We start from the raw sequence: 576716 nt of genomic DNA, 5'->3' as shown, positions 1-576716 counted from the left end.
CTCCATGAAAAAATCCTGAGAGAGAGAAAATGGGCTTACCACACACTGAGAACATTGAAACAGTCTGTTTATGCTAGTAGTGTTTCAAAACACACGACACATTTGTTGAATAAACTCGGACTCCTGTATCATTTAAATCCACAAGTTTACCTGCACAGCATGACAGGTTTGCATGCATTCCTTTGGAACCAATATATCAAAATGCCTGTTTTGAAACAATGTCTGAATTCAGTATCCCACAACAACCTGGAGTGAATATTTAGCCCTAGCAGTTCCCTAGGAGCTGCCTGCCGTAAATTATTTGACTGCATGAGTAGGACCAAGCTAGAACACTGACATGAAGAGTCACGTCAGTGATTGTTACTGAAGACACACTTCATGTTTCATGCTTCACAAAGCCAAAGCAGGGGGAGGAAAGAGTGCTTCTGGAAGTTTCTTACTGCCTCAGAGAATGTATTATGCATGTCTCTGTCCTGCTACTGCCCCACTTAACTCTGTGCCTGAGCACAGCTCTTATGTTGGCTCTGTCCTTTATGTCCAACATACCCAACCAGTACTGGATCCTGTGTAAAGCCAAGGCATTCACATGAATTACAAGTGGTCTCTGCAGCTGCTGCTTCTTTTGAGCACCTTTGAGATGAAATATTTTTATCCTATATTGGTATCATCAAAAGAAAGATAAACTTTTAAAAATACTTATTGAAATAAGCATATATTTCAATACAGAGCTCTTGCCAATTCAATAGCATTGATTTCAAAAAAGGACTAAATGCCAAGGGGAAAGCTTAAGCCACTTCACTACTTTCAAAACCCAAAAGAAATAAATGCAATATTATGCAAACATGATGAACTAAAGAACAATGCCATGACATATCCTATAATATTAACTGTTAATGATGTTATATAAAAGATACTTATATGAGGTTAAATATCTTCACTATTTCAAAATAGGGAATTCTGAGTTTGGCTAATGGCTTTCTTGAGGCAAAGGGATGTCAATGTCAGAAGCACAATTAAAATCTTTTCACAGGCTTACAGATCCTACTCCTACACTATTAGATCACACTTATATCTATGGTGTCAAGAGCAAAATGACATCCTACTGCCATTCATTAACATAAAAGCCTTCCAAAGCAGCACAGCTGGTTTTTAATATCATCTATTTATCAAAGCGACCTAAATCACACTGTAATGCTCAGTTTCTACAGAGACTTATTAAAGATATCAAGAATCAAGACTTAAACCTTTGCTGCTGCCTGACTAAGAAAAAGAAAAAAAAAGTGATGTAAGGAATTAAATCAAAGATCTATTTGCCTCCTGAAATAGAAATCATGATTTACCACTTCAAAATATTGTAGGGAGCACACGCTAAGACAGTAGAATTAGTGACACACCTGCCAAAGTAACTGAAAAGTAGCTTGCCCTGAAATGATGCATATGAAGAACACCCATGCGTAACAGCAGGATCTAAACACCATACAATAATAATAATGCTGTAGACTTAGGGGAAAAAAAAAAAGCATGCTACAGTCTGATTTTCTTAAGTGTTAAATATGCACCTTAGAAAGATATCAGCAGCATCCTCCCAATTTTTGAGAAGAAAAAGTAAGAGTTCTTTAAATGCCTGAAGGAATTCAGAAGTCTATACACTTAGTGATGACACCAGTGTCAGGATGTACCTTGTTGAGCTCCAATGTAATGCTTGTGTCCAGACTGAGAAATTAACTAATGAGCTTTAACTGCTACAGATTACATTTATATGCTGTAAATAGGTAATGCAACATGCTCTTGGTTGATTACAATTTGAAAAATTGCAATGTAAAAGTGACAGTTTCTTCTACCATAATTTTATGTGTATGATACTTCCCAAGTAAATTTAGTGACTACTATGCAAATAATAGAGCATCCTTTTTGTTTGCACCTGTATCTGTAGTGTACAAACCTTTAATAGCTGTGCCATTCATAGTAAACAGGATATACAGAGGGGTGTTTATGTATAAGTATGCATATATATGCACATAAGAATGTGAATATATATGTGTGTAACACAACTGTTCCCTAGGGATTTATCAGTTTCACAGGCTTTTTCTTATGGTTTCAAGAAACAACAGAAAAGAAGAGAGACATCTTCTGTCATTTCCTCTCATCTATCTTCCTCCCTCTTTCTATAAATAAATAATACTGCATAGTTAGTTTAAAAATTGCAAAAAAAGATTAGAAAAAGAAAAGGGGAAATAATCAGGATTTTTTTCCTTAATTTAAAAATCTATACATTAATACAATAAATAAAAATTAAACCCCTCATATTTTGGTATAAAATGTTAAGGCTAGAAGAGTTTGAAAAAATCCCACATGCTCAGAACACATTATCTATTAGTGTATTTAATAATATTAATATGAAAGCATTGGTACCAGCATATCTGTTTTACTCTGTTTTTCAAACTGAAAGACAGCATGCTCCATGTGGAAAATCTCACATGATAAAAAATATATTTTAACTGGATCTGAGTGATAGTGAGGTTGAAACTAAAGTGCAGACATAAATATAACTTATTAAAAAGCAAAGAACTCTGTCGGTATGCTGATGATACAGCTGTTTTCTTTGGCAATAATCTCTTTCCCTTGCTTCTTTGTTTATTGAAAGGAACTGGCTCGCCATCAATTTAAAATAAATAGAACATTTGTTCCTACAGTATCTTAAGTGATATAGAGATTCTAAATCATTTTCAAATCTCAGATAATGGGTATACATTAACTTCCCTTAATTAAGGAAAAAAAAAGAAAATTAGCTCAGTACCCTTAACCCAATCAAATAACTGTCCTTTGTCTGTACCTTGTAGTAATAAGGATTTTGATTCACCTTCAAATAAAATAGCTTTGATAGATAAAACCAGTTAAGCAAGCTAGGAGATAACAGAAAATGTGTTTTTTCAAAAGAACACTGTGAAAAGTGTCCTTGTTTGTTATCTCAAGCATTATTTCATTGGCATATTCATTCTGTTTTCAGCTGTAATAAAATGAGACAAAAATCATACACTTTTTTTCCTGTTTTGTCTTTTCTCCTGGTACAGTTATAGCAGTCAGGGCTCCAGAAAAACCTGTTTGTGTCACTGGTTACTTAAAGGAACCACTGGCAATGAAGAGTTTTTGCACTTCTTTTAGTACACTATTTTACACTTCTTTTAGTACAGCTACTCATGCTAGAGTCAATTAATGTTGAAGTTCCTGAATTCTAAAACATTCCAACAAATTTTAGTCAACTAGGTAAAATACCTATATCTCATGGAAGTTCCTTGTACTTTTAATGTATCACTTTTCTGGTATATAATAATAATGATAATAATGATAATAATGATAATAATGATAATAATGATAATAATAATAATAATAATAGTAATAATAATTTTTTTTTCATACATACTGGGTTCTTTTTGCCAGTTTCAGGAGACCATGTTAGCTCAAAAATTTACTGAGTTTGCATCCGTTAAACAGTATTAATATCTAATTAAAATAGCTAATAAAATAAATACATCAAAATTAGCAATGTCTTCTTGTAATCTTCCATTGCATCCTTCTCAAATAAATTCTCTTTATTCCATGACTACTTTTATGTCTTTGCACAACCCTGACGACATAATAATCACGTAAATCTGTTATTACCTAATTAGTTAGATATTTAGTTTCACTACTGATTGGCCTACAGAGCTTTTTGGCAGAATATTCAGAGAGTCCCATTTCCTCCTATAAAGGTAAAAATCTTACAAATAACTCCATCTCCAAATGATTCAAAAATAGTCAAGAAAGAAACCAATGATATTTTTGCCTTGCCCTCTAATGCTGACACCCTAACAGAATACCTTCATTATCAGAAGTTTAACACTGGAATATAATAATATTATTTGAGTTGAATTCTCCATGTAATTTCAAAAAATGTTAAATTAATTCTAACCTTTGTCCACCAATACATTTCCAGAAAATTAGGACTAAATTTCTGTTGAGTCCTAAACTACAGATCCGTCTCCTTTGCTGCTGAGATATGAATACAGGTTACAGCCCAACAGCATTTTGAAGGTTGCTACTCAATAAATTAGTTGCTTCAAATCTCACAAAAACAAATCAAACAAAAAAAAAAAAAAATCCCAAACAACCCAGCAACCAATCCACCCACTCAACCAAGACATAAAATTTCAAAAAACATAGGAGACTTTTTCAGCTGAAACTCCTAGCTCAGAAAATCCAAACCTGCTCTTCACAGCCCCCTAACCCATTCTGCTCCTTCAGTCCACATTAGCTCAATATAGTCATAGTGAGAGAGGAAATATATTACACAACTTTTCAGCACGTGGAAAGCAGACTCAGTAAGCACATTGTAATGTGAAATAGGGGGAGAAGATGATTTCTAACCCTTTAATGTTTCTTGACTTACAATCTGACTTGTGCAAAAGGAAATGAAGTCTCACACACTTTTTCAGGAATTGGTCAAGATCACTGTGCTCTCTAGGTTTATCACTACTTATTGCATTTCTTTGTATAAAACTAAACTTCATGCCTGTGAAATTAACTTTGGAACAGTAGATATTTCAACATAAATTAATCAAGTGGCAAGGAGTGTTCTGGCAAAGAATGGACAAAAATACTTATGGTCTCCAACCACACAATAATGAGTCATTCCTATGAAAGATTACATATTAGAAACATTTGTAGAATGTTTCCTTTTTCTCTCTCATGAAAGAAGTACTTGAGCAAAATAAAATTATGATATTAAAAAAGAAGAAAATAATTCAAATTGCATCTCTTCCTGATGTTGCAGCCTCTGGGTGTACCTTTACCTCTCCTGCAAAAGAGGAAAAAACCCATCAGCTCTCTGAACTGAGGGCTGTTATCAATCTCTGTGTTAGTTAATAGTCACTAGTTCCCTGAGGTCAAATTTATGAATATTTAATACTAAATAGAAACACTAATTGTGTTTGAGAAACACAGTATTGGACAAATATATTCTGCAGAGCCATTATAGTAACATAAAACATTATTATAATTGTGGAGTTTTAAGTGCTTAAAGGCAGAAAAACCATAACAAGGACCAATTAATTATATCCAATGCAGGAGAAATACAAACAAGAATGGTGACTGATTGGGGTCTTGTTACAAAAACTGCTTTCTTTGTATCACGTGCCCAGGAGAAAAGGGCAGCTTTAGGACAGGAAGAGCTTTCATCATCTAGGTCTGGCAGCCACGTGTTCTGAAAATGATCCAGAGCTTCACTGAACCACTTAGGTATCCAGCCCTTGTCAATAATGATAAAAAGCCGTTGAATCATTGCTAGCCTTCTTTATGCTGATGGGAAAATGCATGAGTGAGATGCCTATGACAGAATGGCAACCGTTTATAAATACCAAAGGATTGACTTTTGACATCATTCTAGATTTACTTCAAAGTAACTGGAGAAATGTCATGCTGCACACAGTTTAATTTTGTAATAGTGACACATGATTCATTATTTTTTGCTTTATGTTAGAGAATTATTTCAGAAATGCTTTGGCCATAAATTGATCATTTTAATTTATGTTAAAATGTCAAAATCATCTCAGTAAAATATACTTTATTATCGCTTCTTTATATTTTGCCTACACAATAATGGTAGCAGAAGTATTAATAAAATTTTTAATGTTTTATGTAACAGTATATATATTAATATTTATAAGACAAAAAGCACACAAGCATGTGCATATAATACAAGTCTGTCAAGAAACACAACCAATACTAAGATTGAGTACTGCTGTGATTTAAGATAATTTGGGAGTGATATCAATAGCTATTAACTTTTAGAACTTTTCATTTGTAAGTTCATTTCTTTTTGGTATTAAAAATAATAATACTCACTTCAGTCATGCAGATTTGCAACCCAAATATTGGCTGAAGTTATCATTCTGTTTGAGTGCTTTAACTGACTTTACATTACCCCAGCTCTGAAGATGTCTGATTGTTTTAGACGAGTTTAGCAACATTGTGATCTCAGATAAGCACCCTTCCTCCTACTAATGAAAATCTATAATTAACTTGCTGTGTGCTCCTACAGTTGAAAAACCTTTGAGATCCCCTATTATGTTATATAAAATTTTACATAGCTCTGGAAACTTCAGCACCTATGGCATTAACTCAAAAAATGAAAACAGAAATCAGAAACATTCTTTTGCAAGCCCATTGAGATAAAAACTGCAGCTAACACATTAGTCCATAAAAATGACTGAATTTAGAAATGTCAAGTGATATTTTACATTTTGCATCTCAAAACTCCTAGTTTTTCACATTAAAACTGTCCTTTAACACTATTTTCTGTAAGTTTAAGCCTTACAGAAAAAAATCTAATTTTTGCATATCTTTAAAGAAAACTATTTCACAAGCTCTACATAATAAATACATTTTTAGCAGCCATATTTTGTTAAGGAAGAGAAAATGGATGTATTGCATATGAATTTTCTCAAAATGGCTTACTTATTTTTTAATTCACTCTGTCAGATTTTAATTGTTTACTCACATTCTATTATGTAAATTTATGAAATTTACTCTTAAAATTCACTGAATATCGAGAAAAAATACTTTTAATTTAGCCAATCAGCAGAATGGAGCCTTGCTCTAAAATAGACAAAGTAATGAATTAAGTTTGGCCCTTATAAAAAATACCAAAGTACTTGTCACATAGATTAGAGCACCTTAAAAACATTAAAAAGTTAAATAAATAAATAGATAAATCTGCGGTAATAAGACATGTAATATTTTCCTCATTTATGCCATCATAGTTGCTGCCAGGTAGCTTCACCTTTGAATCAGTTGGCAAAGTCATTCATTGCTCATTCAGTCAGCATTCACTGTCTTGTACTGAATTGAAAAAAAACAGGTACATGTCATAAAAAGTTATAAAATAACACTCAAAATGGCAAAGCCATTTGAAATCCTGGTCCATATAAACAAGACCTCTCAGCAAATACTAATATGAGCAAGAGTAGTTAATTCTATATGTAATTGTAGTGAGCATCAGAAAGAAACAGAGTAGTAGCTAAATTCTTTGTTCATGATTGATTCAAAATGCCAAGCTATTAAAACAGTAATTCCAGGGCAAATGTAGTTTATCCAGGGGATTACCTTTCTTTTGTACTTTTATTCTTCATCATGTGTGACAAGAGTACCAATGCCATCTCCCCAGGCTGAATTAGACAAAGGCATTAGTCTTTAATCCTTTTAAAAGGTAATCTCTAGAGATGAATAAGGTTTTTATGTAGAGATAATCATAACCTTTTATGGCTATACAGGTGCAATCTGTTATGAAGAGATGTCCCAAAGTGGGGCAAAACAGCTACATAATTTCTCTGAGTTAAATGGTTCTGCTGAAGGAAGCAAACAACATTGTTTTTGTTTCTTCACTGAGTTATGGACATGAATACTGCTGCTTTTATAAATCGTTTGAAAACATGTCTCAAAATGGAACATGGTAGTTGGCTATTGCTGTGACTAAATCACAAATTCTTCTTCCAGTGAATTGATCATAACAATACCTCAGTAGAAACTAGATCTGTACTAAATGTTCAAACAGATGTAATTAGAGACTATTCCTAATGAGTCACTTTAATGCAAATGCATGGTTGCTTCCTTGTTTAAAAAGTAATCACATGCAGATACATGGTAAAATACAACAAATTTAATCCCTGTGAAAATTAGCACAGAAATCTTGAGTTTTGCCTTCGTAGAAAAGGACAAAACTCTCAGGTGCTGTTTGTAGAGGGAAACTAGAGCACAGTGAGACTGTGCAGACTCATTTGAGAATAGATTACTACACCTGAAGTGTTTAATGAACTGCATTCCCACTGCATAAACCCAAAAGACTGGTTCCACAGGGACTGCATGGGAGGGAGCAACAAATGCACAGTAAATTCTCATGCAGTCCTTGCAATATAACCACATTAAATCCTTCAACTATTTCTTTTTGAAAGGTTTCTTAAAATTTATTATGTCTGAAAAAGTTCTTCTCAGTAGAAATGGGTATAGTAGCCTATGGCAAACATGAAAACTGTGTTCTAGAAGTTTGCAAACTACTACGTGAGACATAATGTAATTTTGTAAGATGTGCTATGGGATGTATATCATATCCACAAGTGCTTTTTTTTTTCCAATAAATTATTAGATTTTAAGGATTATGCTCTCAGCAGCAAGTATGGCAAAAAAAATCCAATTAGTGTAAGTGGGAACTACATGACTCATTCTCAGCACAGCTTGCTCATGGAAGATGTTGGTCTACAATAACCTTTATAACCATCCAGAAGAGATCTTCTGTAACTACAAAATATCCACTGAGAAATTTAACTCCTTCTTCCACAGCTGCAAATGCTGCAGAACAGCTGGGGCCAATATCACTGATAAGTTATGCAGAATATTTAAACTAGCATCAAACAAGTCAACTCTGAAGTTCCTACAAAGGCAGCTATGGAAGTAAAATAGAAACTACTTCACTGAAAAAGCAGGTAAAACTAGCAAAGAAAGAAATATTATAGAAGGCTGAAACGAGCTAATATGAAGAAGATGCCCGGGAAATAGTAAATTGAAACTATTTGTTTGCATCTGTATGTGGAAGTACAGCGTGCGCTCAGCATGTGAATGCATGAGCTACATGTACCATAGAGCACAAGGCCTGGCATGATTTTACAGGACTGCAGAGATCCATCTCTGTTGGGTTTAGCAGTTGTAAATCATCTACTACATAATTTCACTGTTTATTGGCATTTAGAAAAGCCACAAAAATTGTTATATGGAGAACATGTTTGAAACGACTTGAAACTTTTTTTTTGTCTCATTCTATCTACCACATACATGGCAGACCAAGTTTAGATTTTTGGGCTTTGTACAGTAACACAATTGTGACTTGTACCAGCGTTATCAAAATATTTGGGTTTATTGACTCTTTTACTGCAGTTTAATTTGTCTTTTGTTATCTTGGTGAATTAATGATAACTTGAGGTGGAAAAACAGCCATCCACTATAATATTTCCTATTTTTCATGTACAACAGAAGCTAAGAAAAGTCTGTGGGGAAAAACTGGGAAGAATTGCTTGTTTAATTGCTGAATCATAACTACCAAAATCCAAATAGAATATTAGTTTAACATATCACTACAAATGCTTTTAATGGGCAATGAGGGGAGAAAAAGGAGAACACTGGAAAAGCTGTCATTTAGTACATAAAGTAGATATAGAGCTGACAATAAAGCTATTCACATTCAGATAAGGGGTTCACTGCAGTGGTATTTCTCTATTACAGAGACACTGAAGGAGAAACTCAAATGCAGAATTTACTGTTGATGCCCTCTTCTTTTCTGCCTGATGTTTTATTTTCAGCTTCAGTAAGGAAAACGGATGTTTTGTAAAGGAAATGGCTTTTAGGAAGCAGAGGGAAATGTTTTTCTTTAAATAGCAGCAAATGAGTAAAAGCTTCCAAATGCAACTCCCTTTCAACTCAAACCATTCTATGATTTTATGCTTGTTTGCTACAATTGTTATTGGAAGAAATAGTACAAATGGAGCTGCTGATTTCCTTAAAAGAAAAGAAGTGTTTCTCAGCAGGTGGGGGGAGAATAAAGTGACAGAATTTTCTGGTTTATAAATCATTCTTAAAATAGCCAGAACACCTCTTAAAGTTCCTCATCTTTTAGGAATATCTCAAAAGTGGAAAGATGGCTGAAGTAGCTCTGTCACCATCAAGCCTTTCCGCAGTCATTTTTATTAGAGGAAAGGGCAGAGCAAAAAAAAAAAAAAGTTCTTCTTATTTTGTGGATGAACAGTAAAAGTAATCAAAGTGTCTGGGTTTAATAAAAGAAAAAGTTCAATTGAGAAAAATGATAATCTCCTTGCTCTAATAATTTCAAGCATTTCAGTAACCCTTAAATCTTTCTCTGCTTTGAAAAGGCTGAGTTTAGCATGAGCAATAAGGGTGCTATGGTCCCTCTTTTAACAACAGTTCAAAGTTGCACTTCAATAAAAACTAAACTTTAATTGCAAAAATAATAGAAAAGTACATCCTCCTCCTTTCAGTTAGACAAAATACCAAAATCCCCTTCAGTCGAAAAAAGACAGGACTGTTATAGAAATGTCTCATGGTAGGAACTTCGACATTATATTTGGAAACATACATTTGTATAACTTCTCTATTATTATCATACACATAAACATATGGATTGAAAGGCATAGAGAAAGGCAATTATTGTAAAAGAAAATATTTTAAAAAATAAAATATTTGGATTTCAAGTATAAAATTTGCTCCCATACAAGCATGATTAGAACTCTTTTTCTCAAGCCTGCCCTTTCCTCTCTATTATACAAGATCCTACGTCATTCTCTGTACAGTCTTGTTTAATCAAATTAAAATGATTTTTTATTTTGAGTAACAATCATTTTTTTTACTACAAATTGTAAAAAAAGACATTAATGCAAGTGGGTTAGAATCCAGCACTATGTAAATGCTGAATTTTACCATTACTGATTTATTATACTTAGCTGTCTTTGTTACATTTAGCTCCTGGAGTCTGCTAATACATCAGGATTTTACAACATCATGTAATGCAACATATATATCTAGTAATACTTCCCTTTAGCTTTCCTAACATTAAATATGAGCTATATTTTACTTAATATATTGCTTCAATCAGCACTGAAAATCACTTTTATGAGTTTAATAGGAGCTCCTGTGACTTTTCAAAACTTTTTTTCTTCCTATGGATATTCTGCTTGAGATTGTTGCTGTGACACCGTACAAAATCACATGAATTGAAACGTTTTTCCATGCATTGTTCTCCTATCAGTTTTACAGATTTGCCTATTTGTCCTACCAGGGAAGATGATTTGCCTTAAAATTCTACAAGGAAAGACTAGCATTCGGCTAGCATACAATTCACCACATGTCCACTGATTACAGCATAGATATGTGTTTGCGACAGCAGAAACATCAGATTTTTAGAAAATTTGAATTATAATATCATTCTTATGTTTTTGACAGCATTACTACTTATGAATATAGTTTTATTATGCAACAGAGACTTATGCCCTAATTATTACCTTAATTGGTTTAGACAATAAATGAATAGATCAACATTAAAGAGAGCAAGATGTTAACAGTGCTGTAGAAGATTACGTTGCTAACCATGCCTGTGAGACAGACCACTACAGGAAAAAAATGGACACATCACTTCAAATAAGTCATCAGTGTAGCTCAATATAGTACACTGAAAATAGGCAGCAATTTGGTGGAAAGTTAAATAATTTTCTGAAAGCTCTATTTCTCACAGTAATTTTAGTTCCTGTCACTTTGTACCCAAAATCATTGTACATACCAAAGTAAGCCTTTGTTCCTTAATTTAATCAGTTGGTAAAATCAAAATAATCATTATGCTTGATGCAATGGCCTTGTCATGAATAAAACATACTTCTTATAACAGGGTCTCAAATCCAGACCTATTATCCTCCCAGGGCACTTCACCATTAAAGTAACACATTTGTAGCAAATCTGTATCCCCTGTAGCTAATGCAGAAACCTTATTTTCCCATAGAAGTAGAAGCGCACTCTGCAGGCTTTGACAATACTGATTTCTGAGCCCAAACATAAGCACACAGCCACAGCAAAACAAAATCTTTTTATACTTTTTTTTGGTGTGTGTGTGTGTGTGTGTGTGTGTGTGTACACAAGTGCCCTTTGAAAACATTACAGAAACCGTCGCTAAGAGGTGAGAAGCTCTACACGGGCATGTTTGCAGCCCACAGTGCAAGGTGCCAATGCTCACATGCAGTTTCTCATCAGCTTGTTACAAACCTGGCTGTGTGAGCCCAAACCTCATACCAGATGTCTCCTGTTGTGACACACACTTTAACTGCAGGATAACAGCAGAGGCTTTGACAACGTGGGCACAGCTTGGAAGAGGAGGCTCCAACACCAATGGTTAGCTGTGGGTCATTGAAGAAGGCCAGCCTTGAGACCTGGGGCAGGACTGGTATTGGTCAAAGAAGCAGAAGCTCAGCAAAGGAAAATAGCAGTTGAGAAACAGCATAAAAGAACTGCCCTGACAGCGTAACATCCCTGAAAATACCTAGCCCAGGGACACAGACCAAGAGTTGCAGTCTGCAGTGAAACTCAGCTGTCTTTCAAATACCTAGATCTCAAATGTTTCAGGAGAAAAAGCAGATGCCTGATTTGGCTTCCGATCATCTGAGTGAAAGCTCTGAAATCTGACTGCATGGATGGTTGCAATCAGCAAGGACCATTTCCATCAGAACTAATTAAATATCAGTTCTGTGGTATCATATACTAATTTAGGTCAATTTCCCAAATGTTCCTGTCACAATGATCTCTAATTTCTTCTTCATCATCATCATCTCCCTCTTCTACCCCCCTCTCTTCTTCTTCCTTTTCCTCTACTTCTACTTCCTCTTGTTCTTTGGGGAGATGTCAGGGAGCTGAGCTATTGCTGAGAAATACCTATCAGAATCTTTTTTTAAATGAGCAATCCTAATGATAGATCCAATGATACTCAAGAACATTTAGAAAATTGCCAGTACCATTGCAAGCATTGTTCTGCCATAACCAGCTTTACATTACATCCATGATCACACTGGTGACTTCATTCTACTAAATCCTCCTGGTACTTCTCAAATTAGTTTTTTAGTTCTATTATACATAATCAAAAATTAGCTCGTTTAATGTCTTTTCCAGATCATAATTGCAAACAGTCCTTTAAACCAGAGTAGTTCTCTTTCAATACTTAAACATATCACTACATTTTACTCTTTCCAAAACTGAGGAATTATTCAGGCTCTTTGTTTTCTGGGTCTCATCCTGCTTTTGACCTGTGAGACAACATTAGCTCTCCCCTTAAGACTGATCATTTTTTATGGCTTCTTGTGAAAGACTACAAAAAGATTTTTTTAAATTGAGATAAACATATCTACATATCTTTTTCACTCACCATTTCATTAATATCCTTAAGGAATTTTACTATATGAAATTAGAGGCCCATGTTTCCCCCTTATGAAGGTCAATCTCCTTGTAAAATTATGATCCATTAAGTAGTTAATAATTTTATTTTTAATTGATACTTCAACTAGATTATTTAATGAAGGTCCGTGAGTTCTGGAATCTCATTTGCCCCTCTAATAAAAGTAGCTAAAATATTTTCTGCTATAGAAGCTCATTGTAATGAATACCTGGGTTTGGGAGTTTTTGTTCTTTGCTTGTTTGTTTTATAAGATTTCAACCACCTTCACTACGTTCCTTCTGAGCTTTTTGGTGTCCCCAGTTGTTTAACTTGCAGCTTGTTAACAGTTTTTAAGCTTGGAATTTAAAAACACTGCTTTTGATACTTTAATCTCTAGTAGTGTCTCATCTTTAACAAATGAGAAATGGATAGAAATTGTCTCAAAAATAAAGATGAATACTTAGAGATGATGCATTTATCAGACATTCATTACCAAGTGGTGTTATTCTCTCAGATTATGTAAAGACATTTCAATTTGCTGGAGAAAAAAAAAAGTGACAGCATTTCCTTTTAACCTTTTCCAATTCCTTGACAATAGGCCCTCTATTTCCTTTTAAAAGGGATTAACATAAATGAAGACAAGAATTGTTGTGGGATTTCTCTTGAAAAATATTTGTAGTATTCCTCTGAGGACTGCAGGCATTGTTAGATTAACTGTAAAAACTGCATGTGTCACTAAATACCTGGATCACAGGGGAGAAAAAGGCCGTATTCAGTATTTCAACTGTGTGAGCAGATTCATTTTCTTAAACTATCTTTAAAAATTGCTTCTTTTTTTTTTTTTCTCATGAGCTCTAGTGAAATTAGTTGGAAAGAGGAAAAGCAACTTTCATATTCTTATTGAAAGCAATTCATGAACCCAATTACTGGAGTGCCAGAACATATCTACCTTTTGAAGTATTTCTTGTCACATGCTGAATATTTCATAACATCCAGACCACCATATCCATATTTATTTCAAGATGGTCTAGGAATATTATGTCCTGTTAAAATTGTATTAATTCCAACAATAATTATGCTACATATCAGCAAGAAAAATATATTTTTCAGAATAGGAAAAGAAGAAAGTTTTAAACATGAAAAATTCTTGTTAAGGATTTGCACTTATCCAATACTAACTTGCAAATTATTTAATAATAAATGAACAATTAATCATTTCTCTTATCTTGAATGTACTGGCACAGTGATGTCACCTATGAGCCTTATAGATTAGTTTAATGACTACTGTGGAAATGACAAAGCTGAGGGGTTCTTTTAGAAATTTCATATCTGAAATAAGTTTGTTTTTGCAACATTCAGGAGCCAGAGATCCAATATCTGACTTTGCTAAAACAATACACCATCATGAAACAATTAATTTTGCAGTAAAATGCTGCAGATTATGGCAATGATAAAAGCATAATTTAAAATGAAAAAAAGTGTTTTTCTCTTTCTTTGCACATGCAGAAAATGTTGCGAGAATGAAAGACATTTATAAGGGCATTTAAATTAAACATACATAAATGTTCTTCTTAGAAGAGAAAATCTGTTATTGTGATTTGCATTTCCAAGCATTTTACTGTATGAGTATTTTGTACAATTTAGGCCTATTATTGAAAACTGTTCTGCTTCTTAAAGCAGGATTTTCGATTAAATATTTTTTGCTATGTTGTAGAGAATTTCAGTGAGGTTATTACTAAAATTCTTTTGGATTTAATTTTTTATAAATCAGAATTTAGAATACTGCAGGAAAAGTAGCACAGCTAAGATGAAAGGAAATCAGATAGAAGCAGATATTTGTAGATTTGTAGAAAAGAATCTGTCAGCTTTTGCAGAGTAATGGAAAATATCTTACCAGTTACTTATAAAGGGAAGAAATTTTAAAGGAAGAGAAATCTTCTGTGTATAAGAGATACATGCACACAATCTCAGCTCTCATCTCTCTAAAACCTTTTAGTCATACTTGGAGTGTAATACAACTCTGGGATTTTTTGACAGTTGTTCAAGGGTTTCCTCTGTTGCTTTTTAAGATGTCAAAGATTCAATTTTTAAAACTTCTACTCAAGGTCCTTTGTTTTTGTTCCGATTCCTGTACTTAACAAGAAAATTGCCGTTACACCTTATATATTGTTAAATTCTACTTGGTTTTTTTTAGAATATTTTTTTAAGGGACACTAATTTACCTTGTTTTTAATTTTAGTGAAGCAGATAAGCTTCTACATGTTTCTTAACCACTTAAATGAAAGATAGGTCATACTCAGACTATGTTAGGCCATAGAGCCATAAAAAATTATATCATAGATGAATAAAATAAAAATCACTGAAATGTAACTAAAAGCTACATTTCCTCTCAGATGAGGAGACATTGAGCTGTTCTGCAGCTCATTTGGATTCTGTCAGTAGGCAGGAAGGTGAACCAGTCCATCAAGGAGTTCTTTGGAGTTCTCGGGATGTGAGGTGAGCTAAACAGAAAAGTTCAAATCCTATTTCTGCTTTGGATTCTCCCCAGACATCCTGATAAATGAAATGCAAACTTTGGTCTTGTATCAGCTCAAGTTACCACAATAAACTGGAGCAGGGACTTGTGTCAACAGTCTGAGAGATCTGCTTCACTGGAGAGTCACGAACACAAGTCACGAACAACCAAGTGCCCTGGCACATGTCCAAAAAAGCACTTACATTAATGTTTCAATCAAAACTCCTGAATCATCTCAATCAAGACTTTAATTTTTTTTTTCATTTTTCTATGACTTTATGCAGGTTCATAAAACTGTGAAGGTTTTAGTTTTAACTAGTATTTATTATCTGTTTGAATTCTGAAAAAAACGCAAAACCACTAAACAAAAACTACAAAAGTCTCTGTGACTTGATAACTAAACCAGCGAATTACACTGTAGATGTGGATAAATGCAAAAAGGAAAAATCATATAGCTTCACTATTTTTAAAATGTAAAGGATAAATTAATAAAATTAATACAATTTTTAAATGCCATTTGCTTTATATACTTCTACATATCTGTTCCTTGAAGGACAGTTCCCTCGACAATAATTTGGTATTTTCTCTGGTTGGTCAAATTCATTGTTTACATGACTATTACATTTTATTTGCATTTGATTTTTAACCACTTATATATGCATTCATGCTTCGTCCCTTCATCCACCAATCATTCCTAGAAATAATGGCTACAAAGATAACTGTTAGAGGCTTCTGTTGAAATTACATAGGATATTTTTAATAAGTGCAAAAAATTCTGAGAGTCAGCGACCAACAGTTTTTCTCATCTTGGGTCTGCACAAATACAAGAACAGACAACCACAACAAAAATAGTAGCATTCTGTTTCCCCTCTGCATTTGTTTATATTGAATATATAGCACTTCAGAGGAAAATTAACTAAAAAAGCAAACTGACAGGAGGTAAATAGTAATTTGGATGTTATTCAAATGCACATTTTTTTTACTTTCATTACTCGAAGAATTTCCTTTCTCCTTAATCTTCCAAACAACTTTAACGCATCAGCGAGTCAATTGCAGAACAAAAATTCATACTTGTTTTGTTATTTCATGTGTTTCATAAAATAAAGTACTTGCTAAACTGCCAACCACATAAAGTCTATTCAGCAAGTGGAAACTGATCCAAGCCATAAAAATTAGATGTCTGGCAACAAAGGTTTTTGCTTGAACCTACCTGAGGTTCAAACAGAATTCAAACCCGCAATGGGTAATGAACAAAACCCACAAGGACTCAAAAGCTCACAGAAATGTGCCATCCTTAATGAATGGTGCAAACTGTCTTCAAATGTACACTTTGGATGAGTTTGGGCAATGGGTAATGAACAAAAACCACAAGGACTCAAAAGCTCACAGAAATGTGCCATCCTTAATGAATGGTGCAAACTGTCTTCAAATGTACACTTTGGATGAGTTTGGGCAGAATCTTCCCCAACTATTCTCATCTCTAACTAATATGTACTGTTACTTAACATTATTTTAAACACTACTCTTGCCGGGAGTCTGTATGTCTATCTTCAGAAATTCAGGTTTACATTTCATGTATGGTCCTCAAGGAACCACTTGTTGGAATCACTTGACTTCTCTGGGCTGCCTGAGTAGGGATCTGGTTGTGCTATCAAATGAAGCAAGCAAAGACAAAGAATTTTATTGTACTCTCTTTCATATACCATCTCTACTGAGCTAGTTGTAAAAAATAACTGAGAAAAGACAGATACAACGACTCACAAGTGGGTAATAGCATTTCCTGGGCTTCCTTTGAAGTACATGACAGGCTTTTAAAGGAAACGATTGTCAAAGAGGCAAGGTTGTATTCTTTTTCAGTTGAGAGTAGGAGTTCATAGCACCTCCGTGCCTCTTACTGAGGCATCTATTCAACACCTTCTGGAAATCATGGGCATGCTGGAGAAGAATGTCATTTAGAATAATAAGGATTTGAAGCAACTGTATGAAATATCCTGGCAAAATAAATGTGTTTCTCTGTTCTTATGGGCCAAAAATATTTGTACTTTTCATTTTAAAGAGCTACTATCAAAAGCGGCTACTTTGCTTGAAATGCTGAAATATCTCATTATGTGAGTATGACTAAGAGATTTCAAAGCTATCAATGTGAGAAACATTGCTGGATGTCTGTCTACTTACCAAGTAGACTATCTTTCTATTATACTCAATGAGAAACAAGGCAAAAATAGAGATGTCTATTGTCTCAGTTTGGCAGAGGGATATTCAGAGCTGCCCGATTTCCAGCCCTGTATCTGTAACTTGTGAATTCATCGTCTTTGTCCGTATGCAGGGGTATTTGCTCCACAGGTTTTGGATTTGCAACAATTCCTAAAATACCAAATGAGAAATTTAGATTAATACTTAGAAACACTTCATGGTTTTTTTTGCATTAAGTTGTACTCTTGGCTTTTAAAACTGAAGTTGCAAATAAATTCTGATAGCTAGTAACTAGTAATGTTCCTCAGGTTTTCATATTGGAGCTGATACTGTTTAAAATCTTCATTAATAGCCTGGATAGCATAACAAAAGTGTCCTACATCATGTTGGCAAATGACATCAGCCTGGGTGGATAGGTCCACACTGGAAAGATGCTGAATGGATAAAAAAGTGGACTGAATATAAAAAGGATTCTTATGAAGTTCAACAAAGGCAAATGAAAAGCCTTTCATTTGTGATGATATAAACTCTTACAATTTTACAGGCTGAGAACCACATGGTTAGGAAAGTGGCTTTGTACAGAATAATCTGAAAGTTTACAGTAGGCAGCAATTTGAGCACAAATCACCCACACACCCTTTCAGGAATGGAGACTGATCACACCCTGGACTGCACCAGCCATCAGCTGCAGGGAAGTGACCACTGGAACTGACTGTCATTGAGCATCAAGACCAAGGCTCCTACACACTGGAGGATGAGCTACAGGTGACCTTGGCACAGACGGGGGTAGGGACTTCGACACGGGTGCAGTTCCACAGGACCAAGCAGGATTGGTGGAAGCAACAAGCTCAGCCCAGTGACCATCAGGCAAATGTGATGTGACAGTCGGGGCAGAGGTTAAATTGTACATCCACCAAAAACACCAGGACCCAGAGGAAATAAGTTTGGCACAGGGATACATGTTTCATAGGTCAGACAAGAACTAGAGGTACAACCTGAGCTTGAGCAAAGCTTCTGGACCAAAAGGCAGAGGATAAATTGGTGCACTACGGCTGGACAGGACAATTAGTGCTTGTGGGTGGACTCAGGGCCTTGACACCCTGAGAGCTGAGTTCTGCATAGTGACTGTATCTTTCCAGATTTAATCAATTCTTTCATAATGCATTTCTAGTCATGTCTCTATCAGTGTGTCTATTCATGTTCTCAGATCAGATTAGAACATTTCTTGTCATGTAAAGTAATTACTTTTATTGCACTTTTCAGTTGTATGCTACTGCTGTAAAACTTTTATGCCTTGATTTATTCTTGTGATAGCTGATCATAGGATCATTTAAAATACTGAAGTGTATATTTATAAAGCATAGTCATCTATTTGTATTTTATCTAATTTAGCTAGTAATATTTTAGTAATTAAGTCAATGCCTTATTCAAAAAATTGCACTATGACAGTATACCAAATGCAAAGAAGTGTAGTTGTTTTGACTCACAATAGAAAAAGGCATATTCTACTGTTTTAACTTCAGAAAGAAAACAGTGCTTTTCTTGATGTGTTAAACAGTAACTAACAATTGATTTTCAATTTTATAGTCTTTCTTTAAAATAATAATAATTCTGTTACAGTTTTGGAAACTAGAAAAAAAGAATTTACGTCAAAAAAATTACTCTTTTTTACACATGAGCTTGAGAGAGAAGTAAACATGAAACAAAGTCATTTAGGACAAATTGGGACAAACCACTCTGCATTAATGTCAGGGATCAATACTCCATCTGACCAAGATATACAAAATATTTTTAACTTTTCAGAATAAAGCCACTTTCTCAGACTCAACAGCAAAGGCCTTCTTCAAAACAGTCAATCAAGTTTTGGACATATCCATCCATCAATATATTCCACATTTTGTGTGCCATAATTCTTGGGTTCTTATTTCACCCATCAACTTTCTTAACTCCTACTCCCTCTTCATTAGAGTACTTATCCCACCACCTTTGCTTAGTTCTTTTTTTTGCATCACTGCAGTCTTAGTAGTTATTAAATATAGACCCAGAAACAAATTTATGCATCACAGTAAGAAATGTGACACAGCAGCATTAATCTCTAGATGACTTGCTCTCCAGTACATAACACAGTCCCCCAAACCCAATGCCATGTTTCTAGACTATGTTTATATCAATTTTAAAAAATAAAGAAGGAAATAGCAGCCAGTCACCAAAGTTGACCAATGCAGAACACCAAGCTCTCATGGAAAAGGCCACCCATTAAAAGGGATGCCTTCTAATACAGTGTTCCAGCAATTATCATCTTAAGCATTTAAGATCCAGATAGCATTCATTACTCTGCCCAAATACCATGTGAGCTCTTCAGTTTCTATGGCAGTGAAGGCTCTGTAGCCAGGCAGCTTCTCCTCTTCAAGGTGTTCCAATGCTAATGGCCAGTCTAGCAATCTTCAGTATCGACATGAGTCCTAATTTAGCAGTAGGGCACTGTTTCTCTACTAAATATCTATGAAGATCCATTACTTCCCTGGATATTGTTATATTTTCATTTCATAATCTTTTGTGTTGGGTCTAGAACTCAATTCTCCCGTTTGCCAGATGATTTTAATCTATTATCAACTCAGTTCTAATCACCATTTAAGAATATCCTATGAAATAAAAAAAACTTCAACATGCTTAATATCATCAGGATGTCCACCACACAATATGCTGGTTCCTCAGCATCTCCAACAGTCATTTTGCATGAAAAAAATCTAGAAGAAACTAATTTGACAAACTGCAGGAGGAGATGTGGGTGAGTAGTTTGAAGTGGGGAATTTAGGGGCTAGGGGAGTAAGAGAGAAAAAATAAATCCTGAAAGGTAATGGCCAGATAATGAACATGTCATCTCAGAAAGACAGCATAAAAAGAGAAAAATTCAACAACTTGCAGTCAGAATATATCTAAGACTTTGGGGAAAGAAAACTGACAGTACATGAACAAAATTATTTGTGTGAAAAGGGGCAAAGAAATAAAAAGCTCAGGGATGTCTATGGAATAGATAGGAGAGACATCTTCACTATTAGATTTGACATTCTTACTAAACAGCAAGAAAGAAAATGAACATTTCTGTCTGTGAAAGAAAGAGATAAGCTAAAAGAGCTTTTGGAGGCAACAGCAGAGCCAAAAAAAAAAAAAAAAAAAAAAAAAAGAAGCCAAAAGGTAAATCTTTGCATTGGGCATAAGAAAGAGCAGGTTATGCTGAGTGTCCGATAGGGTGGGGCTGAACTTTCACTGCAGCTCTTCTGGATCAGAAAAAGCTGCATTACTCCTAAAACTGTAGTTCCCATTTCCTTGTAGACTGTCAGAAGAAAAGCAGACAATAAAGGTCCTTTATTATACTTCCTACTGTTTTTGCAAAATATCAGATCTACATCAATTAAAGTATGAAAAAGAAAATAAAGATTATATCTGAGAAATATCCTGAGGGCCAGAAAATTCTAATCCTTTCTAAGGAGTGGAAGCCCTGTTGTTTTTGGCTTTAAGAACAATTCTGGACAAAATACTTGAAAATGCACAATAAAGAACATTTGTGCAGTGGCAGGAGATTAACTCAATGATCTAATAGGTGTCTTTCCCCTCTAGCTTCTATCATTCTGGTTTAAATTGCTCTTTAAATTTAGAGAGTTAAAATTAAATAAAGACAAGCTGTTGCACCAGTGTATGCCTTTGAAAAATCTATTAAATGCATTCATCTGTGTTACAGCTCTCTCCATGGGCCAAATTCTTCCTTCACTTGTACCAGTGTAGTGCTGTTGAAATCAGCATGAGAAATCTGAGTAACTATTTATTCCAATTCAGGAGATGTAGTTTGTTTGTTACTCAATTATCTTAAGTGTTTTAAACTCCAAAAACATCTGAGGCCTTACTGTTGAATATTCTGTATTTTGGTGCCTAGTAACATAAAATAATGCAGCTTAAAAGTGATTTTAAATCTGTGTGGGCCAAATACTGCTTTCAAATCCAGTGGCATAAAATGATAACTAAATTTACTTTGAGCTGCCATTGGCACTTAATGGTAAAAGTGATGAAAGACAACAGTAACCAGAGTTGCCCTGAAAAGAAAAAAAAAAAAAAAACAACAAAAAACAAACAGATATCATTATTTCTGTGATGTCTCTCTAACCCCTAAGAATGCTGTTGGAGCAATGGCTGGTTTTTCAAATGGCTCTGTCAGCTGGTCTCACTTCTGAGTTTCATTTAATGTGTGTCTTTATTCCAGATCAAGTAAGGTTGGAAGAGACCTTTGGAGACAAGCTAGTCCAGCTGCCCTTATCAAGCAGGGCTACTTAAATCCAGTTGACCAAAGCCAATTTTGATATATGCACAAGGAGGAAGACTCCACAATCCCCCTGGGAAACTGGTGCCAGTGCTCACAATTTAAAAACAAGTTTTTCCTGAAGTTCAGATGGAGCCTCCCGTGTTTTCTCTTTGTCCCCATTTTTCCTTGTGTCCTAAAGTGAGCCTAACAGAAGACCTTTGCTCCATCCTCTTTGCATCTTCCAGTGAGGTGTTTATATACACTGATGAGATGCTACCCTGAGCCTTCTCTCTTCCAAGCTGAACAGTACCAGCTCCCTCAGCCTTTGCCCGCAGGAGAGATGTTCCAGGCCCCATAGTCATCAGCCCTTGGCTGGATTCTGTACAGTATGTCCACGTGTCACTGTACTGAGGAACTGCGAATCGTTCTCATTTATTCTCCCATCTGTATTAACAGGCTAAATGTGCATGGACTACGTGCTCAGCAGTAATAGCTTTCTGAGTCTTCTGACAAGTTCAAATGAGTTTAGAGAATGACTCTTTTCTAAATAAATGAAGCATTGATTCTCTGAGTAAACTAAAAATTGTCCCTATTGTCCCTTTATTTATTTATACAGAATATTTCTTTTGACTAGAACTTAAATTTGTTGTCACAGGCTTCCAGATTTCCTTTATTATTTGTATAATTTAAAAAGATTTGATTGGAAAAAAGCTCATGAAATAATCACTTAGAACAGATAAAAGCTTTTTATTCCTTGGCTTGCAACTGCAGTGATGTCAATTATGTCCCAGAGAGGGGCATATTATAAACCATAAAGCTGCAAGTGACCTCTGCATCCCACTCATGAACTAAGCAACAATAAGAATGTTAGACAAAAAAACTCTTTGGCAGAAGATTAAACCATTTTAGCTAGCAGCATGGTTACTCAGTATGGGAACCATTTCTAGTGCAGGATTTACTGTTGTCAATTTCTAATGCATTCACAAAGATTAGAATACATAATAGCAGTCACAGCAAGACTTCTTTAATAATTATTTTAGTGGTAGGGAAATAGAGTTATTTTTGTGGCAAGCAAGAAACCACTGCTTGCCTTCAAGAGAGGTCCACATCTCAATGCTGCATGTTTCTTAGTTACATATCTAATCACAAATACATAAGTGACCTCATTGTACTAAATAAGTCTGTAGAAAATTTTATAAAATTAGAAAGGCTATGGCTAATTATGTGTACCCACAAATTAACTCAAACCATAGCATCTTTATCTTGTAAAGAATGTAAAGAATAACTGATTCTAATCATGCTCTCTTCTTTATCAGGGAAAGGGACATGGTATTCCTTCCCTTCTTTCATTCAGGCAATAGCAATTTATCTGTCAGCATGTGCTAATACAAAGCCTGGTCCTAGAGGAACAGATTAACATAATTTTTTGCCTGAGTCCTTAAATACATGGCTTCCCATGGGGCAAAAAATATGTCACGTTTATTTAAAACTGTAACTTCCACTGTAAAGCTGATTTCTTTTTTGCTCTGCTTGGCAGTAATTCTGCAGCTACAGGTAAGTGGGACACTGTCCTGTCTAACAAGTGTGTCTTCCGGCCATAATTCACCTCCTGTCACAACACTGGGCATTGGGTACAGAGTTAACATTAGCTGCAACATGAACATATTAGGATTGATTTTGTAATGTGCAGAACAGGCCACAGTATGACTGGATTTGCATGTGTGTGGAGGGAAAAATGCTAAATATGAAGCTTTTATGCAAACCTATACGTTCCAAACACTGCTCTCCTTCTCACAACCAGATAAAATTTCTCTGTGGAAACAATAAGTGTAAGGCAACTATTACTACTTTCAAATTCCACACTTTTCTGTGGGAAAGAAATTTCCATGATGTAAAGGAGTTGTGATACCCTACAGAACTGAGTATCATGAACAATCTGTCTGAGTCTGGACCACACAGGGAAGCCATATACCTTGGTGGAACTCAAGACCTCATTTGAGTCCATCAAGTAATCAGGGAATGGGGACAATAAGAAACAATTTCAAAGGCAATAAGAGCAATAAAGGTGTACCTGTGATTAAATTGCTGGTTCAGTGTTCAGCCTTTAATGAAGCCAAGTATTGCTGGATTTTTTTTTCTTGCTTTATTCATATTTTACTCATTCTGTATCTCAGCCTTGTTTTTGTACACTTTAATAATAATGAAATATTCTGCTATATCATCCACCTTCTAATAAATGAAATTACCAGAAATGATGATGAGCACTGAAACATAGTTGACATGAAAAATCTATAGCAAAACAGTCCAGTTAGTCAAGTACTGCAAAAGGGAAGTATATCAGGATGCTTTTTTTCATGTTACCACATTAGTAGAATGATGAAAATTAAATTAAAATGAACCTATTACTATGGTCATTGGAGGTCCAAGACAACATGTTCAACAGCTAATCTCACTGGATTAATAGGATATCCAGAGTATATTTTCTGGTTTTGTATGAGCTTCTCTTCTCAGCATTATCATGGCACAGTTAATTTTCAGTGGGATTTTGAATTTAATGAGGTTCTTTAATAAGGAAGCCTATTAACATTCACACTTGGGAATCAAAAGGGCAACCCAGTTTATGAGCAAATGAATCTTTTTCCCTTGGGAAACTATTAGACAACCTGTGTATGCCTTTTATTGATGATCATTGCTTCTGCACTACAAGACGTTCAGAAAATTCGGTGATTCTGTGAACAAGATTTGCCACACCTTATGAAGATTTACTTCCTCAATTTTCTTCTTGGTTTTACCACAAGGAGTTGCTGTTTCTTCAGCTCTACTGAGAGACTGTACCTCCAATCCAGTGTCTTTAGCTTTACCCTTTAAACTGGTGGGACTTCAACAACAACTAAAGAAAAAGTACTAGATATGTGAATGGGTGTATATGTTAAAGAACACACATGCATATGATATGAGAGATTTAAGACAAACTTACCTGATAAAATACAATCTGCCTTGGTTATCAATTATCATGGCCATTCTAACAAGATAAGAATCAGAAGTGATAATCATTACTTTGTAAAAGGCCTGCTAAATTTCTTTTGCATGCCTTCATTCATAACCTCTCTGGGCTTGGGAATAACCAGCAAAATCCCCTTTGGGGAGTACTGTGCAGTACAAGCGTATATTGTAAACTCTATAATATATTGATTGAACTTGTTTTTTAATTAAAAAACACACAATCACCAATATTTTGCTCATGCTTGTTCAAAAAATGTTTAAAGCATGAAGCTATTAGAAAAATTCTCACCATTCTATGAAAAAAAGCCAGTAGAGGCAGTGTGTTGGGACCTTCTAATCTTTTGCACCAGACAATTGTGCAGTCTGCCACAGTTGCTGTATGCCTGTCCCTGTGATCTTGGGCAGAGCTGCAGAAACTCTTGCTGAGGGCAACTGTACAAGCACAATGTACATCCTGCTTGAGCATGTTGCTCATGTTTTGATTATACTGCCATATAATCACAGCATTTTTAAGGTTGGAGAAGACCTTTAAGATCATCAAGGCCAACCATCAATCAAGCGCAACCGCTACACTCACCACTAAACCATTTCCTCAAGTGCCATATCCACATGGTTTTTTTGAAAACTTCCAGGAATGGTGACTCCACCATTTCCCTGGGCAGTGTATTCCAAAGCTTTACAACCCTCTCCATGAAGAAATGTTTCTAAATATCTAATCTAAATATACCCTTCCACAACTGGAGGCCATTTCCTCTTGTCCTATCACTTACTAGCTAGTAGAACAGGCTGACCCCCACCTGGCTACACCCTCCTTTCAGATAGTTGCAGAGAGCCTTCTTTAGAGAAACCTGAGCCTTCGTTTCTCCAGGCTAAATAACCCTAGCTCCCCCATCCATTCCTCATAATAATTTGAAAAATAATTTCCCAGTGGAAGGAAAGCTAATGGAACAAGAGGTACAGCTTGAGAAACAAAAGAAGCAGCAAGATCTGGGAATAGAAATGGAGAATAGATCACTTGTAGTCTGCCCATACAGTTTAGAATTATGAAACCGAGTTTACTGCCTACGGTTCCGATTAGTGGTTCTTTACTGTAAACATAAAGGTCCTGCAGGCTGCTCAGAATATTCTGAGTTGCAAGGGACCCAGAAGGATTAGCAAGTCCAACACTTATGCAATTGACCCATAGAGGGATTGAACACGTAACCTCGGTACGTCAGGCTTGAACAGGGAATGGCCCCACATGTCCTTAAGAATGAAATAGTTGTTAAATTCAAAGATACAGCTGGATGTGAGGAGGAAAAATTAGAGATAATGTAGTTTGTTAACTTTCTGAAAAATCCCAAGCAATATGAGAATTTGGGAGCAAAAATTCCAAAGAAGGCAATTCTGGTAGGTCTTCCAGGTACTGGGGAAATAGTTTTACCTAAAGCTACAGTTGGAGAAGCTAATGTACCATTTTATCACAATCAGGGGCTCAGAGTTCATATAGGTATTTGTTGATGTGGGTCCAGCTCAGCTTATAGACTTATTTGCTCTTGCTCAGAAAAATGCCTTGTGCATTCATTTCATTGATGAAATAGATACAGTAGGAAGGAAGAGAAGGGGAAAATCTGGTCAATCAGTTCCTAGTAAAAAGATGTATTTAATACAACCACTAATGTAGCAATCTTGGCAGGTACTAACATGCCAGACATATTTGAGACCAGAACACTTTGACACGCAGATTGAAAATGAATTCCCAGATATAGAAGGAAGTGCAACTATTTTCAAAGTTCACCTTAAGCCTCTGAAATTAAACATTATTCCAAGTAAATATAAGCTAGCAAAAAAATTCACATCATTAACACCTGGCTTTTCTGGTGCTGATACTGCCATGTAAATGTTGAGGTAAGCAATTGTGTCTGCAATTAGAAGTGGAAGAAAATGAGATACAAAGGTTTTAAAAATGGTTAGAAATTTCTAGTGAGGGAATACTCTGACAAACCCAAAGTAAGAACTTATGCGCTAACTGATCCTTTTCCCTCCTAAGAATTTTCTTTGTAGTTAGATTGTACATTTTTGTTTAGATATGGCTAATGTTTTGTTTGTGTGTTTGGGGGTTTAAATGAGGGGCTTTTTGTTGTTCTGGGAAATTGTGTGTTGCTCTTCAGCTTTTCAAAATCCCTTCAGTAACTAAGAAAACAGTGGTTGCATTTAGGAATAATACAGTTTTCCCTTTTTTCCTCAGATTTTTACTGCTCAGTACCTATGACTTGCATCATCTTTGCATACAACCTTAGAGAATCTTAGAATTACAGAATAGTTATGGCTTGAAGGAACATTAAAGATCATCTAGCTCCAACCTTTCTAATATGGGCAGGAAACCTTCACTCATTTAAAAACATCAGATATATTCAGCAGTCCAGAAAGCATTCATGGGTAAAAAAATTGCTGAAAAGATTATATAAAAATTCGAGGAATAACCATAGAAAGGGCAGGACACATAGAGAATGAGGGGAAGGTTGGCATAGGAAAAAAGAGAAACAGAAAAATGAGCACTACTTGGGCTGAATATTTAAGGAAGGTCTGGAGGAAAATAATCAGGATGTCAGCACACCAGACACATTTTTCTGCCTTCCAAAGCTCAGTTTGGAGTCAATTCCACGATCTCTAAACTCTTTGCAACATTCCTCCCTGTGGACTGTACCCTGTCTCTCTGAGGACATTTGTTGTTTGTTTTTTTTTTTTTCCCCATAATCCATACCACTTTCTCTCTACCTTATTTCATCTGACAGGTTTCTCTTCTTAGTGATCCAGTTTTGCTTTTCTCTCTCTCCTAACTTTGTGCTTTGACTCTAATAGCTTCCCTTTTTGGTATGTGGCAGTCAAATACACATCTGCTCTCTCTAAGAGGACCTGTCATATTAATTTAAGCCTTACCTTGACAAACACATAAATACAGGCTTAATTTTAAATGAGATAACACACATTTAATGGCTTGCTTCAAGCAGGACCTTGGTTTCATAATTCTGATCTATGTTCTTTCAAGATGTGCATATAGTGATGAATATATTTATAAGTTATTAATCATGCTGAAATTTTTATTTGTACACAAAAACAATAGTTCTGTAAAATGTAATGAGTTGAAAATTGCCAGTCTCTGTCAGAATACTGCTCTGTTTGAAAATGACTGTGTGCTATTTCTGTGTGTGTGTGTGTGTGTGCTGTCTACAAGCAAATTGTTACATTGCATCAGGCATTACAATTTATGTTCTTTTCAAAGAGAAACCAAAAGAATCCTGAATATATTTACATAGCAAAATATTTATTGAGCCTTTCCTTGCACTACCACCACTAACCAATGTTCCCATTAAGAAAAGCAGACCATGGAAGATGAAAGATAATTTTAGCAGCAGTTCACATTGTGTGCTACTTCTGCTCCCATTGTGCAGTGTATACACATTCCTTAATATGTTTTCAGATGCCTCCTTTCCAACTTCAAACCTTTTGCTATCAAAATTCATGCATGAACTTATGTAAATAAAATAATGTGGGGTACTGGTCCAGAATCTGAGCATCATTCCACTGGCTTAATTCTAGAATAGCTATTACTTTCAGTAGGACTGTGTATATTTATACCACTGTAAGGAAATTTTGGTAAGGTGTTTCCTAAGAGGAACAGCTATTTTTATTCTTTTCTGAAATAGGGTTTTTGCTCATATCTTTATCAGTAAGGTTGAGCCTCTGCATAAGAAGAAAGCATTAGAATTCTAACTCACTAATGAGTCAATCAATATATTAAAATTATAAAATTAAAGCCTTTTCTGAATTTGAGTATTACAGCCTTTCTTTCTCTACCACAGTAAAACACCTGACTTGAAAGAAACGATCCCAATGCTGTGAATTCAACTCGCATTTAGCATCTTTTCAGGCATGGAATCTACAGACACTCTCAGGAGAAAGAAAATCAAAGCTTTTGCATTTTCTCACTAAACTAGTCTACCTATTTACCATGCCCCATTTCTAAGACAAGACATATTTCTGAAGCATGTAAGATTTTGTTCACTGCACCTCATAGAACTCATTTGCATACAGAGCTCTTAGTTACTAGCCTTTGGTAGGTTAGCTTCTAGTCATGGAGCAGAAATTCATGCCATATATTAGCACAAATAATGCAAGAAATTTACTTAATACATCCATTCCCTGTCACTTGCCTCAGCTCTGACTCCTCCAAAGATGGAAAAAGCTACTTCAGGATTCTTTTTGAAGAAACAGTCCAGTAATCTATTGAAGATATATATATTATGTGTGTGAGAGAATTATAATCATGGGGTTTTTATTAATATTTTATTAAGTAGAAAAGATAAACTGGTAGCAGTAAATCTTTAGAAGACCTCCTTAACTTGACCAAGGAATGTAATACTGGGAGATATTTTCTGAAGTTTGTAAAGAGTAGCTTTCTAGGCTGTAAAATAGTCACAAATTAAAAGATATATTTGTCTTTTATGTAGATAATAAAGAAATTAACACAGCGTGCATCAAAAATGTTAATCCAAATGAAAACACAACAAACTGAGTCACAAAAGTATCAAATTATAAATGTTAGTCTCATTATAATCACAGAATAGATCTTTTTACTATTAGGCTCATGCAGAGTATTTCAATGAGGAAAAGTATAAATGTAATTTCTATTATTACATCAATGATTTTTGCAGTACCTGAAGGCTAGCATAATACAATTTAGTCAGGCTTTTTTATGCTTCATGCATGAAAATCCTTTATATGAGTTTTCACCAATGAAAAGGGAAAAAACCATATATATAATTTAAATTCAAGATGTAAATAAAAAATGCTACAATCTCAGAAACAGTTTTGAATCAAATTAATAAAAAAGTGCCTCATAAAACCAAAAAAATACGTGAAAAACTCTAAACTATAAACTGTATTCATAAATGTATTACATGTGTAAATCTGTGTGATGCAATTCATGTGCAGTACATGTATAAACCAATATATTTTAAATATAAATCATGTATATGCATTGTTCTATTTCCTCTAAATCCTGGAAGTAAAAATTAATAAAATGTCAAATCAAACACAGTCCAGTGGAAAAAAAAAACTTCAAAAAAACCATTAATATTTAGGGAAGATTATAAATTACAGTAATTCCACAGACACAATTTCAGCTTTGAAAACATCAACATCTTAAACTGTGTGAATAATTAAAACAAAACTGGTAGCAGAAATATCAATGTCAGATATTTCTTTTTAGTGGACACTTCTCAGAACAACTCATAAACAGGATAACAAAATACATTTAAGAGATCTCTTGTACAAACCTAGTTTCCAAATTTATTTTACTTATGATATGTAGCAATACTAGAACGTAACAGGTGGTATGGGACTGAATTCAAGGAAACAATCCACTGTAAGATTCTGGCTTAGTTATAAAACTCATCAATAGAATCAAATGTAGAGCAGAAAATAAGTGAGAAATTTTTTTACAAACAAAAGATTTCTGCAGTGAAATTATACACTTAATTAAAATTTTCATTGCATTTCATTTAATGAAAAATCTGACAAGTACATAGTAAATATTACTGCTTTTTCCAACATATTGGGGCAAAATTTTAAAACTTCAAAACTTCAAAACTCAGATACTTTTTAATCTTGATTAAAAATGTGACAATTATTACATTGACATTGAACAAACTGAGGGACTAACACTGTAAGACAACATTCATACCAATTTCCCATAATAATTTCTAAACTCAGATCTCATTATAAAACCTTAGTGTACTAAACCCAAGGAACAACACACTGTGAAAAAGTAATTGACTTTTACACTGTTGTGATGCTGGTGGTTAAGGGTGCAAAAAAGCCCCAAGCAAGCAAACGATTTTTTGGTGCCCTGGTTTACTCCATGACTCCCAAAACATAGTCTATGCATTGTTAAATAAGTCTATATCTAGTTGGTTTTTTTGGTTTTTTTTAGCCAGAAAATATGGTATGTTTTGAATGAAAACTATCCAAGATATTTTCATTCCTCTAACTTAATAAGCAAACACATGATGACAACATAAAATATTTACTACCAGTTCTTAACCTGAAAACAAAATATTTTTAAATACTCATTAATTGCTAATACTACACATTCACTTACAGAAGTTTCTCTTGACTATTTCCTAGGTTAACTGTCTTCTCTGCTAATGATAAAGAGCAGATTAAGGAAGGATCTATTAGAGAAAATTCTCATGACTAGGAATTAACAGGAATGTTTCTGAAAATGGAATCTCCAGCTATACTTCTGCCTTTTTTTCTAAGCAAAGTACAATAAATAGGATTTTTATTCAGGATACAGTGGAAACTTCTGGACTCAGTAACTTTGGGTAAATATATGCAACATTAGAACTTGGAATATTCCCTTCACTCTGGCAATAGCAAGTAAGCCATACTGTGTGTATATCTCATTTTGACAAAAACCACCTAGAACAATGAACCTGGTTTGTATTTTTTCCCCATTTCATAACTAAAATAGTTCCATCAGGACCAACAATGTATTGCCAAGAACTCCAAAAAGGAATACATGAAGAAGAGGCTATTCGTCAAGGCTGTTAACAAAGAAGGAAAATTAGAAAACACATATAGTCTTAAAGTTTATTATTTTGGATTTGTTTGTTTTTGATGTTTTGGTGTTTTGTTTTGTTTTTTTTTTTTTTTTTTTTTTTTTTTTTTTTTTTTTTTAATATGAAATGAAATATCAGGAGCCTTGTCATACTATAAAAATGGTCTGTGGGGAGCTCCAAAATTCACTTAATTTTTTCCTGAATACTTTTCAAAGCTAGCCACAGGCTTCAATACCCTTCACCCGACATCTGAGGTTGCCAGTCAGCTAAGGATTACCTTCACTAAGGGTTTATTAATTTCTGTCAATCCTGGTAGTTTCAATTGAATTTTCCAGTATATTCTTAAGAACTAAAAAACTTCCAAACTTCACCACTCCCAAAAATAGCCACACTGAGAGAACTCCATTGTCACAGAAACATCTGTCAGGCTCTGTGGAAAAATAAGTAACAGGAATAATACCACCTTCTTGCAGAGTCTTAAGAACATTGTGAACTCTTGCACTAATACCCCAAGCACAAAAACGTCAGTATTTAGGAACAGATTAGAACAATCAGAATACAAGGTAATCACTGTTGCGCACTGATTTCCCTAATGTCTTTAACCCTTATAATTTCACTAACATAAGAAAATAGAACTATGGCAAATTTCATTTCACTTAATTCTGTACTAGGAAGGGTGAAGAAGTGACCTTTGGCAGAAATGATAGAAATGCAAGTGATCATTCTGACAACAAGCACAAGCTAGTAAGTAGGAGAAACTCACTCCAAATACATTTCTTCAAAAATGTGACCTAAGGTCTTATTTTCACTGATTTCCTTTCTATGCTGAAAATAAAAATCCCAAAATCCCAAACCCTCATATTGTAAAAAGGTCCCACTTTATGTTTGATGTGAAATTTTTTTTATTCTCTAAATACACATGAATTCTGTCATTCCAGAAATATTCACAGAATTATATGGGAAAATCTGTATAAAATCAGTGACACAAAACTAACAAAAAATTAAGCTATTCCTTAGAAATTGAATGTTCTTATAATTTCAACCCCCCCACGACTAAGATCAACTCCTCCTGAACAGTCTATTGAGAAATTGTGGCAAGATACTTTTATGTGGTGAAATGCCCTACTATTTTCTATAAATTCCCACTTTAATCATTGTGAAGAAGAAACTTATGAAGCAGGTTTCTGTAAGATGAGAGACAGAGTTCTAATTTTTTTTTTCCCTGATCTCAGTTTTTTTGCATTGGCCTTTATGGCCTTTAGTCCCTTAGAAAAGCCTGAAATAATCTGGATGTAACCCATTGAACCTTCTGTTCCATACAATCACTGGTTGGTTTCAGTGAAAAAATAACAAAAAAAGCCTCTCAAACTCCATGCTGTATTTCTTAGGTTTCTCAAACTTATAGTAACCGGCATGGCCTGATCTGATGTGTCTTAAAAACCGTGCTGTGTTGTGAAGGGATTGTGTAAAATATTATCGGGTGGTACTTCAACAGTGATTTGAAATCACAGAGCTTGTGACAGAGGCCTACACAATACTACTGATTTGTATTTGGGCTGTTCTTTCTACTATTTATCTTTTCAACAGAGGGTGACCTGATAGCTTTCTGTTACACAAGTGCATAGGGAGATGGTTTCCAGCTACAGACGGTTCTTTATCTGGTACAGAATGATATGAGAAGATCTCAAGTTAAATATTAAGAGCTATGAATGAACAGACTGCTTTTTAGTATTGGTTTTGATTTTTGGGGGTTTTTCACCTGTAAGGTTTCATCTGATAAAGGTCTTCTATTACAATAGATTTAGAATATCAAATCTGAATTTTCACCTAGCTGTGAATGTTTAAAAAATAGAATCCAATTTCCATGTGAAATATTCCATTTGAAAAAATATCAAATGCTTGAAAAATAAATGCTGTGTTTGGTTGTTTGTTTTATTAAAACCAGATATAGGAAAGACAGCAAAATGTTGAATACAGACTAGAACTGGCAGCCAGGGATAAAGGCAGAATTTGATGCTGTAATTTGCAAGTGTCCAATGTACACATAATAGTTAACAAAGTGAAATCTGGTTGTGGTTGTCATTTACTTTTGAAACTTAGTCTTTCACCCAAACCTGAATGACTCATTAGAGATGCAGAAGTTAAGATTTAGTATTCTCAATAACATGAATTAGATAATGCACACACTGTTCATGCAATTCTAGTCTCACAGCCAAGGAAACCTAACATTAGCCACAAATACAGAATAATGAATGGAACCTCTCTCTCTTAAATCTTTCCTCCTAAATACCTTTCTGATTATCCATTTAATTAAGACCTATAGTGAATATTGTGAATCTCGAACTCTTAAAAGTCATTATGACCTACAAAAAAACAAGTGCATTTCTCTAGTGGATGAGTAAACACTGATAAAGTTTAGGCCAGCAGCAGTGGAATAAGCAAGGAAAGCAATACACTGCAGTCCCAACAGAGACAGACACTACGCCCTTATCTGCATTTACTAATGATTAATTGTTGATCCTGACTTTTTTCCTTCACCAGCTTCTTTTATAACTCACACTAAATTATACAGGATATGAGGCAGACTATTCAAGTCACAAGTTTATTATCAATTTTTTTCTGTCTGATTAGCCAAAACTTTCCTTGTAATACACAGGGGGATTCATTATGCCTCTGATGGAGTTTAACTCTTAGATAAAATGTTCAGAATAATTTCTTCAACTTGAAATTAGACTGCCTTGCTTTCCCTAGACAGATTACTTTTATTTCCAGATCAGTATAAGAATAGCTTCAGCTATAAGCAAAAGATTTACTAAGGAAAAAATCGTGGAACCATCATCCTGCTTTTAATCTTTTCCATCTCTAAAATCTATAAAGAGGACAGGAGAATTAAGGAAAAGGTTATACTTATATGATCCACTTTCTAAGAATTGATAGCTTTCCTGCATCCTTAGCTCATGAAAGCCTGTTCTTAAATGAAACACTCTGCTACCATTTCTGGAGGTAAAAAATACAATTTCTGGACCAATGAATTTTACAAGATACCTTCATTGTTATTAGCACCATATCCCAGTGAGCAACAATATTAACTGTACTTCCATAAAACCATTTAGGAATGCTGAGAAGTCTGCAAGTATATTTATTGTATTTTCAAACGCTTACTTTACACTAATGAATTCAAGCTACTACTGTTAAGCATCATTTTGAATCTTTATATATTGAATTCAGCATTCATTATGCACAGCCATACAACACTGCAGAAGACAGAAATTTTTGATTAGAAGCTATAAAAATCTAGATTCTATCTGTTATGAAGTCCTAGTAATTTATATTCTGAAGCAGCAACAATATGTAGAAAGCAGCAGAATTAATCAGGAGAAACAGAGTTTTGGGGAAAAGTGTTTATTATTTCTAATGAACTCTCTTTACCAGTTCAGAGATTCCAGTGCAATTGCTTTTCTGTGCAGACATAATACATTTTATGATGTAATACTTTCTAGACAATTACGGCTACTCAACTGTTTAAATCAATAGACTACTCCTAAAGAGTCACTTCTGTTTCACTAGGGCAAAATAAATTCCTTTATGTGTTTTAAACATCTTATTTGACAGGTACATAATCTCAAATAACGTAAAACATTTTCTTATTTTGGATGAATATGTAAGTTAAGCCTGAGAAAATACATTTTATAAAAGAATAAAATCTATGGGTTTTATACATTTTATAAAAGAATAAAATCTATGGGATTTTTTGTTTTGTTTTTTTAGGTTTTGTTTTGGGGTGTTTTTTGGTTTATTTTTGTTTTGGGGTAGGGTTTTTAGTTTGTTTTGTTTTGGTTTTGGGTTTTTTTTTTTTTAATCTAGACCGGCTTCGATATTGAAAAATGTCAAAATGCCAGGAGACATTGGAAAGACAATCTGTTACTAGCAAGAATTAGGACTAAATGAAAGGCAAAGTAATTCTAGCCTAGTGTTAAAATATCAACTGGACACCCACACCAAAACCATAGCTGCAAATACCTAAAACCAGTTTTGTGTTTCATGCACCTGGCTGATGCATGCCTCAGGGATATTTGCTGATCCTCACAGGTTATACATGATTGATACCTGATGCATGAATAGAAAAGCTACTGCTCCTGATAAAATTTGGTTCCTAAACAGAAGTGATAAACAATAACTGTGGAGTGAGCAAATGTATGCCTTAATTTAGTGTAACAAAGGCAGCCATTGAAATTTCCTGGTGTTCTAATAAGAGACATTGCGCATTTGGAGGGATCCCTGTAGTAGCTATCAAAACAAATCCTCATGTAACAGGTTTTAAGGTGAAAGATTACCCTTACAGAATATTGTTAAGGAAGTACAAACTATAAGAACAAAAAAACCAAACATCTATCTGTACTGCTACACTAAAATGGAAATCATGGGTTAATCAACCTTTTGTTTTTACCAAGCACTCTAACAGAAAGAATCCGTCATGTCATTAAACAAACACATACCTTTTTTAGACCCCTCAAAACAAGAGGTTAAGTTTGCCATATCTATGATTAATTTACAAACCAGTTACCTCACATCATGCAATCATAAAGAGAAAGTAAATAATTTTGTCTTGAAAGAGCTTACTTTGCCTGAAATACTTGATTTTTCAGGAGTCATTAAAATTTCCTCCTACATCTTTTGGGGGCTAACTCTGTGTAACACCCTATCACATTAATATCTATGAATAATATTAGCATACTCCATTAGTATTGTAATATTAACATACATTTACCAGTTTCATGTTAGCAGTTTCATTATACAGGTCTCTTTTCCTCAGGCCAGAAATTACATCCAAGCTATTGGGAATAACTGCTGTTCTCCGTCCAATATTGCTGTAAAAGGTCTTTGAGCTCCTTTACAGAAACAAGAGGCTGTTGAATGACAGTCTCCAAGCCACTGAAAAGGGAACATACATCTGCCTAAACCAGGAGCTTAAGAGCCTGCTGAAATGATCTTTGGCTGTTGTTTTGAGAGGGAAGTGTAGCAATATATTTAATGGAGGAAAGTACAATTACAGTGGCTTCAAAATACAGGTAGATGAAAGAGGAAGGTTTATGTTTTCAAACACACTCTGTTTCAGCCAAGCTCGAGTAAAAGGAGTTTAACTACTGAATTTGAGCAATCCAATTATTTCAAATTACACTCTTCAAAACAGTAAGGGCATCCATTTGTTAAAGAAATTTACTGCTACCTTACAGATAACAGGGAAAAATATCAGTCGTAACTTCTAGATCAAAGAATGGTTTCTGTGGTCCTTTCTTCATTCTGGACTCAAATATTTGCAATTTAGCAGAATTATTGTTAGGGTTCTAGATCTCATGACAGGTTCCTGCTGGAATTTTGGCTCAAGATATATTGACATAACAGTAATAATACTCTCTTAAATCTAATGGTAGCTGTCACAGATAACAGATGTTAATTTCTCATTTTTAAATAATGAGAGTAAATAGTTTTAAGTCCTAGAAACAGTTCTCTGTTTTTTAATCCTTAAAAACAGTTCTCTTGAATGACTTTGAAAATACAGAGTGTCCAACAACCCAGAATTATAAAATCACTGAAAATGGAAATTCTAGTTTGAAATCCCCAATGCATTTCCAAAGTTTGTATTACACTAGGGAGAATTCTTTGCCTTTTTAATGTGGGAAAAATGACAATTTCTTCCCTTCACTAGGGTTCAAGTGCCTCATTGAAAATGTTGTGAAAAGCACCAACAAAACATAAGTAGTACACATACAAGAAAGAAACTTGATGAAAATGTGAAGGAGTACCATACAAGTCCAGGAACAGACAAGTCCTTGGTTGTCTCTCACTCTTAGAGCTGCTGCCCTCCTGGATCAGAGCAGTAACCTTGCCTTGCACCTCTCACACTGCATGCAAAGTCCATTTTCCTAGGCTGTGAATAACTGCTGTGGGAAGAAGTCCCACTGAAAACTCAAACTTTCATTCAAGAAAAAAATTCCCTTTGAACTGAGGCACTCACCACAAAAATATTTTATTTCAATTAGCCACATCTTTAGAAACTATTGTGCAAAATTAACCATGATAAGCAACACAAACTACATTCATAGCCTTTTTTCACGGCAGCATGACCTAATGTTACAATATATTTGGATCTCCAAGATCTTTTGAGAAAACAACATAAACTCCATCTTTCATGTGCCACTGAACGACCATGGGAATTATTATAATAATAAAAATACTGAGATACTGGCCTGCCTTCTCTGAGAGCAGTCTCCTGTACAGCCTTAGCCACAGCATGGCTGGAGAATGTGAGTGGTAGGTTGGGGGAAGGAAGCTTGGAGGTAAAAGAGCTTGCCATCCTGATTTTTGTTAGTTTGAATGATGTAAAACTTTAGTCACAGCAAAGCTTATATCCCTATATTACGATTCCTCCATATGATTTTATTTTTCTTACTTCCCACTGCTTTAAAAGAGGGGGATGACCAGAAGTTCATATATATTCATAGATGTATAGATCTATGAATATGTTTAGTATATATTTTATATATACATATATATTCACACACACACATATACACACTCACTCTGCTATATATGTAAGTATAAAATAGTTGTTACTTGTGAAAAGCATTTATCCACAGGCAATTGTAGACATACTAAGATAGAGGAGGTTGACACTGCATTCAGACAGTATGTAAAGAAATAAATTAGATAAACAGGGATGCCTCATAATGAAATCTGCTTTGTTGATAAGAGAACAAGCTATCTGATTGCTGAATTCAGCTTGCTTCCTGTTGTTGCAGAAATGTATTGCGTAGAGAGATAGCAACGCAGCAGTCATTTCAAAATTGAAATTGAAGATGTAGTCATCGTGAAACCAGGAACTGATTTGAAAACCTACAAACGCCTCCTTCACCTCCCACTTGGATTTAAACCAGAAACACTTTTAGTACAGAGTTACAGAAGGCATGTGTCATTTGGGATTTATAATTTTGACACATAATTCTATAAATATGCATTTAAAAACATAAAAAGGAAGCTTATATTTAGGATTTATATTTTGTGGCTTGATAGCGACTACACCTGGAAAATCACTAGTTTACTTTTTGGAAAACAGATGTGCAAAGGAAGTGGCTTTTTAACGTTGATGTCACACAAGCCTCTGCCATTTTACAGATTCATTGAATCCCAAGGAGGAAAAAACAAACAAACAAACAAAAAAAGATAAATATTTCTCCAATTTCAGCACCAAAATAAGAGAAAATCCACCAAAAGTGTGTTGCAACTTTAAAATGTGTGGTTGCTTACAATACAGTATAATAGAAGCATATAAAATTATAAGATCTGCAGCCTCATTTGCAAACATTTGTATAATTTCCTGTTTAACAGGTTAATGTACTTGCAATGAAAGCTTTGTAAACATTTTGAAGTTATGTGTTATGGTATGCCACAATTTCTAAATATCACCCTATACTAGCACTATTCTTCATGACAGAGTGGAAGAAATAAGTCTAAATAAATTTTACTCTACAGTTAAAGCAAATGCACATAAGCAGGAGCCAAAGAGTAAATCACTTCCTTTCCTGTGGCATTTGTTTTCAGCACTTGAGCTCATTTCTCCTTTGACATGTCAAAGAAATCTGTAGACATAACCAGCAGAGATAAGAAAGTATGCTAATACATGAAAAAAATTGACAAATGAACAGAAAGGAAGGAGACAGGGAGGGAGGGAGGAAGGAATGAAAGAGGGAGTAATTCAGGAAATCAGCTACCCAAAAGCAGAATTACATACACATTAAATCCTTAGGGGGATCTCTGAGTTTGTTAAAATGACACAGTCATTCTTAAAGAAGGTAGCATTTATTCACAAAAGAATTATTCTTTTGCCTCCTGCTGCCACAATGAGTCTCTTCTATCAATAATTTCACTTTTATCTTGTTTTAATAAGAAAACTATCAGCAAAATAAAGATTTGTATTTCTATATTTTTGGCTATACTAGGACATTCTGAGACTTTTTTCCCCTCTATACATCCAGATTTCCAATGCAGTAACATACAACATTAGTAGTAGTCTCACACTTCAATTATTATTTTTTTAAATCATCAAGAAGGCAGGACTCATTTTTGTGTCTTTAGATCTCTCTGAAGCCTTTGATATACAAGATGTCTGAGGGTACAGACATGAGAGACAAAGCTTAACTTACTGCATTCTTATCTTTCCTCTGAGTGTAAGTCTAGAGTTATGCATCATGTATTCCTAGACTCAGTCATACAAAAAAATTGAAGTGTCTTAATTTGCTCCTATTCTGGGGAGCATATAACAGCTCACATACAAATGTTTGACATACTGTAGAAAATTGACATCTTAAGATTATACCTGAGAAGGAGTAGCCTTTTTGGTCTATATATTTAGGTGCGAGCAGTATAATCACCCATGTTGGTAAGACTAGATTAATTCTCTGCTTTCCCTACACAGACTCCATATACAAATATGCAGACAGAGCTATTTTTTTCCATAAAAATAGTGAGTGTGTACCTGAAATCCCTTTAGTCTTTCAGAACCCAAAACATTAAAACTGGAAATCAGCTCTTGTATTTTCTCTTTCTTTCAGAGAAGAAGCCCTGTGAAATGGGAAGAACAGCTGAAAGTTCTTGCTAACTAAATGAAGGTGGTATAAAAGTTACTGTGGAGTACTGGAAACAATGGATTCTTATCTGAAGGAAGAGCTACAACAGTAGTGAAGAAGGTTTATGTTACCAGCATCATTAGACCACCAACTATTTCACATACAAAGCTTCAAGCTACAGTTGAGAAATATGGTTCCTCTGGTCCAGGAATGATTTATTGCATTACACATGCATTACCTAGAGCTGTCTCTATCCACCTTGCACAAAATATTCAATTACTTTCTGCTAGAGCTTTCTTCTTATTCAATTATTAGAATCAATTCTGACAGTTTCTCACACCAAGAGATACCTACTTATAAATATTCTTCTGCTAATTTTTGGTTTGAAGAATATACACAATCACAGAAGGGCTAAAGTGACCTTCCAAAGCATGTATGTTTTCTATGCCATATTAATTGCTATATATCTTGCTATGTAAAGCTGAGCATCCTGGAATTTTTGCTGACTGAGATACATGAACTCTTTTGAAATAACAAACTCTGGAAATAATCATACTCCAGCACAAGCACAGTACACAACAATTAACAGTCCATCACATTTGACTGAACTGATCCCCATCCCGCAGTGATTTCTGAACTATGAATCTGTGCTGTCCTACACACAGGACTTCCTACAGGTATGAGTATTTTGTTATATATAATCAGGCAGTATTTCTGCATAGCATCAGTAGTTGTCCTCTCAGCTAGGTCCCTCTCTAATCTCTGTCCCAGGTTCCACACATATTTTCCATTGAATACAATACTAATGTTTGTCATGCCTTTTTATGTCTTCACTCCATCCTTTATACATCACTTTCAACCCTGCTGATCTAGTGCAAGTTTCATGGAAAAAGTAACTTGTTTAATCTCTCTTGGCTAAAAATAGTACAGTATTATTTCCTGTCATCTAGAAGATAAACTCTATAATTTGTACTTTAAAATGGATTATATCATAAGACAAAGCAAAAGCATATTTCAAATAAAATTATTGTACCCAATAAATAACTGCCTGAAATAAACCCCAAAAAATCCTCACTGAATTAAAGACATACAAAGTTGACATGGGACAACTATTTAATTATTATGACTTAACCAATTATGCAGCCAATTATAGTGACCAGGTTTTTGATTTTTTTTTTTTTTTTGGAATGTTACATTATAAAATATCTTTTAATATGCGTGAGTGGGATTTTTTTGTGATTTTTTTTCCTGAATTAAATTCTTTTTGTAACAAGTCTGTTTAAGGCTACTGCCATTTCATAAGATCTGTCATAATTGCATAACTTCAGCAATTAAATAAATGCCAAACCAATCAATTAATGCCAGTGTATACAGAATAAGAGCAGATTGATTTGTATCAATACAATGTCACAGCCCCAAATTTTCATTACGATGAGATAAATGAGTGAGAGCTTGGTGCACATTAGACAGTAAAAGTGCAACAGTGATTCAGCAAGGGACATTAAGAACATTAATGAACAAACATAACAGTCTGAAAATTAAGCACTTAAGAATGCAGAACAGTTTTCTGTGAAAATAAAACCAGGAAACCGTAACAGTTTAAAATACAGGCATTCCCAAAAGATGCATGCAATGCAACTGAAAGCAGAAACTCTTCAGAGTTGTTAATTTAGAGTAGAACTGAGTCCTGCACAAAGAAATTAGTGAGAGCATATTGTTAATTGAAGTCAAAGCTGTGAATTAGTCTCAAAACAAACATTTGATGCTGTCAAATTCCATAGAATATACATTAAATTAGTCTAGTTGTGGATAAGAGAGATGCTGCAGTCATCTTCTCACAGTTGGAAAAGTTTTTAGTTTCATCAGTAATAGTCACATAGTTTTTGGTTGCTCCTGTTCCCAGCATTTCCTTCAATACCAGCAACTTTGCTTGACATTGTGTCCCCTACAGAAGATTTAAAGGTGACTGTGTCTGCCTAACTCTGAGGCCATATTGTGACTGCTGTGAGCAGCAGACATTCGTTACTTTTAAGTGCTAAACCAGACGGCAGATGGTGCATGCCTGACTGATACTTTTTAGCTCTCCATGCCATGTATGACCGTCTGAAGGATTTCCACATTTACGAATAATCATAACAATTTCTGCAAATGTTTAAAATAGCTAAAAGCTTTGTAGTTGAAGCACTGCAGTGCTACAGATCTAGAATAAACCGTTTTCTTCAAAGAACCTCTGGAGAATAATTTTTGCATATCTCTTTCCAGATAATCAGAAGTACACTCTTTTGGATGCTTCAATAATCACTGTGCTTATTCAGAATCTATGCTGTATGTGATATCCCAGGCTCATTACTGCTAAAGAAGAATACTGCTGAAACAAATTGCTTGTCTTAGAAGTAAAAATGAGGGCTATGTTTCCCACAGAATGTCTTTATATAAAATGAGTTATTACTTTACTTAAAAGGAGAAAAAAAAGTGATTCTGTAACACAACTTGAGCCATTAAATAAAGATTTCAAGGATTCTTAATGATTTCCTTAATTCTCACCTTATTTTTTTTTTAACTTCATCCTCTTTTTTTTTTAACTTTAATAAAGCTCAAACATAATCTGATAAAAATAAATTGGTAGCGGTCTAAGATTAATAGTGTTTAAAGAAGTACATGGGCAATTAACTTTCTGTAATTAGCCTTGTTGTTAACTAGAAACACTTAAAACAATAGAAAAAAAACCCACCAAATTTTAGAGTGATATCTGATGAAGGCTACCACAAGAGGGAGAAGAGATGGAAATTGATTCTTTCCACCTTCATACCATTTTGAAACTGGCAGAAGAATTTTTGCCTAGGAGTACTGCCAGTCTAACAGATGGCTATAAGTGTTGCTAGTCGGGGAAATCAAAATGTGCATCAGTTTTGAGGACTGTGATTATATTCTTATCCAAGAGCTATTGAAGCAAAAGCCTGGGCCAAATTTTCTTCTTAACTATAAAGGTGTAAAGGTATACAAATGAAAAGCTCAGTTCTTTTTTTTTACAGTCTTAATATCAGAGAAAGGAAACTTTTGGTCTTTAATAAATGACCATCAAGAATACCATGACCATTTTAGATCTATTTAGACCTAAATAAAATATTGTGTTTAGAATATTTAGAGATTGCTTCTCAATTCTGATTTTGTTACTCAATCTTACAAGACTGGCTGTGCACTTGTCTTGATCCTGACTTCTGTGAGCAGATCAATATTAGCATTTAACACGGAGCTTGGGACTCTATTGGTTCACAGCTCCTATATTTTCCACATAACCTTTGCAGTGCTTCACTTTTCCCTCTCAGGTCTTAATCCTATTAGGAAAAAGAAGGAAAATAAATGTGTTGACAATAACTCAAACTGTTTCTTACAAGCAATCTGGATACAACCCACTTAATAGTTACTTGGACTACAGTTAATGAAAGATAAGAAGTCACTACAAACACGTGGTTTGGGTTTTATTTATCTGCTCTGACCTTTTCTGGTGTTGGTCTAGTACACTGTAACTTACTGTATATTATACCAGTAAGATCAGATTTGGATGTCTTACTTTCTTTTCCTTTAAAGCCTCTACAAGAGTAATTGTCTCAAAGCAACATCTTTTATTTGATATTATAATACCTAAAAATTAACTTGGTGAGACAGTCTTTTCTCCAGCTACAAAACTGAACAAATATAATTTTCTGAGTTCAATTTTTTCTGTTTTCTGCTCGATTAATGTGCTTTGCTTGCTCTGAGAACACTGGAGTTATTGATGCTACTTAGACATTGTATCTTAATGGCTTTTAGGTTCTACCACACATTGGAGAACACACACAATTTGCTGTCACCTGTGAAAACTTAGAAGGAATTTCTTTTTTATTTCAACAGTACAGAACTCACACTTTTAGAGATAGACCTGAAAAGAAACCAGAGAACACACACAATTTGCTGTCACCTGTGAAAACTTAGAAGGAATTTCTTTTTTATTTCAACAGTACAGAACTCACACTTTTAGAGATAGACCTGAAAAGAAACCAATGAACAAAAAACCCTAAACCCCCTGCATCTTAAGAGACTACACATTTTTGGCATAGACAACTTAGAAAATTATGTATTGATAAGATTAGAATTGTTACATGAATCTCAATTAATCACATAAAGTAGGGGCAATGTATAGATCATGATCTCATGACTTGTTCACTTTTTCAAATCTATGAAAAAGTGCAATTTTTCTTTTGAACTAGTTCTTTCAAACACCTTATTTTTGTAATATTAGACCTAATGCTTTATTGGCACCTATAAATGTCAAGAAAAAGAAAAGAGTCTAATAAAATTATTAATAAAATAGCAGTTGTTTGAAATACACAATTTGCTTTCTTTTTGTTTTAAAATGTGTACAACTATTCCCATATAGCTTTATAAATTTCTGTGGTATTATTACTGAAACTTTGCACTATCTTCTAATCAAAACAAATAAAACCCGGGGAAAAAATCCAGTTCAAGCAGATGTGAGTTATATCTGAGAAAACTGAGCTAGAGGTCAGAACAGACAACTTAGACACCTGTAAGCAATGTTAGGGAAAGAAAAGAATTTGTTAGGGAACCATGACCTATATTTATAGCTTGGACATGAGCATACATCTTCTGTCAACTGCCTCCAGCCTGAGCCCAGCTGATTGCTATCACTCTTACAGCAGGAGCTACTGCTCCTGGTGGCTTTGCTAGTTATGGGTCTCATATTAAGTCAAAATGATTTAACATAGCAAAGATCTGATGCTGGCTTTGTTTAAGCTAGTATTTTCTGCTTTGTCAAAATAAATTAGGAATTCTTTTCAGAGAGGGTAGAAAGCTGGCTAAAGAATCTCACACTCTTTGATCTTTGTATTGATTGTGATCAGAAAATAATCTGTATGAAGGATGTTCTTTGTACTTTAATACAGCTCTTTGTACTTTGTACTTACAGTTTCTTCATTTACATTTAGCTAAGCAACTTGGACTGATGCCTTATTTGCTTATGGGTTTTCCACATGTACTTTTTTATGTACTTTTCCAAAATATATAGACACAGTTTATATAGGTTATTTCATAAAATTTCACCACCCACTAAGTAAAATATTAATTAAAAATGTCTGATAACGTTAAAATTCTGAGTTACCTGCATTTACACAGGCTCCAGAGCTGATGAGAGCTGATGATGTTGATAACTGATAACAATAACTGAAAATTTAGGTTCCAGCATCAAGGTTTCAAAGTAAAACCTGACTCTGTCAATGGAACTCATTATCCCTTTCTATGGCATTTGGTGCTCTTAAAGATGCCAGCTGCAACACAGAGGGAGAGTATCTGAGAAAAGACGTAGATCTGCCTCTGTTACCACCTAAACATTGATAACATTGGCCTGCAGTTCTGACAGAAGAGACATGTTGACTCTTCTTGCTGTAGAAAAGCTACTAAACTTTAGTTAAAGAACTTTAAAACTAAAGAACTAATCCTGCAGGATATTTTAATCCTAATTTTTGATCACTATATGTTGAAAAATATGCATAAAGTACATTTCTAGGTCAAAGAATTCACAGGAAAATCACAACGAAGTATGCTATTTACTTTTGTCACCGTTTTTGACAGTAATTTACAGGTAATATTTACAATGAAGGACAAAAAAATTAAATTTAATTAGGACCTTAATATTAAATTATTTCTTCACAAATATTAATGGAACATTCCCTACCAATTTAGAAAAAAAAAGTCTCATTATGACAGCATATATACAAATCCTTCAATTTCAAATTTAAATCAGCATTTCATACACATAGTGGTATTTGTTTATATGAACACAATAATAAAAAATATTATTTAATTTTAATAGGTAATTATGTAGGCACGTAATCAATATTCTCTTTTTAGTCTATATTTCCCATGTTAAATTTGAGGAATTGTTGAGAATTGGATACTGATTTCACCTTGCATACTGCTTCTAATTATCAAAGATAATTTTATATATGTTTAAAATACAGAAGAAAGGCTTCCTCCCCCAAATGATTATTGATATAAAGAGAACCAGGCAGTCAAACAACTACATAAGAAGTCATCAAATATAATCTCTGGACTGTAGAAACAAGGAAATGTAAATGTACTACTGTTTAATTAACACTATTATACTATTGTTATTCTGAAGTAAGGACTGTATCAAGGCATAGTAATTGCTGTGCTTGGCTTACCATTAAATTCCTGACAAAGCAGAAGTACATCGTTGATTCCATCAGAGATTTTAATTTAATTAACTTTGTGGTGAATGGGATACGGTGCACTTTCGCTTGAATTTCCAGTGAAGTTTCCACTACTTCTCTCTCCACCCTCCACTCCCACATCTTAAAAATAATTTCAGATTCATGAACTATATTTTTTCATCAGTGCTCTTTTTAAAGGTAGAGAACCACTCTTTGTGTCTGATTTGGATTCAGAATTACATAAGTCTGGCCAGGATAATTGTTCTACCCTGCATTCCATACCTCGTATACTCACTGATCCTTTCAAAGCTTGATAATCACTGATTATCAAAGCAAAAGGCAATTCAAAACTGTGCTGCCTGATCATGCCTAGTAGTTAAATGAGAAATAATGATGGATTAATAAAAATCAAAACTATGTTTCTTGCTGTTGACCACTCCTACTTTTTATTCACTGCCTAAAATAGAAGCAGATAAGTTATGACCCCATTAATATTGTCAATAACAAACACCTCTTTTTTACTAATGACAGTTTTTACCTATAAAACCACTATACCATTCCTTTCATGGTATTTTAATTCATATGCCCAAAACTACAAACCATTGTGCAAGATACATGTTTATTCCATTTTGTTTTAATCTTTACAGAAGGTGCACCTTTGGAAATCAGTTTTGGAATCAGTTTATGAAGTGGCATTAATGGTGAGGCTGTAGAGCTAGGGTTTTTTTAATTTAGACATTTTCTTTACGCTCACAAGCTTCCAAAAACCAAACATGCAAAACCAAATCTTGAACGAAAGAACATGGATAGTCAAAAAATATCTGAAAACTATTTCAAGCTGTCAGCAGCATTTTAAGTATATTTGTAATTCATATGCTACCTGATGATCAAATACAACAACCTAGTCACAACATTTGATGTCTTTTATATCTACCTATATACTTTATGTGTAGGGGTGTCCAGAAGGAAAGGAAAAGTATGTAAGAGCACATATTTAGCCAGGCTATCTTCTTAACAAGTGTTCAGAGTGAAAATAGACATACCCTGGAAATTAAAGATTTCAGTTGCTGCTGCAGATTTTCCCTGCTTTGTTAATGCAATATCAGTGAATGACAGTTCATTCCAATTCTGATCTACATTACCAATAAAGTCCTTATTTTGAAGGAAAAATCAATTCATTGTCAAAATTAATCTGAAATATGGTCTACATTGCAGGCTCAATTACACATTGTTTTCAGGTCAATAAATAGATAACTTATGAATTTCTGCTGCTCATATCTGACCTGCTCCTACACTAAAATCCACAATACATTTCCAGTTTGGAAAAGAACAGAAGAAGACAGTCCTTTTTAAGTGGACACACAGGTCCATTAAACATAATGATTGATTTGCTCTCCTGTACCAGCCCAATAACAAGAAAACTTTCCTCTCAAGCGAACAAACCATTTGTGAAAGCTGCATTAATGTTCACCACTGTATTTCCAAGGTTTCCAAAAGATTGGGCCTCACAAAACTTTCCCCAGAGGAATGAGGAACCAGTACAAAAATAAGGCCAACAAAAATAATTACCTCTATTTTCCCCAATCCTGTCTTATAGTGAATGTAATTCAAAAGACATTTTTTCAGCCATAGGACAGAAACAAAGATTGTTGCTGCCTTGCATGATGAAACACCATGCATCTAAGCAGATATGACAGATTATCCCTAGCAGCAGGCTGATAGCACAGCTGTACTCCAGTCCTTCTGGTTGTTTCTGTGACAATACAAATATTCCTGCACACCAAAACACATTATGGGCATGCCAAATGCCTCTCTGTATAATACATACTGCACATGATTTCACTTTTAAAACCGAGACAAATCTAAAACTCCATTCAGTCACTTGCTAATAACAGTAACTGAAAGTACCCCAACTAAAGCAAACATTAGTAACCAAACTGAAGTTATTTTTCCTGACAGTTACCTAGCATGATTTGGTTCAAAGTAGCCAATTCTTAAAGAATATGTATTTTGACCTAAAGTCTTCAGTACATATGAACAAGATGCCATTTTAGATAGCATAAAACAAAATAAAAGAGCAACCTCTAAAACCTCCTTAAATGTTCTGGCTTCAAAACAGTGAGATACTCTATTTTCTTTTGAACTACAAGGAAAAGAACTCCACCCAAATCTTCTAATTTGGAGGTGTGGGGAAGCAGCCAAATAAAAGTTATGTTTATTGCTTGATGCATTTATTTTTCTGTATAAACTCTATATTATCTGTAGTGATGTGACATGAATCATCCTCAATTTTCCTATGGAGGAATAATCCCATGCACCAGTAAATGCTGGCTTCCCAGAGAAGTTGTGCTGTCTCCACCAGTGGGTTTAATCAACACCCAGCAGGATATTATCCTGGACAACCAGCTGTAGCTGATCCTGTTTGATCAGGGTAGTTGGACCAGATGATCTCAAGGGATCCCTTCTAATCCAAATCTGTGATGTCAGATGTCAGCATGTCAGAATAGCTCACTGTATGCAGAATGTAACATTTAATTTACTTAGCTGTGTCTTAATAGGTTTATGTGCCTTGACTGACATTTTTAGAATAAACCCAACTGCTGAACATTATTTTTTGACATTGTCTTTACTGTGCATTTAAACAAAATCACAGTTTTCTTAGTTTAAGTTTGTGCAAGGGAAAAATGGCTCAAGCAAAGCAAAATGACAGAAATGTTTTTTTCTTTTTCAGTGCCTACCAACTCTCAGTGGACAGAGGAAAAACTTTTGCAATGTCAAAATTTGCAGTTTGCCTCTTTCCTCCTAATTGACATTATGCCACAAGAATCCAACTTGCAACACTGAGTAATTAAAAATTAGTTGCCTGCTATTTAAAGTTTCCAGTGGGAAACACACAGACACGTCTGTACAATGTACTAAGAAAGGTCAAGCGTTTGGGCTGTATTCAGTGTTTGGATTGTGTTTCATTGGCTTAGAGCAAAAAAAAGCTTTAATAGAGTTAAATTTGCCATTGACATAAATGAGGGTTATTGGGACTTCAAAACAGACATCATAATTTTCCCCTTCTTACCAGTGAAATAAGGGTGAGCAGCAAATTGAAGTCTTATGCAGAAATAAAGTAAATCTTTCTTCCTTTGTATGGGAAGAATTTTTTAAGTATAGAAATGATACTGAGAAATCACTCCTAATGCTCAAGTTGCCACTCTTTCTAAATGTCATGAAGCATATGATATCTAAAAACAGTTTTGATTTATTGATTAGGAACTTAAGGTCATGTTATCTCTTGGGCTTGTGCAGAAAGAAGGAGTTAGAAATACCACTACATACAGGAGCTATTTGTCATACAAGGAGGGTACCTCTTTTACCATAATCTAAAGGAAAAATGTATCGTTTCAGTTTCCAAATCAGTCTACAAAAATGATTGAAGGCTGGATGCCTAGGTTCTAGAAATTTTCATTTGAAACCTTCTCTTGGAATATTAATTTAGATTATTTGAAACCTGCTCTCAGGTATTTTAAACATGTTCATTTAGACTATATATATGCAGATTAGTCCCATTCAGGAGTGGTCAGGCGGTCAAGAGATTTCTGAAGTACATAAAATCCAAGAGAATTGATATTATACTAATTTGGTAGCATTTTTTCCAATCAGTTTTTTTAAAAGCAGCTATTTAGAACCACATAATATCCTGATTTGGAAGGGACCCACAAGAAGCACTAGAATCATGTGCCTCCTTATTTTACACATGTGGAAAAGTTGAAAGAATTGTGATCTTTACAGTAAATCAAGAACTTAACTTTTAAGAAAGCTAAATTTCAAAAACACATGGATATGTTCAATTTTGCTAATTGCCTGTTACTTCCTCAAAACCATACATTCTCAAAACAAGTTTTTGAATATATACATTTCTCATGGAAGTAGTTGTAGTTTAAGTTCAGAAGGATACATTTCAAGTCATTTTATATCAGGTATTTCATACAACAAATTTTTCTTTGTTTTGAAATAGCTTTTAAGAGTCTTAATTGATTTCCTTCTGGATTTTGAAACTTAGGTGTGCATTTCTATCTTTTGACCTGAACTCATCTTGATGTTAGAAGCCAAAAAAAAAGAAAACCCAGATGAGAACAGATTGGGTATGAATAGTTTTCTTCCAAGTCATGAAAGCAGGTTATGAATTAATTATCATTGCAGCTGAGCAGCAAGTGGCTATGACAGTGCAATTTGACATAGTGCGAGAGGAAAAGGTTGAAATGATATTTCCTCAGAAAGCCAAAATCTAAGTGAGACACGACTTGTAAGTTATGTGACAAATTTTTGTCATCAGAAGAAGGGCCACATTCAAGAGTCATATAAAACAAACATACTTTAATGTGTATAAACAGAGAGACAGTTCTTGGATGAGAATACATTCACTATTAGGATGCCTACACTTTGGAGTCTACACATATACTAGATGTCTAATTTCTACTATTGCCATAAAAAAAAAACACCAGTAAGCTCTAGGTGCCAGACTTTAGTTCCAGCCAGAAAATGAGATTCCCATCCCTTGCTACATGTGCTGTTGAGGGGCTCTACCAAGCCACTTCAGTGGCCCAGTAGGACATTGCATGTGTGCAAAGAAACACAGGGCATTCATGGTTTCAAAGAATGAAACCCATTGCTGCCTTCAAGGTTTTTATTCAAGTTGTACTGCTAATCCTATATAATGTCTTGAGTAGGTCTGACTGTTTAGAAAAGCTCAACATTGGCTCATAGTTACTCCCTTAGAAATCAGTTGAAAAGCCTTGCTCTGACAAAAAGAGAAGCAGAGATTTTACCAGAATAAACCTTAAGTTTAACTACAGCAATAGGCCTGGGACAGTATTGTTGAATTCGGCATAAATCAACACCTGCTGACTGCCAAGTCTCTTAGTTTGTCCATCTGTGCTCTATGACTAGATAAATATCCTAAGTCACTCGATATTTTAGGCTGGCACAATGATTTATGACAATGAAGATTAAGGGGCAATAGGTGAGGGAAGAGCTAGAAAAAGATATGCATTACCTTTGTGTAGATCTCAATTTGAAATAAAAATAGAATTAAAAAAATATATATATTATCCTTTTCTTATTTTGAAACAGTTTTGTTTTCCTTTAAATGCTAAGATTATAAATCATGCATGAAGACATTGGATCTACTTGGTTTATGCTTTGTTAGAAGCTCTCAGAGAATGTAATTTTGAAGAGATTGTTATACTGCTGTTCTTCAACTAGAAACCTTACACATTTTTGGAATTCCTTTCCTTCAGAGAGAGGTCATTGAAGGGATGATGTGTGAAACCATTGGTACCTGTTGTGAGAGCTAATCTACTGAAATATTTCTATTTTTAGTACAGATGCATTTTCTTGCATGGATAATACTCTGATGTAAGTTACTAGGAATTAATTCTAATCTCAGTTTCTCTCTGCCTCTAGATTTACTGGCTAAAAGGGGACTTGGTGGAAAGTAAAAGAAATTCCACACCATCTATGAGCCTAGAGGAAATGTCAGATGAATATAGTCAGTATCTTTACATTCTTTCCTTGCATTTAGTTTGTGCCTGAGGTTCCAGTAACATCCTCATTGGATGGTGGAATTGGTCAATGGACACAAATTAAAAAATATGAAATTATATGTCAACACAAGAAAAAACATTTTTACTATGAGGATGGTCAAAGACAGAAACAGGTTTGCCCGGAGAAGTTGTGGATTCTCCCGTGTTAGAGATATTCAAAGACTGACTGGATGCATCCAAGACAATCTCATCCTCTGACCCTACTTGAGAAGTAGAAGACATGGTGATCTTAAGGGGTCTCTTCCAAACCTCAAAAATTCTGTAATTCTGTGAATTTCAGTTGTGTTAGTATGAGAGATTTAAAAACCTCAGAATACAGCTCATGTTTGAATAAAGACAATTGTACATTTTTTGTATGGTGCATAACATTTGAGTTTCAATACAGAAACTCAGAGGTTAAGTAGATCTCACATTAAATGAGAGAGAAAAATTTTAAATGCTAAAAAAACCAAGCCACAAAAAAACCTAATGAAGAATATAAGAATGAGGAACTCTGAACTCCTATGAACTCCTTGCTTCCTTTGCAATCTTGGCTGTGCATCACTTCTGTAAAAAAGCCAAAACTTAGGAGATGCAATTTTAGTCTTTCTGATTTGAATAAGTGGCACTTGAGCTTCTGCTGTGAGCAGTCTTTTTGAAAAGCATAAGAAATACTTTCTATGTGTGTATGGCTATGACCTAAAGGAAACGTCTCTTCTAAATCAGCCCAGGGCAGGTTACTAGCTTGGCATTGTATTTAATTCTTGTCAATGAATTTTTCTTATCGCAAAAATTTTGGTTTTCTTCTTCTGTAGAGACATCCTAAACAAGAGAAATACAAGTGAAATACCAGAACATATTTAGGTCTCTTGAAATTATTTTACTGACTTTTATAAAAAAAATAAACTGCATTCTATCTGTTTAGGACCAACCATATTTTGGGGACACAGAAATGATCTAACCAGATTTCTCCTTTATCCACTGAGTCTAGGAAGTGGACCATGAATGTTGGGATCCTGGCTATTTCTCAGTAGTTAAGGTCAGAGCAACTTATTTTAAAAATAGATCTTGTTCAAAATTTTCTAACATGGTCTGTTACACAGTATACCAATTAACAGAAAAAAAATACCAAACCCATTTTTTTCCCTATGTGGACAGAGAGAGTCACCACTGTGATGGATTCTGTGTATATTTTTAATAAGAATTGATTAAATTAACACATTCTGTGCTACTTTCAAAACTACAAATAATATTTTAAAACCAGCCTTAACTCTTCATTGCAAAAAACTTAGAGAAAATGCAATAATAAAAAACCATGAATCATCAGCTAAACTAACACCTAAAAGTCAGCTGAGAATATTTGTTACTGATAGATATTTAACAATGTGGACCAACATTTTACCTTACATGCACGAAAGCAACAAATTCAGAAATGTCATGGAGGTTTCACAGAGTCTAACACCACAGGGGCCAAATAAAATGAGTAACATCTACAATTCATATTTTTCCATAAAACTGAGCAAGCATTACAGAAGCTATTGAAGGTGGAAAGGTTAAAATATTTGATTTACAACTGCATATCAGGAAACACAGAAGATGTACTTCCAGAAGTACAGTTTTCTTCAAATCTTGCTTTAAAGTTGTGATTTGACACATAATAGTACAAGAGAAGAGAAGTATGGATAGCAGTAAATAGGGAACAGTGTAAGGAGGAGTCAGCTCTAAGAAGAGTAAATAAAACCCCTGGAAAGTAAAAGGAATTGATGATAACTAATATATGATATAAAATTGGAAGACAAATAACCCTTTCCTCTATCAGTACACTACACATGAACAATATCTACATACTTTAAACAATCCCATCTTCTATATATCATCCAGCTGAAGTAGTAAGTAAAAATGCTAAGAACAAAAGGGGAATGATTGTTCAACACGCTGCTCCATATAGCATGTATTTTTGTTTTAAACAAAGAAAAAAAAAGAAAAAAACCCATTATTTCAACTGGAAAGATGAAAATTAGAAAAAAATGCACTTTTAAAAATCTTTATACAAAGACAGAAACCTGCTGGGCAACCGTAAAAAGGATGCACATGCATGAAATGTGTCAGAACTTAAGTAAGTAAAAAATTTGGTGACAGTTACTCCAGTTGGAGATCAAGAATAAGACAGTAGTAGTTAAGGCCCAGAGGAACAAACTACACAGATGGAACAAAAAACTCAACAAACTAGGCACCTAGGAGTCAGCTCAAAAAAAAAAAGTGACTGAAGAAAAATAAGATGTGACAGATCTGGGTAAAAGAAACAATATCATTGAGAGAGATGTGAAAGTAATCCCAATGAGAAACTGAAATTGTACTTGAAAACAGAAGTAAAATAATAAAAGGGGTGTAGAAAAGCATTTTCTGTAAGATGCCATTTAAATAACTGAAAAGAAAGCAATAGAAGCTGTATTAAAAATAAGGAGATCAGTAATTTCAGTTTCAAGAAGCAATGGAAGTTGGTAATATGAACATTTTTACTCATCTCTGTAGGCTGTCATTTAGGTTTGACCTGTAAATCAATAGATGGTAGTCTGATTCATCACTAGAAACTGAAGCTAATCAGACATTTCCCACATTTCTTTCAACTGAACCAGCAGCATTCCTACACCTGCAGATAGGAATGAAAATCTATCAGGCTACAGAGAAAGCACAGAAATTAATGTGGTTTCAGGCTTTCAGCTAAGGTACCTCCAACCTAAGTAAATGAAAGATACATGTTGTGGTCCCTGCCACAAGCAATGTTTGACCTTTGAAAAAAATTACTTTCTACCAGATGAACAAGAGATCATAGAGAAGCAATTTAATGGCTACAGCTATTCTACCCTCAAAGATGCACTGTGTAAAGTTTCCCTTGACTATTTTTTTTCTGCCTTGGACTTCAAAGTCTGAGAGAGAAAAGTTAAATAAGACACTGACATGATTTAACATCCAGCAATTGAGATCCATGCAGTGGACCCTCCCATTCCCCTCCTCTGCCCCACTGGGACAGGGAGCAGAATTGTAAAAAGGGAAAGTTCATGTGTTGCCATAAGAACAGTTAAATAATTGGAATAAGGTAATATGATGATGATGAGAGCAGGAAGGGGGAAGGAGGAAGGAATAACATCCCATAACAATACAACTGCTCACCACCCACTGACCAATGCCCATCCCATCCCTGAGCAATAACTGGCTGCTCCTGGCCAACTCCCCCAGTATATACACTGGGCATGATGCCCTGTGGTATGGAATATCCCTTTGGCCAGTGCAAGTCTGTTGTCTCCGATATGCTCCCTCACAACTTCTTGTGCACCTCCTCACTGGCAGAGCATGAGACAGTGAAAAGTCCTTGACTTAAGGCAAGAACTACTGAGCAACAACTAAAATATTAGTATCAACGGTACTCCTAAACTAAATCAAAAAAAAAAAGGCATGTTTCAGTTACTCTGAAGAAAATTAACTCTATCCCAGCCAAAACCAGAACAGAAACCATATAAACATGAAACATTAATTTCATTCTGATGGTCAAAATAATCAGAGTGCAAAGAAGAAAAACTGTATTAATTAATAAGCAGGATTTTGCTTCTCTGTCACTTTTCTGAAAATCATGTAAAGAGGTTTGAATAATTTTCTCTTTTATTAAGCAGTGGCTTTTATGAGTGGCTCAGCTTCTGTAAGTCACAACTATAATAATCATTCTCTATGTCTGATGAACCAAACACTTTGGGAACTTTAGTCCCCCTTTTCTAAAGCAGATTGATTTATTAAAGAGGATGAAGAGAAAGATGATCCCATCTAATCTCTATACATGTGCATTCTTCTTATCCTTCTTGATCAGACCTGGAAAACTAACCTTGAGTTCATTGGTGTGTCACTTACAGTGTGACAATTATACTATTTTTAACAGTTGCCTCATTGTCATAACCCAAAAGGCATGAAAAGCCATGAAGCGGCCCCAAGAAAACAATGTTTGATTAGGTTTACCAGCAGCCTAGTTATGTTTTGGAATCTAATAATGATGTAAGAAAAAAATTTCTATTTTCTTATTTGTATCCATTTTCCTTATTACTTTCTTTACTTTCTCCCTATGTATATATATCTCCTTGTCTCCACTTGAGAGATTTTTGAGAAGGGATGATCACTTTGTCCTGTGATCCAGAACACTCAGAACAATATATTGTTTTTGTTCTGTGAACCTATTTTTAATAAAAAGGCACATTCTTCAAACAGAAATACAACAGCAAACAAAGAAACAAACCCCTAAAAAAACCCACAAAACCTCAACCCACTGTCAACATTAATATTAGGGTGGTGTCCCAAAGCACAGTCCTTGCAGTACTCAGAATTACTCTCAGATTAAGAAAGTATTTATTATAAAAATTTATTTAAGAATTAATGATATATTCTTTGTTCTCTCTCTAAACTTTTAGTTTCTTGTTTTTTCAATCATTCTCATATGATTACATGAATACTATTTTATTTCCAATACTTAAAGTGAATTTGTTCTTCTCTATTCAACTAGCCATTCTTCAAACATGTATTTTTTTAGTGTGTTTTTTCTCTGTACACTTCGAGGCATTACTATAATCTTTTATTTCCTATATTTTTTATTTATAACCCAAACAGTTTTCTGAGTGTGAAAAACATTTGTTTCATTTTTTTGAGAAAATATTTTTATTCATACATCTTTCAGACTGCAATCATTGCTGTCTTCAGCTGTGGGGAATCTTGCTGACAATGGACTAACTTTTGACCCAGACATATGCTTCCATTTTGCAACGAGAGTTATTTTAAATGCCATTTCTGCTCTTCTGAAAAAGGTCACTCAATCCAAAAAGCTGGATTGAGCAGTTTGCATGTGGCTAAAAGATAAATACAGTCTGAATCACCTCAGAATAAAAAGTCTTCTCCTGTAGGCTCTCTTGAGCTGGAGCACTGAATCCAATTTTGTTTTTACATTGCCATAAAATAAATGTGTTTTGACAGCCATTTAAGTTAAAGAGAAGTAGTTTGTTTTTTTCCTGTAAAAAAAGCTGTGCTTTTCTTCTGGCAGCAACTCATTTTCTTAAGAGCTCTCACTTCTCAGAATCAGCATGTAATAAAGATTCCTCTATGTTGATAATATTACTGTAAGCACATTTGAAACACAATGCAAATTCTTTTTAAGCTTTTTTTTTTACTCTTAATTTAACAAACTGCTCTTGTCTTTTAAAAAAATCAGTTTCTTTCCCCATTGTTTTTTCTTTGTTTTTTACTTATTTCCCCATCCTGGAACCGTGAATTTTCTGCAACAATAAATAACTATTTCCTAGTAAAAGAAAACTGCTTCCTCACATTTCAACATACAAAAGAAACAATTTTTGCACAAATAGAGACTTAGAATTAGTTCTGTGCTGTTTTGCATGAGCTTTATCCTGTCTAGAACAACAAATGCATTTCATAGAGGCAAATTCAACATCTGAGATATTATCAACTGAATTTTTAGGAATACTAGCTTTTAAGAAGCTGATTCATTTCATCATAAGTATTCCACAAGCTTTTCCTTTCCTTAAACTCCGTGCTATAAGTACTTTTTTTTCCATTAATATAATTTGAATTGTCTAATTTAAAAAATAATTTTGCCATTCCATTTGCCAGTTATTAGTATACAAGGCAAGTGGGTGAGGGGTGAAGAATCAAAAGGATAAAAGTGAGAAAACTTGTGGGTTGAGACCCACAGACAGTACAATAATAACTATTATTGTTATAGCAACTTACAATGAAAGAAGAAAATATCATAGAGAGAGAAAATAAAAGCAAGAAAGACAAGTGATGAAAATGAAAAAAATTCCTCACCATCAAAGAGCTCATTTCCAGACAGTCTCTGAGCAGCAGGACCCCACTAATTCCCCTCGTTTTATTGTTAAGCATGCCACAGGTATGGAATATTCCTTTGGTCAGTGGGTTTCTGCTGCACCAGTTGTGTGCTCTCCCAACTTCTTGTGCCACTGACTCCTTACTGATGGGGTGCAATGCAGAACAGAAAAGGCCTTGGTCCCATATAAACATTGCTCAGCAATAACAAAACCATCCCTGTATTACCAACAGTTTCCCCCATAGTAGCTACTGTGAATAAAATAAACTCTATCCTAGCCAAAACTATCACAATACCATTATTTGTACATAGCCTTAACAAGCCAGGCTTCCACATGGACACACTGGAAATCCTTCTACTAAATGACTGAATTGAACCAAGTAATTTCACTGAAGTAAATAAGTCATACCAACTAAATCTGACCTCTAATATTTCCATTTTTATCCATTCTTTGTGCCTCCTGCTCCTCCACTTCACAGGTGACTGTTCTGAGACCACCATGACTGAATAAGAATTGCAAGGTTACATTGTCATGTGAAGCACCTGACTGTGTCAGGGTCAAGATCAAGAAGCTAACATGAAAAGCAAAGAACACACAACAAGCCATGCCCACTTCAAAGTTCAGTGAATGCCTTTTAACTCTTACTTCTTCTCAAACAACACAAAGAAAATTAGGTAACAAAGTTGCATGCTGCAAATTGCTCCAGGCACTTTAAGTCCCAAGCATTGTACTGAGACTAAACTTCAGTATAGTGGCGTGCACACCTTATCTCATCTCATCTCTGCATCATATTTATCTTTTTTTTATACCTTTAAAGTTGCTTTTATGCAACCAAACATCTACTTTCTGGCACCTTATCAAATCTGTTTGCAGGCAAAAGTAATTTAGAGTGTTCACTTCACATTACAAGCTTAAAAGTTTATATCTGAGTTTAAGATCCCCAGCATAAATTTTTGAGGACCTGATGACAAATATATTTCCCTTCTGTAAAGCACTCTGTTAAGCAAAAAGTTTAGAATTATATGAAGATAGACAGGTTTCTATTCAGCAGAAATGTTATCCTGGTTTTGTAATTGAATGGTGCAATTCAATCAAGAAATTATCAGTGCACAGTGACTTTTTGATGTATACATAGATGTAGGGGGTTTTCTTGTGCCTAAAGATTAAAGTGCTCTCTCTGCTCCTCTGTCATCTGTTTAGCACCTGACAGTTAAGATCAGTTGTCCCACAACTCATTACCTGTTATTGCGACCTACCGCTGATCGATTACAGGTGCAGGGTCTACAATTTTCAAAACACCCTACCTACCTACAACAGTCCCTCTTGTAAGGCAAATCAATCATTCACATTCTGCTCATTAATTATCTGCAGCTTCAGCTGACAGAGCTTCAGGTGCACATCTCTTCTAGGACTCCCATATATTTCTTTCTATAGCATTATCTAGACAGTTTTTTTTTTTTTTGTCATTCTGAGAGCTGTTTTAGGTTTGCAAAATACATTTGGCAAAACACTCAGCATTTAAAAATGCATAGTCAAGGTTCAGTATAATATCAGACATAGTCATTTTACAGTTGCAAAACTTGCACACACACATGTAGAATTTCAAGTTTGTAATTCCAAAATTCATACTCTATGTCCAGTTTTTTTTAAAATTAAGCCTGAAACATCTGTTTTTCTCAATCATTTCAAGGATATGGAGTTCAATTTTTTTTACTTCTTACCCACATACCTTCCTATCCAAAATGTGTGTACAAAATCTATGCAAACTTCAAAAGGAAGAAATCTAAAATATTTATTCCATTAGAAAAGCTTAAAATTCTTACCAAAAACAACAGAACCAATGGCTGAATCATTCAGGCATTGGGAATACTTCAATCATATTAGACAAAAGTTTTAACTGACTTCTTTGTCTAATGCTTCACAACTAATTTTCCTCTATCTGTGCATTGTAGCATTTAAAATTTCAAGGAGAAAATCAAACAAGCAAACAATCAGTTCTGTTTCAGTACAAAAGATTCAATAAAAGAAGATTTATTTGTATGTTTCCCAGAATTAGATAATCTTTGAGTATACTGTGCGTGTAACAAAGTTATCTGAGTATAACTTCTATGACATGAAAATATTGTAGCAGCCTATCTAAGTCTCAGCAGGAAAGGTTTTAGCCTACTTACCAAGACAACAATAATTTTCTCCACTACACTAGGGAAACTGTAGAGCACAGAGAACAATTGGAGGCATGGATGGGCAGCTCTGGGGGACCTAGACACCTGCATAAGATGTCCACAGTGACCAAAGGGACCAAAACCAGAGATGAATGAAACAGCAGCGGTCTCACAGTTGTGTGTCCGGGCATAAGCAAACAAACAGTAACCACTCAAGATTTTATTTTCATATGTTTCTGCTATTTTTAGCTGGAGAGAACAAGTATTTAATGGTATGATCTCAAACACTTTTTTTTTTTTTTGTTCCCAAGAAGCATTTTCCTTAATATAAATATAAAATCATAAGCTCACAATAGGGCTACTCACAGATATTAACAACTCCCAAAACTCCCTTCAGCTCTATTCAGAATGGCTGAAAATTATAACAATCATAACCTGTGTGAAATTCACGAGCCTATACTGCAAGCACCTTATTCTTTCCAGATTTTTTTCCCTAACATCACGTTACCAATCCTCTACACTATATAGGAGTAGAGTAGAGTAGAGTAGAATAGAATATTTCAGTTGGAAGGGAGAACTAAAGCATGTTATTAGGGACATTATCTAATAAAAAACAACATTCAAAACTTGCATTCCCTTTTTCTGATTATCCAAAATATGATTCATAGGCATTTCTAGATAAATATTTCCACTCATAGCTACCATATCTTTCCATGAATCAGCAAAACAACTCTCTACATACAAAAGCAACCCTTTTCTTCAAAGCTATTCTCCTTGCAACTGCTTTTTGAAAACAAGTGCAACTGTCCTCCAACCTTCCTGAAACTGGTCACGGAACATCTCTAACACATATATTTCTCACAGACATTGCAGATAGTGTTTCCCTTTACAAAGAAAAGGTTATACAAAGTAGTTTTAAGGATTCTAAGCCTCAAAATGTTTGTTCTATTTCATAGCTGCTTTGACTGATCTGTATGCAGTTTTAATTTCAAAAGGAGTAACAAGGTGTGAAGTGTTTGCAACTGCAATTAAAACCAGTGACTGGGACAATTCCTGCTTGATTGCTGTGAGATTTTTAGTCCAAAGCATTTGTAAAATCATTCAATAGTGTTGCTATCCCTTTTCTGCCTTATTTTAATTCTTAAATAGCAAGCTTGTATTAATGCTGTACTTGTTAAGATTAATGTGAAAACGCTCCAAGTTTTATCCTTAGTGGAGAACAGAATCTGTCCCACAGAGTACAGGAAGGATGTCAAGAGAGGATAAGAAAACTGAGGAGATTTTTTTAGGTATTAGAAACAAAATGACTATTATCTCATACTGATTTAATATAGAACTGATAACAATTTCTGAGTGAAAGATATGGTTGTTTTCCCCCATTTCATTATCTCCTTTATTTTTGCCTTTTTTATTGAGCATCTCTTCTGTATGGCCTCTATCCCCCAAACACAACTTAATCTGGTGCTTGTAAAATCTAAATAGATTTAGGGACACTGACTAAAAACTGGGACAACTTTCACTCAAACTTGATGAATAAAACATAACAATCATACAAACATATACTCCTGTTCTATTGAACTCTTTGTGAGTTTGCACACAAATATAGAGAGTACTTTGAAAGCTAAGTTTAGTTCTCTTCTGAATACATAAATTTGTTCACAAGATCTTCACCTGTGAACTGGCGATAAAATCTCCTATTCTTCCTCAGCATTAGCCTGTCAGGTTGGGAACAGTACAGCACAGCCTGTACAGCATTTACAAGGTTACTGGAAGGAGCTGTGAAGACACACACACAAACAGTGAAAGTCTTTCACTTCAGAGAAGTGTTTAACTGTAGATCAATTAAATATGCAGCTGTAAGTTTTGCATAGATGTGACAAAAAGCGTGACAGGAAAGCTTTATTCCTAACACTTGCATAGACCCCACATAAAGTAGAAATGGGATCAATAACTGTATTCTCTTGACTGCAGTCAGTAGACTTGAAGAGTAACTTACAAAATATTATTTTCATATTAGACACACAATCACTGTTTCTGAAGCTGACTGCAATTAAGTGCACAGCTCACATTTTCTCCCCATTATCCACTTCATCACATAAAGCAAGTGAAGCCATTTCAAAGCTTTCCTGGTATTATCTGTACATACATTTTAAAGTACTAATTTGATATACTATGTTATTTTATGGTAAACCATGCCTTCAGCTGGCTGAAAACTCTAAACTTTGCCAGGAGCCAAATAGTTCAGAGCTGCTAAAGCATTTTCCCTAACAAAGGCTTTTCAAACTCAGAGGCCAAGTTACTTTAACTGACTGTATTGAATTGCACCACTTTTGAAACTGGTCACCAGCACTGCAAACATAAATGAGCACCTAAGGCTGTCTCTTCCTTAAGAACAGGCCTAAGTAACTGGTTGAGTTTCATGGCACAGCATTAAGATGCTGCATTTAAAAGAAAGAATCTTAATAGTCCAGGACAGCTGTACTGTGTGACCTAGAGATATCACAGTTTGCTGCTCACAGCAGGGCTCAGATGCCGCCTGGTTAAGTAAAAGTCTTAGCTGCACATTCTGCTGCAAATCAACCAAATGGTGCTTCTACTGCAGCAGGCATATAATCTTGCAAATGAGAAAGGGATGCCAGTTTTGGTGCACTGTTTATGGGTCTTTTTGCAATAGATGGAAATCATATATCACTTTCTACATGTCACTCAGATTCTGCTAAAAGCATAAATTACTACTTATCCGTAAAACAAAAAGAAGGAAATCTATTTTATTATTCCCCTGGAAAATATAAACAAATTATGCAACATCACACTTCCACCTAGAAGAAAGCAATAAATTATGTATGTAGACAAGGAAATAAGAGTGGAAGTATCAAAAGAGGACAGAATATATCATAAAAATGCTGTTCACACTACAAGATATAAGACTTTAACAGTTTTTCTGTTCTGATCCATTATGCTCTGGGGATCATCTCAGCCTCAGAGCAATTCTTTTCAGTTAATGTATAACTCTAAAGTGGATGTGCTGTGGGGGTTTCTTTTATTTTGTCCATCCTGGACAAAAAAAAATTGGACAAAAAGGAAATTATAAATGTCACTGGAAAGGTACCTGTATTGGTGAGATACAATGGACAATCTCTTCACATAAAATCTCCAGCACAAAAATGTATTTAAACTAAGCCATAAAGGGCAGCATCACCAGATACTTAGGGTTTGAATAAAACTACTAAGTAGAGACAGGGAATTTCTTCAAGACGCCCAGTACAGAATATCAACTGCAGAACTGAAAATTTCCAAGTGAGTGAGTGACAAAATTAACTGACTAAATTCATTTGTCAGGGAAAGAGGTAGCTAGTCACAGGTTTCCCAATTACTTTTTGATACCCAAGCAGCTCAAATTCCTCAGTTAGATGTATCAGGAATACAAGCCTGTGCGATTGTATTTTCTGAAAGGCGGAAAAAAAATAAAGGCTATTTCAAAACACTGGCCTAAGTCAACAGTGCCTGTTTTTATTTTTCTTTTTTTTTTTTTTTTTAACTACTTGAGTTGAACTCAATTTTTCACAGGGTACAAGGAATCTTTATTCTTCATATTCTTGAGAGGAAGTTCATACATGGTGCCAGCCTCTATAGCTTTGTGGCTGATCTGAAATAATTTGTTAATGGACATTCAAAGCTGTTTCTCATTTTTCAGAAACATTCCTTGGCTGCATCAGTCACCCCAGCAAGGGTGTAGCTATCAGTTAAGAATGGTACAGCAGCTTACCACAGTGGCCGACTACAATGGGACTGTTGTGTCAAATGACACACTATAAAGTACATCTGAGTCATTTGGCTTATGCCTTCTGTTGCAGTTGCTTTCATCTGCCTAGACTCATCTGTATCTTGCAGAACATTCTGAAACTCTTCAAGCTTAATTCTATTTACTATTAATTGTGTTACGAGAAAGCCGTAAAAATACCACGTTCACTTTTCACTCTTGCATAATTTTCTGTAATAGGAAGGCAGAAAGCAGGCTGTTAATCATGCTAAAACACCTCTAAACTGAGACAGCTTTGGTTAATGCAGACTATGCAATTTTCTACCTAATGGGGAGCTATACTTCGCAAGAAAGAAGGGTACAGGATATTTCTCAGGTTTTAGCATTTAGGGCAATAAAGTCTGTTAATAGAGGACATTTTTTTCCTTGGTTACCCTTATATTTATGTTGGTGAGTTTCTTTTCACAGAACATCCAATCACACTTTTCTACAGACTGCACATTTTCTTCTATGCCATTTCAAAAGCAAATTAACATCAAAAAGTATGATTTGCGGATTATCTTCCTTTGATTCACACGTCCTTCAATTTTTAATTTATTTACAGAAATTTCTCAATTGAAGACCATGTTGCCTCATCCAGATTTCCCTATATTTTGTCATAAACCAGTTATTAAATGCAATAAAAATTAGAATCATAAATGCATATCACCATCTCTCTAAGTTCTCTACATCTGTAATCTCCTTTTCCACCCTTTTTCCATCTACCTAGAGGAAATTATATGATAGATACAGTATATGCGCTCTCAGTTTGTCTTTTAAGTTTCTCTAAAATGAGTGACTGGGTTAAAAGAATTTCCTTGAGGCTTGGTCTTGTTTTAGGTAGGAGCTAAGAGCTTGGGCATAGGAGATTCAGAGGTTACAGAGTGTATGTGGTAAGTTAATGGGAAGCCTGCAGGGGAGGAAAAAAAAAAGAAAAAGAAAGAAAAAGAAAAAAAGGAACTTACAGTTAGAACCACAGTTAGAATGGGACAGAAGCAACCTTCCTATGGACTGAGTGTGCTGTAATACAGAAAATCAAGGAACAGGTTGAAATCAAACCCTGAAACAAGTTGCACTTCTGCTAGCAAACTGTAGACACAACATCCTGTAATCCTGTATATAATTTTTTACAGTTGCTTAATACTGAACATGCATGGCAAAGCAGTCCTCACAGTATATGGAAATATCTACATAAAGAGTGATATCAACTGTTAAACTGACTATCATGCAAAGTACCGATGGTAATTCCCTATTCCATTTACTCCAAACTCATACAATCAGATGGGATTTTTTTTATTTCTTTTTGTTTCCTCCTAATCTAGTAAGATTAGCTTAGTTGGTTAGAGCATGGTGCTAATAACACTGAGCCTGGGGGTACAACCCCTGTATGGGTCATTCTCTTAAGAGTTGGATTTGATGTCCCTTGTAGGTCCCTTCTAATTCAGAATATTCTGTGATCTGGAAATAAATTCCTAACTACCACTATTCTGGAGACAGAGAGAAAAGCATACTTTTTTTTTTTTAAGCTAAGTAATTAATGGAAAAGGCTATCAGTCTTTCCTTTAATATTTTATTCCTTATCATGAATCAGACCAGAACCATTAAGAAAAAGATAAGAAGTCTTAAGGAGTTATGAACTTCTGTTAATCCTTCCATCAATATAAGATGAACAGAGAAGATAAAGAAAGGAATCTTGGAATAGGAGAACTGCTGTTCTCATACCATAAAACATTAATGGCATAGCTACACTATTTTTATTTTTTTTATTTTTTTGTTAGCTGCACTAGCTAACAAACTATATTTCTGTTGGTTTTTGCAAGAGCTGAAGGAAATAAAAAGAGGATTTCTGGAGAAATATGTCTGAAATGAATTGTGTTTGCACTGGGATAAAAATTCATAGCTTGAAGCACACAAAAAATAAACAGTCCAGCAGAACTAATATTAAATCTAATATTGGTACAGGCTCCTATGAGCTATTTGCTACTCTGTTGACATGTAATAGTCTGTTCAGCATTGTAACTTACATTTTTGTACTATAAATATGAGCACAACTCCTGAGTTAAGTAAGAAAAAATAATTCAAAAAAAAAAAATTGTTTCTTTTCTTTAAACAGTGTGGTGATTTGTAGCTTAAACCAGCAAATCTTGATTGTCATATTGTCAAAAAAAATTCTATCTTTTTGAGTGTTTGTCATCTAGCCCTCTGAACTTCTTGTACCTGGAAAATTTTTTCTTAGAGGGAAAAATTTCAGTATATATTTTGTTTCTTTAGATTTGCAGAATCCACAGCAAAGGAAGATTACAGGAGCATGTGAATCTTAGCTACAAAAAAAGCCCCATAAAAAAACCTTCAGAACAATTCAATAATTACTATTTGACATACATTTATGCATGCTCCAATGCACTCAAATCAACTTTTTCATCTTTTACTTAGGCTAAAATTGACTTGTCAAATGTATAAGGCAATAGAGTTTACAGAATACAGAAGGCAACACCTCCTTCTAAAAGCCATTAAAAAGAATTAATACCATTGACTTAGCCTAAGGATAACCACTTTGGAAAAATTGATCAATAAAAAATAAATTCCTTATTTGTGGTGTTTCAGTTTCTGGGGTTGGCTCATATTTACACAAGTTCATTGTAATTTCTTAAGGCAATCAGTCCATCGCAAAGGAAGCTCTACAATTAGAATAAATTACTATGTTCAGGACAAAAAGGCATTATGTTTTATATGAACATGGAAAGTGAGGGGACATCAATTGCTATGAACAATGATGGGGGAAAAATAGTGGCTATTGTTCTTGTAACAGGTTTTGAAATACACTTTGCTTTCAGAAGCTGGCAAGTCTTCAATTTCTTTTTCAAGTCAATAATTGGCTGAAGAAAAACAGGTTGGCTTAAGAAAGCAGGTCGTCACAGACTTTGGAAGTTTACAAGCTGCATCCTGGCACCTAAGGTTCTAAATAAGTGCATGTCATCACATTGGAACATACTCTGAAAGGTTTCTTTTTGCTTACCAATAGTCCAGAGAATTAGGCAACATTCAACTCATTCTACATTAATCAATTCTTCTACCTTTTTTTACTAGGTAGAGTAGATCAGTCAATGTCTTGGTGCAACAAAATATAATGCTCTGCAATCATTATTAGGCAGGTGCAATATGACATGTAACATTTGCTTCTGAAACTGAGGTTGATGAGGAAGACAGGAGAGTTATAATCGTATTTGTAACTCGACTTCATGAATCCTGGAAATTCCTCTGATTCCTGCCACTAACACCTATAAGCTGCCATAAGTAAATCCAAGCTATATAGCATGACAAGAACTCACAGACACTGGTAAATAAATTGTGTCAAAACACCTTCTATAAACAGCTTCATAAAAATACATAAAATTGTCAGATATTTTGTACTGTTCCTATGAGAAAAAATGTCTTCAGTGAATCTCCTGGATTTGATGACATCTCCTCAGACTTAAGAAACTAAGATACAATATTAGTCTCCAGATGCCAAATTTCTTAATTTTTAACACTATCTGATTAATTTTATGTTTTATCCTTCACAGTAACAGCAAGAATATATGTAGCTGGGAAAGTTTATACATATTTTTAAGGAAAAGTAATTGAACACTTCATTGGAGTTCATAGTCATCTAGTCATCTTCCATAGTTCACTAGGTCATCTATACTTAGCAGGTGTCATAAGGCATTGAAAAAATGATTTAAGCTGTATTTGGAGCAAGTTGTATAGACAGCGTGAGAAAGGTTCACCACATCACATCTGTATCCTAATAGGTCAAACACCATGAATGCACTCACTCTGACACTTAAGAGTAGAGAGCTGCTGTTTTCCTTTGAACAAGTCATTGATGTGAGAACTGGTGACAGACTAAGCTGAGTTTCTGTGCTTTTAACTCTGTATCAACATCATGGCCCAAACCTCCTCCCTAAATTAATTTTCTGATGGAAGAACATCAGTAATCTCCCTCTTGACTGTGCAACCTCCCTTCTCACTCCAAACTTTCCCATGTATACACGTTATCATCATTCATTGCAAAGCAGAAGAAATGGGATTGGTTTTACCGCTAGATACTCCCACATTTTTCTCATAAAAACTTTCAGCTTCAATTTATTTATTAATCTCAAAAGCCAATTTTATTTTCTGGAATAAATGCTGATCTTAGTAAATTTCCACTGTGGAACAAAACCAAAAGATGTTGAAATTCATTGCAACCATGGTTTACTACTGCTACTTGCAACTCTAGAGCTAATTGTAATATCTTTCATAACAGTACATTTTAAGAGAACTTAGAGAAATCAACAAACAAAAATCCCAAAAAACAAGCAAAAAAAGTAACACCCCCACAAATTTTGATTCTAAAAATATTAATTTAACAGGTTCAAATTTTCTTTTCTTTTCAATTCTCTCTGTACATATATACACACAAGGTCAACCACGTAGATGTTGTCAACCCCTGGATGAAAGGAACAATATTTTAGACAAAGAGTGGGAGTGGAATGGTTGACAAATAGAAGTTTAGGACCTAAAATTAAATTTCACTGAAGATGCTTAACAGAGGGGAGAAATAGACAAAATTTAAGTCTATTTTATACCTACCTCCTCAATCCTACCTCACCTTCCCCCAAAATTACAAAAGAAAAAATATCTAGGGGCATAATAATTGCTATAGGGCACTAACTGCTATCTTTCACTGGTTAAACAGAACTTGAAAAAGAAACTGCACACAACAACCAAACACCATAAATCTAACAAAATAGGCCCATAAAGCAGTTCAGGAAGATGCTATTTCACCTGAGGAAAAGAAATATAGAACTGGTTTGAGATCAACCCCTTAAAAACAACCTTTAGATTAGCAGTGGAGAGGAGAGCGTTACACAGTGCAGTCAGAGTAAAACCTATACAGATTCACCTCACCCTGACCACATAAATTTAGGAAAGAGAGAATGACTGAGAATCTGAAATTGCTAAAATAGCAACATGAAATAATTCAAGCAAGGTTCAACAACATCTGCAGTCTTTACCTCCTGAATCTTCCCCTCTCCTTTTTGTCTGCTAGCTGCAATACCTTATTCTCAGATTTTGTCTTTCTTTTTTTTTTTTTTTTTCCTTTTTAATGTTTTAGCTTGGTTACTTAGCTGAGTTTCAGTCAGCTAAACACAGACTTGCTTTTCCTGATTTTTTTAACTTCAAACTAAAAGCCTTGGGATATGATACCAAACAACAAGCTAAAATTCAATGATTTCCAAATAAAATTTTACTAAAAGTATGCCTCTCAACAAAGCCATGGGATAGGCCACTCAGAATGGCCGCTCTGCTGTCAAGGTCAAACAGCAAAGTCTGACAATCCTCTTCAGAGCCCTCTTCCTCATCTCAACCATTCAGGTATTCCCACTGCTTAGTTATTCACATATCCCTCAGCCTGCTTCATTCTCTTAATTTATTTTTCTGCTTATCATAAAGAGCTTAAACATAAGTTAATTTTGAGTCATTCATACTGAAGGCTTAATACCCTCTAAATCTAATTTTATTGAGTCTCCAGGCTGTTACAAAACTCAACCCAAAACATTATAACATAACTCACAACTCCAGATCCTTTTACCCCCAAAAATTTGAGGAAAGCACAGTTTGTTTCCAGCTAGGAGTCAGTAAGTTGTTTTCCCTTTACCTTAACTGGAAGAATCCAGTCTTTTATAAAGCTGTGTCAATATATTTTATATCAAGCAAGCTTTGCCATACTTTTCCTTCGTTCTCTCACCACCAAAACCTCCTAATATGAAAAACCCACACCTGACATGAAGAATCTGTTTGTTTCTCTACTTCTTAATTTTTTTTCATGTTTTTATTATTAACATTTTGATAGAGGGAGTTTTCCTGAACTTGAAAAGTTCCTTACGTGGTTAAATTTTAAGTACAACCATGCTAACGGTCTAAATAGTAACAGTAGTAAAATAGAAAAGTTATATCTTTCTGTCCACCTCCAACAGTCCTATAATATGCTGCTGAGAAAAATCTGTGTATGATATATCTTAATCTTTCCACTTAGCTGCCATGATACATTAATAAAACTACTGATGCCTGAGATGTGAGATTATAGAAATGACTTAAACCTCTCATACAATAATTTTAAGTGAATAAAGGAGGTCTCTTTCAACCATTCCTTCCAGCTTTTGTTGATATCATTATGCAATAATAGCCACACACCTTGGATATGTACAGCATAATAATAATTTTCTATTGGAGAAACAAAAAAGCCCTAGTACTACAACAGTACTGCAAATAAGCATAAACCTGGATGCTTTTACAGGTTTTTCAACAGAGATCTGTACAGAATATAAAGACTAACAGGCATTGAATGCAGCTTAATGGCTGGATTTCATTTATTCTGAAACTTCCCCATGCTATTTTCTGAAAGAGATTGGTTCAGATTGGTAGTTCCCTTTGCACAACACTTTTCCCCATTTAATATCTACCATTAGCTCCATTACTTCCAATTTTTAGGGTGGAATGTAATCAATAACAAGCACTGAGTCCAAAAGGAGCCAAAAACCTAGCTGGAAGATTCTGAAGTCTTATAGAAAAGGGCTTCTCTAAGCAGGACATTTTATTCCAATAAAAAAAATCTTATTCTGTAGTCCTGTGCAATATATCTAGTAATAGCAAAAAGTCTTCTCTAATCTATATAGTACAATTAAGGCCTTTTTGAAATTCACTCTCACTTTTCAAAGAGGAATTTTCTGTGAAGCACCTTAATCTATTTTGAAATTTGAAATTGCACATATTCTGTTCCTATGCAAAGTATATTTTGTATTTAAGATTTTCAGTGGCAGTCCTACCATGCTGCAAAAAGATGAGCAGAATTGCCAGTAGGAAAAGTGTTGAAATTCCAGCAATAAAACTAATTCCTAGAATACAACAACATTTTTTAATGAATATTTTTATATGTTTTTTTCTCTTTATAGAAAGGAAATACTATAATACTTTTGACGACTTTTGACAGCACATGTGTCGAAAAACCTCTAGAAGTAAATTTGCTTCATCATTATATTTTACTGGTTTACAGCCATACGTGGTTTTCTTATTTGGAATCAGTAGTAGCCTTTTGCTGTCCATAGTGTGGGTAAAAATAGATAAGAAAAATATTTTTTCTAGAGAAAGAGTAAAAAGTTAAGCACTTCTCTCTGAATTTTTACATGTCAACGAACATCTAATAAAAACCAGCTTTTAACTTTTGTCTTGCTAATAACATGTTGAAATGTTTTAATTAAGAGGCTTACTTTATTTTAGCCTCTCACTTTGAAAGAAAGACATAAGTTTAACAATTTTCTACTCTTCATTTAGCACTGAAAAATACACAGTAAAGATGGTTAAAAATAGATCTGCTCAGCTGCTTCTCTTTATAGGGAAGTAAATTAAATTAAGTGAAGTTGCTGGTTGGGTCTTGTGTATTTGGTGTCTCTTCAGCAATATGGGTCATCAAACACTCAATAGGGTTTATCACAGATAGCATGTTGCAAAAATGACAGTGTAAGGGAGGTTTATATGGAATAAGATGTGGAAGGAACATCCTTCTGTTTTCTTTCCACAAGATATACTGGAAGAGTTTTATGAGACAAAAAAATTGTATTTTACAGTCAGACATTTCTCCATCCTTTAATAAACCCATAACCCCCGTGAAAAATAAAAAGAAATTGAAAGCTTTAGAAATGTATCCAATGCACATAGAGAGCAGTATTTAAAGGAAATGAATCTTGTAATCTAAGCAAATCAAAATCTCCACATTTCAGCTTTGAACTGCAAGCTTACTTTTCATTTGAAATTTTCAGGCACTGCAGTTGCAATGGGATATCTATGGTTAACCTTAGGAGCCCAATAGAAGATTTGCAAACATAATGTTGAGGCCACATGCACTCAGTGAAAATTTGGAGACCTGTGTTAGATATCCAGGAACTCTCAGTAGAAAATGACACAAATCATCCCATCAATAAGGACCAGAAGCCATGTAAGGACAATAAATATTCTCAAGCACAGCATCAGCAGCCAAAGGAGGTGACTGTCCTGCTCTGCACTGCTGTGGCCTCACCCTGAGCACTGTGTGCAGTTTTGGGCAATGCAATATAAAAAAGACTGTATTAAAGAGCATTCAAAAGGCAGCTATAAAGGTGGTGAATGCTCTCTGAAGGGGAAGCTGTGTAAGGAGTGGCTGAGATCACTTGGTCCATACAGTCTGGAGGAGACTGAGGGGAAACCTCATTGCAGTCTACATCTTTCTCCTGAGGGGAAGAGGCACAGGCACTGATCTCTTCTTGCTCATGACCAGTGACAAGACTCAAAGAAAAATCATGAAGCTGTGTGAGGGGAGGTTTAGGCTGGATATCAGGGAAAGGTTCTTCACTCAGAGGATGGTTGGGCATCAGAACAGGCTCCCCAGGGAATTAGTCACAGCCACAAGCCTGAGTTCAAGAAGCATTTGGACAATGCTCTCAGGCACATGGTGTGATTCTGCTCAGCAGCTGGATTGGATGAACCTGATGGGTCCCTTCCAACTCAGCAAATTCCAAATGTGCAGCTCCTTACTTATTCAGAAGGCTAATGGAGGAAATACAGAAAATAGCATTTGTCCTAGCTCAAGCAATGTTATTAGACTTATTTCATGTCTCTTATCATTTGGTATCTGCATTCAGGAACACTTTCCTAAAAATTAATATGACAGCATAATTTCTTTTTTCCCTTCCCAATATAAAAAAAATACTAACTCCTGTTAATACTAACAGGGGTTAATGTAAGGTTGTTCAAGAACCAAGAGAAAATACTGTGAAAGTATATTTTATCCTTTGTTATAATACATTTTTTTAAGTATACCAGATCAAACAATTATTAAAATAATTTGGGGAAAATGGATACTATTCTAACAGGAAACAGAGTTATTGTGTAGATTGCTATTTTTCAGAGAAAGAAGTAGTGAGGGAGAGTAGATGAGACTTATTTTTTGAGCAATTTTCAGTTTCTTTTGGTTTCCCCATCTAGTCTCACTGGAATGAATGGCAACCTATAAAGAGCTGGATAACAAGAAAGAGCAAAGAGGGTCAAGCTACTTAAAATCACCAAGTGCAAGATTAAGTAGTGAATCGATCTCAGTTTGTGAGTATCTACAGCCAGACAAAACTTTTATAATGACTTCTTCGGTCCAGCACACAAAGACACAACAAGGATGTAAGAGCTGGAAAACAAAGCCATACAAATTCAAACTAGCAACACAGTGCACACTTTTTATCATAAAAATCTAATAATAGAAACAATTTAGCAGGGCTTGCAATGGATTCTCTGTCACTGTCATCGCTAACATCATCTGATAGGATAGCTTTCTTAGTTTCAAAAAACCAATATTGCTGCTCAGGGATGCACAGAAGTCCTATTTAGTGTGCTATAGAATAGCTAGGATCATATAGTTTCCTCCTTGCTTAATCATATATGAGTAGTTATATCAGATACCAGTAAAATGAACACACATTAAGTGTTTCCATCCAAAAATCAATTTTTTTATGTGAAGTATAAATGATGGCTTAGTTTGCCTTGCCTGGAGGACAATAAAATACCTGGAAATCTTGAAATTAGTCAGGTTATGATTTGGAAAGAAACAGATGTCCCTAAAGAACAATAAAAACTATGTGTACATTTATTTTTATTCTTTCTGTTACGGGACTATACGGCTCCAATGCTTTCCTAAAGAAATATTCCATGTTTCTGTTTACTTGTCATCCACAGCCACTACTCTTCTGTAAAATGGTTTCTTCAAATAGCAGAATCTGATTCTCTCTTTATGTATAAATCAGGTGCAAGCTATGGGCTTCATGCTGGAATTGCAAAGCAAAGTTCTGTACTCCCTAATTATTCTGTGCAAGCTAGTAATACATCAATAAAAGGGGAAAGTATAGAGCCACAAGTATAAAACACCCTTGCTCACTAAATGTATAGAGTTTATGTATTTACTACTTAATTTTTCTCACTTTATATTTTTTTTCTCCTTCATTTATATACATAGTTTCTCTTGAGTGTCAAAATACACTGTTATCTAAGGGAAATCAGTGTTTGTGAGATACTGTGATGCCAAACTCAGGTGCATTTCAGCAGAAGTTCATCACACTTTCTCATGCAGCATCATTCCAATATGATGGTAATGGCAACTAAATTCCAACAGACTACACAGACTTCATTTTTAATCTCTCCAGGGTAATTTTTCTTTACCTGAGAGCTTTATGACTTTACATTATTCCTTGTATCCCAGAACTAGCTACAGCTCCTATGAGCATAAATTTGGAAAGAAGTGACTGTAAAATGTGTTAAACAAATGAAAAATTTTAATACTGATGATTTTTTTCTGTCATATGTTCTGTCATCCAGCAGACTCGTTCAGCTAGTAGCTGCACATTGTAAGAACTGTCTTTTAATATAGTTTTAAAATTGGTATTGACTGCACCTCCTAAAGGTCAGACCTGAAGATATTGTGCTCTTCACTTCTATTTCCCTCATTCTCTTCTTGATTGGCAGAACCAGTCAATGAATACAAGTGCATACACCTTGAAAGAAAGGATGCCCAAACTGGATTGCATTATGCAAAACTGCCATGCATTTGTCTTGTATGTATCATGTTTGGTTCAGATAGAGTTAACTATAAGTTTTTTTCTTTGGGTTGGGGGGTGGAAATCCTATTGAGTATTAGTTGTGAAAACTGTGTTGTCTTTATCACACGCAGGTCAAATAAAATAAAGCTAGGTTTTTGTTTATTGGTTTATAAGTGTTACTTTTTATTTAAAGCATTTAATGATTTCCATCCCCCCAAAAATGAAAAAAACAAAAAAACAACAAATTCTTCTAGATAGGAAAATAAACTAGGAAAATAAACAGGAAGCAATTTCCATAGGAAATAGAAAAGGTCAGTTTCTTGACTTAAGGATGGAATGAAGAAAAGAAAAATCCTTTCCGCACAGCAATATCCCCAAACCATTTGATTTTATTTAAAGCTTGTGATATGGGAGAGGTGAGTCATGTTATATCTAGCCCATTAAAAAAGTTCCATTGAAAGATGAAATTCAGGGCAGAATTTTTTATGTGGAGCACTCCATACACATTTGATGGAAGTGCAAAAAATGGAAATCAATGCTGATCTTAACCCAAGAACACTGGTTGAAAATAATAGCAGACTGGGACTGGATAAGAAATGAACAGCAGATCAAGCATGAAAGATTTCCTGCAAGACTGTGCTTGTGCAGAGCTTTACCTTTGGCTCAAGAAAAAGACCAGGTTATTGATTGGTCAAGAGTTTATCTTTCAGTCCCATAGAGATTTTTTTCCTACATATATTACTTTTAATTGCCCATTTATTTTTGGATAGGACTAGAAGCAGGTATATATGACAGCCTCTATTCATACTTATATAAAAAGGTTAAACTACAAATGTTTTATTTCACAAGTTCAGAAGGAGTCAATAATTCATACGTGGTGCAAACACAGGCAAAATTCCCAGGTATTTCAATGCATACCAACTAAAATCTATCCATGTCATACTCTCTCCTGTCTTTATGCAGGAGCTTAATTTCATAATTTCTGGTTATTCTCTCTTGCACTGAATATAATTCCTTTGTCCTTTCTGTGGTCCCAAGGTTCTAGTTCCTGAGATTCCAATTACATTTGTTGAGAACCCACTTGCTGCAATTCATTCTTACTAGTCCATTGACTGAAAACAATGCAATTAAAACAAACAAACAAACAAACAAACAAAAAACAACAGGTAAGTATTGAGGCTACTTTGAAATTCCATTCTGATTCAGAAATACAGCAAAAATACAGAGGCATCTGGAAAAGGAGTGCTCTAAAATGTATCATTTACTACATTGATCCTGTAAACAGGCATTGTTGTGAGTAACCACTGAGAAACGTGGTCATCTTTACTGGCTTTGATTGGTTGGGCAACAGATGTGGTAAAACTTCTGATTTATATTTTTTTTAATTTCCTGAAAAGTAATTTTACAGTGCTGTTTAGAACATGTGAGAAGCTTTTTCCTTAGCTTTGTCATAAATCTAAACAAACAAATTATAACAGAAATGGTACTTTCCTCATGGATAAAACTCTAACTTTGTGCTATAAAAAAAGGGGGAAAAGGAAGAGGCAATTCCATTTTTCATAGCATCAATTTAGAATCAATTCAACTTAACTACATAATGAAAAAAATGAGAGAATCATGCACATTTAAGTGTCAACAAGATATACTTATGTTAAAACACTATTACCTTCAGTTACTATGATGTTTTTCATTTTTATACTGTTAAATTCTTTACTTTTACGATAATAATTTGCATTAGAGAGATAATTGTAGATATGTTACAGAATACCATCTGTAAACAAACATAGAATAATACAATGTAAATTTGCCCACAGAAAATAGCACAAAAAAAAATGTTTCAAGAAGAATGCCCCCAAATACATTGGAAATTTACACTGCTCATAATTTCTACTCCTATCTAAATCTTTAGTAATGTGATTAACAGTATATATACTGAGATGACTTGGATTTTAGAATGCCACTGAAATTAAGTACTCCAGACATATACTAGATTAAATAAGTTGTGTCAGACTTCATAATACAAAATAATAGGTATAAGGAGCCATATCTGGACAAGAACTTAAGGGTATGGCTCATTATAAAGATGAAAATTGTATCAAGAACTGAGATATTACAGATAAATTGAAATAAAAGGAAAAAGTCATGCATTATAAAAATTACCTGAAAGTACAATCCAGAAATAGCTCTGTTCAGTACCCATCTATTTTTAAAATTTGACAAAAATATAGAAGTTCCAATTCAAGATAGAATTGTACCTCTCAGTGACCCATATTAAGATGTGAGATTGCTGATTCATGCACATCTCTCACATATTCTTGGTTATTAGGTTTCTCCAAATTTCCATTTCATAGATTTTGAGGGTGACATTATGAAATTCAGATACCTGTTGGGGTGACAGTTAAGTGGTGATGATGATACACTGGAATCTTTGAATAAAGATTTTTCCAAAATAAAATAATAACCAATGTAATTTTAAAATCCAGCACATCAAAGAAATGGTCAAAAAGGATAAAAAATGTTATTCAATTTTATATGAGAAAAAAATAAAACAGACCTAGCAAACTAAATGTAAAACTATAGTAAAGCAAAGCAGAGAATACTTTGAGATGAAACTTGAAGAAGGCATGAAATAAAATATTTTCAAGCACAGAAGAAGTAGGATGACTGTAGAGTCAGTGGGGCCAGCAGATAATCAAAGTACAAAAGGCACACTAAAGAAAGGGAAGACCACTGCAGAAATCACAAGGGAATCCTTTCATCACTGTTCACTATAGAGAAGGTCAGGAAGGTTCCCTTCTTCACAAGGCATGAGATGGAGAAACTATTTTTTTTAAGAAAAGCATCAATAGAAAAGGTTTTAGTACAAATTAATAAATTGAACAGTAACAGTTGTCAGGACCAGGCAATTTGTTCAAGAGTGAAGGAAGTCTAGTATGAAGTTGCTGAGTTACTAACTGTAGCATATAAACTATTTCTCTAATAAGACTCTGTGTCAAGAGGAATAAAAAAAAAAAAAAGAATGGAAGAGATAAAACGCTTGAGAAAGGACTCATGCAAAGATTTAGGGGAATACAGAATAGCAAATTGGATAGCCATCAGGAAAGTATTTCTATTCTAGAATTAATAGATTGTAAATATGAAATATTTGCTAAAGCTTCACATGGCTTTTATAGATTTTTGGGAGGACTACTGCCTATCAGATTACTTTGAAGGTGTTAACAAATATAGACTAATTGATATAACTAATCTGTGTCTTCAAAAAGCTTTTGAAAACTTTCCATTCTCCAATATTTCACCCATGTTGTTCCTCCTTTTTTCATTACTTTTATTACTTCTGTTTTTATTAAATGCATTCTTTTTAGGTTAACTATGTCAATGTAATTTCATGCTACACTCTTCATTCTTTTTTCCAGCTGCTATAGTTTTAAGTTACTAAAAAAATGAAAATTAGAAAAAGCTTTGATGCACATTCATAGAAAGCTATCTAGGCTATTGATCATCCAATTTGCAGAATCTCCTAAGGTCCTTTCACAACGAAATTTTTATACTACTCCCTCTTAATTTAATGATAAATGCATCTCCTGGGATAATACACAACCCAATTTTCTGCCTAGTGTTTTTTCTCTTCAAAATGTAATTAATATCAAGTTAACAAGAAACACTGTCAATTCTCAGAGGCAAATGTCCTCTACCATACAGAAAAATGCATGAAGTCAGTCAATTTTTGTGAAAGGTAGGCAGAACTCTCCTTGTATTATTCTGAAAAAGTAAGATAAAAATATTGTTTTAAGAAATCCAGAGAAGGAACAGCTTCCAAACACTGGATTTTGATGTCCTCCTTCTAACAGCCTTTCAAAATAGTCTTTTTTTATGTGTAGAGGTGTTAGGAGACATATTTGGACCTAGCCAAAAATGATGGTCATTATTTATTTTTTTAAATTATTTTTTTGTAGAACTGCAGGTGTATAAATCAAATAAGAATATAGTTGAGCTAGACAATGTAACTATGATTGCAATTCAAAGTTTGTTCTCAGCTGTGAACTCTGTCTTTATCATGCAAAGGATTAAGTTATTTTTCTTTGCAACAAAAGAAACACGCCCTTGTTAGCCCTGTTTCAATCCTCTGTTATTCAATTAGAGTATTTAATTTAAATTTGTTTTATGCAAGCAAACTCAATTAAACCTTACAAGGAAATGTCTCCCAGGTTCATTTACTAGAGGTTTGTTTGTGGATGACAGAAATTTACCCTTGAGTGACATCTAGAGCATTCAGCAATATCATATACAGCGCACAACTACCATGCATATGGGGTAAAATACTTCATTTTATAAAATATTACTGAAAAAATTCCTTTTATAAATCCTATTTATTTCTCTTTTTTTTTTCCCAATTAAAAAGATGAAAAAGCCACAACAGAGAACACAACAGAGAACACAATGTTTAATAGATACCAAGAGGAAGCTATCCAGCCTTAGGTCAATTTGTTGCTACTGCTCACCGTTTTGCTTTAGTTATTGCATATTTTATCTGTGTTTAATTCTTTTATTGCCTAGTTACCACCAAAGATTATCATATAAACAAGAGAAAGGGGGAAAAACTAAGCCTGTGTCCCCCTTCTCCCCCAATAAAAAAAAAATAAATAAAGCCTCCATGGCAGCAAAAGTCTACTATATGTTTCGTATAGAAAAGATCGTATGGGCTAATATCTAAAACCTTAAAATATTGCCAGGTAGACTATTTACTATAATTAAAAATATCCCTACCAAACACATAATAGTGTTTTCAAAAAATATTATCTTGGCCTCTGCTATGCCAGTTTTATTCATTTGAGCTATACCTGACGTTAGCACTGGACTACACAGCACAGCCTTTGAAAGCAAAACTAAGCACAGTAATTTCTTAAAAATTAGCATTAGTCTGAAAAAGTTAAAACAAAGACTATCCAAAAAATTATTAATGGTGGCCCAATATGGCACAGCAAATAAAGAACAAGTGACTAACCACTTTCTATAATCAATAGAAAATAGCCACAAAATGAAAAAAGATAATGTTAATACTTCAATTTACATTAAAAAGTTATGTAATCCAAAGTACCATTTGTAGAGGCATTATAGTGCCAAATATTTGTAAATGTCCACTAAAAATGCTGAAGTTCATGTAATACACCCTATGGGAACAGCTCCACCCTTACTATAAATCATCACACTTTTATTGTTCTAAACGTTCTGAACTGAATGAATTTATTCTTAACAGCAGTGTGAAAGAATTCCAATAAATATCTAAAACAATTTTGGTTGGAGTTTTGAGGTTGTTTTGGTTGGTTGGTTGTTTTTTCTTAACTTCAGTACTGTAGCTCTATTACCACAGAATTGCAAAGTGGCTTTTGTTCCTGAGAGGTCTTCCATTAGATTCCAGCCACAAGGGGGATCTCACAAAATTCTAAGTCACATCAAAAGCAACCAATCAAAAGACAATGAATGAGATGCCTTTTTTTAGGATACAGTAAATATTTTCAAAGAACCCTCCCAATGCTGATGACTTTGTGTTAATTACTACAAAGAAACATTGATCAAATCACTAGAGGCTGACAGATTTCACATTTCTTTTTTTTTCTATAAGAAAAGCTTGTCAAGAATTTTTGAAAAACTCTTTCTGTTTTGGGGACAGTTGCTATCAGACTAGTTGCAAATTTTGCCTTTTCATTCATGCTTTTGGTTAATCCAAATTTAAAAAATCTCATACAAACCTTCAGAAATGTGGCTCATCACATTAATTTGTATAAGTTACATGCTCAGTCAGCATATGTGCATAATCCAAAACAGTTCAAGAATTGCTGTTTCTATACATATTTCAAAATGATGTCATAAGCATTTTGAGGATTTTTTTTTGTCTTTACAGTAAGATATGCTATGCAGGAAAATGATATTGCTAAATAGAAATGGAGAAAGACTTTAGGGAAAAATGTACAGGGAAAAGCAGAGATATATTTTAAAAAGCTAAAGGAGTAGGCAGAAAATTAATACATGCAATTTAAAAAAAATGGGAACACGATAAATGAAAATTCAGAGATAAAAGAACCCAGGAAATGAGATGACGTATTTTTAGCAAGTCCAAATATTATCTGCACTAATGAGCACTAGACAGAAAAAAAGTTTAACCATCTTTCTCGAAAATGAGAAAAAACTCAGAGAACAGGACTGCAAGGAAACCAACAGAAAAGTTTGGCAATTGAAGACCATAGCCAGTCTTAGTGTTTTTGTACAATGTGCTGTATGCCCTGCAGGCACAAGAAAAAGGGATGTAGTTGTAGTGAGTGAAGGATATAAATATTACTTTAAATAATTCCTTAAATCATTCTTTTGTACCATGAAAATTTATTTCTGAAGTCAGTATAAGAGTACTTGTAGCTACATTTATCTAAAAGGATGGAGGAAATATTTGTCTGCTTGGCTGTTCCTCCTAGGTTGAATAATTTTTGGTGTTGCTACTCAATCTGCTGAATAGAATGAAACATGTTTGCAAGGAACAAGGACACACTATCACTACTCCATAAGAAGCTACTAAAAAATTACTTCTGCTAGGATCTGAGGTGACCTGAGATTGATCCTTTAAGGTGAAAGGAAGTTTAGTAAATTAATACTGCTATAAAACTAAATTTGAGGTACTCTGTCATAATACAGAATATAATTTTAATGTCAGTTGTAACCCTAAATGAGTGTTTTTAATGAGAAGATGGGAAGAAACCATGCATAACCTCAGGCAACATGGAAAGGGATTTCTTAATCCACTAGCTGCTTTCTAGTTGATTGTCAGCACACAATGCAAGACAGCAAAAAGTAAATTCCAGCCTATTCATGGCAGAGATTTAAAAAGCAACAATTCCCACCTGTTCCTTGCCACAACACACATATCAATTTTGCTAATTATTATGATCATATACAGTTTTAAATATCCCAATTAATTCTGCTAATTATGTGACATCATTGGGATATGATCAATTAGCCTTCAGCATGCCCTGCACTTGTGCTAGACCTGTGGATTACCTTATAATTATCAACTCTGCTATTTGCTGCTTCCAGACACTGGAAAAAAATACAGTTGCTGATTATAAAACATATGCATTGGATCTTTCCTAAGTGGAAGATCTTTCAGAAAAAATAGCACCTCAGTGCTACTGGTTCGTTTTATGGACTCACTCCACATGATTTCTACAACAGACGAAGGATGCTGAGTCACCCAATTATAGAATTTCTTCTTCCACTAACTTTAACAATAGTTTCTAGCACTGCATGCTTTCTTGTTTCCAGTTTTCTCTGGATAGAACTGTCAAGTGATGGAGATCAATACTTCATGCTTCTCTGTACCCTCAATTTTAGTTTTCTATCCTTTTCTAACTCATTGTTAGCCTTTCTTCTCCTTGATCACTTTGCACCTAATGCATAACTTTTGCAATAGTCAAGACATGCTTCTGTTGTGAGCTACTATGAAAAACAACTGATGGAAAAAGCACCCTCTCCTTACTAGCACCAAGACATGCTCAAAGTGACTTCCTTCTTTTAGCTGCCAGTCTTACCAAGAAAGTGATGCCTCTATTGTCTCTAATGGCCAGTAGTAAGAACTAAAACACTAACCCACATCCCAGTGTGTTCTGCTGCAGTGCAGGGATTTCATTTGTTTTACATTACAAATATATTTTTGTTTAAACAATGACTCTTCCAAACGCTTTGCTTGATCTTCACTAGGTTTCATGTGATGGGTATAATTTTCTGTTTACATTACCTATACATGTTCTGTGCCATGTTACATTTTCTCTGTAATTATATTATTAGGAGAAATGTGAATTAAAACATTCAAGGTTTTTTATCACTTAAGTAATAAGGAGACTAACTCTTCTAAGTGATCTAGAAGGAAAGCTTCTCAGTATATATACTATGTTAAGCAAAATAGTGCATATAAAATCAGTTTCAGTGACTAAGGAAGCACTTAAAACTTTTTTTTCTGCATCTGTTACAGTTTTGAGGCTGTTTCTGTCACATAATAAGCTGTGGTAGTCATACTTTCATAGAGTAAATAAAACAATGGGTAAACCCTACACTCTTCAGACTCCATTAAATAGGATTTTACTATTGTACTTGACTGTGTAGCCCTAAAAAACAGTGAGCAGTTCAAACTACAACAGAGAGGCCTTATTAATAAAGACCAACAAGAGAAACAGTTCATGATATCAAGGTTTCAGAATTCAGATCAAGTAATTAATGAATTATTATTTGATAGTTTCTTGTGTTTGAAACAACTGCCGTCTACTTCATCCTCTCCTAAGAAACAAGAGATACTTGAATTCAGAGCAGTGAACAAATAGCATGTGATAACTTATTTTCCTTTCAGTCTTCCAGTGTTTCATGCCTGTTTTATCTATGGAAAAAGCACCAGAAAAACATGACTGCTGTAGTTGTAAACTGGCATTTGTATTTCTTTGTAAAATCTATAAACATAGATTGTACCAGGAGAAACATCATATGTTCTATGTTGAAAAATTAATCACTTTGCCTAAATATCAGATAGATGCATTTGCACAACACTGTGATTAAATAAGCCCTGCTTAGAACCATGACATAGCACCTAAGAAATGTATTAATTATTCATAAAATAATAGAATTGTTATGCCTGGAAAATGCCCCTAAGATTATTTCAGATTATCTAAGACTATCCAACTGTTAACCTCGTGCCGCTCTGTTTACCACTAAGCCATATCCCAGGGTGCCACATGACTCCACCATGAGCAGCCTGTTTCAAAGCCTGACCACTCTTTCAGCGAACAAATTTTTCCTAACATCCAATCTAAACCTCCAATAATACAACTTGAGGCCATTTTCTCTTGACCTGGCACTTGATACCTAGGGGAAGAGACTGACCCCTCACCTGGTTACAACCTCCTCTCAGACAGTTGTAGAACACAATAAGGTCCTCCCTGAGCCTCCTTTTCTCCAGGCTAAACCCTCAGCTCCCCCAGCTACTCCTTATAAAACTTGTACCTCAGACCCTTCACTGCTCTGTTGCCCTTCTCTGGACGTGCTCCAGCACCTCAATGTCCTTCTTGTAGTGAGAGGCCCAAAACTGAACACAGGATTTGAGGTGTGGCCTCACCACTGCTGAGTACAGGGGGACAATCACTGCCCTGGTCCTGCTGGCCACACTATTGCTGATCCAAGCCAAGATGCCATTAGTCTTCTTGACCACCTGGGCAGATGCTGGTTCTTGTTCAGACAGCTGTTGAGAGGCAGCCCCAAGTCCTCTTCCACTGGGCAGTTTCCCAGCCACTCTCCCTGTAGTACTGTATGGGGTTGTTGCGACCCAAGGGCAGGATCAGCATTCAGCCTTGTTAAACTTCATACAGTTGTCCTCTGCCCATTGATCCAGCTTGTCCAGATTCCTATGTAGAGCCTTCCTGCCCTTCAGCAGATCAACACTCCCACACAATTTGGCATCATTTATGGATGTACTTGATCCCCTCATCCAAGTCATCAATAAAGGCATTAAACAGAACTGGCCCCAGTACTGAGCCCTGGGAAGCACCACCAGCGACTGGCTGCCAAATGGATCCAACTCCATTCACCACCCCTCCCTCAGCCCAGCCACCTATCCAGTATTTTATCTAAGGAAAAGTACACCTATCCAAGCAATAAGCAGCCAGTCTCTCCAGAATGCCATAGGAGACAGTGCCAAAAGCTTTACTAAAGTCCAGATAGACTACATCCCAGCATGCACAGCTCTTTAAGAAGATAACCTTGACATAGGAGGAGATCAGGCCAGTCAAACAGGACTTGCCTTTCATAAACCCATGCTTGTTGGGCCTGATTCTCTGCATGTGCCACATTATGGCACAGAATATCTGCTCCATGACTTTCCTTTGCTCTGAGGTCAGCTGACAGTCCTGCAGTTCTCTGGATCCTCCTTCCAACCTTTCTTGTGGATGGGCTAACCTCCAGTCAGTTGGGACCTTCCCAGGTAACCTGGACTGCTAGTAAATGATGGAAAGTGACTCAACAAGCACTTTCACCAGCTCCTTCAGAACATTTGATTGGATCCTATTCAGCCCCATAGACACATGTGCCTCCAACTGGCATAGCAGATCCCTGACCATTTCTCCTTGGATTATGGGTGCTTGGCATACAGGCTCTGAGCCATGAATACTGTATGATGTTCCTGTTTCTTCCCATGTCATTGTCTGCAATTGACAAGATAGAGGAGAACACTACTTGTGCTCCTGATGCCCCAGCTATTCATTCCAAGACCCTGAGGTCTCTATTCATTGTCCTCAAGCTTCTTATTGTGACTTCATCACTGTCCACTTGAACAAACGGTAATGGAGAATAAATCACACCAGACTGGAGAATTTCCTGGTGACGTTTCTTACCCAGATCCCAACTAGGCAGCAGTCTCCTGCATGGGTTTGTTCAAATTCTATATTGGAGACTCTGTTTCTCTCAGAGCAGAGTAATGGATGACAACTACCCTTCTTTTTTTCTTAACAGAAGTGGAATGCTCTACAGAAGATGGCAAAATACCAAAAAACCAGAACAGTCTGGAATTCTCTGTATTTTAAAAAACTGGATCTCCAAAATCACTAATCTGAATTGTGTTCTGTGCTTTGTTCCTCCTGAAGAAATGGGTATGCTTCTCAAAATTGCTACCCAATTAGCATCTAGGAGGGTCCCTGAATATTTAAAAATCTCAGCCAGAGGACTGACAGTCTGTGATGGAAAGGTCAGTTTTCAATTGAGAGATTTTTTTTTCCCATTTCTGTGCAATAGCCCATAATGAATGAGCAAACTGTATTTCAGGATTGCAGCTCAACTGGAACACAGAAATTAATTGTGCCAATCAGTCAGCAAGTAGCAACCTGCCGCAAGTGCCTGCACATATTAACTATGAAATGAGTCAAAAGAATAAATATTCAGCATGAAAACCTTCTGAGAGCATAACACAGTTATATTTGCTTCCAGTAAAATTCACAGCACAGCTGTATTTGTTGTGCCAAACAGAGATAGAAGTCTAAAGCCAAAATTGTATTAATTAAGCGAGGGTTGTAGGATCACCACAGGCTGATCCCAGCATAACAAATGAGAGGATGCTTCCAGTTCTTCCTGTGTGCTGGCCAAAATAATTGTTCTGTGGCAGACTGTACTTGGAAAGACAGCTCTGAAGGCCATATTATTTGGGTAACCTTTTACAATTAAGCCACAAATTAATCTGCTTGTTAATGTTTGTCATCAGGGAAAGACACTTTAAAAATCCTAGATACATTATTGCTGCCCACTACAACCATCTGCAACAATCATCTCCTTGGAATAAATTTCAAACTAGTGCATTTTGAGCTAAGGCCATGCTGAAAATTAATGGCCTGGAAAGGTTATGGGTTTTATCCATTTTATTATATATGTTGTACTAACCATATACATATGGTATTATTCATGTATTAAAATCATTCTAACAAAGTAAAATTACTAAGATAAGTATTGAATTCTCTGTTTCTGTTAATGGAGAATGGCTCAGTTACCACCTCTGTCGACGTACCGTTGTTGCTCAGAGGAAACAAACCTAACAAGAAAAATGGAACCACCAGAACTGCATTCCTAGGTACTGAATGTAACAGATGAAAATCTTGAAATTGAGAGACTCAAAAACCCCTTTTTGAAGAAGTGGGGAGACATAACCCAGAATCCATGAGACAGAACCCCAGGCAGACACACTCAGTCTAAAAGGGAGCTCCTTAACAATTGCACAGCAAAACCTCAAGGCTCATTATTGAAGGGCAATAAACATCCCCAAATTTAAAAGTTTATCTAAGCCAGATCTAAATAGCATTGGATGAGACATAACAGGGCAGCCAAGATTAATTCTTCTTGTAAATATTGATAATTTTGATACTTATTTTTACTCTTAATCGCCCAGTTTGCCACCTCATAATTAAGACCACAATCTTTTGATTTCCTAAAATTATTCTGGTTTGATTTTAACCACAGAACACTTTATGACAGAAAAGAAACTAGGTAAAGGCAATAAACCTGCAGCACATTTCCCCAGAGTCAATAGATAGAAATAAAATGGTGTATACCTATCACATGTATGTACAACTTTAACAGATTTAATGATCTTAGTGCTGTTTGAGGAATTGCATCATCCTGCTAACCCAAACTGAAATTCAGTATAGGGACTGGAAACATCTCTTATTTTCTGGGGAAGGTTTTACTTTAGAACCTATAATAGCACTTGTTCTGTAAGGAACAGGAAATAATAACACTCCTAAATCTTCATGAAAAGTTGGTAAAATAAAAAGATAAATTGTTAATTTATAATTAAAAGACACTTGTTTGTGTCTATTAAAGGCATTTTCATATACCTATTACCCTAATATTCATACATCACTACCTATATGGACATTAAATGAGAGTATTAGAACTAATGTACTTGGTTTAGAATTTTCTTTCCACTGTCTCTCTATTTTGCCTCTTATTTTTCTTAAATAATGCTACTTGTACCTAAATAAGAACTCTGATTAAGACCTAATTCAGCAAAAGCCTTACAGCTTCTTTCCACTGCAGAAAATCATAGAATCATATATTACCCTGACTTGGAAGGGACCCAAAAGATCATCAAAGTACAGTTCCTGGCCCCGCACAGGATCAACCCAAAAATCACACCATATGCCTGAAAGCACTTTCAATGCAATAGAAATGCAAATGGAGAAGAGGTACCTGGAAAGAAACCTGTATGCACATGGTCAGAATGCTAGCTGCACTTCAAACACCCCTACCTGGGAGCATAGGCTTTGTTAAGAGAAACATGCAATATTATAAACAGACTTTTCATGTTTTCACTCACTGAAAGATTAATGTAGCCTAACATCTTCCATCAGGGTAGTGACTACTACTACTGCCAAATGTTTAGGAGGGAAAAAAAATGTGGAAAACTTGAGCACAGTACAGTGCAGGACCGTGCAATTTTTAGAATGAAATGTTTTGTGACAGATGTAGAATCAAGCTTCATCCAACATTAAGAGCTATCAGTGAGATTGAAAAAAAAAAAACATAACAAAAAGGTAGGGGAAAAAAAGGAGAGCTATTATATGGTTTAACACTAATTAGAAATCAACCAGTGATTAAAAGGCTTAGCTGCAATTTTGAATAAAGTGATCTAAAGAGGTAACAAGGATGATTTATTTACTATTAAAAATGAAACCAAGTGTCAAACAATGTTGGCTCTAATACCTAGTACCTGAAACATTAAAAACTTTTTAATGGAAGACAGGTGCTCAGGGTTGTACTACATCAGGTTTTCAGAGTTAACACCAAAAGATGAGTCTAATTAGCAAGGCTAGTGTAACTGTTCAGGTACAAGTTGGATATAATGACATCCACTGGTACAGAAGGATTCACAGATTTAAGCTAAAACTTACCAAGACTCAAGAAAGAGGAAAAGACAAATCAACTACAGCACTTGTGATATTTCCATATATATAATGGAAAATAGAAAGGCAAAAAGAATGTCCCACAGCCATCAGTAAAAGGATAGGAGAAAGTTATGTTCTGATTCCATAACTTCTCCAGTACAAGAAGACCACTGAATTCAAATCAAACCTCTGCACTTTATAGTGTGGTTTGTAAATAGACAAAGCTTTGCACTGCAGATAAATGACAGTAGCTGCTATGTCTTTGACTACCTTAATTCATCTATTCTATTCACATTCTATCTAGATTGTGAATATCAGGCAGGTGGTTAATTTTAATGCCTATTTATAAATGCCTACTATAAGCAAGAATACCATAAAACAAGGAGTAGTTGAAATTTAGTTAATACAGAATCCTGCACTTCTAAGAAGCATAGAATAAGTGCTGTGGCTTTTGAGCACAATTATCACCAAGTGAAAGAGCAGGGAGATAAACCCCCATGGACACAGTTTAATATTTATCAAGATATACTTTAAGAAACTAAACATGTAGGAAGCTAGTTTGCACAAGAAACATTTTCCCAAGTGGAATTCATTGGGGAATCAAGTGCAGAATTCTGTCTCCCAACAGAGAGTCTGCATCATTATAGCATCTGAAACTGCTTTGAGTGCATATGCAATCTAGTGTGACAACTCTAAAGTAAATTTGTACTCACAAAATGAGTTGTTACTTAGGTTTTACAGGAGGGCAGATGGGAGGAGAATCAAATTATTCTGACTGAAGCATGAAAGAAATTATTTATGGGCATGATCAACTATCTTTTTGAAGTAGGTACACACAGAAGCTTGTGGGCTCATGTGCTGAAGTGTTTGATGAAGAAAACCATAAATAGAGCTCCCATCCCTGAACACTAAAATAATGCAGTCATTTTGTAAAGCAGCATGAGGATAAATGCTAGTTCATAGCCAATATATCTTTGCAGTGATAACTAGAGGCAGGACAGAGATAGATAGTGATTATGATCAGGTAAAAATATACAACTTGATGCACAGATTTTGGAAATGAAAAATCTAGTTTTCACCTTTGGACCAAAATTATATTAGGAGTTATATTGCAAGCCATTTCATCACAAAACTTCTTAGTTGATCAAAACTTAGCAATAATTTCCACATGATAAGCTGAGGCTGATAAGGTGGGCAAGAGTACTAGAACAGAACATAGTTTACAGTATATTTATGTGCAAAGAATAAACCATCAGCATATTACATTAAAGATGTGTGTCTGATGGAGGACTTGAAGATACCAAATAAATCACTGAATAAGATGACTTGCCAAGGGCTCTTAAAAATAAGTCTTATTCCTGGAAAGCATACTTGTAAGATAGCTTGGAAGTATTTTATTTACCTTAAGGAGTTTTAAACATGACATCGGGTCACCACTCCAGACTGTAAAAGGCATATTTCAGAGGTGATATGTAACATACGTAGCACAGATGTAACGCTTCAGCGATGAAGCAAAAAGGGCATCTCAACATATGAGGCATAACTCAAATCTAGAAAAGTCTGGACAAAGTCTGATCTCCAAGGCTGGCTTGAAGAAGAAGACATAATATGAGAATAAATAGTATTAACAGTGGTATAAACCAGAAGGGGGACTGTGTATTGAGGAATCTGAGTTATCATTTTGTTCTTAATGTGGTGTCAGAGTAATTTTCCCTTGTGGGGAACACATCTTTTACTAGAGGGACACGAGAAAACAAATCGCCATACAAAAGATGAAGAACTAAACTGTTAAAAGGAAACAACAGTCAAGGTGCAGTACAGGTTAAAAAATCAAAAATATGGAACTTGGAACAAAACCTTCCTCTCTGTATGTTTATTTGAATACAATACAATATCATCGTATCTCAAGAAAATGAAACCAAACCAAAACACACTTCCACAATAAAAAGCCCATCTACTTTCACAAGGCCTGCATCCCTTTGCATTATTACACAGCATGCAGCACTTAAAATATTTTGAGAACAGCCTGGCCTTACTGAAGTCAGTGGGAAATTTGAAATTGTCTTCAGAGGAGCCAGGATGAAAGACAGCAGTTCCATTGATTTTAGCAAGACTGTTAATTGTCTGAGGCTATGCACAAACATGTACCTCCAAAGGAGCAGGGCTTTGAACAATTCAGCTGTGTGTATTTACAAACTGAGAAAAATGTTTTACATCTGGCTGCAACACTGACATGAGCTTCAAATGAAATTAAGTGCACTATTTCATTATGCTGAACCTCAGCTATATGCAGATTAACTAAGGTGAGCGTTCTGGATCAGCAGGTGTCAATCCCCTGCTGCTAAATAAATTTACGGAAATAAAGGCAAGAGCAGCATCCTGCAAGAGAGCTGAGGAGCTGTGTGTGCTCTAGCTCTGCATTAGGGAGCCTGAGCAGACAGGGAACCATCTTTCAAGCCAGGATTCTAGTTTCAAGACCTGTAGTTCTCAGTGTCCTCATTTTTAAGGAATAGAAAAGAGGGGACATGTCCAGACTGAGAAAAGATGTCAAGGTGTCCAGGCTGTTTGCCTCTAGATATGGTATTTCCTTAAATGCTCATGTTCTTTCCAGCTTACATGGGACAGCCTAATTCCCTCACGTGCAGTTTCTGAAGTCAAAGGCACCATGCAGAGGTCCCAAAACCAACACATTGCAAGACAATTTCCAAAGATGGAGGAACTCTACGTACCACTTTGCTTCCACATAAAAGACAAACAAACACAAAAAAGTACGGGTTCAACTTCTACCTTATCTTAGTCACAAATTTTCTTTCTGTTCTTGTCTGTATGTATATTAAAAAAGAGAAAAAAAATTACCTTCAAAATTGCAACCTGTTCTAACATTGCCAAGATTTGTCTTTGTAAATTTTGCATCTGGTTGACACAAGCAAATTTCATTTCCTGTCAAATAAATTAAAACTGAAAACGGAGAAAGAAACAAACTGTAGAAGTTACTAACTCCTAAGTGGTACAGCTCATGCCAGGTAAGTGCATTCCAAGTACAAAATGTACTCAGATGACTCCCAAGTCATAGCAAATGCTCTTTTATTTGTCTTTCCTAAATAACCATTACTATCTAAGAAATTGGATTGTCTCCTTTTTCTTTTTTTTAAATACATTTTGTTATCACAGGTTGAGGAGACTGCAGAAGTGTGTTTGGCGGAGGGGGTGTTTTGGGAGTTTTTGGTTTTGTTTTGTTTTTCCTGCAGTTTTATTTGTTTAGTTGCTTTAGCATGTGGTAAGTAAACCACAAATGATCCTTCTCCACTCTTATTCTGCTTAGTGCCCTACCCCAAACTCTGAATATTGGGCATGATGTGCACAGCTGTTTTTTCCAGTGCACAAGGAAAACATAACCTTGCTTCATACAAATAACACTTCCTTTTAAGGCCATGTGTTAACTACAGCAATCTGATTTGCAACCACCACTCTGTAACTTGTCTAATCAACTCTTAAATGGATATTAGATCCAATTCACTGGCTGGCTCTTTTCCCTTCCTATAATTTCTTCTACAGCTGATCTCTTAGTTCCATAACATTATCCACAGATATAAAGGATATATTCAAAGTCATTAGGCTTTCAATTCTATTAGATAATGCCAGTTGTACTGTAACTATTTAACTTTAGTCTTTTATGATCTTATTTACCTCAACTATATTTTTTACATAATTTCTATTTCACATAAATCCTGTCATCAATAAAATTAGCGAAACACATAGCTAACCTTTTCTCAAAAATCGATGACAAAATTGAATAATGAGTCCATTGCATTTTGTTTATCTTCACCTTATAATAAAGCCTTTGGGAAAAAAAAATAAAAGCACCCTTGAAACATATATATTTAAATTACTAAATTTTAGAAATTGTCACATTAGTTTTAACAACAAAGAAAATAATACTGAAATACATAAGATGTTTGCTACCACGGCTTAGCTTGTTAATTTCATGTTTAAGAATACTTCTATTTAAATAAAAATACAAAATGTAATCCATCATGTGCGATCAGGTCAACATTTTGATATTATGTAAAAAAATAATTATTTAGCAAATATGTTCCAATGTTATTTACCACACTTCAATTTTTTTCCTGCCCAAAATTGATTATAAAATAAGTCGAGTTTACCATATAGAAAAGTACCAACGATCTCTATTTGTAATTATTGCTTCGAAAAACAGATCAATTGAGTCTTCAACATTAAAAGTTCAGTTCTTTAATATAAAGATTTTTTGCAATTTTATTAGCACAGTGTTCGATTTGGTTTAAAGGTATTTGGTTTTTTTTATATAGAGGACATTTGAAGGACTGACGCTACTAAAGGAGAGGAAATTTAATGAGAAAAGCATATTTAAAATTAATTTTGCAGAAGACTTATGATAAATGAATCTCACCTTTATAGTGATTAACACCTGAGATATTATTTAGTTTCTAAGATATGTTCAGCTACCCAGGGAACAGAAACTATGTTTCATTATTTATATCACTGATCACAACAACAAAAATTCTACACATCAAGAGGAAAAAACATTGAAGGAGCTCTTTATTGACGACCTACATATTAATGTCTAATCATTCAGAATTCTGAAAAATAACCTGGTCTGGGGGGATTTTTTTAATATATTTTCAGCTTGCTTACCAGAAAATATGCATGGTACGTCTAATAAATTTTACAATGAAGTTTCTTTTAGTTCTCATCATGATCTTCAGGTATAAAACTGGAATATTCTACACTATGTGAACTCATCACCCTGCCTGGAAAGTCCTCCTCATTTTCTTCTTGAATTTTTCTCCTTACTGAAAACTAAGGGTAAGGAGCAGCGAAGACACCACCTCCTACCCCAGCAAGAGCTGAGGACAGGCACAACCAGGGCATCCTGAGGTTCACTGTATTCCTGCAGTTAAGCACCCATACATTCTTTGGAAGAAGTCAGTCAAGGCAATCTGCCAGTGCACTGCATCATTGTTAGCCAAGGGATTCAACTCAAACAAGTTTATGGCAAAGCAGCATCAAAAAAAGATGCTCAGGATCTCCCTTTTCAGAGTTCATCTAGAATATTTACTTGATCAGGCATAATGCAAAGCAGTCTGGGATTACCAAATACACAAAAATCTTCATCTTCCAGAATACACAAAAATCTTCATCTTCCAGAGAGCTGAGTATCACTGGAATTGCATACTTGCCTGGGGTCTATAGTCTTTGTGGGATAGCCAATTTTAACAGCTCCTAGACACACACAGTGGCTGGATGAACCTTTCCTCCATGAACTGGGTGTGTGCTACTGTCTGTGCCAGCCTACCAGGGCCTCAGAAATCCAGACTGAGGACTAAACCAAAACCTGGGGCACCTTCTCACCTTTGTATATTCCAGGACAATTTTGCCTTTGTACTTAGATTTCCATACAGTAAAAAACAGTGTATAAATAGATAACTAAGAAAGAAATCAACATTAAATAGTTTAACTAAACCCCTATAAATTGTGATTTTTATCTCATTTATAGAGAGAATATGTTCACTTTATTAAGTGCACACCTTCCACCTAGTATTGTCAAGCATACAGGAAAAATCAAGCATCCAGAATGGGAACTTCTTCATGAAGTGTAATCTATATAAATACATATTATTTCTATGCATAAACATACAGATTTTTTTACAGTAATAATCTTGTGGGGGGAAAGACAAGGATAAAGACATCTATTCTTCTCCAGGTCTGAAAAAATTTGAAATGACAGCACAGAGACTGGGTTTATAGCATGCAAGACAAAGTGTTGTAAAATAAGTGGACTATCCCTAAGCAAGCTGGAAGGGGACTGGAAATTGCAATTGCACTAACATGATGTGTCATGTTGCTGTGATTTTTTTTTCCTCTTCATCTCAAGCCATTTGTTGCTATGACACCTTAAAATGCACACTGCATTTGTACACAAGAAATTAATCTGAGAAAACAAGTTGCACAAGTACAGAAACATACTGCAGGGTGGGGTGGAGAGGGGACAAAGGGGAATGTGTGCATCTAATACATAAATTATTGGTGCATATGTTAATGATAGGTACACAGTCATTTTTTGTTTTTGAAAAAAATTCATATAATATATTTTTTATGTACAGCTAAAAAAAAAGTGCGAAAAACTTACAGATGCTACCTATCAGGTACAAACATACGTATTTACAAATGTCCAAGACTCATGGTGTGTTGAAGCAATATACTTGAGTATTTAAAGTGTTTGTGTTTTCTCTGAAGTGCATAATTGAAAGCATGAAAAATACAAAATATTAACGTTTTCCATATGCTATGTTGGCAGTAACTCCAAGTACTGTTCTCAGAGCTCATGATTTATTTCAGTAGCCAAATGGATTTTAAGAGCCCATAGAGTACCTAGGACAGGTACAAGCACAGTACTTGAGGTACTGCATAGAAAAAGGCTTTTGTATATTAAGAAACAGAGACCTTTATGAAGAAGCCTAAATAACTTGCACCCTGCAAAGAGTAACTAAATGATCTGGAAAATGAGACATCTTTGAAAATATTTGTTCCATCTATACCAGGTGTTGGAACTTAACAGGCTGAACTTAGCAACAACATCATTTACAAGCTTCATTGTCATGATCCATAGGAAGCATTCATTATTGGAAAAAAAAATTGTTTCAACAAAATTTCCTGAAACAAAATCTTCATTTACAGGTACATTTAGTAAAAAAAAAAAAAAAAAAAAAAAAAAAAGATACAATTATCTTTTTAATTTTTCTAAATTTAAGCCTCTGCAGGCTTATTTCTAGCTGAAGTGTTATAAACCTGTGCTGTTAAAGAAGGTTTACAAGGGAGATAGCTATCCACTTACCTTTGAAATCCACTGATAGTTTATACAACTCCTTTCCTGCCTCTTTAAGGGATATTATTTTAAATAGATGTTTGTAATCTTAGGATGGTACTTCTACATTATACAAGAATCTTTTGCACTGGGCAGTGTTATGTCACTTTTATTAATTAATTAATATATAACAATTGTTTGATTCTGAGACACAGCTGAGCAACTAAAATTACTTGTATTCCTACTGAAAAATTTTGTTTTGTCTTTTACTGTCAAAAAAAAAAAAAAAAAAAGAACAAATGACTCCATAATAAAGGATCCATGAAGCTCTTATGTGATATTAAGTGTTTGTTAGGGGAGGGTGAGACGGTTATTGGTTTGGGGCTTTTTTTACACCTTAGAGCAAGAATATGTAAAAAAAAAATCTTTAAGTAATTAAATATTAATATATTTATGGAACAATTTTACTTAGATTTTAAATTTTCCACAAACAAGAGGATTTTTGTAGATGGCTAATTCTGTCACATATCATATTAAGATCCAGCATACTAAAAGCTACAATTGTTGGTGAAATACTGTTCTTATGGAAATCAAATGTAGTTTTCCCTTGACTACTTTTAAAAAATTAAAATTTGCTTACTTTTAAGACATTTTGAGGACAGTATTTTAGCCTATATTAAAGATTACATATAGCAAAATCATATATATTTATGTATCCTAGAAAAGTGGGCATTTCAAAATTCTACTTTTGCTTTGTTTTTATAAAATTGTATTGCATGAGTTCTGATATTTGCAATGCCACCTAGCCAAGGAGTAACTTCTGAGGCCTGGGTTATGTGCACAGGACTATGCTTGATATTCCTTCGTGGCACTCAGCTGCTCTCTAAAATTGGGGTGAGTGGAAGGGTCTCTCACTTCTGACTTCTAATTTCTCTAAGCATATAATCTGTTTATCCCTTTCTGACAGAGGGCACATTTTCTCTAGGTCACTTTTTCATCACTTTTCTGCTTTGGCTCATACCAGAGAGTTTAGTTTGTGTAAAGGGAGACCCCTAGAATCCTAATTCTCATAAAAACCATTTTCTCCTGAAAAATTACACCTGCATGCTGTGTGGCTACTGGCTCCAAAATGTCAGTGTTTTTCCAAAACCAGATAGAATAGTGATCCTGCCTTAATAAATATTAAAAGCCTTTTTTGTTTTTAGTTTAAAAATATCAGTAAAGGAATAAGTCAGAGGCTCAGTGCTGGTTGATGAGGACTGCCAACACTGAAGGCAGGCCAGATGATTTGCAGGACAATTACCTAACTTTCTGGGTAGAGTAAAGTAGGCAGGGGCTACCGCTCAGTGCTGTCACTGATAAAGTTATTACATACCAGTGTAGCCAGGATGTGATGGATGTGGGCTGTGTTGATCAATACAAGCAGAAAAGATGACACCTTTGTCGCTTTGAGACGACCAAAGCCCACGCACAGAGCAAGCTCTTTTAGTGTGCTACATGTTCTAGGCAAGGCACAGATTGCAGAGCTGTGGTGGCAGCAGGAACTTTCCCTCGGGGAAGCCCAGTTTCAGAGGGATGTAGCTTCAAAGTACTAGTAACCAGACTAAGTATTTCATGATCATTTAAGGATGCCCACTTTCAAGCGCAAAGTACACTACGCTCCCCTTCACATTGCACTCATTTATGACAGTTTCCAGATTAATTCCAAGATTAACCAGATGCCTGCTTGCAAGTAGGTTAAATAGATTTACAAGCAGGGGAATAAATATTTACCTGTGTCATGGCATCACTAATATGTTCTTTACCACTATTACCTCTAGCTGAGCTTCACTGGCAACATCTTAGTTCCAGATGATAAGAAAAACTTCTGGAAAAGGTTACAACCATCATAAATACTGACATGAAGGACTTTTAAGTCCCAAACTGAACCCTGATTATATGTGAGGGGAAGACTAATTTTCAGACTCAAGGGTATTTTTCCTCTTACATAAAAAATTGCCCAAAATGAAGAAATTGAATTAAATTCAAAATTCTAGCTCAGTGAGAACAGAGAAATAAAAGTTGGCTCATGATTAGAGCAATTTATTAGAAAAGTATTGGATTAGTCATTCTTTGAAGTCTTGGGCAACCTTATGGAAAGAGTAATTTACAGAAAGCTGTATGATTCTGTGTTTCTGTTTAAATATTCATAAGATATTTGACACTACAGAAAAACAGACACTGGTTTCTGATACACAAACACAGACTTGATAATCCAATCCCATCTTCTGACCTTAAACTTTAGAAAAGTATGCTGATACAATATTTTGTGTGGAGTTTGTTTAGGGTTTGTTCTTGGTGGGACTGGGCTTTTTCTTTTTGGTTTTTTTCCAAAAGGAAGACAGAAATCCAAGAAAATATTTATTTGCTGCCAGCTATTGAAAGTTGGTTTTAGCTTTACTTTTTTTTTTTTTTTTTACTTTTCAAACAAGCCAAACTGATGCTATTGCAACAAAAGCAGTATATTGAAAATAGAACAATAATTAAGGTTATTTATCTGTACCATAGACTACTACATTTTTTATCACCTGTCAGGAAGTATTTATCTCTAGCTGGAAATAAATTCAATTAATTTTACATAACTAAAAATTAATTCAAACTAAAGCCTGCTGTGAATGGCAGCAATGCTATAATACTAATTAATTATCATACAAGTTTCAGAGAGTATTAAATGTGAGGGTATTTTTCCCTTCAGGAAAATATTAGCTTTTTCATAAATTTTATACACATAACCTATACATATGAAATGCATTACCAAAAATACATTAATAAAGTACTTCACAGAAAGTAAATTAATAAAACCCCAATCCATCCCATATAGTGTCCAGCTTGAATTTCTTTGATATACTGATATCAAAGTAACAAATAAAATCTGGAAGCAAGTAATCCAAAATTCTGCTACAGAAACAGAGCAGTCCTAGAACTGGACTAGCAGCTGGGATTCCTTTCTGTTTGCTTGCTCCTATGACTCAAAAGCAGAGCTGAGTGCTTAAAGAACACATTTTATACCCCTTCTAGTCCTCGAGTATCAAGAATTTGTAGCATCAGAACAGTGCCTACTATTTCCTCCTTCCCATCCCTCCAAAACTGATATCTGCTCGTGTTTAGTTTGAGGAGTTTGAGGGAAGGTTTTTGGTTTAGTGTTTTTTTTAGTTGGTATTAATCTGTGTTTAAAACTTGCTCTGATCCTTGTAATGAGATCTTACTTGTTACAATCATTTTTAATATTTGCGGGTGAGTAAGAAAGCAAATGGATGATATCATGTCCTAATGAGAATGTTTGCTGTCATGAAGATTAATAGGGAAAATGGATTATACCACCGACTGTTGCTGCATTGGATCTGAAATCTTGACTGTGTGAATAAAATAATAATTACTGATGATGGAGTGCATGACAAAGAGTGTAAATACGTTTTTGGACAGTTCCTAAATAATACAAATTCTAATTACATAGTACATTAATATTTTCTGATTAAACACTAAGATACCAAATAGCTAAGTAGTATAGTCATTTATGAGATTATACTTTTGGTAGAAATAAATAGAAAAGCTAAATTAATATTATAAATAGTTTCAGAACTTTATAGAGACAGTACAATCACTTTGTTCCGTGGTTTCCTTCTCAAGAAAAAATAAATTTTCTAACTTTAATAACTGGTATCAGCAAGTCTGTGTGTAAAGAGAAGGGAGGATAGATCATATTTTTCCATTTGTGCCAGTGCAAGATTTGGTAGTCACCCTTTTGTACAGTTATTGCACTTATTTGTGCAAAGATAAATAATGGTTAAGTGGTTATTAACTGTTTTGATTTTTCTTTCTACTAAACAAACAAGGAGGCCCAAACAGGATCTTAAGACAGAGCCTGAGAGAGCTTATAAGTTAAAAAACCAGATTTAGATACTATTTTCATAGATATTCCTGAAACAGGGCAAATTTTGCACTTTTCCTTTTCTCAGCTGAATGCAAGCAAGTTACCAGCCCACAGTAATTACTCAAGAGCAGTATAAACCATGGTCCTGGGATGAAATGATGACCTACAGAAGCTGTGCAAGTAATCACATTTGCTACTTGTCCTAAAGCTGATGAGAAAAAACTTCTGTCTCTTGCAAGTGTAGTCTCATTTATCCTGTATTTTTCTTAATTATATTTTTTTCCCTTACTTTTCCCTGGCTGACACATAGAATTTAAAACCATATGCCTTTTGAAAAGCCCACAGCAACCTTTTTTTTTTTTTGCTTCTTCCCCATAGTACGGGTGTTATTATGGAGTTATGTGCAAATGAGCCTATTGAAATGAACTTCAGGGAGGTTAATTTATTTTTACAATTTCTGGTTGGTTTTTTCCCTAAAAAAATGCATGACACATTTCCTGACATCACAGTTAAAGGGATATTAAGAATGAAGTAAGAATATACTTGCAGAAAGACTGAATTGCCAACACTGGTTTTATGTGTAAAATTAAAGCTCTACAGACAACAGCTAGCAGTAAATTATACTACTGTATACACAGTATGTATATAAAGTGTGAGGATAATGGCAAAATGAATACGACTCTGTCACATAGTGTAGAATAAAATGAACTCTAAGTTACACAGAGGATCGAATAGTGTGGTAGATTGTGACAGCCACAGGACATTTTGATAACATATCTAAATATAATTTGACATAGTTCTTTTATTATCAAAAGTGAACTACTTCGCTAAGAAACAGGCTCTGAAAGACATAATTTATTTCCAGTTGCAAAGACAATGAAATACCTATTTCTCTGGAAACTTGAAAGGATTTTCTGTGACACAGATCAGTGTCCTGTTTAGTCAAATTCTTAACAGCTTTAAATTAATTATTTAACTCAAAATTTTGTTCTATCATTGATCAGAACCTCTATCTCTAAAACGTGAATGTTATTTAAATGATAAAAAAAATTTGTTATAGAAAACAAAAGAAAATAAAATTCAAACATCTTCCTTCCAAAAGGTGATACAAGAAACTTCACAACAAATATTTTGTTATTTGGCACTAGTTTGCTCTTTGTCTTTTTTTTTTTTTATAAACCAAAGACTTTTCTTAAAACCCTGAGCTGAGATGAACTAAAAGACTGATTCACACTATGCTACTAGTTAAAATTTTGGTTTTTTTGGATATGAGTAAAGATCTTTCCTTATATTGTCCAATAATCATTTGGTTTTGGGGCTTGCTTTTCTTCTTTTTTACTGAAGTTTTGAGCACAGTGAAAAATTAAACATTGGGAATTTATCCTATTGCATATTTTGAAGATTGATGAAACTCTATCCACCTTGAATGACATACTGAATGCATGGAACTGTGAAAGTGGGAGCTATGAAGTGAAACAGCAAAGTTATTTGTGATTTATAAGCTCCCAAAGGTTTTACATCAAAACAACAGGAAGGGTTTTCATATGGTCGAGAATGAATTCTGCTTCTTAGCAAACAGGAAAAACCCCCTAAGAGTGGAAGTTGATTTAAAGGATCTAATCTTCCTGCAGGTGAAAGCACACCCCTATTGCTACTTATTCTAAATGAGACCCTCAGTTTTATTCCTAGCACCTAGAATTTCCTGTCTCCTGCAGGATTTGTTGCCCTTCAACCTGAGTATTCAGCAAACAGTTCTCTTCCTCAAAAGATGATATCACAGGCTTTAAACTTTTAAAGGTGGAATCTTTATCATTTTGAAATTTTAAGTTGTATTATGGAAAGTTACAATAGACATAGCCTATCACAAACTATGAGCTATAATCAAAGTAGGTTTATGCAGCTACTCAAAAATCTCCTCAGGATGTAAAGTAGAAAAAATTCACTCAAGAGTCATCTAGCCATCTATATGCACTCATATATCTAATTGTAGCCTTTCATTCTTTTGGCATATATTGTGTGTATTGAACACAGATAACACTGGAACACAAGCACAGCAATGTCCCATCACAGTGTAATGAGACAATTGCAGTAACGCAACACCACCCTCACTGGTACAAAGGCTTTCACAAAACAAATGGGGGGAAAGACTCCTTCACTCTCCCTCCCCCGCTGGGTACCCCACAAAGGCCAGTCCCACCTTGACATACTGCAGGTTCCTGCAGCACCCACCAACCCACACTACCCAGCTCCTATGGCTGCCTTCCTGGGAGAGCTTGGAGTCTGCCTGATGCACCTTGAGGCAGAATCACCCATCCCAGGCCATTCTTTAACCACACTAACAGATAAGGACCTATTTTGGAAGGAACATATATAAGCACAACAACAAAATACATCCACATAAGCGTATGGAATAAGGTATATGAAGATGCATCTGTGCAAATAAACATATTCTTTACTACAGCTTTCTGGAACTCCTTCCAGCTCCCTTTTTTCCTTGTGCTGAGAATGACTTCAAAATAATAGGTAGGTGGTTGTAACCTTTCATCAACTACCCAGAAAGCTTTGGGTTATTTTGTTTGAGGTTTTGTGGGTTTTTTTTCAGTTGGTTTTTGTTTTTATGTTGTTTTGTGTTTTATTGGTTTAGGTTTTTTGGGGGGAATTTTTTTTGCATTTTTTTTCCATCTGCAATCATCTGAACTTTGAAAAGACCATTCACATGGTGCTACTGGAACCTGGGAGAAGTGGCAATAAGTTACTTAACCTGGCACCTTAATGCTGCATACTTAGTATGAAGGCTGATTTGAGAGAGATTTCAGGGAAAGCCCGAGGCTGTGTTACCTCTCCAGGGTGCTGAGAAGCCAAGACTGCTTGGCACATTTGAGTAAGTCCTGGCACTCAGAAAGGAAGTCATCTCCACAATTTGAAAGCTGGTAGTATCCAGCTTTCTGTTATGGCATATCCCAGTGCAAATCTTTTTTTACATAGGTAAAAGATAGCTCTATGTCACTACTTTTATTTTTTCACTGATAGGAATAGTAATTTTCTTTTTTCCTTGTCTGAAGATTTTGGCCAAGTTTTGCATTATGTCTTAACTAAGAGAACCAAACTCTATTTTACAGAAGTCTCACTGGCTGAAAACTTAAAACAGCTCATTCAGATACCACAGCCCCTAGGGCTGTATCATCTGCTGCAGTGTCATCAGAGCATTTATTTTATGTTTCTGTGTTTCAATTAGATATTGGAATCACTGAAATCTATGAAAATAAAAGGTCAGGATTATTTTCCCTCAGTTTCTATAAGCAGAATGGTTACATTATTTTCTACTGTTCTACTTGATTTATGGAGATATATAGCAGGCAAAGATCACCAAGAAAATTTAGTTTCATGGAAGACCTCACTTTATCTTTTTAAATATTTTCTCCTCTTACCCAGAGATGGGAGGCAAAGCTGCCCACACACGTGTAATGCAACAGAATATTCAAAATATATAATTCTGGAATTTTCTCAAAATTTTCTAGAGGAAACCAAACCTTTATCAGGCAAAAAAAACCCCAACTTTCTTAATATAGCCCAAACAGACAAGTATTCTAAACCAACCCTCCAAATTACCATTAAATAGGTACTTCTTCACCCAGGAATGTTTCAGAAAACTGCATGGTGCATAAATAAATGATCACATTGTAGCTTTCAGTAGGAAACTTGTCAATGCAATGATTTAAATAAAAGACATATAGAGGCTTTCTGTGAAAATGAAGGGAAGGGTGAAGTTTGTGCACTATTTCAGTCTTGCCCACAGAACTGTGTGACTGAAGGCACTTCAGTACAGGTGCTCAGAGCAGCAGCAAACCCCTTTGCAGATAAAACATCTTGAAAACCAGGATTAAGCATTTCTGAGATTTTGAAAACATAACCACTTATATTGTTGCTGAGTGATTGAAACAGACAACTGATGCAAATTCCTTATCATGATGTTTCACAGACTTCTGACATTACTTTACTGCAATAACAACTGTTAATTAAATTCACTCAACTAGAAAATACTCTAGTAATCACTGACTTAATTTACTGAGAATTTCATGTTTTAAATTATTAGAGATGAAAGGTACAAAAGAGAACCATTTATCAAACCTGCTGCACTTTTCACAGTATAAATTCCGTAGATTTTTTATAAAGAAGCCATCTAAATCAACATGCCCACCATGACATGATTGTGTTTCTTTGCCAATATCAGAGCTATTATTCATGCCAAAGAAGATCCCACTAATTCTTCTTTTTGGTGTCATAAATAAAGGCAGCCATTTGTCAATAGTCTCATCCTCCCCAAGAACATCTTTTATGTAAAGGGTATTATTTTGGTTTTCTTTTCCTACTTGTGAAGATGTCACACTTTCCCATGGACATTTTATTTCTTTATTCTTCCTATACATGAAAAGTCTTAATATTCAGGATGCTAAGTTCCCACTGTTCACATTATATTCCACTACTCGGAGTCAACAGGACCTATAAAGCTCAAATACATTGTATTAACTGTCTATTGCACCATCACCATAAGGGCAGGAAAAAAAAATCATTTCCACCGGTCCTAGGTAAAATTTGAAGTAAACTTTACCATAGTTTAACATAGCTGACAGCACAATGTCCTGTATAGTGACCTGGCCATGTGGTGTTAACAGATAATGTCACATCCCCTGCGTGTCAGTGACCATTTTCTGAAAATAATTGGAAGATATTGGACTAAGGTTCCCAGAGAAGGAAAAAAAAACCCAAAAACCCCATAGTCCCAGTAATTTATCGAGAGCATTCTTGATGAAGTAAGAGACACCTCCAAGCAGCTGTCAGCTCCCAGAGGTCTGCCTTGAGAGCAGGCACATTACAGCCCAAGGGAAGTAACATAGCCAGTTTTCCGAAACTCTGGTTTATACAGTAAGGAAAAATCAACCTGTGGATCATTAAACATGACAGTGACATCCACCTACAGACTATCAACATATCAAATTACACGAGCATTTATGTTGATGACCACAAGAAAACAGGAGGCTCTGAAAATCTGTTCCAGCTATTAGTCTTTGATTTGTTCAACCACATGGCTAATCCATGTAGCAGCTAACCTAATAAATTAAAGAATTACATATGACCAGTTTTAAAGAGTAATAAAATGGCTGCATAGCTTGTTAATGTTACATTACAATGTTTATCATGACAAGGAACTACTTCTAAAACCACATTATAGCAGTGTCATCAGAATCAGGAGCTCAAGCAGTGCAGCACTGCAGCACTGCAATGAAGATAAAATCCAAGGTTTTCTTGGAAACAATATCTTTTGTATTTCCTTTTTAAGCTATTTTAGCTGTATAAAGAGCTGTAGGAAAACACTATTGCTACCTCCTTGCCTGCTTCCCAACAGTTACTGTATTGAACAATGTAGCTAATGCCCATCTAATGAGTATTTCATTTTCTCTGCTTCAGATCAGGCAGAGCGCAGTGAGTTTCCCTGAGACTGATTGGTGTTCATACAGAACATCACAGAGAGCAAAGTGTAAGCAATTACTTTCCTCTATAAAAATGCAACTACATTTAACACATATATTCAGTGGAGGGGGGAAAAATAACCCTGGATACTGCTAACACTTTGCGGCTATGCTTCTGCAGTCACTGTTACGGTTATGCTAATATGGAGATTCAATTCTGCAAGTGCATTTTGCTGCTTGTCATGGAATTTATCATGCATCAAAAATAAATTACTGTAAAAGGAACCTAGTATAACTAAACTTCAAGTTTCTGAGAGCTATTGTTTGCCTTCTCTCATCAACTGCTACTGAAAACTGTTCAATAAATTATAACAAAATAATAAAGGAGATCATTGCTTTTAATAATCAAGTTTCTGCAGTGCTTATCTGTGGAAATGACTAAAGAATACATTAAACTTTAAGAATAGAGTAAAACCTCTACGCCACAAACAGACCTTTTTCCTATTTTGTCTAAAGATGTCTTTCTCCCCTAGCATTTAAGTGAAGCAGTATGTCCATATGTCACAGGTTGTGTTCAATGACAGCAATGCTCTGGGGTTCAGGCAAGTAGCTTGTTGTGGGGAATATCCTTCCTGTGACACTCTGCTGACATACTCATTCTAAACTCTTTTTGGAGAGATCCTTAATATAAATTCTCATTGCCAGAACTACTTCAAAAACATTTGATAATGGGGGCCAGAGAGGAGAGGGAAGGGAAAGGGAGGCAAGAGGGTAACAAAAGGATAAAAAGGACATGGTGTTAATCCTACCAAAAGTAAACATGGGATTCTATTTACTGGGTCTTCAGAATGACAAGAATAATTCTAGTTCAGCAGAAACTCCTAATAATGGAAGGTCAGGATGCTAACAGTGCTCTCTGAGTAAAAGCACGACTCAAAAAGGTTAGTTAATGGTAATTAAAGAAATGCAGTCTTCGCTGCTGTGTGGAAGTTGATTTACAGGCTATAAATGAGAACAAGAGCATATACAATAAATTTAAAAGGTCAGGTACAAAAACAATACAAAAGTGATAACAAGAAAACATGCAAGAGACCCACAGTCCTTATGACAATGAGAACAAGAGAGAATTATTTCAGCATTATTCTCTGAAGTTAAGGATGCAATACCTACAGTGCCAATACTTCAACATCAACATGGAGAACCTCCTCTTCAGTAAAAGAAGATTGCTACTTTTTGATTTCCTTCTTCCTATATTTTATATATGTTTTCTGAAATTTCAGAACTCCAAAGAGCAACCTCTGCATGTGTCACATGTCTAACACAAAGTAACAGATATCGCAGCATCAATTTATGGTAAAGTGAAATGCAAAAACAGACATGTGACAAGGAAAGACCTGGGATAATGGCAGGGGAAGAAATTTGTGGACAATGGTGAACAGAGATTAAAGCATGGTTGTAATGCAGGAAGAAGTGGTCAGAGAGTAAAATGCATCAGGCAACTGGAAGGAAAAAATTTTCTATTGCACTTAAACCCCAAAATGAATAAAACCCCCATCCTCAATAGAGGTACTTGGTTTGAGTTTTCACTCATTTAAGTGATGTCCTTCCTTTTTACATCTGGAACTTGAGTTAAAATATAAGACAGTTCTGGGAAAGAAACAATTTTCTGTAGTCAGTGATGCAGAGTCCAAGTTCTGAGTTCTTCTACACTAATTACAATGTTACCCAAACAAATGCATAAAAAAGCAAATATTATATTAATGTACTGTTTAATCAGTAGAATTTCTTAAAACTACAAATTTTGACTCTTTTTTTAATGAAGTGTATTTCTTGTTAAACTACACTGCATTTTTGATGATTATGCATTAACATTTCTTAGGCTCTTCACACAAGAAAAAACCCCACCTTACACACACAAGCAAACAATTCCTATATGTCAGCTAAACCCATAGCAGTCTGGTTATCTTCTACCTCTAATTTTTCAAAGCCATGTTAGCATCAACATAGCCTCAAAAATTATGTCTGTATCATCAGATTTCCCTTCTAAATTTTAAGTATTTTCACCAAAAAAGAAATGGTCTATTTACATACAGATTGGCAAAACCCTATTTTTTCAAACATTATTTTATATTTTGTATTAGATTTTTAAAATTAAGTTTTAATTATTTTGACCCAGTGTTGATGCTTATTTTTACATGATACCATTTCAAAACATTTTCCCATTTTTATGCTATAAGCAACTTTAGTTATCCCAATTTCAGTGCCTCCTGAATTCATGGTTGGCTTAAAAAAGACTTTATTTGTTTTCTTCTTCCCTAAAGAAATGAAATGCATAAAAATATTACAGTATATGAATATGAAGAACTTTTGTTGAAGGAAAATAATTACTTCACAGTTTGCATTCTTTATCCACCTATTTTTCATTGCTTTTTTATCAAAACTGATAATAAATAACAAAATTAATAAGATACCTATGGACACTGGTGTTATTTCATAATAACCAAACTGACTCCTATAAGATGAAAAAGCAACTAATAAAGTGTCACTTAAAGCAGACAAATATAAGCCAAAGGCTAAGCCTAGAAACAGTATACTAGTAATGTAATAATATATTGTTCCCATCAGGCTTCGTTACAGTTCCTGGATTTATTTAATTCTATTCATGCCTAGCACAGCTCTCAGAAAGAGCTATTAGAGTATATCACCTAGCTTGTCACAAAAAGAAATACAAGTCATCCATTTCAATCTAAAAGTAAACTGGGAAAAAAAAAAAGAACCTAAATCACCTTTACCTACTATTTCAATGTGTTCATTCTTTGTTACTGGTAAAGTTTCTGTGACATCCATAAAATGATAATATATAGCAAAACTGAAGCCTTGGGAATGACCATAATGCCTGCTGAGATATAAGCTGTGATTTCTGCCCCAAATACAAGGAGGAAGAATGCAAGTTCAGGAAAACAAAAAGTTTGAAAACAGGAAACAATTTCTACATTTTGAACATTTAATATATATGTCTGCATTACTTTCTTTTCAAGGGTCTCAACGTGTGAGAATTTTAAAATGCCACAGCAAAGAAGGACATAAGTTTAAGCTATTCCTTCCATTCATGAGACAGGAGAAGGGAAGGGTCTCAGTGGATATCACTACAGGGAATTCCAATTTCACTGGTTTCTTTGGTTTTTTTGGGTTTTCTTCTGTGCATCTGCCCCCACACCCCTCAAAAGAAAAGAATAATTCTACCCATGGTTTTAGTGCAAAATGCTGTGCAACAAACTCAAGTTGGAACATAATCTTCATAGGTTAAATGAACAGGCATTAGTTTCAAGCGTCATATTAAAGAACACAATAAAATGCAATGGCACTCTTCTCCTCCTTCTTTTTATCAACAGATTAAATGTATCTAGAGTGAAACTGAATGAAAACAACGCATGAATACATCGTTTTTTTAATAACTAGAGGAAAAAGGAGCAGTGCATAAAATGTTTTTCCTCTTCTAAATCAAAGAAAAAGTTTAAAAGGTATTATTAGATGTTTTCAACAAAGCTAATTTTTAAAGTACCTTTGTACTTTGGCAAATAATTATTCTGGGATCATAGTGTGACACTCCTGCAAATTAGTTTATAAGTGAAAAAAAAATTTACACATTCAGATTTGAACATAACACTAATTTTGTTGATTGCAACTGCCTTCAGTCTCAAACCTGGGTACCAGAAAATGGATAAATTCCAAAACCAGAATCTTGCTGACTAGATAGCATACTGAAGACTGATTTGGTCAGCTTACATTGCAGCTAAAAATTTGAGAAACACAACCAGGCATTTTAACTACAACATTTTGTTACAAGATTCAGCATTGAGCGCTAGTAACTCTTTCTAACTTATATGTGTAAGGAATTCACAACCTAAATTTGCTGATCACTGGTGTATTTAGATGTTCTTTAGCGTAGTAATGAGGGAAAAAATAGAAAGTTGATTTTTTTTTAATCTACATATACCCTTCTCATGACATTTTCAAAAAAAAGTACTTCATTTTCAATTTTTCAAAGTGATAAATTTTAATCACTTGCAGTAATGTTCTTCATTACATGTATATTTTCAACATGCAAGTCTTTGTAAATCTGTCAACACATTTTACAATTGATCAGAAGTAATTTATTCTAAATCACTTCAGAAAAATCAAGTATAAGAACACTTAAATGAGAACTATCCACAAATACATTATAATCCTCTTAAATAGTCAGCAGCTTACTGCTGCAAAATAGTCACTTAGGAGAGATTCAGCCGATTAAAAGATAACTGTACCACACTGGAGAAGCCTAAACCTGACTTTCAGAAGGAAATTACTGTCACTGAACTTACTTAGATGGGATGGATTGCTTCTGTCTTGGACCTCACTCTCACAACTGCTCATAGAGATTTACATGACAAGCCCAATCCAAGTACCTCAATTTCAAAAGCTTAGGTAAAAGGAAGCATATAACTAGATTTCAGTTATTCATTTTAGTCATAGCACATTGAGGAAATGCAAAAAAAAAAAAAAAAAAAGCTTCAGCTAGGTGTCTCAACTTTTATTAATTGCCTCTAGATTCTCTAGGCAAATCACCCAGATCCTCTATAAATCTCTCTTCTCCTGATAAGGTGGAATCAAAGCCTTAAGTAATCTGAAACTATTTGCACACGGGGCCTTCAGAAATGGAAAACTTCTGTAGTAACCTATTTAGAACTTGCCACTTTTCAATTACACTAAATAATTGCCTGTGTTTTCAACTTGGCAGCTACAAGCCCCTTAAGCATTTTTTAAATTTTACCCTTACTATTTGAAGTCAAATAGTATTTTCTCTATTTTGTGTTATATATTTACTCAGTTTTGATAGTTAACAGATAGATGCAATGTTTTTTTTTTCTTGAACCATATCAGCAAGCAAAGCCCCAGACCCCAGAAGTACTAAAAAATGTCAACCATAAAAAGACATCCTGAAGGAGCAGTTCCAGTATCTGCCTGGGAGCGACAACCTTTTTGAAGTATGAGGCCTCAGAAATCTCTCCTGTTTCCTGAATGTAATCCATTTTAGTATTTGAAGGTATTAGTCATGATGTTTTCATTTATTTCACTTTTTTTATATTCTCTTTGCCCTGTGCTCTGCAAATAGCAGGTTTCAGTAAAAATAACAGGTGTACAAAGAGTTACATTTTCTGCTGTTGATTATTCTCTAGTTACAGGGATTTAATTTTTGCTCCGGGAAACGTAAGTTTTTTGTTTACTATCTGAGTGAAATGAAGAGGGAGAACATCCAGATTTCAGCTTGGATTCAACCAAGTCCTAGATCTGGTTTCCACCAAGTATTTCCAGTACTTCACTTGTTGTTATCTCTGTCTCTCTCTCCTTTCACTCACAGCTGAAGAAACATTTCCATCTATAGAAGACAAGCTCTACTGGGGTAAAACTGAAACTTCCTCTCAGCCAAAACTCTTCCAACTTTGCCCATCAGTTTTCATTTAACTGAGACTTTTTACTTTACTAGCTGTAGTCTGAGGCAATAATCAATCATTTTCAAACAGTGCAGTGGACAGAAGATAAGTAAAAATACCACCAGAATCAATAGCTGGGGAATTTTATCATTGTACTATCTTTATGACCATAACTTAATTTTAACATTATCTAAAAATGAGTTTAATTACTTAAAAGCACCAGAAAAATCAAGCAATATATAAACAAAAAAATTCTATTTTCCCCTAAAAAATGCAAATACTAAAAAACAAGAAACCACGCCAGAAAAGTTCAGCTGAAATATGATAATCGTATGAGACATTGAAACCTGTAGCTGAACCAGTGTCTGCAATTTTAAGACATAAACAGTTAAAGCCTAGGAAAATTAGTTCCTTACATACTAAATAGTTGCTAGAAAGCATTTTGTTTGAATTTCTTATTTCTCTATTTACCTCTATATTTGATGCTGAGACTTCAAGAATTTCATAATAATCCTTTTATTTCTAATGAAATTCCAGAGACAAAAACCGTTTATTATTCTGTTAGTAACTCTGCCTTGTGCTTCACCACTGCACCTCAATATTGTCCTATAAAAGCATCTTGTCTAGGAATAAGAGTAACTTGGTCTGCTTCCTCAGTGAAGAAAAACTGATGTTAGTTCCAAAATTTTCATTTATTTTATTAAATAAGCAGATCTCAACTAGAAACTATATTTGCTTAAAATATATGTCCCTTGCAGAAATTATTAAAATAAAATGCTTAAATTTTCTCTGGTTAAGATATTTGGAAAGTAAACAGTGTAAGTGGTCAAGGTACACTGTCAACTTACATTTTCAGTAATACAAATCTTTGTTGGTAATTCAAATTGCGCAGAAGTTATTATTCATTGTTTAGAATAATCTTCACAGTGAATTATATCACTCCTATCCCCACCTGAATAAATACTTGTTTTGTTACAATACCAGCTTCAGAAAACAGATTTATATAAAATAAAACATTGAAGGCAATTAGAGAACAAAGAAAGACCTGTAGTTCTCATGAAAACAAAACTTGGCTATAAGAACAGTTTATTTACTGCACTCCTTGCATGGGAAAAAGAGTGATGGTTGTTAACTCAAGCAAGGCTAATATTCAATATATAAGTAAACTAATCTTTGGCAAATTCCTTAGACAATTGATCTGACTGTAGCCATTAACAAAAAAAACATTACTTCAATTTAAGGAAGAGTTTGCTCCACAAGAGTTTGCTCCAAATGAAATTCAATTCAAAATTACAGTAATAGAAATAAGTGAAAAGAAACATAAAACACAAGCTGATGAAGTAAATTTAATGTGAAACAAAATTAGGAAGATTGTGGGAGTTGAAGACCTACATTATTTTATAGTTTAAAAAGTGAAATTCTGAATGTTTTAAAATACAGGAACCACTTGAATGATAGACTGAAAGTAGTTTCTGGTATCTCCTTTATTCTTCCCTTCCCTATATTACATGAAAGGGAACCAACTCCCAAATGATTCTTTAAAATTCAACTAATCCTTCCACAGGTAGGAAAACACACTGTTTTACCTTCCAGAATAGAGTGCTGCAGCACCAGTATGGGTAGCTGCTTACCATGTTCCCCTGTTCCATATATGTTTAAATCACCATTTGAGATTTAAATAGCTATGAGAAGGTGAAATAAAATTGCTTAATTTAAATGGCAAGAGTGGGAAGCTGTGATACAACTTTAAGCTGCCTATTACTTTGTGTCACAATGAGTTTCAAAGAGGAAATTAGTTACCTGTAGTTTTTCAGTATCTGGTGATATGCAGCAAATTAGTTTTTCTGTCCTTTTCTCATTTTCCTCCTGGATTCTTTCTGCAGTTTGGAAGTCAGCCCGATCTCTTACAATAATTTGTTTACTTTTCTGTATTAGCTGATAGATGTCCATATTAAAAAGTGAACCGGACCCCTTGACCACAGCACCTTTCTTTTTTTTTTTTTTGGCATTATTAGCACAGTTTATAAGCTCTAGTGGCCTAGAGCTGGGAGGAAGAGAGCCATCAAGATATAGTTAGTGGGTAGCAGTTAGGGAGGTGCAAATGTGTAGGAAATGACAAGTTTACTTCATTCATAAAGGCTGCAGTGAGAGGGGCTGGCATTTTTGGGGAATAACGAGGAGAGCCTGTAGCCACAGTGGCCCTCTGTGTGCTGATGGTGGATGATACAGCGCACAAGCCAGGATAGGGAGAAAGCCAAAGTTCCTGCAGCTACTGAGTACTTCTGTATTTATGATCTCAGAGACACATAAATTCAGTTACTTGTTTTCACTACTATAGAAAGCACACGGAAGTAATTTATAAAGAGCCTTCAATACACTACATTATTATCTTGTTTGTAAATACCAAGTTTATGCAACACATGTTAAAAAATATTTCAGATTTTGTCAACCTTCTCTGCAACCTTCTTTCCAAGAAAGTAATGATGATGAAATAGAAAGCTTAAGAAAAATTCAAGGCATTTCTATTAACAGCATGAAATCTAAAATTTAATTTTATCTTTCAAATTAGAAGCTTAACATTTTTACAGTTGTTTTTTTCAGCTCTTAACAATACAATCCCCACAAATTAGAGTGATCATAAGTTAATTAGGTGAAGAAATGAGTAATACAAACAAATCCCATTATCTTCAACTCTCTTCAGAAACCAAAATTGAAAAATTTAAAAAAACTCTTGTTCTAGAACAATTAAAATCTCTCCTGACAAAACTTTTAATTTTTTTTAATGAAACATTTAATATTTAATTGCTTCTGGAAAGATGAATTTAATTAACATGATTTTGAAGGTACTAATGAACATTTCACTCATCCCAAATGGCAGTTTCAGTTATCACTCGTGTATCTAGCTAATTTATCTGAATGGAAGTAGTCAATTATATATAGTAAAAAAAGGTAGAGCTCATTAAAAAAAGTGTGAAGAAAGAATTCTACACTGTACTGGATCCTAAGATTGCCTATGGCTTTGAATTTTTTATTTATTTCACTTACTTACTGGAAAAGATAAACCAGTAGTTTCCAGAGATGTCAATCTATTCACACAGGTCCCTCATGAAAAGCACTCATTTATTCTATAAGTCATGGCTGAAGAGATGATTGCCGAGGTTGAAAGCTATTGGTATATCAATGAAGTCTGCTAAATCGTCTGTATAGAAGTTTGAAGTTGTCACATGCTTTGCTTTATAGGACTTTCTAATGGTGAAAATTTCTATTTTTGGATCCTTTCATAGCAGCAACACACCAGCTCACACAGTTTGTGGGAGCCCTGTGTCCTTTATACCACCATCAGTGATTTCATCCCAGCTCTTAGCAGGCTGCAAGAAGCATCCTGAGGGGAGAAAACCATTGTTATTACCTGATTTTGCAAAGTTATTCTTGAACACTGTGATTTATTAAAGTCTGTACATCTATGCAGGCCAGTTTGAGACTGAAGGTGCACAAAATTCCTGAATCACTGTGCGTGTACGTTAGCCAGAAGTGAGAAATCCTAGTTGTTTCAGATACCAGGTATCTGACTCCAGCCCCCATTCATTTTTTCGGTTTGGTTTTCTTTTTGATCATTGTAAGATCTTTGCCAGATAGATTTTTTTAAGCACTCCTTGGTCAAAGTATGCCTCCTCTATCAAATAGCTGCAAGAAATACAAAACAAAAAAAAAGCCTACTTATTTTTACACATTGTCCCTTTCTTAAATACTTACATGTGAAAGCGAATGAAAATATGCAAAGGGTGTCTAAAGATCATAATCTCCATTTGAACCCCATACATCATTTTCTTTCTTAATCCTACTCTGTGAATTTTAAAGTTTGTTTCTTATCTTAATTTTTTAAGAAATTATGTTAAAACTATTTCACTGCAAACATAGTTGTGTTTTTGTAGCCCTATCTGAAGAAGTAATTTAGGATCATACATGAGAGTTTATATGAAACATCTACACAACAGGCTGGGAGTTGAGTTATGTGCAGGACTATTCTCCACTCCCATATTATTCTAAAGGATTGTATCAATAAGCTTTGTTGCTAAAATAATATTCTATCATGTTTAGTAGGAAATTTATTTCAGTATTTTTCTTGGTTTTAAAGGAAGTATCACAATACAACAATACAAAAAACGGCACAAGAATACCATATATGTTTTCCAGCAGCCAGTAGTATCAGCAATTGTATTGATAAAAAATATATTTATATACTACCACTCTGGAAATTCATGCAGTAAAACAAGAGATAGTTTTGATTAACTCACCATTTAAAGGCTGCAGAAAATTTGGCTATGTAGGACTGGGAAATAAAAACTAAGCTGAGAACCAGGGAGAATTAACAGTTGAATGTTAATCCATTTTCTCTGATTTATAAACTAAAATAATTCCATGGGATACAAAAATTTCTGATGAGTTCCTTCCAAGAGTACCTTTGGGCAAGTTAACTCAAAAACATATTGAGTGCTTCTATAATATTTTCCACCTGTATTCACTAAAGGTCCATTAACACCATCCACATTTTATTACTTTCAATTGTCTTCCCCCCAGTCCAAAACACTTAAAGGATAAGTTAACATGAGAAAGATACTGCTATATTCTGCATTTTTCTTCTGATAAAATACTAGCTTTGTTGTCAGCAAACATGTAGATACAATACTTCCACAAAAAACAAACCAACCAAACAAACCAAAACACCCTCTCCTGCTCCCCCAAAGAAACCCCAAACCAAAAGCAAAAAAAAAAAATCAAACCAGCAACCATACACAAAAAACCAGTACCCCAACAGCAAAACAAAAAACCCAAAACCAAGTAGATTTTTTTTCATTGAAGTTACAAAATTCACCTCAATGGAATTCATAGCGCTTGAATGTCCTTGTTATGATACAGTATACATTTGCATGACATAGTTGTGCTTCATTCATTAAGCAGATAAGAATGAGCAACATGACAGACTTCATATTGATAAATTGAAGCAGACAATTTACTCAATACCCCATAACCTTCATTGAAAATAAAAAAATCTTTAAAAATAAGGATATAGCTTCTACTCTCTCCACAAACCATATTTTATTATATTTTATTGTTACTCAGTATTTTTTCCCTACACAAGAAATTGAAAGGTTTATATCATAAATTTTTATGATTACATGGAGAAGTAGGTAACAGTCCAAGAAGGTAATAATTTTATAAATTGCAGGAAAATAAATGACAAATAGATTACTGGTGCTGCTGCCTTTTAGATAAACCCTCCAATAGCATTAATCATTCCGAAGGACTTTTATTCAAATACTTATGTTCAGAATTCCTCTTCCATAGAGAGCATTCATTGCTCAATGCCAAATCCTGCAGTCTGTTTACTGCTGTTGGATATTTTCCATTTCTTACCTCTATAATTTTTGGGCAGCTGATCTTAATACTGGGGAACTTAGAAGAAATATCATGTGAATTCAATCAACAAAGACAGAAATTTCCATGATACAGATGATAATATGTAGAAACTTACTTGAAGGTACACTCCTAACACTTGGCCATGAAAATCCTTCTTTGTGAAAGTTCGCTATGTTGTGTGCTCATTTTTGTGTGATTTTCTGGATAAAGAAGTTACAAATCTGTTCTGCCATGATAACATTCAGACACCACTTCTGTGACATCCTGCATGTACACATAAATACCTACCACACATTCAAGTGGCCTACAACAGTATCATGACTAAAAGGAAAATCCGTCATGACACGTGCTAACATTACTTCTGAGACATCTTGACACCATACTTAGCTTCCTGGTAACAAATGGAAGACTATTTTAACATCTATTTGAAAAAATTATGTCCTCCTCAGTTTATGTAGTGGTAAGAATTGTTGTGCCCCTTTAGCCATATATGATGCTAACCAGACAATATCACAGTCCTGTGATTCATACGATAGAGAGATATTGCAACATTAAGAGAGACAATTGGGCAGCAATGACTGACAAAAGGTTGTTACTTAAATAGGTGGAAAACAGAGAAAACCACCTTATTTATTAAGTCTTTAAAGCTTGATCCAGGCATTTATTTATTTTTTTAGTCAAAGGAAATAATTTAATTTCTTTCATCAATCGACCCATACACTTACATCAAGAAATATCAGAATTTTTCTAACAGAGAAATATGGAGAAACAAAGTTATTTCTTCTATATAATAGGTTGCTAATCATTATACAGCCTCACTTTTACCAAGTTCTTATTCCATTTCCTTCCTTTGTCTTCAGAACACTTCTATACTGAGTTCATCTTTTTGCTATCTAAATTTCATCTGTTTAATTGTCTTTCTTATACACCAAAAACTAAAATGTTTATTTCTTTGTTTCCCTTCTCTTTATTCCATACTCAAATGAGTCTTTGAATTCTGCTTACTGATCCTAAGGTTAAGTGACTCATACTAATGTATCGCATCTAAGTTTACCAAATGTTGTATCCATATATACATTTAACAAATACTTCTTCTCTCTTGCTTTTCTCCATCCTAATCTTCTCTTTTCTGTCCCTGCTTCAGCATTTTTTGCCCTTACTCTCTGCATTATCTCATCATTTAGCAAATCTGGGAAGTGTCATTCCTGTTCTTTACTGAGATGGAAATAGCAGAGGGTTTATAAATATGTTTATTTGATTGCAATCAGATTCATTACAACTCCATACTAACACTACTGAACCTCATGCTGCTTCTACTTCTGCAAACATTATGAAATAGCAGAAATTCTTAGTCTACTGTCTTCCTCCCCATGCCCCCCACAAGAGCTACCCAAGTGCCCTTTTCACACAGTGACATGCCTGTGTGACCCTTCTTTCCAGCACTCAGTTCTCTCTAGTGCAAGGTCTAGTTTTGAGGGAATACAGCTATGCAATTTTTTTCATGTTGTCAAACCTAGGCTAACCTGTGAGAAAACATAGACTAGAGCAAAACTATGTGGGAAAGACAAAATTGCTGTCAAATCTAAGCTCAGATATTAAAGAAAAATTAATGACATTAAAGAAGAAAATACAAATATGCAAAGGCATACAATTCATCCAAGGATGACTAAAGGCTAACCCTTCTGCACATAACCAATGAAACCTTAGGCAGTGAAGACACTTGTGATTATCACAGGAGTTACAAACGTATTAATGCTTAGGCAGTCGCTAGCTTAGTCTCACCAGCTGTGCACATTTTCCAAAAACCAAGTGCTTTGTAAGTCTGTTGTCTAGAAACTGCTTGTATTCTCTGCTCGTATACAGTAAAAAAAGTATATTGAGTGATCTGGACTGTGAAGGATGTCAAGACCAAGATTGACCATTATGATTAATAAAAACCCACATCCCTGATGACCTCTGCTTCCCTCACAGTTTGCTATGTTCAACAAAGCTAATATCAGAGAGAGGCTATCACTACTAAGTAACTTACAGGAAATTGCCAAAAGACTTTAAGACTTTGTGTTGAAATTCAAAAATATTCAAATTCATCTTTCCATCTGAATTTTTTGTCTATTCTGTTGACATTGATTGCACTTCCTGCATCTGGGATATGTTGAAACAGTATAAAGATTGCCATGGTGCCACAGAATCATAGAAAACTCAAGGCTGGAAGAGACTTTTAAGATTATTGAGTCCAACCCAGCACTGCCAAGTCCACTACTAACCATGTCCCAAGATGCCATATCCACATCTTTTTGAACGTTTCCAGGGATGGTGATTTCAGCAATTCCCTGGACAACATTTTCTGAGGCTTGACAGCCATTTCAGTGAATAATGTTTTTCATAATATCCAGTCCAAACTTCCCCAGATGCAACCTGAGGCCCATTCCTCTTACTCCGTCACTTGATATTTGGGAGAAGACTCTGCTGCCCACCTGGCTACACCCTCCTTTCAGGCAGTTGTGGAGAGCAGCAAGGTCAGCCTGAGCCTCCTTTTTTTTTGGGGCTAAGCACCCCTGGGTCCCTCAACTGCTCCTCACAGAACTTGGGCTCCAGACCCTTCCCCAGCTCCATTGCCTTTCTCTGGACTCTCTCCAGCACTTTAATATCCTTCTTGTAGTGAGGGGTCTAGAACTGAGCACAGGGGTAAAGGTGCAGCCTCACCAGTGCCAAGCACATGGGCACCATCACTGCCCTTTGTCCTACTGGCCACGCTATTGCTGATCCAAGACAGATGCCATTGGCTTTCTTGGCCTCCTGGGTATACACAGGCTGATGTTCAGCTGGCCATCAAACAGCAGTCCCAGAACCCTTTTCACCAGGCAGATTTCCAGCCATTCTTCCCCCATTCTGTAGCAATTCATGGGGCTGTTGTGATGCAAGGGAAGAATATGGCCTTATTGAGCTTCATGAAACTGGGCTCAGACCCTTGGTCCAGCCTATCCAGATCCCTCTGTAGAGCCTTCCTACCCTCCAGCGGATCATACAGTATCAAAGGCTTTCATAAAGTCCAGGTAGACAATAGCCAATGTTTTTCTCTCATCCACTGAGCTGGTGACCTTGCCATAGAAGGAGATTGTGTTGGTCAAGCAGGACCTCCCTTTCATAAACCACTGCTGTCTGAGCCTGATCCCTGAGTTGTGACAGCCTTCAAGATGATCTCTTCCGTGACGTTCCCTGGTACAGAGATCAGACTGACAGGCCTGTAGTTCACCAGATCCTCCTTCCAGTCTCTCTTGTATGTGGGAATCACATGTGATGACTTTCAGTCAACAGGATCCTCCCAGGTTAGCCAGGATGGCTGATATAAAATGAAGAGTTTCCTCACATCTCTTTTTATTTCTGTTGTATTTATAGAAAGAGGTTTTGTTGTTTTTTATGGCAGTAGCCAGACTAAATTCTAATAGGGCTTTGATTGTTCTAATTTTCTCCCTGCATAGCTTCACAATAAGCTGCCTTTGGTGAGAGGTACAGAGGGTGGTGGCCCTTCTGTCACTCAGACCACTTTTCATACTTTAGTTTGCATAATACCAATCTCCAGTTAGTGGGTAATGTACAGCTGTTTAAATATATACGTGAAAGAAAAACATGCTGTTCTGAGAGAAAACTGCATTTGCTGAAGAAGAAACAACAATATCAAACAAGAAGTTCAGAATGGTTTTGACTCACTAGTGATTCAAAGATCAGCTTTCCAAAGGGGTGAAGAAAAGGAAGGATGGTAGGTATTTTTGTATGTCACATTGTGAACTAGATAGCTGAAGGGCATTACAGGTACTTCACTAACCAGGATATATGTAGAAAATGAAGAATCCTCAGATAATCTAATACAGAAATAGTTTTTAGCTCTGGGAATTTGAAAGAAAGTCAGCAAGCTGGAGGATTAAAGAGCTCTGCTAGTGGACACTAGAATGCTCCAGGCAGAGAAAAAGCATTTGCAGTCAAGTAATGATTGCAACTACTCTCTTCATACAGAACGACTTCTTTCATTTTATGAAAGCACTGAAATACATGTATGAAGCTCTAGTTGCCATTCTGTCTAATATATGATCTGTATGGAATAGGAAAAATTCAGCCCTCTGCCTTAACTGTTTTTCTGCTGATAAACTAGGGAACAAAATTATGGTTATTGTTCCTGTGAGAACAAGCAGAGAACTTGCTTATGAGAGCTACAAACCCCCCCTTTGCCCCAAAACAACAAACAACCAAAACCAAAAAAAAAAAAAAAAAAACCCAAACAGAAATAAAAAACCCCAACATTTGTAATCTAGTTGCTCCTTGTGTATAATCTGCTAAATTGGGTGAAGCCAAGCAAAGCAAAGTAGAAATTTCAAGAACTTTTCTTTATGTCTTAACAAAGTCAATTAAAAATAACTGAAGGAAAAATTATTTTTAGTTTGAGTATGCTGAAATCTATCTTAGTGTCTTTAGACATTCATTTGAATTCCTGTGAGGTCAGCAAAGTGATTTCACTGTGCTTTGACCCAGCTCCTATGTGCTTGTGTGAAAGACAGAACCACAGTCATGAATCTCAAGAATTTACATTTCACTAGCAAGGCAAATTATGCAGAAATGGAAACCTCCATCCATAATTACAAAGAATTAAAATGCAAATAAACAGTACCTTAAGGTAGAAACTGTTCATGAATTAAAATTTCCAATTCATTTCAATTCATAACATTCTCATCTCTCTTGCTTTGTTTGGAATTTTTTTGTATTGTTGTTAGTGCGTTTTTGACTGAGTTTTACAGTCATTTATCTGACTGGCTTTGTGCATGCACATGTCTTATGCATCACAAGAGAGGAATGGGACAGGAGATCGGCAGAACTGAAAGCAAAGAAACTCAGACCACTTTAAAAAAAACAAAGCAAATGGTTCTGTTCTTAAATATATTACCCTAAAAGACATAATTAGTAAATAACAAATACAATTGGTCTGTGAAAGATGTATTGGGTTTGCATGGTCAAGCTTTGGTAGCTGCAGGAGCTATAGGAGTGGCTTCTGTGAGAAGCCACCAGAAGCTTCCCCCATGTATGGCAGAGCCAATGCCACTGGCCAATTAGAAATTGTGATAATGCCTCAGTGAGAACATATTTAAGAAGAAGGGGAAAATGAGATATTGCACAGATGTGATTAAGGCTAGGGAAGAGAAGAGTGAGAATATGCGAGAGGAACAACTCTGCAGACACCAAAGGTCAGTGGAGAAGGAGGGGCCAGAGGTGCTCCAGATGCCAGAACTGAGATTCTCCTGCAGACCGCGGTGCAGACCATGACTGAGGCAGCTGTCCTGCAGCCCATTGAGGACCACAGAGATGCAGAGATCCACCCACAGGCTGTTGGGGAGACCCACACTGGAGTGAGTGGATGCCTGAGAGGAGGCTGTGACCCCATGGGCAGCCTGTGCTGGGGCGGGCTCCTGACAGGGACCTGCAGACGCATGGAGAGAGGAGCCCATGCTGAAGGAGGTTTCCTGGTAGGACTTGTGACCCCATGGGGGACCCATGTTGGGTCAGGCTGTGCCTGAAGGACTGCACCCTGTGGAAGAGTGACCTGTGTTGCAGCAGTTCATGTAGGACTGTTGTCCGTGCAATGTCACACTGGAGCAGCTCATGGAGAGCTCTTTCCATGGGAGAGACCCTGTGCTGGAACAGGGGAAGGATTCCACTCTCTGAGCAGTGGGAGAAACAACATATGGATGAACTGACCATAACCCCCATTCCCTTCCTCCCTGAACCACTGGGGCTAGGAGGTAGAGGTGGGAAGATGGGAAAGGTGGGGGGAAGGTGTTTTTAAGGTCCTATTTTACTTCTCATAATCCTGATTTTGCTAGTAATAAATTAAATTAATATTTCCAATTTGAATCTGTTTTGCCCATGACAGTATTTGCTGTGATCTCTTCTGGACTCATGAAGGTTTGTAGTATTTTCTCAACACATGAACCTATGTTATATTTTCTCTCCCCTGTTCAGCTGAAGGGGGGCGAGGTGAGGGGCAACAGAATGACTTTTGTGGGTGTCTGGCATCCATCCACTACAGACGTTTAATGTAAGCCTTAAGACAGCTTCAGGTTTACTTGGATAGAATAATACTTGGCACTGTGGGAATTGTCACTCAAAGGAAAGTGTCTGTCTCTTTCCTTCACTAGCTTGCAAGAAGAAAGCAAATACCTTGCAAGAAAGAAATAACACTAAATGCTCTTCTATGACAAAATATTGTGGTAACAGGATTTATGTTCAGGAAATTGCCAGTCACATTAGATATGTCCTAACTACTAGATCACATGGGGAAATGTTGAGAAACCCTCTGAAGAGTCAAGTCTCTGCCCATTACTGAAAAAAGTTTTCCAGCACCTAGATGGTTGCTTATATTCTTTCCAGATAATTAAACTATAGGTGTACATAACTAGAAAGAGTAAATATTTGACCTTAATAGAGGATTGCAATCTTCAAGTATAACTAAGCTATCAAAGATCATTTACTATTAAATTTTTATCCCCATATGAATTTCAAGTAATTTAAGAACAAATTTCTTCTAATGAAAGCAGACATTTAAAATGTCCACACTGCCCTTGGAAGCTCTAGAGGTTTGACCCTGCCTGGACAGTAGGTGTCCACAAAAGCTTTTCTGTCCCTACCCTCTTGAACTGGAAACAGGAGAGAAAATAAAATTCAAGGCTTGTGGGGTGGGTTAAGGACAAGGACAGATCACTCAGCAATTGCCATCATAGGCAAAACAGACTTGACTTAAGGGAAATTAGTTTAATCAGGATAGGATAAGGAGAAATAAAACTACATCTTAGATCACCTTCCCTCCACCCCTCTGTTCTTCCCAGGCTTAACTTCATCCCCTATTTTCTCTCCATCCCCCCATTAGCAGTGAAGGGGGATGGGGAATGGGGGTTATGGTCAGTTCATAAAACATTGCTTCTGCTGCTTCTTCCTCCTGAGGGGGAGGAATCCTCACACTCTTTCCCTGATGTGAGACAGTAGTCCATGAACTTCTCCTGTGTGCATCCTCCCTATGAGCTTTAGTCCTTCACACACTGCTCCAGCACGGGTCTCTTCTAAAAGGCAAAGTCCTTCAGGAACAGACTGCTCCTGTGTCGTTTCCCCTGTGGGGTCACAGGTCTTTTCAGCAAACCAGCTCCAGGGTGAGCTCCTCTCTCCACTGGGTTGCAGGCCCCTACCAGAAGCCTGCTCCAGCATGGGCTTCCCACAGGGTCACAGTAACCTGTGGACATTTACCTGCTCCAGCATGAGGTCTTCCATGAGCTGGAGGTGGATATTTGCTTCACAGTGGTTCTCCTTTGGGCTGCAGGGGCACATCCTTCCACACCATGGTCTTCACCAAAGTCTGCAGGGGAATCTCAGCTCCAGTGCCTGGACCACCTCCTGCCCTCTTTCTGCACTGATCTTTGTGTTTGCAGGGCTGTTTTTCTCACATTCTCGCTACTCTTTCCAGCTGCTATCCTGCAGCAGTTTTTTCCTTGCTACCATCTCCTCTGGCTGGCTTGGCCTTGGCCAGTGGCAGGCCTATCTTGGGCCAGCTGGCATTGATATTATTGGACATGAGAAAGTTTTCTGGCAGCTTCTCACAGAAGCCACCCATGTATCCCTCCTGCTACCCAACCTTGACCATGCAAACCCAATGCAGGAACAGAGAATTTCCTTAATAGCCAGGTATAATTTTATGCTTTTTTACCAGGAAAATGTCAATTTAAACCATCTACATTTAATTTCAGGCAACTATGAACATGAATAGCTGGAGAGTCAACACAAACATTGATTAGGAAGAATTGATTAGATATGGTTTTAAAAAAAAACAGTTTTAAATGTCCAAGTATTAAGTTTCGTAATTTCTACATCACTATTTTTCCATCAGAAAAGCAACATTTTTCCTGCCACTGAGAACTGTATCAAATCCATTGATGATTTGTTTTTTAACCAAGGAAAAGTTCCTTATAAACACCTTTGCTTCACCCCTCAACTTTGTTTAAAATCTTTTATAAAAAAATCAGTTCACAAAGAATCAACAGCAAGAGCTAGCAGACATTCTTATAAACTCCCTATTCATTACTGTTTAGGGAATTAATTGAAAGAAGAGGGCTTATGATGACTTTAGAGTATACTTCATTCAATTCTTAATGATGTTCAACATTTGACAGATGTTTTTCAGCTCAGTCATTGCATACAGAGATTTACAAGTGGTGTGTCAGAAAATAAACCTAAATTAGATTTCTCCTATTATGAGAAACTTTGAATTTTTTCCTAAATTGAATTGTTTTAACCAAATTTTTTAGCGTCTCTTAATATGAGGTATTTGCAATGAAACAGCCAGATTTTAAATGTAATAACAAACAAAATTTCAAATCCAGCTTGTCAGAAAATCTATCACAGCATGCCTGGGTCTTTTTGAGTTACTATGTAGTTTTCAATTCTGACAATATTTTTAGTTGAAAACTTTTATATTAATTTAAATCTGAAGTGTCCTTTTACCTTGCCATAAGTTGACAGCCAGGGTGAAGCAAATAGTCATTAGATCTCAGAGTTAGTACTTGCAATATGTGAACCATGTGTACCCTTACCATAACTTCTGTTTATGTTATAAATTCTGTTATTAGGACAGCATTTTAACTCTTAAGGTGATGTAGAGTTCTCTTTCACTCACTGAAAGCATGAATGGTCAACGCTTTATATAATACTCTATAAATATAATACCTTTACAGAACCCTTCCCCTTACTGCCACCCTGAATGTCTGAATAAGGTAGGGAAGACCTTGCAGTAACCAGTTATTGGGAACTATATAATTCAACTTTTGAGTGATACTATATCACTCAACTTTGCAAGCTTTAGATATTTTTAAGCATTTAGTATTAGTTTATCTCCACATACCAGCATCAATGTAAATACATTAATAGGATAAATTAATCCCAATGATAAAATTGTCAATTTCTATTATTTCTGAGAAATTATGAGGGAAAAAACATATTATTTAGGTATTTAAATTCTTCTTTACCTGTCCCCTAATGACATACGTCACAATAATCTTGCATTATTCTGAAAACTGTTAAAATTGAGTATATGCCCTTAAAATATTGCAAGCTATTCAGTAACTCTAAGTAATCTCAAATTGCCAAAAATTTTTAGTAGTCAAGTCCTGTAAAGTCCTACTTGCAGTTTTTAATATTAATATCCCAGAAGAAAGGAGGTGTTCTGACCATTGTCAGAATTCAACATTCAGCTGCCTTCTGGTCAATTTGCATCACACCAGGGTCCTCTCCAGCATTCTGTGCAATCTGAGATAGATTTTTTCTTCACAAGAGCAATGAGATCTAATCACTAACTCTAACAGAAAGGAGGAAAATAATTTGTTGCTTTTGTTTAAAAAATTACTTAACAACCTAAGTAGTTTATGCAGTTACCATAATACACTTAAAAAGCAATTTTGAAACAAGCTAACTAATTTTATGATCAAAGTAAAAAACTCCAAAATGAAATAAATTTTAGAAGATAAATTTTAAAAAAATACTAAAAATGGGTATTTTTAAACCATTTTTAGTATTTTTTTTTAATTTAAAATCCAGTTAATCCAGTTAAAATTAACAATTCATTAAAAAAAGAAAAATAAAAAGTTTTTGACACCCAAAATATCCATCTAGAGAACTATAAACACATTGCTTACATATTTATTTAAAAAATCCCAAAACATTGAATGTATTGATTTACAAAATTCAAAGGTAATGCCTACTGACTAAAACATTTCTGCAAGTTAGTATGCATTTTGGGTGTTTTCATGCCACATGAAAGAAAAACAAAACTCCTTTTCTCCCCCTCTCTCAACAGTGTTTACCAAACTCTTAGCCAAAGTTTAAAGTTTTACAGATTATTTTTGTAGCTGTAACTATACAGCAATCATAAAACTGCTGAATCTTAATCACTGCAAACTTTTGGCCCTCCATGAATAATGACTTTTGTGGAGGGATTTATTTATGCAGTAGTTGGGTTTTGACTCCTGAAACAGCCTGGAACAGACTTACTAAAGGGGCCTGGACCTTACATGCTCCTTTTTCATCTAATTTTTTTTTTTTCTGGTTATCTCCTTGTCCAAGAGTTCTACATTTCATGAGCTGAACCCTGTGCTGCTGTGGCTATCCCAGTGAAAAAATAGGATGAAGGGACACCAGGCACAGCACTAGTAAATCTTACAGGGAAAGGTCAGAACTAACTTGCTTCTGTTGAACCACCAGTTTTCCAGATCCTTTCCATCAACCAGGACAGGAAAGTGAGTATCTTATACAAAGTTACTGAAGAAAGCAATTCCATGATATTGGAGCCATCCTTTGAAGGGGCAAAGAAAATAATTTCCACTTCCAAATGAAAGTAAAGGAGATTGTGCCGGTAACTCCACTGCAAATGTGAAATCTCAGCCACTGCCATTGAAATGGCATCAATCTTTGCATCATGAAGCAACTTTGCATGCCCCCACAATGAGCAGGGCCCTTTGTCATTGACTACATGGAGGATTTGCACCATTAATATTTTTCAATCATCAATGAACTGCTCATAAGGAAGACAGGTTTTTGATTCCCCACAGTTTCCTAGCACAGCACAAAAAAAAATTATAAACCACCAGTGGTGGAACAGGAAACAACTCAACCAACTCACAGAAATATTAGTTAATACTATTTTCTCTCAGAACTGTGAGCATTTTGTCTTTTTTGTGCCCTCCCTTCTTTTTAAACTATCCGTATATTTTACACCATAAATAAGGGGTTTTTTTTCCTTCAAATACAGGATCATACAAGGACCACACAAGCAGTTTCTCTAAGACAAAACAAAAAAAAAATTACAACCGCTACCAATAATCCTCCATCACATGTACCAAAACACTTGTTTCCACATTTTCAACTGCCATCTGAAAAACTTTCTCCTCTCAAACCAATGTCATGAAGGTAGATTGCCACAAGAAAGTTATGGAAGTTTAGTTAACCCTCAAATATTTGTAATCCTCGATATCAAAATACACCATCAATTTTTGTGGTTTTTTTATTATTTCAACCACAAGTACTGAAATGTGCGTACATAATTAGAAAATGATGATATGGGAGATCAAAAGGAAGTTATCTACAACACATTTTAATGATTTTGAGAAAGGATTTTGATGACACAGAGGAGGACATAGTTAAAACCTCAAAGTTCTTAACAACAAAAATTGTTACAGATATTTCTTTCTTCCAAACTTTTTTAAATCTTTGCAATCAATTCCTTTCTATCGGCACTTTTTATGTAGTTCCATTATGTCGCTTTTAAATTATTCCCACTTCTCAATATTCTAAATGTAGAAAGAAAAGGATTCTATATTTTTTCCTTAGAAAAACAAAATCCATAACCCTTTAAAATTTCACATAACTCCTCAATTGTACTTTGATTAAATTCCTCAAACAACAAGAGAAACAACTTAGTTTTTCTTATTGAATACTACAGTATATTTTATTATCAATGCACCAAAAATCCTTTGAATGCATTTAGTAACTTTTACATCACTAAATTCATCATATTGAAAATATAAAGCCAAACACTAAAACCCACAAACAGAGTCTTAAAGGGAAGATTAAGCAGTCCCTCTCTATGCTTTAATGTGCAGTAAATATTATATTACTTTATATTATGGCTTGCACAAGAAGAATACTTCATGCATCGAGCATGTAAACTGACTTTGACAATTAAATATGCAGGGATGATGGAAATAATATTTTAGTCTAATATTTTAGTCAAAATTGTTCTGTTGATACAATATAGTCCAAAATGGAAATTCATTTATATATGGTTGAGATTATTTAAATTCTAACTAATCATAACCCATAAATCTTCATTATATCCTGCTGCAACATGTAGGTCATAACTCAGCTGCACCACTATCTTGTCACACTACCTTGAGAATTTAAAGGGACTTCAAGATGTATATAATAACAGTAATCAATTCCTTTAATCTCCTTTATAAGATGAAGGGGGTTACTGAACCTATATTTATCATTTTCTCTTGCAATTCAAACCAAATAACTTTATTACTGGTGAATGGAGCTTCTAATTTCTTTAGTTGGACAAAATAAAGATCCAGAATGAATGTTTGTCTTTTTGTATAGCTGGCTATATACACCCACAGATTGGCTGCTAATGTTAGAAAATACTGTAGGAACAAATAAATATTTTATGTGTAAAACCTACCAAGATTTCATTATTAAGCATCATCTCAGATTTGTTTTGTTGAAGTACTCTTTTTTGGTCTCATCTGTGGAATAGCCCTGGATTACCACAGGTAATATATAGTGGCAATAAAACTTGCTGCTCATTTTAGATTTTCTGGAGTATTGTATATTTTATGCACTCAATTTTTAGAAATCTATCATTTCCACAGAGCTTGCAATTTCATGGTATTCAAGTATTCATGGTATTCAAGTGTTAACACCCAACTGCACAAGAGTTCTACTGTACTGTATTTCTTCCTTTAAATCTGCTGTACTGCAACAGAATCAAGTAGATATAGGCCTGTATTTTTCTATTGGTTATTTAATAGTAGTGATATCCTGTTGAAGCTTCTAGAGGAGTTGTAAATTTTCTTTCCATAGCTGACACATGTTACATGAACACTGCTTAAGTGCGTCTCTGCATTTCTCACCAGAGATATGGGAAGATTTTATTTCAGCATACATTTTCTGACTGAAAGATATCACAACAGTTTGTTCTCCTTTTAAGGAAAATTGCATCTTTACTTCCTTTAGAAATGCATTCTCACTGAATTCAGAACTATGTGCAATGTAATGCTAATACCAGTGTTAATGGCAGAATGCCATTCCCCTTTTCTAGGTGCTTTAAAAAACAACCCCACAGAAGAAAAACTCCCCACCAGTGCACAGCTGTTTAACATCAGGAGATATTTCTGAATCAATGCTTTTGAGCATAGAAAGCTATATCCTTGTACTTCTTATGGATACACACAGGATAACATCTTTGTAACTACAGAAGGGGTTTTGTTCCCGCCCGCCCACCCAAAATAACTTCAGTAAAGAACATGTCAGTGACAAACATCATCATTTTTTTCCAAGTAACACTTCCAGCTTTGCAGGGAAAAACCCACGCAATGCTAACTTCATTCTTTTTTTTAATCAGTGCTTTTTGCAACGAGTTGCACAAAGCATGATCATTTCTCTTTTTAAATCTCACTAGGAAAAGACAAGAATTACATCTAGATGATTCTAACAGGCCTGTTTGGTTCTGGAAGAGGTTATAGGGATGGACTTGAATTATACATCACAGGGGTTAAAGAAGAATTTTAAGAACACATTTTTATTGAAATATTTACTTGGATGAATGCACACTAATAGGTTGTTCTCACACACAGAGCACTATGATATTTAATAAGGTAGGTCATCACTTCCCTGTGATCTGGTTGTCAACAGCTATTTTTTATTTTATGTGTCAGTGGTAATCTCCTTGGAGCAGCAACTGCATGTGGTGTGTCAACCAGTGAGAGCTGTATTCAGAAATAAAACACCTATGGTTACAGCAGTGAAGGGAATGCTACAGAACAGACAACAGCATGAGGATGGGCTGCTCTGAATAGTTGAGGACACTTGGGTAAAAGCTTATAATGTTATTCTTTTTTCTTTTTATATTGCTCATATATTATGTAACTGTATGCTATTATGATTATCTTTTTAAATTTAAATAATTCTTTAAAGAAATAGTATCAAACAGTCAAACACATGGAAATTATTTCTGTAAAATAGAGGCAGTTCCTGTTCTTAAACAGAATTATTACATTTTGCTCTTCCCTGTCCAAAATCCTTCAGTTTCAACTGATTTCATTGTATTTAAAAGTTTTATTCCCCCCTCCCCACACTCACAATTTTGTTTATCAGATACTGATGGACAGAGCACCTATATCAAAATTTTAACAAGTCAAGGGTGCACTGGCATCAGATAAGATGATGTAGGTGCAAAAAGCTGCACAATATCTAAGCAAAATTATTTTTTCATTACATAGACAAGATATAAATTAATCTGAAAAGCTTATAATACTGTGTTTATCCAATGAAGCTGGCTGACTATGAACAACAAAATGAGCTTCTAAAATGAAATCCAGATAATAATTAAAGGTGCACAAAATGCATTAGATAACCCAGTCTTTTACACTTTATAAAAGTGAGGGACTAGGTCAAAAAAATAATAATGATAATAATAAGTCCCAGCTCAGGATATTTATCAAGCTTTGCTAAGGGTGATTTTGCTGCTTTTTACTTTGCAATGATATAGGTGAAATGAAACAGTACCCCTCCTTAAATCTCCAAATTTCATTGTAATTTCTGAAACATTCTTAGGAATTACAAGTAGTTCTTCGCTTCAGTAATCTATTCCTTGAAGCACTGACTAAAATGAATTTCACACAAGTCAGGGGTTTACAGTTCACTTGTCTGGCACAGACTTTCAAGAGCAAGTTAGCCAAATCCAGGAACAAATTCAGCAACTCAGAAATAAATCATCTAAACATTGTAAAGGTTATTTTTATTATGGATGTTTTTGGATATCTTTTTGACTTCCAAAGGTAACTTGAAGATTTTTGCACACGCTCGTGTATTAATTTAGAGGTAGCACGTAAAGGTAGCATGTTGTATTTTACCTTCTTCACAATCCTGATCTCTTCAGCAACATAAGAAAGTATAACTTCTTGCAAGATGGCTTTGAATTAATATGTGATGAAATGAAAATCAGGGAAATTATCAGCTTTAGCATGGATTGTCATGAAATGCATTTAGTATTTAATGCAAAAAATATAAACTAAGTTAATAAAACTTTTGTACTTAGTGTCAACAGATACAGAAAAAAAATCTTTAATTGCTCAGTTAAGCAGACAAAAAGCAGAAATGAGCTTTTAAATGTATTTTAAATTTCATACAAGCTGTATCACATCTATTTTATTAGTTTCGCATTATAAGAACTAAGGCATACTTTCTATGAATACATTAAGTTATCATATTAGTAGAATATATTCTATTTCTATGACTAATTTGGATACAAATTTTAACAAACTTACATCTATTCAGAGATAAACTGGTTTTGTTCTATAATTTAAATTTTATATTTCTTTTGTCACTAGTAAGAGCAGAAAAAAACTTAATCTGGCATTACTTTACAGGGCATTTCTTTTAGCTTCTCTATATAGTCCCTGTCCCTTTCAGCCCATGTTAATGGTGACCTTTATTTTCCATTAAACATTGAAAATAATATTTTCAGTGTAAAGCTATTTTTAAATAATCATCATTCCCAGTTAATTGTTAAGTCATTTTCCTACTAGTTCATTTGTTACAATGAGATTACATAAGAAAAATCAAGTAAAAAATAATCATTGCATGCTATTTTGAAGTAAGGATTCAAATAGTCTTCTATGCCTGAGATTTGCTTCCAAAAGAATGAATCACAGTATTCTGAAAACAACTAAAGCCTTCACAGGTTTTTGCATATAGACCAGCAATTGAACACAGATGGAAAAATAATCCCATGGAGTAAGGTTCTGTTTAAAAAGTTAAAATAAATAAATAATAGATTCAGACCCACACCTTCAAAAAATGTGAATCACAGGACCCATCTGAAGAAAGCACAATGACACATAGTAAAGAACATGATATCTCCATGTTTCACTGATATGAACAAATGTGTTAAAATATATGTTGCTTCTCTTATGGTTTAGAAAAAACTCACCTAAAATTATTAAACATCAAGCTGATGTGGTCATAGGTCAAACAATATAAAAGAAAAACTATGCAATATTGATTTTATTGCTTAATTATGTACTATTAATTATGCATTATTATGTAATATTGCTTAATTATGTAATATTGCATATAAAAGTAAGGACACACACTTTAGTTGCAAATACAATAAACAAAAAACTTATTTTCCTCTTTATTTGTGACTTAAGGCCTTCAATAGAAAAAAAAAGTCCTTGAAGTCTTTTATGTTATGCTAAGAAGCATTTGATGACTTTCAATTTTCAGGTTATACAGAGACAATTTTTATTGACAGACAGGACTGTCAGGAGACCCATTGGGTACAATGTGGTTTTAGTGTATATCAAGAGACAAGATATAATCTATAGTTCTAGACTGTTGTTATTAGTAAATTATTTTCCCCATGAAAACTCTGTTTCTGGGTGGTTTTTTCTTTAACACATCACTTTCCATCACTTTCAAATTTAAGTAGAATAATATGTTTACCCAAAAAGTTTTCTTGGAAGTTAAAGCCTGACAGGGGACTCAAGTATTCTTTATAACCAGCCTAAATGTTGAGGCACCTGAGGCAAGAGGTTAAATACAGAAACAGAGGAGGCTTCCAGCTGTAACATGATCTTATGTTTCTAAACCTTTTGAGTCCTTTCTGACATATTTACCTATCTAACACGATTTTTCTCAGTTTCTTTTAATTCTACCTTTGTTTCTTCAGTCTTTCTCCCTTTCTTCCTCCATACATTTGATGGATTAACATTCCTCTTCTAAGTTTGAATTATTTGTTTGATATATAACTTTTTGAAATTGTTTAAAAAAGTGTTGGAACACATATCGTATCAGGCTTTGACTTGATGTTCTTTTAAAATTGAAATTTTTTTCCCTGTTAGTATATGTGTAATACAAGTACTTTCCAGCATTAAAATATAGCATGCTTCAACAGGAAAAGAAACTTCATTTACTGAATTGATCAGGTGAGAAAATTAAGACATTGAAGGACAAGAAGTCTTACTCATGTTGTCATACTTGAAATCGATACTTCAGCAGCTTTTTACAAATCAAAATACAAAAGAGTCTTTTAATCAGTTCAGTTACCTCCCTCAAATTTCTTCAGCCCTTGTTCTCTGTAACAAAGCGCTTTTCAAATTATAGAAAAAATATAAAGGTTTCCTCCTCCCAACAATTTGCATATGATTGCTCCTATAATCTTTAGCTGAAGTCCTATGGATGCAAGGTGCCTTTTCAAGTGAGATATTGTTAGTGTTGCCTGAGGCTATTATAATGTAGGTATTTTCTTTGACCTCCAAGCATTTTGCAGAATAGTAGAGCAGCATTATAACCCCCAGAGCACCTAAGTAGCTACACCACAGAACACATTTCTAAGGAAGACTTATTCCACTGAAGCATGGAAATGCATTCATATAGAACAACTCTTGGGCTTCATCTGAGTATTTTAATTAAGTGAAATGCCAAAACCAAAGTTCTATTAAAATTCTAGTTTTGGTCTTGAATTTCCCCGGGTGGTTAATGTGATGTGATAAAGTGTCTCAATAGGAGAAAAACCAGGATTATCAAAGCATCATTGAGCAGAAATACTCAAGAGTTCACACACTACTTATCACATAACTTAAGCAGGACTGTTTAATTGGAAAGTGTATAATGTGTTTTGATCTGCCAAGCATTCTTCAACATTTTAGTGATAAAATTCTTTGGAGATATCTTATCCTTAATAGCTTGGTGTTTGCATCACAGGTTGAACAAACAGCATTGCAGAATCCCTGTTTTTACTCTGAATATCTCCATATGATCACCTATAGAAGTTGACAAAGTCTCTTCAGAGAATGGAAGTCTGTCAAACACTGAAAGACGGTAGAGGTCCAGAGTGTTCTTTATCACTACATATAAGAGAAATATTACCTCAAAGAGGGCAAAATGATAATTTAGAGATAAATAAAAGAGATCATGTTTTGTGTCAGTATGAAATTACATTTAATGATCTAAGAAGGCATTTCAATCCCTATTTGATGCAGAGAGACAAAACCTTCACTCCAGAATTTTCAGCATTTCAGTTAACATCACTGTCCACAACCATGGTTTGAAACAAACAAACAAATAGTCAAAACCACAATAGTTTGATCAACTGGAGTTGCAAATGCATATTAAAAAAACCCAATAAAAATAGGTTTGCTGCCAGAGAAATTAAAACATGTGTGACCAAAAATTGTGGACGTGTATGTGTTCAAATGGTTTGGATGAGGTCTGTCTACAAGATTATCAAGGGGTCAAATATTTCTATATCTTACAGACAGCTTTTAGTATAATTGTTGAATTAACCAATGTAAAAAAAAAAAATCTTAAAAATCATATTAAATTATTGATTTTTAAAAATTTGTTTGCACTTCAGACACCATCAAGTTTATATTCTGTTTAATGTTATTGAACCTTAACTTAGAATACTTTTTTTTTTCTTGGTAACTAATGCAAATATGAAGAAGAAAAACCTTGATTGTTTTCCCCCAAAACACTCCACTCCAACCACTGATGTACATTATTTTTGGACGAAGGCAGGAAGGGATATATGACTCACTAATGGCACTTCTCTCAAGAAAAAGCATATTGTAATAGAGGATTATTTACTAGGACTAGAAATAATCCTGTTGACAATAAAAACTCCAGTCCATTTATATCTTATTTCCTACAACATAAGTATTTGCACTAAGTTTTTCAAGGCTCTGCAGACAGACCAGATTCTTAAAGATGCAAACCATACCCTCTATATTCTTTTCCTCAAGTTGCTTAAATTGTAGCAGTATATGCACAAGAAGTGTAATCATGAGTCTATTTTTACCTCGTGCGAAGTATATATAAAAACAGAATTAATAACTATGCTTCACTAAATTGAATTATTGCTTAAATCAAATCTGAATGCCAAATTTCCTGAGTTTAGCTTTGGTATTTACTGATGGAATAGAACTGCTGCCTGAGATCAAAGGGTAGTAGAGTGAGTAATAAGATATAAGGACGGCATATTACAAGTTGAAAATCGCTGAATATAATTGACAGAGAAAGGTACAAGAGTGGAGCTGCAGAAAGCAGTCAAAGAAAGTACAATATTAGCAACTTGAAGTTAAGAAAAAAAAACCCTACCCATATTGCTAATGTTAAATATTCAGCCTAAGACTTTCACTTTACCACGTTAAAACTGCATTTTCTTCCCAGAGGAGATATTGACCTGCTCTAGTTCTAAGTACAGAACTATGCTGACTCCATAGCAGTGTGACTATACCTCTTCCTAACAGTATCTCTTCCTCGATACTCTCATTTGAATCTAAAAAAAGAAGGAAAGTTGGTTAGATAAGTCTTGTTCTTCTATGATCTTCAATTTTTAGACTTTTTTTTCCATGTTGATGCACTTTCATATCTTTACTCTAAGTGAATAAGCTCCCAGCATAAAAAATTCTTTACTTCTTCACTATTTCTGCAACACAACAGCTAATACATATTTATAGATTTTTAAGCCATAACTGAAATCAAGATCACTGTGTCTTTAATTCATCTCTTGGTTTTAACCAATGCAGAAACTGCAGAGATTATTCATAGAGTACTTTTTATCTCCTTGGATGCAAGATCAGAGATGACTCACAAAAGATTTAAAAGTTTCTTAGCTCAAGTGACTATGCAGCCACATAAATATTTTAAGCAAAGGACCTAAATTGAGTTATATGCTGCTTAGAAGATTCTACTTGCATTGTTTTCTTTGTTTCCTCCTCTTTACAGTTCTTTTTTTGCCACTGCCTGTCTTAACCTCATAATTAATCTACTTGGAGATCACCTCAGGTGATGCACATTCAGAGCAGAGGAGTTCTACTGCATGGAGCTGATAAATCAAAGGCAGCACAGACTTTTTCAAAGCAGACACATGTTTTGGATTCTCCTCAACAGTTCTGAAGGGCTGACACACCATATATGTGCAACTCCAGCCAGCCAGGGATGTGATTTTCACAGGAAGGTAGTCCTACAATCAGTTCTAGATCGTGATTCTCTGATGGATTCCTGCTGTTTTACAAGTCCTTCTCTGTCAAGCCCTACATCTTTATTTTGCATGGTAATTAAAAAAAAAAAAAAAAAAAAGCAAAAGAATCAATGCAGTAAACCATGGCATAAGAAGAAAAGACTGGATCTATATAAATTCCAGCACAGAGGTACAAGTGCATCATTCAGCTGTTGCCTAATACTGCAGTTAAGCCCCTGTGCTCAGGATTCTGCTGTTGAAGTCTGCATGTGCTTTATGGTGTTTGTGGTGTGTCACCAATGAAATTGTCATCCCAAGTACTTGGCACTTAGAAATGGATTTTCAACAAGTCAGCCTGCTCACCAGCTGAATACTTTTTATATTGGCTCCCAGCATAAAGTGTAATATAGATCTTCTTTTGCTTAGGGAAAACCCACCACAAAACAAAACCCAAAACAAACAGCCCAGTTACAGAAGACATAGCATTGACAAATGTAGATACTGTAGATGCTTCACTTCCCTGATGTAGTAGCCAAAAAACTCCACTTATTTTAATTTTTAAAATTTATTTACCAGTTTTTTCAGGAAATGTAGGAGAGTAATATGTTTAAAATTATTTTGAGGCTCAAGCTTATATTTCCTTTGTGGCTCTGCAAGTGACATTAGTGATTCAACCCTTCTGGCTGTAACAGCAAAATTCAGACTCCTCCCAAAACACTTTTCCCTTTCCTGTGGCAGAAGAGCTTCTTACAGTAGCATGAACTTGGTAGGTTTGTGGGAGAGGAACTGTAGAGTGGTAAGGGAAGGATTTGGCAGAGTTGGGGAGGTGGTGGAATACAGAGGAATCTAATATTCTTAACAGAGCATTAAAGCTTCCAGTCTCCTCCTAGAGTAATTTTGAAGCTCCTTTCCAACTTTCTCTGACTCATCTCAGAACCATATGTATTAGCAACCCCAAAACCACTTCTGCTGCAAGAAATTGTTCTCCCTCGAGGTCCCTGAAATAAATAAGTTATTTTCTCTTTATCCTTAAGCCAGTCTGTTTCAGATATGGCTTACATTATTGAAAAGGCTGAAACAGCTCTTCAGGAAAGATGAGTCTTAAATTTCATTTTGCTCTAGTGCCTAGGCTTCTGAATATTGGTCATTTAGTTGGGGATTACATCCCTGAAACTTTTTCTGGATTTCAATGTCTAAATCCCTTCTTTCAAAAAGTTTTTGTTTCAAAAAATCTTCCAGGAAATAAAGTGAGACTGGCCTTTCAGCTAATAAACAGAAAGATAATTAAAGCAAAGATGCTTTTTCATTTTTCTTCTCTGCTTGAAAACATTCAAACTACACAGATAACTCCTCATATTGTAATGCTTTCATTTCAGGTCATAAGTGAAGAGCAAGGCAGATCATGACACTATAACCTACTAGGTCAGATGCTCACATGGTGCATTTAACAGCAGGAGATTTTCTAATGACACCTGAGCTTCACTAACTATATTTAAAAGTAACAGCCAAAACATGATTGTACAATTTTAGCCAAAGCATTGCAACTTTGTCCTAAGGTAAAACCATGTTTGAATTTCCAGTCCCAAAAGACTTGACAGATCAAATCCCACACATAATATGCATCACAACTAAGAAAGATTTTTGGTCTGTGCAATAAGCACAAAGCCAATTTTTTGCTCACTTATACATAAGATATACCTTTTCATGGTAACCATGTTAGTGGTTATATCTCTATTTTTGGATCACTGTTTTCAAGCCTTTGAATGGTAAAAGGTCCCAGTCAAAAAACTTGTATTTTCACTGGCCCAAGATACCATGATAAAACAAAGTATTACATTATCTCTCAGTGTGAAAAGAAGTGGAGAACTTTACTGATAATCAGTTTATACAAAATAGTGACTGTGTCTAGCATCTACACCAAGTTTTTCTGTTTATCTGGAAGAAAATCTAATTGTTTCCTTGGATTTGCTAATGGCATTCTGTCTCATGAATGAAATATAAAGGTCAATTTCTTCCACACTGACATTCAAAACAGTATGTGGTACTTCACATAACTATATTTTGTTCACAGTATTGAACATAACTATATTTTGTTCACTGCCAACCCATGAGATTGTTAAAGTTGTAAAAGTCCTCTAAGATTGTTGAGTCCAATTATTAACTGAGCACTGCTACATTTACCACTATGCTATGTCTTCTAGTGTCACACACATATTTGAAAACTTCCAAGGATGGTGATTCCACCACTTCTCTGGACAGCCAGTTCCAAGGCCTGTTTACCTTTACAGTGAAGATTTTTTTCCTAATACTCTTCAAATCATATTCCCACTTGTAAAGAAATCTAAGATCTTAGCCCACAAAGTATACCATGTAAACAAACAAACCAAAAAAATCAACATTTTGAACTGGTGAGTACTACTGGAACAACTCCTTTGTTGTTCTGGTTCCTACTGAGGTCCCTCAGAAGCTAAAATAGTTCTCTACAGAGTTGAAGGTGAGGTTCATATCTCTCTAGGGAAGCTCCCAGGTATTTTTTCCCTACGAGGTGAAGCTGCAACCAGAGCTCACTCACCTGGATATGTGAATCAATTTCAAAAGCAGAAAGGTGATTCCTGTATCACAGTAACTGTCTCCACTGCCCAACTGCTGAGCTACATGCTGCCAAGCAGCACTGTTTGATAGTACCCAGATATCCGGGTAGACATAACAAAAACTGTCACAGAAAAACAGTGGCATTAATTTGTAAAACTAATTCCTGTAAGCTTGCCATCTGCAATGGGAAAAGTAGCAGAAACTAACAGAAGAGGGGGAAAAGAAATGCAATACCAATCACAAAACACATCTAAAAAGAAACATTGCTTAGTATGATACTGGATAGAGTCAGAATGGCTTCTCAAAAATAAAGGAGCACTATTAGACTTGGGAACTAGCATTTAAAATAATTAAGTTAATGGATAAGGAATATTTGGCCAATACTACAGGCTTTCAAGAAGATTAACTGCCAAAGCATCTTAAAGAAGCTAAGTAGCCATGACATAAAAGGATGGTCCTATACAATTTGTTGAAAGATTGGATAAGGTGAATTTTCATAGTGGAGAGATAACGTACTGAGGGTTTCACATGTACTGGTTTACATGCTAATCAACACTACAAACATATAAACTACTCACTAAAGAGAAAAAAAAAGAATGAAGTGGAAAAAAGTTGTTTATGAAACTGCTTGGTTTAAAATTGATTTTATGAAACCTACAGGACTATAAATTGGCAAACGAACTTTAACATGAAGTAACAACAACAAAAAATAATTCCAGCACCTACAGATAGAAGACTACCTGTATTAAAAGAAAGCAAAATCTGGGGCTGGATAATTCTAAGAATTGATAATGGATCAATGGATAATTCTAAGAAAAGAAGAAAACAACAAACATATAAAATAAAAAAAAAGCAATTATAAAATGACAGTTTAAAGTGTAATAGCAGTCAAAATAAACTTTGTAATTCTTAGGAAAGCTGTTGTGCTCGACAAAGCACATAGTGAAACTAATTAGATCCAAATGTAACTCTTAAAAACTTAGAAGCTAAAAAAGTGTAAATTAGGTGCTCAGAAAAATCCATGGTCAAATGCCAGCTGTTTTCAGAACATAATAGGAGCCAGTGGTGAGGCATGATTTTTCAGTAACCTCAGTATTAACATCAGAACCAAAAGAAATATCTTGGTAAAGAAAAAAGTCTCTTTCAAAAAACATAGTACAATAAAAATCTTTCTATGAGCACCAAAGTTCACATGTACTCCCTGAACTCTGCTTACAAAGGGGGCAGCAGAAAAATCCATAATAGCAACATTTTATTCCTTCACAAGAGTTTAAAAGATGCATTTTCTGTATTGTAATTGGTACTGATTACCTTAGTACATTGAATTGACAGGAGGATTTGCCCTTAAGTAATAGAAAGAGTGTGACAGTCTTTTAAGGGTTTTTCTTCTGAAGTATTGCACAGAAAAGCTTTATTTTGGGTATTAAATTTGTCACATTCCTAAATATTCTCAAAAATACTTGCAGTTGAATTAAAATAAAATCACATGGGTCTGTCCTTTTAAATTTATTTCAAAGCAGAATAGAATTATTTTTATTTTAATAATTTTTTTCTACTTTACTACCCAAAGTCATTTACTCAGCAGATCTTTCTTGCTGCCCAACTGTGCTTCCAACTTTGATGCTGCAGAAACAGTTAAAAGGAACAGAATGTTTCTTGATCTCCAAAATTACTCTGTGTATTCAAAAGTAATAGAACCCCTTGAATATTTGAAGTGAAATACTTAATTTTAGACAGATCCTTTAAAATGTAGAGCTAGAGCATTGTGGGCTAAAGGAATGAACACTAATAACAAGTCTCAGGCACATGGTGTCCAACATCTTACACTGAGAAGTGTACTGAGAAGTTTGGAGTGTAGCTTGGAGCAAAACTAGAAACTCTTTAGCTTTCCACCAGGTACATACTACAGTTTTACTCTCTATTCTGGTAAAGTTACAAGTTCTGGTACACATTTGCTGAATAAAAGCCCAAACAAACAATCCTAGAATATGACCCACACTTAGAGCACAAGTCACACATGTATCTCAATATTTATGAAGTATTGAGAACTATAAAGACTTTTCAAACAGAAAAAAATCTGTAAGATGTTTTGTTGAACATCAAAGGAAATATGTAGAAAAGGAAAAACTTAGTAGAATAGAGTATTATGCATTGTATTAACTATAAGATTTTCTTCTGCCATTCTATGTACAGTAACCTCTGCAATCACCCTAGGAGAATTTGGATTACACACCAGCAATTACAATCAAACTGACAAAATGTGCAAACCTGAAAATTTATTTGATCAGTCACATTTTATAACTAGTAAAAGCGGTTTTCCAAAGCTTATATTACATTGTGACATCTGATGGAGAGGATTATTTTATATAGCTGCTTCTTGAAAACTATGTTTTGGTATGTGTTAGTCATTAAAGACAGTGTTCCATAAAAAAATCTCATAGCTTCAAAGACTGACATTTTTCTCAAGTTGAGTTTTCTTTATATTGAGGAAGAATATGTTTTCATTTCAAGTATACTGGCTTTGTGGAGGTGTGAAAAATATCTGAAGGTATTGCCTTTGTACAGTTAAAAAACACCTTATATTCATGTTGATATAGGTCTTTCCTGAATTTCTCGTCTCAGTAATTGGCAAATTCCATGGATGAGTTACTAAAGCCACCTAAGGTAGAGGTATGTGTCCATTGCTGATGGTGTCCTGCCCAGCACTAGCAAAACTATCAATAAGGAGTAATGAGGTGTGGTACTTGACACCAGTGACATAAGATGACTAATTAGTATATCTGGCTTAGCTATTCTGCATTTAATTCTCAAGCTTCCTGCTTCATTTTTAAATGTAAGTCTGTTCTGCATGCTTATCTCCAGGACAGGTTAAAACTCTAAGAACGCTGTCTCTTTAGCCCATCTGAAGACTAAAAGAAGTGGAGTTTTCACTTAAAATAAGCAGAGAACTCTAATTAAAAAGATAAAATAAGAATTACATTTCTCTTGTCATAGAAAGCTGGTCTAAAGTAAGTGCTGCTGAGTTCTGGGAAATCTTATTTTCAATTAGTCTTGAATCTTTTGTTGTTGCTGTCATCACTGATGGTAAGTTATGATATGCTTAGAAATTCTGTGGAGAATATGTTTACTGTCATTCACCACTGAGATTTACAGAGATCCCAAAAGATCAATTAAATGTGGTTGTTTACTCAATGCTGTCACCAGAAGACAATATAGCCCGTAGAGTGGAACTATTCAGGGGTCTGAAAATTTTTGTTTGTCAGTAACATCTAAAAGACGAGCCAACAAGCATCTCTTTTAGAGTCCTCTACACACTTCAAGAAAATTAGAATTTTTGGCCAATATGGAGTTTTGATTTAAATGCTTGTTTTGTCTGTAAAGCCAAATGAAATACTTCATTAACTCATTCTTAGTCAAAATTATGAAAGGATGACTTTCTTTCTTTGTAAGCTCTTATGTGCTGTTACTTGTAACCCTCACTTGGTGACAAAGAGGAGACCCCAGTGTAAAAGCCATTCCTATTGTTCATCCCTTGGTCAAACAGAAGTTACATGATGCATAAATCAGTGCATAAAGTGCAAAAACATTTGCGGTAATATTTCTACAAAAAAGGGGTGAAACAAAAAAAAGAAGCATTTATTTTGCTCCACAGCTCAAAGCTGTTCCTCACATCAGGGTTTCAGAGAGACATAGAAAAACATAAAGCTTTGTATCATAGGGATCCTGTGGTGATATATACAAAAGAAACTTGAAGTTTTTGCATTCGTAAAATGAAAATAAAGAAGTGGTTTCATGAAGGAATAAGATGCTACCATGTCTTCCATAATAGATATTGAAAATCTCTAGTTAAGTACAAGACATGATTCCATATCCAAGTGAGAAGCACAAAGCTGTGTCAGGGGAGGTTTAGGTTAGATATAAGGAAAGGCTTTCACACAGAGGAGGGTTGGGCACTGGAACAGGCTCCCTAGGGAAGTGGTCACAGTGCCAAGCCTGAGAGAGTTTAAAAACCATTTGGACAATGCTCACAGGCACATGGTGTGACACTTGGGGTGTTCTGTGCAGAGCCAGGAATTGGAACCTATGATTCTAGTCAGACCCTTCCAACTCAGGATAGTCTATGCTATTGTCTTCCGTTCACTTCTTTCTTCAATTCCCTACTGTCAGGGTGTGCTTGAGAGATTTATAAATAACTGCTCAGCAAACTCATTGGAGGGCTGAAATAAATACCATGAGATAGGACTAAACAGCAAAAGGAAGCACATGCAGAGTTTCCTGCAGCTAGGACTGCTAAGGACTGCTTCATGCAGCAGTGTAGCTGCATGGGCATTCCATGCTAATATTTAGTGAAATAGTATATCTACTCTAGCAGACTCAACTAATCAAATAAAGGTTATCACTCCTAAATGGAGAAAGAAGTGAGGCATATCCTATGAAAACATTATTTTATAGAAGCAGGTCTATTTAATGTTTTAGAACTACCACTGGAATAGCTGGAATGACCTTCAGTGTACAAGAACTTTTAGCAATCCATAACTGTCATAGTTGATGAAACTTTCTACTACCATACTTAAAAGCTTTGTAAAACTTCCATTATTTATAAGAATTAGTAATAATGTGTGGTTGTTCTAATGGGTGCTCATGTGTGATCACAATATTAAGAGTACACTCTTTGATTTAAAGTACTTTGTCTTTAACAGGAAGTGATATAGTAATTTTCAAAATTTCAGAGTTGGTTTACTTTAATAACATTTATAAACTACAAATAATTTCTTCTACTGATACAGAATTTTTTTCTAAATACAATATAATTTCAACCATTATCAGTGTCTTAGCTGTAAAATTAATTTATTCAATGAAATCTGTAAATAGGAAGAAAACTCATGTTGCAAGAAGCTGTTATGTATATATATGTATAATTACAATACCATGTCAGGAAATTTAATTATTATAAGTTCTTCAGTCAAACTTAAGTTGAGCACAGCCACATTTTTTAAAAGTGTTTTATTATAACCAAAGGAAAGCCTGTAACTTTAGTTTACCTAGGAATATCTTAGCAAGGTTACCAGCAATATGGTGTTTAATCCCTACAGTACTCTTACTTCACATATTCTTCAGTGATACTTAAATCTAATTTACAGAAATTACTAAACAGTTCCTTCATGAACTGCGAAAATGCAAGAAAAATATCCTTTGAAAAGTTTGCTGCTTTAAGGGTTTATATCAAACATCAGGTCACAAAGGTATTTACCAGTTCACTTTTACTGCTCCACAGGGAAAGTGTCACAGCAGAAAGCAGATAAAGAAAACCTTATACTACTCAGTAGAAGTTATTAATGGATTAAACGACAAGTTTGTGATTGTGGGGACCTGCCAGGGTGCCTTTTGTGACAAGAGAACAGGAGCCACCCCCACAGACAGAACCAGTCCCAGACAGCTTCACTGATGTTCAAAGTTGAGCCCATCAACAATACAGTATCAAGGGAAAATGTATTTCTTAAACACATTATCCCTTGTGATAATGTGTTTAAGAAAGGGCAAAAAGTGCTGCATGCCAGTTATGAGATGGAGAGTGAAAAAAAGTGAGCAAAAAAGCCCTGCAGACACCATTGCCGGTGTAGGAGTGGGAGGAGGTTCTCCAGGCACCAGAACAGGGATCAACCTGCAGCCCATGTAGGCAGTATGGAGGTGCTTATCCAACTGCAACCCATGGACAAGGAACACAGAGCAGATATCCAAACTGATGCTTGGTGGGAGAGGATGCAAAAGGACCATGAGTCAATTTGATCCTGAGAAGAAGAAAGGGATGAGGGCAAAGTGGGTTTACTTTTGTCTTTTTCACTTTCCTATTCTATTTTTAATTGGCCATTAATCTTTCCTAGTCAAGTTTATTTTGTGCATGATGGTACTTATCAGGTGATTTCTTTGTCTTTATCCTGACCCCTGAGCTTTTTGACCTTTTTTTCTTATCCTGTCTTGCTGAGGAGAGTGAGCAAAAGAGCACTGTGGTTGGGGGTCTGACAGTCAGCCAAGGTTAACCCACCACAATTTTGTAGATCTAGGATAAGAATTATTTAGCCACAAAGAACTCTGGAGAGCCTTCCAGAGTAATCTAAAAATAAAAGTTAATTGTTTTATTAGAAGGCTAATACAATATCATTTCCTGCAGCAATGACACAGGACATAAATAAGGTTCTGTGCTATGCAGAAGACCTTTATATCAGACCAATTGCACCTCTAGATAAATGCCTTTGGAAATTTATTCAATGACAACTGTTGTCAGCATTGTGGAAAACAGCAGCAAGTGAATGTCAGTGACAATTTCCTGATGGTGTTCAGACTTGAATGAAAGTAAATATCCTTTTAACCTGCATACAATTTCACTACCAGTTATTTTGGATTTCCAATCTGAGCGTGATTTTTGGAAGACAGGTACTCAGCATTATCTGAAAGTACCATTCACCTAACAACATATTTGATAAAAAAATCACTTTTAGAATTCTCACTCCACTTCTTACTTAGAGGCAATTCTCAGTGCAAAGATGCAGCTACTTTTGTTTAAGCAAGCAGGAATCAACAGGTTAGAAAAAAGGCTCTGAGTTTACTAACTCCTGAATTTAGCAGCTTTTTGTTCAAGAGCACAGAAGGCCCTGCCTTATTGAGCTGTAATTTAACTTTGCTTTCTTACACTGTTATAGGTCTGAATTGACAACAAGAAAAGTTACCAGTCTTTAAAAAGTCACTTGAATATGGTCTGTGTTTCAAATTAACACTGGAGTAAGAGTAAGTGCAAATTAAAAGAATCATATGAAGCTAAGTTTTATCATGTCTACAGAAAATTCTAGAAGCTTTCTAAAAATATCTATGTGAAATTAGAATGCAAATAAAACCTGCCAATATTCACAAATATCCCAAGTTGTATCAGCCTAAGGGAAGTACTCTGGTTTCTACAACAATTTGTTCTCATAGTACTACGACATCCAGTGTCTTCCTGATAAAAAAGCAATAAAAAGTCTATCCTGGCTGTAAGCCCTAAAGTAAAGGATTACTGTGATAAAGTCAAGCAGTTGCCTCTGTAGAGCACTTTAGGTTGTCTGCAATAGAAAAGCTGAGAGTGAGACATAAGTACAGGAAGAGAATCTGTTAGTGTTTGACATTAACCAGCAAAAAGCCCTCAACCTGTTAAACTGGTGATTCTCCTTCCTAGGGTTCTTACCACATTCCTTCAGACTGCAAGAAGTTGAATAGTCTTTTTGTAACAAGGAGTACATGGCAGGTACTCTTATTTTTTAGGAGAATTTCATGTACATCAAATAGTGAAACCACAATCATAAAAATTTAGAAAGCATAAATTTAAAAAGTATGTTGAACAAGATACAATATAATAGTACAAAACCTCTGGGGAAGAAAAAATTGCTGTAACTTCCTAGTGACTGGAAAATAACTGATTCCAAGTGCTGTAATTAATTCATTGTGAGAGAAATAACTGGATTACAGCAGAGAACACTAAATTCCCAAGGTTGATTTATTCACAATTATTTGCATGCCTGAGCAGGTGTCTTGATAGCAACATCAGCAGCAAATTTTACAATTCACAGGTGTAACATCCCTTTCAGAACTCCAGCAAAGACAGCTGTGTTTGAACAATTTCAGCCTGCCAATAGTTTCTCATACTCCCACTTTTCCCAGCTTGCTGTGTCCCTAAAACTGCTGCAAAACTTGTTTCAGTCCTTCACTACAAAGAAATGAAAGATTTTGAGCTTAGGCAGACTCATGAGATTATCTGATGTGTTGCTGTTTCACAACTACATATACAGCATAATCAGCAATTCCCAAGTGTACAGGAGCAAGGTGACTGTTTGCAGTCTTCAGACTTTCCTCATTTAAAAGCCATGCAAAACTCCAGTGAAAAGTTTGTGTTTGCCACAAAACTTATAAGTCCATTGTAGATATTAATAATCTCCCATTCCAAAGCTGGCACAGCTTCATGATCAACAATGGATTTCTCTTTATGCCATATCTGTGAGACTATTTGCCTGATTTTACAAGGTAAGACATGGAAAACTGGAGTCCTGAAACTACATAACTGACTTAAATGGCTATTCCTTAAACACAGGGAGAATTTGTAATTTTTAAGAGGGTTAGTAGGTACCTCAAAACTCCATTGCTAAAATCAAAACAACTTAAAATATGTCATATTAACATGTGGGTACAAAACTAAGATATGTTTTTTTTCTGTGCTGTTGCTGCATTATTTTGGCATTTAGTAAGAAGAGACAGCTTTATTAAGTCTCAGAATGAAAATCTGTGTTTCTATAAATCCTCTAAAAATAAAATATTGTAAAAATGAAGTTTACATGGCATCTATAAATTCTCCTAAGATACATCAGATACACTCTGATCTGTTAGGTTCTTTTAAATAAAAGATTATGATTTTGGTGAGATATTTGAACAGTTTAAAGGAAATTAAATGAAGGAAAAAGTATTCATTGTGCCTCTAATTTTATTAGCAAACTCTGAAAGCTGTAGGAAACACTTCTGCTCAATCAAACCTATTAAAAGCCACTAAGACAAAAGTACCAAGGAGAATCAGTGCATTAATTCTAACCTCATATAGATACAGCAAATTATACAGATTTACTGTTCGGCCAATTTTCATGACTTATCCTCACGATGTCTGCCTGGTCTACAACAGAAGGCTAAAGCCCTTTTTCTGTTGGAAATGTGGTCTAGCTATCCCAAGGAGTGAAAACACAGCACTAGCAGAGAACAAGAGCTACTGCTGCACAGAAGGCTGTGCTTTTGAGAGTGGCATTTTAATTCTAATGAATCTCTTCCTGACATCCAAGCGCATCAGAAGCACTATTGTGATCTGAGTTCTCCGCTCCTCAGTCAGCAGGGGCTAAAACTGACAGCTCACTTAACTTCATAGGGAGAGATACTACCTCTTACCTCATGGAACTTAAAAGTGATCCCTCTGGCTGGATAAGAGAGACAGACTCCAATGGGAGAGGCATCAGTTCTTACTCAGCTGAAAGGAAGGTGGTTCTGATGACAGGATTCAAAGGAAGAATAATGAAAATACAGCATAGTGGAGGAGCATTTTTACACTGAATGATACTTATGATCCCCTAGTGCATGTCTCCTTTGCTAAACTTCAGATTTGATTCATATCTACAATGTTATGAGTTTTGTTCATTAAAATGATTCAGTACCATTATACTATGACATTTTACTATAATATATGCTCAGTAACTGCAATCAGGTTATAATTACTTCACAAATATATTTGAAAAACCTAAAAAGGCTCTTAGGAAATTGCATACACTCTCCTTTCCTTAATGGCATTTGTACAAACCACATATTTCAAAAATCTTCTGTATTATAGAAGTGTTTCTGCACATAAGAAAAGATTGCCTAACCCCTCAGTGGCTGAGAAGAGTTAAATATGCACTAGCATCTCTGATGTATCAATTAGTCATATAAAACAGAGGCAAGTAAAAAGGAAAAACCCACAGTTCCATAGAGAAAAATGTTTATAAATAGCCCAAGAATGGCATTTGTAATAACTTCTGCAATGCCAGTACATGGCCCTCTTTTCCAACTAAGTAATACTTTAGTACTAAAAATGTGATAGAACTTCAGGTACTGTGCTAAAAGCAAAATACCTGTTAATATTTTAGAGCTTGAAGAACTAGGTAAGACTGAAAAGCCAAATGTTTTCATAAATCCTTAGTAAATTTATGTGTGTATGCGATGTTCTGCTTAAATATAACAGACTTGAGTAACTCAGGGTGGTTTGTTTGTTTTACTGCTTGTTTTCTTGTAGAGAGGGTGTGTTTTGCATGTTTCTGTTTGGTTTGGGGTTTTTTCCCCCCCCACAGTAGGACCTTATAGCTTGAATTTCCATCCCTTGTTTCAATAGTAGATCAGAAGTGATAAGATTCTACAAATAAACATTTTAATCTCTTCTAAACCATTGATCTAATGAGTTCTTGTGGCATTTCCAGCTAACATTATGGAAGAAAGATTTTGGCTACTCAGAAGATTTTTTTTCCCTGTGTGTTATAATCAGAATTAAAGGGCGTTATTTCCTTATTTCATTAGTAAATTCTTTGCTCTGGTCAAGCAAAACCTAGCTAAGCAGAATTTGACCCTCTAATCAAAGCAAGCAAAGAAATAATTATTAATAGCTAAAAGAATTTGAAAGTAATAAAATTATTGTAATACAAAGGTTTTTTAATTAACCGGGAGCTCTGTTATTTTTTGAATAAAGATCAAAATATAAACCTGGATCCAAAGAGCTGAATGTTTTGAAGGATTATTTTAATTTATGGTAAACCAAGTTTCTTTATCTGTTTAACACACTTCTTTAACATATTTTTCCTTTCTTTAACACATTTCTTAACTGTTCAGAAATTACACAGATGTTTACCTTTGTACACTGGGCAAGGTCTTAATGTTGGAGCTTCTATTTGCAGAAACAGAACCAATGCCCTCTGGAACTGTCCATTTCATAATCTCAAAACCAATGAGGATGATAAATATGTTCACACTATGGGATTGGTTGGTCTACTAACACATCCTGTGGGACTCAACTAATAGTATTCTTTCTGTCAGAGCTGCCAGCAATAATGTAGATTATTTTGAAAGTTTTGAGATACCAATCTTTCACTGTCCTCCATGGCTGCCTGGAGGACAGAAGTATAGTTTCATGAGAAAATAGCAAATTGTTCATCTTACATTAGAACAAATATGATAACTTTGAACTTCTGAGGAAAATAAATTTAAAAAGTTATAGCCCAATCTGAGCACCCATTTGGTGTCCTGAGGGTCCAAAACCAAATGTTGGCCAAAAAGAAAAAAAAAATCAGGACCACAGACTTGTTTCCAAATAAATGCTTTAACAGTCTGACTTCATCATGTTCCTCCCTTTGAACATTTGTTCTCCCCAAACTATCTTTTGCACAACCCAATGCATTCTGCAAAAAGAGATGGTTTATCCAAAGTCAGGCATTTTCATTGGAGCTAGGTTTCTGAACTTCCACTATAGAGGTTAAACAGGCAGAGCTATGAGGCTGACTAGTCACCACTATAGCTCATTCTAGGTCCTATTGGGTAGATCTTAACTGCTTATTTGATATTGCAAATGTTTAAAAAAAACAAACCAACCCATACACACTTATAGGCTGGAATCTCTGTCAAAGAACTCAACTATTTGACCTGTTATTCATTTCACTTTTTGCCAGCGAATGCTTTTATCATTTTACTTTTCCCTGCTATTGTAATCTACATCCTTATCCATGAGAGGATTTAATAAAAACGGAAAAAACACAGAAAATTCAAGCTCTTCCCTTCTTTCATTCTGAAAATATTTTAAATGTATTTTACATTATGCAATTATAAGCAAACAGTTTTATTCAAGTCTTGAGAACCATTTATATATGCTTAAGAATATTTCAAATACTTGAATACAATATGGGATGCTTAGATACAGTACCATGACATTGCCTCAAGATGCTTAATGAAAGATTAGGCTGCATGCTCTACATAAGTGATATTGTCATCTGAGGCTCTCTTTATTCCTTCCATAGGAGCTACAGCACTTTTCTGCAAAGAATATACTCTATCTATAATGGTCTTGGAACTTGTTTTTAATTGGAATTTTTTCTTCTCCTTGTAATTTGAAAGGCAGCTTTGTAACTGTTTTTGGCCTGCTGTGGTTAAGGGGCATATCTAAGTGTAATTTTAAATTCTCAGAATATGTTCTCTTGGACTTATTCATTTCATCTGTGAAGTTGCAACATTTTCTTTAGAAACAGGAAATGCTGCAACCTCTGCTCATGAAAGGAAAGCAATATGCTGCAAGGAGAGACCACTACCAGTACAAAAGCCTAAGTGTTTTCAGTAGGATATATTTAAATATCTGTCCTACCTAGACACTTTCAAAGGAAGAAACACAATGAAAAGAATTCAGTTCATTTATTCCTTGACCATGGCTATACCCAGGTGATTCCAGATAGAAAAGTGTGGAAACGGGGAAAAAAGATAAAGGAGGAAATGGACACTTTCATACTTTAAGAATGGACCAAATTCACAAATATTATGATAATAATTCCACAAACAAATTCAAAACCTGTGGAAACTGGTGGAAAATGTATAATATTGGCACAATTCTTAGGAAACTGGTTTATCTTTAGATGTTGAAGAGTCTGGTTAGCTTCCAAAGCACTGCAGAGAACATTTGCATTTGTCCAGTGTTGTATTTCTGATCCTTCAACCCAGTCCCTCAGATGTGGTAAACAAATTTCTTCATTAATTCAAAAAAAGTTCCCACCCAACTTAAAATGTTTAGCCTGTGTTCCCTCATAATTCCAGTCACAAAGTCATTGCACCACCTTCTCCACAGACTTCCAGAGTTCAGCCTAAATGTGCTTGTGCAGAGTATATAACCGCTAACTTTTCCATCACAGTTGTTCTTTACCCTAATCACCATTAAATTTCTACTTTTGAAACTTAGGAGAATACACATCCCCTTTCAACTGTTTTTATACCAAACTAAGAAAACCAAAAAGTTATTTTTCTCTCAAACCACAATATAAGTATTCATTTTATTATTATTCTTACTGTCTTCCTTCCGGGTTCAACTTGGAATTCAACTCTCAAGTTGTACACAAAAGAGACCTCATCAGCTTTAGTAAAACATTCTTATGACTGCAGTTTTTCCTAACAGAAACATCTTTTCTAACTAGTCATACAGCAAAATTTCTAATACCTTTCCCAGTAAGCCCCTTTTCTTCACATCAGTATGTTAATGCAAAAATAACAATTGTATGGATTTGTCCAGATTACTTGTGCTCTTGACCACACTATGTAACAGCTTTATGCTTTTCCTCATTTTCATTACATTTGGCAAGGTTTATGCACTGTATTTTGATTTTTGCAACTTATTTAATGCAGTTTTGTCCATTTTTTCTTTCTTTATTTAGATCCTCTTAAAACACAGAAACTAACAAAACATTTTTCCCCCTCCATTTTTTGAAGAATATATTGATAGCCATCATGTTTATTCTTTCTACTATAAATTTTTAATATTTTTATTTAATTGCAGATATTGCCAGAACACTGCACAGTGCCAGAGTTTCCTACAAAGACCCCCTCTGTGATCCCATGTGCCACTTCACAGGTGGACAAGCCTACCATCACCTTTGCAGATTTCACTCTTTTGCATCTTATTTGTGCCTCTAATTTGCCCACAAGGCAACGAATCCCTAAACCACAAATAAAAAAATCTTTCTGGGGAACAATAGACAGGACATTATGTCAAAGTGCATGACTGATAACTGTTAGTGGAAAAATAACATTTTACATTATATCATTCCACACCTACATGGTGCTTTTGAGTGGACTACTGCTATACCAAGCAGTCTGATATAATATTGCATATCAAAACAAACAAACAGAATTAGTTTTCTGAAAGAAAGAACCCCATCACAGCTGAATTCAACCAGGACACACAATTTATCACCAAACTGACACAAACATTTAGAAAACAAGAGAAAATAAACTTTTTCAATATTTTTGGTTTCTCAGACACCTATTTGGCTACTGCAAGCCAGATAATTATGTCCTTTCATCCACAATGAAGCATTTATCTGACTTTATTCCTACACAAAAATAACTTCTAGTACCACCAAAGTATCAATTTTTCTCCAGTTAGCAACACACCAAATTATTTCATTACCACAATTTTTCTCTGTTTTTGTTTAAATCTCCCATTGCTAGAAGACAGATTGCCAACTACACTCACAGACTCGGTTCTAAATCACCAAGCTATCAATAGTGTGACTGCTGTCCTTTTAAAGAGTATTCCACACCCTTTGAAAGCACTTAGAAACAGAAAGACTTCTAAGAACAACCTGTTCATATTTCATCACTGCCAGTTTCCAGTTTAAATTATGTAAAGCAAGATAAACAATCTGCAAACATACAGGACGTGCATAAAGTTTAAGATATAAGGTTAATGCAAAACCTGCCAAAATCTATTTCACAATATCTCACCTTAAACATCCTTTCAGAACTAATAAGAACATCATTAAAGTCAGCAGCCCATACAGATGTCTATCCATCACTACAGACCTCTTTGCACATTTTAAATACACTAGAAGTTTCTATTTCTAGTTAAATGATTAGTTTTGCTCTCTAAAGAAAAGACATGAAATTCATCATGCAATTACCTTAACATCCTTCTGCAACAGAAAGGGTCTTTGTAACTCATCTGTAGCCATACACTTTGTTTCGTGTATGACAGCTGATCAGAAAAAGAGCAGTCAGACTGAGTGGGGGGGGAGGAAATCTTTCAAGACTTGTAGTATAGCCTGTTCTTGGAGAGTAAACCAAATCTGTGAAACAAGCTCTTCTCCCAGAGAGAAAGGAATCCTCATTCTTTCTCAATGTACCTGGACAACTTCAGCTGGGCAGGCACACCCCCAGGAAACAAACGCATCACAGGTGTGGATAAGGAGATTTGGAAAGAAAAGCAGGGAATAGGAACCAGAACTAATAAAGAGTGGGGAAAAGAAGAGCAAAGTGGAGTTCTGGGATGAAAATAACTTTTTTGTTGTTTTTCTCTATATGCTGATTGATGATTTTGTTGAAAGAAATTCATTGTCACCAATGTTTAAATGAATGCTAGTTTAGCTTTAATAAATTTCAGGCAGATCAGTCTCAAAGTTTGGTCTAGCTTGCAGTCCCAGCATATTTTTACATCTTTACTTTCTTCAAAAGTTACTGATTTGCAGAGAGAAAAAAACTAAACAGATTAATTTCCAAATCCTCATTCTTTGTGTAATAGAAAAAATGGACACAAATTTGATTCTGCTTGTCAGTAACAAGTGAACTATTTAGACATATGAAGATACCATATCTGTTAGAAAATGTCTTTGATTAAGAAAATGTGAATGTATAAAATAAACCCCTAGCTTTTCAGACTCAAACATTCAATGGAAATTCATTGGTTTCAGCAGAACAAATGTTTCTTGATTCTAGATAGTAGTTGAAAACTCAACAAAGATAAAAGAAATAGGCAAGGATTTCCATGTAGCTGCAGAAGATCTTGGTCCAAATATTTGCTTTTTCTTAGTTCCAAGTAAAGCTAAAGTTTTCTCAAGCAGTCCCTGTTGCATTTGCTCACTTACTGCCTTGCAGCTGCTCCATTCCATGTTCAGCTGCCAAAAGGAAAGGACTCCCTCACCTGGTGGGCAGCTTGCACACCTGAGTGAAGGATAACAATGCCTGCTCTCAAACTGCAAGTGCAAATATGAGGCTGGACTGGAGAGAATTCTGAAGTGCTTTGATAAAACATTTCTTTGTATGTCTTCTAAAAAAAATCAAATCTTGAAAACAGTCTGAGGGGAAAAATATTTTTTAGTTGTGCGCTGCTGTAGGAATGTTACCAACAAACTTTTCCTAAGGAGCAAAGCACTTGCATTAGCCATAAAAGAAAACACCCTAACCAACTGGTACTGTTAATCATAATGATGGGTAGGGGAATCATTATGTAAATGATCATTTATGAAGTATCTCACTGGCATCCCAACAGGACAATAAAGCATTTTATAAATAAAAGGAGTCACTGCAACAGAGTAAAAATTTTCTTTGGTTTTTTTTTTTTGTTTTGTTTTTGTTTTTTTTAGTTGTCAATGACAAAGGTTCTTTTGATATTTTGGTCATACTGAATAAGGCTGCAACATGTTTGAAATAATTTCTGAGAAAGAGATTTTGTGAGAAAGTAGGTCTGATACTTCCTACTGCATTGTTGAAAGACAGTAAGCAAAGATTAGCAAATACTTTGCTAAAAAAGCCCAATGCTTTAGTGAAAATTCAAATTTGATAATGCTATAATACAGTATGACTTTAGTAGCATAAAGATATAATAGTCTTTTTTTTGATGCCACAAATTTCATATGTGGTATCATAGTTTAGGCTATCCACACTAATGGGAGAAGGCTGAAGTCAGTTTATCTTGTGCTCTAATTATTGTAAGAACTCTTACAGACTCATAGCAAAGATTAATCTAATATCATGTACTGCTTTAGTAGCAGAATGTAGTCATTGTTAAGAAATGGGCAAGTAGAGAAACCATTTCCATCTTCTTATTAGAATGTAGGGGTTTTCTGCACTAGAGACCGGATCTATAGCATTATTTTTAATATCTTTTGAAAAAATAGGTCTGAATTTTTGATCAAGAAGCAGTATATAAACAGAGGAATCAGATCAGAAAGGAGAATTGTGCATTTATCACAAAAGGTCTTCTGATTCTGAAATTGTCTAGAATCAGTTTCATGAAATTAGGATTAACCATATTTTCAAAATATCAAGAATGTGTTAGGCAAGTCAACGTTTGTGACATTTTTTTGATTTTTCTTTAATGACTGGAAAATTGCTGGTGAAACAGAAGTCTCTGAGACAGCTGGAGAAAGAAGGAAGTTAGGATCATACAGAATAAAATATATGATTATGAACAAGAAAGAGGTTATTATAAATTTCACTCTAAAAATATATATATATACTTTTATTTAAAGGAATAAACTGAGTGACAGTTTTGCAGGATGCCATTACAGCTAGCACCTGCAGCATGTTTCATATCTGAATGTCCTGACTTAACCCTTCTCTTTGATACTCCACAAATTCTAAAGGGTTTCTGAGAACTCAGGCACCTTCTGTTAAGAAGATTTCCAACTTGTCACTTGTCCAAATAAAGTTTGAATACTACTTATTAATAATAAGAAAAATCACCTCAAATTCAATTCACCAACAATAGATTAAGAGAAACATCCTGGTTCCTAAGTTCTTCATGATAAAGGACACTTGGAAGTTCATCTATCAGGCAATTTTTCTGCTGTGTAACTTCATTTCTGCAAAAGATCCTGTCAGGTTTCATTGGGGTTTTTTTTGTCTGGTTGTTTTTATTCACTCCAAAAAAGTGAATAAAAGTGATTTTGCTTATGCTACCTGGAACCAAAAGGTTGTGAGGCAGATGACCTCAGTTAGATTGAATTCTGGGGCAGTGGCTAAATAATTTTTAGCTACAGATTAGTGTCAGGGTTTGCCAAAATTTCTACCTTGATGCAAGAGTGAGGCAAAGTTAGAGGACAAAAGTATTTTGTTGTGGGAGCAATATCTTTGTTTTTCTGGAAAATGGTTGTCTTTCTCATGCAAATTTGTAGCTGCTAATTTTTTGCATATGGTAGTAAATTACAAAGAATTGAAAATTCAGAATCTCAATTTCATCTTCAACAGCATAAAAAGGTCCTGAACAGTCTGCCCCTCTTTGCATCTGATTCCTACCCTCTGCCCATCTTTCATTTCAGAGGCAGGGCCAAAAGGTAGGTAGCTATGTAGGTAAATAATTATTGCACTGAAAATTCCTGAGAACTACTACACTGTTTCTAGTTGTGGTACAGTGCTGAGAATTTTAGGACAGTTCTTCAGCAAAGTCTGAGAAAGAAGAAGATGATGAATTATTCATCATAACAGTACTTACAAATGCCAAGCAAAGTTCTTGTAAAGTTTTTCCAGAAGAAAGAGTTTACAGCATATGACAAACCTCTTGTTAATGGCTCCTTATTGAAATATGTGATTGAATTCATGCTACCCAGGAGCCTTAGGAACCCAACAGTAGATATTTTCTAGAATATAGCATTATCTTCTAGAATAAGCATCAAGAAGATGTTAAGACACTAAGAAAATTTTGAGAAAATGTCTTAGTGTTCTCAAGAGCTTACTGGCTTTTTGACTTGTGTATGACAAAGGGATATAACTATGTTTCATACCTGAAACTCTTTCTTTGGTCTTGAACATAGTTATCCTCTAAACTTTTATCCTTATGAAAACTGCATAGACTTTCATTTTTTAAAATATTGTTTTAATTAATATATTTAATTATTTTCAAATAGTGGGACAACTAAAGAACTGGAGTCAAAATAAAATAAACCACTTGTATACATCTGTGGAATTTATAACAAATATTGCATTTGGATGAAATGTTAAAGAAAAAAGAATGTTTAACATCACTTTAAAACCCTTTAAAACCACAGATGGTGTAGCTGGGGACGATATAATTCAGGTAGCTCTTGATTCTTAGTGCTGCCACTTATGTCTCTAACTAATAGAAGATACAGATTATGCTATTATGAGAAATTAGATCAAATGAGATAGAACTGGCATTACAGATCTCATAGAAAACCTAGATTTTATTCCAGGGGTTTCATAAACCAAAAATAATAAGTGCTTTACAGTCCAAAATGTTCTTCCAGTGTTTTCTCCTTTAGTATTGGTGTGCTATATAATCAATTTTAACTATTCAATAGGAGGAAGTTGCAGACAGGTCTTGCAGACTAATTGTGTTTTCAGGAATAGTGAAAGGATGAAATGTAAATAAATTAGATGAAAGATGATATAGATATTTTCAATTCTGCTGAGAGTTGATAATGCCTGCTTTGGGTATGTTATATTCAAATAACTGTTAAAGCCAAAAAAAACCCCATAAAGGTACATACACCGCCAAGAATTTATTATTAACCTAATAATAATCTTAACAGTCTAAATAAAATAGAACCAACTGATTGGTCTTGCTACAGTAATATTAAGTTACAGTCCAAATTCATACTGAAAATCCTTACTATTGATGTCATTAAGGTTGTTATTCAACACTTAACTAACAACTACTTTTTTCTCTGGTGTTGTGTTCACTGTTCACATCTGTTGTGTCACAGGGTCGATTTTAGTTATCTGAATCAAGCATGGAAATGGTGGCAGACCATCAGTATCCTGAGGTGTTTCCAAATAGGGTTACAGTTTAGGTGTGTGTACAGGATCCCTTCTGCCTCACTGCTGGCATTCAGCTGGGACTACCTTTATATGCTTTCTTATCACGGTCTGCTTCATTCATTGATTCCCAACTGAAGTTTGAAGACTGCACCATGGCCTCCCTCAACCTTATTTGCCATATGTGGCTACTGGTCTTTAGGCAAAGAGTGAATAACCTGGTCTGTCAGACCTTTACAGTCCACTCTATTCACAGGGGTAACTAAAGCTAGGAATTAGACCAACAGAGAAGTATAGAAAGGTGATAAAAGTAGCTCGACCAAGGCAAGTCCAGACAATTCCTGAGAACAGCACAATCAGGTCAATACAAAATCTGTAGCCTTTTACTAGTCATGGAAAGGTCATATTTACCATCCTACTGGTGGTGAAAATACAGCAATAATGGTCAGGTAAAACTCACTGAAAGAGCAAATTGCTTTAGTAGATTATGCAATGACAGAATTTGACTGTTCAGTCATTATAGATCGAAAAGAGGAAAATCATTGAACAAGGCCAAGGACGCAGCAAAAAAAGGAGGGATCTGAATAAGACATTAATTTTTTTAGGCCAGAAAGTTAGGTAAAAACTGTATTATGGCAGTTAAAGCACTCTGTAGGTGAGGAAAAAAATGTAATATTGGCAAAAAAACCCCACAAACCCAAACAAAAGCCTACACCAGCTCACACATTTAAAAATTACCATGAGCTGAACGTCATATTTCCGTGCTTTAAAAATACTGAGAAGACTTTTCTCTGAACATATGGATGTCTGTAGAAGAAACTTAGGTTCGGGGCTTGCTTTGGAAATTGTCACACGCAAGATCCTACCCCAGGGGATGCATCTTGCGGGGCTGCAGGCGCGGGAGGTTTCACACCCCTTCCCACGCGGGAAGGATGGCTCTGATGTCACACTAGATGGCGGTGTTGCTCACCGAGCGCCTCCTCCAAGTGTGGGAACGGCTTCTCCAGGGACACTTCTGATCCCTGATAAGTGACAACTTACCACTGTGTTGATGGCTAAAATGAGGTAATGCACATCTGGGGAAAAAAAAAAAAAAAAAAAAAAAAGCCTGGACTTCCTGATAAGTCAGGAATTTCTGTGTAGGCTGCGTATGAATTTGGAAGCTCAGATATTGTTGAATGCATTTCATGCTTGATATGTCCAATGAAAAAGCCAATTGTATTAGAAAATCACACACTGATCACAGGCAGAATTGTATGTGAGTTCACGGTGAAAGCAGAAAGTGTTTTAATTCTACATACAGACCTAGATGAATTATTCTAATGTAGAACAACATATTTCTAATAATAGAATTCTTTTAAGGTTGAAAGGAACCTTAAAGATCATCCAGTTTTAACCTCCCCACCTTGTCCAGCGACAATTTGTACTGGATCAGGTTGCTCAGAGCTCCATTCAACTTGTCCTTGATATGTTGTTGTGAATTCTCATGCTTAGAACATGCTTTTCTATCATCAACATGCTTTTCAAACACATTCCAGGCAAAATGAATGGGTGAAGACTGGGGAAAAGGAAAGGTAAAAACATTATTTCAAGAAACACAGCTTGCTGTTCTTAAACAATTTCAATTGTACCTGCATCAGTCATTCAAGCAAACTCTCTTGTGAAGTTTGTAGAGTAATGTGAAAAGTAAAATGTCAGTTGCAGGAAAAGCCCCTTTGCATATATTTCATTGAAATTCCTTTCAGTGATGATAGTTACTAAAGTTTAATAAATCTGAAAATACTAAAGAGTGCCACATGAATGTAAAGATGGAAAGAAGTCAATCCAGCATTCAGTTCCTTCAGTAAAACTCTCAAAAGAGCAGAGAAGATGCTAAGACAGAGTCTACCCAGACTTAGACTGACTGCATTGTTGCTGACCTGGCTGCCAATTACCTCATAAAACCTCACAGAAGAAAAATGGGGTTTTATTCTTTAAGACCTAAAAACTCCCAGACATTTTAATGAAGGGCATATTAGTAAAGTCTAAAAGCATAATCCTAGAAACACCAGTTAAAATATAACATAATTGTGGGGACAGGTAACCTACATTTGAGTTTGACTTTCCCCATCCTGAAAAGTTCAGGTTCTGGCTCTTTGCAAGGGTACCTCGGCTATGATAGCAATGAAGCGTCATTTCACTCATGACAACATGATCTGGGTCAAGAAAGCAGTAATCCCTCATAGAGCTTCTCTGAAAAGCTGAATCCAGCAGAACTCTTGAATAAAGGTTTGTATGAAAAGCTATGGACAGCAAAATGACTGGAGTAACAGAAACAGTTGAATTTTGACAGCGTACAGTTTCTGCGTGGTGCCCAGAAACCCAAGAGCACTGATTCAGGACGTTGTATGAAACTAGAAAGGCAGAGACGAGTATTAGTTGAATGTAGGCTAGCCCAAATTCATTGATGAGAGAGCTATAGAAAAAGCATCTCAGAATATGGTGGGTTTTTTTATTTCCAAGCAACATATGGAAATGCTAATGCCATTGGACAAGGTATTAATGAAATGTCATGTCAAAATATCAATTTATTTCTAATCTCTATTTTCAATATGGAAAAGTTCAAAGCTGCTAAAATAATCATTTAGGTTGGAAAAGACTTTTAAAATTGAGTCCAACTGTAAACAGGCTAATGAAAGTCTAAATGTTTGCGAGATCTTTCCTTCCCAGAAAAAAATTGCCCTTGCTGGTTTTTTCACGGTATGTTAAGAAGGAACACTAAAGAGGAGAAACTGGAAAGACCCTGCTGGTAACATCTTGCCTGAGACTGTGACAAAAGCTGCTGACAAATTCAAACATAATTTGGCGTTGTATGCTGAGTAAGCCAGCAGATCCCACTGAGCACTTGTGGGGTTCCAGGATAGAGGTGCTTGCCTCAGAATGTCGCACAATGTGTATGCTCAGCATAAAAATGAGATATGGCACACAGCCACATACTGCTCCAATTCAGGTATTAGCAAGAGAGAATATTATGGAGAAAAAGAAAACCTTTCAGACTTTTTAAAACAAAGGAATGCTAACAATGAGAACAGTGGTACTATTGTGACTGAGGCTTCCAGTAAGCCGATTAAAGTTTGTTTGTCCCAGTCATACTGAATTTTAACTGGAGTCTGACAGTATAAATGTAACAAACTGAAGAAGTCCCATGATTTCCTGCTTGCAGGGCCTTGTTTGCATGCTTTTCCAGAGTTAAGAGAAAAGCCACAACAGTTACTTTGTGCAGCAGAGGAGCAATTCTTCGAAATTCTGGCATTTGCTTATAATCTGCAAAAGTGTGGAAACCAAATGGCAACTATTGCAGTGCAATAGCACAAAGCTTGCTCAGCTTTTTTTCATATTGTCACTTATACTGCTTAAAAGGGAAAAACAAACTGAACTACTTTCATGGTATGTCATGGTTTGTCTCAGTACTTTTTCATTCAGCGTTTTAAACCTCACGGATCAGAATTGGTCAGGGCTTGCTTGACCTACTTTGAGATCAGGCACAGAACCAATGTCTTATGAAAAGAAGAAAATATTTGCTTATTTTATGCTTATAGTAGTAACATGTGGACAGTGTTGGTTAGAATTTGTCCACATGTTATTTGAAAATGTAATTTGTGATAGGGTTGCTGAGGTACAAGGTATTATGATGCTTAACACACTTTTCTTACAAAACTTCCATTCACATGCTATGAATTCCACTGGGTTCCTGATTAAGTTTTAGACCTATGAAACATGTAAAATACCTGAATAAAAAATTTAGATCCATAGAAGCTGTGCTTACCTGCCCCCTTCTCTTGGGCCTCTAAATTCTCCTGTGCATGTCAGCTTCCTCAACATTATTTCCAGAAGACAAAGTGTCCGTTTCTGGGGCATATCAAGATCTGACTATATTCCCACAATGCTGAGCAATTTGAGGATTTATTTCAGACTCATGTCAGCAGAGTAGGCTCTTCAGACAAATAGTGGGGTCTAATCCTTTAGGGTGTTCTTACCCTAATATAATTCTAACATAATCTGATAAAATTAATAAAAATCCATCTGCAATATGCAATATAAATCTAAAAGCCTGGAAATTGCCACCTAATTTACTTACACTGGAATGAGTAAAACAAGAAAGCCCATTCAGCTCAATGGGTTCTATCAAGTTTTCTGCTGAGATACCAGCTGTCTCTCTGCTGCATTAGAAGATCCAGGGCTTTCATCTCTGTGTGTGAATGCCAGTCCCAGCTCCAAAGTTCAGGACAAATTCTATTTCAGTCCAGTCCTCCATCAGTTAACAAAAATGCTTAAACGATATCAAGCACATATAAGCACCAAGGTGACAATTAAGTCTGATGATCAATTTTATCCTTCAGCAGTCTAGGACATACAATTACATGTTTCAATTAATTTAGAGAAACCTCAGACATCCTCACACTGTAGTACTTTGGATTAAACCATTCTTTTTCTGCTCTGTAATGACTCTGTAGTGTGTGGCTCTGTGACACCCTTCTCAAATTGCAACAGACTTGCTTTATTCTCCACAAATCTTGGACATTCAGCACTTTCAGAAAGTAAGTTGAAACTGAGTCTAATGTATCCTACTGGAAGACAAGAACAACTTCACTAAAATCATTAAATCACAATAAGTAGCACATGAAATCTAAGCAGATTGCTGTATAATATTTGGTAACAGTAAATGCCTGCACCTTGTTTGTGATTATTAAAGCAGAATAAGTACTGTAATAATGAAATACATTTTTATTTTATGTTTTCCTCTCAGGTCTGTTCACGATCTGAATTTGCCAGTGGAGCGTGCCAAGGGTGTTTTCCAGTCCTAGTTACCAAACACCTAAAGGGCATGAAAAGTCTATCTCGGTTTAAATGCACATGGAAAACAGGTTAAATAAATGTAAATTGTTCTCCAGCTCTTTTTTGTGATCCAAAATGCTCAGACTTCTTTACAGATTTAAACTATATGTCCCCACTTTCCTGTCAACATGGCCTTATGAACACCAGTAAGAAAAGAAAGGTGTTTTAAGGTTTTTGCTCTTCCCAAATTCTGATTCTGTTCATCTACTGATATAATAATATCTTTCAGACAGCCAGAAGGAAAACAAATCCTATTTTTTCTATCAAATGCTTTGCTTTAAGGACTTGTTATACAATGCCAAAGCAATTCCTCTGAGAATTTCTGACAAAAATTTCCTGAGAGAGGGATAACCTTTCTTGAACTGAAAACTATCAACATTTCAGTCAAATGAGAAAGGGAGCTCATGCAACTTTGAACTACATGACTTTAAACTTTCAGGAACAAGCCAGAGTGAATTATTTCTGCCCAAACAAAAAGTATTACTTGATATTTAAAACTGACTGAAACAAATATTCTGGATGGAATCACTGCTTATGAGAAGATAGAGGATAAACTATATGCACAAAGTAAAATGTTGGGATAAGTAACACTGAGAGGGGAAACCTCTAAGAAGCAGTTTAACATATGGTTTAAAATTATAAAGGAAAATGAAATGCACTTAACAGCACTTTATGGAAATTATCTAGTCATCTATGATATCCTTAACACTGTGTATTTGAAAAAGCCAGAAGAATTACAGTATTTAAAATCAATACCTGACACCATTTTGAATTAGAAGGCAAAGTGTCCATAGAAAAGCATATCTTCTTCTTTTGACTTCTTTCTATACTACGGGTACTCTTATTTAATGGTGTGAATGTAGCTGAAATTTTAAAATATTTCACTACTTTCTGAATATAGATTCTTTGTTAAGAATTTTTTGTGATCACTAATCACAACGTTAATATCATTCTCCCTATTCACTGTCTGGTATTAGAGTATTTTGATGTAAATATAATTTGTTACTCAATGGATAGTGAAAGAGAAAGCCATGTTACAGGTAAAGTGTAATTGGACTCTGTGAAATCCTGATACTAAAAAATCTCTGATTTTTTTTTTTTTTTAATTTAAAGGAATTAAACTTCATACTTGTTATGGTCAGTATGAAAAGGACTATTACAAAATTATGCTTGTTCTACAAGCTAAGTGGTTCTTAGGTACATATAATGGTTCAAACACTTACACAAATGTGAGGGTCACAATTTAAAACAAAGATTGCCTTGAACAACACAGAAGACATGAGGCAATACAACACTATCTGAAGAGTTCTTGAATTTCAACCATGCAGTTCACATGTATAAACTAATACTTAGAAAAATGCTTAAGAATTATTGAAGCTTAGAATAAGAAGAGGAAAAGTGCTTTATATTTTCCTGCTTTCTATTATATGCCTATGTGTCAGGAAAAAAGAGGTTTTAGAAGAATGGAAGAGTGATTTGGAATTATACTGATATGAAAAGATTAGAGTAGGAATACAATGTCCTCGATTCCCCAAAAGTTTTTCATTCAAATGGAAGTACATTTGGAGAAGCAATGAAGAAATTTAATTCTCTAGTTGCATATTACTAAATTATCATCTCTCTGTAAGGTGTGTAAATCATGAATAAAAATCTACAGTCTGTAATTGAATCTCTAAATAAAATAAGGTCTAGTAGATCTTAAAAATATTTTTTCTAGTAAAAAATAAAAATATAAAGAAAATTAAAAAAATAAAAAGCAATAGCAGTATAATAATATTAACAAAAGCCTTAAAGAAAAATCACATTTGTTGAACTGAGAATATTTAGTCCTTGATACATTTAAAATGTTTAGAAAACCAGAAGAATACTCTGTGGAATACCAGGTAGTGTATTAGACAGTCTCATGTATGTGTGATGGTCAAATAAGCCCTTCATTTTATAAGATAAAGCTTATCAGGTATTTAGGTCTTCTTGAAGAAAGGCTTCATTTAAATACAAATATTTCTGTTTTTTTCTCCATCAGGGGAAGTAGTTCATCCCCTCCTAGGAGGCGTCTACCCTTAGAACATCATAGCTTTACTGTGTCTCATGCACACTTATTTACATAAGTAAACAAAATGAGGGCAAGCATGAAAAATGGGAACACACAATCACTTCTGCTATCAGCACAAGGGAAGATGGCACAAGTAGCAAGATTTCTGTTACAGAAAATTTTTGTTACAGAACAACAGGTTATGGATCCCAAAACTAGTATTAAAAGTGATGCTCAAAAATAAAATAATAATGAAAAATTCAAGCAACATTTTAACTTCTCCAACCTCAACCTAAAACAGCAGTGCCATGACATTGACTGGAATCCTCCTAGACCCTGTGTTTTAGGGTGTTGTGTGTAAAATTTGGTTTGAAATCTGGAACCAAGGTTTGTCTTCACATTCTGAGCCCCAAACCACTGAAGATTCCTGTACTAAACTGAAGATAATGTTCCACCTCCTGGTCCCAGCCACAAAGTGCACTGACCAACTTCCACTACTCTACCCCCTGTACATGTCATCACAACGGGCATGTGAAATAGCAGAAGGTAAACATAAGATGAAAGTACTATAGAGCTTCTGGCTTTTGTGCCCCACACAGATCTTGAATGATGTAGTGATATCTCTCCTTCATGGCTCTCCTCCTTAGTACACACAAAATGCTGCTGCTAGCGGTATGAAAGACTAGCTCTACAATGATACCCATTCTCCTACAGAGTAATAAAGAGATGCAGAAAAATTAGGCAAACACCTCTCTTTAGTGAAGTAGATGAAAGGTGTTCTATTTGGGCTTTAAAAAGTCAGAAGGAGGAAAATCTCTCTTTATCACAAGACTGAGATCATCCAAGGTGATTAGAGTTTAGCAAAGCAGGTAAAATAAAAGCCATATTTTGTGGAAATGTAATATGATTTAAGATGAAAATGATTAATCATTTTAGCCAAAATTACTTTGAGCATCAAATACAACTCCAAAGGTCATGCTGATCTTGTTAGAAAGAGGCTCAGTCCCACAGCTAAATGTTGCATTTAAGCTTGCAAGGTAAAATAAGACAACATATCAATGCCAGTAAGACCATGAAAATTATTCTCTCTGTACTTGGCACTGGTGAGGCCTCACCTTGAATACTCTTTCCAGTGCTTGGCCCTTCCCTTCAAGAAAGACTTGGAGGTGCTGGAACATGTCAAGCACTGGAGCTAAGGGAAGGTCTAGAGATTAAGTCCTACAAGTAGCAGATGAGGGAGCTGGGGTTGTTAAATCTGGAAAAAAAGGAGGCTCAGGGGTAACCTTATCACTCTCTACAACTGCCTGAAAGGAGGGGGTAGCCAGGTGGGGGTCAGCCTCTTTTCCCAGACAACCAGTGACAGGACAAGAGGAAACAACCTCAAACTGCACCAGGGGGGGTTCAGGTTCAACATTAGGAAGAATTTATTCACTGAAAGTAGATAACATTGGAATGGGCTGCTCATGGAAGTGAGCAGTGTTCAAGAAACAACTCAACATGGCACTCAGTGCTATGGTCTTGTTGACATGGTGGTCTGTCAAAATTTGGACTCGATCTTGAAGGTCTTTTCCAGCCTTACTGATTCTATGGTTCTAAGATAGCAATGCCTGTCCAGATGTCCACTTAACTGGAAATTCAAAGGACCCAGGAGGCACTGAATGGTTGAGGAGAGGATGTGGAATTCCAGCGTGAACATCATTAAATTATGTTACTTTGCTCTCAAAGTACAGGGAGAAAGTTTATTTGGAAAGAGTATCCAAGTACACTTTACAAGTCTATCTAACTTAATCTTTACAGACAACATAGAGAAAATGAATATTTATTTACAATTTTAATTAGGACACTTAAAAACTAATTTGCTATAACTTGAAGACTTAGTTCTTCTTCCCTTCTCATTTATACAATAATTTTTCCTTATGCTGTTTCTTCTACTTCTTCACAGTATTGGCTGCAGGATTAGCAATAATTTAGCACAGGTCTACTGAGATGGGGGTCAGAGGAGGGAAGGTAATCTTCTTATGGAAGATTCCACGAAGTTACTGCGGTTTGGTTAATTGTGGTTTGCTTTTTTCTTGAATCTTACACAAGGAGAGTACTGAAAAATATTACCAGGCAAATATGTCTTTTATGCCATAAATTTAATGACAATTAAAAGGAAAACATATACCTAAGTTTTCATTACTAGAGAAAAATATAAAAAGAAGCATTGCAAAATGAGAGAACTATTATCCATCCATGTGTAAAGGACACATACCTTGAGAAGATTAAAAATAAGAACATTAACATCATGACTAATAACAGGAAGCTATTTTTAATCTATTAGATTAAAATAAGAACAAGTTTAATATTCATAAGCTAGAAGAAGCAATCTTTCATGCATAAGTTCTAAATAGAAAAAAGCAATTTCAGTATCTTTCAGTCTTTTATCAGTAACTGATTTTGTCATACTTTGTGAAAGATAGCTCACTGAAGACAGCTTTAAATCATTTTTAAAGTAGTGGCACACCAACAGGGCATTTAACCCATTAAGAGGTGACAGGCAGGATATATTCAAGTGAAATATGTATTTTTAACTCCTGTTTCTGAATTTTTATCGGTAGAGTCAATAGATTTTTGACACATAGTCTTGTTAGCACTTTCTCTGAAAATTTCTTATTATTTATAAAAAGGAAAACACTTCTGTCCCCCTCCCCTCCAAAAAACCCCATCAACAGCCCTTCAAATCCAAACAAAAACACCCCAACATAAAAGCCCTTGAACAATCTGGAAGCTGAATTACCTGTGCTAAGGAACGTAAACATATCTTAGATGATTATCTCTTAACTCTCAGGTACAGACCTGTCAGAATCTCTTCCTTCCTCAATATAACAAGGAAATAGCTCACCACACTGTCTTTGTTGACATTACTGTCTTCTGCATAATGTGATACTCACTGACTATAAAATGAAATGCTCCTAACATTAGCAAAAGTAGGATTTCACCCATTTCTTCCAAATTTAATTATTATTGTGATACCATCAAGTACTGGAAGTGCTTATTTTTATTTTTTCTCAAATTCCAGTATTACACAAAATGGACTGATAGTATGTGGAGGTGGGAATTCAACACCCTCTGACTAGATTCTTTTAGAGGTTCCACATTAGGAGGATTTAAAGTTTAATACCAAATTTACTTGATATAATTGTTGCTTCATGGCATTTTAATTTCGTAGAGTATTACAGCAGCACACTGAAATCATACCAGAAGCACGATGTAGCTATTGCAATATGCAGTTGAATCACCATGCAAACACGGTTGCCATTACCACTCCCTGTATTCGCATCATCATGGTGCTGGGTGTGTCAAGTCACCAGAAAGGAGTACAAGTGATGAACCAGGTCAAGCCCATTACTCTCTTCCAAGTTCATTTTAGTCGCCAGCCAGTTTTCAAACTCAACCTTAGGTTGAGCCACACATACACTTTCTGCCCCCATGCTGCTCTGGCTAGCTGAGAACAGGCGTCTCCACTAATTACCTCAGCAAATGCTGTTTATACAACCTGAGGGCTCACTGGTACAGTTGTGAATCTAAGCCAAAGTTTACTTTTCAGTCCCCCTAAAAAATGCAGCTTTCTTTACAATAATTGGTCATTCTTGACATTCTTCCCCGAGCTCATTATTTTTGCCCTTCTCTTCTAAGTCTTCCTCAGTTGTAGGGAGACTGGTCACAGTGAAGTGGTATCAGTGTGGTGCAAGTGCAAAGGTTCTCAACTGCTGGGCTCCATCTCACATCTCTCTAATTAGTGTATGTACGTACCAAATGACTTTTTCCTCTCTCTCACCTCATATGCTCTCTCTTGTTGCTTTCTGAACTTGACTGAAATTAGGATTTTTAGATACTAAGTTGTTACTAAATTTTTTCTCATTTAACAACAGTATACACAAAAAAAAGTCATATGGATCATTACAGCCAAATAATGCTTAAATATGTCTTTTTAAAAATTCTTGTGTTCTGCATCTTAGTTGCTAACCTCAAAACAAAGTTTTCAGTAGCATTCTTTAGGAACTGCTTAAGATGAAGACCAAAATGCAAAGGACAAAATGATGAGAGGTGAACAGGACTTGGTCTGTGTTATAGTGTTTCTTTTGAAGACATGATCATAGTTATAACATGAGCTCTCCTATCTAAAATTGATTAGTAAGTTAACAGATCATTTTATTCCACTACTGAACCATAGTATAAATGCTTAGAAAAGATTTACTAGAAAATCTGTGACTAAGTATACACTTAAGTGGTTATGTTCACATTTGGACACATACTCAGATCTCATCTACAATGGTTTTCTCAAGTCCTCCTTCCCTCTGCCATAGCTATTTTTCAGATACATCAAAAGGAGCACTTACCTCTGCATATTTCATCCTGCGCAAGTTCTACAATCAGTTTAGGATTTCCTGGAATCCAAGAAGTGTGTTCCAGATTTAAAATGAGAATATTCTTGATTTAAAGTGAGATGTTCCAAGCTAGGGATTTCAAGTGACAAAAGATACTGTTTTTTGAGTTTTGCTTAGGCCATACTTTAGCCCAACCATAACACTTGCAGGTTTCACATTAAACTCAATCAGAAACTTAAACAACTAAAACAAATTAAGTCTCCATCCCCAAGTTGTAATGATAGAATCACAAGGCAACAGAGGTCTGAAGGGCGCTTGGCAGCTCTCTAGTCCAACACTGCTAGTCACAGCCAGTTCCACTAAAGGTCAGATGGGCATTATCCAGACAGGTTTTAATAAACTCCTAGGATGGAAACTGCATAGTCTCTCTAAGCAACCTCCTCCCATGCTTGACTGTCATCACAGCTTTTCCTTATATCCAGCCTGAAACTCTTGATTTAATTTATGCTGCTGTCTTGTCCTCCTGCTATGCACAGCTGTGAAGAATCTAACTCTATCTCTTTTATAACCTCTCATGGGTACTGGCAGGCTGCTATTAGGCCTCCCTGAAGATGTTGTCTCTCTGGGTTGAAAAAGCCCCCTTACATCAGCTTTCCTCATAGACCTGCTAGCAAAAAATGGAAACAGGTTCCAGCTCTTCCTCTCATTCAGACTAAAGCTTTCAGTCAGGCCATTTGTATTTGAGAAAGCTGAATTTCAACCATAAGAGCTATGAAAGCAACCACGGTGATCCAGTATTTGTTTAACTTCACTGAAAAAACAACTGTGCCATTGTTTACACACACAGTCTGGACAATATTTTCAAAAAAGAAGTAGAATTATTGAAGACAAATAATAATAATCACGTCACTCAACCTGCTGGTCATATCTGTCCTGATGCAGACCAGGATGCAGTTGGATTTCTGGGTTGCAAGTGCACACTGCTGAGTCATATTGAACTTTTCATCCAAAAACACTCTCAAGTCTTTCCTCAACCCATTACCCACTCAGCCTGTACTTGTGCTTCAGATATGCTAATAATGAGCTTGTGGTATAAGATGAGCTTTCCTTTGTAGCAGCCAAAGGAAATTTCTCCAGTTACTTAAGCTTTTCTAAAAATTTTTCTTTCCACATGACATATTATTTTGCATATATATAAATACATCTATTTTCATACATCTATTTAAAATAATAGGTGCTTTCGAATAGTCAGTTTACTTGCCAGCTCAGTGGCTGATTGGATGATTCACCACAGTCAGGACTGTTTAAAATTTATGGGGTTTATTCTCCTTTTGTCAAGCATTTTCTACATACAGAACATTCACGTGGTATAAATTACAGAACAAAAACTGCATGAGACAGACTACTGCAACTGAGTAACAGACAGTTTACATGATTATCGTTTGTTCACAATGGAAAGGAGTTCTTAAAAAGGAAAATAGATTCAGTAGCTAGAAATGTAAGCAAATTTTTATCTCAGTTAAAGCTACTTACCAAGAGGTTCACTCAAGCTAATGAGAGATCTACTGTACCACACAGGGCAGAATGCTCAATGCACACAAGATTACAATGCTAGAAAATTCCAGATTTCAAAGCAATTTTACACAATCTAAATTGCAGTAAAACTTTGTTTAAAAAAAGATATTTTTTTCTGATTGCCTTCAGTAAATGGAGGTCAGTTTAAGAGCGTATAAGCATTCTTTAGCAAAAACATAATAAAAATAAAAATACTCTCAAACTTCTAAGTCATTGCTCTGAGTTGGATAGATGTTCACTGCTGGCTTTCTATTGACTTGCTATTCTACTTCTGGGAATCTTATTTTTCCCATTTACATGTTTAAGCAGTGTTATATTAGAATACTAAGTAAACAAACTATAAAAAATACAAAGTTTTTGTTGTTTGTTTTCTGTTTTTGTCTTTTTTTTTGCACTAATCCAGTTGGATGCAAGAACTAGAAAATCTGTTGAGCTAACCAAATGGTTTAACAAATAGGAATCAATGGTACAATGAATAAGCAAAAATGTTATCTACTGGTTGTAGACTTCAGTTCTTTGCATTCTTATTTTCTTAAAATGCGTTTTCTTTATGTTTAATTAACAGTTTCCTCAATGATATAAGTGAAGCTTTGTGATGCCAGGTTTTTAGAATGTGGTATATTCTGAAAGGATATGCAATATTTATCTTCAGTAGACTTGAAACTCCTTGCTGATGACACTCTGTGATAGCTGAAAAACCTAGCATCTATTTTTTTTCTAAAAAAGGGTAAAGCTTCTGCAAGCAGCTTTCTCAACTAAGACAGCATAAAAATAAACTCCAAAATGCAGTGATCAGAAAACACTGCAAATATAATTTTTCTTTTTTTTCTTTCCTGTCCATGTATGTTGCACAGCTTGTCATCTGGAATTTGATAGAAGAACTTTCTTTCCAATGACAAGCAATCCTGTAGCCACAGTGGGAATAAATGTTATAATTTCTATGTTTGTCTTTCTTGTGAGACTTTCGCTCCAAGGCACAAAAACATTTAACAGTGGACTGGACAGGACATAACATTTCAGCTTAAGGAGTCAAAGGTTATTGTACAACAGCTCTTGTTTTGTGTCTGAAGCAAAAAAAACCAAAATTTGAATAATAGTTAAGTCTTCCATTTACAAATGCAAAGTATCATGTTAAATTTCCTGAAGCTTTTTTGATTTTTTTTATTCTTTTTTTACATTAATTTATTATACTTATCATCAATTTCAATATTTAGTTATTTCAAACAACAAAATCTCAGCTGATAATTAATAAGGAGTACCATTATCAAATAGCCATCATTTTAGTCACTTTATGTGGAAGCTGATTCAAATTGTGTACATGTCAAAGAAATAACAGGAATTAGAAGGGCCTAACAATTTAAAATTAAAATTGTGCAAATTTGAAGAATGGTGTAATTTAAGTGCAATGTACTGTAAAACTATTAATTCAGTAAATATCTAAAACAGATTCTTATGCTTCTCCAACCCAAACTACTGTGTTGCCTTTCTCAACTTCGGTGATTTCACAATTTAACTTATTGAGCCGTCCATCCAGGATAAACAGAGATTCCTTGGAAGGGGTCATGAGATACTGACCAAAAAGGCCACTGTCTTTTATAAGACGGTTCTTACTGTTCCAAGGCCATTCACCTGCCTTCACGGGTTCCTTCAGACTCTTCACCATCTTCACCTTGCCAGAAGAGAGCTCCATGAAGAGAACATCAGTTTGTGTGCTGGAGCTGCAGTAGACATTGTACTGATGAGCTTCAGTGAAGGATGGCTGAAAAGCTACATCAGATATGTGCAAATTAGTGTGAATGTCAAATGCATCCTGTATTTCTCCTCTCACTGTTATGGACTGGATCCTTAGGAGGCCTTTTGCATCATCAATGCTGAGAAGGTAGTGTCCATCTGGAGAGACATGTGGCGTGCCAGTCACGTCGCCGTTGTACCCAACCACGGAATCAGTAACGCTATCCACTATGAGCTGCGGCAGGACAGCCCCAGTGGTGTCAGGCTTACAGCAGATAAAAAGATATCCTCCAAGGTGTGTATAAGCCAGTGACTCAGGAATGCAATTATAATCCTTTAAACTAACTGTCTTGATGTATGACATAGTTTCTAGATCAATTTTCTGGAGCATGGGATCGTCCTTATGAAGAATATATCCAAACCTGAAAGGAAAAGCAGAAAACCAAAGTCAGAGCTACTGTGTGCATTATATATGAATGGGGACACTATGAGCAAAGGAGATAATATGTGCAGCAGTGTGTTGCTATATATCTCAGCTTCAGATGTTTCAGATATTAAGCAGTTTATAATATTTTATTTTTAGTGTTGTAATTTAGAATGTATTAAAAATGTATAAAAGCCATTTATTTGATTAATGGGAAAGTTCTTTTTTCCTACTGACACGAGGGAAAAAGTAAACCATTACTTTCTATATCTCTTCACTTATAACTTTTACAAAAGCCAGGAAGGAGAAAACGATTAAATATCAATAGATATCACATCCTACATATTTGAATTCAGTTCATAGAGCTCTTCAACTTACTTGGGAACATCAGCTGAACTCAGCCCTCATTGTTATTCACATCATTATCTGAATCTTCCTTATTTTAATTCAATAGAAATGAAGATCATAAAAGGATTTAGGTTTATGCCTCCTAATGACCCAAACACCATATTTCTTACAATTTAAATGAGCCTTTATGCTCTTCCATACATCAAGAAACTTTCACTGAACATGAATAATATGGTTAAATTTTAAAATCCTAGAGCTGATTGATTGTAAACTTTTAATATAAACTATATCACTATTCTTTAATGGCAATGTATATGTTCTGACTGCACAATCAATTGACTATATGTATGCAAAAAAGATACTTCTAAATATTATGGAGTCATGTGAAAGTATATTGGCTTTACTTATGTAAGTAGCTTTCACAGCAGCTTTCCCAAACAGCTGTTTTCTTTTGGCATAGTTCTTGGCACTTTCCTCTGAATCTTTGATCCTAAAAATGAGACTGGATGATGATAAATATAATCTAAAAATACCTTTCACATCCTTTTGATATAAAGCCATATGACAGCCAGAATCTTCCAACAACTGAGTTGACAATAACACAAAATTTTCACACTATACATGTAACCCCAGTGTACTTACTAATCAGTGAACCACCAAAGTAACAGGCATAAAATCCTTCAGGACATTGTTCAGCCAGTTCCTCAGTATAAGATAGTGTAAATTACATTTGCACTTTCTACTGAATTGATGTAAGAACACTTTTAGTTTTAGCCCCACCTTCCAAAATCCTTGCATACTGTTTCAGTATCATAAAAGCACAGAACTAAAAAACTATTTCAATTGTTAGAGACCTTAGGATTTCATTTGGTCCAAATGCTGCCCAAAGAAGGCTCGGTGTGAATCACACCGTTTACTATTACAATTTGATCTGATTATGAGATCAATTTTTTTTTATTATTCAGCCTCTGATAAATACATTAATTCAATCATCTTGGTTAGGAAAGTGTGATTGAGCTTTTTTGGAAGTTATGGCTGGATAACTTACTTAAGTTAATGTTATTTTTCTATTCATGAGGTCTGCTGTTCTGTCATAGAAAAAGATTAGGATCATCAGGCAGAATTTGATTTTTAGATTTTTTTGCCACATAACATCTGCTTCTTAATCTTTTTGAGTAGCCATAAACTCATTGATTCCTGGTTTCATTATTAATAGTAAGTATTTTTCAGCTATAAGAAACAGATCTATGCTATATTATGTACAAAATCGTCCTGTAATAGAAAAGGTTAAATAGGTAACAACAGTGACATTTCACATCTCCATGTTTAATAACTAGTGTTAGACACATGAGCAGTGGTTACAACAGGACAATAGAATTGGCTTATTGATTGCGTTTTTACATAATAATGGAAAGCAACAATCAGTCAACTATCCAGGAACAGGAGTGTTCACAACAAGAAAAAGGGAAAATACCTAATTTTAAGGTCAATGTAATGACAGGTACTGAATAACTTAATTTTAAGCTATTATAGTATTGTTTAATCTATTTTAATAAAAGTACACAGTGCCGAGAGTTTTTGCTTTAACTACTTTTGATGTCAATTTCAGTTGCAAACACACAGCAAATTTTTTATGTTTGAGACTGGCAAGCTGAGCTTGGGTTTGAAAACATTACTTTTCTCTTTCAGTATACCAATATATAGTCATAGGAAAAATCAGGAAATCTTTTTTAAAAGTGAAAGAAAAGATTCTCACTGAGTTGTTGGTAGCTTATATAGCTATTAAGTCACAGACTTATATCCAAGTCAAATTTTCCAATACACATAAACATAGATAAAATCCTTACTGTGATTTTGAAAATACAGCACTCATCATCTACATGATTAAATCTATAAATGGTTTTTAATATTTGCCCTGTTGTTTTCAGAAATGGTGATAAAATAGTAATAAATTCTCTTTTGTAAAAAAAAAATCAGTCATTTAACATTTTAATATATTTGATACCTTTTATTCTATATATGGGTCTATCATATTTCATGGTACCTTTATTGAATTCAGGAAAAAGACTTAAAATTTGACTGTATGTTTTAAGTTGCACTTTAGTTTCTATCCTGCACAAAAAAACCCCACAAGTAATCTTTTAAAAAAAAGGTAATCCTTTTTTAAAAACCCTAATGAATTCTTAACCATTTTTCACCACAAAGCAAATTTAAAAATCTAAATACTTATATTTTAAACTGGTCAAAACCTAAACAAATATAAAACTCTAAATAGATCTATTTTAAACTGGTCAAAAACTAAACCTTTTTTTTTTTTCATTAATCATATATCAAGCAAGAAGAAGAAATTTTTGTGCTGTTTGGCAATTCATTTTTTTCTAAAGATTATTCCAGGTCATAAAAATGACCTTCTTCTAAAGTGAAATACAAATGCAAAACAAGACTAGCATCAATTATCTAAATCAGCAAATCTTACTTGCTGGTTTAAACTGTGATTAAAATGAAGTATTTAAATCAATATGATTCAAAGAAATCTGCCTTGCTTATGATTATTTGATTAAGCAGTGTTAATGATCAATTTATGCAATATTTTTGCATCCAAATGTTATTGATTTCAAGAGGAATAAGTTACTAATCTTTTCTTCTCAGATATTATTCCCAGAATGTGTGTTTTTGAACCACAGGTACACTTAACCCATGTTTACTTTGGTTACATAAACTCTTTGATTACCAAATCTCAATGTGTTGTCTAAGGTTAAAAAAACCACATCTTTTCTACCTTCCCTAGGGGTAACATCAACTGCATATGTGGAAAGACTCATGTTTCATATTTGACATCTAGCTTTCCCCGCAGAGAACACTGCCATTGGGTTGTACTCCAGCTTCTCATTACCTCGTGGTACCTTCGCTCACACAAATCCCCTAAACTTAATAGGTTTGCATAAGCATTCCCCAATGCGTGTCATCAGCATAAATTTAGCTGCTGTGGAATAATTAAGATCTTTTAAATGTTTTTTTGTTCACTGACCTGGTTAGTGTGAATGAAATATCTTAGGAGCCACAGAAGAATGTTGACGTAAACTCTCCCACTAGCACATACAGATTTAATAAATAATAAATATTAAATAGTTTGTCCACAGCAAGGGACTCCAGATCTCCAGAGTTAGTCAGCAAACACATTTTGCTGATAACAAAACAGCTGATAACATAAGGGTACTAGTTTCTTTTATAGCTTTATCTGTCTCTTTGTAATATTTAGTTCACAGTTCAAAAAGCCACAAGTAAAAAGTCTACAGTATCTTGGACAGACTGTTCCTGTGATGTAAACAGTGGCTTCAGCCTTGGTAACTGAGTTTAACTGAAAACTATAGAAACTGGCTTCAACATTTTATCCACTTTATCTGATGTTGTATTTTTATTGCACTTGAGAGATTTATTGTCCCTTGCTTTGGAGCTATTAAGGAACTTGATTTTATATGCTACAGCAGCTAACCATATGTATTCTGATAATCAGTTATACCTGAATGCCTGTTTACAATGTACTTTACTTAAAAAGTGCGCAAAGAGCAGTTTAATGCTTTTTTTTTCAGTGATTATTTATTTTCAACTCACAATTATTTACAGCTATCCGTACTATTCACTGCATTCGATTTACTTCTAAATTGGAAAACTGGTTTGGGATATATGCTCTCTTTCCTTCCTTAAAGAACTGACTTCTCCAGCCCTGATAAAATATAACTCCATTTTCTTGTAACATTAACATGCAAAATACTTCTTGCTTTATAATGTTTTCTAGTTCAAACTTTAAAAAGTTTGGATGCAGATGTAAAGTTAGCCCAGTGTAATGTCTCTGGAGCTGAACATGCTGAGAGATCAGTTATGTGAGCTGTACAGATATTACAGAAGGTAAAGAAAGCTTAATGACTGGCCTAAGGCTATATAATAATCCATTGGCATAGTCCAGGTGAAAATACAGGTTATCTAAGGCCCAGAATGGTTTTTAACCTATCGTGGTACAGGTTACTATTGCAACTGAGGCACTATAAAGAGACAGGTGTGAGAAAGTACATATAAAACTATATAATTTTGAAGAAGAGTGTACAAAATCACTCCATCAAAATAATGTTCTTGATTGCTAAAAATACAGAACTTTGGACCTGTCTGGGAGAGAAGTTGGTAAAATTTCATGAAGGATCTACCCTTCCCAAAACCAGGAGTATAGCTGCCAAAAGCAATTTATCAGACCTAATAGGATTTTATCAGTACTACTGTTTAAACAATTCTTTCTTGGATGCCATACTGCCTGCAACATTTCAGTGCTCCAATTAAAATCCAGTAAAGCTGGACGGGGATGTAAATACCCTAACAGCCCAACAACATAGATAAAAAGAAGTGTGGGGGGGAAATAATTTAAAGCAGTCAGTCTTTTTGGGTGTAAAAGGATTTGGCAAGCTGTGTGTCTCATATGTTTGTCTGCCTGTCTCAGTGAGAGCTCTATGGCTGGAGTTTTGGGAAGCTGAACAAATCAAGAGAGGTCTGTTCCTGTGCCTGTGAGGTTTGTGAGGCTGGGTCTTAGTCTCTGAAAATTGCTAGGCAGGGGTGTAAAGATGGAAAAAGTAATGAAGTTCTAGAGGGAAGGTACAGAAGGGAAAAGGGGAAGTGAAGAAAACTGATAAGAAAAGCTAAGAATTTCATGTCTAGTATAGTTTAAAATATACAAACCCAACAGAAAAAAACAAACCAATGAGAAAAAATATACTTTTGTTACATAAGATGAGAAAGTACTTTCCAAGCCACTGGCAACTGAGGAAGGTGAAAAACAGGTTTTTTATAGGGACATATATCTGTCTGGTTAGATAATTTGTTCCTAATAATTTTGAAAGAATTGACTAGCTCTTAGCATTTTAATGAATCTCAGAATAATCTCAGGAAAATTTGGAAAGTCTGAAAAAAAAGATTGTTGAAATATTTGTAAGACAAAGTCAGGTATCCCAGCTAAGCTGAACAGCTTTATGCATATTCTTGGGAAATAATAAAATAGATTATATGAGAATGAATTACAGAAAATCGTGAACATAATGCAGTCAACATGGGTTTATGAAAAATTTAGCTTTGTCAGACAAACCTAATTTATTTTTTTATTAGAAAATTTTCTGAAGGTAGTTGAATATCAGGAGGGCATAGCTTTCCTGGAATAAAAACTCATACCTGAAAGAAAAATAATTTATCTGTAATAAAAGGAAGTTGTCAATACAGAACCATCATTTTATAGGAAACTTATTGGTACAAAAGCTGATACTTCACAAAATTTTCACAGATGATTTGGTTGTAAATGTCTATGAATGTCCATGACAATAAAGTTGTAGATAATGACAGCAAAATTATAGTCAGTTGCTGATTCAAGCAAAATGTGTTCAAAGGTGGCCAAATGTAAAGTTGAGCAGCTTCACGTGTGACTGAGGAATGTATGACATGAACATAAAACAATATCCTAAAAAGTAGAGGCTATAAAAGGATTTAATGATCATAGCACACATGCAAGTCAATACAAAATCTGAGTCTAATGAGTAAAAATAAAACCAAGACCCAAAAGCCTCTGTAAAGTCCTTAGGGGTATATCAAAAGAGAGGTGAGTAAGAATAATACAACACACTCACTTCAACACACCTGTATTCTACACTGGGAAGACTAAACTAAGAATGCTTTATGTTTGTTTTTTTTTCCTCATTTCTGCCCTTCTAAAAAGGAATTTAAAAAATTAGGGGCAAGGAAAAACCTGAAAATTATTTAGGAATTGAGACAATGGTTTTATGCAAGAGCCTGAGTCCAATATAAAATGGTTGCATAATGAAACCAGACAAGTGTAAATTAGGAATAAGTAATTTTTCCTATCAATAGGGAGAATATACCATTGGAACCAACTGCCATAGACATGATGAATTTTCTGTGATGGGACTCTCCAGGTAAAGATTATACTACTATCTACTTGGATAAGTAGATGTAGCTTCAAAAATGTCAGATTCATTATCTGAATCACTGAATGACTATTTGAAATTATTAAAACCCAAAGTACATGCAGAAGTCAGAGAAAACGTTCTCATGGCTTCTTCTAGCTGATGGATATATGAAACACCATTTATTTAGCTTTGTTCTTATAATCAAAATTGCATAGGTACAGTAGATTTTAATCTTATACTACTCATTCATTTGATGGTGAGATATTAACCATCATAAAATCATAGAATCATCAAGGTTGGAAAAGACCTTTAAGATCATACAGTCCAACCACTCCCCCAGCACTACCACTGTAACCCCTAAACCACTAAATCACATCACTATATCATCCAGACACGCCTTGAACACCTCCAGGGGTGTTTACCCCACCACCTCCCAGGGCAGCCTATTCCAATGCCTGAAAAGAAGCAACCAAGGGTTTCAAATCTCATGAAATGACTGTGATTTGACACGATCCCTTAGCTCACAGACACACACACATGTAGCATGCAGAGGAATCTGCTCTTCTGCAGACCTGTGGTTGTGATGCCACTTTTCCATCCACTGTATAGAAAGCAGCATTTTTTTAGAACTTGTTTCTGATCTTAAGTAATTGTGAATTTCACACACAAGTTACTAATAATTTTACAATTACTGATCTTTCATAGACACATATATTTTGAAAATGAGCATCGTCCTTGACAACACATTGATCTCCAAATACAGAAGGCTTATGAATTGCTTGTAATATTTCATATTCAACTATGTAATATTTCTATACAACTATAAAAGCTATATAATGGGGTGAAAGTTGCTCTAAGGCTGAATGATCATTATTTTGAGGTTTATTGATCTAACTGTACAAGATCATGGTGGATAGGCTGGGGGAATGGTGTTAGACCATGGAGACCTGCTTCAGAAGAGTTACCTGTTTACACACAGGTAACTCTTGATCAACTGCAAACAAATTTCAGTCAGCTCTCCATAGCAAAATTGCTGCCTTCTAACTAACAGATGAATCTGTCTTCCCTTCTCTACAGCATTATGAACCATCTCAGCATATCAGTGTCAGATTATTAACTCTGCTTCTACTCCCAGATTGGGTCTCACCTTTCTGATAAGGAGAAAAGAGCAACTATTAAAAAAAATATTACTTACCAAATTTGTGAGAAAAAAGTATTGCAAGTCACTAAGCTGATAGTTTTGTATTGCACAGGCAAGTAGATTGAGGGATGCAAAAAAGCTGTATGTAATAAAACAGGGTAAGAAAATGTTGTCCTCCAGTGGTGTCTACAGAACCAGCAAAATAGGGACATTTCACAAAATTTTTATTAGTGAGACTTTTGTATGAGGTCTCCGCAAACCAAACCAAATGTGTAAGTGCATGTGCTGAGCTTTGACTATCCCAAGATTTCTCTTTCCGTTCTGAGTAAAGGAAAGCTATTAAATCTGAGTTAAGAAGTCTCCATTACTACTCCATGTTCTATAGAGATGGAACCCAATCCCCAAAGCAGCCATAACATTGTAACTTTCCAAAGCACTTGGGTAGCTAAAAGGATTAAAAAAATACAGCCATTTATAATTATGTCATTAAATTGTGCCTGTCACCTCTGCTCATTTAGCCTGGTTTTTATGATTAGGCTGTTGGAAAACAGCAAGTGATAGTTGAGAATACCTTCACTTTTCTGGAATGTTTTATATATGGTTGATGGAATATTAAATTCAAATTTTCCTGTCATATAGCTTAGTATGTAGAAGCCTCCCACTTCTCATTAATCTCTCATTAATATTTATGATAAAGTCAACACTTCTGTCTCTTCTATATGGTGAAATAATGCACAATATCAGCACATAAAAGTGTTTCTCACAGTGCATACTGGAATCATATGTAACTTAAACCTGCCAGACATGAGAGCAAATCTTTAGATTTACAGTAATTTATTGTACAGTTAATACAAGTGGGAACTGTAGCCTGTAGGCATATCACTCCAATTGGAGTAAACGCTAGAACTGTGAACTCTGTGACTGTATCTTTCCTCCCTTACTCCATATGAATAAACAATAAAGGTTTTAATCCCAGATTTTCAATATTTTTGATCATATGCTGTGACAAAAGTTTAAAATAAATAGGGCTAATTATACTTAGCAACTCTATGGAAGTTTCTGTAAGAGCAGTATATCGGATTTGGCTGAGATGGAGTTAATTTTTATTATACCAACCTGCATGGTGCTGTGTTTTAAATTTGTGAATAAAAGTGTTGATAACTCACCAATGTTTTAGTTATTGTTGAGCACTGCTGGCACAGCATCAAGGCCTTCTCTGTTTCTTACTCTGCCTTTCCCATGAGTAGTCTGCAGGCTTGGATAAGGTTGGGAGGTGACACAGCAGACTATGCCAGGGATATTCCATGACACATAACATTATGTTCAACAATTAAGCTTCTTCCAAAGTAGCTGTTGCTCCTGCTAAGTGGGAGCTCAGCCACTGGCTCGGGACAGCTCTCCAGAGGGAGCCAATAGATTTCCATAATGAGCTTTACAGAACCCATACAAAGGGAGGTAACTCAAATTCCTTGTCCAAACCAACTTCAAAAAGATGGGAAGAGTATCCTAACACGTGGTAATTGCAAAATGCAATTTAAAAAAATGCAGATCATATGGAAGATTGCTTTTTTTTTAACAATTAAAAACCATGCCCAAATATTTAAAGTTACATATTTACAGTGACAAAGTTAGTAACACTATAGATTATCAGTTCCGTTTTTGTCTCTCGAAATAAATTCAAGACCATATTTTTAAAGTATTTTTAAAGCATTTTAAAGGTATTTAAAATATGAGATTTCGCTCCACATATTATGAACCTATAAGCCTGTTTGTAACACAGACCAAAAAAAAAACCAGCAAACCCAAGAAGTCCATCATTCTTTTCCCAAAGTAATTATCATAATTACCACTATCTTATTTCCTGAAAAACAACCTGAAGACTCTCATTGCCAAGCTGCCAAAGTAATCCCTATAGCAAATCAGATTATTGCTCTACCAAAATTAGTCCTCTCTCTTGCTCTCATCAGATTATCAAAAGTCTCAGAGTGAGGGAAATCTTTTATCAAATCTTTCTTTGGAATAACATGCTCACAGGAACTTGCTCATCACTTAGAATTAACTTATGACATGAGGCACCAACATTAAATTTATATTTAAAAAGGTATCAATTTTGGAAACCTTACTAGGAATTATTATTACACATAAATATTGTCAGTTTTTACAAGTATTTTAACATCTTCTCTCTTTTCATACCTAATTTTCAGTTTTTTACCTGCAAAATTCCCATCACCTTAAGTTCCATCATTTATAACAGGTATAAAAGGTAAAAAACCAAATTTTCCTTACATGCTATACAACTTTCACGTATGAGAAAATGTGAAAGTGGAGATTATCCTATCACAGGATTTATATAGTTGGCTCCCTTTCACTGCCCAAAATAAATTATTCAATCACTGTCCTTTAAGGTGTGGGGCTTCCAAACCAGAAAAAAACCCTAAACCTTTGTAGATGTAGAAAAACGGTTTATTATGGTTTAGAACAAGAAATGTTGGTTTTACATAAAATTTCTCTCAAGATTTTTATCAAATCTGTTCAGCCTAAGTAGCAATGACTCTGGCAGAGCTCAAGAAGAGTCTTTTGCTTTTGAGGAATGAACAAAACATCTTTTTCCTCTCAAATATCTCACTGCTCTTATGTATCTGTTATATCATTTCTTTTTATAGCTATACCAACAATGCTTTGAATGTCATTAAACAATTAAAAAGGTGTACAGCTTCCTGCTCTGGATTCTGTGGGTTTGTTCCATAATAAAAAAGTAGATTTCAATAAATTAATTAGAAAATGTATTGTAGAAGTATCATTGGTAGAATGTGCTATGTATTGGTAGCTGTAAACAAACCTGCAAAACAGAAAGCTGGCTGACATCTTTAGTGATTCACCCAGTTCTGTGGGAGGTTTCCTGGTTACAGGATGTCACATTTATGTGCATAACTCTCCACCTTCATCACTGTAGTACCTAAGTAAATTTTTTTCCTATTTTCTATTACTGAGAAAAGGCTTAACAAGAAACTTATTCCAGAAGATCAGTACTTGTTTCCTGAACTCCAGCAGTGCTACATTTTAATATCTCTTTGCATATCTGACTTGGTTTACAAACCAAAATACATAGCCATTGCACAAGGAGCTTGTTTACTGGCAAGCCTTTTCTGAATTCAGTTGATACAGTCATAGAGCAAACAGTCATCCTGTGAGTTGGTGTATTTCACACTGGCAAGGATTCTGCTATGATTTTGTTATAACTGTTAATAGGTGTGTAGCAAAATATCCTTAAGCATCTGTGGATTCCCCTTTGGACCCTTCTGTCATCCAAACCCTACGGGACAGAGGGAGGGATAACAGGGGAAAAACCCCATACCAGTGCTGAAATTGCATGAAATACCACTCTCACATACCTGCCGTTTACTTACTGCCAGTCTGCAGAGTTTTAATGGAGGTATGCATAATTTGATTTAAAAAGAGCATGTTACAAAACATAAACATGCATATGTGCATATGAGTATATAGAACAGATATAAGATCAGCTTGCAGTTGAATTATAGGAAGAAAATCATATACTAGGACATCCCTCTTTTCACTGTTTTGTCTTCTAAGATAAGAAGTGGAAAAGTAAAAATATAAATTTTGCCTCACATATTCTGGGCCTCCATCCTAAGGTTCCAAATACTTTCACTGCTACTCTCTGCACAATCCTGTATCTTCCAAATTTGCCTATAAAGACCCCTCTGATGCTGTTTACATCAATGGTAGTATCCTTGAAAGTGACGACTTTTCCTTTTCCTCTCAAGGGATAAGCATGCTCTCCCTTAGGATTAAATATAAATACTTTCATTTTCAGCTGATGAACTGGAGAGTTGAATGTCTACATATCAGTATCATATATCATTTAGGACTGCAGTGCTAGATCTGAAGTCACACAGAGTTGAGTTCTGGGTGGTTTTGATAAGTAATGCACTTTGAAATTGAAAAATAAAGTGCTGTTTAGATTAAGCACATGTGCAAATTAGTGCTCTGCCACAATGACCAGATAATTTTAAATGATGTATTTTTTTATAATCTGTTTTTTTATCAGTTTATTAAAAATTGATATATAAACCAGAAAATAAAAAAAACCACAAAAATAATGTCTTAACTGTATCTCTACCAGAGTACATAAACATATTAATTTGTTTATATTTATACCCTTATTGCTTTGAAATAGACAAGAAAAAAACAATTTCTGCAGTTCTAATCAAGCACAGCTGCTTCAATCATATCAGTCATCAATAAGGAGGGTGAAGAATTGCCATTACAAATGTACAGCATCACCACAACTCCTTAGTGCAAAAATAATTCCCCACAGGTAGCATTCCACTTCTGTGGACACCTACATTTCTATGAACAATTATGTATGTCTAAATATGAGCTGAAAATCGAAGCTGCTATTTTTTGCCAGCAGAAATCTAGACCATACAGTCAACAGAGTCCAAAGAATTTTTAAAAATAACCAATACCAGAGGCCCGTAGGGGGTGAGAAATACTGTTTGTACACTACACTGTGTGTATAGACTAAATCTCCAGTAACTATTGCAGAGGACAGAGAGCTTACACCCACAGATACACTGCATTTTCACATCTAAATCTAGGTGCCTACAATCTGAACCTCACACTCACCATAAGCATCCTTTCAGCATGAAAACATAATATCCAAATATAGCCTCAAAAAACTTTGCACAGATTTGGGCAATTGAAGCTTAAATGACTGACATTACATCACTATGTGACTTAGAGCTAGAATTACATTTGAAATGTGATTTTCTGTTTCTCCAAGCCATTATAACAAGTTCAGGTATCATACAGCAGTAGGGACTAATAAAGCTTGCCTTTGCAGTCAAGAAATTCAACTGATTTGAGGAATAGCTACTAGCACTGTTGAAAGTGCCTGCATAGAGTGAAGAATGTTACATAAGTCCCCATGCAAAACAGCCCTAAAAACAGAGATATCTCTCCTAGAATCTTCAGGAATCTCTGAAGATGATTTTCACCGCTCTCAAAGCGTAGCTTTAGCAGAAAACCATCACTTTTCTTTCCACAAAAAGTATAATTTTCCAGTCATAACAATCAACTGCAGTACTTTTTCAAGGATAGAGAGTCATCAAACATACAAAGAGAAACTCTTCAGAGTCTGCCTTTCCTTTTTGTCTTAGGGTTTTGTGGAGGTCTATGAACTGTGTGCAAATCTTATGTATGAATTTTCCAAGAGCGACTTTGTTTATCACAATCTTAGTGACCTGTGTTTTCATGACATTACTGAAGTACTTGGTATACTCTGACAGAACTGGCACCACTGCAAAATATCAAGATGGAATCCACTTCACATTATGAATTTACAAAAGATAACGAGTATTTTTCAAGAAAACGAAATATCATAGAATGTGGCTAGTAACCATGCTATATGTACTGATTTTAAAAGTTCAGGAAATTTCCTGGTTTATAAAGAATGATTTTAAAGTGTTTCTGTGGACAGGAACTATAAAAGCAGTGCAAGGGAACAGTACACAGACTATGCTACACAACTTTTCCCATTCTAAAGCATGCGTAACACAGGAAGAAATTAAAGCCCACTGAGGCACAATTACTTGAATTAACTATAGCAGAGTTAGGTCCAAATGGTCTTGCTAATGTTTATTGTCTTTATAATACTGTGAAATGTATACTGGGTTATTGTGCAAAACACCCTATAGCAAAGGTCACAAGAGAAAAACAAAGCATGAAGAAGAAACTCAATGCAGAACTTAAGTTCTGTACTATAAAAATGCCAAAGTCATGTGAATTCTGACACTGCTTTTTTAAATTTGCATGGTGTCTTTTTTTTTCCCTCTTCCTTCAGGCAGAGCAACTTACTTTGCCTCTTCTATGCACACATACCCAAGCAAGGTGCAAGTGTGGAGCTGCCAATAGTTGGTAAATTAACAACCTGAGCTCCTCTATGCTATTTTATACTTTTAGACAAGCCATATATATTGCTTACCACTCCAACTGCAACCAGTATAAATAAGGAAATATCTAAGCATTATTTAAAAAGATGAAATAGAGAAAATATTTGGGATTCTTTTTTCCTGAAAATGAGAATAAATTTAATTTTTCATTTCTTTTAAACAATATAGTAACATAAAATTTTGAGAAATGTATTTGACACTTCAGGAAGATCGACAGAATAGAAGATGAGGAGGAGGAGAAGGATAATATAAAAACTGATGTCCTCTATCCTTTCTGGTTTTGGCCTACCCTAAGAGATTACCCTTATGAAGACTATAGACTTTTTTAAAATCTGAAATCAATCACTTCAGGAAAATTACATTCTCAAAATAGAAAGCAAATATAACAGAAGAGAATTAAATAAGCTACAATCAAAATTATCTATACAAGAAGCAAAGAGCAGTATTTTTGTATAAAAGAGAAATTGACTAACCCAAATAATTTTTTTCAAGAAAAAAACCCCAAACTCTTATTTACTTTATGCTGAGTGAATGAAAATTTTGTTTAAGCTTCCCCATAATGTATGCTTAGAAGTGGGGGGAAAAAATTAAAACCCACAGAATATAAAGCTGTGGGGCCACTCTTATGGAAAATGAGTAATTTTAGAGTAAAACAAGATCATCACTATAATTTCTGTTACATGAAGACAGAATTTGATGGCAGGTCTAATTTTCTAAAAATATTGATTCTTTTATTATGCTTCTGCTTGGGAAGAAAGAAGTTCTGGGTTTTGACAACTTCAGGTTTCAATACACGAACACGACTGTCTGTGCTCTTATATATTTGCACATTAAAAATCTCATCTGTACTTCTCCAACTAGAAGAAAAAAATATTTATCCAATAACAGGTAACCTTTGAAATTTACAGCATATATAGGACGAAAGAGGAAAACTAATATATAGCCAGATATACCTTGTTTTTGTTATTATTATTATTATTATTATTATTATGTGGATTAAGCATACCTTTTTATGATAAAAATAGATGGCAGCAGAGATCTAATCCATCAAAAATCATAAGTTTGCTTAATAATACTGATAAAAATAAATACAGATCCTCATAGATTAATTCAGAAAAGAACTTAATATTCAATTGTAAGTATGAAATGAACATTTTTAGATCTAGGGGATCAGACAGTCTTAGTAATGAAAAAAATCCTGATTAGATGCTCAAGTGTACTGAAATATAATAGAAAAGGACATTGCAAGGGCTAAGGGCAAAAGAAAAAATCTGAAAGTGACCTGCTGTCCTATACAAAAGGGATAACAAGTGCTGAATATCACCTGAGAGATCTGAATGAAAGTGATCTTTATAGTAAGTATTCCAAGATTGCAGAGACTGATATTCACAGATCTGTTCTGAAGATTTTATTCTTTTTTGATATTGCTTTTTATATACTTCATAGAAGTGAATTTGGTGTCTCTATCTCCACTCTTAGTGAGGGAGCTCAGTGTAGAGAGGATTAAATTGGATGTCAGACTCCACAGTCAATGATGGTCAAATATATTAAAATTATTTTTTTTCTCTCTTTCTTTTACTCTCTCTGTACAGACTGACCATTATTTTGAAAAATAAGGATATCAAGGACTTCAAGACAGCCATGAAAGACAGAAGGGAAGAAATATTTCAGCAAGGGCTTGAAGGAATCCTGACAAGTGTTATGCTCTTAGAATAAAGAGATCTCAAATCAAGCTTTGTGCTCTGAGATTGAATAGAAAAAGATACATTATTAGACAATATGTAACAGAGATAGAAGATAACATTATAAAACAGATAGCTTAACACATTAGTAAGCTTTCAGCTTCTGAGTTTATCCTACATCATATTTAATAAGATAGGCTCTAGATTAAAAATTGAGCACCACAAATTTAATGCTGCAGAGCTGAAGTAAATGACATTGTAAGTGTCATCAAAAAAATTGTCCCTCTTATTGGGATAGTTTTCATTTGGGTGGAAAAACCAAAAGTGATACAATCTTTTAAGCATTTATTTGGGGAAAGTCTATGTGAATTGACTTCTGCAACTCCACTGGATAAATCAAGTAAGTGCTTGCAAGCATTCCTTGTGGGAAGAGATGATTTCTTTCAACCCACTGCAAAAAGGCCAGGACTTCTGACTTTTAGTGTACATTTGCACAGCTTAGGGATAAACTCTGAATTTTTAGGGTACTAGTGATGCAGGTATGAATTGTTTCAGGTCTCCCTGGAGATGCAATTGCAAGATGTGTATTACAATAAGTTTTTAAATTATTGCAAATTTTTGTCCACTGTTGACAAGAAATAGTCCAAGAAATCTTAGGACAAAGGGAAGTAACTTAATTTCTACATTTTTAGAATCCAGGAATATATGAAACTGTTCATGTTATATTATAAAGGAACCCACACAGCAAAAATCTATTTTTAGGGTTGGCAGCAAGTGCATTATTCTGTCTCATACTTTCTTGGGAAGGAGAGCTAGAAATTTAATTAAAAAATCCCAATCATTTTTAAAGCAATAAAAGTCAAAGAAATGGCTAGCTATACAGACACAGTGAACAAAAGACATTCTAAAGATGCTCCTAAATGTCAGTACAAGGTAGGAGAGGATTAAGAAAATCTGGCACTTCAGAAAATGTGGTAACATCAAGGTGGGCAGATGCCATATGGACTGAACAGTCAAATTTATATATGTCAAAAGAAATAGTCAGCACCAGTACAGAATGAATAATGAGGTAGAGATAAGGACTACAAAGGTGGTAAATAACATACAGCAAAACAGTCTCAATAGATCTTTTTCTTCATTGTAAGTATTAAGTCCACATACTGTTACAGCTGGGGATATGTGAATATTCTCAAGAACAAATACTGATCTTTACTACAATTCCTTTCTCTCCTTTTAGTTTCTACTAGGGACTCAAATTAAGAAAATATTACATGCAACAACAAAAAAAAAAAACAAAAAAAAAAAAACAAAAACAAACAGAAACAAAACAAACAAAAGAAAAACCAACAACAAAAAAGCCCAGAATTTTTGTTTTTAAAAAACATGATAAAATATTATTTTTTGCACACAGGAGCATCAGAGATCACATTTGATTTAAAAATGTAAGACTATCATGGCAAAAATGATCAGGCATGTCAAGGCAAATTTCTGTGTTCTAATTTGTAGACTGTACAGGAGGTGGGAGTTGGTTTGAGTGCCTTTGTTAAGATGGAAGTTGGATGTTTTATTCACCATAAGATGTTACATGCTGACAGCTGAGGACCCATGGAAGGAACACAAAAATAGTCTGTGTAGATCTGGAAGTTTGCTTACAGTCTGATTCATATGATTTAAACCCATTTAAAATGGGTTTGTAACATAACAAATAGGACAGCTTAAACACAGTTAGCAAAAATCTATTGTAAATGTTAAAAAATAGAGTTGAAAAAATGAAAATTTCCAATCACATTTTTACTAGGTCGTTGTCAGAGATTTAGTCTAAAGCATGACTCTTGCTGCTATCAAGAAAACTAGCTCCATCCAAGCCAGACCCAGCAAATTTTTTAAAAATAATTGTGTTCTGCTTGTTTCTTAACAAACATTAAAAAAAAAAAGTAAAAAAAAAGTTGATTGCATCATTTTAAGATTGCATCCAAGTTAATAAATGAGTCTTTAAAATTTAGGGTGTTTTTTGTAAACCAACGAGTAATTAAGGCAGCACTAAGATAACTTCTATCCACTGGCTACAACAAATTATGTGCCATAATTGCAGGGATTAGTTTCTTCTTATAGCTGATTATGTTTTTAAACACTGCATTGTTTCATGTATTTCTACATACTGGTACTGGTAGATGCTGAATTTTTAAAAGCAGGTAGGTTCTATGAGACAGGTACAGCATTTATTTTTAGCCACAATGGTTTGTCCACTTCAGATGGAAGATGGTATTTTTTCCAAGGGTAAATATTCCTGAAATGACTTCTGCACATGCAAAAGAGAACAAACGTTACTGTGTGAAAAACAAAAAAAAAAAAATTACAATTTAGCAAAACTACCTTTTGCTGCATTACAGGTGACTAGACTTATTTAAGTCAGGTTCCAGGCACTTTCTGAGCTAATGGGAAAGGTCAAATAGAAAAAAAGGATTGTTTTTTTGTTTGTTAGTTTTTGACTGATGTTATTTTATAGTGCTACAAAGGCTGGCTGCAATCTCATGTTTCATGTAACATTTGAAGGGAACTCTCATTTCTAAATAGTCACACTGAAGTGGAAATGTTTTTTTATATAATCTTTTTTCTGCTGACAGCTGGAATTTGTTGTTCAAGAAGTTTGTGAAGTTTTATTCAAGGTAGCTAAGAGGAAAAGATTTGGACCATAAGTTAAATAAATTGGTCAAGCAGTATTGAATTGTCAGCTGATGTGGGAAAAAGCACACAGAATAACTGATTCCGCAAACAAGATAGTTTTCCAGACGGATTCCTTATATATGTGTGTGTGTGTATATGTGCATACCTTTATTTTGCAAGGTTAGAAGCAGTCACACTGAATAAAAATGTTAAAATAGTTTTATATTGGATACATTTAAATGTGTAAATAATTATTTATTAAATTTCAAAGCACCAAGATGAAAATTAACTTTAAAAATATTTTGAAAATTTTTTCTTCCTGAATTCCAAAATGGCTGGCTTCAAAAACATTATGTACACCTCTGAACATCATTTCAGTGACAGCAAATCTTAACTGGACTTATGGAATGATAGCAATTATCTTCATCTTCGTGATTTCTGTAGGTGTTTTCCCACAGGCACAGCTGGGAATCCGTACTGCCTAGCACATTTTAAAGCCTGCAAACACTGGTCCTTCCTTGTCACTTAGAGTATAGGAGTGGAGCTAATAGAGGATGAAGATGTAAATTTGGGCACTTGGGATATCTTGTAATTGCCTAAAGGACTGAGATTTTCTTAGGTTAGAGATATGTAGTGACTTCATTTATGAAATTTTTGGGTGGGAACATGTGAGCAGAGAAGGACTGAAGTAGAGAATATAGGTTTGATGCACTTAAGAGGACTTCACACTTCTAAAAAGTCACTTATTTTAATAGTTGTTGTTGTTGCCACTGGTGGTAGTTGGACAAAGTTTCAATGATATAAAACTGTCTGAGCTGAATCTCTCAATCTTTCATTCTTTAGATTCCCTCTGGAACAAAGATGCTCTAAAATCCACTATTTAAAGCCAAAAACAGATGGAGAAAAAGACTTGCTGCTGTCTCCTCTCTATCTTTCCCAAAAAACCCTATTTTTCAAAAGCAACATATTTATGGACCAGAAGGGTCCTTCTTCTGGGGGGCAAATATGAGGAGAGGGGAAAAAATGACCACAAGGTTTTCATTTAGCATGAGTCTTTAACAAAGACACAGAGTAGGAGGCTGCAGAGTGAACCCCTATCCCTTCTTTGTGTGCTATGCCACCATGTAGGATTCACTGCCAGATTCCACAATCCTTATCAGAAATTGCAGAATATTTTCTATCTTCTCTTCTTGCCCTGGTACTACTGAGCTGTCTCCGTTTCCTCCAGCTTTCAAGTGCTTTCCTTATTTTCCCACTATCATTATAAGCTTACAGCTGGATGACTAAGAACTGTCTCAAAATTTCTGCTCCCCTAATGTGCATTGTTAACTGAATTTGTAAAATATTAAATTGTCCCTATCTTTGCACTAAATCATACTTTTTATGTGAAAAATTCAACCCCTAAATTAATTATATTTCTTTTGTTAATGTTTCATCGACAGCTGACTTAGCATGCACTGCTTTCATTGTTTCACTCAGGAACTACTGAATAGAAAGCTTTTTCTGATTATGTAGGATTTTTGCAACAAAAATAATGTCTTCCTTTTGATTATTTGCATAGAAACACTGAAAATGCTCTCACACCCTGTCAGCTACTTCACGCCTCTGTAGGGGCTTAAACTCTGGAATGAAATGTGAATGTACTGACTTACTGCTCCACATGGGTTTCATTTAAGAAGGTTCACAGGAATGCATTGGTAGCACATTCCAATTACCTCTTAAAGAAAAATTTAGTTTTTGGATTGTTTTCTGCAAATGAATAAGTGTGATTTTAGAAAGACTGCTTCCCCTATTGCCATACACAACAGAGGCATAAAAGGGAGAAAAAACTCAAACAGAACATGTAAACTCTATTCAGATCCTGCGCCATCTCACCAGTGAGTTGATTGCTCATTCTTCCACTTGTTAGGTCAGGTAACAGTATGACATTTAAAACACTGCTCAAAGATTAAAGCTCTAAAAACTTAGAGTTACTCCATTACAGTGAGTTAGTTTCACACTGCTTTTGAAACATTTTGCAGTGTAGTGAAAGACCTTAATTTATTCCAATTATCTTTTGTTCACTTCAATTTATGAACACTGGAGCGCAAATAATCAGCCCTTTTGCTCCTTAGGCTTCCAAGAATATAATTTCGTGGGTATTGTACAAGTCATCTTTCTGCAACCATCCCACATACTAATTGCAAAAGTCTATTTTTATGATAAGGAGTGGTATTAGCAGACTATTAAGGACAAGATCATTGGTTGTCCTGAATTGCTTTGGAACAGAAATAGCTGCTGAATAAAATTTTCTCCTTATTCAGTGTATAAGGACAAATATTGAAATCATATATCCAATTCTTATAAGGTGCATCTACAAAAGGAAAAATCTTCAGAAAAAACTGAAGAAAAACACACTGGGATTTGTACTATTTATGACAGCGTAACAGATCCATCCTACCTACTTTTGTGGCCCTGGTGTTTGGCAATTTTTCAACAGAACTAGGGGGAAGGGGAGACTTTTTCAAGCTGTGTGTACTGAAAATATGGGCATGGAATTGTGCATGAAAATCAGTGCTTTACATTCATCCATTCATTCATTCTCTTGGTATAATTCAAAGTAGATTGACAGGGCAATAATTAGTACATTTTCACTAAAACAAAGATATATTTTCTTTTCTTTATAAATATATGCATACACACACATATATATCTTTATAAATGCAGATACAAAAGGATTACAGAAAAAACATTGTTTGATTCCTAATGGTGTTTGAGTGGAAGGAAATAGTATTACTGGATCATAAAAGAGAGGGAGACACCTTCCTAACATCCCAAAACTAACTAGTGGTACTGAACCTACCACAGTTTTCTCCCCAAAATGATAAAGTTTCTTTTCTTGTACTCTTCTGTACACATATCAACTGGCCAACAATTATAAAAGAAATTTTAAAGACAATAAATTAATCTATTCTTCCTCTACTTCTTTTGGCTCATGCCTACTTAGTTTGGTTAGTTGATATTTTGATGGTGCATCACAGTTGTTCAGAGCATGAATGAATGTTATGTCTGCTGGTTATCAAACCAAAAGGTTATTTGCTTTGACTCCTGCTGTTTGATAAGTACAAGAAAAAATTAACTCATTCAATGGTAGGAAAAATATGGAAAACCATTTTTTTTCTTGGAATTAATTACTGTTTACCTGAGACCAAAATTTATAGTATCTCTTCAAATGTCTGATCTAGAAGAAGTGTGTCCTAAATTATCTGCTGCCCAAAAGAGCATTAGAATGTGTGGAATATTCTTTTCTAATAATGAGCAGCCCATTTGGATTTTCATATATAAAAATAACTGACCTAGGTAAATCAAAAGTATAATTCCACCACTTCTTAAATAAATTATTTTGCAATAAGTTTTAAATACTTACATACATACTACTAGTAAATACCACTTTAGCTATTATTAAAAATTTTAAAAAATAATGACTCACTATGGCTTTAAATTATTTGCCTTTACTTCTGTTCCTATGTGTCAACAAGCCAACCTATTGGACAGAATATGCTGTAGATAGTAATACCCTGTAAATGGTATCAGATGGTTTGTGCTAGCTGTTAGGAAACATTTAATTCTTTTAAGTGATATGCCTTTTTTTTTTTTTTTTTTTGCTTAGAATTGCCTTTACTTGGACAGTGTGTTTAGTTCTGGATGCTAATTTGGTAAGCCATACATACTGTCTTCTGCTCCATTATTCAAAATTTTAGTTTACAAGTGACAAATGCATCTAGCTACAGAAAGTTTTCATTTTTCTGAAAGGGGCTGGTGTTGTATGGTCAAAGGGAGCTGATTTCTGACAAAGAGTAAATAGGGCCCTTGGGCAATTAACTACACCAGCCAACTTAGCCAGTGGGGTTATTTCCCTCTTAGCTGTTTTTTGCAATTCATACTCTTAAATTGCTCCCCTGGTTGGTATACAGTCCCAAGAATAATAAACTCAAGCTTTATGTTTGTTGTCTAACAGCCTTGAGAAACACATGCTGTGATTGAGTGGTTTTTTTTTTGCTGTTGTTAACTGGTCATATTAACTTTAATAGACTGTGATTTTCTACATCACTACTAATTTGATAAATACAGTTAATTTTAAATCTTTCCACTAACGTTGTTCACATATTGAATTCTAATTTAAACAAAAAAAACAAGGTACTGGTAGGCCAGATGTTATAGAAGACACATTCTTCAACAACTGATTAACATAAACAGCTCTTGAAGAATACATTGAAAGAAAAGCAGTATTTTTGTCTGCATAGTGGTTTTTTAATTTTCTTTTTAGAAAAGCCAGTCAGAATTAATAGCATTTCCCTTAAGCTCATTATTTGATAAAACCAAATTGATTTTATTAATTAAGTGCTCCAAATCTATGGGTTTAGCAGTGGACAAACTACTGCAGGCTTTGGTGCCAGACCAGGAATTTTATTTTGGCATTTTGGCAATCTCTGTAATTTTATCTGGCACGTGAATATTAAAAAAAAAAAAAAAAAACAAACCCAAAACCAACCAAACAAAAAACCTTTACTAGCCCTGAACTGATGAACATGTTTATTATATATCTGGAGGCATTATTCAGATTTTATTCCTTCAGTGTTCAATTTATTTCATACCCCTTTTTATTCCTGTGTGTTTTCTTTTATTCTTTCATTCTATTTTCTGTTGAGTTGCATACAGGACATGTGAAATGACTCAGCAGCTGAAGGTAACATGCAAAGCAGGAAGTGCCTACTTGACCTATTTGAACAAAATATCAACCTAAAATAGTTTGAGTTAGACAAGGCAAATCCAACACTAGCTTTGGACAAATAGAAGACTAGCTGCCTTCTTATTTGGACTGGCCCTATTTTTCTTTTCCCAGTCCCGATTCCCCTCCTAGTATGATGTTTATCACTATCCATGGTTTTATTTTCCTACTTACTTGAACATTAAAGTATCTTAATGTCAGTTCTGTTTGGGCAGTACCTCTAGTACTTGCTAGTTTATGAAACAGTAACTTTTGTCCTCATAACACATATCTGTTCCAAATATAGCAGAAATACTTAATGTTTTTTAAGGCTGAATGTGAGGACTACAGATTACTGCAGGGACACAACAGGAATTTGCCTACTCAGTTCAAGAAATATGGTAATAGTGGTACTTAGAGTCAATTTATTATTCAGGTATATTAATCTATACATTTCTTTTTAAATTGTATATGGCTGATTGCTAACTTACTTGTTAATTTAGAGTTTTGTAGGAAATTAAAAAAAAAAAATCTCTCATCAGCAATATCTTTAGAAGAAGCCATATGTTATTTGATACAGAAGACTAGATTCTTCCCGGGCACATACACAGTGAATTCTAAAATCAATTGTAAAATCATCCTAAATTGCATGTTTTCACATTTAAAAGACTACTACTCACTATGATCAGAAATTGTATCCTTTTTAATGAAGATGCCTATTTACACTTGTAATTTGAGAATTTTGCTAGAAAAGAATGATGACAGTTAAGATTATCTAATGAACACATTCCTATAGAAACTTGAACTCAAAATATCAGAATAAACAATAGATAATTGTTGGCAGAGCTGTTTTGAGGTGAAATGGGTCTGTGTCAGCTTGCAAAAAAACTTAGGAGCTCTAAACATACAAACTATTAATACACATTAATGTGATACTCAGAGGAAAAAATCCTAGACTGCAGAATAATTCAATACCTAGAGCTAGAAATGTTACAGAAAAAAAGGAAAGAAAGAAAAAGGAAAGAAAGAAAATTATATATCAGATTCTTACTAGTGTATTTTGAGGAAGAAAAATAGATTTTTCTCTAAGAGGGCTTGGGGAGAGCTCTGCTTTATGCCTGTGTTAAGTGTTGTCCTGTTTTCCTCAGCCTCTCTTTCTGTGTTCCATGTCTTTTAAAATCCAGCTGATCAAATTGTTCAGTTCTGTCACAGCCAGAACCTGTTCTTATGATGAACACAAAGACAATCCAACATTTCTTTCATTCAGACAAACTTACCGTATATGGGTAATGATAAGGGTTGTAGCTGGAATGAAAAAGTCATCCACTCTGTCAAACTGCTTCCCCACGGGCTGGGTATGGATTGTGTGATGAGAAACACTCCCACTGGCTTGCGTTATCACCTGCATAAAGTAACATCATTATAAACTATAGAAGTACTCTTTAAAACTCAAATCTCAATCCAAATGAATGCAGCATTTCCTCTGTATTCTCTTGTGTTGTCTTTTCCACATTACCAAGAAAAGGGGTGCAAATAACAGTTAATAAACGTTGATCAACATTAGAGATTTCAGAGAACTATTACATACCAGACCTCTTAGTCGTCATACTTATTTTTTCCCTCTTTTTTTATCAACCCTGAATCCATATTTATTCATTTACATTACTTAACGCTTTAACAGTTCTTAGTTTAAACTAAGTTTTTTGTTCATCTTTTTTTTTTTTTTTTACACTAAATCTTAGAGTGAGATTAAATTTTTTAAGCACTTCAGCCAGAGTGAAAAGATGCTATCAACAAATCCACTGGAACATATGGCTATGCATACTCCCAATTCTCGTCGATCATGAGAGAATTCAACATAGCACAGATATATTTCAGAAGAACAAGCTGAACTGAGTTTACATATTCCTTAAATTATTATGAACCAGTTTTATTCAAATGCCAAAATCTTGGACGTTCTCGAAAGCAAATGTTTATGGGTGAATAAAAGACAATTGTATAATAGCCACTGTGCTTTAAACATATATGCATTTAAGAGTGGAATTTTTTTTTAAGAAAAGAAGACAATCTATTATCTGTACTGTAATTAAAAATGAGGGTGAGAATGATCAGTCACTTTAAAATATGGTAAGACTGACTCAGTTATCAGTTCTGGGGAGGAGTGGCAAAAATTACCTTGTATGCTCAAAGTTGCTAAGAATCTGTAGGTGCTGAAAAGGTGATTACAAATGTTACTAATGATGTTTTTCAAATTTCTCTTATTCTTTTTCTTATATATAAGTATATATTAAATGCAGAATGATTTTATTAATTTCTGAAGAAAAGGAAAACAAATTAAAAGAAAAATGTATTTTTAAATTATGATTCAAGGCTGATCATCATTGTCTTGGGAGATTGGTATAAATAAGGAATAGAAATTAATAAAAAAAGTAGTAAGATAAGAACAGCTTCTTGAGATGTTTCTTTAGTGACTGTCCCTAGGTTTGTCACTGCTCCAAGGAATGGGAAAAATCACGATTTTTAATATCTTTCATCTGAATAAAACGCAATAAAGACAGAGCTTGACACCTCCAGAATGTTGATATGACCTTGATGAAATGGAAGTATGTCTAAAGCTCAGTTTATCCCCTAATTAGGGACAAAAATATCATGAACAGCAACAGTTTACTCTCAAAAGCCTGGCAGTACAGAACACACTGCTGTTTTCAGCTGCATTTCTTATCCTCCTATCAATTTGCCATTGTCAGTTCAGACTAAAGGTCTTGAAAATAATCATTAAGTTTTTTTCATGAGGTCAGTTGTCTGATTTGTTTTCTGTTTACCTAAAATCATTTCTCTGCCCCTGCTGGGGTCATGGTAATAACACTTAAAGGAAAAATTGCAACACATTGCAATTACACAAAGGTTCAATTTGTCTGTATTTCCTTACATATAATCATTGTGACCACCTCACCTGCAAAGTTGGTGAATTCTTTTCCATGTTTCCCCAGCTCAGCACCCAAACTTGATCATGTGATTTATCATAGTGCAGTTTCACTGGAACAGGATCTGTACTCACTGCCTGAAATAGAAAAAAAAAAAAAGAAATCCTTTGTCACATTTTCAAAGAAAACATAATATATATGCTTGAATGAAAATTACGAGTAGATATGCATTTTCAGATATTTTCAGACTGTATTTAGGAATTATGCTGTCAATTGTTGAAACAGCCCTCTGATTAATTCAGAGTTACTGAATTGCTGAAAATGTGTTTTTTATTATGTACTCTAAAACTTGGTATCAAAATTACATTATACTGAAGCCTTTAAGAAGTTGAAAACAGAAGTTTAAAATCAAGTACAAAACTACTTATCTTCCTTTCCTACCATCACTCCCCACTTTACATGTATCAGTTGAAAAACTACACCATTTACCGAAAATGGTTAAAAAGGGAAGAGCATTCTCAAGTCACATACTAGAATTAATAGAAGAGGTTACTACAAAAAATCAACATGATGTTGCTGCACCCAAAGCTTCCTATCAGTTAAAATGTGTATATTTTGTTGAAGTTGGAAGGATTGTTTTCATTTGTTTTCCAGTTATAGTTGCTACTTTTCATAGACCTGTGATCATAACCAAAGTGTTTTCCCTACAACTTTTAGCACTGTCACTTGAGACCATGAACCTTTCAGACAGCTGAGCTCTAAACTTCCTTTGTTACAAAAACTGAAGGATTCAGAGGTATTAAATGGGAGGATAATGTATTTGATTAAGAGATGTTATGCACAGGCTAAACAAGTGGGGGTTTACTATTTTATTTTCATCATTAAAGAAGAAAAAATAGGTGGAAATTATTTTTTAGTCTTACCATTATGGAACTGTAAAGCACAGCTTGTTTATCAGTGTGTCAAGGAGAGTACCAGCTGGCTAATTAAGTGAACCTAATTTAAACTAATGATGTAGATCCTCAAGATAATGCACTAATGGCTGGCTGAGATGGCTGATGATACTTAACTGTACTCCTGAGGTGTTGCAAGCGACCACTTCATCTAAACAGAATTTGTTTTTCCTTCTGAAAATGGAAAATGAAGCCAGGTTGCTCACTGGCTCATTTAAAATCACAAGTTACCCCTTGAAAAAGGTCATTTGTATTTGATAACTTCTTTCTGCTACATTCTAGAAAACAAGTTGTTTAAAATAATACTTGAACTGTTGTATGGCTAATTTGTCAAGGCATGTCAAATTTCTTTTTGGCTTCCCTAGACAAAGGTCTGACCCATACATGTTCTGCCAGAGGACCGCCAGCTGCGTTCAGAGTTGGGGTTGTGGCACAGCCAGAAGGAGCAGAAGGAATTGACTGCGGGGTCAGGCACAGGCAGTGCAGCTCCCTAGAGGGAAGCCAGCAGCAAAAAGGAGTTGAGCATCTCAGAAGCAGACTTTCACAGCTGTTTCTAGCTGACCAGGCTGATCTGCCAGCAACACACTGAGGACTGAAAGACAGTGACTCTGTTTACTTCAGCCTCTAAGTCATCCCACTTAGTGGTGTGCCACTATGCAATAGTGCACAATTCTTGCTTTCAAGAATTTAAAAATGAAAGCAAATGCTCCCCTTGACTTCAGAATGAGAATTACCTGGATAAGTCAAAAAGTCTCCTTCTATATATCTCTCTAAAGAGACACCATTCATGTTTCCAATACATTTCAATTTAGTCTGCTATAGAATCCTCTAAAGTACTTACTTTGATAAATATACCTGTCATAAAAATAAATCATCCTCAAATCTAGTTGTCACATATGTGCACACCTTTTACATTAACTTTCATAGTAGAAAGAATAACATGTATAGTAGTACTTCAGAGAAAACACTGTAATAAGCAAAACCAAATAAACATTTTTACACAGAAAACAGCACCACTACATGACTTAAAGTCCTTTCAAATAAATGTTTAATTTTCTGTAGGGTTTGTGCACAGTGATGGAAGTTTCATTAGAGTGCTCTTGCTTTTAAAATATGAAATCATCTCCACATTTATTCCCACTAGCCTATGTGCTTTTTTTGCAAGCTGCCTTCTTATTAAGAATGTAGACTTTCTTGTTAGACATCTTTCTTTTTAAGATGTAGACTAGAAATAGTTACATGCACATGTTCATGTATGAAAATGTTATCCTCTGTATTAATATGATCATCAGGAAACAGGAAGTCTAACAGGAAAAATGCTCTCATTTCTGAACCTTTCTGAGCTGAATTTCTATTTTCCAAAAATGAATTAAACCTTTATTTTACTCCGTGATAGGCAGTACTCTAAGTAATGAAAATAGACTGATCTGGAAAACTAAATTCCCTTCTGTGCTTCCTGTTTGTAAAAGTGTTTTTGTAAGTGCACATCATATGAATAGAGCAACATTTTATGGTTAGAACATTCTTTCTGCTTACAGAAAATAAAGATAGAAAATAAATGCTTATTTTTAAAAGACAGGAAGAGAGAGCTGAAATACTTACCCCTGCCATGCCTGTTTTAAGAAATGCTAAACAAAGTATCTCTTGACTTGTTACTAAATTCCAAATTAGCCTTATCTCAATTCTAAAACCCATCTGTGAATGAATAGTGGTTTTACTTTTCATAGTTTTATATTATATGTAAAAATATTGTAAAGGTTTTGTGCTTTCATTATTTATTTGTTATGTTCGCAACTACTGTTATTTTTATCTCTTTTTTATTTTGTTTGGTTTTGCTTGGTTTTTAAGTCTATTTTGAATAAGGGCATGAGTAAGCTGGACACAGAACAAGTCCCCTTGTACTTTTCTCATGTATATGGCTAAGTGTATCCTAGGAAATAACATTCAGATCAGTAACAAATAGTAGAAATTCTACTTAGGTGTTCAAAAGTGACAGTAACACATCTGTTTTAATTTAATAATCTGGTTAAAATGTCTGGTTTATTTATGACTGGTTAAACTGGTTATATTGTCTCACCAAAAATCTTTGTTAAGTACTGTGAAATGGAAAAATAATTTCTTATGATTACTTAAACACCTAGAACCATCAAAACCAAGACTTCCATTCCTGAAAAAGTTTTCCACAGCTGGAGTAAATTTAATTCTATACTTTCCATAGTTCATAATCAGGATATTATTAAATTAGGGGAAAAGCAATACTATTCTACCCCCAAAAATAAAATTCCTTTGAAAGTGTTTTTTTTTTTTTCCCAGAATAACATGAAAGCTGCTGGAGTATCCTGGTTGTAGCTCAATAGTCTTGCTAAGTAGTGCAGACTCAGTGCAAAAAGCTCTTTGCTATGCTTAGGCATTCTGTACGTCTGTTTTTCAGCTCACTACAGAAACTTGGATATTTTTTTGATAGAACAATCTAATGTCATTCAAAAACTGCACAATTTCTTTACATATTTCTAGGGAAGGGCTGAGCTTTTAATTAGTGTCTAATTTACTGAATTTTACTTTCTAATTAACATACATCTTTGCAGTAAGTATCTCTCCAATTTTTTAAAGTGATATATATTTTTCCATATTTAAAACAATAAATAATGTAACTAAAGACAAATTAGAAGAGCCTACCAATAAACATATTTCATAAAACCTAAATTAAAACATATTTTCAGTGAGCTCAAGAGGAATAATGTGCTTTTGACACTAAAGTCTAAATGCTAATAAATGCAATTATACTGATATCTCATCCCTCCTGTGAAGAAAAGGAAGCTGACACCTGAATGTCAGTCAGAGACCATGGACAACATTGCCAGATATTCCAGTCCTTCAAATTTGTGGACTGTGTTGAGACTGCGGATTTTTACTCTGTCTTCCTGAAGTAATATATCAAACAAATCCTAAAAAAGTATAGTTTTCAGAAAAAAAATTCATTACCCACTCATTTTATCTCTATTTTAATATGCAAATGGAAATTTAAGTTAAAACCCCCACCTTTTTATTATTAACTTCTTGAATAAAATATTTATAAGTCCTTGCCACCATTTGAATAGTTCAAGTTTTGAGGAAACCATATCTGAGTCAGCTGACACAGAATTCAGAAAGCAGGTGTTTCAAGTACACAAAAGTATTAAAATTGCTTTTGAAATGAATGCAATTTTATAAATGCAATTTTGTTATTTATTTTTAAATTTTGTAAGCCTATAGAGAATACATGTATACACTTACATCATGGAATAGTTTGAGCTGGAAGGAACCTTTAAAAGTCATCTAGTCCAAAACCTCCATTGCGAGCAGGGACATCTTCAACTAGATGAGTTTGCTCATCCCCATATAAACAGGCTTTCAAGGTTTCCAGGAATGGGGCTTTTACCACCTCTCTGGGCAACCTCTGACAGTGTTTCACAATGAAGACATTGTAAAAAATGTCTTCATTATATCTAGCCTGCATCTACCATTTTTTTAGTTAAAAATCATTACCCCTTGCCTATTGCTACTGTTCCAATTAATAAATATGTCTCCAACTTGCTTATAAGTCCCCTTTAAGGACACAATACCGTCTCCCTGGAGCCTAACATATAATCTATACTTAAAAGATTTTTCATTTACTTATCAGTGAGAAGACCGAAAGGCATGAAGAAAAGCTCTGTTTAGGTGTGGTTGGGTTTAAGTGTGCATTGGGTTTGTTTGACAAGCTTTTGGTAGCAGGGGGGAGCTATATGGGTGGCTTCTGTAAGAAGATGCCAGACACTTCCCCCATGCCCGACAGAGCTCATGCCAGCTGGTGCCAGCACAGACCTGCTGCTGGCCAATATCCAGTCAATCAGTGGTGGGGTAGAACCTCTGGGATGCACGAATGTGCTATTGTGCTTGCAACTAGATGACAGAGGAGTGGGAATATGCCAGAAGAATAGCTCTGCAGATGCCCAGTCAGTGAAGAAGGAGGGGAAGGAGATGCTTGAGGTGAGCCAGCAGAAATTACCTTGCAGCCTGTGGTGAAGACCACACTGAAGCAACTGTGCCCCTACAGCCCATGGAGGTCTGGGGTGGAGCAGAGATCCACCTTCAGCCCCTGGAGGACCCCACACTGGAGCAGGTGAATGCCTGAAGGAGGCCATGAATCCATGGGAAGCCTATACTGGAGCAGGCTCCTGGCAGGACCTGCGAAATTGTGAAGAGGCACCCACACTGAACAGGTTTATTGGCAGGACCCGTGATCTCATAGGGGACCCAACCTGGAGCAATCTGTTCCTGAAGGACTGTATCCCATGGAAAGATACCCACACTGGAGGAATTTGTGAAGAACTGAAGCCCATGGGAAAGACTCACACTAGAGAAGTTAATGGAGGACTGTCTCCCATGGGAATGGCCCCAGGAGGGAGCAAGGAAAAGACTACTCTCTCTGAGGAAGAAGCAGCAGCAGAAATTACATGTGACAAAATGACAAACTGACCTCCCATTCCTCATATCTTTCACTGCTGGTTGGGGAGAAGGAAGAGAGTCAGGAATAAAACTGAGCCCAGGAAGAAGGGAGTGCTGAGGGACAGGTGTTTATGATTTGTTACACTATCCATTATCCTACTTAGATTTTGGTAGGGAAATGAGTTGAATTTATTATCAAAGTCAAGTCTGTTTTGCCGGTGACGGTAATTGGTGAGTGATCTTTCCCTTGGCTTATCTCAACCCATGAACCATTTTTTGGTCTGTCCAGTTGGGGAGAGGAGTGGTACAGTGGCTTTGGTGGTATCTGGCCTCCAGTCAGGGTCAACACACCACACCTGGTTTTGCTCATACTCTATGACTGTATTAATTGCTATAACAGAGCATTGATTCCTCTCTTTTACTCAATGAATTATTTTCACTGAGCAGAGTGTCTCCAGCATCCCAGAGGCCAAGAAAGAGGAGTAGAGAAGAAGTTTGAATTCCAAGTCTCCAGTCTTGGCTAAGGGTGGTGTTTATTTTTACTCTTTCCATAATTTCTCTGTCTAAAAGCGTACAGAGTAACAGTCCTCCACCTTCTGTAGCCAAACCTGACCTTGCTGTCAAAACTGATAGACACATCCTTGTGATAAGATTCTATTTTAGCCAATCATCATTTTAGAGTGAAATGTACCTTCAGTCAGAAACTTCCTAAAGAACTACTCAAATAATATTTATATAAACTATTTTCGTGTTATTTTCCTTACAATTGTCTATTGAGAAGAACAGTTAATAAACAGAAGCTGCTGCTAAATTTAGAAAGTATATGAACTTTTTGCCAAATAATGTGTTTAAACTCAAGATAACTGTATTTCTGTTTCTGAAATATGAAGGAAAGTCTTAAATTCTTTTTTGTCTAAATTAAATAGTAACTTAAAAAATGAGAAATAAATACCTGTACAACTTTCTGAGACTGTACATCAACAATGAGAACTCTGTCAAGTGTGGGCTGAGTCACATATATGAACTTGTCTTTTACATTAACAGCAGTTGCCCAAACACACCGCTGAACAGGATCACTATCTGCTTTGGGACAAACTTCATCCTATAATTCAATAGAAACAGCAAAAGTATAAGAATCAAAACAGTCAACAATGTAATAGAAAGACAAATTATATGCATTTTCTTCTTTTTTAACTGTAAAATAAAACCTCAGAAAATGTAGGGAAGGAAAAAGGACAGTTGACACTAGGACATAAACTCATGTTAGCCAAACTGCATCTGTAAGCACCACAACTCACAAGCACTATAAAATAATTCATACATCAAATTTTGGGATGTTTTCTAGAAATTCAAGAAGTATTGTTGATCCGAGAAAGAAACAAATTTGAAAAAAACATACATATGGAAATAAAGTGAGCAAGGGCCAGAAGACCTTAAAACCAGAAAACCAAACCAGACACACAGTACCTTGTTACTGCAGGAGCTGGCAGCTCCCACCTGAGCAGCATCACAGTGCCCTGCAAAGGGAGGCAGTGCAGGCATGGCTTACCCTGCAGCTGAGGGCACAACAGTAAGCCAGGCAAATATGTAACTGGGGAGATGATAACGTACACATGAAGAGAAAGGGGAGGTGGTGTGCTGCAAGTTGTCCCATGGCATGGGGACAAAGCAGCAGTCAGAGAGATCCGCTGTTTTGGTCATTTGAAATACCAACAAGTTGCTTTAAAGATCAAGAAATTTGGCAACCTCTGCCATAAGACATTTTCATGGCCTATCTTACTAGTGTTAAACCCCATAAATACCAAATGTCTTCTTACTACCATTCCTTCTCTTTCTGCCCTTCCATTCCTGCAAAAGGACGAATTTGAAAAAAAAAAAAAAATGTTGACTTCAGTGAACTCATATTTCATAATACATATAACTCTACACTCTCAGTCAAAATAGCCTACTGTACTTTACATGCTCCCTATTCCTAATTTGTAGACATATATGGAAAATCATCATGTATTTAACTACCTATTTGTGAATACTTTCTCCCAGAAAAAGCTTGGTTTTATCAAAATTAAAGGTTACTTGGTGAAATATATGACTCTACATGAAAATTCCATTTACGAAATAGCATTATTTATTTCCTATAATGGACATTGTAATTATATAAAAATATGGACCTGAAAAACATTTTACTTGGAAAAGTACAGGATGTATCAAGTGTTTTTGTTTTCCTGACCTTTTCTTCTTTTGTCTCTTATTTTAATTTTTTTGCATCACAAGGGACAATTTTACCAAATCATAAGTACTATTTCCTTTTGCCACTTATCTGCCGCTTATTCCTAATTTAGAATGCTCTGTCTGATACATCATAACTGGCCGCTGTGAAAATAATTATGATATGTCAGCAGATAATGACTCAATGTAGAATGAGCAGCAAGATATGATGAGCTCTTAAACAAGAATTCTGTTTCTAAGCATCAAACGCCTTTTGAAAGGCACAGGAAATGTAGCAGAAGACCATCTCTGGCACCAAGCAATGCTCTTCAAGAGGATGATGCATTTCAACACTTCCTTTCCTGTATCATCAACATTCTTTGCCTGCTGTGCCACAACATTTTCAAAAATACACTCAATGTTTATATGTCAAAAGAAGAAATAAATCAATTTCCCACTTTAAAAAAAGGGAGTTTCTTTGCAGAGGATTGAAAGCCACTGCTTGCTTTTACATGGGTCTTAAACCTCAACAAAAGGAAGGTATTTCAGGAATTATATGATAAGGAAAGGTTACTAAGCTCAGGTGCCATGTGATAGCACATCATCAGTAACTTCAGGAGAACTTAGAAATAAGTAAAAAGTAAGATTTAGTTTGTGCTGATAAAAAGCCATGAAGATCAAAGGGAGAAGTTAAAAATATGTTTTTTTAAGGAATGACAGGCATTGGAGAAATGGGACTTACATTCTCAAAAGTAGCTAAATGCTTTTCATTGTTGCATAAAGTCAACATATGCAAGTATGTCTCTAATATGATGTGCAATCATCATATCAGTGATCTATTGTCATTTGCCTTTTAGGTAATTGTTACTTCAAGTGGAAGGTTGTTTCACTGATCTCATTATTTTTTATATTTTATTCTAAATATACCTTGTCTTAGTTCCATGTTTTATCTAAACGGATAACTACATCTAGATTGTTCTGCATCATCCTCTTTATTGCTCAGAGTGAGCACCTTCAGATAATGAATCCACAAATGCTTGTAACAATTCTACACAGAGACATTATTTTCATCAGTCTCTCAAGGACTCACATTAATTTACATGAGTTTCTGGGACTGAATTCTGCAAGGACATATTCAATATATTATTCAAAAATAATGATGACTTCTGCTGAAGGAATCTGTTTCTCTCACATGGCATCATATAGATTAGTGCAAATGATTTCTCTGATACCACCTCCCCTTGTGGGATGTATAGCAGAATAGCAAAATACTCTAACTTAAGCACTTACAGCTATATCCAGAGATAAACTCCTGCCTTATACATATTCCTGAATCTGAGTCGAAAATACTCAGAAGTGTATTTTTAAAGATTTTTTTCACTGTAAGATCAGTACAAATATAGTCTTTTATATATATATATACAACCACACATATACATATCTACATACACAAATGTACTTTAAAGGTCTTAAAACATTTTTCAAGTTGTCATAAATGTCTATAATCCAATTCCAATTCTTACCTTGCCCAAAAAGACTGAAAATATAAAATAAAAGCAAATTTTTTTTCAATGTAACAGTGAAAATTATGCACCAAAATTCTCATATCCAAAACAGAGTGTTTTTCCCAGTATAAACTGGTTTATGTGGTTGTTTCTCTAGTTATTCAAATCTACATTTATTTGAAATGTTGAAATATTTCAACAGAACTGAAGTCTTGCTTTTGAAAATATAACATTTATCTCATTAGACAGTTTGCACTTCTTTTACACTACTGAGGCTCCATATTAATTTCCCCAGTGGTTGGGTATTGGTTAAAATTATTTCTCCTTAAAATTTATGCTTAAAATATAAGCATAAACCCACCATTTTCTTCTTCTAATTAAAATATGAGCAATTAACTTTTTCCTAATTTATTCTCTCTGAAAAATAAAAAAGATAATATCTGATAAAACATTAATTTGCTTCATTGTTGTATTCCTCCCAGACTTTTTAATCAAAAAGTGACTTGCTCTGTAACAAGTCAACAGATGGAGGAAAATAAATCCTTAGAGAAAGTTTTTCAAGATAGTCTGGGGCAAGAAAATCTCAAGAGGAAACATGTACTTGCAGATTTATTTGTGCAAATTCTGTGTTTATTAACTTACACTTACTGCAAGGGTCCTCAGAGTTTTAACAGGATGTGAGTCAAACTCTTTAGGCACTGTAATGAAATGTCCAGCTATGTTATGGCTGCCTAAGAGTAAGATGATACCAACAGGATGCAACAGTGCATGTTTTAAGACATGAATTTATGTATCACCTCTTCTACATTAAATAATGGTTATCTTGACATTCTTCACTAGAATTCAGACTGCATTTCTTTAGAACTTTTTTTTAGAAACAAAGGTTAGCATTTACTGCACTTTCTGTGCTCTAAGAGTGTATACCAAGGCAGTTTCTGCAGACTACAAAGTATGCTTCAATCTAATTTCCTGTGGAAATTTTGGCCTGCCATGTAGTCACATAAATTATTTTGAAATGAAGTATTTTGCTCTGACCTCCATCATATATTCAAATTCAAATGTGTGATGGCATATTTCACTGAAATTTGGCCATTTTGTGCTACTTCTTGTAATAAATAGAAAATCAGCTTTATGTTGAAGCCAAAAGGATTTTTTTATTATTCTCCAAAAGGCATCTGTTTCAATTGCTTTTTTCCCAGTCTCTAGACATAATTATTCTAATTGGGATTCATTGTGAAAGGAAAATAAAAACACTTTTGCATAAGAATTAGAATTTAAGTCTTTAGACAATATTAATTTGCAGAGGATAAACAGAGGTTGAATGTTAGTCAGGAAAACATCCCAAGCACTTCACAATGATGAGGTGTTTAAAGACGTGAAAGACTCTAGTTGAACCATGGTTAAGAATCTATTTGACAACAGATTAAACAAACAGCTGTCAAAGCTGGTCTAACGAAGAAACAACCTATATCAGAAAACAGAAATCAGTTTGTTTTTGTCCCTATGCATCTAGAATTTTCACTATCAGACTAATAAATTTCTACTTGCACTTGACATTAAGGACATTCAAGTAATTTAGGATATTCTGGGAAGGAGAGGAAGGAGGTCTTTACAATTTCTGTGAGCTATGACAATCTAGCAAAGCACTAAATCTTTTGCTTCACTTTAAACACAGTGAGTCTAATTGATTCCCATGCCTGATATACACCAAAGTGTTTTGCTGTATTGACACTCAGTTGCACAAGAGGTAATTAAATATTTAGATAAGGGTTCTCAAGTATATAGCAAATGAGAAAATATATTTACCTTTAGCAAAATTAGCATACCTAAATATGTATATGTATAAGTACTGCAGTGTTGTTCACAATACAGTGCAATATTGTGTAGAAACACCTGAGCTCATTCTTTTACAGAAGCTCAGTTCAAGTTTGTTGACAGACAATGAGGAAACCTGTGGAGGAACGCTGGCGTGTCATGTGTAATATCCAGACATTTTCTAAACTGGATTTTCTATCCAGACATTAGCTAAACTGCACTACTGAATTTAGAAATGTTCCTATGTTTTAGCAACTGTTTGGCAATAAACAACTCTCCTGGGGTTTTACTTATCACTTGAACAGCTGATTCAGAGAAGTGTAAAGAAATGAGAAATAGGAGAGGTTTAAGCAAGCATGTGTTTCCTTTATTAATTCATATATTAATAGTTGAGTCATGGAGGTGCCCTAATGGGAAAGGCTATGTAAAAGTACACCAAAACATGCTTGGTATACTTACCAACATCTCTGATTAGTAAAAGTATATGACAGAGCCAAAGATAACCAGCAATTTATGACATGAGCTGTTACCACTAAGAAATCACATGGTGAACTTGATAAGAATCTGATCCTGGGACAGAACTGGGTTATTATTATTATTATTATTATTATTATTATTATTATTATTCAGTTCCTCAAGCCTTTCCAAAGAGGCTTGAGGAACATATGATATTCTTCAAAGGAGAAGAATAATTTTTTTAAAAAAAAGTTTCTTAAAACAACTTTAGAATTAAAGTTATCAAGTAGCCTATTTTCCTGGGCTTTTCTTTTTTTTTTTTTTTCTTTTTCTTTTTTTCTCCCCCAAGCAGATATACTTATTATGCTACTCCAGGTTTGAAAGGTTCCAAAAGGAAACAAATTTTATCTATTCATCCTGATTATTGACACATTTCAATAAAAATACTCTTAAAATCTAGGCTGCACTTTAGATCAATACAATTTCAACAGACTTCTTAAATAATCAGCTTTTTAATTAAACTGCCATAAAAAAAAGCTTTCTGGCTTATTTTTGACTGTGTCAACCTAATTTCACTTAAGTAGCACAAATCAAGGTATGATTAGCTGTTCAAAGCATAATTATTCACACTAAAATAAATCTTGTTGCTGAGTACAGCAGCCTTTGACATCAATAATGATAACGGAAGAGGCAAGCTCCATTGAGACATCTCTAGTTCTGCTGTCATTGAGTCATTAGAGAAAAAAAAAACCCAAGTGTACAGTTCAATGCCTAGCATGTATTTCAAGGTCACTCATTCAAATCCAAATGAGAAAAAGTTACTATTTTTGAAAGCTGATATATCATATAGAGTAAGTCTTAATGTAGTGACTAGTACCAAGTGTTCCTGTGGGAGCATGCATCATGTCAGCTAGCAATTTGATTAGCAGTAAAGGAAAAACATCACAAGAATAAATGGAAGTGGAGAATACACTAGTGTTTTTATACATCCTACTCAGGGAAACTATATCATAAATTCTAAAAATTTGGGGAAAAATCAGCTATAAATATGTTAACAGTGAAGTTACTGAAACTACTTATATGAATTTTAAGTTGGAAACAAAGCATCAATCATCTCTACTAACTTCAGTGGAGGCTGTGAGAGCATTTTCCAGGACAGGGATTTGTCTCACAAGCTGAATATAGAAAAATATCCAGTGGAGAAAAAGAAACCATCAACACTTCCCTGTTCCCCAAAGGATCCTATATTTAATATAGAGAGAACCAATCCCTGATTCACTAAGATGAACTTAAACTGGTGGGTTGAAGGTGGGAAGCTGGTGGGGACTAAAAAAAAACCAACAACAAATGCAGAAATAGAGAGTTGCTAAAGAATTGGGAAAGGAGAAAGATAGCCAAAGAAAAAAAAGGCTTGCAAAAGTATTCAGGGAATATTCAACAGAAAACAGGGACTGAAAGCTTGAATTTAATAGAGGAAAATACAAGAAATTTTGAGATCACCATTATAAGCTATTTATTAATTCAAAAGACATGGCTAATTTATCAAGCAGAAAACACTAAACTGGTAATAATAAATTCTTATATAAAGAAAATTATAATTGATAAAACACTACAAATAGATTTTTAAAAACAACTTGCCTGAAAACCGAGGAGTTTTTCACTAGGCTTAATATGCCTCTGAAATTCACATTCCACTGGTTGTATTACTTTGATGCCATCTTCATAAAAAACATAAAACATGTTCCCAATTCCCAGACCTTAGGGACGAAAACACATTGAAATGTACAAAATTAAATAATGACAAAAAAGAAAATCCTTGTCTTGAACTAAAAACCTAATCACAGTTCGGTATGAGATCGGTTTGCTAACACGTATAATGGCAATACAGCTAAACCTATGGGATCTTTTGTTGTAAAAACTGAAATAAAACTGCTACATTATTTAGAATTTTGCATCATTTTTTGTTTTCCATTGGCAAGTCAGAGTGTTTATGAATACAGATCTAGAAATACACAGTGTGACAGCCGCAGCAATAAAAGTGATCTTGTGAAATCATCGACACTGAAGTCAAATTAATATAAATTCTCTATGTATGCTTTTTTTTTACTTTTGCTTAGGGATGGAGGACTTAACATTATTTCTGTACAACATTAAAAGAGAAGACCTGAGTCTTTGTTATAAACATGATATTTCCATCAGAAAAGAAAATATTCTTTATTTTATTTTATTAAAAAGACAGAGTTGGGCAGATATGGATTCCAATGTTGAAGGGCCATAGGTGTTTACAGAACTATTCAATCCTTCTTCCACAATGTTGCTGAAATACATGATGCTAAGTTTTGTGGAGAAGGTGGGAACCAGATCTGTAGCATGAAGTCTCACAATATCAGTGATCATTGTCATGACCACAGAAAAGGATAGTCTCATTAGTTTTCTGTGTGCCAACTAAGACAACAGTGGTTGATTTGCTATGTGGATACTATCATGGATGACCAGCTCATATTCATAAAATTATTTGAGGAAAATCATAGTACTCATAAAATCATAATTATAACCATTCTGACAACCAAACGGTTGGCTACAATGGTAAAAATGTGCATCCATCCTGGGCATAGGACCTAAGCTTTCACTTGACATAACAATATTTGGTATAGGAACACAGACTAGTCAAACCCATGAAAAAGAAATTTGAATCTAAAAGTCTGCTTATCCTAAATTCTGAGGGAAAACCAATGTTAATAGACAGAGAACAGGCCTCAATACAAAATAATGAGAAAGTCCAGAGGAGGTAGGGGGAATGAATGTTCGTGCATGTATGTATATATGTATTTATGTACACACGTACATAAAAGTTTCCAGTCCCCATTAGGAATCACATAGCTAACACAGTTCTTTAAAGGTTGTAATACATAGAAGGTTGTCAGGCTATGCCCAGAACAAAGACATTCAATTATCTTTGAGATATCTTGTGGAATCATTTCCCATTTCTGGCCAAACTTTCCCAGAAAGAGAGGCAGTCTCCAAGAAGGATTTTCCTCACTTTATATTGAATCTATCTATTAACAGGCTAGCAAAAAGCGGGAGAGAAACTTGTCTGTGCTGCATTAGGTGCAACATAGAAGCAGGCTTAGGTTCATGGAAAACTCCCCTGTCATGTCTTTTCAGAACATGGGGTGTACTCAGGGCAATATGCCCACTCTGGCCAGTGGGCACTTTTGTATGCCTTGTATGAAAATAAACCATACACCCTTTATAAGACAGCATGCTCAGGTCTCTCTTTAGAGAATGCCTGACATTGTATCATATAAGAACAGCTGAAATTTGCAGATAAGCCTGACTGATGTTAGGCTGCCTGTACCAGTGAACACAGTGTAGAGATCTATAGCTGAGCAACTGGCATATTGTGCCTTGGGGATGAATATGTGAACATGGCTCGGGACAAAACAGGGTTTTCCTTTCTCCATCCTATCATTGGCTGAAGTGTACTATACTTATTAGCAGGATAAGCAATATCAGAATGTAAGGAAGTAGCTCAGACGATAGCCCCAGGTGACCCAGACATTTGATAATCAGCCTCCTAAAGCCTCCACCTCAGGTGCCAATACGCCAAAGTAAGATTTCCAATGTACATATATTATTTATGACTAATAAACAGCTCAAAGTTTTAAAGCATTATTTCCAAAGTCTCGATAATAATGTTCACCAAAATGTTCTACAAAAACAGTGAAGGTCATACAGTATGATATGTCCTTCGATTTCAATACCAAGTTAAGGAAGTCAGTCCATATAACAAATGTTTACCTCTGGATCCAATTAGTTAATTCCCCTTTCCAACTTATTATGACCCAAAACTCTTCATTTGAGTGAGTGGCTACAGATACCTGTACACATACCTAATCTGCATAAATATCTAATTACCACGGCAAGCCACTTTTTCAGAACTACAGAAGCTATTCCTTTGAAGTCTTAATTTGGCAACCCTCCTCCCACTAAATACAATCCTGAACATTTTAATGCAGTGCCAGAAGCAATAGATAAATAGATTTGCTTTATTTAGACTAAATTGATACTTAAAACTGGCTAACACCAATTTTTTTTAAATGGTGGTGGTTGGGGTTCTTTTGCATATGTATGAATAGATTTATATTTATTTATATATTATATTATTACTGTAATACACACGTACCTTCAAAATCTTTTCAGATTTTCTGATGCAAGTGATTGTGACAAAGATTTTGTGAACTTGATACAGAAATATCTTTAGGCACTGAGGCCTATGTATGGTTTAGTGATCTTGATTGTCCTACAAATCACCCATCCCTCCCTTCCTATCTGTTAATACTTTCATAACAGAAAATGGCAGAGTATGGATGGCCCAGAGCAGTTGGTGGTCATGTTTATTGGCATCTTTAGGGTATTGCTCTCCTGTAAAATATTTCCAATGTTGTAATTAGTAACAGTATTTATTGGAAACACAACGATTGGCCTGCATTTCTATGCAGAGATTGAGAATATCTGCTCTAGGAGACACAAAATCTGCTACTCTACATTGCTTTTTGATTAGTTTCACATTAGTTGCAGAGAAATTTGAATGTCTTTACCATAAGCACTCTGGCAAGCTATTATTTTTAATTGGTATACTTTTAATTGTTATACTTCAGCATACTTTTGAGAATTTGGTACAAACTTGTTGCATATTAGTTTAATCATTAACAGTGTAATTGCATGAAACTCTAAACACATCTTTTGTACTCTGCAAGGCCAATGGAGCAGGAGGATCACAGCTGAGCTCCACTACAATCACAGAAATGATTGTTTGTACCAGCTGAGCAACTGGCTATACAGGAATAAAAAAAAATAAAAATAGTTCATATTTATAAATACACTGGGAATGCCAAAGGTTACTACATACAGGCAAATGAAATGACAGATTTTTAAATCTTTAAATTAATTTAAAACAATTTTTTAAAAAGTCTACAGAAATACTGTTTCTAGCATGAATTCACAGCAAAGCCTGGTTCACTTGTTATCTTGTATTATCAATCTTCCAGTCGAAATAATTTAAATAATTTCTTACTACTGAAATATTTCAATTCCTAAATTGCAACTTTATATGAAGAACAGGCTACTTAGAGCAACATAATGTGAACTCGTGACAACTCTTAGATTATGGTATTTTTCTGGAATATGAGGATAATTTTTGAGATCATGTCATATATATGAAAATTAATACCTATCTTTTGCTTGTAAAAGTATTTCCATGATTTTTATGTTATGAACACCCGATTGTGTCTTTATTTATGTTTATCCTTCAGTTCATTACAAACATCCATTCCCTGCCCCAACATTTATTTACAAACCTTTCCTCAGTATAAGAATATAATGCTTAGTTTAATTAAGCAACAACAGGTATATCAATTTTAAACTATTTAAGATGATATTTTTTTCAAATCAGAGAGATTCATACAAGAAAATCAATCTCAACAGTATATAGGCTGACTGGTTAGAAGTTTTACCATGACAACAACCAAAAGTTAAAGGTCTACATTTTAAATCTGATCTTCTTGTTGTTGTGTATCTTTAAACAACTGTCTGAAAATTGTGAACAGCTTATTTCCTTCTCTCTCCCAAAAAGGAAAAGTAGTTTATAAAAATATGAGCATTTATAGGATTCCTTTCCACTTTAATTTTAAGTCAAAATCCGCAGTGTTGCAAGGGGGTAGGCAGTAATTGTAACTGTAGAGTATAAAAAAACATAGATACACACACACACACAAGAAACAACAGATGAGCATTTCATCACACTACAGAAAATATGAACAAAAGTAATCTCCATTAGTACCTTGCTCTCGCCACAATATGTTTGCAACTGCAGCATGTAAGAGAAAGAAAGAACAGAAAATACAGATGAACAAGGGAAAACAAGAAATGATACATCAATTCTGAAATAATTATAATGCTTTAACCTCTGATTCACTAAAATAATCCTACAGGTAAACCACTGAAGACAGTAAATTAACAATAGCTCTCTGTGTCATGTGACCAAAGTGTGATTAGCCATAGTAGTTATTTGGGATAGGGTAAACTCCAACACTCCCACTAAACCCCTCCAAGCTAACTCCATTAGGCATTACCAACAGTGCGTTTTATAACCCATTACAAAAAGCATGTGCAGTTTTCATGCACATAAATGATACATATTAATGACAGGTGATGCAATTTTCATTATTTCCTTTGAACTCCAGGCTTTGAAGAGACTGATTTCAGAACATAGGTATGAGAGAGATATGCAAAATTAAAATATACACAAGATATTTTTTCTGTATGGCTGTAACTCAACCATGCTACCGAAATTGTCATACTGTATAATGTTCACCATTCTCTTTGGAAGACCAAGAATGGAAGCATAAGATGGCATGGTAACCAACTAAATTTTTACATTGATTTTTTTCTCTGAAAACATAAATTTTATTTTGCCGTCTTGTTTACAATTGGATTTTAGCCCTTTGAGTCCAATGAAATTATATTATCCTAATATTGCTCTTTCTATCTGTGGAAGAAAAAAAAAGAAAGCAAATATAGTCTCACAAATTTAAAGTATTTAGAACTCAGCATGCAACAGAATAAAATTTTTTAACCACCATCACTGAAAACTAACACATATTGCAAAGTAATGGACTAAAGAAATTTAAAAAATCCCAAAGGAAAGGAATACAACACAGAAAACACATATGTCACACACGCATAATGAAATTGGGAGGTTCATTGAAACAGAGTGCTACAAAAGCTAAAAACATTAGTATGCTTTACCAAACAGAAAAAGTTTGGTAAAAGCAATGAAAGAAATATTATTAAAATTATGCTGGCACACAGAAGTTCCTCATCTGCTGACAGCTGAAGCTTGAGAGTGAAAACAGGAGCTATCACTTCAGAAAAGGTCTGGATACTAAGAATTTGCCGCATCATTTGTACTTCAACAGACAGGAGAGGGAAAAAACAGCCCTGGAATATGATGCAGGCCTTTGGGTCTGGTAGCGCAGCCAGTTTTGGATTCACCCTCCTGTCAGTGCATCAAGCCTGAACTTCATGGTTTTGTCTTTGAGAGTGTCCAAAAGATTTCTAAGGACTTGCTAAACAACATCCCCTACATCCCCCCTGCCAGTCATCTCACTGCAGAAGGCCATCAGGCTGACCAGGCATTTTTTCCTCTGTAAATCCATGATGACTGCTTCTAAACACCTTCTAGTTCTGGGAATGGCTTCCAGGGTGAAATGCTCCATCTCTATTCCAGAAATCAATGTGAGGCTGATGCACCTATCATATCTTGGATTCTCCCTCCTGCCCTTGAAAAGCGGCGCTGGCTTTCTTACAGTCTGCAGGAACCTCCCTGTTCACCACGATCCTTCAGAGATTGTCAAGAGTCCCCTGACAATGCCAGGGGCTGGTTTGCCCAGTGTTTATGGATGTATCCTATCCACGCCCATTCCCCTGTGAAAGCCCACTTCATTTAAATGGTCTCAATCAGACCCCCTACACCACGGAAAAAGGAAGCTTCCTTTCCAGAGGATGACTTCCTTCCCAAACTTTCCCACTTGTGTCACGCTCATAGGAACAGTTTTTCCAGGAAAGACAGATTTGAAGAAACATTCAGTACAAGTTGTCCCCTTCCATATCCTTTTCCACCAGGTCCCTATCCCCCTCATCAGGCCCATATTCACCTTTACCTTTCTTTCTCATGCTGATGTCTCTGTAGAAGCCCATCTTTTGTTCTTTATGTCATCCACCAGACTCAGCTCCAAATGGGTTCTGGAACTTTAAAATTTATCCCTACATACCTAGACAGTGGCTCCAGTTGCAGATCACAGTTCTGTATTTGCCTATGTTATCTTACACAGTCTTTCTTATGAAATAAAGCAAATTAATTTCCCCAGAGCAATCTGGAAGATTTCCTTTAAAATTACTTTTCTCTTCATATTGTGAGGAAATAACCATGTAATACATGACACTTGAGGTCCCATAAATTCAGCCATAATGTTCTACAGTTTATCAGTGTTTTTCTAGGGGTGACATAGGAAAGAAAATAAAAAATAATTACAATTACACAAGTGTATGGAGCTGTACAGGATCAAATAAAATTATTTAAAATGCTAAGTACAGAACACATTAATTTATGTTAATGCAAAACGATATGTATGATTCTGAGCTTTGCTCAAGAAAAAGGGCAAGATAATAAAAGTGCTTTAAAAGCCTCACCCATTAATTTTAAAATTAGTAAATCAGCTAGAAGAAAATTGAGATATAATTTAAGAATGCAATATAATGTCATAAACAACAGCCACAATCTCACCTAACGGATCAAGAAACCTCACTTATTTTTTTAATCAGACCTATAATTTCTGTTCAGAAAAGATGTCAAGTCTTGAGATAAAGAGTTAAATGCTGGAACAAGTACAGCATGTATAGCTATAAAGTATGCTAAGGAACATATTGTTTGCCTTCCTTTTTGGTTAAGCAAAAATTAACATTTTTTAGCCATACTTTATACTAAATTCGCAAACATTGGTAAACTTCACAATGTAAGCATACAGAATTATTGATAGATCTCAGCAAAATGTTCTGGTTTCAAGACAGAGTACCATCTTCTCCTTTGCAATGATTCAACAGAGTTATTAAATAGTGTTAGGAGATGCACTGCAAGATTAGCCTTGCAGAAGAAATTTTGTATTCCAAAAGTTTGTGACCTTGAGCAGGCTATGTCTGCTACATGGGGCCTTGTCACAGGGAAGTCTGCATGTCCCATGGGTACCTGCTGCAAGGGTAGGTTCTGGACTGCTCATCAAAACCTGTGCTGCACATTCATGGGCCTTGTGACAAACTGCAACCTGCCAGAAGACACATGGCTTTGTTTGTTACACCAGATAAAACCACCACAGCATGGGAGGGAGCAGGAACCTCTCAATGGAGAGGGTCTGTGCAGCTTGCTGAGGGAAAATCCACCCACAATTAATCCCATGCTGCATAAATAAATCCGTGATGCCCAGCATGTGAAGGGTTGCAAGATTTACTCACTACTCACCATATTCCTCTTTTTATTATATCTTATTAAAGCGGCTATTTTATTACATCGTTTGTTGTTGGGCCTTTTATATTGTCATCAAAAATAAGTCTGCACTGTTTCTCCTTCTCCCTTGTCCCCCAGCAATGCAAAACAGGGTAGAATCCAATTGAAAAAGGTTTTTTTTCTTTTTCTTTTTTTTTTTTTTTAAGCACACTTACAGCTCCATAAAAAGCACTCTTCATGGTCCTTCCACAGCTATTCTATGGTTTTCTTTATAGTCACAGCCTTTGATTAGGAGCAGCTAACATAACATCTGAATGCTTGTTCTTCATCTTTGTTATACATTGTGTTGGTTGAATAGTAATAGGTTGCACATATTTCACTAAACACTGTCCTTAGTAATTCCTGAAATTCTGCAGCAGACTAATAGCAGTATAAATTTTTATCAACTTTGGATGGAAACAACAACTTCAAAAATCCATGGTATTTCTAGTACTAGATGAATGAGGGTACTGCAATATCACTTTGCAAATAAATTCTGCATCCTTCTCTTTCTTATTGCATTGGTAATAAATTTCATTACATTTACTTTTCTGTCTCAACAGACAATTTCAAAGACTTCAACTATTAACTAATGTTCTTCCTCCCTACTTTGCTTTTCTCGAAACATTCAATGCAATGGAAATAAAGCGTGTGTGTGTGTATGTAGGCAAAATTGACAATGAGTGAGTTTGAAGACTAAATGGAACTCTTCTACTTCCTTTTGGCATTATTAGCTTTTCAAATTTTCAATAATCAGCATGCAATACTATATATCCAGACATACTCAAACAAAATGGATATCAAATAAAAGATAAGAAGCCACTGTCCCTTTCAGTGCCTTCAATTCCATGATGGCAAGAGGTCACAAGCAGATGTAAGAGAGAATAGGACAATGAGGAAAATGCAATAAAGTCATAAGAAAAAATGTGTAGTTCAACATAATTTTTCAGAATTGTGCTATCATACTCTGCTGTACTTTCAATTACATTAAAAGAGTAATTTCAAGATGTTTAAAGGGATGTTGTCTTCTTACTTCACTCATAGCCAACACCATTGTCAACTGTTTTGATTAATCCTAAACACAGGATAAAAACTCTTTTCTCACATCTCTAATGTATAAACACCTGCCCTTATGTTACAGGGTAAATATAAAACATAATTACTACCTTTTTGCTGAACCATGTAATTTTTAAATTATTATTTATATATTAGAGATAATTGCATTAAAAGTGAAGATGAGGTTGGCATGAATCATATTTTTGCTGAGATTCCACAATCACATACCTACCTTTAATTTCATTCTTTTTCTATGAGAAATTCAGATTTGTTTTGTTTATATACAAATATAAAAAAATATATAAAATATATAAAACTTAATTTATTTACAAGACAAAACTTTTTTAAAAGTTATCTATTATTTGCTTCAAATATTTTAAAAATAATTGTCATTACAAATTCTATCCAAATTCCAGTCTGTTCTTATGTGATATGCACTTCAATTTCTTAGGTTAATACAATAACCAAAGACTGGTTTATATATATTAGACTATTATTTATTAGTTAAAAGTCAACAGTTGACACTTTAATTTTGTTCAAATATTAACATATTACCTTATTTTCTATGTTTTGTATAACTCTTTATAATGAATCATGCATAAGTCCTATCCCATAGCACATTAACTCAATCCAGTGTACACTAGCAGGAAGAAAAAATGGTTCATGAGCTGAATTACTTGGAAGTTTGAAATAAAGTCTTTGCCCACAATGCTGTCAACAAGTATAAACTTGTTTAGCTCTGCCATAAAATAAAATGCCAGCATAAATTATCTCTGATAAAATTAGGTAAATAGGTACCATTCAGTATCAGATGTGACAGGAAGATTCTATTAAAATTGCATAAAGACTTTCAGAGAGAATTTAGGCCATAAATCACAGTCAAAAGGCTTTTAGTCTTATTCCCAGTTCTAGGCAGTGGAGATGCCTTGTTGCTTATGATGGCCATAAACCTGTCAAGTCAGTAGCATTCAGATCACATAATCTTTTTAGGTGATAAGACTATGACCTTACCTATTTAAAGAACTTTTGTTCAGCTGTTTGTGACTAAGTGAAAGAAACCACAGTATAAATTACTTTGCCACATATGATGATGTCATAGTGGGTGAATTCAGTAACACAAGAGCCCGTGTTTGATAACTAAAATAAAAGCTACTAAATATTAAAAGTTCATCAAGTACTTTAAAATTGGTCTTGGAAATGTCCTAATAGTTTTACTTGATAACTCTCTGTCATGACAGCTGTCATGGTTTGACACTGGCGCCATGTCAGCGCCCTCATGAAAATGCACTTTTCCAAATAATTGCTGTGAGATGTGATCAGGAACAGAGCAGAGCAGGCCCAAGCTTAATAACAAAGAAAAAACTTTATTAAACTACTACTACTATAAAAACTACAAACATTAAATCCAGGATGAAGACCTTCCAAAACACCCCTCCTCCTCCCACCCAATTTGCAAACAAACCCACAGTGAGACACCACCCAGGATCCTGATCAAGTTGCCACCCTTCAGATAATCAATACTCAGTCCATCAAGGGAGACAGGAGTCTCTCCTGTGCCACAGACCCCCCAGGAAACACAATTGCCACCCTTGTATCTCCATGTCACACATGGCAACCGCCCGGAGAAAATCTGCAATGGTGACACTCTCCTTTCCATGTCACAGTGCTCTCACCACTGGGCATGGACAGACTGCTCATAGGGCTCCTTTAAGGATGCTTTGCCAAGGACCAAGACAACAACAGTTCAGTCTCTCATCTCAGGACTACAGTCCCCCCCATTTCCCCCTGGGGCCGAGAGTCCAAGAACAGAGATCTTCTTCTTCTCTTCTTCTTCTCTGAAGACAGAGGGCCTCTCCACACCCTCCTCAACTCTCCTCTGTTCTCTCCACTCCTCTGTTGGTAATCATTGAAACAGGTCTCTTGGCCCATCAATGCACCCCCTTAAGTGCAGCCTCTGTCAGGAGAATTTGGTTCAGTCTATGGCTAACAAGAAAAGTCCAGCCACAAGCCACTCCATCATCTCCTCCCAACGCAAAAATTTCCTCTTCCATCATCTCAGATCCCAGACTATCTCTCTTCTACTTCAAATCAAGGAGGAGTAATATTTTACAAAGCCTTCATTTCCCAGGAAAGGGTTAAAAGCTCAGACTCCCTGGACGGCTGATATCTCTGCCCAGCAGCCAATTCCCAAGGCCAAGGCTGAGCGCCTCCCCCCCCCACCTTCTCCTCCGCGCCGGCAAAGTTACAGGTGCCGTCCGGACTCTCTGTCTCTTCCCTCTAGGGGGGACGACAAAGACATCTCCGCTTCTCTCCACCCTTCCGTCCACAGGAGCTGGCTCGGTTCCAGTCCTTCTACCCCTCGGCTCACCTCGACCAGGCCACATGGCTTCCCCTCCCCCACCCAGCCCCATGGCTGGGCAGGGGAGATCTGCACTGCACCCTGACCGGAACCAAAGAGAGCGAGCTCTTGGGAGTTCTTGCTTTTAACCCCCTGTGTTCTCAGAGGCGTATCCCTATCTTCAGTGGTCACTTCAGGTGCCAATATCCAAACTTGACCACTGATTGGTTTGACTCAACTTCCTGAAAAAATTCACTTCCATGTCAAACCACGACACTGCTGTCTCCCCAAGGTGTGTACATATATCTCAAAAAAAATTTAGAGAAACACCTAAGAAGTCATATTAATCAATCACAGATTGAACTGCACTTTGTAACACAATTTTTAGAAATAGTTAGGAGAAGTTAAAATATTTAAAAAGAAAGAAAACACCAAACCCACAGAACTATTTCACTTCAAAGGGAACAGCATGAGTTTTTATGATCTATGGCTCCAGTATAGTAGAATTATTCTAAATTGAAAGAAACTAAAGTACATCCAAAGTACCTGTCAAAGTTATCAAGAAATAAACAACAACAACAACAAAAAAAGGATCTAAAAAGTTACTTTACTTCAAAATATTTTACTGGTAGCTAAGAAAAAAAAATTAAGTACTTGAAAATTATCCCTAAAAATATTCGCTTGTCTTTGGTGACGACTATTTTTTATTTTCTTGTTTTCTACACTACCAGATTTCCTTCTTTAGGAAAAAATACCTATATTCAGTGTAATCTGATATTCCATATGTGTATCAAATTACAGTGATATATTCTACTCTATTATTTATATTAAATATTCCTTTATTAGCTTAAGTCTTCCTAGCTTTTTTCTAAGTTAACAAAATGGTTTATTTGGTATATTTAGCTATGTATTATATTCCATAGTCTGTTAATGTTACTTTGATTAAAAATTAAAATTTGGACGAATTCCATTGGTCCTACTACTATTTCAGTGGAATCTCACTAAATAAATAAATTTCATAGATGGAAGTTATAATTTCTTCCTCCTCTCTTTGAAATTATTATTCTACTGTGTATCAACAAAAAATGCTGTAACACATTTCCCACTCCACCTTTCTCATAAATATATTGTCAAGATATACTGCCAAATTATCTTTGTCCTGTATTTAAATTCTTCAGCTTCCAAACAGTTTTTCAACAACAGCAAGATGATGACTGGTTTGCCCTATGGCTTCTAGAAGTTGGGCTGATCCAATCTTTGTTTGTGATTATCATATGTAGTCATCAACACAGATCTCCAGTGGAGCTGTCCATTTGTGTGTTCATGCTTTAAATTATGCTAAATCCAGTAGTATTGAGGAGAAAGCTCTCTGTTAATAAAAGATTTGAGAGTCTCTTAAAATGTACCTGCACGTACTATAAGCTAGAAAATAAAAAGCCATCTTTTATCAGTTGCTGCAGAGATGCTGGGCACTAGAATAAGGAACCTGTTTACAAAAAGAGAGAAATTGGAGTCCTAAAGAAAAGACGGAGTCTTAGTCATTCTTCTGCTAGCAGAAGAGGCTCCAGCAGTCTGACTTTCTTTTATACCATTGCAGCAGCAAAAGCCCTGGAAAACATCACAGATTGCTGCTAAAAGTAGAAGAAAAGCATTGTCACATCAGAGCTATTCAAGGTTTAAATTGTACTTCTATGAATCAGTTTGGGTTTTTTAATGTTCTGTTGACCATATTCTTCTATAAATATTTTTTTTCCTGCATTTCTACAGGAGCAGGATAATAACTGAAACCAGAGCCTGATTGACTACCTTCTTGTAGTCCTTACAAAGGACTAAAAAGGAGGGTAAATCATGTGTAATCAATACAAATATTTAAAATAACTCTGTTAAAATACAGTGCATAGAATACTTGCTAAAAGTTTCAGATGTTTAATCTGGTGCTATTAGTTGGTGAATGTGGAAGAAAAAAATATCAAATATATCTTTCTCTTTCTAGAACATTAAAGAAACAAATAACTTGTTGCTTGTGCAAATAACGTTGTTTGTGCAAAGAGCAGTTCTAATTAAAAAAAAAAAAAAAAAAACCAAAAAAAACTGTACCAAAACAATTAGAATTCTCAAGAGAAAAAGACCGCGTACTTTGGTAACTGTCTTATTATGAGAAACTTATATATTGTGTGTGTGAGAACTTGCAATCAATATTCATATATTCATAGGACAAGAATTCTTAAGAGGTCAATTTATTGGAGGGGAAAAAAGAGAGAGACTCAAAGGAGGAAACAGAAGAAAAAATTGACTTCAAAACAGAAACTAAGCATTATTCTGTATTAGTGAAATTGATTAATAAATAAAGCAAAATACCAAGAGAAATGAGGGATTTTTGACTCTATGCATGTCTGACTCAGGTATATGCATCACTGTATGATACACCTCAGGCAAATAAAGCATTAGCTCTGTATTCAGGCAGAACAGAATGCAATTTAATGTCTTGGGAAATGTAAAAGATAGAACAGAGTTTGATAAAATGGTTCCATCATGCTTAAATCTATGAATCCATGAAATACCAGTTCTGAAAAATAAAAAATGTTGGAATAAAAATAAAACCAGATTTTGAACTGCTATTTGTATTTACAAATGCGATTACACCAAAGAGTCCTTCCAACACAGCTGAGCTGTCTCAGGTATTATTAGAGGATCATGACAGTAGGGGAGACTCTTGTGTTTTCAATGAGATTTAGACCAGGTCATTAATCCCCAGAATGTTTTTACCAGTCACCACAGGGGTTATTCAGCTATCAACCAGACCAGCTATCTCATTCTCAATGGCCGTAACTGCAGGCTTGAGGGAAAATGGAATTCACAGCAAAATTCACAGCAAAAAGAGAATGTGCAGTCTCTGGAGAATCAAAACAGCACAGTTCTCACATTCAGAAGTATTTTAGATGCTACTGCTATTGTCAACATCAGAGGAATTAAAAAGGATTTGATAATAGAGAGCAGTAGAAATTTATCACCAGTACATTTAAGAGACATTTATATAGGTAATATATAAACTAAAATTTTCCATTATAACTTCACAAATCTAGCAAAAAGGATCCATGTACTGGGACATAGTTGTTAAAGAAATAAATAAAATTTCAGCTACAGAATGAGTTAATTGGGAAAAGACATGGATAAAGTTAAAGTACTTATAATTTCGTTTCTCTCACCTAAGACAATGTTAAAATGAAAGCATATTTTAAGAAGTCTTATTTTTAGTGCACGTGCTAAGAGGAGGTCAAACTATCCTTGAATATCATCCACTATTCAAAATTTTACCTATGTGAGACAGAGCAATGCTTCCCTGTTCAGTGCTGGCATTTACTGAACAGATCTGGGTGACAAAGCATTTTCTTTTTCCATTCACTTCCATCTAGATAACCATATTGATGATGAACCTTTATCTTCAAAGTGTATTGACTTTTTTTGGTAAGTGGACTTCAATTTTCTGAAACTGCAAACTTCAAAATAAACAAGTCCCTAGCATCCTTAATTCATACTTGAAATTGTGTAACTTTATTTTTTCTACTAGCATCACATTTCCCACCGTTCAGCATAGCTTTGCCTCCATTTCTTTTCTCTTTATAATACAGACACATGCATAACATGCATCTGTAACAATCCTATGAATTATGAAAACCTAGAAATCTGATAGCACTTTTGGACAGACAGGAGAGGTAAAGGTTTGCTTATTATTTAACAATCTATTTTTCCATAATGACTGATTTTTATTTAGTCCAAGGTAGCAGAAAATATAGTATTTTCTCTTAGGAGCTGTTTAAATTACCAATTTACAGAGAAATCAACTAGCCATGCCCTTTCTGTCACAGATACTATTTTTTTCCTCAAAGCACTGAACAGAGGTTTTAATAAATTTGGGATGTATTGAAAGCAAGATTCCACACACACACAAAAAAAAAACTAGGTTTTTGTGTGAAATAACATTAAACCCCCAAAGTTTTTCCATGCAATGAAACAATGAGTCAGATAGGTACAAAAGTGAACACTTACTTTGACTATTACACTTTCTAGGAAATAAAATATGTGCACTGGTAATGGAATAATGTTCTGCATTTCTTATTTGGCTTTTGAAATTACTGTCATGCTCAAGGCAGTGCAATTGCACTTTATATTTTAGAACTCAACTGTAAAATTCTCACTAAACTCTCAATAGAAAATCAACTCAATGTTCAGAAATGCTTTTATTTTGCTTTGATTTTTATCTTATGTGACATCACAAAGGAGAAAAGCCCAGACTAATTGACAAGCTAGTGAGAATCTGATCTTATTTTATTCATAACAGTATCCTAAGATTTCCAAAAGGGAGCCCTCTAATAAGGAAGTAAAATAAAAAAAAAATTAAAAAGTGTGTCTGCTTTATTCTCCTAAAGGACAATAAAAGCAAAATAATTTATAAAAATGTCATAAATTTATAAAAATGTCATAGATGACAGACTAAGTTTATATCAGATCATACAGACTCACATTTACATTCATCAGAGACTGTATTTAGGAATGTAACTTGTGACCTAATCAATAGGCTTGAAATAAAAGTAGCTGTAGCATTGTGCTTAATATGTGTGAGGGGGGTAAAAAAAAGCCCAAAATCCTATCCAAGTGGTTTTACCTATGTGATCTTATTCCTTAATAATCCCTAATTTAATGTATGACCAAGAGTTTTGGAGGAAATATAAAAACAAGCAGAAAAGAGTTAATAATGAAGCTCTTCCACTTCTGATAGCAGTTCTCTACTGCTAGCAACTCCTCCCTGCAAAGAATTTTTGTTTTAAAACAGCAGCAGCTTTTTAAACTGAATCTATAAAAATGTGTACCTGTTTTAATTTGTTCATGTAGTTGTGACAATGATTTTGAGAGTCAGTGCTTTTTTCATTAGTACGTACCTTAGTATTCTTGCATGTACCAAAATGGGATTCTGAGCAAATTCGAGTTTAACATGTAAATATCTGCTACACCTAAATTTGAATGTTATAATTATACATCTTTGGGTTTTATGAGTATTTACACATGGATCAATTCTTGGGAAACCATGTTCAAATGCCAAGGAACATAATAGTAAAATGCTTCCCTTCAGCATACAACACAGAGCTTGCAGAGTAAATTACTGTTATAGGAAGGAAGATGACTATATCTTTGGGATTAATTGCCTTAGAAATAATTTGGTTTATATTCTGTCTTCCTTCATTTACATCTTTCATGACACCAATGGTCATTCTAACTTACTGCTAGTAGATATTAAAGCATTTGTTACAAGCTGTGCTCACTGTATGGCATGTGATTTTACAAATCCTGCTAAGGTAGCAGATCAAATATTATTACATCACATTAGAAGTCCTGAAAAAAGTGTTCTGCATTGTTGTGGATATCCATACATATTCACAGCAGATCAGGTCTTCAGAACTGAACTGACTAAATTAAACTTAAACTGACTAACTTAACTAAAACACTTGCAAATTGGCTAGTTGGCTACAAATATTTCGTTGTTGAGGTCAAACAAGTTTTAACCAAATATATACCAACCAGAGTTCATCAGGGTCTTGAAATCTGGCAGCATTCACAATATTTTTCACACAATGCAATAGGCAAATGGAAGTGGCCAAGCTACTTCACATTACCAGATTACCAGAAACTCTGCATGATCAAACAACTTATTTATCCTCAGGTGTCTTCCCAGAAATGTCTGAGCAGAAATTTTCATGACACTTTAAAAAATCCATGTTAAGGCTTTTGAAAAATTACAGTTATAATTAGTCTTAAAGCAGCTAAATAAAGATATCAACATTTAGATTACAAACTTTTCCTGCATGGAGATTTCCTCTGAAATATTTGAAGCATAGTAAACCTGTATGCAACTGAACTCAATGTCCTGCGGCTTATAAGTGTCAGGCAGATTTGCAGTGCTACTAATTCTGCCTCTGGTATCCTGCTGAGCACTTGACGCTGCTGAATATGCTTTTAAATAAACAGGAATGTCTTAACTTAATGCAATCACACTCACTAGTAAGATAACACCATTTTACTGGATGTATTTCTAATAAGTATGTAGTATTCATTAAAATAAGAGATTCAAAAGATAAAAACCCAAACAAACAGAAAAAAACAACCAATCAAACCTAACAAAAAAGGGGTGAAGTATAAAATCAAGAATGGATTTTTCTAAGCAAAGTGAGGTAAGAGGAAAAAAACTGTTAGACAAATAATAGGGAAACAGGGTTTATAAATCCCACTACCATTTAACAGAGGATAAAGAACGTTGCTTGTCAGTAGTGATATTGATTTCTTTGGCACATTCAACTCCCTAAATAGAAGTGAATGTGTTCATTGTTCCTCCACATTCCAGGCACAAGACAACATGGGCAGGCTTGAACTGATCTGGACCTGCCAGGCACTTCAGTAGGTGAGATCAAGCTGTATGATTACTGTCACATCATGAGGCTAATTTTGACTCTTGGTATATCTCAAGAACAGTCAGGAAGAAAAGGACTTCCTCCCCCACCCCCATCAACCACTGGAAAACACACTAATAGTTGCCATATACCAACATCCCTTTCCTTTTTCCCTTCACATTCCTTTTGTATGCAACGCATCTCTCATGAGGAAACTATCAAAAATTTACAAGCAATGTAAAAAATATGTTGGTTCACATAATGAATCAGAGATTTCATTTTACTTCTAAATGTACTGCAGATTTCACACTCTGCCTTCAGTGACTCTTGGATATCATTAATTGAACTTTATCTTTTTAAATCAGCTATCTACAAAAACTCATTTTAATTTATTTAACCTTTCCTAGTTTTAATACTGATTAAATGTTTGAGTGTGGGCGACATGTATTTTTATACTTCTCACAATACTTACGAGTCTTTCGAGCAGAATCTTCCACAAAGAGAGAAGAAATATCTTCATCCACCCCTGCTTCATTCTTTGCAATGCAAGTGTATGCTCCTGTATCTTCATAGCGCACATTGCTAATGTGAACCTCACTACCATTTGCTGAAAGGAGAGGTAAAAATCAACATGCAGACATGCTACTGCTTGCAGATTATAAATTCAGAAGGGTTTATCTGCTTACACTAATTAAACCATTTTCATTCCTGAGTTCATAACTTGGAGGCTTGCCAAATTAGTCCAAAGGTATTCAACTGGCGAGTGAATTACATGCACTATTTCATCTCACAGTTATTCAGAGGGCTTCAGTTGATTTTGTAATTCAGATTCAAATATCAGTCTGAGGTTTTGTACAAATTACTATGACTTTTTTTTTAAATCAGGTAAATATTAGGTTTTTATTACCTTGCATTTGGTTACTAGAAACCATCATTTCCTTTACACAAAATAACCCAAGGAATATAACAGGCCAAACATCCAAAGTAAATAAAAATTTTAATTTGTTGCTCCTAACCAGAGGCACCTAGTTAGTTTTGGTTTTGTGTGACTGCAGTGTAACACAAGAAAAACAGGTGCATTAAAATTTTTCACCTACGTCAATGTAGAAGCTTATGGAAACCTCAGGAACTGTATTTCAGATTGCGTAGGAATGTCATCAAACAATCCAGGTTTCAAAAGGCAAAGGTCTTTTAAATAATGTGATGCAAATAATTGTGTGAACAATGACTCATTGTCTTTTAAGTATAGTATACTTATTCAGCTGTAGGGACTATAGAAAAACTGAGCTTTGTAGGTATTCTAAACTATGGACTAAAAGAGGCATTGTCTTATGGTGTAGCACCTTTCTAGCTTGAAGCAAGTGCACTCAGAAAAATCTCAGGGAAAATTTAATGAGATTCTCAAAATTTTATTTCAAATAATTCCAAGCTAGAAATTTGAATTAAATATATTTTGCTTAGAGAAGAACCCTTTTAATTTATTTGTCATAAATATATGGAACAGAGAAGAAGGCAAAAAAAATCCTCAAATCCCTAAAGGAGAAATAAAGAGAATGTTGCTATGGAAGAGAAGTTCATCACTTTCTACACATAGTAGAAAGTGTTTCTGCAAGGCAATAGCTCACAAATATCCAGGAGAGTTGTCCTGTTCTTTCACAGAAAGAACAGGACACTATGACACCTGCAGGGGAAGTAACACTACAGAGAAGCACTTGCCATATCTGTCCCACTGCTTCTTACAGTACAGGCTGAGTGCTGTCCTATGCTAACTACACATCCTGGTTTTGTTGATGAGTGAGAGAAAGTTTTCAAGGGAACACAAGCAGCAGGAGATTTTTTTTTTCCTATGGCTGATCAAAAATTACCAGAAAGACTGAAGAAGCATGGAGATTTTATACTGGACAGGTCCACTAATTTTGCTGAGCCCTGAAGATTCATAGAAATGAACTGGTGCTAAAGGCAAGACCTTCCTTTAGTTTTGGCTGGGGATTTGATTTTGTGGTTTTTGGGGTTTTTTTGGTTTTTTTTGGTTTGTTTTTTTTTTTTTTTTTTTTTGTTTGTTTGTTTGTTTTTGCAGGTTTTTGGGGGGAGCAGGTAGGGCTTGTGTGTGTGTATACAATGCCTTTGCACTCCCACAGAGGTCTGCTGATACCTTCAGAAAACAGCACATCCATTTCAGGTGTTTCTCCTCCAGTCCTTTCTACTCTCAGGTCCCCAAATCTCATTAAGATTCTTATCAGTTCTGACTGGGACCAGGTCTTGGACTGCTTGCTCAACTCAGATACTGCACATTTTCAAACAGAGAAGAGCATATTGGAATTTACTTATAATCCTGCTAGTAAATAAAATCATTATTCTAACAAAGAGAAAGCAGAAAGACATGTCTTGGGGAGTAACTGGAAGAAATCACATACTTTGAAATGTTTTAGCTTAGTCTTCAAGCCTTTGTTAAAACTATGGACGAAGGGCAGCTAGTATGGAAATTATGCATGGATAAAAATTAGCAAGGTGCAGAAAACAATCAATATACCCCTTTACCTTGAAGAGTTAGCTGTTTGGACAGCTTTGGAGTGATATCAATTCCATTCTTCAGCCAACCAAGCTGTGGGTTGGGAATACCTTCAGCATGACACCGGAGGCTAGCTGTCACACCTGGCTCCCTTGCCTGGCTTTCTGGATAGACTCGGATAACTGGTGGAACTGAATACAGAAAACAATTATAATTTACTGGAGAACATTATCTTAATTTTAAGAAAAATAACTATAAGCAATTCTGAAGACCCCTACAGCTATATATAACTACATACAGACGTGGTATTTGTCAGATATTCAGTGACATTCAATGCAGAATTCTGTCTCAGAATATTTATGAAGCAGAAAAAATATTCTGTGAGAAAAACCTCTTTTCACTGTGTTATCAAAGAAAAAAGCCTCAATTCTTCAATAGTTGGTGGTTAAAAAATAAGATTTTTATTTTTCCTTAGATTTCTTTATAAAATATAACTAATGTACAATTAGCGAGTCACGGTATGTTGTACAGAGATTTTAATTGTCCTGTTTCACAAATCATAACATTTCATCTCCACCTTTCCCCTCTTTCCAAAACACCTAGTAACAATCACTTCTACCTGTGTAAAACCTGTTCAGGTTTATAATTCTTTATACCTGTTCAGACAGGACCTTCTGTACCCATGACACTTTCCTTCTTTAACATATGGACACATCACTAGCTTATGTGCAACCTGATTTCCCTCTGAAGTTCTTTCCTGCCAAGATGCTTTCCACTAGGTGGTCTTCAGGATATACTGGTGTGCCAGGGTTGTTCCTCCCTGGGTGCAGGACTCCTGCACTTCTTGTTAAACTTCCTAAATTCCTTCTGGTTCATTTCTCCATCCTGTCAAACTCTCTACAAATAGCAGCATGACCCTGTAGTCTATCAGCCACTCCTCTCAGTTTAGTGCCATCTACAAAACTGTTGAAGGTAGAACTCTGCCCCATTATTCAGATCATTAATTAAGATGTTAAAAAAGACATGCATCCTTCTGGAAAAAATGTTCACACAGCTGCATAACCGTGTCACATGATGGGTGAACAACTGGCTCACGGGTCAGGAACAGAGAGTTACAGTGACTGGAGAAACATCTGGCTGGGATCCAGTCATTAGCGGGGTTCCACAGGGCTCAATCCTCAGCCCAGTTCTCTTCAACATCTTCACCGAAGACTTGGACATAGCACAGGACTTGAAGGAACACTAACTTTGCTGATAATACCAAATTGGGAGAAGCTGTTGACTCCCTCAAGGACAGAGAGGTCCTGCAGAGAGACCTCAACAAATTAGAGAGAAAGGAAATCACCAACTGTACGAAGTTTAACAAGGGAAAATGCCAGATTCTGCACCTGGCATGGGGCAGCCCTGGTTGGTTGTTCAAACTGGGGAATGAGGTGCTGGAGAGCAGTGCGGTGGAAAGGGACCTGGGGGTCCTGGTGAATGGCAAATTGAACATGAGTCAGCAGTGGCCGGGAGGGTCAACCTGGGGTGCCCTGGGGGTCATCAGGCACAGCAACACCAGCTGGGCAGAGGAGGGGATTGTCTTGCTCTGTTCTGCGTCAGCTTCACCTCGAGTCCTGTGCCCAGTTTTGGGCACCATAATATACAAATGACATTGAGCTGTTAGAGAATGTCCAAAGCAGGGCCACAAGGATCATGAAGGATTTTTGAGGGGAAGCCATAGAGGAGTGGCTGAGGGCACTTGGTCAGTTCAGCCTGGAGGAGACTGAGGGGAGACCTCACTGCCGTCTGCAGCTTCCTCATGAAGGGAAGAGGAGGGGCAGGTTCTGATCTCTTTGTGGTGACCAGTGACAGAACCTGAACAAGTGACATGAAACTGTGTCAGGGAAGGTTTAAGCTGAATATCAGGAAAAAGTTCTTCACCCAGAAGTTGTCTCAGCACTGGAACAGGCTCCCAAGGAAGTGGTCACAGCACCAGCCTGACAGAGTTCATTAAGTGTTTGGACAATGCTCTCAGGCTCATGGTGCATCTTGGGCTGTCCTGTGTAGGGCCAGGAGTTGGACTCAATGATCCTGATGGGTCCCTTCCAACTCAGTAGATTCTGTGATCCTATGTATAAGAGTAGTCTTATGAGTTTCTTTATTAACAAAATATAAGAATTGTTGACATCGCTTTTCCAAGGGTTTAAAACTTGCGGCAGTGTTTGCTTACCAATTAAAAATCTTCTACATACACCAGTAGTGTCAGAGAGAGGACATATGACATCACAGTGGATATATTCCTATTGATAATCAGTGTTTAAGCAAGATTTAAAAATTCTGCTATGCAGATTTTTTAGATAAATAACTATTTATCCTATCTATAATTTTTATAGAGACAACTTGCATGAGATTGTTTCTAAGATTAAAAAAATATTAACTGTAATAAGATTAAAGAAGCTTATTTCCTATTCGCTAAAATTTTGTTTAATGCAGCTCTAAAAATGTGGAATACTTAGGTTGTCGCAAAACACAGCTAAGCAGAGGATGAAGTATCAGTTGATAATGAAAGAAGATAACAAGATCAAAAATTAACTGTGTTTATTTTGGCATGAGATTAAATATTTTCAAATCCTATTCAACTATTTACAAGAGATGGCTCAGCATGCTGTCCCATTAGATCATAGAAATGCCTTACATTTCTACATTGCAAGAAATACACAAATCTACCTTATCTCAGACAGGATGAAAAAATCAGTAGGCTTCAGGGATATTTTAAACCCAGTTAGAGAGGATAGTCCTTTCAACAGAAGCCCAGTATGCAAAGTGCAAAAATGTAATATAATAACATGGGAAAAGGTTAAAAATTAGATAATATGGCTTTTAGTTTCTTAGACTACCAGCAAGAGGAAGAGAAAATATATATCAGAGATTTAAAGTTTCTATTGATTTTCTGGAAAGGACTTTGCTTTCATGGAAGTGGATCTTAATTTTTTATCTCAAGCCTGATACTCCCACTCCTATTTCCCCTCCATTTCTTCCCTCTTCTATCTCCTCTTGCATAGCATCTGTATGCTCCATACTGAGATCTTGCCTTCCCCACTGTCTTCTTTAGTGGGCCCTGCTTGACTGCATATTCAGTAGTCTGAACATTTACTGGCACCTCAGCTCCCAATCTCGCTCTGCCTCACTTACTAAAGTCCAATTTTCATGTCCGCCTGATCAGCATTTCTTGACACAAGGTCCTTTAGGTAGCCTACCTCATGTTGTAGATTTCCCACTGCAGCAAAGCCAAATGGCTTATTCTTCCACCTTGTTTCTGGAAAAGCAAAGACCTCCACTTCCCTAGAGACTGGACTGCCAACACTGAACACTCTCAAGCATCTCAGCAACAGAAACAACTTTTAGGACCTCAGCAACAGAAACAACTTTTAGGACCAATAGCAAGGCATTGCAATTAGTTGTGTTTTGACTGCATATGCCAGGGTATTTCATTTGTGACAGTGAAATATTCTAATTGCATATAAAACCTTATGGGTATTTAACTACCTCACCCTGACAGACTTCTACTGAGCACATGTAAAGAGAATTTTTTTAACAGTTCAATTTCAAAGAATTTTCACTGACAAGAAAGAGGAATCTATTAGTTTTATTTGGGCAAAAGGCATGCAATATTTCTGATGCAATATTATGGATAAAAAAAATTTTAGAAAATATAACTAAAATTGCATTCTCGCTAAACCAACAAATAAAATCTCACCCTGCATGACAAAATGTTATTTTTGCTAAATTAACTACTTAAGGTTTGTTAGGAGATGTGAAAGGGAGGAGAGGACCTACTCAGGTGAAAATATGTCTGACTTTTCTTTTACCATCCCTTATTTCTATAGTAGATCCTGTTCTCTTTAGCACTGTTTTCCCAGTAACAGAGGTTCTTACATGACAGTAGGGTTTATTTCTTGCCAGATGTTTGCTGTATTTGCTGCCATTTTCCTCTTTCCTCAGCAACTCTGTGTCTGTTAGGTTATCTATACAACTAGAAATGTTTTTCAACCTTTGTTTTGCATTATAATTTTTATTTCATATTACCCTGAAGACTATTTGTAATATTCCACTAAGAAAGAACCATGCCACTGAGGCATGGTGCAGACAACTGAGATATAAGTGCAGTTGTGGGCTTAGTCTAAGAAGTTAATTTGATGTGACAAGTTCAATGTAAAGTCTTTGGGGTTCATTTGAATAAGGGTTTTTTTTGTCTATTTTGTTGGGTTTTGTTTGAATTTTTTTTTGGTGTAACTGACCAAGAAATAATAAATAAAGAAAAAAATAAATAAATATCACCAGAAATGAAATTTTAAGTACACAATTAATGTGACTGTTCACACTGGCTTTCAAAGAGATATGTTCCAGCATCTTAACCTAAAGAAGCTTAATTTAAGAGGGAGAGATCATGACGGACGTTAAAAAGGGAGGGGAGACATCGCATATTTGTATTTAGCAGAGTAAAGTATAACACATAATTGAGTGAATTCTATATCCCTTATCTCTCAAGTCAAAATGTAATGTGAGACTGTTGGTTCCAAATATGGTGGATATGTAACTATTCAACAGCTCTAACACTTGCTATAAAACCTCTTGAGCATTATTTCAGTTTTTATTTTGGATTTTTTTAATTTTATATGAAAAGGCTTAAAATACCAACTTACGGGGTTGCTCACAATATTTACTATGTTATTTGTATAAGAGCAGACTGATTATTTCACTATAAAACAAGTCTTACAGTGCTCATTAATGTATTTTTAAGACTCCAAAGGAAGCTCATTATTCTTTACTACTGTGCCAGATAATTCAAAACTAAAAATAGCTTAGATTTTAATCTTAAAAGTAAATTAGATTTTTATATATAATAGTTGCATACTAGCCTAAAATATATTTTTTTCCTAAAAATATATAGCTGTACATAAATGGAAACCAAGAAAGAACTTAAAATCTAATTACTATGTTTTCATTGAACCTTCACATTAAATCTTTGTGATCAACGTAGTCTCATTATCCCATTAACCTTTTGACTGACTCTCCAGTTAATACAAGTATCATTATATTAATTAGTCATTATCACAGCTACAAGTACTGACCATCATGCCTATGTTTAAGAAGATTATTCCTCAGAAGTACAGATCTAAACTGTGGAAGAGCAGTTAATTTGACCTTTAATTTCAGTGGATTTAACTCAGTTTATCCACAACATGCACAGCAAATAATCCTATTGCTCGAAAGGTCTGCTTTTCCTGTTTCTTGCTCCCCAAAATATCAACATCCAAAATCATTTAGGAAGGTACCACTCCTGTGCCAGCTTCTGGAATAGCAGCTATCTGAGGTTTACAGTGGTTTCCAGATGAAAAACCAATTTCCTGACAGACAAATTATCACCAGAAAACTTACATTTGTCCTCCTTCACCTCTCTCAAATTATGTTTCTTGATTTTCTAGTCTTGCAGAAAACCTTCTTCAACTTGAGCCGAGTTTTGCCTCATTATGCACTGAACTGAGCCAACATGAATTCTAGTATTTTAACTCTTGCTACACACATCTGGGGGTTTATTTACACATTGGGATTGGTCTGGAATGTGTTGATAAGAATATAATTTTGTTAATAATTTATGGTAAACCAAACCCCATGAAACAGAGGACAATATTGGTCAAGAACCCACTAATGTGTTCAGCTTGCCAATAATTCTGCTATATCTTCAGGATCTAAAACATTAATAAACTGAACTTCTCACTAGTTTAGCCAGTAGTTGCTACCTGGCTTTTTAAACGACAGAAAATAATCCCAGAAGAAAAATTTGCAGGAAAAGATGTTGATGCCACGTCCCCATTAGCTCAGGGACAACACTCTATGTACAATGCATTGTGTTTCAGGAGGGGAAGAAACTGGAGAAAAAAAGTTGAAATATATAGATAGAGAAATATTACAAGCCACCTTCCTGGAGAAACATAACAGCAGAGACAAAATGTTTATAAAACTGCAAACAAGTACTAAGTGTCAAATGAATTTAAAATGTGAAGATATTAAGAACAGAACGGGGGAAAATTCTATTAAAAGAAAAACAAATCATATTAAAAGCCCAAATAATCTTGGAAGCTGTATTTCATATGTATATACAGAAAAGATAAGAATAAAAGAAAATATTTCAACATTCTCGGATGTTAAAAAAGTCAGCTGAATAAGGGTTTATGCAACTGATTAAGAGCTAACAAAACAAAGAATGATGGTAAGAGCAGTGTCCAGGAAACTAGGGCTAGAGTATGCCTCAGGAGAGAAACAGAGCCTCTTAATGCAAAGTAAATTTGGAGAAGATTGAGGTCAAACATGATTCTGGATAGGATTAAACAACAACATGGAATGACAAACAATGGCAGTTTACAGCAGAAAGGGATTCTTAAGAGTCAAAGATAAATATGACTTGAAATAACATGAAAGCACTCTAAGAAAAAAATAAGACATTAAATCTCAATGATGATAAAGCGACGTTTCATCAGTGGAAAAAAATTCCTTAAAATACTTAAGGAAATAAATTGCATATAAGAAAAAGGAGAGGGTACACCGGCTCGAGAGAAGATAAAGGCTTTTCTTCAGGGCACCAGTAACAAAACAGTTAAGTTTTTTCCAAGTACAGAATTCAATGAAGTGTTACCTGGAACTTGAACAAATGTGGGAAAATGTAAAGATCAAGTTATCAAATCCAGGTGCCTCACGTTAATCTATTAAAATCAGGCTTAGATTTCAATAACATAAATGTGAATTTAGGAGCCTACATCAATTACAAAATCTTCAGGGAAGTGCATTCTACTAATCTTATATTCAACAAAACATTCTTAACACAAGAATCTTACACATTTCATTTTCCCAGCATGTTCCCCAGGTTACTAAATGAATACTAAAACCTATTTTATCTGTGTATATGTATATATAAACCACTTACTGTTCTGCATAACATCACAGTTGCAAAGCAAGTCCTCTGGACTATCATTACACCTTTTAATAATTATTATTCTATGGAAGCAATAAATTAAACTTACTGTGTTTCATTATTTTTAAAGTTATTTGAAGGAGAGCAATGAAGAAATATACCTTTTTCTATTAAGATGTAACACAGTACAAAAAAAAGTGGAACAGAAACAATATATCTGCTTAACAAAATTCAAGTTTCTCATGACTTGATAATTAGAACATTTTTCCTTACCAGTCACTTGGAGAATATGAGTTTGATAGAGCTTATCATACCCCTCAGCATAGCAGGTGTAATTTCCCATATGAGTTGTGGTAACCTTAGTGATGTACAAGGACCCATCATCTCCAAAATCCTACCAGGAAAGATTAAAAACAAGGTTATCATAATTAAACCCACATCTTTACAGTAATTACGCTCATCATCTCGGCAACAAAGCTGTGATGCAAATATCAGACATCACACATCACAAATATTAAACCAGCATATCTGACAGTAATCTGAAATTCAAATATTATACTTGTGAATGGTGGAGTTGTTTCATCTTGCTACATGTATTGTGACTGTAAAAGAAAATACAACTTTTATTTTAACAACTAGTTAAACTCAGCAGAAGCAATATGTTTACTTAGCTATGACAGCTATTTGCAGAAAAAAAGCTGTTGAGAATTGCAACCTTCCTGTGGAAGTGTTGCCATCCTTTGTAATGAGCAGACATGACAAAAAAAAAAGTCTTCGTTTTTCTTCAATTCTTCTCATTAGATTCACTGATACATTACAGAAGCACTACTGCTGTAAACTGATTTCAGGGATCTGGGATTCCTGAAAGCAAATGTTTGTGAACATGACAAGGCAACAGAAGCTTTTAGTACATCATCATCTTCTACTTCTTTTGGCACTGGGTCCCATGCCAGCTCAGCAAAAGGTTCATATTTTCCCCTTTCTTTGCGGCTGATATAGTCCTGAAACTCTGTAGACCTTTGTATCTCTGGACCTGATCCAATTCTGGGATGGCTTCATCTTTCCTTATCTGCACATTCAAATAGAGCCTCCAGGTTCTTCCTGGGTCACTTGTCATTCCTTACACCTTTTTCTTTGAGTTATGTCAAGAGCTCCTTGTTCATTAATACAGATTTCTTGCTGCTTTTGATTTACTGTTCATTGTGAAAGCATGTTCTTGAGCATAGAGGAGGTTATCCTTGAAAATCAACCATTTTGTTTTCAGCATGATCGATCTCCTATGGAATTCTTCCAAGCAAATCCTTGAACAGGCTGAAGTCTCCACTACTGAAGTCCATGGTTGTATTGCTTTTTGCCCTGCTGTCTCCTCTTAGGCTCCTTGACTCTGACATCTCATGGTCACGGTAGCCAAGGTTGTCCTCAGCTTTATATCCCCAACCAGTTCTTCCTTATTTGTTTCTTCACAAACTTTGTAACCTTCTCTATAAAGTCCTCAAATCCACGAAGATTTTATGAAAAGCTTGCAAAACCAACAAACTTCAGCTACAATACCACAGTAACTGTAAATTGCACAGTAAAAGAACTTTGACAGAAAATATTACCATGGGCTGCCTTATTCTTACATTCTGTCCTTTGCATCTTAAAAATTACAAAATACTGGGCTACATTAACCTCTGGTTCGTTATGACTATTCTTGCATTCTTCTATGATCTCATCTACAACTTTCCCAACTTCTTGGGATTTATTTTTTTCAATTTTCACTTTCCAGTTTTTGTTCTTACTCAGAGAACACAATCTCAATGCTTTTATGCACATCTTTCATTCATTACGACTTTCACTATAACATCTTGAGTCTTTTTGTAGACTAAAATTAAAACATGGAAACTGAAATATCTTAGAAATTCCTTTTAATTTTTCAGTTTTTTTTTTCTTTAAATGCACTCAAAATATTATTCAAAAAAACATATGTCTCACTGTATTTCTTCATCCAAAGATGTGTGGACAGCTAAATTTCACATTGCACAACTCTGTGCTTCCAATGATTCTGTTACTTGTTCCTTGGGAGAAGAAAACAACTCACCTAAAAATAAACCTACCTGGTAATATTATCAATAACTTTCTCAAGATAACTATAAGTTTCTATATGAGCACTTTGGTTACACACAAAATATTTCTACCAAATCTTCAATACACCATTACATGTTGCCACTGAAAAGATCAAAAAGGCACCCTCTTTAAGACTTCATTTCTAACTGATCATAGAAACCAATGTAATTTCTCTTCAGAATAACCCACCTGACAAACTTCAAAAAACTTCCTTATTGGATGTTTTGATCTTTATTACTAAAATATATGAAGCAGAAGATCAATTTACTTTTTCCCCCTTACTAGCTGAACACACGATGAAAGGACAGCTATTCAAAAGAGCCACACTACAGCAACTTACATTTTATCTGGAAAATGGGTATTGTTATTGCCATTGGGAATTTTTTGCCTAATCTCTGCCAAAGATATTTGTGAACAATACAGGGCACAGGATGGAGTGCATAAATATTCAGCTACTACAATGCAGCCTGGAGACTAGTTTACTTTAACATTCCTTATGCTAAATTCTTAGATATTGCTTTGAAGCATACCTACTTGTTTCAGCTCATTAACTGATTCATTGTGGCATATGATACCTTTAGGTACCATCACTATTTTCTAAGTAAATGTGTGCCTGCAAATGGTTTCTCCCTTCTTCTTCATGGAAACCATGGATGAAACACACCTGTGGTTATTTTATATTAGTATTTCAATAGAATCCACACATAATGACACTCAGAGAGTTAGAATTTTATGCATAGTATGTTTTGTTGGTAGTGGTGAGTTTTTTCTGGTTGTTTGGTTTGGGTTTTTTTACAACTACAAAATAAATGTCCCTAGCTTATGTTTATACTGAGTTCAATGTTTGTTTTGTTAATTAAAGCAAAGCAGTCAATACAAAGTGAACTTAATGTTGTAAGCAGCATTTGAAAAGGGATGGTGAAGTACAGAGCTACTTGACACTGCATGTTGACAAGTATTTAGTGTTTTATTGACTAACTCACAAGCTGAGTAATTTAAAAAAACCCTGTATCTATACTGACACACAAACATCTTTGAAACAGAGCCTCGAAAAATCAACAGCAACAAATACAGAAAAGTGGGGTTTTTTACATTTTGGAAAATATATTTGATGACAGTAAAAAAAAAAATTGCTACAAGCTCAATTTTTGTTCTCCTACTGCTCAAATAGAAATGGTAAGGTACTTCTAAAATTACATTGAGAAACTCTAATTCTTTTTGTGATACATGAAAAGATAGAATTGAAAAATTACCTTAATGATTCCACTGCAAATCTGTTCTCCTGAAGAACTTGACATTTTACAAATTGTGATATGTGTTATAAATAATGAATAAAATAATAAAGAAATACTTCAATTATAGTGAATCTTTGTTTTGCTCTCTTACTGTGTGTAAAACAGAAACTAAAGGTGATTTTTGGTTTTGAATCAGCAATTATTTCCTTTGGGTTTATAACCTGCTTTCATATGCTAACACTTTGCATATGAAAGAATTTATGACCATTTTCCAGCATTTCTTCATTAACAGCTCTAGGAAGACTGTTCCTAGCTTTCTCCCCACAGGAGAACATATAATGAAACACACTGCTTGAATTTGTTCATCATCATAGAAGCTAGGAGTGGGTTTGTACCAGTTTGGTTTTGCTTTCTTTTTTTTTTCCAGCATTTTTTTTTTTGCCCATACATTTCTTTCCTATATAGCTTTTTGGGGTTTTTGACTTTGTATAAATAATTTTTAAAAAATAAAGAAAAGTACATAGTATATGTGAAGATGTGAATTCTTACTTACATTAGCCTCAGAAAAAAAAATAGTTTATTGTGTCCTTAATAAATGGAATCAGTGAACACCAAATATTATGAAGTCATTGTATTCATATTACCTTTATTTCTATTTGCAGTCTTTAACAAATCCACAACAAAGGAAAAAAATATATTGCTTGGGCTTTTTTTTTATTGATGGTTATCAGTAATAGTTAAATTATAATGATAAAACACTCTGGGTGGGGGCATTTCTCTTATTTTTAAAGGAAAATCTTGATTTTTTTTTAATGAGGAAAGGCAAAAAAACCCACATCATCTGTCTCTGAGCTGATCAGGTAGAAAATCTGAAGCTAACAGTTAAAATTTTGTATTGGTTTGCTAGGGGAAGGCTGTATCAATAACTGAAACCAAACAGATATTTTCAGACCAACAGTTGTTGTTTGCTTGTAAAACACAACCAGTATACATATTCCCCTTTATTTCCTTTACATCCCTCCAAGCTTTCTACATTTTATTTCAGTCAACTCATGGAAGTACCAGTAATGCTAATGTCACATTCTTGCTTATATTTTACATATTTTTCAGTATCTCTAACTTCCTTTATTACAAGGACACAAAGAGTAGGTATCCTTTTGAGGGTTAACTGAAAAATTTTTTTAAAATATTCATTTATGTTTGGTTCATTTGCCAGAAAAACTCAGCTCTTGCTTTTTGTGCTAATGTCAATGTTACAACTCCTATTTTCCAAATAATCAATTTCTCTGTTCACATTGGCAAAGCAATGCAACTCTGCACTTTACTACTGACTGTCACAAAGAAACTATATTCCACAAAGAACACTGAAAAAATTTGCATTTGGCAGAAATCCAAGATTTTTTTTAAGTTTTCCTTCTAGATTAGGAGGGAAAATAAAACCTACATTTCATAAGTACAAATTTTGCATACCTTCTCTCAGTCTCGAATTTTACAGCTGCAATAAGAACAAATCATGAATCTAGTGTAAGTCCACTAGTGGAAGAATCAGCCTGACAGAAAATCGCAAATCATGCCAAAGCTTAAAGAGGAAGGTGCACAGTCTAATATAAGCACTAGTACAGTGTATCCAGTAGAAAGTGACAAAAATCTTAAAAGAAACTCTGTTCTCAAGAATATAACACCAGACACAAATTCGTGACCATTAATGCAGACTAGTTTTAGTCAATGGAAATTAATCTTCCTAAGCTTCTTTTACAGTCATTTGAGAAAGCTCAGGGTAGCAAAATCCTTTTATGGGATGGTTCAGTGGATCTGTCACTGCTCACTGTTTTAGCTGCCACCCACTTCTCTCTGCTGACCATGAAAACAAACTTCCTAGCTACAATTAGACATTCCAAGCATTTCATTGGTTCCTCTTTTCTTCTTGACACTGGAGAGAACATAAAGAAAAAAGCATATAATGACTGAATTTTACAAAGGCTGTATCTCAATACTGCAAAATAGCTTTACTAGCCTTACTCTACTGATGACTGGGTAAAGTGAACATTTGGTGAGTAATTCATAACATCTAACTAAATCTCCTGTGCTGAGAAAGTCTTCATACTTTCCTAAGCTTGTATTACAAATGCTCAATGCAGAGGTCACCCTCTATTCTTGCTAAAACAAGACTTTGTAATGCATGAGCCCAGGCCATAGTTGAATTGAGCAGGATTTGGCTGTATTCAGCAAATATCAGAAAAAGATTATTTCTCTGACTATAAATGAATATAAGAACACTGTACCTGTTTAAATAATTAATTAGATATGTATGATTTTCCCTTTATTCTCTGGGATACAGTAAGGACTGCAATTTCACTTCATGAGGAAATAGTAGCAGCTAATAAATGGTAATATCCATTATTCTACACAAAACATGCAACTGCTTTGTGCTTTACAAAAAATGCCAGTTGATCCAAAATTGGTTTTGCAATTTTGAAATCCAATAATGTTCAAGCCTCTTAAGAACCTGAAGAGGGATGACACAGAAAAGTGACATAAAATACCTCAGTGTTAGATCACCAGTGAGAATAATGACTTCATTTAATATGGAGATATATAAAGAGAATTTGGATTTTTTTTTCTTGTTTATGGCAGACACTAGACATAAGTGAGAGCTTTGCCAAAGTACTAGAGCTCTTGAGGCTAGCCATAAAACATCACTAACCTTTTACTTCCCCAAAAACTCCATAATTTTATGCTATCTTGTGATGAATCGGCAATAAGGACTGCTAATTTATTTAGACATTCAAAATCTCCAACTGAGTAGATGCAGTATATTTTAAATGGAAAATTCAGCATGCTCTGATACAGCTGTCTTTTTTATTGCTTCATGTTACAGAGAGATCTTCAGAATGACTCATATACCATTTAACTTTTACTCCTTTTTAACAAACCAAACTGTTATATAATCAGATTTAATCAGATAAATCTATTTGACATTAATTTCTCACATATTTTTCCAGTTAGGCTCTTAACCAATGAGATGAATTTATAATAATTACCCAATTACCACAGTTTATTATCATTCCCCCAAACTGTTCCTTTTTTTTTTTTTTAAATCAGCTTTAATTGTAGATGTAGTTATTATCACACCCCAAGCTAGTTCTGAAAAGAGAAACTAGCTGTGCACTAGGCAGTTCACTTGGATCATATTCCAAAGTGTATCTAAGTGTTAGGAGGGCCCAGAGAAGCACAAGTACTTATGTAATTTACCCTGTAAGGTGACTCAGTTTAGAGTTAGATTTTTGGAATGAGCTTTTAGCAAGCACATCCCCATTTCTAGTTTCCTTTTTTAAAGACATTTTATTTGTAGAAAGAGTGCAAAGAAATCACTGAATATTCCCTAAATTTTTCTGATTCTAAAAATATCACACTATATAATTAGACCCTGCTAAGATTTAATCTGTTTTCAAATACTTATACTACAAACTATTTCGTTTTAAACTTATAAAGTTTATTGGAGTTTTTTTTATCTTGCTATTACATAAAACACTGGATTTCAGTTTTAGTTGAATCTGTCCAAACCCCTTTTCTTATATTGCACATAATTAATGTCTTTGGTTGCTGAACTGCACTCATCTTGAAACAAAAAAAAACATTTTATTTCATAGGAACAAATTTCTCCAGATGTTTCTTTACAAACTCAAGAGAATCGACAAAAGAAAGAAAACAAATAACCCTTAAATTTTTGTATTACTCAATTTTTCATCCAATTATTATCTAGTCCATCCCACGTATTTATGAATTATCCAGGAGTGAGACAGACAAGTAGGTAGAATGTCTTCAAGGTTTATGCAATCCACAAAAGCCCTGTGGGATAAATTTCAGGTTGTCACAAACACCTTTATGTACATGTGATAAACCAATAAACAAACAACAAAAATATATTTTCAAACAACTTTCAAATATCTTGCAGACAAAACTACCTAAACCAAAAAAAGATAGAGATGGGTTGTGAATCCCCTACTATGTGGCAGCTGAAGAGGGTATATCAGGGGAGGTGGTGGAGAAAAACAAGTAAACCTAGTACCCTAAAGTGATCTAAGAATCAAAATTATTCACTTTGGCCCATTCTCAGCATACTAGGTAGAAAAAAAACATATTTTAACCCAAATAGTTTTTCTAAAGTTGATCTCTCATTTTAAATTCAACATTAATGTATTATCTAAAGACAACAGTAGAAAGAAAACAGGGCCAGTCACACTTTACTTGGATTATTAATACAATCCCACTTGTGTCAGTTTATTATCCAGAACATCAGGTAAGAAATAGGCACATACATGCTTAGAAAGATTCTGTATGTAATTCCTACACTAAACATATTTTTTTCAACTACACACCTGATTACATACAACAAAGTGAATTACACCCATTCCTTGCCGTCTTTTTTTCTTTTCTTATAAAATCAAAATCTTGGCAGTTTGAATGCCAGCACAGCAGCTTCACTTAATAAGGGTTTATCCAAGATTGACACACTCAATAATTCTGAAACATTCTTCTTAAAACCTTTTAAATAAACAGCAAGTTCCAGTCACTTGAACTAAGCACTCATTATGAACTGGAGTACTACAAAAGGATGCTGAATTTACACTAATAAAATATTGAAAGCTGAGACAATTCACATTTAATACTAATCTTGGCTATCTAAACATCACACACACTGCCTTTGCTCCAACTACTAATACAACAATCCATGTCCATCAAGCTAATTCTTTATCACAAGAAGTCTTTACTGGCAAGATTGATTCCTTGATATCAATGAAAGAAAAGACATTTCAAGGTCATTGGCAGCAACCTTTTACTGTAAGCACAGAAACTATTTATTCAGGAAAAACTCTTTGTGTTTTGCTTTGGAGTTAGTTTTTTTGTTTGTTTTGTTTTCCATTTATACTGAAATGAATTGTGATATTTTTAGTATCATTGTATCATCTGGTTCTGGTTTCTGGTCAGGTTCACTGTAAGGCATTGGAAGAACATCCTGGTATAAAATAAGAAAAATTAGACTGTTCAAAAAGTTTTCAGTAAAAAAATAAAATTTTTCAGCACATAGTGGCATTGACAAACATGTTTTCTAGAGCTGTATAAAGCAGGATTTCCTTTCTTTTACTGATATGAAGCTAAGATGTTATGATAAACCTACAGGTATCACATATTTTGAGGGTTTTTCATACACAAAGGCAATAGCATAATGCTGACCTAGCAAAATCTCATTCCTTTCTATACATTATTATAAATAAGATATTTCTGTTTCTTCTTTCTGTTACAAATGGTCTGTGTTCAAGTCATAAAATGAGGCTGGAATTTCCACATTTCAAAAGGGATTGTGAATAGTAATAATAAACATTTTCTGGATGCTATTAAAAAAATAAATGTTGCTGATACACTTTGCTATTATTAAATGCTCATATTTGTTATACATAAAACATTTACTATATCCTGTTGTAGGTAAACTGTGTATTATTTAAAAGAAAAGTATCTAATAGAGGCAGACATGTTTACCATGCATTACAATAGTTCTAAAAAAAATTGAACACAAGTGCTTTCAATTGCACAGTTTAAAAATAAGACCACAAACTCCAGTTAAATGAAACACTTATATAAAAATTTATATGCAAATGACAGTATCACACTGAGTCATGACCACATTCCTGTTCCTTTAAATTAACAGGTTCTCTCTTCTCTGAGACATCCATTACTTCGATTTTACCACTGCTCTGCCAATCACAATAAGCACTTTTCTACTGCTGCAACAATAGCTAACTCTTTGTTAGCACGCTTCAAGTTTCTACAAGATGTACCAAAATGATTTTACTTCTTAGTAGAAGTAAAATTATTTGTCTCCTGTAATTAATTTTTGCTTTTCTAATACTGTTTTCTGTAATGGGGCCAAAAATTTTTTAGAAGTGCAAGTCCTTTACAAAACATGAAGCTACATACACTATATTTTCTTTTTTCACCCTTGTTCTTTGCTTTTATTTTAAACAATGAGACAGCACTACTCATTAGGAAGATTCTATGCTACTGTCACCATATAAAACTGTATTACTGAAATACCATAATATGGTATTTTTCTTATATACAGTACAGTCTTACATTGGAAAACTTAAATGTACAAAAGCTCTTTTTCTCTAGCCAACCCTTGGTTTCAATTATATTTTACTCCAGTTATAACTCTATCATTAGCTGCTGCCAACTAATCATAGAATCCATGTCAGAACTAAGGTCTCTATTAATACAGAGGGGTGGGAGAAAAGGCTGCTTTTTCTTCCCTGCCTTCCTTTTGACATGTTAATTGTTCAATAATCACAGGTTAAACTTCAAAGTCTTTTTCGTGAATGAATTTCTTGTCTGATGTTACAATTATGTATATCATGTTAAAAATGTGAAGGCAAAACAGGATTTCAGTCATCTTTCATTAACTTACATTATAGCTTACAATCATGGGAACTTCACAGAATTCATGGCATTTGCCAAACTGCTGCACAAAATTTTAAGTATCTTGTAGACAAAAGTCGTATGGCATTGCTATTTTACTATGCCAGAGTATGGCAATTTCATTCTATTTCTCATTAACACAAACAGGTCTGTAAAGACAGATTTTTGCCTAGAAGTAGCACATATTCTAGAAATGAAGACATAGGCGCCTTCCACTTAAATAACAGAACTATTTGAAATAAAATTCTTAAAAAAATGGACACACAAATCTGCTTTAAAACCAGACACGGTAACATACTTCAGATGACAGTGATAAGACTGTGTGATTTTATTAACGTACTCTGAAATTTATTTTCTATGTAAAAAAAAAACTTTTTCTCTTCAAGACTTCAATTAATAACTATATGCAAATGCTTATAATTCGAAAACACTACTATATTTCCCTTAGAAAGTTCTAGGAAAAAAATGTTCATCAGCAAAACCAAAACATACTTAGCAGGTGCTTTTGTGTAACTGTCAAAAAATCTAGTCACTTCTATCTCTCTTTACCCATAAAAGTATAATAAAGAATGCAGATTCAGTGATCTTCTGTAAACTCACCTGAATTCATCTTACTCAAGGGCAATTTTTTATACCAAACCAAATTAGATATTATTTAGAAGCACTGTTTCATCTTCCCTACTTCTGGTTGTAGTTTTAAGCCAGGCATACATGAAAGGAGAATCAAATGGATGTCATTAATAGATCTGTTTTCTAAATCATACTAAATTAGGAAAACCTTTAGATAACTTTATCTGTCCTTTTGAATAGATCAATGAAAACACTCTGCTATGGATACAAAGGCTCTTGTATATACCCAAACAGAAAAAGTTCTGAATGAGTCCTTTTGAAAAGGCAGCTCTAGATTATAAAGATAGTAATGTAAGAACAGTACAAAAATGAAAAAGAAAAGAAGGAAGAATACACAGGAAGGTGATAAAATGAACAGCTGAAAGATAAATCAGTCTGAGCTAAAGTTGATCTAACTAAATTTAGATATGAATGGATACATGGTGTCAGGTATATGAGTAGATAGATCACTGGCCAGTTTGATTCAGAGAAATCTTAAATATCATCATTTGAAAATCATGGCAGATATATCCTCTTCTGTTGTTTTCCAGTCAGAGTTCACAAAATGATCACACTTGGTCTAGATAAACAATTTGCTTCATGTTCACTTTTGCAAGTAGTGGTACCCATTATATTTCAGGTGGGTAGAAATTTTCTTCCTGAGTCAGTACAAAGTAAATGCCCTTGTACACTTCTGCAGTATTTTCAAAAAAATATGATTACTTTTGAAAATATAGAAATGCCAGGTAAGCCAGATTCCCAACAGGTAATTATGTCCTTCCTATCCTAATTTTTCCTCCTGGGCTGCTTGTGATGGTGGGCCTGACAGGATTTGTCTTTTTTTTTTTCTTGTATTTAAGCAATTGTGCCTCTCTGTTCAATGAAACTGACTCCTGGATATCAAAGCATTTTTATTGCTGGTGATATGGCCCTCCTATTTAATGTACTATAGCAATGATTGGAAAGTCAGGACTGTGAGCCACAGGAGGCCATTATTAACAAAGTATCTTTCTCATGCTCTTAAGAAGGAATGACCTTTACTGCTAGCTGTAGTGTAGTCAGGTTGCTCTTTCAAGACTTCTTTTCTAAAATAATAACCTGAAAAGCTCAGGATTCTTTCTGTGTGCTATAAAACCCTTTCACATAATTCTTCTGAAAGCTGTGAAAAGCATTAAGTCTACTAGGATAGCAAAACTACTGCAAAATGACCTGGAAAAGGTGGAGAAATAAATATGTAACTAGTAATAAAATTATTCAGAAATGATGCTGTTTTTCACCCAGTTGATGGATGTATACAGCAGATGTGAGAAGAGTATATCTATAACCATACAAAAAAAATTGAACTGCAATTTTTTGATGAACTAATCAAAAATTAATAGCACAAAATGAATTTGCTAGTAACACCAATATTGAATGCAGACATAACCTGCATCTTTATATAGATATATAGAAAAGAACAGAGAAAACAATGAATTTCAACTGAAAGGAAAGTTTAAGGAAGAAAGATATTATGGAAGTGAGGAAAAGATGCTTAATAAGTTTTAGAAGTCATCTTGTAACACAAAATATAAACCAGCTTTCCACTAATTTTGAAATACAGGGAAGATGGGCAAGAGTGAAAAAAAAAAAGTATGATAAAAGTTCTGAAACAAAAAGTAGCAGAAGTTACTGCTAAATTCAAGCCCGAAATGTACTTGTTAGACACCTGGATGTGCAGCTATCCTGCACCACCTGGATTAGCTTCGGGATGTTCCTAACTGAGCACGCTGGTCAAAGGTGCGGGATAGTACTCCCATCCATTTACCCAAATTCCATCTTTCATTATTCATTATCAGGAAAGACACAGCAGAAAACACGTTCTCCTGAAAAAAGATGGGAATTGATCAGTAATAGATGTGATTATTATACAGTGGGGGAAAAATATAGCTTTGGGACTTCTAATATTTTTTACACCTTCTATAGTTCTCACACAACACCAATGGGACTTGGGAAATATTACATAGCAGGTACCTGCCCCCAAGTAATTGAGCCAAGTATCTGCTCCTAGAGCTGAATTCACAAGACCAAGAGTGTCAAAAACGGCTTTACAAAATCAGTTGGCATTAGATATGTTATCATAAAAGGAGCAAGGAATATGTAGAATGTTAGCTCTTACTGAAACTGAGTGTTGCATTACCATTCCCCATGCAACATCATCATTTCAAGAAGCCCAGGCCAAAAAGAAGGAAATCACCGATCAAATATCAGAGCATTTCCAATCACTCTAAAATCAAGGCCATCTTCCTGACTGATGTCCATATTCTAATTCTTGTGACATGTGGGGTGGGGACAATGGCTATAATTAAAATTAGGTTGATGACTGCAACTGGAATTACATTTTTAATTGTTGGGATACCTATTGAACATTGTATAGTTGCTTGTGTCATTCTCCTGCCTTTTTTATCTTTCCTCTGACTTTTCTACAAACACATCACCACCATGGACAAGCTGTGAAATGAAAAAAGGTCCCAGGAAGACACTGTTTGAGCCACAGGGAGATGTAAGAGACTTAAAGACCACAATTGCCTCAAACATTGTCAAGGCCACAGCAGCATGAAGTTGAGATAACCAAAGAAGACAGGAATTTGCAACAGGAAGGCGCTTATTCCAGGCCTAGAGGAGCTGAAGTTTGGTTAACACATCCTGGTTAATGCATCCAGACAAAAATTCCCACTATGGTAAACTGCAGGAAATGAAACAGCTGCTTTATACATGCCACCCTCAGTAATGGGAACATCTGTAAACATCCATGGATACCCACAAATTGGACTGCATAAAAGTGGCATCTCCAGAATGACTCTGGGACTCCCAATACTGAGAAGACCAGGGTGAAGAAGGACCAAAGGGATGCCTTTGGATGCACAGTGTGGTGATCACTTTCTTATTGATCTCTCCCTCCTTCATTTCTTTCCTGTTCTTCCCTATTTCTTTCTATCTCCGTACCTCCCATTTACTGTTAAATAAAATCCATACTACTGATTTTGGCATATGGTCTCATTTTCATCTTAATTCAGGCAGAGGCATCTCTCAACAATCAGATCATAACAAGTGGAGTAGAAAAGAACAAAACAAAACTGGTATTCAACTCATGAAATACAAAAGAAAACGTAATAATGCATCCTACTTACAAGAAAAACTGTGTAACAGACAAAGGGTAATTCAATATAGATAAAAATAGAAACATGCTGACTTTGATGAGTCACTGTTAATCAAATCCAACCACCTCATCAGAAAAACTAGTAGAAAATATCTGAGAGATGTAACATGTTTAAGCGGTGTCATAAGCATAATGTACAAGGAAAACCTGCAACTAGCCTTTTAAAATGAACCTCATATACAATCAAGTTATACATATACAACTTCATATATATAGTCATGGTTTTAACACACAAAATACCACATAGAAGATCACAAACCAAAATTGCTGCACTGCAATTTACTAATTAAAGCTCAAGATAAATTGACCAGAATCCAGATTTTGTATTGAACAAGACTGACAGCTTTTTGCCTATTGCATTGTATTTGCTCATTGTTGGACTGTGAGTTATATACAAAAAGGACTAGGTTAGGAGCATCACTTCTGAAGGGAAGTAGGTTCTGGGGCTCCCTTCACGTCATAGGCTCTCTACACTTTCCCTCACACAAGCAATACGGTGGCCCATGGCAACACTTCAGGGAGGAGGAAAACCGCCTCAGGAATAAAACAAGAGCATGCAGAGTTTGCTGCAGCAAATCAGAAAGTCAGTGCATTGGCTGCAAGCAGAAATTCCCTCTTTTAGGGTATTTGAGAATAAAGAAATGTATGTGAACTTTGAATATCTTTTTATCAAGGTTTAGGAATGTTATTCCCTAATGTAATGTTCCTACTGAGACTTGCCAAACCATGTTCCTACTGAGACTTGCCAACCCCTCGCCATGTGGCAGGCTGGAGAGGAGAACTGAAGGAACAAGAAGGAAAGATCACGAGTTGAGGTGAGAATAATCTACTGGAAATAGCAATGAAGTAAGACAACAAACAGTAACAGCAACAATACTAATGACAGATTATGCAAGAAGAAAAGAAGGGAACTATTACTACGTGATTGTTCACCTGCCTCCACAGAAACCCCCAAAACATCTGACTGCTCCCTTTGCCATGCTACTCCATGTGGAAGGGAGCCCTTCCCACATTCTCAAAAAATGATATGAGGTGGTAGAACACTGTCTGGGTCCTAGACATGCTCCCTCCTGGCTACTGCAAAAATTTAACATGTCCTGCCAGAACAAGGACACTATTGTTTTTGACTATTAATTTTCGCTTTCTTTAAATTTAAGTCCTCTAATTTATAGCCTAACTTTAAAAAAAAAAAAAAAAAGACTTTCAAGAGTTGTTTAATGTGATTTGGGGAAAAGACTGAAGAATATTTCCCTGAAATTTATGGTTCACCTCGTATTCTGTCAGAACTACAAACACACATGTGCACACACACACACACATTTTTCTTAGACAGGGCATTCACATTTCTAACATTGCATTAAAGTCATAACTGTGCTGTATTAAGAACAATTCAACAGTGCATAAAGAGAAGCTTGTATGTAGGCCCATACTATCCCATGGGAGAAAACAACGTGGAAAGGAATAATTCATGAGGTTCTCCTGAGATTTTTCTTAAGAATAATAAAAGGGGAAACACAGAATGAGAAGCTGGAAGAAAAAGAAGAGGTCAGATGTCTACAGACCTTTCCAGGAAAGGTGTTTAGTGTTTTGGACAATCTGGAAACCTTTCTGTCATCAGTTTCTGATAACAACTCTACAGAATGGAAGCTATTGCATTCTTTAGAGAATGTCAGTTTTTATTGATATTCTCCATTACAGTCCATGGGGTTTAAACTCCATTGGGTTTTCTTGGTGGGTGAAGGGCAAAGATGTCAAGGAGAAAATGCCAACTGCCACTAAAAAAGGGCCAACTTTAATGCACAAATTAATTTTACAAGATAAACAAATCAGAAGTTTTGAGAAAAAGGTAACCTATATATAACTTCCAAAACCCCGAAATGGAAATATTACATGCTTTCTATGAAGGCAGCCTAAAGAGGGATATAATGATCTTTTACCAAAAGGAAAAAGTTGAACTACACTATTTTGAAAAGTTACTGTAAAACTTTGAATGTGGACAAACCATCCCAGTAGATCTTCAGTAAATGTAAGAAAAAGGGTCAAGATCTTATAAGAAAAGTATGATTGCTCACATGTACTAGAAAGAACCTGAAAGCAAAGCTGGAATAAAGTATCAGAAAAACAATAAAGTAAAACAAGTTACAAAGACTTAAAAAGTGAATGAATTAATACTAAAAAAGTAATATGTATTGCATTTGGGAAATACATCTGCTATTTTTCATAAATAGGAATTATTATCTCTAATGGATAGTAGGTTAGATTAAAAAAAAGAGGAAAGTGTAAAGGCAAATATTAAATTTAAGATGCAGGATAACAGCAAGGAAAAAAAAAGCCTTTCCATATGTGTACTGAAATAACATCAAAATGCCCTGTGATATCAGTTCTGTAGTGAGTCACAGCGCAATTATATTACAATTTAAGTAAAATATGCAGAGGCATATAATTTTTCATAATTTCACTCAGATGGGTGTTAATTATCCCTGCCTCCCATCAGTTTTAGTAAGAGAAGGAGTAGTAGCAAGATGCATTGCTTCTACAAAAAGTAGTTAGAACCATCATAGGAAGAGTTGAGGAGTACTAAGGACTTCTAAAATTATCGACTAGATATTACCAGTCATCTTATTAACACACACTTCATAGAAAATTTTTAAATATACTAATAAATACAAATTTCTATTATCATCCTTTGAAAGTCAAACAGTATTTCTTAATATTTCTTTAAAATGTCTTACAATATACAAGACACTAGTCATCATCAAGACTCATTTTTAGCTACTCCACAGTTGACAGTGTTAGAGAGATATCTTGTACACTTTCAGTAGAGGAGTAGAATATTTAAAAAAAAAACTCAAAAAAACCTATCAATTTCAGTTTAGACCTGGACTTCTTTCCTTCTTGTTGCATTTTTCCATTTGACAAAATACTAGGACATTATATTGTTCTGCGTTTGTCCCTCCTCAAAGCAAATAGCTGAATTCATACCGAGAACTGGATAGTGCAAAAGCTTAATTTCTGTGTATGAGCACTCCCTGTGATTTATAAAATCACATTGTCACTACGGCTTAGTCTGACTGATTTCCTATATATGTGTTGACTTCCAGTTATGTTGATGTTTGATCCATTTCACTGAAAAAACCCCAAAACCCTAGCTATCTATCTTCCCAGGTCAGTGTTTGCCTTGTCATTTTCAGAAAATGTACTGCTCTTTACACAACATTATTAGTCTTGAGATGCTCAGATGTGGTTCTCGTATAACTGAGTAAATTAAGAATTCCCAGAGTTAGGCAAACATCATTACAGTTTATAATGCAGCCATAGTAAAACTTAGATTACACTGCTTCTGGGGACATCTTATATTATACAAGGAGTATAGAATCTAGAAATAAAGAGAGACAAATCAAATCTGTGAATACAATGAAAAGTAAAATAAATTTTGAGGAAAAGAAGGTCTGGGGACGAATCTAACTCAATGTCTTTCTCTCTATTCTTTTGTTGTTTCTTCTTTTAATCCAGACACCATTAATTCATTCTTCCCCCCTATTTTACTTTATCTGGAAAGAGAGATTAATATCCCACATATATATATTTGAGCTCTATTAATTTTAGTGCCTCACTCCATGGATATTGAATCTGACCTTCTCTTTCTGTATTTGAATTGTAACTAAACTGTTAAGGGACTAAACTATAACTTAATTTTTGCTTATCTACAGTGAGGCTCCTCTGGATCCACTTCTCAGATTTGTCCAGGTCCCCCTGGGTGGCATTCCAGCTTTCAGATGTGTCAACTGCATCACTCAGTTCATGTCACCTGCAAACTTGCTGAGGGTGCCCTCGATCCCACTCTCTGTGTCATTGACAGAAATGTTGAAGAGCACTAGGCTAAAGACAGACTCCTAAAGGACACCTCTTGTCACTGGCCTCCACTTAGACACAATGACAGAGTTGTTGACCACAACCTCTGGCTCCATCGCTCCATTGCTCCATCCATCCGTCGCTCCATCCATCCATCCATCCATCCATCAAGATGTTGTATGGAACCATATAGAAGGCCTTGCAGAAGTCTAGATAGGTGACATCGGTTGGTCCTGCCTTGTCAACCGTTGCTATAACTGGATCACAGAAAGTCACCAGATTGGTCAGGCAACTAGTCAAGTCCTTCAAGATAAACCTGCTCCAATGTAGATGTTTTGGATATCTGCTTCACCAAGGAGTACCTTCTGTTCTTCCAGCTTTAGACTTACCTTTTCTGTTTCTTGCTCTTTTTTGGTCTCTAATCTCTCTCTCTCTCTCCTGCTATTTTTTTATTCACTTTTTTGAATGTTCTTTCAGAGGTGCCATGGGTGTCTCTGAGCCGCTGCCCTGTCGATGGTCCCTTGGGAAGGGCTGCATACAGCATGTGACATCCCCTGTCCTTTTCCCTGAGAGGCCACACCTGTGGCCCCTACTGCCAATTCCTGGGTACCTGCACCCAGCACAAGACCTTTCTCTGGGTTTTTTTTTGTTTGTTTGTTTGTTTGTTTTTTGTGTTTTGATTTTGTTTGGCTTTTTTCATAGTCAAAAATATATGTATGCAGCTTAGAAATCACTTGCTCTTTTCATGTCTGCATAAAAGCTAACTTAACCTTTCAGTCTGAAGCCGAGCTCTTAGCTTCATAATTTCCATTCATCATTTCTCTTTTATTTCTGTGAGTACAGATGCGTCTTCCTTTTTTTATCAACAGCTCATGCCAGCTATTACACTTAGAACTGATTAGTAAGAACTCCAAATAATGGTTTTGAACACCAGGAATATTTACAGAAAGGTAACAAATATTGCAGACAGGATCTTGTGGACACTGGCAAGACACTTTTTAATATAAGTCATGTGATTAATATCAAACTAACAAAAGCAATTCCTATTTAGCAGAGAACTTTTCAAAATATGTTGGGTTTATCCTAAGTCTCTCAAGGGACTTAAAACCAACATTCAAAGCAAGATGAGCTTTTGAGCTTTGAAATTGTCCATTATTTTACAAAGCACCACAATGAGGAAGCTCAGCTTACCACCAGAACTAACAAAAACAGACATAATAGAGAGAAGATGTGTGGGAACAATTTCCACCTTAAAAATAAAACATTAATTTAAAAAAATAAGTAAAAATAGGGAAACTAGATATTTGATTGTAGCAATATTTCACACACATAACAGTTCAGGTGATTTCAGACTCACTTGGGTTAGACAGACAGCACAACTACCAATGTAATAATTTGTCCACATTTAGAACTTTGCTAATGCAAAATGGCCAAAACAAAGAGAGCATACCCAGAAGCATACAAAATACAGATGAAAGCCTATTTTTAGGCTTACTGGAGGACATAATGCTAATACTTGTTTTCTATTTTCCTCTGTATTTTTAGGTCATGGCAATGTTAGGTGGCAAATGCTTGCCTTTCTGAAAAAAAAAAACTTACAAATTATACTAATATTTTGGTTTTCATTCTTTGAGAGGTACCATATACACTGCCGAATATTTGGGGGAATGGGCAAAACAACTAATTTTATTATTAAATACTTATTTGGGGAAAAATAGGTTTCTACTGAACTATTGTAAAAGAAAACTATTATTGTGATCTGTTCGTACATGAAAATTTTCATGTCACAGATTTCTCTTTTCTTTTAAATATATGAACATTGTACAATCCTGAATGTATAATGCTGACTGTATTTTGGGCTGCAATTTAGCCCTCATGTTCTTTTACTGCTATATTTATTTTTTAAATGATTGGTCTGTGAAACATATTTTCTCTATATTTAACAGGGGTTTAAATACATAGCAAAAAAACCAGGCATAATTTGTCGCAAAACATTTCCATTTCTTTCCTTTGAAACATCAGGAGTATGTAGCTTGTTATGCATCACTTTTCCATTATTTATGAGAGATTTTCATAAAAAGCTGTTAAATAGAACTTTCTGTTACTTACACTGATATCTTCCAAATCTAAGCTGTTCAGAATGACATTGTTCCTCTTCCAGATGATGGGAGGTCTCAGGGTTCCCTGGATGGCACAACTTAAGACAGCACTCTGTCCCACTGTTGCTGCAGTGGTGCTTATTTTTTGATCTTCAGGCAGATTCAGCTGAACTACATCTGCAAAAAATGTATTGTTTGTAAGATCAATGGGCAGGCAGTTTCATGAGCTTAATTAGCATGAACCTTTTGTATACTGGTAATTTAAGAACTTTAACTGGAACAATAGTAAAAAGAGCTTCCGAAAAACCCCAGTAAGTTCAGCATATTTCATATAAAGGTCAGCGTGACATTTCAATTAAATTGATTGACAAGTATCAGCCTGTAAGAAGCAGCATTTAACATGAAAGTGAATTCCAGAGGTAGGACTGTAATACACATGACTGCGTATCCAAAGTCAGACACTGGAAGTGATCTGACAGTTAAGACAGGCACAGTGGACTAGTCAGATCATTTATTCTATATTTTCAGACTAACTAGCTATTCCTCATTAGTCAATGTTTAAAAAAAAATCTTTAAAAAATTCAGTCATATGTAATTGGAGTCCAGACCTTGAAACTTTCTCTGTTCATCTATTTAGTAAGTTGCTCCAATTTTTAACAGACGGCTATTTCACTTCTATGTCCCAGAACTCATTTGGACACTTGCATAAAAAAAGGAGTGATAGACATCAAACTGATGAAACACATACTCTTCCCTCTCGTGTAATTGCCTTAAGTTACAGGCTGATCAGCTGAGAGTTAGCTTTTCACCTGTGGTGAACCTGACTAAACATAACCTACTAAAATTCTGTATTTGGAAGAATTTTCTCATATTAGACTAAAGAACTACATAGAAACTGAAGATCATCCAAATAAATTTTTTCCAGCCAAATTTTAGCAGCTGAGTGCTGCTAAAGCATGAAAAATCTCTGGTTTTTATCTTTCATTCTTCAAGTAAACTACAAAAGGCATCATAGGTCCATTCTTTTTTAATTAGGAAAATACTTTCATATAAGAGACAATAATTCTTTCATTATCTAAGATCTTCTATAGGTTCATTTCAGCCTCATACAAGCAATATTTTGTAATTAACACTGCCCCCCACCCTTTTTCCAACCCCCTGCCAAAAAGTGCAAGAATTAGAAAAGCATGAAAGTAAGCTTAGCAGTTCAATAATTAAATTCTGTAAAAATGTGATTAAAAATAAAAATTTTATACTTAATTCTAAAGAGAGACCCCCTGATTCTTTCTTCTTTCAAAAGGAATGTGCTCTATGACTCAAAACATCAGTGATAGTACCCACCAGACATGCCCAAATGTGACTGACCTTTCTTAACTAGATGCATTAACTGACACAATGCCTTGCACTACGGAAAATGAAATGTACCGATTAAATTAAATTTATTCTTCTGCTGTTTACTGTACTTTGCTTCTTTACTCACATCACTATGCAAAGATCTCAAAAGTGAGGTAACTATTCTGATATTTCATTTACAAATTTATATTATCTGTATATTTCAAAATCACTATTCAGTCTAGGAAAGGCATGAAATCAGCTGGTGTTATAGGGCTGTCTATGAAAACTGCTAACCTTCACACGACAAACCGACACAGGCAATTTAAATTCTACAAGATGTAAAAGTCCTCTTTCAATTAACTTCAATTAACTTTACTATGAATACCTACATAAACAAGCCCAGTCACTGTTACAGATGTTTATAATTTTTAGAAGATGACACTAGAAAAGAGAGCATCTGTCAAATATAAAGCTTAAGACTTCCTACATGAGCAAAGATGATATTCTGAAATCAAAACTGAGAGGCTGCAATTTGCCTGACACCAAGAGTTCAAATGTGGCTTTAAAAAAATCATAATCTTATAATAAATAATAATTAAGATAATGATAATAATAGCAACAAAAACAATAGTAATAACATAGGATGACAACAGTAATTTCGCCAGAGAAAACTCCCAAAGAATTTCTGAAAAAATTCTCAGTCTTCAATATTGATATGCCATTTGCAATTTTTATCTCATGACTATTGTAACAAAAGGGCCAAAAGCAGAATTAAAAAAAAAAAAAAAAAAAGAAACAGTTGTACTACCTGGAACTACTCAATGCACTGATGCTATATATTTTTTTAAAGTTATGAAAAAATCCTATTTTAATAAATGCCCTAGAATCACTGCTTTCCTGTAAAATAGTGAACATTTATTTAAAAACCTTCATATAACTATACAATTATGTATATTCATATTATTATTTAATATGAAAAAAGGCATATAAGTTACATTACAGCTTTTCTTATTTTCTTGACAGAAAACTATTGTACATATTTTGTCCTTATTGGTGGAAAAAAAAGTTACCACCCAACCCAAAAAGCCCCAAGCTTAGAGGACAGCACTTGCTGCAGAATCTTTGGCAGGTAACTCCCTGAAAATTTCTGTCTGCAGTCACAGGGAAAGAGGTAAACATCGCTGGGGGTGGAAGGGGTGTGGTGCGTGCAGAAAGCTGTCAGGTGCACAGGGCAGCACTTGTCTCAGAGTTCTGGCACTGTGACATTCCTTTGGAAAGATAAAACATTGGCCCAGGAAGTAAATGATGCATTTACCATCTCTTCTTTTCTCCTTGAAATAAATAAATATGGTTCTGAGAGCAAATACTTTTTGGACAGGTACTGAAGTTGTGTCACTAAGAGACATTCCTGACTAGGATGACTTCTAGCTTTCCCTCCATTTTGCCTTTGTAGATCAATAATAACTGTTTGAAGTTAGTCACACACGTTCTGTTTATTTAACATTAAATTAAAAAGCAAAATAAAGGTTTAGAAAAATTGGAAGCGAAATTAATTCTATTTACTGACACCATCATCACACAAAAAAGTAAATGTGGGTATTTCTGGTTGCAGAGCAGTAATATAATAAGTAGCCAGTAGAGACTACATTTTATAGCTTGCTATTTTTAGAAACATAGCTCCTCTACTATGGCGCACCATATTAATGAGTTTGTTTGTAACTCCTCCAGATGCAATATCAATCTGACACACATCCCTGGTTCTTAATTACTAAAGTTACTGGATACAGTCTTTCAGATAAAGGGGAGAAATGCAAACAAAAAACCCAAAGCAAAACGACCCAAACATTTAAATAAAAGCTAGAAGTATAGTTAGGAGACAAAACCAACAGACAACTGTGTAAAAATATTTGGTTGAAAATAAAATAAAGCTATAATAAAATAGGACAAAAGGAGTGAAAGCAGAATAAATATTAACTATTGGGAAGACATTTTAGAACTTTAACACTGACCAGGAAAAAGGAAAACTTACTGAAAAGGCTCATAAAATATCAAAGATTTTAAACAACAGAGAAAAGCCAAAACCAAGTAACTAACGAACCAACCCAAACAAGTAAACCAAATCAAAACTAATAATTTAAATGAGACATTCCTCTACTGGTTGAGAGATAGTTGAAGGGATTTGATACGTTCCTTGGCTGCTGCAGCCATTCTGCCAACTCTCCTATCCTCCATCCTGCTTTATGGCCCTGAGCCAAGTTCTTTTGGCTCCTCCCACCTTGTTTTTTTACTGAAATTACCACTGTATTTGATCCAGCTTGAATTTATCCTTCTTTAAAACACATGAAAGGAAACTTCACAAAATATTTAAGATTAATGAAGTGGAATTTATCAACTAATCCATATCTTTTCCTGAACGACTTCGGTCAACACATCTGTGCAATGCAATTGCTATTTTCACACAGATCTCATCTGGTTCCTCACAGTTGCCCGGTAAATGACAGGTCCACACAACATTTTTGACTCTGCTTTTTCCAGTAGATTACTTCTCAGCATCAAGCATAATTTCTTACTCTTAACCAAGTATACGAACTTGTACTTTGTAACATTAACTTTCATATCACTTTTACTAAGCCAGGCTTTAAGGTTATCCAATACCAATCTTTAAAAAAGTTTGCTTCCTGGGTGGTTTTTGGAGAGCTTCAATAATAACTCCTTCTCAAACTGGTATTCTCCCATTTCATTGAATCCATATAATCTCCCCTTCATCCAGATCCTTATTCATTTTACCACTACTAACTCCCATGATTTTAGCTGACCAAACAGATTCTAATATGCAAACATCCCAAGTGCTTTACTGAAAATTATGAAAGCACTTTTTTTCTCATCGCTTCTCTTTATCTAGAATCTATGCTATAAACCTACTTTTGTCTGTCCTTTGGTTAAAATTAGATACAATTATAAACAGTTTGTCTATAATAATTTTCTAAGAACTTTCTAATATAAATACACTTGTGATATCTTTCAAAAATATCTTCAGAACTTACTGAAATCAAATGCAAAATTACATCACTCCAAATGAATCAAGAAATACTGCAAATCTGATCAGTTATGTGTAAGTCAACAGATAAAATTATATTATTGCATTTTTAAAACAGAGTGGGGCAGTAGGGCTCTGTAAAGAAAAAAAAGAGATAGTGACAGCTGTACAGTGCTTTGACCAACAGTTCTCATTTCTTAATCCTAAGGACATTGGGTCAGTGTGCATTACATGAAAGAGTTTGATGGTCTAAATTTAGCACATTTAGGGAAAGAGTTGTTATGCTTGGATTTGAGTTTTCTGAAGAAGTTAAAGGAAAAATTGTAAAAGCAGGGCTATGTCTTTCAGTTCTTTCCCTATACATGAAAAAATCCAATCTCTAACTCCTTTGATGGTCCAAATGGCCCGTAGGGAACTGTACACTATCATAAAAGTTATTTGTGGTCTTAGAATACCAAGTCAGGCTACTAGGAGGAGAAACAGTGAAGTATATGAAATTTATTGAGGCTAAATAGTTCCTTACTATCTCAGGATGAGTAAAGAAAAGCCACAATATCACTCTGAATAAAAGGTTTTAAAAGCTAAAAAGTATGAGAAGATGTTACGTTTGTAGTCTCTGTATCACTTTCTAATAGATTATGTTGTTAAAGGGAGGAAAGGAGGAAGGTCTTAGCTGTAGACTGCCTTAGTTAATTTAATACCATTAACAAATGTGCAATTTGAACCTTCTCTTTTGCTTCCATAAGTTCTGTGTATTTATTCAAAGCAGCCACAAAATTCTTCCAAGTCTAAACTAATGAACATTATGTCAAATGATACCCATTATTTAAAATTAAGACCATATCAAGCCTGTATTTATTTTGTTTGCCTATTTCAAACTGAATTAAAATAAAAGAACTTTTTAAAGCAAGCAAAAGCCTTTTATCTATGAACTACAGTAAGCTCTGTACTTAATGTATAACATTACTTAGTTGCTTGAATTAGCTGAAATGCAGCTAAGTAATGTGCCTTTTACTCTTCTGGCATTGATCCCACTTTCCTTATAATGACGTAACAAAAGCTTTTTCATCAGTGTCATTCTGCTGCTCTTTTACAGCAATTTTAAAATCAGCACACATCACCATTAGTATGACTAATGTTGTCATTATCTGCTGTATATTCTGCTTTGAACTTGTTGTAAACATATTATTCACATACTTAGTAGGATATTTCAGTATGAAAAGGAACAGGACATGGTTCATGAGTGCCTGTTCTCTAAGACCTTATGCCAGCTAGTACGTCTCTCTGTTCCCAAAATCCATTTAAAAGCACACACACAAACATGCCAAAAAAAAAACCCTAAAAACAAAACAACAACAAAAAAAACCCCTAAAAACAAGCAAACAAAAAAGCATAAATAACTTTTTCAGGACTCCTTAATGTGTTAGCTGCAGAACTTGGATTGAAATTCAGGCAACAGTTGTTACAAAAGGCTGAAAGCTCTTAATGTTATAATTATCACTTATTTGTCTTTTGTCTTCACTGACAAGAGACTTGAAAAACATATTTTTTTTGTTGAAAATATAATATTGTAATAGCTCCTGTTTTTAGGAAGTCCTGTAGAAACCAATTCCATGAAGAAATTATCAGAAAACAGAAAAGGAAACACAATCATTTCTGCATTTATTTATAGTACTAGCCAATGAAATTAATAGACAGGGATTGGTATGGCATCCTAGGAAACATTTACTTTATGGGAGAAGTTGAAGCTTCTCTGAAAGATAAATGTGAACCACAAGGTTTCTGCTTCCTCTCAGAAGAGAGTATATTTTATTCAATATCTAGAAACACTGAGTGCTTCCTGTTTTAAAAGCATAAAGCAGACCATATCAGCTGACCTGTTGCTTCAGTGAATCAAATTCTTTTATTACTGAAACAGTTTTCATATTCTATTTTTCAGGACCAAAAATGACTAGAGAAACAAATATCTTTAAATTAAATTCTTAAAAAATAATTGAAATAAATAAAAATTACTAAATAAATTATAGATTATTATATTTCTGAGAAGTTTATAGATGTGTGAATTTAATGGTTACCATTGAAGCAAAGTCTGTTATTTAATGGTTCTTTGAAGAAGAAGAATGACTGTAGACTGTGACTGTAAGAAGTAGCTGAAAGACTTGGATTAATGGGCTACAAGTTCATTTGTTAAGAGAGAAACAGTGAAGTGATGACAAGCATCTATATCAACTCTGTCCCCTCCAGCAGAGAAAAATTCAAATCAATGATTAGGAATTCTTTGGAAAGAAACTAAAAGCAAACAAAACCCAAAATAATCTTGCTCCATCACCTGTAGACCTGCATACCATATGCAGCTCTGCATGGTAGGTAAAAGCTCAGGAAAGAAAAGAGTGATCAAGGCATTGAGCAGTTTAAATATATATTAAAAAAATCAGAAAGACTTGAATTTTTATTAAAAAAAAAAAAAGACAAACTAGTAATGCAGAGAACTTTGACAGCAAAATCATGGATGTCATGGAAATGCTGAAAAAGCATTTCCAAGGCAGCATGATGGCTTTTGGTTTTTTTAACACTGGAAAGTCATCAAAATAAGTGAGAGGCCAGGTTCAAAATGAAGGACATTAGTTTGAAGCGATATATCTGAAAAAAAATCTTTTCCAAACGTTATTATAGATTCCAGAAGATCACACGTGCAGATCACACAAACACTTGGGAGAAATTATAATGATTATTTTCACACTTCTCTAAACATCAACTCAAGTTCATGGTTGAAAGAAAGCATTGGACTGGCTGGACCTGGGACTAATACAGTTGTTTTTATAGTGTTAAGGCATATTTCTTAATTCTACATGGAAATCACCCAGGAAATGGGATTTCTAAGTATTCTTTATGGAAAGAAAGCTTTAACTGTTAGTTCATTTAGTAAATTAAGTGAACACAATTTAAGGTAATTTAACATTTTTAATGAAACAAGTAAATCAACTGCAATGCAGTTGAATTAATAATCAGTGTGTATTACCTAATGAAAAATAAATTACCCCTCTGATATTTTTAATTGATTTTAATAGTATTTATTCTGAATATCTTTGCTCATACATTATACATTTTAGGTTTTTAAAAATATTATTAATGGCAATCATTATTAAATCAGCAATTATCACCTTTTTTAATTTCAAATTCATAAACTGATTAAGGTAAAACGAATTTTCCAAGCTCATTATACGTGTGTTTCAAATTTAATTCTTATTTTAAATATTTTAATTTATGTCCATGGACTCAAACTCCTCCTCAAGACCCTGTGTTTTACACAAATGTGCACAAAATCCATATGTATTAGTTCTTGCCTTATATTCTTGTATCTGTACTAGAGGAACACTGAGCATGTTTTGAAAAGTATCACTACTGCATTTATTAAGGATATTTACAACAGTGCAGATAAAAGGTCTCCCCTACAGACTATGTTGTTTTGTTGTGAAATTGAATTCAATTGTTATGGAAACTTTGGAAGCCTAAGGGGAAAACCAGGCCAAGAAAGTCAACTCCTGATCTGCACAGCTTCAATGTCTTCCACTGCAAGGGAAATCAGCAATCTACTCCCATAATGTCGGCAGCCTGTTTCTCACAGGCCATTTATTAGGCATAAGCAAAACAATTCAAACTTTTCATATCCTGATTGACAGACTAGTTCTTTCTCCTCATGAAGAAGAATGGAATTCCACATTTAAGTCTCTTGAAGAGACAGTAAATGAAGTGGCAAATATTAAGTCTCTCTCCCTCCTGTCTCTACTATCATCTCAGTGGACTGAAACTGCCTGCCCTACCTTAACATATCCTCTCAGTATGTTCTGTAACTGATTTCATGCACCATTCAGTGAATCCTAAGGGAAATTTCAAAGTTATTGTGATGAGTTAAAATTTGATTTGATACATGTTACTGGAATTGCTGATCTGAAAGTAGTCAGATATGGTATCCTAGGTTTCTGTGTATATAAACCTGCAACTTTTATAGATTCAATTGTCCAAGTTAGACAACAATATATTTCTAGCCTATAAAGTTGCTGCAAAAGTTAATTATAAATTATGTTTAGAAAAGAATCTCTGAGTAAATGAAGCAATAATTTTTGGTTAACCTGTTCTCATTTTTAGACTTAGATTCAATTTTAAAGGCTATGCTCAAGATTAGCAAGATACAGTTAAAACACGTGTACATAAAAATATTTCCAAAATAGCAGGAACCACAACAGTCCAGAAAATATGATAAGTTCTCTCAAAAAAAAATTGACACATTACTGTTGAAGAAAATATGCCAGATTATCTATTCCAATCATACCTGTCCTGATATGTGATATCACACCCACAGCAATGATCATTTCTGTGGACACACATGAATAATGACTGTGCATCCATAGCATTTCAATATTTTTTAACACATTTTCTTAAACACAGTTGTTCTTACAGCAATAGTTACTTTTTTAAAGTCTATGAAAAAATGCTTTTTTTTTTATTTTAAGATAAGAGAAGAGCATATGCTAAAAATGACCTGTGCAAAAATAAAGCAGAAACAAAAATATAGCAGATCATAGAACAGTATTAGCATGTGTACTTCAAATGAGAAATTTTAGAACTTGAAAAACCTCACAGATTTGCAACAGATTTTCTCATTTAGTGTTAAACACTTAACACTTTACATTATATCCCTTGTAAATTCAACAGAGAATACGTGTTTTTGTTCAGAATATGGAGACTGACTCTCCACAACAACACTGACATTGTCACTAAAAAATACTGCCTGTTTCTGAGTTTCAGATATTTTCTCTTAAAATAGAAAAATAATTCTTGCTACCTTAGTGTATTTTTAATAACAACCACTGCAGAATTAGACTGTGTCAGTTTTTTAAAACAATAACAGTAGAAAACATTATCAGGTATTGATGCAACATGGATGGGATGTTCAATTTAGTCTCAGCACTTTTTGGGGCATCTGGGTGCTTAATTTTCTGAAGTTAGTATTTTTAGATGCACAAAGCTAAACTTCAGATCTTTCAAAATTGCTGTGCTGAGTCTATGCAACGGTGGTGAGAAAGGTATTTAAGATGTACAAAAGAGGAAAAAAAATGCAGAAGAGTGTGAGAAAATGCATATTAAAAATATAGTAATTGAAAAAAAATTTGAAAGTTACTTAGGTTGAATAAAATTTTTAATTTCATTGCTAAAATGACCTATCTTTCTTTTTGAGAAGGAACATTTTCCATTTTTGCCAAATGCAATGCACCATTTTCAAAACACCTTTCTAGTTTTGCTGATAACATCACATTAACACCAACATATGCACATGAGCAAGTTTCTTAAAAGCTTCAGTTTGACTTCTGTGCATGCTGTCAGTTTCTGTGCATTTCACCAACTCCTCTGGGACATATTTCTTTGCACTAGAAATTATCTACACAAAAAAATGCGTATTGTAAAATATATTTTAACAATTTTTCTTCTGGATTTGCTGACTACTATAGTGACTGATCAGATGGAAAAAAAGTAAAGAAAAATATGATGATGTTCTACAGCCACTGTAAATGTATTCATTAACTTTAAACCCTAAGCTGGGTGTGCCCATTTATCTGGCATTATGGGCATATATATGATTGCACTGATATCACTGTCTTCAAATTATGATTGCATTTAGTTAGTAAGGGAGAAAATGTTCAGGAAAAGGTGTTTATTTTCCTTATTTTCTTACTTATGTTCCTTCAGTTAAATATCAGTGTGGTTTAGTTTGTTTCAAAAAATTATGCATACCATTGCATTTATTCATTTGAGTTTTGGGTTATTTATAAATTTAGTAGCTTATGTTTCAGTTTTGGAATGATGTTGACAGAAACAAGTACTACAAAGAGATCATTCTGCTGAAAAGAACACTGAATATTCCTCTGATGTACCAGATTATGTAATGAGTGGTAACAAAAATTTCACAGAATAGCGAGGAAGAAATGCAATGAGGCCAGATCAAGCCACAGATTTTTCAAAATTGGGATGCACTTGCAGCTGTGAGCAGCCTAAGCAAGGCTTCTAAATAGCCCAGCTAAAGTGGAACTCATCACTGTGGATAGAACTCTTAAAACCAGAATACTTCTCCCCATAGAAATGTTTAAAAAAATACTTATCATTTCATGTCATCTGTTCCTTTCAAAAACCAAAAATATTATTTTTCAGTAATAGCTTAAAAAAACATCTCTCTTCAGGTAAAAGAAAGAAAGAACATAGGAAAATGACACTTCATAGAAAGAACACCAGGAGGTTGACAGCCAGTGGCCTCAGCATTTATTTGCAAATCAATAATAACACCTATTTATACATGTACACAACCTCACAAGATTGTTATATCTAAAATCAGTGTTTCGACAACTTTTCTGATTTACTTCCATTTAAAACCTGTTAATAAATCTTTGCTTTTTCTTCTGGCTGCTTTTCCAGCTACACAGAATGTCAGATGCATTTAGTACGAATTTAATGTCTGTGCTTTTTTCTTTCCCTCCCTCCACCCCTTCATTTCATCTCTTCTTATTCTCATCTTTTATTTCTCCCCAGTCCTACTTCCCCTTTTGTTTCTCTGTGTTACTATTTACATCCACTGATCCTCTTAGTTCTTCTAGTCCCTTCTTGAATACTTCAGATGTACTACTTATGCGACAGCTCTAGATACTGCAGTGAGCATCACCTGGCTTTTATCACATCTGGAACTGACCTGGCTTCATCGCTGGGTGAGGGAGGGGAGGAGGGTTCACAGCTATGCCTACCTTGCGGCTTGGCAGCACAACTTGGTGTGCTAACCCATTAGAGTTTGCAGGTATGAAGCCTTTTCACTTCCTGCCTGAACTGTGGGGAAGATGTGTCAGTTCCCAAATGCACATCTTCTCCTGTATGGCGAAGTGGGAGCTCCAGTGTTCTAAGTAAGTATGCTAGTCTACACAACATGGAGAACATGACAGTAAGCACTTTATTTTTCACCCAACAATTTATCTCAGATATTTTGTTCAGATTTAAATCTTAATCTAAGCAGTAATACACCCTTTAGAAGATACTACCAGAGGATAACTTGCTGTCAGAATAAGAGGAGAGCATAAAATTAAATACAGATATATTAACCAGATTGTCTCCTATTGCTACTGATTTTTCACTTTGTTCCAAGATAAGAAAAAAACAATTGTTTACAAAACACTGATCACAAATATAAACTTTAGCAAATATAAATTGATACTAGAAACTATTCAGACTTTTCCATAGGTGTATAAAATAACAATATTTGCAATTATGTCTCCCCATATATATCCTGTAGAAGTCATCTGCTATGGACCCAGTCACCATGCGTCACCATGACTTTTAAAACTTTACAAAACAAAGATTCTAGAAACCACCTCTAAGATCACTCTTTTCAGATTTTCCTGTATAGCTTTTTTGACAAGACCTGAAACAGCATTCAGCTGTCTACAGTGTCAAGTCCTGTCATCTGTGGAACACTTCCTTAGCTTTCCCACCATCTCATCCAAGACTGCACAGTTTCACAGTTTATCTTTTCAGTCATTCATAGAACATGCCAATGCATACTGCAGATGTAGATTTAAGCTTTAAAATAAAGTTTTCACAAAGTTTTAGAAAATCAAACTTAGTCTCAACTTCCCCCTACTCCAGATCACTCTTTTCTTGACAATCCCTCAAAATCTGGACTTATGGTGCTAAGCCATCACATCAGGCTTCAGATATGGGAAGACACATCCTCTGAAATATAAAAATTCCCATTCAACGTCTGCTGCTATATTCCTGATATGGAAAAATGCTTCTTCTTAATAATACTTTTTACAAAGAATGATTGCAGACAAATGACAAAATGTGTTGGAAAGGGATATACACACAAGGCTGGGACACAAACACAATAACAGAACACAAAGTTTAGTTTGCAGTCTAAGGTCCAAATGTAGTCTGAATTTGGAACATCAAGCAGAATCCATAGCTCTAGAAGCACAGTCCATGATCTATTGCAGTAACACAGCTTTATAATAAAGCCACCCTAATCAGATAAATAAATACATATGGTCAGAACAAAAGTATCCTGTAACTGATGGTGGTCAACAGCAAATGCACAAGGAAGAAAACATCAGGCAAGCATCTGGTGATAATATTGTCTTAGCACCCATCAATACAAAATTGCCAGGCCAGAGGCAGTTTATGGTGGTGAGACTAGCATAATGAATCAGGAGAGTAAACTATCCTGGAAGAAAAGGAATATAGACTAGCATTAGCTGGCCTGTTAGCTGAAGAAGTCAACAATTCCACTGCTTTAATCTGAATACTTTAATTTGGAATGGAGGGAGTATTTTTCAATGAAGAAGAAGGAAAATAAAGTCCTGTCATCATGCTTTTACATTAAGGTGATGTTAAAGAAGAAAACCAAACCAACCCCCAAAAAATATATCCCAAATCAAATTACCAAAAGGACTACTTTTTTTCTTTTAAAGGAAAAAACCTAAAAAAAATGTAGATCTCAGATATTAATTCATTATGACTCCTAAACTAAATACTCTTGAGTTGTTCAAATCTATGAAAATAATATTGATTATTATGTCTTAAATCTGAAAAATGTACACTTTTTTATTGATAGAGATTAAACCACTGCTGTCAGAGGAAAATAATAGTAGTAATTATGATAACCACACATTTAATCAAAACATATAAGCACAAATGTAAAGGATGAAGTTCTGGTATATGTCTGTCTTCTCACACATATAGAAAGTTTACTTATGAACAACTTCATAATAAAATGCATATGAAATAAAGGCAGGATTTTCTAAGATGAAATAGGGCCAGGAAAGTTAAAAACCCCTTGGAAGTTCTATACAAAATTTAGAAAATTGAATTAGAATTTGTATTAAATCAAAAAATGGAAAGCTTTTTTATAATAAAAATTACATTTCAATCATTTTGATTTCCACAGACACTCCACCCCCTGCAAACTGTAACATTTTTTTTTAAATGGATTTCAAGTTCTACACTCAGTCCAAGTGTCAGTTTCTTTGGTTTCCTCAGGCTGATTCTACTCACTTTCCTGGGCTGCTTGCACCAAAATATGTAGCTTGCTTCAACTATTACATAACTCCCACCAAGCTGTTTGTTGTCTACTAAGAAGGTCACCTCACCTTGTACATGTCCCTCCAATTTTTCCCAACTTCACTGGACATCACCGTTTGCATTAGTTTTCTCAGCCCCCGTCTTTCTGAGAGAGACATTTTCCCTAGGTCTCCTGTTACTCATCTGGCAGACAAAAGACCAGAAATTCTCCACAAGCTGTATCAGCAGTGAAATGTAAACCAAAATTCTGCCAAAAATTCAGTTGCTACAAATCAGTTTGTCTATCGTTAATCTCACTTTTGATCTAAATCTGGGATGGATGAGCAAAACAATTTATGAACAAAAGACCTGATATTAAAGACAATTTTTAATAGCAGACTATATTCAGTTTCTACTTTGGTTACTTTCAACAGCTTTTAATTTCCAGGAGCATACAAAGCTCCAGCTGTTGTGAAAGCTGCTGATTAGCAAGCATAAGCTACTGACAACAGAGTCTCTTTTCTCAACCTTCACAAATGTCTCTGTCACAACTTTGCCCTTATGTTCTACATGAATGAGATAGAATTGAATTTCATGTAGTAAATATAGTTCTAGGTAAACAATAATAGGGTTAAAAGGTAATGTTGAAAAAAGCCAAGAATGAAACAAACACTCCCACCTTCAGGACAAATTCAACTCTAAAAGACACCTCACACTGGCATTTTATTATCAGCTATATTCATTGACTTAACCACTGGTAATGGTTTCTTTAATACATCTTTAAAACCTTAAGATACAAATAATAAACCATGATGACTGACTAGTTTCAAACAAAGACATTTCAGTTTGGAGCATGCACAAGAGGTTTATAATACCAATAAACATAAGGGAGGATTATACACTACATTTTCTAAATACTCACAGGAATTCTAATGAGGAATAAAGCCAATTATGACTCATTATAAGATGAATTTCAAATGTTTAGCACATCACTAGCACAAGGTTCACCCAGTACTGGAAATTGGAAATGACAAAAAAGGAATGCCATAAAGTAGAAAATAATATTTTTCATTAAAACAGTGGCACACATAAGTATTCATGAATGGTGGTATATGACGAAAGTACATGGTAATTTTTTAACTCTGAATAAATCCGTTTAAATTATCCACCCTGTGGTGATTGCAAATTCAGACACAAAGACTGCTAAAGAATGAACTATAACATTATAAAGAAATTTTAAAAATACAATGTTGGTGAATTTGCAGCCTGTAAAGACAGCCTGGAGTTAACATCAGAGGACTTCCTTGAGACGTGAAAAAGCTGTATTTATTCAGCTTTGTGAGGGGAACACTAAGCAGACTATACCCATGAATTTAAGCCTGAACTGGTTTCTACTATGAAATGATGAGCAATAGGGTTAATTCAACAGTAGTGAACATCATTTACTCTAGCCAGGCTTTGATTCACTCACATAGAGCACTGTTGAAACCTGCTTAGGGAGGTGTGGATAGCACGAGTGGACTGCAAGTATCTTACCAGGCCTTCAGGCTCAAAGGGTCAGCATTTCACAGACTAAAGGTCAGTTTACTAAAAGTGGTATCAATACTGTTTAATATTTTCATTAGTGATTTGGCTGACAAGAAAAAATGGTTTCTCAGAAATCTTGCAGCTGTCACCAAATTCAGACGATCAGGAAGCAGACTTCTACAAGATTGTCCTTCAGAGGGAACTTTATATACAGAAGGAGCAGGCTGAAAAATGGTGAAACTCTACCAAGACAAATGAAGAGTCTTATACTTGGGACAGATTAAGTCCATGTAAAAACACAGAGATTCAGGTGGCTAGAAATCAGCTTTGCAGACAAGGATTCAGGTAGACCACAACTGGAACATGATTAAAGGAGTTTGGCCAAATGCCTGCAAGAATTCCCCTCTGACATGTTCTGTACTTCAATAATCCCAGTTGTGAAGTAGTCTGTGAAAAATCTGAACAATTAATGCTAGTGGTTGGGGTTGCAAAAGGCAAAGGTGATCCAGTTCATGAAGCCCAGGTGGATTTCTGAAAAGCTCTTAACAGTATCCTCAAGTCTTTATCAAGAGCTTTGAAGGGACAGCTGCACGTTTTACAAACTCTGCCAGCATGCCTTCATGTCCCAGTGTGAGTCTAGGGAGCAGCAGTAGTGGCAACACGTAGTAGAGGCATGGGAAATGAGCCAAAGGAAGGTTAAACTGACCAAGGTTTCAACAGGCCTAGCTTCCCAGCATGATACTTTATCTGGATACCATTTCATTTGCTCAAGGTACAGCTTCAGTTTACTCCAGTTTCACCCAAGACTACCCAGAACCTCTGCAAATGCATCCTTTATCCTGAACATGAATGAGGAATATGCAATCATGTCCAGCTAAACAATTAATCTAAGTTGAATAAACTATTACTCTGATGCATTGCACTACTTAGGAGCTTTGACTCAAAAGTAAAGGCAATTTTTCCACTTAAAAACACACATTTGTTTACCATTAGTTTTCTCTTTTTTCTTATTGTAATTATCTGTGTTGTTCACTAAACACTGTTCAGCACCAATAATAAAAGACACAGAAGTTTTAACAGACAAAAGCTATTTTTGCACTTTACTTAAGATTCACTCTCCATTATCTTCATCAAATGAAACAGAACACCAAGGCATATGAGAAAGATAATTAAAATTTCATAAAGCAGTAACAAAAAGTCAAGTAGAGACAAACTCCTTTTAATACCTTAATTTAAAGACTTTAATTATAAATTATAATAAAAGGAGGATATCAATAAAAATCCCACCATCTAGCACTAGTGAAAGCCCAGCTTACATGGATTTAAATCTCCAGAGTATATGAATCTCCAGATTGATCTAACTGGAGGCCTAAGAGCTGCCACAGCCTCTCATCTTTCTACAAGCATCATTAACTATTTCTGCTGGGGACTCCCCAGTTATTTGGTGTCGGTCAAGAGAAATGACCAAGGATCATGCCTTTCATATTCAGGTTCTGAGGGAGTGGTTGTCAATTACAGCCTCTTCTACATCTTTTTGTTTGGCAAATTTCTTTCACTATCCATCACTGTATCAAACTGCCTCCTCGTGTAATTTGTCTCTTCAGCAACTCTTGCCACCAGTGCTATCATCATTTACCTACTTCCTAGTTGCTGTCAAAGAAATCAATTTAAATTAATGGTGTCTCACTGAATAACACATGACCTCAGAAAAACTTACTACTCAAATGCTCAAAGTGGGTCTACTGTGGAGTATAAAGATATCCAAAATGTCTTGTTTAGTCAGAAGAAGTCACATTTCCTGCTGAAGGTTGCTGTGGATTAGATCATGTAAATGATGTGTTGCACTCAACTTTTTAATCTAAAGTAGTTGGTTTAAAGCTAACTCAGCCATTTTTAATTAACTTGCAGCATAAATATTCAGTGCTTGTACCTGTACATTAACCAAAACACCATGAGTTTTTGCCGTTACTTGTTTCTATGGGATCTATTAAATCATAGGGAAGCAAAGGACATAAAACCTCAAATATTATCAAATTCCCTCTCTCTGCAAGCCAAAAAAAATTGCTTCATATACAAAAATTCCATCATTGTAGAAGTTGAAAGTACCTTAAGGTAAATGTGATCAGAGAATGCTTCCTTATTCTGTTTTTCAGATTGAAAATTTAATAGTTAAAATGAATCTCAAAACATCTGCAAATCTTAACCACCTTTTTGCAATGAAGTCATAATGATGAACAAGTTAAAAAATTCTAAAACTGTATTATCCAAAAATATAGACACAGAAGAAACTTTTGTTATAAGCTATACTTTTACTTTATATTGCAAAAGTATTATATGGCAATAACTTAAGAAAAATGGTATATGGGTAAGAATAGCCAGTAATGTGCATTAGGAATAACACATAATTAAAAAGACATCTAGTCCATTACTCCTTATAATGTTGTCTGGTTTCCTCTTGAAATGAAATTTCACAGAAAATGAAGTTGGGTGTTAAACACAGATTTCTTATCCAGAGAACACGGAAGTGTTAATTCACTGAAGTAAGAGTGATAATTGGTTTTGACCTTATTTATTGTAGAATATGTTGCTGAATTTGTCTAAACAAAAACAGGAGTTTATGCAAAAATCAATTTCTGTATGCTTATTGTATTTGCACATGACTAGTTCAAGTAAAACCATTTTATCTAAATGCTAGGAGTTAGCATAAATATTTTCAAGTAATTTTACTAGTATAGATCCAAATTTAATGCTCCTGTTTATTGCAAATACAGATGATGAGCACCAATGCTGTAAATCTGCTGTTGCCTAAAATGAAACATTTAAAATGCTTAAATCTATGAAGTATTTCTGGAACTAATCAATAATGAAATGGGAACTTTAAGAGCAGAGTTGACAGCCCTGGTAATTCACAGTTTTATGCATGAAGCTCTGAGTTTATAAATGTAATAATTTGCCAATTTTATTTATTGTGTACCTTCATTTCACTTTCAAATTTCAAGGCTTTTTTCCCAGAATGGTAATAGAATTTCTAAACATTTCAGATCCCTGGACCTGTCCTGTGTTTTATAATGACCAAATTTTGTAGAAACCATTTTCACATCCAGTTCTGTCAGGAGAACGAGAAGCCAGTATTCTAAAATAGTAATTCAGGATTAAATTAGCTGAACTGTGAATGTGGTTAGAAAGCTTAAAGCATAACAGAACTACTATATTTTGGCATAAAAATAAGGGGTCCATGCAACTGTTATTCAATAGTTCCTTGAAATCAGACTAGAGTCATGAAGCAGCTCCTCAAAGAAATCTTTAACATAGAAACAAGAATAAATGAAAACTGTTTTACAATGAAAGAGATTCTGAAAAATCTATCACCTGACTGAAGTGCCTATTTGCATTTAAAGGGGAAAAGGAAAGCAAGCAGAACACAAGGTAGGTTCTGTTACCTGACTGTACAGAGGCTTCTAATTTTTTTTATTCACTGAGGAGAGTTTTACTCCTATTAAGACTAGGTGTTTGTGCAAAGGACCAAGACTTCATGTTGAGCTCAGTGACATATTCTGAGAACAAGGACTGTGGATATTCTGCTCTCAGCTTTGCATACGTTTCCCCAAGATCAAAGCAGGCTATGGGCTATGCATCTAAGGAGATCAGCACAAAGGTTAAAGCACAACCTAAAGACAGATGGGATTAAGCTGTGACTCTGAGCACTTCAGTCCTGTATCATACAGTCCTACTCACAGTATTTTTTTACCCTTTCTCAGACACTAGATCTTGAAATCTGTTGGCAGGTTTCTTATGAAGAAAAGTCACCAGCGGTATTGTACTCGGACCTCCACTGATACTCACATTGTTCAGCATCATCCACAAGTAGAAAGAAAGTACAGTGATAAATTTTTCTGGGAGAGAATTTCTTGAGAACAACTTATCAGGTAATTTAGGTACCAAACATAAAAGCTGATTTACTTAAAGACTTTACCTATGACACTGGCATGCCAAATTCAATATACTTAATTCAGTATTGAAAGTGTCACATGAAGGAAATTTTAAAAGTGCCAAACCTTGTTTACAGAATGATAGGCTCCTGACTAGTTAGCATTGCTCAGGTATTGAGTACACAGTCTTTAGAGTACTCTTTGCAGTTTTATGAAAACATCTACACATTTCTGGCAATATGAAAATAAAAGGAATTATGAGGTAAAGACTGGTACTCAGAAAAAAAAATCCTATGGCACTGTATAAATCCATTTTTGCCTGACCAACTTGACTGTTTGCTTTATGTCCCTCCCTCTGTAAAAAAACTTCCAGTAAAACTTGAAAAAGAACAGAGAAACATAAGAAGAATGATCGAAGATGATGTGGGAGGTTTTCAATACAAACAAGTATAAATTAACTGAGAAAGTTCAGAATGGGAAAGAGATGACTACAAAGATATGTCAAGAACTTAAAGAAAAAAAAAACCAAACACAACAAAACTGTTTCAGAGAAAAACATGGAACAATTGTTCATGGTTTCTTATCACACAAAACTTAAACGAAACAGGAGGTATGCATAATGAAGAAAAAAAGATAGCATTTGTATCCAGGACACATTTTATTGTGTCTCTGAAACAGAATATTGTAGATGTTAATTCCACATGGGCCCAAAAAGTAAACAAACCCATAAGTGAGGCATCCATCAAGAGCTATTAAACAGAGGCAGTCTCTGAGAAAAAAAATCCCTAAAGAAGAGAAAATATTTTAGAAGAAACTTATAAGATTTTGCTTCTTTAGCAATATTCCATAAGCACTCTTACAATGAAGATACTGCAGTAGATATACATTTGTTCTAACCCAGCAAAGTTAACATGTATATGTTGTTATTCAAAGTAGATGTTGACTCGACAACCCGAGAGCAGGACCACAACATTGATCTTTGTTTAGCATCAAATATTTCTTAAATAGATTACTCAGAAAGTTTTAAAACACTATTAAAATTCCCTCCAAGAAATATATCTCTACTACATGTCTTAGTTGGGTAGAATTATAACAATAATGCAAAACAAATTTTTGAAAAATTGCCCTTTCTCCAAACATTTATTTGTGACAGAGTGGCAAAAAGATTACTTGTTGGATGCCTACCATCTTAGGCAGATTCACAATTCTTATACTAAATATCTACATAAAGAAGTCTTATGTGGTTTTGCTTTCCTCTAGGTTTTCACTATTTTGGATCTTTTTTTTTAGACCTCTTTTGACACAGTATTGCACTATGTAAACCTCTGCTCCACAGCCTTTGTATGACATCTTCTTTTTTACTACAGTCAAAATTGCATTTCCATATAAATCACTTGCTAACCTACTTAAGATTTGACACTCTGAGCATGATGTGTTTAGAAAATCAGCTTGAGAATCTACTGACAATTTAATTCTGTATATAATACAGGCACAGGGATATTTTGTTAACTTGTTTCCTCATTTCCTTTGGTAGAAAATGTTCAGGTTTTCCTTTGTGGGCTGGGGAGAAGACTGGGCTTTTTTAATATCCAACAGCAAGTCTCGGCTTTTTAATACCCAACAGCATCCATAATACATTTGGAAAATTGCAAAGATGGTTTTAGGCTGTAGATAGTATGACAGAATAATTTAGATTAGAAAAGACCTAGAAAATCATAATTTCCAATTTTAATCCAGCACTGAGGAGTCCACACTAAACCATGTCACTAAGTGTCACATCTATACATCTCGGATAATATTCATCCAGCTAAATAAGGGCTGCAGTCACCAGAGGGAGTGAAGTCAGACAATTTCATCTATTTCATGATAGAAAATTTTATCAAATATACACAACCCATACATGCATAAATATTCCTACTGAATTCAGCTCACATGTAATTCTTTATTAAAGACATAAACAATAATATATGCAATTATGGGATGTTCTTTCTGAAGATTTGGAAAGCCAGGGGTGATGAGAAGCAATTAGTCTCACAGTTTACAATACCACAGACCACTAAAATAGCTTTAACTGGAGTCGTTGATATTTTTTCTGCCCTACCCATACAGTTGTCAATATTTATACTAAGTTTTAGCAGCTTAAATTCACACTCCTTAACTCTAGACACATAGAAATATTCATAGTAGTAACAAACACTTAGAGATCTGTGCTATACTAACCAGGCAAATGCTTGATGACAAGAGATTAAGACTTATTGAAATAATTTTTTAAAAACAACAAACAGAATGAAAAGTAGAGCTTTTCATATATATCTTCAAACATACCAAGTAGTTCTATAACTGCTGGGTTGAACTGATCCTAATTTCCTGAGTTAAAATAACATGTAAATTATGTTATAGTTTCCTTCAATCAATATATAACTTCAGAAAATGAAGCTAAGTACTAATCAGACATAACAATTTATCGTGATGAAATCCTTTTATCCAAGCACTTTGTAAATGTACTAAAACAATTAGCATTTTCTAATATATGTACTAGCAACCATTACAAAGTAGACCAATAAGATTAATAAATGTGCTAACGAACAATATTCTGCCTTAAAAAAAAACAAACTCTAATATATTTTTTGAAGTGAATGTATTTTCTAATGCTTTTGGGATGCCAAAATCAATTTATTTTTATTTAAAATGTAATAAATCAATAATTTTAATACTAAAAATCATTTTATCCAAATTTTCTTTGACATATTTTAAAAAATATTTCCTTCACTGTATACTTCAGTTAGCCAAAGATACATATGTACTAGGATAGTTGTAAACTGCAAAAGCATAGAACATTAAAAAACCCTCACACTATGGAATCACTATATTAAAGAGAAAGAAAATATACCAAACTCAAAAGCAAAGGAGAAATGCTACAATAAAACTTTTAACTATCCTATTATTTTGAGAAATTAAGTTAGGAATGAAATTTCCTGAAATAAGGAAACTTTACTGGAACCTAATCGACCATGAACAATGAAGGGAACTAGAAGGGCTTGTTCTCCAAAATATTTCTTTGCAATGTAGATATTTTGGAGCCAATTTCTCCTTACAGTATGTAACTGATATTTGAGGGCATTCAACAATAACCTTCACAGTGCAGTGTAATGAACTTTTCTCTAAGGTCTAGTGAGGAAAGCTCACAAGTTTTGTAAAATTGGACTTACTATTTTTCTATTAATTCTATTTACAGAATTTTCAAAGTGCATCCATAAAATCTGGTATAAAACCATGCCTGCAGATTTTCTTTTACAGTGGAAATGTTGGATATTCTTAAGAAATCCAGATGTCTAAGCAATTGCTAAAAACCTTGTATACCCTTCTAGTGATTTTTTATAATTTTTGTTTATCCAAATGTGAGAACAAGCAAAGAAAGCAGAGTAGAACAGTCACTAAAAAAACCAAACCAGATTTCTCTAAAAACCCCCAAATCACCACAAACAAAACCAAACAAAAACCTAAATCCCCCAAACAATAAATCAACAAACCAAAAAGAAAAAGAAAACCCAAACCCAAAAAAGTTCTGAATAAAATTACTATGCAACACTTTTATAAAATGAACATTAGTGCTTGATATTTAAAAAGCACCAGTAGGCAAAAAAAGAAAAACAATGAATAGATTAATCAAATTTCTTTCTTACTAAATAATACTTTATGAGCTATTAATATTCATTAGAGTTGCAGATGAGTAATCCTGCCTTGAAGTAAAGATACTCAATGTTCTTGCTTGTGGATTGGCTGGTGATTGTCTCCTTTAATGCCCAGTCATTACTTCCTATGTTCTGATAGCATCTTTCCTCTCTCCACCTCACCCCCGTTAAGAAGAAAGACAGCTTACTTTAAAATAGTTGATAAAGGAAACTAATTATAAATTATTATTTTAATTTTTTTCTTGAAATTTCCTTAATACATCTACATGAAGGCTTTTGTGGATGTTGGAACATCAGTCATAGCCTAAACAGGTACACTGCTCTGCAGAGATGAAAATATTTCCATAATTCACACCGTAACAAAAATATTAGCAACAATACTATACCTCACCACAGATAACTGATTCCTGAGCAATAAGCAATAGATCAATTATTGAGGTACTTTGATAACCATAGCCAAATATTTTTAAACAAATTTGTGTTTAAAATTTAAACAAATATGTGTTTACTTTTTCTTCACCATTCTGTGTCATTCTCCAGAATAAGCTGACTGAAAGACATACAAGACTTCAGTCTCCAGCATTTTGAGCCAGTGGCAAATGGCATGCAAGTCAATCTCTACCAATCCCCTTCTCTGAAACAAAGCTGCTAAAACTTCGTAGCTTTCCAGTCCTCATCCTCTGCAATCCTATATTTCATAGTGCTATCTCTAGTAACTTATATCACCAAAGCAGGCAAAAGCTGCCAGGTAAATGCACTGACAGGATTAGAGATCAGCAGAGCTCAAGGTGCATAAACAACATCTCCCAGTTTCTTCAGTATGATGCCCAATGAGTCTGTGAAATATTTGTTTTATTTCACATGCAGACCTATGGTCTATTTGTTTTATTTCACTCAGGCAGACCTATGGTGGCCATAAATCTGTTACTTGATTCCCCCAAAACATGATGAAAAATCAGTTGGCATAGAAATGAGTTGACTTAGTGGCATGTGAGAAATTACAGGCACACTACTTCATGAAACAATATTTAAAATCTTAGATATTTCCTTGTTTCTAAAGATTAGTTTAAAGTTTGGCCCACTAATAAAGGAGGGTGCATTTTCCTCCAGCTGAGATTCTCTAGATTGAAAATACGCTTAGCACAGGTAAGAATTTGAGCGATAGATCAGGTTGAGCAAAAAAAAAAATTACCACGAAGTCCAATAGCTCCCGCTCAGTAGGCTGTTAACTGGTATTTTTCAGAGGCTAGTGGTGAAATATAACACCCTTTGGAACAATCTAATACACTGAAGCTGTTGCTGACAACAAATTAATGGTAGCAGGAGACAGAATAATACCTCTTCCCCCCTCAGAAAATGTTTCCTCTACTATTTGTTAACATGTTTTACTATTGAAGACTCATCACAGTCATAAAGCTCTGATTCAGATTACACACTAAATACAATATCTGGGACCTCATATTGAATTAATTTGAAATATAAATTACATTAGGGTTTTTTTTTAATTAGCCTTTGTGGACTTCAAGATAACTTAAGGAATACAGTAGGAAGTTTCAATTGCTTCATTGAGTAATTCAGTATAGGCCTTTTTAAAATTTAGATTTTGTTGTAGATTTGTTTGGTTGGTTGTTTTTTAATTCTGATCTATTTTGCTCCAGAAACAAAGACTCACATCTCAAAATACAATTTCTGAACATGCACTTGTAATTATTGCATTTGAAGTAGAAGTAGAGCTATTATAATTAAAGCAGTGATGTTTTAGAATACTTTTTCAGGACTGAGAGAATACAATAACTAAGCATATGTGTTCATAATGACCACTGTATTTATAGGAACTTCTGGCTGCTTCCTTTCCACATGATTCAAGACACAACAAAGCACTGATTTTGACAGCCATATTAGTGACTGGCCTCCTAAAAGGTGAGCCCAAAGCAAGTTCTACAATTATAGACCAGATCAAAAAATTCCATAATATCTGTTATGATTGGAGGTATATAAATCACTTCATACAAATAATTCAGCAACAAGGAGTGCTTGAAACCAAAATTTGATATCTTTGATCTCAATGTCATTTCAAAACAGAGGGTAGGGTATTTTTAAATATATACAGCATTAGCATGTACAGCAGCAACATACAAGATCCCAAATAACAGCTGCACAACAGATTAGATATTGTTAACTGTGTTGAGTGATGCCTGAAAGCACAAATAATTCCAGCAAACATCATTAATAGAAGAATGACAATTAGGTCATATTTTGTTCTGCATAGATAATTCTCACACTTTATTGTACGGCATGGGGTAATTTTTACAGTTAAGTCCTCAGTGCCCACAGTCCTTCTGTGGCCCCCTTTTTTGAGCATAAGACAACACCAAGAATAGTAACAATAGGAATAGTAACAATAGGAATCAATTCTGAGAGACATTGCTTTTTTTTCCTTCGTTTTATGCAGGATGTCGATTGATAAATAGAGCCATTAGTTCAATTACGTAAAATAAATTTAGGGTTTATATTAATTGTATTCAATCAGTTTTATTCATAAATGTCTAAGTTAGTGTAATTCTTTCTACTGAAATTACAAAGAGAAGTACCTACATATGCATCTGCTGAGTGATCAAACAGAATAATTTATTACTACTTATTTCCTTGTGCTATGCCTTGAGATTTTACAGCCCACCATGAAGGCCACTTGAAGTATCTGCTTTGAAATTTTATTTTATATGGGAGGAAAATAAGTAAGATTATTTATTTTAGGAAAGACCACTAGAAGAAAAACAAAAGGAGACAATTTTTACAGCAAACACGAAATTATCATGATACCACAGGAGACATTAACCAAAGAAAGAAAACCCTTGAAAAATAAAAGAAGCATACTGGTTGAGATTTACATTACAGAACATATAAACTGTATTCCACACCCCTTTTAGCTTTTGTTCAGCTCCTTCATCTTAGGATTTTGCCTGCCCTTTCAGAAAAAGTTAAATATATCCTTCCCTGTATAAAAAAATATTTGCTGATAAAAAATCCTTTAGCTTGGGACTGGATAAGGAAGGAATGCAGAAAAGCAAACAAAACACTAAGATGGAACTGGATCACTTTTAGGATATAATTTTACATGACGTGGTCAAAGCAGTGGAGGACTGAATCAGCTGATTCCTTCAATCCTAAATTCCAAAAATCTAGCTAGAGCTAAACTTTCTGCTTTATCTACTTGTGTTAGAGGAAGTCATTTTTCAGGTTCCTCGCTGCACACACTATTGATCTAATTAAACTGCTATGGAATATAGCAGACAATTAATTAGGAGATAGATGCTACAGCACTACAATTTACCCCTCACGATATGAAAACAGCCTATACCCAGAAAATTGCAGGTAAAACTTTACAGAAGCCAGTAAGCATCTTCATCTGTCTGCAACATCCTGTGAATCTTAGCAGAAATATTCAAGGCTGAGAGCCCCCTCTCACACATATTCTTTCTTTGTTACTGTCTCAGCATCTGACCTTCCAAAGGGGGAAAGGGATTTTTTCATTTCATTGCACATAGTTATTTACATTTGGCTGTCCAGTCTAATGTGTATCCATTTTGTCAGATAAAATGAGACTGTAGAAAATAAATCACAGAATACAAGCAAGCATGTGTATGTATGTATGTACAGATATAGAATTATGTGCATATTAATACCTTTAAAACAGCCTATGTTTCATCTTTATCCTTAAGGTGGTTCCTTTTCTACTGCTGGAGTTAAAAATAGAATTGCTGGTATTTGTGAAGAAAATTTCTAATTAAGTATGCCAATGAAAAAAGTCCTACCTGCAAATGCTAATGAAAGAAGACTCATGATTAATGCCAAAAATAGGCATTCCTATTTAAATAAAATGCAATTGCCTAATTCTTTAAAAAGAAACTGCTTTAATGGAGTAGTTTGTTGAACACCATAATGAAGATGTTTTTAAATCCTATCTGTGTTCAAAATCTTACCTAAGTATTTTTAAACACTATTTGAAATCACAGCTGGAAAAGTGCACACTAGTAGTATGCTTGATTATAACTATCCCCTTTTTAGGCCATGGCTGAGGACACAAACTTCCCTTATGCCTTTTCTCACCCTTTCTCCAGCTTTCTCAAAAGTTCTTCTACGCTAAATAGAAAATGCTGATTGACAATTACCTTTAGAAAATGAGACCTCTTTAATGTTGATAAAACTCAAATATTACTTAAATAATATTTTGTTAACTATTGTACATTTTATATTTTAGCAATGCTAGGTACAAACCGGCTTGAAAAGAACCCCTGTGGTATTGCCATATATAAAAACTGTGGAGCTGTGACCACTAATACCCTGCCTAACCTCTACCACCTTGCCTTAGCATTTCTGCGTTCATACGACTCAGATTTCTGTTATACAAATAAAATGAACAAACAAACAACTCCTTTGAATTCTGTGTGGAAGCTTTGAATAGGAGCAATTTCTCCATCATTGCAAAGCCAAATTTTCTTCACTGCCATTTTGAGTGAATAAAAGTCAGTAACACATATTCTAGCAGTTGCACAAACTTCAGTGAGAACTTGACGTTTCTCAAATCCAGCCCTTCACTATCCAATTAAGGATAGAGGCAATTCCACTGGGAATAACAGGTATTAAACTGAGATTAGGTTCCATATGTACATTAAAATGGTAGATATAAAGGAATGAAAAAAAACATGAAAAACACACTGTCAAGTTCAATTGATGGGATTGTGCAAGAGGTCAAAAAATTCTAGAAGTTCTTTTTGATTTGAATTAATGGCTAAGTCTTTTAAATGTCTCCAAATAACAAGTAACACCATAATATGTTAGAAGAAAATCCCTTGGAAATACCATTACTCAGTCATAATCTTTCACTCATTAGACAGTTATGAAAATAATCTGGGAAAAAAACTTTCCTGTTTTGCTTTCTATTTGTTCTAGATGTTTGAAAGTGTCCAAACTGGTGAAAAATTATCTTTTCCATATTGTAAACCAGGATAATTTTAATGTTACAACATATAATCACAATGTAACATAATAAGAAAAAGAATAAATCATTAGAGTATAATAAAATAGAATGCAAACTTGAAAATGTTAAGTACTTAAAGAAAATCCTGGGTAAAAATACAGGTGTATTTCTATTTGGAATAAATATTTGTAACCTTCCTATGTCACTTTATTGAAGAAAATTAAAATGCTTCATTATTTTGTAGGTGGATGCTTATACTGAAGAGATATTTTTTGTGGACTACTGTGTGGAAGATGTGTTGTGATGCTTCTTGTGTACATTTCCATACATGGATCTGGTTTCGTGTATATTTTAATTCTCTTTATCCTGGTAAATCCTGTATTGGCATTACTAGTAGCATCTCACCAGCTTTGCCATAGGCAAACAACACAGGCCTCTGGAGAGGGGCTGTCACATTTGCTTTACCTTGGGTTGGCATGGCTTGTGTGGAGAGATTGGTTTCCGCTTTGTGTCACGTTGCTAAGCCATAAGAGCTCTAGTCGAGGGACCAGGTGCCACACTGAATTTGTTTTGGTTTTGCTTAGCCTAGTATATTTTTATAGCCTTATATAATTTTTGTTAATGCTGGCAACATAGGTAAAACTAACTGAACCCAAACTCTCTTAACATAAAATGAAATTGAACTACAGTTAATCCTCAAATTTATCTCAAAAGTATCTATTTCATCTTTATTACAGAGCCTAATACTTTGTCAAATTTCTTTAGCTTTCTGGGCACACACCATACAATGGTTTTGGGTTTAGCAGTTGGCTTTAGGTTTTATTTTTCAATATGTAATGAATACATCTAAGTTTTGTTAATGACATAGAAGAATTAATCTTACTCTAGAAATCATCTTCCAAGATAGCCTTTTAGTTTTAAATAGGGTCTTTTCCACTACTCTACTGCAACAAAGAAACCTAAACGATTCCTAATCTTATATAATCTAATGTTTTCATTAACATTCATATTAAGGCAATGCTTAACATACCATATGGAAATTATTTTCATTATTCAAAAGTCCATTAAAAATACATAATAAAAAGCTATTCTTATGTCGGGAGTTTTACAACTATACAAAATAGTCCCTCAGAGACACATCAAAGTCTTATTTCGAAGAACAATGTTATGCCTCCATTAATACAATGTTTGCAAAAATCATGCTAATGCTTTAAACATGTCTTTAACCTTCTTGGATTGCTTTATATGATAAAAGTTTCTATATCAATTTCTACATCTATGCACTTAATCACAATCTAGAAGCACAACATCTAGCCATATAATCATAGTTAATGTGTGTGTTTCTATAGATGCTATATAATTCTGTACATTTTTGCAAGCCAAACTTGTCTCACAACCTTTAAAAAATAAATTAAGGTATTTCCTAGTGTTTTGCTGCTGCAGATGAATTATTTTACCTCACCATCACAATGTCCTAAGAGCTCTCATTTTATTCCTTCGCCTTATTTCTTGGCTTTGCTCACACTTCTTTTGCATGAGTTACAGTCTGACCCTTCACTTAATCAATTCAGGTCACACAACAGGATTGGGGTGGGATGTGAAGGATGAATATTTTTCTGCTGACTTAGTAAGTGACTCAGAGGAGAGACTATGACTGTTAGGACACTTCAAGAAAGCCAGTCAGATAACCTCCAGAAGCGGGATCAAGTTATTTTTAGGATCAGTAAGTAATTTGTTCAGCTAAGCAGCATCACAAAATCATACTTTCTGAAAGACTTTCAGAGAAATAAAAATCTAATTCAATGGTAAAAATTGAGATACTTTCAGGCAGTCTGTCTTGGTTATTAATTTCATGTTTATTCTTTCTGCTTTCCATATATCTATTTTTTTTCTCATATCAATTCACTACTTTATAGTTTAAAAATAAGCAGTTTTTTATCCCTTTTTCATTTGAAATCACCTGAAGTGGCTGAGTGCTCATCTGCCCAAAGATAAACTACAAGAAGACTAAAGCAACAGTCTGTAATTACTCAAAATGAAGATACATTAATGGACTAGTCAACATATAATAAATAATTATAAAAAGAATTTAGGACAAACTTGCTCTTCTGTGCTGCCATGTTACCGAGTCTGGAGCAACAGCTTTTAAATCAAAGTCAGATTTCAAGATTGAATCTTGAATTTGAGGTAGACAAGAGTGAAAAATCTTCAGTTCTTATCTGGATATAACAAAATATATGGATATCACCTTTAACATACTGTATAAAAGCTCTTAAAATCTTTCTTCTGTCTGCTAACCCAGTGATTTGGTCAAGTTGTTTGTTTGTACTACACAGATTTGTCCTGAGATCCCTTTGGCATCCAGAGAACAAATACCTCGCAAAACTACACCACAAATCTTTATCTCCTTCTGAGTTCTGTGAGGCCATAAGGAACCTAAGAGAAGTGTTATATTTGTTGCTGGGTTTGTCAAAAATGCTCTTATCAGCACTCATAAACAAAGGGTGCTGGGAGGTATTTTGGTTCCATTGATTATGTCTTGACCACACTACTTGCCACTTGCACACAACACAGACTTATCAACACATATTGGCACCAAGAATGATTATCCATTAATTCTCCATTACCAAAATCCTTCATAAATCAGGAAGCTACTGGGTATCATTGATTTCTGCTAAAAAGTTTTCTGCTGTTTCATGACTATTAAATTGCACTAATTTAAGTACAGCATCCAAACAATTCAGGCTTTGAAAATCAAAAACCACCATTTAGAAAAACAAAGCAAGAAAGAGAAAATATGCCTCAAGGAAGAGGCTAGTCTTGGTACTTACGAAAAGCTCTGTAGAATTCTTCTAGATCTAGGTGCTTGTCGCTGTTATAATCATCATATTTCAGCAAATCAAACACGGAGCAGTCAGACCGTTCCTTGCCAAGCTCATCCCGTTTTATTACCTGACAAGAAAATTATAACCATGAAATTACATTTGAGCTCTTTGAGTTATCTGGTATAATTAATTGTTTCTAATAATCATTTTATAGATCATTTTAAGATTGCTGCAGGGCAATGAACTGCAGCTGTGTAAAGTCAGGGATTTTCAGTTACTTTGTAATTATTTATTACACTTTTTAAAGTTAATACCTTTAGGACAGACTCTGAAATCACAGAAAAGTTTTTTAGAATATACACAGCATATATATATATATATATAATGGAGACAGACTGAAGCATTATGAAGACACTGGGAGTTTTAAAGCTGATTTTACTTTAAATGTACAGGAATGGTGATTAAGAAACATTCAAATATACCTAAAATATTAATTTCCCAAGTATAAATGGCAAAATTTCTTTTTCCTCTAATTTCTAACCTACAGAAACCAAATGCAGACACTTCCAAAAATAGCTAATATAAACTCTTACTACCCTACTAATTGTATCAACTTCTTACAGGCTTTTGACAAGCCTATTACCTTACCAAAACTGTTATATAAGTAGCTGACCTGAAAAGGCTCCTGTTTCTCAGTGGAGACACATACAATTAGTAAATAAATCAAAATTAATAGCTGTTAAATTTTTAACTCAAATGAACTTATCCTAGAGAAATGTTCTTTAATATATGTACCATTTTGTTTTAGGTCAGTGTATGTCATAGACATCTACTTAGATTCCAGCTGAGAAAATTTTAAGATGCTGAGAGGGATACAGAATTGTCATATTATATGGAACATGTATTAGAAATACTACCACATTACTGAAAAAAACCAAAACTATGCAACTTTTTGTTGCAATATTGCACAGTTTATAGTTTTAAATTAGGCACAGAAAAAAATATAACTGCAGTTAATTCCTAGGTAAAATAATTACTCTTCCAACCCTTTATCAGTCTCCTATGATAATTGCAAAACCACTATTATATTTGTATCAGCAGAGAATATCTTCTGAAAAATAAGTGATACAGGGGCTTTTGTGTTTCAGTTGTTCTGCAAAGGAATTTGTCCAGTTACTATTCATGTAAACACAAAATAAATAAAAGAATAATAGGGAATAACAGGAGCATTAGAGGAAAAGACACAAACATTTTATGCTACCAGAAGTCATCTCCTACATAATAATATAAAAGCATTATAAAGGATAATCACCTTTTTAGTACATTAGAGAGTATAAAAACCATTTACAAAGATAAGAAAAATCACTACAAAACCACCTTTTGCTATTATCAATTAAAAATACATACTATGCTACCTGAATATTAGTGCTAACTACGTCCCATCCTTTAAAAGCCTTTTTATTGAGTTCACATTAATATGAATTAAGAAAATATGAAATTGTGTAGATCTTGCAGCTGGAACATAAAGGACAAAAGTGTAGTCTGGGAAAAATTAGTAACTCTAAACTCATTACAGTTATACAAGAAGAACTAAATATGTAATGGTGGGTATTGAAAACTTCAGCAATCACTGAAATTTCAAGGCCACGAACATTCAGTACGAAAAGCATTGTTCCTCTCATTGTTCCTTTCGTTGTTTTAAATGCTTTCACTGTCTTCAATTGTACAAATAAGACTGAAACTTTACACCTAAGGTTGAAGAAAACCTTTTTTAAAATCCCAAAACACCTGGCTTTATATTAAATTTAAATAATTTAAAATTTATTTTAAATTTAAAATTAATGTTCTTAGCTTCTATTCTTTGAACTAAAATCTGTTATCTGTTCAAATTGATCAATTATAAATGAAAAGCAACATATTTTTAAAATGAAAAATCATAATTTTAAAAATATATTGCATAGAAGGATTCTGCTATTTCAAATGATGATACTATAGATGGGCACATGTTATCATCCTGGCAATTATTTAATTTTTGTCTACAGTAAACCTATCATTTTGATTACAGATAAAAGATTCAATGTTTGTTTTTGTACAGACATTTTTATGCTGGTGATATATTTTGGAATTCTTTGGAAAATATACTCACTGTTGATAAACCCTCCAAACTATAAGTCTGTGAGGAGAGATTTTAGAAGATACAGAAGTGATTTCATATGATAATTAATCTTAATTATCTGTGTCTGTGATTTCCTGCTATAACAGCTGTTCCAACCTGAATTCTCTTGTGCAGGATCTAGCCATCTCCCAGTTTTCCAATGGGATCTGTAGATCAGACCAACTCTGCGATCAGAAGAAAAATTAACCTTCACAGAACTTTTGGGTTGTTGGCTTTTCCCTTTGAATGGGAGGGAGACTAACATTCTATCACAAGATATGACTCAGAAACAGTTACAACTCAGGGTGTGGCTTTTGAAAAATTACCTGCTTCTGTAGCAGCTTGAAGTGCAGATCAACTGTGATATGAAGTTACAAGCCATATGGGACTCCAGCAAAGCTCATATGACTGCCTGACAAATTAAGGTTGCACATTTCCTTATAGAAGATTTTTGCAAGACAGTACTTTACGTAAAAGTGTAAGATAAATAGAATAAAATTCCATGTATATATATGATACACCATCATATATTCACACTTCAGTTTCACAGATGATCCAACAATGCACCTTAAATTTTAAATTCTATTAATTGATTAATTTCTGTCCACAGAGAAGAGTAAAATGCACTGAAACAGTTTCTCAAGCCAATTCTTTAAACTCAGACTGTCTGCTTCTTGGTAAAACTAAACAGTGATTTTTTTAGGGAGGCAGAAGAAAAACTGGCAAAATTTTTAGCAAGTCACAACCTAGAAACAAAATACTTACTATAAAGGTTGATTAAGGCCTGATTACAGGCCTTATATTTCAAAATACTTACTATAAAGGCCTGATTAAGATTGTCAGCACAATTTTATTGTTTTTTGTCAATTATGACATACCAGTCAAACATGGATATTTTATTTCCAACTTTTACATTGAAAAGTCATACCAGAGATTGTTAGCAAATATTCATGCTCACAATTTTTAGTTTGAATTTGCATAAAGACACTGAAGCATTTACTTTCAATATTATCAACTGGTAAAATGCAAAATATACAGCAAAACTGTTCATGGTTCATTGTGAAACCCCAAAAATACTAAAAACTTAGAAACTTACCTACATTTTCAAATTAAATATGTCTTTTCCAAAAAATTAAATTTATCCATCAGAATTTAATACTCTTTGAAACATGGAGGAAGGATTTGCATTTTCTGGAAAAGATTAAATTTCTAAAAGATATAGCACACAATTATCTATTTCCTATGAAATAGCATTCTGTTGCCTCAGTTCAGAGCCTCTCAGAAATTTAGTCTGTATAACTCCAAATTTTAGAAGACTGGGAAAAGTAATCTGATTATAAATTTCACACTGCACATCAGAATAGATTGTTTCATTCCTTTTAATCTGATTTCTGACAGTTAAAATGAAAAATCTGCAGATATTATGAAACTAGACCACAAATAACATAGCATATCCTTCATTAGTCCACCTTACCTGAAGTGTTATCAGTCAGTGTTTTTTTGCTTGCCTGTGATTAATGGTCTCTATGTACCTCCCCAAGGAAAATGCTACATAAATACAACTACAAAAAAACCTTTCCTTTAAATCAAATATGGTCAGTCAGTTAATGTGCATTCATCTTCCCTAAAAGCAAATATCTCATCACAACAGTGCCACTCAGTGCTTGGTAAAACACCAAGTACATCAAACACCAGACACTGTGAGAACTGTGCTCCTAATTAATTCTGACTGCATAAGGGGGGTTCAATTACTCGTTCCACCATCTTCCACAGCCGCATAACATTTTATAAATTAAAATAATTGATTAATTATGAAACCAAATTGATAATAAAGGCTGGTAAATTGTTCCTTGCTTTAGCTTCCATTAATCTAGTTAAATCAATATACTTATACTTTACCACCAAGTTCTGTAGGGCAGCAACACAATCCTCTATTTATAGTAGTGTGATACCTTTGATATATGTAAAGATACAGGACTTTTGCATCACAGAATGATGCAGAGATCCCTGAACAAAGGGATACCAGAACTGCAAAACCCACACCTAGTGGCCTACAAAGGCATGTGCTCAATTTCATTTAAAGGTATTACCTCAGTACTATCCCAAACTAATCAAGTTACACAGCTCAGATATGAGACATCTTTCTGCAAACTAATTTCCCAACTAGTTCCAATTGGGAACTTCCTCCAATGAGAGGCACATTTCCCTGCCTTTTCAATTCTGCACTTAGCAGAGGGAAGACCTAATCTGACATGGAAGATATAAATGTGTCCTTAGGTGTCTGCAAATACAATGCTATAGATGTCTAGCTCACAGTTTAAAACCAGAAGAGGTATTATGGCCACATAGATAGGCTGGAAAAAATTCTGCATCTCAGAACTAAACCTGGAACCACCATCATTTTTAGACTGTAGCTCTGGACTTAACCAAGATAAAACAATGAGTGCAAACAAAATCCTGCACCATTGTGCCCACTTCCAGTTAGCACCAGTCCCTGAATCTTCTCAAGAAATGAAGCTTGCTCCTGCTTCCTTCACAGCCTGCAAGAATATAATGGGAAATCCTGCTACTTGCTAAAATCAAAGGCACCTAAGAAAGATCAAGATGCTAGAGTTTGTATGACAATCACAGTGTTTGTAAGCTTTATCTCACTACTACTCCTTAAGAGAGTCTTAATTTCCCACAATTTTAAAGTCTCATGTAGGGTTCTTATATTTATTTTGAACCTAGAATTGAATATAGCATATGTTTAGTTTTTTCCTAGATTAATGATAGTAAAAATAGATAGTGCAAGGCAAATAATATGTCCCTTATTAATGGCAGAAAATGAATAGAACTATAACTCAATATACAAATTTTTCTTCTGCCTATGTAACATGTAGTCAAAACCAATGTTGATTATAAACACAAAGAGGAGATAGACTCATTATCCCTCCTCTGATTTCCAAGTCCTTCGAGTAACTCTTAATAACAGCACTGATTAGATGCAAAAATCAGAAGTCATGAAGGTAAAAAATTAAATGCCAGGGTCCAACCAAGTATTTTGATCAGTTTAAGAAACAAAGTCTGACAGAGAGATGCAATTTATATAGGTTGTGCCTCTGCAAACAAGTCCCATGAAGTATCAGCTGGCATAAAGTGCAAAACTATTATCATTAATACAGAAATAAAACCAAAATAACTTATTTTTGCAGAAGTAAGGATGAGTTTTTACAGAAATGAAATGTATTTCCATTTGACTTACGTTAAACTGGTAAGTAAAAGAAATATACCCAGGTATTTGAAATTACAGATATCAGTTAATAAATAAGGATGCTAACTTCTTTCTTTGAATCTAAAAACTGATCATTGAAAGGAAGGAAAGGAAGAAGAAAATTTATTATTATTATTATTATTATTATTACATATTCAACTTGTTTTCAGGCTATGTCACTTCCCTTTTTTGTAAAATTTTGCTTTCTTAGTTCATTAGTGTAAGAAATAAATAAAAAAAAGCATCCCTAAGTATAATCAAGTATAGATTATTTCACTTCACACACTTCTTCCTTCAAAAAGGAACTTGAATTTTGTTGTTGAGCAAGATGAAATATTTTTAGAACCTATGCATTTTTCACTGATGGCAACCAGAAAAGGCTTACTGTTTATAAAACAGCAGTTCCACCATAGTAGAATAACTGCATTCACATAACTGGAAAAACATGTATTCCCATGCCTACCCATAACATTCTGCTCTTTTTCCTCTTCTACACAGCAAAAACAATATACAGTAATCAAGCAGTCTACAGTGATAGAAACACGGTATTTCATTTTTAAATTTTTATTAAATTCCGGTTTGGTTTTGCATAAGATAAAATAGATAAACAAACAAGTCTGTTAACAACTGAACATTCATAGCTAACCAGAAGATTCAATTATCTTCCATTATTTTGGATTCATTTAAAATGCGCCAAAGTGCTTTAAAAACAAACCAAACCCTTCAAGGAACCACCTTGCAGATATGTTGCTCAGAGATGACAAAGATGATGAGAATCCTGCCTGTTTCACAGCTCTCAGTTTGGAAAGACAGATGTTCTCTCTGGTTAGTACCTACTTCTCAAAACAGAGTGGTCTAAAAGGTTAAATCCATAAGTCCTTTTAAAATCAAGCCACATCTCACTTGCCAATACAGGATTTGGAAATTAAAACATTAAATGAGTCAGACATAGTGATTAAAGCAGTCAAGGCAGAGAAGAATTTATACTGGAAAGAAATGTCCATTGAGCCTGCATGGAGCTACGTAACCCCACTGCTTTCCTATTACATTTACACAGTGTATTGGAGTTAAAATCCTTTTTTAGGATGCAATTCTGTATTGGACTACAAAGCAAGGAAAAATGTTATACCCAGATGATAGAATTGTTCAAACAGTAGAAAAAAAAAAAAGTCTGCCAATTTTTAATGTATTACTACCTTTCTTGAAGTATTAAAAAAAAAAAACCCAAACCAAAACAAAATCACAAAAAACCCCAAACAAAAAACATACCAAACAAACAAAAAACAACTCAAAAAATCCCAAACCTTTATTACCATTTGAAATTGTTTTTTTTTAAGAAGACTTCTTTTGCTTTTTTTTGAGAGAAAAACACTTATTTCTCTTGCATCAAGATGCAAATTCAATAACCTTATGACTTTTGATCCAAAATACATCAATAAAATTGTAATGTTTCTGTCACCATTTCCAATCTCCAACTGATTCATTTCAATTTTACATTAGGTATATGGACACCCATGAGATAATAAATGCAATCCAAGGGCCTGATTGCACAGCAAGATTGACGAGATGTAAAACTTAAGATGCACTATAAACTGAAATTCAATATTCACATGAACATAAATTAACTTCAGGAGTCCTTGTTTTCTACAGCAAGTATGTTGCTTTTCATATCCCCTTAATATGATTACATTTAAAATGCAGACAGGAGCTATTATTTATGACAACTCTGCAGATTTCAAAATTTTGACTGTGAACACAACTGAGAAAAATTCTCCCAATGCTGAGAACATTTTCAGGAGTACAGTAATGTCTCCCTGAGAATGGCTGACCCTGACTGGATAATGAAAGTTTCATGGGCCAAGATAAAATGAGGGAGCGATCACTCACCAATTACTGTCATGGGCAAAACAGACTCAGCCTGGGGACAAATTAACTGAATTCAATACCAATCAGACAAGAGCAAGATAAATGAGAAATAAAACTAAATATTAAAAACTCCTTTCCTCCCAGGGGTTTAACTTCACTGACAATATTCTCTAAATTCTCCCTCCCCAGCAGAGCTGGGGACAGGGAATGGGGGCTGCAGTCAGTTCATCACATGATCTCTTTTTACTCCTTCCTCCTTAGAGGGAGAACTCCTCTCAGTCTTCCCCTCCTACAGGAGACAGTCCTCCATGAACTGCTCCAACATGAGTCCTTCCCATGGGATGCAGTTCCTCATGAACTGCTCCAGCATCGATCCCTTCCAAAAGGAGCAGTCCTTCAGGAACTGACTGCTCCAGCATGGGTCCTTCATGGGGTTAATTGAGTCTCTTGTCAAACCATACAATAAAAATGCAAACAACACTAACAATGAATTTACTTTACATTCATCTGTAGGTTGAATAATTTGATGTTTTTGCAATTAATTTTAGCAGAACCAAAACCCACATATTTGAGGTTTAAGGATGACTTGTTTCCATGCTTGTGAAAAAGAACTACTTTATATCTACCATTATAAATTCCTCTTTATAGGAAAAAAAAAAGCATGTTGGGAAAAGTATGCATACAAAGTTTGAAAACAAAATAATGGAAGATTTTTTTATTATTTTAAAACTATGTTTAATGCACACACAAAAAGGAAAAGTATACATGTAGCAACTGAACAGAGAAGAATTAAATACAGTTTGCAAATCTATATATGTGTTCCTATCTATGTATATTCATAGATAAATTATTATTTGTAAGATATATACAAGCATCAAAGTCCCTTAAAAGCAGAAGTTCTGAAAGACTCTAAGAGCTGCAGGAAAAATCAATATTGGAAAAGTACAGAAAAATATTTTTTAATTAATCTTTCATAATAGTGTATTAGTAGTTGACATGATACCTGTATTTGCAATCACCCTCTGGTCCTTGGAACTGAAACTAAAATTTTCAAAGTTTGCTGTATGGAAATGATAACTGTAGCATATTTCATAACACTGCCACGGAACTTAAAACAGGATTATATTCAACACTCACATCTAAAAAAATCCTATTTTTAAAAATTTTAATCAGCTGCCTAGTAATAGACTCATTAATACAGTTTAGCCATGATTAGGTTTCTCAAACACAGACCTCTGGTAAATCAAGGTACATTTGCCCCGTCAACACTGTTTAATAGAAACCAACCTTTTAGGTAGATTAAATCTAGTGCTGCTGTGCCTATCAGAGCAGCAATTACTGGTTTAGATCTGTAATTAGTTAAAATTTGCTATTTAGAGACGACCATGAACTCTCTTTGCAAGATTTCTTCTGCACTTCTGTAGCCCTAAGATAAAGCAGTAATACTTCTTTAGTATTTACCTCATTATTTTAATTCTCTTCAACTTCTACAATACATCTATACACTTGGACTCGATGCTAGCATGCCATAGATAATAAACTCATGGTCACAGCAGCCTAGAGCGTTCTAACACATTATAGTATATTTCAAAGCATTATATTCAAATTTCTAAATAATCACTACAGAATTTCTGAATAATTTAGCCATTCAAAAATTCTCAAATGAAGTTTTCCATCTCAGAGACTCACATTTTCTAAATTATATTCCTTCTGTACAGATCCTGAAAAAGACATCTGAATAGTCACTGTGCTAACAGAACCAAAAAGTAAACCTTACCTGAGATAACTCGTTGGTATCCACAAGTCCATTGTTGTCTGCATCAAAATAATCGAACATTTGATCTATAAGAAGTTTTGTTAACTCCATTTTCTCACCAACAGATTTATCTTTTGATTGTGCAATGTATCTCTGGTTTTGTAGATCTAGTAACATATTTTTCACTTCAGTGTATTCAGTAGGTTTGCATTTATCCCCTGAAAAGAAAATACACAAAAGAAGATTATTTGGAACTTGATTTCCTATTAAAAGTTTAAAGGTAAACAAAACAAAACCAAGACATGAAAAAGCATATAGCGCTACAAACAAGGTTCTTTTAAGAGATGAGAAATTAATTCTGTAGTAGTTTGATCCGTAACATTTCCTTGTCTGGACTTTAAACTAAAACAAAAACAAAGTATTGCAGTTTTAGATATTTTCTTAGACAAGGTTTTCTTTTTATAGAAACTAAGGAAACTTCTATCAGTTTCCAAGCCTGTACTTTTTAAATTTATCATTCTCTAAACGTGCATCTGAAGATTTTTTAAAGTTTTACCTTTGGTAAAGCTTTTCATATAAATGTAGAAATGCAACGTATGCAAAAAATCTCTGCAAATATGATAGAAAAATATATGCTATATATTTAATAATAATATTTGACTTCAGAAAGCAGAAATTTACTCTTGAGTGCTCATAAGCTAACTCTACCTTTTTATTTATTGGACATAGCAAGCTTATTTGAAGAAGAAAAGGTGGGATTGCCAAAGGAAGAGAAAGGCTATCTTTGACAAGATCTGATTTACTCCTTTCATTTCTATAGAGTGGAAAATGCTACAGAAATGTCCTGCATAGAGTGATTACAGTCAATGCTTATTTTAAACCAAAGCACAAAATAACGTATGCCTGGTGTTCTCTTATGTCAGCTGCTGCATATTTTAAACTGGATAGAGAAACAGTTTAAAGGAGTCTGCTTGGGGTTTTAATTAAGATAATCTTAGGATTTTGAAAGGGTTTTTTATAAGATGAGACATGTAAATGTGTACTGGCATAACACCACATAATTTGTTACAGATGTATATTTGTAGTAGCCAATACTTAACTTCAAGTAGTGACTTCAAGACTAGAGCAATATACTGATTAGCAAAGAAAGGTATTTTGCAATCTTCTTTTTACTCACTATTCTGAAGATACAAGGATTTATAAGAAACAACTGTTTACCTCATGGAAACTGCGTAGGCAGTTTTGTTTTGCTAGTGGATCTTCTAAGAATCTAATTTACTGGAATTAATTATTTTGGTATATTTAATGGTATGTGCATTGCTATGGTGACGCTGTAAATATCTTCATAGCCATTATAAAAGCAGAGAGAGAAAAAGTTCCTAAATGCTTCTCACTATCCTAGAAAGACTCAGATCTAGAAGAGAAGGATTTATGTTAAAAATTAAATCATGGAAGAAAAAATGTTATTTGGAATCAAAACTACTGTAGCCTTTTTTGTTTTGGTTTTTCTAAAAGCCACCAACTGTTATGTAGCTATTTAAGTAACAGAAATAGGCAGACCCAAGTTGTATTTAACTGAAAGTCTAAGCTATGCATAGTATTTGCATATTTGTCCTCATCTGCCAGGGGCATGAAGATTGAGGCCATACAATCTCTAAGAGCTGAGTTCTGCGTGACTGCTTTTCAGGGGTCTAATGCAGAAATACTCAGTAGGGAAACGTTTATTCCTCAGGCATTCTGAAACTGCAGTGAGCAAAACTTGCCATCTGAAGGGATGCAGGCTCCAGGTGGTGGGGAGGGAAAAGAGCACGTAACTTGAACATACTCTAATTCATTTGGGTGAACTCCAAGAGACTGGGCCAGAAAACAAGTGCCATCTTTGCCTCCCCTAGAAAACTTTTCTGGCTGTGGTGCCTTTCAAAAGACAGTCTGGCTGAAGGTGATGACTAACACCATTTTGCCTACACTCATGGCAGGGAAGATAAGAGAAATCTTATTTGTTAGTGGATGGCTATCAAAGCTAGCTACCACATTCAGATTTTAGCCCCTAAAAGGATCAGTCTCATTCTGCAAGTTTAAAACTGCAAAGAGCTATTCTTTACAGATACAGAATATAGTCAAAGAGTTAGTTTTCTAATTTGCCACAGTAGCATTGACAAGTTGCTTCATGTCTGAGTTTAAAAGAGAAACTCACACTGATGATTTTTTTTTCCTTCAAGCACAGAACAGTGTCTCTCACTTTAATGATTAACCAAGAATTGAAGAGAGGTTTTCATCTCTACAAAGGCAATAATGATGCTAATGTTCATTTGAGTATTGAAGATTATTTAATTATAAATTCTGGACAACTTATGCACAAATTGCACAAAAATTTCCATGAGTGATTTTACAAGTCATGCAAATTTAGAGGAAAAACAATTAAATTTATGTATCACATGACCATGAAAAACATTGCAACAATTAGTTGTTGTTCCTATTTTTAACTCCAAATAGAATTTATGGAAAAAAGTTTTAAAGGAAGTTTGATCACAGTCAGGAAAGACATTTTAATGTACTTTACACATTAACTGTACATCTAAAACTCAAGGAAAAAACGAACTAATGTATTCTGCCACAAGAACTGTTCAGAGAGAGAAGAATTCAGAAAACATCTTTTCCATGACATTTCTACTTATTCTTCCATAGCACAAACTTCTGTAGCTTGTATAATAGTCATATAGGAGCACTTAAATATTGCATGTTTATAAACTATTTATACATTTTACCAGATGAGAAAAGTATTTATATTATTTTTTAATATAAAACATAAGTGCTGTCTAATACAAAATAATCTGAGAGACTGCTACTGCCAGAAGTTTGGGTACTTCCTGTAGAAAAACTTCATTCACAAATTAAGCAAAGTAATCTGTTAGAAGTACTATATGATATATATTTTGATCTAACACCCACCTTTTAAATATTAGTATGAATTTTAGCAACGCACTTTAAGCCAATGAGAGATGAACTGTCAGTTTATGATCTTAGCTAATTACAGTTGTGGTAAACCAAGTTTCCACAGGAAACCAGGTTTCCACGCTACATTTAAACCTTTCATTTTATACATAATTGAAAGTAGTCTTTACACCAACACCTGGAATTTAAGGACCAACATGATGGATGGACGTTACTGACAGATAAGGGAATCACAAGGAAACAATGAGAGACTCCTAGTGAACACGGCACAATTTCATTAATAAATTGCTCTCAATTGTCATGATTGCCTTTTACTGCAATATTTAAGGAAATGTGAAGCTGATGTTTAAATTACAGGAATGAGGCTCTGTTTACAGGAGACCTCCCCCAGGCTGGAGTAGCAGCACAGAGAAAAACTAAGTTGTTTTATTTAAGTTCTAATTTAGTAAGCATTAGTTGTGAAATAGTTGTCTCAATGACACATGAATGGTAAATGGGGATTAAGTACGTCAACCTTTATAGTGAGGAAAAGTAATTTATGCTTAACAAAATTGAGGAAGACAAACTACTGGGAATACACTACAATTATATTACTTCCAAAAAGGCCTACTAAATTCTATATAATTAGCTACATACATGAAAGGGTAATTGACACGTACATAATTAACTAATTTAATTCTGTTTTCTAGTACTTTTTTCTTTCATTTTTGAACTAGAATTCCTACAAGAATAAATAGTTATTTTCTGAAAAAATCCCAGAAAGTAATAATAGAAAAAGGAAACACAAAATTTCTTTTTGTGTTCATTTCATTCATGGAAATTCTACTACACAAGAGTTTTTGTCATAAAACAAACAAACAAACAAATAAAAAAAAAAACCCTAAATTAAAAAAATTCTGCTATGATTTATTTCACAAGTTTTCTGACACTGTCTGTGTAATCACAGAAGATGTGCAGAAACCTAAAAGTGACAGAACAAACACAATGGAATCTAAGTGCAGGTCTCCAGTTCCATATCTTGCACTTTCTGAAGTAGTGATATTCCTAGCATTTAATTCACTCAAATTCAAAAATAGTAGAAAAATGGAAACATTTGCTATTTCCTTCCATTCAGTTCAACAGTTTTGTAGCTGTATCTCTGTTACCTAGAAAACAGCTTAAAGTTATATTTTGAGTGCTATTGTCCTTCTAGACAGTATTGAATACTGGTATCTGCCTATAACAGAAAAAGAAACTCTGTTTGACAAATAGTCATGCTTAATTTGTAAAAGAAAAAAATTATCACAAAATTAACTAATTATCTATGAAAATGTGTGAAAGAAATATAAACATTCTTTACACCTTCAGAAAAATATTAAAGAATCAGCTAAGATAATAGTTTAGGGAACACTCCTTACATCTAAAGTCAGATATCAGATTCTTGTATTTTGTAGTTTTTAGAAAAACACTAATATACACAAAGAAGAAAATAATGCAGATATTTTAAAAACAGAAAAAAGCATACCACCTGATTTCTCAGTTCTTTCACCACATTCATGGCTAATACTTTAGCCTTTCTATGCCTGAGCCACTTCATTTAGCAAGAACAACCCCTATGTCAGAAAGCTACTATTCACAACATGTCTATCCCTACAAAAGTAATCAGTTGCTGAGATACAATTTGATTCTGAGCTATCTGTGATTTTGCACTATCAATCTACCTATTGATAGATTTCATCTATATCTATAGAGCACAAATGGTTTCCACATTATTCTTCTAAAATTAAAATAACTTCGGATGTTTCAGACATGGCAACTAGTTTTCAGTGAAGCATATCTCACATGAGCAGTTTTAAATAATCCAGAACAGAAATATACATAAATCAGATTCTAGGAAATTGAATAGACCTGATGAGCAGAAACTTCTAACCTTCTATATTCTGAACATATTCAGAATAACCTAATTAACCAAAAAAATTCACTGTAAAACCACAAATTATATTGCATGGAGCAAACATGAGAAATTAATCCAAGATTATATATATATATATATATATATATATATATACACACACACATAGACACATATAAAAACTTATACAGATATGCACACACACACATTCATATGCACATACACATGCACATATCTGATATCAATTCAATTTCAAACATAACATAAGAGGAAACTTGAAGGTCTTCATCCATTCAGCTATTTCTCAACATCTGTCTCCAGATAAAGCATGAAAGTTGTAATCTTACTTGCAGCCCTAACAAATAAAGGGACACTTTAGACCACCAAAATTACTTAGGTTTATCTGAAAGAAACTTCAAGTCAGATATCATTTCATAATATCTTATTTTTCAATATAAAATCATATCTTCCAAACCTAGAGGTCAAAAGTTTTGACCCTTATTCCTTGGTCTCCTCACTGAAGCTCTGGATGTAGAAGAGAAACAATCTCACCCATACAATAGAATTAATTTTGAGCTATGGCCCAGAATTTGAGGTGGAGAGGAAAGCTTTACACTCAAAGCAAATAAACAGGAATTAACATCAAAGATTTCCCCTGTTGAAGCTATGTTTGAAATAAAAGCGAGAATGTGAGAATTTTCCAACATTAAAAAAAAAAAAAAAGGGATTTCAGGCCCGCAAATTTTGGCCCAACAGCTGCTCAGCTTCACACATTCAGAGTTACTAAAAAAAAGAAAGGAAATTAAAAAAAGACATTTTGAATCTGTGTTTGGCTTATTTTTTTGGGGGAGCAGGGGCTGGGTAATTTACACACAGCAGATGTGCTCCTTAACGACTTATTTTGCAGCATCCATCCATACTTTCTAATGACATATACAATTTTATAAATCTAAATTTGGCATTACTGCCAAGGTCAAGATACTTAGGTGTTAAGGACTTCAATTACTCAATTCTGTTGTGCAAATAGGTTTAAATAGTTGCAAAATTTTTTAAGAATGTTCAACAGTGTTCTGTTGTTATGGGATATACTTATAAAAATAGCTCCCACATAAACAAACCATTCAATTATCCAGAGACAGACACACAAATATAAAATTTTAAAGTTATATCTGTTATTGTCCTTCAAAAATACTTCCAATTAATTACCATAGCTGGTATATAAAAGAGAAATTAGATTTTCAAAGCCTTAGTTGTACATTGTAAATAAGAAATAATGTTGTCCTTCCCTCAGATACCACCAGTTAAAATGTTCTAAACAATTTCAATTTTTCAAAACTAAAATTTATAAGACAAAAGTAATAATTTCACTTAATTCCACATACTGGCACAAGTCTGGTGTCCAGACTTATCTGGGGACACATATAAACAGCTTTTCAGTGCCTAAACAATCAATAGTTCAGATATACTATTCAGATCTTAGAGAAATGCCATTTAGGTTAAATAACATTAGAAGCTGTAATAAATTTGCATTAAGATTAACCAAAAAAACCACCTGAAAATCAGCTTTAAAAAGTACTGAAATCAGCTTTTGGGGTAGTGATCTGTGTTGTTCTGGTTGTTAATGCAGAGTAATTGTTATATCACAGATCTCTGGACAGAAGAAAATAGGTCACATAAACTTGCACCTTCAAGCTGGCATTTGAAAGCTCTAGCAGGTTGGCAGTAATGAACAAAAACATCATTTTCCACAGCTGAGAAAACAGTGAATGTTGGAGTTGTGTGGACTGCATGTTAGCATCACCAACACTAAAAGCAGTGCTAGTCTAAAACTGGAAAATGAAGGACTCTTCTACAGGATTGACCCTGTTGTGATACAACTGAAATCCACACTCATTCCATACAGTGATGTCACTTCTCAAAACTTCTCATGTCTTTCATGCTTACTTTGAGATACTATACCATGGCAAAGAAGAGATTAAAATGGGTGCATTTTACAAATGCAGGGTTTTGGGTTTCTTTTGGATTCAGCTCAAGCTTTTAGATCAGCTTTTCTATGTGTTTCATACCTCTTGAAAAAATTAACCTTCTGTTTCATCAGTAAACATTAATGTATAACATTAACAAGATAATCTGGGCTTCTTTGTCCTCTTTAAAAGAAATTTGAGAGAGAAAAAGAGAAAATCAGTGCATCCCAAAGGAAGGCATTATTAAAAATGAAGGTTGAGACAGAAGTTTAATGCAGCATTTTATTTTCCCCTCTAGTGGAATTAATGCAACCATTGCTGCTGTTAGTCTTCTTCCCACAGGGCTTAAACAATTTTTGACTTGAAGTATCTAAAGTGATACTACAAAAGTTGTAAAATGGTATAGGCTTACAGTAAAAAAAAAAAAAAAGGCATTCCACATTTAGCAGGAAAAACACTTATGGAATGTAAGCCTCACCAGAAAATCTATGCAGAATTCCACTTCTGCTTCTTGGGAAGCATGCGTCAGAGGGCTCTCTTATTAAAAACAAAGAAACAAAGTTACTGAAACTGATGAAATATTAAGTCACAATCTTCCTTTTCCCAAAAGCTTCCCAGAAATGCAGAGTATTGCTAGGTTTACAAAGGTGAGGGACAAAGACTGGGCTCAGTCCAACAACAACAAAAAAAAAAAAAAAAAAATACAACAGTACAACAGTTCTGTTGCTCCATTTCTATTCATTCTCCACCATAACCTATGCCCACTTTTTCCTTTGTTTCACCTTCAGCACAGCTGGGTTTTCTGCTAATTGCAGAAGTTGTTACATTCAGTCTTTTGCTATAAGAAAAGGAGACTTAGTTTTATGTGTGTGTATATATATACGGAACCAAAAATTAACAATAATTTGGCATCACACACGCTTTTGTCTGAATTTGTGCTCATATTCATACTTGAAGTCAAGATGTGTAAATCAATGCAAGAGAAAAGCAAGGCTTACATAACCTAACTTGTATATAGAGATGCAGTGTGAACCTTGCAAAGTTCTCAGATTATGCACAAAATTTGACCAATCATCCTTAAACAGCGTTTTGATCTTTGTTTTCTTTCACAGCCACAGAAAAGGCTACCTAGAGAAAATAGAACAATATTTGAATTATATACTCCTGAATTCCTATAAATATATGTTTTAATAGAGATATTTCTCATCTATGGTTTGATGCAGAACGCATTAGAAAAATTAGACTCCAGCTTTTCACCAATTGCAATGAAATTCATAGCTTTGCTTTCTTACAGCTGAAGCTTTGTTTCTAAGTGTTTTGTTCAGCACTTAATCTTCAGCAGAAAACGCCCTTATTCACACAGATTTAAGGATTTAAAAAGATGTTTTATTTCTGTCTGGTTTCATATTAATTCTATGTTTCTAGATGCAATCCTTTCACTTACTAAAAAAAGGGTTGTAAAGCATTGGAACAGACTACCTAGGGAAGTGATGGAGTCGCCATCCATGGGAGCGTTCAAAAAACATGTGGATATGATGCTTGAAGACATGGTTGAATGGTGAACAAAATGCTGGTGCTGGGTTAACAGCTGGACTTAATGGTTTTAAAGGTCTTTTCCAACCTTATCAATTATATGATTCAAATCAAAGCAAACTGAAGGTAATAAAAATCCAACAAATTTTTCTATAATTTTAAGATCTGTTTTTCATGACACATGAAAAATGCTTGATTAGAGTAAAATGAAGATGATTGTTTGGGTATTGTTTTAAAATTTGTGTTAATTTTAATTTCAAGTTATTATAATCTTTCTGCTTTCTTACTGTGACTGATGGATAGTGGTTTTTTACTAACTATAACTTAGTTAATGCTGCCTTCCAAACCTAAAGATGATTATCTCCTAGTCATAACTCAAGACATGTGTCAGACATACCAACAGGACTACATGAAGAGTGCTACATCTGTCACTACAATTAACCTGCCAAAACAAAGTTATATAAAGATCAGCTTTTGCATCTGAAGAGAACACATCTAAATATGTAATTGCAGCATTAACTTAATTTTGCTTATGGATTCTGATATCTGGCATTGTATTCCCCAAGCAGAGGTAACTTTCAAAGTAAGCATGCAATGAAATTAGTCTAAATATTTTCAATGATTCTGTAATCATATGTCTTTCTTTGAATAGTCCGTTTTGTTTTGTTTTCACCATTTTTAAGCAGAAAAAGTCAGTTTAGGAGAAAAACAGATGTTCTAAAAAAATCAAGGTATGCTCTTAATAAAGGATAACAGCTGACTTGACCATTTGTGGAAGAAAAGACCACCATATAACAACTATTATCAAAATTTTTAGATGTTAAAAACATTTTCCAGATCTATTTTGTTTCTTTCATGTCAATAAAGAATGGAAAGCTTTCATGAATTTTTTATTACTCTCACAATCAAATAAAATATTTCTTATATATGTTTGTGTTGTCCAGTTAATGATTTTTCTTGAGAACACATTATGGATCACTCAGCCCGAAGCTGAGACTGTGGAAGCTTATCTTAGTACTACTCAACGCATACACTGCTTCCTGAACAGGTACAGTTACTGTATTTTACATTCAGTTTCTGAAATAGGTGGTCTGGTTCACGTATGGAAACGTGACAGTGATCATAAGATAACATCGAACACTTTAAAATATGGACTTTCAACCTGTCAACTAGTATGTGCCACAGAGCAAATTTAAGTACGTCTATCCCCTCACAATAGATGATGTAAACTGATAGTTTTCATGCTATATGTCTCCTCTTCACAGATAAATGGAGGTAGTGTAAGATTTCAAAATATGGAACCTGCAAAATGGATACAATTCTTGTCTATTTGTAGAAGTGTTACACCCACATCTGCTATTTGTATTTTCCTCCTTTCAAATTTTGACTTCAAAGTAAATTGGCTTTCAGTCTCTAAAAACAATACAGGTTGTCTTTTGGGGTATTTCTCTTTAGGGGGATTCTCATCTCACACCATACTAAAATGCTCTGCCCCACCATAAAGTTTGTAAAGTTTCTGCACAGTCTTGAAGCCATACAGGTTCAGCTGGTTTATGGAGAAGGAGCCATGAAAGCAAATGCCAAGAGCAGAGAATCTTTCAGTGACTGAATTAAATTAACATCTGCGTACTGAAAAGACCCTTAACTGTGAAAGAAGACTAGCGAAAAGGGCCAAGTTTTCCTCAACACTATTAAAGGAATCATAACATTCAAATTCTTCCTAAATATATTGGAAAAACTAATTTTCAAAATACATTACCATATGATTATATTATTCTAGAATAAAATCAGTTCCAGTTTCAAATGTGATATTTGAGTTACCCCTGTTAGAAGACAGTAGCAGCAGCACTGATTAACAGAACTACAACAGCAGGAAAGTAAATCTATTGTGAAAACACATTTGTTTCAATTTTCAGACTGCTAAACAACAGGCACAAATGTCAAACAGGTTAACAAATAAGAGTAGATACATTAAACTTTAAATGCAAATGAAAAGTAACTCCCTGACATCTGATATTGCTATTGCAGTTCCAGAGAAAATATGCTGGGAAATTATGTCAGAAACAGAGCATGTATATAAATATGTATACTTATGTGTAGTAATGATAATAAGCAACAGCCAGGTTCATATGCAAGTAAGATAGAACATAAGTTACTGTTCAAACCATTTAATGTTGTAAAAGTGTAAATTACCTTGTTAAGCATGGGAAAATTGTATCTGCATAATACTGCTTAAGATACCATTCCAGAACAACTTTATCTGCTGTTATATTTTTGTTGTTTCAGAAGAACAGGAACACAGTGGGAAAACTATAATGAAGTACTAGCTGTTGTATAGAAATAATTGGAGCTATAAACAAGTATCCTCAGTTCTTGTTTTTGTACTAAATAGAAATTAAATCCACAAACTCATTTAAGAAACTCTAGAAACAAACTTGATATATAAATTTCATCTTAGATGGTTGCTTGAAATAGCAGGCAGAGATTTGATTTAGGTAAAATTCCCTCCATTTTATTTTCTTATATCAAACAACACCATGGTAAAGAAATTATTATCTTGAAACAAGATATTCCCTTTCCATACATGACAGAAAATGCACAAATACAACTGTACTACTACTATTAGATTACTTGGTGAATTTTTTCAAACTCTATTCTACTTTTGTAGACTCATTCTAGTCGAAACATAATGTATAAGAAATTCATGGAAAATGCGTACTGTGTAAAAACATATTTTATATGCACTGAAAAGTGGTGACAACATCTCTAGTGATTCAGTCTGACTGAATTCCACATACCAGTACCAGACTTTTCTCATTGTAACTAATAAGACACACAACACAAATGTTCAAAAATCCCTGCCTAGAAATAAAAAGCGTGTATTAATTACTATTAGTCTTGAAGACTTTTAATTCTTGTATCCATAGGCATAGAAAACTAATAAAAGACTGAAGTCTTTAGAAAAAGCAGTAAATTGGAAAGAAGATTTTACTGTGACATGTACCCCACTGCGTTAATGGATGACAATCTTATTTTAAGGATTTGTAAATTTATGCAGATTTAACCTAAATTTACACCTAGACCTTAACTGAAAAGGGAAGAAGGGTGAAAAAAAGGTGAGAAAAGTTTCATATTATCCTAATTCTGAGATTATTTTCAAGTTAGGTAGTCTTCAGGGCTTCCTATCAGTGACACGTAACCTGAATTTAGTCTGCCATCTGGAGATGACGTGGAGATTGAATTCTATCATTTACAACCACGAGGTACCACAACATTCACGTAATAGAGGCAAGGAATGTTATTGCTGCTGTTATTATTATTACTACTAATGCTAACACTACTATTATTATTATTCCTGTTCTGCAGAAGTACTGGGATTAAATATTAAGAGTAATTATTTTTACAAGACATTCCAGTAGCCCCAAAAAAGCAGGCTATCCAGAAAGATTTACTCTGTAAATAACCTTGAGAATGAAACTCAAGCTTTATTTCTCTTCTTTTTCTACATTCCCTCTGTAATAAAGGGGAAATGCTGAGAATGGACAGAAAATTGTCTTTTAGAAATTAAAAAATAACCCTTAAACTGGATAAATACTGAGATGTTAAAAGTCATTGGTACTATTGCTGTCCTGCTTTTTTTAGAATTGTAAATATAGATATCTTTGGATCTGGGTTAACAGGGGGCTGTTTCTGAATTCTGTTTTAAGGGAAGACATGAATTGAAATCACCTCCAAACTTCTCAGAAATAATTAATCCATTATATATATTGTCAAGAAATAAAATGAACAGCATTTAGATACAGATTAGCACCTTTATAAATGAATAACCTTTTTTTGCCTTCCAACTTCACCTGTTCTGTTGTAAGGAGAGCTAGTCAAGATTCTCTCACAGATACTGAGAATATATTTTTGAAGTCTCAAACAGACAGTAAATATTAACCAAATTTAATTACCAGTAATCAGAATTCTCTGAGATGCAAAGTGAACCTGTGCATTTATATTTTGCAAATGCTAAGGGTTAAGAAATATTTTCAGCCTTGTAATGAATTGGACAATATATCGGCATGTAAATTGCAACACGGCCACTTGTGCACATACTACACATAACATAACACTGGACGGCAATAAATAGGAAAAGGCTGGAAAGCAAGGGCATGTGACATGCAGTTCTTTAAGAGCTCCCTTTTTGTTAAATTACTGATTCTTTAAAACTCTAAGGAACTGCCACTGTTTGTCAGTTCAAAACTTTAGTGACCAATTAAAATTACTTTGAGTCCCACCTGGGAATAGCAACCTTTGTTAAAAGCTGTTAATGATAGCTAATTCAGCAGGGATACACCGCTGTGTGAGAGTAAACAGAACCTGCAAGAAACCACAATAACTATCTCCCAGAAAGGGATTATCTAGTTATATTTGTAGGTCAGCTGAAGTATGTTGTAAAACTTCAAAGCAGTTTCATCCTTTCTGACTTGTAAGAGGTTTAAAAACATTGGTTATTCTTCAAAAATCCACCAAGACAAATGGTCAAGAATCTGGGGACTGCATTTGAGATGAAATACCCGATACATGGCCAGCTTCATAGCATCACAAGCCCTTCTGAAAAAAGTAACAGTAATTTGAGAAGACACACTAATGAAGGTGGAATTTGTTACTTAATATGAACCTATCACCTATACCAAATTCACTGCTTAAATTTTTATGCAAATGTGCAGAGGTTTCTTCTGGAAGGGACTTTCAAGTCTAAGAATAACCTAAATAGCCTTTTTCAATCCCCTTGAAGAACACTTTCTGTTTGGATATACTTTGTATCATGAGAGACAAGAGCTGTGTACCCATACTCCAAACTATTCTAAGTAGCAGAAATTATCTCATTAAGAAGAGAGCATTTTCCCTTAATTCTCATGTCAGTAAATTAGTGTGTTCCAGTAAAGTGAATTACACTCTATTCTCAGCTGCACTCCTGAAAATAAAGCTGATCTGACCTTAAAGAAGGTGGTGACAGCCTTCCTAGGCCTGAGTGAGTGCCCAGGCTTCATGATGCCCTGAGGCATCTTGGCAGGCTCAGTCTCAGATCCTGAACAGGTGCCAGAGGGCAACAAGAATTTGAATCAGAGGAACTGGAAAAGATTTGAATGTGAAAGGCCTGGCACTTAAACATACTGCAAAAAAGTGAGATGGCATCACCAAGTCATGTTCCTTACCAGGCAGTGGGGCACAATCATGGCATGACACTGACACCTCTGCTCTAGAGGCTTACCCATTTGTTGTTACCCTTGGCTTTCACAGGGGAAGCTTCTTAATTACAAGGCATGAGCTCAGGTGCATTTCAGGTGCTGAGAGCAGACATTCTGGCTATAAGCTGAGAAACTGGTCTCTATCTTAACTGCGTATAATCTTCTAGGTTACCATTAGACAGTTCTAAGGCACTAAGAAAAAGGCAGATAAAAAAAAGCCTTAGCTGAATAAATTTACAAGACCACATGTGCCAGGTTTGTTACGAACAGTAGATCAAGCAATTCCTGACTTGTGAAGGTCACAAGCAGGTTAGCAAATTTATCATTCCATTTTCCTCCAAGGGAAAAAGAGACCAAACATGTAAAAAGAAAATCATCATGATAAGGACAAATATTTTTAAAATTAAGTAGGTCTGATTAAAAAAAAAAAACAACAACCATGAAAGTTTTATAAATTAATATTTTAATTTAGGACAGAAAAACAAAATTAAGGATGTGGGTGGACACATCAACTTCTTTATCCATGCATGAGCACAGAACACCCTCAACACATACTGCTGAAGCCAAAGCACATACCAGTAACAAACATTTCTGAAATACACCGTTTCAACATATGCATTAAAAATAAGTATATGCTGCAATTCATGCTTTAAAAAACACTATCACTGCTACACTGTCACTTTGCTAACAAATCTTGCAAAGAGTCAGATATAGGAATCTGAACTCAAATCTGAGCATAAAGTAATTTTATGTTGCATATCTCAGCAAATGAGTTGGAGAACACACAGAAACTCTTCTCAGCAGAAAATTTTCCCAGTTTAGTATTCACAAGTGGGTATATATTTAGCTAGTTATTTGAGTGTTCTTTTATCTCATCATCAAGGCATGCTGTCATGGTATGACCTTCTGGAACACAGTCTAGAGTAAATATTTTCCTTCAAAGCTATTTCTCATCACACAATACTGATGGGGATTTTTTTGTCAAAGGTAGTCCTCTAAGTATAGCTTCAGCAGACATATGTCATATAACCATTTATTGGGGTATATTAGATATTCTCAGATATGAAGAAAAGTATTTTGTCAGAACAGAAGTAAGTATTTGGTCAGCAACAAAAATGGGCTGTTTAAAGAACAGCTCTCTAAACAGATGTGGCTTCTGTTATTGTCCTTTTGCCATCTGACATGAAAATCAGGTCCAATTTATTTAGATTAGTATTTGTTCAATGCTAAAAATGTCATGCTCAGCAAATATAAATGCTATCTGTTCAGAAGAACTTATAGTCTAAAGGCAAATTCACAGAATATGTTCACACACCTCTTTCCCTTACCTGTTTCTATTTCTCTACCACTCAATTTTCCTTGATGGCTTCTGACTTGTTAAATGAGTTGGTTTACTCACTACAGTAGGATTAACTATGTTAAAAGCAAATGGCTCTTTGCACTTTTGTATTGGCACTGAATTCCTGACTATCAAAATATTTCATTCCTCATTTACTCAACAAATTAATATGCAAGGTTTATCTAAGAACCGCACACTGAATGTTCCTACATGTTACTGCAGTTGCTCTAGATTATCTTCACCCACCCCTAAAGCAAAGAATGATAAAATTCTCAATGTGCTTTCCCTGTGGATATAATGTTTCTATCAAACAGATGGGTGTATTTCTTCAATCTTTCTAACAAGAATTAATGGAAATTAAAAAAGGATTTATTGACTAGTGGCAGATGGCTGAAGGATTTTGCTTAGGTACAACTCATGTAAATTACAAAAAAAGCAAATTCAGCCTCTTGCTGTGGACAAGAGGTTACTCCTGCATTAAATTGGGAACATTCAGTTCACTGTTAAAAGGAAATAAACACTTTTCTTTTTACAGTTGAACATTGCTTATTCCAAAGGTCATGTGCTTAGAAACACTAGGCTAAGGGAATACAAAAATTCCTTTACAGGGTCACAGAATGGGAAAGGGTGGAAAGGACCGCAGTGGGTCACATCTGGTCCAGCCTCCCTGGTCAAGCTAGGTCATCACAGAGCACATGGCACGGGATTGTGTACAGACAGTTCTTGAGTATCTCCAGTAAGGGAGACTCCACACCCTCTCTGGGCAACCTGTTCCAGTGCTCGGTCACTGCACAGTAAAGAAGTTCTTCCTCGTGTTCAGGTAGAACTTTCTGTGAATCAGTTTCTGCCCATTGCCTCTTGTTCCATTGCTCTGCACCACTGAGCAAAGCCTGAAAACATTCTCTAAGACCCTTCCTTCAGATACTGACAGACACTGATGAGGTCCCCTCTCTGTTGTCTCATCTTGAGACTGCACAGGCCCAGCTCCCTCAGCCTGCTCTCGTCAGAGATGCTCCAATCTCTCAATCATCCTTGCTGCCCTCCACCAGACGTGCTCCAGGAACTCCATATCTCTTTTGTCCTGAGAAGCCCAAAACTGGACACAGCAGTCCAAATGTGGCCTCACCAGAGCTGAGCAGGGGCAGCATCACCTCCCTTGACAAACTGGAATGTTCTTCCTAATGCACCCCAGGATACCATTGGCCTCTTGGTCACAAGGACACTGCTGGCTCATGGACAGTTTAGTGTCCACCAAGCCACCAAGACCCCCACATCCTTCTCCAAAGAGCACCTTTTCATGCCCATGTAAAAATCTAACAGCTCTGGTTCTAAAAACACTAGGACTGAAATTTTAGAACACAGTTTGATTTTTTTGTATTTGTGGTAATTTATTACTATGCAGAAAATTGATTTTTTTCTTGGATAAAAATTATATTTGGAAAGAAAATATTATCTCTGCAAAAATAAAGAATATTCATAAACCCAAAATAAATTTAAGTAGATTCTATAAAATATGTTAATAATATCTACTTTTTTTACTCATTCACAAAGGTCTTGATAACCTAATATAATATTAAGTTACAAGCTCGGAAGCCTCAGAAATTATACATAAAAAAGACATTTATTTATTTATAATTCCCCATTAAATTTGTATGTTTCTTGAGTTAAAAAAAGGAACTCTTCTATTTTATGTTGTAATTATAGAAACTAATCAGATGGTTAATCTATGTTTCTGGTGAATAAATAAAACAAATAAAAATATCTTCTGTCAAGACAGGATAGTATTAAACCTGTATGTGCATTTTAATGTAATTTATATTTCAATATTTTACTTATGATCCATTTAATTTTTAAAAGCACACTGGAAAAAGGTTAAGATGATGGTTTGGGGCACTGGTTTACTGCTTGCTTTTTTTTTCCTCCAGAAAAATAACCTAGATATTTGTGTAATCTACTTGAAATCTGCTCTCTTACTAAAAAACCCTCTATGCAAACAGTTAAAATTATAATTAGTGGGGTATTTCAGCTCTACCTAGATAGTAATATCTAATTAGTAGATATTACTGTCTGCTATATATAGTAACATAGTAGGTATACTACATAGGTATATTGATAGTAATATCAATATTAGTTGCAATTCCAAAATATTAATGGGTTTTTATGTTATAGGCTTTAGGTGAAGCTAGTCTTTATTGGCCTTGAAACAAATTGCAAAACCAACCTTAAGTGACCTCTAAGAATTGTTACCTTATTATACGATATAATTCCTGGTAAATTTCCAAAACTAGCAATACTGTTCCCAAACTTTATTTGCTCCTAAAAGTATCTATGTAGATATTATTAACACACGTATCTTATCAAACCTACCCAAGCCTACTCAGAAATTTAAAAGACAGTTTAGGTATTGCATGATTTGCTAGTAGATGAGTACATTCTGAAGAATAGCGTGCAATTTGGAAACTAGTCAACCCTGACTAGAAGCACAATGTGTACTCAGAAACAGTCTTCTTTAGTAATGCAACAAAGGTACTTGAAGAGCTTGAATGGCTACACGCACGTAAATTGAGGGACATAACCCATCACGCATTTATCAAAAACAAGTTTCTTCCAGTTCAGTCTCTATTAATATTGCTGCTCTGTTGAAAACAGCAGCAATTTTACTTTACATATTTAGTCTACAAATCCAACAGGAATGCAATAACTTAATGAAAAGGCAATTAAATGAGAAAAAAATATAACTCTACTTTTGACTTATCACACTAAAGTATTATAACACAAACATATATACATATATACATGGAGAAATTACAGCTTTAGCAAAAAATGAACTTCTACAGATTTAGTCAACCCAACAAAGAACCAGTTTATGGAACTACTTTTAATTCTTAATGATTACATGGGTAAAACACAATTAGTGAAGCAAATAATTTGTCACATATGCTTACTGCTGGTAGGTTACAAAGCTGCTTCCATGTCCTGTTCTTAGCCCACACTGAGAGCTATATTCTTAGAAAATGTATGTAGAACTGGTTTGTGAAAAATGCAGCTAGAAAACTAAAAACTAAATCCCACTAACATGATACAAAGATACATATTCCTTATCCCAAGTCTAATTGAATTTCCACATATTTGAAGTCTAAATAATTTAACTCAAAAATTTAGACTTTTCTGCTGCCTTTCAAGTACAGCTAAAAACAAGTCCATACCTTTTACTTTGTATTTACTATGGGCTTCAAAGATTTAATATTTAAGAAAGTGGGAACTGAAACAGTTGAAATATTTAACACTTAATTGGACTTAATGAACTTTAATTGAGTTTTTAAAGTGTGTGTGGGATGGTAGCCTGAATTTTGCTCCATACTAAAAATAGATTTTTCAGGGAACATTCATACTGACTGTAACTAACTTATCCTTTGAAAGGTGTATTGTCATTCTAATGATTTTTTACAGTAATAATCAAATTAGATCACTTTTCTCACTTGAATTTTAAAAAGTCAAGTCCTTCTATGGTTTACTCTTATAAAATATGACAATTATTTTTATTGTGATTAGTCCAAACAAGATGAAACATAAAATGTAGCTTCCATCCATAAGGTAGAGTTCTGAAAGTACCAAATAACAAGATGCAATAAGTATCAAGTACCAAGATGCAATACCCCTTTATTTTGTTTTTTTTTTTTTTCAAGGTAGACCAAAAGATATAAGAACAAGCCAACTCTGTGTAATTTATACACAAACTGATTTTTTTTCCTAAATCAATAAATCCACAAATCATATTTTTTTTCAAGAGAGCATGCCTGCCTATTAACTATTTGGAACAGATCAGTTTATGAGCAAGTCATTGACCAAAAAGTTTGAAAAGAGAGGCATAGGGCAGTGATACAAAGGAACAAATATATAAGCATTAAAATACTTCTATTTTAAATATAAACCAGTGATATGAGTTTGAACTTTCTTTAGCATTTCCAAACCTCCTGAAAATATATTTTCATTTTTTCCCATTTTCTTCTCATCTCTCTTCTATTTTGTATTCCTCCTTTTATTGTAACTGACATATTCCTCCTCCTCTCAATCTTTATATTAGAATAAAATGGTTTCCACAGTATGTCTTAAAGCACACTTTGCATTGCATATGCAATCTCGTCATAAATCAATTTTTTGCCTTGAAATTCAGGAGGAGAGTAGATTGATTAGTTCAGAAACTCACATGGATGGAAAAGTTAATGTAGATTCTGGTACTTCAGCTGCTTGAAGGAGATACACGCACATGCTGTTATGAAGAAGGGACAAAGCTGCCTTGGTCTGTTTTGTTTGTCTCTCTCACGGTGGTAATTCAAATCTTTTGTCCTTGTTCCGACTTTGCTAAAAGATTCCTCACTCTGACTGCTTGCCATGGCTTTTTATAATTGCCACTTCTCTTTCAAATAGCAAAGTGAGGTCTAGATAGTCTTCAGTGGTGCTCCACATAAAGTAGGTAAGTGGTTTTGTACTCCAGAAATGCTGCAAGTACTGTATACATAGACTGCTTGAAGTTTTCACCAATGTTAATTAAGAAAAGTATACTTAAGAAAGGTTGTCATCCTCCTGAAGATTAAGAATATTCAGTACATCAATTATCTGCATATTACCATCAAATTCCTTGACTGGATTATATAATTATTAAGTTATTTTCCTGGTATCTAAGACAATAAGTGCTCTAATGATTTTTTCTCCCCTTATTTGTTACTGGATACTTATAGAACTTCTGAACTGTAGAAGATCACACCCAACAAGTTAACATGGAATCAAAACCTCCTAAAATGCTTCTTTCCCAGTCTAATTTCTAGACGGAGATGAGCTCTCTCCTTTTTAAGCTTTTCCCAGCACTAGTATTTTATTTCAAGTATCACAGCAATCTTTGCAGCCCAGGAAAATGGGCTCTGAATAATTTATCATTTAAAATGTTTTTGGATTTAATTTTGTAGCCCAAAAGATTGGAGGTACCAATGTCAATTCACATAAAATACTCATGACTAAAAAAAGTGATGGGCTTAATCTATCTAGATTACTAGCTACACAAAAATAAGAACTGCAAAAGATCTCTTAATTCATTCAGATCAATGTGCCCAGTCTACAATGATGTCGAGACAAACTGTCTCTCCCTCAACCCCTATTACCTCATTCTTCCTCTTATCCAATCTACACTGCAATGAGTCTTTCAGAGGCTACATGGAAGTAGTTTCACACCCGCTTCACAGCAGAATTTCTCAAGTAAAATTCCAGAGTTAAAATGCTGTAACTAGGCAGAACAAGTGGAGAAGACCTAGTTATTGGAATTCTGTGTATGGAGTGATATATGTCAGACAGAGGCATCAAACTGTAGCTTCATTTCTGACAATCACATGCTCTAAAGAAGTTGATGCTTTAATAATTTTCTATTGATTTTATAAAGCTAAACCAAACAATTACAAAAAAGGAGAGAGACTTTGATTCAACAACAAAATTTTGACCCAATAAATGCAATTTCCATCCCTTTCCCCAAAAAATCCTTTTAAGAATACAAAACCCACTGTAATGGGCAACTCATAATATTATGCTCTGCTTGGATTATGGGAAGAAAGACTGACTGTTAGGATAAAAATATATTTTTGGAAGAACATGATGTAATAATTCACCAAGCATTTAGAATGTGCCAAACAAGGTATCCTCAGAGACTGCTAAGTTATAATAGAGCATTCAAAAAGCTGCCAGAATAATGTTGCAATGCAACTGAGAAGAATCCAGTGTCAGAAAACACAAACAGTGAGCTACTCAGGGAAATGTCACAAGCCAGGATAACAGAAAAAAAGGATAAAAAAACTTTCATTGACTAAGAGGAAAGGATAACACTCAAGTAAAACATGAAGAAGCCACCAACTGCTCGCTAAGTGCTACTCCACAGCCTGTAAACTAAATTTAAGAGGGAAAATCAGTACATTCCTGAAAGCACCAGCAGTACTGGGAGGTGCACAGCACAGGAGTAGTTGAGCAAACACCTCAAACAAGACAAGGATAAGATGATTGCTACTGAAGAAAAATAAAACGTCCATATGATCGTCATTGTGGCACAGAAGTAAGAAATTATTAACTCGCAGTCTTTTTGCTAACTTGATTTTATGACTGATTACATAGTGGTTATTATCAAAAAAATGTCAGGACAATCCTGGCTCACAGACACTATTTCCAGCTATAAGTATACCAGCTTAATACTTTGTAACCTGCTGAAATGGATAAGAAATTAATCTCATATGTACTTAATATTGTAAAACTACAAAATAGACAAGCTGGTGTAACACAGATTGCCACCTTTTGACATGGTATTTGAAATAAAAAAAAAAAAAAAAAAAAACACCATCAACAAAAACACAAACAAACAAGCAAAACAAACCCCGGTAGGTATGTTTGCACTGCTAGAGACTAATATTAATGTCACTATGGACCTGTAGAGAAATTAAAAGCAACTGATATGGAAACTGGAAGAAAAAAAAACTTCTAGGTATGATTTTGAGTTTAGGAACTGCCATTTCTTTCTGAAAATTTTATCAATTGTTTGAGAGAGATGCATGTTGCAAATGAATAGGAAGCAGCTTTCCAGAGAGATTAAAATACTTTTGTCTGAAACCAAATAAATTTTTTTTTTTTGTTTGTTTTATTTCATTAGGTCCAGATGCACTGTGCCATTGCGAATGCTCAGCAAAATTTATGAATGAATTGTACCCTGCAATAGCAGTACTGGTAACTCAGCAGGATCTTTGCATATCACTTTGGCATATGAAAAGACCAACTCAATTTGTTCAATATTCTCAATATTCAATTCAATATTTGTGAATTACTTCATATTCTGTATTGTGCTACTTTAAATGCCTATGATTAGTATCTTTAAAGGCCTTAGCATCAGAAGAACTGAAATTCTCTGCAGGATCAGTAATAGGAAAAAGGACACAAAATTCATAACTTTCTTCTACTTATCATATGGAAAATTTAAAGCTTGAAAATGAAGCAATAGTTGGAAAAGTATCTCTTAGGAAGAAAAAGAACCTATATGCTTAGCACATGCAAATTACTTAAGTATCTGCATGGCTTGTTAATTATATTATGAGGCCTCTCTGTTGAACAGTACTAACAGTATTTGTGTCCTCTTTTGCAATTTTGTCTTACAACAGCAGTGAAATGTACAGCTTTGGGCTGACAGGCTGTGCTCAGGAGTCCTAAAGTGCCTGGCAGTTTCATTGCTCCCGAGGAGTGCAGCTCTTATGGGAGGGCATAGCCATAGACTGAAAGACAGTCTCTCTCAGTTTAGACTAATCCAGTGAAAGGCTTTGATGGTTAAAATGTAGACCTTGAATTCTACTTTGCATTCAAGCTGTGAGCTCATATTGTAAGCACAGTCCAACAGAGGAGGAGCAATAGTGCTGACTGCTGTCATTAACCACGCTGCTCAGTTCTAAACATGCTGAAACATTTCTCTGCGTTGAGACTTTTATTTCCATGTACAATTATCAATAATTGAGCTTGAACCACTGATCATCTACTTTTCAGCCTTATGTTACAAAGTATCTTATCTTTTAGGTATTTTTTTTTCTTTCCTTGTTAACTTTAAGAAAATATGACTACATGATTTGATAGCATCACTGAGGACTCCAGTAGTGTCCTGAACTCCTAGAAACTCAAGGATGGGAAATATTCAATGAATAGAGACCTCAGAGATATAGGTAGTTCTAATAAATGCTTTTTGGGTTTGTTTTTTTTTTTAAATCTCTCCCAGAGCTTTGACCTTTGTTTCATTGTTCAGCTTTAATTCACCGCTTGTCCTCCAAAAGCCAAGTCCTTTTAACCGCTGAGACTGAAATCATAAGTGACTTACAGATTCAACTACATTCAGTAAGTAGATAACTTTTAGGTAACAGGAGTGAAAAAAGGGTCACTATCAAGGATTTGAACATTCAAGTTGAATATTTATTAGGCAACTTAGCACAAGTATTTGTTAGGATGTAGCAAACAGCAATTAACAAAACTAAAAATAATAGAAGAAGGCAGGCCTAAAAAGTCACAGCAGTACTTTTTGCCTGTTATTCCAAATGTACATTCAGTTTATCTGCTCATACAGCAAGGTAACACAATCCCAAACAATAAAATACTAGAAATTTAAATGAGAACTATCTTATGCAGAATGCAATGCAAACTTAACTTCCTTTTTTTTTTCCTGTTTTGAGAAGTTACAAATTTCAAAACAGATTAAAAAAATAGACAATATAGTTACAAGCTCCCAGCAAAAGATATCTCTAACAGATCGAAGCAGCAAACTACTATAGTAGCAGGGGGACCTAACAGCAGGACTGTTTCAACAACAAACACCTTGTTATTATATAGTCAACATCTGTGCTTCCTCAATGGCAAAGCAAATGAACATAATGGTTAGTGCCCTGTATTCACATTTTGCCATGTGCGTATGCACGGCAATATAACGAGTAATCAAATCAGATAGCACCAAAAAAACCCAAAACATCAGAATCCCTGATCTGTCTCTCCACTTCTCTTGAACATCCATATGAAATGTGTTTATATGCAGCAAAACAACATACCAAAGATGTACAGATCATCCAAACAATCAACACTCTTACCTATTGTTGTAGATTGCAAGGCAAGATGTATTCTATTTGCCATCTGTTAGAGATGTGGCAATTATCTTCTGTTAATTGGGCAGTTTTCTTTATCTCTTCCACAAACCAATCCTCCCCCCAGGGAGACATCTACTGCCAATAGCCTATTGAATGTCAGTCACTGCATGACTGATAGAAGTTACAGCATCCCGTTGTGAGATAATGCTCCTCCCAGAGCGAGGAGCCAAACACTCCCAACTAGATATCATCTGACTTTTTGGGACACCAGACTCAGCCTTTCCACTGAATTCCCAGAGGAACAGATAGGTTTTCTTCACTAGATCTTCAGAAGAAGACTACACCCTTCTACAAAATCACTACTCCAACAAAACCACATCTGCCACTCCAAGAAGAATGCAGCCACTCCAATTTAGACTGCTACCAACACCCTGATCAAAAAAGTGTCAGGTTGTATTCTGACTCTGTCAGTAGTCTTTCTTTTCTATAATTACATGTATTTTCTTTTTCCCTTTTCCTAATAAATTGTATTTCTGACTTAGAGTCTCTCACTGGTTTTGCTTTCAAACCAGAACACCTATAAAAAGATCAGGACATAATCAGCAACGTGACCTCATAATTTGGCAAGATGACATAAAAATATGGGAATAGGTCTTACTTGCTTTTCTATATTCAGTAATTTTATAAAGGCAATTATGTCATAATGCTAGAAATCTCAGTTAAGACATTAATAAAAGCTTAGACGTCTGGAACTTTTTAAGAAGAGAGGTAGTGAAAAATCCTTTAACTAATATCACGTAAGCCTCAAAACCCTCTAGGGCCATACCTGTTGACTTCTATACCTGACAGTACTTTAAAGCCTTCCAATATTATTTGAAAAAAAATATAAATGAGAGGATTAAAAATTATTTCTAGTTATCATGAATAGCTAAGGCTTCTATATGAAGGACTTGATACCCTTTTTGCTGAGGGCAGAGAAATGTCTCCTTAGGGAACTGGGAGTCCATAAGATTTAAGACTAGGATTTCAGTTAAAGACAAATCAAGCAAATGCACAATCATATTTCCAGGAGATCTGCTTCTTTCTAAGATAGGACTCTATGGGCATTGAGGTTGCATAAATCTTCTTCTTAAAATAATGTTTTCATTTTATTCCATGACATATCAGAACTTTGTAAACAGTTGTCTGCATTTTATGTGAACCAGAATGATTCAAATCCATGTTGTATCAGTGTTCCTAGAAAATGGTGGGGTTGCAATGACTCGGTGTTACTGCTGAATTCCTAGAGCAAACCATGGACCCACACTGCTCCTTAATGGGACAAACAAACCTATTATTATTACTTGAAGTTGTTAAAGTGCAATGGATAAGCACTGTTTTGTATACAAATATATGAACATTCCCTAGTGCTTAATCTCTAATTAGTAAAATTTAACCTTTAAAAATATTTAGAATGTAATGATGTCTTTTTTTAAACTCACAAATTAATTAGGTTGGTTTGGGGTTTTTAAATTAGTTTTAGTCTTTACCCAATTTTAAAATTTTTGAAGTATTATGGATAATCACTAAATCATAAAATTACAGCAGTCATACAGATGAAGCAGCCATTTTACTTTCCTGACCTTAAGAAATATGATATGAGAGCACATTATTATATCAGGCAGAAGGATCCAAGAGTGTTCTTCATGTTGTAGTTTGGGTTGGTTTAGTTAGGGATTTTAATAAATGTTTGTTAGGTTGGTTCTCTGTACCCCTATTTCCCCCTCACAATGGTCTGCTCCAAGCTGTCTACTATGGGAGCTCTTACATGTCAATCTTGTAACCACTCCCTGCTTCCTCACAGAAAGTTCTGTGTCAATCACCCCACCTTTGCAATGCTATTTGTCCCAGAACACTGTACCCACCTCTGTTATGTTGCCATAGGTTGTTATGTTCTATGTCACTCCCCTGTTGTCTGTCCCCATTGGGCGAGGGGGTTTTCTACCCCTGTCCGCCGCCCCCTATATAACTCAATGCTTTCTTTGTCCTGTCACCATTTTGCCTTGCACAGCGCTGGGAATGGTTGCTCCAACCACTGCTGCGACCACGTGAGAAATAAAGGTTCTCAGCCTTGCCGGCAAAGCGTGCCTCTCTCGTCCCTTTGTTTCCTCTCTGTGAGAAGCTACCAAAGCTGTGGACCCACGCTGGAGTGCTCAGCACTAGCAGGGAGGCGAACGCCGTAGCCCTGGAGTGCCCATCCACATGGCAGCCATGGTCTCTGCAAGGGCAGCTCTAGCCAGGCGTTCCTGCTGCCAGAGGCCATGGGGATGAAAAGCTGCGTCTTCCCAGAAAGATTCAAATGTGGTTCCTCCTTTTAATTGGTGTCAGGAGTTCCAAAAGTCTAAGACAACCAGAATCCAAAGGAGATTAATATGTGTTTGTATTAGTTCCATAAATGCTGACACTATGCCCAAGGAAGTGAAATGGCTATATATCAATTATCTGTTTCCCTCTACAATCTATTTTGAATTAAGTTTTGCTGGAACAAGATTACTATCAAAAACACAGTAGCTATGCATCGTAGAAATTTTAGGGTCCCCCATATTTTACAAAGCCGAATATTTGCAGCAGTGAGAAAAGAATCATTTTATGCACATTACAAAACACTTAAGAGGCATTCTAGTCCTACCTGTGGGCATGACTTGCTGGCCATGTAATAATTCCATAGACATACTATCTTCTGACTACCTACAGCAGATTAGTTTTCAATCAAATTGAGATTGGCAAAATAGTGGAAATGGTACAGCTAGAGGTAATTAGCCCAGCTGGAAATGCATAGTGAGGAGCCTTTGATGTGAAGTGACATGCAAGGTGAATATCTGCTTCTAAACAGAGTACAGTGCAAACAAGAAAACATCAGAAATAATTGGCTGATTTTTCATATCTGAGTTCAAACATTGCATGTAAATTGTACATATAGCATTAGTGTTTATTTTTGTCCACTTAGTTACATGTGAATGTAGTTCCATGTTAATAAAAATATGTTCTTTTATAAATTAATTTTAAATTCTTCTGTTCAGAATGGCTTCCTTTTAAATTAGAAGGAGACTGAGATCAGAATGAAGGTAAATCTATAGTGAAATTTCAAAAACATTTCTTTACCCATGTTTTGATTGAATTTATAATGAAGGTGTGCTTATAACTGAGAAAATGAAGAATTCCTGTATTTTGAATTTTGCAGAAAATGGATGAAGGTGGGAAGAGATCTTTGTTTTCAGTCCACATTAAAGTGTTACATAACTTTAATGTACAATTTACTGGCAAATCTTTTCTGTAAAGCAAAGTATGTGATGGTTCAAAAAAAATTAATATAAACCTTTTTTCATTTGATTTTAACAGGCACCATTCTTTGTGTCAGATGATTTAGGCACAAGGTGCTTGTTCTTAATTACTCAAGATTCTGTACTTTATAATAGCCCTGAGCCATTTTGAATAAGTGGCAGATTTTCTTTTTCAATTTTCCTTTTTCCCTCAACATTTCCAAAAAGTAGCTAAAATCTAAACCTTTAAAATACTTAATTGAACCATAAGCAAAACAAGAGCCTGTATAACATGTATATTATAAGAGGTTACATAGGATAACATCATTCATATGTGGAAGTTTAAGCCTACAGCTTCTTGTGTGCATTTAATTATCAAGTTTTTATTAAATATCTATCTATATTTATTTTTATTTATGTGAGTGTGTATCTAGGTTGGCATTTTTTGATATTTAAAAAAAATCACTAAAAATCTTATGATTTGTCTTAATGATTTATAATTGTAGGTAAATACATAAGACATTTGAAAGCAAAATTATGAAGCAGTTTTGTTGAATTTTCACAAGTAAATACTACTGATTAGGATCTGTCTTTAGTGCTCAGAGTAATATAGGGGGAACATTCAAGTCTGAAGATGGATTTGAAGTAAAACTGGGATGGGCTTACGGACTGCAGATACATATTCAATGTATTATTTTCTTTATTTACACAGAGAATTTAAGCTTAAACTTCTAAGAGGTATTCCCATGATATTTGAAACAATTTTTAATATTAAATACAATGGGAAAGTCCAAGTGTCTCCAAGACAAGCAACCACTTTATCTTTGATCTTCATATTCTCTCTTTTTTTAAGACAGCATGTACAGGCACATAACGTTTCCTGTCAGCCTTTGAAGGAATACACAACAGCTGTTGATACAAAATTAAACATGCTTTTCTTCTATGCACATACATGTTTCAGAGTGCTTTATAATCAATTCTTTCAGAAGTACCATCAGAATTAGCATTGATACAAAGCATAATATGAATGGAATCTCCTTACATCTCAGAAACAAATGTGGCCTCAGAACTCACAACTAAGCTTTAAATTTCTTATCTCTTTAATCTAGCATAGCAGTTCACTAAATATAGTTGGATTATAAAAGCCTTTCTGCAGTCAATATCCCCGTGCATGAGCAGGTGTGCTGTAAGAACATTATTTTGAATTTCATCAGCTGTGATCATTAACTTATCATGCAGTAGAAGGATATTTCAAACTGACTGTAGTGCCAACACATAGTGTAAAGAGCTTAGGAAAAATTACTCAAGCAAGAACCAACAACAGATTTTGTTTACAAGGAGGGACTGAGGAAAAATCATTAACACACTACAGTGTTTTAAAAGACAGATGGCAGAACACTAGACCTAAATTTAGCCAGTGAATTGTAATCATATAGTACATGGAGAAAAAAGCACACTTTGAAAACTTGAATATAGTTAATAGAGTTTCTTTTGCTGGTCGTATTTATGCTATCAAAGCACAGAGTTGGCCATTGACTAGGAGATGAGTGATAATTTTCTAAGACAACCTTGCTTCTGTATTTATCTTTTTTAAATGAATTTTTCTTTATAGAATTTATACTAAGCTATCCCAAAACTGCCAGATTGGATTTCAGGATGTGCTTTAAACAAAGAAAATAACATGACATGCACCGTTCTGTGTCCATATCCTCATCAAAAGAGGCATGAATTGGAATGACACACACCATAAGCATTTCTCTTTTAAAACAAGTATATCTGCTGCTGTACATATTTATATCTTGCTAGAGAAAGCAGTGTTCAAGAGAAGTGCCATGTATTGGAGCAGAACACAGTCATGTTTCCTTAGGTCTGGACAGAGTTCAATTTATAGTCTTGACTAGGCCTCCAAAGAGAACTACTTCCTTCATAGCTAAGATTTCCACATCATTCTTTTTAAATTACTCTTTTTGCTTGAGGGAGACCTAGTAGTCATGCTTTCCATCTTAGATTATCAGGTAGCCCATTATAGATTAAGTCCATTATATCACATATAGTAAAGCAAAACTCAATTTTCTATTCATTATGATATTCCTGAATGTGACATTTAAACCTTAAAGCAAATCATGCCAGAAGTTAATTATTTGGGCAGGAGGGAGCAATCCTTCCTGTCTAGAGAAAATAATAATCTTTGACTCCAAGACCTTGAACAGGAATACCCCTAAAGAATCTTGAATCACTCTATTCATAGCTATATAATTGTATAGTCCCATCCACTAAAGTAGCTTCTCAATGAAAAAAAAAAAATCAAAATCCCTTTGATCTTTAACTTAATATCTTTCAGTTTTACTCTGAGCCAATTTGAACAAAGGCACACAATAATGTATGTTACCTGCACATTTAAACAAGTACTACTGTTATTCCAGCTTCTAATTTTATACACAGGTTGTATACAATGTAAATTTTTAATGTAAAACAATTACAAATCTTAAACTGAATATATAATACTGATTCTATTGACCAATGAATTGTAAACATTTGCATGACCAGTAGGTTGTGGAAGGGTTTTAAACTGGATGGCTTTTATAGATTCAGATGGACAAAGATGCAGTCTTTATGGATTAGAATAATTGTAACAACTGTTACTAATAAATTCTGACATGGTTTATAGACGTTTTAAAACAGATTAAGTAATTCATCTTGAATAGACAATGAGTTCTAATAGCTTCAGCAGAGACAAAGAGAAAAAGTTCTCTAACTCATTAAAGAACCTCAATAGAGATGTTTTCAGCTACTCAACAAATAATCAGATCTTACAAGTACTGCACTGCGAATGACAATGAATGACTACTCTTGTGGCTTCTGGTTATGCTCTTCACACACACATACATATTTTGCTAACCTTGAAATCTCACCCATTTGCAGTGCTGATATGTACTTATACATATAAGAAGCTGCCTGCTGGGCCAAGCAGGGCTAGAGATGCTGCAGTGCTGCACTGCGGCGTCATTTCTCTTACACACATCACCTCGTGTTTGATCACCAGTGACCACCCTCACACACAGCCTGCTCAAAAGCTTCAGAGCACCGTTCCATGAAGCAGCAAAAAGGCTGCCACTGTGTACTGCAGCTGCTCATTTACTGCATAACTGTGCCCAGTGTTCAAAGCAGCCTTGATAATAGACTCAATTCCAACAATGCCACAGCTCCTTCCTACTCCCATAATGTCAGGCACAGCATCTAACAACGGGAGACAGTGTACACCTCGAGTCTAAAAGCCAGTTTGATACAGCTAGCGAGGAAAGAAAAGCTTTTGGTACTGTTTTATAAACTTTTGTCACTATTTTACTTTAGGGACAAAAGCCTTCATGCAGTATTAAAATCACATGTTCAGGGTTTATTTTGCACAGCACTTCCTAGCAAAGTAAACCACATAAATCTAATTTAACAGCATTTCTTATGGCTCACAGTGCCTCTTTCAACAAGCTTTCCTCCAGAGTTTACAAAAGCCATGTATTAAAGCCAGAAAAATAAATTATGGGACTTTGTGACCTCCTCATCTGGAAATGACAATAAGTGGCACTAAGGCAGAGTTTTATACATTTCTAGGGAGCATGTCATTTTCCACCGAAAAGGATTTTCCGAACATCTTTTGATAAAGGCAACAAGAACTAGGCAATTATCATAAGATACAGAGTTTTGCGTGGTTGGTTTGGGTTTGTTTTCTTGGTTTTTTTTTTTGCTAGCAATTCAAAAAAGCAATGCTATTTATTAAAAACATTTAGGAGCTGGCGTCAATATGAAAGGAAAGGCTGTAAGAGTGGGTAATAGCCTGGATAAAACATACATATAGTAAGATGAAGATGATGATGACCTGTATGACCCCATTTATAAGTAAAATACCAACTTTGAAACAACAAAGGGAAATTCGACAAGTTTCCAATTTGTGTTTGTGGTTAAACCACAATGAAAGCTCACAGTCATAAACAACTTACGATTTTTTTTCCACAGTTTTAGTCTTACATTTTCTCTAAAGCAGCCAGTACTGGTGCTTTCAAAACGGCAAAAATGAAAGTCACATGACAAGAGTTATTGTAATATCAAATAACAAAGCAATAACTGGATTTTTTTTTTAAAAAGCAACCCTACACCCTTAGAGGACAAAATCTGGGAAGAACACTTGGATCTTCAGTTTGATGCAGCAGCAGATAGATCAAATATCAAGAATTATTCTTATTTTAAAAAAAGGTTTTAAGCTGTCAGCAGAAGATAATTTACAATAATAAAAGAATTAGAGAAAGCAATGTACTAAGCCTCTGCCTACATTGTAGCAGTCTTAAAGATGAAAGAACACATTTTTTTTTTCCTCCCTTGAGTGTTTCACTGGCTAAGAAAAGCTAGCAAATTCAATGCAAATCTCTTCGGATTTTTTTTTTTTTAAACACAGTTAGACAAGGTAAACGAGTACTACTGAGTTTAATGATCTTCCTCACTGGGACACATTTTTTTAAAGTTTCTTCCTCTTGGAGAAACCTTTATATAGCACTCTATAATACTTTACAGAGGAAACAAGATATAATTTTCCTTCAATTTGCAGTAAGTAAAACTAAATGAAAATCCCAGGTTCTCAAGGCTGGAATCACCTAAGAATTTTCAAACAATATTCTGGTGCTGATGACTAACTCCCACAACCCTAAAGGTTTGCAAGAACTCAACTTGCTTTTTCTCAGTATCCATGGAGACCAATGGGAGAGTCCCTATATTTCTCAGTAGCTCCTGGGACTAGGGCTTCCCAAAATCTATTAGTTTCCACTTTTATCCCAGCTCTATTCACAAGCATGTTAAATAAAGACAGAAACAGAGACCAGGTTTCAGGAGAGATAGAATGGTGATCTATGCACTAGTGAGCCTGAAAAGATAGGCTAATTAATGTCCAGACTGATTTGGCTACCATCATCTATGACAGAACAAATGAGACTTTTGACAAGCTCCATTTTACAATCTCAAAGCCAAGTGGACAGGATTTTTTAAGAGAAAAAGTGTTGGAAAAAAAAAAAAAAAAAAAGCTTGAAGAGCAGATCACTGAGATCAAAATCAGACCACAAGCAGGGCAAACCATCAAGGTAAAGTCTAGAAAAGCCTTGACTGAGAATTTATATTTCTATTTGATACTCCAATTAAACTTAAATCTTATCATCAGTATTCACTGAAACTGGAGCTTTTATGTTGCTAACATATTTATCCTTTAATGCTATATGGAGATGAATACTAAAAAAATAAATGCAGCATTAGGGGGAGAAAAATAAAAGAGGTTAGGTTTCCATAAACCTTTCTTTTATGCCTCATTTCTCTAACACAAATGGACTCCATTTCCACTTAAATAATCCCTTTGATTTACAGAGTATTAATAGCTGCACTTCATTTCTGAAATACAATCTGATTCGTAATTATGTTCAGAGAGAGATAATGTACTCACATCACTCACGCTTTCACAAGGTCTGGAAATCACTGCTGCACTATTGAAAAACAAGTTTGGAATGTGCTACAAGTTTAACAAAGAGAAAGTCACTCAGAGAAAGTCCAGATCTATCAGAAAGTTTTCGAAGTCCTGGCTTACTATTGGCTTATTCTGTCAGTTCTCTCTGCCAGAAAAAAAAAACATTGGAGGAAACTTTATGAATTTTCAGGAAGAAATTTCTGGTCATATTAGATCCTTACATACTCTCCAGTTCCTCTGCTGTTTAGAAATTGAATAGTATTTCTCATACATAGCTGTATGTAGCTAGGCTCTTGTTTGTCCTCTATCGTTTCCTCAGCACCTCGCACAGAAGCTCTTTGCAGAGTTTTCATAAAATTGTGAGTTTGTTGGACTTTTTTTAAGTTTTTTTAAGTAACTATGTCACAGATGCACAATAAAGGATAAAGGTGCAATTTCATGAGTTACTTATGTCAACCCAAGTCCAAACTGCTGCAAAAAAGTGATATTACTCTGTTCCTTGCATCTAGTCAATGTGTTTCCTTCTACTATGTGTCAGCATTAGATTTCTAATACCTTAGATACAAATGAAAAAAAAAAATCTTTAAATGTTTGAATTTTTGACTCTCAAATTAAATTTTATTTTAATATATAAAATTTCTATCAGTGTTAACCTGACTTGCCTAGAATTTCCTACAGGTTCCTGCAACTCTACTTGATTATTACTGATGAGTATGTAAACTCTTATCACAAAAACAACGTCTTTCCTATCTCAGAAATTAGCATTAGAGAGCTTTCTAGGTTTAAGATCCCAGTCTGTAGGCTATTAGTACTGGGTACCAGTAGCAGGATAACAGCTTTTTGGGACTAGATCCAGGTGTCTTTAGGTTTTCTTGGCCTGGTCTGCCTCAAGTGAGGACTTAGCCATTTCACTTCTTCTGAAACAAAAACCCAACCCAAAACCAAAACAAACCAACAGCAACAACAACAACAAAAAAAACACTAAAAAAATAAAAAACAACAACAAAAACCTACACAGAATAAAAACCTAATAAATCCTTCATCATCTTTTTATCCTTTACTCTGGTAATTTCCCATTCTCCATTCCGCAAAAGTCGTAAACTGATTTTCCAAGAGAGGATATTTTCTTTTATGTACACTTAGCATAAAGTTAGCAGTCGAATCGGAGTGTTCCTACTATGCAAACAGTTTGATGCTTGTTAAGGGCTTGGTTCCATGGCTCCACAGTTTGAGCACTTTTGATATGGGAACTGAATCCAATTAACCAGGCACTTCAAGGTGTCCATACACACTGATTTCTCAAAACAAGCACACAGAAATTGCTATCACCTATTGCAACATCAAAATTGCAATGGAGATCTAGATACTTTGGGGTACTGTTCCTGTAAAAGAAAAATCTGTACAGCTCCACTGACTTTAGGGGACCCAGAGCATTTACATTGTTAAAGAACGTGATCCACTGTAATTTGAAACGCAAACACAGTCACAATAAAATTTAATGTAGCTTGGAAAGGATCTATTCTAGAAACAGCTTATAAGCATCAGATAATTACTCTCTTCAGATAGTTACAAGGGTGGATTAATTTTACATCTTGCTCATTTCCATTTAGTATAATGCAGATGAATCAATGCTACAAGAGGAAAAAATGCAGGAATGTTTATCAAAATGTGTAAACATGTTTACAGTCTTTTGCTGTATGTTCATTCCATCTCATTTTTACTTAATTACAGATAATCTTCAGTAGTAATAAAGAAGGCTTCTGAAAGAACCCCTTCCTATTGAGCTACAAAATTACTAAAAAATGGCCAAAAGCCTAGTTCTTCTGTAGGGACTAACTCTCTAAAGGTCAATGCTGATCTCATGAGGATATCTAGCCATTTTTTTTCCCCTCAGTTATATAAATTAGTTTATTTTTAAGAGATCCTTTAGAGTTGCCTAAACTATGACTTTGAGTGGTCAAAAAACCTAAGAAATTTGTCAAACATATTGCACTGAGACAAGAGATATGAGAGAAAAATTCCTTTAATTTCCAGAACCCTGGGTTATAGTTTTATTCTATGAAAACTGTTTTATGACTTATCAGTTCTGCTGGTTAGAAGGATTCCATGGCAGAACAATTGGAATTCTCCAATTTCCACACTTCTAAAAAAATTCTACTTCTAGTCACGTCATTTATATTCAGAATACATAAAAAGAGGCAGTCAGGTCTTTCTACGGGACTGAAGAAACTCTTTCTAGTTTCTAAGCTCTTCTCCATTGTAAAGGGTTCCTTACTCAGTCCTAATAGAAAACATAAAGTAATTCAAGAGCTTTAGACAAGAATTGTTTTGCCCTCTATCAAATCTATTAAATAAGTGCAGTACTTTGAAAATGGAAATTGCTATGCAAGATCTAAATACGATTGCCATTAATTCATTGCCAAGGGACAGCAGCTATTGAAGTCATTCTCTGTAGAATTATTAATTTAGCATTTTCCATGATGCATCCTGCTTTACATTACTCTAACCATGCCAAAATATAAGAATTTGGTCTACAATATTGTCATATTTGTCCTTTTAAAAATTTAACAATGATTGTGTTATGCTTTGTACACTAACATATATCCACTGGCTTTAAAGGATTTTTACATCTTTCCTCTTATTTCTGGAGCACTCTTGTTACCATAAATACAAAGAATGTCTCCAGGACACTCACTTGAAACCTGACTGGGTGGAGGATTCCTTTTGCAACTACAAAGAAAACTTTTCCTGGCAATAATTCCTCCAGCATTACTCAGTACAAAAATAATAATAAAAAAATATATTCAACATAGATTTTATTGACTCTGGTAGCTAAATAATAATATTTCCACTTCAATAAGCAGGCCTCACAACCAGGAAGACCACAAAGGGATTAACCCCACCCCAGGCCCAATTGCTTTTCTTCAAGGACATTATGGGAAGAGATCTAGAACTGATCTTTGCATTGCAGCATTGTTATTCCAGGATTTTTCTTGTCCAGATATAATAAAGGAGAAAGTGTCCTACTGATGAGACAAAGTGGTTACGAGCTATAAATAAAAGAAATAAGAGAACATTGGCAGCTTTGATCAGAACACAGTTATAAGAGGAATAGACTGGAACTGCTGCACCCAGGTGAAGTACTACTACATGAAAAGGGACTGACTGTATGACAGAGGATGGGCCAGAAAGACATAAAATTTGAAGAGTCAATAACCAAATATTAAGCTGCCATTTTTACTTTAACATTCTAGGAAAAATCTATGAAACTTATGAACAAACATGTCCTTTATTATTCCTAAGTGAGGGGTTATATTGCACTGTTTCTTCAGCTATAGGCAAGCATGCAGGAGAAATGTCCTTCATGCACCTGAGATATCCAGCCCAGCTACAGAGCAGCAACATGGTAACACACATTAACTGCTTCTAGTTTGTTTCTTAAAAAAGAAATAAAATGTTTAAAATATTAAAGACATAGATAAACTATTAAGGACATCATAAAGTTTAAGTGTAAGCAAACGTTATTTAGTTTGAACTTAATTTGACTTCAGTGGACATAATTAATCAAATATTGTATTAAAGGAACCAGTGCTAATCCATGTCATTAAGTCTGCAATACAGACAGTGCTCAGGGAAAAAAAATGCTCAGGCTCAAACAAAAGGTTAGCACCTCTGACTCAGTATAATATATTAAAGAGTTTTACACCTTCAGATAAAAATCAAAACTTTGTACTTGGAAGCCATTTTATATGTTATGTTCCTTTCCTGAGCTGGCTTTTCAGTATTGCCTTCTTTCCACCAATCCCCACGAAAGGTTGAAGAATTAGTGGTGAGGGGAAGAAGAAAAGAGAGCTCATTACTCTCACAGGAAAGTGTCCAAGTCAAGATTTCTAGACTAGACTACCCACTTACCTGTAACTAAACATCTTATACCTTGGAAACTCTTATGTATGTAGCTTTAGTGATGAAAATGACTGAATAAATGACTTCTTACAGCCTCGAAAACTATATTCTACATATTATGAGAGGGGACATACAACACTGGTAGAGAGGAAGTCTTCATGGTTTATTTTCCTAGAACTGGTACAAGCATATGCTTGTTCACTTTACAGAATGAGATCCAAAAAAATATGTTCTGTCATTAGTATCAAACCCAGCCTAGTTTGGTAGGCTGCAATTAATAATATGAGAAAGTAGTATTAGAAAGCAATATCAAATGTTAATTTTTAAAAGGAGGGGTAAAAAACCTATGTCAATCCACAGGGAAGAAAGCAGTCATTCAATTTTAAAATATGATTTCTAATTGAATTTCCTTCAATTAGAGAAAAGGTAAACAAAGAGAAAAGGTAAACAAAGGCACAGAGAAAAGGTAAACAAAGCCATCTAACAAATGAAAACTTTTTCTATTTTAGTGAGTGATTTAGCACAGTTACAAAGTTAATTCATACTTATTAGAATTCATAAGGGAAGAAAATCCCAATAATCTACACTCAAAAGAGTTTTAAGACATGGTGTGTATTGAACAGTTAACACCCTCATCTAGGATGATATACAGAACATTACTAGGCCTAGCACTCAGCATTCTCAGTAATAACCTAGAAGATTCAATAAGTAATAAGCTGAAGAAATACATAAATTGTATGAGAGATAAAGCAATATCAATGAGACAAAGATTTTCACAACACAGCCTGAAGATAATGAACTTGCATTATACTGGGAAAAATAATTTGGAAAAGTTTTTGAAGAAAAATAAAAAATTTTCAGAGAAACACAAACTCAGGAGAGTTAAGAAAAACAATATATTTTACTGATGTGATCTGGTTGCAAAATGCCTTCGCTGCACTAGGCTGTGCACATCAAAAGATTCATACAACAGTGTTTCAGCACTTGGTACCCTGCACTTCCATAGTTGCTTCTGGCATAGCATATTCTGTTCTGGGCATAACACCAGGAATTTAAAAAAAGTTTTGAAGAACAGTAAAGAGCTTTAATGCCTGAGAGAACTTTATGTTACAAAATTTAGGTGAACTAAATATGAACTGCTGTCCTCAGCAAGGACCAAAAAGACACAAAGAATACAAATACAACAATAAGGTTAAATTATAATGTTGAAGAAGATTTAATTGCCATATGAAAAAAAAAATCCCAATATTAACGTTTACAAAAATGAAACATTTAACTGAATAGGAAAATATTCTAAGACTAGAGTAAAATACTTGGTGCAATTACCTCTCTGTGACACTGAGAAAAGCTTCTTTGGAAAATTTAAAGTTAGGATAGGGATAGTCTAGGACATTAAACACTTAAAGAAGCCAAGAGGCATACAGGACAGGGACAAAATTAGGATATAGCAACAAATAGTGATGCATTACTGCCTGAGAAAAGGAAACCAGTGCAAAAAGCTAAAAGAGAGCATGAATACCAGAAATTCCTAAACAAAAGTGTCAATTGAAGTGCTGAGAAATGGTATCTCGGGACTTCTACTGTTTAGTATTTTGTGTCTGTAGCCCCTATTTCTACCAAATACGTTTTTTAACAGCAGGTGTCTATTTGAGGGTATTCTGATGGGAAATTCTACTACCAGTAATAGCAAATATTTATAATAAACTGTAAATGAGAACAGAACTAGAAAAAAAAATCAGAACCAAAATCTAGCTTTCTTACAAACTAAGTCCACTTTATTCTGTAAGTAATTAGCTTATCTGGACTCAAATGTACCTATACAAAAGATATACTTCAGAGAGAGCTGACTTAAACAAAACCTCATCATGAAAAGAAAAAAAATCTCTACTGCAGAATAAAATAAGCAAAAAAGTCATTCTAATACACTCACACTTCAAGGGTCTCTCAGGCATGAAAGATGAGAATTTTTAAAAGGTTAGTTTCAGCTCTCATATATGCCTGACTAAAGGCAGATTGCAATAAGAAATTGCTTTAATTATGGCAAGCCAGATAACTGTATCACTGAAGTTTTTAGCTCTAATAGCCATAGTTAAGGAATTTTGAGAGACTCTATCATAACTACCACATTCATATCAAAGCACATTTGGGATCACATTTTGCCCTTAGTTACACCATTTCAAATCAGTATTAAATTTTCCGAATTAATGTAGATTCTGTTTACAAAAGTCCTTAGAGTCACAAAGCATCCAGAAATGGAGGGCAGCTTTAAGAAATATAACAGTGAGGAATATTTCTTCCAATTGAGACATTCATAGATGTAGGAAAAGAAATTTAAAACTTGAAACTTTCTTTAGACAAATTATTCTCTCTACAATGCCACATCTCCAGGAAGATTCCTCAGCTATGAGAATTGAGAGTATTATGAAAAATCTGCCTTTCTCTTCAGTTGAACTTCTGTAGCTTAAAACAGTACCTGGAATAAGGATTAGGATGTGATCCTCCCACATTAGTGCTCCAACTAGCAACCTAGAGACTATTTCTGACCCACTGACTGTCACAATGGCTTTGTAACAGAATAGGTCAACCCTCAAACCTAACAGATGTTGTGAGCTACAATTCTTGAGGTAGTCTACACCCCAAATGAAGTGGAAAGGGCACCTGATTCTTGTTCCCCACCACATGATGAATCCAAGAGCGACACCAATACCTCCATTTCAATAAAATTTATAGCTGCTTCAATAGAGCTCTGACTACATCTAGCAGAAGCAGTCCCTACAGGTGAAATACACAGAAAAACAAAATTCTGATTCTATGCCAGACAGATTCCAAGCAATTTAACTCAGGATATTTGTGACAGTCACATACTTTGGCAGCAAAAAGCTCTCAGATCCTCTCTAAAGAAATGCACATACTTATTTTTTGCATTGAAATGTTAAACTACAGTTCTTGAGGGACAGTGAAATAAAACAAACAAACAAAGAACTCAGTCCTTACTCTCTAAGGGATTGGTGTGGAATTGGCAGGGACTGGAGGAAATGTGTGGTTACTATGAGTGTTACTATGCAGTTGTCTGTTTCTTGTTGGTCTACCTACGTTTCATACCATGCCTTATCAAACTTTTCTTCTACCATTATTTGTTTAAAGGAATTTTTCCAACACACTTATTCTACCACCATAGACTTTAACCTTATACTGCTTCCTGTTGTTGTTCAAATGTAATTTTCCACAATTATTCATGGAAATCTATTGAAACACAGTATCAAAACAGAATCAAACAGAATCAAAACAGAATCAAAATCCTACATGATGACATTTCTCTATTAGGAAAGAGAACTAGGATATTTATTTTGAAAATTATGTACATATGTTGCCCAAGTCCCAAAGAATTTGAGATGCTGAAGCTAATTACTATACAATACTGCATTAAAAATAATAAATAAATAAAGGAGAACAGCAACAGTAAGACAAGTAAAACAGATCCAATTAGCTGTATTCTGAGAGGACCATTTCCCAGTGTATCTTAGAAAAATTTTTACTGCAAGATTTGGCATAGAAAAATTATTTCAGTAGCTTGAAAATCCCCAGTGATGCGGGGTATAGCCATGCCATGAATTATCTGTCTCACTCAAATATTGGAATTGAAAATACATTTTCTAATCAGTAGATTTAAAACCCAAAAGGAAGACCTTTCCATATATGACACAGTTCCATTTAAAAATTCTTATAGAATGTTTCATAAAAAAAAGCATAAATTGGATTAGCTTCAGAACAGGCCAGCTTGGAGTTCCCAGTCCTTAAATTCCTAACTACCAGAATCTGGGAAGAGATACTTGTGAGAATGACACAATCCATCTTCTATTTCTTGCTTCTTTTTCAGAAGTATTCACTATTATCAAACTACTCAAATTTATAATCTGACTTAATTGATCTTACCATATTGTAGGTAGTGCCAAGAAGAATATGCAGTAAGTTAGTGAGGTATGTGCTATAGCACCCACACATCCAGCAGAAGCGCTAAGCCATGGAACAATATTTTAAAAAATTAAAGATACATTTGAAAGTGTTTGCTTTCTCAAACTCGGCAACTACAGGTTTGTGTTTCTCAGCACTGAAGGTTCACTGCTACTTTAGATTTTGCCAGAGTTGAAAAAAATTGAAGATGACATTAAGCCAAATGAAAAAGAAAAAAGCTACTCAGGCATGAAAGATAACTGAAAAAGAGCAAAATAAAGATAAAAACTTGTAAACAAAGTACATTTTTCATTGATGAATCATATAAAACTGAATGAACAAAGCAATATGCAAGGGAAATGAAGAAGAAATTAAAGGAAAATTAAAAGACAGCCAAGGAGACTAACTGCATAAGTGCATAGAAGAATAAAACCAATCTCTCCCCTCCTCCAGCATACAGTTATACTTTGAAAAATAGTACTAATATTTAACATTCAAAAAAAATAGAAGGGAAGCTATAAAATCATGACAATTGAGTAGATTGCTTGGAATTTCAAGAAACATAGCTATGAAAGTATATGCGGGAGAGAAATAAAAATGTGATTAAAAATCTTACGTTTTTAGTTGCTATCCTTAAATTTCTGTGTAAAATTATAATAAGTAAATTAATGCATTTTATGGCTGGATAGCTTGACATGTATATACTGAGAAAGTATCAAAAGCATAGGTCTATGGTAGCTTTGAGAGGGATGGCTGTATTAAAGCAAGACAAAATATTAAATATATCAGCCAAAGTAAGCGTTGATTGTTTCTGTATTTGCTAGCTACTACCTATGCAAGTTTTGGAACTTGAAATTGTTGAAGCAAAACAACATTCTACCATTTTTTATCTTTTAGTCTGAGGATAGGTATGCATAAAATACCTCTAAATAAGACAAAATAGGTTAGTTTATATTAAATTATATTCTTTATAATTCCCAAGAATTTTTTCAGTTGTTTCAACATTTAAAATAAAATCAACCATTAATTTCAGTGTCAATAAGCATTTTATTTACCATAAGTCAGAAGTGAAACAAGGTTCCATCATGCCAATTCTAAAAAAGATTTTTGTTCCAAAGAATTTACAGATTTATTGCATTCAACACATTGCTAGAAATAAATAACTTGTAGTGAAGTTTATATACAGTCAGTGTTCCTGTTAGCCAATGTTTTCTGATAAAAACTTTGTTCAAAATGAACTGAAAAAAATCCAAACCATAAACAAATTAATGGGAGGGCAACTTCATTGTAAATATTACAAGGCTATTATACAAAAATACTGCTTACTTGCAAGATTTTTCTGAGTTAGAATCAATTAAAAAGTTAATGAATAATATTTTTCTACCCCCTCACACAAGTCCTTGCCACCAAAGCCATAGTCTCTGCCCAGAAAACACACAATAATTTCAAAAATAGTTTCCTCCAACACTGAGGATTAGATTTAGGTCATAAAGATCTAATTTCAACTCCTGTAAACTGATGATGTGAGGTAAGGACATAGAATGCATTAAGTCCTTATGAAGTGATGCCAATTGACATTGAAACAAATTTTGTGATACCTGGTATTACTTTGGCCTCCTTACAACTTCTTTCCTTCTCTCTGTGATGAAATTTACTGGCCATAACAAAGCCAACGAGGAAACACTCAGTGACTTCAGCTGAGTCAGCTTTCTGTGACTCCTACTGCAAGCCAGGAGACAGAGCCAACAGCCTGGTAAATCCCACTGCCGTGATGGGCCCATTAGGGGAGACATTCAGATACATTTTGGGTAACCCAAAAAATTTCTCAGTAATATTTACATATCTGACAACAGAAAACCTACAGACCTACTATCTAAAACCCCAAAAAACACATTTTGGATGCTTTAAATAGGGAATTTACACTCTGAATTGCATTTATCCCACTGAAATTAATATGTGTGTATTGACCAAAAAAAAAGAACATAAACTTGTCTTACAGTCAGTTATTATTTCTAAACACAAAGCAATTAATAAAAAAAAACTCAACAACTAATTCCCTACAATCCAACTTTCACAGATTTTATGACATATTTGTAAGTTGCTGTCACGGTTTGACACTGGCGCGATGCCAGCACCCCCATGAAAATGTACTTTTCTAAATAATTGCTGTGAGATGTGATTTTTTGGTTCCCTGACCGGGAAATCGAGTTCTGAACAAGATAAGATGATCATAAGATGAAGACTGTGAAATGGGATCAAAGAGGAATAAGAGGAAAGCATGTATTAGGTTATAAGGTAGATAAATGGGGAAAACTCAAAGGTAGAAGGTTTGTGTAAGTTATTGTTTTATGTAGAAGTGTGTTGGATGTATTTTTGATATAATTTTAGAAATGTGTGTTCTCAGAGGCGAAGGGTGGAGTGTCGTGGTTTGACGTGGAAGTGAATTTTTTCAGGAAGTTGAGTCAAACCAATCAGTGGTCAGGTTTGGATATTGGCACCTGAAGTGACCACTGAAGGTATGGATACGCCTCTGAGAACACAGAGGGTTAAAAGCAAGAACTCCCAAGAGCTCGCTCTCTTTGGTTCCGGTCAGGGTGCTGTGCGGACCTCCCCTGCGCCCAGCCATGGGGCTGGGTGGGGGAGGGGAAGCCATGCGGCCTGGTCGAGGTGAGCCGAGGGGTAGAAGGACTGGAACCGAGCCAGCTCCTGTGGACGGAAGGGTGGAGAGAAGCGGAGATGCCTTTGTCATCCCCCCCAGAGGGAAGAGACAGAGAGTCCGGACGGCACCTATAACTTTGCCGGCGCGGAGGAGAAGGAGGGGTGGGGGGAAGGTGCCCAGCCTTGGCCCTGGGAATCGGCTGCTGGGCAGAGATTTCAGCTGTCCAGGGAGTCTGAGCTTTTAACCCTTTCCTGAGAAATGAAGGCTTTGTAAAATATTACTCCTCCTTGATTTGAAGTAGAAGAGAGACAGTCTGGGATCCGAGATGATGGAAGAAGAAATTCTTGAGTTGGAAGGAGATGATGGAGTGGCTTGTGGCTGGACTTTTCTTGTTAGCCATAGACTGAACCAAATTCTCCTGACAGAAGCTGCACTTAGCGGGGTGCATTGGTGACCCAAGAGACCTGTTGCAGTGATTACCAGCAGAGGAGTAGAGAGAACAGAAGAGAGTTGAAGAAGTTGGGGAGAAGCCCTCTGTCTTCGAGGAAGAAGAAGAGGAGAAGAAGACCTCTGTTCTTGGACCCTCGGCCCCAGGGGAAAATGGGGGGGACTGTAGTCCCAAGATGAGAAACTGAACTGTTGTTTCTTTTAGTCCTTGGCAAAGCATCCTTAAAGGAGCCCTATGAGCAGTCTGTCCATGCATGGTGGTGAGAGCACTGTGACATGGAAAGGAGAGTGTCACCATGGCAGATTTTCTCCGGGTGGTTGCCATGTGTGACGTGGAGACACAAGGGTGGCAGTTGTGTTTCCTGGGGGGTCTGTGGCACAGGAGAGACTCTTGTCTCCCTTGATAGACTGAGTATTGATTATCTGAAGGGTGGCAACTTGATCAAGATCCCGGGTGGTGTCTCACTGTTGAGTTTGTTTGGAAATTAGGTGGGAGGAGGAGGAGGAGTGTTTTGGAAAGTCTTCATCCAGGATTTAGTGTTTGTAGTTTTTATGGTAGTAGTAGTTTAATAAAGTTTTTTCTTTGTTATTAAGCTTGGGCCTGCTCTGCTCTGTTCTGATCACATCTCACAGCAATTATTTAGAAAAGTACATTTTCATGGGGGCGCTGGCATCGCGCCAGTGTCAAACCGTGACAGTTGCAAATTTTAAAGTATAGAATATTTGAAATATAATTAGAAAAAATGTATGAAATAATTAAAATCTTTAAACCTAGAATGTGGAGCAGACTAACATTTTATCTAGTTGATACTATGAGAAATTTAATGGCTACTCTCATAGTATAGATGCATATTATGCTGTGTACAGAGCAGTTGTCATTGCAAGGTAGTTTTCCCAAGCACATTAGTAGAAAAACAGGAAGAAAAACAACAAAAAAAAAAAAAAAAACCCAAAAACCAACAAAAAAACCAAGCCAAAAAACAACCCACCAAAAAGGCCAACATCATGTTATTTTAAATAGCCATTATTGTTAAAGAACATCAACTGGATCACTTTCTCAATGTATACACATTTCCTTGTACAGATATTTTAATAGGATTACACTCATACAAGGGAATATAAAAAAAAACAACAAACCTAGACATGAGAATGGAGTTCTATCAGAATTATTAATGCTGTATCATTTTTAGCCATCATATTGAAAGGAATACTTGAAAATTTTATGGTATTTATAGAAATGATAGAGAAGGATTTTGTATACAGCCAGATAGTGACAAGGAAAAGGACAATGGCTTTAAACTGTGATGACAGGTTTAGATTGGATGTTAGGAAGAAATTATTCACTATGAATTCTTCACTATGGTGAAGCACTGAAGAAGCTGTGCAGAGAGGTTGTGGAAGGCCTGTCCCTGGATGTACAGACAGAGTGGAGTGTGAGAGGCTGGAGGGAGCACTGTAGGAAGGGCCCTAGTGGTCCTGGACAATGTCAAGTTGAACACGAGTCATTGTGCCCTGGCAGCCAGGAGGGCAAAGTGTGTCCTAGGGGCCATCAGGCACAGCATCACCAGCCAGGTAAGGGAAGGGATCCTGACACTCTACTCTGCACTCATCCTGAATCCTGTGTGCAGTTTTAGGCACAATATAAAAAGGTCATTAGACTATTAAAGAATGTGCGAAGAAGGGCAACAATAATGGTGAAGGGCCTTGAAGGTAAGTCGAATGAGGAATGTCTGAGGTCACTCAGTCTGTTCAGATGAGCAAAAAGGAGACTGAGGAGGGACCTCATCCCAGTCTACAAGGAGTCACAGACAGTCTGCCAAGACTGATGTTGCTCAAGAAATTGTCTGGACAACATTCTCAGGCACATGGTGTCATACCTGGAGCTGTCCCATGCAGGGCCAGGAGTTGGACTTCGAGGAACATTGTGAGTCCCTTCCAACTCAGAACATTCTGTGATTCTGTGTTTAGGGCCAAGTTGGATGGGGTCCTGAGCAACTTGGTCTCATGAATGGCATCGTTCCCATGGCAGGGCAGTAGGAACTAGTCAATCTTAAGGTCCCTTCCCATCCAAAACATTCTAAAATTCTATTCTGCGGCGAGTAGTGGCACGGGTACCTACTCTTTTGTTCTCTATTCTAATTAAATTCCAGCAGGAACTTAATAACAAAATAGAAATCTGTGCAATCTTTCCATCTCTGGACTTCAGCACATTCTGTTCAGACTAAATCTTTGGAAATTATCTTGTGCCAAATTTAACTTCCACTAAGCATGCAACAGCACAAGTTAACCAATAGGTTCAGACAAAACTGAGAAAATTTTTGAAAAGGACCAAGAAATAGAGACTATACACAAAATTCAAAGCTTTCTTTCTAAACATAAAAATGACAGATAACAATGTGTCTGAAATAGTAAGGTAGACTGTATTGTTAAGCAGAAAATACAGAATTAATCTTCTTATGCAATGCTATTCCTACTGCTATCTGCAAACATTTTGTAATCATTCTTTATGACATCATCACATAACCCATGCACATTCATTTTTTAACCTTCTTTAGAATCATTAGGTCTGCTGTGATGAAAAAAATATATTCCATATGGAAACATCAGCTAAGTAATGTTCTTCAGGTCATAAACCACTAAGCAAGTAAAATCCAAGTATCTGATCACCAGTTCAAGTCAAATAGAACCTTCAAATATATAAAATGAAATTTCAGCCAACTCACGGATATTTGCAGCTCATAAACGATTTAGAAATTATGAGAATCATTAACTCGAACTACAAAAGTTAACATTTTCACCTTGCATAATGTACCACAAAATATGAAATGGATGCTGGCAAAATATTCTTTGCATATCTTGCGCTTATTAGTCAAATATTTGTCATAAATTTGTCTATTTCCTGAAAACAAGTCTAACAATATTTTTCCATGCATAAAATTAAAATTCTTACAAAAAAGGTCAGCCTACTATTTTTTATGCATGAACAACATACCTTCCATATAAAAATTATTCAACAATTGTGACCACACCTACTTCTCCCTTGTCTAAACTACAGTGAAAAGCATAAAAAATTGTATTCCGTTTTTGAAGTTCGTTTTGCCATCCAGCATCAAACCAGCACTGCACAAAAGTACTTTCAGAAATTCTATATGTCAAATGTGGTAGGAACAAAAGGGAGTTTTATCTAATTAAATTTTTGAAAGAATCACTAGCACATAAATTACAAATTTCAGTTTAAGGATTATGGTAGTGTACAGAGAGTAACTGGCTATTCAATTAAAGATCTCATGTAATTTTCCTGCAATTGCTTTTCCTCTTGTATCTTATATTCATTGATCTGCCAAGGGACATCTTGAATACCTCCATCATTACTGCTCTCAACTATTTAGTCAAAATAGCATTGTTCCTTCTTTTTGAAAGATCACATGAAGGATTCAGAGTTCTGAAATGGGTATTTCAAAGATCTGTCTTAAATAGAGAACAACTCTCAATATCAATCACAAGCTATAGTGTAAAATAACATTTGTCTTGAGATTCCAAAATCCCTTTCTCTGCTCAAGGCATGGATGCTGTGTTCATAGAACAAACTGTACTGCAGGTTGCAATCAGCATATCTGAAATTATTTGCTATATAATGTCTTACTTCACTATTTTTCTGAATTTAAACCTTATGCTTTTTTCTTCCTTCATATTGATTTACAGAGATATATTATTTTGCAACTACTTGCATTAGAATTGTCTAATTCACAGGTTCATCCATTCCTCCTGATAGAACTCTGATTATATTTCTTAACGGATTTTTCCTCTCATCCATCACTGACAATCATTCTCAGACTTCATTTTCAGTCTCTTTTCCCCCTGCTGGACATTGTTCTCAGTATGTCTGGAGAGGTATTAATCCTTTCTTCTTAGAATGTGTGAGTACTCTAATGTGCTGAGTACCTGTCTCATCAAAAAATGTTCATAATTCAGGCTTTTTTTTAATGATACAAACTTACTACTTCCAAACCAGAACTCATTTATTAGTTCACCATCAGAATTCCATATAGTACACAGCAACACTGAATTTTCCTGCACACTTCTTCAGACAATTTCAGATATTTAATTTGGCTTACATATTTAAATATGGCATTTGTAAGCCCACTCTGGAAAAGTACACATTGGTAAAAACAGGCACCTGATGGCCTCACGTTCACTTTGTTGAGGTGGTTGGTAGCTGCTATCTGATTAAACAACTACAGGAAGACTATCCTCAGCAGTGGAGTTTGTAGTGTATAAAGTGTGCTCCAAAGAGGGACAGAACAATAGCAGACCTGCTCAGTGACACAAGGACATGAAACCTTCTGCCATCAGAAGTGCCCAAGGTCATGCTGGATGGAACTTTGAGTAACCCAATCCAGTGGGTGGCACCCTTGGCCCTGGCAGGAGGGTTGGAACCAGATAACCTTTAAGGACCCTTCCAATACAAACCATTCTGTGATTCTATGAAAAAGGGAGAAAGGGAGAGGAAGAGATGGGGAGAGGGAGTACACACACATAGACGCTCCCCAGAACTTTGTCCTTTGTTGGACATGCTAATGCCTCTTCTACTGACTACTACTAATATAACTCCACCAGATAAGTAAAATTTCTATTATTCTCTATTAGCAAATAAAGTAGAACAGGAACATAATAGTGATGTTACTTCAGGAAGAATGTTACTTCAGGTAGACCACTGAACGCAGTTCCCATTCCCAGCAGAAGAAATGGAGTTGAAAGAAATATTGTGCTTTCATAAAAATTGCATGAGTTATTATGCACTGGCAAATGCAAATTATTTTGTTTCCATGACACAGCAGCAGTTTTCTACAGAGCTTATCTCTTGCCTGACCCTTTGTACACAATGTCCAGCTCAAGCCTACAGTTTCACAAATTGATGATACAAGGTAAAATTAACTCAGCCGTTTAAACTGTTCAGTTTTCTTAGTTGTTTAACACAATGTTGAGTTGCTCGAGTACCTACTGAAGTCAGCTGAAAGACTGACATGGCCTTTATATTAGGCCTTAAATCAGAAATGCCACACTGTCCTGTCCTTGTTAGAAGTAGCACTGTATGTGTATCTATAGACAAACTTTGTGTTACCTTAGCCACAGATATTTTAATACTTTTATGTACCAGGCAATTTACCAGAAATGTAGCTTTCTTCCTTTTTTGTTTAATATCCACTCAATTAAAATATTTTTGGATTTGCAATCAAAAGCAAATTACTGTGCACTCTCAAAGTATAGAAAGACAGCAAAAGGCCTACCGATACATACACAAATTTATGAATTCGCCCATAAAAACTGTGTGGAAGACTGTGTAAAGACATTGTTTTTAAATTATGAATTAAGAAAATAATTATATGTTTATTAGACTGTCTGAATTGCCATGACTGTCATAATGGTAGGAGATGTATTTGAGAGTTGATACTGGATGTCATTGGAGGAAATTGAAAATAGTTCAGTTGATAAGATTCTACCTTTAAGAAAATGGTGCTATTAAGAAAGTAGTGCTATTGCCTACAAATGCAGTTAAAACACTATTAAATGCCTGTACTTTGAAATGTATCCCAAAGCTACTTGATGTCTCTTCCTGCACCTTATTAGCAGTCAAAAAATTCAGATCACCCGAACATTTAAAAATGCTGCCCAGAGCAGAACAGTTTTTATTATCAGCAGAGAGGATTATCAAGTAATCAAGGAACTTTTTCCCATAGGCAAGTCTGAACTGGTCATTTAGTGTTCATACTGATGAAAATACTCCCTGCAGAGATTCAAAACAGATGATAACTCAATCTCAGCATCACAATGAAAACCCATCAAGGTTCCTTTAAATAAGTCCTTCATTTGGAAAGTTACTTTTTTAACAAACAGATATTTACAATTCCTTCTACAGACACTGAGATATAATGGAGACAAGAAAGAAAAGTTCAACCTTAAAAAAACATTGACCAAGAACACTTGAAGAAAGACCAAGCAGCTTCAGAATACTTAATAACTGAAAGGTGTGACAGCAATTTGTCTCAACTGTCACACCTGTCACGTAAAAGAGGAAAAAAAACTCAGTGATGCAGTTTTCAAAATGCAAAACAAAGCAGAACAACAAAATTGCCAGACTCACTGAGTATCTCTTCTGTATTTTATTATCTAAAAAACAAAGGAAGATAGAGGTTTCACATAATAGATGTGCATCCTCCTCAGAGAGAAAATAAATCCCTCTGAGTCATTCATGCAGGAAAATTCTCCAAGTTACGATGGTCTTACAGGGAGCAAAACCCACAAAATACACCTACCCAAAAATACCAGTAGACTGAGACATATAAAGTCAACAGGAAACGGAATTCCTCAGGAAATCACTAACCCTGTGTTCTCTAAAAAACTAGTATTATCTCTACCTGAGCCTACACACCCTGCTGAACACCACTATTTCTCCATTACCAATAAGCACAAGAATTTAAAGGGAAGAATACAATTCACTTCTCTGGCAATTGTAACAGAGTCTACATTGCAGAGGTCCAAGCCATTATTCTCAGGGTCACATTTTAGGAGTATTTAAAGAGTGCACACAGTAAAAATCTAATTTTTACTATTAGATAATTTGAATTTCAAAACATAGTAATTTGTTGAAATAAGCACACCAAATTGTGTATAGCCTCATCTCAGCATTCAGAAATACTTTTGGAGTATTCAGAATGAATTGTGCTCTATGAAAGTCAATTGGTTGACGTATATTTCATCAAGTTAAGAGAACCTTCTTACTTTACTGAAGTTAGGAAAGCAATAAGTGAGAAATGCAGTAAAAATAATGAGCTAATTGTACAGGCTTTTACTTGCACACTGATAACTTTCTATTTTTCTGACACCTCAGATAGAAGAGATCTTCATAGCATGTCTGAGTACCACTGATCTCCTAAGACTGAGAGACTGGAGACAAGAAGGCCAGCCAATTCACAGACTGGAGTAGCCAACATTTTATGCCAAGGAAAATGGTGAAATGCCTTTAGAATATTTTTTTTTACAATTTTGACAGGAATTCCAGCCTGACAGCTGTTTTTCCTTGTTGAGTGTTCTTGCGTTGGGGGTTTTGTTTTCTGGCTTGGTTTTGATTTTTTTCAAGAACTGACTTTACTCTTATTTCCATTTTAGTATCTCAGTTTCTCAGTCTTTCAGCAATTTCAAGTAAGAAAAGAGAGATAAAATTGTTGCAAATAACTTGGAATATAAAAAATAATAATACTTTTTAAAAAAATCACACATACTACAACACTGCAAGTGAACAATCAACCTAGCAATGTCCAGCAAAGCAAGAAGTAAAGAAGTGTAACTTAGAAGAGACAATCCAAGTAGTTCACCCTATTCTCTTTTCACCAAAACTTGTTTTTCTAAGTTTATCAAAAGTTTAGCTCCATCTTGATTGTTCAAAATTGTGATGGTACTATATCACCTGCATAACAACTCATTTGGTTTAATGAAAGAGATCTCTCAACTCTACATACTTAGCTTTTATAGAGATTTTTTTTTTTTTTTTTTTGTGAACAAGCTCTTCTTTCTCTATTTTTTTTTACTTCCTCATAAATAAAGATTGCAAATAAATTTAAACTGGTGTCATTTCTGGGAAGTTACTAGGCCTTATTCTACATTTTGTGGTGATTAATCACCCTGGCTTTGTACTCTTGCATCTACTCACATCTACACAAAGAAAAGCTTTGTCCATCCATTTTCTACCACTTTTACAACTAGAAAAGAAGAACTGGCATTTAAAATATTTTAAAGTAACAATGGAAGAATATTCCAAGAATATTCCTGTTAGTTTTTACTTACACAAGCAATTTCTGTTACATTTGCATTCAACTTCTTGCAAACTGAACCTTCTCTTTTTCACCAGTCCAATAAGCAAATAAAACGGGTTACCATTTTAAAATTAAGTTCTCACCTTCACTTGTAATCTTATGTACAATCACTCACTTTTACAAGAGATAGTGAATCAAGATCCTTTCTTGTTTGATTTATCCTGTGTCTTTTAGAAATAATAATACTTTGTACAGCATTCTGCACTGAAAACTCAAGTCCTTAAATTATGCATTATAAAAGAGTACTTAAATACTGCAAATACCAAAGCTTCACCAGGTGAACTCTGCATGAACATTTTGTGTTATCAGATTATCATGTGCCACCTTTGACATTTCAAAAATTTCTTTAACTTCAAGCAAGGCCCAGAATGTTTTGTAAAAAATTTGTATACAACTCAGGAAAATATACTTATCACATGTAGACTGAAAATGGATCTACAATGCATCCTAGTGTTGCAGCCCTTTGATCATCCAAACAATAGCATTGTTCAGGAAAACAACCCTTTTCAGTCTACTCACCCAGGTTTTCATCTTCCAGAAGCAAGCACACAAAACAGGCACCACACACTGGCCCCACCTAAGCATCATTCATGGCATGAAAAAGAAATATTACACTGCACACCATGAGGCTTAAAAATGCCTTCAATGCCACTATCACCACTAATACTTGCCTATAGAGTAAAACAACTAAAGAAATGAAGCAATGATTTCTTTTTTTTTTTCCAACACTTTTTTTGGAGTGAAGTGGGAGATTTTTAAATTGATGTCAAAGTAATATGTGAATGTATAGGTTGGTTATACAAAGAGAATATCAAGACTACTCTAAAGGCTATACATATTGCACCTAGACTTAGGTTCATTTATCTGTGAACCACAAAAATGAATAAAGTTCATGAATAAATAAGGAGTATTAAGATAAAAAAAACCCCAAAAACCTGAAAAAACAAACAAAAACCCCAATCCATCTCAAGCACATGAAATGTCATAGGACACTCTTCTGAGCTCTCCTTTTTTTCAACTACCTATTCTCTACAAGTACTGGACATAAGCAAAGCAAATCTAACTCTACTTTTTAAAAAGCATCAAGAATTTCAGAATACTTCCAAAAACCTTTTCATATTTTAAAGGAGTTGTAAAAGAAAATCTTTAAAAAATTAGTCGAACTGTGAGGTAAATTTCCATAACATACAAAGTAAGTAAACACCATCCAATATAAGTAAAGAACTACCACCAGTTATGATGTTTGACAGATCAACTGGATTTATGTTTCAGGCAAATCCTGAGACCATTTCAGAACAACATTCAAGTTTACATCACACTACTGGTACAAACAGTGTGTTTTCAACAGTTTTTTCACATTTTGCTGGGGGGGTTGGGGTGCATGTGTGGTCTTTGTTTGGATATTGTTGATTTTTTTATGGTTTATTCATTTCAAACTTCTAACCCAGTATTCTCTTCCTTGGGCTCCCTTTTACATCTTTCATGCTTGCAATATAAGAAATATTCATCAATTGACTGATTTCAATGAACCTAATCTTCATTAAACTCAGCAGGGAGGATTGAATTAAATCCTGAGATTACTGAAATGATAGCATTAGAGAAACTCCCATATAAACTAGAAGCTTTTCCCTGTCCCACAGTAATCCTTAGCACTTAAGGATTTTTGTAAATGAAAATCTGAAACACATAATTCTAAATTTCATTTTAAAAAAATTAATTATGAAATACTGTAGAAATGAAAGAAAGCATTAACATTCTTATATATTATTGTATGTGTCATTTGTGCTCACTCAACTATCTAATTTATACCAATTTCATCTACTCAGTATAATTCAGGGCTTTTAATCTTTTTACCAGTTTGTTGGGTTTTTTTCCCTACAAGATTTATCACAAAAGTATGTTTTTCCAACTACCATAGCGAAAATGTCTACTTTAAAACTTCATCATACAGTAAAGAAGATAGATATATTCCCAGTGTGGCCATTCACCACCTGCTTAAGCAAATACACTTCAAAATGCTTCGACAATTGTGATAAAGTGACAGCAAATCTAAGAGCACACAGAGCTCATATTCTAAAATGATGATTGTACAACTATAGTTTGCATCATAAGGGACCAATAAAAATCTATGTTCTGTTTGAATGGCAAGGACTTGTATAAAAGAGAAGATGGAATAGGAAAATAAAAAACAACTGATGCATTCAGCAGTTGTCTTAAATTTAGAAGCACTAATGAAACTTCTCGACCATAATTAATATTTAATACTGCAAGGATATTTTTCCCTCTTTCAGATTTTTTTTTTAGTGATATACAAGGATTGCTGTTTTACTAGATCCCAGGAGTGCTTTTTTCTTATTTTCCAGGTGGGATTAAGAGTATGGAGTGCACATGATTAACAACACTTCTGCTATTCTCCATGCATTTAGATTTTTATTCTTCTAATTATCAAAGTGATGACTGGGAAATGCTAATTCATAGCTTCCTCCTTGCACAGTGAAATATCCTGACAAACAGGCTGAACACCAAGTGAAAACTTGCAGTTTTATTAGTCAATAGCACTTTTTTATTCTGTAAAACACACATTATTAGACAAATATCAAATCTGTTTTTAAACACTGCTAATAGCAAAACTTCAATGCACTGCCTGTTTACCAGGATTCTTAATAATAACCCTACAGAGAATACAGCTAAGGATTCTTCTACTTTAAGGCCAACATCAGCAGCTTTCTTTGGCATAAATACTTTTTCTTGCAGAGATTCAGCAGACTTAGTTTCTAAATGGTGAGAAGAAAAAAAAAAAAAATCTCCACCATCTGTTCCAGCCCTGAGGGATACAATCTTTCCTGGCAATATAGAGTTCAGGATTTAATTGCACCCAAAGCCATTACAAATACATGCAAAAATATAAAACATCTCTCTTAGTGAGTGGAAGTTTTGTATAATTTTATTTTAGCTTATTTCTTAGGGCTATAGTTTAACTTATTTTTGCTATAATCTGTTTTCCTTTATTTCTATTGTTTACTTTCAACAATTTTAAATTAAATCCACATCATCATTCCAGATAAAGAGAAAGCTAAAGGATCTAATCAGATTTCATCACCCAGTTTATCAAATTTTATTTACTCTCTGCATGAGTATCAGGAGAAGTGCATTTGCTAAGGCCAATGAGAAAGACTAGTTTCTTCATGAAAAGTAAAAACTTCAAATAATAAAAATTTTATAAATTTCATATAAATTATTATAAATAATCTGTAACAAAGCTCTGGTTTCAATGACAGCAGAAGGGGGAAGTTCAGAGCCAAACAAGAAGAAAAATAAATTAGAATGAGGCAAAAATTAACTATTTTGATATTCTGAATTTAATCTTTTAAAATCAGTTTCAGCTGGAGGATTCTTTGGGCCATTCTATATAAATTTAAATATGAGCCATATTTTTTTAAATCTTAGGATAAAGTCTGATAATATAATCTACTTTAATTGCAGTTTATGTCAAAAGGAGTATTGTATAATAAACAATTCCATGATAAAAAATGCTGTAATTGAATCACTGATTATAGGTCTCTGTCAAACTTTACATTATTATCTTATGCTTGTAATGTTCTCTGTTACAGAAGTAACAGTATAAACTCTGGTTACAATGGTGTAAATACTTTTTTTTTTTTTTAACTAAGGTGAATCAAAACTGCTAAATTCCACCAGTAAATAGAACATATACAATGTTCATCAAAATCATGTTACTTTATTTATTTTATTTACCTGTCTGTGACACAATAGACAGAGTATACTGCCCCAGTCTTCTTCTTTAGAAAGTGCTTATGGCTACTTATTTTCTGGTTGCTTCTAATACGTGTTCATACTATAACTTTAAAAATTAAAAGCATAGTAATAACATGATAGCTGCCATCACAAGCCTGGTGGCAGGAAGCTTTCTTTGTTTTCTTGTCACCAGATGAGACAAATCAAAGGGAAAAACTGGAAGTCATCTAGGTAGCAATCTACTAAGAAATACTAAGAAATGTAATTTGGAAGCATATTCAAAGAAAGTTGAAAAAAATATACAGTTGAAAAATATTTACAGATATTGACAGTTTGCCTAAACTAGCTACTGTCAACTGAGTAGATTAAGTTTCTTTAAACCCATTTCATTTCTCAGGTTTCACTAGGGTGCTACAGACTAAAAACAAGCAAATTACCCTGAAAAGGCAGTGCTACATTTCTAGTTTAGTTTACTGTAAACACCACCAACCATCCTATATTAAAAGGGACTAAATGGCAAACCACAAGAAAAAGCTTTTAACTTACAGGTTTTATCCTCTGTAAATTTACTTACTCCATCCATTATTAGCTACTACGACCAGAAATGGAAATGAAATATCATTTTGCATACCTACTTTTCTTCAAAGTATTCAGATTTTTTAAAAGAAGCTATGGATTTAAGTTGGTGTACCATATACTAGCCAACTTGAATTACAAATATCATGCCAATGCCTTGTATACTTATCCAATTGCTAATGATTTTTAAAGGCCAACAATATGTTCCATCAGAAAAATTTCCCACAAGACCTGATGGTAATTCTGACATTATTTAATTAAAACTTTTTAAAGTTTGCATCAGACCAACCAGTGTTGAGTAGCTTAAGATTTTGTACTTACTCTAAACTTAAAAAATATGTTTCTCATTTAAATGTCTGCCTGAATACCAGGCTTGCTTTATTTATTATAAATTTAAGACAAAACATTTAGTTTGATTTATTGTATAATAATTTTCAATATCCCATACTACCAATTTGATAGTAAAAAAACAGCTCTTTAATTATTTTTAAGTACAAGCAACCATTTTGTCACTACACTATGCACTACTGTTATCTATTTTCTTCCAGTTTTAAAAACATTTGCTATCCTCAATACTAGGCACTAGCAATATTTATTTTAGAACATCAAAAAAATTGTATGTTATTTTTTTTTTGCCTTTTCCCAAAAGTTTTTATAAAGGCTATTTGAGCACAGAAATTGACACGTGATTTGAACCATAGCTGTACAATCCTTGTACTGCAAGCAACACATCAATAATTTTCTGACAGTACCAAAAAAGCAGTAGACCAAAGAATATTCTATCCTGTGAGTGGCACTGCCCTATCCACAGGCCCAAGTTACCAGGTTGGAAAGGGGGGCAGAACTCTATCCACTGATAACACTTTTCCAGAACTCTACTTCTGTTTCTCCTCCTCTGATCTCTCCAATTCTATCTCAACAGTACCAGAAACTACTGCCTGAAATTTAGCACCATAAGCTGCTTTCTGTTTCTTCAAAATCAGGCTGATGGTGTATAAGTAAGGATGACAGTGTATATAAGTAAGGATGTTTTCTTTCAGAGATGCTTATCCCAATAATGATCGAGGTTGAAGGAAACCATAAGAAATCATCTGGTGCTGCTCCCCTGCTCAAGAAGGGCCACCTTGAGCTCGTTGCCCAGGACCACATACAGTCAGGTTTTTAATATCTCCAAGGAAGCAGACTTTACAATGTTGGTTGTCCGATTCAGTGACTTGGCAGAGACTTGAGAATGCAGCTTTCAGGTTAATACAGGTTCTTTGAACAGATTCAACACCATTACTGGAAAAATTAAAAGTTTTAAAATTTTCTACCAGTGAAAATCTGTGATGTCCATAGACTCATTTCTTTGTGTGGTATCAAACAGCAGTGATGACCTTACAAGAAATTTTAAACTTCTTTAAGTTTGTACAGAGATTAGCTAGAGAACACTAATACTTCATCACTATGTGAGTGTAGAATACATAATGGGTTAGAGCTGAGTAATAGATTTATCCCAGCATTAAAGGCATTGATATACAAAGGCTGGGACTGTTCCAGACACTGAAAGTAAGGGATATCTTTGCAGTTTATCATTAGCCAGGCAATAAAAGCCAAGTCTATATTCATAACTTTTCTCAGGAGTTGCCCCGTTGTCATTGCCCCATCCAACATTTCAGAGGTTTGAATTCAATGCAAAGGAGGAAAGAGAGAGTAGAGTTCAGGACTTTAGTTGCAAAGATATACAATATCACCAACAGCAGTGAAGCAGGGAATGTTGACTGTTCAGTTTTTAAATTAAGCTTCTTATATGCATGTTCTCATAAATACCTTGGCTTTAGCTTCACTCCGCAGATCTAGTAGCAGATATTACATATGTTGGCCTCGCATGCCAGTTAGTTTAAGCCATTTAAGGTAACACTGGGGAATTTAAGAGAGACATTTGAGACAAATCTTGCATAGATATTGGAGGAAAAACCAGCAGTTTTCCAAATCTCATGAGCAATGCAACTCAGGAAAATTAACTGTGTGGGGAAAGCAGAGTAGAGGAACAGTGCTAAAATTTAGTGTGGTGTCAAAGGGTTTTAAAAAGATCCAGTTTTCTATTGGTTAGAGCATCACTTTCCAACAAAGTGCTGAAAGAAATAGCACACCAGCCATAAACAGTGATTTTTACCACTCTGTGAATGTGCAATTACTAATGTTATCTCTGCATGAATTCAGGATTTAATATTAATTTCTTAAGTGTTGAACTAAAGGGAAGATCTGTAGATCATAGTCTGGATTAGTAATCTAAGTCTAATAATTCCTAAGCGTTATCAAATGGTTTAAGATCAAACAGAAACTTCAAGTTCTGAAAGATTTTTTCGGATTTCTTTCCACAATACAGCTTGTGTTGAACATACTTCTGGAGTGATAACTGAAGCTTGACACTTTATTGGCAGCAACCATAAGGGTGATGTTATATGCAGAAATACAGGCTTTTAGAAAGAGTGTAATAATGCTGGTTTTGAGAACTTCAACAGAGAAGCCAACTGATAGCCAAAGTAAAAAAGCAAATACATCTTAGAAAAATGTTATTTTGTAATGAAAACATTGGACTGATATTCAGATTAACATACCCTAATTTCTTTCGCAAGATGGCTAATGATCAAACTTAAATAATGTGTTTAAGATTTATATAAAAGATGAAATATTTCTAGAAGTGAAACTGGCAAAATGACAGAGACTTATATGCTTGCTTTTGAAGTACATGAACATCAGGTAAGATTAAATAAATGTCAGTGCTTCTAAATGAATGTGCCAATATTTTAAGAACCAATCTAAGATCACCTAGGGCACAATCAAACAGAAAAATTTTAGAAGTATAATCTTTGAACTAATCATGTGGAAGTCACTGTAGAGGTTAGATAGGCATCCTAGATCTTTTCTGTAGAATAGTTAGTATTTATCTCACTTTATCTAATTCCCCCAGCCCTCTTTAAAATGAAACAAAGCCTGTAGGCTTTCCCCTACTATTTACAATCTGTTGCTGAAATCCTATGTAGCTTTTACTCACAGGATCTGCTGTATGTCAAACACAAAAGATGGTTTTGAATTTGTTCCTGCTTTCTTATTTCATAGTTTTAATTTATTTTCTTGGAATACAAGGCAGCCTATTCACATCCACTCTTAGGTTTCCCTGATGATTTTTTTAAGATGCCTTCATATCTTTTTTAAGCCATTTAATACTTTTGGTCATTCCTGCTAATGTCTTCTGAAACTTCTTACAGTTTCCTCATACTTAATTGAATAAATAATTTGAAAGTCAGTTTCACAGTCAGCTCTTATCCTCTGCCCTGAACAGCTTAGTCTTGGGAGCAAACTTTCCAACCCATGTTTCTACTTTGTCTTTCAGGAACACTCAGGATAAATTCAAATGTCTTTAAATATCTAGATATTTTAGTAATAGTAAGAAATCTAAAGCTCACAGACTTTTTAACATATGAAAATAGTCACCAAATGAAAATGAGATAAAAAAAAAAAGATAAGAGATTAAAATAATGTTAATATAAGGATGTCACAGAAGCTGCTTCTAAGTAAAAAGCTTACATATGAAGTAAAATTTATTCTAGAAATATTCTATAAAATTCAAAGTATATAGGAGTATTTGCTACATTCCTGAAGATTCAAAGCAAATTGCCATTTGTCATGATGACTGAGTGTATAACTGTATGGAAATAAATATAATGTAAAATTTACAAGAAGCTCAGGGTGCATAGAAAATACAAGATGAATTTGTCATTGAATGCTTTTAATCTCTTACATATATTTACTGGCCTGGGTTTAGGAAAATGGAGTTAAAGAAGTGAACACACAAAAATATAACTGAAGCTTAGCTGATGTCCCGAGAATGCCATTCCCAACCCAGTACATTGTCCCACATGAGTCCAACTGAACTTCGTAGAAGCTGAATAAAAATGTTTCCAGCCTTCTAACTTCTGCACAAAAGCCATTAATTTCACAGTGCCACTTCACAGAATAAAGATAAGGGCAGAGACACCTTAAGCAAAATAATTCTAGGCCATTTGAATCCCCATCCTCTGGGGCTTGTTAAAGGTAAGGGTAGCAAGAGCCAGGGAAGGGGTTAGCCACTAGTGCCAAACACACTGTGAGTCAGATGTTCCTATTGCTCTTCTTACACCCAGCAGAGGCTGCTCTGAAACACAAAGGGCCTGGCTTGAGAACATTCAGGACACTGGCAGCACAGAACCTGCAAAAGCCACCTGCCCCCTGCATGCTCCCATGCTCATGCTCTTCACAAACTACTTATTCACCCAGCATACAAGAAAAGCATATTGGACATCCCAGCTCATATGGTCAATATCAGATCTAATGAATAACCTTAGCTTCAAAATTTGAATTTTGTCATTAGTATTTCCTCTAGTTCATCATTTATGTTTCCTCTTCTTCCCATCACTGAACATAGCACTGTGGCACTTCACCATCTCTTTTTTCTTTTTTTTTCTTCTTTGATATGAATATCAGAAAGTTCCTGAGATGACAGGATCACAAAGCATTTTCTAAAGAGTTCCCTTGCTTTATTAGAATAATCTTAAATATTTTACATTTTTTTAGATCATTCAGGCTTGAGAGTTCCTCTGAAAGTGATTGCAGAATTTTCATTTTCTAACATCCAGTTGCAGGACACTGGACTTTACCTGAGGACTCTACAGGTATACAAAATACTTCTAATTTAAATTCATAGAAAAGGGGATTAAAAGTAATTAGCTTCTCTGTAGAATTCATTTTGCATCTATATGAGAAGAAATTGAGACAGTTTATTGACTAACTCTCAGGGTCACAGTTGGCATCTAAATATCTAACCAAGCCAGTAGGAAAAATCGTTCGGTGTCTGATGCATCATGACATGCCAATAAGTAACTGAGGGAATAATTATAGGAGTGGAGGAAAAGTAATTTCTAATTTAGTATGGCCATTATCTCGAACCGTGTGAAAAATGTAACATTTGCATAACAGTCTCAATCATCAAGGAAAAACTTTCAACTTCAATTACTGTTTTGCATGTAGTCCACACATATTCCAGAAAAAGGTGTGATTTAATTTGGTGTGAAGAAATAAAGATAGCAAGTAAAAAGGAAAAAAAAGGAAAAAAGGATGTAGTCCAATGAATCTGGAAATAAATAAGCTACAATGCAAAGCAGCTAATGTATCAGAATTTGAAGTTTTAGTTTAAAAAAACAGCATGTCAGCAGAGTACAGCTTTGACACAGCTTTCACTACCTCAAAATGTATTTATCAAATGTTTCAGAAATTGCTCTTTGTGCTTTTTGTCTGTGTTCTATGCATAGCTTAGCTAAGACACATTTCTCAGTGATTTTAATGGAGTTTCAACATGTAAGCCAAAGATCTCTTTTATTTATCAAGGCAATCTTTAATTCCACTTAGCATGTAAGTGTTTAAAAGGGCAATTTTCAAACCATTAAGTAGAACTCATGATGTTTGAGATCAACTATAAATCATTTGGTTACAGGATGCATTATTCAAAAAATTATAGCTACCTAGCTACTATTATAATGTTAATTAGGTATATAGAACATTAGCTTTTAAAATTTTGTTCTCCAGACACAGAATACTAGTGTTTTCTGGTAAGCCTACTCATTTAAATAAAGTGTCTTTCTCAGCTTCTCTCATCTTGAGCTCTATACCCAATCTAAAACTTAAATTTCTGCATCAAGAAATATTGCCCCCTGAAAAGGGGAGAACAGAGAACCCAGTATGAGGATTTGAAGCACAAATAACTGAAAGCATTGCCTTCTTAGAGATAAAATACACAAAAAAAAAAAAAAAAAAACACACCACACAAAAAGAAGTTACACAGTACTTTGATCTGAAAATCAGTGATTAGCAATGAACTATAAATTAAATGTATTTAACTGCTGTCTTAATATACTCATTGTTGACAGTGACTATCCTATTATGTAACAGTATCTTGCAGGCACTCATGCCTCTCACACCCTGCCCCAGTTCAGACTAGCCTCTACTAAAGGATTTTGTGAAAGCCTAAACAAAGCACTCAGAAGATTTGTTTTCTGATCTTCTTTGAATTTTTATGGTCTCAGAAGCAGCTCCTTGAAATGAGATCATGTGCTGGAGGATGTCAGCTAAACTAAAAAGAGGACACGTGGCAGTGCCCTTCTGACACCATCAGTAGTGATGGGGTTCACCTTCTCTGTCCAAGAGGAGCACTCTTGAGGGGTTTTTCCTATTAGCTTTTTAATATTTTTGACCTGTAACTGGCAGAACCTTTAGCTTTATTGAAGGTAATGTACTAGTGGTTAGATTAGAAATGTTTTGTAAAAGAAAGAAATCATATAAAAATAGCTTGACATCTTCTGCCTCCATTACCTTATAAATACAGTGGATGTTGGAAGATATTTACAAAAGACAGATGTTGGAAGATAGTCACAAAAGGCAACAATGCTTTAACAGCACTGTGCTCTGCTAATGCAATGAAGCAGGTGAAGTTAACATAGAGATCAATAAGGCCCATATATATGAAATAAGATAAAGAAAAATAACTGTTCCCATCTCATATGTTTAACACTACTGAAGTCAACATAAGATGAGAAAGAAGAGGGAAAATGAAATATTCTACATTATTTTTAGGCATGTAGTTATAGCCCAAATTAGAGAAGTTGGGTAACTTGATAAATAACAGTTTTTAGAAGGCATCACAGACAAAGTAACTCAGTTACTTGCTAAAGACTGTAATTGACAGTAAGTAGGAAAAACCTACTATTTAACTTTTTAAATCCAGCATCTAAATTAGGTGCTAGAAGCTGATCATTCAGATCATTGTCCACAACAACAAGAGTGAAAGAAGTGTGGTGAATTTAAAACATAAAGACAAGCTAACAAATCTTAAGGCAATATTTGGGTTATATTTCTACCTGAAGTACTGTCTCATTTCCATAAATAAATCTCTTTTTTTCTAAGGGGAAAAAATGTAGCAATGCTATAATTTTTCCCACACATGCTCTGAAATTATTTCTCTTGTATACACCATACTAAAGAACTGAAATTAGCCCCATAAATTTAAACATTCAGTGGTTTTCTACTGTCATTTCTTCTCCCACAGTACTGCATCATCAAAGTTGTTTTTTTTAAAGATATTGTGATTGCTAAGATTGAAGCATTCATGTTTTGTTGTTAATGCACAAACCATTCCCTACAAGCACTGTATGTTATACTCCTAGAATCCCATTTTTATTTTCCGCTACCTCAGAACACATGCTATGTACTTAAGGCCTACATATTGTGATGATATATCAATTTTATCCAGTGTCCACAGTTAGTTTTGAACAAAGTTAAACTTTTGTTATTACTTATATATGGATTCCTGTTAGAAGATTTCCACACCCCCAGTTTAACCTATGGATACCCGTATCTCAGCATTTTTTTGATGAATTTGCTGAGCTTACATGTTTTCAGGAAGCATTAAAAAGACTAATAAACAAGGACCTTATTAAAAAAAAATTTCCTCTCCCACCAAAGCCATCCACTTTTTTTTAACCAGTGAAAACACACTCAAAATATGTCAAAGTAGTCACAAATATTCAAAGTCTGCACTGGCAGACATCCAGACACCTGCAAGGTGCACTCAAATTATACAAAAAAAGAGCATGTTGCAATTGTTGACATTGTCAGCACAAAACGCTTAGCATAAGGTGTAGCTCTCAGAATTCAGGCTGGATTCTCAGCATTGAAAAGATTAGAAAGTAACTAATCTTGCATGCTTTGATGAGTACACAAGTATACTTTTCATTATCTAAATTCAATGCAAGAAAGACCAATTTATCCGTGAACAAGCTGCTGCTCTATCAACTCTAACACCAAATATGAGCACAGGTCCTGCAACCTTCCAAAACTCCTCTAAAATCCTAAATTCTGTTTTTCCTGCAACAAAGATTAACATCCTTCAGGCTTTGGGATACAAGTACATTTAGATGAATGAGTTCAGCAACCACATTTGTAAGGCAAGCTGCCATAGATTAGTTTCTAAGAGACAACTGGTTTATTCAGTTTAAATGCCTAGAGCATTGAGTGTAAACAATAGGAAAAAAAATCCATACGGTATCTCTGGAGTGCAATACTTACTGTATTAATATTTCAAGTCATTTATTCACTGTACACTGTGCAGACGCTATAGAGATTTAATTGAACAGCTTGAAAACACATACCCGATAGCAATATTCCAGATATTGTTCAGCCATGCTTACCTTTAAAGAAACAATCTTCATTGTGTACAATAGTGATCTTTTGCTTTTTCAGGCAGGCAGCTCTGTGCACTTCACAGTGGTTTTCATAGAATTCTCCATCAGACCCACACACAGGTTTGTAATGTGGCTTGCAGTGCTCCATGCACAGACACTCAGCTTGGCCAGTCTTCCCATTCACAACGCAGTGTCTGCCCAGACCACAGTACTTGTTTTCACATGATCCATAATGGCCATCCTGACCAAAATACCCTTAGAAAATGAAAAAAAACCAAAAAACAGTTATTATTTAATAATTAAATTTTGCTTAATTACATACAAGATACATAAAGAACTGATTTGAGTAAATGAGGTGAGACTATGTCTTTTGTTACATCCTTGACTAATATTAAACATAGGTCAGCCTGATGTTAAAACATTTAGTCTCTTTATCATGAGTTTTATACTTTTAATCATTGTCATAGGCTAACTGTAATTTAGAGCAAGATCTAGTAACAAGAGTTACTTGCCATTAAAAAATTCATAGTAAATAATTACTTTTTAAATGTATACTGAAGTTTGTGACCTTAAGATTGCTATACTGTTGCATGCTATAGAACAATGTATTCTCCAGAATTTAGACCATAGGATGTGTCAAACTGGAAGGGACCCATAAGGATTGAATCTAACTCTGTGCTCCTTGCAGGACTACCTGAATCTAAACCATGTGATTTATAGCATCTTCCAGAAGCTCCATGAATTCTGACAGGCAAATAAAATAGACATTCACACATGGAGACTGATCCATGAGAATAACTAGAGCTGAATCAGGGCTCTGAATCAATATGGAGAATTTAAAAACAAAAAATGACAAAACCTCTGTGGTGGCATTACAAGGACATTTCAGGAAAAAAAGCATGGAAGAGCAGGACTGATACATCAAGTGAATGGTGGCTAGAAGGAGTCACATGAACCTCTAAGTGGTATTTCAATGATGAAAAGTGTGATTTGGATGGCAAAAGGAGCTTTAAGACTGCTGCAGCAGAAATAGAGGAGTTTCTGCTGGCCACAACTTTCAGTTCCTTCTGCTCCTAAAATATGGGAATGGATTGTCTACATTCGGCTACCAAAGCCATCTGTCTGCTTTCTATCCTTTCTGCGCGGCTGCCACCATGTAAGATAAGCACTGTTGTCAGTAGCAGATCTCTTGATGAAAGGGGAAGTTCAGTGCACAGTAATATTTCCTTACTATATCCCCAGTTTCCATTTTGACTGTCATAGAACTAACTATGGCTTCTTGGCAAGAGAAAGTGTATGATGTGAAAACAATGTGAATATGAAAGAAGAATTGTCAATTGCAATTATCAATAAATAGGTTTTCTGATAACATAATTGTGCCACGAAATACGAATAAAAATATTAAAATGTCTCCAAATGTGGGAACAGACACTGCCCTTCAAAGTTACTTAATTTTATTTTCTCGTTTCCTACTCCTAATGACCAGAACAAAGACCTGTTATTCTAATTCCTTGCAATACTTTCCTTATCCTCACATCCTAGCTGAATCCATCCTTGGCTAACTCATATAAAAATAGCATGAAGAAGCAAATCAAAATGCATAATTTGGTAGTAATTTGGTCATACTAGAGTCATTTTCCATAGTGAAATGCTATCATGTAAATACAATAGCTTGATGCACATTTCTTCAAGCCACTGAGAATTTACGTTCTTCACTTACTGAAGATATAAAATCTCACCACTTTTTCTTCTGAAGCCTATGGGGCTATTAGACGACCATGCTTTGATTTTCTTGCTTTCTCACACAGCACAAATTTTCTAGACAAATGTACTACAGAAAGCACACAACCATGAAATTTGGCTCTAATTACATGCTTTCACTATATTACTTGATAACAATTTCAGTACAAAGTTGAGAGGACTACATATTCACCTCAGGTGTTGTATGGCTGAAATAACTAAGCCACAGTGATTTTTATACACATGTAAAGACAAGACTGATGACGGGTTTATCTGCTCATGCACCAAAATGACTTGAAACAAGAAAACTCAATTCAACATTAAAATTTTCCCTTAAGTTTTTGAAAGTATTCCTCCTCATGACAATTTATCACTACTATATGTGAGCAACAGACATCGACTGACAGAAATTAATGTAAATCAAATTTCCCTATTTTCTTATACTAAAGGTAAGCTCAAATAAAGCTTTGGAATACCCAAGAGTGCTTTCCAGCACAGGTCATATATTCACATTATAGAATGTAAGAACTTAGAAGTGATGGAATTGTTACAGTTTGAGGACAAAGTACATAAACCATTATTATTTATGCTTTCTGAACTGAAGATAAAGATCTTAGAACTCCATCTGAAGACTGCTCTGAATTATTGAGAGGTGTGTGGTGAATCAAACATGTACTGCGCTGTATGCTATGAAAATAGAACTCATTTAAGACTTCTCTTGGGACTTCATCTTAGTACTATAATTGAATCTGATGCCTGAATGCAAAACACCTTTCAGATAAGGGCGAATAATTTACATTATATATATTGGTATTTGTCAACATATACCAATTATGTACAGTAATAAACAAGCAACTTTTCTGCCTTAATGAAAAACTGTATTTATTATGAAATGTTTTATATATATATCTTCATTTTACACCATTAACTACTCCAAAACAATACATAAATTTGCATACATCACTGCATATGCAACTCCTTCAATTGAAGTCTGTGGTAGAATTCCCACTGACTTCAAGAGAAGCAGGTTTCTTTCTCTAGATACAATCTAAAGCCTTCAGTCAGCATTAAGTTATAGCCAGAAGTTTTAGCATGTTTAACAGGCACTGTTCTGCACTGAGAAGGAGCAGCTATATAGTGTTTACAATACATATATAAGAAAAAACAGCTAGAAGTGTACTCTGAAGCAGGGCACCAAACTGTGGTTACCAGATTACCAGATCACTCACAGCAAAGAAATAAATTAAATCCATGCAATTCCAAAACAGGCGACAAAATGCTCACAACCATAAATTTGAACTAAACATGCACCCAATTAAGAAAATGTAAACAAATCAATCTAAAGAGGTACTGAGAAATACCAAGAAATGGGTTTAGAGATAATTTAAAAAAACAAATGAACAACCAAAACCTAGCTTAAGTAAAACCAACTTCTGCTGTTTTTCACTGCTCAAGTCCAAATTGCAAAAATCACTATATTTGGCATATCCTTCATTTTATTTTTTTCTTTCCAAAAAGGGTACTTCCATAATTTTAACCTTGGAAAAGAACTGCTACTAAGCTACAGGAATCTTGCCACTAACAAAAGAGAAACCACAATTTAAAGCAATATGGGCTGTGTCATGCAGCCCATTCATGAATGCCTGACTATTTCAATCACTGTTAGGAAACTGACACTATTACTTTTCATTCCTGGATATATTATTATCAAAGGTATACTTTTGATACCTTGAACACGGATGAGGTTTTTTTCAGTTTGTTGAGGTTTTTTAGGGGATTTTTTTTGTTGTTTGGTTGGGTTTCTTGAATGTCAGTGTAGCTAAATCTCCTGGGATAAAATTGCTTAGGGTGCAGCACCCATCCAGGAGACCATCATCATCACAAACACTGAGTTTTTCAGAAGGCTGTTCTTTTATCTAAGCACATGTTTGAGAAAGTAAATTAGTCTGAGAACAACTTAGGATGCCATATTTAGATATAATTCAGTAATTTAGTTGAGAAGGTAAGCAGCAAAGCATATTCAATATTAAGAGACTGAAAGCCAGTAATCTGGGATGACAAATCATCCAGCCATGAATGCAAATACTTTTCCAGCAATTGTTATTGCTTATGTGATGATAGTCAAGTCTACATTTGTCAAATGCCACAACACAAAAACGGGGAAGTGTATACCCATATGAGCTATGTACTCTGAATTTTCATCTAAAAAAAGTATGATATTTACAAATTTTGAGAGGATCTAAAGAATTACAGGAAACAAAACGTATTTTGTTCCATCTGAAAGTAAGTCAAGAAACATTCAAATTATCACAGCCTTAAGTTAAAAAAAACCTCACTTGAAGAACTATCACTAAAAATGTATTACACCCAAAACAGTCAAAGCAGTCAGATTTTTCAGATCCTCTTGAAATTTAAAACTCTAAATAGATACCAAATAGAAGGGCAGCAGTTTTTATTTTTAGGCTGCAGTGAAAGTAAAATAGTTTTAATTAAAAAAAAAATAATAAATACAGTGTCAAGTTTTCACTTGGGATTCCTCATACAGGTTGACTATTGAAAGGATACTTCAACAGAATCCATAGCTGAGCAAGTTGTAGGTCACAGTTTGATTCATTTACATCTGGGAATTAAGCTGATATTTTAGCATGCAAAAGACTCACAGAAACACACACAGATACTTTATCCTTTTATCTAATCAGTTTGGAGAAACATTGCACAGTGGAACTTTGGAAATTCATGAGAGTATGAATCACTGCGTTCTACAGTTGGCCCTGGGCTGGAACAGACACACACAGACTTTCTGTGTGCTGAGCATTCTCTCATAAACTCAAACTGTTTTCTTACTTCCCTAACAACATAATTTGTATTCATGGTTTCTATCCTAACTTGCTGCATCACCCACATGTCATGGAAAACAAAGTGGTAGCTACTTTTCAAGACAATGCACCAATATTTTTTGTGCAAATAACTAATGGTAATTTCTGGGGTCAAAAGACCTGTGGTCCCATTCCTCCCTCTTCTATTTAAAACCATTCTGTAAATTAGAATTCCACCTCTACAGCTGTATTTTTGCTTAATACACTATCTATAAAAGGCCCAACCAAGACTGTAATCCTTATTTTAATAAATGTTCAGTGTAGTCTCAGGTTTTAGTAGCAAATAAGATTTATCACCACCTACCATTAAGACTGGTAGGGCATTAACACTGAGCAAGACCCCAGTATGACCTGTGAGAATCTGCTCATAAATATTAAAACTCTAGACTTTTTCTATTTTTCAACTGTAGCATTTCAGCAACAGTTCTTTAACAATTTTTTATTTAACTACCCAGAACAGCTTGTAATTACATTGACTCAACATGACACTAAATCTGCACTACTCATTATCCAGAACTCTTGGTATATTAAATTATTCAGAAATTTAGATTTTTTTTTTTTTTTAGGAATATTTTGGGGCAGAGGACAAAATTTAAAGAAAAGAGTGAATTATCTGAGAGTAAATAAAAAAATTGTTCAAACATCTGTCAATATAATGATTATAGTAGTGAATTTCCACTACATAATGGCGCATATCTTAACAACTGAAGAGAACTAGTGCTTCAAAGATGGGAAGGTGGAAAGCGAGGACAAACAAAAGCTCCACAGCCACGCAGAATGAGGAGCTGCAGCCCATGGCCTTCAGAAACAGCCCCTTGCAGCTCACACCCCTCAGCCCTGCTCCCACCTGCAGGAGTGAAAGAAAATCATCCACATGGCTCACCATTATCTTGCTGTGCCATGGTTTCCTTTCAGCACCAGCCAAGTAAGCTCGAGTGCTTTATACAAAAGTTTATTCTGCCAGTGTGTAAAATAAGTTTCTGGCTGGGTCTTGTACTCTCATTTCCTTCCTTCTTTCCTGCCTTCTCCTTCTGCCCTCAGACACTCATCTCCCTTTCCTCCTTCCTTCCCAGCAGGGGCACAGGAAATACTGTAAAGATTTACACCTCCATAGAACATGACTGAGATCTTCTGGTGGACTCTGTATTTATCAGTGAGGACCAACTAACAGAAATTGATGCAGAGATTATGACTGTACAGGATTTTTTCAACCTTAAAAGTCAAGCCTAAATACACTTAGGAGAATAGGGTGTCTATATTCAAGTAAAGTGACTTTCTTATTGCCCTACAAAGGTAAGTTGGAACAAATTGGGAAAATGTGCCTAAAGGAAAGGAAAGGAAATAATTATTATTTTAATATCAATAATTATTATGCTAAAGGAAATAATATGCAAAACTACAGTGAGAAAAATGAGAACAAAATAATACCAAGTAATATCAGGGAGATCTGTAAATGCTGAATTGCCTAGTTATTAACTCGAAATATTGAAACCTCCCATAAAAGTGCATCTGTCAGCCAGAAACAGGTTAGCATCTTTGATCATATGAATTTTTCTTGCCAGAACTTAGAAGCCATATTCAGCAAAATTCACAAAATTTAGTTTCCTTAGAAAAGAGAAAATCAAATCATACCTCCTTTACTTGAATGAAATTGAAGACCAAGAACAAAAACACCACATAAGAAAATGAGGAGAAATTACAATACAAGCAGAACTGCACAAAAATCCCTTTTGCTTATTAGGCAGAAACTTTTCCCCCTTTCCATAGCCTTCACCTGCTCTTCTCTCGTCCTCGTTACAGCCTTTTTGTAGGCTTGCTCCACTCCAGGTGCCCACATCAGGGGGCTCAGCAGCTGCCTGACCCTTACCTTCTGCGATTACAAAGGCTTTCTATGTGCTCCTGCCTCTGTAAACCTTCTTGCTCACTAATAGGGCTAGGAAACACCTGTTTGATATTAGAGCAAATGCCTGTGACAACTCCACTACAGAGCCTTTCCTGCAGTGAGGTGCTTGTTCAGACTTCTGCCTGCACCAACTTCAATTTCACCATCACAGTGGTGCTGAGCAGTGCTCTGGCCCTGTGCCCAGGGCCCACACATCAAGGTCCTGTGTGCCACCTCTCCTGCCAGCTCCCTCTCCTAGCAAGGACAGTCCTTATGCTCATGGGAACCAAGAAGGAGTTGCCCAATTCTCTCTCACTGCTAGGAGGTGATTCTTGGGCACAATATTAAACCTTGTAAAAATCTCCTTCTTTAATCACCCTCCTTACACTTGACCAGTTAAATTTACACTGACCATTTAAATTTAAAAAATGGCCTGTGGGCTCCAGACATGCTACTTGCCTTGCATGAAGGGAATGGAAAATGCACGCAGGTCTGACACAAACAGCTGAATAGATTTGGATTAAGAGCACTGCTGGCTCTAAGTGTAAATACAGACTGATGTCTTTGAGCAGTTTCAAGCCAGCAATTCATTACTCTCAATTAAATCCTTAGCTCTGATTAGCATTAGCTGTGTTTGTCTTTCTCACATATCATCTTTATTTTAAAAAATGTTTATAATTCATTTAACATCAAACCAGTGGCAAAAAGAGTTTCTTTAACACAAAGCAGGAAACAAATTACACGTTTGCCTCATCACAGATACATGGACCCTTATTCAAATGGTTGATTGCTTTTCAATTGCAGCACAGCAGGCAATCCTCTATTCTGCCAAACACATCACCTAATGTCATGAAGAGCAGGAAATGTGCATCATAGTGACAGCAGTTTTGAAAAGGTCATAGTCTGGACAACCTTTCACACATTTTAGTGTTTATTTGAAATAAGGTTTTAGAAAAGTAGAAAGGGCTAGCTTAGTTCTCAGTCAGACAAAACAATCTAATTTTTTTTGTTATTCACCAGCCAAACTGACTAGTTTTAGCAACAATGATCAAAACAATCAAAAGTTTGAGTAAATTCTTGACTAGAATTTTCCTTTTACACAGTTAAAATTAGGAAGGCTGTCAGGATTTGGTTTCAAGAAGCAAGGTTTAACTGCCGCATCACACAATAATATTAACTGTTCCACTTTAGCAAACTTTTCACATGAAGAACACATTTGTCCATTTTGAGCTAATAGTATAGTAAAAAACTATTGTTTCCTTGATAACTATATATGACTTTCCCTGGGATTAAATATGCTTCTGTATGAAACAAATTATAGAGAAAATTTAACTCATCCCTGATCAAGCAGCTGTCATGGAATGGGTAATTCAATTATCCATGGTAAAAACTAGCATACCATATTCCAGATATTACTCAATTCCTGTGTTAGACATTGAAACAACACTGTTTTGCTGAGTTTTTAACTTCAAATCCCTTCTTATAGATAAATCTGTGATGTCTTTCTGCTACCTTCCCCAGGGACCTGTACTAGAAAATGTAGCACACACATTGAGCAGCATTTAAACCATATGGTTAAAGTGCAGCACCATTTCTGTTCAAGGAAAGCTAAAAAAGAAATGTCAAGTATTTTCAGTTTTATTGATGTGAAACATTTGCTCCTAGTAAATTTTACATTGTCCATTTTTCTGCAGTTGTTACTAAGGAACTGTGGTGGGTTGGCCCTGTATACCACGTACTGCCTACCCGATCACTTGCTTGCCCAGTCACAGGAACACAGAAGGAATTCAATAAGGAATTAATTCATTAATTTCTGCTGGCAGGCAGATGCCCAGCCATCTTCTGGAAAACAGCAGAAGTAACAGGGCCATGGCTTAACCACCAATATTCCCCCACTCCCAGCCCGTCCTCCTCCTTTTGCCCAGCTGTTATCCCTGAGCAGAATGTTTTATGGAGTGGGATGCCCCTTTGGCCAGTTTGGGCCAGCTCCACCAGCCATGTCTTCTCCCAGCTTCCTGCTTTAAGAGGGGCAGAGTGGAAATAGAAAAAGCCTTTATGTTATTCAAGAATGTTCAGTGTTAAACTCAGCACTGTTGTGGTCACCAATGAGAGTATTATGTGGGCTGCTTTCATGACAGAAAGACCCAGTACAGGAACACTGTGGGAGCTTTGAGGGATTTTCCAGGCATTAATAATCCAGCAAAGGGCACATGGGTGTGTGTGCTGTAATCCAAACTGTTAATCAGTGACATGTTTTAGAAAAAAAATTAGAAGAACATCACGATAATTTTGTTATATGGAATTTCTCATTCAATTTCTTCTACAAAAGCAGTAAGATACTAACAATTTCCATGTCCTTTACTTGTGTGAAACATAAACACATGAAAGTTAAAGATTATTAAGGTGAGATACGATCTTTACGAGCACTTCAGAAAGACGAGCCAAACACTACACACTTGTATACATGAGTATAGCTCTCAGAGACACTTAGCTAACAAACTTTGACACCAATGACCTATGGATTTGGGTCCATGGGTCCCATACAAGTGGGTCACATACAAGTGTATACACACTTGTATACATGAGTATAGCTCTCAGAGACACTTAGCTAACAAACTTTGACACCAATGACCCATGTGTGGATTTCTGAAAGGAAAAATATTAAAAAAAAAAAAAAACACCAACAGACCAAAAAAAAGCCAAAAGTCCCCCAACCCCCCCCCAAAAAAAACAACCTGCAAAAGGTAAATATTTTAGAGATAACAGGGAGTTTTAAAAATAATGTTTCTAAAAATAATATTTCTCTCTGGACTTTGTGAGAAGAAAATAGCCTTAATTACAATTGAACTTCCCTGACTTAATTTTGCCATTTTAAGTAAGCTAAATGTGATGCAGAGCCCTCTGCACTGTGTAAATACCTCTTATTTTTTTTTTTTTTCCGAGCAGGACTGATCCTATCCGCTCCATATATTCAGCAAAGTTGTGGGTTTTTTTTTTTTCTAAAGATATTAGAATTAGCCAAAAATATCTATAAATATGAAAAATCACACTGAAAGCTAGGCAATATTAACCCAAAAAGGCAGAATGCTTTTCCAGACCTCTTTAAGAAGAGGATATTGCTCTATGAAAATAAAAAAATATATGGAAAAATATCAAAAATCTTTATCTTGACATACAAGAATAGACTACATGAACTATCCATTTAAAATTACTTCTACATCTATGTATATCTATTAAAAAGTACCTGAAAAATCAGAGATGTCTACTCAAATAAATGTGTAAGTGATTACTTTCACAGAAAATAATGCCCGAGTGAGATAGTTCAGTCAAGCAATGCGACCACTGAAAAATTTTTCTGTGCTTAGACTAAAGATATTTTCTGTGATATATAATTCCTAGGGAATAAAAGCGAAAAAAGTACCATTTTCCTGCTAAACCTGAGTAACACAATTTCAATTTTATATCCAGTAGTCTTTATAGAAATAGTTTGCTATCGAATCGATTATTTTCTTCTAATAAATATGTAAAAGCAAACTGAAGTCAAAACACAAACAGTTCTATCGCCTACTTCATGGAAAATCAATCTTATGAGAAAACCATATATATCTTTACCTATGAGAAAGCATTTAGCTTTCAAAAGAAAGAAAAATCCTAGTCAGGTATTTCAGCAGTCATGTTTTATGTATTAGTTGATATAACTTCTGTCTAGTGACAAATTGCCCTTCTAAACACAGAAAAAAATGCAACTTTTTTCACAGATAATATTAGAATTTGATAAAACCCACCAGCATTCTACATAAGAATTAATCTAGGGCTATAGTAATAGATAATCCTTATGCAGTTTAGAAATACAAGCTACAGAACTAATTGTACAAAAAACTTAAAAGATAATTTTAAACTACTATTCAATGGAGTGCTGTCTACAAGAACATTTCTAGTGATGCATAACTTCCACACACGTGGCTCATCTGTCGCATTTCTTCCCACCAGAAAATGGCAGAAAGTTAAACTGAAACCTCTTGTCACCACAGCTACTAAGCCCTGTCTGCTGTTTCAGTGGTTTAGCTACTGAAGTGCAGAAATATTTCAAATTAATGAAAATCCTTTTATAATATTTATTGCATATGGAGTTTCTAAAAGCAAGACTAACTTTCATGCCCATTAATAAAGCTAAAGAGTTTGCTGCACGTCATACTTTCTTAGGTAATTTCAAGAAATCTATGAAATTAGATACACAGATATAAATTTGCTCTTTATAACTAGAGAAATAAACTTTGCCATGGGAATAACTATTTTGAGCTACTATTTTTTTATTTATTTAACTGAATTGAAAGTAATTTCAGGTCACCAAAGGCTGTTTATGCTTGGCGACCTTAAATTATTTATTGAAGAATAAATAAATATTTCATCACAAATTCTTTGAAGGTAGCAATGGCTTTGTAACTAAATTTTCACAATTGTTCTACTCATACAGAGTTTAGTTGAATGACTGAAATTATAATTCACAATAGATTTTTCTCTGTTCTTAAAGGCTGCCTTTACAGCATTTTGTAAACTGTCAAACAAACCTATATAAGATCTGTGTGAATTGACTCATTAGTTCAAAGTTGCTGGAATGACCCAGATAACTGGCTTTGTTTGCCATAAAACACTTACCTCTTGACACTATAAATTTATCCTTATGTAGAAGCATTACTGAATTATAAATGTATGATTTTCTTTTCAATACTACATTGTAAGGTAACATTCATATAATCCATTTTAAGTCATGGCAGAACTTATTTTACTGACTTAATTTCAGTTTGTATGCACATGAAGTAGCACAGTATTACAGTCTAGGGGAAAAAAAGGACAAGTAGAAACAGGAATGACTTTTAAAGCAGTTTAATCCATTAATTGCCATAGCTTTTTCTGAAGAATTTGAGCATTTGAATACTTCCAGTCATACTGGCTAAGACAAACTTTTTATTGAGTCTTTAAACCTATTCTGTAGTGCATACAGAATTTAACCTGGATCACTTTTTGAATGTTCAGCTAAAGCTAAAAGACATTTTAACAGCATTGCTACACATGTATTTATAAACGAATTTCACAGAATTCTGTTAGCACTACAATTTTTAGAAAACAGCAAAATGATGGATAATGTATTTGTAAAGCTTTCTGGAGCTCTTGCACTTTTTCTGAAAAGGAGGTGGAAAGCCCTGTACCTTGAAAAAATACTACGTATTTCCTTCATAGTAATTTTTAATTTTCCTCCTGAATTTAATAGACAGTTTAAACAAAATTCATCAGTATATATAGCCTATTTTTTTTTCAACATAACTTTTTTGTAGTAATTTTGTCTGGGCATGTCCAATGTGCAGGTACTTGACAATGTGCAGGTACTGAACTTCTATCTTCCTCTCTCTTCCTTTTCCCACCCCCACAAGAATTATATGACCTTCCTTCCCACATTTCCCTTCTTGAAGAACTTTTTTTGAATAGACAGAATTCCTGACAGTAATATTCCACTCACAAGGACACCGCAAGAGCACCACAAATTCATTCAGCAATGAAAAAAACCAAGAGTTCTGTGGATTCTGCATCACAATCAAGTCACACTGTTTTTTCAGAAGAAGGCACACTTTCCTTTAACTTGATACCTGTGTGCTATAATGAAAGAGAAGCTGAAGATTTCCAAGGCAGTGATGCCAGCTGAAACAGATAAAAATGTGCAAATGATTTAGCAAAGTGTTAAGTGCACCATCTGAAGTTGTGTCAGTACCGTGAAATCCCTGCAGCTAACACAGAAAGCATTCCAAGTGCTAATGACTAAACTCTAGACTTTCAAGGTCTGGGTTTTACTTGGTTTGTTTCAGTTCCTTTTTTTCGCCCTCTAAGTGGACAATTTGCCATTTTATTTTGGCATTTGCTTAATTTGAGTACTGTAAAAATGAGAGGTCATGCTGTCATACTGAATAAATGTACACCAAAACAACTGACAAAAAGTGTTTAATAAATAGAGTAATTTTTCTACCATCATTATCTATTAATATTGTGTTTTAATAAAAAGGAAACATCTTTCTTGAAAATTTCTCAGGGATTATTTAGTGACTTTTATTTTAAAATAATGTGCAATCTCATAACAATATCCAACAGACACCTTAAAAGACAATACACACCATAAGTAACAGCAGATGAATTAAGTATTACTTTTTTTCCCAATTTTCAATTTTAGAATCCAGTGGTCAACAGCAACGGCCACGCTCCTATTCTCACATCTGAATTCATATTTAAGATAATTCTGGCTAATTTCAGTTTATCTTCTTTATTCCAGTATGTGAGAGGGAAGAATCTTCAGTCCAATTTAGAATTCTAGAGAGATAATCACCAGCTTAGAAAAAACAGACAGTGTAATGCTTTTAAAAATCAATTTTCCATGGAACCATTGAATCATTAAGGTTAGAAAAGATCTTTAGGATCACTGTGTCCAACTGTTAACCCTGTAGTGCCATCTTCAACAATAAACCACGTCCTCCAGTGCCAAATCTACGTTTTTTGAACACTTTCAGGTATGGTGACTCTACCACTTTGCTGGACAGCTTGTTCCAATGACTGCTCTTTCAGTGAAGTAATTTTTCCTAATATCCAATTTAACACACACACACATCAATGCAACTTGAAGCCTTTCCCTCTTTCACTATTGCTTTTTACTTGGAAGAAATCAATCCCCACTAACAACATTCTTTCAGGCAGTTGAGGAGAGCGATAAGGTCCCCTCTGAACCTCCTTTTCTCCAGGCTGAACAGCCCCAGCTCCCTCAGCCGGTTCTCATCAGACTTGTACTCCATTGCCCTTTTCTGGAAACACTGCAGAACCTCAAAGTCTTTCTTGTAGTGAGGGGCTCAAAACTAAACACAGGATTTGAGGTGTGACCTCAAGTTCTGAGTCCAGGGGAATGATCATTGGTCTGGTTCTGCTGGCCACACTATTCTTGATACAAGCCAAGATGTCATTGGCCTTCTTTGACCACCTGGGCACACACTGGCTTATGTTTAGCTGGTGGTCAACCAGCACCCCCCAGGTCCTTTTCTGCTGGGCAATTTTACAGCCATTCTGCCACAAGGCAGTAGCACTGCACGGGGCTGTTGTGACACAAGCACAGGACCCAGCCCTGGGCCTTTTTGAGTCTTGGCCCATACAATTGGCCTCTGTAGAGCCTTCCTGCCCTCCAGCAGATCAACACTCACATCCACCTTGGTGTCACCTGAAAACTGGCTGAGAGTGCACTCAATGCTCTCATCCAGATCATCAATAAAGACACTAAACAGGTCTGAGCCAAATACTGAGCTCTGGGGAACCCCACCAGGGACCAACCCACTAATTGGATGCAGCTCCATTCACCATCACTCTCCAGGCCTGGCCATCCAGACAGTTTATTACCCAGTAATGAATATACCTGTCCAACCCATGGGAAGCCAGTTCTCCAGTCATGAACTTTTATTTGATGGAAGACACAAATACAAGAAAAAAATTAATGAAAAATCAACATGAAAAGCATGTGATTTTGGTTCCTAAGTTTGCATCTAAGGAAACACACAAAACACAGTTAAAAAAAAGTAAATCTTCAGGTTTCATTTGTTTACTTGATTCAGCCAAAACATTTGGAAAAAAGACATGTCTGTGTTATGATTTCAAATGTGGTAATTAATCTGCATGTTCACGATGACTTGTTTTCAATACCAAGATATTGGAAATGCTTTCCAATGGTAAGAATATCCTTCTATGCATAAGACATAGCATTTCTTTGCCAATAACTTAAACATAAGAAAGGGGAAATAATTGAAGACCAAAACATCAACCATTCATATTTTAACTTGCTGTTATTTCAAACATTTCTCTGTTCTAGACTTCAATTGAGCACTCCACTTTGGTTTGTGTTATTCAAGGGTTCTGTGTGGACTTGATTAAGCATTCAGTGATCATGCAGAAAATAGTTCAACTTCTGATTTTTCTAAGAACATGAGAAAGCTAAATAAGGTAAGCAGTTTTCAAAACAAAATAAAACCCAGAGGCCTTGTATTGAACAATAGGGTTTTTCCTCTTTAGTACCTAAATAAATAAATAAATTTTCCAGTGTAAAGTAAAGCAAGAATGTGTGTGTTCTTTACTGCTTTTCCACTAGAGCCTTATTTTACATAGCTTCCTAATATATTTTATGAACATCCAATTTGGCATTCATTCAGTCAGGTATAAATTCTGGGCCTTGAATAGCCTGAATTGCTACACTAATTTAAAAAAAAGGTATTCATAAGGGATTTGGCAATTGTTTCTTGAGATCATGAAATATTGTAAGCAAGATGAATTCCGTCAAGCATGGTAGTTCTTAAAAGAAACACTAGTGATTAGGACTGGAATGTGCAAAAGAACTACAATTTCTACATTCCCCCAAGAGTAAGAGCAACATTAGAAAATAGTCATCTAAACAAACTCACTGTTTATTTTTCTGATACTGTTGTTGAACTGTTCTGAAATAATCTTATTGAAAAAGTAGTTTCCCTGCAGAACAGATGTAAAAACAAAGCAGAAAAGCTGTTACAGGCCTGTGAAAAAATGGGAGGAAAATAGAAGGTATATAGACCCTAAGCTGAAGTCAAAAACAGTAGAACACCCCAAGGCCGTGACAATTCAAGTGTTAAATAAAACTATGAAATTAAATAAAATGAAATCTCAACTCTAAAAGACACCATTGTAAATATGCATAAAATAATGCATAATTCATCTTATATAATGTCTCATAAAATGAACTCAAATAGCATTAAAAACTAGATTTACTTTAATGCTGGTGCTCACACAGACTTTCAAGGATAAACATCAACAATATATGAGGCTAAACTGAAAAAATGCTTTTTATGAATAGGTTTGATAACATCTATCATCAGGTATATAACTCTATATCTCTATGTTAGTATACATATCTGTTTTATAAACTGTGAATTCCAAGCTATTACACAACTAAATTTATGAAATACTGACATGAACTGTGTTCTGAGTACAAAATATATAGCAATGCATGTAATTCTGAAGAAGAGAAAACAAAGGAAAGTACATGAGGTGAAAAGAGCTGTTACTGACAGCTTTTTTCAAGAATGTTTTAATATAATAGACATAGCTTGTCTTTAAACAGGGAAGCATAAAGAGCAAAGGACACCTGCATTCTTCTCTGTAATGGAAAAAGTAAGATGTTATTCTGGAACTCCCTGATTGGTTTTCCAAATACTGCAATACTTTCTGAAAAATAAAATGGAAATGTAGCAGGGTAAAAAAAAAATATTTCCCTCTCATTCCTCCAGAAAATCTGCTTTATTGCTGTGACTCTCACCCATTATTATAGTTGAAAAACAAGATAGTGGATCTTTTGGGGGATATAAGGTGTTCTGGCCTAACATTTCATTTTATTTCCTCCAAAAACTTTCTTTCCTTTCTACTATCCTTTCATTTGTTCCAAAAACAGAGAATATTCTCTCTTTCTCAGGTTCACAATTTTCAAACACCTACACCTTTATGCTTAGTCAATCAAAGGTTGCTTAATGTGAAAAACTTTGGCAGGTAGCTTTATTATTCTGTATTTAGTTCTTTTTACCTCTCTGGTAAAACAATAATGAAATCCATTATTATGTGATTCTGGAACTTGTGACAGAAAGTCATGCTTCTATCTGAATCCACCCAGGCCAACATATCTGACTCACACTCTTACAAACAATGGATGAATTTTGAAATATGTTTTGTATTCCTGCTATGTGAGAAATGAATAGTTTGTAAATATCATATCTATAAGAATTATATGGAGATGAGAAACAACTCCAAAAACTAAAAAGTGACGTGTAACAAAGCAGGATGCTTATGGATCTCTTTGAAAGAAGACTAGTTTCAGAATGAACTGACGATCTGGAGAGGAGTCAAATAATCTGTTCATAGAGAGGAGGAAACATTCAAGCTTAATAAAATTTCTCTGTACACAACTCCTATTTAAACTGTATATTTAGATTTTTAAATTGCAATCAGATTCAGTTTCCTTTTTAAGTAGAATATTTCTGAGGGATCAAAAGGAAAACTGCAAAGCAACATCCAGACCACATTAATGTCAACAGTTAACATGGACAAAGCACAAACCACTGATCATTAAATAGTTCCTGAGGATAAATGCAATTTTAAATATACAGAACATAAAGATCCCTTCAAGAAGCAGTGAGCAATTTTTTCATTGAGATCTTTGTTTCTATGAAATGGGCACAAATTTGGGGGAAGGTGTCATTGCTCATCTAGTCCACTTCAAGAAGAAGTCAGTCAGTTGCCAAAATTCTCCCTGAAAAACCTGTTGTGTGAGATACAAGGACTGCGCAAAAGGAGGGTGCATCCACCACTCCATATACTCCTACTGCAAATCAAATTAATTTTCTTTTCCCAAATAACATTCAAATTTTGATCAAAAGTTCATCCTAATTAAATCATCATTCTGAAATCAAAATATTAGACTAAAATGATAAAAAAGGAATTGTGGGCATATCAAAACCACTTCAAAAAAAAAAATCCAGTGCTTCTGTCACTACAGAGAAGATCTAAAATCTTTTCACATATTTGATAATTGAGTTCAGAATTCCAACATTTTTTGTTTGGATATAAAATGCTGCTGTATCTTTGTGATGTAACAAAAGTAGAAAAAAACTTTAGTGATATTTTAGCATTAAAAAAACCCCAATCCCCCAGTAATATCTAAATTATTCTTGCGCCCATTAGGGTCTTCTCCTCATTATTAAGTCAGTCTTTTTTGACTGTACTTGACAAATACTCATAGATACTTCTTTAAACCAGAAAGGAGGAAATATCATATTTCACCAAATTTTATTAGTTGGTATATTCATCAGGCAAATCCAATCTCTGAGTAATAGTGTTTTCTATGCTGCCTTCAAGTGAGCAACATGACAAAGGTACCTAAAGATAAATAATACCTAAAGATTAAAAACAAAGTAAAATAGTTGTAAAATGTCTAGAAGGTATTGCTAGTCGTTTTTTGTCATGTTCCCCCATACATGGTATGATAATCCCATGAACAATTCTGTGAATAAGAGGTCAACTTTAGGGTAATTGTTAATAAAATTAGAAAATTCTCAATATGAAAAAACAGTATAAGAAACAGATCTAAAAAGAGAACTAAAAAGGTGAGGAAGAATAAAATGTGTTATTTCAAAAGGCTCAAGCACATCTTTAATAGTAAAGTTGAATATTTCATTAGGGAAAGTCAAGCTGTCATGTAAAAAATATTTTGCTGTACTATAGTTGTCCTCATGTTTTGCTTGCTAGGAACCTTATGCATCAGGTCTACATAACATATGACAAGTGATTCCACAAAATCAAAACTGAACTTGTAATGAAGATACATACTGCACTCAGCAACATGAAGGAATAACCAAACTTTGTCCAAAAATCAACTCTTCTTTTCATAGGCATTTTGATAAAGAACATTAAAAAAATCATTACATTGTTTTATGCTTTTGTCGAATATTTTATAAAATCAAAGGAAATTAACTAAATTAGAAAGAATTATAAATTATAAAGAATCATGGTGAACAGATAAGGAAAAGACAGTTTTCTGCTAGAGAGAACTTTACTTTCAGATTTTAAAGTCACACTGCAAGTTTTCCTGCATGTGATAAATCACAATATACAGCAAAAATCATCTCAGTTGCTTTCTTTACTATTCAGTACACTTCAGGGTCACAGATGAGTTTAAAATGCAGTAGTAAGCATTTTGATGCTAAGGATCCTGAGAGACTAACAATCATATGGAATGAAGCTGACTGGAAACACTGTTCTAGCAAGAATCAGATAATGTAGCATAGATTTTTATTAGAAAATATAAATTTGTTGGAAAAAATTCTCCATGGGAAGATATTCACTTGAGAAAATTGACCAGGTAAAGCAGTTGAGACTGTAATAGACAGTAGCCTGATTTTTGCTGAGGACACAGGATACTAAAATAGCTCACATTTAAAATACTTGAAGGCAATAAAATTTACTGAGAGTAAAAAGCCCCTCTTGGCTCTGAACAAGTTGCAATTCTGATAAGTCTCAATTCACTGTCACTATAAAATCTTGATTCACTTCTGAAACAGAGGAGGACCATCAACTTTAGTCAAAAAATTGTCCAAGCTTGGGTAAACTTTTGATTTTCCCCATTTGGGGAAAGTCTTCACCATATGTCTCTGATATAGTGCAGTGCTATACTGTAAAGTAAAAAAGTCCCTTCACAGCTTGCTTTTCATCACGCATCACTATTCACAGTGATGGTACTCAGTAGTATAAAGCTTCTTAACCCACCTAGAGTTAAGATTTAACTATATAAAAATCTGACAGCACATAACAGAGAACACAAGTCTTATAAACTGTTCAGAGACCTCATCTCTTCCATCCTCATGGAGTGAAATGAGTATTCTTTCTGGTGAAATTTCAGAAAAGGAAAATGATGAATGCTACTCATTCTGCACTAATACTCATGCACATCTCTCTTCTCTATTATCATTTGCAACACTTTAGAACAGAATTTTGTCTTGTTACTCTAAAGCACAGAACCGAGAACTTCTTTCTTTTGACTTTTTTCCATTTCTACTACTCCAGCTTTAAATAATTATAACTTCTGAATGCCTCCTGCTATTTCTTCTGAGATAAAGTTTTATAAAAGTGCAAAATGTCCTCACTCACCCAAGGATAATTGTAGTAAAGCTAAGAAGGAATTATAATAGTTTTGTTCCCCACAGAATACCATGTTACTGGACCTGTTTTTACACAGCAGTACTCCTATAAACAACATATTAACACCACAGAGTAATAATGATACTTCATAAACCATATGGTGTTGTTACAAAGGCACTGCATGCAAACTTACATGGGATGACTTTCTAAAAAGTTTATTTAATATAGCCAAGCTCCATTTAATATAAATCAGTCAGAAGGCAGAATTAAGTCATGTTAATGCAAACTTATTTCTCTAAACATTAGGCACTCTCCTGGTCACTGCAGGGAAACAAAGCAATTCACACCACTTTGTGCATCAACAGAAAACTGAACAGAAGCCAAAGGGGAAAGACAGCCATATCTTCTCCCTTTTGGCTAATGACTAATTTGAATCAGGTATTCAAAGCCCACAAGATTCAGTCCTGAGATATATGAACAAAATGAGTATTAAGGTCCACATACTTACTTGCATAAGGGTTAAGATTCAATGTCTCAGACACTTTTCTGTTTAAATTCTGAGTACTCTACACAACATCTGAGGTGCTCTTTGTGGAAGACACTCAGTCCTCTCTCTGCAGAAAATGTTTATGATCCACCTTGCTTTCTTCCATGTCTTTTATAAACTTACATAATTTTCTTATTGAGAAAATTACAATCATTTGGCTACATCTAGTAAGAACTAAAAATAAAGAGTATAGATTGCTCTTTGAGCCATCAGCCTAATGAAACTTGTATTCTCATCGTCTTCTGTCTCTCAGAACTGCCTTTGCATTTTTTTTCCTTGCCCCAAATTTTTCTCATATTTTACAGTAAGTCCATGTCTCCTATGCCAGGCTACCAGATAATAGCCACAGTATATGGTGAATAGGACAAATAGACAAAGCAACTGACATGCCAGCCTGTATACAGAGGTTAGCCTGACAATACTTATGTGCAGCACCTCTTGAAAACATATTTTCTCTCTGTCAGATTCTAATTAAGTAGTTAATTTTTCAAAGCTGTTAACTAGGATAAACATGTATTTCTAAAACTACAGTTTCTCTTTTCCAAGATGATGATTACGCTTAAAAAATTATTATGAGTGGACTGACAGGAGAAAAAAAGAAAAAGATGACCCAGACTATAAGCTTCCTTTTCTAAATTAGCCAGACTATAAAAGAAGAAAAAGAAAAATATAAGGAATAAAATGGCAGCTAATAAATAGTTAACAATGTACTGGTTAGGAAGTATTTAATTTACCTTTGGACAGAGCTGATAGTTAGGGTAAGAAAACAACTTACCCTACAACAACAACAACAACAATGAAGTAGAATGACCATCAGGAGATTTTTTAGAGTGAGAGGTATTCAAAATAATTTTAATGTTACCTAAAATTCATCCAGCAGTTAAATTCCTTGTGCTAGGCCTATAAAACATCTTGTAAATAAAAACATTCCTGATGCTATTAAACAGTTTCACTGTAGTCATCAAAGGCAGGCAGCATCTTATCAATGCAAGATGAGTTCACATTAACGTTGTCATTGGATTTGTTTGCCTATTTGATTGTTAGATGTACTCACTAGTGCATAAATTTTCTATTAATTTTTTTAATTGTTAATCACCTATAACATCTTTTAAAGTCCCAAATTCCATAATAAAAATAAATTCTTAAATTTTACAGACATTTATACACTTGCTCACTGCAAGTGTGAGAAGGTCAGAGCTACAAAAATACAATCCCCTTAAATATACAATCCTCTTAAAATAGATTTTTGTCTGTAACTTGTGCTTGAATCACAGATGACTTCTATGTCAATGTTCACTTTATGCATGTTAATATGACAACGGAAGAACATGAAGAGTTCATGTTCTAAACACTGGCATTGAAATTTTGAAGCCTGAAATTGCAGATAGGTTAAATTTGCTGAAAGCTGTACTACAAGTCATGTGCTGCCGTGAAATCTCCTTCATCCCATCCTCAGATTCTTCATCACATCAAAAGAAAACACTCCCAATCTTTGCAATTTCTCCTCAGGGCTTGAAGTGTTTATTATTCTCTGTGGTCCTGTCATAACCAGGCCTAGGGGTGGATCTCTGCTCTATAATCACAGTGGAATTTACACCCTACTTACGTAAAGACACAGAAGTAAATCCAGATTTATCAGGGTAAATCACAGAACACAGAGACACTACAGCTAAAATATTGTTTCAGTGATGTGAAAAAATGCCAGTTGCTCTGTTTTCCCTCCTTTCATTCTTAATTTTGTTGGGTTTTCTCAGAGCCTAGAAAATCTGGTAGTAGACAGACTTTTCAGACTGCTGCCTGTAGTGTGTGCATGAGTGCACAGAACACTCCAAGTAAATCACCATCAGCATCACAGTAGCCATGTTACTGAGGAGTATAAGCTCCTTTTGATCCTAATAACAAGGACAAATTTTTGCTGCATGGTACCTTGGAATGACTACTGCGACACAAAGGCTCAGTGGGTTTTGGAAATGAGAATGTTTTCTTTTTTGGGTTGCAATTTCTTATTTAAAATGGCCTAACTACAAATACTAAGCGCATGCTTGTGTTGAAAACTCATCTAAAGAAATCCCAGTATGTATTAAGGGAGCTCCAGTTCTCAAGTTTCAGGGACTTTAAAAAAAACCTGCGTTTTTTTCTGCAGTATGGAGATAATGTGCAAATGGGATTTTTTTCTTCTTTTTTTGTTTTATCTCATTTAGTTTTAAGGATATATACTTTTCATGATACAGTTTACTCACATTTTCACTATGTTTAACTAAGGGGAAAAAAAGCAGAAGGGCAACATAAAACAAACAAACAAACAAACAAAAAAAAAAAAAACAGCATTGACACTCAAGGTATATGCCTCTCAAAAAATTTTGTCTTCTATGGACAGTGTAGATAGATGGAGAATAAAAGGAAAATTACTTCTAGCATAAAATTCCTATTAACTAGAAAATATGGCATAGAAAGTTCATTTCCTATTTTGGTGGATAATGTGACCAGCTCCCAGAAAAAAAAAAAAAGAAATTAGTACCATATAAACACATATTAACTATTGAAATGAAAGCTGTTGTTATTATTTGCACAATATCCAATCCAATTTTAGCTATAAGAAATTATATAAAATGAGATTTGGAAAGAAAATCACTGCTCTTATATCTTCAATTTTTCCCACTGTTTTTCATACTACTAAAACTTTGAATACCAATAGGTATTTTAGATATCTATTATAGATATACTTCAGAAACTAGATTGTCTAAGGTATGATGTTAGAGTCAAGCCAACAGAAGCCAACAGGAGCATACCCCTCATTGTGCTAATATGCTCTGCATTCACTAAACCAACATATGTTATATGTTCAGAAAATAATTGGTTTTCATTTCATATAGCTGTCTCCCTAAAGTCAAGAATATAATGATAAATTGCTAGAAATGTAGTAATATTTACAGCACCTGAGATAAAATGCAAATATTCAGAATACAAGTTCCTTGTTATTAGACTTTTAGCACTGCTTTGTGTCAATATCATTATTGTATCTAAAAACTGCCTTTAATTTTCTAATTCTTTCCTCCCTTGCTTGTGTCCTCTATTGCAGTTGACAGTTGTATTGGTTTTGGGGTTTTTTTTGGTGTATATAAATGCACTTCATACACAAAAGTAAACACTGAAAGAGACACTGCGACAGGCTTGTTGTCTGATTGTTAACAGAAAAATTGACATCAGATTTTGAACTGTGATCAGCCTGAGTTATAGTCTTCCAGTAGAATTCCAATTTTAATCTTAGATGGTTTGGGGACACATAAAAATTGCCTCTCTTCTCTATTATAGAGTGCCATATTCCAGAACAACAGAAATATTGAAATAGATTCCTGCTACAGAAATGAAAAATAAACAAATATGAGATTCATTTCTTCAAACTGAAGGCTGTTTGTCATGTTAGGCAACCTCAATATGAATGCAATCATCTTCCTGCCTATTGGCATAAATCTAGACCTTCTTTTGCACATTCACCTGTAGATTGAAGACTAGATTCAGTGAAAATGTACTACCTTAAGCATATAGTCTTGATTACCTAAGTTTTTGAATATCGGTTCATGTTCCTAAATCCCCAATATTTCTTTTTTCCTCTCAAGCAGAAACTAGTGATCCCCATGCAAAATTATAAATAATGTCACCAAATAATATAATTTGTACCATTCATAGGCATTTAAAGCTGTAATATAAATGTTTAACAATACTACAGGCATTTCCTATTGTAATTAGACATTTCAGCCATGTTCAGCTTAGTCAAGTAAGACAATTTTAAGTAACTAGAGATATGTTCCTCAAGATCAAGCCTAGATTTTTTAAATTGCTTTTTTGGCCTTTTTTTTTTTTTTTTCTGAATAATAAGCATGAGAGACCACACCAGCTTTAGACTCTACGTGGGTTCCTGCATGCTAGTTTGATTATTGAATTTTTAATTTCTATCTTGTATACTATTTTTGTTCTGTGTATCCTAACATTATCTCCTCCAAATAAGGAAATATTAGATAGAATTGCCACCCAGTAGGCTTGCCCTACATAAACAATAGAAAATCCCTGAACAGATTAGTGGTTTACAAATGCTTTAATGGTTTCCTCTGAGACAAAAGTCTGGACTCCTTTAATGCAAGCAAGGATTACAAATGTAATCTCACACTGGGGCTAGCTCTCTAGTTCAAAAATTCTGCTACCAAAATACTAAAATATCTGTTAGGTACAGAAGAATATGACTTGTGACCTACCCTGTGTGTATAAGTCAGAAGGGTGCTTTCGTATATTCCATATGTAAGAAATATATATATTTCAATAAGAAAAACTGACAGAAAAAGTACAGAAGTCCTTAGATTAAAGCTCTGGAAGACATTAAAGATGTACAGTCAAGGTCTGTGCAGCAAAATATCATTTATTCAGAGATATGAGATTTACCTAGGAAAATATGGTTTGATGTGCTTCATGTAAAATATTTATGGTCATTTAGTGCTAAAAATAAAGACACAGAAAGTCTGTAACTTTTGCAGAATCCTTGGAGCATGAAGTAGCTACAGAAGAGTACTACACAGGCTAAATCTAATACAGATGTTTAAATCACCCATACATGAGGGAATCTTCAATACACAGATATATGTGGAATGATATAATTTGCTTTCTCCTGCATCAGCTGAACAACTCAGCATTCAAGAGTGTAATAAACTAGAATAATTAAATTAATTGTGGCAGCTCGTATGAATGAAGGAAGCTCAGTGGTTGTTCTGCTGCCTGAAAGATTTTTTTTGTTGCTCTTTCAAGGTATTTCTTTAAGGGTACAGGATGGTAGCTGCTAAAACACAGAATATTTGCAGCTGCTTCATGAACTCAACACCACAAACTTTACAGCAAGTTCTGATCAGACCTTGTTGGCAAATAAGTCATATAAGGTTGAGTTAAAACAAAAAAAAGTATCTGCTAAACTACAGGATCAAATTGTCTCTCACAGTCTTGCCCAACTTGTTTAGCTGTGTTATGATCTAACTTCAATAGTGAAATCAGGAGGATCTGACTCAAACTTTTATCTCTCACATTCTAGAATAACATTTTAGCCTTTACATAAGAGTATAATCTTCATTTCAGAAAGTGACTCCTGCCCTGTGCTGGTCAGGGGTGGCCAAGTCTTGCTGAGTAATCTACTCACAACCTCTAGCTGTAGCCTTTGATAGGCCCAAGTTTATGGTTTTATTGCCAGACTATAGAATCAAAATTTTAATTGCAACCATAAAATTAACCTTTTCCAATATGATTAATCAGATCTTTACTTATCTGTGGATGGCTTACAATTCTTAGAGGCACTTATCTATCTCACTGATGTTTTATTCTATCAAAAATTTTTGGCCTCTCACTGCTGCTCCTAAATTGGCTGCTGTATTTTGACATCATAAATCAAAGACATGAAAATATTTCAAGCCCAGTCAAACTGGAAAGATTTTTCACTTAAGCAACTATTGTAGTGAAAAAGATATAAGTATTTTTCCAAATACACAAAAATAATTGTAATGACTACTTGATGTCCTACTGTAATTTTTAGTAATTTTTTTCATAAGTCTTGTTCTATTTTTAAGAAATACAAGTAAATCTGTGGGGCATATTATACTCTGCTACTAGTATGTACTGAAATTTGTACACACAAACAATTTTAGCTCATGGAAAATACAGCTTTTGTTATTAGGTCTTTTCTGGAAGTCTTTGGAAAGTTATGCTACACAAGGCAGCAAAATAGATCTAAACCACATTGTTTGCTCAGTGCTCTCATGGAGATTTTAAAAACTGAGTGTTACAGATAAAATTTCCTTTGGGCACCATTGAAAACTTTCCCCCCCAGCAATTTAGACCTTAGCTTTTCTTTTGAAATGTTGCAGCAAAGCAACGTACTTTCTTTTTCTGAATAGGTTTACAAACAAAGAATATAAACATCAGATTAACCCTTGCATAGATGCTTGAAAATCTATATATGCACACAAGTTTTCCTCAGAAAGCTTCCACAGGAACATAAATTATATCTCCCCTGTAAATCTCTTTCGCATTTACAGGAAGTTGACGGCGGCTTTTGCTCATTACGGCCCCAAGCAGCTAGAGCGCCGGCTAGCACTTCTTTGTGAGGGCGTAGCCGCCACGTTTACGGGCACTCCAGGGTTGTGGAGTGCCCCGGCATGGGTTAGCAGCTTTGGTGGCTTCATATGGAGAGGAAGCGAAGGGAACAGAGAAGGACACTTTGCCCGCGAAACTGAGAACCTTTATTCCCCCATGCGTGATCTGAGTGAATGGCTCTCAGATCGGTGTAAGGCAAAATGGCCCCGAACAGAAGATTGCATCAGATTAAATAGGGGGTGAGCGGACAGGGTGGAAACCTGCTTCGCCCTATAGGGTTAAAGCAAGATAGGGTTTCACAACCAAAGGTGATATAACAGAGGTGGGTAAGTGTTTTGGAACGAATAGAAAGGCTAAGGTGGGGTGATTGGGACAGAACTTTCATGAAGAAGCAGGAAGTGGCTACAAGATTGACACCCCAACAGGGAGTGACAACCCCTGATTGACAGAACCATGTAAGGAGAAACCTCGGGAGGAATGAGATGATTGACAAGTAACTGTGGATCTGTGCAGCAGGAAATCTTGGAGTAAACAACCTGTATCAAACCACTGTGAGGGAAAGATAGAGGTACAAGGAACAAGCCTAACTAACATTAATAAAATCCCTGACTAAACCAACCCAACCTACAACAGTTGACTTTTGCTTAAGTCTCCTAAGGAATGCAATCCTGTAACCTTGGTCTCACCTATTAAAAATCATATTTCCTTGTCATTTGTTATCTTTTTGATTTGTAACACTGCGTCAAAAGCATTAGCACAAAACTGTCTTTTCAGCAGTGTCAATAGGGGTGTAAGTTCACCAGTCATTTAGCGTCCAAAAAGTAGCTTCTACACATTCTGATTTCTCTTTAAGAGTTTCCCATTCCCTTAATGTTGACATTATTTTATTCCATATACAATATAAAATTGACATGTCCAAACAATAAGAAAACCAAGTTATGATAATTAAATTCAAATGCATTATTTCCTTAACTTGAATATCTTTTCAAACATTTATTTTGTTAGTCTGCTAGTCAGTTGTTAAAGCATTTAACTTTTCACAACTGTTAAAAACATTGTTAAAAAAAAGGCAAAAAGTTTTCTAGTTTCTCTTTGTAACATGCAAACACAAAAGGTTCCTTGGATGTAAGGGATTTTATTCAATTATTTTAAACAGGCTTTTCATAGTACTGTTCTAAACTTTATAAATTATTAAAAGAAAAGAGAAATAAAGAAAGGAAAGGAAAACATGGTTTGCTTGCCTGGCACATAATTGTGAGGTTCTGCATGTCTTATAGTACAAGGTCTTCACTGTAATGGACAAATTTTCATTTATGTTCATTTTTACTTGTATTTTAGATTAATAAAATTATTAATTATATAGGAAAAAATACAAATCTACCAAGAAGGCAGAAGTGCTACCAATTTTAGCTCATAGGTTCATACAAAAATTTATGTCATTTTGATTAAGCTGCAACCATTTTGGAAATAAAGTGACTTTTGAGGTTCTAAAAACATATGAGATGTGAACAACAGAAGTACAAAACACATTTTTGATGCACTGCAAAATTTATGCCAAATCTCTTCAGCATGGTAACAACACACTGGAAAAGCTCAGTCAAAATTCCATCCTGAAATTCACAACCAAGCACACTCAACACATTTTTTTAAACACTACTACTATAAAAGAGAACATCAAGCATTTTGATATCTCTTTAAGACATTTGTATGTAAATTTACATGTCAAACATATGGCTCCCTGTCAAAACCAGCATATGGTGGTATGTGCAAACTGGAATCAAGGTAACACTAATTTTGTAAACAATTATTACTAAAAAGGTCAGTAGTGTTGTTCCACATATTAATTACAGATCTCTTATTAAAATACAAGCAGAAAGTATAGTTTTAGTACCAAGGAATTTGCTAATACACTTTTATCTTTGAAGAAATACCAGTTACTATTCAGACTATCTTTTAAGCAAAAAGTTAGTAAAAAACTATTACTCCATTGAAAGTCAAAAATATACTTTGATTTTTCTAATTTGTAACATACATGTTTATGGGTTTCAAAGTGAACAGGTAAAACATATTCTGCTAAACCTTGCAGTTGGATAGCTGAAGGGAAGAAGCAGATTAAATCCAAATGTATTGCATATTTTCTGTTACCTGAATAATGTAAAGCCTACAAACTAGTTATCAATTTTTCAGATAACATAAAATAGAATGGTTTATTTTTTCATTATATAAATTTCATTATTTAGTAGAAGAAAATGACTGTTCCATTATTTATCATTTGCTATTTATTTATTTAGTATAGGGGTAGCCAAACATTTTCGACCCAACAGCCAAAAAAATCAGTTTGATATTGTTCAAGATGACATTCTTTCTAACTCCAGAAAAACATATCAAAATGTAAAAGGTGAACAGAAAAAAAGAGTAAGACATATCCTGCTCTCTTGCTCTTGCAACAACAAAATAGAATCAAACAGTACCCACATGAAAAAAAAATATTATGAAACTATGGAATAATTACTAGTGAGAAAATAGTTATGAGAGGAATGCTCCAAAATTAAGGAATTTCTGTGTGCTTTGTAAAGATGAGTGGAAAAATTTTCCTTATCTAAAATATTTCTGATTTTCCATTATGAAACCAGCTTTCAGTTTCTGTTTTACACATGACATGACAAAGTCTCCGAAATCAATACATAAGCACCGGCATTGAAATTAATATAATGTGTATTTCAAGCTCTTGGTCATGAACCTCTGTGGAAAGACTAACAGACTAAAGGCTCTAACAAATACAATTCATGCCATATGAACTTCAGTTCCTGCTTCTGAAAGGCCTAGCTTATCCCACAGAGTTCTCAGGAATAAAAGAAACATTAATAACTGATGACATACAGATACTGCAAATAAAGGCCATTTTCAGTAGCTGGCTGTATTTCAACCTGCTCCATAACTTTGATAGAACCAAATATTAATATGACATGAGCACTCCTTCAAATTAGAGGATATACATCCTATAGATAGTTCTAAGTTTAACATTATTCTTGCAGCTTGTGCTGTTATATGTTGTGGCTAAAAAACTGCTCTTGTTTATTTTTAATTAGAAAATAACAACATATTTAGCACCTAGGTTCTCCGGCTCACTGAGTTATAGAAGAGCTCTTCTCTCTATTTCTTAAGTGAAAAATCTTACATTTCACAAAGTAGCATTACCACAGTCCACCCTGCAACTCAAGTCAGCTTCTCTGGGCCTCCACACCATCTCAAGTTAGAAAACATTCAGGACAGAATAAATAGTTAGGTCTCTGCTAATTTTCCTTGTATGCGTAACGTGATTCACCCACTCGATGAAAAGCTCACTAAAGCTCACGAGTCCTCAGTCAAAGACCAAGGAAAAATTAAGACACAATTAACTAAATTGGTTCACTGGTATCCAGCTTTTTTCTCTTATTTTGAGAATGGTGCCAGAAGAGGCCAGGTCTCCCTCTTATTACCTTAAAACACTTTCCTAGCTGCTCTAAGGTCCAGCTCCATCTTCTATAGATACTGTCTTTGATAAGCAGAGGCACAAATAAATTGGCTGGACAATACTTAACAGAGGGGTATTCCCTTCAAAAGAAAACCTTAAAATGTTTAATAATAAGCAATAAATTGTTTCCATTTGCTGTTGGAAGATGGCAGGATCTTTTTGGTCCCTGTTGTTGTGCTAAGCACAACCCACCTCTTCTACCTCAACTTAATCAATTTAGAATTTTTCTTTGTGAAGAAAGTAAGAGCACTTTCATGAACTGAATCACTCTGAAAATAGATACAAATTTCTAAATGACTGACCTCTGCCCAATATTTCCCAAAGCATATGGGAGAAATTTTGTAAATGTATTGCTAAGATGCTTTGATGGTACTATGAAAAGGATTTTTTTTCTGCATTTTAATTCTTTCAGAATTATGTACTCTGATTTACATCTCTGTCTGCCATCAAAATCAAGCACACCTGCAGAATCCCACTGAAGTCAATCAAATTCAATATATGTATATAAAAATCTACAAGTAGAGTATGCGTTGGATTCTATGGCCTGCAAAAGGTGATTGCACACAAGTTAAGAAAATCCTCGTATTCAAATTAGTGTTTTTTTAAAAATTCTACCTATTAATTTTAAGGCCATTTAAAAGTCATTAATCTATTTGCACTACTGTTTGCAGGGAAACCAATGCTTTTCAGCAACCAGCATGATTCAAAAGTTCTTTAAAAAGTGATATGCAAACATAACATGAACTACAATAGCTTCTCTGTGTACACTTAACATTCCATGAGTTAAAGCATTTTTGACATTTTTCTTCAAGTTGTCCTTCCAGTGTCCTATCTGAAATTAAAGAACAAAAATGCAAAGCCTGTTTAATTTAGAATAGCAATGAATTAATCCTAATAATGAAATAACTTCAATACAACGTTGTCTTTGAATCATTAGAGGATTTGCAGATAGTATCTTGTGAATGCAAACAAGATAATCACACAAGCACAGATACCAAATAACCCTTTTTCCAAACACTGGCGGGCATGCATATTCAACAAAATGCAAATATTGACTTTTCTGATAGCAACTAGATCAGATTGCTAAGGTGCCTGATGAGACACTGCAATCCCAGTGTGGGAAACAGTACTGACCTTCATGCTCTGCATGGCAAGCCTGTAGCTTGCTTGCATTTATGATTCCCCTAAACTCTGAGTGTTTGCCGCAACTGCAAGAATAAAGTAGACATGTGGAAAAGGGCAATCTCAGTCAGTGCAAAAAAGCCTGAAAGAAAGTAAACATGTTTCATGTATCACATTATCTCCCCAGAGAGACAAGGAAAGGAAGAAATGCCATTTGCAACTGACTGCTTATGAAGATCAACAGGCACATAAAAAGACTTTTCTTCTTAATAAGCAAGGAGAGGGGATAGTAGGTCACACACCTTGCACATTCAGCAATCAGTATGTCCAGCAAGTGTGTTAGAACACAGACCTATGACAAATGTTAATGCTTTGAAGAGTGTTCATCCAGAATGAGCGCATAGAGTCAGAGAGTCACATGACATGCTTTACCAAAAACCTCCCCAAACACACATAAAACCCCAAATTTAAAAGAAGGAATAACTATAATACTGCATATTTGAGTTTGTATGTTTTAATCTTCAACTACATTACACCTCCAAATTTTGCCTAGTCCAACGTTTTAATTTGAAGTGGAAATAAAGAAATGAATGGGAAAAAGTTCAGTATTTCCTGCTACTTCTATTACACTTGCTATATATGACATGATACCTCAAAATGGTTTTTTAAAATATGTATATAAAGGCTATTAAAGGCTCACAAGAAATCCTTTTTTTCCTAGATTCTGATTTCTGTTCTGAGATCCTCTTTCTACACATTTTTTATTGTATGTCTCACCTGACATTTTATCTGTACATCTGTGAACATACAGACATACTTATAAAAGTTTAATAATATATATTTACACAGGAGTATGTTGATCCACCTTTGAAAGAATATGTTTAGGCAATATAAATATATTCTCTTTAGCTTTCATCATTCTGTATTACTTCTGCCAATGTATTTCATTTATGATACTCCTAACTCTATTTACTGCCTTTGTTTTGAGATGTCAGTTACAATTATAAACAGTAATAGGATTTTTCAATGTTTCTGGGGAAAGAAGGTCCAATTATTGCTAATTAAACCAGAGTGCAACCTACATATATGACCCTTTAAGCACAGAAATTATGATTCTGATACTAGAATGTTTTTATTGGGTTTTTTGTCCATTTGTATTGCATTTTTAGTGGGCAATTATCCTTAAGGCTACAAATCACAGCTTACGCATTTTATGAGGAAGAATCAATGTGGTGCTTATTAGAAAGTTGGTGGCGCTTATAATACAAATGGGAATTTTGTATGCCTTTCTATTTGCTAAAATTCTCTAATCTTTCCTTCCTTCTGAGAGTCTTCATTTAATCAGCTCTTTGCAGAACTTTAAAAAGCTAAGAAAAATGCTTGTTTTAATATTCTTGGATTTATTTATTTCTGACATAATGAAATGTTTCTTAAATTTCCATTAAAGTAATGCTGCCATGGATTTTTATAGTCTTTCAAAAGAATGAAAACATCAAGATTTGACTGATTATTGCTAGTGGGCCAGCATCCCCAAATGTATATGTGGTTTTTGTGCATAATTTAAATAGCGAGTAATTTGAACCTTATTACTGAGAATTTTTGTTTTGATATCCTGCCAGCATAGCAACCTGAGCCTATGCTCTAGGTCTAGACAGGAAACCAAATGCTGGAGAAACAAAACTTTATAGCCTAGACATCATATGTGCCATTAAATTCTATGTGCTACAAAGTCCAGTGAGCACAAAGAGAAGAAAGAATCCCACTCTATCACGTTGCCCTTGAATACAAAGACACTTGCTTGTAGAATGGTACTTAGATGAGTAACCACTCGTGTCAGATTTCTCAGATTATTTAAACAACAATCAGCCATTACTTTATCAGCCATGGATTTACCTTTTAACCAACTCCTGAGCAAGAAAATTCTGATAAGTGTAGGGACAAAAATCTATCCCACTGTATTTCTTTCCCAGGCCGGAAACTCTGATAAACAGCTTTTTGATCAATAACTGTTGCCTAAACAGCCAAAGACCTCACTTTATGTAGTTATGTAGGGCCACACAGAATTACAGTTTGTTGCTTTCATTGCAATGATACCATATGGACATCCTTTCCATAGCTGAGCAAAACAAAATCTGTCAAACCTTATTGTCAACTATTGCAATTTTGAAAGACAAACTTTTTCTGACAGTTATCTATACATCACATAAACTTAAAAAGTCTTTAAGAATCAGACAAAATTTACTCTATTATGATTTGAGATAATATTTTAAAAATTGAAAAATATTTGAATCCATATTAATTAATAAAATACAATTATTTCTTGAAGATTCATCAGGCCCTCCAAGGTGATGAAAAAATAGATCAATTTACAAAAAATAAGCTTGTAAAGACATGATCCAAACTGAATGTTCACCTTAACTGTTTTCACTCAGACCGATAAAGTTCACTCCTTTTCAGAACCTGAAACTGAAAACTATATGCTCTATGACTATGAAGAAAGCTAGAAGTAATTCAAATACTTAATCTCCAAAAACCTTTCAAAGTTCAAAGGCATATCCTACCCTTCAATATTCAAGGGAGGTTTCATTTTAAGCCTTACATATATTATGCCCCTGAGTACATAGATTCTTTCTACCATGCCAAATCTTGAAAGATATGAATGGCTGGTATGAAAAAGGGAGACAGAGCTTATGCAAAATGGGGCACAGGTGGGAAACAACATGGAAAAAGAAGGCTTTGGAGAAAATTATCCAGGCCATGGCTGCACAAATAAAGTTATCTTTACACAGGTATCTAAAGGCAAAAAACAGAGTGTTTTATCATTGCCTATAAAATAAAACATTTTACCTTGCCCTATAAACAGAACACCTTAAATTAGTCTTCCAGATAACAGAAGTCCTGCTTCAATTTAAAGGAGAAGCTGAGTGATTCCTTGTATCATCTCCTTCAGGCAATTTCCTGAGGTTTTCTTTCTTTTATGCATTACTTTGCATGAACTCAAACAAATTTGTCTACAGGCAAAGCACCAAACTTCCTGCTTAGTTTCACAGAACCAGGGAAATTCCTCCTGAAAGAAGTTTAATTCAATCTTTATTATTTGTACACAATCACACTTAGCATTTTTATTATCATATTAATTCAAGCAAAGAGGAAAAAAACTGCATATGGAGAAATATCTTCCTGCATGCAAGGAGTATTGCCTCTTGTTTAAAATAATTATAATCTAAACTTTTCATTTCAAGAGTTCCATGCTTTTTTCAAGCATTTGTACGAACATGCTTTCAAAATATCCCATTCTGCTAGGAAAAACAAACTGTGTTTCTTGAGTTTTACTTAAAAATACTGTCTGATCACTGGAATAACCCTTCTCTATACTCGCTAATGATTAAATTAAATTTAATCTAAAATATCAATTCTTTCAGTAGTATATTCAGATCTATATCTTAGTAACTCTACTGCCAACTTCTTGCCGAATCAGAAGTCTCCTTTTTTATTTCCCAGCATGCTGTTATGTATAAAGAAAAGAAAAACAAACAAACCACCACCTTTTTTTAATAACAGTAAATTAATTCTTACATTTCAGCAAACATTTTAAAAGCTACTTTGAAAAATGACCAAAAATTTTATTATTAGGAAGAAAGGGTAGAAAACTGTATCCATTTGCTAAAGATGTACACAATTGGATAATCAAAAAATTTTGTATGCTTTTTGTACTAATCCCTTGAAGAGCGACAATATAACCATAATTTTTAATTTTAATCTCTTGAATTATATTTTAAGCTAGGAGATATCTATTAGTTGTTTAAATAGAATTAAAATATTTTATTTAAATAGCTAAGTTCCTTCTTATTCTAATTGTGTCATGTAGGAATATACATGAGTAGGTTTATTTAAATATTTGATGCATTTTAGTTTACAGCTCATTCATCTAAGGAATGAGCTTTTTAGGTCTTGGGAAGTTACTTTGAATTTAAGGATTAAAAAAGACATTTATAAAAAAATGTCAAAAAGTCTCATATGTGTGTATATATACATATGTGTATATATATATATATATATATATATATATGAATTAAGAAGCAGAAAAACAGACATTTGAGTGACTGTGTCCTGGGGTGGCAGGACAACAGGACATACAAACATCATATAGCCAACCCAGGACAGACTGCAACCTCTGGTTTGGATCCCATCAGGATAAGGCATAATAATTACCCACATTTAAACTGCTAGTTAAAATGGATGCATTCATTCCTTGTAAAGTTTCCTTAGAAACACTAGACTCTTAAGCATAATCTAAACAGACAGCTGGGTCGACCCTTTATGATAATGTGCTACGTAGCCTTATTAATCTGACCTTTGGAAACAAATGAGAAATTTTATACTGCCCCACCATAATTGTTAGTGACAGGTGTTTTAGCAGTCTGTAATTTGCACTTCACTGTAACACCTACTTTCAGTTATCATGTAAACGTTAACAGGATCTGACACCATCAATCATGTTCTGGTGTCTAAGGCAAGTGACAAAAGAGCATGCTTGTAGTAAAGTAGAACACGACCTTAATGATAATGAAACATATCAACCCTTGCTATTCAAAGACAAAGGCAAAAAATGAATACTGTAATTGTTTCAATCAGCATCTGAATGATACACAGTGCTGCAATAATTGAGAGTGAGATTTGAGGTGGAAATTGTGTCCAACAGATTCATTTTTCAAGTTTATGTAAGTTCTGATTGTCCATTAAGTTGCTTGCAAGACTTATTTGATAGGAGAAAATATGTTTTTAATGTATAATCAATAGCATTCTGAAGAACACTATATGAATGCAAAAATTAATTCTGTTTAAGATGGCATGAGGATGGAAATTTCTTCTACGCAACACAAATGTGTGCTCTTTTCTACATAAGTGTTCTTAAAAGTTTATGGCCTATAAACAGTACAGAAAATCTATATGTAAGTTATGTTGATAGCTATCAATGTTACAAATATGCAATAAAAACCAGTGGCCTCATATCTGAATGAAAAAGATACCTATTTACAGGTGTCATGGTTTGACATGGAAGTGAATTTTTTCAGGAAGTTGCGTCAAACCAATCAGTGGTCAAGTTTGGATATTGGCACCTGGAGTGACCACTGAAGATAGGGATACGCCTCTGAGAACACAGGGGGTTAAAAGCAAGAACTCCCAAGAGCTCGCTCTCTTTGGTTCCGGTCAGGGTGCTGTGCAGATCTCCCCTGCCCAGCCATGGGCTGGGTGGGGGAGGGGAAGCCATGTGGCCTGGTCGAGGTGAGCCGAGGGGTAGAAGGACTGGAACCGAGCCAGCTCCTGTGGATGGAAGGGTGGAGAGAAGCGGAGATGCCTTTGTCATCCCCCCCCAAGAGGGAAGAGACAGAGAGTCCGGACGGTACCTATAACTTTGCCGGCGGAGGAGAAAGAGCTGGGGGGAGGTGCTCAGCCTTGGCCTTGGGAATTGGCTGCTGGACAGAGATTTCAGCTGTCCAGGGAGTCTGAGCTTTTAACCCTTTCCTGAAAAATGAAGGCTTTGTAAAATATTACTCCTCCTTGATTTGAAGTAGAAGAGAGACAGTCTGGGATCCGAGATGATGGAAGAGGAAATTTTTGAGTTGGGAGGAGATGATGGAGTGGCTTGTGGCTGGACTTTTCTTGTTAGCCATAGACTGAACCAAATTCTCCTAACAGAAGCTGCACTTAGGGGGGTGCGTTGGTGACCCAAGAGACCTGTTGCAGTGATTACCAGCAGAGGAGTAGAGAGAACAGAGGAGAGTTGAAGAAGGTGGGGAGAAGCCCTCTGTCTTCGAGGAAGAAGAAGAGAAGAAGATCTCTGTTCTTAGACCCTCGGCCCCAGGGGGAAATGGGGGGGATTGTAGTCCCAAAAAGAAGAAGCTGTTGGACCCTCGGCCCCAGGAGGAAATGGGGGGGACTGTAGTCCTGAGATGAGATGCTGAACTGTTGTTTCTTTTGGTCCTTGGCAAAGCATCCTTAAAGGAGCCCTATGAGCAGTCTGTCCATGCACGGTGGTGAGAGCACTGTGACATGGAAAGGAGAGTGTCACCATGGCAGATTTTCTCGGAGCTGTTGCCATGTGTGACATGGAAACACAAGGGTGGCAATTGTGTCTCCTGGGGGGTCTGTGGCACAGGAGAGACTCCTGTCTCCCTTGATAGACTGAGTATTTGATTATCTGAAGGGTGGCAACTTGATCAGGATCCTGGGTGGTGTCTCACTGTGGGTTTGTTTGGAAATTGGGTGGGAGGAGGAGAAGTGTTTTGGAAGGTCTTCATCCTGGATTTAATGTTTGTAGTTTTTATAGTAGTAGTAGTTTAATAAAGTTTTTTCTTTGTTATTAAGCTTGGGCCTGCTCTGCTCTGTTCCTGATCACATCTCACAGCAATTATTTGGAAAACTGCATTTTCATGGGGGCACTGGCATGGCGCCAGTGTCAAACCATGACAACAGGTGTTTATTAAAAATATTTATAAATTAAATAGAATTTATTTCTGAAATACCAGTATTTATTAAGATCTTTTGCTTCTGAATGTTATGGATTCCTCCTCTACTTCAGTTTTTCTTTCATGACAACCCTTTTTGCAACTTTAAATACTTCTGTATGAATAGTCTAATTGAACTACTGCCTATATTGGATTTTAAGTTCATATCTAAAAAAATTATTATACAGCATGTAAAGATCTCTGTGGATTTTAGAAATTATTTCTATGTATATCTTTTTCAGTGGTATAAATACCATAGCCTCCTTTCTGTTCAGTAACAAAGTATCACAACAGACTATTGTATATAAACATAAAGATAATACTGAGCTCTACTGATAAAGCAAGGGTTACACTATAGGCAAATAAAACACAGTAACAGAAGTTGATTTCTTCTAACACAAATTATAATATACATTTTTAAACTATTACATTGTATACTTTTTATTTACAAATAAAACACAATTCATTATTCATTTAATAGCACAAAATGCTATTCGTTTAATAGCATTAGGATAGCTTCTGACATGCACTTTGCTTTTTGAAAATCTATTCTAAAATGAAAACTTTAAGTTATTCAGATAGGAAAACTATTTTGCTTCAATGGTCTGTTACACAAAATGTGAGCTGCACTTTCTATCATTCTCATTTGTTTATTTTTGGTCATAATTATTGCCTGCTATATCACAAGTAGGGTGAAATAGCCTGCAGCACCTACCTGACTACTACATGTCAAACTTAACTAAGATATCTCTGGTGCTGATACAAATCATATTTTGCTCTTCATTCTGAGAATGAAGGTTCTGCAAAGGCATAGGGTAGACAGAAAAGGTAGATAACATTTTAAACCAGCTAAGCTTCACAAGAAATTACCCATTTTACATTTAGATTTCTATTGTTAGCATAATCAAAGCAATATTCACTACATGTGAGAAACATGGCATGCATAGCCTACAGACACTGCACTAATGTATATATATCTGTATTAAAGGATCCAAGAATACTTTTTCTGTGAATTTAGTGCAAACCTGCAATGCTCAAGAGCTAATTCAAATTACTTCATACAGCCATCTGTGGTTCGTGTGCCTCTTTTAAGGTGAAAGAGGTAAATGAAAGCCGTTATTGAAAATACACATTGTCTTAAGCACAAAGAAGAATCTTAATATATAAAACTACAAAGCTTTTAGCATTAATTTTTAACTTTAAAACCTCAACATTATTAATAATATAATAATAGACTAACTTAAAGTCAAGTCACATTAATTAGCTCTTCTCAGCCTACTCCTGAAACAGCACACGAAATTACCCAAAACATTTTCACTGTAACATTCAAGTTAAACAGCATCTACTTTTACATGGAAGCTTAAAAAAAAAATCAAACTCTATTGCTATTCAAAGCTTTTCATGGGTCACACAACATTAAAATTCAGACTACCAATACATTTAAATTTAAATACCAAAATTGCTACATACATTCATCCTCTGAGTGACTTCTCCAAAGATAGTAAAGTCTTAATAGGAATGAATATGTATTCCAGTCAGTACTCAGCACTCCTCTCCCCTGCCAGTGCTGAATCTCTTCTCCACTGTATCTGTTCAAGTTAAATGTTTGTGCACTACAGAGAGAAACTTCATTAATACCACTGAACTTATTCTCTCTTGTCAAGCTCACGTCTGCTTTGAAGTAAATTTAATAATTTAACAGAATGCAACTTAAATTTTATGAGGATATGGATGACATTTTTTAAAAAACAAAACAAGGATACCAATGTCTTATGTTAGCTCTACACTGCTACTACATGCAGAAATAACCATTGTATCTCTTGTTGGAATAGATATATCATATTGGAGAAGAGTTCTTGCCTGGAATTTTGACATAGACCATATTTTTCCCTTCCAAATTTCTGAATGTCATGAATATTACATATGAGAAGAAAACCAAACTCAGATGTACATTTTCCTGCTGTAAAGAAAAGCCAAAGAAAGAAATTCTTTACATGTATAATTCCTGAAGCTGCTGACAAGTCAGGCACAAAGAATTTCATCTTTTTATGAATGCAATAGATACAGTTGTAGAATATTTTTGCTTTCATATTTTCTCCACTATCATTATATATACATTATTATATAACACATATAAGATCATTTATATATAAATTATCATATAATACATATTATAATTATACATAATAAGTATCAGTAGTTATCTCTGTAGTCATTATCAGAATATATGTGCATCCCCCATATAGTTTTAAAAAGTGGCAGAAATAATGGATATGCATTTAAGAAAAATTAAAGATGCATCTGATTATTCCAACTGATTTTTTTTGTACATACACTGACAGCTGAGAATTTCTGTATAATTTAACAAAATTTTTTAGTATCATAGCAAAAACGAACTTGGAAACTTTGCACCCATCAGTGTAAAGTTGGAAATAACTCCTCTGTGAAAATGCAGACAAAATTTGTAACAAAACACTCAAGAAATTCCATGTGATACTGCTCCTCCCCTGACACTAACACAATAAAACTGCAGGCAATTTTTCACTAGTATGGGATGTAGGTCTAGAATTTATCTTAAGGTAAATGCTACAATTCTCTAAAATATATGCACTATGTTTTATTCACTTGTTATTACTTTAGCCTTTTAAATTATTTTCTTGACTAAGATAAAGTGTGTTTACCTCAAGATAACAACTGGTGGGGCCATATTCGTGCAATTTACGCTGTTTATGTCCATGGCTTTACACTGGTATCAGGTCTCGCTAGGTTGCTATACTGTGCTGCATTGACAGATATCAAAACTGGATTTCAGCACTGTCAAATAACGCTTTGTTTAAAAGAAATAAGATAACATTTTCATAAATCTGTATATACAGTAGAGACCTTGCTCTTAGTGTATACTTTCTATGCCAGGTAATCACACTGTTATCAAAGATATCACCTAGAACTGATATCTGACACCGATTCACACACTTTACTTTTTCAAAATGAGCTTCAATTCTGCTGAAAAATAAATTTTAAGATTAACTGTCATACTAAAATGCTTTTCACACATGAAGAAATTTGTTTCTCTTAAATACATTTCATAATCTGACTCTGAATTGATTCAGACCTTAACATTATAATTTCCATAAATGTTAATCATGATAAAGCCATTCCAATATAATAATAAAGAAAGATCGCTCCAAAATATTCAGTTAATAACACTGTGTCTGTAGGTCTTCAGTAAGAAAGGGAAAAGAGAATTATTCAGGTGTTAAACAGAACTCCATTTCTTATGACAATTCTTAAGTAACAAAGAGATTTGAGTTTCAGTTGACCAGGCTTTGCAGGAGAACAAAGCAGATAAAGGGGATAGGATTTTGCATACTTAATTCAAAAATCTTCCTACCAACTCTTCAAAGTTTATTCACTCAGGTAAATTGGAACATAAAGACAAAGAAAAGAACTTCAGAACAAACACTGTAGATCTGATCGGATAAACATTTACCAACATTTTGCTGCTACACGTATTCTCTAGAATACTGCATTGTTTTCTGAAATGTACTGATCTGGTAGAGAAGCTACCAGAGCATAAGAAACTAAAACATTCATCAGTTCAGTCCAGGAGGATTGCAGTTCAGATTCTAACCACACAGAATTAATAGAGGTCTGTTGAAAAATGAATTAAGAATAATTTGCTTGAGTAGACAAACTGAATCACTGGACACATCACAGAATTTTTTTTTTTTTTTTTTTGCCACAGTTAATGGTTTTAACATGACAATGGATGTTGGTATCATGTATTCTGCATCAGAACATGCATAGCTTTGTCCATTACCAAAAGTAATAACAGCCAGATATATTGCAGAATAGGTCTAACAGTTTGTTCACCCTCTGGCATTTGAGAGTATCTCCAGACACAATTTCACTTTTACAAGTTATTATTCAAATAAGGCCTTACTGATTTTGTCCCTTAAATTCTCTAAATTTTGAAATTTCTTAAGCTTTTTTGCATTTCTTCTTGTGTTACATTCATCAGTGTATAGAAAAAGATTACACCAATCTGGGATTTCAGAAAAGACCAGGAATGTTGTGAAGGTATGCTAACTATTAACAGGAAAAAGCAAGTAAGATATGCAGGTGATGCCTATATGACTTCCTCTCTAATTTTGGTAGCTAAAGATTATAAAAGGAACAGATGTTTGTTAATGATATCAGAGGATTCTGGCAATATGTTCATAATCATATATAATTATGTTTTTGAAACTAATCCGTGAGTCAGTAATGGTTTTACATTCAGATTATTAAGGTAAGCATAAAGTGAGAAGCATTGAGTACAATTAGAAACTCAAGTTGTAATTAAAATTATGTCAGTCAAAATTCTCTAAATGGTTTAATTTTTAGTGTTAGTGATGTTCAAAGCTAAGATCAATAGTAGCTAGCAAACATTTTAAAAGCATCCTACACATCTGGTATACTACACCAATACAGGTGCTCTTAACTAAAGTAAAAAATTATTCAAATTAATATAATTAAAATTATTTGCATGTGCATTCTGAAAATGTTATGAAAAGTGCATATTTTCCAAATCTTAAGTGAAGCACTTTTTCTATCTTTCGAAAAGGTGTTCTTTAAGTTACTAAAACTATTAGGCAAAGTTATACTATTGTATCATTAATCAATATCAACACAACAACCACCTTACTCTCAGCCTAAATTCAGACATTTTTCTGATTTTGCTCATGGTTTTTTCAGAAAGATATTACACATTATTTCTCTATATTGAAATAAAATTTTTAATACTCAAAAAAAAAATATTGCACTGTAATTCAAACTATGACTAAGCTTAGGGACTGATCTGGAATGCTACTAGTTAAATGAAATACTTTTGTGGCTCGTCATTTCCTGTGTGCCAGTGTTTTTTCTGTGGAAAGGAATTGAGATGTCTTTCAGGTTTGGCAAATAGTTGTTAGAAAGTATTTCTACTTAAAAGTTTAGAATGTTATTTATTGAAAGCATATTAGTATCTCCAAAGTGAAGCATAGGCTGGGAAGAAAATTTTTCACATTTCTTAAATGTAACACAATTTCTGATGTTTCCAAATCATCATAAAAAATATCTATTTTATCTTCCACTATAGGTTTGGATATAAAATATTTTTTTTGTCTGAAGGAGTTAACACTGGAAAAGAAAGGTCAGGAAGGTCAAATGTGACTTCAGGCCAGCAATTAAAAGTTAGCAAGGTTTAGTTGGTAATTGCCTTGTTATTTCTTTCATATTACAGAAGTGTTATAAAACTAATTTCATTTGTATTTTGCCCTGGTGATAATCCTTTTCACATACAAAAAATTCTCGGAAGCATAAGGAAGTTTGCCAACATACATTAAAACTGTAAAATCTTAACATAGTGTTTTCCATAAAAGCAGTGTTGCTTTTCTCCAACAGTATACAAAAAGATCTGTTACCTGTTAAGTAAAACAAGAAAAAGAATATCACATATCAAAAAGAGATGAGACTAGTGTCAGAACAGGGTGTGTTTGAGTATTGGCTTCTATTCTGGTGTGATTGACTTAGAGGCTGAAAACAGAAGTAACAGATGGGAAAAACAAGCAGGTCAGAAATGTATCAGGGGGTAAAAAAAACCCACTACAGAACAATACAAAAAACATACTTACTAAAATAAAAATAGGAATCAGATGTATTTTATAGCAATTTTTTATAAATTAGGTAAAATGAAAAATTAATAGCTATTTATTATGTAATAGAAGATACAGAATGCTCCTTCATACTAATATATTGATCCTGCTGAAGTCAAAAAGCATTTGACTTGAATTCTGCTGCAATATCCTCCCCTCTTAAAAGTACAAACTAATGAAATTATTAATAAAAATTCGATACTGAACTACTGACTTCAACTAAAGTTATAAGACACAACAGAGACATCAGCATTTCACTTGGTAAGGATGAACTGGAATTCCCTTCTGAATTAAGAAGAAAACATTGCTTCTGAAAGCACCAGAACTGTTAAGAAACCACAGAAAACTTTTTCTCCTTTTACAATATGTAGTGGCTGAAACATGTAGAATGTAAGGAATATTGTTAGAAACCCATCCCAAGAACTTGAGGAAAATTTACCTATTTTTACCTACCTTATCAGAAGAACATATGCAGAGCACAAAACATTTAGATATTGCATGTGAACTGCAGTTACTCATTGACAAGACAAAAATGCTTATGCTGAAACATTAATTTGGCCTTCTTTCATCTGAACCAACCACTATTTTAAGTAGAAAGAGTTTTAAGATTTTATATACTGTAAATGAAATAAAAATATCTTTCTGAAACTTTGCAATTAGATGGATAAAGAACATGTGAAAACAAATAAATTTAAAGAATATGAAAAGAGAACACCACAGAAAAACCCATTAATAAACTCACCTCAAAATAGCATTATGCAATGAAGTATATCTGTAGATACATATATGTTTCAAAGACTACTCTGTGCATAATTACTCTTCCAAACCACTGAAATCTTCTAAGTTGAATTGTCAGTTTAGGCAGAGACAAACATATCTTGCAGGAAGTTTAGTAGGTTAAATATTCCCTCAAGTGATGTTACAGATACAATCACAACAAATTTTGAGCAGCTCAGCACCAATACCACTTCCTAGCTGGGGAAAATTGTTATCACCCTTCAAGTAGAGTTTAATGGGTTCCTTGGGTTGAAGGTGTGGACAACACTTTACAATCCTTTAAAAATTGTTTCCATAGTTAGTTCACTAAATTAACATCTAATTAATAAAATGGGCACTCCCATCCTGCTCATTACTTTGTTCCTACTTTTACTTGTTGCTCACATACATACCATGATTACCACCTGGCAACAGCATGGGGTGGGTTGTGTGAGAAAGACTGTCAAACATCATATATAACTGACATAAATCATAAAAATCCACAAAGAATGGCCCATTTCAGAATCCTTCAGCATTCACAAATAATTTATTCCTGTAATCTAATCTGAGTTGTCACAGTCTTTTTATAATTTGTATTAAGTCATAAGACAGGAAAGCATTTTGAACAATACATCATGGATACATCTAGAGAAGATTCACCTTTATATTGTATTACCTCTGAAAAGAAAATTATAAATCACAAATGGGTTGAAAATAAAGGGAATTTTTTGGTTCAATCATTTTTCGTATGCACACTCTTCAAATGAAGGACCATAGGTCCTTCAGATGATGTAAATTATCACATCATCATAAACAATGTAATTGTCCTGACACAACTCCAATCAACCATCAGCTTTAGCTTGCCTTTAGATGCTTGTGTTTATCCTCCATGTGAGAGAAAGCAAGAAAATTGAGATGAATGAGTACTGTGATACATAAATAACTGAATTAAGAACAGCTAACTCAGGTTATATGATTACACATTTCTTTCTAAGGTAATAAAAAAGATATAAGTTGGTTTGTCACTTAATTTCCTCCTCTCTTTGTAACATTTAACTGGCACTCTTTCTCCTATCCTCCCTTTGTTTCCCTTTTAAAGTATTTCATATCCTATCTCTATAAAATCTAAAACATCAAGAGAACAAGCTTTGCCACCATTGGCAATTTTGTTTTTCATTGCTTGCTTAGCAATTTTTAATGAAGAGGTTTGGATGTTCTGTCTCTTAACAGACTTTATTTTAGGGAAAAAAAAAGGTGTGAAATCCACATTTGAGTTTTGGAAGTCTTCATATCCTTGATAAAAGGTGGTTTCTTTAACCTGGATATTCTATTTCACATTGTGCTTATCCACAGAGTAAGGTGCAGTGAAAATGTAAATTGCATGCAAAAACCACCCACAACAGTTGTTTTGCAAGGCAACCTATTAAGGAAATGATTAATTTGTGCACAAACTGGAATCACAACCAGTTTCAGATTTACTGAATGGAAAGGAAGAAGCTCAGTTGATGATAGTGATGTTTTATGGAAGGATCATAACCAGCCACAGTCAAGGACACGAACTTAGTGAGAAACTGTGCAGCCCATCCCATCCAGAGTGCAGCAGTGCTGTTAATCTCAGAGTTCCAAAAGTAGTAGCTAATACATTTACTTTCTAAATTTCAACCCCCTTCCTAAATATATATTTGTCATTCAAAATACTAAAATACTTGGCAAACAATCCATCTGGATGCTTTTTTACCAAAAATGTATGTTGCATTTGTGATAATTATAAGAATGTCCATAATTTGAAAATAATTGACACTTACCTCTATTTCTTGAGATTTCATGATTCTTTTCCTGCTGCAATTAAGAGCAGAAAAATGTATTAATTGCAGAATCAGTTATCACAAAAATCATAAAATCATAGACATACATGATCCAAGTGAGACAGTGTAGTTTCTCCTCCATCCTTCTCCAAAGTAAAATCAACTACAATTTCCCTGATGCCTAAAGAGTCCTATATAACCCATTTTTAAACTCCCTTAGCATTTTTCACAGGTTTTTTTCCTCCCAAAATGTCTGGGATTAAGTGCTGGAACACATTACCCAATGGGGCCATGCCCTCTCTCTCACTTGACCTCTGTCTTGGGAGATGCTCATAATTCAACTGCACAAGTCCCAGTAAAACTCAGACTTATCCCATCATGTAATTTTGAAGCATGACAATTTAATCAAGGCAGTAATCTATCCCCACAATTTCAAACTTTGATTTTACACAATATTTGCTAAAAAAGATGCTCTTTATTTTGAGTATTGAAATTCTTGAAATATTTGCTGCTATATAAATTTATGGCAGTAAAAATAGCATGAGGATTAGGCTAAATGCAAAACACTTTAAATTTTTTCCCTTACAAGATAGCTTTTCTTTTATAATTTTAAGAAAAAAGGAAATTACATATCTTTTTTTCTTTTGCTGCAATTTTAATGAGCATTTTTAAGCATTTTAGCTTTTGATAATAAAGAGAGTGCACTGATTACCCTTCAGTACTAATTGCACTGTTTTACTTTACCTATATACACCAAGGATTTATTACTGTGCTCATAACAGGTTCATTTAGTCTTAAAAGCATTCTCACTGTACATAGAAAGCTATAGAAAGAAGCTAATACTTCTACACCAATACATATGTCCTTTAACAGTATATCTGGTAATATTTTCTACCTCACAGGGACATGGAAATATTTAGTTACCATTAACTTAAGAACAAGGCCATCTTATCTTCAAACAAATAAAACATATTGTTCCAACATTTTTAATTTTGTGAAGAAATAAATAATATGGCTAGTGATGCAATATTTTTGTTGTTCCCTGTAACCTAATTTTACAAATCTAAATCAATGACTCTTTTCTTGTTTCTTTTCAAACAAAAAAGCATGTCAAAACTTGTATGTATCTGGAAAATATGTTTTCAAATTTCTCCATGACTACAATAGAAGCACTAGCAAGATATTATGAAAAAAAAAAAAAAAAGAAAAAAAGAAGAAAAAAATCAGTATCAGTAAAATGTGATGTACTAGAGATACATTTTTAGTATTTCCTAAACACAACAAATGGTATTTCCTGAAATACTGGATATGATGTGCTGAATTTACCAGAATCAATTTTGGTGTGATTCTGATTTTCATGCTATACTAAATTTAAAGCAGTAGTTTTAGTATTACTGAATTTCTTTCACATTTCATTTTACACTACAGTCAGTATTTGGTTTAGAGGATCTGTCTAGTACTTTCTTCTAGTCTTCTAAAGGAAAACTTGCTTGTAGTTTTTATTTTATATATCTTTAGAAGTCATGCAGTGAAATTTAGCCTTTAATAAGACAGTGTAAACTCAGAGGAATCTTGTTCATGATAAGAAGTCTCTGCTTATTAAAAAATCAACCAACCACTAAGATTGAGAGTCAATATGTAGCCAAGTTGTGTTAGCATTTCAGATAGTGCAATTTTACGGGCTCCACAGACACTGTTCAGTTCCACAAAACTCACTAGTCTTTTCTCCCTTCTTTAGTTTGAAATCAAAAGAATGAAGTTTTTTTGCCAACAAAACTGCAATAGATTCTAAAGACTTAATCCAATAACTGATCACTAGATCAGAGTAGCCTTGCAGCAAAGTAACATTAAAAGTCAAATATTGCTATCAAAGGAGAAGAGAAACACAAATTAGGATGAGAATTACTTTTTAGGAAGAAGAGAATTCAACAAACTTGGCAAAGTTTAGAGTAGAAATGAAAGGATTTAGAAGAAATTTTAAAATTAAAAAAAAAAACATATTGCCAGGTTTTTTTATGAAATTTTTTAAGATTTCAAGAAAAGGAGGCATTAACTGAAAAAAGATCTTTTCAGACCTTTTTTTTCTAATAACTTTATTTTCTTTAATTTCAGCTGAAGATTTTGGAGCAAATTTTTATGGTTTAGCTTTCTCAAAATACTCAAATTTTAAGTTTAAGCTGCCATTCAAACTAGAAAGAAAATACTTTCTTAGCAGAAAATAGACCAGACTCAATGTGATATTCCTTGGGCCAAGGTGCTTGGTAGCAGCAAAGAGCACCCACATAAAAAGTCTCTATGCCTCAAGTTCTTTCAAAATTAAACAGTGATTAACTAGGTGTAACGTCTCTGAACTCAGAAAATAGTTTTCTGCCTGGAGAAATCTTGCTAGATAAGACTTTTCAACAGAAAACACAGAGATAAAAAATGCACATAAGTTTATACTGAGGATGAATTAAATACCGATTCCTCCTTAATACTGAAAGATAAATTATGAGAAATATTTTCTGTAGAAAATCAGTAAGTAATGAATTATGCTAGCGACTCAACGTTAAAAGCATCTGTAAATTAGAAAAACTGATTTCAGATGCTCAGGGAAATAGGAACTGCTTGTCCTCATGGGAAACACACAAATAAATAAACAAATTTTTCAGGGTCTTGGAATGTGAGAGAGGTAAATGAACTATTGAAACTTTCAGTATGGTTCATAATGAATAAATTGTTCACAATGACATTTATTTCCACCTGCATTTGTGCAGTGTGCTAGGATGTTAATGCTTGTTGGTCTGAAAACAACAAAATTCTACCCACATACTATTAGAAAATATGCAAATATGTAAGCATCACAGTATTAAGTAAAACATACTTCTGTATAAACACGTGTGTGGAGGACTTTATAAACCCACTATTACACATATTTCTGTTATTTTTCTCCTGTACTGCATTATGATATATAAACAAAATATTTTTACCCAACGTGTTAACAATAAAAAACTATATATAAATAAATTTTAAAATAAATTTTATATATATATATATATATATATATATATATATATATATATACACACACACACACATATATATATATTTTCATTCATGCAATCATTCTGGATCTATAAGTCTAGAATGTTTACATGAACTACAATACTATATTGTAGTTCATTGTATATTGTACATGAAATACAGTACTATTGATATGAGCCATCTGTAAACAGAGCTAACCATTTTGCATTCTAGGATATTTTTTATCAGCTTCAATATAGCAAAATACTTTTGAATTTAACACTTTCCAAACAAATTAATCAGACAGGTTGAATGGCATTTTATGGCTTTGTGTTGCATTACAGTGTAACAGCCTGATGAAATGTATCAATGCAGAACATATTAGAACTGTAAAGAAACCTTTCCTGAATGCCCAAAAGTCTGAATTTAAAGTAAACTTTTCATGAAGACAATGTCAAATTTTCTGTTATGTTTGTGAACTGAAAAAGATCACAGCTGGTTGACCATAAAAATTACTATTGTCACAAATCATAAGTTATAAACTATTTCCAAAATAAATCAAATGAGTCTCTGCAAAGAAACTTATTTAAATATACACAAATGTTTTTCCAAGATATAAAAGCTCATTTTCTAGTGCTATTTTTCTTTTTTGTCTTATTACACAAACACTATCAGCATCTCTTAAAACATTTTGATATCATCATTATTCAGAAATGTCACATTTGCTAAATAAAGGTGGCATAGTACCAAGTTTTATTTAGAAGAGCTTCACATTAGCAACAAGGGGTGTAGAGAAGGATGATCAAAGGGACTCTTAATTTATCAAGAAGGTAAAAAGCTATTTATATGAAAGACCTGAGGTGATCTGTAAAGGTAGATGACATTCTAGGACTAAGCAAATACACCAAACACTTAAGAAAAAGTAAAGCTCATTTCTTAGCCTCATTTAAATATATATCATGTGAATTTTGTTTGGTTTTTTTTTTCTTTTTGAAAGGAAATTACTGTTTATAAACCTTGGATGTTGCACATAGAAGCATTCTGACTGCCACTTAATTCTATGTTTTTTAAAAGACAAACTACATAACTGTATTTCATACAGAACCCCACTTATGGCTCTTGCTGAATAATCTGCTGAGGATCTGGGTATGTGTCTGCCAGAGTGGGCCACTGATAAAGAAGAGGAGCCTTATTTTGCCTTTGAAAAAGTCAGACAAAGCCTCCTTTGCTATGCTGGCTCTATTTAAAAAGTAGCTGCTGAATTAATCAAATTCCTAAAATAAACAAAGTACTAATTAGTGTAAAGCATATGGTAGATTGTTTTTGACATGTGACAAAAATTTAAATAATTTAATAAACATACACCATTAATTACAGAAGCTGATGAAAAAGGAAGTGTAAAATTACTTGCTTTTCTAACATTTCATAATGAGAAGTTACCATTAGACATAGAATAAAATACAGTTAAAATGCAGAAAATCAGTTTTGTGTTCATTATCTTTATGGCTAATTCTTCAGTAGGGGTACTTCATAGATAATAATAGTAATAATAATAATAATAGGATCTTTGTTATTAAAGAAAATATTTCACTAAGAGAGGTACCAGAGTAGTTATTACTGTTAAAACATGTACAAGCTATAGTAGCTGAATTATTAATATATTCACTTACATTAATACAACAACTTTAATTACAAGAATTCTGAATTACAAATGTACAGAAAGCTTTTATTCATGGCTGAAATAGCAGCATGGTCACAGCCAGGGAGTACAAGCACACATACTGCACAAAGCAATCTGGTAAACTATTCTCAGACCCAATTTGATCAATGACATTAGGCTGAACATTTGTGTTTCAAAGAAGTTTTATAGAATCAGACTTCAGCAGACTCTTAGCAACAGCAGTACAATTGCAATTTAAACTAAAAATGCATGCAAAGCAGAAGCAATGACATTTACATTTGTAAAGCTGTTCTGTTAAGCAGCAGTAAGCAAGGCCTTGCTTACTATGGTAAGGAAGAAAGAATGTGCAAAAAGTGAACCATTTTCCTCTTGCTCTTGTCAGAATGCTATTTACTGCAGAAGGCTTTTTAGTTTAATGTTTGCAGCAGGATTCTTGGGCTGGTATTCTGCATACACAGCCCAGTCTTCTTAGAGATTGCCACCGTTTATAGAAGCAAATTCTGAGAAAATAATATGCCACAGGTTGTTCTTGTATTGATTAAGGCATCATGTGAATATAAGATTGTGTGAAGGAAACAAGATGTGAAGCAAGGTTGCTAGGCAAAAATAAGGTAATATATAAAGCTGTTGAAGTGCTCAGAATTAATGGTGTTCCCAGGAATATAACCAAATATTACAGTGTTAAGAGTAAGCCTTACAGGCCTGTGGAGAAACCATGATGAAGTCGTGAATTCATGAATCTAAATGAAAGCAACCCAACAATATCTGGGGAGCCTTGATACAAGAGCGAAATGATTGTCATTAAAACCAAAACCAAACCAAGAAAACCCCAATCACAGAGATGAGAAGGGTAAATTGTGAAATACACTGATTTGGTTCTTGGTTTGCTGATTTAGGTCCCTGAGGAACATAAAGAACAATCATGGTAGACCCAGGAAGGTGAGTTTGAAGTAGTTGTTCCTCTCTGCATGCAGATTACAATCATTTAAAAGCAAAGAGGAAGCAGAGAAGAAATAAAGATATGAAAAAGTTCAACATCATCTTGTCTATGTCTACATACTCTGAAGGAAAACTATCTCTAGACCAGGCTTCAATAAATTATGTGATTTCTATGGATGGAAAGTGGACAGAAGAAGTTCTACACAAAGATCCTCAGGTTTTCCAATTCAGGCCTGTCTGACATAAAAGTAAATAACCTAGATGGTTACAAGGGCATATATTATTCTTAAAGGCAGCCTTGGATCATGCAAAGTAGAGCAAAGCCTTTACCCACAAGGTGAAACAGTTCTGGGCTAAAGTTACTGTCTAAATCCTAGTGTTTCTTCTGTACCAACTGAATTGAAGCAGCTTCCTGCTAATGACACAGTAACGCTGTTTATACCAAATGTATACACCATGCATTGCATTCTACGAAATAACATTTCATTTTTAAAATAGGCAGAGTCAGTCAGATTAGTACATTTTCAAAGAAACAATTCCTTCTGGTAGGATTGTTCACAATCCATATACACACATTTCCAAAACAATGCTAGTGGAAAAAGACCTGCCTATAGCAGGCTGCAGGTAGCTCTCAAGACAAATAAGCACCCTATAGGACCTATAAGCCCTGATTACTCTTGCAGTTGAAAGGCAGCTGAGTAGTAGTTTAGGGTTTTAATTTCAAGGATTCTTATTTCACTAAATCGTTGCAGTTTAGTAGTACTGTAATTTTTTTTGTTTGTTTCCCATGTAATACTTTATTGATGAGGAATCTGAATGATCCTACAAGCCCAATGAAAGGCCAAATATATATTCCTTCATTTTACTGAAGCAGAGAAAGGCCTGTTTTCCAAATCTTGTCATTTTTTCCACAATGAAAAAAAAATCTAATAAAATCTACATGCTGACTTTAAGGATTAATTCTTCCATTGGCTGTTACCCTTCTATCCATACACCTCATTATCATCAATTGTCCTAGAACTGGTCACAGTTCTGAGCTTAACTTAGGGAAAAAAATCCCAATAGAACATGCACAGAACATTACTCTGCATAGATTTCTTAGGCAGTTCACTCTTACAGAAATAGAGTGTTAACTATAGCTTCTTTAATGATGTCTTCATACTTTGTTCTTTGATGACAGACCAAATACATTTAAAATTTAGCAGCAGTTTCACAGCACGTGATAGAAAAACATTCTATTGATTTTATATTGCTGTGCAGCATTGCTGTTTTTACAATGCTTTAAGCATTTAGATGCCTAATACATGGTTTAAGCAGCAGCAGAAGTGTATACTTTTGCATTAAAACATGTACTACTGTGAACAAAACCACTTATATACTGAAGATTTTTCAAGCCAATTTATGTAGCTAAATCCAAGCTACAGCTCTCCTTTAGCTAAGTTGGAGGAGCTACATAAATAAAGACTTTACAGAAGTAATTACTGCTATTTGTGCATATTTTGCATTAAACTTTATATGCTCAGACACTTAGTTTAGTATTATTTCCCCACGCATAGAAAGCATAAGATGTAGTTTTTTCAAGACTACCAAGAAAGAAATGCACTAACACAGGACAGTCTGTGAGGTGCTGCAGAGGAATATACTTATCTGATATAGCTCAGAATCACATTCAGTATGTATATATATATTTATTTTGCAATTATCTGAGAACACTCTAGATTTGAATAGGCAAAGAAGAGGGAAAGAGATCTCCAAGAAGCAACACTTTAGCGTAGTAAATTATCCATGGAAATTTTAGGATACAGTATTTAATGGGCATTCTATTACCTTCCCCTTTACATGAGTTCCTAAAGCTCCAGGTACCCTCACAATTACTGAAGAGTAGCATATTTCCTGACAATATAGTGCAGAATTCCCAATGACATTAATGGAAGCAATTTGCCTAAAAATCTCCATTCGTTTTTCTTTCTAAATTTCAGAGGTGGTTTTAAGTGTAATTTTCTAAAACCACATAATGTATTTTGTTTTTTATTATTCAGTCTGTCTGAGGCACATTCAGATCTTATTTTTCCTTTTGGCAGGTTTTTGTACAGATAGGAGAAAATCTACAGGAAGAATGACAATTAGGGAGTATAGACACAAGAGCATAAACATCAATTACCTTCTTACAAAACAGGAATTCAAGTAATATTTAGCCTGCATTAAGACATAATTATGGGTAAAATGGTAGTCTATCTACCAGTATTGATTAAAACCAGTATGCTGAGACATTTCTAGGTTACAAACAGGTTGTTTCAACCATTCATCTTATAAGGCCAGATAAGGTAGTGTAGCAAAGCAAAAGAGAAGTTCATGATTTGAATATTAATCAATTGCAACTGCCGTTTTGTGAAGTGTTCAACTCTATGTTTGAGGAATACATTCATTTAAACCAGAGTTTTGATGAAAGGTTATATCATATTACCTACCACGTAATATTTGGAAACTAGAAAGTAAAATTGGGATCATATTTTCTTCTACTGAATCTTAGAAAACTCAGGATTACCTCAGGATTTGATTGGTGAATTTCAACTTATTTTTCAAAATGAATTATTAAGTGCAGCTATATACTCTGCAAATATACTAACAATTGTTTACAGCTTTTCTACTGTGTAGTAGGCAATGTACTGTTAAGCTTTTAGTTATTTTCTCTTGGCATTCCTGTTGGAAACAATTGGATTAAAACAACAGGTTGCAGAGAGCTGAAATAACAATCTAGTAAAAAGCTGAATTTCTAATCTAGTTGATGATATTTTATTTGTAATTACAGTTCCTTCATATATATAAAAGATATCTATTTTTCTTCCCTGTCTTAGTCTGATACAAGTAAACAAAAATAAAACAGACTTTGTCATGAATAATAAACTTCAAATAATGTCCTGAAAATATTTCGTACCAAACCAATGAGTTTGAATTTATTCCACCTAATGACGGAGTAGGTCACAGGAAGTAATCAGTGGCAAAACAAGACAGATATATCCATATGGTAAGCGCTGTTCTTTACTAGTTGCTAATAATAAACCACAAAAAGAAATTTTTGAAAATATGAAGGTATAGAAAATATCTGAAGTTTCAGTGATTTCTTTGAAAGGCATGCTTTACTCATTCCTCACTTAGAGTAGGAATGAAGGAACAATGAGATAAATAGGTGAGCTTTATATGGAAAGTCAGACTGACCAATGCAATGGTTTCTCAGACCTTCATAAAAGTACCACTAACTATCTGTTGCAGTGGGATTAGTCCTTTACAATTTTGGGGATCAGCTTATTCGCTAATTATCAGCAATACCGTAGTTACCATTAATTTCAGAATTGTAGAATCAAATTATGTAATACTAAATAATGACACGCATACCAACAAGTTGAATACATTCTATGAAGACATTAATGCTTTATTACTTGCATTGATGTATGACAATAATCCTCAGGTAATAGTAATAGAAAGTAATGGCATTTTCATGAAGCATTAGTGAAATAAAAATTCCACTGATGCCTCAAGAGAGTGATAGGCCTTACTTGTCCCTAGAAAATAGACTTGAATTATAGGCTGCTTATTCCAGGTTACATAACCAGAGTTACAAGCAGTACATGAAACAAATTACCAATAATTTTTGTTTGGTTTGTTTTCATAGGAAGAAGGGGCACAGAATAATCTTGTTAGAGTTTTCTTACTTCATATACTATTTTGTTAGAATGCCTTGAGCAGGGGAATTCAATTCCATAAAGTTGTTTGATAGAACTGACAATGAACATTAAGCTATTAATATTATGCAATGTTATAAAAATATTTATTGCTACTAAACCCAGTTCACATAAATGTACTGTTCATATACTGCATTGTTTATACACTGTTCATTTATATAAATTTTCTAAATGCAGTTGAGCATAGTTAACGAAGTACATTAAATAAAAACTATAATAAAAGCTAAAAACGATGTGTCAAGTGAAACAAAAAATCTCTTACTCATCTCTTGTATTTCATGAGACCTCACCTCAAGTACTGCGTTCAGCTCTGGGACCCTCAGCACATGTACATGGACCTGCTGGAGTGAGTTCAGGGGAGAGCCACAAAGATGCTCGGAGGACTGAAGCACCTCTCCTATGGAGACAGGCTGAGAGACTTGGGGCTCCTCAGCCCACAGAAGAGAAGGCAGGGGAGCTGCAACTAGCTGATCTTTAAGATACATTCAAGGCAAAACCATTCTATGATCCTGTGAGCAGTTTTAATGAAGTCAAATAGTAACATTTTTTATTAGTAAATTTGGGAGAGCTTTGTTATGAATGTTATGCTTTAGGCATTAAGCTTCCATGTTCTTAACACTATGGTTATTTAACTGTAGTTGTATCAATGCATAACGATAAGAAAAAAAATGTAATTAGGCATCTTTTCATTAGGCTGTTGTTACGCTCTCCATTTTCTTTGTGTCAGGCTTAAGCACTGATACCAAAACATTTAATGTTTTCAATGGGTATCCTATCCTTTAGCCTCATTTTTTGAAAGGACACTGGGGGTTTTTGTTGTTGTTACTAATGCTGCAGTTTGAGTTTTCTTCATAATGGAAAAAAAATCTGAAAGACATCACATTCCCTTAGCTCATGGTTGAAGGGATTTGAATATTCTGATGGATGTAGTGTTCTTGTCTGGTATTACTTACCATGGAATCAGTTATCAAGAACAAATATAATGCCCTGAGCTGGACTATTTATATGATCCTACCAGCAATTAAAAAAGAGAAAAAATAACATGTCATAACAACTACTGTGATCTAACAGTCACCTTATCCAGAACTGAAGGCATTTTAAGGTAAGCATAGCCTATTTCAGTAAGTTCACGAGGTAAGAGGACTATCTTACTGCTATTTGTTTTCAATTTTATAAACAATGGAGATGAAGTCACACAGTTTTCCAGTTAGAAAATTCGCAAAAGGAAAGGCTGCTGAAGAGAGCAAAATCAAATACACCTAAACCCAATACACATAAACACAGATCAATGCTTCTTACCATGCCTCCTTGAAAAGATTTCAAATGAAAAAATTTTAACCAATCAGGATAATAAATGCTAAGAAATTGCTTAGCTATTGTGATGGCAAATATTTGTACTGCAAGATTACAAAAGCTATGGTTCACAAGAACAGATGGGTTGTTTAACCTGACATCTTGATAACATAAAATCAGAACAGTGGCTACTGTAAAAGAGAAGAATAAAAACATATAGTACTATTTAATTAAATATGATTTTATCTAAAAAATACCAAATTGTGCTCCCACTGCATATCACATGCTTAGTAAAATTATCACAGTTCAAAATGACAACTGAAAACCTACTTAGAAAAAAGTAAGCAATGAAGAAGAGTTAAAAATAGTGATATATTTTCCCAGTCCTAAAAGGAGACAATTTATATTTATTTATAATTTATTCTGAACTTGTTTTTCTACCACCCAAAGTATAGGAATAAAAGTATTAAGGATTCTTTAAAATATGGATATTGAAAAGAAACATGGATGCAAAGCTTACTATTTAGCCTATCTAACTGGGGCCAATTTAAAAGGAGTCTAATAGTGCACAAATATTGTGATTTGATTTTATACTAAAGCCCAATGTAAGACAGAGTTTTCTTTCTTTCTTTTATTGCTGTATACCAGTGTTACATTTCCTCAGTTGGGAATACATCACAGCAGTGGGCTGAGCCTGACTGGATGGCAGGACCCATCAAAGCTGCTCTGTCACTCCCCTCCACAAGTGGACAGCAGAGAGAAAATATAATGAAAGGTTCATGAGTTAGGGACTGGGAGTGATCACTCATCAAATACTGACATGGGCAAAACATTAGAGAAATATTTTAGACTTTAGAATTAGAGATATTAACTGAATTTATTGCTAACAAAATCAGAGATAACAAGAAGTAAAGTAAGACCTTAAAAACACCTTCCTCCCATTCCTCCCTCCTTCCTGAGTTCTACCTCTTCTGCTCCAGCAGCACAGGGAGATGGGGAGTGAGGGATTTGGTCAGTTCATCACACATAGTTCCTGCCATTGCTCTGGAGGGAAGCCCTTTCCCTGCTCCAGCATGGGGTCCATCCCCTCGGAGACAGTAAAAAAAACCCCATTTCTAATCTATACAGAGGGTAACTGGAAATCCTCCTCCTAGGATTCAATGTGAGAAGGCCAAGCTGACTACTGGAGAAGATAACTACATTGCCTCCGTATACCACCATGTCATATTTTATTCTTTGTTGTCAACCTGGCATGTGATATTAAAAAAAAAAATCATTGTTAATTGAAAGGTAGATAATACATGTGAATCTCACCACCCCTCGAAATATTTTGTTGACATTAATCTTTTCCATAGTGATGATGGTCAGTAACAAGAACAAAAAAGACAGGTAAAGCAAAGGTTCAGCCCAGAAGTTAAGATGCACCTTCGCTCCCTGACTGGCCCTCTTGATTTGACTACAAGTTTATAGACAGCCATTGCTAGTAAGTATCAGCAGACATCTTGAAAGGAGGAAATAGCCTTGCCTTAATTCCAGATTTTGACACTCCACACCCCCCAGTGACTGACTAGTTGGAAGAAGGATTATAGAAGAAACTTTACAGGGAAAATTTAGAAGCAACTTTCCTAAGACTTAAAAAATGCTTTGAGCACGTAGTGAGAGACAGCAAAAATAAAATGTTTAATTGATATTAGCTTATTAATGCACAGTGATTGTAATGGGGTTAAAAATGACCCATGCCTTTTTAACACCTACAGGAAAAATCTGATTCGACTGCAGAATTCCCTCCCTTTCCTGAGAAAAGGAAAATAAAATAAAAATTAAACCAAAACAAAATGAAAACAACAACAATAACAAAAGATTTCTGGACTATATTTAAAAGTGATTAATGGGGAAAAAAAATGAGTCTTGCTACTTCTTATCCTGGAATTTGTATAGGACATAGATACCATGCTCATGGAACCTCAGAAGGAAGAAAATTCTCATGTTACTTTAGAGCTGAGAACAGCACTGACATGACAGGAAAAGCTTTGTTCTTAGTCCTCTGGATTCACTGCTCATCTTCAATAGATTTTTTTTTCCTTCTCTCTGTAGGACATAGGATTTTAGAGGATCAAATTTTATGACTTTTCAAATCCTGCAAGCAAACAGATTTTCCAGATAGACACTGTGAAGCTATAAATCTCAGGTTGTTTGGAGACCAGACAACACAGGGAAAGCACAGGCTATTTTTGAATCCCAGAATACTGCTTTCTGAGCATTTCTTTCTTGGCCATGACACACTAAATGACCATAAAATCATTGAACACTCAGCCTGTCTATATTTTACAGGTGTTCCAGTGTTCTTAGTAGAGGGAGAACATTTTATAAGCTGTGGGCAAAAACCTAAACGTCATACATGGGTTTTTTCCTGTGCTTATGCATTCAAATTTGCTTTTAATAACATGGAACAGACGCTTATATTCTTCTCTTGCTTTTTTTTAATTCAGACAAAGTCCTTATTGCTTAAACACTTCTAAACTGGATCTAATTCTAATGTAACCTAAACCCCTCTAAACTGACTTAGTCCTGAGCGCTAATTTAACATGAATCAGGGTTGAACAGATCAATTTAGCAGCAAATAGCAAAAGTAAGAAAGGAAAGGAAAGAGAAAAAAGGAAGAGAGGCAGGTTTTTTACAGGACGTTAAAAGAAATATTTTAGTCTGGAGAAATATCACATACAAGAGTGAGGATTGCACAGCTGAGTCACTTCCCCTTAGCCCTTTGGTGAAAACAAGATGAAATCAGACAAGTCTGGAAAGAAGTCTGAATCAAGAGATCACCAGAAGCCAGTGAAAGCCTGGCACACCCCTTTTGCTGTATCCTCCATACACTCCTGCTCAGCTGGACAGCAGAAGCTCTTTTCTGATGGAACAACCTGCACAGGCCAAGGCTAAGGCTGAGGCTCAAGCCGAACTCTGAGTTCCCTGGATTCTCCCTCTCTCTGCTCCCACCCCCATCCATGCTGTCAGGGCAGTGCTTGCTCTCAGTGAGGGGCTAGCTCTATTAGGAACATGATTATCCTAACCTCACAAGTTCAGCACTGGGCCTAAGTAAAAGGAGCCCAGAGGATGAGGACTAGGTTACATCTTCACCGACTGTCCCTTGAGACTAAAACTGACCTGTTCCCCACCCGTGAGGAGATCATTAACAACAAAGCACTGTCACCAGTATTATTCCCTCCTAAACCATGTGAACCACCTGGCTTGCCAAGGAGGCATGTGCACGCATGTCTTAGTTAGATATGCAGAGTTGGCATCCTCCGGAGTATACATATGGATGTACAGGCTATATTCCGTATTTCCTAGCATCTGACAGAGAATCTGCAGCCAACTGTTGCCATTCTGTTGGCTGCCACCTGCCTGTTTATACCTGGAAATCTCAGAGCATACACTCCTTCACTGAAGACATTGCATAAACATTGGTCTCTGTCAGACACATGCAAATTACAAGAAGAAAATTCATTAGGATGCTAAAAATACTTCCTAACAATATCAGGTGGGAACCTAGGTATTAACAAATTGCTCACAATACTTCAGCAGCAATGCAAGAAGACTCCCAAATGGAAAGTACCTTACAAACTTTTCCAGTGTTTTGACAAATGAAGAACCAAAGATTACCTGGCTTAACAAGAAATTCACATGGTGTTCAGACACAGCCTAGTACTTTTTAACATAACCATATAAATGGAAGTTGTGGCAAATAAACAAAGGGAAGGGGACTGAAAACAACTTTGAGGAGTGCTTTGTAATAATTATTCTCAGTTCTGGTTCAAGAGAACTCCTCTCTTCCTGGGTTTGAATATTTAATATGTAAACAATGCAGTCAAACATTTGATCTTCATTACCATTATAACAGCCACGATAATGAACATTATTATAAATAATTGTGTACTATAATGAAGTACAGAATCAAAGAACATTAGGACCTTTGGAGGTCACCCTGTCATATCTCCCTGCTCAAGCACGGTCACACACAACACGTTGGCTGTCCCAGACCATGTCCGGACAGTGCTTGAACACCTGCAAAGATGAAGACTCAACAAGCTCTCTGGGCAATCTGTTCCAGTGCTCAAAGTAAAATAATGTCTTCTTAGGCATATTTTTTTTTTCTATTTATAAAGTTTTTTCCATAGAAATGCTATTCTTGTGCTTTCAGATTATCATATATACAGACTAAATTCCTACTTGTAATTTTTATGCATGAGAAGCTGAAATCATTCATAATCCCTTTTAAAACAAAACAACCTTTATGATATGAATGCCTGTTTCCACCACGAACACAATTATTTCAAGATAATACCTAAGTACCAACAGGATTGCTTTTCCCTGCAGGTTGGCATTTAAAGTTGCTCTGGTTGGACTATTGTTCAAGTCAGATAAATTCCCCTTTATTAGAGCAAGAGAGATTAATCTTTTTTGTTTTTTCATCTTTGCGCACATAAACTTGCATACATATTGCCTGATCAGATCAAAGCAAATATAACTGCATATATTCATTATCATCTGTTTGCAGTAAGTATTCTATCGCCATAACTTCATCTAAGCACTTGATTTATTAAGTGTTTGATTGAAGCAGAAAGTTTTTTACCATATTATTTACATTTTGAGTATGCATATGTGTGCCAAAGTTGGTTTTAAAAACTGACTTTAGAAAAAGTTTTACATTCCTAGGGTGTTTTTTTTAGAAACATATGTCCCTAATACCAAAAGCCTAACTACACTAAAACATTTTTTATCTAGACATATTGCCTAAGGAAAAACCCACCATATTTTTCAATACAATGTTGTATATCAAGTTTTAATTATTTGTATGTTGTTTGCATATGTCTTCGCGTGATTCCCCAATATTAAACTTGAAAAGTTTATGACAGTCTATTCTAAGAATTATGAGAGTTATCAGTACATTAGAAGTATAATAAGGAAATAGCAACATATGAATAGTTCCACATACATTCATTAAGACCAAAGACCATCTAACCTCAGAAATAATGCTAATCATACCCCACATTTTGTCCTTCATTGCTCTCACAGTATTCATGGTTTTGTGTTGATGTTTTTTTGCACATGTGATTTCTCTCTCACAAGATTTACTCCATGGTTTCATCACTAGTCCCTCTCTTCCTTCTAGATTTCAATGTACTTTTCTTGTGCTATTTTATTTTAGTTTCCTTACAGCTGTCAAATGGAAATTAAGTGATGAGACAAAGTTTTGAATAATACTCAGCATAAAAACCTGTGTGCTGATACAGTTATTTACTTCCTTGACTGTGGCCTGATTCAGTCTTATTCTGATTGAGAACATTCCCTACAAGGTGCATAATTGTATAATTTTAAGATTTTATTTCTTATATGTTAAGAAACTTTTTGTATTTAATCTATACAGCATACATTATCTAGCTAATAGGCAAGTATTTTACTTGTTTGAGAACTCATGTTGTCAGTTCCTCCTTATATGCCGAGACAGAATCATATAATATTGGGTCTTTTTATTAAACTGAGGACAAAAAAGAAATATTTTTCACACTTTACAAAAAAGTACTGAGAAATAAAACTAGCAGTATCTTGAGACATTAATAGAAACTAACACTTAGAATTTCTGGCTATAATTCAGAATTTTTACTTATAGCACAAAAATTCAGAAGGGTGAATTTTTTTTATCATCTCTGTTGGCCTGACTGTAGGTCTTAAGGCACCTCGGATGTTGCTCCCATGACTACCATGTCAAGAAAGAATTATGTTGATCAGAACTATGTTAACTTTAGACAGCCCATGGAAATATTACAGTCCTTTTCCTTGTTTTACAGAGCCCCCACAGAAGTTTCCCTTTTAGCTACCAGAAGAAGGGCAGGATTTGTTAGCTGAGAACTGTTTTGGGAGTCCTGGATTCATGACAAAGGAGCATCAGGTAGGCAAAATTTGAATGGCATGTAGTAGTTGAATATGGGAACCATGTAACTCAGAAAACACCTGCACTTTGCCATGGTCCAAAACTGCTAAATTTAGCAAGCCCTGGGAACATCTACCTCTTGCAAACAAGCTTCTATTCATCAGTTAACTTCAATATCATTCTTCTTTGATGGGCAGTTTCCCTGTTTGCTCCTTGAACTGTAATTCACTGAGGACTGGGATAAGTCATTGCCTTAAGCAGATGCTGACAGCTGCTTTAAGAGAGCCTCTCTTAGCTCTTCCTCTGAGTTTCAGTTCATATAACCAATTTCTAGTTTTTGAAGCTAAAACAGATCTTATCTCATTCCCTTTGAAAAAGTTAATTTCTGAACATTACTCCAATAAACACAAAAAAGACAAGGCTAGAGTGTAATTTATCCCTTGACCATGGAAGAAAAGGAAGAACTATTAGAGAATAATCCATACCTTGTGCCGTAATCTTACTAGGGGCTGATAGGGCCTAAAGTTGTATCCTTCCTTGACCGGCCACCCATCTGATCCCAGCAAAATGCATCCAAGAAGCAAAACAGCAGACCACCACATAAACATCTTTACAGGTCTGTTTCTGTGAAAATAAAATGTACAAGTTCAGAGATGCTATATTACTTTAGCATAAACCATATAATAAAAGTTTACAATACTGATAATCCAATTGTGGAATTGAATAAATATAGCAGATATAGGACAATCCATCTGGCACAACAGCAAAGAGAAAAAATGGCAGTAGTATTTGGGACAGCAGTATCAATTCGGTTGTGCTGAACCAAGAATTTTCTTATCACTATTCAGTATTCATGTGAGGGAGTCACTGAGGAAACAACCCGGAAAAGTCAAAGAAAAGACAGAACATAAGAGAAAAGTAGTGGTGAAAAATGCAATAATTTTTCTCAGATGAAAGAAAAAAAAATTATCACCAATCACATGTTCATCAGGTTTTTATTTTAAACATGGTCTCTTGTTTCTCATCTCTCTCTTGATGCACTATTCACAATCTAAAAGCTTATAATAATCATACTTACAGATTTATAGATACATATGGCATGAGAATTACCTTACATGGTTCCTAATGGATGTACACACATACATTACATAAGTGGTTTCAGAACCTTTTAGAGATATGCAATATTTATTATTGATATTCAGCAAATGTGTTGAAACCATCATGTTAAACAGACAACACAGCCAACTGATCTTCATTGCTTCAAGACACTCCAAGTCAGTCTGCTAGTCTATATTATTTAGTCCTGCATTATGGGGCAGAGATGAGCTACTTTCATGCATGAATGGTTTTTTTTTTCCCTTTCTACTTTGCTTTTAGTTCACTTATCCTGCCAATGTAGAAACCTCTGATAAGAATCAAGATATACAGGAATAAGTACAAAACATCATAAGTGTGCCCTAAGAGCCCAGACTGTGCACTGAATTTTCAAGTCTTGCCTGACATTTTCTTTTCTATAGGAAATCATCTGAGCATAAAATATGAACAAATTGGGGATCACTTATTATTCTGTATCATTTACAGTCATGCTCCTGGCAATACTGTTACACAAACTGTGGTTTTGATTCCTATCATTCCTCACATAGCAGTAGTCTTCACAGTCACCTGAAGGCAGAGAGACTGAATAGAATTAATTCCTGTGGAGATATTACATGTAGTAAATGGACTCTACTCTTACCTCTATTCACAGTCTCAGTAACAGATCCTACTTAAGTCTGCTACCCTTCCTTGGGGACTACTCTACCAAACTTGGAAAAACCACTGAAAGGTCTGTTTCATCCTCATTCCAGGTGATTTTTACCAGTCTGCCTTGCCTTCAGACTTGTAATTCAAACAAAAGCTCGACATTAATACACCATATTACTTCAACATCACTTACCTTTTGTTCCACCAAACCCAATCTCATTCTGGGCCTCCCTATTAATCAAACTTAACATTTCATCTCATTTATCATTACTTTTTCCAACAGTTTCCACTTCAATTACCTTTCTCTGGTGCTCCAGTTTTTCTAATATACATAGTAGAAGTATCTCTCTTAGGAGAGTTTGCACAGAATACATCAAGCAGAGAATTATTTGAAACACAGAAAACAAGTGCTATTACAGAGGGATATTGTACTTAAATTACTTGAGGCTTGTTCTTCTCACCTGTTCAGCAGGATATTAGAGTGAAGATAGGAAATGACACAGTGAAATCTTCTTCTTGAGTTCCCCTGACACTTCCACCAAAACAGAAGGGCTAATCAGGTGTTGTGGTGGACCTTTGCTATCGGATTATTACAACTAATCTAGCTTAATGACAGGAAACACCAAAAAAAGACTCCTTCAGAACTCTGAGGATTCAAGTACATTATGGTATGGCATTTTCCTTTACTGACTATGTGTTAGTTCTCAGTATCTCTGTTACTGGAAAAGTAAGTCCATTAAAAAAAAAAAAAACACGCAACACTAGAACAAAAAATATGAAAAATCAGAATCTTGATTTTTAATCTCAAAGAAAACATCTATTTGTGTTTGTTGAGTTTTTAAAAAATACTTAATTGTTGACTTTCAAGGTCAGAATCAGATTAGTTTAGCACTTGTGCATGCTAAGACTAGTATGGTTGAACCTTCATCCCCTTTGTGCACTTCTGGAATACCTCTCTGTACAATGAAAATTTGGTTGGAAAACAGTCATTTCACAGGAGGTTGTAAGAGCAGCCACATTCCACCACCCTCCCACAAACTGAATATAATTTAGTCTAATGTGGTGTAAAAGAATAGAGTCCTTATAGTTTTGGAAATTGTTTGACCTTGAAAGGCTTATGCTTTGTACTTGTACAGAAGAGAAAATTATTACATGCTCATTTTCTGACTTCATTGCCCGATACTTGGATGAACACTTACAACACAAATTTAAAAAGTAAGCTTTTTGGACAGATGCCACCTAAAATCTCAAAAGAATGCAGGGTCTATGTAGTTATTTTTTGCCTTTTTAGAATTTAAAATATCCACCTTTTTTAAGAAGCATACAGTTTCTGTTGAATTTATTGGATATCTTAAATGATTATTTATTTTAAAATTATTACCAAAACCACAGTTCTCCTTAATACAGCACTATTATGATGTCCTTATTATAAGGAAAAATATGATCTGTCCTAAGGACTTACATTGTTAGAGAGTTGAACTAAGAGCAGGAATAAAAATAACTTTTAAGAGCTTCATTACAACTGCTGCATATAGCCGAACAGAAAGAAATAAGGTATCAAGACTATATATTCATATTACCTAAAATTGCTTCTTTCTTATTTCTACTTGAAGGTACAGCCCAATTTATAAGCAAAGAGGGTTTTAAATTTTATTTTAATATTGTATTATCAAGAAATCAGAATTTTTTTTGAAAACTTGTTACATCATGTTCTGGGGCAAAATTACACATTTCTGAACTTAAATTTGCATTAATGATCTAGACTCTCTACTCATTATTATAATCTAGCAGAACTTGATATTTCAGTGTTTAAATAACATTCTTCTGTACTTTTAACTTCATTAATTACATATTTGTAAAAGAATTGCTTCTAGGTTATTATTATATGCCTACTTTTATTTTCACTGAAGGCTGTTGCTTCTTTATATTCATATAATCATGTTTGGAAATCTGATGAGTTTACTTGGCTTACTCTCTCTTTAAGCAGATACCATTCTGTATCTCTGCATTTTTCTGTTTCTTTCTCTGCACATTTCTCACTTATAGGTTATAGGTTAAAATGCAAAGATAAATTTAAAGATTATAAAATATTACAGTACATATTTTAATATGTATATATATGATTTGTCTGCCAGTAAACACTGAACTGAAATTCTCAAACAGCTACTAACAGTAACTCCATATCATCCATTCTATTAATGCAAACAGTTAATTGACAGCTACTCATTGCATGTAAATAATAAGGAGGTGGGCTTCCCCCTCACTGCACGCAAATAAGTAGGGTGCTGAGTTTCTTTCCTCAATGTGCATTAATTTTCTTATTAACAATGAGCTTAATGCACTATTTTAGCATGAAATTGATCAATGTTGTGGAACTCTCATATGTTGTTTGTCATCCTTGGATTTTCCTCATGAGTTGAGGAGGAATAACGAAGGATGTTGAACAGACAATGGCTGCTCCTTATTTCTCACTGTACAGTAATTTCATCAGTATCAAATTTAGGTTTTCCTTTCTGTTTCTCAGAAGGCTCTGCCATTTCACTTTTTAGCCCATTTCCAGAGCATTTGTGAATCTGATGTACTCTGCAGTTTTCTCACTCTTGACTTCTTTCCACTTCAGTTAATTCTGATTTTTTTTTTAATAAATTATTATCCATAAGAGTATTCTTTTATTCTGTGTCAAGCTTATATCTTAAAACTCTTGGATGAGAAGCGCTGCTGGGAGAGCTATAGCTTCTGAATTGACAGAAGGAATACTTTAGGATATCTCACTTGCCTTATTTAGTAAGGGAAAATGGGACCCTTAAATAATTTTCAGAGATTTTTTTTTTAAGCAAAGAAAACTACATGAAAAGTTCACAGAGTTTCCACCATCACCCTGATGATCAGATAGTCACTGCTGAGTTTGAGATAATTCTTTCTAATTCTTGAGGAAATGTAATGCAAACCTGTATCTCCCTTTTCTCTCCTGCTAGTGCTTTTCCAATACTTTGTGTAAAACAAACAAAATCTCAGTTCTGACACCTTACTTATGAATATCTAATAATGATTAATATATTCTACAATACCATAGAGAGTGTTTCCTCTCAAAATTATTATGATTTCTAAATCTTCTCAGCAATTCATTGCTAATATAAATTTTGTTCTTTGCCTAACATTTTCTTGTTGGACTAGGAAAGAGGTTGTTACTATGAGAGTTTGGCAAATGCATAATAAGCACTACTTTACCTGTCCCCGTGCTGTATTCTTCACAGAGAAGATTGAAGATATCATATTTTACACAACCAGTTCCAAATGTGACAATGTATATTTACAGTGTACTAAAAATATATAAATAACGTAACTTGGTTTAGCCAGACTTGATATCAAGAGTTAAAACATATACCCAGTTACAAGAATGCCTTACTTTAAAATGCATATATACTTAAAATTACGAACTTTGCCATTTTTAAAGTGCCTTTTTTTCCAGAATTTCTCAGCTGTTATGCTCTGCTCTGTGTTGATAAATGGTGACTAGCCAGGATATTTGGCTTTAAGAGAAGAGATATAATTCATTTGAAAATGTAAATATTCCACCTCAATAAACTGATCTGATCAACTTAATGCCCTTACAAAGTATAATAAATGAAATCTTAAATACCAGCCCAATCACTGCATTCTTCCCGCCTTTAAAAGAAAAGATGTATCAGATATTAACCCAGCATTATTTAAAAGGTCAGTTTCAACATATCAAAGAGTAGCACTGTATGCTCTCAGGAAATGTCAGTCCCTGTCTTTTAGATATTATTAATCCGAAAATTAATAAGAATAAAATTAATTGTCTATTTCGTGGGGATCAGAAAAAGACCATAAGCTATGTCACCATATTCTGTGTTATTAATAGGTTTATAATACAGCCACAGTAATAATTATAAACCATGCTTCATTGCCTGTGACTTTGAGGATTTCATTGCATATCATGATGGACACAAATAACCAGGCATGAAAGAATACACTGGTACCATTTCTTAAGATGCTTTTATCTTATGGTTTCATGGCAGGAAGATAGCAGCAAAGAAAGTATTTTCTTGTGCAGAGACAATTACATTGCATTAACTTTGAATGGATAGCAGAAGTTTTATCTAAAAGCATGTCTTTTCCCATTAGCCTGCCTCTACTCTACCCTAGTGTCCACATCTCCACACACAGCCTGTCTTCAAAAACCTTACAAGAGTAATCTTCAGACCAAAAATGGGACTCTTACAAAGTAGTCACAGTATCATATTTTCTTATGAATATAGCTGTAATGCATATCTAGCAATGTTTCTCCTTGTCAAAATGCACCGTGGAAAGCAGATCACAGTGTCACGGGGGCAGCTCTCAACCCCACAACTTCCTGACAGCTTTTGAGCACTGCACACTTCATACTGCCACCTTCCAGTTCTCCTCCAGAAGTGGCAGCTGCACTCTAAACCAGAACAGTTAGGTCACCTTAACTATGTACAGCAGGCTTGGGGCTTGCAACAGTGAAGTGCAGCGCTGCCACGGCAGCCAACAGCTCGTACATCTGCGTACCAATCTGTTGCGTCTCTCAGCTGGGACTTTATGTGGCTACAGCCACTCACTGTGCAGACACATGCTCTTCATCCTTCACCCACCAAAACAGGCTGGCAAGTAATTTTGGAACAGCCAGCAATGCTACTGACAGCTCATGTTCTGGAACACACAGGACAATAAACATTTTTTTTTAAATCTCACAAAAAGCCCTCGTCATGCCAGATGTATCCTGCCTTCTGCTGACCCCTGTCCATCTCTCCCTCGCTCCTTTCCTGATTTCAACTGCAAAACCATCATGCTGCATAAGCAGAAGGTGGAGTGCAGGCCCTTGAACTCCGTACTAGTGCACTTGGCCTTTGTGCAGACCTTACAAACATGTCAGGTGGCACCAAGGCAGGTGCGTCCAGGCACCACCATGGTGAGCGGCGGGCACGAGGGCCACGCCTCCCCGCCTTTCAGTGTTACTCTCTCTCTGCCCTCCCACCACTGGCACTACCAGGTGCTGGTGGGTAAGAGCAGCAGCCCAGGCAGCCCATCCCCTCTCTGTGGGCGATGCAAACAACACCCATTTGCCCAGGGCTTTTCTAGAAGGGCTTTTCGGAATTTGCCCTAAAGATTTACAGTGGCTCATGTGAACCTGTACACAAGTGGCCTAATCATGCCAGGGCCATTTCTGAAAGGTCAAAACACCTGAAATGCAGATGCAGCAAGGACACTTAACTTTGATGCTAAATTCATGCTGTAATTTGATTTTAACATTTTCAGTATATTTATTTATTTATGTAAAGGATGACACCCAAATGTCTTAGTGTTAGCAACCCCAGTATAATTATGAATTATAATAAAATGAGAAATGGCAATTTTAAAACTTTCTTGTAAGTTGTTCACATGGTCTCCTAATGTCTTTAATATTTCAGAAAGAAGAATAAAATGAGAGTACTATAGTTCACATATCTCAGAGGAGCTTTGTTTAATGGATTCGAGTTGTGTGTATTGATCTATTTTTCTCCCAAGACTTCAGTATCAGCCTCAGGGTGATTTTAGCATCATTGATATATGCAAGTGCTGGTTTGTGGAGGTTATACCGTTAGCGAGGTGGTCTCTTTCTTCCCTCATTAAGCAAACTTGTCACAGCTGCTTCCTCAATATCCTAGAGGATTAATGTTTACCATCATGGCAGCATCTGAACTGATGGGAATTCAACCACTTTATGTTATGAAAACAGAAACAGAAAATCTGCCAGCTTAGAACTCAGGTGAATGTCTTGGTACTGTTAATATTTTACAAGATCTGTAAATTGAAACCTAGCATACCATTGTGTAGCTGTGTCCTTTGCACATGCTAGAAAAGATAAATATTTTGGTTTTCAAGCTTTTCATGTTTTTCTTTTGAAATCAAACACTACTAACATTAAATAAATGTAAGAAGAAACGACAGCTGTTGGCACTTCCATAGTAAATTGCTAAGAATACGTTTGAGAAAAGACATTATCCTAGAGAAAGCAAAATGGCCACTTAAGATACAACTTTTTTTTAAACAGGTGAGCTGCTAAATTAAAGATTAAAAGTATCCATATTTGCTGTGATATATTCATCTACCACCCTTACTTCTCTTTTTTGTTATTCAAGAAAACCTTCAGGTTTGGTAAAACAGTAGTTACCAACCAACAAAACCATTGAAACCTTTGTGGTTTTGATAACTCCTTGGATAAATGCTAAACCATGATACATCTATCATTAGTTCTAACAGCCATGATAATTTAGAGAATCACTTTCTATTAAGTATTCTAGTTAATGTTATGATTTTATCCCTTTACATCTGCATTGAAGTGCTGTAGACAACAGAGATAGATCCCACCTTTTTTACCCAGAGAAAGAGATTCTTCAATAACTCAGCTGCTTTAAACTCAACCCCCATGGAGATTGTTCCTCAAGATCACCATGAAAATCACAAGACCAGAATAGATGGGTTTGAGTTTTTTGCCTGAAATCAGATTTGAATTAACGAAATAATTATAAAAGACTGTAGAAGGAAACCAAGTCCTAAACCACAAAGATGTAAAGAGAGAAGGAAGTTAGGGATAGGGGAAGTAGCATTTCAGCAGTCTTCATAGGATAGGAAGATTACTAGAGTGCCTATCAGCAAGAGATGTGATGTGGGAAAGTCTATGACATGTAAGAAACCATGAGCTCCTGAAACACAGAAGGACATGGATGCACTCTGGTGTGATGGAGATGAGTATACACAGCAGTACAAACACTGACAGGAAATATGAAATTATCAAACTGCAGAGAATAAAGATGCATGTGGATTTTGGTGTAATTGGATTGGAGCACACCTCAATAAGTACCCAAACAGACCAATGAATGCTGCAGCTATTGAAATAAACAAGGACTATCTGTAGCTGAGGGCAGTTTGTGCTTATCAGGATTGAACCAAAAATACATTTGCCCTCCAGTACTCTCCCCCAGTGCCCACAAATATAATTAAGTTAACTATAGATGAAATCCTGACCCAATTGACAACATGCAAACAACTCTAAAATCTACATTTAATATATTTGGTATAGAATTTCACCCTATTTATAGGATTTAGTTACAATGAACATTCACAAGAATGGAAATAAAACTTTAAAATAACTCTGTTAACTAAAATGAAAAAAATTCAAAGTTTCTTGTGATTGTTTATAGAACAAAATCTATGTCCATTCATATAGGTTCACAGAAGTATACTAATAGAGTAAAGAGTTCTGTACTTGAATAGCCAAACTAGTTACAGATATTTTCTCTTTTTCAATTTAACTGCTGTGGAGTTTTTGCCTCTCTCCTTTCCTGCTTTGTGATGACTCAACTCTCTTTCTTCTTTATTTTCACAAAGGTCAACTTTCTTCATGAGCTTCAATTCAGCACTATCAGAAATACAGAAAATAGCACTTGTTTTGTCAGTCATAAAGCTGGCACAGGTTCCTAGAGCCATGTGCTTGGATGTTTAAGTCGAAGCCTATAAAAGAAGGATTTTCTCACCTTATGTAAAAAGAAATTAACAGACTGAGAAAAACAGGAAGTAAACATGTACAGTTTCTGAGATCTGATAGAACAAAAAACCTCACCCTATCATACCTGATTTAAAAAAAAAAAAAAAACCCTCTGACAGCTGACTTGGTCATTTGCATTCTACTATCTATATTAAATATAGTGCATCATTTTAGTACATAGTAATTTTCCTAAAAAAAAAAAAAAAAAAAAAAAAGCAGTCTTCTTTAAATTTTGCAAAGATATTTCTAATCAAACAACGCATTTCTCATATTGTATGCTTACAACCCCATTTAATAGGATCCAAACCTTCATTTCCTGCTATGTTTTAACTGCCTTATACTATTTTACTGGGTTTTATTGCTTATGGTTTTATACCACTGTAATATAACTACTAGGAAGAAGCCTTCCAAATGCATGCTGGAAAGCTGACAGTAAACCAGAAAAACCTACCATTTCCTGATTAGATTGTAGATATATTGGACTGTAAAAAAAGACTTTTTTCAAAAATTCTTTAGCTAAAAAACTTGTCATTTCTAAGAAGAATGGAATGCAGACAATACAAAGCAAGGAGCACCCAGTATGTAGGGATGAAATAGTAGTACGTGAAAGGAATGTATTCTGTGTGTCCTCAACTACCATTGAACAATACATCGAAAACTATTTTTCTGTTGTTCATTGACTTCAAAAAACAAAAAGTTTCAAATATTTTATTTGGTTTGGGGTTTTGGGGTTTTGAGGGGGGATTTTTGCACTGTTTGGTTATTTTTGGAAAGGCAAAAAGGCATATTTCTTCAGTTTTATTTATACAATAGAAATAAAAGAAAATATTGATGTAGAACTGACTGGAATTAAGTTTTGACCATCAATATGCCAGAAAACACTAAAAGCAGCCTCTTAACCAAAAAAACCCTATCTTTCAACAGGAAATTAATGCTCAGATGCCATCACCAGACACTCCATATCACATCTGGTATGAACTCTGTGCATAGGCAAGAGCATCTCAACTCATCTCATGTGAAAGTGTCACTCTGAAGCTACAGCCTGAAATCTCCCTGAAATACAAGTTTGTGCTTCCTTTTTCTTCCCACCTAGACGCTATTCTCATTTTTTGATTCAACCATGTTGACTCTGGCATTGTCTAGGACACCTCTGTGAAGTGCAAGGCTCATGAAGAGGAGCCAGGAGACATTGCTGAACATCACATTCCAACTGCTCTGTCACAAATGCTGATCACATGGCAAATGTCCAAGTGGCTCTTTATTGATTAATCAGTTACTGTCACATGAATTATCCTCAGCGCTGACTAAGGTAAGCATCCCTACGCTATTAGAACTGAAAGCTTCTCTTGCCTCTGTCTGTATTTTGAAGGTCTGAGAATGCCAATCTCTCAGCAATTTCAAATATTTCTTGTTATCCAGATGAGATTTTCTGGAAGCCACAAAATACAGAAATTCATCAAATCAGAAAAAGAGAGTTTTGAAAGTTATTTTCAAGGTTTTTATCTGATTCAGCAACATGCAATAGAATCTGAAGACTGTTTACTCTCTTGCAGTTCTTATGTGACTATTAAGCAATGGTAAGAGCCTCAGTGGAGGATAGCTGAGTGACTTCAATCACTTTAATATTAATTACTTTCATAGAATCATTCTTGCATTCTGAAAATCTCTAATTTTGAAAAATCAGGATTACCCTGCCTATAGATAGAGGGAAGAATCCACTTTTTTTTGTCATCTTCAATGTCTTAAAGTTGCATAAATGAGGCAATCTGACATTCAGCAAAGAGAAGTGATGATAACTTCCATCCTCCAGAGTAAGACACAGATCATCTCAAACCACAGCTGATAGCAAACCCAGGTCAAACCTTCTCTTTTGCCTCCTCAAAAAATGCTGAGTATGATCTGTAGCAATAGAAAGTTCCAGCAGGAAGAAAAAGAGAGTGCCAAAGAAGGATAAAGACAATAAGTATAGGGGACTAAAGTGATGCATCAGGTTCACTGTTCATCTTCTTGGCATGGTGCAGATGAGGGAAAAGCAGATGCTGCTAAGGTGGGAGAGGGGATATTACATGTAGCAATGCATAGTGCTCATATTCCTAATTCCTCACTTAATAAAAGAATGTCAACACTCAGTGCTGACACTGCATCCATTGGCTGCAATTTCTATGTTGAACACTTGGAAGCCAAACAACAGCAGAGCCGTTGCTGCTCTCTCGCAAAGTTGACTGCTTTAGACAGCCTCCAAAGCTTAAAGCCAGCCCCACCAACAACCCAAGATCCAGTTTGTAAGGTCCTGCTACAAACACCCTATTCATATTCCTAAATATTACCACAGCCTCCAAGTTCCATACAGTTCTGAGTAAACCATATAATACACACTCACGCTGAGGAAAAAAAGAGAGTAGGTGCCATTAAAAGTATCAAAAAAGTATCCCTTATTTCCAAAGTCACTTGATTTCTTTGAATATCCCCCAAGAAAGATAGCCTAGATTCAGCTCTGTGTTTTGCCCGTTTTGGTTACTCTAAAAAGCCCAATAGAGATATAAATCTGGGAAGCAAATATTTAAAAACTACTCCTGAAGAACCATTTACAACACTGGGAAAGGCAGCCTTTTCCAGCTTTTTGGGTTTGTTTTTTTTGGTTGGTTTTGTTGGTCATAATGGGATATCAGAAACATGCCGTGGATGATAAATGCAGGTACTCTTTGCTTTACATCAATCTCTTCCTAGATTGGCATTCCCATAAGACTATCCTCACTCATGTGAGATAATACTATAGGGGTTAAGTATACCACCAGAAGCTTTGAGAGAAAAGTTTAAAGCTATGTCTTGGAATGCAGGGGGGAGAGAGTCACCTGCAGTTCAGTGTCAAAAGTCATAAGACTGTACTGCTTTCTTCAAGTTTTATCCCAGACAATTACTTTTACAGTCTATGTCTACAGTAAGACACTGACTCAAATCAAATCAGTTTTACATACTTTGAAAGAAGCTGTCTTGTTCCATTAGAGCTTAAACTGGTCTTTCACCATGATATTCCAACATATAGGTGGAGAGCAGTGCAGGAAAAGGTTCATTTCTAGCCAGATCAGCTCCATAATCCAGCTCACCGCTCATATCAACACCACTGGCCAGTAGATGGAAAGACTGATCAACAGGTGTAATAGAACGTGAGGGATACCAGTGACCCCAACACAGTTCAATTAATACTATTAATCTATTTAGCTACAAAGTGAAACTGCACCCCTTATTCTCTGATCATAGCTTTACTTGCCCAGTTACATAAAAGTGAACACAATAAACTTTAAATCAACTTATTTAAAATATAATTGACAGGCTGTTTTAGCAAGCTTAGTACATTAGTATCTCTCTTACACTCTTGTGGCAATAAATGTGACCAAGAATCCCACAGCAAAATGGAAGACTTTTTTGAAATTGTGACACTCAATTATCTATAATTTTATCTATTGTAAATACCATCTTAGAGCAGCATTCTAGTTTTTAGGGTGGTTTTCTGGTCATAACAGCCCTTCATGAACATCCAAAAATTTAGGACTATTCTTTAGTCATATTGACTTTTACCATTAATAGTTTTCTGTTAGATTTGCTCACTGACTCTAATTTTATAATATTGCCTGCAGATGGCCAGAAATAACATGCATGCAAGGATAAAAAGGAGGATGCAAATTTCAAAACAATACCATAATCTTCATTACAGAAGTGTTCGTGTAGTAATTAAGTGTGGAGCTGCACATATGGTGTCTGATTTATCTTCATATTTTCATTGATGCAAACTTGCTATGATAATATTAATGTAAATGTAACCATACCACTTCTCAGTCTGGGAGCACAGAAAAGCTATTTTTTTCCTTCTCTTTTTCCATTAGTAATTGCACTTTTTTTTCCTCCACTAGAAACTGAAAGTAAGAAAAGTAGCTACAAAGTCACAGGTTTAGCTACTGTAGAATTTTCTTCTCCTCCTTTGTGTATTTAAGGGAAGTAGCTAGTTCCCTTAAATACACAAAGAATTTCATTCTCTTGGTGGATATGGAGTTACATTCTTCTGGTTTAGGATTATTCATCAATATTTTCACTCCCAGAAATCCACCAAACAAGAAGAGTGATAGCCACCAAACAAGAAGAGTTTCTCTAGTGAAATACGTCCAAGGCTTCTGCCCTCTGCCTAAATATCTTACACTAAAATTTAATTCCTGCTGAAGAGAAAAATAACACTGTCTCTTAACATGGAGCAATAGAAACAAAATTTCTCAGTCCATAAAGTCCTTCCCTGTAAGAATACTTAACAGCACACACTAAAGTTTTTGATAATTTGTAAGTACAATTACTAGGTTTTTATTTCATTTACCGCTCCCTTTCCACTCTGTTCTTTAAGCCCAGATCTGCCCAATTCTAACCCTTCACTGTGAGCAGTTGTGTGTCTTTTTCTGGGTATAGGTGTATATTAGTACAAGCCAAAAGGAGTAGCAGGATTCAACTCCTGTTCATACTGTTCAGCTCCTAGAAAGCATAAACTTCTATTTTCTGTACTCCAATTCCTGATAGTCTTGAGAGACTAGGTAAACTCAGAAATGCCCTAAATTAGAAATTTATGAGCAACACTTCTTAAAAGGTACTTTTTCATATTCAAAAATTCAAAGATGAAATTTCCACATCATGACAATACCAGCTTTTCTCTCCCCGCTCCCAACCCCCCCATGGCTTTCTATGAAGTATAACTAAATTGTAAAAATATTTACTATGGAAATGTCTTTCTCTGGATTGTTTCTCCTCCACTTGTACTTATTAACAAACTTCAGAATAATATTTTTGCATAGATGTATCCTTTTCAATCAGGAAATTTCAACTCTGAAGCTTCACTTTTAGGCCTCATATCTTTGAAAATTAGTTGAACCTCCATGCACACTGCATACTCATTTTAAAGCAGTTTGACTCTTTTCAATAGCACTTATCTATTTCACTGTGCATCAATTTAAGTTTCTTATGGAGGTGTTTTAATTTGTGAAGTTGACATTTTGTATTTCATGCAAAGGCTACATGATAAACAGTTAAAACTTGTTATAGATATTAATTGAATTCACAGCCTTTTACACAAAAAAATAGGTTTTTTTGAAGCCAAAAGGCCTTTTGTGAAATAAATTACTATCAAAAATTGATAAAGTAAACCCAATGTAAAAGATAACACAGGAAAAGTGCATAATTACTGATGGACCTAAATACCAGAAATAGAAGGGAATTATTTCTGTCCCACACAATTGCAATGCAATTATTACAGGATTGTGAAAGAACTGATCCCTCAGACACTGGTCAAAAGCAATGAAAAAGTCATAATGATTATTTTTTTATAAACCTAGTCTAAACACAGAACAAAGAAGAAAAGAACTGAGAAGATACATTTCTTTAAATATTCACTGATTAGAGTGATAGCAATAAACTCTTTGCAGCAAATGGTATTCCTTCTTGACCCTCCCCTCAAATTTGCTGTGGCTTGTAAATTGGTTGATTTTACCAATGGCAACCTCAGAAATCCAGATTTAGAGAGAAATGGTGAATAGATGCTTTATAATCCCTCAAATTCCCAAGTATTTTCATTTCTTTAAAACACCAAAGTGGGGCTCATGGTTGATGGATACAAATCAATATGCCACAGAAACCTTCTGCTGCATGCTGGGATAAGAAAGTTGATGCTGAAAATCAAAATTATAATCTGAGATGTTAAGGATATCAGATGTATGGGAAGTTTTAAATAAGTCCTTACTTTGAATATTAAAAAAAACCCAACAATTATGAATGATTTTTGCAATGCTTATATACAACATCACAACTCTTTTCATAGCTCTTTTTGGAAAAGCATCAACTGAACAGAATCACTGAATCATTAATCATTGGAAAAAACCTCTGAGATCACTGAGTCCAATCCTTAGCCCAGCACAGTTGCGCTCACCACTAAACATTGTCCCCAAGTGACACATCCACACGTTTCTCGACCACTTCCACGGATATTGGCAAAACCCCTTCCCTAGGCAGCCTGTTCCAATGCCTGACCACCCTTTTAGTGAAGACATTTTTCTTAATGGGAAATATTTAGCACTCAACCCTTAATACTTAAACAATAAAAATTTTAAAATCTGGAATTTCCATCCATGCATACAAGCGCCTGCTCACTTTCTTCATTAGAAAAAATAACAAAAGCCCAAATCTGTTTGCTTATTTTTTTTAACCACTGAGAGCTTTGTGGTCAGCTCTTTAGGCTTTCTTTCACCTTTTACTCATAACTCCAGAAACATTCCCAGCTTATAAAAAAATACAAGTCTAACTCACTCAGATTGGATCTTTGTCTCTCAAAAGGCAAGCAGAGAATGATAAAACTAAAATTATTAGCCATAATACTTCACACTGTTCATGGAAGAGTCAGATGCAGCACATAAATTAATAAAAGCACTCTAAATCATTAGAGTCAGCAAATTATATCACAAACTTTCATTTAAATCTCTTTATTAATGTGAGAGCTGTTCTATCTGAGAAACCATGAGAACGGGGCAGGGGTGCTATTTTTTGATATGGATTTCTGAGACTTTGGAAGTATAAATCAAATTTTCAGTATAGATTTATTAATGATTTATGTGTATATCATGTATATTTTTACAAAGACAAGCATAGCAGCCCTTTCAGAAGTTTACTTATGCATGGAAGAGATTACTGAGAGCCTAGTGCAGTAGATGAATGTGACTATCACATAGAAAAGATATAAAGGACATAAATATATTAAAATATTAGATTTTTAGTCTTTTGGGAACACCAATTTTAAGATCTGATGCTTGAAGCAATCTACTAATGTTTCAAATGCAACCTCCAAGATGCAGAAAAACGCCCCCCCATCCTGCTGACTGCACCAAGAACATACAAATGTAGATTGTTCAAATATTTCTGTGAGAAAAAATTCTCCAAGCATAAAATATGAGAATCAGCTTATTATTAGACAGTAGACTAAAATGAAACTATAGATAAGCAGCACAGCTTAAATCCATTAGAAAAACTATCTTCAGTTCAAAAAATAATTAACATTACACAAAAGTTAAAACTCAGGAGTGATGTTAATTATGTTTTTTTCTTTCAGTGTCCCAAGGAAACAATTAATTCAGCCCATGCATCTAGGTCTAGAAAAAAATTACAGAATATTACTGTTTATCAAAATCAGTCTTGAATACCAAAAAATCTAAAAAAAAATATATTTTTTGTGTTGAAATACTACCATGACACTAATTATCACTGGGATTCTGAATTACATGAGAATATAAAGGTAGGATAAATGAAAAATAGAAACATAATATATAGGTTAGAGGACCAAATATATAGGTTAGAGGACCAATATATAGGTTAGAGGACCAACAATTTTAAAAAATAGTATTTTAACTCTCCAATATACTAGCTAAGATTCATTCACCTTAAAAACCATAGGAAATAAATAAAATATATAATCAAACTATCATAGTCTGGTGCTGTGTCTTGTAGTTTATTTTAAATATGAATTTTTCTCTCTATCAAAGTACTTGATAATATGGAAGAGCAGCTCTGTGATGAACTGTATTTCAACTTAAAAATCAGCCCTCAAGATTAAAAACATCAATTTCTCACTGAAGCTGAGGTTATGTCTAACCTTGGCTGTTACAAGGAGAGGGAGGATCTGTGCAACTTAATTCCACTTGACAAGGACAAACCCAAAGTACTGTCATAATGGGCTTCTCTTCTGTCTCTGTGGCCTTTCCACTGCAAAAACAGATGATGAGATGAACTTATGTTTCCATCTTGAAACAGAGCAGAGAGAAAAAGGCTCACAGCCAAAATTAGATGCTACTTTAAAAGAAAAAAAAATCCAAATTTAATTTAAATTTTTTATCTAAAAAATTGAGTTGATGCATTGACCACTCAGTGGATGAGGAACTGGCTGGTTGGTCAGACGCTGTGGTCAATGGCTCAATATCCAAGTGGAGACCATGACAAATGGCATTCCTCAGGGGTTGGTATTGGGAGTGGCACTACTTAACATCTTTGTCAGTGACATGCACAGTGTGATTGAGTGCATCATCAGCAAGTTTGCCAATGACTCTCAGCTGTGTGGTCGAGTCAACACGCTAGACGGAAAGGATGCCATCCAGAGGGACCTGAACAGGCTTGTGAGGTGGGACAGTGCAAAATTCTTCAAGTTTAACAAGGCTGAGTGTAAGGTCCTGCACCTGGGTCGTGGCAATCCCAAGTACAAATAAAGGTTGGGTGGAGAATAGATTGAGAGCATCCCTGGTGAGAAGGACTTGGTGGTGCTGGTTGACAAGAAGTTCAACACGACTCAGCAATGTGCACTTGGAGCACAAAAAATCTTGGGCTGCAGCAAAGGAACTGTGGACAGAAGGTCAAGGGTGGTGATCCTCCCCCTCCACTCAGTTCCTGTGAGACCCTAGCTGGAGTACTGCATCCAGCTCTGAGAATTCCAACATCAGGATGTGGCCCTGATATAGTGAGCCCAGAGGAGGGCCACCAAGATGACGAGGGGGCTGGAGCACGTCTCCTATGAAGCACCTCTCCAGGCTCAGAGATTTGGGGTTGTTTAGGCTGCAGAAGAGAAGGTCCCAGGGAGACCACATTGAGGCCTTCTGGTACCTAAATGGGCCTTGCACAAAAGATGAAGAGGGCATGTAGCGATAGGATGAGGGAGAATAACTTTAAACTGAGAGCAGTTTTAGATTATATATTAGGAGGAAATTCTTCACTATGAGGGTGTTGACAGAGAGCTTGCCCAGAGAAGCTGTGGATGTTCCAAGCCCTGGAAGTGCTCAAGGCCAGACTGGATGGACTTTGAGCACCCTGGCCTAGTGGACAGTTTCCTTTCCCATGGTAGGGGCTTGGAAAGAAATGATCTTTAAGGTCCCTTCCAATCTAAAACATTCCCTCCTTGATAATATCAGATTTTGCACTCTTGTGAATACTGCAGAGATAACTGAGCAAATGTTTGGAAATTATACTGTCTTTCAGAGAATTTTCTGAGTATTTACAACTCAGACTTGAGGAATATCTATAAAACACTGAGAAAATCTGCCTTTAACAAAGCTACCAGATTTCAGATTTCTTTTAGATCTCAAATCTCTCATAAAAAGTGAATAGCTAACCAAGATGTTGTACTAATGTCACATCTTACAAAAACTTCTGCTTTCTGTTGTTTCAGACTAAAAACAGACCCTTAGGAGGGAAAAATTAGACACTGCTACAAATGATGATGTAAAAGGAACAAAAACCTCTCCAAAATGTGACAAAATAATTCTCTTTCTGTTAAAATATAAATGCAAAAGCATTTTCAAAATTTACAAAGTGCGCCTCTTCTTTTACTTAAGTACAATAGGTTATTTTCTGCTCTATGAATAAAAATTTGGACCACTGCAACTCTAAACCACAGGTATTTGTGAATTAGTCGTTCATTCATGTGCATTTAGCTTTCCATTGCACAGTTTGTCCTCAGAAAGCAGATACACACAGTCTTTTCTGTGTATATACTAAATGTGTTTGAACCTTGCATGTTTCTTTTAATCACTGAGAGGCCATGATTGCCACCAAATACAATCCTCAATTACATAAATAATTGTAACATTAGTGCACTGTAACAGAATCAAATCATTTATTCTTTTGACTGCTTTTGAATATGAATCAAAATTTCATTGATCCATCAGAATCATGTGAATTTGATTTGGTTTTTCTTTCCCAGCAATCATTTATAACAAAATTTAATAAAACCCATAAACAACATATATTATCAGTTATAGTAGTGTTTAAAATAAAGTTTACAAAGAAAATACATAAAAGAAATAGAACTTGAAATGTTGAACTTTGAGACAAATCATAATCTGAAAGCTCTTTGAAAACAAAGTTTCTTTCTATTGCTCATCATGTTAGAATTTTGTTGATTTGTTTAAATGTGTATAATGATTTAGGAAGACAAAAGTCTGTTATAATAACAAAAACATGCCCAGTTCAGAGTTACAATGCAGAAAGCCTCTAAAATATTTTATTTCCTAATGGAAGCAAAAGTATGTACAGTAACAATCTAGAAGTTCCTATCATTTAATAAAAGAGTATTTTTAGTAATCAATAAGTTTTTTATCTGATTAAAGTTATAAGCTGCTTTCAAATTACTTTGTTTCTTTTTGCAGATATTAGAAAATTCCTTATGAAGGAACTAAAAATTCTTTCAGAAAGTTTTTAATATGCTGATGTGAAAATGATAGTGGCTTTCACCACAAGACTGCCTATTCAGTGGTAAAAATATTTCAGATTACAATAAGCCTCACTTGGAATAAAATGAGAAGAAAGCTCTCTCTGTCAGGAAAAGAAAGAAGTATTTTAAATATCCTTCATCTTCCATCTAACATTTTCAAGTACTTTATTGCACAAAAAAAAGTCTTTCTGAAGTCTGCACTGAAAAGCACTGCTGGACACCAACCTCAGTTAATTCAAATGCAAATAAACTGTGAACTTCAACCTACTTCAAGCAATCAGTGCAAGCATTGCCAACTCTCCCCTCATTTAACTCTTTAGAACTTCTTATTTTCTTAAGATTTGCAGGACTCATCAATGCAGCCAAATAATTCACCAATAATTTTACATAATGTATGGTACAAAGAATGATTAATTGAATAGACTTACCATGATCATTTCTAGGATAGGTGGTGTAAATACCTGCATAACCGTTGCTATCAAATAAGGCTAAAAATGGATAACAAATAACACATTTCCAGTCATGTGCCTGGTTAAACCACAGCTACCTCTCTTGGCCAGTATATTTAGCCAATACAAACAGAAGTAACAATGACATAAGGGAGAAGAAAGATACCAGCAATTAGGGAGCCTTTTTGAAGTTCTTCTATAACAGTAACTGTGCAGTAATTCCTTGATCTGCACTGGCCCATCCAAATCAAGACACATCTGTTAACAAATGCAACTGCTAGAAAGGAACACAACCTAACAGAACTTTGCAACTAGAGGCTACTCAACCCAAAACCTAAAGAAAGAACTTGTAAAATACGACAGAAGAAAATAAAACTGTGGGTTTGATTTCTCCTGAATATTCTTCCTGGGCAGTAGTAACCCTTGATATTGGAGGTGTTAGAGGGAATTTCACATGGCACTATTTTCAAAGAGGCTAGACTACCACTGCTTTTGGTCAACCCAATGCTTTCTCAATGTCTCTTCGCTACAGAGAAAATATTTTACTTGCTACTCTTCTGATAATATGAAATTGTTGTCTTTTCTGTCCACCAAGAGTCAGGAAAAAGCATGCTGTATTAAATATGTATAATATCATATGCAAACACATTTCCAGTCTTTTCATTTGCTGACAGCTATTCTCTGTGCTTCAGAAGGTAAAGAAAAATGGCAGCTTGAACTAAAAAACAGGATTAAACAGATGTGAAAAAAAAACTTGCTAATCTATTTACTTTAAAGTTATGTAGTACAACAGACCAAGCTACACTGAATGGTTAGCGAATATGGTCCTGCTTTTGCTAGAAAATTTGTAGAACAAAGTCAAGATTGGCATTTGAGTCACTGCTTCCCCTTGAGCCAGTGATTCACTCCAGCAACATTTAATGTCCACAGTTATCCCATAATATTTGCCAGTCTGGAGAAAAATAATCAGAAATGACTTCCAGAACTTCATTTGACCTCTTACCTTTGAGATATCAAAGCCAAGTTCAGATCTGCTAAATGGAAGAACTATTCCTATTGGAGCTCCATTTTTAGATTTCAAACTAACAAAACTGAGAAGAGCTTTGGTTTTAATATTATTTTATAGTCTCTAAAAGAGAAGAGTGTCACAAAAATTTGTATTTTCTGAAAAGATATATGAAGTCACAGTTTAGGACAGTATGCATTTTTCTAAGAAAAATAAGAGTTTGGTTTTTTTAAAAGACGTAATTTATGTGATTGTATTCTTTTATTCTAAGTTCTTTTATTCTAAGATTGAATATTGCTTTTAAACAAATACTGAGGATTACTGGATAAACTCACACACAAATAGAAACAGGATGAAAAACTGACATGATTAGGTAGATCCAGAACACACCTAGAATGGAGCAACCAGAATATTTGGGCTTTTACCAATCAGCATTTGCTGCCAAAGGCCTTAAACCAGGAAATAACCAAGTGATCCACTAGAAAAAGTAAGCTTTGGATCCCTGACAGGGTTGTGCATATGCTTATATTTTCAATAGTTGTAAGCATGTGCCCTCATATGCACACCTCTGTGTGTTGGTCAGCTTAAGAAGGGTCCATAAGGTAGCTCTCGAAACTTGAATTTTCTCTAAATCCTGTTTTTGTAACAAAACTCCTCCTTGATTTCATATTAGTTCTGCAGTCACGTGGTTGGTCAAGTCATTCACTTCTGCGTGATGTTAATAAAGGATTTGGAACTGCGTATTATAGAAAATCATATTCTTACAAGTTTACAAATATGCTTGTACAAGCATACTGCAGACAGACTTCTTCTAGTTAGAGCCAATGACCAAAATGCCTATGGACCACACTTAATGTATACATATATTGAGAACACCATTTTGTTCAAAAATAGCAGTGCCATTTTATCTCCTTCAGAGTATATGTACCATTTCAAATACCCATTTTTCAAACATAATTTGTCAAAAAAATCACCCTAATACAAATGAAAGCAAAATATTCCATAGAAAATACAATCAGATATAAATTGAAAAGCTCGGAATTAATGTCTTAGTAGCAAAGTTTATCATCTGATTTTTGCTGGTTAGTGACTGATCTCAGAAAGGTCAATGACTTTTAATCATGTAGTGATGGAGGTAGTCCTGTTAACTGGAAAAAGACTATGTGTATGAATAGAGATCACTCAAGTGAACAATGATTTGCAGATTCAGACCCTGTATAAACATTAAAAGTTTAGATATATAATTAGTGGGTTTGGGTTGCATATATAATTAGTGAGTTTGGGTCTTTTTCCCCCTCAGTATTATTGTAGCATCTGCACCACATGGTTCAGAATAACTTTTTCAAAATAATTTTGTATTGTGTCTACTTCAAAAAGTAAACATCCTGAATCTCCATACCTTAAAAGTCATAATGTAAAATTATATCAAAATATTTCAAAGCAAATCAATATTCATGTCAATGACAGATGATAAAAGCTGTCTTAGCTTGTTGCATCCTGGGTTCGTGGCTGATGGATAGATTGTTAATTAAGGCTTGCAACCAGCACAAGTGCTATGTAATAAACTTTCATTCCCTACTGTTGGGAGAGGAAGAAGAGAGCTGTTTTATGACTGGGGAGAGAACAATAAAAATATATTTCCTAATTCTACCCAAATGCAATGAATGTCTTGGCACTCTGAACTACTCTCTCCTCATTTTTCTAGCTTTCATCTTTACCCATCAGTAGCTCTGTGCTGCTGCCTGATGGTTATCTTTATACTCCAGCTGATACAAACATTCAGCAAAATAGAACCCACCTTAACATTAAGGAAATGATGCAGGAGCAAAATAATGCTACAATACTAAGAAGCAGCCTCCTTTCATCAGCTTCATCCCATCAATGAAAGTTACTTTATGCTCACAGCTACTACAACTGCTAGCACCTGTGCAGGGCATCTGTGTAGACAAATGCTTGTGGTTTAGGTCCCAGTTCCTAAGAAAATTCCTCACAACCAAAAGATATGTAATGCTACATTATCCTAAAAAAACACAAGGTTGGGACCTCATTTGCCTGCTTATTTTGTTGAGTTATATCAGTAGCACTGACTAGCAGAAGCAGCTGCCTATTCCCTCTGGAACCTGCCTTAATCTCAGACAGACCCCCCTGCGTGGTGCTCAGCTCTGCGTGTGCAGAAGTCACTGCACGGCACTCAGCTCTGTGTGCGCAGAAATCCCTGTATAGCAGTGAGCACTGCATGTGCACAACTCTGACAACTCACTGAAGCAGCAGCAAACTCCTCTGCGAAGCAGAGCTCTGTACCAAGCTCACAAAATGTTAAACACTGCTGAAAAAAAAGACATTACATCTGCCCACACTTCTCAGTTCTATTCAATTACTGACAACAGCAGTCCTACAAGTGCAACATAATATGGTATTATTGAATCCAAGATCCTCGTTTACGCCTAGCTGCAGCCTGGGAGCAGGCCTGATGCTCAGCCAACATCAAAGGACAAAAATTCACGACTTTCACAGACATACACATCCCACGTTGACCTTGGAGGCAGAGGTGGTGATGATCCCTTTCATAAAGGTGCTGTTTCCCAAGTTAACAGCATTACAGTGCTGAATTGTTTGGCAAGTAACAGAGCATCACCATCCTTCTGTTACACATGCATACAGGCACGCACAAGAACACAGAGCAACATGCGGCTATGCTTTTAAATCCTCTTTAATTCCTTCTTTACTCTCTACTTCCCAGAATGACCTCACATATCCTGTCCTCCCCCAGACAGAATCAACCAGAGCTTCTCTAGCTCCCCCAAATCGGTTTTTATACAAAGTAGGCTGTAATGTCTTTTGAGATCTTTCTATAATATTCAAGATTTCTAACACTAAACATTTTCAACCAGTTAAAAATCACCCTGAGAGCCCGTTTTCAATAAAAATATACCTTGAACTTTTCATTTAGATTTATCTTTTGTTTATGGAGCCCTTTTCACTGAAAGCTGCACCCTTTTTCCAAGCCTTGCCCGTCCACTGACCTAAGGGCTACCAAGCTTCCAACTTTGCTCTGCCTCTAATTGCCAGCTGCTCCATCCCACCCAGCACCCTGCTACCATTTATGCGAAAAATACGTATGTGTGTGCGTGTATATACTGGTATTGCTGCTTACCTTGTCCAAGAGTCACTAAAATCCACAAGGAGGGGGAAAACAAAAAAAAAAAAAAAAAAAAAAGCAAAACCCCCAGCTCGACGGGTCCTCGTGCAAATCGCAAAGAGAGGAGCACTTCTTCTTCCTTTAACAAAGCCACAAGCGGCTCCGCCGCGATCCGGCGAGCGAGCGAGGGAGGGAGAGTACTCCGGGGCAAAGTGGTTGCAGCTGCCGGCAGGGCGCTTCCCGGCGGGGTCAGGCGCGGGGAGGCTCCGCGGGCCGAGGCGCCGCGGGGAGGCGGCGGGCGCCCTTCAGCACCCGGCGCGGCGCGGACAGCAGCGCTCCCGCCCGGCCCCGCTGCCGCCCGCCCCGCCGCGCCGCTCGCACCGCCCCCGCGCCGCCCCCTGCGCCGGGCGGGCTCCCAAACTTGGGCTCCGCCACCGGCCGCCTCCCTCTTCTGGTTTGTTGCGTTTTCCTACCGGCCGGCCGGGTGCGACGTGTCGCGTCGCCCCAGCGCTTGTCGCCCAGGGGGTTCCGTGCCCGCGCAGGGGGCTGTTAGCCCGGCAGAGGTCACCGAATCCCTCCTTCGGCTTCCCCTCCGCCGGGCCACGGCCCCGCTGCCTTTGCCCGCGGTCCCCGCGGTGCGCGCAGGGCGGCGGCACCCAGCGCCCGGGCAGATGGCAGCGCCGGCAGCAAGAGGAGCAACTGCTGTGAAACAGCGAGGAACTCCCCCCTGTAGCACAGAGCGGTGTTGTGCCGGCGTGTTCCAATCAGGGGTTGTTATGCAGTATTCATAAGCTTTAATATATCAATGTATCAAAACTCGAGTATGCTGGAGGCTTTGCACACCTGTATCGGTAAGCCCTAGCGTCCACACCAGATTGAGGTGCTTGAGTGCTGAGGTAGAGGTCCCTGGTAACCCTTGCCAGAAACATGGACATGTGATTGGGAATCTTAGTTATGCAAAACATAAGGGGAAAAAAATCACCTTGAGATAAGACCATTAATTACATGCTTCAATTATAAGCACGAGAAGAGGTGCCTTTGGATGAACAGGAACAATCAAAAGAAAAAATCCAACTGGAAACTAATCGCCTAAAAACGTAGAGATACATTTCTGTGAAGTTAAGCAGAGAAACAGTATTTTGAAGTCTCACTTGAATCTGCTTTATGGTGAGATAGCAGTTTTAGTTATCTGATTTATTACTTTTAAATTAATTTACTATCCATTCTGCCACTTTTAAGGAGTAGCTCTTTCATCTTCAATGTGAAATCATTATGAAAATTAAGTGTCTACTCCTCATGCCATTATAGGTTACCTGTTTCGTGCCTTTTGGGAAAATACGTTACAGATTAAAGTATTAAACTGTCTTTAAATCACCCATGGCTAGGGTAAAGCCAGACAGAGGTCAGCTGCTCTGACGTACATCAGCTTTCTAGGTTAATTACACTTGTGTCTACATGTGGAATGAACACGCAGTAAGAAAGAAAAATAAATGGTTTTAGGTATGGTAAATGCCATACCTAAAACCTGAACTGGTTAACATAGGAAATAATAAAGCGGGACAGGTTGGATTGCATTAGCTTATTACTATTTTTTGAGAGAGTTCTTACTGGGCTGATAATTAGGTCATGGCACTGCAAGAAGGAACATGATTAACTCTGACACACAAAGTGTGGAGTATAAAGCCAAGTAACGCAGACTTTCATTGTCCCAACCCTTTCTAATTGCCAGTTATCATGAAGGCAGCTTGTCTGGCATCTGGGTTGCATTTATGAAACCCTATTATTTTACTTCTCATGTTTCTCTTAAGCCCTCTCAGTTTTTTTGCAAAATACAGACAATATAATTGCACTACTTAAGGACAATTTTTACAGTATAAAATTGACACTGAGTCTACTAGCACAGCTGCGCCAGAAACTCTCATAGGACGGAGGTAAACACCAAACTGGCTTGTTCAAAACTGAGGGGAAATTGAAATGTTGTGAGGATGAATAGGGACCTTGTTCATCCATTCTCCTTTGCCATTATGAAAGTACATGAAATAAACAATCAACAGTTACGTAGATGTTTTATATAACCCAATTATTGAAGCAGTTGGGAAACCGGTCAAATTATGCAAGGTCTGACGTATCATAACTTACTGGTTAGCTTTGCAAATTAGTAGACAATGAATCCCCAAACTAGCATGTAGAAGACGCTCAAAACTTCTGAAAATCTCTGTATCTTGTGAGGATTTGCGCTCCTAAATTTCAGTGTAAATAATGATACAAGCGTGTAATACCTTAATGTATCTTGGCATTCTTGCAATTCTGAGTGTGTTTATCTGATCATACATGACTTTATTCTTTGTAAACTCACTGAGATAGTAATTTTAAAAGCTCATATTTAATTAAAATAAATTTAATGTATTTTTAGCACATACATATTTTCTAATTTTTCCTCTAATTTAGATCTGTATCAGTTATAGAACATAGTTGGAAAATGAATTTGGTTCATTCACATCCTGACATCTTTCTGTCTTCTGCTTATTGGCTATTATTTGTGAGCTCCATTTTTTACATTGTTGAATCTTCTTTACTCACACACAAAATATGTGAATGATTTTTTTCATTGTTACTGTGTCCCATACATTACATCATCACTTTGCAGTTCAAACATTTTCATCCACAGAGTGACTGGGATATTACTTTATTGGATGGAATGCAGACCAATATATATTATTGCAATGAAGATCTTATTCTGTGCTTAACAATTAATTGCTAGTCCAGAGATACTGTTGCAGCTTAGTAGTATATTTCTGATTTCCATAATCCTAATTTGGATATTTTATGATCATATCTGGCACATCCCACATAATGTGCCAGACAGTTTTCTGTTTGGTATACTCCTGAGCCCCATGTGCTTGACCATCAGTTATGCCTGGTTTTTATATTTTCTACCCCAATTACTATATTTGAAGCATTTGCCGTTGGGCAGAGAACATATCAAGTAAGTACTGGAGTTTTCTTGTAAAGAAAAGGAACACAGAAGAACTTCAAAGCTGCTTTGTTTAGACTATAGATATTATTAATAAAAATTCTCTATTTTGTATTTATGAGATGCTGCTTAATATAATATCTGATACAGCAGGAAGTTTTACGCAAGACAAAGAGAAGATCAAAGTCTCCATATATTAAAGGGAAGTTAATGCAAATAATAGATGATAAAAGTTTTAAAAATCTATTCAGTATTGTCCATGCTGTGGTTTAACTCCAGTTAGCAGTCAAAAACCAGGACCAGAACATTTAATCTTACACTTCACAGCCTCTTCAAAACTCACCGAAGTTAGAACAATAATTACTTTCTTTGACTAATTTGTATCTCCTTTTCTACTGTAAAAATTTCTGGAGAAGGGGCTGTGTTCCTTGTAAACAATATTGCACCCAAAATGAATGCAGAATTAGAGAGTAAGTGTAGTTTTTCAGACGTGACTAGTTTTACTTCTCTTGGCTTTTCTACCAATAGCACTTCTAACACAATTAATTTTTTTTTTAATTTGTGCTTGGGATTTGTGTTAAGAATCAGTAAGGGACAAAAATAGGACATTTCGAAAACTTGCCTTGTTACTTACTCTTTAGATTATTCCAGTGACTTCTGTGTGGCTTGGTACCCCTCACCACCTGCAAGTTCAGTAACAAAATTTTAATTTTCTGTGACCACTCTTTAAACACGTGAATTGAAAAACATTCCTATTAATAGTTACCAAAAAATAGGATATTAATATCTGGTACTACTAAATGTTAATTAATTTGTTGTCCCAAACTATGCAACAGTTACAATGTGGTAAAGACTAAAAACCAAAAAATTAACTATTTTTGTCTTTGAATAAAGAATATGCAACACTTTAAACACAATTATATTTGTAGCTTAATATCAAAAATAATTTTAGGCATGATATATTCTAACAATAATGAAATCTTATTTCAAAATACACAGTCCAAAGTACTGCCCTTTGTAGGATTCAATTTCCATTTCTTCTTAACAAATTATCGCTCCTTTTTTTTTTTTTTTTTTTTTTTTGAAGACAACAGCTGCCCCTTCAGTGCAGCTGTTACTAGTGAAGATCATTGATTAGCTTGAAGTCAATGACAGCAAAGGAACTCTAAGGATGCTCTGATGTGAGATAGCATGAATAATCCTCCAAATCTCTCTCTCTCTCTCCTGCACACACACAGCATGAAGTTTGGACACATACATCTTTCCCTCATTTTCTACTGGTCTAATTCACTCAATGTCTGTTCAATGTTTTAATGAAAGATGATAGTGCATCCACTATAAACTCAGTCCTGAACAAAAAGCACAAGAAATGCATTGAGACCTGGACCGGTGCTTTGATAACAGCAGGGCATCATGAGCACTAGAATGACAGACACTGGCAAATGACAGAGAGGAAAATTAGCTTACTCATGGCTTGGAGAAAGGTTGTGCCAGCCATCTGTCACAGGAGATCTCCCAAATGACAGCAAGAATCATAAAGGCACAATAAGGTTTTCCCCATATCTCCTCAAAGCCAGTTCTCCCAAAGGGACCCAAATAAAAGAAATATGATTATTGTTCACACACAAGGAACCTACCTTTGAAATTCACCAAAATAATTCAAATGCATGCCACAAAATAACAGATGTAGACTCAGAGTGTGTGGGGGGAAGCCTAGGCTTTGAGGTTAGATCTGTAGATTTTTTCATTATGTCTAATAAAATGAATGCTATAAATTCATTTCAGTGTGTGGCAGATTTGCAATGATAGTGATTCTGACAAGATGACATTGTCCCCATTCTCATCTTGTGAAAATAAAGTAACAACTGATTAAATAGGAAGGAGATAATATACTACAGAACTAATATCCACATTAAAAATTACTATTGGAAGAATTAGGCAATGAGGATAAATATTTAATTTCATATCATCTAGCTTTTTTCGACTTCATTTGGGATCAAATAATTTCATTATTCATTATCGTTGAAATCTGAAAGCATACTAGCACTCGATAGAGATTCTATTAAAAAAAAAAAACTCCACACAAAGAGAAAGCTGCAGATAGTCAATTTCAGTGCGTAGTGATAGCATTTGTAAGAGATCTCTTAGGGCACCTACTGGGGAACCTTAGCATTGCATGCCAAAGAAAGCCTGTAAAACGGGTAAAAATCTTTCCAACAGATTCAAACCAGAACATTAATTCAGCCTTTTTTTTTTTTTTTTTCTCCTCTGGGCAGTCTTCGTTCTATTGAGTGTAGTACTTAAAGCAAATAACCAAATGAGAGAACTTCATAGCTGAAGGTATTCACTGATGGAAGGAAAAGAGCTAATACTCTACATTTTAGAATCTGGCAGCTCTTCACTATTTAAATGTCTAGTAAGTTCAATATATCATGTTGTGTTTATATAAAAAATATTTTACATTAAAAATTTTACTAAAACCACGATGAGAATTTTAATTCATAGGAAATATGTATTGACAAGAATCTCAAAGTCTTTGGATTAAGCTTGTTTATTCTTTAAGACAGTTTTTCAAAGTATTTTGATTTTTGATTTTTTACCTATGAAGTTCTGTAGTAGTAATCCTGACCTCGGTAAAAAATTTGCCATAGCATTTTCATTTTCCATTTGATTTATTTCTGTCCACTAATACAGAATATCCTCTATTTTATAGCTCATTTCCTCAAAGTCCCTCACAGGTGATTTCTAGAGCCATATGGTGTGTAGCTAGGACTTTAGCTAGCCTGTGCCAGAAAAAGATTGTTTAATATTTTACAGAAAAGATAGCTTTTAAAATTTTATCAATGCAGTAGCAAGTACCTCATAGCAGCCTCCTAAAGCTGAATTTATTTTTAAGCAAAATTTCTGTAAGGGCCTTTCTCTGCTCCTTTAATATTTTTTGTGTTTTCCAGTAGTCTGTGACCTGTAACAGTCACTTAAAAACTCTATGGAGAACCTTGTTATAAAACACCAGCACCAAACCCAGAACAGTAACACACCTTAACCTGCTGCTGTGGCACACTGGCAAGTTGTTCATATCCACTATCACTGTAGTTTAGGTAACCTATTCCAAACCAATAAAAATTCCCATTAGCAGGAGATAAGCATCATCCTTATGTTCATTTTATGCATTACTACAGGAATTACACGTCACAAAAGATTTTGAAAAGACATTCAGATTCCATCCTTCATTTGTCCTAAATCTCAGTGATGGAGATAAAGCACAATCACTTATTTTCAAGTGAGTTTTCCTAGGGAATAGGCCAATAAAATAATGATTGCATGTCTGGAACAATAGTCTAAATTAATATACAGTGTTGGTAGCCTAATGCCCTCTAGTCATGTATCTTATCCTGCTTCTGATGCTATCCCCCGTGGTACTAAGAATATAAAGGAACCAGTTCTTCAAAGAATGCACTTACTGACTTTGAAGCAAGTAGGTCTGTGAACTCTGATATCTGTACAGGGTAAGAGACTTTTCCTACAGTTCTGGAAAACAAGAGGAGAATATAATAAGATATGTAGACACATCTTACCCTGTCTCTCCTTGAGACCAATCAGCTTGTCCCAGAAGAGCACAAGGAATATTAAATGAGATGAGTATTCTGGCTTATGTGACTTTGATACAGCAGAATTTCTCACTTCTTTAAGAGATAAATCTCATCAAAGGTTTATGCCCATATTACAACAACTACATATTTAAAAGAATTAAAGAATGCAGTGAACTTTTCAGCTGGGACACAATGCCATTATTCTACATATTAGTTAGTTCACAGCACTGCTCAGCCAGAATCCTTCTTCGTCTTTCCAGACATTTTATTTTAACAGTCTGAATAAGAACAAAAAAAAATAAATATATATATAGCTGAGCAGTTCAAGAAAAATGGAAATTTCATCCCCTGAATGGTTAATTTTAAACCATTTTGCCACTGCTTCTGCACAGAGAAGCAATGGGATATAAAAGGGGTAGTATGACAGCTTCATATTGGCACTTCCTAAGAGAAAAAGGATATCTTCATACTTCTTACTTATAAAGTAGTTCCTGGGATGAAATTAAAGCTGTAGTCTTATATTCTGTACACATTTTATTCATTTGATTTCATTTTCCTTTCTTTTTCATAGGTCACTCTATAAACTCTGACATTCACGAGAACCCAACTTACTCCTGCCACTAATATAATGTTAAATAATAATAAGCACATATTTTTAAAATAATATGAGGGATGTGAAATGGTTACTTGAGACTCCTAAGTTTTTATACCTCTCAATGAACCTAATTAAGGAATCAACCATCTCTACTCCAAAACTTATCTAAAGTGACAGACCTTTAATTACATATGACATACTATCCAATTATATGTAGAAAAAACTATTTTTGCCAGTACAGTACTATTTAAAAAGTTGAGATTTGATTTGCCAAAAAAATCAAATTTTCTCCAAGTGCTTTACTCATGAAGGAAACAAAAGTGCATTACAGCTTGTTAATACTCAGTTAAAAGACTTCTTTGTAGTTTATCCTACCCTTTATGTAATTTCCGTTGAAGTCAGAAATAGGCCAAGTAGGTTCTTGTTCATAATTTTTGTGAATTTTTAGAAATTTGAGAAGGATTACCCAGTCACACATGAATATGATAAAATTTGAAAGAAAAAAATAGGAAAAATAACATCTTATTTTGGTTTTAAAAGCAATTACAAAGAAGTTGTTGAAATTCATTATAAAAGAAATTTTTGTGTTTATCCTTAACACATCTAATTACCTTACTACTATTCACAAATACAGATCACATTACTTCCATATACTTCCACAAGAAAAGAAAACACAGATGTCCTCTTTTTGCTTAAATGGGAAAAATACTGAGAGGCTAAGCTGTTTAAGCAGTTACAAAAGAAATCTGGGGCAATGCTGGGAACAGAAGTTTCCTATTTCTTATTCTTTCTTAATCACATGATAATCCTGCCTTATCAATCCTTAGTTTAAAAGCAGTGATTACAAGTCATCAATAGTGATGATCCAATATTTCAGGACAATCCAAAAAGACACACAACTGAACTTCAGAGAGAGTTCAGAAAAATCACAGTAGCCTGCCTTTTAGCATAAATGGTTCTGCTTGCCTTATATAATCCAATACTGTTGATTCAGGAAAAATAGTCACTGTAAAAACGCCTGCTGTGCTCACTTTGCTTAGCATGTGCTACAGAATATACACACACTATTATTTCACTGAAAACCTTCAGAGATGCAGACAGTACAGGTACACTGTCAACATCTTGAAGCAGGATCAGAATACATACCACACTTCTGAATTTGCTTCTTTGCTAAATCAGTTACTTGTTTTCAGTCAGGAAGCCAACATCATTCTGAAGTTTCAGAATTCAGAGATTTACACAGTTCATAGCACACATTATCAAAGTATATTAGGTGCTACTCACAAGTATAGATATTTAAGACATCAAGTGACATTCATGTAAATTTACATTAGTAAGCTTTAATTAGAGGCTACTATGTTGCTAAATAAATAACCAGGTTTGAAATGCAGGTGAAATATGCATACTCATTTTGCACTTATCTGTAAGCATATATATTCTAACACACCACCAGTGGTTTTCTCCAGCAGCTCTTCATTCAGTGAATAGATATGGGTGAGACAATGTCTACTTGGAAAAGGTATTTTCTTCAGGCACATGTAATTGCTAATCACCTATGTGTTTGTTCTTAGTGGTTTACTGAGCACCAAAGAGGCAGAAGTTTCATGGCAGCAACCAGGGGAATAAACCCAGAAAGCCTCTCCTTACTCTACCTGCAATCATGCACAACATAAACTTAGTGTTCTGCAACTAGTAACATGTTTCATATGGGAGCTATTTTACCATGCATTGCTGACTTTCACAGTTTTGTGGGGTGATAGAGAAAAAACTAAAGCTGAGGTCTAGACAGAGAGGTGTGGATGAGGTGAAGTAACTTACAACCAGTATGGAATTGGCAACATTAAAACAGGAACAGAAGACAAGGATTTGAAGGACAGACGGTTATATTTTCAGGAAAGAGTATTTCCTGAGAGAAACATCACTGAAAAAACCAAAGAGGTTAAATGGCAAGACAAGGTCACAGACAAAAAGATTCTCTGGATAGCTGAGTACAGGAAGTAGAGATAACAAGAAATGACTAAGAGACCAAAGAAAAGAGTTGAAGAATAGAAGAAAAAGCAGGTGAGATGGAGAAAGAGAGAGCAGTATTAAATTCCTGGAATAAGGGAAATGGCTAGAGATAGAGAATGGATAAGAAAACTCAGTACATATGATACTGAGGAACGGGAAAATAAATATAATGAGATCACCTCATGTTTCACCTGCTATTTTTTTTTAATGGAAAGCACTCAGCAAAATTTTGTTCAAAATGAAAGAAGCAAAGAGGAAAGTCAGAGGGATTAATCATTACTTGTTTCATCCAAGAAATAGCAAACTATAAACAAAAATTGTCACTCTGAACTGCAGAATGAAGAAACCTCAGTTCAGTATCTCCTTGAAAATACAAATTTTCATGTCATGTTAGAATGTTTATATCTATAACAGAAAAGAATAAACCAAATATAAATTGGTAATCCTGATAATTATCTATTTAAAATTGTCTACAGATGAAAATATATTCACCTAATAAACTCCCGAGTAAAATTTGAATAATGAATGTATTTCAGAACCAGTGACTTGGCAAATACAGAAATGGCAAAATTAATGAGATATCCATGGAATATATTTGCTCTATTTTTTTTTTTTAGATAGTACTCCCAAAATGCAGGCGATAAAAAGAAATTAAAAGGACAATGGATGTGCACGATGTATTGGCTTTAGTAATGCAGCTTATGGTAGACTTAGCAACAATAAGCAAAAAATTACCCAAAGCTCTTCAAAATAAAATCCTGTTCACTCAAACCTTTTATAGGTGCCAAGCAGTACAAAGACCTGTTAGGAAAATTGCTTAGACCAGTCATAATGCTGCACCAGCATAGCAAAGTTACATTCTCTTATTTAAAATTGCCATTCACATAGGACCATATTTTAATCTAAGTGTCTGTGGATGCAAAACAGAAGTAGTAAGAGTGAAGTTTTAACTATCTCAGCTGTGGCTGCTAACCCCATCGTGCAACACAGAAATAACTCAGTAGGTAGTTTTACACTAAGTCGGGTACAAGTGTCACAGAATCACAAAATTTTTAGAGTTGGAAGGGACCTCTGGAGATCGTCTAGTCCAACGCCCCTGCCAAGACAGGACTGTTGTAGCAAAGCAGACTAAGATATTACACAACCTACTAGTAGTGCAGCTTTAGTGCAAATATCTTTTGAAATACAGTTTTAAAATAAAATACCGTTTAATATTTGTGGAGATTATGTTCTCACTCTTTTCTAATTTGGTGGCACATTTATATTTGGTGGAGTAGCCTCACACTAAAACAAAATATGCAGAAACAAAGCCAAGTTCATCATGCTGTGAATAAGCAAAAGCATTCCAGCAACACTATAAGAAGAGAGTTAAAAAAACAGTTCAGAAAAATGAAACTGGTACAACATATCTAATTTCAAACATTAAGAGCACTATTATAGGAAGTGCTTTGATTTTCTGCCCTTGGATCTATTTAACTAAGACTGCAGCTGGTCCAGTGGATCTATATGACTATGTATGAAGCAGTGTGTGACAACATATGAAACAGAGTAATGGCTGCAAAATTAATTATAGCTGGGATAGGATGAAAAAGTGCATTGTCATATAAACAAAATAGGAAAATATTATGGATTATTTAGACATATTTTGATGGATGGATTTTATTTCTATCCTATTCTGTGGAATATTTACCAAGTACAGTTTCATCAGACCAATCCTGCATGTTAGGATGCAGAAGTGTAATTTCAAATCTATAAGCAATGACTGCTTAGTAAACCTTACCTCAATGTATGGCCAACCTGCTTTAAATTCTATCCTAGCTTTCAGATTTTTCTTCAAATCCCTCATTCATACCCATCTGGAAAATATAATTGATTTTAATTAAACCCAAAATAAGGTCACTATACAACTGGCCCTTATTCTTTATATGTCGATAAATCCAACCTTAACCTAGATAAATCCAGTCTTAACATACTTATGACCAGTCTGCAGTTTACTGTACACAGGTCAGTGCATAAAGCCTGTTTTGAACAGATAAATTTTTGTGTGGTATTAGAAAAACTATCATAAATTGTGCTTCAGTTTATATTGATTCTTTCCACATGTTGTCTTTGAAAGAATTTAGTAAAATTTAGACTGATCCAAGCTGTAATTGATTTTTTCCAACTGATTCCATATTGTAGCTTTTGGAACTGTTTTCTGTTTTAGAATTCAACTTTGTACAGTCTACAGAGATATCATCAACCAAATATTTCTCCTTGTATGAGTTGTCATTATTTCTTTTCCTAATCCAGCCTTCAAAATCTCCTTAAAAGGATAGCTCTTGTGATTTTAAATGTAAGGCATTTTTTTATTATTTAGTATGTAATTAAGACTATTCTTACATTGTTTCCTTCAATGAACTCTAAAGCAATGAGACAATTATTTTTATACATTCCCTTAGAGTCTAACTGAAAATTTAGATACCCAGTTTTAAGCATCAAGACTTGAAGAATAATCATCCTTGTTCTACTTGAGCTCTTCCAGCAGTGTTTGTTTTGATTAGATAAACATAAAATAATTAGGAAACTCTCAATATGAATGTTTGGTTGATTTTGGCAGACCTACCCATGGTCTATTTTGTCATCCCACATACAGCTCAAAATTTCATGCTGGCATTAACAGCTGTGCTTTTTGTTTCCATTATCTTTTGTGCCTTTTTCATCAAACATGAAACAGGAGAAACTCCTTGGAGTGCTACATCGTATCTGTCACATGCAGTGTTCTGAAGAGAAAATGTAGAAGCATAGAAGTGTAATCTGTGTTATTGAGAAAATTAACAAGTGGAACGATCTGTAGAACATCAAACATTCACTCTACATTGCTTTCCTCCTTTCCTTGCAAGTTTATATGACTCAGAAGTGAACAGCATACATAAAAGCATCCTATGAGCTCTATGGACTACACCGCACAGTGCAGATCAGAATTTTTAGAAAAGTGCTCCCCTGAGACGTGGGCATTTCAAATATATTCATCCCAACTAAGATGAAAAAAGGAAGTTGTTTGCTTTTAATAATTTGACATATATGTAAAATGAAAATTTAACCACACACTTCTTCCTTACAGAGGATGATTAATTCTGATTTTGTGGACTGCGGTTGTACTGTGCTATAAAAACCACTACTGACTTTAATGGACTTTTATTAATAATAATTAAGTTATTAAAGTTTTAATAAACTCACAAAAAAGGAAAGCATCACATTTTCATAATACTGAAAAATCATTTATATGATTCTATTCTTTAATTGCATAGTCTTTATCTTACTTTATTTACATTTTACTTCATTTGACTCATAATCTTTTTTTCTAAATTCAATATGCACCTCAAAATTATAGCGTCTTGCCTTCTTAATTTCAAAGTTCTTGACCCCTTTTAGTATACAAATACACCAGGTGTTATTCCTTAAGGCTTCGTCAATATCACTGAGGTTTTGCCCACATTTTCCTCTAGGAAACAAGTCTACAATAATTTTCCTGTAGCGCCTAATCCAAAGGATGTTGGATGTTTTGTAATGGAACATCAGTACATCCAGTATTTTAGATAGATCTCCTGATTTCTTGAAAACAATTAGAGGATTTCTCTTATGTTCAGTAAATCAGACTGGAGATACCATGTCCAAATAGGTATTTATTGTTCCTGCAAGAATTTAACTCAAATACTACCAGAATACTGAACCCCAAAAATCTGATTATCCATAAATAAAGTTTGTGCTGCATACTTTATATTGGTTTGGTTCACTAATTTTTCATGGAGTTTTAGTCAAAGTATATCCACCAGTAAAACTTGTAAGAATAAAGATTTGCTTCATGGCTAGTGTCAAAAACTGTAGGAGAGAATGCAAGGCAGCATTCAAACTAGCCTACAGTCACTGTGATTTTGGTTAAAATACCCATGATGACAATCACTGATTTTTGTAGTGATCGTTTAGTATGTTGTTCTATTTCTTATGCAAAAGTATACAGAAAATTGTACAGAGGTTTAAATCTGAACTGAGAACAAAGTAGCTGTGGAAAGCCTGGAACACAGTTTTACAGAAATGTGTGTGATAACTGTTCTATACCCTACCCCCCTCATACTCTCCAAGAATAGCTGATGTTTGTGAACTGTCATTGGCTTAACACAAAGACTGTGAAGCACATCTAGAAGTTATCAAAAGATATAAATATGAATGTTACTGTTTGAAACATACTTTAGGATAAAAAAATACATTCTATGGTGTCATTAACTTCTGTATTCTGCTACCAAAACGCTAAGAATTACATGTTTTCACTAAATGCTAGTTTTAACTATTCAGAGTTGTGCACTTATGTTTTATTTGCTAGTCTTTTGCTTTTTAGTTAAGCCAGCTGAGGTATTGTTAGGATGATCTAAGTTCTGTTTGTTACTTTGTTAGTGTATTACCTGGAGACCATATTAAATGAAAAGTGTCTCTTTCCTTTCTTACATTAGTCCCTGTTGTAGCAACGCTGAGAAAAACAAAGGCCTGGGAAAGGGAGCAGAAGAATCAGAGCATTGAGGAGATCACTACAACTAGTTCAATAAGTAGAATAAGTAATAATACTTCCAAATATGTAATCTACTGAACTTGTCCACCTTGCTCTTGTGAGATCACAGTCCTTTGCAACTTGCCTGTGATATCACAAATCCGTGGTGAAAACCCAGCTTCCAGGATCAGGCCGCCTGAGTCTTCGATTATCAATTCTCCCTTATGAAGTATGAACTTTCTCCAGTGTCAAATTGATTTAAGAGTGATGCTTTTTGTATCCTTCTGGTTTTTAGTGCAACTACCTGAGGAACTAATTTGAGAAAGAAACAAAAAACTTTAATTTTGTATGAGAACTCTTTCAATTTGAAGATTACATAATTTGCACTGAATTTGTTCATGTTAAAATCATTTTAGAGCAAATTAATTTGAGAAGTAATACATGGAAACTTTCATCAGCTAAGAGTGTTATACAAGACCAAGTTTGCAGTCTCCCAGCTTCACTAATGCCATTCATTTTCCTGATCCTTTTCAGAGTATTTGATGTCTCATACTATTGAAGTCATTAAATCTACAAGAATGTTGAAAAATACTTTTTCCGTATTTCAACTTGAGAGAATCCGGAATTGCGCTTTGACACTGGTTTTACATGAATGTTTACCAGTAGCTGCATTGAGTGACTCTGTCAACCTCCCCCACTCTGTAAGCTCTTTTCAGCAAACTAGTTATGTGTCGCTTATTTTTATCCCATATTTTTAACTCTTCAATCTTATTAAATCCTCTGCAAGAGAATATAATGGCCAGATGATTCAGTGGTTCCCATCTGTACAGGAAAATCTCTGGTAGCGTCAGTGAGGATTTTTATATGAAATCCTCTCATCTGGGCAACATTATTGTGCAGTCTATCTGGGAGATTTTATGAAATCATAATTCTTTCAAATTCAGAGGAAAAACAAAACACCACGTATTCAAGAGGGTAGGATTTTACTCATTCCGAGTCTTGCCCTGCCTTTCTTGTGAAATAAGGACCTTCTAATTCAAAAGCTCTTCTAATTTGGAGTGGCATTTTTTTAAAGGGAAAATTATCCTTTTCCCCCCACATTTTCTAGAACTGCATCTCTAGAGAAGTACAGCAAATTTGGATTCTATGTATTTGTACCAAAAGGGCTTATTCAGAGAGTTTTTTATCTCTTATTTCTGTTATTCTTCTGAAGCATGAGCTTGATATGCTGAGTGAGATTGCTCCTCCATTTCCAATTATTTTGTTGGCTTTATTTTAAGACTGTTGACCAGAAAAAAACATGGCTGCTACAGAATGCTCATACTTTTCAACATGTTCCTATTCATCAGATAAAAATTTACCAGTTCAGAGCATCTTGTTTTCTCTTTTCATCACGACTTCTAGATCTCCAAGGACCTATGGGGTTTTTTTCTTATATTTGCTTCCTGTGGTATTATTTGTGCTCACAAATGATCTCTGCTATAAGAACTGTAATTAGACTAGTGTGCTTCAGCCTCCAGGCAGCTTTGAGTAAATATGAGATATTTGGATCCCTCAAAATGAGTACTGCTTTTTTCATTTGGTCTTATGCATTACCTGGGGTCTGGAAACTGGAAAAATAAACATAGATTTACTGCTGTCAGTCCTCTGCCCCTGAAACATGGCATACTTATACATATAAACTCAAATTATAGCACATTTTATCTGAGGTTCTAACTTGATAGCACCCATATGATCTGTGATATTCTCTATGGGATTGGCAGATGCAGCTGTGGGATGTGAGGCTCAGCAGAAAACACCCCTTTGCCCAGCTGTGCTTCCCTCTGCTCACCCCGGAACGCTCCAATCTGTAGCCTTCTCCTGCAGTCTCCTCTTCTCAAAATAACAGTACTCAAATGTCAGTTGGTAGAGATATACAGGTTTCAAATTTTTCACCATTTCAGATTTTATTTCTCTCCTAACATTTGTCTTTGGGGTTTTTCCTGAGCTGTGGTTTGTTGTTGAAGCAGACACTCTCAAAATAATATTATGTCTGAAAAAATAATTAAAGATTCTTTCTGGGACAAAAACAGAAAACAGCAAGCCACATTTCAATTGAAGACATAAAACAGTAAATTGTAGTCTTACTTAAAAAGAAATAAGAACATGTAGTTGATTATATGGCACAATGAGAGAAAATATCAGCATAAATACTAGAGTTTAGAAGGATAAAAAATTAAATTTGGCAGAAGAGCTCAGCTTCAGTGGCAAATACTTACAAATGTTTATTAAATATAAGAATAAAGTGAGTTCATTCAACAAAGAAAATAGGCAAAGAGGCGCAGTTATACCTGGTAGCTACTTACTTAAGTGACACAATGAAAGTGATGGAGGATTAAAATGCACGACTTAAACTGGGGGAAAGTGAGCTACAACCACTTTGGGTTTTTTTTCAACAAATACAGAGAAATAAAAGTTCTGACAGTATCAGACTATTAAAATAAGATTCAGTTAGTGTCATAACTAGTTCTTATCTCTTCTTGACTGACAGTGAATTCCTAAGCTGTTTTTAATACCAAGTCACTGATTAAATTAAGTCAAATCTGGTTGAATTAGTTAGCTAATTTTACACACATATCTAGGCCATCAATGTCTATACCAATGCTACTTTCATATCCAAAACTGCAGTGTAAATGTGTGCATTTGATGAGTGCATCTAATTCCTAGCAATCTCAGCTTTAAAGGCACTCCTGGCATCACAGCTGAATGCCTTCTCTGTGACAGGGAAACATGCACAGCCCTCAGCTTGCCGTCATACATGGACATGAACACAGTGACAGCAAGCCATGTGACAGCAAGCCATGTGGTCATACAGCTATTATCTTTATATTAACACTAATTATTAATACTATTACCTTTAGTATTGTTTTAATCTAACACGACTGCTAGAGAGTACCACATTCCACTGAATATGGACCATCACAAAATAACACAGACATAGAAAAAGCCAGCCGGATAGCCCAGCCTACCACATCTATTGATTTTATAATGGATTTTACAACATTTAAAATTTGTTTTATCACTACTTGAGCTTTGGAGTTCTGCAAGAATTTTGGTATTTAAGACAGACAAACACAAAATAAAAAACACAGGTGGTTTCGCCAAGGTTTTGATTAGGTGTTTCTCATGTGCGCATCAGTATCCATAGCTCAAGCTGCTGTTACCACACAACCACTTAAAACAAATTTCTGAGCACTCTGCTTTGCCTTGTGCACATCTAACTCCTTGTCATTGTATTTTTCTCCATAACTCCATATATGTTAATAATAAATGACACTAGCGTTGACTTGATAGGCGAGCTGGCTGTCACAGCAAATAGGCACTGTCTAAACAAAACACAAAACTCAAGTGTCTCAGAGCATTTTAATTTTCTTGGTTACTAGGTACATTTTAGCTTGTAATTTTTTTTAACAAGACAATACATTGTATTTTTCCAAGCTCATCAGTTTTTTTCAAAAGACTAAAGATAATTTGAATCAATGCCTACTACATGACTCTTGGTCCTACTAAAATTTCCTAGAGGTTTTCCTTTGAGTTGAACAACATTTAGCTAAGCAATGTGTAAATAATGACATATAAAGCCAGTGAAGGGAAAACTTTGCTAATTTATTCTACTGGTACCTCTAAAGAAACCAGAAGGTTAAGCATGCTTTTATTTGTAAGAAAACGTGAAGGCTTTGGCTCAGCACTGATCCTCATTTGCTTAATACTACTCTTTTTGCATATGGGTGAGAGTGTAAGAGCACTGGACCATGAAAAGGAGGCTCCAGAAGAGAAGAGAGATGAAGAAAATGAAAACTACAAGAGGTGCTAGTGTGTCCTGTTTCACAGCAGCAGACTTATCCCGATTGTCCAACCAATACCCGCTTTAGTGATATAATGCTTTTATAATTGCTTTCAAAATGTATTTCTCAAACAATTTTCTTCTGAGAAGCTCAACACAATTGATAAGGCAGTTTATTAGAGAAATGCCTAGTTAGTTTCCTATACTCCAGTTTCATCTCACTAGCCTTTCTTCTTCCAACACCTACATATGTTCATGTCATCCTATACCCTAAGAATATATAATTAAAAAGTCAAACCACCAAAAATAATGCCACTCTCAGTGAGAGAACAGAAGATATTTTAAAATTATCATTTAAGTATTTCCGTTTAAAAATGATTAAATAACAAGTCTCAAAATTCAGAGTGTCATGAGTCAATGCTATACCAATCAATTCAAATACTGTCCCTTCAGCTGGCTTTGCCTGAAATATTTTCCACATCCACCTCAGTCAGTTCAACAAAGGGAAACTGATCTTCATGAATTTAGAGTATGATTCTACCTCACAATGAAAAATATAAGTGGTTTGTTCATAGATTTATATCTAGAAAATGATAACAAAAAGTGTGCTATAAATACTTGCACTCTCTACTTCTGTATACAGATGCCCAGATTTTTATGTGTACATGCCTATATGTACATACAAATGTATCTTATTCCTCAGAGTGATAAATGTGTGTTTATTCTCCAGCCTAAGTATGGAGGTTCACTATTGCAAAGACATGTGACATAACATTTTATTAAAAATATTTCATGTTATTTTTTCCATAAAAGATAAACAATTGCATTTTAAAAGTAAAAAATACTCAAAAGGCAGAAAATTGACTCAGAAAAATAATCAGTGATAGTTATTCATAATAAAAATAATTTTTTAAAAAGCAAGATTAGTGTAAAAAACACCATTTGAAATATGTTTGCGGGGCTAATAATAACACTTCAGAGGGACTTATGTTGCAGGGTTTTTTTTTAAGTTACTAATTTTCACTTGGTGAATCTCATATTCCTCAGATCACTACTCATTTGGGCACATGCCCGATGATTTGTAATCAAATATAGCAAACCACATCAATTCTGCTTTGTATTCAAAAGTGATGGATGACTTATCTCTGTTTAAGAATGTGAAAATCTACAAGTTTTCCTTGAAAGAAACTTATATGCAAGGCCAAATTACTTTTATTTTTCATGTAGTACATAACCCCTAGTCAGTGATAAATTTCCCATCTTTTCATTTTCACACAGACATGATTGCCCAGCAAGGGTCTACATAATTTCTTAAGTGATGTTTTCAACTTTGGATCTCTAAAATTTCCTTTATTATCACTTGAAAATTCAACAGCTACCCTATTTTTTTTTATTACATTGAAAAGGCCCATATTTTACTTCAAATCACAGTATGAGTAAAGGTACAGTTAAGACAAGACAGACTATGAACTACATTACTGGAAGTAAAATACAAATAAAAAGGTCATCATAAAGAAGCTAAGTGTTTATGGTTTTGTTTTTAAGTAAAACAAAACCATTAATGACTTCTTGTTCCCTTCAAGTGATCAAATATATGCTTATAAAATATTTTCAAGATTCATATCTATCTAATCAATTTATAAACTATTTTTTTCTTCCAAATAAAAAAAGCATTACAATATTAATATTTGAGCCAGTTGAAACCAATATTGCAAAGCTTCATGAGGTAACGTATTAGATGCCTTAAAAAACAATAAATCTTATTGTCACACATCATTCACCCTTCACCACTTTGTAGACTTATAAGCAAAAATAACTCATATCCAAACAATTCTAAAATTAGATCTATCACAAAATCAGAGAATATTCTGACTTGCAGAGTACTCACAAGGATCCACAGAATATTGAGTAAGAAGGGATCCACAAAGATCATCAAATGTAACTTTTATAAAAATTTTTCCCAATAATTTATGACTCTCCCTAAATCACAGATATTCTTTGCTTAGAATTAACTAGAATTTACATATAATAAATAATTGTTACAACTTGCCTTTATCTTTTTCTTGGCAGACCAAAGTTTTTTGACCTGTGTGAATATGTATTTTAGAAAAAAACTAAGCACTCTGATTAAAAACAGCCCTACACTTACCGCATACATTTGGTGCTGTGCTTAGACATTCACCACTCCATGACTGTCCAACTTCGTTTCAATTGACTTTTGTCTAAAGAGTGTTTTAAAGCACAGCTTCAGTGCCTCTTTTCTATGTTTCTTCTCAGTCACTCATTGTTTGAGTTTCAAGGACTTTGTTTAGACAGCAATAGATAACTCTAGGGAGGACTGCATCTCCCATGAGGAGTAAGAGACTCCAAGGTGGACTCAGCAGGAGAAAGGAACAGGGAATACAGAGCTGCTGTACAGCTGAAGAAATAGTTAAAAGAACAGGGGTGATAGAGAACCCTTTTTCTAGGACAGAAAGGGCACAGTCCTACAGACCAAACTATTCAGAAAAGACTGATAGTCAAAAAGCTGTAGAGCTGCCTGAAACCAAGCCTAGAACTGAGGAGCTGTTCATTAGAAAAGGGCCTATAAGACCTTAGTCCTTTACTTCTCTTACCAAATCACATCATTTTTAACGTAAAAATAATTGAAATTGTCTGTTTTGCAAATAAAGCAAATCATTTAACCTTAAACTTCCTTTTTCAAATTCCTTCAGAATTAAGAAGAAGAGCTGAAAGGCTTTGCTTTAATGTTCAAGTTGTCTCTGCACTAACCTCAAGACCAATGCTTGCAGAAGATTAAGAGCAAGTAGAAAAATAAATGCTTTTGTGCTAAATACAAAGCTGCAGGCAGAAGATTTTGTAGGATACTGTGAAGGAACCAGTGAGAAGAATTTGGGGAGCTATATATATGGAACATAAATATAAATACAAGAAACACAAAGGCCTGAAAAAAATACCAGCAGATCTCATTCTTGTACCAGATGTTTCTGGAACAAAGCAGGAAACTGTAGCTCCTGTGTGAAAATAAATTTCATTCTACACACTAAACCCCAGACAGTAGTATGCACAGGCTCACCTGAAGGCTGCATAATCACTTGTTTTCAAAGAAGATGAATTTAGACTACAACTGAAATAAATACATGAACCCTGGGTTGGAGTTGTGAGGCTCAGTGGTTTAAGGAGAGGATCCTGCTTTATTCAAAGATAATATTGTCATAAACAATAAATAGTATATACTTGTCTATAGATTCAGGTCAAATGAACAATCCCAGGTGTAACATTGAATGCATATTTAGGCAAAGGCCTCCTGACCCCTACTTTGAAATGTTATTTGGCTGCTCTATGAAAGGAATAATTAGGATGTCTTTTAGTAAATCTGTGAAGGAACTAGCTTCTTTCTCTCCTGTGTTCCTATTTTCTGATGTTCTGTGCCAGTGTTTAGGAAATTTCAATAAAAGCATATAAATGTATCTTTTAAGAACCTTGTAATGTTTCTTTGAAAAAAATGGAATATAATGGTTAATGCTACTTTTGCTTTATAAGATGTAATCCTTAAATTAGTAAGTATTTCAGCCTTCAAAAATGTGTGCAGAAAAACACTGGTGTAGGAAGGCGAAATTCCCTTATTTTAGCCACATGAGAAAGTGAAATTCTGTAATGCTATATTCTATAACTAACTTAAAGCCACACATTTTTTCCTTTTCTTTTGTCTTTATCTATTTCTGCCATTGAAAAGTGGCATCAGAATACTAACTAGACAGACTGTATTGAAGCAGGTTTCTCAAAGCAACAGGTGGAAGACTGCCACCACTGCTATACCCTGTCAGACCTCTTGAAGAGGAGATAATAGAGCTGGGTCTGAAATCAGAAGTTCAGGGAATATTTAATTGCTGCCTCTGACTAACTAAAAAGGATCTAGAGAAAATCTAGACTTGGTTTCTTCTGGGAGTGCTCAGTGGAAAGAGAGGCAACAAGTAGAATTTGCAGGAGAAACTCCTAACTACTTGCAAGAAAACTATCCTCGGAGTAAGAGCTGACAAACATTGGAATAGATTGTCCAGAGGATTTGGACATTCATCTTTGGAGATATCAATACATAAAAAATATTAAAATGCAGAAAATACGATATGCATACTTGGAGTTTATGATTTTCAGATTATATTTAAAGATCACATTATAAACATATTAACAATTTAAAGCTTACAAATTAAGTGAAAAGTATTATTAAAAATGAGGAAGACGATCTTATCCATAAACTCTAAATAAGCAGATAAACCAAAATAAGTCTGTGGGCTAATTTTACAGAGACTTAGAAACCCTAATGTGTGGTAGGTATAAGAACCAATATGCTGGATCCTCAGGGTAATGTAATGTCTTCACACTAGGAGAAATAAGAGTTAATTGACAATCTGTCACTCAACTGCGGTTTTTTATCTTCATTAATAAAAAAAAACCAAGAAAATAATTATTTTAATTTTCATAAAGTATTTTGTAAATACTGAAATGTGATTTTTTTTTCCCCCAAATCCTAGCTATTGCTATTAGACATGCCAACAGAAAAATTATGTGAAAGGATATTTTTGCAATAAACAGGACCTTCTTGACATAGCTGTCTGAAAGTCTAAAAATTTATTCTGACTAGAAATGTGCATAGTTCAGATGGTGTCAATATTTGCACTGACTGCAAATAATGTCCTCTTCCTTTGTGCCATTAAAATGAGATGTAAATACTTTATTAAAAGATACACTTGTCCAGTAGCAGCATTGCTCATTTGTCCCTTCAGAAGCAAAAGAACATAATAATGTGTATCTCTGTGGTCCTATGAATACAGTCCTGCCATCAATACCAGCAGGTCACAGACTTCCTATTGGGTTTGCAAGGCCTCAGGGCTAAAGCTTACCAGTTTACTTTGATTTGCTTTGAACTTGTCTTCCCCTGCCTCCAGCCTTCCTTTTGCTTTGTTTAGCAAACATGGATTTGTTAACAACCATATGGGCATGTTTGTTTTATGCATCCTTTTATTGGTGTGGTACACACAGACTTTTAATATGGGTAGTAGCAGCAAGTAGTTATTCTGTGTAAAGTGGGGGATTTATGGCTCTACTAGAACAAAAAAGAATTTAGAGAAATAGAGGCCTGGAATGACAGCAAAGGCTTCCAGAAGGGGCAGTGCCAGATGAAGAATAGAAGTGTACCTGTTGAGTAGGGGCCTGGGCTAGCGATGGAACTCCTGGATTTACAGGCCACTCACCAATGGTCATGTGAAGAACCAATAATCCAATTTCAGATAAAACTATGGGGTAACATGTAAATTGCACCACAGAGCTCACTTGCAGAACAGTGAAGAAACTAGGTAAAAAAAAAAAAAACTAACTAAAATTGTATATGTTCTAGCCCAAGGAAAAAGAAAACATCATGAACAAACTTCTTTAAGCAAAAGCATGCTGGCAACTTGCTGTATTTTTCTACCTTTCCTTCTCACTAGTCCTTGCAGCAGTGAAATATTAAAATTTATGAGGAGTGTTTAAATGTATGATTACTTAAATGTATCTCTTATTCCTCTACTACTATTTGCATTTTTATTATTTTTCTTCTTGCAATAATTAAATATTAACTGCTAAAGATTATTTTTATATTAATATGTTAAGTTGTCAATTAAGAAAAATAAAGAATTACGACTTTCCTTAAAAAGTATTTGCCTGTTTTGTCTGTAACAAGATACTAAAGATAACATTTGTTTTATCTTTGTTAAGACTCATGACAATAAAAAAATATCATGGCCAACAGTTAAATGATGTCTAGAACAAAATTTAATTAATATTCAAGTTTTAATGTAGATATTAATGCAAATAATGGGAGTTAATAGGCAGCCTTACATTGTCTTTAAGCAAAAATGGCCATGCATATTTTAGCACTTCACTTCTAGGTGAATCTTGACAGCCCCTACCCAGTTTTTGTTGGTTTTCTTTTGTTTCACAATACTCTAGAGTACAGTTTTATGATAAGAAAACAACCCATTTTTTCTTCTTTCATGCAAACCCATAAGAATCCCAAGATTATTACTTTTTCTGGAAAGCAGACTCATATTTGCAGCCATCTATATCCATAAAATTGTCCAAAAACAGAAATATACTTTATGACTGAATTTATATTTAAAGTAAAAATATCAGATACTTCCCCTCCACACCCCATATCATCCCCACTCCCATCCCCTGAGAATAATTGATGAGTACCTCACGGGATTTTTAACTAAGTATAAACAAACAAAACCCTTAGAAATATGTTATCTTTGTATAATATGCACTAAGAAAAATTCTTATTGCCTTTGATTATGGCTTTCAATTACTACATATTTTAGTGATCCTGCATATGGCATCTTTTTTAACATAATCTACATTACACAAAATAAGACAGTTGCCTGTCTGAAATACCTCAGCTCATTTCCTCTCACTCTAGTGAGTTCCTTCTTACCTGAATTTGGCTATGCACTAATTAGCACACAATAATATATATCTGCACCCAACAGGGAGTGCTACAGATTTTGCCTGTAAAATTTAACAGCCCAATGTGAGCATACTCAGAGTTTTGGAAGATTTCATTTTGTCTTCAATATGCAGAAACTTATGCTTTCTATCAGAAAATTGCAAAATGCTATCATGCTACACATTTCTGGAAGAGTCTTTAACAGCATCTCCAGAGGGGACTGAATAAAGAGCATTTTAATGTACATTGAACTCATTAAAGTGTTTCTTCCCTGAAGTCCTGTTTCAACCCAGTTTCCAGAATAGATGAGTTAAAACTGAAGGAAGACTTTTGCCCCCATGTAGAACTTTTAGAAATGTCCTATGACTACTAATTTATTGTTGAACGTTAATTGTGTGACTGGGAAGGAGTTGGAGGGATTTGGAGATATTGTGGTCACAGCAGGTACTCAGAATCTCTGAGGTAAAAATTTTGTGTTATTTTGATTAGATTTTTTTTGTTAAGGTGTAACTTGACATCTTGGAAATCCTTACTCTAAAAATGCCCTGTTAATGACACTACTGTTTCTGTATGAAATGTATGAAGATTCTAAGAAATCAGTGTACATAATGGATAGTGTCTTTCTCACAGTGTCAGATCAAGATTAAAAGTGACTTTCATGCTCCTAGTTACAAATTTCTGACATTCAGTGACTGCATGAGCAGCATTTCCTGAACTTTGGATTGTACACAGTTATTCTCATGTACAGAAATATGAACCTATTCCTGTAAAATGTGTGATGAGTTCAAATACAGCAAAGCATTTGTTGCACTCTTTGGCTTAAAACAAGACTTCAATCCCAGAGAGCTCAAAAAGGCTCAAATGCAATTTTATGTATCTATTCTGACAGGTGCAAAGCTCCAAGCTAGAAGCATTTAATGAAGACCCTTGCATAAGCTCAGACAGCACAGGGATGGTTTCAGACAAATGAGCCAGACATGTTCCACTGGCCTAGTTAGTGGGTTTGGATTTACAGGCACACTGAAAGCTGCTAAGACCTGGGCTGAGTCTACACTAGGATGCAATCAGAGACAAGCAGACAAACCAGGGAGCAGGAGGAATCCAGTTGCAGCTCTGTGCAGATCATTTCCAAGATGATTAATTGCTCTGTACAGAGTAATTCTTAATGAAGCTCGTACACAGAGTGGACCCAAGAGGCTTCACTACACAAAACTGCATAGATTCAAATCAAACAGCTGCAAGGAAAATATTACCCCATGTACAAAAATTATAATAATAATTATTTTTCTTAGCCTTAATACACATTGAGTAAGATCACTGTAGATTTAACAGCAACTAGAACAGGACAAGAAAACTTTAATTTTAAAAGCAAGGTATCTACTAGCAAAATACAGAAAGCACTGTTTATTTTATGGTTTACCTTGCATCTGAACATTTGATATCACTTGTCTACTGTAATGTAGATAATAATAATTTGGCCTGGCACTGGCAAATATCACTGTTGACATTTTCTCTGGGGAAAAAAACCAAACACATGCACACACCAAAATCCCCAAACAAAACAACCATCCCCCAGCAAATTGCAGTATATATTTAGTCTGTATTTGGAATTACTTTATGCAAAAATACAGACTTTAAATAAGGCTTCATTAATTGCTTATGAATCATTTTTCTACACAATTTAATCAGATTATTTCTGCTATATTCACTGAAAATAATATTAAACTGAAATAGATATTGTTTATCTGAAACCACATCATAAAAATAATATATAAAATGCTAATAGATAGCTTTACATAACACTGAAAGATCAGTGATCACTGAAAACTCCTAAAGGTTACCGATTGGTAAGGCTTTATGAAGCCTTACCTATCAGTAACACCCAAAACTTTAGAACTGCATATCTAAAACTGTTGGCTTCATTTATTGCCTCTTATTAAATGTGACATGTATGTCCCACCAAGAAAGGTACAAGCACCATTAACATGCTTCATGTAAGGTAACAACAGGGATTAGTTGAAATACTGCAATAAATAAGACACACGTATTCTTGCATAAATGCATACTATTTTTTACTTGTTTTCTCTTTGTCTAAAGAAAATTTTCTCAACTAAGGGCTAAGTGATTTTACTCTTCAAAATGAGGAATAAGAATGTATTAGAAAAAATAATGAAAGCCAAGTTGTATAACACGGAGAAATTTAGACTATCATAGTTAATAGAGATGAAGGAACACAGAAAAATCTGGTTTACTCAATTGAGACTTACTGGGGAAAAAGCCTCATGTATTTCCCATGAATGGATGGACTACTCTAGTATTAACAGCTTAAAAATGAAGGGGTCTTTATGAATAGAAGGCTATAGGCTGAAATACTGAGGAAAATGATAGCTCCCCTCTCTTTTGCCCTGCTGCTGTCAAGATCCCTACTCCTTGAAAACAGCACACACCTTGGCCAGGGACAGCCTGGAAAGAGCTCAAGGACCCAGCAGCCACCTAAACAGCATCCAAGAGAAAAGAGGTTAGATGCAAAACAACATGTCAAAGGGACAAGTCAGAATTTGCAATCTACCATGCAATAGCATCTGTTTTATAAATCACTTTCATAAAGCACGTAAAAGCTATCCTTAGATGTGGAGCTAGTGCTTATTTAGGGACCTTGTTTCCCACCCCAGCCTCTCTCAGGTAGATCCCATCTTATGCACTAATGTTTGTTTTTTGTTTTGTTTTTTTTTTAATAAATATGTCCAGAGATGGAGATAGCACAGCATCTCTTAACTATGCAACCAGTCTTGCTTGATGATGTAAAACTTGCTTTACACCACAGTAACTAAAAGTTAAGCATCAATCCACGTATGTAAAAATATACCTACATTAGCCCATAATTTACAGGCTGTTTACATTCCACCTCATTAGGAAATTGCTTTCCAGTCAAAGTCTTTAACCCTCTACTAGTTATAATACTTTATCTAGGCAGATTTTTTACACAAGTTCCATGAAATGGTTGTTCAAGGAAATATTTCTCAAAGACTTTTTTCTGTAATGAAACCTCAAACTATGTTTGAGAGAGTGGAAAAGGCTATTTTGTTGTTATTGCTGAGATCATAACTTTTATGTCAAGTACCAAGCTCATTAAATACTTCTGAAGTCAGCAGTACTTGAATATTTTAAATGAGCATTTCTTTCATCTTGGATATCTTTTTTCTCAGCTTCTGAGACTTTTATTTTGGGTTCATGGAAAAGTTGGAAAGTAACAGCATTCCCTCCCTTTCCTCCATACTCCTATTGCTTTTCTTCTGGTGATAATTGTTCAATACTTCCTTTTGGGGTTCAGTAATTAAAATTGCTTAGCCATTGCCCTGTCACCACAAGAAGAGATCTTTGCAGAACATCAGCACCACCACACTCAGAAGGCATGGGAAAAAAAAATATGTCAGAAGAAGGAGGATAATTCACTATTTCTTTACTATATAGGTAATTTTGTCATTGCCTTAATATATTTTAAGGTACCAAAGATATCAGTCCTCATGATACTCTCTTCTATAGGAAGAATTATTTTTCTGCAGGCAATGCGACTCAGTTGCTAAAAGAATATAATATGCATAAAATAAAAAGGAATGCTATTCAAAATGCTCAAGAGCCTTTTGAATCATCCTTGAGAACAATTTACATTTCAGTTCTAGCATTATCCTTTTAAACTAGAAACAATTCTATAATCTTTCAGTAAATAAAATTGAATTTATTTAGCGATACCACACCTACTTCTTCTTTATCGTGAAAAAAAGACGTTTTACCTCTAAATTGCTGTTGAACTTTCACTTTCCCCTGAGAAAAACTCTGTTGGTTAGATCAACACAGTTGTGGGTTTGACCCCCGTATCACTTAAGATTTGCACCCAATGATCCCTGTGGGGAAAAGAAATCTTAGTCTTTCCAAGATAAACAAAAAGCCAAAAATTTTATAATTGTACTAAAACATACATCTCAATCTTTTCAAACTTTCCAAGCAACAGAAATCAATGTTTATTCCCACTATTTGCAAAATCACATTACTTGTATGGGCTCCACATATATATGGATTTGAAAACCTCACCAAATATGAAAACTTAAAGGACTGATTCAATTTCTGCTACAGACAATAAGGGGGAAAAAAAGGCTCTTATCTACTTATTATGCTGCTAGGCATAATTCTGAAGAAAATTAGTAAATAGGAAATTCATAGGAATTTTGAAATAAAGAGTTTCCATCAAAAATAGCAACACTGTACATTATACCTTTACTAGAAATTACTAATTACAACCAGACTTCTAGCTCATAGCACTTGGGAAACAAATCCATGTGATTATAGCTGGTGATTGCATCTAAACTTTCCATTCACTGATGTGTTCATAGGGCTGCCCTTCTTCTGGAAATGAGGTTCATCCAGTATTGCTTTGAAAGGGCAACACTTCCCTCAGACCAGTGGCACAGACATCCAAACGTGCTCAGTGCTCTGCTCTGACACAGTGGCCCAGGAAACTCTTTCTCTGCCTCCACCCACCCCTCCCTCAGACTCCCCCTGTCTGCTTGGGAATGCACTGAATGAGGCTCCCAGACTTGCTTGTTCTTTAACATGAAATGTTGCCTGTGCACTGACTTGCATAACTTTCTAATAACTCTGAGATGAACATGGAACATAGAAAACAGAGCTGCTGTACAGCAATTTTGCAATTACAGCTTTACAGCTCCTTATCCCAGCAATATTTACAATATGCACTCACGCCTTCAAACAATAGTTCCTTTACAATCTAGGATTAACAATATGCTGACAATGTCCTGATGATACAAAGTGTTATCAGGTAGATTAAAAAAAAAAAAAAAAAAAAGGCGTCAAACTAGAAGTGGTTTGGTTTTGTGTCTGGGTTTTTTTTTTTCTTTTTTAACAAGATATATGTTCCTGGTAAGCTGAATAATGTTTTAAATTGCTGTTATGCCAGCCTGTGGTTAAAATATGGTTGCTGAAGCAGAGTATCTCCATTGAGATCCTTTTCTCAATTATGTGATTTTTTTCAAAAGAGGAAGAGTGGAAGGAGTACCAAGAGGGTGTACACGCTGAAAGGAATGCAGGAATCTGACCAGTCCTCTGCACTTCAAACAGCAAAAAGATTACAGTAATAAAATATAGACAATATTTAAAAAACTCAACAATGCAGCCCATTCTGACTCTAAATCATTAATATTAATCACTTGCATTAGTCAAATATAATTTTTGGTAGAATCAGAAGTTGGTGACTCCCTTCCCCTTCCTCAAAATTTATATTGTTTGCTGTCTTCAGCATTCATTTTCCCTTCTTCTCTCCTGTTCTGTGGACTTGTCAACACTACTTTACAAATTTCAAATTAAATTACAAATTAAAGAGCAGAGAAAGAGGTAATTAACTATGGTAAAAAGTATTTTTATGCTGCTTTGACAGTTTCAGGAGAGATTCAAACCAAGCAAAATAAGAAAAATCTAAATTTAGTCATTATAGTTTCATAAGCACATATTAGGATATGTTAAAACTATTGTCCTCTATAACCCTACTAAGTATATTCCTTGTATATTTATCAATACATTTTGCAGGTTGCAGTGCTGCAAACAGAATATCTTCTCAAAATACTGGGAAATTATTGTTCTAAACTAGTAACAAGGTTTGTTTAAGTATGGGTTCATCTCTGCAATCCCACATTGGAGTGACATTGCTGTCTCCGAAAAAGTTACCCAGAATCTTGTGCAATGTGTTCTAGGACAGCCCTGCTCAAGCAGGGGGGCTGGACCAGATGACCCACTGTGGGTCCAAACTGACCCATTCGGTGAGTCTATGATCGTTAAAGTGAAACTTTCCATTTTTTTCTCTACATTGTTACAGCAATTATTAACCTGATGCTTTGGACTACTACACATCCCCTCTCTCTGTTGCAACTTTAAATAAGTCCTGTTCTTGGGGTTGGGAAAGAAGTACAAAATCCACAGTTGCAGCATGACAGCAGATGCATACTTAGGGCATTGGAATGTCACACAGCACCATAGCAGTGTTGCAGGGTAGGCTGGAGTCCATGAGCAAACAGCACAGGACACAGTTTTCATGCCCTTCTAGACAAAATCAAGAAGATCTGTTGCCACTTCTTCCAGATACTGTGGTGATGGAGCACATGTTGCTTTAAATGAAGATTTTATTGGCAAGGTAACAATGGCAATCCGTAGACCAAGGAAAATTTGAAATTTAAATAGTATTTTCTTTTTTATCTTTATTATGAGTGTGTGAATATTGTTTTATATAGCAAATGTATAAAAACAATGCAACTATTTGCTACGTCTTTCGATTTTATTTCGCCAAACATTTCTATGATTTATTCTGTACACAATTGCACTCTGCAATTTATGCATTAATCAGGAATAAATATAGCTAAAGAGACGTGTTAAAAATAAGACAAAAATCACTGACTGAGGTTCTGATAAGAACACATATGCAGCTAGTTCTCTGAATGTTGCATGCCAGTATATCCACTGTGCTCAGATCAATGACTCAAGTTTCATAGATTGTTAGGCTGACAGAGGCTAAGCAGACCTCAGCGTGTGAGGTGATTCCGCAATTCTGGCTGCAACAAATTGTGGGCAAAATGAGGATATGACTGCAGAATGATTCAGTAACCTACTCAGAAAATCAGTCCATGGCTCAGACACTTGAAATAATGCAATATATATAATATAATATATATATTGCATATATTATATATATGCAATATATATAATATAATGAAATAGTGCACAGGATAAAAAAATAAATTAAAACGCAGATCCTTTTCATTTCGTTTTTCCCCAGTCAAACTGCACTAGCAGCCTTAGTAAGATGCAGGATGATGGTTTTAGTGTTTGATCATGAACAAACTTTCTTTGAGGGACAGAAAAAAGTAAAATAATAAAAGTGAATTATGAAAAACATGCAAACATTTAAAAATTTTATTTTGTTGCTTTGCATTTGGAACAAGAATTCTCATCTAGCATACGTCTACTAGCTAGGACACAAAACCAAAATAATATGTGTCATTACCCAGTAGCCAAGACTCCGTAAAATATGAATGCATAAAGGGTGCAAAATGTTTTACTCAGTTCTGAAATTTAATCTCCTTATGAATATGTTTTAAAGTTCTGGCATTGAGATTGCTCACAGCCCTTCACCTCAACTATGCTGTTAGAAGCAGGACATGTAGAAGCATACAGTTCAACTCCTGTGACATATATGGCCTCGTAAAAATTATAAATAAATAAGAGAGCCTGGCTAATGAGAAAGCTTGTGGAAGCAACTTCAAGCTCAAACTCTCCTTTGGAAAATATAATACACAGCTAGACATATGACAGCTCCTTTATCCTTTACTTATATTGGGTGCCCAAAAATAATAACGTCTTAAAATGTTCATGTAGTTAGTCCACAGAGAAATCAGCCAATTTTAGTCTTCAGGATGCAGATAACTGCTAGCTTGAGTTAGGTGTTAGCAATGACAAATATTGTGTTATACATAAACAGAAAAAATGGCATACACCATTTTTCTAAGTCCTTATAAGAATGCTATAAAAATAATAATGTGATAGGAATTATTTGTTAGATTCAACTGTTTGCAAGACAGTGAAGAAAAGGTTGTTCACTAAAATAATGAGAAAAAGAAAAGTAAATCTAAGATATTTGTGAAAGGTATTCATAATAAGGAATGAGGTAGTTTAACAGATGACAAACTTGCTCCTTGCTAGTCTCAACACTACAGTATTTTGACATTTAAACTGAAGAGAGTCTGTATTTAAAAAAATAAGCGCCTTCACTGCAACAAATATTACTCTATTTTGTGTTAATTAGAGTTACATATTAGGATTATCATGCTCATGAACAGTGCATGAAAGTTTAATTAAAAGACCACTAAATTATTCATTTTTAATGAAACTGCCAGGAATTCTACAGAGAAGTTCAACAACATTTATCATATCATTACTGTAATGAACTTCTTTCTAGATAATGAATAAAAGCTTGTAAGAATTCATGGAAAGTCCTTAAAGGTTGAACTATCTTCACATGCATAAGAAAAAAACCACACCTAAATATGTTCCCAGATCTTAAAAAAAATAAACTCTAAAAACATATTCATGAAAACAATACAGTGAACAAGAATTGTACTTTTCAATGGGAAATGGGTTGGATGTGGAAAAGTAATTGAGAATAATTTTGGAAGAGTTCATAGGAAAAAAACAGTATGTAAAAAGATACTAACAGGAGCTGGTACAGATGAACTAGAGAGAGCCATTGAGAATGATGAATATTAATTATTGAAAAGTAAATTATCCCATAACTGATTTAAAAAACCAAACATATATTGGGAACAGAATAGGAAGGACACAAGCTCTTGGCCTTCACCCTTACAAATAAACTAAGCAGAGTGAAAACAGTGAATATATCTTTATCTTTCTAACAACTTATATTGCATACAATGACTAGCACCCTAAAGGGATGGAAGTAGTCAGAAAAACATAGCAGTAGTTCAAATAGGATTAGAATTTGTCTCTGTGATAGGCCTTGTCCTGATTTCAGCCAGGATAGAGTTAATTTTTTTCTCAGTAGCTGTTACAATGCTGTATTTTGGATTCAGAAGGAGAATGATGTTGATAATACTCTGGTGTTTTGGGGTCTTGTGAAGTCCATTTATCCTCCGTCAAATACTTCTTTTTTCCTTGTCTCATGCTCTGTCAATGAGGAGGTACACAAAAAAAGAGCTGGGAGGGAGCATAGCTGGGACAGGAAACCCAAAGTGACCAAAGGGATACTCCACACCACAGGACATCATGCCTGGCATATAAACTCGGGGAGTTACCCAGAACGGGGGCTGATTTATGTTTGCTGGTGAGAAATTGCATTGTGCAGCACTCGGTTTTTTTTTCTTATTATTGTAATTATTATTATAATTTACCATTATTCCTGTATTTTTATTTATTTTCAGTTATTAAACTGTTCTTATATCGACCTACAAGTTTTACTCTGCTTCTCCTCCCCATTCCACCAGAATGGAGCATAGGGAAATGGGAGCTGAGTGAGTGGCTGTGTGGTTTTTCATCTCCAGCTGGGCTTAAACCATGACAGGCCTGTTAAAGCATTAGCAGGATTTATTCCTTCTTGGGCGTCAATAAATATAAACTCTGAGAAGATAAGAAACAGTTTTGAAACAGAATTATAGCACTTCTGATCCCCTTGGTAAGCCCTGTGGGAGTACTGTACTCTTGCACAAGTGCTTCCCCTAGACAAGCTCTCCTGTATATGACTAGAATTGCATTTGAAAGAAAACTAACTGAAAACAACACACCCCCATTCTCCCAGCAGTACAATTCAAGGCAAATAAGGAATGGACAAAATCAAAAGGAAAACTAATGGACAAAGAAGTGCCCTTGCTCATATTTTCCCTACACATTGTGTGGTATGATTGCTACCTGTTGAGATGGTGAATAACTATACCATTCTTTCACTCTAAATGTGAAGCCTAGAGATGCTTAAATAAACCAAAAAAACTCAAGATTCTCACTATCACTGAGATGTAACAGAGAAAAATTTAACTTCCATAGAAGAGAGCTGGTATTTTACAGTCCACTTTTTAGCAAGACACATACCTTGTGCTGAGCCATGGTTAAACCAAAACCACCAATGTTAATAAACAACTAGTCTCTAACTTATATTCTTTCAAAAGACCTACTTTGTCTTGGTGTGAAATTTTACAAAGATTATCTTTCCCTAGGCTTTCCATTAACCTTAAATGCTGTAGCATGGGGAGCATTTTATTGAAGCACCACATCACATTCAGAATTGGTGCTGTTTCCTAGCTAGACACAAGCTGCCCACCACTATCAAAGACAAGGCACCTGATTCAGCAAAAAACTTTGGTCAGGCCCCATATAGTTATTCACATCTGAAAATAGTCCGTGATTCCTCCTTAAACACAATACCTAAATGGTCATGGCAGAAATGTTTCGTTTCCAGGACAAGGACTAGCCAAATATTGTGTTAGATTAAAAAAAGCAGTTCATCATCTCTATCCAGAAACAGCCTCTTTCTCAGAGGAATAGGGCCAGATCTGTTGGTGCAGCAAAGTTCCATGCCTCTAATTCCAAACTGTAGCAAGACCAAGCACCTGTTCCCAGTAGGCACACACACATAGGGCACAAGTGTACGCAGTTTGCAACATGGAACACTAACACACCTTTGTATGTGGGAAGCAGAGCCTTAGCACATCTTACAGATTGCTTTAGGTTTACACACCCAAGCTAATCCTTTTTGTCCACTGAAGCAGGATCAAGAAATCTCCATGCTTTTTTCCCCAGCATCTCCATGTATTATGCTAACCAATATAAATTTTATTTGTAAGAATATATTAATAAAATTAAGGGGTTTTCTCCCCCCCCAACCTTTTTCACAGGGCAGATTAGAATCCTATTTAACCAACTCACCTCCAGCCCTGAAAGTTCTCTTCCAACATGTCAGTGGAATCATAAATCCTGAGCAGAACAGTTTATCCTAAAACATTTATAAAATATACTACAGTATACTGCATTTTGTCACCTGAGTTACAAATGCCTATTCCTTGCATTCAAGTCTCTGCAAGCAGGGATGTTCAACTCTATTTCTGCAACTCTTAGCAAACAGCTTTATGGCTCTATACAAATAAATAAAAGCAACAGTTTTTATACAAGATATTAACCCAAATCTGAGCTGCTACAAAATCTCATTTGATATTCCCTGTTTTGGAGGGAGCGTTGGGATGGCATGAGAGTCTTAAGCCTATCCCATATTAATGACATCAGTAGAGCTAAATCCTATATTTTATACTTTAGAAAACCACAACTGATCATGTTTGCCCCTCCCATCACCATGGTTTTTTGGTTTCTGACTGTTTGTTCTTGCTATCACTGAAGATATAGAAAGCAATTTTAAAAATTGTAATGCATGATGCATAGACCATCTTTAGGTGAAAAATTTGTTCAAATAAAAGACAGCAGTCATGATTTTGCCTAAATACTAGCACTTCCAAATTTCTGCCACTGCTTTTCCACAATCTGCTTTGTTTCAAAGCCAAAACAACTATCATTAGAGGGAATGAGCTGTGCACAACTAAAATACTGTCACCAAGAATGTGAGCTTTTAAAAAAAAACTCACCAAATGTGTGGCTATTGTATGGGATTCCCTAGAATGTTCGAGCAGCTTCCTATCTGAAGTCACTGAGTCTGACATAAGTATTTCTTGAGCTAACAGTCATTTGAATTTTTTTTTGATCCTTAAGGTTTTCTAGGAGCTAATATAGTTCTTAAGACAGTATGAAATAGGAAAACCTGAGAGGATAGATGAGCATGTGCTTATAGACAAGGAAAACAGAAAAAAATAATATTATGATCAGGCCACAAGAAAAGCTTAAGTAGAAAGACACATGAACCTACAGCCATAAGGAAAGGGAAGGACACCAAACTCACTTTTGTCTAATTTGAACACATATCCATTAGGCTGGGGTGTAGAAATAGCTGAAAACTTCATCCTAAATGATTTCAGGTTCTTGTTGTCATCTGATAAACATTTGGAAATTCAGATACATAATAGAAAGAGTAATAATTCATCCAAAGAAACTTAGTCATGCCCCACCCCCTGACCTCAGCAGAAACCTGAGAAACCTTGGAAATCATAAAAGGCATTCTGTCATCTGATGTCTTCCCTTGCATTTTTTTTCTCCCTTAAGTTTGGATTATAATTAATTTTGTCAAAGATAATAGCATTTTAATTGTCATATTAAATTCCTAGTGAATAATCTCTTAAGAATATAAAATACAAAATTAACAGTTACAGTTTATAACAAATCAAGTGTTTAAAGAAAGAGGCAGCTTATTATCAGAAAAAAGCCCCAGAAAATATAAGAAGCCAGCAAATTTTTAAAAAGTAGAACTTAAATTTTCATACTCATGTACAGTTAGCAGGAAAAGAAAAAAGAACTTCGTTAGCAAATCACAAAAATATCTTTAGTGATTAGCAAAGAAAACAGTATTAAAAAGCCAAAAATATTTCATGACAAGTTACTCCAGAATTGTGAAAACTTCTTCCAACAGCAGCAATACCTTTGAAGTTTTTCTTTACCTTTCTTTGAATTCTCAAATTGTATACTTTACATTTTCCAGTACATCTTTCTTAGCAACATATCTTTAAGTCTTTAAACTATCTTTGTCTAACTACCGAAAGCAAAAAGTATTATAAAGCTTACATCAGTTTCTCACTCTGTGCAGCTGAAATTCTGAGAGGATTTTATTCCTTAATAAACAAAACCTCAGCATTTACAGATGACTTTCCAAGTTGCAAGTCTATATGTATTTCCTGGTGCTCAACAAAACAGCAATATTTACCTTGGTACTCACAATTTGTACAGCTGTAAGAAGCTCAAGGAGCACAGTGTTAAAATCCTGTTGATTATTTGGAAAAACATCACAGATTTATAAAAAGGGAGGCATATTGTGCCCTGGGAAAAGAAACTTGATTGGGTAAAGGCAATGGGGAGGAGCAGCAGGTGCCTCCAACGCTAATTAGAAGGTTCTGAGCTCACCAGGGACTGCTCGAGCAGTTAACTACTCAGTGTTAACTCTCTGGCTCCAGGCAGCCTCTGCAGCCACATCCATGCCCTCCAGAAGAGAGTTTGAGAGTTTTTATAGCCCCTTGGCTGCTGCTGCAGGGTCTTCTGAATGCCTACTTGAAAGGCCCACGTGCACACCCCTCGTGTGCCAGCCCACAGGGGGCTGACAGGACATGTAGTCTGAGAGTGACAAAGAAGCTCCTAATGTTACCTACTCATGTTTCTCCCTACGGGCCTCCAAAAATAATTCTTCAAACTGCCTTGTGCATTTAAATGCAGAAATGAAATCAGAAGGTCAAGGACAGCTGAATAAAATTGCCACTCACTGGCATACCGTGTATGATGCCTTCCCCAGATTTTTAAGGCAAATGAAACAATGAAAGCAATTTATTATTCATGTTGCAAAACAACTTTTTTAACAAGTAGTCCTGAAAGCATTACATATCCATGTGCATATACATATATATAGATAGATATATATATCTCCTAATTTACTCTTGTAGAGTCAATTACTCAATCAATGACTCTAGAACAGAAATACATGTGAAATTGAAACAGAAATACATGAAACAGCAAACAGGCTGTGCTAATAAAATTATTTTTTACATTATCAGGACATTACAACTTGACCACTGAAGAAAATGAAATGGGACCTTAACAGGAAACCCCAGCAGTACAGGCACAGGATGATCACATAGACCCCTGTGATCACAAAACTTTAAGGGTCTCCACATGTTCCTGCAACCTTGGTAGCAGGTAAAGAAATACCTTCAGGGTAACAGATAAAAAGGGAATTTTTACACCAAAAATGAAACATCCCACAGATTATCAGACTCAGGCACATTTGCAGACCAATGGAAAAAAAAAAAAAAACAAAAAAAAAAACAAAAAAACAGGTAAATGAACTGTGTTAGTAGATGCATAAATGTAAAAACACAGCTGCATCCATAAATGAGGAGGAAGAAACCCTCCAAATCATATGCTCCTTGTTCAGCAATTCCCTGTTCTTAATTAAGTAGACTAACAATCAATTTATGGCTCTGTGAGTGGGCGCATTTCTGTAGCCACTTTGATTGCCTGTGATTTCTGGGTTTGTGAACTGCCCTAGAGAGTTGGTAGCAATATTTGTGCATCATGCCACTCAGAATCACATCGGACTGTGAACCAGACAAGCCTAAATTTGCAAAGCTGCACTTCACTACCATTTTTCCTGTTTGATTTCTTTAAGGGTCCAGCCCATTTCTGGGAATGTTAGGTTCATCTAGGTAATGAACAGAAAGATGCAGCTAAGATCTTCCATGTTGATGACAACTAACAATTTTTACTGTTATAGAAGTATACAAAAGTAATTTTCATTCCCATAAAGGCATCTACTTTTTCCAAGAGACCTTGCATTCTCCCCTCACTGTACATCTGACTTTCATTCTATTTTTACATTATGATGTTGAAATGCATTTTTTTTCTTCACTGCTTTATTGCAGTATTGATTTTTTTGTCTAAGTCTGTTTAAATGTTTACCATAACGTCTCTAACGCTATTTTAAGAGAATGATGCATTCAAAAAGGTTGTGTTGTGTTTTTGATGTGATTTTCCAATGGCATATCTCAGCAGCACATGTTGAACAGCTGGAAACTATCTAATTAGAACAGGGAGGAAAAAAGAAAAAGGCTGTTTGAGATGAATTATAGTCCCATCCATCACACTCATAGTTTTCCTTATTTATGTAGTACACACCTGTGTCTAATTGGCAATGAAAATGATAGTAGGATGAAATACTGAGGTGACCTTATATATTATAATTTTCCTTCTCTGAGCTTAAAATAGATTTGGTATGTTAGTTTAATTTTATCGGTAGATTTGTTTACTGAAGCATTCATGTTAAAACTCATTTCATGCAAAGGGGTAAATTACATTTTTAATTATGTTTCTTTGGGAGTTGCTCCCTGCTAGTGTCCACAGATGATAATCATGGCAACTCAATGCAAAACACCTTCAGTGGCATTAATTTGTGACACAGTAAACATGGACACATTTCTGAAGCTGATCAGTGTATTAGGTTTTTCAAAAACACCTGTATTAATGACTCGTCTACATCTTTAGGTAATAAAATCTTCCTAAAGCTGACATGTTGCCCAGAGAAGTTGTGGATGCCTGGAGGTGTTCAAGACCAGGCTGGGTGGGGCTCTGAGCACCCTGGTCCAGTTGGAGGTGTCTGTACCCATGGCAGGAGGGTTTGGACTAAATGACCTTGAGGGGCCCCTTTTAACCCAAGCCATTTCATGATTCTGTGAATGAGGGGCCTCAGAGCCTAAACCACAACAGAGTAAAATCTCTATTGAAAAACTCCAATTGAAAGATTACTATTAACTTCTGAGAAATTACTCAAGCAAAGCTATTTATGTGGCTAATATTAAACAAATAAGGAAATAGAAATGCTGCATCCCTTCTGTTTCTTCTTTTTCTTAACATCCCTTCTGTATTTTTCTTAACATTACATGTTAATGTAAGAACAAAAAAAAAATCCAGAATTAGACAAAAAAAATTAAACAATTATTTTTTTATCTTGAAAAGTACTTTAGGATTTTTAAGGAGATCTCTTTGCTTTCTTACCATAACAGACTCGTGATCAGAATTTCTAATATTACAACTGCATTAAAAATGGCTGGAATGAGTTACAATCTTGAAATTACCAAACTCAATGTTCTATCATTTCAAATTCAGTTAAAACTTTACAGCTAAATTTGAGATGAGATGATATTAAAATTAAAATGCACACCATAACTGGTAATAACTGTTTCAATTAAATAGTTAGCTACAAGCCAACTATTGTCTTAATAGATATAAAAGCACAATCTACTTTGAAAATAGCAAAACAAAGCAGAGAGCACACTGAAAACAGACCTGTAATGAGTGCACAAATAAACAAGCCGTGATGTAGAACAGAGGGTTCTCTTTCAGGCATAGCTCCTAGTTTGAAGGAGCAGGTATGTCAGTAATTTTAAACATCCAGTTTTCTGCTGATAGTGCACTGGTTTAGGGGCATGAGCAGTGGTATTCATTTGATTCACTAATACACACCACAAAATCGAATGAATTAAAAAACATGAGTTCAAGTGTCTGAGAGACAGTATCTGGAACACGTACTCTACATCTAGGTACATGTATGTCTCTTTCAGTGTTAATTTAAACTTTCTGTCATATTTATATCCCATGCTCTATCACTACTGAATCTTCTAATAGCAACAAAAAATCCAAACACATTTCAGTTTGGGAGGTGGGGTGGGGAGGGGCTGACTGGTTGGGGTTTTTTGCCAGCTTTTGATTTTCTCTCATTTTAGCAGAAACATGTGTAATTCAATTGCCATAGCTATTCTGGATGATAGAGTTTCATACGCACTTCAGCTTTTTTGATTAAATCCAGAAGGATGTAATCAGGTAATTATTAATCGTCTTGCAGAGCTTTCCAGATTTCCTGTGATACTTACTATCCAAATTTCATTTTCACTTTTGTCAGGTCAGTATACCTCTCCTAATCAAACTTCATAATTTTTTTCAATTTCAAATCTTCATTCCACATATCTTTCTAAGAATAGTAAAAGACAACATTGTACATTGCTTAGGTTGTGCTGTATGAATTCTACAGCTTGGAAATTCTTGCTTTAGTTTTGGGGAGTTTCATGGGGTTTTGTGGGGCTTTTTGGTTGTTTTGGGTTTTTTTTCTTTAAGTGAATTTATTTCTCAGATACAAATTACACATCCTGTCAACCATTTCTCCTCTAAGCAAGTGAAAAATGCTGGTGTAAACTTCTTTGCCATTGTGTCAGTGTGCATCAACACTTAAATCCAAGTCAGGATTTAGGCTCCTCCGTATTTTCTTATATAAATCCCAGACCAAATCCACAAACCCCTGCTCAATATTTGTGTCCCAATTTGTGGTGTGCTTTAATCTGCAAGACAGTTCTTAACTAAAAATGTTCTGGCTCTATAAGTTTTGTGTCTTTAGAACATCAGTAGTCTGGTCAGGAAAATTTGTGAAACTCTTTAGCTTATAGAATCCTCCAAGAGCCCTATTTCATACCAGGTAGAAGAGCCCTAATCAGCAAGGTATATGCAAATTACACAGTTCTAGCCCCCAGCTTCCTCTTGGAGAGAGATATTAATGGAACCAAAATAACATAGAGCAAAGAGACCTAAATCCTATGAACTTCAAAGTGAGGATTTGTAACTCTAATTTCTACCTCTGAAATTTTCATCTCTTTGATTATAAACTGTAAAATATAAAAAGAATTCTGGAACCAAGAAAAAGGAGGAAGACCATCCTACAACTCTTTTCAGTTCTATTTGCTCCTGTTTGATAAAAATTACACAGCTGCACAGACCAGCAGAGTCTACTTAGGCTTTTAATTAGGCTATTAGGATACTTTCCTAGGAGACATGCCTTTAAACCTTCCAGCAAAAATGGTTAACCCCAAATTTGCTGTTTACCACACAAGTTCTGCATGAAGTTGTGATGCAGAAGCTTGTGATTGCAGCATTTATAATGAACATATATATTTGATATAATACAATGGATATAACTTAAAAATTCTAGACATACACGCTGTAACAATATGCAGTTAATAAGGAGAAGTTTGGGATTGTCCTCATGAGACACCTTGCTCAAGCACAAGCCTATTTTATAATTTCTTGCTCTATTTCATCTAATCAGGAACAGATAATTATAAATATGCATTATTGGATCACAGTTTTTTCCTTCCCCAATATTTGGAGCTAGGTAAAACAAACATCTGGAACTCCAGATTGCTCTAGCAATCAGGATCTTTGTTTCAAATTCCACAATGCTATTCCTATCACAAGAAGTGTTACACTATGCATGTAAATTTTTATGCCAACGTTTGTTAGTTTATACTAAAAAATATGTCAGTATGTAAATGAGTTTTAGAAGTGATATCAGGAAAGACTGGAAGAGAAAAAACAGCAATCAGCACTTGGCTTTAAAGAACATGCCTGTTAAAGTCAGTTACCCTGAAAATTTGACTGCTTTCCGTGCCTCTGTGCAGAAATAGGACAGCATTCCTTAAAAGCCAGAGATTTGAAGGTGGTTATGTCATTGGGATTCACTTAGGTACCAGGGAATTTTCATAGGCACCTCAAACATGAGATTCTCATTAATTTCACTGGGAGCTCTGCACTTAATTGAGTATATGTTTTCTTTATACAGTCCAAAACTGGTAACAGGATAAATGAATTCTTTTAAAGGCTTTAGCACAAGTTGACAGAAATTATATAATACTCATCTGATCATGAGAAAGCCTTCTATAATATATAAGGGGAACACAGGAGCATAGCTTCTAACCTTTTGTTCCAATTTTAACATGTCTTTCCAACAGTGTGAGAAGACTTAGTTGAAAACTTGAAAAATTCCACTTTCCGCAGAATACACAATGAACAACATTCTTGAAATGTGAATTTTTCCACTTTATCTGTATCACCCAGGTCAGATGCTTTAGGATGAAAGATCAGAGTCAATAATTATGGGAAGTAGTGATGCAATCCCCACTTCTCAAAAAAAAAAAAAAAAAAATAAAAAAAGCAAGCATTAACTGGGGAAGGAAGGCAAGGGGGAGACAAATCAGACTTCAGATGGCTCATTAGCAAGCACATCTTTAAGCTTGCATCTTTATGAAAACTAATTATGTTAATATGTCACACAGCAACTGACTTGTTTTTTAGAGAGTCAGAGAAGTTGGAATTCACTCTACAAATACCATAGCTGTTGAGGGATATATTTTCAAAGCAGCATGCATGAGTTACAACAAAGGTAAGGCTGGCCATGACAGCATCCCTCACAACTGTTGATGTTGTAGCTCTTTCTATTCAATATTAATAACTTCAGCATGCAATTATTTTGCCACCTGTCTCCTGTAGAACCATTTATTTCTGTCCCTCAAATAAGTAAACCAAAAAATATATTAAGTAATTTATTCAAACACAGTAACTAATACATGACAATTATGAGGTTTTGTATACTATATAAGAAAGACAGTTATTAAATGACTTCTTATCCTTTTTCTACTATGCATAATTGCCAAAACAAATTACTTAGCTGTAGAATAACATCAGAATGTATTTTAGCATGCACAGAGTGTTGTTTTAGGTTTTTTTTAATCTATCTATGAAAATTACTATCAACCTAAATTCTGCAATTTAAGATCAATTGGTTCAAATCTTCTTTCCAGTTTTGTTACTCTCTGTTAATATTTCAACAAGAAACCTAGTATGTGTTGACTGTTCTGTTTGCATTATCAAAAACAAAAAAATGCTGCAGAGACATAGGTTTAATTAAATGAAATTAAATGTGTATGAAAATTCCAGTTTCAACATTTAGCATTTTGCTGAAATTGTCTAAGGGAAACTTCCCAAGAGAGAACACATATGTAACCAAAATAAATGGCCCTTCCCACTCTAATTATTTGATTGTGAGATTGCATTTAAACATTCAAGACATCAGATTTTGATAATTGTAAAATGTTTCAGATGCAAAAAGGCCTTTCAAATATATGCTTTATTAATACAAGCAACCTTGAAGAGCCATGTCATTGTGATAAAGAGTTGATAAAGCAGCTTTTCTTTTGCGGTTACTGTTTTATAAAGTCTTTCAGTTTCTGATCAGGTTCACCTTCAAATATTATTGGTGCTCAATTGAATGAATTAAGCAGTTATTAACACTGTTCCACAAAGCTACTACTAATAAACTGATTTTCATTCAAAATTACAGCTTAGATTGGGTGAGATATGTTTCCATTTATTTACAGATGAGACTTGAATTCATTTGTGTGTTATTTTGCCAACCTGAGTGTACAATTATTTTAGAGCAATGAAGTCTATACATCTGCATTTTCCTTTCAAAGTTGCTAGATAGGTTATCATCCCTGGAAAGTTACATTCCCAACTCCTGTGCATGCTTTTTTATGACCAAAAGATTTCCTCAAAAAAGCAAAGCAGATTAACACCTCTTTACTTTCAGAATTCATGAGGTTAAAAACAAAAAATAAATTTTGCAACAATTTCACAACAAAATTTTACAAATTTTCTCCAAAGTGTTAAATACTATGTAATATGTGTGTGTGGATTTTTTTTTCTGTAAGTAAGTTACCTAAAGCAGTGTAATAAAATCATCTCTAACACAGAGTAGAATGTTTGTATCCCTTGCTCAGTGCCATCCACTAAAAAATAGTTCCGTCATCCTGGTCGCTGTGCAAGACTGTTCCTCATCTTTAATTTGGAAGAATATTTTTCTGTTGTATGTTTTTGTCACTGAACATTTCATCATTTCCTTATTCCAACATGCTTATTCTGGGAATTTTCTTCCCATTATAATCTATCTTCATGCAAGAAAGAATAGCCTCAATATCTGACAATTAACAAGTACTTTTAATTTGCAATTCAGTCCAAATTTTTACATTTGTGGTTTCAAGACTGCATAAACTCCTATCACTAACAAATAATTAAAGTTACCATTTTATCTCAATAAAGGCAAAGTGTGACATATCTAATTTAACCACTTGAAATATGTTTTTCACATAAAACCAAAAAATTTTTCATCAATAAATTGTTTCTCCAAATCGGAAATACTTTTCTCTTACATGCTTAAAATGTGTTTATAGCTACAGAAAAGTTTCAGGCTGATAGCTCTTATAAATAACACACAGTATATTTCCAGATTATATTATTTAGCTGTAGCTGAAATTTCAAGGAAGTAATCCTCCTCCCTTTTCTGTGTTCTCCAGTTTCAAGAAGTTGATTGAGTTGATTGCAGAATCTAGGTTCTCAGATTCCAAAACAGCAAATACAGCATAATACATGAAAGTGAAGTTATTTGAATTATTCTGAAGAAGCATGTCAGTCCTTACCTAGAAATAAATTTCCTGTCTTAATGACTGCTCAGTCTCTGGGCTGAAATTAATTCTGGGGATCTGAAAAATGGGATCTAATGCAATTTTCCTTGGACTTGATGCATCACTCCAGATACTATGTAAAACAGACTAAACTGTCATGTCACTTGACAAGGTAATGAGAACCATTTTCTTTAAAAAAACAATCTGAAAGAAAATATACTGCAGAAAAAATGTCAGCCTGCCATTTGTTAAAATACTCCTTTACGAGTTCCTGTATCAATAATTTTGTTTCTGTGTATAGCACAGATTTTATTCTGTAATTTTCTGGTGATTATAAAGAAATTCAAATTTTGATTGTCAGGTGAAAGTTTAGGTAGGCCTGGATAAACAAGTTTTCATTTCCCACAGCAATAGAAATGGGACTACTTTCTTTGATGCTGATAATGTCTTTCTTTCCCACTCTTCACTGAGGCAGCTGAACATTTGAACTACAACCAAATCTTAGAAAAGAGGTCCTGTACTGGATATTGACAAACTTGATGTGACAGCAACTCCAAAATGTTGGATGTCACAATGTCAAAGCACTTTCAGAAAAGAATATGTATCATTTAGGTTGCACAAAGCCATGATTGAGGTAAGGAAGAACTATCTGAGCTTGAAGTGACCTTTCTGTAAGTCATTATTTCCCTTACTGTTTTGTTACTCTTTCCCTACCTAATGGCAACCTTCATTTTAGAGCTTCAAAGCCTTGAAGCAGCAATAAGAAGGCAAGAGGTTGTAGCTGAGAGAGCTGTAAAATAAAGACTGGTGCAACCCCAGGGGATTGGCAAGAAGAGGAAAGCAGGAGTTAATAAAAGTGAGATGATTGTTAATGGGGAAAATAGATTAATGAGGTATACAGCAAAGAGATCTGAACAAAAAAGGAAAGAAAACAATAATCCATCATAATTCAACCTCAACAAAATCCCTACTACTAACAAGGTTGTCTGTGGAAACTCGCATTGCAGAGACAGGAATGCAGCTAGGTTCGCTTAAGAGGGATCTGTTTCTTCTAATTATTCCAACCTGCTGCTAAGTGTTCAATTCAAGGTAAACTGCAGTGGATGAATCATGTTACCTTCTTCCAGATAACACATCAGAACTTCTCCAGATATCAGTGTTATTTGTCCACTGATAAGGAAGGATCTCAGATTGCAGTGAAGAGCCACAGAACTCATTAGCAAGCAATACCCAGAAGCAAACAAGACGATTACCTGAGAGCTCCTGCTCTGCTCTCACAATGGCTTAAATTAACCTGCTGATCATTGGATTGAAATAGAGAGGAGAGAAACGCTTCAGCTCTCAGGTGTCTCAGAGATTTGGCTAAGACAGAAGACTAACTTTAGGATCCTTTCATCACACAATTCTTGGGAAACAGAATATCCTCTCGTTAGCATCTTTTCAAGGCATGGATTGCTTCCTAAGCCACTTTTATATTTTGACTAGTAATTTCTTTCATTTGAGAATCAAGACTGGTGTGTTTATTTGCTTTAAACCAGGGTAAAAAAATTTTCCAAGATGCAGTTTATAAAATCTCTTTTAGTATAGATTTGTAGTAAATTGCAGTCAAATTTATCATGAAGTATACATATATACTCTGTGACTAAAAGGCACTAAGGAATCTGAAGTATTAAGAAGGTTTTCTTGGAGAATAAAAAAAGATAATTTCACCTTTGTTTAATTGCATTTTAGCCTTCTTTTTCTTCAACAAACACAAATAATTAAACCATTCCATCAATAAAGAAAAATTTCAAACATAACAAGAACAAAAAAATGCCTATCACAGGCCATTCATGGCAGCGGGCAGAAGGACACCACGTATTTTTACAGCTTGAGCACATCAAGAGTTTCTAACTTTTGCTGCTGCTCCTAAAGTTCTTTACTAGCAGAAGTAACTCATTCTGGGACGTGTGGCCAAGCCATAGCGCTGACCCTCCTCATTCACAGCCACAATATATAGAATAGTTTGGGATAGATTTATGAGATTTTGGCACTTTACCAGAAGTGAAGTTACTTCTGTTGATTTGTCTGTTGTCTGTTTTCCATGCCCAGTCACTGGGACGTTACTGCATCACTGCTATTTTACAGACCCTGATGTAGCAGCTGTGCAGTCAGCGTTGCACCTCTCCTTCTCTAAGCAAATCCAAGCAGGCAGTGCTGTTTCAATGCATCTGACCCTGACTAGCTCATCTGGCTAAGAAACAATACTTCAGGGTTAAAGAAGCTTCTTTCATTTCTACAGTTTAGAGGTCATTTGTCCTAGAGATGTTCCTGCAGAATTAAGGAGGTTTGTACTTTGACCCACAAATACAAAAATATTCATCCCAACTGTATTCATCCTCCTCTTTAATAACATAGAGTTGTTAGGTTGGAGATTAAAGGTGTAATGCTCTTCAGCTGGTGCAGCATTCTGTGCAAAAGGCAGTGTATTCACTGAGTCTGAAGGTATGCACCCAGCAAGCTGCTGATCAGCAATGTCAGTATCAGTGATTTGGGGTTTAATTTTCAGTCAATGAAAGATTTAAACTCATTCTGTCAACCTGCCTTCTCTGCAGCTAAATAATGTTGTGACAGTAGAAATAAAGGCTAATTAGCAAAACAAAAAGCAATCCTATTCAATCATTAAGTAGATTCTTTCTCCATCTTTTTTTATTCCTTCACATAATGACTCATTGAGAGGGAATCTACTTAATCTAAAATTTTTAAGACTAAGTTTTTCATGCTTTTCTCAGCGTGTCCCAGGGTCTCAACAGATCCATAGAGTCATAAAATAGTCTGAGCTGGAAAGAACTCATAAGGATCCTTGGGCCTCTTTTTTTTTCCCAAATGCTTTTTTCTTAAGTCATAATGCCCCTGATTTCAATGCACAACATACACATGACAGAATTCCAATAATTTTTTTCAAATATTTTAAAGTATGAGGAAAAAATACACAAAGCTGCATGTATTAAAATTATTTTACAAGAATCATCCATTATCCCTTTTTGAGTGGCGCAACTTTGCATTTAAAAAAGACCAGAACTTGAGGCAACATATATAATTTGTATCATAATCTGGGAAACTAAATAAAATCATCTAGTAAATACATTTAAGTGTGGAGTAAGATAAAAAAGCATCAGTTTAATTATTTTAATCTTTCAATCAAGAAGTTTAATTTCTGCTAAGATTATATAATAATAAATATAGTAGAAGTGGATATGATACAGTTCATTTCAGTGCACAGAAACAACTATGGCTTTTTCTGGGTAGATTTAATACAAGTTTTTTTGTTCTTGTTCAGCTTTCTTTCTCTTCCCTACATAATGAAAAAAAAGAAATATTATTTCCTTCCAGATGATCTCAAAATGTGGAATTAAAGCAAATATTTAGAAACCTAAAACTGTGGTCACAAGCCTTTAGGAAGATGTTTAAGATTTATTTATTTCCATGAGCCAAGACTCTGATCATTAATCACGTAATTCCCTCTGGGATGATGAAGCTAGCTCTGTGGTAAATCTGACAATACAGAAGCAGCAAGTGCCCTCCTAATAACTATTATTGCCTGCACAGTAAAATTTTTCTTTAGTTGGTCATGTAGATCTTTTCACTCCAGAAGAAAATCTGAGTTGGCTTTCACCAGCAAAACAGCTAAAGACATCTCCTTCTCCATGGAATAGAAACAAAGTGTTTATGCGTAACTTGATTTTTAACAAAGGTCTATCTTGGACTTTTAGAAACATTCATATTATCATGGCCTTTTAATGCTAATCTGAAATCATCTGCTTCCTAGGGTTTGTATTGATTTTGTCATAGATTTTTCTTGATCTTAGTGTAGCCTCTCACTGCAAGTGCCATTTAGCATAAATTCTGAGATACTGTGATCTCTGCTGAGAAGGTTTGCTTGACATGAGTAAGTAGAAATACTTCCCAAAACCCAAATAACAAGTCCTACTATTTCTTAACAGGACTGCCTGTTTTTCACCCGCTGGCACTCATAACCACAAACTAATTTCTAGAACAAACAAATACATTTTTCCATCCTCAGCAACCAAATGCTTCAAGCAGAAAAAAAAAATTGACAGAGCAAATTTAAGAAAGATTGTTCATAGCCTAACTATATGTACAGAACGAGAGGAAAATCCTCATGCTTTTGACTGACCTTCCATGTATTTTATAAGGGAGCATGTAATACAAGAAATAAACTAGTGAACTGGTAAAAGTAAATTTTGCCACACAATCTTTTTAGCATGTCCAAATAAGCAGTCAATACTACTCTTTAAAAGACCTTTTTTCTTTACTGCATTGTCACAGTAAATTGAGACATATAAACATGTCAAGTGAACAAATCACAAATTCTAAATCTCAAATTAATATACATAATATTAAAGTTAGATTAAAATAATCATTCCAGTCATATCCATTTAAGTCCAACTTCATAGACAATATTTTTACTGAAAACTAAAATTTCAGATCCTACATTTTTCTATACTGAGACGCATACTGTAGAATTTGACAAGAGACATATAAGAAATTGCTTTATTATTGTCACAGTATGCATACAGCTGGATACAATTATCAAGAGCATTATTAAACATAGCTATCTGTGCAAGCCAGGGAATAATTTCAAGCACCATGTCTGAATTCTCTATATATATAAATATTTCTAATCCTTATCTGTGGCTGACAAAAATTAATATTTAATTGTTCCTGGAATAAAATAAGCATTTAAATTAAGGGGCTGGAAACATGGCTTTCTATTGCTTTTTGAAAAAAAACCCATGGACTAAATATGGTCACCATCAGAGGTGATTCCAAAATTATCTTTTACCTTAAACAATAGCATCTTGGGAAAAGCCACAGGAAAATTAGATATAAGAATTAATTTAGAAATACTTTATATTTAAATATGCTTACTTAACTTTATCATCATATTCTTTGAAAGAAGTGCTATTACCGAAAGTTTCTCATTACATATCTTCCAAGGCAGTATGTAGTTAAAAATAGATGTATTGTTATGACTGAATTTACCCAACATTCTGTGTTATATTTAGGAATATAAAACTATAATTACAGTTTATTGATAATTGCCATTTAATTACCTTATTTATAAGCACAGATCTTTCCAACCAGAAAAACTATTTCTGGTTAAACAGACTGTTGAAAATAATTGCTGCTATAAGACAATTATTCTTCTCTGTACTCAACTTACTAATTAACTCATTTAATAAGTATCACTGGTTCCCTCAGAACCCAATAGAAGCTACACTTCTTGGTTAACCAGGCAGAGTCCCTTGGACCTAATTTTGAGGAACATTGGGCACAACTGAAAGATTGCTTCCTCCATTACCTCAGTGTCTGGCTTGCCTTGACCTGGTATGGTAGCAGCATCCCTTACTTTCTTTTAAATAAAAAAAAGAAACTGCATACCTCACATTCTATCAGAGCGGGAAAATTTCCTCAACAATCAGCAATTTTTGCCCCTATTGCTATTCCTTACAATAAAGCAGCAGAAAAAAGCCCCAAGCAAAACAATCAAACCCCCTTCAAAAACAAGAAAATAATAAAAAAAAAAAAACCAAGCCCAAAGCCCCCCTAGAAAAATAATCCACAAAACCCCCAAAATACCTAGAGATATCTTTGCCTCTAGTAATATTTGATTGAAGTTTATCAAGATTCTAACAAGCAGTAGTAACTACAAAAGAGATTACACTGGCTTAATCAAGTTTTAGGGCAAAAGCATTTGCATATATTTAAAATGACCCTTTCACAACATACATGCTTTTTGTGTTCTAAAGACACAAAATATCCTTAACTGTGAACATAACTTCAGCTGAGGCTTTATAACATACAGAAATAAAAACTTGTCATTCTGTCTGTAGTATGTTGCTGCCAGATTATCCATGAACCCAAAGAAAGACTGCATTCCAGTGTTTTGAGAAAGTATCAGAAAAATGTGTCCAATGTATCAATAAAAGTTGACAAAAACATTTGCACAAGAGGAGATTCAAAAGTCTTCAGGAACTCTTCAGAAAGAGGAATTACCCAGATGAAGTAATAATTTCCTACAAAGTTCAAATTGGGTTTTTGAGGTTTTTTTTCCACATGTTTATTGTCATGACACAAAGCCCAGTCCCTCTGGAAAAAATTGAGCTTATCAGAAGAAAATGAAATTCAAAGTGGCCTTTAGTGACAACAGGCAAAGCAACTCTTTTCCTTTTATCCCTAATTCATTTTTCTCATCTGGAAAGGTAGAAAATATTATTGCATTTGTGTTTGTAAAGCACTAGTAGAACCACAATTTTTTTTTTGAGATATACTAATGAAATGAGAATTAAAAACAAGGCAACAAACCAAAACCCAAAACAAAGACAGTCAGTACTCCTAAAGAGTTATACAGAATACATGATTTTTGATTTTACAAAAAAAATGTGGTAAGTCAGTTTGGATATCTCTCCTGTCTCCTCGTTATTCAGAAAGATCTGTAGTTGGGGTAACCAAGTTAACATTCCCAAATCATTTAAATGCACTTTGTTCTGGAAAATGCATGACTCAAAGTATTTACTGGGTCAAGAATCAATGAAAGAGAATAAGAATGGTCTCCAACCTACACAAACCTTTTAGCTGTAGCACTGTTAAAAAAAAAAAAAATGAAAAGAGAAATTAATTAAAAGGTGGGGGAATGCAAAGTGGGGGAGGATGGGGAGAATAAAAGGTATCCAGGAACCAGGAATAAAAGTATAATCCAGAAAACTGGTTAGAAACCCTTGGATTGGGACCTTTGGAGGGGGGCCTATTATAAAATGTTTCTTCTGCTTAACCAGAATAATTTTCACTCCAGTGAGGCACCCAGGCATATGCCACACACCAAGACATTGCAGATGCAGAAATGCAGACTGAGGAACTAAGAAGCTTTTTTCCTTAGCACAATAGGAGAGAAGAGACAAACCAAATGCTCAAGGCTGCAGAGTGGAATGACAAGTGTCTTAAACTAAAGATGTGTGTGGCACAGAGATAAAAACAAGCCCCAGCAAGAGCCACATCTGTAATTCCTGTAGGTGCTTATTTGATAGAACACCTATTGAATCTGGCTTTATTATGCCCTCAAAGCACCCCAAAAAATTTAAAAAAGGAAATACAACAAAACATTTTATATTCTAAGTACTCTCCGACAGTTTCACTCTCCTTTCCTACCCTATCTGTCAAAAGAACTTTTTTGTTTCCTTTTCTTCCTTCAGATTATCATTTTTCATTTAGACTATGGGATTGTGGAAGTCCCAGCAGAATAAGAACAAACTTTATTTAAATATTCAATGTCATAAATAAGATTTTTAATAATTTCTACCGTAATAAATGCTCTAATTTAAATATACCAAAAGAATAAATTTGTCCTATCATATTAGCATATACAGAAATACTCATTTATGATACTAGAACAGCTCAGCATTTGTTGGCCATCTGTAATTACAGACTTACAGATTATCCCAATGATACATGCTGCTTTAAGAGACATTTAAAAATTGTATCAAAGAATAAACACATGCCAAGTTTTTTTTTTTCCTCAATTCAAATTTCTCTTCTTGCTTATGTACATCAAACCTTGAGCTATAATACAGTTCATTACACTTTTCAGATGCATAGCTAAGACAGTTACTCTGCTTTCATGGTCAAGTAGCAGACTTGAGGAGTGTGGCCATATTAATAACTCTCATTAGAGTCAGAAATGTCACTGAAATTTCTTTCCTTCGTACATACTCTGAAAAAGATGCAAAAGGTTCAGATTCCAAGTGGCTGTCTAATAATCCAAAACCCAGATGTTCTCAGAATATAGTATTGCTGCATTGTCTCAGTTCTGTTCTTTGTTGATACACAGAAAAAACACTTCCCTCACCTGATCTCTCAGCACCTTCTCATAATGGTTTTTCATAACAAAAGAAGGTAAATAAAAGCAGGATACACCCCTATTTAATAGCAACAATACCTCAGCTTGCTACAAAATAACATTCTTTAACTGAAAAATAATAGCAGATTTCTTTTCTTAATACCTAACATGTTGACATTTTATTTTCTTTCAGCAGTTACCAGTTGAAAAAGGAGACTTATAGAAGCAGAATAATTATTCTGTACAGCTTGTGCCTATTTAGGACAGAATCACTACATTTCTTTGTTAGGCTTATGTTTATAATTAAATGACACATCAAAAGATAGCTGACTTTTCTTACTTGTTTATTAAACAGAATATTGAAAAACTTAGCAATATTATTGACATATCATAAAATCCTTTATGGACTCATTTCCTGAAAACTCAGGTAATACAATGTGATTGACAGTATGAGAAATTAATCTAGTACAATTCTTGGGTTTTTCCCCCCTGTTTTTACTGTATTGCTGTTGACTGCACATTCTGTTCTCACTTTTTATGAAGGAAGGACCATTACTTCTGTCTCAAGTAGTTTTATATGGCTTTTAAAAAGCTTTTAGGCACAGTAGCTACTTTTATGTTAGAACATTTTTCAAGTGTGTTCTGCAGACAGAGAAGGAAAAGAGTGTCTAGCACGACATGTTGATTGTTTCCTTGTATAGAACATGTAAATGGTGGCCGCCCAATCAAGATGTGTGTAATATATACTGCAAATTCCAACAAGCTACTCATAACAAAAATTTAAGGGATATGAAACATATTTCCCACAAAAAACAAAATTAAGTTTAAGCACAAAATTTTGTGTCACATTACTGAACTCTTGGTGATACTACATCAAAAGAGTACAAGAAAATTGAATGCAACTTTTTTTTACCACGAAGAAGAGCTGGAAATAAAATTATTGTAGCAGTTACGGCCTTGTGGCAATTAGGAATTGGCTTTGAATGGTTTTCTCCCTTAACCTGCTCTTAGTTCCTCAGGAACCACAGTTACCATAAGGAAGCCCAGGTAAATCTGATCAAGTAAGAATATGATTTTAAATTATGAAGTAAGCAATCTTAAAGAACAACAAGCTGAAACCATGAACAAGACCTAATGGTTCAGGATTGGTAGGGACATATGGACAACATCGTGGTGGGTGTCTGCTACAGACTCTCTGATCAGGATAAAGAATTAGATGAGGCCTTTTAAACAATTAGAAGAAGTCTAATGTTCACAGGTGTTTGCCCTCATGTGGGGCTTGACCTACCACTATTGTCTAGAGAGACAGCACAATAGACATAGGCAAGGGCACAAGTTTCCTGCCACAAGTAATACAGAAGTCAATATGGGGAGTGCTCTGCTAGACTTCATGCAGATAAACAAGAAAGGACTGGTTGGGAATATAAGGTTTGGGAGTAGCCTTGTCTGTGGTAATGACGAGATGATGAAGATCAGAGTCCTGAGAGGAAGAAATAAGGCAAAAAGAGAGTTCATAACTCTGGCCTTTGGAAAAGCAAATGTTGACCTTTTCAGGAATCTGCTTGAAAAAATCCCATGGGAGACTACCTTAAAGATAGGGGATCAGGAGACTTAGTTGATTTTCAAGGATCATCTCCTCCAAGCTCAAGAATAGTCCATCCCAATGAGCAGGAAATCAAGGAAGGGTGACAAAAGGCCTGTATGGATGAACAATTAGCTCTGGATAAAGAAATTGATACAAAATCAAAGAGTACAGGAGGTAGAAATGGGGACAAGCGACCCAGGAGGAGTATAGGTAGATGGAACACAGGGTTAGGAGCGCTGAGTATTTATTGGAGATGAATCTGTTGATGCGATATGAGCACAGACTTGAACCCAAACAATACTTAGATCTACCAATGCAACTGCATTACAGATTAGTATGGATATTCCTTCCCCAAAACCAAATGTGACCTCACTACCTTCTACTTAGCAAGATCAGCAAATGCAGAGGACAGATGTATTGCCTTAACTAAAATGGACACCTTTTGCAATGGTATCCACTCTCCTGGGCCATTGCAAAGAGAATTAGATCAGAGAACTCATAAATCTTAAACTTAGGTAAACTTCTGAATGTGTGCTATTGACAATGAGAAAGGCAGTACTTTGCGTGCACGTATTCTTGTATCACTTGCTTAAAAATGTACATCCCCTACTATTCTTGTCCTTTTATTGTTCAGCCACCAGCTGAACAGGTAAAAACATCTAGATGAGGTGTACATCTATTTCTGATCCCAATAGTAGAGAAACCACATCCACTTGCTGCTGGCTACTGCAATCCTTTGTGGTTTCCACAAAGATTTAAGGGGAGTTCTTTTATTTTCTTGCATGTCAAAGGCAACATTTCTGGATGCAAAGTTAATATGTCTCTTTCCTACTAGACTTTTTGTAGAGTTATTGTTCAATATGCAATTTGGGTCTGTTTGGATCAAAGAAACATAAAATAAGCTCTATTGCTCTAAATTTCATCCCTTGTTTGGTGAAGACTCATCAGGCAACATGATAATTATTCCCTTCTTTGAATGCATTCTACAAATACAGCAGAGTTTTCAAAAGATGGCAGCATAATTTGCAACATTCACTAGATAATCATTCTCTCTATTTCTCTGAGTCTTTGCAATAATCCTTTATTCTACTTTTATGTTTCTTCTTTCCGTTATATCTCCTCACACATTAGAAATTTCTTTATGTATTATATATGCATGTAATGCTCTAGGCAGAACAACCTGAAAATGTTTTATGTATCAGCCTGCAAAATTTTCTTGTGGGTAAAAGACATTCTATAAATGGACCATATATTATGCAGCCCGGTGTAGAACATAAAATGCTGTACAACTCAACTTACTGGCAATATAAGCCATGAATAATTACTCCAAGACAATTGACCAACATTAGTGTTGAATTGCCACATGAGAGTCTCAAGGTTGGACTACCACTGTATCTCACGTGTCAACATAACATGCCAGAATACATGAGGTTAATTTTTTTCTCTGTCATCTTACTGAACCCCAGAATTGTTGTCTGCAACCATGCCTTTGAGATTTAATATAATTATGAAAGGACTTATTAAACTTTATGAATCTTTCCTAACAGTTTTTTGTCTCTTTGTCCCTGTGTTGAAATGCTTTTGAGTCATGTAAAAATGTCTGTGTTATATTTTTGTTATAATCTTCCATTTTCAAGAAATTAAGTATGATGTTGGAGGAAAACTTAAGTATATAAGTCTCATTGGCAAAAAAATTGTAATTGCTAACTAGAGGACGTTTATTTACTTATTTTTCCTAAGCAGCTGTAGCAGGTAATACTTCAAATCTAATAAATATGGATAGCATTATTTCTCACTTGTTCAGCACCATTCTGAATAATTACTCTCTGTAATTCCCACCATAGAGTAATAGGATGTCAATTCCTTTTCCCAGCATTAAATTTCTCTCTTCCTTTAATGTCTTTTGAAAACGTCTCTTAATAAATAGTGGATGCCTAGGGAGATATAACATCCATAAGGTATGATAAATAAACTTAACAGGAAAAGTTTCAGGGTGTTTGTTGGGTGTTTCATTGTTATTTCTAAGTAAAATGGGCCTGTCTTTTATTATAATGGTTTCTGTGATCATGAAGTTCATACATTCTTCTCTTATTAAAACAAATAACTTCAGTTCTCAGACTTTATGATTCCAGTAGAACATTTTTCTAACAGCAAGGGAAGGGCATACAGTGCAAAACATCCATCAACAGCACCATCCATGGTCATAAAATCAGCTTTTCCAGCACTGTATATAAGAAATTATAATTGTCTTTCTGCATCAATAGGAGCATACTGAGATACATTTTAGGGCAAAAAGTATCTATTATATCTTGTTTCTTTATCTGATTATTCAAATTACTGGTGTTTTTAGGAATTCTTGTAGGCTTCCCTGTTGGAAACGTTCTGCTTAGCAGACATGTTAAATAAATAAAGGAGTGCTAACTTGCAGAGTCTTATGCTAACTTACTAAGAGACAATTTAGTTCTGAGTAAATGCAACAGTTGCCTGAAAGTAAAGAGCAGAAATTAAGTCTTGTATTGGAAAAGCACTGGAATTAATGAAAACGCATGCTGTGTGACCATAATGGAACAGTGCAGAAATACAAAAACATGTAGAAGATAGAAACCAAGTATTTATACATGGTTATTCAGATTTTTCAATTCAGACGCCTTTAAAAAAAGCAATAAGTTATTAAATTTCATGATGTTGTGTAAAGTGAGCTAAAAACCTATATATATAATTTGTTAAGAACTGGAAGGTGTTTGTTAGTTTGGTCCATTCCTTGTTTCACATTGTGAAATACTTGAGAACTCCAACCACCAGTGCAGAGCCAGACTTGATAAATAAAGTAGGGACATATCAACATATTTATTGGCATAAATAATTTTCAGTATAATGAATTATGAAGAGTGTTCACATCAAATTATCTAAACTTGTACTGTAGTTCCATTTCTGTAACGAGTGCTGTTTTCTCATGGGTCAATAATCTTCACAAACTAGTTAGTTAGCTGAAATGACTTCTTACAGAGAAATAAACAATGTATAATACTTCCACAGCTAACTCTAAGAAATAGCACTTACAAAAGAGGTCATTTTTGGCATGTTTATTGAGAACTTTCCCCTTCCAAGCTGACTTCATTATTTCGAAGCCAGAATAATTACTTCTTATAGTACCTACAGGAAAAATACTGGGAACAAAATCAGCTCAGTGGGACATCTGGTCTTCTTTTAATAGCATTCATAATTTAAAGAAGTGACTTTATGACTATAGCACCCCACTCTCTCCAGTTCCTAACTATACCTTTGAATATATGGTTTATGGGGCAATAAACCCAATGCAAAATATTGGGAATATTGTTTTTTAGCCATTGAGATTATAATTGTGCTCCCACAGCTCCTCTTCCACCGCCTAGCAAATTTAAGGGATCCAGTATTACTACTACTAGCCAAATAAAACCCCAAAAGCCCACCAAACCTACAAATTTATGAATAAGCAAAAATCTTCCAATTTTGATACTATAAGATCGTGTATTTTAGCCATAAGGATAGACAGATAAGAGACCAGCAACACTGAGTAAATGGGTTGAGAACTTGCTACCCATACTTTACACATTTTTTAAGTTGTTTCAACTAGCTCCACTCTGGCTCAGGGGACCAAATGCCCACTGAAGGTTGATGTGCATTGAGCACACTCCTGGAAAGCATCTCTAATTTAGCTTTGGCTGAGAGGAAAGATGTTCAATTACTTAGAGACTTCTCCACAACATCAATCAAAGCACTGAAATCAGGAGAATTGGGCTATTCATGGGACTTCTGTTCCAGCCTAAACTACTGGTGTTCATCACACACTGAAATGCTGCCAGATATATTAGTTTTCTCATGAGGTGGAACTCAAGCAGATTTGTTAAGGGATAACAATCATGCTAGTGATTTTAAGATACATAAAGGAAAGAGGAACATTACCCTAGGGAAAGTAAGCTTTGAACTTAGAAACAAAAAAAATGTTTTCATTGGATAATAGAAGGTAGCTAATTCTGAAAGCCAGTACCATCCTGTCATCTTTATCTGATAGTTATTTATTTGCTGACTCTCAGTTTTAAATTTCTACAAATACCGATCTGCAAATTGAGCAAACCTGTGACATGTCTTGCTGCCAGTTATTTTGACAAGACTTGCAATTTGAATTCATCACGTCTTAAATTTAAAGTTTAAGGGCCTACTGCATTGAAGAATATTGATATTTTTCTTAGCCAAAGAAAAAATTAAGGGAGGAAGACTCAAAGGCATCTGATAAGAAAGAGTTACATGTTAACACTTCTGGATAGGTAAATAAGTCTAAACAGGAATAGAGTCAACCCTAACGTAGAAAAGAGGCTTTGGAGATCGGGTAACTTAAGGGGATGGGCATGCATTCAACTGCATGTCCCTAAGAGATGGAATTGGAGAGCTTATTAAATTTTCCATTAAATCTATGGGTAGATCAAAAGCCTTCAGTTAGGCTTAAACTTGTTAGATAGAACAAGATTTTAGATCTTCAATAAGTAATGGCTCTAAAAATAATTCTGAAACAGAAAATGCTTATGTGTCTCCCCAGCTTTACAGATCTGGTGAATATTATTGCTTCCAGACTCTCTAAACCAGTCTGCTAAGCCACTTTCAGCATAGCTGATCAAGTCCACACTGTTTAAAGGTCACTGTCACCATCTAGTGGCAGTTGGAAGGAGTTCAGACAGCACATTCTTCAAATAAGTTTATATTATGAAAGAACAGTACATTTGGGCATTCTCTACTTGCATTTCATTCATTTAAGCCCTTCAGCTTAATTTTTGGCTAGAATTTTAATACGTAATCTAACTGCTATTAATAAATTTTTCTTGAAAACTAGAATTTATATTTTCTGGCATTTTGCTGTCCATTTTTCGTAGACCTTTCCACATAATTTTGGCAGCTGGACACAGATTTATCTACAATGTTTATTATATATTAATACAAAATCTTATATTTTTAATTCCAATATTTTTCAAAATAAATAAAATAACTGCTTACACTTATTACTGTACTGTCATTTTTTCCATCTTCTGTGAGACTTACAATCTCATAGAGGATGCTCTTGTAACACGCTTGTAACTGTAGACTACTTTTAAGGGGAAATATCTTTGCAACTGTGGTTAAAAAACAAATTCATTTGAATAGAATTGTTCCAATGTTGTATACCACCTTTCCAACCTACCCACTTTTTTCTCCTCTTCTCACTTTCCCTATTTATAATCTATTGGTGTAGAAAGAATAAAAGCTTTTATTATACAGTAATCTGCAGTCATAACATGTTCTAGAAAACAAATATGTGCCTGTACTTAACAGCATTTCTCAAAGTTATTGTGTAGTAAAATCACTGGACTTCACTAAACACTTACTGTTCTTAAAATGGGGATATTAATTTTTTTGTTCTGATATACTACTACTCCTTTTCAATTATAATAAATAAGATAGATTTATTAACTACTCATTTGCTTGACAATTCAAGAAAATCAGTTTTTACTATATGAGTAAGAAGACAAACTGTCATGTCAATCATATCCATAAACCTTTAGAATAAGTAACTTGAAATCCCAAATCCATACCATCTGCTACAGTTCTCTAAAACTTGTACTTTCCATTTAGCCCAATATATTATCTTTTCTTCATTTCATTCATGACACTTCTTAATAATTTTGTGTTTTACTGATGCCAAGAAAAGGATCCTGTGTATTGGCTTGAGGAAACCTTCTTCAGTTCTCCCTCTTGACTAAAAGCCTCTACCACAATACTTCGGAGGAATTTTAACATCCTTCTCCATAAAATAATTATTTCCTCCCAAACTCTGCCTTCTCCTTTTCCTATGGGTTTCTTTTTATTTGTTTGATTGGTTGAGGGGGGAATTTTTTGTGCACAAAAGGTTCTGTGTGAACTTTATGTCTCCCACAAGTACAATGCAACAGAGATTACTACTGTCCTCACCAAAAGATCAAACCCTTCCTCACCTCAGCACACAACATTTTATCTACTTTATAAACCATGACCATTCTATCATTACTAATGTGGAATGCATAGAACTACTATAAATGCTGTAGACTGATAAACTATCCCAGTAGGACTTGTGGGTTTTATTATAGAGCTTCCCCTCCCCAGCACAGAGGTGTTTGCAGTTTACAGCCATAGGGCCAGTCTGTGTTTTAAAAGCCAGGAACATAGGCAGCCCATACTATTTATATGGGCAGTATCCCAACCAGAAAAGCCCCTGAACAAAGAAAATCTTCTAAGTATATTATTAGAACAGCAAGAAGTTAATTGCAAAAAATGCATCCACATTTTGGACAGAAAAAGAACATGGCAAGGAGCTGAAGGAAGCAGCATTTTTCTTCAGTTACTTGGAAAGATGCAATGTTAGAGGGAAGAGATAGGTGAAGGCTCCACTCTGTTACAGGCAGCAAATGCCAAGGCTTTAATGTCTATTACTCCATTCACCACAAACACAAAGGAGACTCTAAATTACAATCATAAAATCCACAGAAAATATCAGCTGACAGCGAGGGAGGTTTTTATACTTTGTTTTTGGAAAGCCAGCAAATATACAAAAGTACTTCTAATCTTGTAAGAGTACTTACTTGTAATAAGATCTAAAAAAAGCAAACAAAAAAAACCCCTAAGCAAAACAACCTTATGTTGTTTGAAGTTTTTGTTTGTTTTGTTGTTTTTGTTGTTTCTGTCTACTGAAGACTATCATATATTCATCAAAAAACATAATGAAGTATGTAACAGGCTCAAAACCAATAAGAAAACTATATATTGCCCAATTCAGGTCTTTGTTGATTGCCTAAAATACTGATAGAATGAAAATTACTAGCAGCCCATGATTCAGAAAATGGTGACCATAACTAGACAGTGGAATTGGCTATTATGAACCAATAATTGATGTCATTTGGCCAACACCACCGTGTATCATTGCAATAAACAGTATATTTTATCAACACTTCAGTTATAGCAGCAATAGGACATACAGGGATGATTATGAGGCACATAATTTTTTTTTATGAGTTTCTACAGACTCTGTACTGCCAGAAAATGGCAGTACAGAAGGACTTCAAGCTGATACTCTTTTTTCAGAAGCTGTTAGTTTGGAAGGAATTCCATTTGCTTTGTCCTCCTCTTTTTATTCTTATTCCCTATGCCATAGAATATCACTTTTCAAGTCAAAGGAGAAACAGATTGTCTTGATATCAGGGAAGGTGAGGCATTTTGGGAAATATGTGAGGTTTATATACATCCTCTTGTGCATCTTCTCATGTATATATGTATGCCTTCTCACTATTTTATACTTTGTGTTTGTTTTATAGATTTATCAATATTTTTTCAGTCATTGGACAGCTTCTTCCATAAATTTGACAAATGTCTGTGGACACAAGGAAAACCATCAGATGTACCATTTCTTTAACCACTGCTATATATACACTGGGTATCATAATTCTTTCATTTGATTTCCAGCAGTTTGATTTTATTGTTTGCATGACTTCGTTCCTCTGTGTACATTGACTTTTACTTTCCAAACCATTCCCAAGGCTGATTTAAAGTGTGCTATTCCACTACCCCACCCCCCATCTCCCATAACTCATCATTCCTTTTGTTGACAGTTACTTTTTATAGCACATTGGCACATTTCAAATGCATTTTCATTCCCATTTAGACAGGAGTAGATGGGCATATAGATCAACTTGCACAAGACTGTAGTGAGAAGAGTTGAGACCAAAGGCTACAGTGACCTGTTAGGGTTTCTTGAGGGTTAGTGGCAGGGTTCCCAATGATTTCTCAGCGCCTAAGGAAGGATCTGATCAAGCCCAGGAGAGAATTGTACTGAGGCAGTACAGATATTCTTCCTTTGGTTCACGCTGAAGGCTTGAGGCATATGGGCTAGCATTTCATGGGGCCAGAAGGGGAAGGAAGAGTGTGTCATACACAGTCTGGGTCATCTAACTCATTGCAATAACAACGTTAGGCTGGGTGCAATGCATGGCCACCTTGTTTCCTGTATTAAGCAGGCTAAGAAATGACCAAAGTCAGTATAATATTGAGCAAAAGCAATATCTATTGTATGAATTGCTAGAACTGGCAAGCAAAGGGCAGCAAACTTCAGCAGAGGCACCTTACAGACAGCTCTGACTGGATGTTTCCACCACTTTAAGCAGCCCAAGGTACTTTTTAGGAAAAGGACAGTAGAATTGATGTGTAGCACAGCAGGTTTGCTGAAAGAAGTAAAGAGCATGACTAATATTGGAATATTTTGGTCTGAACGATACACATTCAGGAGGCAAATTAATAATTTTAACAGACCTAAAGGTTTGTGACCTAGCACTGATATCAGTGAATATTGTAATCATGCAGTGGTTTTAAAATTTTTCAAATTGAACTATTAAGCATTGCTGAACAAAACAGCATATAATTTATTCACTACCTTATTAGAACTGCATGGGTTTTTCACATATTCAGTACATTAAACTTTCTGCTAAATGACTTCATTTTACTTAAGAATAATCTTGTTATTACAACTGTTTGACTAAATTTACACTTGACTCACCTCTGTATGTGATTAAGGATTTTAAATCTCTATTCTTGACAGATTTTTTTGGCCAGTGATATTAATACTTCTTTTCAAATAAAAGCTCACCACTCTATTCTTCATTTCTGAGGCCATGTGAGCTCTCAGTTCATGGTGACCTTGATTAAAATAGCAAATTCTAGAAAGTACTCATATGAAGCAAAATTAATGCAGAACCAGTAGGATCACTGGAAATAATGGAAATGTGTAGTTTTGTGGACAAGTCTAACTAATGTGTAAAAAGAAATAATTAGTATTTTAATTTCTGTATTATTTACTATAAATTAAGAGCCTGAAATTATCTACAAAAACCACAAGGCTTCCCATGAAAGCTACTAGTCATCTGGGGTTCTTTTTTTTACAGTCAATAAATCTTACCTGGACAGGACATCAAGAGCAGGACAGGGGGGGAAATTCTGATGGGGATAGGTTTAGGCTATTTGATTTAGTTTCCTAATTTTTACTGGAAGAGCTTTACAAACTAAAAAAAAAAAAAAGAAGTAGTTACAGAGAAACAAATAAAATGTAATAAATGTTGCGCAGATTCATGTGACTTATAGCAATCATCTTTGCTGTGGTAAATTCATTTAACAGTCTCATATAAACACTCTGTTTCAAAAACTAAGCAGAAGGAAGAGGAAACTCAGAAAACAAGAAAGAGAAACTTGGATTGCATATAAAAAAATTAGGAAAATAAAAAGCAGAATGGCAAGCATTACATTGTTTTTTTTATTACTAAAGCTGAAGAGCAAGATACATGCTATATACACCGAAGAGAAAATAATGGAAACCCAATAGTAGAACTACCTGAATAGGAAGAAATTGTAGAAATATGAAAATTATGGCATTTATTACTAAAAATGGCAACAATGAAAGAATTGTGCATTTTTGGGTCTATTTCTGAATTATACTCTGCAAATGTGGTTTTTCTTTAAAGAAAATACGTATAGAGTGTGAAAAAGTGGATTCTAAAAAAGTCCCTTTTCAGCTACAAAGTTTCCATTAGATCTTGTAGCCATCTTAAATACAACTAAAAGCTATTGATAAACCACTGCTTCCAGCAATTTCATTTCTTGTATCCATCCTGAACTTTGTTACAGTTAATATTTCTACTCCTCCGGACCCCTGGACATCAGCTTACCTATGGATGTTTAACATTTAGGAAGATGGCGATGTCACAGTACACCTCAGAATTTAAGAAATGGATCTTAAACACGTTGGTGTGTTAAGGGAATTTCACAAGACTCTCTGGCAGTCACAATCACAACTCAAGAGATTGTCATTGCTGGGACCAAAGGCCCTTCAAGGAGGTGGCTCATGAGAGCCCACAGAGCCACGTTTGACTCCCCTCACACTCACCCTACCTTGCCAGTTTAACCCCACTATGGTATCCCACAGCAGATGGGAAGGTCCTAATTTGCTAAAAGAGACTGGTATTATATGAATTATATAAATAAACAGTGGTGTGCAGGATATAAAATTAATAACCTCCCATACTAGCACCTGAAGGGTCTTGTTCCTTTAAGTGTTGTGCTACAGGTAGGTCATTTTCAGAACTGTATTTTCCATGTCAAGAAAGTCAGACCAGTTTTTGAATTTAAATATATCTTAGTTCAAAGATCACTTCTACCTGAAGAGCGGAGAAATGTTTAAATACAGAGCAAGCCTTAGTGGAGGCCTGTGTAAAAAAAAAAATTAAAAAATCAATTCCTGTTCTTTGCTTTAAAGCATTGTTTAAACTTTTTCATTAATAGTAAGTAAAGAGAAGGAAAAGAAAGCACTGAACTATGTTTTCCAACACACACCACCAGATAGCAGTAAAGGATAAAAAGAAAGATTTAAAAAGTAGCCACTAAATGCCACAGAGCAGAGGGACTGAAGGAAGAAATAAACACAGAATCTTGACAATTTGATGAATCCCTCACAGCCTAATTACCTACATGTGCAAATGCAAGGATATCTAACTTGATGTAAATTACATATTAATCAGGCATGAAAAAAAGCTATGTCATATCTGGGAGTGATTTCAACCACACATTCAGCTGCAGTCCTCCTTTTCTTGGCACACATTCAGTTTTAGCCATTCTTTGTGTTTGGCAGCCTAGTTAAGATACCATCATGACTGTTCAGCAGGCCAAGATCACCCTTTTTTAGTGGTCAGGGCTGACCAAAGTGAGCATGTTTATTGCTGCATTTTGGTGCATTAGATGACCCTTTCTGACGTCACAGAAACAGGAATATTTTTGTCCTCATTTAACAGTACTTGCTTGCAGACAATGAGGGCAACCCTCAACAAAAAATCCAATTCTTTACCTGTCAATTGCAGTGCACATTTTGACACCAAATGACCGATACTCACCATCGGACTAACACCTAATATTAAGTTTCAGAAATATCTACAGTATTAAATGAGTTTCTTGGGTTTACCAACTCTGTTACTGTAGGTAACTTTTATTAAGCATAGTCTTCTGTCTACATGAAATAATATTATCTCTGATAGGAGAAGACAGAATACTTTCTAATTCTTTTCAAATGAAACATCACAGTACTTTTGCTGTTGCTCTCAATGACGAGTCAAAACAATTTTTCCTCATAAGTGTTTGTCATAACATTGACTCATTCACATGAAGGTAGACAGCAGCAGTAAATAACAGGAATTCCTTGACTAAAACAAGAAAAACTGCCAGCATCTGCATTAAAAAATTTAAATAAGTGAGAGAAAAACCTCTTGACATGGTGTTGATACGAATAGTGCTCACAGTCTGCTAACTACTTGAGAAGCCTAAGGTCATAGATTTATTTGTTTGTTTTATGGTCTATGATTGGTGGGTAAATCAATTTCTAGCTTCTAATACTGTGTGCCTCACCTAGCTTGCAGTACAAATATGAATCCTTTTCTGAGGTGATTATACACTCATGAGTGTTTTGCTAAAGATGAGAATACAAATTTGCTGGCAATTATGAAGATTTTGAGATACAAAGATACAGAATATGCCAAAGATTTCTGTTACTAATATAGATAGGTATGCCCATGCAGTGTGACGTTGAGAAACTGAATATAAACTAATTAAAAAAAAACTCTTATACAGGTAGGATCTAAATCAAATTAATACATGAAGCTTTTCTCAAATTGTTGCAGATATACCAAAGATATATAAACTTCCAGCAATGAGTTTTTGATGACAGGCTGTTATTTCTTCACCATTTCCAGTTTCCCGAGTGATTCCACAGAACAACAGTATCAAAGCTATTATGATGATAGCACAGGTGGCAAAGAGAAACATCCTGGTCAAGCAGGCAAACAAATCTGAGTTTCCAAATAAAAATAGGTCTGGCAAACAAATCATGGCAGATCAGAGAACAAGACAAAATGGCATTCTGCATCTATTCCTGCTGTTGCATATGCTGAACCATGTGTCTTTAGGCTAACTTTTGTCCAATATTTAATCTCTACTTGATACCAGGTAAAGAGTGTTAAAATAATGTCTGTGTGAGAAAAACAAAAAGCATCCATGACTTGTAGGAGACAGGATGGGGCAGGGTTCTCACTATTCTTTTTCATGCCGGTTTCATTCCACAGTATGCCATTTGAAATGCTTCACTGATAAGGTGCACAGTAAAATTATCAGGATAAAAAGTATGTGGAATATCTTGTAAGAATTTCTAACAACTGACAAAATAGAATTCTTCTGTATTTTATTTTTCTTGAAATCTCAGAAAAATTTGTGAGCTTTATGCAATTATGTTTAAGATAGTCACCTAAGTTCCTATTTTTCAGTGATTACAAAATTATGAAAAACCATGGAAGTATGGAAATCCTCTATTCACATAATATGGGTACAAAGTATACACAGATTCAATGTAAACTTATTTACCATTCAGTTATGTCTTACTGAAATTTTATTCCAGCTTTGAACTTAAACCATAAGGGAATAAAGACATTTACTTTGGGTCTTCCTACAGCAACTTGAACAGGTTTTATCTGCAGTGTGCTAGGAACTTTTTCATGACTACTCAATATATATTATTCATGGTAGAGGTAGCTGAGAGGTTTTTGATTAATACATTATTGAAGATGTTTTCTCTGCTATTAGCTAAATTATTTACTTAGAACTGTTTCCTCCTATTTTCCTTGCTCTAAATTGTAAGATATAAATGGAAGGAATTGGTTGAAATAACCAGTGAGGGTCATAAACTCAGTAAGTTAGCTGTCCTTCAGGTAATCCAATTATATTCATTTCTTGATGTCTGTAAGGGACTGAAAACCCCCTCTCTCATTAAAGGAATAATGGATATTACACTACTCTGTCTCTCAGGAGTTCAATTCTTCAACACTTATCCTCTGAAACTTATTGGGATCAGAGAGCAGTAACTCGACTTCACAGTCTAAAGCAAGAATCAATCATGAGCTACCTTCCTGTATTTAGATATTTGCATTTAGCACGTTTGACCAGGCACCATTTCATATACAACTGAAGGTTCACATAGGAAGACATCTTACCACGAACAATTCTGCTGAGTGTTAGGAAACAGTTTTACTCTTTGTCAAACCAAGAAATAGTTACCTGGAGATATCCCAAATTCTTTCAAAGTCTTTCTCATAGTTCCAGGTGAGTGACACATTCCTAAGCTTATTTAAAGGATGCTAAATTCTTTTCTGAAGTATTTAGCTGTAGATATATATCAGAAAGAAATGTATCTTCCTGGACTTCTTCAAGGCTTCCAAGGAAGCTTTTGCTATAGAATTCAGCATGCATAAGCCAGGATAAGAAATTGTTCTCCCTCAGGGCACAGTCTGAGATAAGACACACTGTAGGACAGAATCTCCAAATAAGTCCATTACCCATGCCAATTCTATTCAAGCCTGCTGTTCTTCACTGATGCTTTTTATAAAGAAATATAAATGTGGTGTCAATTTGAATGTTACATTCAAATAGTTCATTTAAACTTAATCTGGCACAGTTATAGACTTGTTCTGAAAGGAAATCGGTAATACATCTCATTTCCTGTGAGGAATTCAGCAACTGGAACTCTATCAGGAACAGAAAACTGATTTCTTAGCAAGTGTCTAATTTCCCAATATTTTAAAAAACAGTAGTATGTATCCTTAGGGAAATAATGCAGGGCAGGTTACATAAACTGGGTAATTAAACCCAAGTAAATATAATCCATTTGTCTCTTACTCCAAACACACAGTTACCACATTTTAGCATCTGTATTGCTATCAGAAAGCTGTTGAAAATGAGAAGCTGGTTGTTCTTCTCATTCAATCTGTTCAGCTTCCTTTCATGAAATGCTTTAATCCAGACAAGGTATTAGATTTCAAACTCTGTAACATCACCACAATTTGGGCTCATACAAAAATAGACCCAAAAGTTCCAGAAAGTCAGCAAATGTGAAGGTGTTGTGACATCTTAGGAACATATGGCCTCATCCATATGTGTTATTCCTGTAATTCTCACCAAAAGTCCCACATCAACAGCTTTCTAAATTTTTTTCTTTTTTTTTTTTTTTTTTTTCAGATTAGAATATGCCAAAATGAAAATGCACTAATAAACACATCTCTGAAATTAAAAGATTCTTCCTGGTGTTTTCAACTTATCTTACTATTTTCAAAACTACGTATTGAAAGCAAAAATTGAAACTGCTGGTTTGAGAGCACAAATTAAAAATTGACACTCAGGTGTTTGCTTGAATATGCCTGAAAAATGTGAGAGATGAAGACAATTATGCAAACTTAACAAAACATTCCTATTCCCTTAGTCACTATATGACCAGCTTTTAAAAGAGTATATTTTTTTAGGTTTCTAGCAATTGCTTTAGAGGAAACTCTAAAATGTTCAATGTAATTGTAGCACCTCTGACATTTTTTTCTTGAGCAGCTAGCAAATGGTCGCAATTTTCAGTCATTACAGCTTGAGCCAGCCTAGCCTTGCTTAAATGAAATTTATACCAATTTTCTAAAGGATCTTGCCATGTCTAGTATTTGCCATTTATCAAGGTGTGGTTCACATCAATCCTCCTCAGTGCTGAGACTGATTGCTGTGCATAAATACTTACAGAACCATCTGCTTTAACAGAGCTGAAGTTTTATCTTTCTCTTAGTGCCATTTTGTTACAGATAAAGCCCATAATAAGAATGCACCAACGAACTCATTCAATTAAAGTTGCAAAAGCATATCTGATATTTTTGGATTAGAAAACAGCAAGGATTAGAAAATTAAATCAGAGTACAATTTTTCGAGCTAGAAGTCAGCCTAGTTTAACCTTTTCATCTCACTAGTAACTTTTAAATAAAGAAAATGTTGAAGCACCTAGTGTAGCCTTTAGAAATTCTGAATACCTTGGGGAAAAAAACCCCAAACTACATATATCTAAGCTTTGGTTTAGAAACTTAAGTACAGACATGCAACATTTAAATTTCTTCTTAACCTTCTTGAAATACATGGTTAAAGTGTTTATTTTGGCCTTTCACCTAAAGAATAAAAATCCTTTTTATTCCTAGATACACACCTCCACCACAATTAAAATGGATGATAGAAAGTGCTCCAATGCAGCATTGTTTACATAGCCTAACAAACCCATTGTTTTATGAACACAAGCATAAAATAGCAACATTTCTCAAATGCATTGAAAAAGCAAATCCATTCTGAGACAGAAGGCAGGCTTTTAAACATGTACCTGCATTCCTCCCAGAACCAGAACCAGACCATTTCCAATGGCTCCCTTCAAGCAAATGAGAGCATCTGCATCAGGCAAATGCTACTGAACTCAATTTATATCTGCCATCCAATTCATAAAGAGATAAACCTGTAACCACTAGGACACTTTAAACTCAATTTTAATACCAATGGCTGCTTTGTAGTCCTCACCATCTGTCATACCAGGCTGCATATTTTTTCCCCCACAGTGTGATATTCTCATTCTCCCAAATAAAAATATTTCTTGTTTCCCTCATAGGAACTTCATGCATTCTACTTCAGAACATAGAAAATTGATCAGCCTAGCACTGACATTTAATGTGTTTTGGGACACGAACTACGCACACAAGTTAACACAGTTTCAGACAAAAATTCCTGTACTTTTGGTCTCACTTTAAAAATAACAAAGTCATGGTTTATGTCATTTGTATATTTTTATACAAGATGGTTTGCTTTCTTTGTATTTAGTGCTGTCGGCGAGTGTTGAAATTTTGTCCTGGAGAACCAATTGCCACAGTTTTTTCTAATAAAATTCTATGTATTAATTTCTTTCAGTGACATATTAAAAGTCATTCTGAGAAATATACCTGCCAAGAACTTGCAAAAGAAATAAAAAGTTGTACATGGAAGTAGCCTGTCAAAAAATCCAGGAAGAGACTTGCTGTTTTCTTCTCTCCTTCCAGGTCTAAAAATAAAAAAAACTAGTCAAAGTGTTTTAAGTTTAATTGTAATGTGAACATGGAAGAAATGTTCAGATAAAACAAATTGATTTTTGGTTTGTTTGGTTATGTTTTTTGTTTGGTAGTTTTGTTTTTTTTTCCCCAATAAATGCTACAGAGAATTGGAAGTGAAAACAAAACAGTAATAAAATACATTATGGGAGCTCTTTGGGTTTTTGCAGTTATTGGCATCCTTTCTCACTAAATATGTCACTCAGCAACTCCACACCAACCATGACCCTACAATTTTCTCATAATACAGTTCACAGTAACTGTAGAATCTAGAAAGAGTCCAAGATTCTTCTATATTTTTTTTCCATTAGAACTGTTTTTGCTGCACTTTCTATTCCCTCAGCTTGTCTTAGGTAATGCATCCAAAACTTACTGCCAGTTCTTCAAAATACCAGGCCACCTTTCATATCCTCAGGAACCACCAGGCTCACATTTATAAGAGACATATATTTTTCTGCCTATTGCAGATCTGCCCAACTGGAAAGAACCTGTTTCCCAGGACACTGCTGGATGCCAAAGAATGTCAAAGCCACTTTTAAGTCTTCCCTGAGTTCTTTCATTATATCATTAATGTAATGATGCAAAAGCTGGTTACAGTAATAGAATGAACAAATTACTATTTGATTAGGGATCAGTGGTAACAGATGTTACCACAATACTCCATATTTAGAGTCTCAGTGTTCGCTCACAGGTCTTAGGCACTCATAGTTCACATTGATTAAAAAAAACCCAAACAAATAGAAAAACTGTGCAAGTCCCCCTCAATACACCAGTATTTCTTTGTCATCCTCCTCCCCACCCTCTAACAGTACAGAGCCTCATGATTTCACTGCAACAATTTTAGCTTCCTGTGACTCTAACCTTTATTATAAGACCAACACTTTCAAGTTTACCAGCAAATCTGCAAAAACTTATTTATTCATTTCTCCATAAACAGCTTCTGAATACTAAATTAACTTAAACCTTAAAGATGTAAGTCAGATCCACTCAGGATTCTTGGGCTAAGTCATCTAGAGCACCTACAGAAACAGATATATCCTGGTCTTTCATCAAGAAATTTATATGTTCAGTCATTCATTGGACGTCAACAGTACAGCTTTAAGACATTTCTATCATACTCTTGTTTCAGATAATAATTACTGACACTCCCACATGTTCTGCTCCATTTAGTTTATTAGCACAAATGCCACAACCTAATAATGTTAAAACTTACAGAAATTTGAATATTCCTCACACTGGTAAGAAAAACGTCAGTATACCACCTATAAAAAGTGTTAATTTATGGTGCTGCGATATTTATTGCTCTGCAGCAGAGTGCACCAAAAAAAGCCAAACTGAATATCAAATTGACTTTTAAAATTAGGTGGGATGCTATTCCTTTGCAGAGGCTGGCTGGAGGATTTGTCAGAGTTATTTTTAGTCAGAAAAGTGGATTTCTTAAAACTTAAAATTTTGAAATCAGTTCTAGAGAGGAAAAAAAAAAACCCACACACAACAAAGAGACACACTGAAGTTATACCCCAGCAAAAAGACTTTCTTCCTTTGTAGAAAAAAAAAAGGAATGAACCTTTGCTTTCTCAATACGACATTATTCAGCTTTTAAACATTTTCAAGATGGTTTTCATGCTTATGTTTTCCCCTTTAATCCACACAAGAACACAAAGGATTTGATATCTGTTTATATTAATTGAAAAATAAAAGCCTGTCAAAATATCTCAAAAAGTGTTTGCAGCCTTCTATTTGAGCTGCAGTTCTAGAAATACTGCTGGGCTTCCACCACAGCTTTTCACAAGCCTTCCTTACAATAGTGCTGTGCACCTACAGTGGAAAATTACATATTTTGTAAGCTCTGCATGTAAAGGTAATGAAAAAATAAAAGCAAACAGAAAATGAGTGTTGCTTTTATACACACAGCTGGAATTTTAAAAAGCGGGCACACAATTTTGAGTGTACATATATGATTTAGAGCAGGGTTAATAAGCAAAGAAACCCCAAATAAATTCTGGTACAGTTTGATATAACTTTCAAGGTACAGTCCTGTGGTGTGGATCTGCTTTATCAGTTCAATGTTTCTGTCTCAATTTGTCACATTTCTGATGTGATGTATTTTTGTATTAGAGCCTACTGCAGAGCTGAGATCTGTGAATAATGGATTTTATATTGTGCTTTCTGAGCCTCAAGAAAGAGAAAGACCAGATAGAATATCGCATGTGCTGTTTCTTTGTGAGGTTATTGCCAAATTTCCACCTTTACTAAACAAATTTCTGAACAGATATTAATCTTTCAATTTTTTAAGTTATCAAAACATGAAAACTTTGCTTAAATAAAAAAATGAAATGCTTTTCTTCCTCTAGAATATGCAATAGACTAGTCAGGAATTTACATTAATAAGAACTCTGCCTAGTTTTATTCAAAAAAATTTTCTCGTTTCTTCATGCCATTTGATTAGGTTCTGGACATGAGCAAAGACAAGTATTTTACTGTTTTGTGTTGCTATAAGATACAAACTTTTTTGTCAACTTCCATTATATAAGTCCATTTTTGTTTCCTTGTTTTATTTGTTATCTAGACCAATATAAATAAGTTGTGCGAGTTGAGCTTTCCTGTTGGTTTTGTCAAAACATTCTTTTAAATTTAGTACAGAATCCTCAGCCCATTTTATACCTAGGTGGAGCAAGATAGATTTTTGTTTTAATAAAAAACCAAAATTCTACTATCAAACATTCTACATACTTTCTGGAAGCAATTTATAAAAAATTGTTACCCAGCCTTAGCCACATCATGCTAATTACATGGAGAATAAATCAATGTGTACTGAGTTGCAGAGACACAGTTTAAGAAGTGAGATTAGAAGACTGAATGTAAAGTGGTCTCTCACACCTCTCTTATTCTGAAATTTAAAAAGCTAGATAAAGTGGGTGACATCAGGAAGAGAATTAAGTATTTTTGTCAAACTTTTAAAATATTTCCCTTCATTGTGGTCTCATAAAAAATTCCTTTCCTAATGTCTTGCTAAATCTAAGTTTTCAAAAACTCATTTTTCACTCCCCAAAATTAAAAAGATCAGCAATCTGAGTAAAATTATCTTTATCTTGGGTAGAATTAATTCAAACCCCTGTTAGAGGGTCAGAAAAAACAACATATATTAGTGCTGCAGTTTTCCACATGCAAGGAAGCCTTCCAGATACTGAAAACTGGCACGACATTTATGGGCCCATAACCATTGTTAGCCGGACTGCAGCCAGTGAGCTGCCAGGAACCTTGCCCCACTGAGAGGCAAATGTGACATCCTTCCCAAATAAACCTATTCCCTGAAGCGAGATGAGAAGTGAGATTAGTAGAGGATCATCTCAATGGCCAAGTTCCTCTGATTTCTCAGAATCTTAATTTATCTTAACCTCTCCTCCCTGACATTCTCGCTCTTGCCTTCTTTGTGCTGACTGGAAAAACTTCCCCCCACAAGCCTACCTGTGTCCACCATGGATTGGTTTGTCCTGAGATGCCCAGAGCAATTCAGTGCAACAGCAATCAAGTTCTAGTCCAAAGCATACCCAGTAGAGATAGCATATTTTAATAAATTCTATAAAAAAAGCCCCAGGCACTATACTGAGCAATGAAAATATTTAAATTCACCTCATCCAAATAAGCATTTCAATCAGCATCAGTGACATCAGTTTCTGCAGGGTTACACTCTACTAAATACAGTGTTTTTGTGTTTATTATGGAAACCAAATGCTTTAAGTAATTGAAGCTGACACCCAGCAATTTCCAGCAAAACATGTCAGTTCTAAGCATCTTAAAATATAACCTTGTTTTTATGAAACTGATCTGTTAGCAACATAGATCTCTAATCAACAGTGCTTCTCAAGATGTTAAAAATTCCCTTAAAAACAGATATATCATCAAGTTTCTTGTATAACATTTTGGGCTCACTCCCCTCTCTGAATAAAAACTTACTCAGGGGAGAGAAGATCTTTAAACAACAGGGCCATGAGCAATATCAGAATCTCTTAGAACTATTGCTGCACTGATTATCCATGACACTAACAGCTACTAAGCAGCAGTGATTCAGTTTTGGAGCAATGACCAATAGTTACTATAGACTGCCCATCTGGGAGCTCTGGAGGAAGCAGCTAGGTGTATTTGTCACAATCAAATATATACAGCATACCCTCACTAAAGACCAACAGCTACACATAAAAATGCATATGAGGATTTCAGAAAAATGGGTAAAATAAGTGTCTTTTTGGAGCAAGATTAGTATAGCCCTGGTAACATTTTTCTATATACCATTACAACTGTTTCTTCTCCCAGCAGTTTCTGTTCATGTGCTGTGGCAAGATTATTACAACATTATCCTGTTTCCTCAATCTTGACCATCACTCACCACATGTCCTTCATTCATAGCAGAAGTCCTGAGACGACCTGGGATTTTATATTGCTGTATAAAATTTATCTGCTCAATTTACACAGCAAGTTGAAGCTGAAACACAAATTCTGTTGCATAAACAGAATCCAAAGCTTCCAGTACAGATAATATTTTATTCTCAGTGGAGAAGGATTACGCTATGCAACATTTAAACAAATGTAACACCTGTTTGGGCTCTGGACTAAAGTTGACAGCCTCATGTTAATATCTCTGTTTCAGTGCAGAAGAAGGGTTATTTGCCAAACCATGATCTAACTGATAAAAGAGGAGAGAAAAAATTCAGAGCTCTAGCTTGTGTTTTTAGATTTTGAACAATTTATTTTTAGAAGCTTGATGAAACAAAACATTAAAAAACAACACCCCAAAAAAATAGAAGAAAGCTTTACAGTGTTTTGGATATTCCTCACAAATACGGGGAAAGTCCTTCACATTTTCCCAATACGAAGAAATCTAATCTTTGCAGCTTGTCAAGAAAACATGGGTATAATTACAATATTTTTAGTAGGCTGCTACAGACCCATATCGCAATAATTCTCATATCAGACTCAACTGAGCAGAAGGAGGAATCTAAACCTGAACTAAGTCAAGCCAAGAACATTTGTTTAAAGGAAGCTTTCAGGAAGTGAGTGCTGATACTTTTGCAAGACACAGCTTGTGTTTGTGTCTAAAAATCTGCCTACAGAAATTGCTTTCCCTGGAGGCTACAAGAATCTGTAGCTTTTGCATGTAGAGTATGAAGCATTACTCCTGCTGGGAGCATTTCAGAGTCAGCCTCTGCCACAGCAGAACCTGGAGAGTTATCTGCATCTTCAGTCATATCTGTGGGATTTAAAGAATCTCCGGAGGACAAGCAATTTTTAGAGTTATCTACTGATAGGAGCAACACCCAACTAAACAACTTTATGGACTTCGCCATTCATGTTTGTTGTTACATCAAAGAATGACTACTTATTGCTGTACTGCTTTGTCATTTTACATTTCAGACAACTGGATCTGACCTTGTTTTGTGGCAATTCTGCAAGCAATTAATTTTAATTATCAGAATGTAATTCATTTAATGTAGCCCTGTATCACCCTAGGAGCAGTTAGTTTTAGTACTTTGTCTCTCTAGTTGCTGTTTATAAAGTTTGAATGCCTAGGTAATGGTTTACTCAAGTCCAGCAAACAAATTTGTTTCCTGTGTTCGACCAACCCAGCTAGCTTTTTATAACACACTGCAATTTTACTGTTTTGTTTCAGAGTTTGAATTTCATATTCAATGGTTCACAGGAATAAAAACATTTGCCTTTTTCTTCAAAATTCTTAAAAACCTAAAATATTTCTTTATAGTAGAACTATCAAAACGGGACAGCAGTGGGTCTGTTCACAACCCCACTGAATGCTCAGACCTGAGAAATCTTGGCGAGACTGGACTCCACAAAAAGACCCCTCCAGCATTAGCCCGTACCCTTGTGTACATCAAGATTCAAGCGCAAGTACGAAAGCCATTATAGATTTAGCCTGCATTATACATGGTCCACATGTTTTACTTAATCACACATAGGAAACTGTGTTTAGTTTTTGGAGTCAGAGACTCTTAAATAGCCCTTATTATACAATAACAAAATAATAGTCTCTTTGATGCCCTAATCATTTCAGTTCATTATAACATATTAATTAGTCATTCAAAAATATGCTAATGCAGTATTCATTAATTACTTGGGAAGTAAACCAGTTTATAATCCTTTTTGTTTCAGCAACATAGGTTATAGGATGAATAATTTTGTGCAGTTAACTACAAAAAGCTGTTTCTACTGAAGTTCAAATAACTGAATTTTGTGGAAGCAAAATTTGGCTGCAGCTGAGAGAATTCAGAAGGAGAGCAACAACACCAACCTGAAATTCTCGTGGGAAAGCTTCAGAAGCAGCTAACTACCAAACCTCTAAACTTGTCTTTTATTATGCTTTTCGAGCAATAGGAAACTAACCATTTCCTCCATAGATTGGTTTAATAACCTATAAATATTTTTTTTGTTTGGAGCTTTTGCATGTGTTTTTTGTTTGGTTGGGTTTTAGGGTGTTTTTTTCTTTCCTTTTAATAGTAGTCAATGTTAAAAGGTGCTAATAATGATAAAACACTACAAACCGTGCCAATTGTGGTGAAATTAATTTATTCTACAACTATTAAGAGTCCAAGTCTAGCTGCTGGGAAAGAAAAAAAAGGATGGTTTTAATAAAGAAACTCATATACTCTGTGCTGGCAGGAATTAAAGCAGTCCAAAGATTTAATACTAAACCTTTCTATAAGTTGAAGGAAGAAGAGAGTAGTGCATGAATTTCTACTACCTTCTGTGAACTATGCCTAATAATAAAGTAATAGACTTGCACTGCCACCAGGCAGTTCCCCTTCATATCAAGAGTTACAGGAGCAGACTCCAGGAAAAGAAAAAAAAAACCAAAAATAAAAACAAAAGCAAACAAAAGAAACCCAAACAAAAACAAAAATAAAAACCAGTAACAACAAAATGTCACAGTCTTTACATGGCAGAAGGATGGTAGGTGTTTTTTGCTACTCAGTCATGATCATTCTAGTGCTGTTGTCATTATTTTCTTACAGACAATTTATTCTTATCCATTAAATTCTACTCCCTTAAAAAAAAAGATTTGCATATAAATTTGATGCAATTTTTCTATCCAAATTCTGTCTTCCATGCTATTGAACACCCACACGTTCTGCTTCCAGCAGGAAAAAAAAATATTCTGAAACTGGCAGTTTGAAACCTTCTTTAAATAAGGGATTATTTTTAATCTGAAAATCTCCTCATTTTTTCATGGCGTTCAAAGCTCTCATGAACCAATGAACCATCATTTCTGAAAAAGTTTTCCGAGTACGCAGTATTGAAAAGTGACATTTAAATCACCATAGCTGCAAAAAACGACATAGCATTTCATACCAGCAGAAGCCTAGAATTTCTGTGTAAATTACATAACAGGTCACTTCAGAACTCACTACTGATACAATTTCAACCACATGTGTAATTGTTATGACAATCCATCTATCAAACTTTGAGCAGCTTACATCCATTATGCAAGTGTGGAAAGATATTCCTGTAATACACATTCCTATACAATTTGCTTCTGCAAGTATATTAGGTATTTAGGAGCTAGAAACTGTCAGATTAACAGATTTTAATTTTAAATGTTTGGTTCAGTTTTAAATCTAAAGAACATCTTCTGCTCTTCTGGAAAGGAAGACAAAACAGCCTCATTGATAGACCACTTTTATGCAAACAAACAACAGAAAATTGTCAAGAATGTGTGTCTCTTACTCCAATTCCCAGAGGCAAAAGAAAACCAAGAACAGAAATTTCTATAAAGTTTCTCAATATCATGTTAGCCTATCATGCCACACAGAGTGTGAGTATAGACAGGTGTTACATTCAATAAGGTAGAAAAATGGCACACAAACATTACAATTCCCCCATTCAAGCCTCTGACTTCATATATTAGTGAAACTAAAAAAAAAATTTTATTATCCCATGCTGGAACATAGCCTGATTCTTACATGTTCACTAGCAGGTAACATGGGTTCGTACACACTTGTTCCCTTCACCCTGGATCATAACAACTCAAACAAAACCACCTGAAATCCAACAAATTCTCCATACAGAAATCTAGTCAAAACCTGTCCACTTCTACCTGAGAAAATACAGGTTTCCCAGGAAAGACGATTTTGTACATCAAGAACACTAAAGGGGTTTCTTTAGTCTTTTTTTCCCTCTGCTAGTAAGTCAGTTTCTAGGAAAATATTGTCATATTATGTCAGTAAGCAACAACAAAAAAAACCACAAATCCCCAAAAACCCCAAACACAAAACAGAAAAAAACCCCAAAGCTTACCTGCCTTCACTCGTATGAGTAAGAATATTTCACTCTTTTCTACACATTTAGAAAGAGATGTTGAATTCAAATTTTCTCTGTAATTTGCAATGCAACGTTTGCTTTGCTTAATTATTATTTTCTGTTATGGATACAATGTAATGGATAGAATAAGGTACCCCATCCTTTTCAAGGCTCTTGCAACAGGTAGCAGAAGAAAGAAACAAAGTTTTATCTGTAGATTCATGAGAATCAAGTAGGAACAGGAAGTGCCCTTAACTGCTGATGTTGGCTCCAAAATTCAAAAGAGCCCTGTAAATTTGAGATAGGATTTACAGATATGAAAAAAACACAGATTAGGATATCAGATTTCTGCTCAAAACTAGCTCCATTACAGGAATGCTGTCCAGTATTTTGAAGGCTATTTAACTCTTTATGTCCCTGACTAATTAGCATGATGAGAATAATGCTAAATATGTTCCAGAAGTGTGCACGAAGCACCAGTGCAGAGAGGTGCAAACAACTTTGAGATTGAAATTGTCCTTCCTAACAACTTAACACTGAATTTTCTGTTCTTTACATGTCTTTTTTTCTAATTGCCACATGCAATATGGCTCATGCTGCCATCACAGCCTGTCAGAGTAGATAGAGCAAAGGCATCAGGTCTCTTTCTACCTTGCTGACTCCCCAGGGGATTACTACTCAAGCAAATGTAGGCACTCCTTAGCAGCCAAAAGGAAAGGATGTGCAAGACCTACAGAAGTGAAGGAGGGACTGCCAATGCTGTCTCTTTCTTTCCCTCCCCCTCATACCTTGAGGATGTGTCCCTGTGTGTCTGAAGACAAAAGAGAGTAGAAAGCAGCAAAGAACACCATGAAAACAGACAAAACATAACAAGTCAGGGGCTCAAACCTGATTGCTTCCTTAGTAACTTTACACAGATAATCCTAGAAATATGTTTTACTTGAGCACTGGCTGAAATTTTCTCTACTAACAGCTTGAAGTTTCTATCTTTATCAATTCATACTGTGCTCAGAGCAACATGATTTCACACATAATTCTGTGGAAAACTGCTTTTTACAAAGACATGCAACTCCGTTAGCCTCTCCTGATGATTTAAACAGCTCCCAAAATCAAATCAAAAGAATTTCAATTTTTGTCAGAGAGAGCTTTTTTTTTTTGTATTGTTGTGTTTTTTAAGAAGAATGGAGGAAAAAAAAAAGATAGCCAGGGTAGTCTTTGGCTCCATTGACACAGAAGGTAACCAATTATTCCCCTGGCTCCTATTACATCTAGGTTTCCTTCCAGCCCTCAGGAGGGTGGAGATTTTGGTGTGGGAATGTAATGTACAGTCTGGTCTTACCCCAAGACAGCACCATAACTAAACTATGACAAAACTAGGTACACATTAAAATAAAACATGGCTATCCAGAGATGAAACATTCTGAAGTCCTGATGTTTAAAGCTTTTAAACCAATTAGTTTTAATACGATTTTTTGATTTGATGGTTTTATTATTAAGGCTTCATGGAAAACTGGAACCTTTGGAAATTCCCCAGAGAATTAGCCATATATGTATTATCAGCTGCCTTTTCCTTTCCTGATTGAACACAGAGAATATATCTTCAGAAACTCAACTAGCTATCAGTGTTAATCAAGGGTAAGATTCAGGAGGAAGGCTTCTTGTTGAAGCAGTAGAGGCCTTATATGCAACAAGAAGTCTGGCCAGCTAACTCTTCTTCCGAGTACACGTCAGAAAAAACTGTATGAGAATGTAGCATAAATCTGCTCATCTTAACGGGATTGAGAAACCTGCCAGAATTTATGATAAATACTGCTCAAGAAGTGTACGATAAGGCTCACAAAACAGGGGAGAACAATAGCTTCCCAGAAAAGCACCTTTGGGAGATGACAAATGTCAATCAAAAAGTAAAAGATGAAAGCAAGGATTACTAAACTCGCACATGCTTTAAAGTAATCCTTCAAAATATTTTAAAAGGCTGCATGTACTTTTTTGCTTCTCCTAGAAGGAATTCTGGCAAAATCCTAGAGAGCCATAATTAGTGACCTAGTTTCAGCTGGGATAGGGTTCATTTTCTTCCTAGGAGCTGGCACAGTGCAATACTTTTAATTTATGATAAGAATAATGCTGATGTTTTAATTTTCGCTAATTAATTTAACAACAATGTTTTAATTGTTGCTAAGCAGTGTTTGCACAAAGTCAAAGCCTTTCTGCTCCTCACCATACCAGTGAAGAGGCTGGGGTTGCACAAGAAGCTGGGAGGGGAACAGCTGGGGACAGCTGACCCTCACTGACCAAAGGAATATTTAATACAGTGTGCTATCATGATCCGCAGATACAAGAAAGTAAAAGCTGGCCCAGGGCTGCTGCTCAGGAGCTGTCTGGCAAACAATTTCATTGTGTATTACTTGCTTTCCATTTTTAAGTTTCTTATCTTGCTCATCATCATCATTTCCCCTTCCATTTCTGACCTACTAAATTGTTTTCAACACATGAATTTTCCTTCCCCACCCCAACCCCCCATTCTCTCTCCAGTCCCACTACAGGACTGGGGGGATGGAGCAGACCAGGAAAAGGCAGCAAGGGACTGTGTGGTGTTTAGCTGCCTCCCAGGTTAAATCACAACAACCAGAAATTACTAGAGCACCTGCCCTACCAATTGTGCACACACACAAGTTGAAAGGGAGAAAGAATATATAATAGTTTTTAAACCATTCCAAATAAATACTATAATTTATAAATGCTGTACAGATATACTAGAGAATGGCAGGGAAGAAAAAAAGAAACTGACTCCTTTTCTCAACTTTAAATTCAGTAAAGCAAACAAATAAACCTGCATACAGTCCAGCAAACAGAGAATTCTAGCCTGATACTTAGGCAAGAAATGTCAGAGCACTGCACACCCAGCTCCATTGTATTGCCCATCTCAACAATACAGAATACTGAATCATCACATTTCACAGACTTTTCTATCACACAGGAACAGAATTCAGAGGAGAGGTTTTTTTTTTTTTTTGCTGTTTTTAAAGACAATTCTGATGTTGGCTATTCTCCCACTGTCAATACAAAACATAGCTAATACCATCCCTCTCTACAAAAGCAGGAAAAACCCAAATCAAAAGTACAAATTGCAAAATTATCGTAGATGCAAATGAATCCTTGAAAAACTATTCAGAATTTTTTATGAAGAAGATAGTAAGAAAAAGTCCATAAAAATAATTCCACTCCATCAGAACAGAAAGAGGATTTACATTGTAAAAACAAATCAAATCTCTCCTATCTATGCAGGAACATTGAGTGAAATTGTCATTTTCCAAATCTCATACGAAGCCCTATAGTGTTTGTTCTCCAATTAACAAAACAGAAACAAAAATTGTCACAAAGGATTTATAAAGACTTGTCTTGTCTCAGTCAAAGCTAAGGAAATCTCACTGCTCCAAATGGATCACAAAGAGGATTTGTGCCCACCTTTAAGACATAGGTACCCAAGCACTGAGCTGTGGGAGCACTGACCTAGCGTGGCATTATTACGACACTGGAACATATCAGAGAGGACATCTGACACTGGCAGATTTAACAATGCTTTCTGAGGTGGACCTTCAAAATGAAGAGTTTCAAGTACTTATTTTGCTCTTAACTTAGCTTCACAAGTTGATTCACATATTTCTGAAATTCAGTCTGAACTAGAATACACTGTCAGTCATCTCAACATTGTATTTTTTTAATATTAACTGACAAGATAATTTGCTTCAAAAATACCTGAGACTCAGACAGAAAAAAAAAAGTGCTCTGGCTTCAATTATAGCACACAACACTGCAAAACACCATCAAAAAAAGGCTAAAGAGACACATGTGAAGGAACAAAATTAGAAGATGAAGTCAACCTACAATTAGCACAACACATTTTGATATACATTTTCATCCCAGTACATGCTATAGGGGAAAACATACCCATAATATGCATATACATATATTTTTAATGCATTAAAATGTCACTGCCTTTTAAATAATTTAAAACTATCCTGCAAGTTCCAATAATATTCTGAAAGTTGAAACATGTTCTTAAATTCTATTTTAGACTTGAAAATGCATACTTTATTTTTATATGGGTTTCCTCAAACCAAGGAAAGCATGTAGATTTTACAGATATGACAACTAAATGCATTTTAAAGCCTGGATTGTTACTGAAACCTCTAAGTAACCTGAGCTGGCACAAATCACATGATCAAGATATTATTCATTTTCTTTTCTAATATCCTTCTGTATATCAGACATGGTTATTTTCATAATGAAAAATCCCATCTTTCCATGGTAATTTCCTTCTTTATTACTCATATTTAACTAAGAACGAGATAGATGCAGTGAGTAGTGAATGGCCTTTAATGTGCCATGCAGTCACTCTAGACATACAGTTCTGAGACAAGTGAAATAACTGTTTCCTTTATATGGCCACAGTTTCACTCTGGATGTACAATATTCTCCACACACTTTTTTCCTTCCCCTGACCATAACATTAGTTGGTCTAAAGCCTCACTTGCAGCTGGGGCTTCAAACACCATTATACCTAAGAATACTATTCAGATGTTTATTGCAACAGTAGATGCACTTTATTTACTGCACAAACCATGTGATTAAAGTGTTGCGATTATGTTTCTGTTTAAAGTTTTCCTAGTTGCTTTTTCAACATGGAGAATGCCTTTCCAGACACAAGATTAAGGTAAAGTTACAATGATTTTCTTCTGTCATTGTCACCTCAACCTACTCAGTATTTCCTGATCTGATTGCATAACTGGTTAGAAACACAGATGGGCCCAAGTTTAGAAATACTGCCCAAAAAGTGTATATTTAGACATGCCATTCATTATGTGGAAGGCATACTTCCACCCACCCTCACTTCTATTCAGTTACTTATCTTTCCAGAAACATAAAGAACATGAGAAACAGAATGAAGCATTGATAGGAGCATTTTTATCAAGCAGAACAGACAGATTTATTATTTTTAAAACATTTCCTAAAGATACATTATATTACATGTGGAAAACACTAAGCCAGAGGAAAGATCTTCACTACCTTTACTTCTAGCCACAGTAGCTCTCTTCTGCAGGAATCTGCAGCAGCAAATACCTGTCTGGGATGAGAATGCTGGCTGGAGAGGGATGCCCCACCCAAGGAAAAAAATGACACCAGAAAAGTGGAAACTTGCTGCTTAAAGGGTTAATTCAGCCTTTTCAAGCCTCTGTGGGTTTTGCTTTCCATTCAAGTGTCCTTAGGGAATCAGGACAGAGAGTCAGCTCACTTTAGATCACTGCATGATGGAAAATGCCACCATAAACTTAATGGAAATTCTTTCCATGGAAGGCTGAGATTAAGATCCTTCAAGACACTGGGAAATTAGGACTATTTAGATTGATTGTTAATGATCACTGTTATAAGTAAACATGTTGGTTTAAAATGTGCTTGATAAAGCTTAAAAAGAGAAGCAGTTGGGTATCAGAAACAAAAATTAAATTACACAGCTTTAAGCTAATTTTTTTGGCTAGAGATTTGGTAAAAAAAAAGTTAACTGCTTGAGAGAAATTAAAAATGAGAAAAGAATAATTATACATAATTAAGATCCCATTATCTTAGCAAGGCACTCAGAATTCTAACAAAAAATTACAGATTGTGTAACACAAATCTCCTGTAGTGCCCATCAAAATACCCCAGAAGAAATATTTTAGGAGTATCTCCAAAACACTACCAATTAACACCAAACACCTAAAACAAAAAGTTTCAGTAAAGTCACAATTTTGCACTTGTTTTATTGTGCTTTCCATGAAATCTTCTCAAAGTATTTTGCAGACACCCATATAATTTTGAAGTAGTTCCTATATGCTCACCATGCTGGTCTCCAGTTACTGCTGCTGACCAGTAAGAACAAGTACTAGAGAAAAAAGTTTTGTATTGTAAGGCTTGCATTCAAAAGCAAAACACACGTGAATGACTATGAGCTCAGCTTGGCCTCATGCTTTAATGCCACCATAATTTTCCTAAGCGTACAAATTTCCCCTTGAAAACATGCAATTATTTTCTAAATTTTCTGAAACCATAAAAAAAGTATTTTCTAGAATTAATCAAAGCCTAACACAGATGTTGTAGTGACACTTTCCTTCAGATGTTTTTTCTCGCACACATTTAAAGCCTTTATTTAGTCTTAGATTCTAGTCTATTCTAGTAGTTATTTTTTCCATTTTTAACAAAATAAATCAACATTTAATCAATTGTTTCAGTATTGTCTACCAAAACCGTACATTGAAGTAGGGTCTCAAAACAAATTTGTCCTTTGTCCCACCTGCTTAAAAGCCTTTGAGAAGAACCCTGAACTTCCTTGGGTAAAAAAATTTGCTTTTAATCAAATTTAAGGGCCAGCTCTCCCTCTGGAAACAGGAGTTAATAATTAAGAGTTTTGATGTTTGCATCTGATATATCTCTAAGACTTCTGAGCTTCCTTCAAAGCTGGGGTCACTGATGGAAAAAAAAAAAAAAAAAAAAAAAACACACCCAACAAAAAAGCAACAACAGTATGCGTTGACTTTTGTGCAGTCAAAGGCTGTTTTCAGAAGAATGCAGAACTTGGGCACAGACTGATTGCCCTGTCAGTTTCCTACATGAGTAAAAAATTCAACACCTTGCCAAGTGACACAGTGACAACAGGTCACCTTCCCTGCAAGATTTCTTCTACCTTCTCTGTTAATTAGCTGTTGCATCCCAGGTTTGGGTGCAGATTAGGGGTTCTGATATATGTTTGTTAGCCGGTTCTGTGTACCCCTGTGTACCCCCATGTTTCTCCCGCGGTGGTCCTCTCTGGGTCACTTACCACTGGAGCATCACCCTGCCATTTCTGTAACCACACCCCCTGTCCACTCCTGAGAGTTCTGTGTCTGTTACCCTGCATACCCATTCGTCCCGGAACCCAGCACACACCCCTGTCATGTTCCCATCAGTTACCGTGTTCCACGTCACTCTCCCATTGTCTGTCCCCATTGGGCGAGGGGGGTTTCCGCCCCCTATAAGATCCCACATCTCCCTTTGTTCGGGGCCACTCTTGCCCATGCTGGTTTGGGAACAGCTGCATTATCCACCACTGCAGCCATGCAGGAATAAAGTTCTCAATCACGTGAGCAGGGTGGCCCATTCTCTCACCCTTTGTCTCGGCTCAGCATCTGGCTACGGCACGGCAGACCATGCAGAGGCACAGCCCTAGAACTCCATACCCACGCGGCGAACCCAGTCCAGCCAAGAAGCAGCGCGCTAGCCGGACACCTCTGCTGCCCGGGACCAGGAGAAGAAAAACAAAGTGTTGCAATTAGCAGGGGATAATCTGGCAATATGTTGTGCTCCTTGCTCTTTCTCAGATCCTTCTCGAAAATGGAGACCCAATACCATGAATTATCTCTTTTTTAAAGCTTTCTGTCTTCCTTGAAGACCACTCCACATTTCTCAAGAAACTACAAAGCAGATATTGTGTGTAATAGAAATAATGATGGCAGCTAGAGAATTTCATGGAAACCTACAGAAGAAAAGTGAGGTCTGGGACAAGCCTGGTCTGCAATGGCCTGTTTCAGCAAAAGAAATGGGCTAGCAAAATAATATACATTGACTTCATGCTATTGTTTCTTCTACTTGTGAAGTTGCTATACCACTGTTTAAGCTCTTCACAAAAGAGAAAGCAAAAACTTTGCTAGAAGACAGAACATTAATTATTATTTCTCTTCTACTTCTCTTCACTGCTAGTTACACAGAGCAAATGATAATGCTTCAGTAAAATTCCCCACAATATATGTCACATTATCATATCAATATGATATACAGGCATCACCCGGGAAAAATACCATGTTCCTCTTTTGCTTATAAATTAAGTTATTCTCACTACTAATTAAATGGAACACACACACACTATAAAATTAGATACAGATTTTTTTTTTTTTTTTTACCCACAAAGCTGTACTTAGATACACAAACTCTTCAAGAAAACTAATTTCAGGCATTCCCATATAAAATTGCTTATCATTCTCAGATATAAAGGGCTTTTTATTTTTTCCTCATTTTGAATCAGAGTTGAGAGAAGATATTGAAAAGCTACAAATAAATAAATAAATAACATTAAAAAGAAAAATAATATCAATACATGAAAATAAACAAAATGTTATCTACCTTGAGAACATGTTCTCTCAGATCTTTTTTAGATAATATTTCCAGACTGACTAGTAAAAAATACTACCCAAAATGTAATTGATTCAATTAAACTGCTCCTTAGAAAAAGGGTTTTTTGTCTTCAGAAGAAACATTCTGGTCAAGATCAGGGAAGGCAAATCTTAGGGTTCCACATACAAATGTGAGTTTTATCACATCACAGGTGAAGGCTATAATCACATAACCAGTATTAGCCCTTCAAAGATATTTCCTAAAACATTATTAGGAGACTAGAACTGCTATTTGTGAAGTAATCAATGGGCTAAGACATAGATTATCCCCCAAAACCAGTTTTAGAAATAGTCAGCAGGATCACACAGATGTGAATGACAAGATCATATTGTGGGTTCACACAAATTGAGCGGCATCAGATGGAAACACTGGGACAAAACTTTCAAAGAATACCAATAATTTGATATTGAAGACCCTTGTCAGAGATACGAAAGGCTCTGTAAAGCTTTTGCCATGACAATGCCAGATGATATTTTAATTTCTATCATCTCCAAGAGTTACCACAGTAACTAGTTTCCACCTGACCTAAAGGTGCTCTTAAAAGAGCTTAAAAATATTGAGTTCTTCTAAGACAGTATGAAAGCCAAATAAAAGTGAATTTCAAAAATGTTCAGCTGTTTTGCCAGAGAACATTTAGCTTCTGCACTACTACTTAAATTGAAAAAATGTCATTCACAACTACTGTAGTGGAAACAGGCAAATAAATTAGGAAGTTAGACTTCTTTTTATGTAGTAAGAATAAGCGGTGTAGCCCTTTGTATATGTTTATATACACTGTAAAAGCAAAAATACTTCTATTCATTGGTAGCATTGTGTTCATTATTTGGTATTTGAAGTGCTCTAGTAAATACAAAAGTGATAGTGAATAAAGCGGAAAAAGATTTAGCACTCCAATCTGAGAGAAGAAACTTGCTATTGTGAGTAAAATATTGATTGCTAAGCCAATAAATGCTCTGTAATTCAAATGTAATCACTAAACCTTTTTTTTAAAAAAAGGTAATTTTTTCTGCTGTGCGATTTAACCTTGGCTGGCAACTTATGCACAGCACACAGAAAAGGGGAAAGAGAATTAAAGAGCAAGACTAAGAAGCCTTGTGGGTTAAATAGTTCAGTAATTATGAAAAAATAAAAACAATTAACAAATGTTCACCACCATTTGAATGATGCCCAGCCACTTGCTTTCCCTGCCTTTATAAATGTTGAGAAATGACACCTTAAGGTACGGAACACCCCTTTGGTCAGTTGAGGTCATATCTCCCAGCTGTGTCACCTCCCAACATCTTATGCACCCGCCTCCTGCTTGCTGGTGGGGGGATGAGAAGCAGAAAAGGCAGTAACTAAAACACCTCTTATCAACCCTCCATTCAGCATGAATCTAAGACAGAGCTCATACCAGCTACAGTGAAGAAAAGGAATTCTATCCCAGCCAAAACAAACACACCTGCAAACTATTGTTCATAAGCTCTTTTTAATAACTTGAAATTCAATATTTCTACCTATAGAAAGGTTAAAGGACTTGTAATTTAGATCCTTGTTCAGAAAGTCAGGGCAAAACCAGTAAATAGAGTTGCTTTCCTGAACTGGTACATCAGATTATCTTAACATATTATTCATGGTCTTCTCCAACAAAAGCTTGTCTTAAAGAAATCTTATATTAACTCTTCAAAACTTTTGTAGTGATTGGAAAGGGTTGATGGGAAAGGAAAATGTGGACTGAGAAATGATGACAACTAGGACAAGGCCTTAAGATTTCTGTTGTGCAGGAATGCTGCTGAATGGCACTGAGCTAATTGTTCACCATGGTTTGAGAGCTCTGACTGAGGGAGAAGACACTCATATGCAGACAGTGTTTCTAGTTCTATTTCAGGAGTTTGTTCAAATAAATTATTTGAATACAATTCTTAGCTTATCTACTGTTTTGTCACTTGATAAGAATTTATGAATATTGTATTATACACAAGGCATATTAACTTGGTAACACTCAAAAGTGTTTGACTTAGGATATATTCTTCTATGGAACCTGAAAGGCCCAATCTACACAAGTTGCAGGAGTAATTTCAGTTTCAAAACAGAGGAGCATGGCAAGCTGGTAGCAAGTCTGCAAAAGGAAAATATTTGTTTTTCTAAAAAATAATAATTGTACAGCAGAGCTCAGGAGAGTTTCAGAGATTGCACTAGATCCTACTTGGTATGCAACTGACATGAGGGTCTGAGATCTGCAATGGATGTTCTTTAGAGAAAGATGATCTTGACAAGAACATATATTCAGGGCATATGAATATGCAAAGAATCATCTACTTTGATTTAAAATAGCAATGTTTTAGAGGAGAAAAATAAAGAATGGTGTACATCATCTTATATTTTCCCTCTGAATATGTGTCCCCATTCTGTCAAGTTTAGCTCACAAAATACCATTGGATTAAAATTACACATTAGGTTACCAGTGAAATGAAGTTTACTCTTGTGAAAATTTGGAAGGGTAGGGAAGCAAGACAAGGAGGAGAGGCAAAGTGAGGGAGCATAACTTAATTTCATTAAGTGACAGAGATAGAAAATGTTTGCCTTTTTAAAGATTATGTCTTTGCTTTTACTGAAGGCATTGATCACTATTTATGTGCCCCCACTAAAATCAGTCTCACAACTATGGCATTTTGATTCTGTATTTGCTTTTGACCAACAGCATTAATTTATACAGACAAATAAAAAGATGGACAATTTTTCTCATAGGATGTGTTTAGATTTTAGATAAAGCAGTTGGTAAAGACATTAAAGATTGATTTATAATATCCACCTTCTAAAACGCCATTTAGGAATCTAAGCATGTAACTATAATTCCCAAGGTATAGAAATCAAGCAGTTCTTACAAACTTCAATTGCTGACACACGTAAAAATTATATTTGTCTATATAAGAGGGAAATAACACGTGTTCAGGGACTGAAAACCCTTAAAGTCTGAGTGTTTCTTGCACTGAAATCCACAACCATCTTTTCCTCATTTCAGAAGTTTTGCTGCCACTGATTCATTCTACAAAACTGAAGAAAGATTAAATTTTCACAAAGTTTGGGGGAAATTTCATGCATTATAAATACCTTGTGTTCCTTAAATACCCTTAACTAAAATTATTCTAAATCACTGAAGGTTTAAGTCAAATCTTTTATGCAATGAGAAAGATTTTTCTGAATGTCCTTTCTCAGCATGTGAGGAACCATTCATAAGATTCAATAGAAGAAAGCATATGTTTCTGTGTTTCCATAGTGACCTTATCTTTTTGATCAACAATGCAACCCTGTGAAAAGACATAAGGACTATTAACAAAAGCTGTTCTTCTGGCAGCACATTCTCCTGATATGCACACCGCTAAAGGCAATAACACTAAAAAAAAGTTCTTCTAAAGAACTTCCAAAATAACAATCAGCTGCAAGCAACTTCCTCTCCACATGCCCCGTCTCCTTCCCATGCTGTGGCAAGATATGGTGAGCAGTATGCAGGCCCAGAAAAGAAATGTGGATCCTGCAAATCTTACACATACAATCCAGGTGACATTTATCATTTCTATTCTTTTCTAGAACCCTTCTTAATCTGAGAATAAACATGGTTTGATGAACTGATGAAAGTTTGACCCCTTGCTCTGCTATCCCCTCTAAAGAGGCACCTTTCTTCTATCATTGCCTTTTATGCCAAGACTTTGCCTCCTGTCCATGACTGATCAGCTACTCTCTAAAACACACTGCCTCCTAGCTGGGTATGTGAGGAGTTGGTAATCTAGAAGAGCAAAATATAGTTTTCTGAACACTGGTGGTTTTTTTTTTGGTTTTTTTTTTTTTTTTTAACAGAGTTTTATCATTTATCATAGAAAATTGTGTTTAAAGTCAGTGGCAAAGCAAGGCATCACTGACAGAGAATACAGGAGTTGAAGTCAGTCACTGTCTTCAACCCTGTATTCCAGATGGAGTGGCCAGATGAGCAAGCAGGATCTATTCCATTCAGACCCTAGGTAGCCTTCACCCTTTAGTATTTTAAGACAGATCACATCACTTTACCTAGGTAGAGAAGCACTCCCAGACACCACAACTCAGTGATTTTGTCAACCATCTATGTACGACTACATGATCACTTCCCAGACTTGGGATGCAAGACCTTGACTTTAGTTATCAACCTAAAGTGGTAGTGATAAATTATGGATTGCCTTTCTGCAAGAACAAACAGCCTTCTTTATTTTTGCAATGGAACAAATCAGCCAGGGAGCCATCAAAAGAATCTTCTCTCTGTTGTGTCAGCCAAAATTTGCCAACCTCCAGCTGGAGGTTGTCTGCCTGTAAAAAACTAGGCATGACAAGGATGCTGTCATGTCAGGGATTTCAAGAGGTAAAATTAGCTAATGGACCTCAAACTTAAGCATGCAAAATGACTCCGCCATCATTACACAATGATCTTCCACTTCTTTGTATACTAATGCAATATGGCAGGCATGTGCAATTCCTGCTACGTGCACATCCAAATCAGTGACAGCTAATTTTAAATTTGTTAGTTACTTTTTGAGGTTTTGAATCGGTGGAAATAAAATATTATTATTATATTAAAATAATTCTAATGTGCTTATTCTCTTTGCTTTTTGCTATTCACTCTTTCCATTCAGTGAAAAGACCTAAGTGATGAAAAGATTCAAGATTATCCAAAAGGACTGCTAGAACTGGGTAATGATGTAACCTAATGGATGTCTGCACAAAGTCTTGATTGTTTTGTAGACTAAAACAGTATTTTTAGTTCTTGCATTTCTGCTTTTAATTCTGAAAAATGTATTTCCTGAAGAAAAAACATCAGAGCAAGGGAGTAGAAGTTACCAAAAAAAAAAAAAAAAAAAAAAAAAACAAAAACAAAAATCACTGCTGTATTTTGGAATTTTGAAGGAGAAAATTTTGAATTTCTAAATGTAGGGAGGAAAGGAGTAATCCAAGGGGGAAAGAAGCCAACAGTAAAACCTCAACAACAACAAAAATGCCAAAAAATCTTTGGTACATGCATGAAAAACAGGAAGGAAAAACCAAGGTATGAAAAGTACACATGCTCATTTTGTCTTGTGCATACCCATAAATATGGTGCTTTTTTTGGAATCTTCAAAACCTCATGTATCTGCTGAGCTTTGTCTCTGGCCTTTGAAACAGGGAGCCCAGCTGAGCTCTGCTCACATGGCAATACTTTAAGCAGGATGCCAGGGTGCTGCAAAAAACCTGTAAATGCTAAAATCTGCTTAAAATTAGGGAACTGTAAGAGTGTACATCTTCAGATATTGCAATCTGCTTTATCTGAGTGTCCCATTCAGGTGCCTGTATAGTACCATAGTCCAGAGTGACAGCATCAATTCATACTGCTTACATCCCTGTATTTCTGCAGTACTTACAGCCTTTGCTATTACTCTCACCACTCTGAATCCTGCTGTGCTGGGATGCATTACACTGCATTTCACCTGCAGGTGAAATGTTGAAATTTTTGTTACAGGTGCAGTAGGAGATACAAAACAAGGTACAAAAATAGGGCAGATAATGGAAATGTTTCTTGCAAATGGGGAAAAAATGCAGTAGGGAGATAATTTAGGTGCAAGAGATAAGACTTCTATTGTCATTTTTTTCAGGATGTACTGTGGGAGCACAAATATAGAAACTCAGATTCAGACACAGCACAAGTTCCATTGGAATGGAATGCTCATTAACTAGCCATGAATTATTCAACATAACTTAGACAAGTATCCTGAAGGGGCATAAGTTTAATGTGCCATTTCCCACTCTGTGCCTAGAAAGGTCAACAGGGCACCATATTAGCATGAAATTATTTGACAATATTACTTTTGATTATTTTGATTGAAGCTGCTTGCCAGCACTACAATGTAGGCATATTCTTACAGAATTTTGCAATAGATAAATTGTTATTCTAATTTTACACTCATATTTTAAAAATTACTTTCTTCTCTTCCATGCATCTCATTCCCAACTAGCAGAATCAGGCTGAAAGAAATTAGATGATTTTTGCCAGCCACCTGGTCAGCTAATAGGTTGATCAACATAAGATACAAATGTAAGCCACTTAACATTCTTTAACGGGAACAAAAGTTGTGTGGCTCAAATAATCTCTGCCAATCAATCAACATGGCTGGCCATTTGCTTCAAAGACTTTTGTATTATGGAAAAGTATTATTATGCAATCCATATAATTGAGATGCATAGAATGACCTGGTGGGTGACACCGTGCTACAGAATCAAAAACAGAATTAAAAAATTACCCCCTAAAAAATATAGAATTTTCATTTCTGAATTAGCCTGCTGTTAGCCCAACAGTCCTGCTATTAGTAAAGCTGTGCACAAACTCAGGAAGGGGTTCCCAAAACCTGTCTCAAACAATAGCCTTACACAGTTCCTGATTGTCACCCTCAGTACCAGAGGGAAAAGAAATCTTGCTCTACATTTGAAACATAGATTACAGCCTGACCATGTGCTGGTCTTTTGGATGGAACTCCTCTTTCACATCTGGATCGAAAAAGCAATTCTTGGAATTCTTGGCCAATAAAGTTCTGGGTGAGATGTAAATGCTAAACATAATAAGGCATACCATGACAAGGAGGGGAAAAAAAAAAGGGAAAAAGGGAATACAGTATTTGAAAATAGGTGGCAAAGAAAGAATTGCTGAAAATTCTCCATGTCATTTTCATTTAAGCATATTTTTCTTGGTTCCTTATATACATAGCTGATCAATAAACAAGCTTATATCTATGCACACTTCAAAGACTGTCAGGTTTAAAAGAAAAGTATGAGTTATACTTCTCCATCTAAGTAAACAACTGATTAAGTTCAGCAGTTCCAAGTTCCAGATTTATCATTTATTCATGAAGAAATCTCTTGAAATCATGCACACACAGAAAACCCTCTCTCAAATAAATAAATGAAGACACATTATAAAATATGGAAATACAGCAGTGCTATCCCTTGTTCTAGTGCATTTGTTATAGAAGCGAGACTGTTGGTGATCATTCCATTAAGGTTATTGCTGATATGCCCTTGAAGAGCTACAAGCCAAGAAGCCATTTAGCCACCTCAGCAGGCAGCAGTGCTCACAGTGATAGAGGCTGGCTTTACACTGCACTGCCAGAGCACCAGGACAGTGCCATATTAATGCCTTCCACATGGGACATGGCCTGTGTGCCAGGGCAAAGCCAGTAGCCTTGGCACATGTCTCTGAGCCTGGGAAGGAAAACACTCTGCATTTACATTATTCCTGTCGGGAAGAACACGGCAAACCAACTTTCACTGATGCTTTACACTCAGCTGATAATAGACAAAAACAAAAAGGATTTTTTTCTACTACTTACAAAGCCTTTAGAGTTCTTACCTTCAAAGTGCACATTATGCTGTGAACCAGTAACTGCTAAACATCAAGTCTTAGAGAATGTGCAGTTACTTGCTAGAAAGATGAGGCAGTAGTGGAAGAGAAAGCATGAAGGATAATGATTAATATCTTAATTATTTGGAGGCAAAGTCCATAAAACATGGAGTGTTTTAATTAGTTTGTAGAAATAGGGAGCCTCCATTCAGAAAACTTCCACTATATAGTTTTATGGCAACCAAATAAAGATGATCTCTCTCTTCAAAGGTTCCAGCCCTAGATATGTGTGTGCATATATGTACATATACCCACCCAGACAATTTCTGCTTGAATAAGTATTTTGTGCTGTAAATTGTCTCTCAGAGCAGAAACTCTGCAGAAAATGGTGCATTAATAGCCCCCAGCAAGCTGGCATGCAGAATAAATGCATCCTGTTTCTCAGCACATTTTCTTTTTCACCAAATGCTATGTCTTGGGAGATTTTGTCAGTCTGTTATTAAATAAGTACTTCTAATCAAGGAATCACAAATGAGTTTGCACAAATAGCTTTGCCATACTTCTTTCTTCTAGGATGCAAAGAATATATTTTTTAATCAAATAAGCACACAGATGTCCCTGGGCAAGCAAAAGGAACGGCATTGTCCCCACTCTTTTTAGAAACCACAGGGATTAGCATAACCACATCACCAAAGCAAGAGTCATGACAAAGTTATAATGTGAAATGACAAGAGAGGAGCATAAGCTGTGTTACCACTGTGGGCATCTCTCATCTGTAGCTGAAATGGATTTGGTCACAAAAAATAGTGGAAAGCAGAAAAAGGGAAAAGATAAGAAGCAACAGAAGCCAAGAAATCTTCATAGCATTCAAGTCTCCATTAATTGTTAATCTTTATTAAATGAAGGCATAACACCAAACACACGTGAATCTTCTTTCTCATTGGGGATATAAAGAACAGGAAAGATGGGGTTCACCTCAACTAACATAACTAAACAAACAGAAAACATGAGAAATATGAGAACAGAGGATAGAATTGTACTTTTTCAGATTTGCAAACTATTAACATTATTCTTACTGTGTTATTTTGAGTTTTTTTTTATTAGATCAGTTAGTACTTGTTTGAAAGAATGATGAATATTACGCCAACACGATGTGCGTTTACTTAGCCTCCTCCTTCACAAAAAAAAAAAAAAAATTGACAGCTGTTCAACATGGATGCTGTGGAAAAGTCAATTATTTCTAATTACCTAAGACTTTAAATGATGAAAATTTTACTTGTCCCCTTGTTTTTTCGAGAGTCCTTCCACAGCATTCACTAGAATTTTTGTGGCTTCTTAAAGCAGAATTAAGTGTGTTTTACAAAGAAGTTGACTGCAAGTGCTAGGGGAAAAAAAATGTCAACGTTGAATTTCTTTACAATATTGACTCTTGAAAATTGTTCTATGCTATTGGATAAGTAACTGTGGGATTTTTCATCCAGGCTGCTTTTCTTACTTTTTTAAGGAAAGAATTCAAAATGTTTTGATTAAGAATCACTATTTCAATGCTGAGTTGTCTGATCTTTTCACATAATTTTGTGAAAGAAACATGAACCTCCTGGTGAGTTACACAAAAAGAAAATGCCAACTGAAGTTACTGAAAACAGAACCTGTCTTACTCTCATTTTACTTAAGCTAATATGCTATAGAGGCTACAATGTAGAGAGTAAATAATATAGCAAAGGAAAGGAATGAAAAAAATTAAAAATTCAATATTTTCCAAATAAAACTGAATGCAATCCACTTAGATGCAAGAGGAGAGAGCTTTTTGTTGATTTACTACATTTGCATATCTGTCAGGTTTAAGCTTCCTAAAGTTCCCTAGCTAAAATATTATTCAATTGTGCTACCTGGAAAAATATGGCAGCTTTTAAAAATTAAGCTGTCACTATATTTCTGCTCAGTTTCTCCCCCAGTGACTGAATAGTCAAATTCTAACCTCAGTTATGGGGATGGAAATGAGGGTGAAAAATCAATCTTTGTAACAGCTGCTACATTTCATTTCAATATGTAGCCAGGCATTTTCTCCAAGGTATTTTTTTTAGAAATTACATAGTGTATGCTATGCTTTCCATGAATTAGTTCAAGCTCTATTTTGATAACTCATTAAAAGATGCTTTAAGATCTATACATAAACAAAAAGTTCAAATGATAATAATAATAATCACCAGCTTGTCTTATCTTTCTAATTTATAAATTAAGAACTACAATTACAAGGGATAAAGGGGAAAAAAAAGTGGTTTTAATCTGAATAGAATACGGTCCTCAATAGAATGAGCATGTACAAGAGTAGCATTTACCTCTGTGCCAAAGTCATCATAGCTGCCAAGATTCACACCAGGGCTACATGAAAGGGCAGCCACAACAAAGGCTTAGCAGATGTAAAAAAAGTCCCCACAGAATACAAAGCACCAAAGCAAACCACAGAAGACTAAGTAGAAGTTCTTCCAAGAAACTGATGTTCAGCATAACACAGAGCAACATGAATAGTTCTCAAGATGTTCAACAATCAGTGATGGAAAACATACCTGCTTAGCTGGAATTTCTTTGACTTTTCTCTCTGAAACTCTGTTTCAGAGCTCAAAACACCTTGAGCATTTGAGAATCTCCACCCTATACTCAGGGAACACTAGATGATTGTGTCACAAGCTGACTTTCCACAAGCTCAAGGAGACCTTCCCACACTCTGTTCATGGGGGTTAGGAGATGCTTGGCAGAGCCCCTTCCACTACTGCTGAGCTGATTTTTGCTGTCTGCTTTTCCTCCTCATGTGTCTGCTATTCTCAGCAGTCTCTTTCCCTTAGATTCCCTGGCTACTTGGCCCATCACCAGGCCACCCTAGCTGTCCCTGTGTTCATTACTGATAATGAGTATGGCAGTGTGATGTGACAAAACTCTATCTCCTACCCAGCCTTACAGTGGAATCAGCTGGGGTGGGAGAAGAGCTGCAGATGTTCCTTCTTCCACCTGCAGCAAGCTTCCTTTAATTTAGTATAGAGTAAATTGTTTAAAATATGAGTAGATTCAAAGAGACAGCAGATTCATTTCTCACTGGGAAGAACAGCAAGTTACTACATGGTTTATTTTCTTATTTATCAGGAAGAAAGAAGTACCTGCTTCCATGACTATAACGATTCAAGGGAAACATAAACAATCCCCAGTCCTCTATATTTACAGTACAACCAAAATGGGTACAAGTACTTAAAGAGGATTAACAAAATAGGATGGATAGGTGAAGATCTGTTGTTGGTAAGTCAGTATTAGATAACAGTCCCCAAAACCCCTCAAAAACTTAAGCAGAATTCATGCTGTGCTTGCTTACATCACTGTTTTACACTGCCAGCTACCTATTATGTGGTAGGGTGGGGCATCATTACAAAAAAAAAATATTTTTTTCCATAATTTTGACTCCAGCTATATTTCACTAAAGGCAGAAGAGGGGGAAACCCACAGAACTTTGGAGTGAGGTGGCTGCTGGGGGCTTAACACCCAAAAATACACTGCTTTTCATATGAGTCAGCAAAGTATATTTGAAAAGTAGATATCAATGAAAATTTGCACCAGCATGAAAGCAAAAGAGAGGGTGGGAAACAAAGGTGTGTGAAAAAGACTGAAGATGTGAGCAAAGATATGCTTTTTAATCTGTAGCAAGCCCTTCATTAAATTTCAAGTGCTTGAGCCATTCTTCACACATCTCACAACCACATGTTCCCACACACTTAGCTTTTGATTATAAATACAACTTTCACATTTTCCTAATGTCAAGTAGCTATTGCTTTAAGCAAAGTAGTACTTAACAGCATTCTTGAGTGTGTGAAATTTAGGGTAAGGGGAAAAATCATCTCTATTTTTTTTTTAATTTCCAGCCCTGTTTAGAGTAAACATCAGTTGTCTCATCAGCTGCTATTATGAATGTACTCCAAGTGCACAGATGTGGATCCTGGAAGCAAATTAGGCCTACAAGATTTTTTCCTCTTCTTTTCATAAAAAGAACTAAAAGACTGAATTATGCACTGATTTTAATAACAAACAATATTGGATGACATTTTTTACTTGACAAAGTGAAATTTCTTCCCAACTGTTATTATTTCAGCCTGAGGTTTTTCAAAAGCATTAACCCATTAGTAACTGCTATATCTTCAAGCTGAGTTGAAGTGTGAGAGAACATATGACTTGATTGAATGTAAAGTACTTCCATCACACCCTCTGAGGAATTTTAAAAGACTGGAATTTTCAAAAGCATATTCTGCAGATGATCAGATTTGCTCTAATTGTTTACGCCTAAACTCGGTGGAGAAGGAAGTGCTCTAGCCAGCTTTAAAAGCTAATGTATATTGACAGCTGAATATCACAGCCTGACACAAATGGCTGTCTAAAGCAATAAGTATTTTTCTGAACACACAAGATATTGCTTTAGTTCTGAGACAATAGCCAACAATATTTTCTGCTTATAGGAAACTAAAATATTTATAGCAGGTATCACAGAGGTAAGAGACTTGTACAAATAATGATTTTTTTTCCATTTTGCCCAGGAAGATTTGGCCAATCCTCCACTCCTTTAACACCTACAGTTTGCTAATTGTTCACCTGTATCAGCAGCCCCAAAAGTAACAGAAATTTAAAGACTTATTCATGAAAAACCCACAAACTTGCAACTACTTCTACTCTAACCAGATTCTTTTATCTCTGGAGCTCAAACACTGGGCTTGTTCATATTAAAGTATATGGCATTTATCAGGGACAGTAAAGCTATGGATACCACTACTCTCTATGGGAAACCTGCACAAGAGGCTTATCTCTGAACAGGGCTTGAAAAGAAGAGTGTATCAAAGCCCAGTGTATATCACAGCATAAAAGCAAAGCAATAGAGGGGAGGCGAAAATACAAAGAGGGTGTAGAAGCAGTAGGAGAAATTAAAGTACATCCCAATTGAATCTCCTAAGTTTCCAAGTTCACAACCTTGTAATAAAAGTAAATACCATTAATATTTCATTAGTATTGTTATAATCATAAATATAGTAAGAAAATATTATTCTAAATTATCAACAATACAAAAAAAAAAAATCACTATTTTTCACTGATCTTCCTTTCTGACCATCTCACAGATATGGCCCAGTACTCCTAAAAGCACTCACAACTGCCTAAATTGTCGGTTAAGATGAGCTATTCTTATGTCTTTTGCTATGACAAACAGATTTGCAATAAAAGCTGAGCTGCTTATTCAAAAAAAGCTGGAAACCATTCTCTGTCCTCCTCTTTTGCTTGGGCTTGGATACAACTGATGAATGAATGAATGCATTTCCTGAATTAATAGTTACGCACTGTTTGACTGAAGTCAATAATTGTATTCATAATATTAAAAGTAGTTAATAAATAAAGATCCTTACATAACTTTTATATACCGTATACATTTTATAAAGTTCAAGCATAAGTGTTTCCACACTAGCTATTGCAATCCCTCTTACTTTAGCTCAGTTCCCACAAAAAGGAAAAGATATATAAAAGAACATGTTTACATGATATTTCTCATTCCTGAGCAGGATGCAGCCAGGCTTTTTGATGCTTTTTATCAGCCAAAATCAGGCAAATCTATGAATTAATATTTTCCATATTTCTTGGGTATTCCTTTTCTACAGTCTGAGTAAAGAATAATTAAATTGTTTAAAAATGCATAACTCTCAACAACACTGGAGATAGCTTCCCTAAACAGCATGCTTTTATAACTTTTCCTCTCTATATTTCAAAATCTTCTGAGTATTCTGTCCAACCAGATGTTTATTTACAAAAATGCACCATGTAGCAATCCCTGCTTGTCACAGCAATGGAAATTTTGGGACATTGGATAAGTCATTGTATCAAGAATACTTATAAGAAAAAATATTTTGGAATATTTTTAATGCCTTAAATGTGAAATAGCACAGTCCTTACATGCTCTTTTTAGTCATTTGGTGGCAGTATTTGCAAAGGCTATTCAAAGTTTTTCTGCTATGTGAAAATACCATCTTTAACTCTTTATTCAGCACTCACACTATAAAATTCACTCTTGCTCTGCCCAATAAAGCTGTATTTTATACTAGTAAACTTAAAAAAAAAAGTAAAATTCAAATGGTTTTGTGGCCAGTAGTGTCAAGGACCAAAATTAACCACAATTCCTTTGTGTTCTGTTAGACTGCTTTAAAGATGGCGTCTTGCAAAACTGGCAGATCCAGCACCAAACACAACTTCTCATCCACTTCCCCAGGGGTCTCCTTCCTGCCCCGTTCTCCCGAGACACCAAAAGCAAAACGCTGTCTTGCTGAGAGGTGTTGAACTACAGCACTCCCTATTTTCAGGAGCATGTGTTCTCCATTTTTCTTTTTCTGCAAACTACCTCATAACTTTACAGTTAACAGGAAACAAACCCAGTGTTACTCTGAAATTCAAAAATACCAATACAGCCTTGACTTTTGCCCATATCAGGTATGCATAACATACACATTACAATAATAAGCATGTATAGGTGAATGTTTGTATAAAATTTTAAGACTTTTTTAATCTAGAGCAATAAGAAGTTGCTAGCAAAATAATTTATGGACTGCTATAATAAACCGGGATTTGGAAAACTCATAAAATAATTTAAACTAGAGCTTGAAAAGATTGAACTTATTCAAAATCACAAAATCCAAATTTAACTATGTCCCAGTTTCTACAAGTCTCACTGAGAAAAGCTCAGTGACAACTCTTCCAAGTTCAAGATGACAGCTTTCCCATTCCTGTGTGATATCTATATCACATAGAAACATATCTATAGATTCACCTAAACTATGAGAAAAATGCCAATATAACATACTGTAAGTTTATGAAGTCCCTGTTAAAGCAGCAAGCACTGAAAAGGTCAAAAGCATTTTCGTTTTACCAACAGACAGATGAATATGTAAACATTTACCCTAACAAGAACAAAGCCTCATAAGCTTGTGGGTCTAAAAACATACTAGTAAAGCTATTGCAGAGCAATAACATGAATCTTTATCACAACAGGGAACTTTTTTAACAAACCACATATTTAGCAGTATAATTTAACTACAGCATTATAATCCCAGAATATGTTATACCAGTTTGTTATTTTATTGCAGAAGAAAACTGTGGGACTTTCACAAGTTAAATACAATGCTGCCAGATTCAGTAACACTTGTTACTGCGTATAAATATTACTCCAAACTTAAAAAAGAAAATAGAAATTTCAACACAAGAAAAAGAATAGCTGCAAACAACCAAGGAATAATCTCTCTGCTCATTACTTTATACAGATATTGAAACCCTGTACAAATTGTTAATGATGATCATTCCTGCTTCTCAATAAATAAGGCACTTGAGAATAACTGCATTACCTTAAGAAAAGCTTCATCATCATAATCTTCATCTGAAGAACTGTACAACACTCACTGAACATTAAATTCCATTTTTATATCCACCTGGTCTTAATTTTTTTTTCCTTTTACATTTAGAATATGGACTTTTGGATACATTAGTTAGAAGACATAACACTTCAAAACATGGCAAGTAAGGAGTTAGAGGTCACTCTAGAAACACTTCTTCAGTCTTATTTCCCATACAAAGCAGGCCTGATAGACTTTTGTCTAACCTAGGAAGGGCTGTCTGCACCCTCTTTCTAACACCACCTTCAGGTGGCATTTCTTTGCATCTTCTCAACAGGCCCAGGGCTGAACCTCAAGGAGTTGAGGTTTCATCATGACCATTCAGCAATCCTCCCAGCAGAGCAAACTCGAGAGTTCACTGATGCTGAGAGATGTCCCAGGCAGAGGGAGGTTGCTGGTCACAGTTGCTGTGGTCTGGGAGAGCTCAGAGGGTCTCACTTTGGGCTGCTGTTTTACAACCACAAGAGAGCTGGCTTTAGTCATAGTAATCTTCCATCTTGGCCACAATTCAGGTCAGAAAATTTCTTTGAAAATTTGATAATGAAAATATTATCCCACTCAGGGTGTTATTCAGGCAAGCAGAAAAGTTTCCAAGGCTATCCGAGAAAATCCAGGTTCTCATTAGTTGCTGGGGACAGTGTTTCTGAAAAGTCCCAGATACAATTCATCATGGCCAAGATTTAAAGAGCATTTCTCAATCATGGTGCAGCTAAGGGTAGGGGAAAACACACCACCAGAGGAGCAAAGCCAGTCATTCAAAAAACTTGAAGCCAGGAATTAGATTACATTGCAGGGGCTATGTTTGCACTCATAGGGGGCATATACTAAGGAAAGAGCTGATAAATCTGGTGCAAGACTGGGCACTTTCTCAGGAGTGGGAATGGGTTTTAAATAAGCAAAAGAGCACAAATGCAGCAACTAACAATTAGCAAGTTGAGCAGCCCGTAGTAACATGTTTGTATAAGGACAGCACATCATTACCACCAAAAATACAGCTAAAGTGGTGCTACAGCACACACAGCACTGGCAAACTTCACAGTCAACTCAGAATGAGCACAACGTAAGATTCTTTGTACAGAAATCCCCCTTAATCAACATTTTCTTGCAGAATATTGTCCTTTCCCTCAGCTGGCCACCTGTGCAGCCACTTTCACTGTATTTTTGAATCCAAAAGACAAACTCAGGGCCATATTCTTTAAGCCTCTAAGACAAGGCATTTTCTGTCACCTCTGAGGCTACTGTGGATCTTACTCATTTAAAAACTAGTATTTGCCAAATCACATCAAAGCACTTGCAGATTCCATAGACTGTTGTCTTGAGAGTCTATAGTTGTACTCTCAGGCTTTAAATCAGCTGTGAACCACTAAACAGCTGTTTCTCATTTATTTAGTATAACCATTTACATGTGTGTTATGGAAAGCACCACTACTCAATGTAAAATCCGTAGGATATTTCTATATTTAATTACTGCTTTCTAAACCATCTATAAGTGCACTTAAGCAAATAACACTCCTTGTACAACCTAATGTCTCAGTTCAACAAAATACAGAGGCATGTGCTAACTACTGAAAGCTCTAGGCTGAGCGAGAAGTCAGAGGAGGTCAGACTCACTGCAAGATGAGAACCCTCAATTTTCAGTAAGCATTTTGAAACATCAATTTTCTTAATTATTAAAACTTTCTGGGTTTGTTGCTTTCTTTGAAGAAGAGATGATGACTATGAACTCAGGAAAGAAGTTATATGGAAATCTGTCCTTCTAAATGGATTTCTTCCCTTAAATATATTCTTTTTTCCAAAGCCACAGAAACCCATCTTAAAGGTACATTATGGTATCAGTTTGACTTACAAACATAATGTGAGTATTCCTTGAATTTCAGAGGCAATAATCATCTTTTCTTTCAATTAAAATTACTCTCAGACATATGACATTTTTATACACATAAATTAAAAGAGAACACAAAGTAACTTTTCATGAAGTGAATTAATATTGCAAATATGTCAAAAAGCACCAAAATTAAGACTAGTGCTATAGTTCAAAGCCAAGCTGTTTTACAGTCTACAAATAGAGCCTCATCAATTAAAACTTAAAATTTCTGGCTATGCTTGTCTCATGTACATCTTTTTCATTCAAAACATGTTTCTCTCATTTCCTTCCTCTTTTCCTTGAGAAATAGGTATTTATTATCTCTACATTTTCCTGCATGTCACAGTCATTTTCAATGACTTGCTACATTCATGCCTTCAAAAATTCAGCACTTTGTGTAAATTTCCAACATTTAGACATGATCCCATTATCTTTGTAAATTAAATGTCAATCTGTCTTTATCACAGGCCATAAAAAGTAGTTTTATTTCACAATTTTTAGTAAGTCAAAGTCTGATAAAAAAAATAAAATGCACAAGTCATCATTCCCAGCTTGTGTAAATCAATGCATACTTGATAAGTGGTCATTTATGTTACATGTTAGTCATTATTTTGACCTGATGGAATAGTCTGCTCCTTAGATTCAATAATAAATGTCAGGCTCAAATTCTGTTAGCAAAAAGTTGAATTTAGATTTGGCTCTGGACTAAAAGACCTCTGGAGATTTCATTCAACTGAAATCATTATATGATTTAAATTATGTTCTTTGTATTTCTTGCTTAAGTCACTTTGAAGATGACTGATTGAAGTATTTCTCATGAGATCAATTTTGATTCAATAAGGCTACCATTACATGTTGAAAAACAAGACATACTTTGAGGCCATTTAGTTTTGTAATGGATGTTAAATAATTTAGGCCATTAGTTAAGGATAATCCAAATATTTCAAACAGATGTTATGAAATATGAAATATTTCACTTTAGCACTAATAAGAGACAACACAATATAGAACAAGAAAAAAGTTTATGTGAGAAATACATACTAAGACCCATTTCAGATGCACTAATGCATATTTCAGTGTAATCTGAATTACATAAATTTCTCACAGACTTCTAGATTCTTGGAGAAAAACATGCTTTCCTTCTGACATCTATCTGAAGCATTTTGATGGACATGAACCCTTTGAGTGCAGAGCCTCTCATATTAGACAAGCAAAATGTCTAAATACAATGTTTAAAACCTATAGGCTAAAATCAATTGATGTAGCAAAACAAAAAAAAAAAAAAAAAAAAAAAAAAAAAAAAAAACACACCAAAAAAAAAACACACCAAAAAAAAAAAACCACACACCAAACTGACTATTCCATTATTCAATCACATCTAGCTTCCTTTATGGATAAAAAATAAAACCAGCCAAAATGTACTTAGTTTCATGTGATTCATTAAATAAGAGCAACGATAAAGTTTGAAAAATAGTTTCTCTGACTAGATAAACTGAAACAAATGGAGCAATTTTTCTAAACATTGTTCTATTTATTAGAAACAAGGAAAAAATTTAAGCACTCTACTGATTTTCAAGTCTTTATGAAAAATACAAATATTTCACAAAGTGTGAAAACTTTTTCCCCAGAAGCAACACTCCTCAGATCACAGGATTTTGGAGGTTGGAAAGACTTCAGGAGATATCTACTCCAAACTTATGCTCAACACATGCTTAAAAATACTTAAAGCAGAGCACATGACAGAATATCTTCCTGTAAAAATATTGGCACTACTCAAAACTCAGCTGCAGAAACATAACTTAAGAGGAGCAGGTCATCAGCTTAAAGCTTGTTCTGCAGCTGCAGCTTGACACCCAGGACAGGAGTAGTTGCACCAACACCATTCACAAGACTTAATGGGGAAGTTACTCTACAGGGAAGAGGAGTAGAGGAGAAAAAATAGGAACCCTAGACACTTTTAACATAATTCTGTGTGCTTTTCACCAAAGATTCAAAAGAAAAAAGGAATTACTCCAGCTAAAGTTGAGAACAGTACATATTTATATATTACTTAGGCAGCTGTAAGGAAAAGGCATGAGTCTTAAAGGACCTCAAACTTCAAAGTACCTTATACAGTCCCCTGTGTGAACCTTAATTCTAACAGTATTGCTGCAAGTGAACTGCACTTCATTCCAATGCCTAACATGCAATTCCAAGGTATTATTTAGTTTAACAGCATCATTATCTACGGCATAAAATAACCTCGACAATACTGTATAGAAATATAGACTAGATGTTTTTCATTTTGAAAAGTTGTGTATGCATCAGAAAAGGAAATTAGATATTTTAAATAATGTGTTTATTCAAGTCAGCAACTGATCTTTTTAAAGGCTTTCCCACTGTGCATGTATTGCACACTTCTCTTAATTATCTGAGCCCAGCTTTTTTTAAACAAAGCGGTCACCAGGGGAAAGAGTGAAGACATGGAAGTGCCATCATCATTACACTTCATCCAAAAAATGTGAAAATTATTTACAGTTATCTTTTTCCATGCTAAAAAGTAACACAGCAAGGTATCCTTCAAACAACAGTGTAGTTCAAAGAAATCAAATTTATTTATTTATAGGAAATGAATATTTTTTCTCAAATCTGTAGCATTTAAGATGTTTGAGATCACCATAGAATTTAAGTATTATAAATAGAAGCCTTTAATTACATTTTCTCATTAAAAATTAAATTAACATTTTTATTATTTCTTCATGTTTTCTTGTATTGGGTTTTGCATCAACATACCACAGGGGCATTTTCAGTCTGCTTAAGTAGAGAAATATCATATACTCTGAAAGATTTCTTTTTTATGATAATACTTTTTTATTCTGAATCCAATCTGTTTTAATGTTTTTATTATTTCAGTTTCCTGGAAACAGATATAAATGTGAAGGCAAGCTCAAGATAAGGAACTACTGCACCTGGAGGGGTGCTTAAAAGCAATTGACTATAAAGAATGGAAAAGAAGTGAAATTTAAAACCACATTTTTCTTATTTTCATGAACTAGCAAAGATCATTCATACACACTTAGAAACAACAACTATTTCAAGAACTGAGCAGGAGTAATTTCTCTGGGAAAAACAAACTGTGAGCAAGCATGCCCCCTCTCGCTGGGATAGGTGGCACTTACCTAGAGGAAAGTTGCTGTTAATGGTGACTTGATCCTACAAGTTCAAACTTAGGGTACAGCTGAGAAAGAGCAGTCACTGACCTCTTAAAGCTGTCCTGCTGGTCTCTCCACAGTCTCCAAGTAGCTTCAATTTGGTTTAGGAGGTTTTAACCTCCTCTTCAAATGCTTCCAGAAGAGCCTTGGCTACCTATTGCCCTATGACAATTAAACAAGCCACAACCAACAGAACACCAACCCAAAGGCATCAAAGAAATCTCATTTATATGGAGCTACCATCACAAGCACCTGGGAAGGGATTGCCAAGGCATCAAAGAAATCTCATTTATATGGAACTACCATCACAAGCACCTGGGAAGGGATTGCCATAAGTACTGACAGCTGTGTAAGTAGGAGGGCTCAGTATGGCTGTTAAAAGCTAATCTGGCTCCTACTTCTGAAAACCTGGCAGTTATTTGTTTAGGCCATTGTCAATAGGCCAGTTGACAGCCAGATGAAAAAAGTTAGGAGACAATCTAGCAGACTGACACAGGCAGGTTATGATTTAATACTAGAACATGGAAGCCCATCAAAATGGCTCCAAACGGGGTCTCTTTTTTTGTTTTAATCTCATTTTTTTGGCAAAGCCTTCATATCACAGTAATGTAGGTGTTTCTCCTCAGCATTTGCCTCTTGCTGAGGGCCATCTACTGCATGATGGCCTTGTGGTCCCAAATGCTGCAGAACTTCCAGGAAGACATCACACCTGGAGCAGTGAATTGCTGAATTTTATCCACGGATATGTGAACTAGAGCTGTCTCTGTGTAGTGCCAGAGAATTCTTTGTCTTCTAAAGATTGTTAACAGGCAAGAAATGCAGCTCTGAGCATGCTGCTAGCATATAAAAGAAAATATAGTTGGAAACTTAGCACCATAAGAAAGAAACTAGTAAATAGATTGCTATTGTTCTAAAAGAGATGGCAATCTATATGGCAGATGTCAAGAAAAATGGGTGGAAGCAGATGCAATGTGTAGAGTGATATACCTAAAATATTCCAAATTTATTTACAATGCACTAAGGGAAAAGAATGCACAATCTAACCTCCGAGAAGCTATATGGGTTTTTGTTGAAGAGGAATGAAGTCTGCCATGTTGGCAGTGTAGCATGCTAGATCTTGCTACCATGGCCCTGACAGTGCACTCAGAGTGTATTTTGGTTTAGAGCTAGATTTCTGTGTTTTATGCCTGAGTATAATAGTACAATTTAAAATCTTACTTTTCAGTTCTAGGCAAACCTGATTGTATGACTGCACAGTGTTTGTCTGTTACACTGGAAGAGAGCTACATTCCCTAAAGGAGGAGATTATAACTACACATATAAGCCATTACAATAGGAAACATAGGTTGAAAATGGTCTGAAAAATAGAAGAAGACAAGCTGTTGTCAGCATTGGCCAAGAGTGACCCTCCCTCTGGAGGGATGATCTTTAATGATCACAATTAGAAATAATGTTCCTTTATGAATAAATTAAGAAAGAATTAAAGAATTTAAATATCTTGAATTATGAAAGGGTATTTCCAGATTCACCAAGTTAGGGCTCAAGTTTTAGAGACATATATTACACAGAGAATAAAATATGACTTTTTAATATGATAACAAAATACTGCCCATAGTTTGAATAATGAGAGAAACAATTTGACAATACTTGGAAAGATTCAGAATCAGCACACATAACCTAAAGACAAGCTGAATGATTTTAAATACCAGGATCATTACAACTATCAGAAAAGGTTAGTCATCTGTTCTCTGCATATTCTCAAGCCTACAGACTTTCAAAGCATAGCATTTCCATACTTCAGATGATCAGAACAGTGTTGAACCTGTAACTGGTACCAATGAACCCAAATAAAAAAGTCAGATAGGACTGAATCCTTTACTGAGACTTATTCTTCTTATTTAATAGCTTATTAAATTTTCACAACTACTACTGTACTTTGCTGCTATTTTCCCCTACCACACAAATTTTAAAAAGTGGTACCTAGGGGCAGAAAGATTAGAAAATAAGATGGCTTTAAAAATGAAAGGGTAGCCTATAAAAATAGGCAAGGCAAACAGCACTGGGAAAAAATATGACTGAGTTTAAAAGAAGAAGCCATAACTGAAAGGAACCTAGAGAAAGGGTCAGGGAATGATTACAAATAAGAATATGAGGGAACAGCTGAAATTAATCAGATAAACCTTTCTCATGGTCAGGATAATAATAGGATTTGCTATCAGTTGAGGTGTCTCAGTTAAGATTTTAATTTCATTACAATTAATTTTTAATTTTTTTTTTCAGATTGGAAGTCTAATGAATGTCAATTACTGCTTTTTTTAGAGCTCTTTTTTATCAGTACTTATTATAGGCACATGTAAAATCAGATCCTAAAATTAATTATTTGATGTGATTAAAAATAAAGGCATGATACTCAAAATATCCTTTTTTCCCACCTAGCTACCTCCCCCATCTCTAATATTTAGCTACCTGTAGGATAAAAATTATTAACAATCACTGCCTAGGATAAATTTCTGTTCTTCACATGCAGCTGAATACCTCATTCTACCAACTAAACTGTCTGTTTAGCAGGAATAGTAATTTACAGCTAGAATTTTTTAAGTATTTTCTGATGATCTTTCCTGATAAATCAGTGATATATTGAATATCAAACAATGAGAAGATACATAACTCACAATCACCTTAAAACTTTTATTCCACTGCAGGTATAACATATGGGCCTAGTTATTAAAATAGACTATTGCAGAATTTAACTAACTTTTTTAAAGGCATAAAAGATCCCTCAACAAAAATGCTCTCCCTGGTTTTGGTTTTTTTCCAGACCTTTCTACAGAAAATGGTTGTTTATTTTTTCCTAAGTAAAGCAAATTAATGTCTAAGGTTTTCAACAACTCAGATAAGGGTTATACTTGTTTTAGAAAAAGAAAGCTCCTAATTAACTTTCTAGTGTAATTTACTTCACATTTGTTCCATGAGTACAGGAAGTTTGAACTGTTTTAGTACACAAGATATGAAGGTCTTAAGGAAGGATATGTATCATGTTGAAGCAGTAAATGATAAATTATCCTTTTCCTTTTAATAGCACAGTTTTCAAACAATTCTTTTTTGGTGTTCAGTGTTGATCTGAAGGAAAGTTTTAAAATGCTCTGAGTATTCCTGCTGTCTAATCAGCTGTACTTGTAGCATGACTCACAGTCGGACTATTACTGAGGCGTTTGTCCTTCACCCAAATCATTCACTAGATGACACTCTTGTATTACAGTACACCCTCTTTGCTATGCATGACATCAAACTGACTCCTTAGAAATGAGAACATACATTTTAATGAAAATAACTAAAGAAAATGTTTTATATTTTCATGAAATGCTTTGTAGAGAACAATTCACATTTACAAGCAAACGTAAAAATCAAATTTTAAAAATATTTTAATACAGCAGCTACTACTAGAAAGCAGTCTTAAAGCAACTGTACTTTCGTCTGAAGCTGAGATGTTGTGCTTAAGACAAAATAAAGAAATGAGAAATTTTCTTTTTTTCCCATTAAATCATTGCACATATTTCTTTGTAGATTCAAAATATAGTAACAGATTTTTCAAGACTGAGTCACTATTTTTGTATGTGGCCTTAAGTAAAAAGCAAAGACCCAATTAGAAGTAACTTCTTTCAACCATGAACATTTCTTTCACCTAATTACATAAGAAATCTGAAGTAATGAATCCTTTTACATTTTTTCTCATTTCTACCCTGATAGGTTGGATTCAAAGGATTTGTCCAGTAACTTACAAGAACATCTTCAACAGAAATGTGCACAAAATGCCTTTATCAATTCAGGTTTATTTCTGTAGCCACTTTTCCAGTCTCCCTGCATGTTGCTAGATGTGAAGATGTAGAACAGATCCATCATACCTAATTTCCTCACACGAAGGAGGGTTATGAAATTAGGAACAGCAAGTGCTGTTTGTGTGATATTAGAACACATGAGAATATAGTGCCCTTCTAAATCTGTAGCATGTGTACAATCTGCAAAAATGTTCCAGGTAAGAGATCTGCTGTTCTAGATCTTGTCTAGCACAGACAGTGAAAGAGGTCTACTCTAGAATCTATTGTGAAGATTAGGTTACCATATCTCAGCAATTTTATATCTGTAGGAATAGTACCACCTGCATATAGTGCTCTTAATCTTGGAGTTTAAGAGAGTGCATTTTACTCCTTCAAATAATCCTGCTCTACAACTTCCTTTCTGCAGAGAAGATCATGCTAAACAAAGTTTAGACTTTTGTTTTCTTTGCACAATATATCTGTAACTATACGTGAGCATATTTTTTCTTACTGTAATTCTTTCTAACATATGTGTACAATGCCACTATTTTCTCATTTACTTAAGAGTTTGACTCCATGGTCCTTGTGGGTCCCTTCCAACTCAGAATATTCTGTGAATCTGTGAAGATATTTCAGAAAATTAATTTACATGTATGCTTCCATGAAGACTAAAGTTCTTTTTTGCACTACAATATATCCAGTTTTCAAACAGAAAAAATATACTTGGTTGTCCTGGTTCCAGCCAGGACAAGAGTGAACTTTCTGTACTAGCCATGAGAGGGCAAAGCTGGAGTCATGTGGGCATGGCCAAGTTGTTTTTTTTTTACCACTTCCAGGGGTAGGGGTAAGGGACACTACTGAGAAGGCCATGGTGGGAGGGGGAAGCTGTTTGCCATTGTTCGTTGTCACCTGAGGTGTGCAGTGAGCATTTTTGCTTGTGAATCACCCTCTCTTTTTATATACTTCTGCCATTAATAATGTCACTGTTACTGTTGTAGCTCACTTCTGTTTCCAGTGTATTTTTCTTACCTGAACCCATGACCTCTGCCTTTTGTGCTTTCTGTCAGAGGAGGGCAGGGACTCCTGCGTTTTGGGGGCTTTTTAGTGGTAGCACTAATTTGGTTTTTTATAAACCACAAAATTAGGGTAGAAATATTTTAGGTGTTCAAGTTATACCAAGTTGCAAGAAGGTCATTTGAAGCATTTCCCAAGTTTTCTACTAGCATATAAACATTTCCAGCTCATGATGTATCATGAGGTACATGACCTACTTTAAAAATAAATCTTAAATCAAGGATTGGATTCAATGTTTTAAATGTCTATAGTTTTCAAATCACATATTAATATTTGAATTAAAATAAATTCATAATATTAGCGACTTTCAGTCAGTAAAGCCCCAATTCAGATGATCAATATAGTTTGAAGTGATATTTGTCCTTCTAAATATTTTAGGGGTTTCTGCTTCTAAGCATGTCATCCGCTCCATGCTTTTTTGCAGATCTGTTGTCAACACCACTCCTCAAACTCCTCAATCTATTTTCCACCTTCTGAAAGTTGGTCCTCCTATCCCTCATTCCTGGTGAACAATTACATACTGACAAAAAAAAAAAAAAAAAAAAAAAAAAAAAAAGCAGAAAAACCTTCAGCAGAAAGGTATTTGACATTTGTGTGGGAAAACTGAAAACATTAAATGCTGTAAAAGGAGAGACACAGATGGCAGGAGAAGCAGCTGGAAGCATGGTTCATTTCTCCTGCTTTGTTAGGTCAATTAGATTATGTGAGTATGTACCAGGTAATGTGCTTTTTCCCTGAGCCAGTGCAGCTTTCAATCAACCATCCTCCTCCAAGCTAGTTAATTATACATGTCAGGGATGCATGATTTTAAAGACAGCTCTCAGGTTGACAGTGCAAGCAGCTGTCTCAGTGATTCAGAAACCAGGAAAAATGTTGCTGATAACTAGGCATTAGAAATGGGCCGCACTAAATCTGCTATTAAAATTAAAGTCTGTAGCACCAAACTGTGAGAAAGAAAAGCTGAGATACATCTACATTTATTCAGAAGAGGAGGACAAAAACAGGAATATTTTAAAGCTATAAAGAAAACCAGCAGAGAAGATAACCCAGGTATCTAATCTTTATATTTCATTGCCTGCAGTAACAGGCAGCAGTTTGAGACAAAACCACTACTGACAGGTCTCACAATGAGTTTTGGGTTTCTATATTAAATTACTCTGCCCTATAAAGTGTTGATTGCTTACGAAATATAGTTTGCTAACTAAGACTTAATAATTTCTTAATTACATTTCTCCCGCATTGGTGCACACTTAAGGAGCAGGAAAGTGAGCAGCCAAAGAGTCATGAAAAATCATAGACATTTTCTGCAATTTAAACATACACCAATAATTAATTTATTATGTGTACAAACATGAAATGTCACATCTTATAATGAGAGTTGTAGTCAGTCCTGTGAATTTTAAATGCTACATGATCATGAATACCATTAGAAAGATGAAGAAGGATTTCTTTCAAGTGAATGTAGTGACAGGAAAGGAGGAATGGCCTCAAACAGAAAGAGAGTATGTTTAGATAAGATTTGAGAAGAAAGTTTTTTGTTGTCAGGTTGGCATATGTTGCCCAGAGAATTTCTGGATACTTGCAGATCCCTGCAAGTGTTTAAAACCTGGTTGGACAGAGTTCTGAGTAACCTGGTCTAGTAAAAGTTGTCCCTTGAAACTAGATGGTCTCTAAAGTCCCTTCAAACTCAGGCTATTCTATGATTCTATGACAAACTTCCTAGCAATATATTTCCTAATGGACTATGGTTTTCTGAGAATTTCAAACAGAATTTATATATAAATCAGTGTTCATTCCTTAATTATATCGTGTCAAAGCTAAACATTTTTACATAGGTGGCTCCCTGAGTAGCTCTTCAGGCACTAAAAAACTGTCCCAGGAAAAAACCAAGATTATTAAATGAAGGTTTACAATTTTATCACAGCTGAGTTTCTGTATTTAAAAAAAAAAAGCCGAGTAATTCTATGGAATTCATAATGCTCAAATTCTACAAGAGCACATTATAGGTAACTCTGAATGCACTCAGAACCAGATTTATTTAATTTCTATGTTTGCGTAGTCAATTAAGGGATGCAAGAAGGAAAAAAAGCACATAGAGTGCTTTTTTGGAATGGTATACTGACCACTAATCTGCCAACCTTGAAGTCAGCAACATTTTATGAGTTATAATGAGAAATTCACCTCATGTATTCCTAGGCCACTCTGAAATAGTGAAAACTGGATGGAGCTGCCGGCTGCATCAGGAGCATGTTCTGCCCTTTTCACCTCACCTTTGCCTCCAATGTCTGCAGCTTTCTCCCACTGCCTTGTTCTAGCTCAGGAGGAAACGAGTAGTAGCAGGATGTTACAGAGCAAGATAGAGCTTATTAACCTTACAGAGAGGAGGAGATCACAGCACTAGGCAGCTGCAGTTCTCTCCCTTTTGCATTCCACTTCACAGCTTCCCAGAGGAGTTTTGCTGAATCCAGACCCAGGTGTATAATGTTAGTCTGGACTTTACCACAATCTGCATTCAAATAATTTATTTCAATTGCTGTTTAAAATAGAACACCACAACAAAACAACAAAATAAGAAGAAGCAAAGCATTTTTCTATTAGAAATCCTGAGCGCAGTAATGAGTAAGATGCATGACTGGTCATCAGAGGTGTTTGTACAAAGTTTAATGAAAAAGAAAAAAGTGAACTGCAAATATCATGCACCAGGACTCTGGAGAGACAGGACTAATTGAGCCACCTCACAATTTTTCTGGAAGGGGAAGTTGTAGAGAACCACTAGTGAATTACATTTTTACTGTCTCCAATGTTATGGCTCTTCCCAATTAAAGTTCTATGATGAACTTTTTCTTCTTTCTTCTAGAAATTACATGATCTGAAAAAACAATGAGGTAGCCATAGGGCTTTTCTGCAGATGTGCTGTTCTTGAAGGGCCATTTGAGACCTTCCTATTCTTATCTGAGATGCTAGCAGGTGTCTGATCACGCTGAAATAACTCATGTAGCAAAGGCTGTTAGCATAAGATGTCTGCCCAGAAGCTCTTCACACCAGCTCTTGGAATGATGTTGTGAAACAGCAACTGTCCATGGTGCAGCTTGGTAAACATTTAAATTAGTCACCATAATGTTGTGACACTAAATTGAAGGTGAAACTTTTCAAAATCACACGAGTGCACAATCTTATGGAATCAGCAATTATCATGTCAAAGAACTCCCAGTAATTTTGGCAGTCTGAGCTTGTTACCAGTTATAAACTTGAAAGATCACAAAACTTTAGTCAAGTCACATCAGTACCTGGGAAATATTTACAACTCTCCTTATTCCTAGCACTACCTGTCAGTGTGTGTTTTGATGGCACTAATTAATGTTGAAAACTCAAATGAGGCAGAAATTCAGAATAGTATCTAAAATAGCATTAGTATCTTTCATTTCAAAAATACAATTTAATGATGTGTAATCCGTCCCAACATCACCAGCTGAACAATATTAGTACTTTTCTTCAGTCTTGAAAAATAGTAACTCTTTCTGCTATCTTCATTCCCAGATGATCAATAAAGTAATGAAAGCCATTTGAAATCCTGTTTCACTGAAATACAGACATTATAGCAAGTGAATTAATTAACATCTCCAAAAATAAAATCTTTACTGAAAGCAAATTTCAGTAATGTTGGTCCAGCAAATCACAAAACTATGCCAATAGGTTCTATTAAAAATGACAGCTTTTTGGAAAAACAAAGAGACATTTCAGGCTTGAGAATTTTGAATGACAAAAGTCTCTTGATTAGGGAATGCTATCTTTTTACAGAGGGACATGCAGCTATTTAAAAAACAAAATATGATAATTGTTTAGTTGGGATATATATATAAAGAATTAAAATAATTCACCAACAATTTTTTTAAAAACATAGCAAGGAGATCAGAACTACACAACTCATGTCTGAATATTTTCCTCACTTCAGAAAACATGGGTAATCAAGACTTTTTTGGCCCCTATTCCTTTCATCACTCATGAGCTGCTCAACCCTGAGATGAGCTCTGTTGGCTAGAGCAGAGTGCTAATGATGCCAAGGTTGTGGTTTTGATCCCTGTATGGGCTGTTAGCTTAAGAGTTGGACTCAATAATCCTTGTGTGTCCCTTCCAACTCAGAATATTCAGTGAGTCAGAATAAAATAACAGCAAGTCCTGCCTTGAAGACCACTGTTAATGAAAAAGCCTGCAGATGACAAAGGGAGGTATTCAACCAAGTACATGGTCAGAGTTTGCTTCTGTCATATATGCATTCAAGAAACATGAATCTGCTGTTTGAAACAGGCCCTTACAGCTTACACCTGGCTGGATATAAGACAGCTGAGGTGTAAATAATTATAAACTCATCAGAGGATTTTGTAAATCAAAACATTTATGCAGTGGCCATCTAACCTCTTCTGTGTGATGGTGCAGAGCAGCCACTCTAAATGGGGGCATTAAAATCTTTTCAGGTAACTCCAAATTCTGTCTGGAAAATACCAAAGGATGCCTTTTTTTTTCCTTCCATCTTTCTCATTACTATACACAGCATGGAGAACTCACCCCACTGTGATATGTACAACACAACTGCACAGTGAAAGGTGATACTCTAAGAAATCTGCTGAATTATTTATTTGATGAATGATGTGGATAAACTATTCATTGGTCTGGATATACACTTCATAAGGTAAATATAGGATATCTGCTTTATATAGAGTTGAATATTAACTGACTTTGGGCTGAGTTCTTGACAGTACAAGGAGTATTCTCTTGAAAAATTAGATCCAAAATTAATACAAAAACTTTTCTTTATAAAAAATATATATTTGTATATGACCAAATAGCTGTCTTGTGTTTCAGTGTTACAAAATATTACGAAGAAGGAAACACATCTGTTAAATCATATTTTCTGATTCACAAGGAATGAAAAGGTAGAACTACAGTGTGAAATGCTCCAAACAATTAGCCTGTGAAGTGCTCCAAGGCTTTTAATGTTTTTTCCTCTGAAGTACTAAAAGGTTGTTTTTCTTTTGTGAATGTGATTTCAGAGAGGAACAATGTACATTAATTAACATAAAAACAGGTTATTCAGTGTTCACGGTTCTCCTAAAATCTGCTCTTTACATCTGGTGCTGAATATACCCTTTAATGTAATATACCCTTTAATATTTAAAAGATTTGACATCTACTGGAGGCTTATCATTCATTTCATGAACACTACTTAGGATCTAAGCAGGTCATATGAGACCTGGCACCCTAACAAGGTCTCATCTTGAAAATACTTATGATGAATGGTACTGAATAATTCTCCTCTGGAAAGGCTCCGATCTCAGCATATGTAAGTATTATCAGGCCTGACCTATCAGCTGGATTTTAAAGTAACTATTTCATTTTGTTTTCTTGATTGTGTTAACTTTAACAGGGATTCTTGGCCTAACTCATTTCCACACACAGCTGCACACAGGCTTGTGCCAACAAAAGAAAAGGGATGGCACAGAAATGGGGCTAAACTAAGTGCTTCTTTTAGCTGCAGTACATACTTAGGCTGCTCGAGAGGCTTCCTAGCTGCCTTACCAAAGTAGCACTAACCTTTCTTTGTGAGAATAGGCTAAAAACCTCTATTTTCTTGGACGGTAGTTCCCTCATCTCAAGAGCAGAAGCAGCACCAGGACAGCAAATGGCAGTCACATCTTGTTGCCTGCTCTCCAGACTGCTGGTCTACGTAGCAAGCTAGAGAGGGAATACACAGAAGGCAGCAGAGCAGCACTCCAGCAGGCACCCCTGCCCCCGGGGAGACAGCACCAGACTTACAGGAACATACTCCCACGTTTGTAACTGCAGTGGAAGCGCTAAAATAAACTGGGGTAAACTGTTTGAAACATAAATAAGTTTCAGGTTTTTAATCAGCCTGCTGTAGTCTGAAGGTAATGGCAGCTGGATGGCTACTAGAGTGTAAAAGGAAAGCTAGCTGACTGTGTTTTGCTGCAGTTATTGGGAATATGTATTTGCTATATGCCTATAGCTTTCTAAAGTACTCTAACTGGGATAGTGAGAGAAGAGCTAATGAAGTATAATAATTTAAGCAAGTGTTTTAGATTAGGTAAGAATATCTCTCCAAAGTTGTTAGTAATTTCTAATAAACAAGACTTAAGAAAAAAAAACACAAAACTGAATGTGGCACAGCTTATATCAAGCCATAAATCATAGCTAAGCAGTGTAAGCAAAAGACCCGTACAACTGAACATCTATTTATTGTCTATATTTTCATATTTATTTTAATATATTTTAATATATTTCATATATTTATTTCCTATTTTAGGAAAAACCTTCTGAAATAGGAAAAGTTAAATATACTAGAATAATGACTTTCCATGTATGTCCTGTTGTGGAAGTGTTGACTAAAAAAAAATCCTGCAGGTATTTCTTGAAAGCTAATGTATAGAGCCCAGAAAATTTCACCAGCCTTATGAAATATATTATAATGAAAATTCAGATGTACAACATAGTTTAAGATATTCCTCTTGAGCAAAAAATTGTGGAGTCCTAAGAGATTCAGTCTCTTCTATAATTCAACTATTAAACTAGAACAATTATAATTGCTTCTATGAGACACATCAAAGAGAGTCAGTAATTTTATACTCTTATGTTAGTATTAGCTTATCTTTGGAAAAAAGTGAATGTTCTGAGGGGCACTTTTGTTGGAGCTGGAAGTTTATTTGAAAAAAAGATCACTGAGTATCAGTCAAGCACAAGTGTCACAGTATTTCCACTGAACTCTTATGACACGAGGAAGGAAGAATTCCTTTTTTGTGCCATGCTGGCTTACCATTTAGCAGGTGGAGAATAAGCTACTTCATCCAAAATAGTCAGCCAAATAGTTATTTGCATGATTACAGAGAATTGTCTCATTAAAGCGTCAGTGCCCAGATTATCAAGTGTCTTTTCCCTCTTCTTTGTATTTTTGGCAGAAAACACATATGTGACTGGCATCATTAAAAGTCTAAAGAATGTTGTTTGGAACAGCTGATAGGAACTATTTTCTTTGAGACGAGCACAGTTGAAAAATATACTTTATCCAGTAATCCTTTTTTATTAAGATTTCAGAATGTAGAGACAAGAGGACTTCCAAAAGACCTCAGAGCAAAAGGACTGGTGGAGAGAACTCACTCAATAAAAGCCCATACCAAGCTCATTCTGTCTAGTGTTAAGGTTCAAATGTGAGTCACCAAGACATCCTTTTTGTACGGGTTACAAAATATTTCAGACAACATAAATATGCTTTCAGCTAACAATCACCTCAGAAAAACAATGAGAATAGGAAAAAATGAAAGAGATGCATCCATATTTCTGGTGCTTCAAGCAATTTTCTAGTCAAATCCATAGTTAGTTTTATCAACACCTTCCAGATTTATAATTTCTATCAGAAGAAAGAACACTTATTTTCTGATTAAATTGCTTTCCATGGCTGTCTTGACTTGAAGATGGAATTATCTCCACTACAGTGAATTCCCGGCTGCTCTTTAAGTGAAAAAGATTTTTATTGTGTGACAAAGATGTTTATGAATGCAAGACACAATTCAAAAGTAGACTTTCCTAAAGTAAAGTGAAGCCCTCTGTGGATTCCTCCATACTTTGTTCTCATGTTAGAGGTTCCATCTAAAAAAAAATTAAATGCCAGGCAAGTGACTTCTTCAGCTTTGATTCCGACAGAGGGAATCAATCACCTCCCTAAAATTTGTGTTAATTGTAAACAGATCCTTTAAAGCCCTCAGACAACCTATTTATGAAAAAAAATTTTGCTTAGTATTTAAAAATGCTTAAGTTCAATCATCAAGGTCCTAAATAAGAACAAGGTAACTCTAAGTGTAAATTTATGAATAATTGTCATTACCAATTCCAGTACTTCTATTGACACATTTTCCAAACACTTACTACAAATACTAATTTACAGAAAGCATAACATTCATTACATATCAACTACCTGAAACAAACAGCTGTATTAAAGCTGTTTAATGAGATGCTTGCAGCTCCTCCTAAGCTGTTCTTAGGGGGAAAAGTGCATAAAAGAGAAATGCTTATCTTGACCTTGGAATTCCAATCAAAACCCACTCACTATTTCCCTCCAGAGCTTTTGGGAAAAAAAAAAATCTGTATGGTTTCCTGGCACAGATCACAGTAATAAACTTCATGCTAAGGATTTTAAGACCACCAAAGCTGTAAAATCAAGAACTAGAATTCTTCCTAACACGTATTTCTCCTTGACCACCATCTGTATGAACCAGCATTGTCCTATAACCTGCATAATACAGTCAAGTGAAATTAATGTTCCATTTTATTATCCATGAATGCATATTTTTAATGTCTTCACAGCAAAAATACAGATTCATGCTTAGTAAAGAACACAAATAAAAAGATTCCAAATTTTTGTATTGTTAAAAATAGTAATTTTAATTCAACTTTTTAGTTTCATTGTTTAAACAGAAAAGAAACGTATACACCTTCAACATTAGTGGTTCCATTCTGATTCCACTGAAAAGAGAGTTTGGCATTGTGTTAAAGGAATAGCCATGAATACTGAATACAGGTATACTGGAAAAATGCAATTCCTAGCTTTGAAGTCCAGTTTCACAGTTTTTATATATATTTCTATCACTTAAAGTCAGCTCATGGATACTTCAAATGTGCAGAATGCAGGTGAGGTTCTGATTTATGGGATTAGAAGTGAGTCTAGAAAAAGTACTACTTACACGGCACTCCAAGTAGAAGAGCTACTCTACATTAAGTTTCTTATTGCAAAGCAAAAGAGCTGTTGAGGAATTAGCAGTGGGAAATGATAACTCTGTAAAATATAGCCTGTAAATTGCTATGAGAAATGCAGCATGCCTTTGATATACTCTCAATACCTATACTCTGGAAACATTATTTAAAAGAACCCCTTTGCACTACTTTTACAGACTGTTATTTGTTTCTTAACTACTCATCTTGAATTTCAGGTTATTTCTTTCTTTAAAAAATGAAAAAAAAAAGGAAGCAAAGTAATTGTCAAATCTGGTGTTATTCATTAAGCTCTTAAAACAGGAAAAGGAGAATACTGTAAAATTTAGTACTTTCCACAGGGTGATCACTCCTAACTTCTAAATAAACTTAAATGTGCCAACACATTCTTCCACAGAACTTTTAAATATCATGATGATTCCAAAAAGTAATTATTTTGCATACACCAAAAATCAATTTTCTCTATATACTAACTGGTCTATTATATTCAGTTATACTGATTTTTTACCTGCAAAATGTATAGCATTCTTTTTGAACTATTTTCATACATTAGCTATATATGTTATTTACAACTTATAACAAATATATTTAAAAACATAGAAAACAGAAAAGAGCTTGACCTCTATACATTTTCCAACACACAGAAGACTAAGCATACCACAAATTTTTAAAGGGAAATTTGTAGTGCAAGTGTGGTTTGTGATAAATTTGTATTTAAATTTTAGATGAGAAACATGTATATTAATGAAAATTCTTTACTAGCAGATTAATACTCAGTGTTTACAATGCTAGTTCAGTTTTACTGGATAAATTTATTCTTATATTTGATCAATTTCCAGAATTAGCTAAAAGATGGTTAGAGTTAATTTCACATGGATCTGTTCAGAAAATGTACATCTTTTCAGCTTTGATCAGATACAATAGTCTTTACAGAGTTGTATTTATCTTTCTAAACTATCAAGTGAATTACTTCCAACTTCTTATAAAAGAATCAAAACAGCTTTTATCTTCTCCATTTTATCATCTGTGAGAATATAAAATGAATATTTTCTTAATTAAGAAAAGTACTTCTTAAAAAATCTTATTGCAGATGGAAAGACAAATGTTTGGTAAGGACAGGTTCCAGAAACTGTTAAAATACTTTTTTAGTGCTTTGGCAGATGGATAAGATGATTGAAAATTTTTGAACCAATTATTGCTTCTTTGACACACAAATTGCATTATTAATTACCGAATGTGCTGTATACAAGAGTTTTCCTTACTTTTTTTTCTTATATTAGTTTTTTGAGTCCCAAAAGATTAAGGTTTTTTTAATTACTGTCAAAGAATACACATCAAAGATCAAACCATGTGACTGGAGAATTCATTGTCTTAATGCAATGTATTTGCACTTCTTGAAAATAAATCAAAAACTGGGTTTTTTTACACCTGGATAGTTCCCTGATGTGAAGTGAGTAGGCATATAGAAAAACATATTTTTTATGATACCAAATTTTCAATTTTAGTTTTTTTCAGAAAAAGAATCTATTATATTCTTAGGGATAACACAAGGCCTTTGCCACACAAAGATAGATCAACATATATATTTATTTATATAGGATGAGACTTCCAGTCATAATCAAAACAATGATGTTTTACGTGTTATTTCCTTAGAAGATTTGCTAAGATTTTTTTTCCTGAGTCAACACTATTTTAGCCACTAACATAAAGCACAGCACCTTACAAGTAGCTATAAAGAAAGCTAAGCACATCCTAGCCAGCCCTAGCACGTTAGGAAATAGTTTTCTTAATGGAATTATAGCACCTTACTCTCACACTTCTGATCTATACAGAGCATGCAAGACAAATGACTGAAAAAACATGTTTTTTTAAAAAAATTCAGCTCAAGCACTCTTCATCAATCTTTTATGGTACTGATAATACGAGCACAAGCTATTTATTTTGTGTTTCTTGCTTTGCTCCAGACAAGATCTTTCGTTTTCAAGGAGTGACCCTTGTTTAGTACCCATGTGTGCAGTCCTTACCCTAGGCAAACAGACAATCCACTCCTTGAGCCTGTTCTACCGTAGTGTCTAAAGCCTTCATTCTACACGACTTTCAGCAGCACTGAGCACATCAGTAGCATACTGTGGGTGAGTCCTAAAACCACCAGAAACTCCTGTATTTAAAGCATGCTGAGCCTGCACAGACACTGCTAAGGACAACTCCCTGCCCAGTCATCCAGCATCCACTCTGGCATGACCTGAGCTGGGATGGAAGCACCTTCCCAGCTACACGCCTACACTCACACAGCCACACCGGGTTTCCTCACCAGCTCAAGACCAGGGTTCCCCTAGCAGACTCTCAAATGTCTCTACCCCTAAAACAATTCAATCTTGGTGCAATAACAAAGTAACAGCTCAAGCTGGGCGCCTTCAAGACCCCAAACAAAGGAGCCCTGGGGCTTTTATCCCTCACAGTGTAAGCACAGGAGGGTCTGGGGGTCCCCAGCTCCTGCTGTGTCTCTGAGTGTCCGATCACTGGCCACAGGTCCTTGAACCCTTTGTTGTGCAAAGGGGCAGAGCTCCTGCCAGCCGGGGCTCAACCTGCAGCTGGTACTGCAGCTGCACACTGAGCTACCTGCACTACAGGGATTCCTCAACACTTCCACAGAGTCTGGGAAGGGCCCTTCTCCAGGTGCTGCCAAAATTAAGTGAACTTACCACTGTTCTTCCTCTGAAAACGAACTTGAGTTAAATGATAACATATATACTCCGTGTTCCTTCACAGTGACCTTACTCAACCACTTTCTCTTGCATTTCAGAAAGAAAAGGAAATAAGGACTACCCTTTAAAATAAAAAAATGGATTGTCATGCTATTAAACGAAACAAAGAACTGTTCTTTTAGATATTATGTGGGTAGATAACCTAGTTATAATTCCTGAAAAGCCTGCATATGTGAATTTGTAACCTAAACTCCTTGAAAATTAGTGCATTTTCTGTGAAGTAATTGTTTCCATTAAGGAAATGACTGCCTTAAACATGGAAAGAACCAATATCGTTAATGGGTATGAAGTCATGAAAACATTCATTTTTATTAAAGTCTTTTTTAAAAGTCTCTATAGAAAAAAAATAATTTCCTGCAACATATCTTCCAGATTTATAGAACAGGAATATATATCAATCAATACAACAGACACCTCTTTTTTTCTTTTAAAGTAATGGATGTTAGGGAAAAGCCATTTGCCTCCTTCTCTTAAGACTGATACTTCAGGAAATTCTACTTGATTTTTTTTTCTATTAAAAGAGGAAATAAATGGGATAATATCAAGAGTATTTGTCATAACAATTTTCGGAGTTTAGCAAAGTGAATTCTATTTATTGTGCAAATAATCTGCACACCAACTCACAGAGACATCACATACCCAGAATGATGTGTGGTAAACACCCAACTTAAGCCTAAAGTACTCATGCTATGACAACAAATACAGAGACCACTGTATACTGGGGGAAAGAATAAAACTATTGCTGAAATAGCTGAACAATTGCATTATTTCCTAAGAACATCTGCTGTATATCAATTCACAGCATTCTTTCCTCACCCACCAACAAAATAAGTCTAAGAGATCAAGGACTGAAAACTGCAAAAACAAATAGTGAAACACTAGAGTAACAGTAAAATGAGGCAAATCTGCGGACAGTACCAGTAGTAAAAGTTGTCTTAAAACCATAAATGCTATTGAACTAAGATAATATTTTACAAAGTCTATATTTAAAAGATGCATGCAAACAATGCAAGGACTATGGAAGGAGGTTATGACTGCTGCTCTTTTGGGCTAGTTATACTTTTATATCGCTGATAAATTTACTACCTGCAGTTTTGCTTTCAAAAGCACATTTCTTCTGATTTTAATGCATCACGTAAATTTAATACTTTCAGGAATGTTCACAATAAGATATTACATCTGATTGGAAATAAATACTATTTGGCTTTTATTACATTTGCCTCCAGTTTTCATTATTTTACCGTAGCTAGGGTTGCTCTTACGTACTTTAATAAAGTTTGCTTGGATACCTCCTCGATATCAATTAGATTGAATATTTCTGAAACCTCAGATATATTTTATTATCTCAGTTCTGATGCACTTGTCCATATAGTAGCATTTTCCTTCATATTAATAAATTTAACAGACTCTAAAACCTCCAAAATACTCTGAGAACGTTTTGGATTCTGTTCCACCAGCCGTTTCCTGCCTACATTCATAAATACTGTTTTGTGTGCCTGTTGAATGTGAGGTAATGTTCAAAGTAAGTAATTTGTAGCACAGTCTGGCCACACACTAACCTCTCTACAGGGATATAATCCTAAATAAAATTAATCGGTGAATCATAAGACCTATTTTGTTGCCAAGATTTTATGCTGTACTTTAGGGTCTATAAAATTAAAAAATAAAAATGATTAAGATTTTTGACATCTTTTATGCTCTAGTGTTTGCTAACATTGTTGTTTCTACTGATCTCCCACTGAGGATGAGATAATGAAAAACAGCCCCAGCAGCGACTACCAAGTCCTTTGATGAAGTACATGTTGGACCAGGGCATAATTTGTCTGGCCGGCAGCAGAGCTTATCTTGTTGCCAATTTGTAAAATGCACCAGAAGCTTTGGCACTTGTTCAGACCTGTAGTTATGCAAACTGCACAGGGAGTCTGCAGAGTGCTGTGGGAAGCCAAGGAAAGAAGCCTGTAAACAGAATTGTCTGCTTGTCTCCCCACCTTTATGTCAGTAGGAGTTTCTGAGCAGAGCCATATGTTATGGGGGGATCCCAACCATTTTTCTTACCCAAGGACCAAAGGTTCAACTTGGACTTGCTTGACTCTCACTGGGATAATAGTCTGGGAACTGACTGGGGATAGATCTGCTCCATACAATGGAACTATCTGAGCCAATATCTGCTTTACAGCTCTAACTTCAAAAGCTGACCAAGACCATATCCATATGATATCTTGCCAAAATAAACATTAAAAAGTCTTATAGGAGGTCCTGATTCTCTTATGAGAGTTTTGCAAACAGTCCTTTCTCTATGAAGACACAAACCCCTCTGGAGACTCTCATATAAACACATCAGTCTTCCAATTATCCAGTAGATCAAGTATTAAATTAATATATTTAACATTCAACAGCATAGGAACAGGAAAATCCTAGTCTGCTTCTCCAGGTGAATATCCCAATTACTAGGTGTGGGTTTCTTGCTAATTCTTGAATTTACTTGATCTGTGCAGAAAGAAGCAGTTTCCTCATGATGAACAGAGGAACACCCAGCCTTGTCCCAGAGTGTCATTTAACTCAGTATTAGCGTTCATTCCTATAAATAGGAGAAGCGGGTTCAAAGTCCAAGAAAGTAAGACTGTGTGTCTCAAAAGTGGTTAAAGAATAAGGCAACACTACAGGGAGTTTTAGGGGATTTTCTTTTTTAGTCAACCAATTGTTTTTATGATGAACTAGTAATTGTGTTCGAGGAATATAGGTCACAGGACTACTTGAAGTTTGGCAATCTATTCTCTATTGAGAATTGGGAACTTTTTGTTCTTGATTATTTTGTGAGGCTTAGCTAGTTTATCAGTTTTGAATGTAGCCATGTATTCTCCTCACTTTTAATACCTGCTTCTTTACCTATCCATTCTTTATCCCTCTCCTGTCCTGTTTCCCTGCTGTAAGACTTTTAACTTTACATATAAGAATTCCTGCTATGAGACTTCAGACTTATTTTGTATTTTCTGAAACAATAGCATCAAAATATTCTTGCCTTAGAGGGACAGGAGGTTAGATAAAATACCCTCTATGAGTACTAGAATTCTTTTTCCTCCAAATTCAAGCAATCCCTTTGCATTTAGTTTTTACCTTTTTATAAAGTAGAAAAAATATTAATTTCTAACACATAAAACAAGGAAAAACAACTTTAAAATTTATCAAAATACAACAAACAAACCTCCCTGCCTTTATTACTTTAGGCCCACCTTGCAGAAAGGATGTAAGCATTCAATTTTCATTTAATTTCTTATTTCCATTCAGGACAGCACCATCATCTGTGAAAGCCGTGAGACTGTCAAATATATATAAATTAGATCTGAATCTCCTTTTTTTTTTCCAATAGTAAATGACCTGAAAATGTCATTAACCACTGTGCATCATCAACCATACCAGCAATTTGTAACTATTCCCTCATATGAGGTAAGAAGCAAAGGGCACTTTCTATCATTGATGTCAATGACTAACTCAGTTTCCTCTGTAATTCTGTCAGCTATGTCATGTCAGCTTTTGAATAAAGCCTCAGCTATAATTAACTGGCTTCCTAGGGTGAAATCAGAGTTTTAGTCAATATTGCTTAAGTTTAAACAATAGCTCTTGAATTCTGTATAGCACCTGTCACTGTTCCGTCTTTGAAATGCTTAACAAAGGTGCTCAGTCTTTTTCAACAGCCATTAGGAAGAAAAGGCAGCGTAGGTGGCAGCCTGTATTATCATATTCCAGATAATTGCCTTTCTGTATGCCATTTTCCTCCTAGCTGTTTTGCATGCAGTTATTATGAATCCATTGCATTCTGATAGCACCCAGATGCTCAAATTGAAATCACAAGCCCTTTTGTTAAGAGACTGTACAAAATATTCCAAAACTAATTTCTGTCCTCAAGATTTTGGATTATAAACACACAGAGCAGAATAACAAACTCATATAAATGGAAAAATATCCTCACATTGAAGAGAAGGATAATTTCAAATGTTGCACTTGCTAATAATCACAATGCTCAGCAGTAACTCATTTCAGTTTGGGCTCCTACATCCTGACCTTACTAATGGGAATATTTTTATGATAGTTAATGAGAATTTTGCAACTGACTTCAAAGAAATTAGGATTTTACTTTATGAATCCAGATCCTGTAGAAATCAGATATGTGTGATGATAACACTTTAATGCTGACTAATGTCCTAAAGCACTGTTTCATAGGCTTTATTAAAATGCTCCCAGTAGGTGCCTATAAACTGCATTCTTCTTTTCTTGGTTTTTTCTTCACACCTTTTGTTCTGTGGCAGGGCTTAAAATGAAATAATCTAACACTAAGTCATTTAGGAATTATCCTTAAAAGCAGAACAGGTTATGATTATGTCATCATGCTTCACACATATTGAAAAATCATGCTTGATGATTGTAAAAAAGTTCTATCTGATGATACGTTACATTCAGTGTCGATAGGAAAAGATCTCTATATCTTCCAAGACTGATACCAGTTGATGGCTCACCCTTGCACAGAAGCAAAGATGAAAAAAGTAGATCTACATTAATAACCAGTGAAAATTCAGGATGTAAAAAAAAAAAAGACAATTTTTACTATTTCTTTTCAAAAATGGAACCAGGATATTTGGAAATTGATACAGAGCTATCTCTTACTCATTACTGACACCTAAATTCCATTAAATACTAAACAGTAATAAAGAATATAATTCTTTTCAATTCTCTCCGTTAAAAACATATATCAAGTCCAGTAAGCATCTAGAAAAAAGCCTCAACTGTTTAGTGCATATATGCTTTACAACTAACTGAGTGTATTTTACATGGCAGGTCTTGAATAAGAAAGTTCTTAATAGTGGGTATGTTTTATATCTCAAACAAAAAATAAAAACATTATACCCCAGTGCATCATCATGGAGAGAGACTGTAAATTGCTCTTTGCCAGATCTAGACAATTATGCTTATTTGTAGCACTAAGTACTCCAGGGACAGTTTCCCAAATACACAATTCAATGAATGATATGAGAAACAAATCAACTATCAAACATGAGATTGTTTGGAGAACTGAAGGGGTTTTTTTTGTACAAAGATACTTTTAATAAATTACAATTGCTGTTTATTTGTCAATCCACTGACTAAACTTTAAAAAACTTCTTGTGATTAATCATGCCAACATGTCCCTGAATAAGTGTTCTTATCCATATTTTTATTCTCATTCACTGGGAATTCCATTTTTTACAGTTTTGGTATGCTATAGAACCTCAGTAAGGATTTAGCATTTGCATAACTGCTTTCCTGAACAGAGACTCGTTTGGCATGATTTATTGACATAGAAGCTTTAATAGAAACCAGTATGAATTCATACAGGAGAAATACATGCAAAAGCAATTAAGCACTCATCAAAATGGACTGTTTTCATATTTTGTGCCCCAAAGGGCTGTGGGAAACAAATGAGAATCTTCTTCCCAAAACTATGCAGGGTGTCTTTTACTTGACAGAACCAAATTACCATAGCTGCTTTTCCATTTTAATGGTCTCTCTTTTAATTTTAGAGCAAAATATGTGATAACACCTAGATTTCATATAAAATTTATATTACTACTATCTCTTTGTACTCAGGGTAAACTAATAGAAAAACATATAAAATAATAGATAAACATGAACTTCCTTTTCATTTAAAAAGATCAAAGCATTTTATATTAGGAGGTCAAGAAGATTCATTTAATTGATTTGACACTGTTTATTTTGCCTTCCTACTTCAAGCACACTTATATAATGTCTTATATTAAAATAAATGCTAAGTCTCATGATGTGACATAAATCATATGCTCCTCACTGAAACGAAATATTTCAAAAGCTTAATTTCAAAATACGCTATTCAGAATTTTTAGAGTCTTTTTCTGTTGTTGTGGAATGAAATAATTTTTTTTAATTTATCCTGATTTTTAACATACATTATATTTTTATTCATGGTACTGGGCATGAGGGAATGTGCATTTTATTTTCCATAAGTAGCAAGAAATCAGGTAGCAAGATATTACAATGCAGAGCTATGATAATTCTAATTACTGTGTTTATGACAGTTATAAAAACACGCATTCTTGTTTGGAATACCACACTAATTTGATCTTTACAAGTTAGGAATTGCCCTGTTTGACTGATTTTGTTTTGGAAGAACACACTGATTGGTATATCACATAGGTAATCAACAGAATGGGACATTTGGATATGGGAGATCTTAGATATATATAACTGCTTTTGTGTAATGTTTACTCATCTTTATCTATCCTATCTCATTTCATTAAGGCCTGCACACAGAACAAGTGCAGATTTCATGCCTTCTGAAATTCTGACACTTGGAATGCCACGACAATTTTGCACTTTAAACCGATGAAAACCTGTATTGTAATAGTAGGAATGCTTATTTTCTAAAAGTTATATAAACATGACTAGAACTATTAGAGAACTGCAACCAGGTAACTCCCAATATCATCCCAGGCTGGGGGATGAATATATTGAGAGCATCCCTGCCAAGAAGGACTTGGGTGTCCTTCTGGTGGATGAGAGGCTGGACATGACCCAGCTATGTGAACTCACAGCCCAGAAATGCAAAGGTGTCCTGGGCTGCATTCAAAGCACTGTGGGCAGCAGGGGAGGGAGGGGATTCTGCCCCTCTGCTTTGCTCAGACCCCACCTGCAGTGCTACATCCAGCTCTGGGATGCCCAGCACAGGGAGGGCTGGAATGAGTCCAGAGGCTATGAAGATGAACACCATTCCAATGAACACAGGCAGAGAGAATCAGACTTGTTCAGCCTGGTGAACAAAAGGCTCCTGAGACACCTTATAAAAGCCTTTCAGCACCTAAAGGGGCCCTCCAAGGAAGATGTTGTCAAACATTTTACCACAGCCTGTTACAATACGACAAGGGGTAATGGTATTAAACTGAAGGAGAGTTAATTTTGATTACGTATAAGAAAGATTTTTTTTTTTTAATGAGGTTGGAAGCATACTAGAACAAGTTGTCCCAAGAGGTGGTAAATGCTCCATTTCTGGAAACATTCGAGGTTAAGGTCTCTAAGAGTCTAGTTGGTGATGTCCCTGCTTATTGAAGGGGAATTCGACTTGATGACATTTAAAAGGTTGCTTCCAACACAATCTATTTTATGATTCCATAGCAACTACAGAAAACTATATTAAGATCTTATTATGCACCAAAAATTATTACAACCTTCCCACTCACAAGTGCAACATGTAGGGAAAAAAAATTCAACCCTAACCTGGAAACAGGCAGGTTATGAACAACATAAACTCCAATATTGTTTAAGGCAGTCAATTTTTACAAAATGAGGAGGAAAAACAAGCCCACAGTCAGTAGAGTTAAATTTCTACTCCAGATTGCAAAACTCTGCATGAAGTCTGCAGATTTGCATATCAAAATACAGAAGCTCATTGATTCTGTTTTTTGTGCTCCATATCACAGGTCATTAGATCTCAGTCATGTATCTCTCTGTTCAACTGCAGTAACTGGTGATTAATTAAGGGAAATTTTTGAGAAAAATCCAAATTGGCTTTGGCACATTTATTCTAAGAAATATGAGGGAGACAGTAGCATCCTCCTCCTCCCCAAACCAGTAGGATTTCAGCTGGAAGAAATGCAGAATATCCTACATTATTACTCCTTCCAGCCATGCTGAGGACTTTAAAGATGGTAAATTTAGCAACCCCATAGTCATTTTTCCATCATTTAATTATCATCATTGTTAAAAAGTGGTCCCAAATTTCTGGTGCAAGTACCTGTGGCTCAACTAGCAGGCTCTAATTATGTCTTTCCCTGCTGGATATAGGTGCTTTTCGTCAACCGCTATATACTCATATGTTGCAATCAAGGGACATCTCAATTTTACTTCAGATAAAGTAAACTGATTGAGCTCAGTTCCTCACAGCAAGATACCTTCTGATGTTAGGAATATGTCAATAGCTTTTTTTCTTCATCTGCCCCAATTTTTCAACATTCTTTAAAATTTATGGATTTCATGAGCAGTGTCTCAGAGCTATATATGAAGATCTAAGACTTAATTTTTTTACAGATTGAAAGATTTCATTAGTCCCTTTTTTTCTACCAGACTGAACTGTGGGAAAGAATTTGGAATGAATTCTGCTCTGTTCCAAAAAAAAATATTCAATGTGGGGATAAGTGAAAAAACAAATTCTGCAAATTCAGGAAGATAATAACTAATTAGACAACTCAAGAGTCAGGCAATCTGCAGAATGAGCCAATGAACCATCATTAAATATCATTCAGCATAAATTCCTTATTGAAAACCATGTCTTCCCAGAGTATATTTCTCAAAAAAATGGTGTTACAGAAGGAATACTACAAGTAATTTCCAATGTTAG

General features: G+C 34.9%; 1 protein-coding gene and 1 long non-coding RNA gene across 6 annotated transcripts; one reads left to right on the top strand and one right to left on the bottom strand.

The window, feature by feature from the left end:
- The first annotated feature begins 84412 nt into the window (after window positions 1-84412).
- On the top strand, window positions 84413-85469 carry LOC137473354 (uncharacterized). Its single transcript, XR_010998710.1, has 3 exons — window positions 84413-84918; window positions 85051-85282; window positions 85360-85469. It is a non-coding gene; the product is annotated as an uncharacterized lncRNA (long non-coding RNA).
- Window positions 85470-168907: 83438 nt separating this feature from the next.
- On the bottom strand, window positions 168908-551944 carry FSTL5 (follistatin like 5). 5 transcript variants are annotated; one of them, XM_068187171.1, is made up of 17 exons: window positions 551857-551944; window positions 449003-449051; window positions 421700-421838; window positions 404630-404663; window positions 359352-359600; window positions 295607-295803; window positions 286562-286682; window positions 256150-256316; window positions 236842-236962; window positions 229646-229807; window positions 227580-227714; window positions 214016-214042; window positions 209812-209930; window positions 203145-203294; window positions 196802-196909; window positions 195126-195250; window positions 168908-171332 (listed from the first exon to the last, which is right to left on the bottom strand). In XM_068187171.1, the coding sequence occupies exons 3-17, from the start codon at window positions 421820-421822 to the stop codon at window positions 170630-170632; spliced, it is 2541 nt and encodes an 846-aa protein (XP_068043272.1). In that variant the 5' UTR covers window positions 421823-421838; window positions 449003-449051; window positions 551857-551944; the 3' UTR covers window positions 168908-170629. The 5 variants fall into 5 exon arrangements, with proteins under 5 accessions (XP_068043272.1, XP_068043271.1, XP_068043273.1 ...); XM_068187170.1 differs by lacking the exons at window positions 449003-449051; window positions 551857-551944 and adding an exon at window positions 445410-445607; XM_068187172.1 differs by lacking the exons at window positions 449003-449051; window positions 551857-551944 and adding an exon at window positions 438197-438313.
- Between the last annotated feature and the right edge of the window lie 24772 nt (window positions 551945-576716).

Source organism: Anomalospiza imberbis, chromosome 4 (genome assembly GCF_031753505.1).
Source record: "Anomalospiza imberbis isolate Cuckoo-Finch-1a 21T00152 chromosome 4, ASM3175350v1, whole genome shotgun sequence".
Taxonomy (NCBI): domain Eukaryota; kingdom Metazoa; phylum Chordata; class Aves; order Passeriformes; family Viduidae; genus Anomalospiza; species Anomalospiza imberbis.
This window is presented reverse-complemented; position numbering and strand designations above follow the sequence as displayed.

Excerpts from the sequence above, each read along its gene's own strand:
- FSTL5 (XM_068187171.1), bottom strand. The coding sequence starts at position 421,822 with ATGTTTATGTGGTGGTCTGCTGTTTTGCTTCTTGGATGCATTTTGCTG. Across the intron at positions 227,715-229,645 it reads CAAACAGCTAACTCTTCAAG|CAAATGGTAGTGAGGTTCAC; the intron begins GTAAAGGGGTAT and ends CTCTCCTTTCAG. Across the intron at positions 171,333-195,125 it reads CTTATCATTACCCATATACG|GTTTGGATATATTCTTCATA; the intron begins GTAAGTTTGTCT and ends TTTTCCTTTCAG.